The 487,587-nt window shown below is 45.4% G+C and overlaps 16 protein-coding genes, 2 long non-coding RNA genes, 2 other non-coding genes and 1 pseudogene across 72 annotated transcripts; 11 read left to right on the top strand and 10 right to left on the bottom strand.

Moving 5' to 3' along the window:
* The first annotated feature begins 9,589 nt into the window (after positions 1 to 9,589).
* On the top strand, positions 9,590 to 37,979 carry MSI1 (musashi RNA binding protein 1). Of its 2 annotated transcripts, none has more exons than XM_085238261.1 (15): positions 9,590 to 9,892; positions 10,143 to 10,183; positions 10,304 to 10,385; positions 10,500 to 10,584; positions 14,959 to 15,000; positions 16,640 to 16,732; positions 25,848 to 25,896; positions 27,967 to 28,049; positions 28,576 to 28,693; positions 29,744 to 29,824; positions 31,122 to 31,178; positions 33,947 to 34,015; positions 34,123 to 34,295; positions 34,725 to 34,790; positions 35,700 to 37,979. In XM_085238261.1, the coding sequence occupies exons 1-14, from the start codon at positions 9,834 to 9,836 to the stop codon at positions 34,764 to 34,766; spliced, it is 1,074 nt and encodes a 357-aa protein (XP_085094387.1). In that variant the 5' UTR covers positions 9,590 to 9,833; the 3' UTR covers positions 34,767 to 34,790; positions 35,700 to 37,979. The 2 variants fall into 2 exon arrangements, with proteins under 2 accessions (XP_085094387.1, XP_085094388.1); XM_085238262.1 differs by having other exon boundaries at positions 9,599 to 9,892; positions 34,141 to 34,295.
* A 2,933-nt stretch (positions 37,980 to 40,912) lies between these two features.
* LOC100543487 (phospholipase A2, minor isoenzyme) lies at positions 40,913 to 42,224 on the top strand. Its single transcript, XM_085238513.1, has 4 exons — positions 40,913 to 40,986; positions 41,069 to 41,228; positions 41,569 to 41,696; positions 42,061 to 42,224. The coding sequence occupies exons 1-4, from the start codon at positions 40,953 to 40,955 to the stop codon at positions 42,183 to 42,185; spliced, it is 447 nt and encodes a 148-aa protein (XP_085094639.1). The 5' UTR covers positions 40,913 to 40,952; the 3' UTR covers positions 42,186 to 42,224.
* Positions 42,225 to 45,786: 3,562 nt separating this feature from the next.
* On the bottom strand, positions 45,787 to 53,421 carry LOC146543196 (uncharacterized). The gene is made up of 3 exons (XR_014887025.1): positions 53,295 to 53,421; positions 47,841 to 51,079; positions 45,787 to 46,493 (listed from the first exon to the last, which is right to left on the bottom strand). It is a non-coding gene; the product is annotated as an uncharacterized LOC146543196 (long non-coding RNA).
* On the top strand, positions 52,242 to 53,364 carry LOC100543329 (phospholipase A2-like). The gene is made up of 3 exons (XM_031556030.2): positions 52,242 to 52,390; positions 52,829 to 52,950; positions 53,206 to 53,364. The coding sequence occupies exons 1-3, from the start codon at positions 52,284 to 52,286 to the stop codon at positions 53,328 to 53,330; spliced, it is 354 nt and encodes a 117-aa protein (XP_031411890.2). The 5' UTR covers positions 52,242 to 52,283; the 3' UTR covers positions 53,331 to 53,364.
* A 194-nt stretch (positions 53,422 to 53,615) lies between the features above and the next one.
* On the top strand, positions 53,616 to 56,034 carry LOC104913586 (uncharacterized; annotated as a pseudogene).
* SIRT4 (sirtuin 4) lies at positions 55,423 to 63,518 on the bottom strand. 10 transcript variants are annotated; one of them, XR_014887002.1, is made up of 6 exons: positions 63,365 to 63,514; positions 63,194 to 63,279; positions 62,083 to 62,582; positions 60,788 to 61,082; positions 58,961 to 59,767; positions 55,423 to 56,236 (listed from the first exon to the last, which is right to left on the bottom strand). XR_014887002.1 is itself a non-coding variant. In XM_085238477.1 (5 exons), exons 3-5 carry the CDS (start codon positions 62,574 to 62,576, stop codon positions 59,615 to 59,617), a joined length of 942 nt encoding a protein of 313 aa, XP_085094603.1. In that variant the 5' UTR covers positions 62,577 to 62,582; positions 63,089 to 63,279; positions 63,365 to 63,515; the 3' UTR covers positions 58,308 to 59,614. The 10 variants fall into 10 exon arrangements, 5 of the variants coding, with proteins under 5 accessions (XP_085094603.1, XP_010718780.1, XP_019476716.1 ...); XR_014887004.1 differs by lacking the exon at positions 55,423 to 56,236 and having other exon boundaries at positions 58,308 to 59,098; positions 59,532 to 59,767; positions 63,365 to 63,515; XR_014887003.1 differs by lacking the exon at positions 55,423 to 56,236 and having other exon boundaries at positions 58,308 to 59,116; positions 59,532 to 59,767; positions 63,365 to 63,515.
* A 1,392-nt stretch (positions 63,519 to 64,910) lies between these two features.
* Positions 64,911 to 65,051, top strand: LOC116217279 (U4 spliceosomal RNA). Its single transcript, XR_004161628.1, has one exon. It is a non-coding gene; the product is annotated as a U4 spliceosomal RNA (small nuclear RNA).
* A 461-nt stretch (positions 65,052 to 65,512) lies between these two features.
* On the top strand, positions 65,513 to 65,653 carry LOC116217278 (U4 spliceosomal RNA). The gene has a single exon (XR_004161627.1). It is a non-coding gene; the product is annotated as a U4 spliceosomal RNA (small nuclear RNA).
* Positions 65,654 to 66,374: 721 nt separating this feature from the next.
* Positions 66,375 to 107,425, top strand: PXN (paxillin). Of its 10 annotated transcripts, none has more exons than XM_085238679.1 (15): positions 66,375 to 66,613; positions 88,294 to 88,520; positions 88,961 to 89,076; positions 91,016 to 91,155; positions 91,535 to 91,736; positions 92,227 to 92,362; positions 96,438 to 97,472; positions 98,250 to 98,516; positions 99,217 to 99,594; positions 100,184 to 100,264; positions 102,258 to 102,431; positions 102,776 to 102,949; positions 103,493 to 103,574; positions 103,938 to 104,086; positions 105,737 to 107,425. In XM_085238679.1, exons 1-15 carry the CDS (start codon positions 66,601 to 66,603, stop codon positions 106,001 to 106,003), a joined length of 3,441 nt encoding a protein of 1,146 aa, XP_085094805.1. In that variant the 5' UTR covers positions 66,375 to 66,600; the 3' UTR covers positions 106,004 to 107,425. The 10 variants fall into 10 exon arrangements, with proteins under 10 accessions (XP_085094805.1, XP_010718776.2, XP_010718773.2 ...); XM_010720474.4 differs by lacking the exon at positions 66,375 to 66,613 and adding an exon at positions 71,111 to 71,263; XM_010720471.2 differs by lacking the exon at positions 66,375 to 66,613 and adding an exon at positions 73,731 to 73,782.
* A 125-nt stretch (positions 107,426 to 107,550) lies between these two features.
* On the top strand, positions 107,551 to 110,345 carry RPLP0 (ribosomal protein lateral stalk subunit P0). Its single transcript, XM_085238682.1, has 8 exons — positions 107,551 to 107,695; positions 107,844 to 107,947; positions 108,111 to 108,286; positions 108,356 to 108,443; positions 108,705 to 108,851; positions 109,246 to 109,431; positions 109,872 to 110,012; positions 110,141 to 110,345. The coding sequence occupies exons 1-8, from the start codon at positions 107,587 to 107,589 to the stop codon at positions 110,300 to 110,302; spliced, it is 1,113 nt and encodes a 370-aa protein (XP_085094808.1). The 5' UTR covers positions 107,551 to 107,586; the 3' UTR covers positions 110,303 to 110,345.
* A 156-nt stretch (positions 110,346 to 110,501) lies between these two features.
* GCN1 (GCN1 activator of EIF2AK4) lies at positions 110,502 to 151,314 on the top strand. 2 transcript variants are annotated; one of them, XM_010720467.4, is made up of 58 exons: positions 110,502 to 110,602; positions 112,374 to 112,476; positions 113,094 to 113,157; positions 113,716 to 113,847; positions 114,800 to 114,908; positions 115,607 to 115,705; positions 115,797 to 115,931; positions 116,396 to 116,464; positions 116,541 to 116,649; positions 117,047 to 117,121; positions 117,361 to 117,489; positions 117,708 to 117,758; positions 118,132 to 118,230; positions 118,510 to 118,683; positions 119,333 to 119,485; positions 120,241 to 120,333; positions 121,149 to 121,224; positions 121,379 to 121,538; positions 122,386 to 122,575; positions 122,704 to 122,828; positions 123,184 to 123,362; positions 123,547 to 123,640; positions 124,321 to 124,434; positions 124,518 to 124,716; positions 125,504 to 125,659; positions 128,412 to 128,593; positions 128,759 to 128,839; positions 129,352 to 129,495; positions 130,198 to 130,325; positions 130,492 to 130,681; positions 131,077 to 131,147; positions 131,949 to 132,114; positions 133,131 to 133,325; positions 133,486 to 133,732; positions 134,382 to 134,503; positions 135,147 to 135,261; positions 135,790 to 135,969; positions 136,307 to 136,527; positions 137,206 to 137,274; positions 137,422 to 137,560; positions 137,661 to 137,857; positions 138,216 to 138,358; positions 139,111 to 139,228; positions 139,371 to 139,586; positions 139,910 to 140,074; positions 140,473 to 140,634; positions 141,074 to 141,166; positions 141,391 to 141,534; positions 142,573 to 142,842; positions 143,130 to 143,243; positions 143,766 to 143,996; positions 144,573 to 144,766; positions 145,398 to 145,512; positions 146,616 to 146,712; positions 147,523 to 147,671; positions 148,303 to 148,407; positions 149,837 to 150,055; positions 150,627 to 151,314. In XM_010720467.4, the coding sequence occupies exons 1-58, from the start codon at positions 110,585 to 110,587 to the stop codon at positions 150,750 to 150,752; spliced, it is 8,013 nt and encodes a 2,670-aa protein (XP_010718769.2). In that variant the 5' UTR covers positions 110,502 to 110,584; the 3' UTR covers positions 150,753 to 151,314. The 2 variants fall into 2 exon arrangements, with proteins under 2 accessions (XP_010718769.2, XP_085094803.1); XM_085238677.1 differs by having other exon boundaries at positions 147,526 to 147,671.
* On the bottom strand, positions 136,607 to 155,722 carry LOC109370370 (uncharacterized). 3 transcript variants are annotated; one of them, XR_014887059.1, is made up of 5 exons: positions 149,790 to 149,936; positions 148,857 to 148,921; positions 144,284 to 144,369; positions 141,593 to 141,742; positions 136,607 to 139,627 (listed from the first exon to the last, which is right to left on the bottom strand). It is a non-coding gene; the product is annotated as an uncharacterized LOC109370370 (long non-coding RNA). The 3 variants fall into 3 exon arrangements; XR_014887060.1 differs by lacking the exons at positions 144,284 to 144,369; positions 149,790 to 149,936 and adding an exon at positions 155,649 to 155,722; XR_014887058.1 differs by lacking the exon at positions 144,284 to 144,369.
* A 91-nt stretch (positions 155,723 to 155,813) lies between these two features.
* Positions 155,814 to 171,304, top strand: RAB35 (RAB35, member RAS oncogene family). The gene is made up of 6 exons (XM_085238683.1): positions 155,814 to 155,989; positions 159,992 to 160,042; positions 160,755 to 160,878; positions 167,816 to 167,940; positions 168,029 to 168,153; positions 168,695 to 171,304. The coding sequence occupies exons 1-6, from the start codon at positions 155,827 to 155,829 to the stop codon at positions 168,821 to 168,823; spliced, it is 717 nt and encodes a 238-aa protein (XP_085094809.1). The 5' UTR covers positions 155,814 to 155,826; the 3' UTR covers positions 168,824 to 171,304.
* Positions 171,305 to 171,964: 660 nt separating this feature from the next.
* On the bottom strand, positions 171,965 to 217,315 carry BICDL1 (BICD family like cargo adaptor 1). The gene is made up of 10 exons (XM_085238684.1): positions 216,459 to 217,315; positions 211,897 to 212,112; positions 190,079 to 190,195; positions 188,060 to 188,206; positions 186,457 to 186,636; positions 185,788 to 186,006; positions 184,429 to 184,572; positions 182,789 to 182,919; positions 179,474 to 179,594; positions 171,965 to 176,096 (listed from the first exon to the last, which is right to left on the bottom strand). Exons 1-10 carry the CDS (start codon positions 217,140 to 217,142, stop codon positions 175,896 to 175,898), a joined length of 2,160 nt encoding a protein of 719 aa, XP_085094810.1. The 5' UTR covers positions 217,143 to 217,315; the 3' UTR covers positions 171,965 to 175,895.
* Positions 217,316 to 237,125: 19,810 nt separating this feature from the next.
* CIT (citron rho-interacting serine/threonine kinase) lies at positions 237,126 to 308,629 on the top strand. 10 transcript variants are annotated; one of them, XM_085238284.1, is made up of 48 exons: positions 237,126 to 237,190; positions 237,470 to 237,594; positions 238,340 to 238,481; positions 239,952 to 240,127; positions 241,795 to 241,896; positions 242,103 to 242,245; positions 243,304 to 243,397; positions 244,708 to 244,911; positions 246,337 to 246,490; positions 253,542 to 253,722; positions 260,712 to 260,817; positions 261,696 to 261,839; positions 263,164 to 263,283; positions 266,836 to 267,006; positions 267,280 to 267,339; positions 267,930 to 267,983; positions 269,145 to 269,285; positions 269,676 to 269,801; positions 272,674 to 272,769; positions 274,507 to 274,623; positions 275,030 to 275,139; positions 277,958 to 278,132; positions 279,448 to 279,645; positions 281,813 to 281,866; positions 289,639 to 289,836; positions 290,292 to 290,485; positions 290,991 to 291,126; positions 292,237 to 292,341; positions 293,039 to 293,179; positions 293,373 to 293,480; positions 294,154 to 294,316; positions 294,562 to 294,726; positions 295,793 to 295,930; positions 296,199 to 296,379; positions 296,584 to 296,675; positions 296,925 to 297,029; positions 297,882 to 298,051; positions 299,029 to 299,121; positions 299,329 to 299,464; positions 300,129 to 300,268; positions 301,107 to 301,199; positions 303,016 to 303,124; positions 303,244 to 303,372; positions 304,159 to 304,239; positions 304,872 to 304,950; positions 305,045 to 305,224; positions 305,852 to 306,185; positions 306,658 to 308,629. In XM_085238284.1, the coding sequence occupies exons 2-48, from the start codon at positions 237,499 to 237,501 to the stop codon at positions 306,679 to 306,681; spliced, it is 6,258 nt and encodes a 2,085-aa protein (XP_085094410.1). In that variant the 5' UTR covers positions 237,126 to 237,190; positions 237,470 to 237,498; the 3' UTR covers positions 306,682 to 308,629. The 10 variants fall into 10 exon arrangements, with proteins under 10 accessions (XP_085094410.1, XP_085094409.1, XP_085094413.1 ...); XM_085238283.1 differs by lacking the exon at positions 237,126 to 237,190 and adding an exon at positions 237,205 to 237,361; XM_085238287.1 differs by lacking the exon at positions 237,126 to 237,190 and adding an exon at positions 237,205 to 237,361 and having other exon boundaries at positions 305,882 to 306,185.
* A 2,847-nt stretch (positions 308,630 to 311,476) lies between these two features.
* Positions 311,477 to 317,362, bottom strand: PRKAB1 (protein kinase AMP-activated non-catalytic subunit beta 1). 2 transcript variants are annotated; one of them, XM_085238293.1, is made up of 8 exons: positions 317,094 to 317,362; positions 316,641 to 316,815; positions 315,863 to 316,029; positions 315,101 to 315,194; positions 314,438 to 314,552; positions 313,774 to 313,907; positions 313,177 to 313,245; positions 311,477 to 313,094 (listed from the first exon to the last, which is right to left on the bottom strand). In XM_085238293.1, exons 2-8 carry the CDS (start codon positions 316,803 to 316,805, stop codon positions 313,017 to 313,019), a joined length of 822 nt encoding a protein of 273 aa, XP_085094419.1. In that variant the 5' UTR covers positions 316,806 to 316,815; positions 317,094 to 317,362; the 3' UTR covers positions 311,477 to 313,016. The 2 variants fall into 2 exon arrangements, with proteins under 2 accessions (XP_085094419.1, XP_010718766.2); XM_010720464.4 differs by lacking the exon at positions 317,094 to 317,362 and adding an exon at positions 316,939 to 317,087.
* Positions 317,363 to 322,398: 5,036 nt separating this feature from the next.
* TMEM233 (transmembrane protein 233) lies at positions 322,399 to 342,205 on the bottom strand. Of its 4 annotated transcripts, XR_014886927.1 has the most exons (6): positions 338,175 to 342,205; positions 335,747 to 337,594; positions 329,810 to 329,944; positions 328,433 to 328,555; positions 324,213 to 324,277; positions 322,399 to 322,709 (listed from the first exon to the last, which is right to left on the bottom strand). XR_014886927.1 is itself a non-coding variant. In XM_085238274.1 (4 exons), exons 2-4 carry the CDS (start codon positions 335,933 to 335,935, stop codon positions 324,266 to 324,268), a joined length of 336 nt encoding a protein of 111 aa, XP_085094400.1. In that variant the 5' UTR covers positions 335,936 to 337,594; positions 338,175 to 342,191; the 3' UTR covers positions 322,399 to 324,265. The 4 variants fall into 4 exon arrangements, 1 of the variants encoding a protein (XP_085094400.1); XR_014886926.1 differs by having other exon boundaries at positions 322,399 to 324,277; XR_014886925.1 differs by lacking the exon at positions 328,433 to 328,555 and having other exon boundaries at positions 338,175 to 342,197.
* Positions 342,206 to 345,467: 3,262 nt separating this feature from the next.
* Positions 345,468 to 387,567, bottom strand: CCDC60 (coiled-coil domain containing 60). Of its 3 annotated transcripts, none has more exons than XM_085238272.1 (13): positions 386,978 to 387,566; positions 369,730 to 369,813; positions 368,073 to 368,164; positions 357,074 to 357,250; positions 356,469 to 356,591; positions 355,381 to 355,485; positions 353,946 to 354,036; positions 352,529 to 352,751; positions 351,682 to 351,769; positions 350,496 to 350,618; positions 349,522 to 349,653; positions 347,140 to 347,329; positions 345,468 to 345,770 (listed from the first exon to the last, which is right to left on the bottom strand). In XM_085238272.1, the coding sequence occupies exons 1-13, from the start codon at positions 387,371 to 387,373 to the stop codon at positions 345,672 to 345,674; spliced, it is 1,923 nt and encodes a 640-aa protein (XP_085094398.1). In that variant the 5' UTR covers positions 387,374 to 387,566; the 3' UTR covers positions 345,468 to 345,671. The 3 variants fall into 3 exon arrangements, with proteins under 3 accessions (XP_085094398.1, XP_085094397.1, XP_085094399.1); XM_085238271.1 differs by having other exon boundaries at positions 351,682 to 351,784; XM_085238273.1 differs by lacking the exons at positions 345,468 to 345,770; positions 347,140 to 347,329 and adding an exon at positions 348,845 to 349,235 and having other exon boundaries at positions 351,682 to 351,784; positions 386,978 to 387,567.
* Positions 387,568 to 390,521: 2,954 nt separating this feature from the next.
* Positions 390,522 to 393,103, bottom strand: HSPB8 (heat shock protein family B (small) member 8). Its single transcript, XM_085238849.1, has 3 exons — positions 392,341 to 393,103; positions 391,521 to 391,584; positions 390,522 to 390,822 (listed from the first exon to the last, which is right to left on the bottom strand). Exons 1-3 carry the CDS (start codon positions 392,708 to 392,710, stop codon positions 390,663 to 390,665), a joined length of 594 nt encoding a protein of 197 aa, XP_085094975.1. The 5' UTR covers positions 392,711 to 393,103; the 3' UTR covers positions 390,522 to 390,662.
* Positions 393,104 to 394,831: 1,728 nt separating this feature from the next.
* Positions 394,832 to 464,396, bottom strand: SRRM4 (serine/arginine repetitive matrix 4). 16 transcript variants are annotated; one of them, XM_085238861.1, is made up of 22 exons: positions 456,940 to 461,125; positions 452,704 to 452,872; positions 447,584 to 447,922; positions 445,656 to 445,777; positions 440,214 to 445,357; positions 435,315 to 435,417; positions 434,025 to 434,173; positions 431,066 to 431,234; positions 425,594 to 425,698; positions 423,815 to 424,390; positions 415,424 to 415,567; positions 413,923 to 414,006; positions 413,641 to 413,712; positions 412,461 to 412,487; positions 411,862 to 411,912; positions 409,271 to 409,363; positions 408,188 to 408,338; positions 401,821 to 402,158; positions 400,884 to 401,090; positions 400,548 to 400,664; positions 399,264 to 399,401; positions 394,832 to 398,736 (listed from the first exon to the last, which is right to left on the bottom strand). In XM_085238861.1, the coding sequence occupies exons 10-22, from the start codon at positions 423,943 to 423,945 to the stop codon at positions 398,472 to 398,474; spliced, it is 1,818 nt and encodes a 605-aa protein (XP_085094987.1). In that variant the 5' UTR covers positions 423,946 to 424,390; positions 425,594 to 425,698; positions 431,066 to 431,234; positions 434,025 to 434,173; positions 435,315 to 435,417; positions 440,214 to 445,357; positions 445,656 to 445,777; positions 447,584 to 447,922; positions 452,704 to 452,872; positions 456,940 to 461,125; the 3' UTR covers positions 394,832 to 398,471. The 16 variants fall into 16 exon arrangements, with proteins under 16 accessions (XP_085094987.1, XP_085094985.1, XP_085094983.1 ...); XM_085238859.1 differs by having other exon boundaries at positions 445,475 to 445,777; XM_085238857.1 differs by adding an exon at positions 448,630 to 448,782 and having other exon boundaries at positions 440,214 to 445,777.
* Positions 464,397 to 464,950: 554 nt separating this feature from the next.
* Positions 464,951 to 486,757, bottom strand: SUDS3 (SIN3A corepressor complex component SDS3). Its single transcript, XM_085238866.1, has 12 exons — positions 486,488 to 486,757; positions 484,818 to 484,887; positions 483,517 to 483,572; positions 483,344 to 483,415; positions 481,150 to 481,169; positions 480,451 to 480,607; positions 476,524 to 476,619; positions 474,938 to 474,999; positions 474,051 to 474,072; positions 473,211 to 473,316; positions 469,573 to 469,657; positions 464,951 to 466,354 (listed from the first exon to the last, which is right to left on the bottom strand). The coding sequence occupies exons 1-12, from the start codon at positions 486,651 to 486,653 to the stop codon at positions 466,256 to 466,258; spliced, it is 1,011 nt and encodes a 336-aa protein (XP_085094992.1). The 5' UTR covers positions 486,654 to 486,757; the 3' UTR covers positions 464,951 to 466,255.
* Between the last annotated feature and the right edge of the window lie 830 nt (positions 486,758 to 487,587).

The raw sequence follows: 487,587 nt of genomic DNA on the forward strand, positions 1-487,587 counted from the left end.
ACCTTGCAGAGCCTTGCCTCGGTGGCAGAGGACAGGAGGTGGCCGCTCTGTTGTTAACCAAGCATCCCGCGGTGCTCGTGCTCCCATCCCTGGGAGCCTGCTGGGCTGCAGGGTGGGTTGGCGTTGTGTGCTGCTGCACAGCAGCTCCTGCACTGGGAGCTGATTCTGCAGGAGACTCTTCTCTGCCCTTGGGAAGGAGCTCATTTGTGCATCCTCTGTGTGCGGACAGAAAACTTCCTCGTCTATAGACGGAGTTCAGCGTTCCTTGACACCAGTGAAAGCTCTCTCCTTTCTTCTTTGCTACAGGGGTTATGTGGATATGGTGACACCTGAAGTGAAAGAGGAGTCTGAAAGCACGTGCAGTCTAAGAGAGTCTGAGTAGTTTCTACTTGCACTTTCAGCAGCCTCAGTCTATAAATTGCACTACCTGGGAACCTGAAGATAATTTCCATCCTCTAGCATGCCTTGAAAATAAAAAGGGGGCTTGAACAAGGTTGCCTGGGAGATAACATACATTTCATGCTATTCAACAATTTTAAAACCTCACTTGAAAACTTTGCGATTGCAGACCTGTTTTTTGGGTGATTTTATGTAGGGAGGCAATTACCTGTCCAGATGTTAGTAAGGTGATCTTCACAGTGTAAAACGTTCAGAGCTTCTGACTGTCCTTACTGATCGCAGTGTTAGCTGAGCTGTTCACAAAGTGGTACAAATGGCATTAACTGGGCTATCTATTCTCTGTTCCTGCAGCCTTCTATTTGTAGAGACGTTTGGATTTTTTTTTCCTCTTGTGAGAAATCTCTGGTAGAAGCAGGTTGAGTGCTTTGCTCTAAAGGCAATGAGGTTTTTACTCCCTCTAATCTCTCCTGGGAGTGAGCTCCAGCACTGAGGGCCAGCTGCCAAGAAAGCTATCTGCTCTGCTCCAGAGCCTTGTGCTGGTACGCAGCAGTTGCATTGCTCCTGAAAATCGTGTCTTTGTTGGGGAGTCATGAAGAAGAGGTCTCTAGGGTCACTGGGACCTGTCCCACAAAAAGTTCTGGCAATTCAGATGGGCTCTTGGAAGCTGTGTTGGTATTTACAGAGGAATCAATAGTGAAAGCAGAGATTGGGTTTATGTGTAGCTGGGGAGCTGTGGTGTTTGGCAACTGGGATATTGCATTTTGAACTCATCTGAAAGTCTATAGGGCTGGTAATTCTTTCAATGTTTTGCAGCTGTCGAGCATGGCAGTGAGCAAGCATTAACACATATCAGGGTGTGCTGCTGTCTTGTAGTCAACTTTTATCAAAGAGAGACTTGAGCGTCACTGTTTGAACATCCCCTAGCAGTCCCACTTCTCTCCATAGCTGTGGTCTCTCGCATTTGATCTCCAACCCCAGTGGTGGCCAGCATCTGGAACTGAAGATATCTCAGTGTTCCCAAAGAGCGTATTTTGTTCTACTCTTCTCTCCATGTTTTCATGATTTGGAATATTGTAACCCACTGTCAAAACACCTTACTTCTTACTAAATTGATTTTTTTTCTTTATAATCTAGCTTTTTTTTTTTTCTTGTAAGTGCAAGCTGACCTCTTGTCAGAATGATGTGCAAAGTTTGTGCTCAGAGTGGGTTTTCTTTGGCAAACACAGCTCTGTGTCCACGTAAATGCAGAAATGGGGACTCTGAAAGCACATGAAATGTATTCGTCTTTCAGTTTAACCCACAAATGGTAAAGAACAGTTCTTTACGTGGCAAGCTAATTTCAGGCAGTGTTTTCTGGTATCATGGCAGTATAATCTCTGTCCGTGAATGTGGTGAGGGGGAAGAAGATCAGATCCAAATCTGTTGATTTGAAAAAAAAAAAATACTTCATTCCCTCTCTGAGTTCGAGTGCTTAAAATTAAAAAGCATTTTCCTTTACAGCTTGTAGGTTATTTTCTGCAGCATGTTCTCTCTGAAGTGCTCAAAGCAGTTCTTGAGGTAGGGAAGAAAAATCCCAGATTTCAAGTAAAGAAACAGAATTTCTTGCCCCCAAATCACTTAGCTAACCTGTGAGAAGAGGTAGGAGCAGCATGAGCACTTCATGAGCTGTACTGAGATCAGTTCTCTTTCTCAAGCCTCTTATTATGTGCTATAAACTCTCTAAGGTGAGAGGCTGACAATGCCATTGTGCCAGACTGGGGACTGGCACAGCCTCGTTGGTCCCTGGATGCTTTTGTAATAAACATGCTTAATTGAAGGGAACAGGAGATGTGAGCTCGTGTGGCTGATGGGCAGAACAGCCCCTTCCTTAGCGATGCAGTTCAGCAAGCCCTCCTTGTGTTCTACACTGACCTTCGTCTCTGGGGCTCTGCACTTCGTTCCTGTTTCTTGTTAATGAAGAGAGTTTGATGGTCTCAGACCCTTCCTTGCTAGTAAATGGTTTCTACTTCAAAACAAAGTGTGGTTAGTTGGGCAGGAGAGTCCCTGGTCTGACCTAAAACTAAATTACAGCTGACCCTGAGACAGTGAGGCCCCTCCAGGTCAGGGACAAGGGCATTGTCAGGACACTAAGAGCTTGCACTGTAATTAGCAGCAAAGGTATCAAATACCTCTGTTTCCAGCATTCCTGCCCTTAAAGCAACACAAGCATAAAATACCAAAATTTCTCCTATTGCAGCCTCACTGGAAAAAAAAAAAAAAAAAAAAAAAAGGGAAGTAAGGCTGAACAAACTTCCATTGATTGGCTTTTTCTCTGTTCTGCAGTAAATCTCCCCATCTTGAACTGAATCCCACAACCCCTTGTTCCCCCAGCATCTGGGAATGAATTTACCAGACCTTGCATTTCTTGCAAGGCTCCAGAATGACCAACAAACTTGAGCACGTTTTGTCTGCCTAGCAGGAGTGTGTAAGAGGAGCTTTCCCACTTGAAAAATTTGCTTGGCTCTAGAGCTGCTTTCCCAGCAAATGTCTCTTCTGTTCCCAGCTTTCTCCAAACACCAGCAAGGGGTTTTTTAGGTTCAAATCTCTAAAATGTGTCTTGGTTTAAATACACTTTATAAAATATACGATAGGAATACAATAATTTCTGAGGTAGGAAAATATTTGTGCTAGCTTTCCTGGTGTCCAACAGTGTGCTGCTGAGCAGAGAGCAGGGTGCTGTTCAGCTAAAAACACAAGGTATGGATTATCTGAGTGTCATCTTTCTACCTTGACAAGTTTGCCACTATGCATAAGGACATACAGACTGTGGGCATGCACCTTGGGATACTGCAGAAATGTGAGCCCATAGCTCCCACAGGCCTTGTCCAGAAGTAAAGGTGTTTCCTGCACCAGCTTTTTGACTAAAATGTTCAGAAACAATGGGGAATTTTGAAAAAAAACATTTACTGCCTCACTGTTTCCATCCTTCCCCAGTAGGCAGCTTCCAAACCCCATGGGTGTCTGAAGCAGCAAACTTGGTGATCTCCAGAGGGGTAATGCTGGAGCAGGGCAGGACGCACTAAACAGGGCTTCCAAAAACACCCATGTAATCAGAGTACAAGTCCAATGAGTCAAGATTTCACAAGCCCTGAGTATGATCTCGCTTTTTCCAGTGTAACTCATGAGATTCCTCTTCTGAAGCCTCTAGAGCTGCCCTGGTCATTCCCACAAACAGGAGCGTGAGGATCTGTTCTCTGATCAGTCTGGAATGCCACAGGTAGATCATAGAACGGTGTGAGTTGGGAGGGAGCTTTGAAGGCCTCCTGGTCCAACTCCCCTGCAGTGCACAGGGGTGCCTACAGCTTATCAGGTGCTCAGAGCCCCATCCAACTGACCTTGAATGCCTCCAAGGAGGGGACATGGAGTTAAAAAAAATAATAATAATAATAATTACAAACATTCAATTACTTTTTTTTCTAAGACCCTTAAGATTTGATACTAGAGTGCTGCATTTTGATACGTGTATCTGACAAACTCTGAATTGTAGAGGTTACAGTTTCATTCCTACTTCTAATAAAGGGGTGGCACCAATATATATTGCCTACCTCCATTGTGAGAGAGCTTTCCTGCTGCTCCTCTGCATCCCTCCATTTTTGGCAGTGTCTCCACGTTGCTCATGTCCCAGCTCTGTGCTGAGCAATGTCCCGGCTGGCTGTTTGGGTCCCTTGAGGTTGTGGTGGCTTGGCCACCTAAGAGCTGGGTGCTGTGAGTTGGGTGAATTGCTGCTTGTTCTGGAGGGGAGAAGGCTCGATGCCTCAGTTTCCTTCAGCTCATGGATTGCCTGGGAGTGAGGTGGGTGCTGGAGGTCTGTGTGCAGCAAAAAAAAAAAAAAAAAAAAAAAGAGAAAGAAAATGGCATAAGGACCTGAATGTAGCAAACTCAGCCTTGAGGGAAATCCGGAGCAGGCAAAGGCGTGAAAAGATAAATGCTTAAAGGCTGTGAAAACTGAGCAGAAGATACAAGGGCAAGAACAGACAAGTAGCAGCAGGAGCGAAGTATTTCCCACTAGGTTATGAGTGATGCAGAATCAGAGCTTGTCTTCAGTTAGAGGTCAGCTCACTGGTCTGTGAGCAGGGAGGAATCGCTGTGTATTCAGACCAAGGAACAGATTTTGAGCTGCTTTCAGTTCTAAACATAATTGAAACCTGGTCGAGGTTTCTGTGACTGGAGTCTCAAGCAACAGTCCCCTTGTTTCACATTCCCTAGCCTGAGCAGCTCAGCAGCCTCTAAGCCTGAGAGAAGATGGTGTGCCCCGGGAAACAAGTCAAACCCTCCTTCTCTGGAAGATACCACTCCTGGCCCCAGAGCGACTGTGCTGAGTGCACTACTTTGGAACGCCAGGAGTTCTTCTGTGTACTGCACCCACTGGGTGAGTTGGAGCCTTGCTTGGTGAGGTGATGCTTGAATATTCTTCAACAGCAAACAGGAGAATGACCGTGGAGGTCTCCAGGTGTACCTGGACTTCGTAGTCTGGCTCAGCAGAGGCAGCTCAGGCAGGAGTGACATGCACCAAGCAGATAAGCTGCTTCTGCAGGCTGAAGATGGAGCTTTGCCTGGGAAGACGCTGTTGTCTGTCTTGATTAGGACATGATGCCTGATGTAAGTCATGTGACGAGCACAAACAAAATACCTTGACAAAACCTTGAGGAACCAGGACAGGCTGAGCTGCTTAAGGAGATTTGCAGAGTGTATTTCTGTCCTGTGCACTCGCCTTGGCCTGAACCTTTCCTGCCTCAGGAGTTCCAGCATATACCTTGAATTTTGAAGAAGCTTTTTCCTGTTCATTCCCCAAGTGATCTGTAAACATTGTCAATTTTGTGCTCTTAAGTTTAACAGTGTAGTCCCGGTTGCTTTACACCACCAAGGTACCAGAATGCTATAAAGATGTCTTATGGGAAGTGCTGTTGGGATTTGTGGAGCAAAGGTCCCATCAAATTAGATTAGAAAATAAGTCCTGAAGAAATGGGAGAGTTAAGAGCTGATGTGAGTGTTACAGCGGAAGTGGGAAACTGATTGTGTCTGGAAAGAGAGGAGAAGGAGAAACAGCTTCTGCTTGCTTGGCTCCTGTTTGTGTTTTGGGCCAAAAGTTCTCTGCCTGCTCCTGTCAATGCCTATTCCTTCTGGTGCTGCTCTGGGGCAGTGCCAGGACCCAGATTTCTGCCTCCTGCAAGCCTCTCAGCTGGGGACCCAGCTGTCTTTCCTGCAGCCTTGTTCTCCCCTTGCACCTCTTTTCCCTCACTTTAAGGTGGATTTTAGAGGTTCTTGACCTAACAAGGTGAAGAAATAATAGAAACTGAGTATTAAAAACACTGCTGAGAAGTTGCCTCTTAGCCACAGGCAAGGGCAAAGTATAACCTGATCAGCAAACCAATGCTTGCTTAATTTGTTCTTAAAAATCTTCATGGATGTGGATTTCTCAGCCCTCCCAGCTGGCCTCTTCCATCTTCAGCCATCATCACAATTGCTGAGTTTCCTGGAACATTTAACCTTGGTGTCTCTATCAGCTGAGCTGATTGTCCTATCCTGGGTGAGCACAAGGACCAGTTCAATCAGTGTCCTTTGCAGAACAGTCTGACAGATCTGGTGGATTTCTGTTGCACGTGTCCTCATCTCTTTTCTCTGACAGTGGGGAAATGGATTCTTCTGTGTCACCACCCCACCGTGAGCTTCCTAGTGAAGAAGGGAAGAGCAGGAGGCAATGCAATGCCCTGCTTCTGGGGTGGGTCAGCAGCGGGCTGACGATCCAGGAAGGCCACCTCTGTGTAGGGTGCTGGGCGTAGGTTAAGCAGGAGCCAGGATGGAGAAGAAAGCAGTGGCTGATGAAAGTCTGTGACAAATGGTAATGAAGCGATGAAGGGGGAAGTGGATAGGAGAGAGAGGTCCCATTTTCCAAATCTGCTGTTTGTTTTGAGACGAGGTTAATGGGGAGTGGAGACGTTGCCAGCCCACCTTTGGAGAGGGGAACCCCTTCAGAGGAGAGCTGGTGCCTGCACAGGGGCAGGCTGTGCAGAGCTGGGCACCCGCAGTGCTCCTGGCTGAGCAGGCAGTGCTTCCTCCCTCTTTGCTGTATCACTGTAGGTAGAAGCTGCTGGAGCTTGTGGAGGGGGAGAGCAGCAGGAAGGACTGATTTTTATTTTTATTTTTATTTTTATTTTTATTTTTATTTTTATTTTTATTTTTATTTTTATTTTTTTTCCCCTGTCCATCAGCAATTGGAAGCCTGCTGTCCTTCACAGACCTCTTCTCTTCTGCTGTTTTATGCTGAATCCCTATTCACCAAGCTGAAAGTTACTTTTTCTTCTTCTCTCTGAGAAAGCAAAATGATATTTTACTTCTGCTTTTCTTTCCATGCAGGGTTTTTTCAATTCTTGTTTCTGAGGTTCTAATCTCTCCTGCTGCCCTGTGGTAATTTGAATGATCTCCTCTCTTCTACCTCAGTCCTTTCTTCGTTATCCTTCTTGTCTCTATTTACTCCTTATTCACCTACACATATGCATCTATGTATTCGTATCTTAATATCTTCCAGATTTGCTTGTTCAGCATCGGAACATGAATTCGACAGGAGAAATTCAGATTCCACCTCAAGTTTGTTTATTAACTGTCCAAGCTGAATGAAAAACAAAACTTCTCTGAGTACCCGTGGCCAGAACCTCCCGGCTCCGGGACACAGCCGAGCCTCCAGGACTTGGTCTCTCTGTCACTCTTCTGTGATGCAGGAGCAAAGGAGGCCCTGCTGCCCTGCCCCTCTCCTAACCTCCACTTCTGGGAACCTCCCTCTCCCCATGAATAACTCCAGTGTCTGCCACTGGTGCTGGGCAGCACTTTGCCAATCATCGTCCCCAGCAGGAAGTGGACATGATTTTGATAGTGTCACTCTACCACACACGAGACGCTGAATAGCAGCAAGAAAACTGAGCAGTTTTGTTAATCTCGCTGGTGTTTGGCAACCTCTCAGCAGCAGCCACAGAGGCACTACAGCTGTCTGTCTGCAGCCCCAGGAACACAATGCTGCATTATTTTATATTTGGAGATCATTTTTCCAATCATAAGGTCTGGAATGTTTTATATATTTACTTCTCTGTGAGGAGAGCTTCCTACTGTCACTAATCAACAGATTTTTCAGGCTTGTGTGTTATAGAGATAAATGCATCGATACTTCCAAAGGGCTTTGGGGTCCTGAGGTGGAAACGCAAAATATGACTTGTGTTTTGGAAAGGGCCTTGGAATAAGTTACGTGGTACAGCATGCCGTCACTCCCAGGGATGCAGCTCCAACCACATCCTCCATCCAGCCCCTCCTGAAGATTGCTTTTTCCTCGTACGTTCACAGATGGTAGCTCGCTTTGATCCTCTCTTCTCCAATATTGGTGGAAAAGAAGAGAATAAAATAATAAGCATAATGCAGAAGATATATATATTTATAGTGAAGTGTTTTAATGCTGCCTCTGAGTGCTCTGCATTATCTGTTGTGTATAATGCACTTAAAATTATAACGGTCTGCTGGGAGTAAACCGAAGGATGTTGTCCTTTTGTATGCCCAGCAATGATCTCTTGTTTCTTTTCTCCTTTCTGGAGTTTAATTAGCACTGCTACTCTGCCTAAGTTGGGCAGTCAATGGAGCATGAAAGCCTGTGCCAGGTGACTTGCAAAACACTGGTTTCCCACTTGAAGTATTTGCCATCCAACTCGGAGCAGGTGCCAGGAGGCAGCGCAGCAGCAGTGAGTTTGGGCAGCGTGGCAGGAGCAGCAGTGGCTTTCTGATGGCCCTCACAGGGTGTGCAAGGGGAGGTGACTGCCGTGTGCTGCTGTGCTGCAACCGTGGCTGAGGTACACAGCTCAGTCCCTGGGGTGGTCACTGAGCGTCTGGTTGTGAGCTCACTGAGTACCAGGTGTGGGGCCAGAAGATGAGATAGTGCCACTGACTTCAGCTCAGGAAATGGAGTGGGTGAATGGCGGTTTGGCAGAGCTAGTGGGTGGATGAATTCAGCTCTCAGTTGCAGCCACAACCTTTGGGATGAGCCTAGGTAATGAAAAATACTATTATGGGGTGCTATTAAAACAAAGATGTCCCAGTTCACCCCCAGGAGGGAGGTGAGGTGTATTGGCACAGGGAAAAGCAGTCATTAAAGAAGGGGAAGAATGGTCAGGTGAGGCTGGTGCTGACCTACAGCCGTTTGGCTGAGGAAGGCTCGTGCTGAGGTGTGGAATGGGCAGGGGAATGTTTGGCAGCACCGTGGCACGGAGCAGGAACAGCCCATCAGCCTGTGCCACCCCTGACCTGAGACAGGCTTTGTGTGCTGCTGTGTTCTGATGTGTCACCACTGCTAACAAGCGCCCTTTCTCGGGGCGATGCACCGTGCAGGCAGGGCAGAGAGGCTCCGGTTCTCCTCTGACACCAGCATTTCAGTTGTTCCTCACTGGGCTCCTCCACGCCAGCTTGCCCGAGCGCCGAGCGGAGCGCAGGGCCCGCAGTACACGGGTGAACTTGCGAGAGGGCAGCGAGACGCCGGAGCCTGGCACGGCTCTGTTGATTTATACGAGCGAGGAACTGCTGAGCACCGGGGGCCGCTCCGCTCCATCCGCGGGGAAGGGCTCGGGCCGCGCCGAACCGCCGCTCCGGTGCTGCGAGCGGGGCCGTCCGGCCGCGGTGCGGGGTTCCGCCGGAGGAGCCGCCCGGGCGGGCAGCGCCGAGCTCCGGGTAGGAGCCCCGGCTGCGAGCCGTCCCCTCCCGCGTCCGCGGCCCCGCCGGGATCCCGAGCCCGCGGGCAGGCTCCGCTCGGCGGGGACCGCGGCCTCGGGAGCGCTCCGGGCGGGCAGGGCGGCCCCGGGGGCCGGGCCGGGCCCTCCGCCCGCCGGCTTTAACCCGCCCGCTGCCGGCGTCTCCTTCGTCGCCGGGAGCTCCGGAGCCGCCGCGGCGAACTCGAGCGGCCCGAGCCGGGCCTCGCCCCGCCGCACCCGGAGGACCCGGCCCCGGCCGAGGCCGCAGCGGCGGGGCAGAGCCCGCGGCCTTTTGTCCGCCAGCGCAGGTGCGGAGCGGCGCGGCCGAGGACAAAAGCGCCCGCGGGGCCCCGGGCCGCCGCCGCTCCGCTCTGTTCCGCTCCGTTCCAGCCGCCACCTCCGTTCTCCTCCGGGGCGGTCCGGGCGCGGCTCCCAGCGTTCGGTCCCGACGCGGCCCGGCGCCGCCGGCGGGTTTTATGCGCACGGCGGCCGGCGGGCCGGCGGGGGTGGGAGGAGCCGGGCAGGTTGTGCCCGCCGGGCCCTCCTCCCTCGCTCCCTCCCCGCCCGGCGGAGAGGGGTCGGGGGAGGGGGCAGCATGGCCTGTCCGTCCGGCCCCTTTTCCAGCGCTCATCTGCCCCGGGAGTGCGGCGCCGCTCCTCGCAGGGAGAAGAGGTCCGAATGGAGACAGACGGCAGCCAGCCCGGCCTCGCCTCCCCGGACTCCCCGCACGACCCCTGGTACCGGCGCGGCGGGCGCCGCCGGCCGCCTCCTCCGCCGCCCCCCTGGCCCCGCTCGCGGCCGCGGCCGCCCCCTCCCCCCGGCCCCGGCCGCCCGGCCCGGGCAGGCGCGGCGGCGGCGGTGCCGCTGCCAACATGGCCGATCCGCGCCCTCCCCTCTCCGCCCGGCCCCGCCGCCGCCGCCAACCCCGCGGGGCGCCGCGGCCCCCCGGCGCGGCCCCGCTCACGGCTCTCTCTCTTCCTCCCGCAGCAAAATGTTCATCGGGGGACTGAGCTGGCAGACCACGCAAGGTGAGCGCCGCGGCCGCCCCGCACCTGCCGCCGGGGCCGGGGGGCGGCGGGGGGCCGGGGCCGGGGGGCGGCGGGGGGCCGGGCGGTCCGGGACACCCACGGCGGGCGCTGTGTTTGCAGAGGGCCTGCGGGAGTACTTCAGCCAGTTCGGCGAGGTGAAAGAGTGCCTGGTGATGCGGGACCCGCTGACAAAGAGATCCAGGTGAGGAGGCCGGGCCCGCTCCTCCCTTCGCCCCCGCCGCGGCCCGGCCGCCACTTTAACCAACTTTCTCTCTTCTCTCCGCATCCCCTCTCCTGCCCGGGCTGTGGGGCTCAGGGGCTTCGGGTTCGTCACGTTCATGGACCAGGCTGGCGTCGACAAGGTTCTGGCCCAATCCAGACATGAACTGGACTCCAAGACGGTGAGATGACTTCTCTCATCTCAGGGGTGCGTTGGCCGGCGGAGCGGCTGCTCTCGGAGCAGCCATCGATTGCGGTGTTTGATTTCCAGTTAGAGGTTGTAAACTATCGATTACCGATAGAGATTGATTGGGCCCTTCTCCACCCCACTTATCAGCTGGTAACGGAGCTGCTGCCCGCGCTCCATGCTCGCTTATTGACCGCTGACCCAACGTCCGGGCATCGATCCGCGGATCCCGGCGGCGGCCGTCCTCTTCCCATTGATCAGAGGCCCCTCCGTGAGCCGGGCCCCGCTGTGCTGAGAGTGTTTGGGCCGAGGGTTGCTCCTCCTGGCAGCCCCATTCCCCACGGCCCATGCTTTCCCCTCGGCACAGAGCATTCATTCCTCGCGCCCTGGTGCTTTCCCCAGGCGAAGTTTTTGTAACGGTTGCGGAGGTTCAAGACTTTATTGTCTCTGAGCGTGGCCAGCGCCCGCCCATGTGGGCCACCAGCGCTCTCTCCTGCTCTCCCTCTGCAGCCCCAGGGCCCCCGGCTGAGCTCCGCGGGAGATTTCAGTGGCGTATGGCACAGGAGCTGAGCTGCAGCGCTCAGAGATGTGTGGGCTCAATTTTGGGGGGGTGGGGGTGAGGTGTCTGAGTGGGAGGTCCCTGCTCCATGGTTTTAGTGACTTCCCTTTCCCTGGGTTCCTTTTCCGTGTTGCTGCCCCGCGGTGAAGGTGAGGGTAGGGATGGGAAGCGGTGGGGGCTGCGTGGGGGTGCCGAGGTGCAGGGAGGTGTTTCCGTGCCAGGCACGGGCCGTACAGGAGTCCAAATGCTCAACTTTACTTGCAGCGTGGCTCGGGCATCCGTGCCTTTATTGTGGAAGAGCAGGACCCCCTTTCTGAGGGTTTACGGCGTGGGTTGCAGTGAGATTTATGTCTGTTCCTGTTAAACTGCCTGGCTCGCTCCCTTTGATGTGCACAGGTCCTTCCTCCCCCTGGCAGCTCCGGGTTAAGCCTGTCCCAGCCCTCCTGGCCAAGCCTGGGTCCCCAGGACTCCCAAACCTCCTTCCAGCAGTGGTGTAAAGGGAGCTATGCTCTTGGGGAGGTTTGTGGTGAAGTATTTTGAGGAGGACCCAGGGGTCTTCTTCTGTTTTTTTTTGTTTTTTTTTTTTTCTTTTTTTCTTCCTTCTTTCTCTCTCACTAGCTCATGTAAGCGCAATATCAGATCATCTAGTCCCGGTCAGTGTAGACCCTCTTGGAAAGGCGAGGGATGGAGGTCTGCAGCAGCAGTTCTGCCGACTGGGAGCACAGTGCCATCCCGAGGCTCCATTCTTCTCGCTGCCTCCTGCGCCATGCAGCTCCGCTGTGCGACGTGGGGCTGGGGAGGGACGGCAAGGGGATGGGCGCTGTGGGGAGCAGACGGCCCCGTGGCAGAGGGCACATGGGGACCGGCCATTGAAATTCCTGGCTGCATCTGCTCCACTCGCCTTCCTGGCGTGGCAGAGAGAATGAGGCTGTTCCAAAGGGTCCTTCCTTTGTTAGGAACTTTGATCCTCCTCCCCATCCATTCTGTTTTTCACTTGGGTTGGCTTTCAGCTGTCGGATGTTTTGGGGTGTTCTGCCCAGCGATTGCCGGGTGAGCGGTTGGTGCTGTGGTGCTGCGTGGAGCCTCCGTCCTTCTTTTGCCTGCTGAAAGGCTCTGCTGTGAGTCACGGTTTAAATGACACAAACTCATCTGAATCCTAATTTAGGATTTTATGAAACTATGCAGGAAAAGGCCCGGTGGCCCGAGAGGGCAGCCTTCTCTCCAGGCTTGGTGTCTCCTGGTAAACAGCGTTTGATAGACAGTGGCTGCCCAACTTGTTGCTTCATTGTTTTCCAATTCTCCCTATCCTAACGAGCGCTGTTGGCCCGCATCTCCGGGGAAACCTTGTGCTTTTCAGACTTCTCTTTGTTTGTAAGCTAGATTGCAGCAGCCCGTGGGGTTATTTATGGAAATGCTTGATATGAGAATTGGCTTTGCAGTCTCAAGGTAAAAGATTTGCGTGACTTTGTAAAGCTGCAGCTGGCCGCTGCCTTGAGCTTCTTCTTTATGTGCTCTGGGAAGAGCAGGCTCCATGGTGCTGCTTCGCTGACTCGTTTCTTTGTTGCCGTTCCTGAGTTTTTTTTTTTTTTCTGGGTTTGTTCTTTTGTGGAGGAGAGATGTAGTGCTGGCAGATGGAAGCAGGGCGGCCGCAGGTGTGCGGTGACCGAGCAGACCCAGCGGTGAGGTCTGGGGTTCCCTATCCTACCCTGCTGCAGGGTGCCCATACCGCTGGCTCCGTGCAGGATCTGCTCCTTGTGCCATGCATCAGAAGCCTGCTGCGCAAGCACCTGCGGCGTCAGGTACCCACAGCATCAGTGGGATTCCTGTCCTCAGTGCCTCGTGGGGTGAAGCGAATGCGGTTTGTGCTCAGGTGACTCGTGCTAGCCACAGCCTGACATGGGGTTTTGTTTTTTTGAATGCAATCTGAGCAGTTCTGAATGCTTTTGCTCTTAGCAGATTTCTATCTGGGTTTGTGAAAAGGATCTGTTACGTCAGTGGGTGACACTGAAACACAACTCCTCCGGGGCTGTTTGTTTGAACACCAGAAATTAGGGAAAAAGGTACCAGTGCTTTTGCTTTCATTAGACTCCAGCCGCTGAGGAGCGGCCCGGTTTTAGTAACTTGAGTCCGGCGCTGAGCTCGCTCCCTCTGCGTGTTCCCAGGGCTGCCCCTCTGCCGGGCGCCCGGCCTCCCCTACCTGCACAATGGCTGCTTGTGCAGAAGAATTCGTGCAATGACTGCCTGCTCCCTCCAGCCAGGAGGACGCGTTATCTCTGCCCAGTTGATCACACTCAGGGTAATGAGAAAATGAGGCCGAGCTTAGCATTGCTGAGTATGAAAGCATCTTCTTGGCAGGAGCTGAATGACACTGGCTGAGAAGTAAAAGACAGTAGATTATTGTTTTTGCTTATTATCTGCCATCAGCCTCCTGGTCTCCTGCCGTCCCCTGTCCTCAGAATTCGCCGTGGGTTTCTGTGCTGGCCAGGGAGCGGCAGGGCGTGCGTGTGTGCAGGAGGGGAGGGACAGCTCGGATGCCCCATGGAGGCACCCAGAGGGTACAGTAATCTGCTTGCGCTTGCAGCCTGGGGAGAGAAGTTTATTTTTGAGTTTATTTGTGCTCTTCACTTTTGCCTCTGTTTACTTACGTGCTGAGTTTATTTATGTTGTAGGCTGTGAGTCAGGATGGAGGTGGGGAAGGCTGGTGGAAGGGCCTGGGGAGGCCGAGCTGCAGGGCGGTGTGGATGAGCAGGAGGGCTGCAAAGCTGAACAAAGCAGTGAGAGGGGCTGAAGTAACACGGCTTCCTTTGGGCTGTTTGAACTGCTGGCGGGTGGGATGGTGCTCTGGGCTGCCCTCTCAGCTGCAGCCCATCCAAGCACGGGGATGAGCCAGACCTGCCTTTACCACAGGTCTTAAGCTGATTTGTAGGTCTGGATCATCCCTGATGTGATGTAACTTTACAGGAGTTGCTGTAAAAATAGACTATAAAGAAGGAGGAGCACGGGCTTCATGGATGTTTAGTGTGCAGCTGCATGCCCAGCTTTGTGGTGCTGTGAGGCCGACGCAGGCACATGCTGCATGCAGCTCATCCATGCTGATTCCAGCACAACAAGCAGCACCTGGATGGGGTGCAGAGCCCGGCGGCTTGGCCAGCAGCAGGTCTGTGCAGCAGCCGAGCAAGCACAATGGAGGGCTCGGCCCACAGAGGGGAGGCATTGCTTCATTGTGTGCAGTGTGGCCCACAGGAGAGGGGCAGCACGCTGCCCTGCAGCCACAGCCCCTGCTTGTCTGCAGCTCTGGATCCCTGTGTTTAACTGGTAGCAGCCTGCCTGCTCTTTTATTTTGTCGTCCTCTGGTTTTGGGGTGAAACGTTGGGCTTTTTGCCTCTTTTCTACCCTGTTGTTAATCAGGTGAGCCCTGTGCTTGTAGATAGAGCGAAGGGGGAGGGAGAGCAAAAAGGCAAAAGAAAGCACTTTTAATATGACCCTGATGATGGAGGGCACCCGGGGGCAGGCTGAGCAGGAGGGTGCAGCCGAGCCTGTTAATCCCAGCACGTGATGGGCTCTCGGGTGCCGTCTGGCCAGCGCTCAGCTGGAGACAGACTGCTGCATGCTGGGACTTGTAGTCTCCATGGATTACACCTTACCGAGCAGGGAAGATGTCTGCAGCCTGCTCCTATGCACTTCAGGTAGATTCTTCGGGTGTTTAGCAAGGTGCCACGTGGGTGGAGACAGCTGTGCACATGGAGGAAATGCCGTGTTTGTAAATAGGCAACAAAAGTGTGTTCACCTCTTCTTTGTCTTCTCTTTCAGATTGACCCGAAGGTAGCGTTCCCCCGCCGAGCACAGCCCAAGGTGGGTTCTGTGGGCAGACATTGCCCCTCCAGGGCTGGTGGTGGTGAATTTTGTCCTCTGCGTGGGGTTCCAGTGCATGCAACAGAGTCATTCTCTTGGTTTGCTTGGAGCTGCTCCTTTCAGGTGTGCAGTGCAGTGCTGGGGTTGTATGTTGCTGGAAGAACCAGCATCCTCCCTCGGTTATACTGTGGGATGCAATAGTTAAAAGTGGTAAAATAAACTCTGCCCAGCGTGAACCTGGTCCTTTGGAAGTTGCAGTCAGTGTCTGGAAGTTGCAGGCCTAAGGAGACACAGGACAGTGCTGTGCTGTGCTGTGATACAGGTGGAAAAGGGGGTTGTGTGTACAGATGTGTGAATGAATGTGTGTATGGCAGGGAAGGGGTGAAGGATTTCGTTTTGTGAAGTGGCCTTGTGCATTCAGTACTGGAAAAGGCAGAAGGAATTTGGTATTGGGCCTTGGCTGCAAGACTGGCATTGAAATGAACAGTTGCAGGAACTCTTTCCAGGTGTGCAGCTAGAGACTTCTAACAGCATCCAATAGCAGGCTGGATACTGCTATTAGGCTTTGGATCTCCTTTTAGGTTTGCTCTTAGATGGGAGTTTTAAAGTTCAGGATCTCAATTCTGTGTGCTGTCACAGGAGGAGGAGCTGGGCAGAGAAGCAGTGTGGAGAAGCACAGAGGGAGGAGAAGGCTGGTGCTGGAGGGAAGTAGTGGGGATCAGGCACGGAGAACAATTGGTGAGCAGGTATCCCAAGTAACTGAAGCCAGGAAGCACATGGTAGGAATTGGGTTAATTCCATTAAGCAGTTTGGTGACAGAAGGTGCTTTAGTGTTAGAACGGGCTGCTCTCCAAGCCAGGGAATTGCTGTGGATTAGCCCTATGCTCCTTGGGGTAATTAGGACCATGTGTTCCTCTGAGAGCAGGGGTGTAGCCAAGCAGCTAAGGGGAGGATGCAGCTGGAGAGCCAGTTGAAAGGATGTCAGTGTGTCTCAGCCTGGCAGCAGTGGCCCCTCTCAAGGTAGTTAGTTTGTTGCCTTGTCCCAGCAGTATGAGCGAGAAGTGGCAGAGAGGTCGTCTTTTTGCTTTCTTGCAAAGCCAAACAAGATTCAACCAGGAGGTGACTGGGCAGTGGTATGTGATGAGTCTTATCCCATTCGAGGCTGGGTGCTGTGCAGTTAGGTAGCTAGGATGGTGAAGCCTGGAGAGCCTACCTCTGGAGGCTCAGGCTGAGCTGGAGGGCCTCCAGCCTGTCTTCCTGCTTGGGGAATCAGAGCATATTTCCCCAGGGGAGCCTGGAAGAGGCTGGGTGTGTGAAGCAGTAGGGCTGTGGGAGGAGCTGGATGACCGGGGAAGTCGAGGTTGCTTCTTTGGGATGCAGAGGTGCCAAGGCAGCAGCTTGGTGAGAGGAGAGGCTGTAGTGTGCTGTGCAAGAAGGAGATGGAGTTACTGAGCTGCTGTGGGGAGAGCACATGTGGGGCCCGGTGTGGGCATTTGGGGCGCTTTGAGTGGGTGGGAGATCGACTGCAGCAGAGAGGCAGCCGCCTCCTGGCAGCAGAGGGTGAGTTAGTGGCCTTTTGAGTCTCATTCTCCACTTGCTCTCAGTTTATTTGGTGAATTCCTGTCCTTCCCTTTTCCAGATGGTGACCCGAACGAAGAAGATATTTGTGGGTGGTCTGTCAGTGAACACTACTGTGGAGGATGTGAAACAGTATTTTGAGCAGTTTGGGAAGGTAAGTCTCTCGAGTGGTGTTGGATCAAAGCTGTTGCTTCTGGGGCAAGCAGGAGTTTTATGAACTTTTGGAGGCGGGATTAGGAGCCTGCAAGTCTTTTGCATGGGGTTAAGTAAATTGAAGGTCAGTTACAGAGGTTAGGTAGCTGTAATGTGTTTGTAGGGGCCGTGGCCCTGTGCAGATTTGAAACAAAGGGCTTGTGCTTGTTCCTGCAGTCACTAAGACCTAGGTTAAGGGAAATGGTTTTCCATTTTTTTTCTCCTATTCAGAAGTTGGTTATGAGATTTTGGTCCTGTATATTCGTCGTTTGTTCAAACGCTGAAGGATGATTTGCAGACTCTCTTACCAGGGCTGCTGCAGCATCAAACATGTGATTTTTGGTCTCTTTTTAAGATTGGTATTTCTGTAATCTTTTATTAAAATAAGCCTTTTTGTCCTGAAACTTTTCCCTGCTGAGTCTTGGGCAAGTGCTGATGTTGTTTTTGGATGTTTGAAGAAAAACTGGCACAATTGCTTTGCCTTGTGTTGGCCTGGGACTTCTGTGCCAGCTGGTGGCTCAGGGGAGAGCGGGCTTCTGTGGATTGAAGTTGTTTGTGCCTTTGCTCTGTGGCAGCCAGGTGTGCAAATCATGAGTAAAAACAGAGTTGGCTCAGTGCGAGGCTCAGTCTGTGAGTGTCCTCAGGAACAACTCAGTAATACTAGACTGAAGGGTCCCAAGATTTGTAAGGGCTTTAGGAACTGATGGGATTACTGTAGCCAGAAGCTGTGTGTGGTCACTTCTGGGACAGGGCAGTGTAACTGTTTCACTGTTGCTCAGTAGCATTGTGCACTTACTGTTGCTCTGGAGGAGAAACGTTGGATTCTGTAGCTGTTGGGAACTTCCTGCCTGGCCATGGAGACAGAATGTGGTTTGCTGGGTGGCGGTCTGGCCAGGACGTTGGCGATTACACCCTGGATGTGGAGCTGTGAAGAGCGTGAGGGATGAAGGCTTTGTTACTCATTTTCTTCTGAAAGATTATGCAAAAAGGTGATGCTGTTTTAAGGTACATTAGTTGGTGAACAGGAAGGGAGATTTTAAATCAGTTTTGTTGCATAATTGGAACTTTTGGGATGAAAATTTGGAGTGTTAGTTCAGTTAGTTCACCTTTACTCAGCTTTGAAAGCCAAATCTGTGCGTGTTCTGGGATGTTGTCATGGCTGCAAAGTGGAACTTCTTAGTGTTTCTGTTCAGCCCTAAGGGAGTGGTAATGGCAAAAGTCATCAGAAGTCCTCACATTTGCTGTTCGTAAGTGCTATATGGTTTTTATTTTCTGTTAGAAATAAGCAAGCTCCGTTGTGTCCCTGGGAACTTTCACATGGTGTCACTGAAGGGCTCCACTAAAGGTGGTGTTGTCCATTTATCTGTCATCTGAAGTCTGTTAGCTCCATGTGTTTCTGTGCTGCTGCTGCTGGATGTGTTCGATAGAAACCAAAATTTCTTGGCCATAATCCCCTTTTAACCTTAACTGTACCTCTGTTAATTTGAAGCAGAAGGTGTATCACCTAGCACTCAATTTACAAGCAGTTACATTCTGTTGTTCTAGTTTCAGAAGAACTTTCCAGTTCTTTTGGAGTGTTATCCTCCTGTGTTCCTCTTGTTCAACGGTCGTGTGTTGAAAGGTGTCCTGACACCAGGAGACTGGCAAGAACTGGTTGTGTCAGATTGTTTTCCTGGGTCTGGGCAGGGGAGAGTTCTGCATAGTTCAGTGTGATTCATTGCTGAAGAACCAGCATCCTGGATGACATCCGGTGCTCAAAGTCTGCATGAGGCCAATGCAGCTGGCCTCTTCTCTTGGGAGTTTCTGTGGGGAGAGGTCAGGGCTGGTCACATTAACTGTCTGTTTTTGGGGCAGTTTTCTGACTCATCTGGCTGTATGAGCTGAGGAGGTTCATCAGAGCTCTGGTGTAAAGTGTGCTTCCTGGCCTTTAACTATCTTCTAGGCCATGCCTCAAATAATTCATCAAAGGCCAGGAAAACTGTTTCTCGAGAAATTCTCTGCAGTTGGTAGTTCTGTAGAGCTGTTTTGTGGGATCAGTGGAAACACATTTCAGAGGAAAGCCTCTGTGGCCATCAGAGCTGGGGTTCCGGGCTCAGAATGTGCCTTTCTGGTTTCTAGGGCAAAGAAAAGCCTGTTGCTGCAATTTCAGATGTGAGTCATTATTATGAAGAACATGATTTTGGTGCAAAGGCTCTTCTGGTGTTTGTTAGGATACTCTGAGGCCTCATAGCTTTCAGAGGTTCCTTAAGATCCCTTCTTTAAAGGTATACACCGCACCTGCCCTTGTGGTCGTTCATCTCCTTAATTTAAGACACCTCCAAGTGAGAGGTGAAGCTTCAGTCATGTCATCTTATAAAGCCTCTCTGGAAAAAAAAAAAAAAGCTGTTCAAGTCATTTGGGATTGGACTGTGACTGTCTGAACAGGAGCTGTTAAGGATGCCCTTCTTGGAGGACTGGCTTTGTGTTCCCTCATCTTCTGAGTGACCTCCTGTTTTTCCGGGATCAGACAGGGAGAAAAATCTCTCTTCTTTCCTCCTGTTGGAGAGCGGTTAGATTCTGGAAGGGGTAGAAATGGGAGACGTGCTGTCTTGATTCTGCAAAACCAAGCTACCAGGCTCCTGGGGGTGAGCTGTAGTCAGTCTTCAATGGCTGGTTCGGTGTGGATTTGGCTTCAGAGAGAGGTCATCCTCTGTTCAGGCTGCTGGAGGTTGTCTTCCCAGTAATCCTGAGACTGCAGGCCTAAGACTTGCCACCTTGAAACCTTTGCATCAGGACAGGTGCTTTTTGAAAAATACATTCTAGTCTAGCCAGAAAGCATGCTTTATGAGAGGAAGTTCTACGGCCTGCAATACAGACAAGGTCAAATGAGATTATGATCATGTTCTGTTGTCCAAATGCGTGAATTGCATCTTGTCAGTCCACCAAGCTAGTTTAGTTGGTATTGGTGTATTTTGGATAAGAAGCAGCACTTGGAGTCTCTAGTGTTCACTAGCAGGAAAAATAATGGAAGTTTGATTGGTTTCAAAATGAAATGCTTTTCCATTAAAAAAAAAAAATCCCACAAAATTCCCAGGACTGCCATCTCTGTTTTGGCATTTCTCCCAACTGTCCTATTTTTGTTTTGGTTTCTTTCCTTGCCAAGTCCAAAATCTTCTCCGAGCTTTGTAAAATAAAAGTGACAAAGGAAAAATGAAGAAGTGTGAGAAGGAAATCCCTGAGCAATACTGATAAAGGGAGAGATGGATAGGGTAGCACCCCAACTCTTTGTATCAGAGTACTTGGTTTTGACAGGAAAAAAAAAAAGGTGATTCCAAATACAATATGAGAGTTTCTCTGCTTAGAAAAAATACTTTCTTTTTCCCTCAAAACCATGAATGAAAAATATGGGTTGAATGTTTTCATGAGGGGAAAAAAAAAAATGAAGTGGCTTTCTTGTCTTTTTTTTTTTCTTTTTTTCCGGTTTGTTTTGTTTTAGTGCAGGGAGAGAGACTGAGAAGTGCCTCTCAAGATGGCTTTTGTTTGCCAGGTGCAGCTGCTTGGGCTTTAAACATAGTGGGATCTCTAGGAAACACTTCTGGCTCCAAAACCTGCATCTCTGAGGTGTGAGCTGAGTCCATGGACATACTTTCTAAAGGACAAGATTTTTTCAACTGTAGAAGTCCGGAGAATTACATTCACAGTATGGGTAGCCAAATGTCTTGGCTCAAGTTGGAGAGCGTTGGAGATCTTGAGACTTCACAAGGAAGTATTTCAACAGCCTCTTTAGATTCAGGGTACCACCCTCTCTGAAACCTGAAACAGAAAGAAAGGAGGAAGATATCTTGTAAGTAGCACCTCAGGCATAGCTAATAGCTGGTTCTCTGTCTTGCTCAGCGTGTATGAGGATGCTTCTGGAGCTCAAGTCCCAGCTTCCTCCTTTTCTACTTCAACCTGTGGGAATCTGTTGTTCTGATTCTTTTTTTTCAGGGGGAAAGGAGATTGCCCATCAGAGTAACTTCTTTGGACTGTTTGGTCTCAGAGCTTGTAGGCAAGGTTACTTTATTTCAAATAATAACTGGGAAAAAAACAAAACAACCTCATACCATCTTTCTTTGTCAAAGGTTGATTTGATGAGCTTTTGGGGTAGAGAGGGTTGAATAAATGTCAAGGTAAGAGGCTCAAAACAAATAAGGTCTATTTTTTTGTCACAGCCAACTGAACTGTGAAACCTTTGCCCCAGAATATTGTTGATAAAATTTATGTAGATTCCCAAATGATTGGACAAGTTTGTGGAAGCCTTTTCAATACACAGACATCCTTTCAAGTTTGGGAAATCCCTGAATCACAAATGACTGGAAGCTGAGGGAAAATTCTGGGGTCTATCATGTCTTTCCTTTGGCTGTATGTTCTTCTCAGAGTGGTTGCTATTGATGCCTTGGGTGTGTTGGGCAATGTGGACCTCCCCTCTTACTTGGTGCAAGCTGGCTTTTATTTGTCATTGGTAGAGACGTTGTTCCTTTCAGAAACTAGAAATGTAGAGGTACTGGGAGGAATGGGAGCCTGGGCCACAGTCTTGTGCTTGGTGGCTTTCTTGTGGTTTTGCATTGAGTGAGGAAGAAGTGCAAAAAATTTATTCACAAAGAGGGTTCTGCATGACTCACTAATCAGTTGTGGCTCCAAGAGTGCTTGAAAAGTACTTGAAGACAGTCTGCATCCCTCCCTAGGCTTGCAGGTGATCTGCACATTTGGATGAGCTGCTCGTGAAACCTCAGCTTGTCAGTAAGGCAGATCGTGCCCAGAGAGAGACCTGCTGTCTCTCTAAAAATATCCTGGAAGCAAGCAAGAAAAAAAAATCTGCTGAGGTCAGAGTATGATTCTGACCTTTAGGTTGCCATCTAATACTCGGTCTAAATTCTGGACCGTTTGCTTAAGACAGATTCTGAGATGTCACTCAGGCGAAAGCTCTACTACTGTCCTGACCAAGAGAAAAACCACTGTGAACTGGTTTTAATGACAGTTTGTGTGTCTATCGTAAATACATATTCATGTACACCTGCCAGAAAAATGGTGTGCTTGGCTTGGATATGTTAAATGAGTTTTCCTGCTGACTAACTGGAGAACCTTTAGGTACTGATAGAGAGTTTCTTTAAAGGAAAGAAAGTTTCCTGCACATGTGGTAGACGTGATTTCCCTCACTTTGGATTGGGAGGCGGTTTAATTAATTAATCTTTAATCTGCCATTCTCTGGAAATTTCGGGGATCAAAGCTACTTGTCAACCTGCTATGGATTTCCAAACTGGATTTTGGATTTTCTTCCACAGATCAGAGGGCAACTTATGCAAATTCTCACACGTAACAGGGTTGCAATGAACAGATGGGGAGGGGAGAAGGGGAATCTGATCACCTCTCTTGTGGCAGTAGGCAGTTTGGCTGGTGGTAACAAAGCCTCTGGAACAAAGGGTACTCTGTGCACCGCATCTGGTAGGCAGATAGCCAAAAATGCTGGAGCACTAATGGTCATTCAGGTCTTCAGTGGTTCATTTGATATTTGCCAGGTGCCTGCAGTACGGTGTGAGAGCAGGAAAGAACACCTGGATAGGCTGCCTGCTCACCTGTGGCACGGAGCGGGCTCAATTGGCTCAGTCTCATTCCCAGAGTTTGGAGAACTGTTCTGCAGAAAAGAGTAAGAAAAGAGGAGAGCCTGGTGCCATGTGGGTGCAGCATGCTGCTCCATGGAGTTAGGCTCTGGGTTGGTGCTGTCTCCTCCTTAGAATCAGCAGAATCAAACTGCCCTGCTGAGCAGCCAGGAGAACCTCTCTGGTTGCTAATGCCCTCCCTTGGCTGAGTGGTTTCTAGATCATTTGGTTTATGTTTTCCATGTTGAAACTGCCTCACCAGCTATTACTCTTTTACCTTTTTGCCAGTATGTTGCCATGGTTTCTTCTAGGACCGGTCAGCAGTTCAGGTAGAAGGCACCTGTCTCTGCAAAACATTTGCTTGAATATTTACAACTTTCTTCAAGACTTGCCTGTATGGAAATGCACCCAACATTTGTCATCAAATCTGTGCAGGAAATTCTTTTTTTTTTTTTTTTTTAAACCTGAGACTGTCATCAACTTCCTCTTTTGCAGAGACCTATGACTGTCTCAGAAGACTGAGAGATAGTAGAATGGGACTGGCCTTTTGGCCAAGAGGGATTGTACACCGTTCTGTTTTGGTACGTCTCCTGTCTGGGTACCTGGATGTTTTGGCTGCTTTGGCGGAGGTTCTCTTTGTGAAACCTGTCTTTGTGCTGGTGTAAGAAGGGCCTCTCCATCTCTTGCTGCCCACCTGCAGCGATGCCAAATCCCTGCAGGATGAGGAGAGACTCCTCTCTAGGGGCAATATACATGTACGTGTTTCAATTTGCTGTATGTTACCCCTCACTGAGCCGAAGCCTTTCTTCTGCTTCCATTTGGTTTCCAAAGCTGAAGAGAGTGGTGATGTTACCTTTGGGGTAAGGTTCAGGGATGTGGTACCTACACTCCTACTGCCGCGTGCCTCTCACAGCCTGATCTCCTGCGGTGCAGTTCCTCAGGAGGTACCCAGAGAGCTGTGCCCTTCTTTCTTCTCCCTGCCTGACCCTTGTGGTGGCACCCACCCAGGACGCACCATCCCATCCGTGGCCCGCAGTTAGCAGACCTTCAACTTGTGCCCTCAGCTGCTGGGCAGCTGCAGCCGGACCAACAAGCCGAAGAGTTCCTTGGGAGAGCCTTGGTCCCGGAGCTCAGCAGCTTTCTAGTAAAGAGATCTGCTGCTTTGGCTGTGTTTAAAGAGTTGAAACAAATATTTATTTAAGGGCGGGAGGGAGGAGGAGAAGGACGATTCACCCAGCGAGAAAGCCTTTGTCCAAGTACAGCTCGGTCACACACTGATTCCGCACCTTACAGCAACGAACGCGGGCCGTCTGTGAACCGCGCGCTTCTCGCCCCGCAGTCCCTGCCGGGCTGAGCCGACATGGCGGCTCCTTCCCGCCGCCTTCCACTTTCCCCTCTGGGCGCCGCCGGCCGCTCCTCGCTCCCTCTCTCCCCACGCGGACGAGAGCGGGCGCCGCGGGGCGGCTTTGTGCGGGCCCGGCCGCTCGCTCTAATCCGGGAGGCAGCTGCGATTGGCGGCCGCGTTGCCGCGGAGACGGCCCCGCCGGCGGCCGCCTTTGTTGGGGCCCGGCGCGGCCCCCGGCGGGCGGCCATTGTGGCGGCGGGGCAACGGGAGACCCCCGCGGCGCCCGGCACGGCACGGCACCGCCGCCACGATGGCCGCCCGGCCGGAGCTCCTCCGCGGGGCCCGGCTTCACCTCTGCGAAGGGCGCCGGGAGCCTGGCGTGTGTGCGAGGCTGAGGAGGGGTGCCGGTGTCCTATAATCTCAGTTGTACCTCGTAACGGGAGGCACGGCCACAGCAGCCTGATTTCAGAGCTCCAACTTGAAAAGACTCCACCGAGGCAGGCTCGGCTCTCAGCCCGCAGGCGCTATGGGATGGAGCTGCTGCCCTTTTCTCGTCTCCGAGCGCTGTTGCCATGAGCTGATGATGTGTGTTTGGATGTGCTGGGCTCTGTGAAGGAGAGCGGCCGGTGCTGATCAGCCTTTCCCTGAGCTGCACGGGGGGTGGATCTGGCCTAAACCAATAAAAATACTCGGTAAAACCTCGAAATATGTTAAGCCACATCTACTCTCCCCTGGCGCAGCTGCAAAGGGAGATGGGGCACAGCGTGCTGCACTGCTGCTGGCCCCCAGCTCCCAGGGAATCGCCCCAGCTGGGTATGGGGCCACGTGCCCTGTGCCTGCCTGGCCTTTTGAGGGTGCTGTGTTGGCAGAGGGACACCAGGGCAGGAGGAGCGGGAGCCAGGTTGTCTGTTGTCACCTCGCTCGTGTAGAGCGGATGTGTCGGACAAGCCCAAGGGCATCGGTGCTGACGTCTGTGTGCTCGTGATGGTGCTGCTGGAAACGTGAGGAATGGCTCCTGCCATCATCGGGGCTCCGAGCCGAGCCGGGTGCCCTATTTGTTGGTATGGGGCTAAAGGGAAGAGCTCAGTCTGTGCCTGTGCTGCGAAGTGGCGGTGCAGATGTGGGCTGTCCCGCTGCAGAGCCAGCGAGCGGCTGCATTGCACATGGGAGCTGCTGGACGCAGAGTGCCGTCACCTCCCCCGAGCACTTGCACGTCCAGTTTCATAATCGGATTAAGGCAGTGGTATTAGAGAGGAGGGATGGGTCAGTGGGACAGGTTTACACTGGGGCTTACACAGAGGGGATTGAAGTATATTTTTTAACCCTGCTCGGCCTGACCTGCGGCGCGGTGCAGATGTGTCTGTGCAAGGAAACGCCCAGCGGGAAGATGGGGGGGGAAGTGGCACCAGGCGGTCATGCGATGCGCTGGGAGGGGGCTCGGCTCGCCTTGCTGGGGGGAGAACAGCCCCTGGTCCTGGGGGATGGGAGCCGTCCGCCCCTCCCCCTGGGAGGCAGCCCTCGCTCAGGCCTTGCAGTAAATTTGCTCTAATTACAGCCTCCAGCAGTGGGAAACCTCACTTAGAGGAAAGGCTCCTCAGGGTGGGGGCGGGGGCCGCTTCCCAGCTTTCCCAGGCAGGCTCTGTTGTCTGAGGCCTCCGCTTCCCCTGTCGCTGGGAGGCCCCTTATTCCTCTCCCCTCTCCAGCTTTGCTTCTCTCCCCCCCTTTAATTCTCCTCTCCTTTGAGGCTGGGATTTGGGAACAATGCCTTCCCTGCTCTTTGCCCCCCGGCTGGAGCTGCAGGCAAACAATTGGGGTCGCTGGCTGTGGCGTGGGGAGGGGGGGTTTGGTGGGGCCTGGGGCCGGGCCGAGGGGCTCAGCCCAGCAGCACCTGCCCTGAGCTGGGGGAGCTTCAGTTGTGGAGACAGGAACGTCGGCCTGTACTGGGGGATGAGCCTGGTGCAGTACTAGAAGCATAGTTTGCACACACCCTGTTTCCTTCGTGCGGGTGGGAAGTCTTGTCCTTATTCCCTCTGGTTTTGGGAAGCCAGGTCTTTGTAAATATGTCAGTGATATTTGTGACAAGAGCAATAATCTGATCGGAGCCCTTCTCTCTGCAGGTGGATGATGCGATGCTGATGTTTGACAAGACAACCAACCGACACCGAGGTGAGAGCGATCTTCTGGCTGTGGGAGTGGGAAGTAGGGAGGGTTTTCCTCCTGCCTTAGTAGGGAGGGGTTGGTATCCCAGCAGCAGGGCACACGGGTCGCAGCTGCTCTTTATCTTGCCTCCAATTGCCCCATCCCTTTGCATCTGCATCCTTTACCAGCATCCCTTGCAGCACAGAGAGCTTTTGTCCAGTGCATTTCCTGTGCTGTAAACTCGATGAGTTGCAGATATGTGAGAGGAGGCAGCCCCCTCCCCTTCCCACTTACCTCTATGGCTCCAGCCTGCAGTGTGTCTTACCTTGTCCTGCGTAATCCGAGCTCCAGGAACGCTGACATGAGAGCCTTGAAGACTGCCTGCCTCTCACCCCTTCCTCGGCATGGAGCCCGCTTGTACTCCCAGGTCACCTTTTCTTACCCAAGTCCTGATGGAGTCTGGTTACAGGATGGGAACAAGGCTGCAATATTTGCTGTGTCTGGACCCAACCCACCCATGGGTATCCTTGTCTCCTATCCTCCAAGTGTGTCTTCAGACTGCCTCAGTGCATGGCAAGGATTGACACCCATATTGCATTAGTTCAGAGATTTATTGACAACTTAATCTACAGACCTGGTCTTGGCATCTTCCAAATCGGGGCCGGTAGCAGCCCTGTGCTAGAGCATTGTCTGGGTTGTTTGAAACACTTCCAAGTACCTCTGCCCCCAGATCAGCAAAGGGACGCTTCATTCTGCTTTTGCTACACTTTGTGCAGAAACAGTGGTTTTTTTTTGGTGTGGGGGTTTGTTGTTTTTTTTTTGCTTTTTTTTTTTTTTTTTTTTTTTTTTTTTTTTTGTCTTTTTCCAAAAGCCTTTAGGTCTGTTCTGGTTGCCTACCTTAAGGTGTTGTTCCAGCTTCATCCTAAAAGGGAATAAATGGTGTAACCCCTGTTACTCCATGGGTACCTTCCAGTCAGTAGTTAACAAAAGAATTGTTGGGTATTTCAGAAAGAACAGGGAGAGCTGCATGCTGCCACGTCAGCAGTGTGAGGTGCAGCAGGCCTGGCAGAGATCTGGCTGGTCTCAGGGCTCATTTTGGCATCAGGATTTCACTCTTGAATTCCTGAGGTATCCCACTCATAGATATTGAGATGAATGGTCCATAACTACCTGGACACAGAACAGGAAGAGTTTGTGGAGAGTGATTTCACATGTAACATGGAAAAAAAAGTGGGGTTCAGAGTAGTGGATCCCCATCTGTTCTTAAAAGTTATTTTAAAGCACCATGAAACAGGCCAGTTCTGGAAAGTGGGAAGCGGAAAGCTCTGCTTAGTGCTGATCTCGTTATATAGGAAATTTAGAGATCCTCCACCTTCAGATTTCAGAGAGAGCTGCAGTCAGCTAAACTTAGTCTGCCCACCCTAGCTGGTGTTTGCCAAAAATGTCAGCAGAGGATTTGGTGAGAGAAAGGAGGTGCAGGCATGGACTGGGGATATGCTGTCCTATCTTGTGACAGAGTCTAAACTTACTTTGATGAAACTTTGCAAATCCGTTTGCTTGTGGGTTATCTGTGCAGCTCTGTCTTGCTCTGTACAGCTGCACTGCTGATGCTTGCTTGCTTGTACCAGTGGTATACTAGTGGCTGAAGAGGAAACGTGCAGGTTGTTACTGCTGGCCTGGTGCATTTAGCATGGATGGGGATGTCCTGGCGAGCAGCTGTTCGTTTCTTCAGCTCTCTTTGTGTGAGCGTCTGCTGGGATCCTCCCCAGCATTATCAGCCATGTGGTTTGTCTTGCAAATAGTTAAGTTAAAGAGCAAAACAAAACAAAACTTGGTTTTGAAAGCAGTTGGGTTCAGAGAGGGTGGGAGGTACAAAAAGAGAAGGAAAGGGGAATCCATATGGGATGGCCATGTTTTCTTCCACACAAAGGCAGGATTTGCTGGAGAAGGAAGACGAGGGGCAGCCGTTTCCAAGGGCTGGATTGTACTGTCCATGAAGCCTGCGGCTCCTTTTCTTCTACCAATAAGAGACTGTAGGTAATGGGATCCAACTTTGTAGAGCTCTGGCCTGACCGAGAAGTTTTGCCTTTTCTTCAGGGTTTGGATTTGTCACATTTGAAAGTGAAGACATTGTGGAAAAAGTATGTGAAATCCACTTCCATGAGATTAACAACAAAATGGTGAGTGCCTGGGACAGGTGCTGATGCAGAGCAGTGGCACAGGGGCAATGTGTGAGGCATTTTCTCTGCTGCAGGGAATTGATTCTTCTCCCCACTGCAGCCAGTCTGGGAAGGAAACATTGTGCTGTGAACGAGCACGATGGGGAGATGACTGAACTGCTAATAGGAATCGTAGTTCTTGGGGGTTTTGAAGTTACAGTGCAACCTCTTAGTGGCCGAAGAATGTTACCTTCATTTGGAAGTGAGGAAAATGACGCTTTGAGGCCCTTGTGCAGGGCCGAGTGTGGAACAGGAGAAGAGTAGTGTCTGAGCTCTTCGTTGTCTGTTGTGTCTGCAGAGCAAAGGGGAGGCTGGCAGCATGCAGGGCACCTGGGGAAGGACACGGGGACTGGCTGGTGGCACTGGCTGGGGCTGAGAAGTGTTATCCAAGTGGCGGCCTGGCCAGCTCTCAGCCTAGGATCTGTGTGTCCAGTGGGAATGCTCTGTGCCAGTCACAGCCAGGTCTGATCTTCACTTTCTTTGGCAGGTGGAGTGCAAAAAAGCCCAGCCCAAGGAGGTGATGTCCCCAACGGGCTCAGCACGAGGGCGGTCCCGAGTCATGCCTTACGGGATGGATGCCTTCATGCTCGGGATCGGCATGCTGGGTAAGCTTCAGGACGGATCTCGTCCCCAGCTCCCTGTCGTGCCCGGCAGCAGCTTAGAGGCTTTATTCTGAGAGCACTTCCTGGCGCGCTGAGCCGAGCAGGGCGGCCAAGGGCAGCTCTCCCTGCTGCGGGGCTGGGGACGCTGGGAGCATCGGGACCGTTTGTGATCACAACTTGCCCTCTGGTGGCATCTGGAGAAACTGCAAACTTGTCCTGCAGTCCTGCGTTAGGGAGGAACTGTCCGGAGGGAGCCCTGTGCCCTCCGCAGCTCGGTTTGTATTCCTGCAGTGTGAGAATGTATCTAATGGCCAGCGTGGAATAGGACATAGGTTATTCCACATTCAGTTCAGCTGTGCCCAAATATCTTCCTCCTGCACTTCTGTAGGCTTTCTGATGAATTAGTTCAGGTAGCCACTGAACAAAACTCCTAAAAGGGCATATTTTCTCCCCACCGTTTTCACTCGACTTATGTAGGAACACAAATCTCCAGCCCATGGTTTGCATTTTCCGAGCCGTCTGAATGTTCAAGTAGCAAGACTCAAGCTGAGTCATTGCAAAATCCACGTACTTGTTTCTTGGGAGATCTCAAATCAAATATTCATCTCTGAGTCGATGTCCTGTGTTCCCATAGGCCTGTAGGGGTGGATGGCTTCCTGGGAATGGGAGGCACTGTGCCCAGCACCAGCAGGAAGTACTCTGCCTGTGTTTGCCCGGCGTCTCTAAGTGACTCAGAGCTGTTCAGCCTTTCAAATGCCGCCACCTCCCTGATCTCCTGTTCCTAAATGCATCTGATGCATCAGAAAGCCTTAGTCTGCAAGCTGTGAGCTTCTGAGAAGGAAACCTCCATGTCCTTACATGTTTGCAGTGACAAAAAAAATCCAATGGGCCTGTTAAAGCTCAGATTCACATACATCCTGTTCTCTGCCTCAGCAGTTTCTTGGGTTTTCTGATATTAGTCCTGTTTGTTCTAACACTGCCTTGTTGCTTGTGAGCAGCTAGTCACAGAGGTCACTGCGAGCTTGCAGTAACAGCACTTTTCTACTCCCCCAGGTTATCCAGGCTTCCAAGCTGCCACCTACGCGAGTCGAAGTTACACTGGCATTGCACCTGGTTACACTTACCAGTTCCCTGGTGAGTGGTGCTCCCTGCTTGGTATTTTTGTCTGCCTGCAGGTGATGGGGTTCGCTGGCATGATCCGTGACCCAGGCTGTGCCCCTTTTACCCTCCTCCCTGTTTGGTCTTTGTTTAAATTGGAGACGGATGTGGAAGGGGGAGGGGAAAAGCCCTGGAATAGGTGGGAGCAGCCTGTCCTTCATTAGGATTATCCTCACACCCCAGTGACAGGAAAAGCCCTAGGCTGCTCTGATGCCCTTCATGTTAGCCTCCTCTGTAGGGCTGCTGCTGTTACACAGGAGGGCCCCTGCAGCTCTGCCTGTCTGCTGCCTTTATGTGTGTCTGTCTCTCTTTAACAGAGTTGCCACTGCTCTGAAAATAACACAGGAGTTTGAAGTGTAGCTTTTCATGGGCTTGGGAACTGCTGGGCACCCAAAATAGAGATGTCTGCAATGTTAGTTGCTTTCTGAACAGTGCCTGGGCCACTTCTAGCCCCTGGAGAACATCTGCTGGGGCGGTGGGCTGCAGGCCCCCTGTGTACTGGGTAGTGTCATGCTCCTGGCCCCACCATGTGCTCAGAGCATAGACCCTGCAATCAATGGCTGGAACCTGCTGTGCCACAGCTGCTCCAGGCTGAATGGGGCCTCTTCTCCCTCCCCCTCCTCTGTGGTCCTGGGGATTGAGGCAGAGCACACTCAGAGAAAAGACCATCTTGCTATTTTCTAGAGAAGTGGCAACTCTGAGCATCCCTTCCTGACCTCAACTCTCAATTTAATGATTTATATATGAAGTCTTGGTGTTAGGGGCTGGGAATGGGAGGTTGTCTCTTTGCCTGTGGTGAGCCCAGGCTGTCTGTGGCTGAAAGTTGCTGTTGCCTCCTAGCTGCCTGGAAGCTCTGTGAGTCCAGTTTATGGGTCTCGGTCATTGTGGTTTGGAGTGTTTCATTATAAAAACCGTGCCCAGCTGAGTCTGGCACACACTGAGCACCTACTGCCATTGCAGCTGAGGGCTCAGATCTGATGAGTTGTGGAGCAGTGCTCCAGGGCAGGCCTGAGGCAGCTGAGCTGAGCCACAGGTAAAGCTTGCATTTGCTCTGCCTTGCCAGATTTGTTCTAAGGATAAATACATCCTTAAAGCCTCTGGGGCAGGAGTCCAGCACCTTTCAGCACCAGTTATAAATTAGTTTAGAAATGGCACTGCCTGGTTGCAGCTTGGCTGCAGGCTGCTTCTCCAGCAGCCCTGGCTGCTGTCTGTCTGCGGGGTCTCCTTCGGGGCATTTGACAAATTCCTAAGCTGTCTTGCATTTCATTTTTAGAGTTCCGTGTAGAGCGGACCCCTCTCCCGAGTGCCCCCGTCCTCCCTGAGCTCACAGGTCAGTCCCACTCATTTCCTAAACTCACAAGCTGGGAGAAGGGGGCTTTGGGCTGTTCCAGTGGTGTTGCTGCTCTGCAGCCTGGCACAGTTATACTGGAAATGTTTCTTATTTCTTCTTCCATCTGTACAAACTCTGTTGAAAACTGCGGCTGGAAAGGTGGAGAGGGAATCAGAGCCCAGGGCATTGCCTCTGGGAAGGGCAGTGCAGGTCATACCAAGTAAAGGCATGTAATTCCTATGTGGCATTTCCTGCTGCTTGCCTCATTTTAGCTCCTTGCCCTGCACTGGATGTAAACCAGAGCTGGAAAAGTCCAGAGGGCAGGGTGGCTCCTCAAAGGTCTACATATGACCTTAACCTGATCTGCTGCAAGGGCAAGTACTGCACTGCTGGGAGGGAGGGGAAGGTGTGGGGCACTCCTTGTCACTCCACATATCCTGCACAAGGAAATGGGTGAAGTCCCACAGTGCCCATAGGGTACTGTGGATAGAAATGGAAACAGAGGGCTATTCTCCAGGAACTAGTCCTGACTCAGTGTCCTGACAGTGTAAATTCCCTCTGGATCCTCAGCCCCGGACCACGTACGGTATTTTCTCTCTGGGTGATGCTCCTTCTGTTGACTCTCCCTCCCATGGCCATGTTTTCCCCAGCCTTGTTGTGTCCATGGTATTTGTTGTAGAAGACCAGCTTTGTGTAGCACCCTGCTCCCCTTGTGCCATCTCATTTCCATAGTGTTCCTGCTCTCCAGCTTCCTTGCCCCCACCTGTTTCAGGGTGTGAATCTCTCTGCAATGGGGATGTGGAAAAGCTTCTTGAGAAGCTCTCCTGGATTTACCAGTACAAACAAGATTGAAATCACTTTCTGTGGCACAAAACCATGTCAGTCCTCAGGGAGTCTGCTGAGGTTGGCAGCCACCAAGGCACAAATTGTCCTAAGGGAAGTAGGAAGAGGTTAAATCCTAACTTTCCCAATAAAACACTTCCCTGATAACATGTATGCAACTGCACGTGCACTTGACCCCTAACTCTAAGCCTTTTGGTTGCCACACGAAGGAGATTTAGGTCCAGTGTGTATGTACATGTGTGATTTTTCCAGCAAACCCCGTAACATTTGCAGGGGAGCGCTGATGACTTGGCAAAAGTTCTTTTCCCTCCAGGCAGGACTGTGCCTCTCCTTGTGGAGGTGATTGCCTGGGGGCTGCTGTCACTGGCAGCCAGGGCGTACCAGGGCTCTGTAAAACAAGAAGTTATTAATGCTGCTCTCCTGGCTGAGTGCCATGGCAGCTTACAGTTCTGAGTGCCTTACTGAAGTACCAGCTGGGGATTGTGGCATTCTTCCCTTGCCATTACGCTTACCTACTGCTAAGCAGCCACTGTGCAGCCTTTTGGCTGGGTCGAGAGCTGCAGTTCCCATGTATAGGCTGGAGCTGGTCCCACAAAGTGCAGGGCCCCTCCATTCCTACAAAGGCCCTGCTAGCTTGAGGGCCCTTGTGCCTTGGAGCGAGTGCTTGTGCTTGATGTCTATGGGCTTGGCAAGTGGGACTGAGCTGAGGGGATGGCACAAACAGGGATGATTGCTCCAGTGTGCAGGGTGACAGTGTGCAGGTGCTTTGTCATCACGACACAAACCTGTTTTTCTTTAGGCAGACTACAAAAGCAAGAAAGGGTTTTTCTGGAAAAAGAATCAGAGTCTGTGAGGAGGCCTGGCCTCCGTTCTCATTAAAACCATATTAATTCAGTCGTGTTTTAGGACCTTGAAGCAGTGGTGGGGCAGAAGGGTGGCTGCCAGCAGCCTTTCCTCCCCAGAACAGCATCTCTGGGGGTGCTGCAGAGTTGCAACACACTCATGTTGGCCCAGGGTCTGGGATGAGCAGAAAACCCAGACAGAAGCCCCATATGACGTTTGTTTGAAACAGACTGGTGGTGCCTGCTACTAAATATTCCCTTATAAGCTAGTCTGGATTTCAGCCTTAACAAGATCGATTTGTTCTGACCTCTTTTTATGGTGCTCTAAACAGAATCACAGTGAATTTCACATTCGAGCATGAAATGCTGACCCAGTCATTTTAAGGGCAAAGAGAAACACACTGGCTAGATGCCTCCTGCCCTGAGGGTTGGTTGCCTCTGGCACTAGAATTGAGAATTAGAACTGCTATGTATAAATTAAGACTTACTGTTTTAATTAAGCCATTTCTAGATCCTGCTCCCTAGGTATATGCTTCTTTTGTTCTACGGTGAGGAGCAAGGGGTTGAGCAGTTCAGGAGGAAAGCTGGGTGGAGAGGATGGTGAGTCTTGACCGGAAAAGTAGGTAGAAAGAGGCTATTCAAATATTAGTATCAAAGGAAAGAGAGGAGGGGATTGTGCCTCTGGACACTGAGCTGCTAGCTACTGTCCCTGTGCTACTGGATTTCTCCACATTTATAGCCTAAATCTGGATCTATAGCTTCAGATGTAACTGCACCTTGCAAGATAAGGAGCAATGGATACATCTGAAACTGCTCTCTGGTTCAGCTCTTCACATCACGCCCTCGGCTGCTCCGGCGGTGGGGTTAGCAGAGCATGGAGTGTCCCCCTGCAGCACATTCACTGTGCAACCAACAACACAAGGCTGCCTGCTCCCCTGTTCTCGTCCACGGATGTGCTGTGTGATGCACTAGGCTGATGCATCTTTGCAGCCTTGGTATTTTGCAGCAGGAAACAAAGGCTCCTGTAGAGGAATTCACCATGTAACCTCAGTGCCCCTGAGATGCCTGTTCCTTCCTTTGCAGCAATCCCCCTCACTGCGTATGGACCAATGGCAGCAGCAGCGGCTGCGGCAGCTGTGGTGCGAGGGACAGGTAACTGCCACTTCCCTCCCTGGCACGCTGTCCTGCCACGGAGGTTTGCTGTGGGCTGTGGGAGGGGGGTGGGACGGGGTTGCACTTTTGGGATTTTCACTCTGTAGTTTTGCTGCCTCCTGTAGGTTCCACCCCCAGTCGCACCGGTGGATTTCTGGGCACCACCAGCCCTGGGCCGATGGCAGAGCTTTATGGAGCCGCCAACCAGGACTCAGGGGTCAGCAGTTACATCAGCGCTGCCAGTCCAGCCCCGAGCACTGGCTTTGGCCACAGCCTAGGGGTGAGTGTTCCTCACTGGGCTCTTCACAGGGGGAAGGACTGCATCTCCGTGTGGTGATGGAGGCGAGCAGTGTGTTGGGCAGCCTGCTTTCTTCTTAAGAGCTGCCACCTGCTGAGCCCCAGGCTGCACGCTGCTGGTGCAGGATGCAGTAGTTCACCTGGAGCCTGCATCCCCGGTCTCCAATGGCTCTACTCAGCCTGGTCAAGGTCCTGATCTCCAGACCTTTCCCTGGTCTGACCTGAGAGCTCATCTTGGCCCTGTCATAGTTTCCTTCAGGTTGCTGGGGCTCTCTGTACCTACCACCTCCAACTGGAGCCAGCTTTCCTAGCATCTGGGCCATGACTGAATTTGTGTCGGTAGTAATTTTCCTGGCTTTTTTTTTTTGTTTGTTTGTTTGATTAACAGTGAGTTTTATCTCCTTCCGTGCAGGGTCCCTTGATTGCAACAGCTTTTACCAATGGGTATCACTGAAGCTGGGGACCAAGGAGGCAGGAGGTAAGACAGGAGCGGGTAGTGGGAGAAGTGACATTCTGAGCTGGTCCCTGTGTTTGGGCTCCCAGCAAGAAATGTGGAAGCTGCTGGGAGGCTTGCTGCTTCAATCCAGCCTGTGCAAAACATCTTCTGGCCAGCTGAGGGCTCTGTTCCACACCAGAGGCGAGGCAGGTTGCTTCCTGCCTTGTGCTCTGCAGGCGCAGAGTGTTGTCAAGAGATCACTTAGCATCTGGATGCAAATGGAAAGGAAATGAGAGCACTGACAGAAAGAGGGAAAGGTCTTCAGGGATGGCCAGAATCATGGCCCAGAGGTGATCCCATGGCAAGCCTGACTCAACTGTGTGGCTGGGGGAGCCTCCTCTGCATGGCTGCTTGTTCTCATGGCTGCCTCATCATGGTCTGCTGCGCAGGATTTTTCCTCTCCTGTCTAGGAGAAGAAGGGCAGGGAGGATCTGAGTCTTATCAGTTTGTTTCTGGTGCTTAGCTGGGCTTGAGAGAGATGATTTCTGCTTTGCAAACATGGCTGAATTTTGTTGGCTTAAAAAGAAAGAAAGAAAAAAAAAAGCTTCAAAAAAGAGAGCAAAAACTTGAAGGGAAGGGCCCACAGCAGCCTGAGCTGAGCTGAGTGCTGGAGAAATGGCAGGACCCTGCTTTGCAGCCAAGAGTGGAACCAAGAGTGCTGCAGGTTGGGGCAGGCCAGCTGCAGAGCGCATAGAACCTTGTTTCCTGGGTCTGAACTTTGCCATTACGCATGGAAGCATCTCTGCTGTGCCCTGTGCCATGCCAGCAGGGTACAGAGCAAGTCAGTGCTGGGTCACGTCCGGATATTGAGCCACACTGGACGAGAGCCCCAAAGGAAAAGCTGTTGGGTGTTCTAGATCCTGCCCCTTCTTCCCCTGCTGTGTCTCACAGATTCCCCAGTGACCCAACCGAGGACAGCGGCTGGAGGGTCTGGTGAGCCTCGGGGGATGAGCCACGGTTCCCTTCTTCTTGAATCAAACTGCACACCTGCCGGCTGGCTGCCAGGCTCCTGCCGCCCTGCCCTGATCTCTCCCTTTGACCAGACCACACTGGACTGAACCCGAGGAGATCATCTCGCTTTCTTACTAACCGCCGACGGTTTACGCTTCCCCCTTCCCTGCCCCCAGCCCACCGGTTCTTCTTTTATTTATTTTACTAGCTGTTAGTTTTATTTTTTTATTTTATTTTTTTATCTTTTTTTGGGGGCTCCCCCTTCTTTTTGTTGTTTGCTCTTTCCCGAGCTAGTAGACATATTTTATGAATTGGCTTTGTGATTGTGTTAGGTAGTTTTTATCGAGGAGTATTTTTATTTGGCTTTGAAACTGTTTTGAATATTTTCAACTCTGTTGTTGTTGTCGTCAGTGTTTTTAAAGCACGGTATGTAATGAGAATGCAGTTCTGAAGGAAAGAAAGAGACGCAGAGAGAGCAAAAGCTGAGAGGAACTGATGTATTTCTATTTTTTTTAAAGAAACTGTTTTTAATTGTTTCTGTTTTGTAAATGTGAGGCTTTGAAAAGTGTGAAACTCCAAGGATCCGAAAACGTTGGACATCGCTATGGAACAAAACAAATGTATATTTTGCTAAGTGAAAAACACTATCTTACAGCTGAAAGAATTTTGTTTTCCTAGGTTTAGTTTTACGTGGGATTTTCTTTTTCCTCCTGTATAATATGTAAATATCGCGAGCTGAACCTGGCTGCCACGCGCAGCCTGGCTCCGAGGAGCAGCTCCAGGTCCTGGACTTGGTGCCGCAGTGTGAGCAATACTCTCCAGCAGAATCCTGACAGGACTCCGTTCTTTTTTTGTACACCTTTTACTGTAAGATTTTAAGACCTCTGATGAGATGAGAGGGGGGGTGGGGGTGGGGTGAGACGTACCGGCCATCGGCTGTGTTGCTGAGCGGGTTAAAGCTGCTTCCAATCGCTCGATGTACAGACTCCGTCACTGGGCTCCGTAGTGCCAGTGTCTGGTTTGGCTTTAGGTAAAGGGCTTCACCGCCACCGTTTGTCTTGGTTACTTTGAAAGGAATCCACTCTCCAAACGCTATCGCTTGCGTCAAGATTGCCTGGGAAAGGGGATCCTCCTCCGGAGGCGAGGGTATTGGAAGGGGAGTCAGCCAGGGCCGGGGGGAGGTGGGGATGGTTGTTCTGTAAGGGCAGGGTGCTGGGTTGGGGAGTTGTTAATGGGGAGAAAAGCATTAGGGTGGTGATTTGGGGGCGGGTTAAGGGCTTCTCAGGGATTATATGAAATATAGAATCGCAGCTTCCCATTTGCTTTACTCTGTGTTCTGAAGACTGTGGGAATTTGTCCGTTGTGCTGTGCGGAGGTGATCTGGTCCCTTCTCCAGAACCTGCAGGGACTTCCCCTGGCACGATCCAGGCCCCAGCCGGGGAACGCTGTGCCAGGGGAAGCCTCCAGCAGGAGCACACGGGGCAGGTTTGGGTCTGGATTTCAGTGAACCAAAGACCTTGTTAAGGGGGGTGATTGAGCCTTTCATTAAGATGCAGCCAAACTCTTTTCCCAGGGAAATAACAGCTTCATCTTAAGTTTTAAAAATCATTCCCTCTCTTCCCCCAAACTGATCCCTTGTAAGGGAGAGGGGTATTTGAAAAAGGACTGAGAGGGCCATCGTGCCCACAGGGCTCTTCTCTTCCATCCCTCCCCCTGTGTGCCGGAGCTTTTCCTGACCTGGGTGATACGTTTGGAGAGTTCTGTTTAGGTAAGAGGGTACTTAACAGATTAGTACTGAAAACACAAAGCAATAATTTTTGTTACTGAGACAAGAGTCTGTATGTCTGTTTTTTTAAATATTTCCTAATGAAAGAAGAGCTGCATTTTATTGGGTTTATTTTTATTCTATATACTTCAAATTTGGGTCTGCGGACAGCGCTTTCCTCCCTCTTGGTACATGCGCTGAACTGCTTCTGTGCCCCCTCCAGACATCCCAGGCCAGCTGTGCTGCCGCTGGGCTGTGAGTCACTCGCTGGCCAGTGCCGCCACTGCCTGGAGGCTGGGGCTCCGCTTTCAGGGTGGGCATTTTTTTAAAAAGAAATAAAGCTGTGTTTTTAAGCCAGTAAGTTATTACACTCCAATGTTTGTTCTCTCCACACCTGTAACCCTTTTTTTCCAGATTTCAGTTTTAAATTCCTAATAAATTATTTGAAAACTGTCCTCTGTCGTTATTCGGGTGGCGGGGATTTTCATGCGGAGGGAACTGCGGGTGAGTTTGGGCCTGGCAGGAGTGGTGTGGTGTGCTGCTGTCAGGATGAAAGCCCCAGAGCTCTGACTGTGTTTCTGCTCCCTGACTTTGGCACGGTCCACTTTATAATGTGAGACAGATCGGCATTTAATAGAGACTGTGCCTCTCCTTTGCATTACAGAGGTTTGTAGCTTCGAGGAAGGGTCGTGTGGTACTAAGAAGGTTGGCTCTTCAGATTCATGGACTGTGGTGAACCAAGGAGGTTAGATTTAGGAAGGAAAAATGGAGAGATAGGAAGAAGATTCCTTAAAAGATAACACTGCAAGAGAAAGGTAATTTCCAACAGTGTAAATAAAACAAGGTGGAGAATCCTGTGCAGCAGGTCGTCATCACACAGAATTCTTAAAAATAATTTAAGGCTCAAGCCAGTGACTTTGGGAACCAGTTGTACACTGGGATGGCCACAAAAGTGTGGGTTGAGAACTGGCTGACTGGCAGAGCGCAGAGGGTCATCAGCGGTGCAGAGTCTGGCTGGAGACCTGTAACCAGCGGTGTCCACCAGGGGTCTGTGCTGGGTCCAGTCGTGTTCAACATCTTCATCAATGACCTTGATGAGAGGATAGTGGCCACCCTCAGCAAGTTTGCTGATGATACGAAGTTGGGAGGATTGGCTGACACGCCTGAAGGCTGCGCTGCCATTCAGTGAGACTTGGACAGGCTGGAGAGCTGGGCAGTAAGAAACCGGATGAGGTTCAACAAAAGCAAGTGTAGGGTCTTACACCTAGGGAGGAATAATTGCATGCACCAATACAGGCTGGGGGATGAGCTGCTGGAGAGGAGCTCTGCAGAGAGGGACCTGGGCGTCCTGGTGGACGACAGGTTGGCCATGAGCCAGCAGTGTGCCCTCGTGGCCAGAAAGGCCAATGGCATTCTGGGGTGCATTAAGAAGAGCGTGTCCAGCAGGTCGATGGAGGTGATCCTCCCCCTCTACTCTGCCCTGGTGAGGCCTCACCTGGAGTACTGTGTCCAGTTCTGGGCTCCCCAGTTCAAAAAAGACAGGGATCTCTTGGAAAGAGTCCAGCGGAGGGCCACAAAGATGGTGAAGAGCCTGGAGCATCTCCCCTATGAAGAAAGGCTGAGTGAACTGGGTCTGTTTAGCCTTGAGAAAAGAAGACTGAAAGAGGACCTGATCCAGGTTTATAAATATCTGAGGAGTGGCGGCCATAGTGGTGAGGCCAGTCTCTTTTCAGTGGTATGTGGAGACAGGACGAGGGGAAACGGACATCAGCTGCAGCACAGGAAGTTTCGCACGAATGTGCGTAAGAACTTCTTCACGGTGAGGTGACGGAGCACTGGAACAGGCTGCCCAGGGAGGTTGTGGAGTCTCCTTCTCTGGAGATATTCAAGACCCGCCTGGATGCCTACCTGTGCGACCTGGTGTAGGGAACCTGCTTTGGCAGGGGGTTGGAGTTGATGATCTCTGGAGGTCCCTTCCAACCCCTACAATTCTGTGATTCTGTGTACTGAGCACCAGCAGCTTTGTGCACCGTACTGGTGAGGAAAGCCAGAAAGAGTTCGGTGGAGAGATCCTTACCCTTCTGGGAGTTTTCTCATACAGCACTGGTGTTTATCACATGCTGGCTTTCTCACAGAGTGGTCTCCTTGTTTAAATCCCAGATATGATAGTATTTTTGATTTGTGACTTAGCAAGGCCAATTTATTCGAAGTTCTCTTGTCAACATCCATAAAAAAAATCACACTGAGAAATGGGGAAGAAGGAACCACACAGTCCTGAGGATCATCAATAAATAAGCAGAGAAATAAAATATTTAAAAAGAGTAAAAGTGGCCAAAGTAGCAAAGGAGAACACTTAGATATTGAAGGGAAAGTCAGCAGCTTGATCCGTGTCAAAAGATCAAGATGTTTTTTTCCCAAGTAAGCTGAAGCACTGGCTCCTTTACGTCAGCCTGTAATGTTTGCTCAGTGTGCTCACTGTGAGGACATAGGAATCTTGAGCCTGTAACTCAGCACCTGTTGACTTAGTTAATCCGTGAGTAGGGAATCCCAGAGACTTAGAGAACTTGTGAGAGATGCCTAACTGGGTGCTGCTTTGGTGATGGAGAAACTGCTGTCTGAGCTACTGAAGTGTGCTGCGTGCATGGAAACTCCTTCTAAGGACAGTTCATTTCCAGCATATCTCCTGAGGTCAGGTACAAACAGTCACCAGTTCTTGTTTAAGCCAAGCCATGTGGCCTTGCCAGGAGGATGGGTACCGTGCCACCTGCTTGTACCTGAAATTAAATTATCTTTAGTTATTTTTATTCGCGATGTTATCATTCACCTGGAATGGGTGTGAGATGGTTTCAGCAGTTACTGGAGGAAGTTGGCCAAATCTGCACAGCCAAGATGGAAAACAGGGAAATGACTGCATCCCATATACTCAGTTAAAATCTCTGGTTTCAAACTCCCATGGCTTTGTTGCATTCACACCTTCTTTTGTTGCTGTGGTTGTTTGTTATGAAAATATTCCCCCAAAATTTCAGAGGCTTTCCAGGTTTGCTCCTGGTTCTTGCCTAGGAGAACCTCTGAGAATCTTCAGATTTGGAAGAGACCTTTAAAGGCTGTCTGGTCCCACTTCTGTACAACGAATGGAGACACCCACAGCTCCGTCAGTGCGCAGAGCCCCGTTCCCTGACCTTGGAAGTTAAAAGAATTTAGCAGTAAAACCTAGAATGCAAGTATCTGCCCTGCTGGCTTCCAGAGTTTGAACTCCACTGGCCTTCAGAAATTAATGCCAAAATCTGCTGCCTGCAGCTTCTGATAGGAGAAATCTGTTAGATAATATAAACACTGGTGTGTGCACCTCACTTCCATTTCAAGGTGAGCTCGCAGTATAAAGAGCTGCGTTTCCTCCAACAGCAATCTCATCGTCAGATCCCACAAGAATGAAGACTCTTGGTGTGCTGTTCTTGCTGTCGGGTGCGTAGGCAGCGCGTGCCCCTCTCAGCACCCCCGGCCTGCTGCCTGCACACCTAACGCTAACCTCTGTGCTTCTCCTCAGTGGTGGCTGCCATCGCTGCCATCTCACCTCGTGCGTTATGGGAGTTCCGCAGCATGATCAAATGCACCATCCCAGACAGCCACCCTTTCCTTAGATTTGATGACTACGGCTGCTACTGCGGCTTGGGAGGCAGTGGGACACCTGTGGATGAACTGGACAGGTTTGTATGACTCTGCTGTTATAAATCTCTTTCTGCACTTCTGTTTTTGTGGTTCTGCATGTCTGCTTCTCCTCAGCCCTGTCTGCAGACAGCTGTTCCTCTGGCACCAGGCATTGATGGGGACACGGTAAATGCTGCCTTTTGCTGTCCTGAGAGCTTCTGCAGTAAGCACACACGTAGCAGGCACCTCAGGGAGCTATCACTGAATATTTGGAGGGTTTGGTGGTTTTTGTGTTCAGTGCCTTGTCAAAGTCTATTGACAAATAGGCACACACACAGCCTACAAGTCAGCTGAGTTTGCGTTTCAACACCTTCTGATCTTTTCCTCCGTGTTTCCCAGGTGCTGTCAAGCACACGACGAATGTTACTCTGAGGCAGAGAACAAGACGGTGTGTTCCTCCATCCTGGACACCCCCTACACAGAGATCTACAAGTACTCCTGCAAGAACGAGGAGATCACGTGTAGCAGTACGTCCTGCCCCGAGTCCCTGCCGTGCTCCGTGTCACTGTGCCTTCCCTGTCTGGAAGACGCGGGGCTGCGTGGCCTTGGGTGCGGGAGGGATGTGCAGCGGGAGGCCCTGCCAGGGTTACACTGCCTGCACGGTGTGCAGAACAGCGGGACCCCCATCCTCCTCTCGGGGTGACACAGAAACTGCGGTGCCTCGGACAGCCGAGGGCTGTGGGCTCAGTGGGGAGCACGGCTCAGCTGTGCCACACGGTTACAGAGTGATGGCAGAAAGCTCGGGAAGGGAGGAGGGGCAGGGAGTGCCGAGATGGGGCAACGCGCGGCAGGGCTCCGCGCAGAGCTCTGACCGCCCACCCTCCCCTCCAGGCTCCAACAACGAGTGCGAGATGTTCGTCTGTAACTGCGACCGCACAGCCGCCATGTGCTTCGCCAAGGCACCCTACGACCCCGCTCACCACTACCTGGACAAGAAGAAATACTGCAGCAGTTAAATGCGGCGCGGCTGCCGCCAATAAAACCCTCGCACCACGCGCCTCCACCCGTCCGTGCTGCGCCGCGGCCTCGAGACAGGGAGGGAGGGAAGGAGACAGGGGGCGGGTTGAGGCGAAGCCCCGCCCCATTCCGCCACCCGCGTCCCTTGATTGGCCCCGGGCGGGGGCGGGGTCAGGAGGAGGCGCGGGCGGCGAGCGCGTGGCGTCGTGTCCCGGTCGGCCGTTATCCCGCGGCTCTCGGGCGGCGGTCGGGCCGTTCTTCGCGAGGCCGGCGTCGTTCCCGGCCCTCGGCAGGGCGCGGAAGGCGGGCGGCGGCGCTGCGCCGGTCGGCCTCGCCGCTCCTCGTGGCGGTGCGCATCCCTCGGGGCGCCGCCGTGTGCGGGGCTGAGGCGGCCTTCTGAGGGCCGTCTGACCGCGTCCCGCCCTGCTGGGCGCGCCCTGCACTGCCGCTCCGTGCGGAGGGCCGCTCCGTGCGTCCCTGAGGCTCTGAGGGTGTTAGAATGGTCACGGGGTAGCATGGCGAATCACGTTCTTCTTAAAAAACAAAACAAAAACTTGAGTGCGTGCGTCTCGCATGCAGCTGCTCCGTGTCAGGGCAGGCAGTCCTCGTTCTGTGGCAGTGTTCGTTTCCTATTTCCCTCAGCTGTGCACATCTGTGAGTCTTCTGGAAGCGCTGAGCTCTGGGTTTTCATCAGAAATGTGGAGGATCCCGGGTGCGATTCCGTCACACAACTAGGGTGGATAACTTGTTGGGGTGGGAGTGCAATAAGAGCCCCCCTGACCTGACAGACAGATTTTGATTCTGTGGTCATTGTGGAGAGTGAAGGTCCTAAGTGGGAGTTACTGCAATCCCTTTGTGGTGATTAATGACAAATCCATTGTGGAAACAACAAACCTTTGCTGTCTGGAAGAAACGCCGGGCTGTAAGTAGAAAGAGAGCTGAGATGCAGCTGGCAGCATTTCAAAAATGCATCCTTGCCTGTAGTGGGAACAAGACTGGAGGTGGAAGTGCATCTGCTCCCGCAGAGCAGTACTTGGGCTGCTCTAACATAAATTCAGTGCATTGGTGAAAGCACCAACTCATCCTATCTCTTGCTCCATACGTGTTTCTGTAAGCCTACATATATCTTTCAGTCCTTGATCACGCTTCTTATACTCATTTGTTGGTGCAGATGACTGAACAGTAGATTTAGAAAGCCTCCCCTCCTAGCAAGACCTTATGTAGGGGATCTTCTCACACAGCCTCAAGTGCCAAGTCCCAGGCAATGGCAGGTGTAGGGCTGGGGGGGAACTGAGGGAGTGTTGAAGGTTTCTGTTCAGAGCTTTGAGGCACATTGTGGAAAGTAGAGTTTAACAGTAATCTGGTGAATGCTCAGGCTGACTGCCTGGTGGGAAGAACACAGACTGAGTGAAGATCTTTTGCCACGCCAGTCTGTGTTTCTGTTCCAAGAACAGAAGCAGTAACTGAAAAGACAGACATCCCTGTGCCTGTTGAGTATGGGAGCTCTGGAACGACGTGCAGCACCACAGCCACTACAGCTGGCATGCGGCATGCTGGAGGGACTGCTTGGGTTTGTGTTGCTGAAGTGAACTCAGCCTCTTATCTTCCTTTTTATTGTTTTCTAAGCCAAGATTTGTTGGACCCTGCAGGAAGAGTTGAATTACTCCAACCATGTGGACATTGCAGCCTTAAAGGTGAAGATATGCCAGCTGAGACAACGCATACAGAAAGTAAACAACTATGCTCAGGGTAATGACTGTTTCACTTTCTGTCTGCAGACCTATACTATACATTTCCACTTTTATTCTTCCACTCAGGCTCAACTTTTCCTCTTACAGTGCTTAGTAGTGAAGGAGGGGAAAAAAAATACAGACCGAGGCACTTTTTGTTAGTTAGGGAAGGGAGAGGACTGGGGTCTGCACACTAACCTGCAGGAAACATCTGTATTTGGAACAGTGGTTTTAAAGCCCAGCTGGCTGAGCTCTACCTTCCACCTTCCTGAAGCAAATTTGTTCCTGAAAAAAAAAGAAAAAAGGAAAGATCTGTAAGAGTATAGCAATGCTATTTACCTGCTGTCTCATTCATGCTTTTTCTCAGAATGCCTTGCAAAAAAGTATGGGTCATGGTATTGCACCTATTACATTATGGAAAGCATATGCTGAGTGACTTTCTGAATGTCACAGTGTGACATCTAGACTGTCAAAGGGCTGAGAATCCATGCTGGTCTCATCCTTCCAAACCCAGTGCCCTTCTTTGTGTTGGATGCCCTGTGTGCCTGTTGGCCATCGTGTTCCCTCCTGCTGGCTGCCCCAGAAAATAAAAGATGTAAAAAGCATGCTTCTGTTGAGTGGGGATGTCCCTTAGAATGACAAGAGTGGTGCTTATGAGGAACCCAACATTCCTGGAGCATCTTTTGCTGCCACAGCGTTCCATATATGGAAAACATGTCCAGTAAAGGTTATGGCAAACCTTTCCTACTTCATCCAAAATATTTCTTTGACTCTTTGTCAGATCTGAAACTTATGGTTGTTGAAGTCAGTGTCAGAACTGCCACTGTGCAACCCTGGTCCTGTGGACGCATCACTTAGCGCAGCTCCTCATGCTCCACCTGCAACCCCCAGCATGGGGATGGTTTTGTTGGTTAAGCAAAACCCTTCTGTGAGCATTTTTTCCTCCCCCACCCTCTAATGATCTTTTGATAAGGGAATAGCAGAATGTCCCAGAAGTGCTCATATGTTAGGTGGATCGTTATCATGCAGCTCACTTGACTCTTGTTTTTGTCTCCTGGAGGAGTCCTGTGTTCTCAGCATTCTTTTCTTCCTCTGTTATCTTATTCCACATCTTCTGTTCTGATTATTCTGTCTTGAATTTTCACATTTCCCCCTTTTTTTGTTTATTAGCAAACTATTAACATGCTACATAATAATGGCACTAATCATATTAATAATATAATCGTGCTTATACATGGCATCCTGATTGCCTGACTTGGAGCTTTTTCCTTCATTTTGTAACAGCATTGTTGTATGCATTTAGGTTATCATAACTCGATCAAGGCTTCAATTGACAACATGCTGAATGCAAGAAAAGAGACGAGGCAAGCACAGCATAATGGCAAGAAATGCTGTTAGAAATGCTTAAGAAAGAATGAACACGTTTGCCCATTGCCCAAATTCCTACAACCTGGAAAACAGAGGGTTCCACTCTGTGCATACCTGTAACTGATTACAGAAGATCTTCAACTTTTGTATACTTTGATGTATTTTTGAATGATCACTAAGATTCATACAACACATGCTTTTAAAATCCTCACAACCATGCCCTTGGGTTAATAATAGAAAATCAATGGCCACGCAATTTCGTTAAGTTGCATGTCGGACAGAATTAACATCAGTGGGCAAGCCATCCAGAGCATCACTTCTTTCTGGCACTGCTTTCCTTAGCCAGCTAACATCCTAACTTGGTGAGTGTGTCTAAAGCCTTAGCAGTGTTGTTCCAGGGTACGTTTAGATCTGAGAGACAGGATGTCTCAGGAGCAAAGGCAAGCAAACTGCACTCAGGGCAGCACAGAGGATTATGAGTTTTATTCAACACACAGACACACACACGCAATCCCCATAAGTTACATAATCCCCATAAGTGGGAAGCAGAAACTCCCTAAGCTAGTGCTTTATTACTTACCAACCCTTGAGAGATGGTGAACCACTGGAAAGAAGAGAGAAGGAATATTCCAGTGGTGGATGCAACAGGCAGTGCCAGCAGGGCGTCCCCTGCTTCAAAGTGCACTTTTCCTCTCTCACCCACCACAGCGTCTCTCCTGCTTTTATTTTCCCCAGCATCTGCAGGTTTTTTTCCATTTGCACACCATATCTGCCTGGCCAGTGCATGATACAGAGCCCAAGTGGAACACCTGCTTGCAAAACAAGTCTTTGCAAAAAATAAGATAAACTACGAAGGCCAGCTCTCTCTACAAAACAAAACATTTGCTGCTACAGCCACAAATATCAGTTCCTTTAAAACTATTAGAATATTTTGTTCCATCTGGAATCATTCTTCAGTCAGGAGCCTTTAGGTCCCTGACATAGGTGCCAATTGAAGGGACCAGTGAAACAAAAAATTTGTTGGGTGGTATTCCAGAATTCTATTTTAGAATCACATGTTGAGTCAGAGTAAGATAGCATGCCCCTTCTTTTCGAGTGATGCACGGTCACATTTTTAAAATCCTGATTAGTGGGATGAAAGAGAGTTGATTGTTCTACAGTACAAGGTCCTCTGTTAGCTTTGCTGGGATTCCTTTCCAGGTTCTGTCTCTGCAAATTAAGAAAAGGTTAGCTGGTAGGCTAATAGCATCGTGACCGGGCGTTACTGATAACAGGGTGGTGAAATTACACCAAAAAGAGCTATTCCCACAGATTCCAGCACTGATAGCATTGAATCCTGTTCAATTCACATTTGATCCACTACTAAAATTGAGGAAGAAGCACACAGCAGCCTAGATAGTGCCTAATAATTCTAATTCTTGAGGCTGAATTGGTAACACAGAAAAATCACCCACTTTTGTCATTCCATTACCAGTGTTGTTGGTAATCCAGCCATTCTGTACCACTCATTATGGCACCTATGAGTTATCTACAATACAACAAATTGCAAAACAATAACAATAGGTAAGAAACACACAATCCCAGTCATTTTGAGAGCTAGATGCTATTTTCTGTATTGAGATGAAGCCAAATATATTGCTCTGGAACCCACCTAGGGCCAGTCTCTGTGGAAACACAAGCATGTCCATGACCTCAAGTTATTAATGGTAAAGGATATTCTCAATGCCCTGTGGCCATATTCTGAACATTAGCCATCAGTCGCTCCTTGAGCACTGGGGAGGCCCCAAAATGGTGGTCTACTCGAGTTGTATGATTGTGATTCAAAAAATTCAGCACAAAGCAAAAATACAACCTCTTGCGGTGCGTCTCCCATATTCCCCCTTTTATCTTTATTAAGAGTACATTTCAATGTTTGATGAGCACATTCAATGATAGCTTGTCCAGTGGGAGGATGAAGAATGCCTTTAACATGTCTAACCCCCAATTCTTGAAGGAAAATTTGAGTGGCCCTGGAACTACGTGCAAGGCCATCATCCATTTCTACTGTATGTGGGATCCTCATAGCAGCATAAGCAGATAACCAGTATTTATGGGCACTGTGATGGCATTTGCCTGTATGCACTATGGCAAGCATGTAAAAAGAATAAGTGTCTATTGTTAAATGCACATATTTTAGACGGCCAAATTCTTCAACGTGAGTGACATCCAATTGCCAGATTTGAAGAGGTGCTGTGCCATGGGGATTTGTTCCTATCTGAGGCAAAGGGGCAATTGCCTGGCAGGCAGGGCATGTTACAATAATGCCTGATCCAATGTCAGTTGGAATTGTTTTTGTAAGGCTCTCTTATTCTGATGGAAAAATGGATGGGAGAGTCACTCTTGTTGAAATAATTGAGGGGGTAGCAAAGAGGACTGTGGCTTGATCAGCTTTATGGTTGCCCTCAGTTGACAGACTACGTGTGTGATCAAAAATACAATAAATAATAAAATAAGGTAAATAAAATAAGAATACTAAAATAAGGAAGAGTACAGTGAGAGATATAACACAAAACTCACTTGAGCCATGCCCACAAGGCAGGGTTGTTAACTTAAGGAAAGATCTTTCAATCCACAGAAGGGTCCCTGTAACATACAAAGAGTCAGTTGTTATATTAAGCTTTTGTTCTGCAGAAATTTGAAAAGCTTGAGCCACTGCAGAAAGTTCTACAATTTGAGGTGATCCATCGACAATATGCACATCACGTAGCAGTCATATTCCAGAGAACCACTGCTCTATGTGTCTTGCCAGAACCATCTCGTTACAGTAACAACATCAGGTAGTGGAACACGCGAAATCAAACTTTTGTACTAAGGGACCGATCACTCAAAGTATGCAGTAACTGAACTTTTGGAGATTTGTCCAATATAATCTGCCATAGCAGCTTGTAAAGTGAGCAAATGCACAAGCATCCAATCGGAATATTTTAGCAGTGTGGATATAGATGCAATCAGGGTCAGAAACTCGCAAAGTTTGTAGACTATGTTGACTGTATTTGCATTGCAAACAACTCCACTCGTGATGGTTTTTGAAAATGTATGTGGTAAGAATATCCATTTGAGGATGATGAGAGGATCTTTCCCTGAGGTATCCCACCGACATAACAAGCTGAATGGTTGCTAAGAGTTTGATATTATTATAAAAGATACCAGGAGTGATAAACAAACACAACGACTGTATAGATGTTGCAATGATGTTACGGAGTCTAAGCATTGGAGTACTTCCAGTGTTAAGTGCTGTTTAGAGGTTAGATCTGGGTCTCTTTTGAGCAGTTGGAATAGAGGGTGTAGCTCTTGAGTAGTAATTCCCAAAAGTGATGGTTTCTAATAATTTCTGTAGATCATTTAATATCTGCACATGGGGTACTATTTTGAGGGCTTGTGGCTGAATGGTATGAGAGGTAATTTGAGTAACCCTTGCAGTCCTTGAGGCCCAGGAGCAGCACCTCCTCCATGAGGGTAGGCCATGGAGGCAACTTTGGGTCCAGTATGGCAGTGCAGGCTGATTTGCATAATACATCACAGGAAAGGCTTGCAACGTATCAGTATCACCCTGTGATAACATCTCTTTTGCATTGCTCTAAAGCACCGTAGTAAGCTATACAAGTGACAAAATTTTTCCTTCCCATCCCCTCCAAACTATCATCAGGAGGGAAAAGCTCTGGTTTGTCCTCCAGATCTACTGGACCAGGATCAAAAGGATCTTCTGGTTCTGGTCCATCCTTGTCTTTAACCAAGTGACAAAGTGGAGGCAGAGGCAGTGCGGAGGGCAATGGGGAATGGTTGGGAGAGTTTGTCTTTTCTTTTTGGATTTGTTTGAGCGTTTCTGATGTTTAATGCCAAACAGGGAATGCTTAGCAGCAGTCTTGTCTGCAGTAGTGGTAATGTCCCAGAGTTTTGTGTCCATTTTGTCCCAAACCATCCTGTCAAAGGAACAGTGTTTGGAAAGTGCGGCATTTCTTCTTACCCAATCAAGAAAAATAACTGAAGCTGAGGTAGATACAGGTAGATTCTGAGACTTTAAAATTCTCTGTAATACTTCATGGTTTACTTGTTGCTCCTTCACGTTAGTCATTTCTCCATGGTTCTGACTGCTCAACTTTTGTCCTGCAGATCCTACAGATGACTGGTGCACAAAATAATCCTCCAGTGGTTCAGTCAGGCAATGCTGCTGGATGGGACTCGATCAGCCTTGGCTTGATTTTTGCCCCACGGGGGCACCATTGGCAGTGTCTGAAGGCATGGATCTGAGATGTGAACAATCCAAATAATATACTGCAGGTTCTAACATCCCTGTTATAGATTTCCAAGATTCTTCTTGTAACTTTCCCACCCCCACTTACATGTCAGCAAAACATTCCACACTGGCTCCCTTGCTCTATCCTTACCTGTGCATGCAGGTGCTTATCCAACCAGAGCCATGAGTTGCTCCTAGCCATGTGCTTTGCCTCCAGTCACGGCAGTTATTAAGCAGCAATCACACATCTCACTCGACTCTAGTTTTTGTCTCCTGGAAGTGTCCTTTGTAGTCAGCATTCTTTTTTTCATCTGTTATCTTATTCTACAGTTTCTGCTCTGAATATTCTATCTTGAATTCCCACATTCTCATGCTGAGTGATCCCCCTGTTTAAATCCCAGATATGATAGTATTTTTGGTTTGTGACTTAGCAAGGCCAATTTATTTGAGGTTCTCTTGGCAACATCCATAAAAAATCACACTGAGAAATAGGGAAGAAGGAACCACACAGTCCTGAGGATCATCAATAAATGAACAGAGAAATAAAATATTTAAAAAGAGTAAAGGTGGCCAAAGTAGCAAAGGAGAAAGAGAACACTTAGATATTGAAGGGAAAGTCAGCAGCTTGATCTGTGTCAAAAGATCAAGATGTTTTTTTCCCAAGTAAGCTGAAGCACTGGCTCCTTTACATCAGCCTGTAATGTTTGCTCAGTGTGCTCACTGTGAGGACATAGGAATCTTGAGCCTGTAACTCAGCACCTGTTTGACTTAGTTAATCTGTGAGTGGGGAATCCTAGAGACTCAGAGAGCTTGTGAGAGATGGTGCTGGTTCCGACTGTTCAGTAGCATGTCCAGCTTACGGAGGCATCTTATGGGCCTGTCAACACTGGATCCTGTGTGCACCGTGACACTTTCAGCCACTCCAAAGAGGAAGATGTTGTCACCATCACATACAAAAAGATGCAATTGAACTTGCTGAAGGGTGCTAACTCTAAGTTTCCTGAATAAGTGCTCTTGTATTTCAGATTGCTGTGGAAAGATGAGCTTTGCCTCTTCCCTTGCTGTTAAAACAGAAGGCTTGCTGCATACTGTAGAAATAAATACAGGCTTTTACTCTAAGGGGAACATCTCAAGTATGTAACAATTCAAAACCCATAGTCTTGACCGTGTTAGGGCCTCTGAGGTCTGATAACAAGCAAAGTATTTTGGACTCGCTCCTGGCTGACTCCAGAGGCTTTTACTTACCTTTTTTTTTTTCTTATTTTTAAATCTAAAGTCAAGGTTCCCAACTCACCTCATGCTTTCGGATAGAGAACCACAGTGCCTACTGGGTGCAACTTTGGTGATGGAGAAACTGCTGTCTGAGCTACTGAAGTGTGCTGCGTGCATGGAAACTCCTTCTAAGGACAGTTCATTTCCAGCATATCTCCCCTGAGGTCAGGTACAAACAGTCACCAGTTCTTGTTTAAGCCAAGCCATGTGGCCTTGCCAGGAGGATGGGTACCGTGCCACCTGCTTGTACCTGAAATTAAATTATCTTTAGTTATTTTTATTCGCGATGTTATCATTCACCTGGAATGGGTGTGAGATGGTTTCAGCAGTTACTGGAGGAAGTTGGCCAAATCTGCACAGCCAAGATGGAAAACAGGGAAATGACTGCATCTCATATACTCAGTTAAAATCTCTGGTTTCAAACTCCCATGGCTTTGTTGCATTCACACCTGCTTTTGTTGCTGTGGTTGTTTGTTATGAAAATATTCCCCAAAAATTTCAGAGGCTTTCCAGGTTTGCTCCTGGTTCTTGCCTAGGAGAACCTCTGAGAATCTTCAGATTTGGAAGAGACCTTTAAAGGCTGTCTGGTCCCACTTCTGTACAACGAATGGAGACACCCACAGCTCCGTCAGTGCGCAGAGCCCCGTTCCCTGACCTTGGGTGTCCGCAGGTACAGGGGGACCACCACCTCTCTGGGCAACCTGTGGCTGTGCCTTACCACCCTCACGGTAAACAACAACTTCCTTCTATCCAGTCATATCTCCTCTCCTTTCTCCTATATAGTTTCCAAGTAAAGAACAGATTCGGTTTTTTCAGTTCAACTCATGCCAGATGATGATTTAGGATGAATTAACAACTTCTTCCTAAATCAGGCCAGGTGAATCTGTGGAGAGGTATGGGATTAGTGTAAGAGGGATACTACATGAAGAGCATGTCACCACTAGAAGGGTGGATATTAGTGTGCCAGCAATTTCCAAAGTAAATACCACACCTCTGTATATTTCAGCAGAGAATCCTTCAAAATATGCTTACCTTTCAGACTGGCTCTTAATACTAGCATTAAAAAAAATTAGTAGGAAAACCTAGAATGCAACTATTTGCCCTGCTGGCTTCCACTGGCCTTCAGCACCTTGAGCCACAACCTCTTGCCTGAAGCTCTGATAGGAGAAATCTGTTAGATAATATAAACACTGGTGTGTGCACCTCACTTCCATTTCAAGGTGAGCTCGCAGTATAAAGAGCTGCGTTTCCTCCAACAGCAATCTCATCGTCAGATCCCACAAGAATGAAGACTCTTGGTGTGCTGTTCTTGCTGTCGGGTGCGTAGGCAGCGCGTGCCCCGCTCAGCACCCCCGGCCTGCTGCCTGCACACCTAACGCTAACCTCTGTGCTTCTCCTCAGTGGTGGCTGCCATCGCTGCCATCTCACCTCGTGCGTTATGGGAGTTCCGCAGCATGATCAAATGCACCATCCCAGACAGCCACCCTCTCCTTGAGTTTAATGACTACGGCTGCTTCTGCGGCTACGGAGGCAGTGGGACACCTGTGGATGAACTGGACAGGTTTGTACGACTCTGCTGTTATAAATCACTTTCTGCACTTCTGTTTTTGTGGATCTGCATGTCTGCTTCTCCTCAGCCCTGTCTGCAGACAGGTGCTCCGTGGGCATCAGACTTTGATGGGGGACACAGGGTAAATGCTGCCTTTTGCTGTCCTGAGAGCTGCTGCAGTAAGCACACACATAGCAGGCACCTCAGGGAGCGTGGGCTGGCAGGGAGGAGTTGGACTTGATGGTCCTTGTGGTCAGGATACTCTATGGAGTGAGGCCCTTCAAGGTCCTTTGAGCTCTCAGCTATCGCTGAATATTTGGAGGGTTTGTTGGTTTTTGTGTTCAGTGCCTTGTCAAAGTCTATTGACAAATAGGCACACACTTACACAGCCTACAAGTCAGCTGAGTTTGCTTTTCAATACCTTCTGACCTTTTCCTCCGTGTTTCCCAGGTGCTGTCAAACACACGATCAATGCTACACCAAGGCAAAGTCGGTGTGTGCTGCTTCCAACGATACCCCCTACACGAAGACATACAAGTACACCTGCGAGAACAAGGCGATCACGTGTAGCAGTACGTCCTGCCCCGAGTCCCTGCCCTGCTCCGTGTCACTGTGCCTTCCCTGTCTGGAAAGCGTGGGGCTGCGTGGCCTTGGGTGCGGGAGGGATGTGCAGTGGGAGGCCCTGCCAGGAGTAGTGCCACAGTGATGCTGCCTGCACGGTGTGCAGAACAGCGGGAACACTGTCCTGGGGAGCACTGCAGCTCTCGAGTCGGGCAACGCGCGGCAGGGCTCCGCGCAGAGCTCTGACCGCCCACCCTCCCCTCCAGGCTCCAACAACGAGTGCGAGATGCTCGTCTGTAACTGCGACCGCACAGCCGCCATGTGCTTCGCCAAGGCACCGTATAACAGCGCTCACCTCCACCTGGACAAGAAGAAATACTGCAGCAGTTAAATGCGGCGCGGCTGCCGCCAATAAAACCCTCGCACCACGCGCCTCCACCCGTCCGTGCTGCGCCGCGGCCCCGAGACAGGGAGGGAGGGAAGGAGACAGGGGGCGGGTTGAGGCGAAGCCCCGCCCCTTCCACCACCCGCGTCCTTTGATTGGCCCCGAGCGGCGGCGGGGGCGGGGTCAGGAGGAGGCGCGGGCGGCGAGCGCGTGGCGTTGTATCCCGGCCCTCGGCAGGGTGCGGAAGGCGGGCGGCGGCGCTGCGCCAGTCGGCCTCGCCGCTCCTCGTGACGCTGCGCATCCCTCGGGGCGCCGCCGTGTGCGGGGCTGAGGCGTCCGTTGGCCGCCGTCCGCTCCGGGCGGCCCGTGTCCGGGCCGGGTTGCGGGGCTGAGGCGGTGTTAGCGGGGCCGGGTGGGGCTGTGAAGCCTTCTGAGGGTCGTCTCACCTACAGCAGTCTGTGCCTGCTAGAGCTGCTCTCAAAGATGGGACGGAACCCGAGGATCTGTGAGGGCTCTGCGAAAGCAGGAGCAGAAGGAGAAGGAAGGCGCGGGCATGGTGCTGTGCGGGGGGCTGGGGCTCTGAGGGGGTTGGAATGGTCGCGAGGTGGGTTAGTGGATCACGTTCTTCTTAAAGAAAATAAAACGAAACTTGAGTGCGTGCGTCTCGCATGCAGCTGCTCCGTGTCAGGGCAGGCAGTCCTCGTTCTGTGGCAGTGTTCGTTTCCTATTTCCCTCAGCTGTGCACATCTGTGAGTCTTCTGGAAGCGCTGAGCTCTGGGTCTTCCTCAGAAATGTGGAGGATCCCGGATGTATTTCTTTACACTCATTTGGTGGTGCAGAAGACATTAGATTTGAATGGTTCCCTCCACCTTCCCCCACCCCAACAAGCCCTCGGGTAGGTAATCTTGTCACATAGTGTCTACTGCCAAACCCCAGGCAATGGCAGGGATGGGGAAGTGCTGGAGGGACGGTGGATTTGTGTTACTGAAGTAAAATCTCAGCGTCCTCCTCTTCTTTATTGTTTTCTAAGCCAAGATTTGTTGGACCCTGCAGGAAGAGTTGAATTACTCCAACCATGTGGACATTGCAGCCTTAAAGGTGAAGATATGCCAGCTGAGACAACGCATACAGAAAGTAAACAACTATGCTCAGGGTAATGACTGTTTCACTTTCTGTCTGCAGACCTATACTACACATTTCCACTTTTATTCTTCCACTCAGGCTCAACTTTTCCTCTTACAGTGCTTAGTAGTGAAGGAGGGGAAAAAAAAATACAGACCGTGGTAACGAGGCACTTTTTGTTAGTTAGGGAAGGGAGAGGACTGGGGTCTGCACACTAACCTGCAGGAAACATCTGTATTTGGAACAGTGGTTTTAAAGCCCAGCTGGCTGAGCTCTACCTTCCACCTTCCTGAAGCAAGTTTGTTCCTGATCTTTCAGGAAAGATCTGTAAGAGTATAGCAATACTATTTACCTGCTGTCTCATTCACGCTTTTTCTCAGTAGTTCTCAGAATGCCTTGCAAAAAAGTACAGGTCACGGTATTGCACCTATTACATCGCTCGGGTCCAGCACTCCAGCCTGCTTGTCTGGAGTGTGCAAGCATCACTGTCTATGCTGTGATGTCCTCTGATTCAAACTGCTTTTTTCTTCTTTCCCTCCTCTTCTATTTTTAACCTTTATAATTGTTTCCTGCTTGGCCAGTTGTCAGTGTGAGTATGAATTCCTCATTGTCCATCTGTGTCCTCTGCATGGTTTCCTGTATCTGTCGGGACTTGGGTGCACAGGTGACAGACCATTCAGCTGTGCTGCCCCCAATGGGGAATCCTCCACTTAAAAAATCTTGCAGAAACAATACGATCAGAGGAGAAGGATTAATGGTCTGCTTTCTGTTGTTATTCAAAAAATATCTGCCTCTTTTCTCTCTCTCTTTTTTTCTTTTTTTTTTAAGATCCACCTGAATAAATCAAAGCTATCCTGCAGCCCATGTTCCAGAATTTCTGCCCTTTAAAAAGAAAGCTTCAGCCAGAAGAAATCTGGCATCTGAAAGGTATTTTCACAGTGTATGTTGGTGATGAAAATGACCACACCAGTCAGACTGAAGAGGTAAAGTCCTCTATTGTACATTTATTGTTTCACCTGTATAATTTTTTCTGTAATCTAAAGACACAGCTGTTCAGGTGAAGTTAATTTAGATCTTGAAACCTCTGCACTGAGACACTGTAAGGGATTCTGGGTGATATGATAAGAAATGCTGATTTCAGGCACTTGGCTGAGACCCTCTTCATTCCTTTCTTACTAATACCAATTGTCCTCTCAGGGTTGCTGCTGTTTATCTGGTACCCCAGGACAGGATATGTGAGAAGGCTCCATCTGTCCCTTCCAAGCCATATAAGTTTTGAGTGAATAGACCAAAAAAAGCAGTCAGTTGGCTCTGCTTTGAAATGTCTGTTTTTTCTCTGTACAGGTATGAAGAATAGGAAGGGACAACATCCAAGACTGTTGTGTGGGAAGAGGTTCACTCTAGAAGGTGGATTTTGCCCCTTTTGCTCCAAGGCTCCAGAACCTCCCAAGTTCACAAGGCCAGAATCTTTGGTCGTTTCCAAGAAATCACAAATAAGCAGTTTGTTGGTAGGAGCAGTCTGATTGTAAGGCAGGATCCTTCGGGCCATCTGCAGTCTGTGCTGCCTTCACTGGAGCACTGTTTGTGAAATGCCTCAGGCTGCAGGACTCTGTTACCGAGTTTGCTCTGAGGGTTTGCACAGAACTGAAGACAAGGATTGCTAAATAGGAAGCAGCTTTTATTTGCTTTGGGTAACTCTACCCCCTTTCAGAGGAGGGACAGAAGGATCTGTTCTAAGCTACTCACAGCTCCTTTAGCCAAACCTCAGGAACTTGTCCTAGTAGGAAAAGCTGTAAGAAAAAGGGGAAGAGTACATTGTTTTCAGGCTATTGATTTCAGGCTAATTTTATTGGGGGGAAAAAAAGTATATATCGTTGTCAAATGTGTGCTTTTGCTAACCACAGATGAACAGAGCTGCCACTTCAAGTCCAGATAAGAAATGTTTGTGTAGCGGCCTAACAGCGATGACCCAGAAAAGGTAGGAGAAGGTTCAGTTGTGGTGGATGGTCAAGGCTGGTTTTGAGCAGACAAGGCATTATTTCCTCCCTGGTAAAGGGGGAAGAAATCACTGCCAAGGCTCTGTAACATGCCTTTCCCGTTAGTTTCAGCCAGTGGATGATTTGTGTTCTTTGTACTGAGCCCTGGAGGTTTCTGTAACTCCCTTCAGAATGGTAACTACATCAGTAAGCTGTGAAGCAGGCTTCTCGAGATTGGTCTTTGCTAGCTACCTGCAGTGACAGCTTTTGGTAGCTGTTATCTCTCTGCATCGCATCTTCCCTCACAAAAACAGTCCCAAAGAAGTGACAGGGGAAGGTGTTGGTCGATGTTAAAGCAGGTATGGCTTTTGGTTTAGAACTTCAGGCTTTCTGTGGCGTTTCTCAGATGGGCAAACCCGATGGTGTGTAGGTCAGTTTTAATAGTGCTGGATCAGCTTGGCACCAAAAACAGGACAATTTTGTCTCAGCCTCATATACTTGTTTTAAATGTATGCTCATTAACATATGATAATAAACCATGCACAGGAAATTTACTGTAAATGCTCATTATCTACTTTAAGTCTCTGTCCTTAGTGACTTAAAAGTATGTAGTGTAAGCAGTGGAGGGTCAGGGTAACACAACCCACTTATCAGTGATGCTGAAGAGACACCCTGCTGCTCTTCTCCCAGATATCAACTGCTGAACTGGAAAAGAGGCACAGATAGAAGGCTGAGTTACCTGTCACATTTCGTAATGCTAAATTCTCACTAGAAACGAGGACTTTTGTTTTGGACTCCCTGGCAATGCTGCCATGCCTTCTCAGGATATTGGCATTAATGGCATTTAACCTGCAGTCTCTGTTTTTAACACACCTGTGCTGTGCAAGCTTCCAGATGATACAGAAGATGATGTGGAGAGTGAAAACCCTGCCTCCAGTTCCTCTGCCAAGGAGACTTAAATTTCTTCTTACATGGAAAACCTATGTGAATAAACATGGTGCAAGTGCCCAGAATGTTTGTAGAAACTGTGATGCCTTAGCAATGATTTCTGCAAAAGCTTTGGTTAGAAGGACAGCTGTACTGCACAAAAGGTAGATTGACATCTCTGAGCTTTTTTCACTACCAAACAGTAGATTTCTTCACGCACTGGAAATTGGGGTCTCCCTTGAATGGGAGCAGAAGTGAGTGCATCTCATGTGGCTTTTCAGTGAAATATTGTCCTCTTTGGCCCTTAGAACTGAGCCTCGAAACACGAATATCTAATTCCCCTTACTTTCTTACTTTCTGCAGGATTGATCCCCTGTATCCACTGGATTCTGTACTTGGGATGGGTTTGAAGTGACAACAAAAAAGAAACAGCTTAGATTTTGTGCTCAGATTTCCTTGCTTTGTTATTGCCCTCTTAGCAAATGACTCTGGCATCCTTGCTTCCAACAGCTTGCTAACAGTTCTCGTCAGAATATTAATATGGGGCATGTTAGGTGAAGGGTAGGACTGGGGCTTTTGAAAGACCCCCAACGTAGCCAGGAGGGGAGTGGTAGAATGATATGGGAGGTTGGATCCAAAATGTAATGTTTCAGGCTGGGCAAGATTCTATCTTTTACTCCACGTATAGTATAATTTGTCTTAAGATACCACCCTACGGATCAACAAAATGTGGCTGCCCAGCAGGGATGGATCTCCTGTTAGGAGTGTATCAAATCACGTCTATAAAAGCTTGAGATCATCCCCAGGGAAACCTACTGTACAGATTTAATTGTATCTCTTAATTCATCAGCTGTTAGTAATTACATCCTGCATTTTTGCAATGGAAAAAATGAATCTAAGCTGGCTACTGAGACTGACAATAAATCACAGGAGGGAGAGGAAATTACAATGCAAATAGTAAGAGTCATGTAAACAATTTTAATTTGCTACTTAGCTATTCATTCATTAAATAACACCTTTTAGAAATGCATTTTTGAAAAGGCAGCAGTGACACTGAAAGTAGCTCTGGTCAGATTAGCTGAAACTAAATCCTCTGGCATCTCAACAATATGCCATTTTTAAAAGGTTCACATAGTAAGCAGTTCAGCTGATCAGCTGGCAGTTAGAGCAGTGCTGACTTCCCCTCCTTGCTGATGTCAGCTCTGTAGCCTGTGCTTTCAAATAATTTATTACAAGAGCAGTATTCTTGTTCAGTTCCCTTTTGATCTATTTCTTTGGGGGGGAAATGACAACTGCAGTTCTTTTTGCCTCCTTTACCCTCTCTTCAGGCTCCATGTTTGCCCACAAATGACATGGGATCCTCCAGCTGGTACTGTGTTCCATGTCACTCTCCTGTGCTATTCTGCCTGGAGTCGGTCAAACTCCCTGTCCCCCATTCTTGACAACTATTAAAAAAAAAAGTAAAAAAAAAAAAAAAAAAAAAAAAAAAAAAAAAAGTATTTTGTTCTCAGACGTCTGAATGTCCTGTCCCAGTCTGGTCCTTTGCCAGTGAATGCAAAGAAAAGGAAATGTTTACACAGTAAGGGAAGACAAAAAAGAACTCCTTTTCACCATTCTTCTCCTTGTTAAGTGAAGATGGTTTCAGTGCAGAAAACTGTCAGGCTGACATATGTGAGACTTGCTGCCCTCTCCTGGCATCACTGGATGTGCAGGGATCTGATGGCTGCCCTTCAGACCGAAGTAATTCCCCTGTGGAGAGATTAAGTCCTGCAGGAATGGAGGGAAGCAGCTGCTTTATAGATGAAATTGAACATTTACGTTATTCACATTTCACAACAGCAGCGTTTTGATGAACCAGGTCAGTTCAACCAGGCACAGCTTTCAAATCAGCAGTGACTTGAGAAACCCTCAGGAACCCGCTCTGCTACCAAGAAAGATTGCAGCGTGCAAAGGCACCAGCAGTGATCGTGTTCTCTGAATCTGCAGATGATCCCCTGTAGCTCTGTCACTGTGACAAGTGGATTGCCCTCGTGTTTGTTCACGACTGCAGGAGGCAGTGCCACGGCCCACCTGAGCACCCCAGGAACAGGTGGGAAGATGCAGCCAGGCTTTGATGCACGTCGTCTGAATGGATTTCAGTTCAGCCCCAGCTTCTGCTGGCTATTTAAACCCACATTCTTACCTTTTAAGGTGACTGTCCCAGGAGGTACTCGCCTTGTAGAGATAATTTTAGCCCTGATAGCCACTGATGCTCAGCTCGTTGGCTCAGTGTGCAACTATCAAAGGCAGCAGCTCTCCACAGCGGGAATTCAGCTTGAGGGATGCAAAGTGATCTAACCTCGTGGGCCCAATGTTGAGGACTGCTATTGGCAGCTGCTTCTCCTTGGCTGCCAGCGCAAACCTGTAACCAGAGTACACCTGCAGGAACACCAGAAGACAGAGTTATTGGCAGCACAGCAAAGAACAGCGACAGAAAGAACTGTAGAAAGCGAAATAGATGCTGGTTGGCAGTGGGAAATGGGGCTGTATATCTATGCTGTGTTATGCAGCTGCACTTAATTCAGGTAGGGGGGTTTCTCCATTCAGAAAAGGACAACAATTTTTAACCTCTCAGCAGTGAAGGCTTTCAATTTTGGAGAAAATACATCAAAGGGAAAGTTCTTGTCTTTCATTAATTCTCTGCAGCAGTTTTTGCTACTTATCATAGGTCCTTAAACGATTCTGCTTTGGTGGTTCTCACATGGCCCAGCTTAGGTGCTACAAGAATGAACCAAAGGCATTTCAATCATTCCTGTATGAAGGATTATGAGCTTAAGAAGGGCGAGCTCAAGGAATTTATCTCCAGTATCCTGAAGCAAAGGGAAGTGCAATCAGGCCTTTGGTTTATGCCTTTCTGGAAGGCGTTAAAGTCGTTTTTCTTAATGTAATAGAACTCGTTCCTAGAAAATTGCTTATTAATTCTCCAAAAGCTTCCGCAGGTTCAACAGCAGGGTTTTCTAGACCACCTTACCTCGACTTGTAAGATAGTGGCTAATAGAGAATACACACTGTGATACAAAGTGCAGCAAGCGGAGGCTTTTCTGCTCTCTTCTTCAGAAGTTTAACTAGGAATTAGAGGTCCTAAAATCTGGTATTTCACACAGCTTCCTGTGGGGCTTAGAAAGGTTTACATGTTCAAGAAACAGTATGTGGAGTGGTGATGTTTGTAGAACTGAGGTATTTACAGCAGCATGACAGACACTGGTTGCTAGTGGAGTTGCAGGAAAGCCCAAACAGGACGACTGTGGATCCAAATCCCAACAAATAGTAATAATTACTGAGAAGCTGAAGTGGCTGTGGTGATCTGCCAGCAAGCAGCCGTCCTCAGCTATGGGACCAAGGGCTGCTGCAGATAGCAGTACAGAAAGAGGAACCTGCGTGGGAGGAAGACCTCGCTACCTGCATAGAGGATCCTGCCACCAGCATGGAGTCTGACTCTGCCAGGCGTTGGTGCACAAAATCCACCTTTTCCCGGCTCACTGTGTCTCCAAAGAACGTCACGTCAGGCTTCAGGATTCCACCACACTTCCTGCAAGCTGGGACTTGGAAATGGCGCACCTGCTCGTCTGTTAGGAAGACATCCCCATCTGGAGCCACACCAAGGGCTTCAGCTTTCCAGCTAGGGTTCAGAGCTTCAAAGTGCTCCTGAAGCGCAGAGCGTGAGGTTTGATCACCACAGGTCAGGCAGAAAACCCTGAAATGCAGAGCAAAGCCTTAAGAGAGACCTTTACATCAGCTGAAGCCCTGGAGCAGTAACTTGTTCTTTACAAGGCTGGGAAGTCTGTTTCCATTATATTTATTTACTGCGTAGTGCAGGTGAGAGCTAGATTATGTTTTTGCAGTGAAAATTTCCAGTATTTCTGTATGTAGCACAGGATAAGTTGCCTTTCACAAAGAAAGTTGCTGAACAAAGTTGAGATCGGGGCATTCCAACCTAGGTAAAATTGGCACAGGCACTAGGTAAGGTAATTATATAGGGGAGAGGAGAGTCTGGTACAGGACAGAACAAGTGTGCAGATAGTTGAAAATACTGTCCTCCTATCACCATAAAAGGTACAGAACATATCCAAAGACAATGGGTAACAGACATTGTATGGAAGCGTAACATAGCAACAGCGTTGGAAGATTGTGAGCCTGAGATGCTCAACCAATGAGTGCCAGGAGAGGCTTTACCTGCGTTGGAGCCAGGGTATAGAACAGAGTGGATTTCACTGACTAGTTGCACAATTTCTCCCTTGTCAGTAGGGGATGTGTGCCCATTACTGCAATAATGAATAAACTGCTCTTCACAGAGATCTTTGCCTGATTAGAAATTTTTGATCTTGAGCGTGTTTCTCACACAGGCCAGTGAGTTGTCTGCCTGCCTCCAGCTGTTGCTTTGCAGGGATGCTCTACACTGTGCACTCTGATCCCTACCTTGAATTCCTTCTCACAGTTAAGGCTGTGCTTTTTCATCTGGAAGTTTTGGGTGATCACAGGCAGCTTGCAGTGCTCTGCTCTGGTGTGCTGTCTGCTCTGATGTGCCTGGCCTGAGCGTTCCTGGCACTGCCTTCTCACCTTTGAACACGCCGTCTCCACTAGCACAGTGCGTTTATGTGTTGTCTCCCTTCTCAGCAGCTAACACTGCACCTACACACTGGTGACCCAGAGCAGAACAGCGATGGTCAGCCATCTTCCCTCTACCCAGAGAGTACCTGTGCGTGCAGCCGTGCAGTTCTGTCATGCGCTGGCTCCCAGCTTTGGTGTGAAGCGCATCCACGTTCTGGGTCACCAACCAGTGCAGCTTCCCCAGCTTTTCCCACTGCCTCAGCACCAGGTGGGCCGTGTTTGGCTGATGGGAGGAGAACTGTGGCCAGCCCACAAAGTTCCTCGCCCAGTAGCGCTGCCGGGCGCTGGCACTGCGGACGAACTCAGTGTGCTGGATGGGCCGCCGGTCCGACCTGGCGTAGAGCCCCACACCTTCTGAGCGGTAATCAGGGATCCCCGACTCAGTGGAGATTCCAGCTCCGGTCATTACAAACAGCTTCTTGGAGCTGGAAATAAAACGCTGCATCTCTTCTACTTCTGCGGGATGCGGGGGGAGGCAGGCCGGTACAAAAGCCAGGTTTGGGGACACGCTGGGGACAGAGCAGAGATGGTGCGGTCTGATGGCTCTGCAGCCTCCTGGGAGCTTCCTGGCAGGGAACATGTTGAGCTAAAAGCCAAGAACAGGACACGAGGCAGGTAAATGAGAGCAAAGAGCCCATTGTCTTGGAATTCTCCAGAAAATGATGCTGATGGTTCTTTGCACTTTCTTTTTTTTTTTTTATAAGAAACCCAAATTACTTTGGAAATAAGACAGCATTCCTACATTTCCACGTCCTGTTCACAGAGTAACACTGAGGAAAGCTCAGAAGGTACAGAGTTTCCTGTGAAATGGGAATTGGCTCTGAAAAGAACGCTCATCCCAATGCTCCCAGCAGCAGCTCAGCAGTGCTTAAACAGCTTCCAGTGCCCCATTCCTGTCCCTCACCATCAAAAGAGCTCTCAGAAGGAAATGTTTTGACAGGGAATGAAATGAAGCTGTGACAGCCTGACCCACAAATGGAGACAGCGAGTAGGCTGGCCCACAAAAGAGGGAAGCAGGGAAGGCTTAGAAGCAAAAATAATACGTCTGAGAGACGCTGTGGAGCACCAGAACAGCATCAGGGAAAAACTTACAGAAGAATTCTTGGGAAACGCAAGGCTGCTTTGAAAACCCGAGTGCTCAGACGTCAGCAGCACAAACCAGAAAGGCCCACGGATAGCGCTGGCGTTAGCACACACCTGAAATGCTGTGCAGGCAGAGGACAGGCAGCGTAAGGCAGCAGACAGGCCGGGAATTCAGAGCTGCGCCACCCGAGTCCTTTCTGCTGTAAGAGCGACATGGCGGGGTCACAAAGCGACATGGCTTTGACGAGAGAGCAATGGTACAGCAAATAGAGCCCAACCGCGTACCTTTCATAGCGCTGCCAGCTCCGAGAAGGGCTTCCTGCCAGCAGGGCTTTGTGGGAAACGCAGTCTGCACACAGCTCAGCCCTCAGCGCGGCGACTACAGTTCCCGTGGTTCAAAGAACAGAAGCCCAGCTTCCTGCGGGGTTACAGCCCTCGTACAGCACCGACTGCCTCGCAGCTGCCCTCTAGGAACCGTCCGGGAATAAAATAAGCTCTGATTTATGTTCAGATGGTGATAGGAGCTTTGATAAAGTGCATATAGGTGCTTGTATTAAAAAAAGCAATTTCCGCTCCCTGCTAGTGTCAGGTCCTGGCCTCAAAATGATGCACAATGGAAGACCTGAAGGCTCTCAGGGTGCACCCGCTGGCAGAGCTGCTGCTCAGCCTTGTGTATGTGTGGCACAACTGGAAAATATGGGCACACGTCAGCAAGGACGGACAAGTTGTGGAAACCTGGTCCGCTGCATTGCAGTTAACATGGCCAAGCTGGTCTGTGTGCAGCTTTCTAGGGAGGCATGGAGGATAGATACGAAGCTGCTGCAGGAGGTGGCCCAGCGAGCCACTGTGACGATGTATGAGGTTGGATATCAGGAAACACTTCTTTACAGAAAGGGCTGTTAAGCACTGCAATAGGCTCTCCAGGCAGGTGGTTGAGTCACCAGCCCTGATGTGTTTAAAAACCGTTTGGACGTGGTGCTCAGGGATGTGATTTAGCAGAGGGTTGTTAGGGTAGTTGTGGTTGGACTCGATGACCTTTATGGTCTTTTCCAAACTGAGTGATTCTACTATTCTGCGAGGCAGCAGAAAGTCAACAGAGCAGCAGTGGTGCGTGGTGAATGATACTGAAGCTTAATTGCTATTATCTTTGACGATTTTCAAATAGTGCCTGAAAAATCTTGTATGTCTTACAGTCTGCAAAGGCTGTTCTCTCCTTGTCTTGCAAGGAAGCTACTTGGTTTTCGGTGCTGGCTTTCTCCGGGCAGTGATGCTCTCTGCCCATTTGGTTATTCAGAGTTATTTGGTTATTCAGAGTTTCTGGAAAACTGGAACCCTGCTGGAACAACCCCTGTGCTGGGCTGCCTGCCTGCTGCCCCTGCCAGCACCTGGTTGTGCCTCTCTGCTCGGTGCAGGTTTCAGTCTCCACATTCAATCCATATTCACGATAAACCATAGGATTTGAGGGTTTGTTTTATTAGAGAGGAGCCTTTTAAAAATAATTATTACTTTAGAAAAAGGAGAAGAGCAAAAAGGAGAAGGAGGACCGCGACCCCCCCGCTCGCAGGCGCTGCCCGCCCAGAGTCGTGACGCGGCGCCCTTCCCTCCCCGCGCTCATTAGCATAGCGGGCTCCCGGCACACCCCGCGCGCCAACTCCGCCGCCGCTCCGCGCCACCGCGCTCATCCCGCACACAGCGGCGCTCCGGGCGCGGCGCGGCAGCGGCGGGGAGCGCGCGGGGCCGGAGGCGAGGGGCGCGCGGGGGCGCGGCGGCGCGCTCTGATGTAGGCGGCGGTGCGGCTGCGGCGGGCGTCGGCGGCGCGGAAGGGAGGGTCAGCTTTGCGCAGTGGCAGTATCGTAGCCAATGAGGTTTATCCGAGGCGCGATTATTGCTAGTTGAAAACTTTTCCCAATACCCCGCCATGACGACTTGAAATATAGTCGGCATTGGCAATTTTTGAGAGCCTCCCCGGAGGCTGATTTCTCGTGGTTAACGACAGAACGATAAGTGCTCGGGGACTTTGTCACCTCGGTTCTTTTTTCATGCTCTCATTCCTTAACGTGGAGCGTTCCCTCCCCCAGGGAGCTCCCAGCGGCCCGGCGGAGCTGGACGTCCCCGGAGCAGCGGAGGGGATGCCGCACCCCGAGGGCGGGGTTGGGCTCTGAGGAGCGCCTCTCCGGCGGGGAGAGCCGGGGTTTCCCGCGTGACGTCACGCCTATTTTGCATAGCACTTCCCATCAAGCCTCGCGGCCGCTCGCCGCTCAACACGGGGGTGGGCACAACCGGGGTCTGCGCTCCTCACGGTAACCCAGGGACCGCGGCACCGGGCGGGGGAGGCAGCAGTAAGGGCAGGGGGCCGGCGGCGGTGCGGGGCCGCTCGCCGTGACAGGGTCGGCTGCCCCGGTGCCTGGGCTGGCGGCGGAGAAGGGAGTAGTCAGCTTTGCGCAGTGGCAGTATCGTAGCCAATGAGGTTAATCCGAGGCGCGATTATTGCTAATTGAAAACTTTTCCCAATACCCCGCCATGACGACTTGAAATATAGTCGGCATTGGCAATTTTTGACAGTCTCTACGGAGACTGAATTATGGTGGTCAAAGGTAGAAAAACGTAGTCCTTCTTTATTTGTACTTGTAGCAGCAGCGCGGGTTGCCTTTGCACCGCGGGTAGAGAGGGCGGCCGAGCAATGAATGGGAGCCGGGCTGCTGCTGTGCTGTCTTCCCTTCCTTGCTAGCAGCATTCACGTGGAAGCACGCCCTGAAGCGCAGGGCTCCTTTGCACCCCTTCCAGTCGCTCACTGGGGCTTCGTACGTGTTCTTCTCTGCCAAACATTCAGTCTGATGCAAATAAGGGCGCTGCTCATAACACCGCCGGGGAAGTGAGCTCTGATTTCTCCCGGCTGCAACCCGAGTGCTATGCGGGGTCACGGGGCTGGCCCGGCAGCGCCGGCTTCGAGAGGGATGGATGGAGGGCTGGCAGCAGCAGGTGCTCTGCACGGGGTCGGTGCTTAGCTTGACTCATTGACACCATTTCCAGCTCTCTGACCAGCTTCCCATCCGTCCAGCGGGGCGATAACTCCTTACCACAACTTCTGTAGAAGATAAGGAAGGAGCCGGGTCACAGCGCGCTGCCTGGGCAGAGTGCAGGAGGGGGGATGGCGACACGGGCTGAACTCGGTTCCAGCAGCCGGGTAGCCCCGCAGCAGGCATAGGGCGAGCTTTGGGGGTGGAGCAGCTTTATTTTTTGTGGGGGGCGGCGGCTGAGGGGACGGGGCGGGTTCAGCCCGGAGCACTGCGGGCTCAGGGAACGCCTCGTCGCCCTCTGCAGCTCCCAACACAAGATCGGAGCGCGGGGACCCCGAGCCGCCCGCCGTGCCGTGCCGGGGCGTTCCCCTCGCTCCCGCCGGCAGGGGGCAGCCGCGGGCACGCCCGACACCGCCGGGAGCGCGCGGGCGGCGGGCACGCGCGGGGGCGGGGCGGGAAAGTTGCGAGGAGCTGAGGAGAGCGGGCGGCGGCAGCACCGGCACCATGGACGACCTCGGTGAGTTCTCGGCGCTCCTCAGCGGGCTGCGGGCCGCCTCTCTGACCGCGGGATTCGGCCGGGATCCGTGCGGCGGCCGGGGTTCCCCGCGGAGCCGCATCCCTCCCGCTGGCCGCTCGGGCCCGCAGCCCCGGGGCACGGCTCGGCTCGGCTCGGCTCGGCTCGGCCCGGCCCGTGCGCGGGGTGCGGCCCGCGGAGCTCGGCGGCGCGGAGTCCCGCGCGTGGAAGCGATGGGAGCGGGCTGGGAGGGGCCGCAGCGCTGCTGCCATCCGCCTCCAGCAGCGAGCGGCGGGCTGCTTCTGAACGAGGAATGGAGGGCTGAAGAAGGTCCGAGCTTGGACCTCTTCTGCTCTGCTGAGGCGTTGCTTGTTAGCGCGGTCGAAGTGGAGGTTCTGAGATATGGTACAACTCCGTCCCAACAGCTTGGTTTCTTCGGGTCACGCTTACACCGGGTCCTCCAGTTTTTGTGCAGTCTTTCATGTTGGACGGCATCTGAGGATCCTACAGTAACCATCCAAACAAGAAAAGCTCTCTTTCTCTCATCTAAATCTACAGAATTTATCTTAAAAGAGCACACTAGCTGCTTTCCCTCTGCAAATCACTGCTACTCCCTTGCTTTTCTAAAGGCTCCCAGCTTTTGGGTATCAGGGAAGCTCTTCACAGAGAGTGGTGAGCTGCTGGGACAGGCTGCCCAGAGAGCCTGTGGATGCCCCAATGCTGGAGATGTTCAAGGCCAGGTTGGATGGGGCCCTGGGCAGCCTGGTCTGGTATTAAATGTGGAGGTTGGCTGCCCTGCCTGTGGTGGGGAGTTGGAGCTTGGTGATCCTTGGGGTCCCTTCCAACCCAAGCCATTCAGTGATTGGGATACATAAGTCAGGTGAAGCGCTGTGCAGTGCTCATACACTGTGTAGATTTGGAGTCGACACTGCATAAAATCAGCTGAGATATCCCTGTGCGGTGCAGAAACTGCTGTTGTGCCTGGCTGGGTGTGAGGGAGCACCGCACAGCGCTAGTGATGTCTCTGCTCCTAACTCCCCCAACTTATCATAAATCTTTGGGCCATCCCTCTCCCTTCCAGAGTAGCTGATGGAATGTTGGTCAGTGCGTAATCCTGCACTGTAAAACTCAGACCCAGAGTTACCTTGCTTGGTCTGGGTTATGAAACACCAGCGGGTGTGGGTTTGAGTTGCACTGGGGATTTGGGGATTTGATTGGAGCCGAAAAGACTTTGCTCATTTTTTTTCCCCACCCGCAGTGCTGGAGGAATGGCGTCGCAGTGCACGGCTCCTGCAGGAAGCTGCGTCCCAGCAGCACAGGGAGCTCAATGCTGGGCCTGACAAAACTACAGCAGCACATGGTGGGGACGGGGGGAGGGTGGGGAGCCTGGGCAGCTGGCCAGGCTTGCGTTGCCTGCCCTGAGCCTAAGAGGAAACGCTTTGCGGACGTGCTTGGAGTTGGGCAGGAAGCTCGCTGTTCTGCGGCGCTGTGGATGGGTGTGGAGAATAAAACCTGGTCCTGAGCAGTGCAGGTCCTAACTTGGGAGTATCACCCAGAGCTTCCCAGAGTGCAGTGTTGTTATGTGCTGTGCCCCCAGCAACAGGTGATCTGTCACATGCATTTGCTTCAGGCAGATTGAGCTGCTGAATTATTCCTGGTTCTGTGGCACTACCTTGTCTAAGTCATGTGGAGCGTTATTTATTTACTGAGAGCTTTGGCAACTCCAAACAGAGTGGTGTATCTTTTAAAAGCTTTCTTTTGGAGGCTTTAAAATTCCCGTTTCTCTACTGCTTGGTTATTTTTTCAGACACTTTTTTTTTTTTACTGGGTTTTGCAATCAGAAACAAAACAGCATTCACTGGAGCTTGTGAGAGATCTTTTGCAAAGTTGTTTCTGCTGTTTATTAAGAATGTGTTTACGGCGGTGCTTTGGCTGTGCTGTAGGGAGCTTACTGGAGGTGTGCTTGCTCACTGCTAAGAGGCTGTTTCATTTTGGAGAATGTCTGTTTAGTGACGTGGCTTTGAAACTTCTGGGCACGGAGATTCAGAGTACAAGAGATTGTACTTCAAAAGCTGTCTCTCTCTGAGCAGCTTCCACCCACCCCATCTTTATGACTTAACCCTCTCAGGGTTGCTTGTGCACAGGTATGGGGATGGGGCTCAGCATGGCCTGCCTGCCACCATCAGGTCTGTGCTGTTGGCCTCGTGGATTCCTGCTGCCTCTGCCTGTTCCTTCCGTCTGCAATCATACGTAGTGGCTTTTGGTTTTTATTTGACTGAAATTGCTTTGAAATTGCTGACAGTCAGCTGTGCCCAGGGAGCGGTACTGGGGGGAAGGGCTGCTCAGGTAGTTTGGTGCTTTCTGCTGGCTCAGGTTTCTGAGTAGTTCCTGGTGCTGGGCAAGAAGACTGCAAACAGAGCTACTGCTTTGCACAATGGGGTTCTGACTTGTTTCAGCTTCTTAGCTGTTCTGAGCCCTTGTAAAACAGGGGCTTCATTGTCCTGAGCAGCTCAGACAGGGAGTCCTCTGCCTCAAGCAGTGTGCGATGCAGAGAGGCTTCTTTTCTTGCTGCTCTATTTCCATGGAAAGTCGGGACTCTGTGCTGTCTTTAGCTGCTTTGTCTCTGTCTGGGAGAGGTCAGCTTACCCCGAGTGTTCAGCCGCCCTCCTGATTAAAACTGATCCTCTGACACCATCTGAACCATTAGAGGAAGAAGCGGGTAGTTCCATCTCTGCCTGCTCTCTCATGCCAGGGGAATCACAGCGCTTCGATTTCTCTTCATCCTTTTTTCCTCATCCACTTTCCCCTTAATCTGTATTGTATGAAACATGAAGCTCCAGAAAGGTCAGAATTCGGAAGTCTGGCAGCGGAACAAGTGGTAACTGCACTTCTGGTGACATCGGGGTGGTTTTTCTGACCTACTGCTATGACAGAGATGTTTAAATTCCTCAAGCTGAATCTGTGTGACAGCAGTGCAGCTGTGGGGGAGCAGGAAACAGCCTGCGGCCACCAAACAGATCTGTCAGGATCAGAGTGCTGTGTTAGCTGTGATAGCCCGGAGCTCCTGCAGCTCTGGAGAAAGCAGGAACACGTTCTGAATTCAGCCATGTTACCCTGGTGGAAAAGCAGTGTGTGTGAGCGGGATCTCAGCTCGCAGCTCAGGCTGTGCTCCCATCTGCGTGCTGCTCTGTGCCCCGTTCTGTCTGACGAGGAAGCTGTTAATGAACATGCTCTTCTGCTTCAGCTGCATGAAAGTGAGGCATTGTCTGGGGAGCTGCCCTGAGTACGACAGGAGGATGGGACTCAAGGAGTGAGCTGCTTGCTCAGTCTGGCCCGTCCGCACTGAGTGAGGTCCGATGGCACTCCCTGCAAGTCCGGGATGCCACGGCTATTAGGCAATTAAATTTAAAATGCTGAGTAGGGAACTGCAGAGACATTTGGGTCCTGTTCTTGTTTTTCAGTGTGTGTAACATCTCACTGTATGTCTCATCCAGTTTGGTTTCAGATTGCAGCCAAAAATGGTGATTCCCGCTTCCCCAGCCCTCGTGAGCTTCTGCTTACGTAGTGAGTGGGAATGGGGCTGCAGGGCGGATCGGTGCGCACTGCTGACCTGCTGGAAGCCAGCCCTGTCACCCAACCTGGACAGATGTGTGCTGCTGGGTTGGGAAGCAGGGCTCCCTTGCCCTGTGGCGGGGCAGCTGGATTCAGTGCAGTGCAGGAGCTGGGCTGCAGCTGCATTTTTTCCCATCTCCCTTCAGCGTAGTTACTAACCACAGCACAGTTAGCTGGATCAGCAAGCTGATTTCTTTGGAACTTGTTTGAATTGGTTGGTTTTTAGCCAAATCAGTTCCTTGCTCTTTATGACCGTGTGTTCATACAAAGCCACCTCACCACCAGAGTGTAAATGAGGCCGTGGGTGAGGTGCCTCTTTCAGCTGGAGTTGATGTTTGATTCAGTATAAAGTAACCATTTATCCACAGATCTGCCTTTGGGCGAATTGTTTTTCCATCTGTGCAACAGGAGTGACAACTCCTTACCTGCAGAGTGTGGTTAATGTTTATTACCTTCTTTGTGTTTCCAGAACAGCTTCCTGCAGGATCTCAGAACAGTCACTCTTTCACGCTTCCCATCACTCTTGCTGGAAAAACACACAGTGGCAAGTTTGAATTAGATTTATACGTGTCTGTTCTCAGCTCTGTTTATGTTCCCGTGCTGCCATTCTGATTGCTCATCCGTTCTGCATCCCCTGTTAGGACAGTCTGTGAGCGGGGAGAGATTTCCTTTCCCTTCCACGTTCCCCACAGCAGTTCTACTCAAAGTCGTTACCACAAAATGTCGTGAAGTCATTCAAAGAATGTCGTGTTCTAAAGATACACCATAAAAAAATAACATATGACTGTGTCATATCACTTGTAATTTTTTTTTTCCCCCCTGTTTGTGCTTGTTCTCATGGCAAATGGCACCAGGGCGGCACAGGCCAGCTGGCTGGGCTTTCTGGGCAGAGGTTCCAGAGCATTTGGACACTTTGAAGTTATGTTTATAAATCCTCATAAAGCAAACAAAGCAGAGTGGGAACAACTTTGGTGTTCTTGGTGTTCCAGCCATAGGAGCTCGTGTCCCCGAGGTTACATGCTTGTGCTGTTTAGGAATCTGGTAAGCATTTTTTTTTCTGCTCATATAAATGCAACAGACAGCAATTATTCTGAACTTACATGGGAAACTTATCTGAAGCTGTTGGAGAAATCTCTGTGCTGTGGATCTGAGAGTGCATAGGACAGGCCCCGGGGGGAGGCAGCCAGTGCTGTTAGTGCCCCGCTCCTTTCTCCTGCAGCACTCTGGGGCTGCCTTCTGCACTGTGAACAAGTTTAGTAGAAGTTATTTACATGAGGTTGGAGTAGTTGGAAGACTTGAAATGCTGTTTGACACACAGCTGGTCGCAGCACTCCTGTGCTTGGTGTGTGTGGCTCTGCAGGGTGGGCTGCTGAGCGTGGCTGGCTGGCAGCGTGCTGTGGCTGTAGCCTCATTGCTTGGCTTTACTTTCCATTCCACTTGCTTAAACCTCTAACTTTTTGGAAATGTTTAAAGAACATTTAAAAGAAAAGAAAATAAAAGCGTTGCTTGGGGGAATGAGCTTTCTGAATGATGCTTTGCGTGGGGAATTGTGCTTTAAATGGCTTAGCTGTGAAGCAGACTGCATGGGGTCTCCAGGAATAAACCAGTCCCGTGTTTTTGTCACAAAGTTGAGCTGGTGGATGGAATTAATCCATGTCTGTCTATATCTCTGTAGGATCTTTATTTCCCTCCGTGCAGAGCAAGGTGAGCAGAGGCCTTCTCTCCCTGCTGTAGGAAGCTTGTGGTGGCTCATAGACCGTGACTGGGTCAGATTTTCCTGAGGGTGGAAGAGGGCAAAGAAAACTGCAAGTGAGAAGGGTCACGGGAGGGAGGGCTGTAAATGATTTGCTGAAGTTTAGAAGTTTAATACTGTCTTGCTGTAACCTCTTTGGGTCTGAACAGGTTCAGGCTCTCTCTGAAAGGAGTTCTGTTCGATTGGAGCCACTTCATGGAACTGGGTCCTCAGACAGAGGAGCCTGAGGCTGTTGGCGCATCAGCTGAGTTCTCTGATGCCCTGGGGGCTGCAATAAGACAGCAGCCTGCTGGTGGCCCTCACTGCCTGTCCTTTGGCCGCTAGCCGTGTCTTTGTTCCCCATTTCTCAGCACCAGCAGTTGCCTCACGAGCAGGGTCAGAGGGTGCTGCTAGCAATTACCCTCTGGGGCAGGGGTGACCCTCAGAATGAGATGCTGAGGAGAAGCACTGTCAGACTTTGCAGCTCTCCCTCTTATTGGTTTGAGGGAGGCTCTTCTCGGGCCATGTTGGCCCAGTTAGGCAGTGTGAGGCACAGCTGGAGCTGCTCTGTGTGCTCTGAGCAGCTCCAGCAGTTGGACTCCATCCCCACGGAGCGCTGGGGGAGGGAGTGAGATGCCATTTCAGCCACGTCATGAAACCTCTTATCAGTGGCCAGCTCTGGTGTGGGTGGGTGAGCGGTGTGTGCCAGAAGAAGCTGCCTTTTGTTTCTGCTGTGAAATGTGGGGAGCTCAAAGTGTCAGTCAGGCCGAGCGCTTGGAGGTTGGGATGTGTTTGTCAGGCAGGTTCCTCTAACATGGAGCTTGTAGCTGTCAGCCTGGTGCTCTGGCAGGTTGGAGCTCTGCTGTCTCCAGCAGTTCCATTGGCAGCACCTGGCCAGCACAGCTGCTGTGGCACACTGCTCATCTGCTTCAGTGCTTAAATCTGGTGCTGCCAGCACCATCTGTCTCAGGACCATACAGGGAAGCTTCGGCCATGTGAGTCTCAGACCAAATCTGCCGGATTCGCATTTGTCTTGCTGTAAGAGTTGGGTGCAGGAACAACATGACAGATGCTAATTTGCCACCAAACAACACAAACAGATCACCGTGCTCCCACATACATGGGACCCCCCTTTGGGCCTGTTGAGGCCCACTGGGGTCCTCTGATCCTGCTGCCAACGTGTGAAAGATGCAATCTGTGGCCAGCCCAGCCAGCACTGCACTCTGCGGCTCGGTGCAGTCCTGCCCTGGGAAGCTGGGGGCCGGGGGGTGCAGAGGAAGCTTTATGTCATTCTTGGCCGCATTCTGAGTAATTGTTTTAATGAAATGGAATGCAATGCGTTCAGTGCTTGCTTGGCAGAAATAGCCTTTTTAAAAAAATGTTAAATTTTCTGGGGAAGGGGTTGAGGTTAGTCTGTTTCCCAGCTGCTTTAAACAGTTAAAAATGGGTTTGCAGCAGAGATAGGAATGGGATGTTGTCCTTGGAGAGGGGATGGTTGCACTGCTGTGTGTGTGTGTGTGGGGAGGATGTCCTTGTGCACGTAACGTGTAAGCAGTTGGGTCTGGTCCCTCTGGTTCCCTGTGTGATGTGCGTGCCAACGTGACTCTGAAGTGGATCAAATTAATTTCAAACTGGTGTGAGTAGGTACATGTGTGCGTAAAACAAGTATGCATTGAGGAACTTGGTAGGAAAATGTATGGAATTTCTGTTATCCCTGCTGTACCCTGAGCAAGAGTAAGATTATGATGGGTTGAGACAAGCAAAGTCAACTCAATTTTCAGCAAAGCAGAAATGGAGGAACCAGGAATCTCGACTTCTGCAAATGACTGTAAGATATTTCCCCACTTCTCTCAGCTGCTTGGTGATTTGTATCTTAGGAATGGGTGGAGGGACAACCAGAGATCATGCTGAAAACCCTTTTTTAGAAAGTGAATTGCAGAAGGATTTATTTCGTGTACCTACGGAGGGAAGTTATTCTTATGCTGCTTCTATTTCAGCATTGCTGGCATTTCCATTTTTGGTCAGCTCTGGAGATTGGTCTCTTTTACTCATCTTCTACCTCTTTCTACTCTGTTTCCATCATTTTTAAATTGTGGTCTCATGTGGTCATGAGTTCTCTTGGGAGCAAAGGAGCCTTCGGTTGTCAGAGTAAAGTGCTCCTGTGCAGAGCACTGAGATGGAGATGCTGACATGCATTTGTTCACTTTATCAATGCTGCTTTTGGAGAAAAATGCCTGTTATTTCTCTGGCAGGTGACTAAACAAGCAGGGGCTGGCAGCTGCTCTGCTGTGGTGCTAGGAGATAGGTGGAACCATAGCTCATCTGCATTGTGCATCAGGAGGAGATGAGAGAACCTCCGATTCCCTAAATCCACTCCATTCTCTGTTTAATGTGAGTTTTCTGTCTGCTTTAACAATTTCCTTTCATTCTGTGGGTGTTTGTGAAACTCTTGAGCCACGATCTTCTGCTGATGCTGGGAGAAGCACTGAGTCCCGGAGCTGCCGTGCTGTCAGCGTGCTGCTCGGGCTGCCACCCACATCTCCCACAGCACGCAGGGGGAAGCAGTTCCCACACTCACTTCTGGAACGTTCTCCTGCCATTCCCATTGGCTGCTGTTGAAGTTAAAAAGGGAAAAAAAAAAAAATCCAAAAAGAGGGAAAAAAAGATTCTCTACCATGGGTCCTCTGCCTCTGTGGGCTTTTCTGGGAGGTGGACTTCCAAAGGTGCCACTTAGCTGCTCTGCATTTGGCTCATCTTTAGGTTTCAGTAGAATGCTCATTGAAAACCTCCTTCTAAAAGTTTCTGCCTATTATAGTTATAAGCAGTATTAAGATCTACGTGACTGAAAAATGCTACATGTTGTGTTGTCGTTTCCCCCTGCCCTGTTTGGAGAGTTTGCATCGTGCTGCTGGCAGTGCTTTGTGTGAGTCTGTTCCCGGTGATGACTTAACGCTTCTTGGCTCGGACAGAACTCACCACTGCTTCCAAGTGCGCTCCCACTCTGTTGCAGAGAACCCTTACAGAAACCACAGCTTCCTAACAAGATGGGGCCACCATTTTGAGCTGTTTTCTTATTAGCCAAGTTTTTAAAATGCCAGTTAAACCATATGGCAAGTTGGGCAAACATTGGGTTTTTTGACAAGGGAGGGCGGCTCCCCTCAGAGCAGCTGGCAGGTCAGGCAGCAAGTCTGTAACTCGTCTTAACTGAGAAGTCCTTTACGTTGGAAAAGACCTTTGAGATCTCATTTGGCGTCCACAGTGTCTGAGTGAGATGTGCTGGGACTTCCTTTCTCCTTGCAGGCATTAGTTTTCCAGTGTGATACACCTTGCTTTTTAAGGGCAGGTTTGCATCTGTTGCACTTTGCTTGCATTTACACTCTTCAAAGCTATACTTGTTAACTACTAGCAAGTTGCTACAGTGGAATAATCTCTGGTAAACTACTGTCTTCCAAGTTTATGGTATCCCTCAGGTTGGGATTGTCTCAATGAGGCTGTACTAAATGTGGATGTGATGGCAGTGCCTCTTTAGCATGCTGCCCTGCGCTGCTGGACTGCTGTTTGGTAGCCAGAGGGTTCTGTATCTCATGGGCAGGTTTTGTGCTTCTAATGCTTGTAATGAATTCAGAATTCATACTAACATTTCTGTCCTTCATTTCATCATCTTTTATGGGTGTCTCAAATTTTGTCATTGGCGTTTTGCCTGGAAGGGTCTATACTCAGATCGTTTATGCTGTTTGGATAGGATTTCCACTGTTTAAAAGATGCAGGTTTTTTTTTCCTCTTTTAAGTTTCGTGTCTATTCAGGCTGTCCAGAGAGGCTGTGGATGCTCCATCCCTGGAGGTGTTCAAGGCCAGGTTGGATGGGGCCCTGGGCAGCCTGGTCTGCTTAAATGGGGAGGTTGATGGCCCTGGCTGTGGCAGCAGGGCTGGAGATTCATCATCCTTGAGATCCCTTCCAACCTGGGCCATTCTGTAATTCTGTGACACCTGCTGGACTTCTGTCTCCTGTACCTTGTGCTGCCTCCTATGTCTCTGGCCATACCTCATCCTTTTTGCTGGTTGCTCTGCTCACCTCACTTTTCTAACTCTGAAGAAACAGTATTTTTTGGGGGGGGGAATCTGTATTCTGTTAAACTGGTTGGTGAAGGGGTCTCGTAAGAGCTGGAGCCAAGAGAAGTAAGTGGCAGCAGCACATGTCTGGAAGAGAGAGTAAAACCTCTCCATTTTTGGCAGTGGTGAGCTGTTAATTTGTCTTTCTGCATCTTGTGAAACTGTATCCTGAGATCTGTGGTGCTCGCTGTTCCCTGGAACTCTCGTGCTCTGCTCTTCTGTAAACCCTGATGTGACGTTTTCCTTCCCCAGATAAGTAGAATCAGCAGTTCCAAATAGTGATCTGCAAGTGGTAAGTGCTGTGCAGCTGTATGAGGTGCTCTGTTAAATCCTCACATTCACCAACGTCTCATTTCCACCTGGGTGCCCTGAAATTCCAAGTGAAGGAGGGCTGGTGTGGCCCAAAGGTTTGGAAGCCACTGCTGTTTTGGCACACCTCATGGCACTAGGCTCCTGCTTAGAAACCCCCCAGAAGAGTTATCTGCTACTCCTTAGTGCATACTGCTGCTTCAGTGTTGCCTACAGTAATGCAAATGCAGTCCACCCAGGGCTTAAAAAATGCCATTAAAATGCCTGTCCTCCTTTCAGTGGGCACGTGGAGGGTTGCTTGGAACTAGCTGGGTGTGCTCTGGCCATTTTTTCCAACATATCTGGTGTCTGACACACAAGTGATGGGGGTTCACTCCTACCTACAGTGCTTGCAGTCAGTACTGTTCTCTGTGTTCTCTGGGAAGACCTGGAAACAGTTTGCCTGCTTTGGGTTGCTGGAGAGTGCTGGAAGAAGAAAGCTGCTGGTCTGCTGCAGGAGGTGTGTGGCATTCGCTCCCTGCATCAGCACGTGGGAAGGAGAGTAAGAGGTAGAGGGAATCCTTCCTTTCACTGCAGATAGACTTTCAGCAATATATTAATTACCTGGCATCAATGTGGTGTATCTAGCTTGAAGAGAGCAGAATGAGGTGAGGTGTGGCAGCCTGTGGAGCAGCACTGTCTGACCTAATGGCTGTGGATCTGTGTGCTGCTCCAGCAGGAAGGGTCTGGTTCCTCAGATAGCTGCCTGGGCTGAGCCCCTCTTCCTGCAGGAGTACAAGGGAGCTGGTATTTGGATCAGCCTTGGCCCTGGGAAGTTGTCCCTGTGGGGTCAGCTCAGTGCTGCTTGTTTGGTTTTCGTGAATATTTTTTGTTGTTTTGGCAAAGGAGAAGCAGATCTTGTTGGATTCTTTTTTTGAATGTTGATTCCTGTTTCTAGAAACATTCTGAAGGAAACCAGCAGCAAGAAAGAATTCCTGTGGCATGCATGGGGAAGATTTAATCGCCCTTTTGCATGAGAGGGGTGGAAAGAGTACTAAAATATTGATGTGCTTTGATTAATTTTTCTTCAACTTTTTTCCTCCCAGGATGCTGGCAGCGATCCAGCCCAGGTCAGCACTGAGCTGGCAGCAGCTGCTCCATCACGTGTGTAAAACAGAGACACACGTCCCGACCTGTCCCACTGAAGTCAGCTGGGAGCCCTTCGGTGCTGTGCGGTGTGGGGGTGGCCGTGTTTGGCAGAGCCCATGTCCTTTAGCTTTGTGTGAGCCAACTCACCTCCCTCCTGGAGGCAGTGAGGTCAGTGCTGGCCATTTGCTGGTGCCTTTGTACGGGACTTCCTGGAAGTGCCCGAGGAGCCGTGTGCTCTCAGGCTGAGATCAGAAATAGATCTTGCACAAGAAGAGCTGCGCTGGGAGAGCACTGTCAGAGGCTGTGCTCACACTCCTTGGAGACCAAAGCTGTTTCCAATTTGGTGGTTGAGAGACTGAGACAATCTAATTTGTGCAGATTGTTGCTTCTCTTATTCAGGGGGCCCAGCTGTAACGTCCTGTATGAACATCAGTTTATTTGCTCTCTGGAGGAGAGGCTTCTGACGAAGATGTGGTGGCAGGTGGGGTTCATAGCAGGCAACAGAATGAGGCTGAGAAATTCCAACTTAAGTATTTTTAGGACAGGCCTGAGAGGCAGACTTGCTTTCTATTCTGATATAACATGGACTTGCCATATTAAATTGGGCTGCATGTTGCTGCGGGTCAGCTCCACTCCGGCATGGTAGATGATTTTTCTTGCAGTTGGGACTTGTGAGTGTTCTGATTTGTGGTCCCCACCGCAACTTGGGTGCTGTGGCTGCAGGCTTTGCTGCGAGTTGCAGCCTGTTGTATCAATGCTACATGGAATTCTTGGAGGTTTGGGTTTAAGGTGTGGAGTTGTCAGCTGCTCTAACAGAAAAATGTGGCTGAAAACGACTCTCAATTCTGCTGTGAGTGCTGTAACATGTGGGCAGATGGTCATCTGGGGGCTGTGGTACCTCCTCGGTCCCATCCGAATCACTGACAGCCATGAGCTGAAGGACTGAATGAAATCTGGTGGTCTCTCTGCAATACCATTTCCCAACTTCTCTTTTGCAATCTTCAGCTTCCCAGTTCAGAAAGCCAGAGCACTGCTTTGTGCTCCTCACCAGCGTGCGAGCCGTGGGGTGTGAGCTCTGCTGCTGTGTCACGGGATGTGCTGGGGCTGTGACTCGCCAACTCTTGCCATACTTTTCCTGATTCTTCAGAAGACTGTTTGTAGAACAGCAAAAGAAGTTTTTGACTTAAGCTTGTCCATTTTTGGTAATTGTTTCCTGTTGTTTAAGATTCAGCTTGAGAGCGCAGTGAATCAAGATGGGAAGGAACCACGCAAGTGGTTATGTTCTCTGGTAGCTTCCTCCAGCTGTGCCACTGAGGAGTCGAGGTTTGAGCTGCTGGGCTCTGGAACTGCTGCCAGCACTCGGTGGCTCTGACACCAGAACCACTCATCTGCCCAGTGAGATGGAGTGTGAGTTCAGCTTAAGGCAACTTAAGCCTTAACTTAGGTTGTTTTTTCCTGGGATGAGCTGAGGTTGCTGCTCAGGACTGTAAATTTAAACATGGAGTATAAGAGGTCTCTTTTCACTTCTAGTGCGGGGGAAGCCATGCTATTTAAAAGTGGATGTGGTATGCGACAGGAAGTGACTCCTCCCTCCCACCCTCCCCAGGACTTTCTGGAAATGAGAAATAAGTAGGAGGTCACCTTTGGGTGAGAAATTAGAGCTGTGGAGGTACTGCTGGTGAGCTCAGGTGCTGCTTTCTGGATGTACAACACCAGACCTGAGCAACCAAGTTAGCTTGTGTCTACACAGCCTCGCTTTGCTCTAGCTGTCTTTGAATCTACACAACCACTGAGAGATTGTTGCTTCTGGTCTTTCTGTTGACAGTTTCCAAGAGTGATAGCTACAGTCACTGAGTGGGCTGAGGATAACTGGGAGAGCTGGAAAAGGCCATCCTGTTTGGCTGCAGTGGGTTCCATTCCAGTTACACACAGGAAACAAAACCATGTTTCCTCCTGGATGTGTGTCTTCCTGCTCTTTATTTTCAGGTGCACCAACTGCTTCCCTTCTGAAACTTAAATCACAGATCAGTTCCAGTGTGAGAATGCTCAACAAACGTATGTGGAGGAGTATGCATCTCTGTGACAGTGTGACTGTTAGACACACTGGGACCTGGCTGCTGTTAACACAGCTTGGCTGATTCTGTTTAATTTAAGATTTTTCAAGAGTTTAAGGACTCTCACGGGTGTGTCTCATTTATACCAGTCTGTGTGGGGGTAGCGATGTCTTCAAAGCATTGAAGATGATGTGAAACACCTCAGGAGCGTTCTGAGATAGCAAAAGGGATGTGCAGGTTTTTCTATAGAGGTCAAAGGAAGGCAGAATGACTGTGAGTTCCTCTTGTGGGTGCTGTTTCACTTCTCTCCCCTGAGCTGGGGTCTCATTTACTGTTCAAGAACTAAATGGAAAAATTCTGTTTCTACAGGAAAATCTGTTGTGGTTCCTTCACACAAGACTGTAGGCCAGGGAACAGTGTGGATTTGTGTTGAAACTGTGCTGACACAGATCTTCAAGGCGGTTGCTGTGTCTGTCAGCCTGCCCGCTGCAATGATGATCCCATGCCCTTTGGTCTGGGTGAGGTGAGGTTACCTTCCTGCCAACCCGTTGGTTGGAAGAGTTTCCCAGCCTGTGGCATCGGGGCTGCTCCCTCCAGGTGTGGAACCCTGAATCCCTGGGGCTTCTGGTGCCTCCTGCAGGCTGCTGGCTGCCCTCAGCAGTGCCTGTGCCCTTGGAAGCCTCGTGGCTGGCTGCACAGAAGCAGGCTGTCCTCGTGATGCTGGCTGGCTCCATCAGCATGCTGGCACTGCCCCATTGCAGAGGTTACTGAGCAGTTGCACGGCACGGTGAAATGCTTCTGTTAATTTGGAAGGAAGTACTGTGGTGGGTTACAGGAAGGATCTTGTGCTGACCTCTGTGTTTTCTCAGGACAAGCACGAGTTGCTCTCTCACCTCCGCCCCTCAGAAGGATCCTGTAGCAGGTGCAAGCTCACTTAATGCCTTCTCTTGTAGCATGCTGAGTTGACTTTCCTTCACAGTTTTATGAGAGGGGGTTGTCTGTGTCAGAAGCTACTGCTTAAGCACTGTGGTACACACTTGGTGTGAGCAGAGCAGCACCAGTCAGGCTGTACATACTGTAGCCATGCTGGAGTCCTGTGGGGCTGCAAAGCCCGTGTCAGTGGTAGTGGTTGGTAGTGGTGAGGGACATCTCCTGAATTTGGGAGCATTGCAGTTTGTCTGATCATTGTTCTCTTTTCAGGCTGCAGTTTTTGTGGTCTGAGTTGGAGGCACAGGATAATTACGGGAATGGGACAGGAGGATGGGGGATTTCTTTCAGCTGGATGGAACTGGATTTCAATTTGTGCTCTGGCCAGAGTTTGGTAGATGGAGGTACTATATTTCCTGCCTCAACCAGACTGTTTATTCTGTCAGTTTAGAGAAGGGCTGAATTTTGGCGTCACTCTCTTTAAAATGTTTTCTAAGAGCTGCTTTAGTCGCAGAGTGGCTGGGGATGGGCTTCCAAGAATGGAGTGAGTTTATCTAAAAGGAATAACTTCTGCAGGCTGGGAGGCTGGGTTGATGGGGAAGTGTCTGACTGTGACTGAGGGACAGTGTGAGGCTGCACGCCCTGCCGTAAGCTACAGCTACGGCCTGCGGGGCTTGAACTCATCCTCAAACCCCAAATGTGCAGAGAGCCAACAGACAGCTACCAAAATAGTGTTGGACGGGCTGTATTTGCACACCCCTGCAGCCCTGTGCTTGGGGTGGTGGCAGTGCACGTTAGCTGGCCACAAGCCCTGGGTCAGACTCTCCACCGTGGGGCTCAGCGTTTGGGACAGGAAGCTACAGCCACTGCTGCAGCTGGTTGTACTGACCACATGCAGCACGGAGTCTTTGACCACTACCAGCAAATGTTGAAATAGAGCTGCATGTGTGGGCTGCTGTTCTGGGGAAGGCTGGTGGGTTTGGCTGTGTTCTGGTCGGAGCATGGGTGGGATTTGTGGTGGCCACCACCAGGTGATGCTGGAAGCAGCTCTGTCTGTCACAGTATGAGCTCTTGTGGAGCCTTGGGTGCCTTTGCCATCCACCCTTACTTCTAAGGGGAAACGTTAGCTTCAGGGAATAGTGAAGCTTCAGGGATTTTCACCTGTTGCTTTCTGTTGGAGCTGCCCATGCCATGTATTGATACCAGTCCAGACGTTCCTCTTATTCAGCTCTGTGTCCCAGGCACAGCTTGCTCTGATAGCTTGATGAGGAGCAGTAAGCGCCAGCCACTGGCATACATGACAAATAGTGGAGTGGTTTTTCAGCCATGTCATCTGAATTTCCTCTGGGTGGGTCCCAGCAGTGGGAATTATAAATACTGGTGGCTGCTTGGTGCAGGCAGTCCTGCAGTTGTTAGGGCTGGCGAATGACTTACCTCCCATGCATTGGATTTTTCTGTCTTAATAACAATCTGACCCCGCTTGACAGGAGAGCTGAGGGTTGCTGTGTATCCTGGATGTTAACCATCCTCTGTGTTAGGATTATAGTTGGGAAAACTTTAAAATGTCTCCTTCCAAAAATGATTTAGAGAGTAAACTGGCCTGTTTTCCATGCTTCCTATTGATGTGAGTTAGTGAATGCCAGGATTTGAAGAGCATCTCTCTGCACATCCAGTTTTTCAGGTCTCATTCTGAATGTAGCCTTGGATTTTATTGCTCTTTTAGCTTCTGATCCTTTTTTCATTTAAAAACATTGGTTTAGGATATAACGCCGTAAGAACCTACCACTACATTTTTTACCTGGAAGTTAATGCCCATATTCACCTGTTCATGTTTGTCCAATTTCTTACAGTTCTCCTCTGTTTCACTAAGTCAAATTTACCACTGAAAAGGAGATTGCCGACAACAGCGTTGCAGTTCTGGGGCTCCCACTGACGCCTGAAGGCAGCGAGAAGTTGTGCAGCAAGGCTCCAGCAAGTCCTTGGGATGCAGCTTTGAGCATTGCACATGTTTCTTCTGAAAGGCCATTTAGCAGGATAAATATACCCAAGCTCCCCATTCCTTTGCAGTTACTCACAATGTAAATCTGTCTTGCCAGGGGTTGGGTTACCGCCCTGAGCTGTCTCCCTGTATGTGAGCTGGCTTTGCTGGAGCTGAGCAAGGGAAGACTTGTTTGAACCTAAGGAGATTTTTCATGTTTGGATTCCAGGATTTTGCAAAGAGGCTGCTCGGATGAATGTGGGAGCTCAGGGTTTGGTTCTGAAGGTGCAGTTCCCTTCATTCTCTTTAAGGCAACAGCAGAAATCTAGGACCTGAATTCAGCATCTTAAGCTATTAAGAAAAACTGGCTGGAGAATGGTTTGTTATTCTGCATATGGGGATCTGCAGTTGGTCTTACGCTGAGGGATGCAACTATGACACGTAGTCCATGTCCTCATTTACACCAGTAATTGCAGCTATTTTGCTTTCTATTTCCATTTGCCAAGTCAGTGGCAAATCTGCTGCCTAACCTAGGGGAACGTGGCGTGACTCTGGTTGTATGGGGGAGGAATGGCAGAGCTGCAGCCACCTGCACTGCACTGTGCTGGGTGAAGTGTTGCAGCACGTGCTCACACATCTCACCCTGATATCCTGGTGTGCCGTGCCTGGGCTGTCAGGGACACGTGGCAGGGTGATGCTGGGAGGTGGGACTATGTCTGAACGCTGCAGCACGGGCTCCATGTGGTGGCCGGGTGAAGAATCCCATCTCTAGCATTGCTTGCTTTCCAGATGTCTCTTGTTTGAAGCAGAGCAGTGTGTGGTTTGATGGGTGTGCATAAGAGGCTTTCAGCTGCTGAACGTGGAAGGCTGATATGTGGAGCACTGGAAGCATCTTGCCTCAGCTGCGTGTCTGTTTCCTTCCCAGCAGATAGGAAGAGGAAGAAAGTGTGACCACCATCCTTTTGATCTGCTTGCTGCACTGGTGATGCTCCAGTGTGCAGTGCCAGCATGGCTTAATGGCTCATCTTCAGCCATGAACTCCATGTGGAAAGCCCAGGTGGTTTTCTCTCTTGTGGCACTAATGCTGGTATCTTCGTGCTGAGGTTCGTGTGTTTCCAGCCCTCTGAGCCTGGAGTCATGCTGGACACTCAGTATGGAAGGCTTCTCTTTAATAAGGAGAAGCAAATTTACCTGTTGCTGATGGGCAGATGGGAATGTGTCAGTGCCTTGTTATGCAGTGGTTTGTGATGTGTTCTGCACTGCTGTGCCACCTCAGTCTGGGAGCATTTCTGATGTGCATGGAAGGCACGGGGGGGAGTGCCCCAACAACATGCTTTGCACACAGGAAGATGTGTGTCAATATCTTTTCTAACCACCTTACCATCTATTAAGCAGGGCTGAGTGCAGCTCAGATTTATAGAGAAGGGAGTTGCTGTGTTCATCAGTACAAAGGGTCCCCTGTTAGCTGTCAGTTCTCTGCCTCAAGGCTGTGCTGTGACCCCAGGTGGGCATTACTGCTCTTTATCAGATGAAACCGAGGAATGTACCCTGGGGCTGCACATGGTTCAGAGCATTCAGAGGACAGCAAGTGCTGGCATGCAGGGATGGTTCAGGATCCTGTGCTGAGAATGCATGAGGTGTGCACAGGGACATGCAGGGTGCCTCTAGAGATAAGTGCTCTTCTCAGTGCGACTTGAACTGGTGGGTGGGACTTCCCCTAAGGTACTGCCGTGCTCTTTCATCTTGCTGGTCGTCTTGATGTGAGGGTTTTTCTGTGGAGAGTTCAATGCACTGGACATCAGCTAAGTTTTCCTCCATCCTCTAACATTGCAGAGCGTGTCGTGCTGCAGTTTCAGTCCCAGGCTGAAGGATGGGCAGGGCTTTGATAAGACTGGCAGCAGTGCAGTCGGTTTTAGGAGCCACTCATCCGTACCTAATGCATCTGCAGTGTGGGATTGGAAGGCCAGGATCCCAAGAACCCTGTAGATAATAATGACTTTTCTTGCACAAGGGAGAGTCAAACGTACCCAGACTTCTAGATGTCTCAGAGTGCTGTTTAGTAGTAAATTATCAATCATGATATCACTCTTTAACTGTCCCGCCTCCCCATGAAACACAGCATCGAAATGTTACTTGAAGGTGAATGCAGCTCCCACAGCAGGCAGGATGTGGGCTGGGCAACCCTCTGGTGGAGTGTGATTTCCCTTCTGTGTGCAAGCTTTGGGGCTTGTGGTGGAGGTAAGAAAACTCTTCTTCTGTGCCTCTCCCACATCTGCAGGGTGCCGTGCTGAGCAGTGCCAAGACGTGGTGTGCCCTGAGGTGCTCTGTGTGCACAGAATCACAGAATGGCCAGGGTTGGAAGGGACCTCAAGGATCATGAAGCTCCAACCCCCTGCCACAGCCAGGGCCACCAACCTCCCCATTTAATGCCAGACCAGGCTGCCCAGGGCCCCATCCAATCTGGCCGTGAACACCTCCAGGGATGCAGCACATGGTGAGCTGAGGCTTTGTGACTGCAGTGATGCAGCAGTAGCTCTGTTGATATCGAGTGTCCCTTGTTCTTCCACACCCCCCCTCCTTAGTGCAGAAGTGCTGACACAAGGCTTCAGTGGGCCGAAAGCAGGGGCAGGCTGTAGGTGACCAGGTGAGGTGCATCAGTGCCAAGCCAGCAGCTGCCACGCGGGGGTTCCAGCTCCATCCTTACAGGCTGTGGTGGTGCCTTCTGACAGCTGCACTGCTCCATTCTGCTCTGCCCTATGGGCTGTCTAGCACCAAGCAGCTGATGGACGCCTCCTGCAGCCCTGTGCCACGGAGTCGCCTTGGGAAGGAGCACTTCATTAGCTGAGAAATCAATAGAGCCTTTAATATTTCTGTTTAAGAATTGAATATTTCTATTTGTGGAGCAGTCTCTGCAGTGACAGCGCTGCACAAGGCACAGCACCTTTGTTACAGTCATCCAAGTTAGGGCTGCCTGGTCCCTGAGGTCCCTTTTGTGAAAGAAAGATAGGGAGCAATGGCTCTTTTTTTTTTCCATCAGTAGAACTCCCTTCTTAGCTCCTTCCCTTGCCTCATGTTATGTTCTGATAATTGGAACTGATCCAGGAAAGGACACGTGTGGCTAGAAACAGAAATGGGGATGGGTGTGGGTGGGGAAGAGCTTCCCTCCATCCTGCCAGCGAGCTCAGGGAGGAACAACCGGGCTCTGGGCACATCAGGCAGGTGAGCACAGGGAGAGGGGCTTTGCAGAACACGGGGTGAGCAAAGAGAGTGGGGGATCCTGTGCCAAAGGGAAAGCGAGGTGTGCATGCATTCCTGGAGCTGCCGTGGCATCAGTTGGGAAGTTGAGTGCAGTTGCAGTAACCCTCCAACTACGTGATTCCTCTCCAGCCTTTTCTCCTCCCTCTGCTTCCTGTTCCTCAGTTCTGCCTTGTTTGCTCAAGTCGGGAAGGGGGAGGGAATGGGGGAAGTTAATCATTAAACTGCAGTGTCTCCTTAACTCCTTCGCTGTCTGAGAGCTGAGTGCTCCTGGCATTGCCAGACCCCTCGTCTGCAGACTTGCTGGAATAAACCACTCCATTTAGCTGAGCTCCCTTCTGTGCCATTAGTTAAAAAAAAAAAAAAAAAGGCTACATTTCTGCCCAAGGAACCATTCAGCAGAGGGTGCTGAGCTGAGGAGGCGAACTGTGTGGAGAGATGGTTACATCTGTCTGTCCTGCAGGGAGGGCTGGGGGTGGAGGGTGGAAAAATGACTTGGGTCCCCGCACGGGGCTGGATGAGCCATACAACCTCATGAGATTTTTACTTCCTGGTACGGTTTGATTTGCTTTTGTCATTGGTGGGGAGAAGCAAAAGCCACACCTTCTTGGGTAGCACTTGGGTTGGAGGTTGTGTGCACAAAACCTCCAGCCACAGGACCAGGCTGAAAAACCTGCAGCTCTTCAGCGTTCTCCTGAGGTATGTCTGTGCCTTTCACTTGGAATCCACCAGCTGTTCTTTTGCTTAAAAGAAGATCAAACTCATTCTTCCCCAGCTGCAGCAAGCTGTATCCCTTAGGAGAATCTGCTCCTGGGCTATTTTGGTCCCTCTGGGAAGATGCCTTTGGTTTAAATGATTTTGGAGCATCTTTCTGGCTAAATGAAAGGTGTGTGGAGTTAATTTAACTCAGTATTTAATTTGCTAATAGCGAATTTGTTATCTGCAGGCAGAAATGCTCTTTTTATTTTTTATTTTTTTGGTCTTTTCTCTTATGATGCTTTGCTTTGTGGAAGAGTTGAATATAAAAGCAGTACCTTCCTGTGTTGTAATGTGATGATGCTGTCCTCCATTTGACCCTTTAATATATTTTTTTGGAGGCTTGCTAAGTGCCTTGGCTGCACTGAGGAAGTGGTTTTGGGCTGGCGGGTGCCAGCCCCTGGGAGCTGGTAGGCAGCCATTAGGATGAGCTGGTTCAGCTCCTGTTCTGCTGCCTCCTGGTCACTTCAGCTCCCTGCCACCCTGCCTGCAGGAAGCTGCTGGGTCCCTCCGCCTGGATTCAGCCCTCAGCCCCACAATCTGGGAGTTGAGTTCCATGTTGTGCATGGGGGAAGGGCAGCTCCTGCACTCCGACACTGCTGTGACAGCTGGGTCTGTGCACAAGGCAGGGGCATTCCCACAGCCTCTCCTCCAGCTTTGCCCAAGTCGTGTCGCTGGTGTCTGGCTGAACTGCATGTCGCCACAGGGTCCTGCCAGGTATGTGATGATGCTCTTGTCATGGAGAGCGCTGCTGTCCCCAGCAGCTCGGCTCCTCTCTAATGGCCTTAAAGAGTGTGTGCTTGAGCTCGCTGGAGAGCTGGGCAGGCGGCCAGCGAGGCTTTCTGTTGGAGTGTGTGCAGTGCAGACCTGCAGTTGTTCGCAGGAGTTTCCCCCACCCTGGTCTGCAGTCGGCTCAGCGGGGTGGGATCGCAGGACAGAAAACCCAGCAAGCTGGGATTTGCCTGTGAGTCACAGCAGATCAGTACAGGGCTTGGAATGGGTGGAGAGTAGTTTGCAGGAGGAAATCCAGGAAGGCGAAAGGTGGGTTTTCTCCTCCTGCTATTGAGGGAGTGTATTTTTTCCTGCTTTAAGATTTGAGAGGTGCTAACCTTATGTCATGGGTTCCTCTGCCTGGCACGAGCGCTGGTGCTTCTAGCGAGTGGAAGTTTTTTCTTCTCTTCAGGAATCTGTGAGCAGGCTCCACCCAGCAAGCTAATTGTTTCCAGGAGAAGAAATTGCATTTACCTGGCAGGCTCTGGAAGCTCATTAACTGTGTGATATGTGCAGAGTATTCTTCTTAAGAAAGCTGAAGCACGTCTTCCTTCTGCCGTGGTGATACACTCATTTGAAAGCTGCATGCTTCTTGCAGTGCCTTCAGCTCTGGAGAAAACCCCTCCCGAGATCTTGTTTCCTGCAAAAAGCAGCGCCTGCAGCCACGTTAAATGACTCCATGATGATGTGGGGCCTGTAATTAGCCTGTGTCAATATCCTGTTGCAAGTCTATCTCTAGGCAGGTTTCTCCTAGGCTGCTTTTCTGCAAAGCGCACGCTGTGTGACTGCAGGTCGCAGTTATTGCATGGTTTTCCATTTAAGACAAAGATCTGAGGCTGACACAGTTTTTCTGACTGCTCTGATACCTCCGAGCCTTTTCTTTGTACTGGAAGTCCGAGGTGCAGCAGCAACTCGCAGCACATTTGGTACATCACCTTAGATGAAAACTTCCTCAAGACTTTCTGATGTGGATATTGTGAACAAGGCAAAAGAAGCTGTTGTCTGGGATTTCACAATACTGTGTGTTTTAATTTTCTTTTCATTCCTGCAGACGCCTTACTGGCAGACCTGGAATCCACCACCTCGCATATCTCTAAGCGACCAGTGTTTCTAACAGAGGAAACGCCTTACTCCTACCCAACTGGAAACCACACGTACCAGGAGATTGCTGTGCCACCACCGGTGCCTCCACCACCTTCCAGTGAGGCCCTAAATGGCACTGTGATTGACCCCTTGGACCAGTGGCAACCCAGCGTATCCAGATACGCCCACCAGCAAGTAAGCATGTGCTGATGGAGGTGGGGAGAGTGTGTGCGTGGTTTGTTGGGACTAGATGAGGGGAGGAAACAGCAAGAAGGGAGGATGACTTTTGGCTTTGGATGACTGGGAAAATGAGGGGAGGAAAGTAGCAGAAAAGACCTCAAAACCCATAGTTGTTGCTCCAGCAAAGTGGTAGTGTGATGGGATTAGGGTTAGTCGTCTGTCCTGTAGCCTGTAGGAAGCAGGCTGGGACTTTCCAGCTCAGGTCTGCGACTCATAGGCAAATCTGAGGCAAGTGGAAAACAGTTGTTCCTGGTGTAGGGGGATCTGATGGGGGCTGGGTGGGCTATGTAACAGGTTTTTGCTGCTGTACTTGCTCCTGCAGTATGTGGGGTTGCAATACAGTGCGTATATTCTTGTTGCGTTCCCTGTTTCCAATGCAAATTTTATTTCCACAGCCTCAGTCCCAGTCTCCGATATACAGCTCCAGTGCCAAAAGCTCCAGTGCCTCTGTTCCTAGAGACGGGCTCAGCTCCCCTTCTCCCCGTGCCAGTGAGGAGGAACACGTCTACAGGTACCTTGTCCCTGCTAAGAGAGAAGCCTGACTCGCAGGTAGGGCCTGCTGTGGCTCAGGCTGCCTTCTGAAACTGGAAACACATGCTGCACTTCCTGTATATTTTCTGTTCCCTGTGTTGGTTTATATTACCTCATTTGTAAGAGGCTTTTATATTCACTTAAAGTGTTGACCTGGGCCTTCAGTTTGCTCAGCTGTGGAAGAAGTTTGAGGATCCATCAGGATCTGGGTTGTGTTGAGGGATACAATTCAGAGACCAGTGACAAATCTGTCTCCCTGTTAAGCAGCTCCACAGTTCTTTAGGAAGTGGATGGCCTTTAAGTCAGTTGTCTCAAGGAATGCAGTAACCATCACCTAGCAGGATGTGCAATTATTTGGATTTTCAAGTACATTTAAATTTCTTCATGAAAGCTTTAAAACTTCTGTCAGTACTTCTGACATTACCAGTTACTAATTATATTACACTAATGGACAGCTGTTATTGCACTGAGAGGTTGCATGGATGGCCTATGTGGTGAGACAGACCTTCCTGCTAACAAGGGGGTGAGAGAGGAAGAAGCTGCCATAGCTCCATCTCTGATGGTCCCCTGTGATGAACTCTGTCCCGGGTACCTTTCTATAGGTGTGGGGATGAGTGTTGCTCTCCTGTCATGTTCTAACTATGCTTAGATCTTCATACTGAGCTGAAAGCTGCTTGCAACCAGAACTACTACAGGGTAGAACCAGACGTATCCAGAGATGGCTCAATGGAGGCAGTAATTGCGATTTTTCAGAGGGCTGCATGCAATTAGTACAAAATCAAGATAATTAGGGACCTGAATCCTCCTGTAAAAGGCTCTGGCATGGTCTGGTTCTTGTGTGAATTGGAGCTTGTGTGTTCAAGCCAAGATGAAGTATGTCCTTCTCAGATTGCATTTGTGGACTTTGTTTTCAATCTGAAGAGAAGGATAATAACTGCCTTTATGAAGTTCCATAATTGTCACTAGTGCTATAGGTATGACAGTGCTCAACCTGTTATGAATTAACTTTCTGAGCAGAAGGCTGGATGTGTGCACAAGACAAATTCCCATTTTGGATTTGGGAAGTATCTTTGATCGAATAAGAATTTCTAAAGCATTGAAAGTTATTTGTCTGTTAATAAAACTAGGAGAAAATTATTTCCCTGCTATTGACAGTGGGTCGATTGTTATTAGTGTAGTTGCTGTACAGATCATTGCACTGGTACTGTTTTGCTTTGAAACACTTTGCAGTTGAGCATGGCTAAGTGGGATCTCCCTTATAGCATAAGCTGTAACTACAGGCAGTGCTTTATATATACTCGTGTGTAGGTAAGCCTCTCTAAAGGCTTGTGTGTTGAACACCGTGGAAAATGCTTTCAGATTACTTATAAATTGGTTAGAATTCATCAAAGTAAAGGTTTGAGGACTTGAAAAGAGACCTCATGGCAGCCTTTTGCGGGACACTAAATTTGCTGCTTTTGGTAGCTTTGGTAGCTTGAGTTTTGTACTTCACCTCTTCTCCATTCTGCGCTGGCCCTGCATTCCTTGCTTCAGAGGAGAGGTTTTTGCTGCTCGGTGTGCTGTCAGCAGAAACAGGCCCTTTTCCTGTGTGCCAGCTAATGGTTCTGCTGCTGTTCTGTGCAGCTTGGATCTGTAGACAGTTAACTCTTTGCTGTAGGACAGTGCAACACAGAGTCCTGAGATCTGAGCCCCTGTCTATCAGTGCTATTTCTTTGCAATTGGCAAATGAAGATGTGGCTAAACAGCAGGTGTGGTGATAGTCATTTCACAAAGCACACAGCTTTCTCCAGAGAGCTAAAAGCCCCAGCCTGAAAAGAACACAGGACCTGTGTAAACTCTGTGAACTTAATATCGAAGTTTCCCTCCATCGTTCTGCTGTGTCTTAAAGCAGAAGTTTTACAATTCTCTTTTATCTCTAGCTTCCCAAACAAGCAGAAGTCTGCAGAACCATCTCCCACAATGACCAGCACCTCTCTGGGCAGCAACCTCTCGGAACTGGACAGGCTTCTCCTGGAACTGAATGCTGTTCAACATAATCCCCCCAGTGGCTTCCCAGCAGGTAAGGAGTAGCAAGACATTTGGTGTTAGTGAATAGCAAGATATTTGGTGTTAGTAAATAGCTTACTTCCCAAAGTAGCAGCCTGCTTCTTCCTTCCAGCATCCTTGCTGAGGAAGATGACTCCAGCCCTTAACAAAGATTCCTTTAATATGCATAGGATCTACTGAGGTTCAGCTATGCTGAGCCAACTTTAGAAATGACTCTAACTTCACAATTTCAAAATTAGATTATGTTGCGTAGGTCCTTGTGCACTTAAGTTCTAAATATTCTCAAAGATGGAGATTTCACAGGGTTTCTGGGCTGCATGTTGCTCTTTTCTCTCGTTTACGTGTATACATGGGCCTATGTGTCTGAACAACTCTGCTCCTCTGTTCTAAAGATGAAGTCAGCAGAAGCCCATCACTGCCCAATGTGACTGGACCTCACTATGTCGTCCCAGAGAGCAGCAGCTCTGCAGGGGGAAAGGCTGCACCCCCTACAAAAGAAAAACCAAAGCGAAATGGTGGGCGTGGGATCGAAGATGTGCGTCCCAGTGTGGAGAGCCTGCTGGATGAGTTGGAGAGCTCTGTGCCAAGCCCGGTGTAAGTAGTGTTTTGGTGGATGCAGTGGGGTTGGGCAGGCTGTTATGGGAATAGGGAGTGTTGTGGGACAGTGACAGGTAGATGTGCCTTGGCTGTAGAGTGGGAAGTCAAGCAGGCACTTGAAGATGCTCATGCTCTTCTATCTGCTGCAGCTCTTCCTGGATGAAAGAATACTTGAGTTGTGTTACTAGTGGCACATTTTTTTTTAAACTCAGGTTTATAGCTGTCTGGCCAAATGAGTGTTTGGTCATGATCTGTTCGTTAATGGATGGATGTATGAGCATGTGCACTCATGTTAGACTTGGCAGAGAGACAGGACCTGTGTGTGTTGCAGAAGCTGGATCTGTGGGAGGGCTGGCTAGGGCGAGCAGTGCTGATGACACTTGCCACGCTGTGCTTGTTTAGAGGGGCCGGTGAAGCTTTCAGTCTAGGAGCTCTCCCCCAGGCCTAGATGCACTCTTTAAAAATAAATATATTTTATTTTCATCAGCCCTGCAATCACTGTGAGCCAAGGGGAGGTGAGCAGCCCCCAGCGTGTCACCGCCAGTCAGCAGCAGACCCGTATCTCTGCTTCTTCAGCCACACGAGAACTGGATGAGCTGATGGCGTCCCTCTCTGACTTTAAGGTGCTTTATCTTGACAGCTCGCACCTCATTTTGTCCCTTCCCACACTCAGGCTCTTGCATGTTGGCCACATCTGCTGACCTTAACTGATTTCCTGAATGCCTGCTTTACCTCTCGCCTTGTGGAACTTCCTTTGGTGGTATTTGTGCTGCTATAGGTTCTTGACTGCGATAGTTTCCTGTCGCTGGTGTGGGTAAGGGAATTCTAGATCTGTTTTTCCATCCATTCTGCACTTTGTCTGCATTTGGCAAAGATAATGAGCTTAGTTACTGCTCGCTGCAGGGTGAATTATTTTGCTGTGCTGCAACTGAACGAGAAGTAGGGGAGCATAAGACAGCACCACTCTGCTCCATGACGGGGGCCAGGCTCTTCTGTTCCATGGGCTGACCCTCTGCTGCAGAGTGCTTATACTTTGTGCTTTCCTGAGGAGGGTATTTGGGGCCTAAAGGCATGTGGTATGAGCATTGAAACCTTTGCATCAAGCAGCTGAAAACTTCAAGGGTTTCAATTTTAAAACAATATCAATTATTCAGCTCCAAATAGGATTAAAGACTGAGCTCGTGTGGGTGAAGGATGGCAAACACTATTCAGGATCTTGTTTGCAAATCAGTGTATTGTGTTGGAAAAGAACTGCTACTTCAGTCACAAGTGACACACAAAAAAATTCCCATAATAGAAGAAGTGGAGGAATAACTTGCCAGTGGAGCATCAAGCACTTCTCTGTGTATGTAGATATTTTACAAATGCACACGTTTCTATTCAATTAGGTATACTATCCTTTTTACACTAGGTGGTTAACTGTGGAGTTTATTTTCATGGTTCATCTACCCACAGTCATAGCAAAATAATTTTCCTCTCTCTACTTTCAGCTTGTTTGCTTACAGCATTGCTGAATTATTCCCTTGAATTTGTTCTGAGAGAGGTGGAGAAGCAAATACCTAATATGTTGTCATTGTTGGGTGTGCCTTTCTTACATACACGTGCAAGTCTGCTTTGTAATCCTACAAAGGTTCCAAACTCTCTTACATTTTCCTCATATGGAAGAATCTGCAAGTGCTTGGTGGTGTTTCTTGCTTGTGATAACCTCCATCTCCTACCATGAATTTGGTCCCGAGGCAGTCAGAGCTGAGCAATGTTTTCTGAGAAGATGTAGATAGCTGAGAAGGCTGCATGCTCCTCGGGACTTTGCTTGCCCTGTACTTATTGGCTTTAATTCAAGTCTGCAGTCTGTGACTCACATACTTGACTTTGTGAGACTCAAGGAGCAACTCGCTGTTTTCTCTGGACTTAATTTAGTACGTATTTAGTCACTGAAAATAGTGATGCCTTACTGGCGCTTTTCTTTTTCCATATTAGGTCCTAGGGCAGAGAGCAGGCTATCAGCAAGTATCTGTTCCATGCAGTTGAAAAATTGTGCTGTTGTGAAGCTGGAGAGAGTTCCCACCTGTGCTGCTGGCAGCGTACCCTGCCTCGCTGCTTCTGCGTGCTGTCAGTGCCAGGGCCTCCTGCTGCTTTATCAGGGCTCAGAAAACAAGCTCAAGGTGTGGTTGCTGCCACCAGCCTTTGCACCTTGGTGAGCTTTGGCAGCAGGGGACGTCCTTGCCCAAAGCAGGCCTTTTTGTTTTGTGCAACTCCAATAAAAACTGCATGAACGAGGCTAGATGCTTTCTGTAACACTGCCCTCCTTCCTGGCTTCTTTTCTGCTTGAACTCTAAAAGCAACCTGAAATGCAACAGGATCTCAAGATTTATAAATGCAGTGTTAGGGTTTTTGAAAGGCATTGAGCTCGTCTGTCTAAATGTTTTTCCCTACAGAACCAGCAACACGATTTCTGTAATAGTTTCTCTTCTATTATTATTGTCACTGGCTGCTTTTGAACAGCTACTTTACTTTTTCCTGTTTTTCATTTTCCTTCCAGTCCTTTTTCTTTGTTTTTACCTCCCCTATTTGTGCCAATGGGTGGTGCTGACTTCTCTGTAAAAATGATCTAAGCTGTACCATTGACAGGGTGTAAGGGGGAGAAGTGGGGTCTTTCCCAAGGGTGAAAAAGAAAAAGCTGTCATTCACGTGCCAGACTTGTGTGTGGTTGCAAGAAAAAGGACAGAGGAACGAAGTGCAGTATGTAATTAGCTGGAGTTGGTGGCTGGTACAACTACAGGCCCCAGTGGATGGCAGTGGGAGAGGTGGCAGCACCAGTGTTTAACTTCTGTCATAGCCAAGTGTAACAGATGCTATTACAGACTGATACATTACCCTTTTATCATCTCTTGCTCACTTTAATGAGTTGCTTGTTCTCTTTGCTTACAGAATCCATTTGATTTTGGTTATCTAGCTCATCAGCACTGAGATTACTTAATGCACTTGGTTCTTTTGCCTCTGACATTTCTGTGTAATGTGACGCCAGCTGACTGCACATTGTGCTGCTCGTGGTTAACTGTTATGTCACTTGTGTATTTAGCCCTTGCTCTTAATTTGGAGTTAGTATGTTTTTAGTATGCTGGAAATATTTGCTTCTGAGCAAAATGACAGGCTTGCCTTGCAAACAGCTGACTGTTTTAGAAAGTCTGGAAACTGAGTAAGTGAGCTATAGTATTACACCCATTTACTTGTACAGGTATGTCCACGTTAGGCAAAATACAGGGAGGAGGGCAATATGAGGAAATTCCCTTTTTATTTTAACTAATTAATGTACTTGCTGGTTCTTTTCATCTTGATTTGCTCCTGGAAATGAGGAGCAACATTAATTGCAGTCCGCTATTGCTTTCTAAGATGCCTCTCCATGGCACTACTTGGGGACTTCACCAGTGTGTGTGCTTGCTGGCTCCTGACCCCTTGGCCTGGGAGCTGCTTAGGTCACCTGCAGATATCTGTCTCTTCCTACTATTGGCAGATGATGTTTGTGTTCTGGTTAATTTTTTCCTTTTATTCATGACAAGTCCCCATACAGGTAAGTGAAGACTGAGCTGTTGCTACATTAGGATGTGAGCGTCTAACTTCTTAAAGCTTTTTCAAAAAACACAGTGAAGAATCAGAGCATATCTTGATATCTGTTGGATTTGGAGATCTTTGGATAGGTTTTTAAAAATGACAAGGGTTCTGCGTTGGCCTTAGTTTGACCTACTGTGTGAACTTGGCTAAGGCAATGTTCTGATTTTTCTCTCTTTGGAAAAAAAAGGTATAATGCCAGATTGTCTCCTAAGGCTCAGCCAGGAACCACTGAAAACAGGAAAAGGAGGATCCGTGATTCTTATTTTCTTTTAAACACCCTCTGAGCCAAGGAGAACCAAAAACTTGGTATCAGTCACTCTTATTAGGGTATATTTTGGATTAAAATGAATACTGATCTTGTTACCATTGAAATGTGGAGATTGTGACCTAAGTAGAAGAGGTTGATCTGGCAATCTAAGCAAAGCTTAAAAGGGCATGGAATGACTGGCAAATCTGTTGTGATTCACTGTATATCATGTCCAAGGTGAGATTGATTTTGTGAGTAGAACAAAGCCCACGTCATCTGCTTTTGTTGTGCATGCCCTGGGGCTTTGTTTTCATTGCTGTGAACTCAGGCAACTGGAGCGCGTTGTTAGTGCATCGAGAAGAAAATGTCATGGTTTGTTCTATTCATCGATTGTCTTTTATTTTTTTTCAGCTTTGAAATATAGAATGTACATAGCTGAGTATGAGTAAGTTGCTAATGTGACCTTCACTCACAGTGCAGACATTCCTGGGCTTGTAGCTGGCTTCCTGGCAGCTGCTGCGTGCCCCCATCACACTGCAGGTGAACACATGAGGTGTTACGTAAGAGGGTGGCAGAGAAAAACGATCTCGATGGCTGTTCAGCTTCGTATCCTGTGATCTCATGCAAAGATCAGCACAATGTCACATTGATTCTCCTCTTTGCTACCCTGTTCTCATTCCTGTTTCTCTGATGTAAGGCTCGGGGTCAACACGGCTCCTGATTTGGAGATCACAATTGTTATAACACTTTATACCACGCTTCCTTTTTTTCTGCCCTCTGTTTCTTATTTCTTATCTATCTTTTTTTTTTTTCTCCTTCTTTCTTCTCTCTCCTTTTTACAGACTATGTCTCTGATTCCTGAACCCTCCCTAGAACCGGTTCCCGATTCAGCAGATGCAGACTCCAGCAGCATTCCTCCCAGTTTAACAGTGCTATCCCCTTCCAAATGCCCTTCTGTCAGGCACAGCGGGGATGTGGCAGTGCCAGCAGCTTCCCCCTCAGCAGTTCTCTGTGCTGAGGAAGGCAGTAGCACTGTAGTGTGGCCTGCTTCAGGGCAGTGTGCCACTCTGCCACGTGTACCCTCTTTGCCACAAATGGTCCCTGTGCCCCCTCCACGTGTCTCTTCTGTTTCTGCTACTCGTGGGGAGCAGATGGCTTCTGCAAGTTCAGTGAGGCTGACTGGAAAGCCTGACTCTTCCAGGAGGACTTCCCAGGCTGTGCCCAGGGCTGAGCTTCTGTGTAGATCTGTTAAGGTGGAGGCACGGGGCCTGGAGCTGGCAAAAGAGCGTGAGAAAAAGGAGCAGGGAAGTGACCCCAAACTCTCAAGTGTCTCAATTTCAAACACTGGCATAGGTGGTCAAGGGAAAGAGCAGGCAGCTAAAGAATTGGATCAGCAGGGAGTGTTCAGGGATAATTCAGCTCTTCCTTCTCAGGGCAGAAGTGTGAAAGCAGCTTTAGATGAGCTGTGGGCCCTGGAGCTATCTGAGCATGTACCAGAAGTACACAGAAAGGGTGACAGCGTTTTGAGTCCTGTGTGTGACCCTTCTGTTGTGGCCCCGGATCAGTGGGGTGACTTCCCAGACACTGAAAAACAGTTGGGCGTCGCTGTGGAGCGAGGAGAGGAGCAAAAGGCTGAAGTATCACCTGAAATCCAAGTAGGTGGCTGTCCTGAGCTGGTCAAGAAGAGGCAGGGCAGAGAGAAAACCCCCAGAAAGGCAGGTACTGCTAACATGAACAAAGCTGGAAAAGATGGAGAAAATGAGCAGATCAGAAGCTCTGCAGTTGCTCCAGAATCTCCTGAAAAAACTCGGAAAGCTGAATGGGATTTGCCGTGCCTCTCCAAACCACCCATTGAAAGGATTTCTGCATCAGGCCAGGCAGGCGCTGAACGAATGTGGGAGGAGGATGAGCCCTAGCTAGGGCTGTCCTAACTGCACTAACGTTTTGTGTGTGGTGTGAGTGTGCCTGGGCCCACCCACACTAACAGCATGTGGTGCTGAGCAGCGTTACTGACAGCTGCATGTCATGGAGGCTTTAAGTCCTCTGCTTTGTCCTGTGGTCTGTTCTGCAGGTCGGTCAGCAGCACAGAACATGGCAGAGTGTAGGGACTGCCCAGTGAAATGGGTTTTTATTCCTTAAATGGAATAAGACAGATGCTTAGTCCATAAAGGCCTCTGAAAAGTTAAAGGGCTGATTCACTCCTCTGGAGGATGTCCCTCTGCCTTTTTAGGTCTTGTTGTTGGACCTGTTAGTGTTCCTTCCAGCTCTGGATGTACGCTTTGTGCACCAGACCAAGAGTCTTGTGCTTGTAAAGGGCAAACACTGAAAGTCTGCCGTGTTTCTTTGTGATGCTGAAGTTTCTTTAATGCTCAGTGGAATGGTTGTGCTGCACCTCGTATCTTGGCTTTCTGCTGGGTAATCTTTCCCTTCCTTTTCTAGATAGTTATTTTTGGCTACAGTGGTTATCCTTACAGAGTTTTTCCTTGCACTGAGTCACTGTTCTGGAGTGTGCCAAGAAGGATTTTGGCATTGTGGAATTAATGTAATCACTCTTCCTGCATACATTTGTCACTAATGGCTTGAGTTTGTGCTGTTGTATCTTGAGGCTTGCTCTTACTCTTTTCTGTGCTGACACTATTGCCTTTTTCATCTAGATTAAGTCTTTAATCAAGAGGACAAAAGAAACCTCCAATGTGCATCCAATGAGTCGTGACCTCTCTCCAAGGCGTAAACTAGGTCCTGCAATATTTCACAAGACTGAGTCCCAAGATCGCTTGATTGAAGAGCTGCAGGACAGACTGGGAGTTGCTAAACAGGAACAGGAGGAGCGAAAAAGCCAGGATGGCTGGCTGACAGAGGGGGTCATTATCACTGCCCGACCCCAGGGGGAAGAGCAAAATGGTGGACAGCAAATAGAGAAGGTAGAAAGTGAGGGGAACTTCCTTCTGGGAACTTCTGGGAAATTCAAGCATGTTCCTCTGTCTAGACAGCATTTTGTGGAGGTGTATGTTAGGTTACACCTTAAACAACATGGAATGAAGAACTAACTCCCCCTTCTCAGCTTCTTCTGACCTAAAAACTAAACTGGCTCTCAGTTCCTAGTTCATGTTTAAGAATTGGAGTGATATCTAAGGGTGCTGGTAATGGTATCTTTTTGGGCAATCTGCTGCTATTGCATATCAAATACCCGTGTGGGTATTGTTTGAAAACCCTTCTGGGAGGCTTGTCAGAGAGGATGCCTTGTCTTTCCCAGTACGTGCCTGTGCAGGAAGTTCTGGGTGTAAGATGGTGCTCTTCCTTAGAGCTACACAGAGAAGCAAACTTTCTGGTTCCCTTCTCTTTTTTCCCTGTCCCTTGGTTCTTTGCTGCTTTTTTCCCCTTGGATAAAGATGGTAACCACCAGAGGCCTCTGTCCTTACTTGCTTTGCTTCACTGTGTGGCAGTGAGGTTGATGTCCCAGTTGTGCTCTGATGTAAACCAGGGAGGTTCAGAAGAGCAGGAGGGAGAGCACGAGGCAGCAAAGATCATTACTCACTGGTCTGTGCTTCCAGCCTTCCTGTTGCAGGAGGTGCTTGTTGCTTCCTCTTTGGATTTACTCACTTTTCTTCCCTGTCTTTCTAGGTAGTATTCCCTCCAGAATCCCCACACCCTCGAAGGAGGACAGTCTCTGTTTCAGCCTCTCCTCCGCTCCAACCTTCCAATGAAGCTGTGAAGACAGTCCCTGCTAATGCTTCTCCCTCTCATGTACCAGCTCAGCCCTCCCATGCACTAGCTACCTCAGCTCCGTGTCCAGTCTCCTCCTATTCCTTCCGCTTGGCTCCCCAGCCACTTTTCCAGTGGGAAGCTTCTGATGCTGATTATCATGAGCTCTCTGTTGTGGGCACCCCTCCTTCTGAAGATCCTAGGCACTCTTCTCCCCAGACCTGGACCCCTAGCACCAAGACAGTCGTTTCTGTTGGCTGTCAAACGGAAGATGAGGCTTTCTTCCCACGGATGCAGGCAGGATTCTCTTTTCTGCTTTCTTTTTTATTTAATTTTAAGCAGAGTGTTGTCCAGCCTTTCCACTGCTGTCAGCTTGGTAGCTCAGTAGATATAATGTTCAGGTGAAAGCTGGCTCTGAACCACTTAATGAAACAGCAGAGTCATTAGTGGTATCAAATCAATGCCAGCTGTGCCCGCCTAGCACTGCAAACTACCTGGTTGTGCACTGATCTGCTGAGCTGTGGGTGCTTTCTGTCTGCCTTTTGTGCAGCAGGGATTGTGATTTGTTTCCCTCTGAGATGAAGAAGGTAGCTCTGAAACTCAGGTCTCAGCCCTCCCTGCCACAATCTCTCATGAGATGGAAAGAGGAATGGAAAACTGACAGCGAAATCTCAATTCTTCCTGTGCTTACCCATGTGATGAGGTTTCCCTGTTGCATTTGGAGGAGGAGCCGATGCTCTGTGCCTCCTGTCAGGGAGGGGATGCAGCCCTGGGATGCTAGGAAGTTGTAATACACGTGAGCAGCGCAGCGTTATGCCATGCTATTTGTACAAGCAGGTCTCAGCAGCTAGCCAGCCTCTGCATCCTGAACTGTTGTACTTTTCAGGTGACCTCTGCTCCTCCCCTCATCCGCAGTGCCAACCTGCTGGCTGCCTGTGCGCCCCTGGGCCCTCCCAGCCCTGAGAAGGCAGGAACTCCTTTGTTTCCTCTCAGCATGGTGTGCTCTTCGGGTGGATGTGTGTGCTGGGAGCTGCTCCTGGAGCTTGCAGCATAGTGATCATAGCTGCTGTCTGGTAGCACACGGTTTGGTGCTCATACAGCACCCAGCTGAATCGGAGTGCTGGTAGGTCTTGTGGTGAAGGGGCAGCTTGAAGGGCCTTTGCATGACGGATTTTGTGGATGCTGTGCTGTGTCTTCTTCAAATAGCAGGCATTGTGTGCAGGAGGTTGGAAACAAACTTGTGAACTGGCAGGAAGGCTGAACCAAATAGTGATGGTGGTATCCTCAGGTCATTGGGTCTGCACTGAGGTCATCTGCATGGGCCACACCAGCAAGGCACAGCAAGTACTGTGTTTCTATGTGTTGAATTCTTCCCCTCTCCTTTCTTTCCAGATGGTATTTATGATTTGTCTCTGTGTAATCTGTGCCTTGTGGCCACAAGCCCCTGCTTAGTGAGAGGATACGATTCTTTTAGCTCTGCCCAATCCTTTTCCTTGTGCTGTGCCATGCAGAAAGCCCTGACCTTGTCCTGGGACTCTGCCCTGGCTCTGTGTATATGGGGCCCTGCTGTCCCTCTCCTGTGAGTCTCCTTGTTGTGGAGTGTTTTGGAGATGTTCACTGTAACCATTTGGTAGCAGGTAACAGCTGTATGGCAGAGGGTTTATTCCAGGCTCCAGACACTGGGGCTTTTCTGTGCTGCTGAGCTGGGAAATTATTTGTCATGAGAATTTTTCTACAAACAAGTGGAAACCAAGGTTTGTCACTGAGTCAGCTGGTTGGCTACAAGCACGACTGGCTGCAGGACAGGGAGTAGAGCTCCTCCAGTGGCTGGAAGGGCAAATTCTACCAGGGCTCTGGAACACTTCAGGAAGTCCCGCTCCCCTGCCCATATGGCACCTAGTGGGTCGTTCACAAGTGTGGATTTCACATCTGTTTTTAATCTGACCCCCTAGCAGGAGAAAACATGCTTCACAGCAGCATCTCGGGCGGGGACTTCTGTGGGTCTTTCTAGGCCTGAGAGTAGCTATTGCAGTGCAGTCAGCTAAAATAATCTATATCTCATTACTGCAGTTCTCCTGTAAAAGCAGCTTTGGTGTCCAAGGAGAGCACATACTTTGTTCCTAAGTTGTGAACCTAAGTAAAACTTCTCTCCCTGTTCTCCTCTGGGAAGCCCTTCCAAGCTGTGTGTACTGTGGCAGTGTGGAGTTCCAGAAACTGCCTCTGGGATGAAGATTGTATGGAAATGCTTCCCTGTGCATTTCCAGAGGTCCAACAACAGACGTGGCAGTTTTTCCATTGCAGCCCTGTCTGCTCAGGCTCTGCTGTGGATGCACTGCCCTCTGTGTGGGTAAACAACAGGCAGCTTGAAGGGAATTTCCTTCCTGCTTCCACTTGCTTAGCTTTGGCGTGGGATGGGGGCCACCTGATGGGGCAAAGGAGATTTGGCAAAAAAGGAAATGTACATAAAGAGTGCAGATGGAGGAAAGGGAGATCTAGATGAAAGGGAGATGGAGAGTGGAAGAGAAATCCCTTTAAGAAGGATAGAGAGTGGCAGTAGGGATAGAAAGAGGTCAAAGGGAAGGGGCCCTCTGGATGGTGTCTGTGCTTTGACAGCTGGCCAGGAACTGATGAGGTAAAGGGAGATTTTTGGCAGAGGCTTACAGAGCACTGTACTGAGTGTTTGGGAACAGCTAGTAACTTCTGCTGCGTGTACAGCAAAAGAAAGTCAAATCCTTAGTTGCCAGCTCTGCTGTTTTACATCCCAGGGTCTCTGCATGTCTCTGCATGGGCAGAATGCGTGTACTTGATCCTGGCTCTCCCAGGCTTCTGCAGAGAGCGTAGCTGTCTCCTAGCAGTCTCTGGTTTGTCTCTACAGAAGTGCCACTGGCAGCAAGAGCAGAGATATTTCTGGGAAGTGCAGCAACGTTTGCTATATGATCTTTGTTTCCTCTTCCCTACAGTTCATGGCACAGGGGAAAGCCGGTGGCAGCAGCTCCCCACCATCCACCACCCCCAAGCCTGGCAGTCAGCTGGACACCATGCTGGGAAGCCTGCAGTCTGACCTGAACAAACTGGGGGTAGCAACAGTCGCCAAGGGTGTGTGCGGAGCCTGCAAGAAGCCGATTGCTGGGCAGGTGGGTTGAAGGTGCTGTCTTATTGCTGAGCCTTGGCCTGCAGCTGGGAGCAGTGGGGAGGGTTTCTTTCGTGAGGCTGAAGAGACTGGAGATGCTGGAGAAACTGAAGTACTCTATTTATCCACTGGCTAGGTACGCTGTAAGCTCCTCCAGTGACCTCTACTCTGCCCTTGAGGGACTGCCCTCTCCTGAGATGATAGGTAATTCAGTTTTCATGCTACCCCAGTCCAGGGCTCACTTGAGTAGTAGAACTTGCCATTCTTGCTGACCTCCAGCTGGTATCTTGTCATGTGGTCTGGGGAGAGCGAGATGGAGTTGTCCTTCATAATCTGTCTTCCCAACAGGTAGTTACAGCCATGGGGAAAACCTGGCACCCTGAGCACTTTGTCTGCACCCACTGCCAGGAGGAGATTGGGTCACGGAACTTCTTTGAGCGGGATGGGCAGCCCTACTGCGAGAAGGACTACCACAACCTCTTCTCTCCTCGCTGCTACTACTGCAACGGGCCAATCCTTGATGTGAGTTCCTGGCGAGGTGCTGCAGGCCTTGCTGTTAAAAGCTCTATCTGTGTGTCCTGTGTGAAAGATGTTTATAGGGGCTTCTGTTTTGCCTTTGCCCTGGCTCTGAAAGGCAAACGACTCGATCTGGTACAATTTTTACATTAATGAGGTGGTTCAGTCCCCCTCACCTTCCCTGAAGCTGTAATCCTTTGAAACTCCACGTGGTTTCATCGTTCTGATGATGACTCCCCAGCTCTTTTCTGCTGGTAGCCTGTAGTAACAGCACCAGTGCTAGTCCTGAGAGTTGGAGGGACTCTGTGTAAGGGAGGAAGCAGTGTGTAAGGTCTTTTTAGGGTTTAAAAAAAAAAAAAAGTATCCCATAGGGAAGGTCTAAATGAGCTAGAAACAGGGAAGAATTGACTCGGCTCTATAAAGAACAATCTATTTTGATGCATGCAGTTGTTAGCGTCGACTTAAATGTGTTCTTCCCTCCCCTCTTGCTCACCTCCAAGCTGAAGCCATGATTTAATGTGACTTTTCTTTGTGTCTTCTTCTGAACAGAAAGTGGTGACGGCTTTGGACAGGACGTGGCACCCTGAACACTTTTTCTGTGCCCAGTGTGGAGTTTTCTTTGGACCTGAAGGTATTACTGATTAATGTGAGGGGAAAACATTCTCCTTCCTGAACTGCAGACAAGTGTGTAAGGCAGAGCTGCTATTAGGGGCTGGCTTGAGTTGACAGGAAATACTGGAGATGGAAGTTCCAAGGGAAGTAGCTGTTCATGGGGGAAGGATCTTACCAGAAATCTTTTCACTCTCTTCCTCTCTATAGAGGATGAGCATGTGTGTGCATGGGACAGGAAGGGCAGCAGAGCAAGAAACAGCTGCCTGCTGTGTGTTAGGGGAGAGGAAGGGTGATCCTACCCCCGCTGCTTACCCCACAGAGCTTGGCTGCCGTAGATGAGGGTCTGGAGCTGATGATCTTTGCCTTTGTTCTTCTTTGGTAGGATTTCATGAGAAGGATGGCAAAGCCTATTGCCGCAAGGATTACTTCGACATGTTTGCTCCCAAGTGCGGAGGCTGTGCCCGGGCTATCCTGGAAAATTACATTTCTGCCTTAAACACCCTGTGGCATCCTGAGTGCTTTGTCTGTCGGGTAAGAAAACCAAGGTCCTTTGTTGCTGCTGGACCCCTGTCCTTCACATCCTGCAGGCATCTGGTCCCTTATCGGGAAGGAGGAATCTGTGGGGTCATGGGAGACCACCAGCACCACGAGATAAAAACGTCAGCAACCAAACACCTTCTTGCTCCTCTGCCTGTTTACATGAAACCTTCTTGCTGCATTGCTCTTTCTGTTCCCAGCTGCGATTAAAGGGCTTCTGCAGCAGTGCACAGATAAACAGAGACATGTTTTGTGACCTTTAAACAATTATAAGCTAAGCTTCTCTCTAAGCACTTGCCTCAGCGATCAGATTTTGAGGATCTTCCTCTCATGCTCCATCTGACAACGTAAACTAATGAAACTGACCTTGTTCAGACAAGCATGCATGTCAGTGGAATAGTGGCAGGCTCCATACAACAGGCATAATAAACAGGAATACTGCAGATTAAATGCTTGGCACTCTTTCAGAGAGCCTTGCAAATATTATCTCTTACAGGCCCCAAGAGAAGAGCAAATACAAGCCAGTGTTTCCTAGAGTGAAACAAAAAGGCAGAGGCCAGATTAAGCAGCAGAATCACGAGCTGCTGGTTCCTGCTGTTCAGGGCACTGCACTGCCTGTCCATTGCTGTCTGGCTCCTGCAGTGGTGTGTGGGGAATGGAGCCAGAAAATGGCAGTGCTTGCTGCGTGGGGCCAGGCAGGGCCAGGCTTTTTGTGCCAGCATTGAGATTTTTTTCATGCAGTTCTGCTTTCCTCTCTGCTGTCACACTGCTCGTTTTAGTGGGGCTGGCTCTGATGTCTTCCAAGACACAAGGCAGGATCTTCTCCATTTTGCCAAAGCAGAGAAGACTTTTCAACTGTCCTGCTGAGAGAGGAGGCTGTTTATTGGACTAATTGTCTGCATTAGATAAGTTTGGACTTGCTGTAGGCAAATGGTGTTTGACCATGGTGTTGTGAGTGTTTAGCTACTGGTGGCTCTGCATGTTGTTTGCTGGGCTCTTGTTTGTACTGGGGTCCAGCTGAGCTTTCTCTGTGGGGAAAGAGGTTGGTGTCTGGGCTGGCAACAGCAGGATTCTGGAGATCTGGCTTCTCCTCTGGGCCCTTCTGCTGCTGTGTTCAGTGAATGGAATCCGGATCCTGTGCAAAGCATATCTCTAATGCCAGCTGTGCTGGAGAGACTGCTTTTGAAAACGTTCTTTTTTGTCATTTGGAACCAGCCCCACATTCATTGCATTTTGCTATAAGAAAACTTTGTTGATCCCCGTCCTCTGCTTCCCGCTGTGGGGAAGCTGGGCTGAGATTAGGAGTTAAAAGGAGAGGAAGGTGCTGCAGTGTTTCCTGTCCCAAGGGAAGGAGTGTTCCTCCTCCTGCCTGGTAGCTGGTTTTATTTCCTTTGTGCGAGGGAAGCCAGCTGAAGCCATGGCTGTTTCCCTTCCTTGTGGCTGTACCTGTCCATCTCTCAGCCTTTCCTTGGAAGCTCTTCTCAACAGACAGGAGTTTGGTTCGGTGCACGGCAGGATGATGAAAGGCAGCAACTCACACTGCCTGCGGCGCGGCCGGTTTGTGCCACAGAGCTGAGGTTTGTGAGCTGCCCACGTCCCCAGCTCATTGCTGAATCTGTCTCCTTCTGCTTTCTCCTCTTGCAGGAATGTTTCACACCATTCATCAACGGCAGCTTCTTTGAGCACGACGGGCAGCCCTACTGTGAGGTGCATTACCACGAGCGCCGCGGCTCGCTGTGCTCTGGCTGCCAGAAGCCCATCACAGGACGCTGCATCACTGCCATGGGCAAGAAATTTCACCCCGAACACTTTGTCTGTGCCTTCTGCCTCAAGCAGCTCAACAAAGGAACCTTCAAAGAACAGAACGACAAGCCCTACTGTCAGAACTGCTTTCTCAAACTCTTCTGTTAAAGGCATCATAGATGGGAGCTAAGCATCTTTCTGCTGCCCCTTGTGGCAGTTCTGTCTCTTTGAACATTACTGTGATTTAGAAACCTTACCAGGCAGGGGAGGGGGCGGGTGGCAGTGCTCAGTGCTGCTGCAGAGAGGCAGTAGATCCAGAGACGAGACGGACCATTAGACTGGAAATGCCCTTGCTGTGTCTCAGTAGAGAGAGGCTCGGTCCCCTCATTACGGTGTGTCTGTGTATGACTGACAGCTGAGCTTAGCCCCAGAGCTCCACCAGGGGGGCTGTCCTCAGCCCCTCCTGCCAGGAGCGGCTTTGTGTGTAGGATTCTGCCTTTGTCAGCTCTGGGCAAACCCTGACACTTGCAGACAGCAGTTTTGACACCTGGCACAGCGAGGGCACCCCAGGATCTCGGCAGCACCCTGCCTCTGCTCCTAGAGCCACGTGGCATGTGTGACTTACAGATCAGAGCCTCAGCACAGGCTGCCACGGCCCTGCAAGGGTCTCTCCAGTTCCATTACACTGTAAGGAGTTGATACCACTTTTTTTTGTTGTTGTTGTTTTAAGAGGAATGAAGGTGTTACTCTGTGGGTTCTTCCTGGTTTGTTACTCCATGCCTCTTCTCAGCATGTGGGAAGCAGTGGGTGCTGTCCCCCTTCACAAGTGTGGGTGCAGGGAGTCAGAGCACAGCATTACCGCCCATCCCAGCAGGAGTGCACGTTTGTGTCAGGGCCTGAGCTCTTCCCAGGGAGGGGGGGAAGAAGCGGAGGGGTTTAAGAAGCCAGGAACCAAACCAAGTCCTAACTTTCTCTTTCTTCTTCCTCTCTTTGCTAACGAGAGCTGCCAGCCTTCGGCCCTTCCCCTCTCTGTGCTCCCGTCCCACGTGTGCTCCTAAGAGATGCTACAGCAATAACTTTTATACTGACTGTTATGCCAAACCCCGGGCGGGCTGTGCGACGCGCCCGGTTTTACTACGGGAATGAATACTGTATCCTGTCTTTGATAAGATTTCTACACTGATTTTCGAATTCGTATCTAATTTGCTTTTAATCCTCTTATACAGAAATTGGTTTTGAAGTGATTTGAAAGAGAGCGACTTTTCTATCAGCGCTGCGGTGGCGGTGCCGTTCAACCCAACGGGCGCGGGGCGCCGCTTAGTGCGGCGCGGGGCCGGGGGGCGCAGCTCGGGCTGCGGGGCGGGGCGGGCCGGGCCGAACAGCCGCGGGGGGCGGGGCGCCGTGCCGGGCTGTGCCGGTGCCGCCTCCGCACAACGTGAGCTACGGGCGGGCCGAGCCCTGCAGCCCTCGGAAGGCAATAACCGGCTCTGTTAGGGCCTCGCCGCGTCGCCTTCCCGCCATGTAACGCTCTCGCTGTGCTTTGCTTCCATTTACGTTCTTGCAGTTACGCCAATAAAGTTTGTACCGTTATTCCGTGCCGGTGCAGCTCTGTCCGTCAGCGCCGCGCGATCCTCCGACCGCTAGGGGGCGCGCCGCGCCTTCCGCCGTAGTGCGGCGCCGCTCCTGTGAATGACGAGCGCGTCGCCCAACCGGAGCCGCCGTCCGCTCCGATTGGCGGTTGCGGGCAGCCAATGGGTTGCGCGAGAGCCCTCCCGTGGCTCGCTGCGATTGGGCGAGAGCCGCCGTATGAAAGGCGGTGGCCCCGCCCTCCGGCCCTTCTTTCCCGGAGCCCTCGTGGAGGTGGGTGCGTCGCGCGGCGCCTCCCGCGCGGCTGCAGGCCCCGAGCGCCCCGGGGGTGTCGGGGTCACTGGGGGAGCGCGGAGTCCGGGCCCGGGAGGGCGGGGAAGCGGGCAGGGCGCGGGGCCGGCTGACCGCGCCTCTCTCGCAGCTCACAGCTCGTCTTTAAACCCGCCGGGCGATCCTTGGAGCACCGCCGCGATGCCCAGGGAAGACAGGGCGACGTGGAAGTCCAACTACTTCATGAAAATCATCGTGAGTGCCGCTGGGGCGCCGGGGGGAGCGGGGCCGGGCCGCGCCCTGCGGCTGCTGCGCGATGCGGGCCGGGGCCGAGCGCCGCCCGACCGTGATAAACGCGTTGGGAAGCGCACGGAGCGGCCGGAGCTCGGGGGTGCTGACGGTGCTCCGTGCGCCGCAGCAACTGCTGGATGACTACCCGAAATGCTTCGTGGTGGGAGCGGACAACGTGGGCTCCAAGCAGATGCAGCAGATCCGCATGTCGCTGCGCGGGAAGGCCGTGGTGCTGATGGGGAAGAACACGATGATGCGCAAAGCCATCCGCGGGCACCTGGAGAACAACCCCGCCTTGGAGAAGTGCGTACCGCCCCGAGCCTCCCGGGGGTGTGTGTGAGGAGTGGGGCTGAACGCTTTGCTTTCCTTCAGGCTGCTGCCTCACATCCGTGGGAACGTGGGCTTTGTCTTCACCAAGGAGGATCTGACTGAGATCCGGGACATGCTGCTGGCCAACAAGGTACGGGGTGGGACCTCGCAGTGCCGGGGCTGGCGGTTGCTGAGTTAAAGATAATACAGAGCTGTCGGGATTACCTGGTGGCTGGGAGCCCCTCCAGCTGTGGGTGACTCACCCGTGTTTAATTCCACCTCACTTTTCAGTTCCATCTCACTTGTGCGTGCTCAGCTGATGTCCATCCTGCTGGAGCACATTGGGATGGGGCTGATGCCCCTGAGAGGTCAGCACTCCTCCAGCAGATCTCCTTGTTTCTTCTTCCTGCAGGTGCCAGCAGCTGCCCGTGCTGGTGCGATTGCTCCCTGTGATGTGACTGTGCCAGCCCAGAACACTGGTCTCGGACCTGAGAAGACCTCATTTTTCCAGGCCTTGGGCATCACCACAAAGATTTCCAGAGGGACCATTGAAATTCTGGTCAGGAGCAAGGATTGATGATTCCATTTGTAATGAAATACCGTCTTAGCAGTCTGACTGCTTCATTTTGGGCTAGGTTCTTGTTCTAGGTTCTTCTAGTTTTATGGTGGAGTGGGAGATGGGTTTAAGTTCCTCCATCAATTCCCAGCTGTGTGGTTAAGCTCTTGTGGAGGAGTTAATGAGCTGCAGGGAGCTGAGTTAAGGCAATGCTTTCCTCCTGGTGAGCAGCACTTGCTCGTGAGGCCTTAGCTTGTGTTTGAGTGTCTTTTCCTTGTGCTCCTTCATTACTTGAGTGCCATTTCTTGTCATGAGGAATATACCTTTGTGTGCTGCTGTGTTGGTTTACCTGAATATCTTGGTGTGTATTCACTCATTTTTCCTCTTCTTTTTTCAGAGTGATGTGCAGCTCATTAAGACCGGAGACAAAGTGGGTGCCAGCGAAGCCACCCTGCTGAACATGCTGAACATCTCTCCCTTCTCCTTTGGACTGGTGATCCAGCAGGTCTTTGACAATGGCAGCATTTACAACCCTGAAGTGCTGGACATCACTGAGGAGACCCTGCACAAGCGTTTCCTGGAGGTCAGTGCCACAGCCCTTGTTTATTATTACGTTCAGTTCTTCCACTGCAGGGAGAAAAGGGACAGGAGACCCTGTCCCAGGGCGGAGTGTCACCTTTGGTGTTTTCTGCAGTGCTGCAGAGCCAGGAGCTCTGCCAGGTGTCCTGGAGAAACAGTTGGCGGAGGAGTGCCTTCTGTAGGCTTTTTTGGTCGAAGGAAGGGAAAATATACCATGTATTTCATTAACTGAGGTGTGTGTGGGATTGGTGAACATGTTAAGACAGTGAAGCACGTATGGAATCTGGAAGCTGCTTCAGAAAAACCTGGAGATGGTTCAGATACCGATGTCTTGTGTAGTTCACCGGAGCTGTGTTATGTGGGTGCATTCTGTGCGATGTGCCACTGCCTGTTGGTTGGAGCCTGGGTGCTGGCCCTGCACAAACACAAACCTCTCCCTCGCAGGGTGTTCGTAACGTTGCCAGCGTCTGCCTGCAGATCGGGTACCCGACCATCGCTTCTGTGCCCCACTCCATTGTCAATGGGTACAAGCGGGTGCTGGCGGTGGCGGTGGAGACTGACTACACCTTCCCACTGGCTGAAAAGGTAACGGCCACACCTGACCGGAGGCTCAGGGGCTGTCGGGTGCTCGCAGCGAGTGTTGCCTCTTTGGTTGCAAAGGCCCCATCGCGGTGCACACACGGTTTGCCCGAGCTCTGCGTTTCCCTCTGCAGGTGAAGGCGTTCCTGGCCGACCCCTCCGCCTTCGTGGCGGCTGCTCCGGTGGTCACTGAAACAGCTGCACCCGCTGCTGCCGCCGCCGCCCCAGCCAAGGAGGCGCCGAAGGAGGAGTCTGAGGAGTCCGATGAGGACATGGGCTTCGGCCTCTTCGACTAGCGGGCTGCCGGCCCTGCGGCCGCAAATAAAGCTCTGTACCGAACGCTGTCCCGTGTCCCGGCGATGTGCTCGGTGCTCTGGCGGGCGGGGCGGGGCGGGCAGTGGTGCGGCGCCCTCTGCAGGCGGGGAGGACGGGGCGGAGCGGAGCGGGCTGGGCTGTCGCGGGGCGCCCCCTACAGGCGGGGCGGAGTCGCCCGGCGCGGTGTTGTATCTGTCCCGTCATACCTTGCGGCGCTCGCCGCCCCGGAAGTAGGGAGCGCTTCCGAGGGCGCAGGCGGCGCCATGGCGGCCGACACGCAGGTGGGTGCGGGACGGGCCCGCGGCGGCGGCGGTCCGGTGGTGGAGGCGCTGATCCGCGCGGCACGGCCTCACCGTGCCTCTTCCCGCCGCCCTCTTTCGGCCCTTCCGTGCGGCCTGGCTCGGTGCCGCGGGGACGTGGCGGTCAGCTGGGGGTGGGGGGGCCGCGCCGGAGCCGCCGGGAGTTGGGGAGGGGGGCAGCGCTGGAGCCGCGTCCCGCCCGGCCGGTCTCTGTGACTCTGCGGGGCGCACCGCGCCGCTCGGCTCCCAGCGGAGAGCCCGAGGGCCCCGCGTCCCGCTGCTGCTCCCTGGGCGCTTCCCGGCGCTCCGACACGTACTCGGCGTGCCACGAAGAGCCCGGCGCCGCAGCCGGTAGCGCTCCCGCCCGTCCACGCTGCCGGCGGAGTCCGTCGGTGGTGCCACACGTCCGGGCCGCCGGCCTGCCGGCACAATTAACTGGTTTATCACGTCTGCGTGTCTCCGCACTGCTGATTCAGCAGCACGAGGAAACGCGGCTCGGTTGGTTTGCAGAGGACGAGGGCTGAAGGCTTCTGAAGGAGATCCTTTACGGCTGCGGTACCGTCCCGGTGGGCCGGGGATGCCCTCCAGGCGCCGAGCGGCGTCCCCTCCTCCGGGACGGACCGCCCCCCGTGCCCGGTCCCCGTTCCCCGCCGAGAGGGCTGTGCTGGCAGCAGCTCCTGGGCAGAGCGGAGTCGATCCCCGTTCCTCTGGTCGCTGTTTCCTGTGCTTCTGAAACGCCCTTTGTGGCAAAGCCGGTAACGCTTTGCCTGGAGAGTCGTTCAGTTTGAGAGGGGAATTTTACAAGCCCTCCCTGGAGCCCCATTGTTTTACCTGAAGTGAATGCAGGGCATAGCAGGCTGTGATCCTGAGCGCTGGTCGGGCTGCCCAAAGCCTTTTCTCACGCTTAATTTTAAAACTTGGACGTTCATTGGAGCAGTTTGAGCAGCTGAAGGAACGCATTTCTGAGAATATAAACTGCCTCCCAGTTTTTTCTCACCATCCACTCTGCATGAAGGCTGCCTCAGGCTTGTGTCTCACTTGGCCAGCTGTCTCAGGCCCCGGCAGCCTGCATGTACAGGAACACAGCGGTAGCACGGGCATGCAAAGGCATTCCGTTCTGTTTATTCTGTTTTCCTTGAGTGCTATTGATGACATAAGGGAGGAGTTTTATAGCAAGGCATAAATTCTTCTAATCTGACGAGTCCAATGTATGAAGCTCCTGGGTCGTGTATGCTGATCCTGGATGAGAATAAAGGCAAGTTGTGCATTCTTGTCTTGATTTCCTGCAAGCAGTTTCACAGTCAGTGACAAAAACCACAGGTCAGTGTTCTAGGAAGTGTGGTTAACTATGTGGTGGGCCCCCAGTAGTTAGAAGTGCATTTAAGGGGTTCTTTAGGAGATTGCACACCCTTAAAAAGTACCTTTGCATTGTTGAAGTGCGTGGGGTTTTGGCTTTTCAAGTCCTTGTGCTCTCAGGCATTGATTTGTCACTCTGTGCTTTTAGAAGGGTGGATGAACCTTTAGGGATGCCATTATAGATTAGCAAGCAGAAAGCCATGATCCTACAGTTTAACAGGGAGGCTTTGGAGCTGCAACTTGCATGAGCCTTTCCCTGCTAGGTGAGGCCACGGCTGATTGCATTTGGTCAATAAGAGCTTGTGCAGCTGCTGGTTGTGCTTGCCCTGCTTCTGTGTTCTGTATGTGGACACCAGAGGCGCTCTGATGTCTTTTCCCCATCCGTGTGTGCTTTTAGATTTCTGACACACTGAAGAGGTTTGCAGTGAAAGTAACTACAGCCAGCGTGAAGGAGAGGAGAGAGATCCTCAGTGAGCTGGGAAAATGCATTTCTGGGAAAGGTAAAAGCATTGGGGTGCCGATTTGATCCCCGGGGTGGAGGAGAAAATTGGAGTCCATTGTTTGAATTGTGTGTGAAGGTTGTGGGATGGTCCTTAGAGCGTGGGGTGGCAGCACCTGGAATGTCTGCTTTCTTCCCAGTTAACTCCAGGTGTGGGTTTTGTGTGTAACACAGAACTCTGTTACTCACATGGACTTTCTCCATTGAGGAGCATCACGTGTGTAAGTTTTTCATGGGAGCATGGACTGCTTGTTTCTCTCTGAGTCTTTGCTTGGTTTTGTAATGATTCGTGGAGTATTGATATAAACCCATGTAAATATTTCCATGTATAGAGGGTGCACGTGCAGAGATTTTAGATGGTCATAATAAAAGCAACATTCTTAACAGTCCTTTTGATTTCTCCCATATTCTGAAGGCGACTGTGGAATAGTGTGTTCTAATGTTGTCCTTATTTAAAAAATACACATAAAACATGTATAAAAGAGAGAAACCTAAATATGATCCTTGCAAACACCTTCATATGTGGTGAAATCACTTCCCGATTTGCAGCTGCAAAGTGTATTAAATATTTTGTGTGGTGATCCATAAAGAAACATTCTGAAATCCAATCTGTTACAGATCTTCCCGAGGGTGCAGTGAAAGGCCTTTGCAAACTCTTCTGCCTTACTCTGCACCGATACCGGTGAGTAACTTGATGCAGAAAGCTGTGTTATTCAGTCTGTTAGTGTCAAGGCACTGACCAGTTAAGTAGGCATGGAGCATCTGGAAATGTTAGCATGCAGTGCCACGTAAATGCCAGGAAGCTGATGTCTACTGATGATCCTCTCAAGTTAGGTTTGACATTAAAAAGTTTTACGACACTTTGTGCTTTTGATTTTGAGATCCTAACTTGCATCCTGTGGCTCAGTTTGCAAGAATGCCCATCTCCATGTCGTTGTCCTTTAGAAGTGAGATGGAGATGTCCTTTAGAGACACTTAGGCAGGGTTACAGAAGAGAAGCTGCCCAGAGCCTGTGCGTTCCTTTGGAGCCTGCCGGGGTGCCTCCACATGGCTTCTGTCAGCTGGAGAAGGAAACGGAGCTTTCTGCCAGAACCTTCTCTGCTTTTTGGAACAGCAAGGATAAAACAACTGTTGGCTGCAATGAGAGAGCAGAGCCCTTTGTGTGCTGTGAGGGTTGTAATGCGTGTCGTGTTGGCAGGGTTCATCCTTCTACAGAGCTGTGTTTTTTCCTTCCCACTAGGGATGCGGCGTCGCGCAGAGCCCTGCAGCTGGCACTTCAGCAGCTCGCAGAGTCCCAGCCAGATGCAACAGCAAAAAACCTTCTGCAGTCACTTCAGTCTTCAGGGATCAGTGGCAAGGCTGGAGCTCCCAGGTGCGCGGCGCTTTGTGTGGAAGCACTTCTGAATTGCTGGTGCTTTCGGAACGGCTGTTAAAAAGCAATTTAAAGACTAAGTTAGTAGCGACTAACTCAGTGTAAATGTTGTTATTTTACCTCTTTCACATCTTCTGTGGAAGCAGAAGGATTTTCTTGGTGTTACTGCTGGGGGATTTGGTCCAAGTTACAGTTTTACTTCTGTTAAAGACGGAAGCGCTGAGGATAAACTCGTGAATGCTCTTTCTCCATCCACCTCTGGCCTTCTGGCTGAGCAGAGGTGTAGCTTTTACAAAAATACCTGATCTGGGTTTAAAGGTCTGCAGGGTTACAGCATTTACCCTTCAGGTGTCTGTGTCAGGGTGGTTGGCATTGTGCATGAGAATATTTGCTACCTTATCTCACTTAAAGAGAGATCAGAATCGGGGGGGGATCCTCAGGGAGCTGAGAATTGGCTTCTGCCACCTGAAGTGGAGGAAGGAGAGGAGAATTGGCATGGATCAGAGCTGAGCAGTGTGCTGGGAAGGAATGCAAGCTGAGAAAAGATTTGGCATCTATGACTGAAGTGAAGATGAGCAGCAGATGAGAAATCTTGAGTTACTTTTTGGGCAGTCTCAGTTGGCAAAGCATTTATCTCATTTCTGTAACGCTTTTGGAAAGATCAGAAAAAGATCTTTTCATTCTCAGCAGGTGAGATTTGGCCTCTTGTGCTGATCAGAAGTTGTGAGTGTTAAACATGCAAGCAAAGAAGCAAGCAAACCCCATCAGAGCTTATGAGCACCAGTTATTTCTTCTAGAAACTAAGAATTTAGCTGTACTTTTTTCTGCTATAAAATGTTTTGCTGATGAGCTGACGTTTTGTCTTGGTGTACATGCACTGGTTCTAGATTAGTAGGTGTAATGGATGTACCAGGAGCTGTAGATTTACCACTGTCTTCTGTTTCCACAACAGTAAGAGCAGTGGATCTGCAGCCCTGCTGGCACTCTCCTGGACATGCCTGCTGGTACGCACAGTCTTTCCAACACCTGACAAGAGACAGGGAGAAACCTGGAAAAAGCTGGTAGGTTCTGTTTGGTTTGTGGAAATACCCTTTGGAGATGAGGACTTAAATATTTCTTGTGTCTTCAGTTTGATGAAACGCTGCAAATAATTCTGAATATGACTAACAACGTCACATTAAAACCCGGGTTTATAGAATGATTTTCTTTGCTTTCTGGTGGGTTTTGATCTCTCCTGTTCTTCTGGAGAAGGCAAGAGATGGGGCAGTCTTGCACGTGCTCTGCACACAGTGGTGTGTACCTGTGTTTCTAGACTATGCTGTGCTAGTGGTGCATCCAAGGTGCTGTCTGAAACACGCTGTCAGCTCCTTGTGCCTCCCTGCCTTGCCTGTGATACTCAATCATGTGGTATTAAGTCATCTTTTGCTTTCTTTCTGCCTTCTTTGGTAATCTATTGCTGGGACCACACTCACAGCATCTTGGAATGTAGTTGGCATACATTTTAAGATGATGAAACTTCATATAACTGTTGGTTTCAAAGTCAGGTTTTCTAGAACTGTTACCCACAATTCTGCAAAGTGGTTCATGTAGGTTGGAAACAGTGGCAGCTTCTAATTTTTCCTGTTTGAAGAACTGAAACAGCCTAAGGACTTCTTTGTAAGCAGATGCAGTTGATCACTGGCATCTGATGCTTCTGGTTTGACACGAGCTCTCTGAGAAGCAGGCCCATGAGGGTGTTCTCTGCTGTTTCCTTTGGCAGGTGGAGGTTCAGTGTTTACTTCTTCTGGAAGTCTTGGGAGGCTCTCATAAGCAGGCAGTGGTTGGAGCAGTGAAAAAACTGAACAGACTTTGGAAAGAGGTGATGTATCCTTCATCTAACTTTATTCAGTACCAATTTTAGTTTCTGTTGCATTAACGTGCTTTTTGTTGTTCTCGTTGTTCCTCATCAGAACCAAGATCTGGTGGATCAGTACCTATCTGTCATTCTTGGTCTTGAGCCAAACCAGAGCTATGCTGCAATGCTGGGCCTTGTGGTACAGTTCTGCACAGCTCAGAAAGAGACTGAAATTATTAAACGCCACAAGGTAAATTTGCCATATTCCTGTTGGTTTGGGTTTTTTTCTACCTTTTTACTGGGGGTTGGGTAACAAGTAGCATTGCTTTTTGTCGTGGAGAAGCAGAGATTCATTATCTGTCAATTCAGTAGGAATGCACTGGTTAAAACAGTGGAATGAATTTATAAAGGAGGTAGCAGATATGTGAGTCTGTGCTTTTACACAGGTTGCCAACACTGCAGCCTTCTCCCTGGTTGTAGGAATTAAAGGCTGCAGCTGGCTCTCAGTGGGTTTTGAATGTTGGGCTGGTGGGTGTAGCAGAGAACACTGATCTCTGCTCAACTATCTTACGTGAGGGTGAGAACAAAGCTTCTGCTTAGTGGATGGGGCTGTCTTCCAGAGCAAAATGGAGTGAAGTGTTGAGCCTGGCCAGAGGTGTGCAGAGGGCTGTGTAGGTTGTCTTGTGGCTGTCATTGCTATTTTTGCTTGTTCAGAGTGCTCTTCTGGATTTCTACGTGAAGACCATCCTCATGAGCAAGACAAAGCCTCAGAAGCATGTGCTGGTGAGACATACTCTTACAGGACTGTTTATACTTCTGTCCAAGTGCTGCTGTGCTCAGCACTTTGTTCCCTTTGCAGGACAGCTGCTCTCCACTTCTTCGCTACATCTCTCACGCTGAATTCAAAGAGTTACTTTTGCCAACTCTGCAGAAATCCTTGCTACGGAGCCCTGAGAATGTAATTGAAAGTGAGTGTCATCACTGTACGTTGCTCTCCAGAGTGCACAGTTGTTCCTCAGAGCTCCGGAGCTGTGAGGGTGTGCATCCCTCTGGACTATGCTTGTGGGTCTGTGAGCACAGACAGGAGGATTGTCTGGCGTCCAAGGGCTGGATGTGGAGAAGTGACATTTGTGGTGTTATTCCAAGAGTCTGGGTATGTGATAGCTACTGTTTGTGCTGAGGATAGAATTTCACAGCTGAGTGCTAAGAATAATCCTGAATGAATCTGTTGATCGGGCTTCAGTTTTGGTGTTTTTCATCCCTACTGGCCCTGTCTGCTCTTGATATGTACTGTGTGGAAAGATGTATTAAAAAGAGAAAGTCACTTAACAAAATATAATGTGACATTATTTCTTCTATCTTCAGCAATCTCTTGTTTGCTCTTGTCTGTTAACCTGGATCTTAGCCAGTATGCTCTGGACATTGTGAAAGGACTGGCTGGTAAGTGCTTAATTCTGGAGGGAGTGACGAATTCAAAATATGGCTTTCTTCATCTTTTTGTCTGTACCTATAACAACTGCATTACTGCTAACAAGATTGATTTGTTTGAGTGGGAGGACAATACTACAACTTGGTAATATAACTTAATATATAAGGCCACACTTAAAGATTGTGGCCTTGTCTCATTGATTTTATGCAGTTTGTAATAAGGGTCTCTTAGTTTGTGCATCATGTTTTAGGTCATCTGAAATCCAACAGCGTGCAGCTCATGGATGAAGCAGTTGTTGCGTTAAAGAATTTGGCTCGACAGTGCAGTGATCCTTCAGCTGTGGAATCGCTGGGCAGGCACCTTTTTGCCATCTTAGGGGGTGAGTAAATTCTAGATCAAGCAATGGAGGTGAACAAAGATTTGTTGCCTTTAGGGAGTTTTGTGTTTTATTTTCTGTTGGTTTTGGTTGTCTGTGTGATAAGGGTTGCTTAGCCAGGATCAGGGGTAACAAAGCTAGCATTTTTCAGAGAAGATACTTGATGTAGCATGTGGCCACTGTCTGTAAGTCAGCTGTCACCTATTTGTTTCTTTTGACAGGCTCAGAGGGGAAGCTGACAGTTGTTGCACAGAAGATGAGCGTCCTTTCAGGTGAGGATCCTAAAAGAAAGCTGCTTCTCGAGTGGAGCACATCCACCAGGTGGCTGAATGAGGGAGTTCTGAGCCTTGCATGGTTATTCTGAATTAGCTGTAGTTAATGCTGTAGAGAATTCTGGATACTGCAGGCAAATTCTTGACTGTCTCTCATAAGCTCATAAGTTAAAATGTTTTCTGCAAGGAAGGTGATGTATGCTGTGTAAAAAGGAAGACAGGGTTGGAGACAAGTGTTGGTTGGTGGTGCATTTGGCATGCAGATGTAGCAGTGAGAGAGAGGTGTTTGTGCAAAGACTGAAATGTGATTGTTTTGAGATTTTGTGGTGACTGCTTGAAGTTTGGGCATTAATGAAACAAGTCTTTCCTTCAGGGATTGGCAGCCTTAGTCACCATGTGGTTTCTGGATCATCTAGCCAAGCTCTGGCTGGAACTGTGGCTGAGCTTTTCATCCCCTTCCTGCAACAAGAAGGTGAAATCTTTTGCCTTTTTTGGGTGGTTTGCTAAGCTGCTTTTATCTCAGGCACACTTTCTATGTGGCCTGTTATTCAAGACAAATCCTGATTCTTGCCTGTTGTCAAATCCATAGCATTGTTTTATTGAGTAGCCCTGTGGACACAACGCTGTGTCTGCTAGAAGCATGTGCATTAATTTCCTTCCTCACCCCAGCGTTGTTACCTGCTTTCTGTTTCCTGTGTTCCTGTGTTCTATGCATTTACTGTACTGATGTGGGTGCTGTGTTACTTCCTAGTCCATGAAGGCACGTTGGTTCATGCAGTCTCTGTCCTGGCTCTGTGGTGTGTTCGCTTCACCACTGAAGTCCCTAAGAAGATGGTGGAATGGCTAAAGAAAGCATTTGGCCTTAAAACCTCTACTTCAGCTGTGAGGCACGCCTACCTGCAGTGCATGCTAGCCTCCTTCAAAGGTAAGGCTGTAGCTGTCAATAATTCTCTTGACTGTGTGGCTTAAGAGAAAAGCAGTCAACTTTTGTACTTCTTAAGTAGATGACTTTGTAAACTCTTACAAGCTTTTGGCTAAAATGTCACCTGCAAATACTCCAGTGTACAAAATTGCAGCATCCTTTTTTCTTTCTTTAAGTATCATGTGAAGAGTTGCTCCTGGAAATATCAGGAACGACTTGATCAGTTCCCTGGGAAGTGAGGGTCGCAGATCAGTGAGATTCCTTGGCTTGTGACCATTTCAGATGGAACAGATGGTTGTAGCTTGCCAGGAATTTACTTTTGTTCTCCTAGAGAAATGTAGTCTTCAAAGTCAAAACTTCCTATAATATGAACTACTTCCTTTTATGTCACTGAATTGCCATTTTCATCCTGTGAATAGAAATTGTGTTGGGATGAGACCATTTTATCTGTGACAAAAGGACTAAAATTGTTCTCACTTTCACGATTGAAGTCTAATTATAGTAGAGATGGGCAGATACTCTGGGAGATTCAGGGTCTTCTCTGTGTGTGTGTGGTTTGCTTCTTGCATCTTGCAACAGAAGAACCATTAGTATCTTTGGTGTAGCATGTGAAGGACCGTGTTTTGCAGCTTGTCTTGTTCTGTCTCCTCAGGTGACACGTTATTACAGGCGATGGACTTGCTACCCATGCTGATCCAGACAGTAGAAAAAGCAGCATCTCAAAGTACTCAGATTCCCATGGTAACGGAAGGGGTTGCTGCAGCTTTGTTGATCTGCAGGATGTCTGTAATTGAGGGACAGACTGGTAAGATGACAAAACATCTAGCAGAACCCAATATGAACAGCTCCTGAGGAATAACTTTTTTTTTTTTTTGACTGTGTGCATGAGGTGCCATCCCTTAATTGGTGTATTGCTTCTGTATAGAGAATCAGTGCCCTTTGCTAAACCAGGGAAGGGTGTATTCTGATCTCTCCTGGTGATGTCAGTGATGAATGTCTGCAGCCTTGCAAACTGCAGCATCCATTCACTTGGGGCAGCATTTCTCTTTCTGACAGAAAATTCACCCAGACCTTACATGCTGGGACACGAATGAAGCATTGGAAGTGTTACTGGCTTGTCGTTTTTTACAAAGTATCTTTGGAAAACAGCAGGACCGGATCTGAGCATATTAGAAGAACTGAGCATATTACAAGAACTGTCTGAGTTCATACATCTGCCAGGATATAAAATCCAGATGTGTTCTGTGTATCAAACCACAGACATCAACTTCCTCCTTTTCTTCTTTTTTAGAAAGGCTTATCCTATGAAAGGTTAAGGTGCAGCAGATTTTATATTTCACAAGCATGCTGTAGAGAAATATCTATTTTTTTCAGCAGATGTTTTTTAGACTGTTTATAGTTCCGAATGAGAAATGAGAAGCTTTAAAACTGAAGGCAAGTGAAGCTAGAAATAGCTTCAGTAATGTCAGGAGAAAAAAAAAACAACTGTATTTTATGTACCCTGGTAAGCTCTTACTTGTTTGGTAAAGCCCTTAATAGACATCTGCTCTTTCCTACCAGAGTCTAAGCTGAGTGGCTTCTGGCAGCTGATCCTGGATGAGAAAAAACAAATTTTTACCTCTGAGAAGTTCCTGCAGTCTGCTTCAGAGGAAGGTAAATGTCAGTTATTATGTATCCAGCTACAGTTTAATTCTATGAGCTGGTACTTAGGAGAGCTACTGTTGTAGTTAGCTCTTTTCTCTAAGCCTTGGAAACTTTTGTGTTGCTCCTTTACCATGTTAGCTCCAAAAATTAAAGCTGGTATTCTGAGAGTAAGCATTGTCATGATTTGTTATTGGTTAATAGTGAGCAAAAATATCCAGCTAATGTGCTGAACATCCCTGAGCTATTTGATGCCTTGAATGTAGAAAGTCACCTCTACCTTACTTAGTATGGATTATAACCTATATTTCAGGGCTTTCTCTTCCTTCTCTTATGATATGATTGAATATTGATATACAAACCGAAGGGCTAATGATAGTAGAAGCTCAATTGATGGTATGAGGTAAAATACCAAGGCTACAATTACATAGCATTATGCACTTTTATATGAATTCATTACACGTTTTATTGTCACTGAAGGTGTTTCAGTAGTGCTTAGGAATTAACAGTACTGATGCAGTGAACAGGGTGATTATTATTTGGTTTGCTCTGTTTATTTACACAAAAGTAGACATCTCACTGGTCAGTGAAATTCTGCTGGAATGAAGCTAACTGCATTTCTGTTAGCTCACAGTTCTGTTTCTGGTCTCGTCAGATCTGAGCTGGACTCATCTCTAGCTTCGCCAAGAAAGGCTTATGTAGAGGCTCATTTTGGACAGTTACTTGAATGTGTCCTGCTTGCTGCGTGTTCATTCTCAGGCTAAAAAAAAAATGTCTGCTTCCTTATGAAATGACATGCTGCTTGAAATGTTTGTCTGTTCCCCCAGCAATGTGCACTGTGCTGCAGCTGACGGAGCGCCTCCTCCTGGACCACGCACAGCGGCTCCCCGAGAGTAAAATCCAGTATGTAGGGTGCACTTGCTGCCACTCATCTGAGTCTGATTCCTGAAAGTTGATGCAGGTGGTGGAGAGGGTGGGCCTGGGACTTTGTACGGAGTGCTGAATGCTTTGTGCTTTTGTGTCCTGTTGCTAAACCTGTTTGTTGCTCTGTTTTCAGGCAGTATCACCGTGCCCTTGTTGCTGTACTGCTGAGTCGGACCTGGCATGTTCGCAGACAGGCCCATCAGACAGTTAGGAAGCTTTTGTCCTCTCTGGGAGGGTACAAACTGGCCTATGGGCTCTTAGAGGAGCTAAAAGTGGTTCTCAGCTCTCATAAGGTGAGTAGTCAAGAAGCCTGCTCCCTTTTTAGCTGTTTGTATGCTGCTGCTGGTCAGCTCCCTACCCTAGGTTTGCATTAAAGTACAGCGTGCTAGGAAAATGGTTCAGTTCCAGCTTTGTTTAAAAAAAAAAAAAAAAAAAAAAAAAAGAAAAACATTGTGTGATATCACTGAACAAGCTAGCACACATTGCTAAATAAATTAAGTTGCATTAATTAGGTACTAAAAATTTAAGTGAGGGAGGAAAGATTTAGGTTGGATGTCAGGGGGAAGTTCTTTATTGTGAGAGTGGTGAGGTGCTGGAACAGCTGCCCAGAGAGGCTGTGGATGCCCCATCCCTGGAGGTGTTCAAGGCCAGATTGGATGGGGCCCTGAGCAGCCTGGGCTGGTATGAAATGGGGAGGTTGGTGGCCCTGCATGTGGCAGGGGATTGGAGCTTCATGATCCTTGAGGTCCCTTCCAACCCTGGCCGTTCTGTGATTAGACTTAATAAAGTCTTGTTTTACAGGAACTACCTGAATAAAGTGTTTTTGAAGGAGTACAAGTAGACAGCAGAATTTGAACATATTCTAGCCAACTGTTAAACCTTTTCCAAAGCCCTGTTTGCTAAAAGTAATAGTTTTAGTTCTATTTTACTCCAATATGCCAAATCTAGGATAGTCTCCATTCTTATTCTTTCCATACTGTCAGCACTCTGCTTTGGTTCCACTGTTATCCTTTCTTTTCTTTGAAAACTTCAGGATTGCATTTTCAGAATGAGCTAAATTTTGATGTTACGTACGGTTTCACTCTAGGGAAGTTTGCTCAGGAAGGCTTGCTGTGATGTTAATGATAAATTATCTGCTAGGTTATGCCTCAGGAAGTCCTGGTGATGGAGTCAGGCGAGCTATCAGAGCAAGGAAAGACTTATATTCCTCCCCGTGTCCTTCATGAGGCACTGTGTGTCATCTCAAGTGTAGCTGGGCTGGATGTGGATTCCTTTGAGACAGAAAAGCTGGCTCTGGAGATGCTGCTGGTGAGCCATCATCCATCTCTGGGTAAGTGAAGGGATAAGATCACGGTCATGGATGATATACCTTGTTTTGTTTCCTTTTTAATCCTACCTTTTTGTTCAATTGTATTCACAATCTGCTTTGTATTTATTATATTTGCTTATTCTTCATAGTGGCAGTACAGCCAGGTCTTTGGCCAGCCCTCCTTGTCAAGATGAAGATAGATCCCAAAGACTTTATTACCAAACACCTGAATGACATATTACCCAGACTCACTGCCTACGCTCCAGACAACCAGGTGATAAACTTCTGCTTTTCCACTGTTAGCATGAGGATGTGTTTTTGAACAAAGTGATTTTTTAGTGGAGTTAAGTACCAACTGGCCTGTAAGGAAGGAGGTCTGCCTAGGAGCTAGGGAAAAGGCAGTTCCAAAGAGAACGTCTCCAGTGTAAAAACAACTGGGATTTAAGGGGGAAGAATGTGGACCAGTAGCTAAGCAGAATTCTAAATAAATCTCTGGTACCTACTGAATGAGGTATTAAAACTTGAAGGATGTTGCTCTCAAGGAATATAACATTGCCTGCTTCAACTGAGCAGACTCTTAAAACAATATCAAAGAATATTTATTACATATCTCTTTGTTTTCTTGGTAGTCATCTATGAATGCAGTGGGATCTCTCTCTCTGCTCTCACCTGGTAGAGTGCTCCCACAGCTCATCAGCACCATTTCAGCATCAATGCAGAATCCAGCTCTGTGTCAGGTTACTCGAGAGGAATTTGCCATCATGAAGACACCAGAGGGAGAACTGTATGATAAGTCTATAATACAGAGGTAAGACTTTTATAATTTCTCTTCTCTGTGAACTTGGAGATTGATTCCTTCTGGCACCAAGCTGGTGGGCGAATGGATTTGTCAGATGCTCTTTTTCTGGACAGGAGTTCCTATATTTCTGTGCCTGAATCTTAATACAGAATAACAGAACAGTACTGATTCATCTCTGATCTTCCTTTCTCAGTGCTCAACAGGATAGTATGAAAAAGGCTAACATGAAGAGAGAGAATAAAGCTTACTCCTTCAAGGAACAGATCATTGAGCTGGAGCTGAAGGAGGTGAGTTGGTGGAAAGCCATTAGTGATGACTGTGACACCAGGTATCTCATCTGTTTTGTTGTATGGCTTGTGGCATGTGTTTACACTGTTGGGAAAGATTACTTGAATTTCTCTTCTTTTCTAACTTATTTATATCATTTTCTGCTGTATTCTGGTGATTTATGAGTGTGCTTACTTGTTGGAAATACCTGTTTTTATCTCTTCTTCAATGCATTTTGTGTGCCTGTCTCAGTAAGAGTTTTGGTCTTGTTGACAGCCAGCAGTTGTGTTCAGTCTGGCAAGAGCAGTGTGTTTGCTGGGGGAAGGATTTGATGAAAAGAAGGGAACATACCAGGTTGATTGGAGTATTCCTTTTTCAAAGATTGACGTCTTTGTCCTGGGGAGAATGATGTGTCCATCCACTGTAGGAAGAAGTAGACAACTCTCTGATGATAGAAAATAACTTTTGATCAATTGAAAGCTGGGAAAAACTGATGTTATGCTGCTAGTAGAACACTAAAGTATCGCTAACCTCCTGATTTCCATTTTGTGTCTTCAGAGTGATATGCTTAGAAAAATATTTTCACAACGTTTTAAAAGTAAATTGTGAAAAATGATGTATCCAACTTGTTCTTCTTCCTAAGTGAGAGTATAGTGTTAAGAGTTCCCAGTTAGTGATGTCCATGATGCACTCTTTGCAGGAGATAAAGAAGAAGAAGGGGATAAAAGATGAGGTGCAACTGACTAGCAAGCAGAAAGAGCTGATGCAGGCACAGCTGGAAAAGGAATCTCAGATAAGAAAACGACTCAAGGAGGTAAGTGTTGATGATAATTTTTTTGCCAGCTCTGCAGCTACCAGAGTAATTTATGGTAGTCATCCACACTGTTTTTCTTACAGCTTGATAATGAACTGGAAACAGCCTTGGGACTGCTGGACACTGTTATCAAGAGAAAACCTCCTGGTCTAACTCAGTACATCCCCAGTCTCGTTGGTTCCTTTTTGCCACTTTTCAGATCGCCTTTGGCTGCTCCAAGAATTAAGGATCCTTTTCTTTCCTTAGCTTCCTGTGTCATGCCTGATCGACTTAAAACCTTTGGTTAGTATTTGCAGTTGCTGTTTAAGGGTGGGGTACCATATTTTCGTAGCAGGGTACTCAAAATCCCTACTCTTACATGATGTAGATCATTACCAAATACCCAGGGGAAAAGAAAACAGGGAGGTGACTGTAACATCCCAGTGGTCCTACTGCTATATAGGTTCTGGGTGAAAGACAAGGAGTTGTCCACTCAGGCTGCAGCTGATCACACTGGGATCGTGTCTCTTCTGGAGAGCTTGGAGGTTGTGAGTGAAGCTGTGATAGCCCTGAGGACAGCCAGGTGATGCTGACTTGGAATCAACAGCTGTGGGTGATGATAATGGTGCTGGCAAAGTGGCAAAGGCTGAAAATTTCAGTGGGATATAAGCTGCTCAGTTACTTACGGCATCTTCTGAACCCAGTGCTCTGATGTCTGTTACAGTTGCTGCCTTCTGTGCAAGATTTAAGTCAGTGCATGCAGGGCTACTTTCACACCTTTGGGCTGACGTCCTTGGAGAAGTTTGGAAGCGCTGAAATTTCTTGACTGCTGTTGCAAAGCTGAAAGGATTTGCTTCTGGTTAGAGGGAACACACAGTAGCATTCATCTAGCAGTAACTGTAACTGCTGTGAAAGAAGATGTCCCCTATTATCCTCAGGGCTGTGCTTCCTTCTCAGCACCTCTTCTGCAGCCTGGGCTGTTTCCCAGAGCTTTGTTAGAGTTCTTCAGTCTGTGGTCCTCAGGACTTTTTTTCTCAAGAGATGTTTGCTTTTAGTCCTCTCATGGATTTTTTTTATTCTTTCATACCAGGTACTTTAGTGAGCCATGTGACCCTGCGCCTGATGAAACCAGAATGTGACTTAGATGAATCGTGGTGTCAAGAAGAGCTTCCTACTGCTCTCAACAGAGTAGTTAGCTTGCTGCATGCCCACACCATTCCTAGTCGAACTGGCAAAGGAGAGTCAGGTAAGAAGTACTGTAGATCTTACCTCTCCACGATATCTTTGTGAGCTGTTTAAGTTTTGGTGGTTATATATTTAATAGGTGAGAGTGCCAATTTTTTTGTCATTTTGAATTGGATTAAGTCTATTTGTAGACATGAGAAACTGTGCCTTCCTCTTTTTGTGGTGTCAGGAGTAGAAATGATGTTATAAGAACATCGAGTGTAGAAGTGGAATAACTTTAAATGATTCAGACAGAAATAATAGCAGTGAAATTAAAACTCATCTTTGCTGAAGAGTTCTTGCATTTCAACACCACTTGGTGTAAGTGATTTAGTGAGACTAAGTGGAAAGATGAAGATAATTGCTTGTTATCTGTGATCTAGCAGTGAAGTGCCTGTGGCCTCTGCTTCTTTGCTATGTGCTACTGCAGCTCATGAATATTTTATTCTGGCATGATCGCAGAAGAGCAGTTCCTTCCTCTCTTGTAACATGAAGGCAAGCACCAATGTTTTTGCAGTGCAAGTGATGTGAGTTAAAAAGAAGCTGTTTGTTTGCTTGTTTTTGATCACATGGTTAATTTAAATCCAGACCCATTCCAGAATTTGCTTCATGATGAGATGTGTAAATGCTTGTATCACTACACAGTAGTAGGCAATAGTGCAGAACAGGTGGGTAAGTCTTCTTTTGGAGGAAGGGATGGCTTAGCCTGTCTTTATAAATATGGTGTATTGTAATGATAGAGGTGATAAATCCATGCTTTGGAGCTGATGGCTTTCAAGCTTAGTCAGAAACTGCTCTGGTAGACAATTTATAACCCTTTAAGGAGATTTAGGATTCCGTTTGCTTCCTTACCCCAGGAGTTCAGTCATCCCCTTACAGTTCTGTTGTCAGTCAGCTCTGCAGCTGTGTGACTGTGGCACAGATAATCCTCACTGCTGAGTAGTAGCAGTTGCCCAAGCTGAGCACCACGTCAGTGCTAAGCATTTTGCTGATAATTCAGTGTCTCTGCTGTGATGTTTATTTCCATAGTAAGTGCACATTCATTAACATCTGAATCTGTTTGCTTGCTTATTTCCAGAAAGTAGCACAAGTATTTTCAATGTTCCTCCTTCTGTATTTCCTAGTGTTTACTGTCTGATTTTCTTATTTCTATTCATTTTACTTCCTCTGGAGGAGAAAGCAAGTAGGTTTGCTAATACTTTGTTGGACAACTCAAATTCTATTTGCAAATAATTTTCTTGAAAGTTCTTAAAACACTTCTGAGTGCAGTCTTACGACACTGTTCAGTAGGGGTTAGTTTCTTTGGTTACCAAGAGACCTCAGAGAAACCAACTGTCTTTGTAATGTTGATGGAAAGAAACATCATTCATTGCTGACATGACAAGACACAAATCAAAGTCATTTCATATTGGTCAGAAACAGCTACTGTCTGTTAAAAGAGCATTTATCTTCTCAGATAAGGCCTTCTCCTGCCTGCTGCATATAGTGGGACTATTGCTTAAGCCAAAAAATCTGGCCAATAATTGGAGGAAAAAAAAAAAGCAAATAGCAAGTAAAAATCCCTCATCTGAGGGTTTTTTTTTTAAATCTAAAATAATCATGTTAAATAGTTGAAAGCTCACAGTGTGTTTGGTATTTAAAATTTCTCCCTTGAACTACTTTTGCAGTATCCATGCCCTACATAAGCTGACTAATACTGCAGTATTGTATCTGCAGTGCTCTTCATCTGCATCTTAGAAATTTATAATGTGACATTCTCTGACAGCAGAGATAGGATGTTGAAAAAAATCCTTTTCTCTAGATATCCACTACTTTAGTTTTAACAAAATATATATATGAAAATAATTTCTCCAGCAGTCACAGAGGTATATGTTCAAGAATATATTTGATAATTAACCATACGTGTCTCCAGATGGTGAGTGAGTGAGTGATGTTGGGAGCTTATCTGAAACCAGGAAGAATCATTTGTTCTTCTTTAATGTGGTATTCAGATTTTCCGTAGACTTTTTGCTTTGAACTAAGTGGATTATTGGGATTAGCATTCGTTACGCCCAGTAGCCAACTCCCTGTGAGAAGGAAGGATCAAAGTCTTTAACAACAGGAATCCAAACGTTTTAATTTTTTCCAAGGAGAAGAGGTTTGAGCCTTGTACCAGCATTAGAGAAATCTCATTCTCAGGAATCCAAATGAAGGCTGGAGGAACAGGTTAGCTAGGTTTGTAGGGAATACAGCTGGCAAATGAGCTCTTATTTTGTGACAAAGTGACTTTAACACTGAGTTAGTTAAACTGTATCAGATCCCTGTGTGAATTCGCTTGCTCAGAATAAAATTGACTATTTTATTTTTAGTTTAATTCATCTGAATTCTCAGAGAGTGCACATTCAAACAGTGTAATTTAAATACTAGATTTTCAGTTTCAACCTTGGTGGATTTAATTTTGTTGCCTCCTCCTCCAAGTATGGCTAAGATAGACAAAACCAAGTTTTGCATGTCTGTCTACTTAGTACAGAAGGTTGAAGATGGCCATATATGTTTGAATCTACTGAAGTGCACATTTTCATAGAATCTTAGAATGGTTTAGGTTAGAAGGAGCCTTAAAGATCATCTAGCTCCAACCCCAGTGCCATGGACAGGGTTGCCAACCACTACATCGGGCTGCCCAGAACGCTGTCCAGTCTGGCCTTGAAATCTCCAGGGATGGAGATTGATATCAGTCAGTATTTTGAAATAACGCTGAACAGCTCTGCTTACAGGATTGTTTCTCCTTTTTGCAGGTGCTGCTCCATTATCAGCTCCAGCATTTTCTTTAGTCTTTCCTCTTCTAAAGACTGTTATGACTGAGACGTCCCATGACAGTGAAGATAAGGAGGAATTCCTGGTCAAGATTCTGCAGATCCTTACAGTTCATGCTCAGCTGAGATCATCAACAAACGGCCAGGCTTTGCTGGTGGATGAGGTAAGTGAGAGCTGTCAGTTAACAAAGTCAGATTGTTTGATTTCTGGCTGTGTGTGTCAACCTAGGTTTTTTTTATGATGGTTCTTAAATCAGGAGCTCCATACGTGGGTGAAGTGCTCTGGAGTCACAAGATAAAAGGCTTTTTCTTCCCACCTCCTCTTTCAGAATGGCCCAGAGTTGTTGCCCCGGAGGGAAATGCTGCTTCTGCTGACCCGAGTGATAGCAACAGGCTCTCCACGGTTACAGGTGAGTCCTCACCTTTACAGCCACAGTCAGGATTCTGCCTCAGCTGCATAAGCCTCTAACCGAGGGAAATATATCCACCTGATTGAAAAGTCTGAGGATGGTGGTTGATGCATATATTCCACATCTCCTGTGTTTACAGTATTTTTCTCGGAATAAAATATTTGTAATTTTTTTTTTTTACTGTAAGTTTTATGCATCAAACACATTCTTCAGTTTTCCATAGGTGTTATTTTATTTCTCCTCTAAGGCTTTGCTCAGTCAAAGAAAATCAGTAGTTACACCCCCAGGTGGCCAGCAGTAAAGTTTATTCTAGGGATGGGAAGACAAGTAGTGACAAAAAGGCCAAGGATTGGATTGAACTCTTCAGTTCTTGTTGTCAACCTGAAGCCTTGTCACTGTTCTTTCAGGATTTCTTCTCTTGTGAGAACACTCACATCCCACCTTGTGCTTGCTTTGATGAATTGAAAAGAGGGTAGTGGTGGAATCTCTAATACCTACTCATGGCATTTCAGGTCTTGGCTTCCAATGCACTGACCTCCGTGTGCATGAGTAGCAGTGGAGAGGATGGCTGTGCCTATGCAGAACAAGAGGAGATTGATGTGTTACTTCAGGCCCTGCAGTCTCCATGCATGAATGTTCGAGATGCAGCTCTCAGGGTAGGTGGAAAGCATTTGTAGTCACACTGAGTTCTTAACTTTTGGGAAGTGAGTCTTCTCCAGCTCGGTTGGAGAGGTTTCAGCTGAGATGGTAGTCAGTGGGCAGTGTGTCTGCAGGAGGAGGCAGTAGCTATGGAACAGTAATTGTCTAAGTAGTGCTCCTTGAGCGAGATTTACTCTGGGTCTGTTCACACCTTTATTTTGTTAATAGCATTGTTACAACAGTGTAACGTTTTCTATTTGGAACTGCATAGAGCTTAGTCTTAGAAGGAGGAAGCTGTCAAAAAATTGCTTTTTCTGTATTGGGCCTGGTGATTTTGGAAAGCCTCGGGCTTATCACTTCAAAGAAGATAAAAATATAAAACCAAGTGTACTCCTTTTTTTGCTTTGCCGTGAAACAAAGTTCTGCTCAGCTCTCCTGAAGTAGCTTCTCTGTACTTAGAAGCAGAAAAGACTGTAGTCACCAGAGCACAACCTAGTGCCTACTTGTGCCTTGAAAATGGAGCACTGTTCCTAAGTTGTATAATCTCAGCTATTCGCAATGGAATGTCTTTGATCAGCACTGGCAGTGTGCTGCACATGTGGACATGAATTCTGACACTTCAAAGTAGAAAGAGCTTGACTTGGCAAAAGTTTTAAGTGCTTTAAAGCATCTGTTTCTAAAATCAGATAGTTGCACTGATTCTCCTGTAAATAATTCAGGGACTGATGGAGCTACAGATGGTTCTTCCAACCCCAGACAGTGATGAAAAGAATGGATTAAATCTGTTGCGTCGCCTTTGGGTAGTCAAGTTTGATGTGGAAGATGAGATTCAGAAACTGGCAGAGAGGTGAGAGTTTTTTGTGGCTGGTTAGATCTCTCTCCTGCTCTCCTTGTGAAGTTTCACAGGCAAGGAGTTTGTCTCCCAAAGGTGGAGGGCAGCTCTGGGTCAGCCTTATACTGCATGTAGCAGTGGCTTCACTAGCTGAAAGGTGATTCACCACCTCTTTGTGCAGATTGTGGGAGTCCATGGGTCTGGAAGTGCAGCCTGACCTCTGTTCTCTGCTGATCAAGGATGTCATCTACCACGAAGAGGCAGTGCGACAAGCAGGTGCTGAAGCTCTTTCCAAAGCTGTAGCTCAGTATCAAAACCAAACAGCAGAGGTTATGAATAAACTTACAGAAATTTACCAGGAGAAGCTCTATGTAAGTATGCTTGTCCCAAAGGGTTGACAGGCCCAAGCTTGTGCTCTATTTTTTATCTTTTAGTAATCATTTTTCCCTTGGTCTGCCCAGAGAAGCGGGCAGCTTTCTGTTGCTGTGTTTGAGTTTGTGATAAACTTTAATGTATCTATCCTCGAATTACCAGCAAGCAGTGGCAACACTGCACAGTTGGATGATATGCTTTAGGTGATAGAAGATGACCGTGGCATAGAGCCACGAGGGCTCTTCTTGATGCAGAGCTAGCTCTCTGCTTTTCTTTTCTCATGGTATCATATCTCTGCAGTTATTTTTAAAATGGCATAGCAAGTGTGCTTTGCAGCATCCTCTGTGTATGTATCCTTCAGAAAGGCATTCTGATGAAATTTTCCTCCTTGCAGAGGCCACCTCCAGTTTTGGATGCCTTGGGACGAGTGATATCTGAATCACCACCTGACCAGTGGGAAGCAAGGTACAGTTATCTTCAGATTTCTCTCATCACTTCCTGTCCATTCAGATGCAATGTTCCAGATTTGTATTTATACAGTCAGGCGGTGTATAAATACAGGAAAGTTCAAGGAGCAAAATGCAGGTTTATTAACTTGCTGTTTTCATAGTTCCTTCTGGTAAAGAATATTTGTGCCTGTCAAGCAGGCTGCACACACCAAATTGAGGTGCTCCAAGTTCCATCAAAATGCTAGCTTCTTTGCCCTTTTGGTAAGAGCAGACTTGCCCTATCAGTCTCTCTGAATCTGACTTACCCTACTGGATTCTCACCTCTGTATGGGCAATTGATTGTTTCAAGCAGCAGTGATAGCCTTAATGAACTGAACAAATATCCAGTTTGCATAATTACTTTTTGTCTACTTCTGTGCCCTATACAGATGTAATTGCAGCACATCTTGTTTGCTCTCTTAAATTAATCTCTTCTTTACTGCTGATGTATGCTGCTGTATACATCAACAGTATTTCTGTTGTAGATGTATTTCAGCAGTAGATGAAGTGATCCTAACATTTGTCTACGCGTTGGCCCAAGTATTTGTAATGCTTAATCAGCATAACAGCCATGATGTGGCTGAAGGATTGTTGTCCTTTCGGGAACCTGCAGCATGGAGTGATGAAACAAAATGCTTGTTGCTTGGACACTGAAACCTTTTGATTTCAAACTCTCTCTCTCAATTTCTGTAATGAATTGCTGATAGCAAGAGTGATTATGACCTCAAGCAAAGGTTTTGAAAGGTCAGTAAGCTCACACAACTCAACATCTTTACAGGTGTGGCATTGCTTTGGCCCTTAACAAGCTCTCAGAGCATCTGGACAGTTCTCAGGTGAAGCCCCTCTTCCAGTTTTTTGTGCCAGATGCTCTGAATGATCGCAATCCTGAAGTCAGGAAGTGCATGTTAGATGCAGCTCTTTCGACACTCAACACTCATGGCAAAGTAAGTTTGAACACTTCTTTCTCTGTCAGTGGGAACAGGTGGAATGAAAATGTAAATACTGTACTGAAACCTAGAGATAACTTTTTTTTTTCTGGGAGTGCGTTGTTGCTTGTAACATCTGAACCTTTCATGTAGCATGGACTTCTTTTTTTCAACGATGTTCTGGTAGTGACTAGTGTTGCCTAAGACTGTGATTCTTGGTCATTACTATAAAAATAAATAGGCTTGAATTAACAGGAGTTAATATGGCATATAACTAGAGTAATAGAAGTGATCATAGATCGTATCACAGATCTTTTAATTCTGGGAAGGTGAGATTTCCCTTTCAGGCCTCCTGGGAAGCAAAACTTGAAAGCTTGCTGATGGTTGGCTTAATTAAACTGCAAAACAACTGAAGTCTCTCAGAGAACTGAAAATGATCTCCATCCTGACTGTCAGCTCTTCTCCAGCAATGTGTTAAATGAGGGAGGCTTAGGGAATGTAAATTGTTTGGCATGTGGTTTCCTTGTATGTGCCAGTCACCTCTTTTGGACAGTGCTCTACATTCCTGTAGCTCAGTGTTTGCCCTTTTTTCACTCATGTCTTACAGCTGCCTTTAAGACTTCTCCCTCCAGGTGAAGACCAGTGGGATGCTTTCATAATATTTGGTCTTCCCCTCTGTAGTGAGAGGTTTGCATTACCTTCCTGATCTTTCTTTGGAAGTAGAGCAAACAAAAGAGCAAGCTCTGATGTTTAGGCTAGCAGCTTGCCTGGAAACTTGCATTACTTCTGGCAGAACATTGTGCTGATGGGTTTGGGGATCTAATTTTTTAAGAGCTAACTTGTCTCTAGCAGGAAATATTTGTTGTCTGTCAGAATGGCTCAAGATTTTATGTGATGTGACATATTAAATGAACTGTAAATACTGTCTGATTGTTTGATTTGTTGGCTCAGAGAAGAACAAACAAGTCCACTGAGCATAGCAAATCTCATTCTGAGTGGACTCTAGTGGCAAGTTCTGTGGTTTTGTTTTTCAGGACAATGTTAACTCTCTCTTGCCAGTGTTTGAAGAATTCCTGAAAAATGCTCCTAATGATGCCAGTTATGACGCTGTCAGGCAGAGTGTGGTCATTCTGATGGGCTCACTGGCAAAACATCTGGACAAAAGTGACCCTAAAGTGAAACCAATTGTTGGCAAACTGATTGCAGCTTTGTCCACACCATCTCAGCAGGTGGGTGCTTTCTTGGAGGAGTTCCCACATTGCATGTAGAGGCAGGTTAACACTGTGATGTCAGAGAGATGAAAAATGACTCCAGTGACAGGAGCAGTCCAAGAGGAAGTTATGTTAGTTACGAACATTTTCTGATCTGATATTTTGAATTGTTTTACAGGTTCAAGAGTCGGTGGCAAGCTGTCTTCCACCACTGGTGCCTGCGATTAAGGAGGACGCAGGAGGAATGATACAGAAGCTAATGCAGCTGCTTTTAGAATCTGATAAATATGCCGAGCGCAAAGGTGCAGCTTATGGACTGGCAGGCCTGGTGAAAGGCCTTGGCATCCTTTCTCTCAAGCAGCAGGAGATGATGACCACACTGACTGATGCTATCCAAGACAAGAAGAACTTTCGGCGGCGGGAGGGTAAAGAACAAGAGCTTTTTATTCTGAATACTTCACGTTTCTCTTATTTCTTCTACCTCTGTGACTGTATTGACCTGAACCCTTGTATTTGTTTTTTCTGTATTTAGTTTACAAAAGTGTGCAGAATAGGAAATGGGGACTGTCTGTCATGATGCCATTGGTTGTGTATGGCATCCTAAAATTGGTCTATTTACATTATGGTGGGAGGTTAACTGGTCCTAGACAATATGCTTGCACCCATCCCTCCTGTTTTCAAAGACAGGTGTTGCAAGGTGGGCTTCTGCCTCTTGAAAGACATACGTATAATGTAAATGTGTAAGTATTCTTCCATAGCTGGTCCAAAGTGGGGTTTCAGAGTCTAGTTTTAGGTTTTGCTGCTTTCCTGTCCTTATTTCTTGCTTACATAAACTAGGACTCGGAGGACTGTTGTATGTTTTCAGTGCTACTAGACTTCTTGCTGTCCTTTCTGAGCTCACAAATCTCCAATACAGCGTTAGCCAGAAGCACAAGAGAGCACGAGTTTTACAGTTTGTGGGATCTGAGAGCTTTTGGAGAAATTCTACAGATATCTGGCAAATTGTATTTTCTCTTCCCTCCCATCCCCTTTAAATCAAGTGTTCTCTTCTGACTATCCTTTTTCTTTATTTAGGGGCTCTGTTTGCCTTTGAGATGCTCTGCAGCATGCTTGGAAAGCTCTTTGAGCCCTACGTGGTTCATGTGCTACCTCACTTGCTGCTTTGTTTTGGAGATGGGAACCAGTATGTGCGAGAGGTAAGAGACTTCAAATTTTGAGAATATGCAGTGTTAGGAGAAAGCAGAAATTGAGGATACAAGTGCTGCTTATCATGGACTAATTGAGAAAGTGACATTTGCCTTGAAACACCACTAATATAACTTGATCTTAAAAATGGAAAACATCTTATTTCAGTGGCCATTAGAATCATAGAATGGCTCAGGTTGGAAGAGACCTCAAAAATCATCACCCTGTGCCACGGGCAGGGTTGCTAACCTCTAGATCAGATACTAGAGCAGATTGCCCAGGGCCCATCCAGCCTGGCCTTTAATGCCTTCAGAGGCATCCACAGCCCATCTGGGCAGCCTGTTCCAGTTCCTCAGTGAAAAATTTCCCCCTGGCATCTAATCTGAATCTTTCCTCCTTTATTTTAAAACCATTCCCTTTTTGTCCTCTCACTATCTACCTTTGTAAAAAGTTGATTTCCCTCCTGTTTATAATCTCCCTGTAACCATTGGAAGGTCTTAATGAGGTCTCCCTACAGCCTTCTCTTCTCCAGACTGAACAAGGCCAGCTTCCTTAGACACTATTTACATGAAGGCTTTGTTCCCATTGTTCTTTGAGGGAGAAAGGACAACATGTGATGTGACAAACCTTATCAATGTTCTCTTCTCCTTGAAGGCTGCAGATGACTGTGCCAAAGCAGTGATGAGCAACTTGAGTACTCATGGAGTGAAGCTGGTTTTGCCATCACTTCTTGCTGCACTAGAAGAGGAATCTTGGAGAACCAAAGCTGGTATGGATCAATATCTGACAGATCTGACTGAGAGTAGCTTACAGTTCCTTTTGCTGTCATTCTCCTTGCTTGTTCTTTCATTCTTAATGGTGAAATTTGATATTTTTGTCTCAATTTGATATATTATAAATTTGATAATTTACTGTCTCATAAGGGGACTGGAAACTTATAGCTTTAGAAAGAAAAAAGAGTTTCCTGACACATCTGAGCAAATTCTTCTTCTCCTAAGAGACACAAGAAGCACTTTTTATCCCTCATCTCTCCAGAAGTGTTTGCAAAAGTGGATGCTTCTGTCCTATCCACAATTAGCTTAGTACAAAAGCAGATAATATTTTTTTATTTCCAGGTGGCACAGAGTGACTCAGTGCATTTCAGCCATTGTGTGTGCTTTCTGACTGGTCAGACCACTTGTATATTTAAATTTGACATGAATGTAATCATCTGTTTGCATCTCTTCTTAATGCTGTGTATTACTTTGTGATTTTTTTTTTTTTTTCCCCACTTTCTTTTTGCATATTTCATGCACAGGGTCAGTGGAACTGCTGGGAGCTATGGCATACTGTGCTCCCAAACAGCTCTCCTCCTGCTTACCCAATATTGTGCCAAAACTTACTGAAGTGCTCACAGATTCTCATGTGAAGGTGCAGAACGCAGGTCAGCAAGCTCTCAGGCAGATTGGGTCTGTCATCAGGAATCCAGAGATCCTTGGTAAGAACTCTTATGGCAAACAACAGTCCTGACATGACCATAGTTTATAATAGCAAGTTTTTGTTACGTTTGGGATTAAATCTGAACCTCTACAGAAATGAAACTATTCCTAGAACAGTATAGCATGAAAACTTCACAACAGCTGTCGGCTTTAAAGCTTTTCAAATACTCCCTTCTGCTTTGTCATTTAACATTGGTAGGGTTTTCTCTGTTCCTGTGCTTCTAAGTGATTTTAAAGGATGTAAGACAATCTGTGAGAGAGCACCATCTCACTCTGATGTGCATTTTTGGTTTATGTACAACTAAATTATTTTTTCTCCCTTTGAAAAACACTCAGCAATTGCTCCAGTTTTGTTGGATGCTCTCACTGACCCCTCCAGGAAGACCCAAAAATGTCTGCAGACTCTACTGGATACCAAATTTGTCCATTTCATTGACGCTCCATCCTTAGCACTTATTATGCCAATTGTTCAGAGAGCTTTTCAAGATCGTTCCACAGACACCAGGAAAATGGCTGCCCAGATTATTGGGAACATGTACTCCTTGACTGATCAGAAGGTACAGTACCAAAAAAACTCTCTGTATGCTGTGTTTACCATGTAGAAGATAACAGGAAAGCATTTAAGGCAGACAGTACTAGAATCCAAGCAGCTTCTTTAATTAAATAAATGTAAATGAATGGAAAGTGGCTATAAGTACAGTGAAAATTCTGAGGTGCTTGACACTGTTAGCTTTGTACTCTGCTCATGTAAGTATTACCAGATTTATCCCTGCAAAAAAGTCTTTTGATTTTTACTGTAAACAAAATAACAAATAAACAAGCAAAACCACTACGGGTGAAACAAAGATCAGTTGCTTACAAGTGGATCCTGAGTTTGTTTAAATAGAACTTCACTGTAGGCTGAAGAACAGTGTTTAATTTTTGTGCTGATAATCTCTGTATCTAAACCCTGTGTAAATGTCAAGAGTGTTGGATTTTCCTTAGGTGCAAAGTGCTGGGTTGTGAGCAAGCATCAAAAAGGTTTGGAATGGTTTGGACTTCGTGTTGTTTCTTGTACTTAAAGAACAATTAAATGTGCAATCATTTGCAGGATTTTAAAAGGAACTGATTAAAACTCCAAGAATGTTAAGAATGATCCCTAATAATAAGGGGCTGAAATGCCCTTTACATAAAGATGATTTAGGTTTCTTTCTCGTTTTGAATCTAGTTTGTATTCTTTGGGCTGTTTGTTTCAGGATCTGGCTCCTTACCTACCCAGTGTGACTCCTGGACTGAAGGCATCCCTGCTGGATCCTGTGCCTGAAGTAAGTCTTTTCATACAAATACAGTTAGTCTTTCAGTCCATAATGTTGGGCTTTGTCCTCATCTTCGGTAGAAATGTAATCAGGCTGACATATCTCAGTAACTTTGATAGGGTATTTGGCCAATCTCTTGTTTCTCTTGTCTCTTAGGTGCGTACAGTATCTGCCAAGGCACTGGGAGCCATGGTGAAGGGCATGGGAGAATCATGCTTTGAGGATTTGTTGCCATGGCTGATGGAGACACTGACATATGAGCAAAGTTCAGTGGACCGATCTGGTGCAGCTCAAGGTGAGGATGACTGTGTCTGAATACTGAGTTCAGACTTTCCCCTGTTAAATCAGCTTGATGTTTCTTGAGTTTATCAGCTCTGTTACTTCTTTTTCTCCAGGTCTGGCTGAAGTTATGGCTGGTCTAGGGGTGGAGAAGCTGGAGAAACTTATGCCAGAGATTGTAGCTACTGCCAGTAAGGTGGACATTGCTCCACATGTACGAGATGGTTATATTATGATGTTCAACTACCTGCCAATTACTTTTGGAGACAAGTTCATTCCATATGTTGGTCCCATCATCCCTTGTATCCTTAAGGTATGTAGCAGAAACCTGAAGGGTTCTATTTATTAGAGGATAAAAAAAAGACTCCAGAGTATTTTAAGCAACATTTCCATTAATTCTATGACATGCAAATACTTTTCCAGCATTGCTGGACTAAAAATAGCCACAAACATGTATTAATTGAAATTATGAATGAGTCGCTTTTGCAGATTATTTGCTTGCTGTCTTTTGTTTGTGGTTAGGTGTAATTTCTTGAAATCACCTTTGTCCATCTGCAGCTCAACAGTTCATCTACTTTTTGTTGCTCAGAAAAAGCATTTTATTTTCCTTGTCAGTATATTGTGCTGAAAAAAAGGAAACAGTTTTCACAGACACTTCTCTCTCTGGTCAGGCACTGGCAGATGAGAATGAGTTTGTGCGGGACACTGCCCTGCGTGCTGGCCAGAGGATCATCAGTATGTATGCAGAGACAGCCATTGCACTGCTTCTGCCACAGCTTGAGGATGGCCTGTTTGATGACTTGTGGAGGATAAGGTAGGGGATAACCATCTTATCCACAGACATTCCCACGGTTAGAGAAAAGGTGTGATTCAGACTTGCTGGTCTCAAAAAAATGGAGATATCATTGAAACAAAAGCAAATGTCTCTTTCTGCTTGTGGATTGAATGTGATGCCTTTATAGCACTGAGAAGCCCTGCTAGCTGTGAATCACGTTTCTTGATATCTGCAGTGCATTCTTACTAGGTTCTTAATTCTTATAGTGGCTCTGAAAAGCACTTCCGAGGCAGTTGACGTGGCAATGTTTAGTCCTAACCTATTGTGTCTCATTTTTCAAAATGCTGAGTAAGTAATTGTTCTCCTGTGTATGGAGATGTGTGGTGGAGCACTCACAGCTAACAGCAGTTGCTCAGAAATTAGCTGCACTAAAGGCATGTGTCAGCTGAGTGCTGATGGGTGACCTTACCCCAGGTGAATGTCTTTTAGGTTGAGAGAGATACTGTGAGTATCTTGTTCTTTTTTAGAGTCCACACTCTTCCTCCATACATTACTGTGATACTCTCTCATGCCCTTTTGGTTTGGAATTAATTCCTCCCCCTTCTCTTTAGCATGCTTCTTCACTGTCATGTAGGCAGAATGATCTGACCTATCAGCCCACGCAGCATTTCAGTGCTGACATAGCTCTTTCCCTTGTATTTTGCCCATATCTGTATTTGACGTGTTGCTGTATTTGGACACATACTGTCTGATTACCCTGTTGTAACACTTGACATGCTTCTCGTTGTCAGGTTTAGCTCAGTTCAGCTCCTTGGAGATCTTTTATTCCATATCTCAGGAGTCACTGGAAAAATGACGACAGAAACTGCCTCAGAGGATGACAACTTCGGAACAGCCCAGTCAAACAAGGTAAAGCTGCTCTTCTCTGTTGTGTCTGGTTTTTTAATCAGCTTGAAAAGCTTGCTGGAAAGATTTAATGAATAAACATGCATTTTGTTGCTTTTTATAAATGTCAGGAGTGGTTAGTACAATTTTGTATGTTTCTTTTCAGGCTATTATTAATGCTCTTGGTGTGGAGAGGAGGAACAGGGTGCTGGCAGGGCTGTACATGGGTCGCTCTGACACCCAGCTGGTAGTGCGTCAAGCTTCTTTACACGTTTGGAAGATTGTAGTTTCAAACACTCCTCGCACGCTGCGTGAAATTTTGCCAACACTCTTTGGGCTTCTGCTGAAATTCTTGGCCAGCACTTGTGCAGATAAGCGAACGGTGAGAAATCGAGTAATGCTTTCCTGTTTCTGCAGGCAACCCTGTAAAGTGATTAACACAGGATAATTCTTTTCTTTGAATTGTTCTGAAGCTGTAATGAATTTAACTGGTCAGAGCATGTCTGAATTCTTTGCTGAAAGGCAATGGTGGTGGAAGTAAAACAATTTTTCCATGGTTACTTATTTTAATAGTGTTTCCATTGCTACATTTTTGTCTGTACTTGGAAAAGTAGTTTACAGTCAAAAAATAGCATTTGCTCAAAATTCAACATCTTAACTATTCAACTCGTTTAGAAAACGTAATTAAATGAGTTTAATTAACAGGTTGCAGCACGGACATTAGGAGACCTTGTCCGAAAGTTAGGAGAGAAGATCCTTCCTGAAATCATTCCCATTCTGGAGGATGGACTAAGGTCAGACAAGAATGATGAAAGGCAAGGAGTCTGCATTGGGCTGAGTGAGATAATGAAATCTACCAGCAGGGATGCGGTGAGTTAAATAAGGAAGGTGAAATCTGCCATTTCCTAGATATTTATGTTACAGTCTTGCAGCTGGGATGCAAAAATACAGTAACAGTGTTGGAATTATTCTATGGACCAAATTAAAGGCTCATATCTAATGTGAGCTGCTGCTGAGGCAAATGTGTGTATTTGCATCTACTGGTACATTTAAAACATTGCACAGTTCTGACATTTATGAGCTATAGGAGGCATCTACAAAGTAGTCTTAGAACAGTGCAAGTCTTTAGTCCTTCTTTTCTTCCAATGTATTACAAACAAATAGCAGTTTAGTTTCTGTTGTCCAAATTCAGTTTTTTAGCTATTTTACTGAGATGCATCTGTCCACTGTGCTTTACATAACCTATAATTTTATCTCTACTTCTTTAGGTACTGGTTTTCTCTGAGTCCCTGGTGCCTACAGTGAGAAAAGCACTATGTGACCCTCTGGAAGAAGTGAGAGAGGCTGCAGCTAAAACATTTGAACAGTTGCACTCAACAATTGGGCATCAGGCTCTTGAAGATATCCTTCCATTTTTGTTGAAGCAGCTGGTAAGCATTGCTCAACACGAACCAACAACTTAATTACTAATGTTATGGACAGGCTTTGAATAACTAGCTTAAAAGAGAAGGAAACTTGCAGTGGCAGACCTTCTAGAGAATGCCCATCTCTATTTTGTCTCCTCTGTGGAGTCATGCTAGTCATCAGTAGGGAAAGTTTTGTGATTAAAGCATAGGTTTAAGAATTGCTACATCTAGCTCTGCTAGGGAATTGCAAATGTCACCTCCATACATTGGCCACCATGCCTGATATGTCACATCTTTTTCTTGGCTTAGGTTCAGCTATGTAGTGTGAGAGTGATTTTTTTTGTACAAGTACCTGTGTGAGCATTAGTTGCGTGATCATGTGGTGAATTGTCACCTGAAAGAGGGAATTAGCTGAATGTGTCACAAATCATGTCCTATATTTTCATTTTCTCTCTCTCTGTAGGATAATGAGGAGACATCTGACTTTGCTGTGGATGGCCTTAAGCAAGTTATGGCTGTCAAGAGCCGTGTGGTACTGCCTTATTTGGTGCCAAAGGTACAACTGGAAACAAATTTTAAACTTATTTTTAAAAGCTGTGCTTTTTCCTGTGTTTGCTGCCAGTTTTCTTTGGAACAGTCTGCCAAAATTTCTGTGCTCAAAACTGTGTCACTTTGGTGCACTCATACTTAAAAATTTTCATGTTATAAATGACCTGAGATTCCTCTTGAAGAAATTTTCTGCTTGTCTCATTTTTATTTTTGTTTGGTTTTGCTTTTTAGCTGACTACTCCCCCTGTGAACACCCGTGTGCTGGCTTTCCTCTCATCAGTAGCAGGGGACGCTCTGACAAGGCACTTGAGTGTCATCCTGCCTGCTATGATGTCTGCACTGAAGGAGAAGCTGGGGACTAGTGAAGAGCAACTGGCAAGTAGCATGGCTCAGCTCTCTGCTGACAGGCTGCCTGAAGATAGTTTGGGTTTACCTCTCAGCACTGAGTCTGTATTCCCGAGATATCCAGGCTGCGTGTTGTCCACTAACTTCTTCAGGCAGAGTCTCCTTGCCTGGTGGCATGTTGAGAGTTGAAAAACATGCTTTCCAAATCCATTTGAATCCTTAAAGAAGTCTCTTTGGCCTAAACAAGATAACAATTCTCAGTTTACTTATTCTTTGGAAACTGTCAGTTAACTGTCTGGTTAAGTTTGTATGCATTAGTGGGAAATAAGACTGAGAGATTAAAGGGCTGAAAGGAGAAAATCTCCTATTTTGCATGCAGTGCTCCTTCTGAAATACTTTCAGAAACATCTGTTGTTTGGACTCCAGAGAACATCCTGGAGCTGTGATTGCATATAGATGTACACAGGCTGCTGAATTGAGAGTGCTGTGGATAGAGTCCTGTCTGCTGAGATGCCCATCTGCTCAGCTTCTAGCCATGAGTTTGCTTCTAATATACCTACAGCTGTACTTGCAATTAGTATTATGACACAAAGACTTGAACTACCTAAATTAAAAAAAAACCTTACCTGGTAAGACCTGTGGTCTCTGAGGGTGAGTAAGACTGGGCAGACTGAGCTACTCTCATTTTTGGAATTCAGCCCTTCTGTAGCTGTAAAGCTACCTGTGCAACTGTTCAGGTCATCTGTTGAATGTTGAGAGTTGATTATGTACTTATCTCTCCTCCTGGACTGGTGACCCATTCATAACACTTGGGGGCTTTTTTTCCCCTGACATTTGTTACTAAGTAAGCATAAGGGTGGAGGCAGCAGTAGGAAATTGGTTCTGAATTAAGCCTTTGATGGCAATACAACCAGCTATTCCAAAAGAAAAGATGAACAAGTGGTGTATGTTGTGTATGTTGTATCTTTTCTCTTAGAGATGATGTTCTAGATGACATGGGGAAACCTAGGGCTAACTCTGATTTTATTCTGTTTGAGAATTAATATAAAATTAATTTGGACTCTTTAGGAAATGGCAAATTGCCAGTCTGTAATCCTTTCTGTGGAAGATGATGTTGGACAAAGAATTATAACTGAAGATTTACTAGAAGCTACCCGCAGCCCTGACCTGGGAATGAGACAAGCAGCAGCTATCATTCTGAATATCTACTGCTCCAAGACAAAAGCAGACTATACTGGTCATCTCAAGAACTTGGTTTCAGGCTTGATACGTTTATTTAATGATACCAATCCTGTAGTTTTGAATGAAAGTTGGGATGCACTTAATTCCATCACCAAGGTAAGAGGCAGCTTCAAAAGTTTATAGTGGTAATGGTTGGCAAGGAGAAAGTGGAGATAACTGGTAAAATACTGTCTAAATTGAATCTCCTGTTTAAACTACATTTATATTGGCAAATGCTGCAAGGATTTGAGATGTAAGGTGAGCTTGGCATCAGCGTTGTCAGTGAACAGTTAAGTCTTTGGAAGGGGTGGGAAACAAGTGTCTTTCATGGTGCACCTGAGAATTCAGAAGGAACTGTCAGTTGTGATATTACTTCATCTTTGTCTTGCCTCCCTCTCTTACAGAAATTAGATGCTGGGAACCAGCTTGCTCTCATTGAGGACCTACACAAGGACATCCGGGTTGTTGGGAACGAGGCCAAAGGCGAGCATGTGCCAGGGTTTTGTATTCCTAAGAAGGTAAAGGATCAAAATGAGCATCTGATGCAAAAGTGGACTCGATCACAACCATCCTATCTCATTTGTGGGGGAAGCTGATTGATACTATAATGCTACTATATTGTAGCATTTTAAGCCCCTATGTTAAAGAGACCTTTTGTAGGTTTTACTGGTGCTTTTGAATTACCCTGCAGACAACTCCTTTTGTGACAAGATCTTTGACAATTCTATTATGCCTGGAAGTCCTACTTGCTGCTTTTGTGGAGGAGTAATGCTGGACTTCTGTGCCAAATTTCTATGGTTTAAAAATTCCTTCATCCACCAGCACTTTCCTCGTAGCAACTGGCTTTCTAAGGCATAGATGCATTAAATCAAATTGAATAAAAGAAGTTTTGTAAATGTGGAAGCAAGCAGCTGAAGGTCAACAGGAAATTGAGAGAAACTGTTTAAGTCTGTTCAGCTGGTATATAACAGGAGCAAAAATAAGATATATATTTTTTTGCATTTTAGCTTCTAAGCTTTCTTATCTAATTGTTATGACAGGGAGTGACTTCTATACTTCTGGTGCTGCGTGAAGGTGTTCTAACTGGTAATCCAGAGCAAAAGGAGGAAGCAGCAAAGGCCCTGGGGCTGGTTATTAAGCTGACTTCTGCAGAAGCTCTTAAGCCATCTGTAGTGAGCATTACTGGACCACTTATTCGTATCTTGGGAGATCGGTTCAGCTGGAATGTCAAAGTGGCTCTGCTTGAAACATTAAGCCTTCTTTTAGCCAAGGTAAGATTCAAAGTAATTGATGGTAGTTTGTGAGCATTTTCTACAGTAGCCTTCAGAAAATCTGTTGTTCATTTTAATATAGCTAGGATATCAGCTAGTGTAGATTTAATATCTAGAATGGCAATGAAATTGGATTGTATTCTCCCAACAACTGAGTCACTGGACCTCTTAGAAATACTGCTAAATGCTCATCTCACTTTCACATGATTAACAACTACCAGGTAGTTAATTTCTTTTCTGTATCCATGCTTATTGTGAAATGTTAAGTACAAAGATGATCATCTTACACATTTGAACTGAGCTGGGCTTTTATTTATAGATTTGTATAGAAAGGAACATCCATGATGATGTAGAATCTTTCTTGTGTTTCCATCTGCAGAAAACAGAATTAGATTGGAAAAAGATAAATGTTTTGTTGTAAAAATACAAACATTTTGTGTTTTTCCTGTTTTAGTAGTGTTAGATCTGAGTAAAGGCTATTTTACTGTTACTGTTGTAGAAGTCAGGCTGTTTACAGGCTTTGATTTCTAGCCATTCTCAACTCCATCACTTTTCCTTCTTTTATCTTTGTTAAAGGTTGAGATTGCCCTGAAACCATTTTTGCCTCAACTGCAAACAACCTTCACCAAAGCTCTGCAAGATTCAAACCGTGCTGTTCGCCTTAAAGCTGCTGATGCTCTTGGTAAACTTATTGTTATCCATGTGAAAGTGGATCCTCTTTTTACTGAGCTACTGAATGGAATTCGTTCCAGTGATGACTCTGCCATCAGGTAAGCAGTAGGTGGAATCTCAGGCCTTGCTGCTTATTAAGAATAAGAGGCTAGGATTCATATGCTATACAGCAATTTGGGATAATTTTCTTTCCTCCCCCTTGATTTGAACAGTAAGATTTATTTACTGTTAATGAAGGGTTGTAAAACGAATAATGTGGATGATAGGGACATAGTGGGTTAAAAGCTGCGCTCTGATACATCTTATCAGGAGAGCTGTTGCTTGGCATATGCCCAATTCTTCTTTCTTCTTCAGTCACTAAACCCACTGCAACCCACTTTCAGGTACAAGACTGTATCAATTTTCACTTCAACCTGAAGTAATGCAGCTGTTTTGTACCCTATACATACAGATTCCTGAGAAATTAATTTATTGGGGGTTTTTTTGTTTTATTTTAATCTTTGAATAGTCAGAAGATACTTACTTTGTAAGAGAGAGACACAAGTATGCAAACGTGGAATGAACTCTAACATGGAGTTTCATCAGTGGAGAGAGTATGGATTTCCTAAATTGTAAGGCATATCAATCTAATAGCTGTGTAAGAAATTCTTGCAGGTGTCCAGACCTCATTTTCTTCTTTGGGGGTGATGCAAGAGGCAATCTCTGACTGTATGTTGTGATCACTTCTAGGGACACGATGCTGCAAGCACTGCGGTTTGTAACACGAGGAGCTGGTGCAAAAGTAGATGCCACAATTAGGAAGAACATCAGCACGGTGCTTCTTGGGATGCTGGGACATGATGAGGTATTGCTTCAGACAGCTGTAAAGGATCCCTGCTGTAGATAGTCTGATTTCTAAATTTAAAATCAGAACTAAGAAAATTATTTTCTAGCATAATCTTCCAGGGCAAATTATTACTGTTGGAGTGGAAAGAAACTGTTATAAAGAAACGCTGCAGTTGGACATCACTCAGTAAACTGAATGTGGTCTGCTAAACTGATTTCACTGGAGCCCTGTGGTGTTAACTGAACTAGAGATCCCCAGCCAATTACTTCTAACTCTGAAAGCCTGTGAGTTTAACGTTTCCTTAGCAACCACACAGGTGGATTTGCAGTTCCTCTCCAACATGCGTGAGACAGCTCTGAAGTCAGGATATGCTTTTTTATCTCAGAGAGAACCCACAGTACCTGCTCTATAAGCACATCCGTGTGTTTGCAGGCTCTCAGGTAGGGTTTATCATTAGGTGTGAGGAAATTTTTTTTTGTATCAGTGAACTCGAAACTCTCCTAAGTTGAATGTGTGATCTTCTGTATGTGGCAGCAACAGTCTCATCTGTGAGATTAAATAATCAGGTGATGTCTTTGTTTCAGGATGTGCAACACAGACATACAACTGTTGGCACGACAGAAATAAAGCAATTGAAAAATTCCTATTGGATTTTAAGTTTTAGGATAGAGAAGTGCAGATATTTCTAGTTGCAGAACCACACCAAACAAACAGGAGTATGGAAGTTTAAAATTAAAATCTTATCACAGCAATAAGCTTAATGCAGAGATGGCTAGAAGTAATATTTGTTTTCTAGACTGTGAGTGAAAATGTAACATATCTTTTAAAATACTCACTTTGGTCTTTATAACTTTTCTATTTAACAAGTCACAGTTTATATGAGACCTGTAATTTTACAATCTCTGCTGGCTTTTTTTGACTGGATGTGAGACTTCAGTCACGTACAACAACCCTTACAAAATGACAGAAATCTACAGTTAGCAGAAACTCTTTGCCTCCTGCTAATACTTTTTTTTCCCTCTGCTCTTTTTATTTCATAGTTTTGTCCCTTGCTTCTCTTACTGCTTGTCTCTGATGTGGATTGAGTTCACTCAGTGTTGCTCTTTCCTTCCTTTCCTCAGGATGCCACCCGCATGGCTTCAGCTGGCTGCTTAGCAGAACTGTGTGCATTTCTGTCAGAAGAAGAGCTCAATACTGTTCTCCACCAGCACTTACTGGGTAGGTGAAGCTACTGTGACTAGAACTAAGTCTGAAAAGCAGGGGAAGATACGTTCTTAGCCAGTGGTTTGTGAAAACTATGACTATTCAGGTTCCCTCTCTTTATTTTAAACAAATCTCTAGATTTCCTTGTACTTCTCTTTGCTCATCCCTGCTGTTACACTCTGGTACATCATCGAGCACAAGGTGACAATTAAAACTTGGGTTTCCCATATTTTTTGTGGATTTGTGTTCGTGTGAGTTGATGCAAGTACCAGCATGGCTGAACAGTTCCTTAGTGGTGTTGCACAGTGAATGGGAGGTGACAGTGTATTCAGGCAGCATGGGGGAAGGCTGTTCCACTTTATTTGATGACACTGTGATCGCAGATTGGCTTATGACTATTGCAGACCACATCCAATGGCTTCAAATGCTTTTGGAGAATTAACTGATTTGCCTGTTAGTCAGTAACATGAATTAGTCAGAAGCATGAATTTTGTAGGAACTTGTAGTGGTTGGGGTGTTATGGATGGCATGGAATTAAAAAGGGAATCTGCTAGCTGGTTTCAAATTACAGGTTACTTTTACAATTTAATTGGTGTCAAAGCTTATGTGATTGTAATAGCAAGTTTCTTCATCACTAAGTGATGCGGGTGTGATTAATGTATCATCAGAAAAACCCACTTCAGTGGTATAAAGTCATTGTGTTGGGTTTCAATATCTGCCCAGAGAGAATTCCTGCTTTTGTAAAAGCAAGTTGACAAACTGACAAATGCTTTCTCAGCTGGATACAGCAGCCTTTCTTAGAGGTAGTTCTTTTTGCCATTTTAGCAGACATCTCTGGAATTGACTGGATGGTGAGACATGGACGAAGCCTGGCCCTCTCAGTGGCTGTAAATGTTGCTCCTTATAGGCTGTGTTCCCCTAAGTACTATAACAGTGTTCTGGAGATGATCCTCAGCAATGCCACTGCTGACAGGGTAAGTGCTGCCTGAGAAAGGGCAAGTTCTATTCAAGTGCTTGTGGGAGTAGTTATAAAAGGCTCACAGGTTCTCACAATGTTACAAAGATTTTAAATAAAAAATAAAATAAAATCAGAATAAAAATGTATTCGGAGTGTTCTTCCTTGACTAGGTGCAGTTTTATAGTGAAACTGCGTGATTGTGATTCTGATTTTTTACTGCTGATCTCTGTCAAGATGAAGATTATTTAATCCTTAATGGTAGAGTAACTTTCACTGGGAATAAATTCCACTTCTGTTGCCCTATTAAAGTTCTCATTCACAGACCAGGTTTACAAGATGAACAAATACTTCAATTTAGAAGGAAGACTTTAAAAACAGAGTAGAATGAATAACACAGCGTAGGGAACTTGTGGGCTATGTGGGGCCTGTCATGTCATTCCGTGTGGCTCACAGTCATGATTTTTCATCCTCTTTGTCCAGTAACATTACATTGTTTTCATGCATTGCATGCTGCAGTTCTTTGACAGATATGTTCAGCCTTTTGCAAAAGCTCACCAGTCCATGTGACTGTGGGGCTAGCTATAAAGACTGTTGAACTCTAATTGTAATAACATCAATCATATCAAATTTTTGTTTTTACATTGAAGATACCCATTGCAGTTAGTGGCATCAGAGGGATGGGCTTTCTTATGAAATACCACATGGAAGAAGGAGGGAGCCTGCCTCCAAAACTTTCCAGCCTCTTTATTAAGGTAAGAATTTTTGTTACCTCCCTCTGTTCTTAACCAGTGTAATACAGTCTTTCTTTCAGCTAATTTATGGTGGTTTTCTTTGTAAAATTAATATATTGTAACCCAGCACAAAGGCTGAAACCTCAGTTGCCTTATTTTTAGGAAGCTGTAAATCCTTTGATAGTTGGAAATCTATACAAGTCTTTTTTGTTCTAAAGCAGACAGAATAATTTTACAAGCCTGCTTTGCAGCTGTGAACACAATACCTCCATCTCTGTGGTAATGTGGAAATTTGACTGGCTCTGTGGTAAACTTTGATTCAGTGTGAATAATTGTTTTCCTTTGCAGTAACAAGCAGCTGACAGAGATGGGAAGAAAAGCTTGGAGGGGGGCAGATATCAGTTTGTTTTTAAAATCGGATAAAGATCAAAGGGGCTTTGTTAGAAAGCTGTTGAATACCAACTCCTTACCTTCTCTGGTTTTGCATCAGTGCTTTCTGACTTCTATTTTTTTGGATGGGAGTAGCTCCTGGAGCCTGAATGCAAAGAATATTGATGTTAGTGCTCTTCCTTTTCAAACGATGTTTATTTGAAAATCTACCTAAAAATTCCTTTCTTTCTCTATTGTTCTGTGTTTTTTTCCCCATGAAAGTATCCCCCAGGGCAGGAAGAATCTGAATTTTGAACGTGAGTGTTTTCAATGTCTTAGAAAAGATAAGGGAAGAGAGTTGAGGGGTAATGGTGGAGCGAGTGAGCTGCTGTCTTTTAATTTATCTGTCATTGTTATTGCAAATATAAACGTATTACATTTCACATTTTAAATTTCTTCTAAATTTACTTGAAAATCTATCATAAATGCAAGTCAACATGGAGTCTGTTGTTTTTCAAAGCAGACTCTTTGCTGAAATGCATTTATTTGTATCATAGCATTCTGTTTAAGTATAAAATGAGTATCACAACTGTCACAATACCTTTATCACAATATTAATAATGCAGTTGACATTTGGGTATTGGTTTTCATGTTCTGCTGCCTTGAGATTAAATCAAAAGTAAGCATCCCTAATTTTTTTTATATTAAAATGAAATACACTGTTGAAATGTAGCTTACAGTCTAACCAGTGACTTGGCTGTTGCTGCTGACTGGGTGTATTTTACCAGAGGTACTGTCAGCTTTTGCTGCAGTTAGATGTCCTTGTCATTTCCTGGTAGTCTGTACCTCTGTCACCAACTATTTTTGTTTTCTTTGGAAAAAGTGTCTTGTTTTCAAGGTTTCATCCACTCTTACTGTTATACATAAGTTTAATCAATCTTGTTGATGATGTTTCGCTCTGTGAATTGAAGGCTACCTGTTGTAGTTAAAGATACTTAAGTTAGGAAAAAAAGGTAAACTTGTGCTTTCAATACCTTGTCCTTGGTATATCTTAACTTTAAACCATCTTTGTCTTCTTCAGTGTCTCCAGAACTCATCCAGTGACATAAAGTTAGTTGCAGAAAAAATGATCTGGTGGGCAAATAAAAACCATCTTCCTGCACTGGATCCTCAGGCAATTAAGCCCATTCTCAAAGCACTTCTGGACAACACAAAAGACAAGAACACCAGTGTCAGAGCTTACAGCGACCAAGCCATTGTTAATCTGCTGAAGATGAGAGCGGGTGAACAAGTGCTTGAGGTATGAGACAGAAGAAAACATTGAAGATCACATGGCTCCGCTTAGGTTTAAGTGTTTGCCTGGAGTCTCAGAACGTGCTGACAATCTCTTATGAAATAGGTGGAGTGGGATATTCCTATTTGCATTTAAGCCTTCATTCGTATTCTTATGCTAAGCTCTGAAGAAGTATGCAAGTTGTGTGATACTGCACAACCATGCAGTGTGGTGATATTGAAGTCAAGGTATTTAACGCGTTCTCTGTGTGTTTAATGCCTGAAGCCATATTGTGCTGCAGTTGCCTTAGCTAGAACTGGTAGTTTATTTGTCGCTTTTATAATCCTATTGCAGCATTATCAGTACTGGAGAGTATATTTAGGATGGATGGAATGCTCCTTTGTACATCCACATCCAGACCTCTCTTCTAAGCCCCTAGCTGGTTTGGTTCTCATGTCTGAAATCCTAAAACCAGATGAAAGCTTTGAGTATATTTGAAGATGCAGATAAATACACCTCGTAAGGCACTTAAAACTGTTCTTATTTTGAACGGCGTATCGTGAGGAATCGATAATTTGGTGTTTTCTTCCTTCCACAGTCTGTTTCCAAGATTTTAGATGCTGCCAGCTTGGAGCTTCTCAACGAAAGCTGCAGGAGATCTCTTAAGAAGCTGGCTGGCCAGGCTGACTCTGATGAACAGATAGATGACACTATACTGACGTGATGATCGAGCTCCCGAAGACAAAACAACACTGACCCAACCGCTGCATCAGCATTTCAACTCAAAACACCTACTTTAAATGTTTTCATTTTTGAAAATGTTAATTCTGATGGGATTTCATGAAAAGGACTCCCAGAGAGTATTTTAGTATCAAATATACCAGAATAGCCTTAATTAGACCCACTTTAGCTGAAATTTGAAAATTTGGTCCCCTTTTTGAAATAGTTAATGCACAAGAAACAGATATACTAATCTATACTGATAAATTGTGGCCAATTGTGAGATGTGGCTAGAGCACATCAGGCTTAAACTCTGGTGAAATCTACTTGTTTTCCAGGGTCTGTGCCAAAACTCCAGTATTGGAAGTACTGTTGTTTTTTCCAGAGACCCTGTGAAGCCAGAATTGTTTTTGTGTACTGCTAACTTGCTGCTTGTGACGGTTCTGAAGACTGAAAATCCCTGTAAAACACAGTATTTAAAACAGCCTTAGAAATCACAAATACAAGGGGGGAATTAAATGCAGTCTGTTTAAAGAAGGAACATTTAATAAAGGCTTTGACTTTGATCCTTCTGGTGTAAACTGTTCTCTTTATGCATTCATTTGCCAACAAACGAATGCTGTGATTTACTTTCTGGACATGCATTTATTTTTTTTAGGGCATACAGCCTATAGAGTGGGTAGTGCAGTAATCTATATAAAATCCTTTTGCAAAACTGAGGTAAGCTAGGGTCTAAAACCAACCTAGAACTGACATTTAATGAAATTTGTAATTACTCCTGTTCATTTCTGGAGCATTTTGGACTATAGACAGCTTTTTATTCAACTTGCGAAAACTCCTCTATTTTTGTCTTCAAAGGCTTCAAAAGATATTTGGCATTTCCAACATGCAGAGGTCTTTTTGTCAATGAATTGTACTGCTCCAAGAAAGCAGGATTTTATTTCACCTGGCCAAATGGTCACTTTTTTTTTAATTGACTGATGCCTTTTGTGCTATTTGATGGAAATAGTGGAAAAAATTGCATTGCAGAATAAAAACCTTTAAGAGAAAATTAGTTTTGCATTCTACATATAAAAGGGAGCTCTATCTACTTGATGAAACTACACAGAAGAAGGTTGCTCTTCAGAAACCAAAGCATTACAGTTTACAGTTTCAAAGGGGGGCGATGATCTTCCTTTGATATAACTCTGGATGGCTCAGCCATAATGATGAGATGGGAAAAAATGCCACTACTCACAACATTTGAGAGCATAAAATGCAACCACATGGGAACGCTCTGCTAGAACCAATTGCTGTGATTCCATAACCCTTTAATGCCATCCATTTAATTATATACACCTTTCAGAGCGTTACAGTTCACTTCAGTGGCTATCCAAACCTTCCTTGCTGCTATTTGAGTCCATTACTGTTTGTCCTGTTCCCACAGGCATTGAGAACAGTTTGTTTGCAGCAGCCACGTTATCCCTGCAATGTTCTCATCCTTGAAGATGAGATCCATCCTTGGATTTTCCAGGTCTTTTCTTGTGGATGAGTTTTTCTAAATCCATATTATTGCTCTTCATCTTTGTTCCGTTCAGATTCACTGTTGCCTTGTAGTGCCCACTGCTGGATCAAATCATCTGCTGGAGAATATCATCTTGCAGGTTCTACACAACACGTTGGTGTCTATCCCCACATGAGACTTGGCTGCAGTAGCAGACCTTTTGCAGTCAGTTATGAATCCAGGCTACAAATCTGCTCTTTTGCTATTTACGTCCAATCTTGTATTTATGCAGTTCATTATTTCTATAAAACTCCACCACTTTCAGTTGGTCTTACTGAACCTGTAGCCCACTTATTTAATAACGTTTACCTGCATTTTGAAGGTGGTTTTAAATTCTGAGTTTTGCCTTCCAGAATACTTGCAGATCTGTTCTGTTTTCTGTTATCTACTGATTAAAAATGTATTCTCTATCCCTTCGTCCAGATAATTAATTAAAGTAATAAGCTGTACCAGTCGTAATTCACTGTGGAAAGGAAAGCTACTTGCCTGTATTGACAGTGAGCTGTGAGTAACTACAATGAGAAGAAAACTTGCAAGTATTGGTGGTGGATATCCCTCACAGCAGTGAATTCAGTCTGTGTGTCATTGCCTATGAGACTAACGTCTGATCTAAAGGCTGCTCCACTAAAGCAGTCTTGGGCAGCAAAAGTTTATCTGCTGTATTCTTCTGTGGTCCTAAGTCTCAATTCTTGTCTACAAGAACTCAAGGATGAGTGGTAATCAACCAATTCATCTTTGTATTTTTTATTCGGTATCTTTTAAAGTTTAAACTCTGTTTTTTGCATTGCACTGGTAATAATCAGAGTGAAAACTAAAAATGCCCTTAAGGATTTGACGTCTTAGAACACTGTGATTAATTTCACCTGTAATGAATGAACTGTGTTTGGAGAATAACAGAGGAACAGCAGTTAAACCACCAAATGCAAAAGCACTGTGCGCTATAGCAGAAGTAAACAAAATTTTAAGCCATTTTATAACTGCAAAAAATAGGTGGGAAAAGCTCAGTAGTTGTACTTAATATCTTTGATCAGTACGGACAGAAGGAGGAAAAATGTGCAAGTTTTTCTAAGGAATGGCAGGTTGAGCACAGTCAGAGATAGCTATTTTTCTCCAGGAGACTGATACTTCTTAAACACGTGGAAGAAAATAATAAGTTGATTTTTTAATTAGCTTATTAATTTTAGCCAATTACTACCTTTTGTAATTAAATTAAGGGTATTCTGAAGATTTGTATTTTAACTTTGTCTAATATGAAGTGGAAAAACTCATTCATCTTTCCAAATAGCAGCTGAGTTTCTGTGCTCAGTTTAGTTGTTCCTGACAGGGAGGAGTAAAAGGTAGGAAACTCACTTGCACTTATTGAGAATGTGCTGATCATTCAATTACAGCACAATGCAGAATCTGGATTTTGATAGCTACTTTTCACTAAATTATTTATATACTGCAATACAATAAATCAGAGCTAAAATACCCATAATTTTTGCCACAATGTGAAAGATGATAAATTGATTTTGCCAACTTAGAGACTAAGGAATTAATTTTTCTCTCATTTCAAACATCTTGAAAATACTAGTTGTCAGTCTAAGACCATTTTTTTCCCCACAACTGACTGTAATAACATCTTTGAACTGTCAAGAAGCTGTCTCTGAGTGACAGCTGAACTGTGTGTATTTCAAGAAGATCACAAAATAAAGCGTGATGTTTTATCTTACACGGTGTTTAAAAAATTCAGTGGAAAAGAGACAAGTGTGAAAACACAAAATATTCAAATATTTTGATATTTTTTAAAGGCAAGTCACCCAGTTACATACGGTCTGTTTTATTTGGCAAAATGACCCTACCTTACGCATTCTACATGGGGTTTCATAAGCTTAAAAACAAGGGTAATAGGAGATGCTGGCTTGAGGTTTGAGTTGGTGGTTTGTATGATAGATTCAAGGGGCTCCCCTTGGTTATCCTCACATGGGGGGGATGCGTTGGGTTATTTGATGGGCTGCCAAAATGCTTTATTGTGATGTAAGATAGACAGGAGATGTTGCCTTTGACCTGGATTGGGCTTGGGCTTGCTGCAAACCCTTCTCCATCAGTGTTTCTGAGTATCGATCTGCAGAACTGCACGTGCTTATGTCTGGTAACACTCCAGCCTGGGTGTGGTGTTTTACACGTATGAACTGCAAAGTCCAAAGTCCATGGAGAGATGGAGGACATCCAAATGGATTTCAGGATGAGGAGGATGTGACAGGGCTGAGCTCTGAAGGCCAGAAGACTTTTTTAAAGGTTAAGATCAAGGAATGTTTATAACTAAAAGCATAGTTGCATTTTCAATCAGAAGTATTCTGTTAGACGATGCTAACATTACCTTCACCCTAGAGATGCTATTTTAGCCATACTGGGTTGGCTTGTTTTCAGATGAGTTGCACAGAAATAGCAAAAAATGTAACAGCACAACCATACCAGAGTATCCTATGCAGAAGAAATAAGTAATTCTAGAATTGATTAGAGACAATTACCTTAAAAATATTCTTATTTCTCCTAATCAAACCCTACTGCATAAACCCAGAGGAAAGAATCTGCAGCTTTTTAGTCAGTATTAAGGAGAATGCAGCATCATCAGCAAACATCTGTCATTCTGTAAGGACCACTCACAGCTCAGCACACAGCCACCTCAGAGGTCAACAAGCCCAATGCCCTGCTCAAAGCAGCTGACTGGAGCAGGTTGGGACTCCTTGAACACCCTCACAATCTTCACGGGTGTGATCTGAAGCAGTGCTTTGGTTCCACCAAAAGATTCTTACAGCAGGTGCATCCCAAGTGTCTTCGTAGCTCAGCTGATGGAAAGTTTGTGTTCTTCAGAGCTGGTAAAGCTCTCACTTGAAGGACCAGTGCATGTTAATGAGATACTTCCCTCAGTGAACTGTAAAGCTGATGTTTCTAATGTTACCCATATTGTAATTAAACAAAGTTATTATTGTGGTTTGGACTTCTGCTAAACAAAATTTGGTGAAGTAATTATTCTGGAGGACATGTATCGTCTTTTGTCACTTATTTTTGAGATGCTGAGGCTGAAAAACAACGAAGTCCTGAATAACTGAGGTATTCTAAACCAAAACACAGCACTGTTACGAAGTCCAGACAACAACACAAATAAATGTTCTTGTAGCAAAGAAACCACAGAAAAACCAGCACACCTCTTGTGCTCTCAACGACAGCCAGGTCAGCACCAACATAAGTGACAGAGCAAAGACAACACCCCAAACATAAGCAGAACTCTGGATTAAACCCCCGGGAATCGAATTCTAGGTTCAAGATGCCAATAAGCCTGGCCTTTTCTTATCACTTCTCTGCAGACACCCCCACCTGCAGAGCTGGGCGCGCACTCCCCATCATGGCGGCCTCAGGCGAACCAGCAGCCCAGCCCCGCCCCACCCAGCTCAGGGAAAGCGCGCATGCGCTGCGCAGCGCCCGCAGGGAGGGGCGTTGCGCGTGCGCGGCGGCGTGCCGGCGCAGCTGGAGGCCTACGGCGGCGCGCAGACGCATGCGCGGTGGCGCCGCTGTCAGTTCCGGCTGTTTGTTCGGGAAGTGGATCCGGGCCCGCCGCCGTCCCCTCCCCCTTCTCCCTCCCGCCGCTCTCCCGCCGCTCCCGGCCATGGCCCGGGACTACGATCACCTCTTCAAGCTGCTTATCATCGGCGATAGCGGTGAGGGCTCGCGGCTCGTCCTTCCCCGGCCCTTAGGCAGCGAGGGGCGGGGGCTGCGCGGGCGCGGCGGGGCCTGAGGGGGGCGGCGGGGCGTTGGGGGGCGTTGGGGCCGTGCCGGCCGTGTGGGGACCGCGGGGCTCCGCAGCGCCGTGCGGTGAGGATGCGGGATGTGGCGGGAAGCGGGCCGGGCACGGCCGAGAGTGGGTTAACATCGGCCGTGTCAGCGTCGGTGTGTGGGGCGCGGGGTGGGCTGTGTCTGCCGGGTCTGTGTCGGGTTCCCTCCTAAGCTAAAGGCCCGGCCCCGGCAGTGCTGCTTCCATTGCAGCGATCGCTGCTTTCTCTTCATTATTGACTCTTGGTTATTAACCAAACCGTCCCATGGGACTGCCTGGAATCTCGGTTCTGGAGTTCTATACTTCTTTAAATCCTCGATGAGCAGGAAGCCCTGGTACGTGCACAGATAGCTGGGAGAGCTGCAGAGAAGGAGACGTTGCACGTTTTGGAAATAAACCATTGAATGCTTCTACTGCACTTTCAGAAACTTCTGGAGGGCTTGTGGTGAGCTCAGGTTGTGCCCAGTGCTTTGTGCTGGGGACATGGGGCTGGGAGATCCCATCCTCGGTCCCATTCAGTGCTGGTAACTCTCAAGCAGCTCACAGTTACATTTCCATAAACTGAAGGAGATGGCATCCACCCTCTTCTTTTAATAGAGGTGTGGTCCATAAGGCAGCAGGTCCCAGCATGCAGCGTTGCTCGCTCTTGGCAGCTGTCACCTCCAGAAGCTTTTGCTGTATTTAAAAATATTTATTTTATGCTAAACTGTGTCTCCAAGGAAAAGGCTGTTTTTAAGACAGGAATAGGAAGAAAGGCCTAGGACAAAGGAAATGGTTTTAAGTTGAGGGAGGGAAGATTTAAGTTGGATGTCAGGGGGAAATTCTTTACTATGAGAATGGTGAGGTGCTGGAACAGCTGCCCAGAGAGCTTGTGGATGCCCCATCCCTGGATGTGTTCAAGGCCAGATTGGATGGGGCTCTGGGCAGCCTGGTCTGGTATGAAATGGGGAGGTTGGTGGCCCTGCTTGTGGCAGGGAGTTGGAGCTTCATGATCCTTGAGGTCCCTTCCAACCCTGGCCATTCTGTGATTCTGTGAAAGGCTGAGAGCTTCAGAACAGCTTAAAGCCCTAGGCACTTCTGGAAGATTGTGGATTATTAAAACCAAATGCAGCATTCTGAGTAAAGCAGTAATGCTGCTGCTTGCTGATGAGTTCCAAACTGTTCAGGCAAGATAAACAGGATGGTGAAAACTCTGAGGAAGGCTTCTCCTTGTCTTGAACAATTAAATGCAATGTCTTAGCTGAGCTGTACTGAGCAAAGTCCCTGCACTGCATCCAGAGAGGAAAAAAGTGTGAGAATTGTCTGGCTGCGTGAGGTTCTCTGTTGCTGTAATTAAATCTCACTGTGTAGTTTAGATATTGATTTTCCTTTTTTCTTTTTTCCTTTTTTTTTTTTTTTTTTTGCTTACCACAACAGTAAGGCTTTGTCCCTACTTCCACATGTTAGTCTGTTTGTCTTGTTTGTTGGTGTTCAGAAAGGCCTTGCAATAGGAAGTGGACTGATACTGGATGAATGATAATGTTTCATCCACTTTCCTCTGTAAGCAAATTTGTCAAGGGTAGTAGGTTTGTGTGTTTTTAGAACAGGTCATCTGGAGAAGCTGCTGTTAATCTCAGTTGTTCCAAATGTTTAAAAATAACACAGATGATCTGTGCTTTGCATGTGTTACTTCATAACTGCTTAGTAAGACAAGGGTTTTAGAAACCGATAGGGCACAGGAATTTGCTTTTAATTTTGATTTTGCCACGTCAGTAGGCCGTTCTTGTTTTGTTTCATTTTACTGTCTCCAGCAAGCCAGGAGCCCTGTTATCCTTCTCTGTTCAAATCTTCAAATAACTCTGTGTAGGAAGCAGAGTATGAAGAAGAGTGTGGTTTCTCAGCACTTGCAGCGTGCGGGTCAGAGGCAGTGTGTGTTCAGTGAGATCGTTGTCATCTGGAGCATAAGGAACTCGCTGAGCTCAGGAGGTTCTCTTCTCTGGCAGCCAGCTGAGAGCTGTGGATGAGGCTGTCTACGCTGCAGTGCATGGGCTGATGGAGCCGTGGTCATGTGCAGCGCATGCAGCTCTGCAGCATAGCTTGGGGCTGGCCGGCCTCTTAACAAAGTGGTTTGGTCTGACACATCTGTGGGTTCCAGCATCTCTTTTCTTTTTATTAAGCTGGAGGCGAAGGCGGTTTGATCAGAAAGCAGGGTGCTTGCTGAAGACTTTTATTTTCTTCTTTCTTTTTTTTAAGCTGACTGGCACTTTGCATGGGCTTAGCTCTTCCTAAATAACCAGCGCATTGTTAAAGTTTGGGAGCTGCTCTGCTGCCTTTTTTTGAGCTCTGAGATGTATCTTCAATATATACGCACTATGATTCCATGATTTTGTGGGTTTTTTAATTGCTTTTTTTTTTTTCCCTTAACAGTAAATTGTAACTTCTCTGAATTTATGATGACTTAAACTTTTTGCAGATGAGATCTGGTTTACTGATATAATGCTGATTCTATTTTTCATGGATTTTTTTTTTTTTGCTGATAGCTTTCTTCAAATGTGAGCAGAGAAGAAATATTCATAGAAGCATAGAATGGTTTGGGTTGGAAGGGACCTTTAAGATCATCCAGTTCCAACCCCTGCTGTAGGCAGGGACACCTCCCACTGACCAGGTTGCTCACAGCCCCATCCAGCCTGGCCTTGAATGCTTCCAGGGCCACAGCTTCTCTGAGCAACCTGTTCCAGTGTCTCACCACCCTCAACTTCTATATGTGTGTATATATTTATATATATATGTAGGAGTTCTATATAGCCTTTACATCTACCTTTAGAACATTAATGTTAGGAAGAACTTTAAAGTTATTGATCATGAAAATAATTAACTTAAATAACTTCTACCTGAAAAGATTCGATAGATAATCACCCTGGTGAGCTTGAATTTCCTCCTCATGCTGTAGCAGGTTTTTTCTGGGGGGGAAAGAGGAGGAGGGAGGCGGAAGGGACAGCAACAGAAGAGTTGTTATGCAGAGTTAATAACTTTTGAGGCATTCTGATCCCCAGATTCCCTTGGCTGGATGTGCAGGAACGAATTTCTTGTGATTCTTGTTTCTAGAACAGTGAGAAATGTTTCCATGCAGCAGGGTGTAATCAGGGTGCAAACAGTTGTTTAAGGGAAGCACGGATGATGCTCAAAGCACGTTGGAAAATGTTTCGTGGAGCATTTTGGCTAAAGGTACAACTTCAGAAAGGTGTGAGTCCTTCCTGGGAAATGTAGAACAAGCCTTTTTTGGATGCTCCAAAGCAAACAGCTCCTCTGTTTGGCTCAGGGTTCAGTTAAACTGTGGCCATGATAACATAAGCTTTATAGTACCAAACCCTGGTCTGATTATCTAAGTAGTCCAAATTCCACTGCTGTTCAGCACAGCACAGATGAATGGGAGGTAGGGAGCGATATAAGCCTGATGTCCAATGGAATTCAACAGAGGAGTTTAGAGTAGTGTTCTGGCTCTTGTTAATTAGCAGGATGTCCTCATTTTTGGACCTTTCCTGAGCAAATGTAAACCAATGGATCATAAAATTGCTTTTGGTCTCTTGAGACCTCTTCGAACTGTGGTCTGCAACTCATTCTAAAAATACTGTTTTGAGCTTGCTGAGGTCTGGAGAAATGAGGGGACACAAAACCCATAGCAACCCTGTGCTGCCACGCATCTTGGAGTAACTGCAGTGTGCTACTGGACAGCTGATCAAATCCTCAAGAGCAGTTCTGAGGTGACTGCTCAAGGGGGATGATGCTAACGTATCTGCTAGAAAAGATTCGACTTAAAAAAGGAAATGTAGAGAGTGGTTAAAATACTGATATGTTACCTAACATCCAAGATGACTGCACTGAAGGTTCTTGTTGTCTTTATTTCTCATAGGTGTGGGCAAGAGCAGCTTGCTGTTGCGTTTTGCAGATAACACGTTCTCAGGTGAGTATTGTGTTGGCTTGGGTAAGTGAAATGGTCCAGGTTTGCTCCGGTCCTCCTGGCTGGCAAGGAGCTGTTGTGCTGCCTTTGCATGCTTGTACTGGGGATGCATTGTTTCTAGCTCTGCTTCTTTTGCTACAGGCCTATTTCCTGTTTGATCTTCTCTTATCACTGAAAGTACCACAGTATTTAAATACTGCTATGGTTCCAGAAATAGCTTGGGTGTTTTAGCTTAATCAGTGCTCTGTGCAGACTTCCCATTGGCCCTTTGGGATTTAGGCTGATTGACTATTGTAGCTCAGTCACTCGCATTTGTGACATAACTAATTTATTGGGAGGAAACTCTTAGAACAGACTGTATTAAAATAAGCAATTAGCATTTGAGGAAAAGCTTTGTCTCAGAATTTTTACACAAAGAATACCTGCATGGTTACTTAAGATATTTGGGTGCATACTCTTGACCGCCAATAGAAGAATAATTGTTCAACACTTAAAATTTTTTAGGATGGCATGGAAGATGTGGTTTTATGGCTAGAAAAAGAATCTATGGATAAAAATACACAAATCAGCAGAACCTGAGAGGGCATTTTAAACGATGAGCAGATGGGGAAAGAGTTGTCCTCCTGCCCAGTCTGAGAGCTGCTGCCAAATAGGAGTCAGAAGCATGTTTTGAGATATACAAAATAAACGAGACTTACGTTCTCACTTCTTTCAGGCAGCTACATTACCACAATTGGAGTGGATTTTAAAATCCGGACAGTTGAGATCAATGGAGAGAAAGTGAAGCTACAGATCTGGGACACAGCTGGACAGGAGCGCTTCCGAACTATCACATCAACGTGAGTGGAATTGTGACTTGCAGCTTGGTGTGCAGAGCTTGTAGTTGGGATGTTTTAATGTTGCAGTCGATCAGCTAATGATGGCTTTGCTGCCTGTGTAGTGGGACTTCTCTCAGCTGGTTTAGGGCAGATGGGGTGGTGTCACTCTGGGTAATGAAACTGAGATTTCAGATTTCTTCAACATTCTTGGTATTTCCATGATGGCTTTGTCTTACTCCTCTGCTTCTAGTTCTCAAAGCAGAATTATTTCACTGCTTTGCATATGCTAGAAAATTTATCTTGAAAGCCTGCCCAGGAAGATCATCCCCTGGTTGAACGTGCTACAGAGTGTGGGTACAAATTCTCTGTGTTGTATAACTGAGTAGCTTTGAGGACTAAGAATGGGGTCTCTCTCTGTTAGAACAAATGCATTTTAGAGGCTATCTTTATGTAGAGTTCTGTGGAAGCAGACACCCACACGAAGTTAACCTTTTCCTTGATTTGGGTTCAGTTTCATACTCATTGTCCTTTCGAACAGCATGTGCACAGCTTTTCCTGTTCCTGGACAAACCACACCCAGAGCTGCAGCGGTGGGAACTAAGAATAAAATGCATTTGTGAATGGATTGCAGTAAACGTTTGGATTTGTAGTGCCTGGCTGAGGGGAGTAGGAAGAAATGTACTTGAAAGTGGAACTTTTGTTTCCTTTGAGTATTAAATATATATATATATATATATATTCTTGAAAGACTCAGGTATTTCACTTCGTCTTTCATGTCTGACTTCTTATTTTTGGCTGCATTTCGAGAGGAGGATCATTTTCAGTTGGTGTTTGATTAAATTATTCAGGCATAAAAACAGTGGGATTGCTTGCATCTGATGCCTGAACAGCTAGAAATGGCAAAATTGGGCATGTGTGCCCTCCCCCCCCCCTTTCCTCTGCACTTCTGTACAGATACTACTGGATTACTTCCATTGTTTCCTAAACGTTTAGCTAGAAAAAACTCTGTTACCTTTTGTAGGGTTCCTGTGTGTGACATCACTTCTCGTTTCAGTGCTGCAGCAGCTTGGGGCAGGAAGCAGTGAGGGGAGGGCAGCAAAGCACTGCTGCAGCTCCTATCAGCTGTGCACGCAGGGCAGGCCGTGCCCCAATTAGTGCTGAGTCAGCAGAGGGCCTTCCTGTTTTCAGATTCCCTGACACAATTCAGAGCTGTGTTAATGAGTGTTGGTTCATGGGGCTGAGGGGCTGATGCCAGCTAGTTTAAAAAGCCGTGGTATCCGGCACTGAATGGGGAATACCAGGAAAAGAGGCTTCCTTTTGTGAACAGGAATAGTTGCAGGTCAGTCTTTGCAGACTATTTTATGGATTTTTTATTTTTTTTTTTTCAATTGCAGTAGAAAATGCACAAGCTGAAGGGATTGGAGGCAGTTGTGCCATGACCTGTTTGAACTCAGTTCTTCCTTTATTTTGCGTTGCTTTTTACCAGAACAAGCACAAGTCGTGCTCTCGGGGAAGTGAAGGCTGCAGCCTTCTGCCCTACTGCTGGTAAAGCAGCTACAGAATCTTGTGTGGCGGGGAAGGAAGATTTGAACTTTGTGCAGCTGTAAGCAGAGAAGTTCTTCTGTCCAAGTGCGTTTGTGCTCTTGAGGAAAACACTGACGATGCTGATTACATTGTCGTGAGGGCTTCTCTTGCAGCTGGGTGGGCTGCTGTGACTGTAGCATTTCCAGAGGCACTCTTGACCTAAATGTATCACCTGTGAAAACAATATGTCACAAGATTCTGATTTTGGAAAGGGTTTTTTCTCTCTCTGTTTATTGGCAAAGTAATGCAGTAACTGATTTGCCGAGGCCAAACTGAGCCCCAAGCAAATAGAGTTATGGGGTTAGTATTTATGAAAGGGCTTGGCTGACCGCATCATGGGTGGAGTGCAGGCCTGCTGTCAACAGAGTGATGTAAAGTCTTTGTTACAACGACTATTCAGATTGAGGTTAAGGATATAAAATGTGTTCCTTCAGTGTTACTGTACCCTGGAAGTGCCTTTGCTGTTAGAAATTGGTGTTGAGCCAGGAGGCAAGCAAGACAGAATCCACTTGGACACTTAGAGTCCACTTGGTAATAATAGTGATAAGTTGGAAGTGCTGCAGTTTAGATCTAGGATTGCAAAGTCACTGAGACAGTAGGAAATTAATAGTAAAAAATTGGGAAACATTCTTACATTTGTTTCAGTTGTACTTGACTACAGATACAGAAACAGAAGAACAAAGTAAAAATGCTAAGGGATAGAAATAATACAGAAATAGATTGAGAGCATCTGCAGAAACGGAGGAAAGTCAAACTTAAATCAGAATTTCAGACTCAAAATTACAAAAGACAGCCAATGTTTTTTACTGCTTATTAAATGTGAAAGAACTGGAATAGCTGCTACATGGTGGGGGGGAGGACAAGTTGTATGGATTTGGTTGGTGTGGAACTTCATCCAAACTGTAAATTTGATTTAAATTCACCAGAGATGTGCATGCCACGACTGTGTTGTATTAGCAGAAGTACTTAAGATGTATGAACAGCTGGTTTCTGTACTTTATTTGCAGTTGGACTGCTCTTATTCTGATTCAGGACTCTGGTTTTAGGATTTAAGTTTTGTGTGATAGTTATTAGATGTTAGCAGATGAACTTTCTTCCATGCATTTATAAGGCATGTTCATGATAGTGATAAGCTTTCTGAGATGATAGAACTGATCTGTAAAGCAGATATGGTGACCAAAAGACAGTCAAACAGGCCTCTGATAATAGATGTGCTTCCAGGACACTCCCCCAAAAGAAGGTGAACATGAAAATAGATAATTAGAACTCTCTGGAATCAGTTAGAGTACTGGAGGAATGAAAAACAAGGAAATGTCCACAATAAACAAGTGGAATAACAAACAAAAATGCTTGATTTAAACCAGCGACTTCTCTTTCAAGTTGGTCAGCTGTAGTTTTTTACTGATTGATTTCCCTTCACAAAACTAGTTACCAGATCTCCAGATGTTAATCTTTGGAAGTGTTTACTGGAGGAAATTTAAGAGGTATCTTGAGATAGAGAATGCTCCCTTTATTTAGAAAGGTGGTCTTTGAGGACATGAGAGGGGAGTGCAGGTGCTGAAGGATGTTACCAGTTTGATTAACCAGTTCTAAAAGTGTTCTGATTTAAGGCAGCTGTATTAGTAGGTATTGTTTTCAAGGCAGTTTTTTATCATCCTGTAGGTAAAGCAAGCTGCTTGGGTACTTTGGTGCTTATTTCAACTTCAGTGCTATCATCCTTAATCATTTCCCACACCAAAGCTATAGTTAAAGCCTCTCTATCTAGGTAGGTTTTCCAGTTGCATGGAAGATAGCTGCGTACTACCAAGCATCCAACTGCATAGACATGTGGAAATAGCTTAGGTCTTTCAACAAAATGGAATAATTTCTTGGGCACTCTAAAAACAAAGAACTCTTCTATAACTTTTCATTTGCTGTATTTTGTTAACATGTTTGTCACTGAGACCAGCAGATACTGACTCTTACAAGGTCTGTGGAAGCTACCATCACTTCTTTAGTCCTTCAGCTGAACACTGAAATTGAGAACTTCATTTCTCTTCTGCTCTCCTTCTTACAGTATCTGTCTGCCATGAGATGTGGATGGGAAGATGGGAAGATGCTAAGGCATTCTTTCTCTAGTGCCATAGCCTAAACTGCCTCTTGGTTGCCAAAAACACAAAACCTACACGTACTTATCCTTGAATGCTGGAAGCCCCATCTGTTCTCTACTCACCAAAGCCTACAACTTCTTATAAAAGCAATTCTGCACTGCACCATACTGAAATTTGAAGTATGGAATAGGATAAACCAGATCTTGTCTTTTTTAGTGCTGTCCTGCTCTTGAGTTTGGAGCATCTTTGCTGTACTCGTTAAGCTTAAAATGTTATCTGGGACACAAGGATGTATCTAACAAATGAGAGAAAATAGCATGGCTAGCTTTTCTTTAAAAAAAACACCAACCTGTGTATTTTTAAGGCTTAGGAGTTAGAGAATAAAAGGTAGTCATAGTCTTATCTCTTGAGCTGCTAAAAGGTAATGTCAGCCAATGGAGAAAATGACATTTTAGTGTAAATGAGGGGTTGGCAACCTTTCTAGAAGGATGTGCCAGGCAAATCTCTCTTCCAAAAATAGAAGCAATGTATGCTGATAGGAACTCAGCAGGAGTCAGGGGGTGCTGTCTTGCACAAAGGAAGACATTTCTGATGAGGTGGCTGGCAATATTAGAGCTTTGTAGCAGGAGATCCCAGCTCCTGCAGAGCTTTGAATGTCACTGTGGTCTGTGCTTCGTGGCCCTGCCCACAGCTCTCATCTCTAGAAGCAAATGACTGTGTGCTGACAGCGTATCAGGAGGGGAACCTATATGTGCAAGGTGCATGTTATCCTACTCCCCAGCACCATATGCTTTTGCTTAGAAGAAAACTTGGGTGCGTAGGCAAGGTAGGAGCTGCTGGATGCTGCCTCCATTGAGTCTCTGGTCTGGGTGACGGGGATACAAGGCATGGTTTTGTGGTGTGCCCCACAGAATGAAGCAGCTCTGCGTAGATGTAACTGAACCATTGCTTTTCTGTAAAGGCTGAGTGTTGTCTTTGTGAACATGATGCTCAGTGTTAGAGAGGAAGTGGTAGGCTGGCCTCAGAGGTGCTGAATTAAAAGTCTGTGAAGGGATAAGGGCGAATTTGAAGTTTATACATATTGAAATCTAGAGTTTTGATAGGATCAAGTCTTTCCCTTTCTGATACTGTCACATACAACAGTACTGTCAGGAGGTTTTCCATGTGTGGACTCAAGCTGTAGAATGCTTTTTTCTCTAAGGGGTATAAGTTTGTAACTAAGTAAAGCACAAGTGCAGTGCTGTAACGAGTTCTCAGGCATTAAAGGAACTGATTGAGAATGGATTAGAATATGAGATAGTGCAGGGCCTCTTTCTTACTGGCTGTAAATAATTCTCACCTGAGTTCTTGCCAAGGAACGTGGATGTGCACTCATAGATGCCTGGTAAAGCACAGCATGGGAGGAGTGCCTTCTGAAAGCAGCCAGGTGAGCAAGAGGAATGGGTTCTACTCCTGTAGAGTATGCATCTCATCACAGAGAGGTGTTGATGTGCCATGACTATCACTGCAGAGACATTAGGAGATGAAAAGAACTGGAGTTAGGGGGTGAGATGCACTCTGTATGTGATGTGTGCCTATCTTTGGCATGTCTTTGTTGATGTTTCACAAAGGTGGATGGAGTGGCCTCACCATCCATTCTTAACAGAAAGCAAAGGTGAGGAAGAGGCAATGGCTTATTCAAATGTATCAGCAGCAGAAGTGAGACAACACTGAGTTCTTCTAAAAGTTAGCACATTTGGATTAGATTATACAGTTTTGAATTTCAAAAAGGAGTTGTAAGAAATTATCAGAGCCAGGGCGATCACATCTAAAATGCAGCAGAAAGGAGGCTGCTGCAGTAAGTGTTTGTGGTGTAGCTCTAGAAACACTCTCACAATTTAAAGGAAATTCCTCAGGCTTGGTACGCGTTTGTTTAATTAAAGATCTTAATATTGATCATAAAAAAGAGGGTGAATGAGGAAGAAATAAAGCTACTTGAAATATGAAAACTGGATAGTGGTGAAGGCCTTGCTGTCAGCTGTTTTAATTACTTTTTTTTTGATCAGAGCTGCCAAACTTGCAGTAAAGAAAATACCTGGTAGTCCTGGGAATGTGGCTGGAAACGGAGGAGGTTCAACTTGCTTTCATAGCTTGTTGTGTGCATACTGCCTGCCTTCAGCAGCTTCCTGAAGGTGATAACACTGGAACTTGAATTATTATTGAACTTTTTTAAAATTTTTGTCTCATTACTTATTTCTTAAAGGTGCTGATTGCCCAGGACTAATAGGAATAAACCAAAGCAAAGCTTATTTTTAATGGCTGGAGGTAGCAGAACGCGCTGAATGTGCATATGGAGTAGATCTGTTGAGTAGGAAGGTGCGATTGGAGCACAGTTGTTCAACAGGACAGAAATTTTTGTGAGCTCAAAAGAACTGTGACTGGGGGTTGAGTATATTTGGAGATTTTAATCTGGAGGTAATCTTTCATCAATAACAAAATTACTGCAGGGAGTTGATGTGACCGATGGAGCGCTAAGGTTCACCACACAGCCGGTACTGAGGTCGTGCTGGGAGCACTGCTGCCTTTTGCTCACGTTGCCAGAAGACACTGTCATCTTTGAGGGTTTTGGCAGCATGAACAAGGGAGTCAGCAACAGACCTCGGGCTTTGAAATCTGTTAGCATGGACTAAATGAGCAGAGAATTCTAGATCTAGAGGAATAGCCTGTGGCAAAGCTGTTACAGAAGGATTAAATGACTCCCATTAGTAAGGAAATTGCTTGCCAGTGTGACTCCCATCTACAGGAAGGGTCGTAAGGAGGATCTGGGGAACTACAAGCATGTCAGCCTGACCTCGGTGCCAGGAAAAGTTATGGAGCAGATCATCTTGAAGGAGATCACACACATGGCGTATGCTGGACGACCCGGGGGTCAGGCCTAGCCAGCACTGGTTTGTGAAAGGCAGGTCCAACCTGATGTCCTTCTGTGATCAAGTGACCCGCCTGGTGGATGAGGGGAAGGCTGATGTAGTCTACCTAGACCTCAGCAACGCCTTCGACACTGCCTCCCACAGTATTCTTCTGGAGTCTGTGGCTTGGACAGGTGCACTCTTTGCTGGCTAAATGTTGGTGATAGGTGGATGGTGGGACTGGATGATCTTAGAAGTCTTTTCCATGATCATATGAAATGGGGTCATTTGATTGCCTTGATTGGGGATTTGTTATGAATCTTGTCACAGCTAAGTGCAAGAGCTGAGAAGGTGATACCTAACTTGAATTGACATTTGTTGTCTTTTTCTGCTCTTTAGGTATTACAGAGGAACACATGGAGTCATTGTTGTCTATGATGTAACCAGTGCAGAATCTTTTGTGAATGTAAAACGGTGGTTGCATGAAATTAATCAAAATTGTGATGATGTCTGCCGGATACTAGGTAAGTGATTCATCACAGATTTAAAGCATCTTAGTTAGTGGGCTGACCTGCCAAAGTACTATGCTGACTTTTTCCTTTCTTTTTTTAGTGGGGAATAAGAATGATGACCCAGAGAGAAAAGTAGTAGAAACAGAAGATGCCTATAAATTTGCTGGGCAGATGGAGATCCAATTGTTTGAGACCAGCGCCAAAGAAAATATTAATGTGGAAGAGGTAATATAATATGCAGAGCAGAGTATGGAAAATAACTACTTGGAGATGCTGGCTTGGGAAAAAGAAAGAATTACATTATTTCTGTTGAGGAAGAAAGATAAAATGCTTCACCCAAATTGCCTGTGAGTAGATAGTATGACAAGAGACATCTGACTGCATTTGGAAGAGGTTGAGGAAATGAAGACCTCCCTGTGTTTTTACTAGCTTTACAGCACTAGCATACTAGGCTTGTTCTCAAGAAAGATGTCTCACTGGGGAGGATACTTACAGAAGGTAGAACTGCTCAGTCTTTACTCTAGGCTTCAGTTGACAAACTCACCTGTTTTTATTTATTGGTTTGGGAAAGAGGATAGAAGCATTACTGATGTAGCTTGGAAGCACCTCTGGAGGATACCCGATGTGAGCTTGGCGTGTTCTGGTAGGCTGGGGAAGATCTCTGCACTGAAAAATTTAAGAGTAGACACTTTTTTTTTTTTAAAGCAACTCCCTAATGACTAGCCTTAGTTGCTAGGTGGTCTGATCTTGCTTGTTTCTCTTGCAGATGTTTAATTGCATTACAGAGCTAGTTCTGCGAGCAAAGAAAGAAAACTTAGCAAAGCAGCAACAGCAGCAACAGAATGATGTGGTGAAGCTAACGAAGAACAGTAAAAGGAAGAAGCGGTGCTGCTAATGCCCTTCCCCTGCTGCAGAGACTCTGCTCTGACAGATCAGCCCTTCCAGCTAGACTCGGGCAATTCCACTGGGACAGGCTTTGGGAGGACTTTCTCAGTTTTGTGCCGTTATTTAAAGATTATTTTTTTTCTCCATGTTTTCTATCAAGAGGCGCTGGCACCTTACCACTTCAGTGCCAAGAAAGTATCGGATGGAATCTTGCCCCTCTCTCCTCCCCTGCTCGTTCCAGTGCGCCTTGTAGACAAGAAAGGACGTTGCCTACCAAGTGGACTAATTAACCCAAGAGTTTGTATATAATGTATATTGCGTTAACCAGCCTCGCCTCCCTGTTGTTGCTTTGGCTTATGCCTTCTTAATGTCAACCAATCATGGACTGCAGAGTTCACCTTTTTAATGAAATAGTACCAAGTTCTTAATTCAAGTTGGCCTCAGGCTGGCAGCAACTGCTTCCTGGGGCCTCCGGCTTCACTTCTGTTGGGCTCCAGGCTGGCAACTGGTGCCCCTGGGGCCTATGGCTTCACTTAGAGTTCCAGGCTTTTACTTGGGGCTCTGGCTTTCTTTTTCTAGGTACCGGGATTGCAGGTGTTGTTGCTGAAGCCTAGGGTTTCACTTCTCAAGCCCCTGGGCTGGCAGCTGGTGCTGCTGCTGGGGCCTTGAATTTCAGTTTGCCATGATCCGGGTTTTTGGCTGGGTCCTTGGGTTTCATCTTCATGTGCTGCAGCCCAGCTGTACCCATGCTCTCCTTCCATTTGTATCAAAAAAACAAAACAAAAAAACCAGCCTGCAGAAGTGGGATTTATTTGGATAATTTTTTTTTTTTTAAGGGTGAAATTAAACTCCTTTGACTTCTGGTTCTGCCATGGTCCTAAATGAGGGTCCATTTCTTTTGAGAACAAAAATCATGTCGTTCTGCCAAAAAAAAACCAATCAACAATACCCCTTTCTCCTCATTGTCCCATCAACAAATGGGAGATCTGAACGTGAATGTGAATTTTGGTGGCAGAGCTGTGTTTTTCAGTGAGAAAAGGCATGGAAAGAAATCTAGCCATTCTGGATTGATGTCTGAAAATGAAAGCTGCTGCAGGATCATTCCCAGGACTCTTCTATTAGAAAGGAGGACTGCTCTTTAATGTAAGAAAATGGAAAACTTGCTTGGAGGATCACCTTTGAAAACAAACCGGTCTTGCTGTGCCCAGCGATGTTTTCCTTGCCCATGTTGGCTTTTCTGGGAAAACAGAGGCTCAGTCTGTTGCCCTGGATAGATATAGTTAAAGGGGGAGAGATGGTGTAACTGAAGTATTAGATTTCTGGGCTGAATGTACGTGCTCAGCACCTGAATAATTGTCTAAATAATAATTAAGGATTTTCTTTAAGATGACGAAAAGGCATGGAAGACACGACTTCCTTTAAGACCTTGAAGGCAGACTTACTCCATTTGTCAGTGAGCCCAATGGAATTGCTGGCCTTGGTTTGGTAGGATGTGGTTCACCGATGTCCATGAGCTCTGGATCAGCCCTCCTCTCTCCCTTCCTCCCCCTTCCCCCAGGAGAGGCTAAAATTTAATCACTTATTTTGCCTGTATTTTTTTTTTTTAAGATTTTTACGGGTTGTGGTAGGAGCCCCATCAAACAATCACATCACAATCAATCACTTTGGAGACTTTTTTTTTTTTTAAATGCAAACAATGAATGTGTAAACACATTTTTAATCAGTTCAGGTGCTGGGAGTACATTTCCAGCTGCCTTCACCCATCTATTTTCTTCACATATCTTGTATTGGTAACCCAAGAAAGAGTTGGGATGACGTTGCTAGCGTGAGCTCTGATGATGGTTAGATTCAAACAGCTGTGGAAAGGGGCAGCTTAAGTTGCACCAGGTGTCATTCTGTATGCTTTCTCATGTTGAATGTGGTGTATGCACAAGGAAGGAGCTCTGTCAGTCCTCAAAGCCTTCCTGTTGAAATGAAGCTGTCCCGTGACGGTTACCACTTTCTAATTAAAGGGTCCAACTGTGTTTCTTTTGGGCTCTTGTGGTAGCAAGTGTGCAGATCCAGGAAGGAGCAACTTCTTACAGGCTGAAGTAAAGAAATGTCTGAAATGACTGGAACTGATGCAATAAAATGAGGAAATGGTGCACCCGAACCTGGAGTGTTCTCTTATGTGGAAAGATTGGTTCTCTTTGAGCCAGGTCTTTGTGGCCACAGTTTGAACTCTGCCAATCCAGGTGTCCAACTTCCTGAAGTGGGATTTTTTTTCCTAATACTGGCTGTAGAGGAGTGGTTATATCTGCTCTTGCCACTGACTGTTCAATTGGAAGGGGTGGGGACTGCATCTCTAGTGGTGTGCTGATGTGAAGTTTCCTAAATGTTGAGCAATGGAATGTCTAACTGGATTGCTAGGATTATTTCTGTAATGAAAGTTTCTAATTATGCTTTTTAAATAATTTTAAAAAACTAAAAATAAAGGTTACAAGCTGCCAAATCTTTTTTGAGGCTTTGTTTCCTCTGCTGTCCATCATCTGGAGGTGGAGGGTGGCAAGCCAGGGCTGAGCCCTTCTGCTGGATGTGGAGGGGATTTCTTTCTGGGGAAGGAGGTACTGATGAAATAACAATTAACGTGTATCTGTCTAGGAGCTATACTGCTGACTTTGTGCTGGTTGCCAGTTTACACAAGCAGGCTATTGAAGGCAGGTCCTCGTTCCTGGAGAAGTGTTATGGAAACACTCCCAAGTGTTATGGAAAGGTGCCTTTTCTCCTGCCTGCCTTGTTCAGGTATGACTTGGTGGGAGAATCTTCACGACATGCAGATGGCCTGAGCTGCAGGTGGGGCACGTTGGACGTGTCTCATTGTTCATTTGAGATTTATCTAAACTTGTTAAAGTTTGAATGCTCCTCCATGTAAAGGTCCCTAAAGGATACAGATGGCTGGAAGGTGGAAGAGACTTGAATTTGCCTGTTTTCCTGTGCAGCGGGAGGTGTAAATGCCTCAAATATTCTTTCTCCAGCCTTGTTCTCTGCAGAACACATGCTAGTGCTGTCTGGGTGAATTTCTTGGGATGATGAGGTGCTAAAGATGCTGCTAGGTGCTAAGATGCTTCTGCAGGTGGGCAGGATAAGCAGTGACTTGAGAGCTGAGACAGTATATAAATGGTCTGTTTTATTCTGAAGAGAACTATTTACAAAAGAAGAGCATTTTTTTTTTTTTACTAAAAATATGCCTTTATAGATTTTCATAATATGTATCTTATAAAAACCATACATTTATTTACATTACTGCTACATACAAAAATTACAGCACTGTGGTTTATGTACATATCTATAGATACATTCTTTCCGCTTGTCCCTGCTGTGTGCTTTTCCCTTTCAATCTAAGGGAATGGTTACTGCAGCACCCAGACGCTTCCTTTCTTGGCTTTTGGTTACAACAATCTTGCTTTTTATAGCCGAGTGGGGAGTGGAGAGTTTGCCTGCTGCAGAGGCATATCTGGAATTTACCACTCTAAGTAGGACAAGTGCATACAGCTATAAAGTCCTTGTGCATGCAGCACTGCCTCTAACCTCACTTCTTGCTGCTCTGTGCAAAATTATTCTGTTGTCGTTAATTGATTTAGCATTCATCTTGATGGCAAGTTGCTGATCTAAGTTTGAATTAACATAAAGTGCAAGTGACTTGCCTTTCATTTACATATTCCTTGTTTACTGTTGCTTCCCTTGCAGAGTTTGCTAAAGGGGGAATCATCCCTTTTCCTTATGCTAACACAGAAAATATTTGCCCAGTCACCTGTTGCTCAACTGTGGGAAAGTTCTTTGTAACCTTAATCTCAGCAGGTGTCTTCTCCATGTGCAAAACTTGAACGGTGACCGTGCAGCACTACTGGATTATTTACCGTCATCTCAGAAGGGTGAGTGTTGTATTTAGAGCTGCTGATCCCACTTGTTAAATCTACTTTGGGATCCTGAGTGCCTGCTGGATTAATGCACTTCCTCCATTCAATTCACTTGGAGCTGATGTTTTCTTTATGCCATGTGTATCCTAAAATATAGACTATCACAAGTGGAGCATCTTCTAACTCAGCCCTGCAAGGACAGTTCCAGGTTCCTGGCCTCTACAGAAGGGGATGAGTGCTTCAATGACAGTTCAAGGTGAAATAGTTGGGACCTTAAAACACAATGTGACATACAAGAATGTGAAGGACTGAGTAAGTTTTCAAAAAAACAAAACAAAGCTTAGCTGCTATGTTAAGGCAGTTTCTGTTCCTATTGAGTAGCAGCTCAGCACAAGGAGGTCTCCTTTGGTCTGTTGTCCAGTTCGTTAAACACAATTCTCTGGTATTTCTGGGTTTAGTAGTGCAACTAAGTCTTTAGGATTAAGGGGTTAGTTTGAAGAAACCGTGCCCAACTGGCACCTTGGAACGCGCCGACTTTCCTTTTGCATTCTCTTCCATCACTGCTATTAAATAAATAAAATTGCAATGGGATTAGGGTAGGTTTCTCCTTAAATGCAGAGATGTGCTGTGCATTTCAATTGCCTACCCCTGCAACCAAATGAGTCACTTTCATCTCAGCAAATGTGTAGCAGAAGGCACCTTTCTTCGTCTCATTACTGCATCTTCATTGGGTAACTGAAGGTCCTTTACTTAGGATTGCATACAGACAGACAGACATCTTCAAGGGGGGAAGGTCCCACTCAGCTGCTCAGCACGTGGTCTGCAGAGAGCTGCTGGGACCCGGGAGGTGATTGCTGGCAGCAGAATAAGGAGCTGTGAGGACTGAGATGTTCACATGACTCCCAAAAATATGCAGTGTCATTTCCAAAGAATTGCTGTGTAAGACAACTGCTCACAGGTATCGCTGGCGTCCATCTATCCAGCCTAATTCTGCAGGTATCAGAGTTTCTTAATGCATATGGGCATGGGTGAGTCCTGATAGCAGGAGATGCTGAGCACGTGCCTCGTGTCTCTGTCCTATGAGGAGTCATAATGTAGGTATGATGGGAGGATGAGGGTTTTCTGTCCTGAGAGCACACTTGGCACTGCACGGAGTCCCTTCCCTTAACTTGCATTAGTGGATACAAGCAGACGCTCAGCAGGAGGAGAGATTTAGCTCCCTTTCCTGCCGATGAGGCCTCAGGCTCCCTTCCCTGTTAGCATCAAACAATGTTGATGGTGCTTTAATTATTTCTTGGGTAGGACCTGGAATCCAGGTTTCATTGCTTTCAGGTAAATGAGTTTTACCACTCGTCCTTCTCTATCCCCAAGAGCGCTTTGCTCTTTGCAGAGCTGACCTGATGTTTACTTTGTACCAGTGTGGCAGCTCCGTGCTAATAAGGAAACGTGGGGATGCTCAGATCTTTGTAGGCAGAAAGGATATTTCTACTGAGGTATTATATATGCTCGATGCAATAAATAAATACATTAAACAACAACCCACCAACCTCTTACCTGCTTCTAAGGAGGAGGTGTTGGATAGCTAATTCTAGCAGCATGCCTGTGACTGTAAATATGGAGCAGGGATTGGCAGCTCCCCCTAAGAAGGTGTTTTAGCACCTGTGCTGAGCTGGGAAGAGCTGTATGTGTTCCATCTCCTGTGGGATAGTGTAGGCAGGAGCCTCCTCGAAGCAGCAGGGAAACAAGTTGGGGTCTGTGGGCATCGGGAGCTGGGAGTACATGTGAAAATCGCGTGATGGAGGCAGGACGGCTCTGAGCTTGGCCTGGCTGCCTTGGTGTCTCATGAAGGCAGACTCTTAAAAGGAAGAGCTCTAAGGTGCCCATCCGATGCATAGGGAAATGTATTGCAGGGTTTCCAGCACCACTGTGTGCATACACTAAAAATGCTAATTTTCCTTCTTGTCGGTCAAGTCTTGGCTGCAGCAAAGCGGGCTTTGATCACCTTTGGTTAAGAGGAGATCTGACTGCCTGCTTGCTGAGGGGCTGAGTGGGAAATGATCCGTGGGCAGAACAAATACACATCATTCCCATCAGGCTACAGCTAATGGTACTGCGGGGCACAAAGGGCAAGCTGCAGGATCCCCAGAGATCTGCAGATGCCCTAATTGCCTGGGGCTTTAGCAAAGGTAGGTGCCTGTGTGTTTTCTAAGGATCACATCTGCCAGCCTAGCATTGGTAAGTCTTTGATTTCATGGACAGGATCTCAATGAGTTGTGGGGTTTTTTGGGTGGGAGGCTATCCTGTTACAATAGCAGGTTTCTTACTTGGTTTGGGAGGAATACATGGCTTTGGGGGAAAAGTGTGTGACCTGCTGAAGTTCCACATCTACCTTTGACTTTTGGAGGCCCCAGGACTGAACATCCACAACGTTAATCAGTTTGTTGCAGATGGCCAGTAGGGATGGGGAGAAGTCCTTAACGTTTTTGCACACCTACAGACTGCGACTCTTCTAACAGGCTGAAGAAGACGCAAACTTACAACTGCCCTGACCTGCAAGGAGCCTGGGTTCCCAGCGAGGGTGAGCAGCTCCACAGAGCCACGGGCATGGACAGTGCCCAGAGAGGATGTGCAGTGAGGGTTCATCTTCTCAAAACATGGCAATGCTGCAGCCAGAGCAGCTCTGCTCCCGGAGGGATGGATGAAGGACATCAGTTGCCAGGCCTGGAGGGCTGTATGAGGGACTCCTCTCTTCTCTTGCATTGGGCTCTCTTCTTCCCCCTGCACTCGCTGTGATGGCAGTTCCCAATCCCCTGTGCTGCTTTGTCCTGGGGCTGCTTATTTCCTTCTCCAGCATCAGAATGCTTTTAAGACAATCGATCAGATTATTCTTCACAGCAGAAACTAAACTGTGTCAAAGCGCCTAAAATATACCCTGAAGTTCATCGCTTCACTTGAAGAATAAGAAAAGTTGCTTTCCATCGGTAGCACAATGTCAATTTGCAAATTTCCAATTTATGTAAACATTTGGTTCAGACCAGGTGCGGCGTTAATAGTGCAGAGTCTCAAGGTTAACTCCTTTGCCCCTTCTTATTCCTGTGGATCAGCGTTGGGTCCATCAGCAAGCTGGGCAGTTGCCCCCTCCCCATCTCGAAGCAAGAATGGTTGGAGAGGTTTCTCTTTTTCAAGTTAATTTTTCTTGAAAAAGGAAAAGAGACGGTGCCCTTCTGCCCCACTGGGCTCATCCCCCTGCTGCTCTGGCCGGAGCACAGGGGAGGGTCTGGCACTCTGCTTTGCGACGTAGCCACTGGAGAAGGAATAAGCAAGCTGGCTCCATTCCTTCGGGTGTTTGTCCATCAGCTGCTGGTCAATGACCCTGTGCATGTCATCCTGCAGCAGAGGGAGAGGAGATGGGCGTTAGAGGCAGCTGATGCTCGAGGGGAGCTTGCGTGGGGATGTGGGTGTGAAACGTGCTGCAATGAGATGGAGAAGGGATGATGACAAGCATGGGGACAGCCCCAGCTCCCTGCCCAGCAGCAGGCTCAGCCCCAGTTTCAGCTGTGAGGTTTTCTAGTGAGTGAGAAGGTAACTCGCATTGCTTGGGGCTTGAATTGCTTGAGCAGACTTACAAACCAGGGAATGGCAGAGCTGTCCGTGCAGCCCCACTGAAGGGCCTTCCTGGGGGAAGGTGCTCCCAAGAGCAGAGGGACTGGGGTCAGGCATAGGGCCACAAAAACCCCATGTGGGTCTTGTCACTTTGGTGCTCATCCCTTAGCCCCAGCTCCTTCCCAGTGGTGCTGGCAGAGTGATGGAGCTCTCTGACTGACAGCTTGGCACCAACAACTGCACTCCAGTTTTTTGTTTGTTTTTTGAAGCACCAGAGATGCTGTGGTTTAATCCATGTGAAGTTGCTCCACACAAAACAATTAGTCAGCTATGCTGCTGCTAATGACATGTACTGATGTGTTCCTTGAAAACCTGGCTGCCCATCTGACAAAATCTTAAACTTTCAGATACATTATTTCTGCTATAATTGTGTATTTAAGCTGAAGATTAGTGAAAATCTATGTATGCAGATTAGCCCCACGGGAGATGTCACTTATTCTCCAGTGTTTTGGTCCCTGATTAGGACTGAGGGTGCTGGCTGGTGAGAACAAAGTTATCTGGGCAGACTGCAGGATGAGAAGAGCCATTTTTGGGGCTCTGCACACAGGGCAGGGCTCAATTGTGTTTTTTGGGGTACCCATGGGCCCCACCACGTTGGAGGGTTGGAAGAGTCTCAGCAGTTGCTGATGTTATGGACCTAGCAGAGATGGCACACAGCCTCTGCTGGGAGAAACCCTCAGGTGGAGTCTGGGTGACCTGGATGGCCACCACAGGCCATTGCCTGTGGCCATAGTGGGCTCAGGTGACCTCCCAGCCCTGCGTCCCCGTGGAACAGCATGGAAGATGGGGCTGCTCAGGGCGTTGTGTGCTAGCATCCATAGCCAAGGGCTACTTGGGATCCTTGTTTTAGGGACACCAAGGAGCTGAAATCACTGTGACACAAAGAAACTTGTTTTTTGTTGTCTGTTTTTTGGGTTTTTTTTTTTTTGAGCAGATAAATGCTTCTCCATCTGGGAAGCTGTGACATGACTGATGTTGAACTGGTATACGCCTCTCTTTACCACTTTCCTCCCTTCCTTTACTGTTCCAATCTCAGTTTCCCACCTGCATTTAGACATCAGGCTTGGTGCTGCTCGCAGCTGGGCTACTTGGCAGCCTGTGGAAAGCAGTGTCCTCTCTGCCAGCCCTGGGACCCACAAGTGGGGCTCAGAGGGAAGAAGACGACATGGGAAAATGCCACTTTCAGGGGGGAAAAGGATTGATGACCACGGCCAGGACCTGACGTTAGTATTTGGGGTGTCTCTAGAAAGCACAAGGGTGCAGAGCTAAGTAGACAGGGGAAGCTTTGGACTGGAAAGGGAAGAGGCAGAGGGAGAGTTGAAGAGGTTAAGGTAAACATCAACGTTAATGGTTTCCAGAGGTGAAGCTGCCATGTAGAAATTTATAGCAGTCGGATTTGGAAAGCAACTCTACTATCATATGAGATGGACATCCAACATGGCAGATCCACCTTTGGTTAATTACATAATGAGAGATGGGTATGATTTTATATAGAATCATCATAGAATCGTTTGAGGTGGAAGGGACCTTTAAAGGCCATTTAGTCCAACCCCCTGCAGTGCCCAGGGACACCCACAGCTCCATGAGGGCTCACAGCCCCATCCCCTGACTGTGGGTGTCTGCAGGGATGGGGCACCACCACCTCTCTGGGCGCCCTGAGCAGTGCCTCACCACCCCATTGTAAACAACTTCTTCCTTATATCCAATCTAAATCTCCCCTCTTTTAGTTTGAAACCGTTTCCTCTTGTCCCATCACAACAAACCTTGCTAAAGAGTCTGTCCCCTTCTTTCTTAATGACCCCCTTTAGATACTGAAGGCTGCTCTCAGCTCACCCTGGAGCCTTCTCCTCTCCAGGCTGCACAGCCCCAGCTCTCAGCCTGTCCTAACAGGAGATGTTCCATCCCTTGGATTACTTTTGTGACCTACAACAGGTCCATATCTTTCCACATCTGAATGCAGTACTCCAGGAAAGCTGGAGTGTGTGTATATGATATACATACACATGTATAGATTAGGTGGTACTAGTAAGCAGCTGAATTTACACCACTCATTCAAACTTGCAGAGTGCTGCATATCATTTACTAGATAATGAGGCTGAGAAGTAAAATCCCAGCCTGCTCCTCAGGAATTTTCCTGATGCTAGACAAGCTGAGCACACAGCATTAATGACACGTGGACCTCAGCTTGGCTTTCCCCATGATGACCTGGGGCAAAGCCTCACTGCAGGGTTCTGCCCCTGGTGCTGGGGGATGCGGGGCCCTGAGGAGTGATGAGGAACCCCTGCTGGTTTCTTGCCAGATGGTGATGAGGACAGAGGCGGATGCAGGTGGAGACAGCAGTGAATGGAGGTGATGGTGGGTGTTCGGTGGGTGCAGGGATCTCACCTCAAAGGCAGGAGGGGTGTACGACTAAAGCTGTTGGTACAGGAACTGAGAAAGGCCACTAGATCAGAAACCAAAGGAGCCAGATAGTAAAAAGCCCTGAGGAAGCAAACTGTAAGCAGGAGAAAGAGAAGAAGAAAAAAGAAACGAAAACACGGTGGAGTTGAAACAGGAGTGAGGTTGTATGGGAGAGGTTTCTACCGGTCAGGTTGGGTGGTAGTAGAGTTGGGGTCTTGCAGGGTCTGCACCAATTTCCTGTAACTGACCCGGACCTTTTCTCTTGTATCTGCTCATTTTCTATTAGTCATGCTCCCTCAGTGCCAGTTTCTCAGAGGACTCAGCTTTGTCTGCCAGCAAGGCTCCCTGCTTGGCACGGGTCTGTCCCACTGACCCTACGAAAAACATCTCTGGGGCATTTGCCCCCACCTGCTGTGGGTTTGGGATCCGATTATTCATTTATTTGTTTCTTTTACCTTGGTTGAGAGCTCTCATTTTAGCTTTTCCATCGTGCCGCATCTTCTGTGTTGACAACAGTGCTACGCAGTGGACCAATGAGCACATCCCCACCTCCCACCTCCTGCTTGGCTGTAGGAACGGATGTGCTGCATCTGCATATCTCGATGCTGAGGGCATCCCCCACACGGACACCCAGGTGGGTTCCTCTGCTGTGTACTCTGTACGCCCTCAGACCCTGCCCTGTGGCAGCGGGGACTGCTCACCTGCCAGGCCTCCAGCTGCTGCGAGAGGTTCACCTTCTGCTGGATGGCATCCAGCAACTGGCTGTTGAGGGACATCATGTCGATCTTGCACTTGGCCAGCTCCACCTCCACAGCGTTCTTCCTGGGGGGAGAGCAAGAAATGGGACTTTTCACTTCGTTATTATTATTATTATTATTTTAAGGAAATGTTCAACAAACCCCCCAGAAGTCAACAGTTTATTTGTTTTAATCAAAAAGGGGTGCCGAATGAAAGAAGGAGACGGAATCTTTAGCAGGGTCTGTGTGATAGGACAAGGGGAAATGGTTTCAAACGGAAAGGAGAGATTTAGATTGGATATAGGGAAGAAGTTTCTTACACTGAGGGCAGTGAGGCTCTGCACAGAGTGCCCAGAGAGGTGATGGTGCCCCATTCCTGCAGACATCCATGGTCAGGGAATGGGGCTGTGAGCACTGACGGAGCTGTGGGTGTCCCTGTGCACTGCAGGGGAGTAGGACCAGTTGCCCTTTAAAGGTCCTTTCCAACTCAAACCATTCTATGATTGTATTTAATTGGCAAGTCCCTAAATCCTAAGCAGTTCTCCATTGTATTCTGGTCTATTTATCTGGCACAGAAGAGTGGGCCAGAACTGCAGACATCCTTACCATAAAACAAGCAGATTTAGGTAACAACACCATGATAAATAGGAGAAAATATTCAGATGTGCTGCTCTACAATATAATATTATACAACTGAATAACGTGCAGGATCTGCTATTAAAAATGGAGGACTAAAATGAGTTAGAATCTACATATAAATTATTTTTGCATTTCTTCTGTTTACTAATGTATGGGAAATGAAACAGAATGCTCTAAAAAACAAAGACCCTTTTTCTGCCCAGCTGATCAGTAGGTTGCAATATGAAAAAATAACCCTGCAAAAAGTACAACTCTGCTTTCAGTTTCTAGAGATGGGGGCTTGGGCTGAACAAAGAACTGAAGGAAGGAATTTATCATAGCAAATACTTTATGTCATTCTTTAAAAGATCAAATTAATTATTTGAATTAAATAATAAGCTTTAAAGAAAGCTCTCAGTTTCCATGGAGCTGTGCCACTCAGGAATGCCACTCTGATGTCATCCCAGGCATTCTGAGGGCAGGTGAGCCCATGGCTAAACCCTGGTGGTGGGATGCTCCAGCTGCTACAGGGAAGCAGAAAGGAGTTATCTCCTGGGAAGGAGCAATTCCCTAAGCTGTCTGAGCTGGGAAATGCTTGCTGTGCTGGGAAGCACGCAGGTAGGTGCAGGCTGCCTGGCCACAAACCTGAAGTTATCAATTAATTGCTGTGTGATGGCGAAACTGTAATGTGACTTGCTGGGAACCATTTTTCTTTGAAAATATTTCGGGGAGGAATAATTGCATCTTATTAACTATCTCTCATTCATCACTTCCTAACAGCTCCCTCACGCTCCCCTGCAGAAGAGCAATTTGGGAATCTGTGTTTGTATTCCAGGTAGCCATCGCTGAATGCTTCCTATTCTAGAATCCTCTTTTCCTATTGCTTCCCATGTTTGCCAAACTTCAGCTTCAAGCTAAAAATGTTCCATGCCAGATGTCTGCTTCAGGCGGAGGTTTTATTTTTGTGCAGCGTTGGGTTGGTTTTTTTTTTGGGGGGGGGGAGATAAGGGAGAGGGGGACACTTCAACAGCCGTGACTTTAACCCTTGAGGTGCAGGTGGGCAGAGCACTGCATGCCTGGTGGGCAGCTTGATGCTACGCAGCATCTCTTCTGTCTGCAAGATGACACTTTCATTTCTAGCATCTCTATGCTGTCTCCTTTCACTTGCAGCTACTGCTCGTTAATCACCCACCCTCATCCATGCACGCTTGTCACGTCCCCTTCCTCTGGGCTTTATAGGGTCGTTAACCGCTGTGGAGAAGCTGTACCCTTCTGCTCCTGGCTGTGGGTCTGAGAACCTGAAATAGCCTTTTCCTCTGAAGCTCCCCGCTGCTGCTTGGATATTACAGTGGGATTTATTGCACGTTGCCATAGCCACAGCAAGGACCAGCAGCCCACATGCACAGGAAATGTCAGAACAACGTCTCTGCGCCCGGCTGTGCAGCTGGGACACTCCTGCTTTATGCCAACAGATGGAGGTGTAACAGAGGACAGCAATGGGAATTTGGAAGCTGGATACTTGGGCAAGAGCAGCATGGGTGAGCAGTTCACTTAAAAAAAACAAAAACAAAAAAAACATATGTTCTATGCATGGAGATTTAGCTTCCTGCATCCTCAGAGCTGCAATGCTCTCACTTCCTATTCTCACAAGCACTTGAGTATTAGATGTGTCTGTAAGGAGATATACTGGTGGTGTTCTGGCCATCTCATTCTGGAGATTATCAGGCCTATCCTTTCTACCTAGAGGACGGGGGGTGAATTGTTCTGCCCATTTTTCTTGGGGAAAAGAACTCAGGGCAGCACTGTTCTGCAGTGTTGCAGGGTGCAGAGCCAAAGGAGGAGGTATGGGGTACAGGGCAGTAAAATGGCAGAGGGCTGGGAGGAGGAAGATGGGGAAAAATAAAGATTCAAAACAGTGTGAGAATCCCAACCAGAGAAAAAGAAAATTACAGGAGTGGAGATGCAAAAGAGACCCTGGAACATCTGGAAAGGATAGAGAGTGAGCAGAGGAGTGCTTTAGGGATGAGATCCAGGCAAGGCTGTAGTAGAGATGGGCAGGGACCAAGTCTTGTGTATTAAGGGAGCCTATAAACAGGAGGGGAGTCAACTCTTTGAAAGGGTAGATAACAGCAGGACAAGGGGAAATGGTTTTAAGTTGAGGGAGGGAAGATTTAGGTTGGATGTCAGGGGGAAGTTCTTTACAATGAGAGTGGTGAGGTGCTGGAACAGCTGCCCAGAGAGGTTGTGGATGCCCCATCGCTGGAGGTGTTCAAGGCCAGATTGGATGGGGCCCTGGGCAGCCTGGTCTGGTATGAAATGGGGAGGTTGGTGGCCCTGCAGGTGGCAGGGAGTTGGAGCTTCATGATCCTTGAGGTCCCTTCCAACCTGGGTCATTCTGTGTACTTGGAAGAGCAAAAGAAGGAAAAGGAATAGGACAGAGCTAGGGATTCCATTTGCTTTCCTAAGATCGTCTCGTGCCACACACCAGCACCATGAATGGCAAAATCAGGGCTCACAGCATCCCCTGAAAGTCCTGCCATAGGGTAGCTCCTAGGGACTCCTGAGCGTTTCCCATCACCAGCAGAGCTGAAGCCGGCCACCCTGGAGGCAGGTGCTCCTGTACCCCTAACCCAGCCTGGCTCAGGCTGTGTCCCCACTCACTTGGCGATGGCCTCGTCCCGATCCCGGATGGCCTGCAGGAGCCGTTCGCTCGTCTCCTTGTCTTCTGCAGCTCCCCTCAGCCGGTCCCGCTCCTCCTTCAGCGTCGTCATCTCCACACTCAGCAGTGTGACCTGAGCTCACAGGGGAGAGTGGAACACCCAGGATGAGCACAGTGCAAGGGAGGGTGGAAAACAAGCCAGGGGGCAACTTGGAGTCTGAGGTGCCTCGTCTGTAGAAGCTGCAAATCTAGCAGCAAGAGAGATTGTTTTTCCTGTTATTTATTTTTCTTTAGGAGAGGGAACAGTTACATCATTGTGTCTTCTCAAGCGGTGCGAAACTGAAGACAAAGGATGTGAAAGTTCCCCTTCGCACCACGGAAGGTGTTACTGGCACGTCTTACAATTTTAATTAGACTTCAAAATGCGTGCAGAGTCTTAAATAGTCTGAGAAATGATCTATTGGTTTGGTCCTGTGTGGGGAGAGTTAATAGGGTGTGAAATCATGCACGGATTCACAGTATTTCATACACATTTAATTTCTTTGTCTGTGGCACACGCTCGCTCTGTTACGCTCCTCTACCACCTAAAAACTCTTCCAGCACCTGACCCACCTCCCTTGAATCCTCAAAGGAATCTTCATATGGAGGGCAGCCAGCTCCCACAGCCCCGTGTGAATCAGTTGTGCTGACTTTTTGGACAGGGTTGTATTTTCTTTTCCTTTTTCCAAAAGGATACGGTGAAAGAGCAAAAGCAGCCAAGGGTGGTAACCCCATTCCCTGCTCCAGTGCAATCGGTATTGCACCAGCAGCTGTGCCAAAGGCTGCTTCTGCCACAGCCTCCACATCTCCTGCGGCACGTGGAGGCTTGTCCCATAGAAGACAGGCTTTGCCAAGTGTGTTTTTGGGTGTCTCCGCTTGCTGCTTTTGGAATATGACCTCAGATGATGCTTCTGCTGGCTTCAGTGTGGATAGATGCGGTCTGATTCACCACTCTGGGTGTGGAGTTTAGATTTGGGGTTGGATCATCTGCTGCTGTTGTGTTTGATTTAGCATTAGCCCTGTTGGTTCAGGGGTGTGGCATGGTGCCAGTTGGCCACGATTAGGGTTCCCTGGGTGTGCAATTAGCACGTGTCATGATGCTGCAGTGGGATGTGCTGGAAGGGTGTGAGCCTTGTGCCACGTGCAACACAACAGTGCTGTTTGTCTGTTCAGCAGATGTATCTATACTCAGGTAAAAGCAAATTATAAAATAGAAAAACATTAAGAGGACTTAGTGCAAGGTGGATCAGAATGGATGCCTATGGGTTCCAGCACCCCAAATCAAGCAGCCCTATATTCTGGGATCTTCTGCTGAGAAAAGTTTAAGTGAGACAGGCTGGCTGCTAAAGCAGATTGGGTAAAAGGTTCAAAGGATATTTGGTTACTTGGGATGATGTCTGGGATGGGCACACGGACACCTGCAAAATGCAGAAGCTCTGATCCCACTGCACTGAGTTTAACATAGATTTCCTCATCCAGCCATAGCTGGTGTTCACCCAGATCCTTTTGGGCTATTCATCATGGTGATCTCTTCTACAGAATGTATGTCTTGGGGATGAACGCTGTGTTAAAAGGCCATCTGCAAAGTGTGGGAATTACTAACCTGGCTGTGCAGCCTCTGCAGCTCCTCCAGACTTTGCCTCAGTTTCCCCCGTTCTCCCTCCATTAACTCCCTCAGGGCTCTCGAGTCCTCACTTGTTCTCCTGATCTGTTCTTCTAAAGAGTCATCGTCGCTCCGCCGGGAGCTCTGGCAGCAGGAGAGAAATCTCTTGATCAGGTTTTTATTGTTTGCTTTTTCTTTTTTAAAGGGCAGTTGCATGAATTTGAAGGGCAGTGCTCTTAGCTCAGCATAAGCCAAATTCACTGAGACTAATGATCCCACGTGGGACTACATTCTGCGTTTGCAGACCTGTTCCAGGACTCTGTTTTTTCTTTACCAAACACCACTTCACCTCCATGCTCAGCTCCCTGCCAGCTGCTACAGGTACTGAAATGAAGAGGGTGACAGCTTGCACGTGGCTCTGCATTTGCAAGGTCTGCAATGCCTGCATCAGCACGGCCTCTCAACTAAGTCATGCTAGCAATGCTTGCAGGTGATGAAAATAGGCCTCATTTTTGATACTTTGCAAAAATCCAAGTGTTTTCTTGTAATTCTACGCTCCTGTGGATGCCATCTCCTCACAGTGCCAAAGGTGTACCCCTTAACATCACTGCATACCAGCAAAAGCCTCACATGGTGATGGATTCATGTCTGGTCTCACCAAAACATCTGTATGTAGCCCCAGTTGTAGAGCCAAAACCTACCCGTATAGGGGTTACAAGGTTTCACTACACAATTGCTACAAAGACAAATCATAACAGAAATAACTGAACTGGGATGCACGCAACCATCTGCAGTATTTCCATGTTGAAACTCAAACTTGCTGCAAACCTTAAATCTCCTTTCATTCATTTCCCAGAACGACTCCCAGATTGACGAGGGTTGCTCAAGCATGTAACCTTGAAATCCATGGGGCTGAAATCCCATGTGCTGGTCTGGCTCTTGGCTGATGTGAGGGTGGATAGTGATAGGACAAGGGGGAATGGTCTTAAACTGAGACAGGGGAGGTTTAGGTTGGATATTAGGAGGAAGTTTTTCACTCAGAGGGTGGTGAGGCACTGGAACAGGTTGCCCAAGGAGGTTGTGGATGCCCCATCCCTGAAGGCATTCAAGGCCAGGCTGGATGTGGCTCTGGGCAGCCTGGGCTGCTGGTTGGTGACCCTGCACACAGCAGGGGGTTGGAACTGGATGATCATTGTGGTCCTTTCCAACCCAGGCCATTCTATGATGTTTTGACAGAGCAGCGCACCAAGACAGCTCTTCCCCACGGGCTTTCTCAGAGACAAGGGACTTCAGGGTCAAGTGAGAGCCTGTGACATCTTGGGCAAGGGGACATGAGCAATAACAGTGCTGCCAACTCACCGTGGAGTCTGCCCCATCCAGCACGTTTTGTATCAGTCTTTTCAGCTCGCTGAGAGCTGCCCGCAGGCTGCCGGCCGGGACGTCTTTGGCTGATGAGGTTTCTGAAGACTCATCCATGGAGGAGTCCGTGGAGACGGCGGAGTCTGCGCTGTCATTTCCTCTGAGATGGGAGCAGAGATACCGCACTTGGCAATATGCCTCCCAGAGCTGCAGCCTCAGCTGGAACGAGAGAGCCCCAGGTAAGCTTTGGGTGTCAAGACTGCAGAGATCCTCCATCTCCGCTGCGACAAGGCGTGTGATTGCTAAAGCTCACAAATATTCACCTGGTTTGCTATATTGGTTTTGAAATTTACTCCTAAAGCTGGGACCACAACCCAAACACAGGGGGTGATACACTGGAATACATTTCAGTTCTTTGTTTTTCATACAGAGGGTGGTGAGGCACTGGAACAGGTTGCCCAAGGAGGTTGTGGATGCTGGTCTGCTGGTTGGTGACCATGCATGTAGCAGGGGGTTGAAACTAGATGATCATTGTGGTCCTTTTCAACCCAGGCCATTCTATGATTCTATGAATTTCTGGCTATGGGCTCAGCTTCAAGCCCAGATCCGACACATTACATCTCTTCCTGGGGCTGGTGAGGTCCTTGTCAAGGGCAAGAGGGTAAATACCTGTTCTCGTTCTTGTTCCAGCTCCTCTGCCTCCATGCTCTGCTCTATCTCAGACAGCAGGGATGTGCTGGTTGTGTTGAAATTTTGGAGACTTCTCTCCTCGCTGAGCTCTTCTACCTTCCCCTGCAGCTGCCGGCAGGACAGCCTCACCTCCTGGAGCTCCATCTGGCTTTGGTGCAGCTTCCAAAGAAAATTAAGCAAGCAGAGGAAACAGTGTTAGTGGAGGTGATATGGACTGGATGAATCTCTTGATTCATGAAGGACCTGAAAGGGAGGAAGAGCTGGCATGAAAGAGGGTTTCCAACCAGAAGGAAAACACTCTTGGCTGATGTTACTGTTTACTGGAGCTAAATAATCTCCAAATGTTATTAGACTCTGGAAGATGAAATCAGGTTAACCAGTGCTAAAATGAGGAACACTGTGAAGAAGCTGAGACTCGAGTGAAAAAAGCTTACTAAAACTAACACAACAGAAACTGAATCAAAAAAAAAGAAAAACAATACAAATACGCCTTGAAAGAAGTCTCCTTATAACTATAAACATTCTGCCACAAAACTCTGATGTCAAACTCCCTAATTCACTGCTTTGCAATCTGAGTTAATGAAGTGTTTGAAACACACAAGACGCAGCACTGGCACTGATTTGTTTTGGGGTTTATCCGTGGTCACCCAACTGTGGGATTTTGTAGGCAGTGAGCTGCAGTCTGCCTGGGCACGGGGCTGGGGCACAGCCAGGTGTTGTGAGAGCAGCAGAGCTGAACGTGCTGGGGAGGATGCTGCTGTCTGACACATTGGCAGCTTTCTTGTTCCTCTAAAGAGGGGAAAAAAAAAGATTCTGACTGTTCTGAAGAGCTGGGGGTGCGAGAGGTTGTCAGATGTGAAGTAAAAGTAAAGTGAGGTATGATTGTGCTCTCCATGAAGATGCCCAAAGCTACAGCCATGCCAGCTTTTCTCCAGGGAGTGATGTTTGGTGAGATGGAGCTTGCTGGGAAACCACCCGAGCTATGAGAGCTTCACTGTCCTTCAGGCTAGAGTAAATGACCCCCTTCTGGAGCCAATGCTGCTATTAAAACATTAATATGATATGATATGGAAACACAACCAGTGTTTTCTGCTTCCTTTTACATTTCCCTTCTTCTCCCAGCCTCCTCTCCTGCTCCTTTGTTCAGCTCTCCCCCCAAATTGCTCTTTGTATCAAGATGCTCCATCTTTTTTTCCATCTCTAAGGAGAACAAATCCTTGCATTTTATTCTCTCATAGAATCATGGAATTGTTACAGTTGGAAAAGATCTCTAAGATCTCCAAGTCCAACCCCAGCCCACCCCACTATGCCCAATAATCACATCCCTGAGTGCCACATCTCCACAGTTCTGGAACACCTCCGGGAATGGTGACCCCATCACTCCCTCAGCAGCCTGTGCCACTGCATCACCACTCTTTTTTTCCTAATATTTAACCTGAACCTCCCTGGTGCAACTTAAGGCTGTTCAGTTCTTCCATCTCCCAGTTCCTTGTTATTTTTCTGGTTGATGTTACCCCAAACCACATCCTTGGCCCATTTCCCACCTCCTGTCCTTTTCCCTCTCCCACTGCTGCCTTCTCACCTGCAGGTCCTTGTCATGGCTTTGTCTCTCCAAGATGAGGACTCGGTCCTGCAGCTCCTCCACCGTTCCCTGAAGCAGGTCGTTCTCCTCCATCATGGCACTAAGGCGATGCTCCAGCTCTCTCTTTCTGTCCGTCAGCATTTTGATCTGCAGAGGGAAGAGAACTGGCTTGAACCCATACCTTCCAGGAAGTGCAGATGGGGGAAGCCACATCCCCATGAGAGAAATGAAGCAGAAAAAAAAACCCCAAAATATACGTGCATGTATTCAGCACCTGTGTGCAAGAGAAAAACTTCTACCCCTTCTACCCTAAAACTTGCAAGAATGAAACTAGCTACTTCTCCAGGTCCATCCCTGCCTGAGCAGATGGTGGGGTTTTCTGCTGCATGGATGCCAGAGAGCACAGGGAGAGGCCCTGAGCTCCTGCTCCCTACAGGGCTGTGTAATGCACTGCCTGTATGCTTTTCTTAATTGTTGTACATTCACCAGGTTCTCATTGGGGATTTTTCTTTCTTTTTATTCACGAAGGCTCCTTTCTGTGCCACACTTATTTTTAATTTCCTAGAGATGGGATGCCTTTAAAATTGGTTCATTTCTTTTAATTGTCAAGGGCAGTGATTTTAGGTGAGGAGGGACAACGTGCCAAGCAAAACCTCTGTGATTCACTTAGCTGGGAACGGTGCACAGGATGAATCAGCACCAGCCAAGGTCACTTTTTGTTTAACCAAGAAAAAGGAACCTTTTTTCCTGATCTGTGCACACGGGACCTTTGAGGACTGTGTATGCTGTTCTCCACTCCAGTACAACCCTAAATATGCCCTATGGTCTCTTTTCATCTCCTTTCAACATGGATGACAGACAAATTCGGCATATCCTACTGTTCTCTTGGCCTCTGTGGGCTCCTGTCTTTTGTTGTTTTCTATGTTGCTGGAAATGTTTGGCTGCACGAAGGAATTTTAGCAAAGCACATCTTGCTGTTTCTGCAGGGTAAAGACTGCTGTAGGTATTAGAAAGCTGCTTGTAGGTGAGTAATTGTTTCTGAGCTGTCTCTTCCCACTACTGTCATGATTTGTGTGGGTTGGAGAAAAGAGGTACAAGGAAAATAAGAGGTATAACACAGAGATTGTACTGAGAGTATTTGATATCCACACCAGTGAGGAACACACTGTGAATGACCATGTAAGAGAAAGCCAACGCTCTGCACTAAATAATCCCCAAGGGGCCCTTCCAACCCTGTGATTCTGACTCCAACGTGGGCCCTGGGCCATGCAAGTAGGGAAGACGGATTTGGAAAGCAGAAGATGGGAAGAAGTCGAGGTGAGGCATACATAACGACATGCATGCATGGTGATTGGGTGCACGTGTAGGCAAGCCCCCTCAGAGCCTCCATACTTACTTCAAGGACCTGCTGCTCCACACCGAGGGGAGGGGAAGAGAAGGCGAGGGACCAGCAGGGAGCAGGTGGGAGCAGGAGAGAAGAAATTGAGAGATTTTAGGAAAAGCTCTTCCAGATAGCTTAAATATAAGCAAAGTGGCAGTGTGGTAGGGTTGGACATCTTTTACCCCATTAGTTCCAGTGATTCCCATCAGGGAAGGGAAGTAAAAAATGCTATCAATCCTGCTAATGTATCGTTCTACTTCCATGCATGACTGGCTCAGAGGTAGGGGAGGATCGTTGCTTTCTTTGCAAGCACGAGAAACAGCAAAAAGGACCCAAACCTTACAGATCTTCCCACCATGGCCATAGAGGTTAAGCTGTACAGACAGAAGCCTGATGTGATTCAGCTCCATGGTGAAGGTCCTGGAAGATCCTTCCAACCATTCATTTTGCAGATGTGCTTGTGCCTGAGGCAGTGGTTGACTTTGTCCTTTGCCAACCTGGCCAGCACAGCTACCAACCTTCTCCTCGCTCACCCCAAGCAGCTGGTTTTGTTCACCCAGCACAGAGGGGTTCGCCCTATGGATTACAGCAGCCCTGAATGCCGTCTGAAGGAGCAGGGCCGAGCACTGGTGACTCACCTCAGCCTGGAGGCTCTCGAGCCGCACGATGTGTTGACTGCTGGAGGAGTTCTTCTCCCGAAAGTCCTCCCGGAGCGTGTGGACCTGCAGGGAGAGCTGCCGCTCCACCTCGGATGCCTGCAGGGAGACACCAGCTGGAATTACCATGGGGGGCTGTCCCACGGCTGGAAAGCACTGATCTCCTCCAGCACAGCGGAAGGTCTGCAGACCTGCCCTCGTATGACTTCTGCACAAGCCCTGGTTTTGGTAGAAACTCTGAAGTTAGTCGAGTTTGGACCAGGGAAAATCTCTTTCTGGACAGGAGTGAAGAAGAGCAGCCATTTAGATAGACCACGCTAATTTTCCCTTGGGGAAACTTTCCCTTGGAGGACACAGCTCGTAAGTTTCTCTTGCTGCAAAACAGCATGATGTCTCCCATCACCCACAGGGAATTTAGTTTTCCTGAACACACTCAGTTGGGGCTAAGGAAGAGACCAGGCACTGGGGGACCCAATGTCCATATCTCCTGGGATACACCATTATATTTATGCTTTGTAAACCACCAAACATCTTCAGGGCAGATTTGAAACAGCAAGTGTCCTCTGCTTCTGATCCCTGGTTCCCAGACAGAGAAGCATCCGCTCCAAATGACTGTCAGCTCTGGGCTTGGCCCTCTTTCCCATTTCGAAGGAGGGATGCCCCCACTATGCAGGGTGCTTTGAGGACAGCAGAAGGGCCATTCCTTACCTACAGGATGCAGACAGGCCGTACAAACGACGGCTTAGAACTTTACAACCCTCTGGACAGTTTTATTGCTGTTTTTCACATGGTGAACACACTTGTTTAGGTTTGTAAGAGAACATAAGGTTTTTACGACAAATCCCTAATGAGATAGCACAAATGGATGGTTTTCTGTTTAATTAGCCTCCATTACGCTTAGGCACAGACTTCTCCCCTGGCAGATTAACTGGAAGTGAATTAATCCCCTTCAAGACCCAGCATGCTCAATGGGAAATGCCATCAGCAGCCCCTGTGCCTCAGCCAGGGAAGCAAAATGGGTGGGAGGGATGGGGGCAAGAAGAGAAAACCCCTATCAGTGTCAGCAGCTGTTTGGGAGTGCATTCTTGTGTCTGTCAGGATTTGACCAGGGGTGCTTGGCTGCTAGGAGCTCAAGGCAGCAGCTCCACCAAAGGGTGCAATGGTTTGGCTTCAAGAGCTCCCAACCCGAGGAAGGAACACACAGATCCAGCCTGAGATGTTCATCAAAGCATCACTGCCCCTTCTAAGGATGGTCCCTGAATTTCTGCAGCATGGAGTCACATAATCCAAATCAGAAGCAAGAGACATTGGCTTCCAGAATGACAAATGATTTCCAATAGTAAGAAATCATTTGTCTACCAATTGGTTGTTAGTTTTTAGTTCCCTTCCTATCCTGGGTAAACATTAGCAGTCTTTTTGCCCTCTTTAAAGTCTCACACCAAAGGCCATTGCACACTCCCCCCCTATTTGTTTATTTAATAAAGTTCCCTTGCACAGGCAGAGCACACAAAACACGATGTCAGCGCAGCACTATAGGAAGGGGTTGGCTGTTTTTCTTCCTTTAAGCAGCTATAGATCTCAAGGCATCCTGAGCCGCTATTAATTGGTGACACTAAAGGAGATGGATGAACTGTGCTTTCTGTGAATGATTCACTTTGCATTTGTAGAGGCTGCTGGAACATCTTTGTGCTGAAATACTCCGCGGGAGCTATCAAGGATGAGAAAGCACCAGATGAGAAGCACCGAAGGATTTTGCCTGCGAGATGCTGACCACACTCCCAACGAGCACAAGTGGTACGAGATGAGATGGCATGCCAGCATCCAATGGTTAATGGCATAACGCCATCTATGTGCTTGAACAATTCGAGGTGCAGACAGTACAAGCACACAGCATAGCAGTGAGAAAGAAGGGAATGTTAATGGCATTGTAAAATCTCTGGTAAGACAGTCTATAGCTGCTGTTTCTGGTTCTGGTCCCTGTGCTCAGACTGGAGAAGGTGAAGGAAAGGGCTGCAAGGATGATCCAGAACATGGCAAATCTGTAATATGGAAGGAGACTTAAAGAGGATGGCTTGTTTCATCTCATGCCATGAGAGAGGGCTCCCTATAAATACATCATGGATAAGCACCCAGAAGGAAGTGCTATTTAAGCAGAAGCACAATTTTGGCAGAAGAACTGATGTGAATAAACTGGGTAAGAGTATACTGAGGCTGGGAATTGGAAGATTTCTAAGTTTCCGAGGAGCTGCAGTAAGATTCCTCTTCTTGCACAATTACAGTAGGAGGAATGGTAGCAAAAATGAATTTTGCAGTGGAGCTGGATCACTTCATCACCCAGCATCTTTCAGAGGACTGCCTATGACAGAAGGGAAATGAATTGACCTCAAAGGTCTTTTCCAGTTCTACAATGCTTGCAGGACTGTAAGGTTTGTATTAACCACCTCTACATCATCATCTGCAATTTATCTACTTGCTGCTTAGCTTACACACTCACACATCTTATTCCTGCAGCTGCAGCCCCCTGAAGGAAGAAAGGACTCCCTTACTGCTAGTTAATGCAGACACCATTGTTGCCGCAGCCTACACCATTTGCACCCTATCTGGCACAGTAGAGAAAAGTAAAAATAATTCTTTAGCCTCATACAGTGCAGAATACTATCCTTGAGTAACAGTTTAACAGAAATAAACAGGAATGACCCCATCGTGTCTTTCCTTACACAGGAGAACGAGGAAAAATCCTCACCTGCTTCTTCTTCTAGACAGGGAAATGCCTGATGCATGTGTATCACTTTTTGCAAAGATTTGAGTTTTCATAGGCAAGGCAAAGTCTGCTGAGCTGAGCTGAGGTCACACAACCCTCCCTATAGTGCTGTAGATTTTCATGCTACATTTGTTTCTGAGGTTATTAATACTGCTGCCAAAGTATCCCTTCTAATTGATTAGAAAGTCGAGATGTTCATGTTAATTTGCATAGCACATAGGAAGCCACCTTGACAGCATCCAGTATTCTGCAGGCTTTACGATGTATTTTCATATGGCTTCTGCTTGGGTTATCACACTGCTGTCAGCATTTGCATGTTGTGCATGTTTGTTTTAAACCACGAGCTCACTATTGATTATTTCAGACATCAGTGTCAGCAGAGGATGTAACCTTCTATCTACATTTTCCATTCACTGCTCAAATAAGCCATGGCTCTCATGTCTGTTGAACTGAAATGATCTTCCTCTGTCTCAGCCAGGCTGGCTCTACTCTTACTATACAAGCTGTAGTGCTTTCTCTTCCCCATCAGTGTTTTCCTATACAATAAAGGCTACACCAGATGCCCAAGGGGTGGTGGGTCACCATCCCTGGAGCCGTTCCAGAGCCATGGAGATGTGGCACTGAGGGATGTGGGCAGTGGGCATGGTGGGGCGGGCTGGGCTTGGGCTAGGAGATCTGAGAGGTCTCAGACCTGTCAACCTCAACGATTCTATGAAAATAAATGTAAATACAGTGGGTCACTCCTGTCAGAGGGACTCTCTGTAACATTTGGGACTGACTGTGAGAAATGAATGCCTTGCTGGTCAGTTTCGTTCAAAGAAAACCCTCTCTGGGGAGAATATTCGCTCCATAAATCTAACTTTATACAGAATATCTGGTTATAAGTCATGACAGAAAGGAAAAGAGAATGCAAAAACAGAACAGACTGTAACTGGGTAAAGAAATCAATGCTGCCATATGATTTGCTTCTACAAACAAGATGATTCCAATTTAACAAGGGATATTGAAGATTTACTTGCCTAAAATAGATAAGAGAAGCACTAATTAGTGCTAAATTCATAAACTCCAGAGAGCATTACACCTTGCATTAATTTGCTTGTCACTGAATTCAAGGGACTCCCTGTTCCCACTGTGGTACCGTTAACACCCCATATAGCACAGGGCACATCCCCGTAGTGAGAGCACACCTGCTGAGCTACTGCAGGTAAGATTTACTTCCTAGCACAGAATTCTTTTTGCTCAGGACCCATCTCAGCCCTCAGCTCACTCCCCAGTGACCTTGCTTCCTACCTGCAGCTCTTCCATTAAGACCATTTAGATGCTGTAGTAGAGACACACAGTCCTCACTGGCTCCTGACATGAAATCATACATTTATGTGAAACTCTCAGCAGAATACAGAGCAGTTTCTCACTAATACCTTTTTTTTTCAGTGCAACTCAGGCAAACTACTCTGTATCTGGCATTTGGTACCTTTGCATCATGTACTTTCACACCCAGCTATCTGCAACACTCCTTACACCCCCAAGGGCTCCTCTTGTTATTTGTTCCTATTCTGAAGAGCCAATAAATCCATACCTACTCAGACAGAAGGGTTTGATGCAGCATGCTGCCTGACCTCCACTGGTGGCTCATCAACCATACAGACTGATGTTGTAGGATGCAGGCCTGCTAGAGTGATCATGGCATCCTATGCTAACAGCAGATGCACAAAAGAGGAAACAAATAAGCATCTTTTAAGCACAAAATTCATCTGTCAAAAAAAAAAAAAAAAAAAAGAAATGAAAGATCTAAAGGATGAGGATTCTTAATTGCCAAAGTCAGGAGCCTGGTAAGCAAGAAGACCTGGAATTGCTCTTTTCTAAGCAACAAGCTCAGGACAGGTTACTGATGGGAAATGTCTCTTAGCCATAGTATTAAACCTACTTTACGAAACAGAGGAGGCAGCGGCATCTCATGTTAAAATCTGCGTTTCTCACACAGTCATGGTATTTTGAAAATGAGATACTTTATAGCTTGCATGAAAGTGAAAACTCTTTGCTGCAAATCTGTCACTTACTCTTCAATTTTTCCCTTCTGTAGGACGAATAGGAAATGCTTGGCTTTGAAAACCTGAGTTTTAAAATTAAAACTGACAAGATTGTGAGTGGTTACCACTTAGCACACAGCAGTGACACAAGGGGTTCTGGTGGGTAGCAAAGGGTTAATGCAGCATCAGCCCAGATATCTCACAGCTGAGCCACAAGGGCCAATGGGGGAGTTGCCCTATAAGACACCAAGGGCAGCTGGCCTGTTTTTGTGTGTGTGGGGGTAGGGTTTGTGTCTCCCCTGGGAAAGGAGGAGTTGTTGATAGAGTGTTAGATGCTCAGTTCTCAACCTGAAGCCCCTTTTGAAGGGGAAAGCTGCCTGCATTGGCTGGTTTTGGTTGCTTCCCGTGTTTCACGTAGCTGGAGAGTTGGAAATGTTGCTGGAAATAGCTGCTGTTAACGTGCAGGTAATGCAATAATGTGCTGCTTTTTTTTTCCTCTCCAAGAGTCCTTGAAAAATCCTTCTAATAGGGGAGTAAGCTCTTGCTACATCACCAAGCAAAGCATGGAAGAGTGGATAATTGAAGGTTTCCTGGCAATGTAGTTCTCTTTTCCTTCCCTAAAAAGCTGGTTGATTTAGAGAACTAGTTTGCAAGGTAAACATCTGAATGTTTTGGCAAAGAGCTTGGTGGAGTGAGTGTCAAATGGTGGTATTCATCTTGTTTGCCTGTGAGAACACAGACAACTGGCTGGCTGAAGCCAACAGGCATCATCTTAGGCTAAATCATCTTACAGGATTAGGAGCTGCTGCTCACAGCAAAAGCAAAGAGGGCTGTGTGCCATATGGGAGCATCTCAGGCTGGGTGTAATAACTCTAGATTCATCGTTTGGGGAAATAGCTTCACAAGTGGATGCCCGTTGTATGCATGTTTTAGAAGGTGCTTAACCACAAGCCTCCCTTTTTTTTTTTGTGGTTTATTCTTGACCTGAGCACTTGGCTCTTATGGGGAGAAAAATAGAGTGTGTGGAAAAATGAGTCAGCCAGCTTCCTGTGGGAGGGACTGCTGGAGCCCGCTGCTTTGAACACTGCAATAAATTAGTGCTGGAGATAACTCAGAGGACAAAGTGTGCCTGGAGGACACGCGATGCTAAGTAGTGCAAGAAGTGCCTCCTGTTCTCTGTATGCAAATTCTGTGGGAGATGAAATGGCCCTGCACAGGGACTTCCAGGGCTGATGTCTGTCATTGGGCTCAGGATGGAAAGCTGGTTCCAGGGCTTGTTAGTGGCAGCTCAGCTCCTGGGTGTTGAGAAGGAATACCAGCAGCTCTTCCAGCTCTGTGCAGATGATGCACGTGGCACTGAATGAAACATCTGTTGCTCTGCAGTTTAGTTATGCGCTTGTAACTGGAGGCAGGGAGGCCTATAGCTTCCATCAAGTCAATGACTACAGTAGAACTGAGAGGAACCATCAGGCCAGTTTCAGTGGAGCGTGGCTCAGGTTCACCACTACAGCAGTGTTTGGGATCTTCAGGTTAGCAGAAGCACCCCCACTCCCCCAGGTCTGGTTCCAAAGTCTCCTCTTGATCTAACAGAGAGAACTGGTAATGTTTGAAAGCAGGATGGTCTGTGTTTTGCTTCAATAAATCCAGTTGTCTGCTCTACTTGGTAGTTCCTAATGCTTTCTTTCCCTTATTATTTTTATTTTTCCCTTGCAAAAGCCATATTTTTTCATGATAGTGCATTTTGGCCATGCTATTTCTAACGTGGGGGCTTTAATCCACAGTTCTTGAGCTCAATTTGACTCCTCAACTCAAAGGATGGAACATATTTCTTCCAGTAAACTTCTTGTGAGCAGTAAGCATGGATCAGGTGGTAGCCTAATGAAATATGGCATGCCTGATTAGTTGATAAGCTGGAAAAAATGAATATATAACACAGTCATTAAAACCATCTGGAAAGAAAAAGCAGATGCTTATGATGGTGGAGGCAAAGATTGGTGTGTCATACACTGCTGCTCTTGAGAGGCTTTGTTGTCCTTCCTGGCACCCTGCATGTAGTGGGGGGGGTTGAAGCTAGGTGATTGTTGTGGTCCTTTTCAACTCAGGCCATTCTATGATTCTATAACAGTAAATCTCCATTCTTGAATTCAATTTATTTTAATGAAATTGTTTTAGTCTAAGGCTTCAGACTTGAGATGTTCAAAATCAAGTGTGTGCCTAGGAGCAAGGCACCATAACTGAGCTCCTTGCATCTCTTACAACGGCGTTAAGCACTCTTCCTTTATTTCGAAGAAAATGAACTGTGTTCTGCTGAGGATATTTCATATGTGATGGCAAGCTAGCAGCAGGCATCAGGGAAGGAATGCTCACATGCTTTTAAAATCTTCACCTATACACTCTCTTCAGCTTAGGATACACTCTTCTGGGACTTAGTGGTAACATACAAACTAAAAGCCTTCCAATGTATTTAGACCCAATGCTCAGACCTGTGCTTGCAAACATGATTGCATGGAAATAGTAAAGTCTGTTCCTGCACTTGTGAAATCAGTGGGTGCCAAAACAAATATTGGAGCTAAATGCTAGGAGTTGGCTTAAAACCTTTTCATTTCTATGAGGAAGCTTTGAGACAAGGGAGAAAACTTTCTAAAACAGATGTGTATTTAAACTTGGATATGTTGACCTGGGAGTCAGACGTGGCAGCTAATGAAACATCTCCCAGTAACTTGTATTAACCTATTTCTCAAGAATAGCACCAAATGTGACAGCCTGAGCAGTTTATCTCAAAACGCAGAGGAAGGAGAGTTAAAGAAATCTTTTTTCTTGTTTGGCTTGACTAAGGCGAGATAGAAGATGCTCTCTGCAGAATGCTTATTGTAATTGATACAGTAGAACTTGTAGTTACTTTCTGTAGAAAAATAAGGAGAGCTGAAAAACAGTAGTTAATATTAGCTAGCATGGAAGCCTCAGCTTCAGGCTTTTACTCCCATAAAATTATTAGTTCATTAAAGCCTTCCCTTCACAAGGGGATGTTAGATGGGGCCCTGAGCAGCCTGGTCTAGTATTAGATACGGAGGTTCTAATGGCAGGGGGGTTGGAGCTTGGTGATCTTTGAGGTCACTTCCAACCCAAGCCATTCTATGAGTCTGTTTTAATCACTGATAGCACCTATCAGTCAGTCACAAATGAAAGGTGAGGGCCATAAAAAGGGACAGGCTTGTCATAAAGCCTCCAAAAAGCAAAACAACCCCATGTGGCAGCACATCACAACTATGGTGCTTAAGTAAAACCATCCTAATCTGTTTTGTTGAAGATAGTTCTGGAGCTGACAGGTAGCATTTCACTTCAAAAAAAAAAAAAAAAAAAAAGATAATCTATTTCAACTAGTATTTGATTTGTCACTCTAAACATGACAAAATCATGATGGATTTGTGCAGGCAAAAAGCGTTGGGAGACATCGTGTAACTCAGCAATACTTCTTGCTGCCTTCAGCTATTCCTGAATTGCTGTCCTTTGCTGGCTCTTTAGAACATGGGGTCTTTGGAGCAGACTTCTAACACGAGGCAGACCTTGCTCTTGGTGATCACTGACAAAAGATAATTACAGTGTGTTAGTAATAGCATCTGAGCAGCCTGATCTGCTTAAGTAGAATACAGTCATGCACAAAGTGTAGGTCTGTGTGTAGTAAGTACATGCACGCTTCTCTGCTCCACTTTGCTCTGTCTCCAGTAATGTGGCTCAGCTTATGACTCAGTGCAGCAGATGCTCCAGCTCTGAAGTGCTTGTTTACCTTTTTGTGCAGTGCCACAGATGTAAGCACTGTAGGGATTGGGTCTTTGTTGGGTAAGGCCTTCACCTTCAGAGCGCCTTGATAGCAATATGTATAGTGATTTATAGCACGAGCAGAGCTGCTAAATTAAAAGCACAGCAGGTGTAGTCCAAGTCCAGGATAGAGTTTCTGAATAGCACCTGTAACTCAGCTCAAAAGCTGAGTGCATTTCTGAAAATGGGCAGATCCTGTGCATGTGTCAGCAAGGTCTCCTCTGAAGACCTTGCATGAGTATTGCTATTGCCAGAGACACTGGGCAATGTGAGAGTCCAGAAACAGGAGTATGGATCTCTCCTTGGAGCCTTGTCCTCCCACAAGGAGTCTTGTCTTTACGAAGTTTTTGCATGAATTTCTTAAAATAACAGGTTTTGGCAAGCACACAGGCGTTCTGGTACTTTAAGTCTTACAAGGAGCTAGGCTTGGTGGAAAAATATATGGAGAAAACGCAGGCAGCAAACTTAGCTGAAAAAAAAACCAGAGTGAATGCAGCACATACTGTGGGATGGTGTATAAAGTATACGTGCCAAATCATAGGCATGCAAGAGAATGTATTATCAGTTTCAGTGACTGGAAAGAGCCTCTTTCTGTAACTTCATGTGAATGGGAGCCTGCTGAAAAGGATAAAGGCTCTGTACTTGGCTGTGGGCCCCAAATTTGGCACGCACATACTCCTAGATTTGTGCCCATAGCCAAAGTTTTTTCAAATGTAGGTCATGCTTCATTGAATCAAAAGCCCTTTTTTCCCTTGCAGTCCGAGCTGTTGCTTAGAGGTGTCATTCCCAGTGTGGCTGTTGGACTGAGGTTGCTGCTTTCTGACAACTGCCCTGATGCAGAAAAAGCTGTCAGTGATCCTGGACTCAGGTGCTTGGTGGGGAGCAGGTGTCAGGGGGACGTGGGGCCAGGGGAGGCCCACAGCCTGGGTTTCCATGCAGCTGAGCTGTAAGCTGCTCAGGTGTGTGGTTCTGTAGGCGTGGCACAAGGGCTTAGATTGGGAATGCTGCGATGATGGGGGCTGTGAGAATTACAGCCTGTCCTCTGGCTGGTATTGAGAAAAGATGTTTTCTCCTGGTGGCTAAAGGCATCCTTGGCAATGGATGAGCAAGGACAGCGCTCCCCTCCTTCACCAATATCTTCCTTTGAACCTCATGATGTGGTTCAGAGGATGGAGTGGGAAAAAGTCCATGGGCCCCATTTGGGTTATTAGAAGTGGGGTGGGAAATGCTGTTGGTTTTGGTGTTTTTCAAGCATCAGGACAGATGAGAGCATTTTGTACCACGTTTAGGGCCACAGAGTGCATACACAGGTAGCAGGAGGCCAGTTAAATTACCCCAAATAAAGCAGAACCGAACTGGTGTGTCAGTGGTTGCTCTTTACCTTCCAAATCTCCCTGATAAGTTACTGAGTTGCTGGGAGTGGCTTCCTTCTGCAATCCTGACTGTGCTTAGATTTTAACTGCGGCTGCTTTGATTTTCAGTTGCATTCTTTAATTGCTTTGCCTTCAAAGGAGGGTGAGGGCTGCTTTGCAGAGACACGTGGATTATCCTGCACTAGAGTGCAGGCAGATCTGCTGCCCAGTTTTTACGCTACTACAGCAGGATTCTAAACTGGGACCTATCCTAGCATCACTGCCTCTAAATGATTTCATTTCCCTTCCTCTTGCTGCCAGAAAGCAAGAATAATGTGATCAGTGACAGGAGATCATGGTATTTGGCTCCCAGCAAATACTTCACTCCTGCTGCTGCAGCTGGATTTCTTTGTGCACAAGCCTGTGGTAGCAATATTACATCTACTGGCTTCTTGCTGTGCTGAGAAGTGTCTAAAATGGTGCTGCTTACAATTTCTGCCAGAGCACAGGCATGCGGTTCGGTCAGAAACATTTAATCCTCCCTGTGTTAAACCACCTGCTTTAGGCTGCTGACCCCTCTCCCTGTCCTGCGTGTGACAAGGTGTGTGCTGGAGAGAGCAGATGGCCGGGGAGCAAACAGATCCACGGAAGCATGTAAGAAAATCATGTTGCATCATTGCTAAGGAGCTTGTGCCAAGACTTGGATTTTCTTATTCTGCCTACAGCAGCTTTCCCATCGCCCCTTTCCTTGGCTGGTTTGTGACCTAACTCCTGGAACAGTCTTGGAGACCTTCCTCAGCTCTCCAGCTGATATCTCTGATGGATATCAGCCATGATGCATCACATCAATGCAGAACTGTGCCAGAGATCTGTATGTTTAATTACAGCAATACACTGCAGCAGAAATGAAGAAATCACCCAGATACTCTTATTTTTTTTTTTTGTCCTGTTGAATCAGAGCAGATGCTCCCAAGTCGAGGGATTATAAAAACTGAAAGGGACCGAAGGGGAAGAAAATAAGTAGTTTAAACATGTCACTTGTGCACCACAGCCCCTAATACCACCTATCTTGTGGTGCTGCTCTGCTTCCTCAGCTAGGACTGCTGTGGGATGGGTCTCATCTGTGTGTCACTAGCTCTGGCAGTCCAGGCAGGCTACCTGGAAACAACTTCTTCCTCACTAAGCCCAAATGTGTTTTGTTACCCAGAGAAATGCTCTGCATGCAGAAAACCGGTGGTTTTGGGGTTGTACCTCACTGATGTGTTGCTTTGGTTGTGTCTGCTTGAGCAGCTGGGTGAGGGTGCAGGCCTTAGCTGCATGCTGGGGCAGAAAGCTTTGATGCAGCTGATGTCAGAGGATGCACCTGGATTTCAAACACTGACCTGAATTCAGGTTATTTTTCAGAAAATCCGGGTTAGTTTTCAGAAATTAATTGCTTTAAAAGCACTGCATAAGTTTAAGCTCTGTGGGGATTTGGAATTTCCCAGCATGATCCTCACTGGCATCCAGGAACAAAGGAGATAAAGATATTAGAGACCAAGTTTTCAGCACAAGCCTTCTCTTAAGCGCTGGTTCAAAACACAGCTTTACTTGTCAGGCTGAGAGACACCACGTTTATCCACGTGTCTCAAACTGCTTTTCTGGAGGACAGAAGACATACTACCATTTAAAAAGCACCATATTAATTTTCATCCTTACTCAGGTTTACTGAAATGTTCTTGGATTTAACGTTATTTATGGCAACACTTGAACGTTACCAGGAAAGAAGAGAGTCCTGCCAGGTCTCCTCACAGAGCAGGCATTTACACAGGGGTTATCAGGCTCACTGAGGCTAATCCCTGCTGGCATTATACATCATCTGACAGTTGCCAAGGAGACGAGAATAATCTCAGTGAGACAAGATATGCAAGAAGGGTATTTATGGCCATTTGCCTAACGATGCTGGTGGAATGCACCAAAAAAGATTATTTGAATGCCTCTGAAGTATCACCTTCTCTGTGCTAAATATGGGAGTCGTGCTGCTGCGAAAGCACAGAATTTCCCTATGATATTAAAGCAGCAGCTTGGCCTTCAGGTTTCCAACTCATCCTGCAAAGGCCTCGTCTGCTGTCACGTGAAGGGGCGGATGGGAGCTGCTGAGATGGCTGCCCATCTGTCTGCGCTCTGCAGGCTGCCTGTACAAGCAAGTCATTATGGGCTGTGGTGCTGACGCAGGCTTCGTGAAAACCATCCACTTCACGTGTTTGAAATACTAGCAGGTGCCTCCTGCAAATGTCTCGTATGGCAGACAGCGTGAGGGGAAGGGAGAGTGGAAAGCAGTGCATGTATATACACAGGCAAAGATGTGTGTGTACTCTGGCAGTGGCTCCCCAGTGCAGCCAGCTCTTTCCACATCCTTAGGGTGAACCCAGTGAGGCCAGCTGGCAGAGGATGGGGATGCTAACTAACATCGTGTGCTGCTTGATACGTGGATCTGAATGGGCATTTTTCTCATGCTGGGCCATTTGCCCTGACCTGGAGTTGGCTTATAGCTCTGCTTAGGGAGACTAAGAGAAACAGGAAAACTTTGTGTCTTCATTCAAACAAGCTCATGCTGTTAGGAAAGGCTTCTGCACTGCATGTTTCATGTAGAAAGACGTTTTCTCAGTTGTGTGCTCTCTGGCAGTGAGAAGGGGCTGATGGAGGACCCGAAGCATTAAAACTGGCACTATCCCACACAGGGCAAATCTTCCCTCCCCTGTACTGAGGCAAGGCAGTGACCTGTAGCAAAGGAGTAAGGGCTGCCTGACTCCTTCCTTCTTTCACAAGTTGAGCTTTTTGGCCTGATACTGTCTTTTAATGGAGAATTATGGAGGATAGGGAGGAGGGGAGAAAAAATGAAGCTTCCCAGGTTTTCAATGCCTTGATGCAAATGGTTTCCTTAGAAGGAAGGAACCACTCAGAGGCAGCCCTCAGCTGATGGACTGTGTCTCATGGTGCCAGAGTTAATCTCGGTAAGTAGCTCTGAGCTGCCGGGTTGGATAATGCCTGGAATGGAGGAGACCTCTCTATGTGAAGTAAATCAATCCGCTAATCCTCTGCAGGTGGGTTTTGAGTTGTTTTAGGTCATGCAAATCAGTGGTGGCCATCCCAGATGTTTCTGCAGAGGCACCAGTTCAGAGTAGGGTGCTGGCCGAGAGGTCTCAAGGTGTCTATGTTTACTTTATAAGCATCAGGGATATGCAATTGCCTCTGATGGGGAAAAATGATATTCCTGAGTGTGTATCATTGTCCTCCATCACTCTGTGGAGTGAGCTCATTCCTCCATACTACAAAAGGAAGCCAGGTGAGCCTGAGCAGGTCAAATAGTGGCTTTCTGGGCTGCCTTGCTTTGAGGTGAAAGGAGCACCCTGCTTGCCTGCAGTTCTGCAGGATAAGGATGTGCACGCACAGCCCCAGTGCTCCAGGGACAGAAAGGCCCCAGGAAGAGGAGATATTACCAACATCATCAATTTCATGTGCGTTTGCCTTGAGCTTTTAAAGCTTTGAATATTTACCAGTTGTTGGAGAAGCATGCTCTCTAGTGCGAAGGTGGAGAGGGAAAAGTCAGCACCACGCTTAAGAAGAATTTGTACTCAAAGTGAAATACAACATTCAGTAAAGCCTAGGGAAATAAATCTCTCTGGATCAGAGGCAAAAACTACAGCAATCATTTGAGTTAGCAAATCCCCATGCAGCTTTGCAGCCGATCAATGGACGCTATTTGAAAAACGATCACATAATTCAGAAGAGATGGTAGATTTTGGCAAAACACCATCATATGAGACTTTCTCATTTGGCATCATCTGTGCATAATTCTGCTGGAAAGCACAGCTCCCCCACCAGCTGAATCTGCTCAAGATTTCATGTTCAAGCAAAGGTTGGACCCTCTGTGAATCCTTCCCTGTTTGCATTTGTTTTGACACCCCCCAAGTTGCTTCGTGCCCACATAGAATAAAACCACACGTGTGTTCCAAAGCTTTAGAGATGGTGTGTTGTTTGTGAGTTTTCCTTGGGGCCTCTCTGCCTTTTTCCTTCAATATTCACTTACAGCAGGATGATCTGACCTCATGTTACTGAGAGGCTTCTCTGTATGGAAGATCAGTTGCCGCCAGTTGTACTCTCACCTCTGGGAAGCTTCTTGCTCCCATCTGTTCTGGAATTGCCTGGCTGCATGGCATGTCTCCATTGTGTTGTGGCATCTATTAGAAGCTAGCAAGAATCTCACTGATCCTCTGTATGTGCTCAAAATAAGCAGGATTTTGCTAAATGCAATTCTGAACAAAACACTTGATGAAGCTCTAGGCTGTTTTGCGAGGGGCCTCTATGATTTCATGGCTAATCAGAGCACCTAACACAGCTTGCAGACCTCCCTTCTGAGCTGTCTACCAGATTACATTTAGAAAAAGCAATCCTACTTAAAAGGAAAAAGGAATGTAAAGACTTTTGTTATAATGCGTGCAAAGTTTATAACCTGGAATGGCTCTTGAAAGACCAAATGTTTAATTGCTTTTTCTTGGGTAGAGATGTGCTAAGCCTTCAATTATGTTTAGCTCTGGTTCTAGCTAGTAATGCAGTGGCTGGATGCAAACACCTTCTGTGTCCTACTTTCTAGAATATCCTGGAGGAAGTGTTTACAGCAAGTGTGAATAAGCAGAAATATTCCTACAAAATCTTTTCTTCCCACTTCTCTCTACGTCTGAGCTACTGCATAATGAAGCAGCTCCTGTAAACATCAAGACCTGGACCCAAACGGAATAGCCACTTGAAATTTTTAGTATGGTGCAACAGGAGAACGAAGGGTTCATTCAGATTTTTATTTCCTTGTCATATTATGAGGGTGGATAGTGATAGGGCAAGGGGGAATGGTCTTAAACTGAGACAGGAGGTTTAGGTTGGATATTAGGAGGAAGTTTTTCACTCAGAGGGTGGTGAGGCACTGGAACAGGTTGCCCAAGGAGGCTGTGGATGCCCCATCCCTGCAGGCATTCAAGGCCAGGCTGGATGTGGCTCTGGGCAGCCTGGTCTGCTGGTTGGTGACCCTGCACATAGCAGGGGGTTCAAACTGGATGATCATTGTGGTCCTTTCCAATGCAGGCCCATTCTATGGTTCTATGATCATTTATCAAGTTAAATTTCAGTTCCACGTTGGATTCCTGCTTTCAGGTACTCACAGCCCAGTGATGCTGCTCATCTGTCAAGCAGCAAGCCTTACAGAAAGCCTGGAGGTATGCTCCAGAATTACTGGCTAGAGGTGAAGGCAGAATGTGAGTTAGGCTTGGCTGGACTACAAGGAAGAACAGCGTACAGCTGATTACCAGGTGATAAGCAGTTGTACATAGGTGTTACCTAGATGGTGCTCCGGACACCCATTGCAGCTGGTGAACTGCCCATGGTGTGAGGATGGGATGCCTGAGCTCTGGAACTGCTTCACAAAGCCAGTGTTTGTGGCTCTACCTGGGCACCACCAGCCTCCAAGGATGGGAGATGGGCTGTGACAAACAGCCAGTCCTGTTGCACCATGCCTCCCAGAGCAGGGCTCACTAAAGGATGGATGCACACAGTGCCCAGCCCTGGCAGAGTCACTCTGAGTAGAGTAGCAGCTAGAAAATCTCCCTGTGGGTGGCATGAACAACAGGCTGCCTTGGGCCAGGAGATCTCCAGAGTGATTTTTATTTTTTTTTTTATAAAGTGCAGTGAGCAGGAGAGGAAATAAGGGGATGAAATGGTGATGCCAGGGACACGTCCTGGCAGCGAGCCGAGCCCGCAGCCCCCACCACTCACTGCCTTGGACGTCACCAGTGCGTTTCCCTGCGTGTCCTCTGACTGTCACAGCATCACAAGCAGCAGAATCACACCCAGTCGCCGTGGCAACATCACCCGCTGTGATGTGGTGTGCTGTTGCCTAGCAACAAGCAAAGGGTCCCTGCAGATGGTGGGGTGCAGGTCCCCTGTCCTGGGGCTCCATCCAGCCCATGGGTGGATGAATGCTCTCCCTTTTCCCCATAAACTGGGATTTGCAGTTTTGCCTTCGCCATAATGTGTTTTTAACCTCAGTAATTTTTAACCCTTTCCCTCCAGAGGGCTTTGTGCTGTGGTTTGCTAGCAGTGCGTGCCCTGTTTTATTCTGTGTACATCCAGAAGAACGGATAGAAGTCCATTCTGCCACTGCTTGCTAGTAACCAAAGGACACGGGGAAAAAAACTGCTTGAAATGGGTAGGTGCAAAACCTCTGAGCAACCTCTGGGAGTGCCTGTTCCTCTGCCTGCTCCTCCTCCCTTGGTGCTTGTTACAGTCATGCCCTGCTGGTTCCTAAAGCTCTGGATACCCTGAAATGAGGCTAATGGGTGCTGTAGGGTTGGCAAGGCATTCACTGGGGGGTTGAGCCTTTCCTTCTGCCTGGCTCCCTTCATCCAGATAGATGGAACCCCACCGAGTGACCTCGAGATCTCTTGGTTGCCTTCTAGGGCACTGATTCATTTCATTGTAGGACTTTGCAGGAGAGAACAGGCAGCTGCAGTCACGTCCTATATTTACAGCTTGAGCAAAGAACGCCTCACTGCTCCAGTCCTGATGTGGCACGAAGCTGAATTATTAACAAGTGCTTTCTGCTAGGGGGAGAAGTAGCTGGTAAGAAGAAGCCATTCCTGCCTGTGCAGTAATCAGTATTCAGCAGGTGATGGGGGATCTGGTTACGTGCTGCTGGGGTCTGCTGATGCTTCAGAGGGGGCAGGCAGGTGCAGGTGCCAGATGTGGTGAGTGGGAGGATTGCTGCTTTCAGTGTCTGGCCCTGGTTTGTGCAGTCTCTCCATTCTGTTGAATTTACACTGTCCAGAGGTGAAGCAGACCAAGGTTTGCTATGCAGGGCTCTTCACACCGTCCCCATTTCTAAAGTTTCTTTAGTGAATGCTTAATTTTACATTTTGCCATGACAGTCTTACAAAGAATTCAGTGTAGTGACTGATTCACACCTTGAAATGTCACAGTAACTCTTCTTCAGCTTTGCACCACTTGGGGCTCTCCTCTATCTAAAAAATAAAGCCCCCAAAGCAGCGCTTGGCTTGAGCCTGACTTGCTTCCATGCTAAGCATGGAGGTTCTTAATATGCCCTGCTGTGCTATCACAGACAACTCAATAAATGTAAGACAGCTTGCATTAAGCATCCGTACATTAGAAATGAGGAATTAAAGACAAGCTAGATCACAGTGTAATGGCTGCACATCTCTGGCATGGAAAAAGCACCAAATCTTGCCCAACACACTTGTTCAGTCACTGACAACAGGGTCATTGTTTTTTCTAAGTGTTGTTGACCACTGGAGGAGATACTTAAAGCACAAGTGATTTGCAAAGGATGGTACTGTATATTCAATTCATTCTTGAATCATAGGAAGGCCTGGGTTGCAAAGGACCACAACGATCATCCAGTTCCAACCCCCTGCTATGTGCAGGGTCGCCAACCAGCAGACCAGGCTGCCCAGAGCCACATCCAGCCTGGCCTTGAATGCCTTCAGGGATGGGGCATCCACAGCCTCCTTGGGCAACCTGTTCCAGTATGCCACCATGTTTCATTCAGATCTAAGTCAGGAAGAGCCTGCTGGTCCTCCAGGCCTATGCTGCAGCACAAAGCAGGAAATGGAACTCCTTCCCTTGAAATATCACCCAAAGAAAGGTTTTGTGGCCAGCAAATGCAAAGTCCTTTGTAGACTTTGAGGGCTGGTTGGTCGCTGCCTTGCTTTACCAAATGAAACACTTCATTCTTTGTAGCAACGTGTTGGCACTAGATGCTGAGGGAATATAAGAAGTTGGTGATTGAGGGTCCCTCTGAGGGATGCTGCAGTGCTCCTCTCTGAACAAAGAGCTATTTCAGCAGTGCAAGATGACACTGCTTCCTGCTGCTGAAAAGGGACTTTCATTGCAAAAACTACCTGAGCTCAATATCGTGAGATTACTGCTTTGTACTCGGTGTACCAGAAAAGAAACCCAACAGAACTAGGAAGGATGCATCCTTGCCCAAGTTGCATGCAGCAAACAGCTCCAGGAGCCCAGGGCTGGTAGCAGGAAATGTGTGGGAATGCCATCTGGTGAAACTCCTTAGAAACAGTGTGAAAGTCTTTTTTTTTTCATTCACTTCCTGACAAAGTAGTAATATGCTGCCTCAATATAGGCAAAGGTTGCTGTTGCTATTTATATTAGTAGCTCCTGGAAGCCCTGAGGTGGGAACAACACTCTTGCTGTGGTTGCTGCTGTGGGTGCACGTAAGAGGAAACCTTTCACTACGTGGCTTCCCATCTCCCTTCTCCCCCTTTACTTTATGACTTAAAAGGATAAGGATTTTATTTATTTCTTCCAAATGGGGAACTGAAACAGATGGGAGAGGCTGGAGAAGTTGGATACAAAACAATTTCCAAGCCATGGCTTTCTTGGTGGAGCTGTGCTTTGCCTCCTGTGCTCTGAGTGTCTATGGTGAGCAGTCTGTACCTTGGTGTGCGTGCTCTGCAGCTCTCCCAGGTGAAAATCAGCATCTTGTTTGGCATGGGCACTGCTGAGAAGTACTACCTGCTCTGCTATGCTGAAGCAGGGGGAGGGAAATCCAATCATGCAGAAGGGATTGCAGTCATCACTTAGAAAATTAAAAATAAGGTTACTGTGAAGATCTCAGACTTGATCTTCGGCATCTGAGTCGTGTCTTTCACTACGAGCTCCCAGCCTTACCTCATTTCCATATTGTTCAGTGCTGATAGAACTCTGGCTGGTATCTCTGTTCAGTGTGGTTCTTTGCTTCTAATGGAAGGCTGTATTGCAAGAAGAGGCAAAGTTCCTTATAGCCTACATACTATCATTAGATATCTAAAGTTTTCCTGTATCATCATCTCATCTGAAGACCTCAAGTCATTTTACAGACCTCTTTTGTAGCCTCTAAGGCAAGAGAGTTATCCCTAGTTCTAGAGACTGCAACAATCTCTAAATCCCCAACACTGAGTTTTCCTTACCAGTCTGCACCAGCATCAAGGATGGATTTTTCAGTTCCATGCTTTAATTGCAAGACAGAGCTTTCTAGGTCCCTTTGTGCTATCTGTGTGTGGGAGCGTGTGCTCAATTGGTCAGCATTTTGCCAGGTTCTTACTGGAAAAAAGCATGTGGTTGAGTTGGATCTTCACCTCTGGGAAAGGTAGCATGAATAAAAAGACCTAAGGCTTAATTAGTAAAAGAGTATGACAGCAGGAAGGACGAGGGCTAGGAGATAGTGGATGCTGCCTGGCTCTAAGGTAGGTGTAGAAGCTTGGAACCCCCCAAAGAAGTAAGCAGGACGATGTGGGCTGGTAGGTTGTGAGGCTGAGACCATCACTTGATGTACAGAGTCTGGTGCCAAGGGAATGCCATTCCCAGAATGATGCTCAAGTATTGTGAAACTGGGCCATGAGGTGTTAATTGCTTATCTGTAGAAATTAAATTTTAAAGAGCCAGTGTCTATTTAGCATAGAAGGACTCATATCAGAGAGCAACATTTCTTTGTCCTCCTGTGAGTGAAACCTCTCGTAGTGCACTCAGTGACAGATGGGAGTAGAGCTGAGGCTCTGAATGAAGCTTTAATTGCCTTATCACTGATTTTTCTCAGTGCACTCCTCCCAGACAGAGCATTGTGACAAAAAATGCAGACCTGGGGACACAGAGGCTATCAGCAGCACGTCTAAGTTCACAGAAGCTGTAACAGCACACCTCTGCAGGATTTTTCCTCTGCTGGTGATCAATTTGTGATCCCTAGAGAGACCCCAGCCTAGGGCAATACAACTGTAGGCAAGTGTGTCTGTGTAGCTGCATCTGTTTATTGCATAACAGGGGCCAGAATTATGTGGGTGACCAGGGCTTACGCACTACTGCTGCCTCAAACACTGCATACACAACCACTTCAGAGCAAGAGAACTGGAAAGACTGAACTGCAAACATGGCGTAACAAGTATGCAGTAATCAAGGGCTGAGCTATTTAAAAGCCTCAACCAAAGCCTTGGCTGAGCAACAAACCACTCCTGACCTGGCTTTGGTTTGCTTACATTCTCATGACTCTAGGAAAGCTGTTTGCACACCTACCATGTCCTCGGCTATATCTGAGTTACTGGCAAGTCTTAACCAGGTGACAAAGCCACCGAGCAGTGAATCTTGGCCAGGAAGCCTCAGCAAGAGCAAGCTGCTTCCTCTGCTCGTCTGAGCATTGCAGAACATCTGGTCCCCTACACAAAGCTGGGGGCAGGGTGGTGCTGGAGCAGCGAAGTTAGTGCCAAGGAATGATTTTTTTTCCTGAGATGGGATAATTCTGAAGTGGGAGGATTATTTCTGGCAGTAATAGGGAGCTGAGGGAACAAAACCCATGTATTGATACTGCTGGTAGACCTAACTTGCTGGGTTCTTTGCACGAGGCTTTACTGAGCAGCTGGGCTATGAGAGGCTCCTGCAGCACAAGTGTTAACTGAGGATAATCCCATCCAGTTTAAAGCCCAAAGCAAGCCGTTTGGTTTTCCTTTCCTACCTTCTAGACTGTCTTTACTGCCTACTTACACTGGGACCACGACAGGTCTGGTATCTCCTAGCCAGCAAAGGAAATCATGCATTCACAGAAAATCCCTGAGGGCCACCAAATCTAATGACAGCCAGGTCTTTGGCCTTAGGTGATAAATCTGACATAACACAGGAAATCTGTGAGGGCTTGGATAGAACTCTTATCTACATTGTATGTGAGATGCTCTGCCCAGAGAAGAGGTAGGAGATCCTCTCTAGCTCATCTGTTACACCTGGGAGATACTGCTTTAGAAACAGTGGTAAATTTAGCAGCTCTCCTAAGCTAAGGAAAGGTGTTTTATTCCTTTATTATTATTATTATTATTTTAAACACCAATTAATCTACAGACTAAGTGACTTCCTTAGCACTTGACAGGAAAACCTGCAGCAGAATGAGGAATGATTGTTTTTTTCAACATCCAGTATAAAATATTTTACTGAAGACCTCTTCCAGAGGCACAGGAAAACAGCATACCCAGACTGAGCAGGGACAAGTGAAAAGGCCTTTATTCTTGGCCCATTTCAGTCTTCTGTCCTAGTGTTGCAACTGAACTACTGACCCGACCCCTTAAACCATATCTTTGCCAGCCCCAAAGACCTACCTCTGACTGAACTTGGTCTGAAATATACTCTTACCCTTAGGTGGACATCTTCAGCATGAGTTTTTGTTCTATTCTATTTTGGGGATGTGCAACTGGTGAGAAAATGCTTTCCTCTGCTGGAGTAACAATGTTCCCAAGCAGTTAAGATTATGATTTGTACTGTCCAGTGGGAAGAAGAAGACAAGATTCTTAATTCTAGAAGACAGGTCAGCATCTAGGGGAGGAGGCAGCCACTCTTAAGTCTTTTGCTGTCAGGATGAAACCTCTGCTGGAAAGATTCAGTCAATTAGGCTGATTTGTAGCAGCCTTACTCCAAATCCTCTTTCATCAGAGGCTGAGCTCTTTGCTGAAACATGCCATTCCAAGGAATTTCAGTAGGTTCTGAGACATTTACACATCACAAAATTATTTGCAGGGACAAACCATTGTGGAACAGCATGGTGCATTCGGTTTAATAGCTTTATAGTCAATGGACATTGACTATAAATGGGGGTCAGCTCTCTGGCCCTGCCCCAGATGTGCTTTTTTCTTGCATTTCATGTTTGCTCAGCCTATTCATAAACGAAGACCGGATTTGCCAAATCAGCTTGAGATACAAAGAGCTGAGAAAGGTACCCATGCGTTAAATGAGCACAACCCACACAGCACAAGGTTTCTGCCAATGCTCACTCACCCTGCTGAGCTGGTCCAGGAGTCTTTGGTTCTGTTCGGAGAGTTCCTGGACAGCCCGTGTCTTCTCACGGTCGGCTTCCCGCAGGTGAACCTGCTGCCTCTCCAGCTCATCCTGCAGCTGCTTCACGTCGCTTTCCAGTTCAGACACCCTTCCTTCCCATTCTCCTTCCTTGTTCTCAAACCGCCTCCGCAGTTCATGCTTCTCTTGTTCCAGGTGCTATAGGTAACAGGGAGGGGGAGAAGAGGTTAGGGAGGGAGGAAAAAAGTGAGAGCTGCCTCCTCCCGCTCCTTCGTGCTCAGCACTGAGTGCTTTGGTGCAGGAAGGAGAATGGTAGTAGAGCACGGCGGTGCATGGAGGTGGCAGTCCCACCCATGTCAGGGCAGGTCACAGCACTAAGCTTGCTTCTTGTTTCCAGCAGTTGGCCTGTCCTTGGCCTCTCTAGATCAGCACATTGAATTTGTACTGAAAGAACTGCCAAATGAGTAATGCGGGCTGCATGGCAATAGGTGGAAAATATAGGTCAGGCAGGCCAATCGATTAGCAGAGCCCAGCTAATTCCAAAGCAGGAATTATTATTAATTTCAGTGGGCAGTGGCAGAATTCTGTTAAAAATTGCCTTTATAGTAAAAGTTACACAAATTGTACTTTTGGTGCTGATGAGGAAGCTAGATGAGGCATCGTTCCTGTCTTATGGGTCTTATGAACAACAGTTGAATCATCTATCCATTTGCTCTTTCTATTCCTGACCTAATTAGTTGCCTGGTGATTTGATAGTCCACAGTAACTCCATTGTTTGATGCAGTCCCCACTGGGGTGGCAGTGGATGCACTGAAGTAGTTTCTCTAGATGTGACATGTGCACAATCCGGGCTGCAAATCTTTCAGAAACAACTCTCAGTTCTGGAAAGTGCTCTGCTTTAGGACTGGTTGCAAAACAAGGGACAGCGTGAACCTGGTGGAACTTTCAGATGTCTTACAGGCTCAGTTAAATGAGGGCTTGACTGATACAGAGCTGCAAATTAGGTCAAAATAGATTTGTTGTGCCCGTTTGAAAGAATCTCTGCTCTGAAAATCTGAGCTCGGATTTCCCCTGGTGCCTGAAACCACGTGCATGCTTGTAGAGCAGTCGCAGACTGGGACGTGGCCACGTCCTGAGATTAGCAGGGAAACCTGAAGAGCAGGAGCCCTCTCTTGCTGTTTGTTTTCTGTCCCCTGTAATAACCTGCTGCTGCTCTCCTACCAGATTCACAGCCTTTTAGGAACATGTCTCAGCAAAGAACAGAAAGCCACTGGGCCCAGCGCTGGCAGCATTTTTCCCAGGTTATCATCCCCCAGTGAGCAATCCCCTATGATGCTTATGTTAGGAAGGGAAAATAAACCTGCTAGGAGGGAAAGAAAATTGCACTGCATTTGTGTGAAGTGGCTTTTTATTGCTTGTTAGGAACACAGGCTGTGAGGTGGCTGTTTCCCCTGGGTGCCTACTACTGATGACACACAGCTTGCCTTGCAGGGTCTTTGTCACCTTCCTGGGCAGGAGTGAATGTCAGAGCTCTGCACTTCCCCAGCAGCCCTCTGGCCTGTGTTATCACTAACATTTTACCCCTCTTGCTCTGCAGAAGGTGCTGTATTGTCTCCTTGATCTTATCCCTAAATCTTCTATGCACTCTTCATCACAATGTAGCAATGCCCTGCTTGTAACCCTCCCAAATCCTTCTGCAAATCCAGGACTTTCTGGAAAACCCTCAGATGCAAGGGGTAAGAACAAAGCCAAGTGTTTTCCTGCGTTGCCAGATGCTGAAGGAATGAGTACCCTTGCAAATACTCAGCATTACAATCATCGTTTTTAATGCACTAAGTAGGAGATCCTAATGCAAGGCCCAGCTAAGGGTGGCTGGAGCAGCCACAATTCTGCTTTCAGCAGCGCACTAAAAATGCTGTATTTCACAGCTCTGTCTCTCTCACTGCTAGGCAACGTTGAGAAAGATCCAGGGCCTTCTCTAAATGGAAGGTGAAACTTCAGCCTGCCGAGGAGCAGCAGTGCGGCTGAAATTCCTTAGCGCACACAGACATACCCACGTGTGATTTAGAAGCCATCGATGAGCCTTGCTGGTCATTTACAAACCACTTCAGTGCCTTGGTGCAAAGGAAAACCCATCCCACTCACAGTGTCCAGCTCCTGCACTCATAGAACCATAGATCCACCAAAGTTGGAGAAGACCTCCGACATCATCCAATCCGACCGTCCACCTACCACCAATATAAACCCATTAAACCATGTCCTTTAGCACAACATCTAAACATTTCTTCAACACCTCCAGGGGCAGTGACCCCTGGGCAGCCCATTCCAGTGGCTGACTACTCTTTTGGAGTAGATATTTTTTTCCTAACGTTCAGCCTCAAAAAGCTGAGATGAGACAAGCATCTCTGTACCAACAGAACAAGATATGAAATGTCTCAACCTCTTGAGGAGATAAAACTGGGATCAAAGATCACAGTTTATTACAGTTGTATGTTTAGAAATGAACTCAAATTCAGAGTTTTAATTGAAATCAGGTTAGGGGCATGAGGTAGGAATGCTGAGCTTCAGTGCCACACCTGCAAAACCAGAATGTATTTGGCCAGCAGCAACTGTCTCTGCCCTATGTGTGCACTGCCCCAGGTAACAAAGCTGACGTAGGACAAAGAGATGTTTCTCACCAGTGTGGTGACAACACTGCAAAAGCAGAGTCTTGAGGCAAAGCATCAGAAGAGCAGCACGTTGGCTGCTGGGAAATGGAGAGGTTCCACTGGGTTCCCATAACCAACTTGGGGCTGCTATCCGGGGGAAATCTCTCTGCTGCTCATACATCACTACAGCAGTGCAGCTGTCACCAAGGATTTCATTTGAGACTTTGCTTCTGGTCATCAGAGTGCTCAGTGTAGGGTAGGAGGTTAAGAGATGTGAGTCTGTGAGTCCTTCCTCCCCATTCCTCCAAGAGGGAAAAGCTTACTGTGAAATTCACTTCAGTGGCAACAGGAAGAAGCCAGCTTTTAATCTGCAGGAACAAGGATTGCAAGGCTTGTGTTGTAGAATATTACTGTTCAGGTTTGTGTGGGTCAAGGATCACAGACTCAGATCTGATAAACCCAGCAGAAAAAAAATCCGGCCCTTAAGCAGGGAACTCCTATCAGATGCATCACCTGAAAAACCAGAACCTGTCATTCAACTGGAAAGTTGGAGCAATAGCAATGGGATGAAAAATGCAAACAATTGGCAGAATTTTTCATCCTTTCCTTCACCTCCTAAATGGATCCATAAAAGTGGAAGTAAACATTTGGGGAATGTTACTTAAGCACTGCAAAGGCTGAGTTTTTTCTCCTCTCCTTTTCATGTTTACGTTCTTCAGACAGTGGTGTTTGAGACCCCTAAACTCACAAAGGGGCAGCCCAGGAAGTGCCTCACGTTGTGCATTTCTCTTGGATGACAGGAAAGGTTTTACTCCAACTCAAGGGGAATCCACGTCAGCACAATGCCACAGACGTCTGTTCTTGCTTACAGACCAACCCGAAAACATTCACTCCAGCAAATCGTCACACTCCAAGAAATTCTGATCTGACAAACAGTGCTGCTAAGTCACAATTTGGGCAAATGTCACCTTCACTATTGCTTCTAACCAAACAGCAAATGCAGAGAGAGCTCTCTGTAAAGAGGAAGAGAGCAGATACGGTGAAGTGCTGAGTTTAACAACAGGGAGGAATTTCTTCCTTTTGGGAAGAAAAAGGTCTGAGAACAAAGGCTGTGCAGTAATTTCATGAATCTGACGGTACTCGAGGGGTGTAAATCCAAGAGGAATGAACACAGGAATATGTAGGAATGCACAAAGAATTGGCCTAGGGCCGTTACTTGAAATTTGGGTGTTAACCGAGCATTGTTCAGACTCTCTCCAGGAAGGTGAGAAGCTGTGCTGCAACTAGGAGCTCTGCTGCTCGCTCAGAGAAGGAACATTGCAAGAATATCTCTAAAAAGAAGATAGTTGTACACTGCTGTGCGGGAGAGTTGTTCTGAAGGAAGCTGCTTACACGACTCTTATTCTTTGTAATAACTCCATCTCAACCTTAAAAACCAACACACAGCTCAACCCACCGGGCTCCCGGCAAACGGCTCTGAGATACCTGTAGGTATTTTTCAGAGCGACCAGCAAGCAGAAACGTATCAGCGGGGCTTATCTCTTGCCACGCTAATGCCTCAGCTTCAACAGCTTAAGCAGAAAGGTTCCAAACGCTCCGTTCGGTATCGATGTAACTTACGAGGCATTTCTGCACGGTGCGTCCCCCCGCCCGGCTGGGACGTGGGGCAGAGCAGCACCCCGAGGCCTCCCGAACGAGGCTCGCAGCCCCTCCTCGGGCCCGCACGGCAGCCGGGGAGCGGGGACGGCAGCACCCCAGGCCTAGAAGGGGAGTTTCGACCCTTTCTTCTCTATCGCGGCCGCGCCCGGGTTCGTCGGGAAAGGGGAGCGAACCCGGGGCTCCCGGGAAACGCGGCCCCGTGCGGGGGCCCTGCGGAGCGCTGCGGGCCGGCCTCACCTCCAGCTTGTCGGTGAGCTCCTTGTGCATCCTCTCGTACTGGCGGCTCATGTCCTGGTTGCGCTCAAGCAGCGCCTTGCCCAGCCGCGCCGCCAGCACCAGGTCCTTCTCCTTCTGCCGGATCAGCGACAGCAGCTCGGGGTCGCGGGCGGCGGCGGCGGGCGGCGGTTCCGGCGGTTCCCCGGCGGCGGCCAGCAGCGCCAGCTCCTCCTCCAGGGCCAGCTCCAGGGCGGCGGCCCCGGCGGCGGCGGCGGCGGCGGCGGGCGGCTCCATGCCGCCGGCGCTGTCCGCCTCCGCCGGTGCTGACCCGGCGGCGGGCAGGCGCGGGCACGGCGCCGACATGGCCCTGCGCGCCGCCGCCGCCGCTCCGCTGCGCCCCCCGCGCCCGGCCCGCGGCTGCGGCTGCTGGGCGGGGAGCGCCGCCGCCCCCGGCCCCCGCCCCCCGGCGCCGCGCCCCGCGTTCGGCAACCCGGCCCGGCCCCGCGGACGCGGCGTGGCAGTGGCTGCCGACGGTCGGAGCGCTGCGCGCGTCTGAGCCGGGCGCGCGTCTCCCCGACCCCGCTGCGCCCGCCCGCCGCGATCGGCTCCCGCTGGTTGCGCCGCGGGCCCGGGACAAAAATCCCCCCGAAACGCTGGGCTGGCGTGAAAGGCCCAAGGAGGGAGCTGGCCGCTCTGATGGGGCATCGCGCTTCCTTCTTGCTGGCCGCCCTCTCTTTCAGAGCCCGGCTGGGCTCTGCTGTGGAGGAGGGCGGCTCTCAATACCTTTTTACTCGGTAGTTCGCACCTGGAGAGCTGACTACAGCTTCCAGCAGCCACTGGGTCTTGCTTTCGTTTTCTGATTGTTTTGGATGTTCCCGGATAACATTTGTCTTAACAGCGGCTTCAGTGAATGTTGGGAGTTGTAGTCAATTTCCTCATAGCACTTCTGTGTCTGGGAAAAGCCTTTACCAGGGGCAGGATTTTTCAGGTAATCAGAGTCCGTGGAATTGGTTCTTTCTTTACTATTATTATTTTATTATTATTATTATTATTATTTATTTATTTGGTTTTATGCCCCTTTAGATCAGGACACAGTGCAGCAGGGTGTGCCATCACATCACCTCAGATGGCGCTTCCTCACTTTCTCGTGGTGCTTTAATTTCAAAGCAAGTGACTGATACAAAAGCATTTTAAACAAAACTTGTGCTTTTGACTTCCGGAAGCCTGCAGAAATAAACGTCGGATTTATAGCTTTTATCTCTAGACTCTGTTTCCACGGGGTTTGTTCTCCTATAGACAGCTCACTTAGGCTGTGTTCATCCCTGTGCAGCTTTAAGCTGGGACAGCTGATGGCTGATGCAGCTTTCTGGCACGGCTGGCTGCTGCCTCGTGACAGAGCCGGGGCACCAAAGAGCTGCTGATTATTCACAACGGTCAGAACATGAATTGTGGCAATGCACATTTCCCTCCGGCCATCTGCCACCGGGATGTGGTTTTTGTTGGGGATGTGCCTCAGGAACCCAGCTAGGAGGACTTGTTGATAGGTGGCCCTTGTCCTGGCAGTGGTGTTTTTGTGATGCAAACACCTGCTCTACTGAAACCCATTGGCGATGCAGTGCCTCGTGCCATGCTCCTGCCAGCACCGGTCCTGCAATGGTAACTGTTGGCCATTAGGACCCTGATTTCTTTTGCACTGGTGACCCAGAAGTGATTCCTCCTTTATCTCCTACCAATTCCCCAGGCACCAATTTTTCCAGGCCTTTTGTCCTTGCAATCAGCTGGGGTCTATGCTGCCAAAAAAGTGGGATTTGCCATAAGGGGAGATGGCTCCAACAGCACTGCTGCTTTTACAAGAAGCCCCTGCCCTGATGCAGGAACCAGGCTGTCACAGATTTGTTCATCACTGTTTAAACAGAGGAGGGAGATTAATGATTAAACTGATTGTGAGCACCTTCTGCTGGAAGTGCCTACTACAGCAAACCAAGCCTGGTGTGATTAATGAAATCCATTGTGGCCATAGTGTTCATCTCTAATACTTCTTTCGGTGTATAAAACAAAAAGAGATTAGATTGAGATGGTTTTAATCCCTCAAACAAAGCCTGAAACAAACCCCAGAGCTGCATCTGTTTGGATGGGGAGGGAAAAACGCTATTGCTTGATGGAGGAGATGTAAATCAGAGCTATGTATTGCACATATGGCACTGTGTCTCTGTCCATAGGCACCTGACTGCTGTTGCTGCTTCTCTTCCCCTAGATGGGCTCAGATATGTCCTTGGAGAACTACAGCCAACAACAAAACAAAGGGCTGATGATAGCACAGACCCTTTGAGAGAACTCATAAGGATGGACTGATTCAAGCACGCAGAGAATCGAGATCAAGTGGTGTGATCACATCACAAGTATGCATGGCATCTCGTCCAGGATGTATGCTTTCATGGTGGCATTGGGAAATGATGGTGAAAATAAAATATTCATATAAGAGAGTGGTGTAAGATTGTTTATAAGAGAAGCGATCATTGCTTTCCTGCTCAGGTGAGAAACTGTAGAAGAGGAGCAAGTAGCAAAAGTTAGTCTGACTAGGACAAGGATAAGGGACGTGTATGGGAACTGTTGGTTCCTGGCCTGAAGCACTGATGGCACACCTGGGGAAAGGACCTGGTCAGCTCTGGGAGCACAGGTGAAGGCAATTCAGCTGTGTGATAGGAAGGGATGGAGCCTGGCTGCACCTCTCTTAGACCTCATTTAAGGGCTGACTGCTACTGGGGAAGGATCTCTGGTTGGAGATGTCTTCCTTGTGGTGTTTTCCCTGTGAACCTGGATCTTCAGAGATGGGTGAGCACCTTTCCATTCACACTAGTCCTTTTGTTATTACACCTCCTGTGTTGCCCTTCTGCTGTGTTGATCTTTCTGATTGTTACAGGACAGCACTTTACTCTTCAGTAATTTCCCCTTCCTGTTTTTCCCCATCTTGTGATAACTCAGCTCAGAAAATAAGCCATGGAAAGGGCTGGAGAACTCTCCTAACAGAGCCATTCAGGGCAATTTGCTCTGCTGGATGGGTTCTGAAAGGATTGAGATACTGAAACAGGCAATCCAATTTAAGCAGCCGATAGAGCTGTGTGTGTTGTCCTCCCCAGAGGGTCAAGGAGAGGTGAGCTTAAAGCTGTGCAGGCTCTTCAAGCCCAGTGTCAAGTGCACTGTTAGAAGTGGTGCTTTGAAATGAACGCTCTGTCTTCCAGGGAGGATTCCCCTGTTGGGCCTCTTCATGAAGGAGGTGTAACAGAGGGTCTGGATCTCTCATGGTTACACCAGTTAATGCTGGCATGCGCTGAGCTGTGTGAGTGAAGCAGGACAGATCATTTCTGAGCATATCTGAAAGGCTACAAATCCAACAAAGACCTGAGTAGTGCTTCCACTTGGGCTGTGAGGGCAGCAGGCAGAAATGGAGCGCTGCAGGGAATCACCCTTTCTTATTTAGAGGAAGGAGACTGAAAGGCATGTTACAGGAAAGCAGACTGCTGTCTTATGCTTTTACAGCTAACTGTGATGGGAGAGGAATTTTCATCAGCATCCTTAATCTTCCTGCTGGGGGCTGACAGTCTTCCAGGGAGGACAGCACACATTCTAATGTTTACTTTGCCATTCTCTCTCATATCTGTTTGAGTGATTAATTGCTTGATTTTTTTTTTTTCTCTTTGCTTTGCCACACTTTCTTTCTGACAAAGGTTTGAAGTTATTTTGGTGTTCTACATCCATGCATGCTGAGGTGTCTTCCATGTTGCTCAACCTCCTGCTGCTGTAAGATGGGCAGCAAGAGGTGCAGGCAGGCGGGGAGAGTTTGCTCAGAGGTTGCAGTTGCCCAGATGAATAATTAAAAGCAATACGTGTCTTGCTTTCAAAGCAGTCCAGAGCTGCAAAGCCAGAGATAAGACTCCTGTGCGACCTTCCTTCCTCTTTGCTTCTCTAATATCCAAAGCTGTGTGGTCTGTACGTGCCCAGGTTCTCCCCAGTGCCAGGGATGGGAAATACAAGATGGGAAAGTGATTGGTAGGGATTGGCAAGGGGGAAGAGGATGGAAACTTCTGGTTTAACAGAAGGGAGGAGAAAGCTGTTATGGGTGTTAGCCAAGCAACATGCAGCAAAACAGAAGACCATCCTGATTCTTCCCAAGATGCCAGGTCCCCAAAGTGTTCCCAAGCTTGTTTCCCATGGTTATCAACATTATGTTGTTAAGAGCAGGAAGAGCACTGACACCAAGGTGACTCATAACACTGAAGTTGGGAGAAAAAAAACTCTTGATTGCTTAAGGGTACATAAACATGGCCTGAGTGACTCAGTACTGCCTAAGGACAGAGCTGACACTTGGCTGTGTTCACTCCACCCTTGCCAAGCTGTGAGGAACGAGGGATGCAAAGGGAAAAGAATAGGATAATGGATTGAGTTTGTTATGTGGCACATATGAGCATCGTGCCAAGGCATCTATGAGTTAGGGATATAAATACATTGTGCTGTAGCTTTTAGTCACTGTTTCAGGTGTGCAGTTTGGAAGAATGCCATAGCTATCCCTCCAGACCAAAGCGTATGCGTAGAACTATTCTGAAATTCGTGGAGTCATGCAGCCAATATTGCAGGCCAAGTTGAATTGCTAGGGGTAACAGTCTGGCAGTTTGACTTGGTTTTGCTCCTGGTCCCGATGGGTCATGTGATGTATGTGCCACTCTGCACCTAGGCTCCTTCTTGACTTAACTACATCTCACTGAGGAGGAAAAAACTATTGTGGCAGATGGGGAAAGTTTGCTCCAGGTAGACTCTGGACATAGAGAGAGTCCAAGCTGAGCACCCAAGTCAGATGTTCTTGTTTGCATTTCTTCATAGGCATCCATAGGTCCTAACGTTGCCTTCAGTGGTGTTGGCCACCATACAGTTTTGCAACCATTAAATGATTAGATGTGACTTCATGCTTTGTGGGGGGAAAAAATATCTCTTTAGGACTATCTTGTTCTACTTATGTATATGCTATGATTTGCAGTGATTCATGAAAGAATGATGATCATTAGACTGTAATTGAGCGTGTTGACATGGAGCGATCTTGGCTATAACACACCCTGCTCACTCACTGTTGTGGTCACTCATTTCATGACAACAGCAGCTCTACCAGGTATTTGTGTTTCATTGAACAACATGTTGTTATGGAAACTGGTGTTCTATAAATTATCTGAAGAGAGGCCTGATTCATTTCTTGGGAACAAGAGGTTTGTAAGAAAATACAATGACATACACTATGGGTCATCAGCTATTTGGTGTCAATGGCAATGCCATAGCGTCTTGTGCAAGATCCGACCAGTTGTCCTTCATAGCAAATGTGTGCCAGTGGATGTGCCCAGCAGGAGCTGAGCTGGTTCCCATGCACATTCATGTGGCCCTTGCCAGGTGTGGAGAACACTAAGTGCCATCCACATGGCTCATGAGCTCTTAACACTTAGCCCTGGCAGGAAGGATGTGTCCTTTGGGCTTTGATGTTGACTTGTGGGGCAGTGGAGACTGAGAGACGTTGATAATGTGATCTGAGAACCTTTTGCTCCTGTTCAAGCACTTACACTTTTCAGACAGATTGCATATGGGGGTTGGTCTCTATGATCTCTAGAGGTCCCTTCCAACCCCTACAATTCTGTGATTCTGTGATATGCTGGTTTCTTACCTTAAAGTAAAGGAAGGAGAAGCCTTGAGGGATTTTTGTTTGGGGTATTTTGTTCAAAGAAAACTACCCTTCTGTCTGGATCCTCTTATTCACTAAATCCAAGAACTTCTCAAGACCTGAGCTGTCACCTCATTAGGAGCCAGGCAGTGCTGCCTGGGTGGAGGCATCCTGGATATGTGCAGTGCAAAGCTTTCAGAGAGAGCTTTTGCAGCCCTCATTACCTATGAGAGGAGAAGCTTTTCATTTCCAGAGCTGTTTCTTCAGCTCTTTTCAGCAGCATGAACTATGATAAACATGTGGGTGGAAAACCACTGAGCAGAAGTAATTGAGTGGCTCCTGGTTAGCTGGAGCTCACTCTACATGGTTGAGAGGCCCTGCATTAGTGTGAGTCAGGGAGTGCTATTCCCCAGCATCCTTCTCCATTTTAATGCTTTCAAACTGTTTAGTTCTTTAAAATTGATAATTGAAAAGGCTGTTGTTACCTTGTATGTGTCATCTTGAGGCCATAGTTAAATGCCTGCCCTTCTTGGCATCAGGACACAGAGGATGGGCAGGGGTTAGGTAGGGTGAGATTTCTATGTGTGTGTGTTCTGTTAATGGGATCATACGTGGAAGTACTCCTTCTTTTCATCTTGCCTGTATCAATTCAAGCTGGGAAAGCTACATATTGCTTCTTAATGTTGTATAAATACTAGATTGCATTGCAGCAATTACTAGGTGCTACCTCACAAGAAGTGGAGTGCTCTGTATTGAAATGAGTGTTCAGAAAGAAACCATTGAAGAAAAAGAAGGATAAAAATAAAGTAATAAAACTTCTCATTATGTGACTTTGAGAGGTTTGAACAGAACTCAAACTGCTCTTTTCTCCTGAAACAGCTTTCAGCAAGTGGAGTTGGGATGGGAGATGCAGAGATATCTGTATCCCCAGGAGCAGTGGCTTTGTGGGGTGGTCTGAAGCAGAGACCTCTCCTCCTCTTGGCTCTGGAGGGCACCTGGAAATGTCCATCTTTCCTCTGCCAGTCTGGGCACGGAGAACACTGCAAGTGCTAGTAAAAGAACTTCCAGCCAATCATTTGCTTCCCAATCTGATTAGTGGGGGGTTAATTTGGGTGTTGTCATCCATCTTGCTACAAAAATACCCCATTCATAATCTCTCCAGAAAAACACAAATCTGGTGTTTTCACGTTCCAGTTACTGATTTCTAAATCCCCTTTGCTTTTGCCACCTTTCTGCCTCACTGAATGGAGGGTTGCCAGACTGGCGTGTATCCCTCTGGGGCCTGCTGCCCACACAGCAGGTAGCACATTCCAACTCGGAATAGCAGAGTAAGAGTTTGTAAGAGTGCAGGTCAGCTTGGGCTGGCAGGAAAAGGGGTTTGTTTTCTTTGCATGTTGCTGTCTGAGAACATTTTACAATGAAATAAAGCTCAGTATGAGTAATTCCCATTTTAAGCTCATAGTTATGTATAAGACTGCAAGAGGGGAAAAAATTGCCAAATAATAGCTGAGACATATCACTGAATTATGGATATTGGCTTCTGTTTAATTACTTGCAGACTGCACCATCCTTCTGGAAAGGCAACTGCAGGACTTTCAGTAGCATTGTTCAGCTCGCCTGCATCTGGCAAACGTCATTCTTTGGGATTAAAAAGTAAATTATTTTCCATCATTTCCACTGCTCAGAAGAAAAGAGGGGGAAAAAAAGCGTATTTTCTCCCTATCTGGTGCTTTGCATCACTAAGAGGAGCATAACTTTGGAAGCTCTCTCATTTTTCTGCTATGCTGTTAGTGTAGGAACTTGGTACAGCACTGTGCAAAGCCAGAGGTCACTGCTTTATAGTGACATTAAAAATGAATTAATAGGGATGCTCTGGGTGCTTTAGCATCTGTTCCTCTCACCTTCCTTGCACTGCAGCATTAGGGGAGCACACCTCAGCATGTGGGGCCAGCAGGACTGAAGTCCCCTTGGCCTGTATATTCTGGGAAGTCACAACACCATGCATGCGTGGCTGTCAAAGCTCCATCCAAATGTCCCTGTATGAGACACACATACAAGCACACTGCCATCAGGCTTTCCTGAAAACTATATTTCTTTATTTTTTGAGGTGGACTCCTGAGGATGAAGGAAGGAAAAGCTGTAACCACTGCTGAAGTCACAGGTGTGTGATGCTGATGGTATTAAAAGAGCTGAATGGAACATGAGCTTGAGAGGAGGCTGCAGGTTGGAAGAGCTTGAGATCAAAACATAAGAGGCATGGAAAACATGGAAGAGATTAGCCTCACATGCAAAAAAGGAGAGGGGAAGGAAAGAAACCATATTACAATAGCTTTATTGGTCATTTATTAAACAGTGAGATAAATCACGCTTGTAATTTAAAAGAAGTATTTCTGTATTCTTGCTGGGAGGATCTAGTTCACACTAGCTGTAAACGTGTTAGGACAGAAAAATCAAAGTGCTCAAATGCTGTGAGGCACTCCCATTGGATCGTAATGCCTTTTTGAAGCAGTAATTCAATGATTGATCAGAGGAGATCTAATTAGCTAACCACATTAAGTGAAAAAAGCAGCACCACGAAGAAAGCTGTGATGCTGTGGCTGATGGATCTTTGCTCTGCTGCGTGGTGGGGGCGTCTGATGGAAAAGACAAAGCTTCATTCAATAGATGACCTAAAAATAAACCCAAAGATTAAAAGTTTCCTTTGTCTTTCTGCCCTGCCTTTCCCATATTATTGCTCTGCATACTCCGGGATGTTTTAGGGAGTGCATAGACCCTATTTGTCACTGACATATTCAGCATTCAATTAACTGCTTAAATCTAATATTCACCCACACACGAGCTATGTGGGGGTGAAATTTAGGTAGGAATGCTACCTTAATAGAGTACCTTCTATTCTTGTTTCCTATTTTAAATATTTTCCTGTCTGCAAAGGCTGGGTGAGCTCAGTCACATTGGAAATGATATTCATGGACATGTAGTGCAGCTCTGGTCTGAGCTCACAGCCCACTTCTCCCATGGGTGTGTGACAGCAGTGTGACCTGCAACGTGGCAAATGGGAGATGTGACAAACATGAGGCCAAATATTGTTCAGTGGGATTGATGAGCACTTTGGCTTGCAAAAGGATATAGAGATCAGGCACACGTTTTGCTCGCTTGACAGCCTTTGGCCTTAGATGTAGAGAGACTGATGTATGTCTACAGCAACTCAGGTTCTCCATCAGAGCATGGTTAGGCTGACTGCTCTTTTGTACGTCTGTGCTTTGGAGTGTGGTTCTCCAAGTCCTGGAGATCAGGTTGATTTCTAAAGCTTCCAGTATGTTACATAGATGTTTAGAACCAGGTGAAGTCAGTCTTGTTGGACGGGAAGGAGAAGAAGCTTCAGAAGTCTTCTGAAGTGTCAGATATAGCCCTTCATGAAGAACTTCATTAATTTTTATATTGCCCCTCATTGCTTTGATTCAAGGATATTTCAGAGAGAAATACATGCTATCTCCCAGATCTTACACTTAAGTGAAAAACTTCAGCTGAAAAAGGCCAAAAGAGATGGAGGCAACTACTTCCTAAAGTGCTGCTTGAACACCCCTACCAAATGAGCCTGTGTGACTCACCTACACCACAGAGTCTGGCCCAGAGCTACCAATCCTTGCTATTTCTTGGGTCAGCTTTGTGCTGCTTGTTGTCGGTGATAGGTAAGATACATGCTGTATCAGTGTTACCCCAATTTTATTCCAAAAGGGCAACCTATATACCAATAACAGACGTATTTATGGCTTTGTCCTTGATGTTCTTGTTTGTTCAGTGCTTTAGAAGTTTCTTTGTGGGGAAAAAGATGCTTCCATATAAAATGATATGTCTGCAGAGCTTGTGAAATACTGTGCTTCTCTTTGGAGCATACCAACATCCTTCTGAGCAGAAACCTCCCCAGCACCTTGCTGTGGGTATGGTAAAAGCAAGCTACTGTGACTTTTTATTGCCTCTGCATGCAGGTCACCCTTGGTTGCTTCCCTATTTCTCCTGATGAGTTACTAGCTCAGTGAGGTGAAATGCTATAGCCATCAGAAATTAGACATTAGTCATTCAGCTGCATGGTCGGTAAGTTACCCCAGCAGATTACCTCCAGCTAATGGGGGAAAAACTTGAGGTTGAAAGAGGTTGTTTACAGGAGTTGTTTGCTCAGGTGCTATAGCACTGGTCTTTAAAGTTGACAAGAGAATCTGTAATAATGGAACCTTCGTGTGTCTGTCTCTGAGCTTCAATTAATGCTTTGTTTAAAAAGCTGAAGTTTTATTTGTTTTTGCAGAAAATTAAACCGAAGGTGTCTGATATATTGGTATAGAGTCACCAAGGTAGGAAAAGACCTCTGAGATCACCCAGTCCAACCATTCACCTACCACCAATATTTCCCTATAAGCCACATCCCTCAGTACAACAGCTCAATGTTTTTTGAACACCTCCAGAGCCAGTGACTGCACCACCTCCCTGGGCAGCCTGACCCAGCACCTGACCACTCTTTCAAAGAAGAAATTTCTCCTACTATGTGTATTATATACATCCCTAATATGCTGCTGTTCGACTTTGCCTGGTTTCTGCTACCGTTAGTTTTCTGTATCAGCTGGTACTCCATTAAACTCCTCCCATATCTCAGTTTTCTTTGGATCGTAAGAGTCTTTTGGAAGGGTAGGAGAATGCTGGCAAAGTAATTGTGTTTATAAAACAGAAACATTGTGTTCCTCTTTATTTACAATTATTGTACGTGGAAATGGATCTATTACTTGTTTCCTGAAATTAGATATCCCTCATTCAGACACCTGAAGACCCATTATCAATGCCATAATTTCTGTTTTGCTTTGTCTGTGGGAGAGTAAATGTCCTTTATTGGCCTATCTCAGAAATAGCATCTCATTAGTTGGGAACTGATTTAGAATTCTTTTAATTCCACATATCACTAAGGCATATATGGGACTTCCAGGGAAAATCAAACCACGTGGAAGCAATAAAGACTGGCAGTTACGTCTGATCAACAATAATAATCTGGTGTCCAGGGAAAAAATAATGACGTATTTTTCTTTTGCAACCCCTCAACAGGTAGCAAAATGGCAGTTTTGCATTTTTGACCCGCTAGAAAATTACCAACAGGCTTTTTGTTTGGAGGGGGTTTGGATGAGGGGGAGGTGAAAAGGCAGACAGCGGTAAGGACTTGCAGCAGATTCTGATTCTTTATTTTGTTTGACCCGATTTAACAAGCTTCCTCTGTTGAAATATCACAGTCTATGTTGGGAATTATGTCAGGAAGCACAATATGTGCAGTGTGGGTGAGTGAGCTTGCATAAACTGTCAATGAAGATCAATTATAGGAATTATTGAATTACACATTAGATAAGTAGCAGATGACTTTTTGCATGCAAGCACGGTGTTGGCTATTTTTGTCTAAATTAAAATACAGCCATACAGGCAGTGAGAACTTGTCACTAAGCATCACAAGCTGCCTGGGTTTATTGATTGTTTTTTTTACAACTGAAGTCCTGCAGTCCCGTGGTTCTGGCACGAAGCGCTGAGCAAACGATGCGAGAGAGCATCGATCTACCAACAGCCCACAATTTATGGGCAGCTTGGGCAGAAGTGGCTCCTGACAAGAGAGTTGACAGGGAAGAAAAATGTTATTTAGCAGCTGCCATTTTCTGATCTGCTGGAACTCCTGATTGATGCAGTGCTTTCCTGTTCATACCACGGCTGGGTGTTGGACAAGAGGGTGCACGATGCAGGCTTTTTATGCCTCTCACGATTTATAAATATCCTGTTTATTGAAAGTTTTTGAAAGTCTGGATGGTGTTTTTGCCCAGGAGGTGGGAAGACGGGCTGAGGAACAGCCATCCTTTAGCATTCTCATGGTGGCATGTTGGCATTGCTGTGGCTGTGCCTCCTCCTTGAGGAACCCAGCTTGGGAAAACTGAGGAGCAGTTGGATTTAAGAGCTCTTTTCAGTGGAGGAATAGTGGAGGAGATGGATCATCTTTTGTTGTTGGCATACTAAGAGGCATCCCAAAGAAACCCAGAATACGGAGAGGATGGAGGACAAAAAGACTATATAGCCAGCATGAAAACACTCTTCTATTCCAGCATCTCCCATTCTAAAAGCTTCATCTCCAAATACCTTTGCTATTTTCATGGTGGATTGAGTTGATGCAGAACTCAGCCTTCCCCACTGCTTTCCCTGCCGTCTTATGGAAGATCTTAAGTAGCAGCCGGTGGTCAGCATTAGAAGTGCTGTTAGCAAAATTCCTTAGTCTAGAACTTTTTGTCATTTTTATTTGTCGTTTTAAGGTTGGCTGTTGGGCTTTTTTTCCTACTAATTGTTGGATATGAAATGCTGACTGATTCCTGTTTCATGATTATAAGGTTTAGTGAGTGTATTATTTAAGATGGCCCAACAGATCTGCACCTCTTTTTGTTCCCAAGAAAGTAATTGCTATGAGCTGTTTTCACCCTCTGGGACAATTCATAAATGCAGCTTCCGATCCATTTCAGAGTATCAATGCCCAGGACTTCTAATTGCTCTGAGGAAAACTGGATGGCTGAGTGATGGGATGAGCAGAAGGTGGAACATATTCTATTTGTACTTACATGATTCTCTCAATTACAGAGGAATTTGAAACACAAGCATAGAAACGCCTTTAATTAAACACTAATTTTTAAGCTAAGGAAGGAAGTTCTTCTGTAGTGTTTTAAGAAAAGTAGTCCTGATTCTTTTCTATTGCAAGAACCATTTGTTCTACAGAAACTCTTCTTTTATCTGGAGTTTCCATTCTTCTTTCAAAGCCAGTATTTTAATATTCACCCATCTGTTAAAAATGGCCAAATGCAACTTCTTGGAAGACTGTGAACACTGCATCACTGCAACCATCTCCCACCATTTATTTATTTATTTTCCTCTCCATTTGGTCTTGTAGCCAAACAGCAAAGGAAATGTAGAAGTGTAAGAAAGCAACGTGAGCCAGGCCAACAGCAACTTGACCTGCAGCACAGCCTGCAATTGTCATTCAATCACTATTTGAACATTAAGTTGTCTCACCCTTTGCCACTGATTTCTCTTAATCCTTTGTCATCACAATTCTTATAATGGAAAACTGCTTAAATATCAGAATTCTACAATAGTTACTGTAAAATATTTCTTGGCCTTCAAGCAAACAGTATAGAACTAATTCTAGGAGGATTAAATAAAGTAACATGTAGGCTGCCATGGCTGATTTCTTCAAGACAGGAATGAACACACCCACTCAGAGCAAGAACATCTGAAATCTGTAAAGTACCAAAATCGTGATTCCAAATTAAAAACTAGACAGGCAATCAGAACTGAATTCCTTTTAGTCTTACCTGGAAGAGTCCTTCTGCATTAAAGCTGTCATTGACACATCTGATGCTTTTATTTTTACTCTGAACTACTGCTACTGTTGCTCTTTTATACTCTGTTCAGGCCTGCCACCATCCTGCACAGCTGCTGTGCACAGGTTGTTGTTTACTGCAATAGTTGGAATAAATCTTGGAAAGCTAAAAATTAGAACTGCTTTTAAGCTCATATGTGAGTAAGTCAAGTCTACCATTATATCTTAGATTAATTCACCACAATTAGTAACGAGGCACTTCAAAGGAGTTTGCATAACTTTAGCAGGTTTACTTAAAAAAAATATATCTTTAGATTAATAGAATTTGTTATTCTATAGGTAAGTATAAGTGAGTAGTTTTGCTTTTACGTAACAGGCCTTGGAACTCCTCATGCATCAATCTAACCCAGTGTTTTCCATGGGACTCCAGATCCATCCTCTCCAAGCTCACAGTGGGACAGCAATACATGACTTACTTTCAACGCCATCTCCCTCACTCCTAAATTAATTCTCATTCTTCCACCTTTCTGGAAGTCAGCCACAAAGATTTATGGGGATGCTACTCATCAGGATTGGATGTGGAGATGTCTGTCTGGCACACCTCTGTTTCTGCCTGATCTCAAGGATAGAGATCAACGAGGGAGAGCCTGCTAATGATATTAAGGCAGAATTAATCTTTTGGGGGTGCTTTCCCTTGATGGTGGTCAGAATTCCAGTCTGAATAAAGCACGTGGACTGGATTGAGTCAGAACTTCTTTCAACACAAATCAGGACCACAGGAAGGTGAGGAACACCAGGTTTCTGAATGGAAGCACAGCACGAGGCACTGAAGCACTTATCACATCCCACAGTAAGTTATTGTTGTGGTGTCTTTGATGTGGATTTATTGATCTTAGGGCAAGGAAAAGTCCTCCTTTGAACCACCAGAATTCGTTTGTCTTAGGACCAATTTAAGGTTAAACTGCTAATCAGTTTTAACTGTGCTCTCAACTGAATTTCATGCCTTCATGATAAAGATAATTCATATTTTCCTTTGGAATCTGGGTAAAACATAAATTGGTGTGACCATTGTGTACACAATTACTGTATTTAAATTCTAGGATAATTATTTTGTTGCAACCTGCAATTTCTAGATAATAAACTGTACTGTTTGAAGATTTATCTTCTAAAAGAGTTCAATATTATCTTATTTTCCATGTCACAAAGTATGCAAGTGGTTCTTTATATCCATTTAAAACAAAACAGCATGTTTATTGTCATTGCTTGGATGCTTTGTCAATTTTGCTTTAATTAAGACCCCATCACTTGTTGCTCTGCAACACACAATTCCCATTATGTCACGACAAATTCAGTTTCCAGCTACTGCAGGGGGTGCTAATGTGAGCACATCAATATTCATGTGTCTTGACAGATCGTGAGCTTTAATAAATTGCTTTCCATGGAATAATTTTTTTTTTTAAATCAGGGGTGTTCCCATAATAGCACAAAGGAAGCCTGAGGCTGAGGGATGACAAGAATCATTTACTTTTCTTTACCAATTTACTTTTTACCATATCTAAAAATTAATAAATTATTTATCCACTAAGTAATGATATACTTGTTTTATGATAAATATATGAAAGAACGTGGAGGACAAATTACGAGAAAGAAAAGGCTTAATTTCATGTGACTAAAGGTGCTTTCACTTCTGATGTTCCCAGGTGCACACCTTTCCTGCAGTCTCTCATTCCTGCCTGCCCTAAGGAGAATCCTCTGTCATCTTCTGCCTCCACCGCTGGGTCCCCACTGTGCCACCTGTACAGTGCAGGCGTAAGCTATGAGGGCTGCTCTGAAAGTAACGCCTCTTACTTTATGCTGTTGGCCCACAACATCAGAAGCAGATGTTGGTGCTCCAGCAGTTGATGCTGAACCTTCCCACTAATATCCCATTACATTCTGCTGCTGTGTGGCAGGTGGGAGCAGAGGAGCAGCCTGACAAAATGGTGTCTGACGTGGAGGTGCGTATGAAGACAAAGCACGGAATTAAGTTTCTCCAAAGGCACCCACTGACATTCATTGATGCCTGTTGAACGTTTATGGAGATCTACCAGTGGGTGTGAGCACAGTGAGGTGGTGGGTGGTGCATTTCAGCAGTGGTGACGGTGGGTCGTGGCCATTGGTGCAGATTTTTGAGTGTGACTTGTAGACTTTTTGTCATCACTGGTGAAAATACACAGATACTGGTGGTGACTACTGAAAAACAGTGTTTTGTAGCTGAGAATTTGCTTTATGAAGTAGTGCTATTGTGCTCTTTTTCGTAGTTCCTATGGAAATAAACAGGAGGCATTAATTTCTGAGCAACCTATGTATAAGATGTTCTTTTCTCTATGAATGTGAGACTTCTTTTACAGTTTTAAGGCAGCAGTTGTGCAAAATACCTCTATGAAGCCTTACTGGAGTAATAGTTTCATTATTAAGGGGAAAAAAAAAGAATCTGACACCATCAGATTTGGCATAAGAGCTCTCTTTTCTCATTTAATTTCATGCAGTGCTAAAATAAAGTACATTTTAGGGCTGAACAACACTCAGTTGAGTGCAGTTTGGGGAGATTCCCACTGGACTACTTACAGTAATACTGCAAATCATTCAGTGGGCAGGAAGGAGAGGTACAGGTGCCACCCTGGCTTCAAGATGAGAATCCCCAGAGTCTAACAATAGATTTGAATATAAGTTGTGGTCACACAACTGAATGGGAAAATGCTGATCAGTGTAATTGCAAAGTTACAAAAGATGATGTTTTATTTAACCATAAAAAAGAGGTGTGTTTAACCACAAGAGAGATGTGAAACTTGTAACCAAGAGTGAGGCTCAGGAATAAGTGGACAAAAGTGTTTAAACATCTTTCTAGTATAAATTGCTCCTGAGTGGTTGAGGTGGCAAACAGTGAGAACAGTATTCAGAAGTGAATATAATCTCATTTTCTCAACCCAGCTTCTCTCAACTGCCTTAACACAAACTTTATTAAAGAAGAAAAAAAATAACAAATTCTTTCCTATATGTGATTGACATCAGAAATTTACAACCAGCTCTTCACCTCTAAGCATGTAATAAGGCTCCCTAGTGTTATGCTGATATCCGTAGGAGACAGATACACACTTTGTGGGTATTAGCAGTAAAAGATGCTTTTCTGAGCACTGTACAAACTTTACTCTATAAGTGCCTCACAAATTTTGGCTGCTTTCCTTAGAAAGTCCCCTTTTCTCTATTAATCAGCTTGCTCACAGCCCGATTACTTGAGAGTAGGGACCACGCTCTTCAGAGTAGGCCAGCACTGCTTGGAATACTGGCTACAGGTCTAAGATGCAGGTACTCCTTATTGTTCTGAGATCCCCATGTAGCTGCCTCTACAAATGCTGAGGTTGCCTATAAAAAGGATTGATGGTGACTCAGTCACCATTTCATTTTGGGCACACCAGAACAGCACGGCTCTGTTTTGGCTTTAAAGAGAGATTCAACATAGGGCTGTAATGTTAGAAGAGCTTGGTGGCGTGGACTGAATGCTGTTTGGAGGATTAGGTGTGAAGAGCATCACGGGTATCTGTTTGCCTTTTATTAAATAATTAAGAATATAGAGGATGGCTATGTAACCAATAGGAAGGCTGCTGTGTTCATTTAAAACATTATTTTAATGGGTTCTACTTGTGTAAATATAAAGAAAACTGAAACATTGTATTAAAAAAGTAATGAAGATAAACTTAGATAATACGTGAGCACATTGCTAATACAAACAAAAAAGGCCTTCAGTATTTCAGTCAGAATAACCTTGAAGAATATTATCAGATGTACCTCAGTATCCAATTTCTAGTGGAAGTGTAGGGAAGAAACACCAAGAAAACCATATAGGTGTCCTAAAGTTTCATTTCCTTTCTGCTTGTCCTAGGAGAAAAATTGCAGAGTGGTCTTTTTCCAAAAATTACAAAGAGGAAATTAAAAGTACTGCAGAGGAAAGACAATGTAATTGTTTTCCTAGTGATTATTTCTCTCTGCCTTCCTAGGCTTCTCTGGAGAGGAAGTTACTTGCCTCTTCCATAGCTGTTATTCTTCAATATGTACTGTGCAAATATGTATTTTTCCTATAGGTGTGCATGACTGTTGCAGCTGAGTTGGATATTTTGTAAAAGTCTGGGAAAACAAAGTGGGGAAAAAATGTGCTAAGGAGCTAAGCATTATTTAGGTCCCAATAATCAAAGGTGAGAGCTACTCATTATTGAGGGTTGAAGACAGACATGGAGAAGACAGATCAGCTAAGTTCAAAGCTTTATTTTGATGCAGAAAGTGGTTACCAAGCTGTGCTCGGGTTAAGACTAGGGAAAAAAAATAGATCTTGGTTTATTAAAATACCTTTTAAATACTGTTGGGTTACGGAAAGGCCTAGAGCTAAGATGGAATAATATATATTAAAATATTTTTATATAGATCAGCTAGGTTTAAGGCCAGCCACAACATTTAACGATAACAAAGTGACTGAAAAACTTGATTTATTTATTTGATCCACATGCTCTGGAAGCTTAGATTACAAATTGACACCAGCCAAAATAGATGGAGTAGCACTAAGATTTGGAAGCAGCAGATTTCTGAGGCAGGACAAGAGAGAGGAGTTTTTTTCATCACACTCAGCTCTAGAATTGTGATGCACGAGCGTTCTTATTACCTTCTAGCCATTGGTAAGTCTTAGGAAGTTAGCTTTGTCACGAGTGTCTTGCTGCTCTATAGATGAAGGCACTTAAGAATGATACTGCTGTACATACAGAAGTTTACAGCCAGATGGTGTCAGGGATTTGGCATCTCTCTGTCCACTAAAATGTGGCTATGCTAGTTGGGATGAGAATGAGCATCAGGTTCTTGGTGAAAAGTTAGTATACTTGCTTGTCTGATCTTCTGCTTTTATATATATGCAACATGGTCACCTTGACACACCATACAACAGCATGAGGGAGGAAATTTTGGCCGAGGAATTAAAGGGAAATCCCTACTTTTATTAAAAAAGAAAAAACCAAACAGATGGTACCCAGTTCAATGCATGGTGAGATGTCGAAACACATTGAGCACCATACTGGGACCTGATTAGTGAAAATCATAGAGCTATTCACTGTTTGTTTTTGAATGACCTATTCATTTAATTGCAGGGAATAACCCCTTGTTTTGTACAATTGCAGGCTTCTTCATGATCCTTCAAATTAAGTGAGGTTACTCACTGCAGTAGTTGATGAGATGAAGAAGTGATGTGTAACTTTGCTGTTAGGCACAGTATACTGATTGCCCGTGCTCAAAAATCAGAAGTATGAAAGAAATCACTTTTATTCAGAAACTTCAGGTCTCCAACTTAAAGGAAAAGGAAATACATATTGGTATGAAAGGATATATATTTTTCACCTGAGATACCAGAAATGGGTTTAATTACTGAAATTGCACTGCTTTTCTCTGTCTCCTCAATGCCCTCCATCACTTCATCTTTTTTTTTTTCCCCCTAACATTTTGATAACATTTGGACACAACTGTATTTTTTTCCTATGTTTTATTTCATAAGTATACATTCTTGTTTATGTGAGTATCTTACACAGCAACATGGAAGTCAATCTGTAATCTGTATTGCTGATGTGATCTCAGCTGCTTCTAGCAAAAGTATGTATTGAAGGATGTTACTGAAGGGAGCTCATCTAACTTGAGCCCTCACCTGCATTATTAAGAAAAATGAATCTGTCCCAATGAATGCCAGCTTCCTTTCTTGTAGGCACTCAACAGTACAAAAACAAGGACAAGTTATTACGGAAAATTAAGTTATAAACATGAAACATAGTTTAGTAGAACCTCCTGCGCAGTGAACAGTGATCCAACAGGCAGACTTAGCCAAGCAGGGCTGTGCAACTTATTTGTCTGGTCTAACAAATCCAGGCTTTTGAGTGGGGCACCCAGAGGCAGTGTTCTCATTGCAGAAGGAGAAGGGCAGCCTAACGAGGATGAGGTAAAAGATTTAATGACCCGTCTCCTCAGCCAGGTTGTGGATTGGTGTTCTATGCCAGCCCAAAGGGATGAAAAGAGAATCAGCCACACCTTGTAAGCTGAACACAATATAGAAATATCTGTCAGAAAAAGACTTCAGCTTTGTTGATTCCCCCATTTGCTAAATCTAAACTGATGAACAGATATGGTAATTTCCCAAGTGGCGTTAGAAATAGTGTAGCTATTTATCAGTGATTTTTGGCATTTACAAGAGATGGCATTTGTGTACAAGGTAGGCTGGAGAAAGGGAAAGTCAAAGAAGTGCTAAGTTCTCCTGTGTGGTTCGATGTCAGATAACTGAGACTTGCCCAAAATCTTTAGACAAGATGGAGTTCTAAACACCAGTGTGGTATTTTACTAAAATGCACTAGTATGAAGACTGAACAATTTATGAAAAGGAAGCTCTTTGGTTTGGTGCACTTCTTTTTCAGAACTGATCACTCTTAGCTTTGCAGTTGTGGATGGGATATGGGCAATGACAGTGTCCTGAGCAGAATCCAAAAAGCAAATTGGCAGTGTATGTGGTAGACAGTAAATTAGGTTTTAAAAGCTCTTTCAGGCTTAGTAACTTGAAATGGGCCTTAATATGTAACTTTGAGGTGAGAAATACGCTAAAAATGTCATTGTTCCAGAGGTAGAGTGGAAGAGGTAGCATGAAGCATAGATTTGTAAAAAATGACTTGTATGAAGTCATAATGTAATCAAGACACCAGTCTATGGCTAAATGTCAAACCAGTATAACTAAGATGATTGCTGGATAGCAAGACATGTTAAGTCACTATATGACAATTTGTTTATTTGAAAAGAACACTATCATTTAGATTCCTATTACCAGCTCAAATCCTGCCGAGACACAAGGTTCACTTTGCAATAGCGCCCTGCATAACGTATATGCCATATTCGTGTGCATACAGGACCAACGTTTCACACTGCTGCTCTCCACTGACATCACAGCTCCTGCTCTGCTGCTAAACAAGGTCATGCTGCATTCCAACTCAGCATTCTGATGGATGGCACGTCGCTGCTTTGAAGATGAGGCCGAGCTGGCAGCGCTCCATTTGAAAGCTCATTATCCTATACATGAATAAAATGGCCACTCGTCACAAAAAGGACAGAAAGGTCAAACGAGCATTTTTTAAACCTGAAAATTTAAAGCTGCTGAAAACGTTTTTATTTCCCCTCTGGCAGTCCTAGCAGGCACTCTGCAGCTGCCAGCTATGACGTCCAGCCTACAGCTGAACCGGCTGCAACCCCAGCTATTACAGAATGAGTCATTTCTGCAACGGGCTGGGAAAAGAAAATAAATAAATAAGCTACAGGACAGGCAGCACACGCTAGGTGTGGAGGGCGCTGCCCGAGTGCTGAGGGCCCTCCTTTTCCTCGCTCCGCCGGGCTCTGAGGAGCCCCGCGACCCTGCCCAGCATCGCGCTTTGGCGGGCAGGGCAGACCGCCGCTGACAGCCGTTACCCGCTCTGCTCGCGGGTGACGCGCGGCTGCGCCCCTGCGGAGACCGCGTCCCCTTAGCACCGCACTTCCTCCAAGCCGCGCCTCCCGATTGGTTGAGGAGAGGGAGCGGGGCGCGCGCCGCCGGAAGTGATGGTCACGAGGACACGCCCCGGCCGCGTTCAAACCTGGGTGGCGGTAAAGTTGGGGCTCGCGCTGCCGGCGCTGAGGGGACGCGAGGCGGGAGCGGGGGCGGCGGTTCGCGCGAACAGTGGTGCTCGGGCTCTGCCGGGAGAGTTCTGTTCTCCTACCGCCGTTCTCAGGAAACACGACTGTTTCGATGTTCTGAACGCTCTCGGCTGTCCAGTTGTAATAACCTTTGTTTCTGTGGAAATATACCTGCAGCTTAGATTCTCCTCCCACCTTTTTTATTCTTTTATTCGACGTCCCTCGCTCAAACGCCTCTCCTTTTTTCAGGTGCCCTTTTATACAGATAGGCTGCCGGGATGCTGAAGTTCAAGCACAGTGCACGCACCACGGCTGATACGGGTCCTATGGAGCCCATTGCCAGCCGTGCCTCTCGCCTCAATCTGCTCTTTCAGGTAAAAAAATAACCACAAACATCTGTCTGCAGTTGTCTCTGCTCACCTCAGGTTTGTCCATGTCCATCTTGCGTGTACCACAGCCCAGCTCTCATTTGTGTGGATCTCAAAGCTCACCTGTGGGGCTTTTTTTTTAGAGGAAGGGGTAAAGGAAGGAGATTAGGTGTTAAAGTTCAGAGTGCATGTGTCATTTGCACGAAGTTGAGTTGTGCATCTGGTGATGTTTTAACATGAGTAGATTTTCCCACATAAAGATGGAATATTGCATTCTGTGTCTTCTGATCCACATCCTTTTCACGGGAGGTACAACTGAGAGTTTGTCACGAGATGAATTTCTGCAGCCAGCTGCTGTTTGATCCTCTGAGGTGCAACAGCTTCTCCTTCTGGAGCTAATATTGATACTGATTGCTTTTGTACCATGAATAAAACATATGGTGCGATGTCAAGGACAAGCAGTCGGATCAGAGCCATCAGTGGTTGTAGATAGATCCAAGAAAGCTGTGATCTGAGCTTTAACAACCTTTAGAAGATTGCTTTGTCTAAAGGTAAAGTACCTGTAACAGTCATTACGTTTAGAAGTTCTGACTTGATATGTTTACCTCATGCTTTTGCATTATTTGTCTCATCTCTAAAATAGTGATTTTTAAATGAATAATATATAATCTGTTCTATACATATGTTATTGATTTGGGGCTTTTCATTGTTGTCTGAGACTCCATCTGCTGTTGCTTCTTTTTTATTCCAGGGGAAGCCACTCTTTGTGACTCAACAGCAGATGTCTCCTCTCTCCCGGGAAGGCATCCTCGACTCTTTATTCGCTCTTTTTGAAGAATGTAGAAACCCTGCTTTAATGAAAATCAAACACGTTGGCAACTTTGTCAAGAAGTGTAAGTGCTTCTTGGAGTAGTTGTTAGGTGTTGTTTTAAAAGATAGTTGTTAAGAACTTGAATATTTAAATTATGTTATAGTTATGTTATAGCTTAAATTTGTTGATGATTGTAACGTAGCATTTGCATCTTGCTTTTTGTGGGCTGACTCAATATTGCAAAGGGCACCTTGGCATCTTACTAAACTTTATTTAGGTCCAGAAAGGCGGACTGCAAGTGGCTTTTGAAGTGCTGCGACTCAAGTTGGATATTAGGAAAAATTTCTTCTGAGAAAGAGTGGTGCTGCACTGGCACAGGCTGCCTAGGGAGTGGTGGAGTCACCATCCCTGGAGGTGTTCAAGAACTGTGGAAGTTTAGCATTGAGAGATGTGGTTATTGGATGTGGTGGGGATGACATTGACAGTTGGTTTAGATGATCTTAGTGGTCTTTTCCAACTGTAATGATTCTATGATTTTGTGACTCTAATGTTCACCTTTCCTAGGCTGTATTATGTTTCTAGTTGAAGAAGCATTTTTTGTTAACGCTGCGTAATGTTCCAAGTACATCCAATAGAATGACGTTGAAAGCAGGACAAATGAGGAAAAAAATACATAGGAATAATTTTGCTAAATACTTGGTTCTTTCAGTGTGAAGTAGTAGTTTCAATTCCATGTTTTATCCATATTTTGCACTGTGTAACTTTTTAAAGTAGCAATCCTGTATTTCAGAAATAATTCCAAATGGATTAATCAGGTAGGACTAAATATTGAAGAAGTGCTCAAATACTTAAACAAACCAAAAAAAACTTCATCAACCTTAAGAAACACAAAAAACTGGGTAAACAGTAATTTATCATGCTCTTTGTAAAGTTCCAACCAGCAGTTTTTAGTTGAGAATAGTTGTCTGATAGAGCATGAAGAATTTTTAGAACGCTCTGCAGAGAGCAATTATTTGTCACGGTACATAGTGGTTGAGATTCCTCAATGGGAAACCTAAAGTAACCTCTGAAAGAAATGCCTATGGTTGTTTGTTAGACAATGGACTAGTGCCTCCCACAGGCAGAGGACTGAACCCTGCCTCTGGACTTGCAGAACTTGACTGCCTAAAGCCCTGATATTTAGTGAATGTGCTTTGTATTGGCAAGGGATAGCTGGAAAGAAATTAGAAACAAAAGAGGCTATCAGCCTATGGTGTGATGAATGGGACAGAATTATGGTTGCTATGGGAACTGTCTTAGCATTTCCTGATTCTTTTGTATGTACCATATTTCACTTTTAACTATGTATTAATACTGTCTTTTTTTAGTATTATATATACTGTTTTTTAAGAAGCATATTCTGGAATGATTTAACAATTCTTTACAGCCTGGAATGAAAATATTCTGTTTTTTTTTTAATTGTTGTTGTTTTGTTTTATTCCCCATAGCGGATGTTGTGTTCATTATGAAGTGCCAGTTAGCTAACCTAAAAATAAATGTCTTATTTTTATAGATGCAGAGACTATAGCTGAATTAAGGGAACTCCAACCCAGCGTGAAGGATTTTGACGTAAAGAGCGTGGTTGGCTGTGGTCACTTTGCAGATGTAAAAGTAGTAAGGGAGAAAATTACTGGTGATGTGTATGCTATGAAGGTGATGAGCAAGGAGTCTTTGTTGGCACAGGAGCACGTATGTATATTTTTCTGTGATGGCAGAGGAACCATAAACTACAATTTGATGGGCATTTTCTTTTTCTCACTGCTACTATACTTAAAAATAAATCTTTTATAAATTTTCAAGTTTCATTTAATGTAAGTATGGGATAGGAAGAATAATCTTGTATTTCAATGAAATAGAGTAACTGTGTGTAGTTTTGCTATGTCTAAAAGCCATTGCCTCAGACCATGAATCTACTGGGAGAGGTGCCATGCAAAACAGAAAAGCAGTCCTTGTCTCAAAGAGCTTATCATCTAAATTGTAAGGCTAGAAACAATACATGAAAAAATATTGAGTCTCAGCTTGATGAACAACTCCATATGGCTTAAATTTTCAGGTAATCTGTTCATTAAGTTCTTATTTTATTTTAAAGACCAACATAGAATGTCAAGAGTGGATGTAATGGCAAACTGTGGTGGCTGATATTCTACAGAGGGCCTCTCACTATCTTGAGAGACATGTAACTTGAAAACTTAAAAATAAACGAAAAACCCCAAACAAACAACAAAAAAAAAACAAGGTAATGATAATAAAGGTTGTTACCACAATTTGTTGAGAAATGGAAGTTAATCTTCCACTGATAAGAGATGACATGTAGGACAGAGTCTGTGAAAGGCCTCGTGGCTTTGTACAGCAATATCTAAATTAGCTGTTCCCAATATATGGCTGCAGTGAAGTTGCTCCTGAGATTCTCTAGCTTCCAGCATTCTTTGTGGCTGTTAGAAATGGAAATAAACTATAACTACTCTTGCTATGGCACAGGTTGGCAAGAAGAGCAAACTGTGTTGTTACCCACAATATGACACTTAGTAAAAGTAGGGAACAACAATCTAAATGAACTATTGGTATTTCTGTAATTTCTTGTTGTCCAGTCCTATGTCTGAATAAAGGAATAGTTGTGAAAACAGGATTTCAAGAAAAACTTTTATTTTAATATCTACCATGAATTTATTACGAAATTCAACTGTTTACAAGGGTAGATAATGGCAAGTCAAGGGGAAATGGTTTTAAGTTGATTGAAGGAAGATTTAGGTTGGATATCAGGAAGAAGTTCTTTACCAAGAGAGCAGTGAGGTGCTGGAACAGCTGCCCAGAGAGGTTTTGGATGGTGCATCAAGGTGTTCAAGGCCAGTTGGATGGGCAGCCTGGTCTAGTATTAGGTATGGAGGTTGGCTGCCCTGCCTGTAGCAGGGGGTTGGAGCTTGGTGATCCTTGGGGTCCCTTCCAACCCAAACCATTCAATGATTAGCTGTGAGGTGCTACCCTATAATTGTCCTAGCAACTTTTCTGCTTGTCTGAGATTAGTTTTATTTTATTAGGGCCAATCCAGATGAGGTCATGATTGCACTCCAGTCTGGTAGATACTTCACCAATTTGAAAGGAGAGCTGACCTTTTCTTCAGAGACTATTCAGTTACCAACAGACTGGACAACAGAAGGGGGAGGGAACTGAAAGCACAAAGGAGTAATATTACTTTTTTAAAAGCACACGTTACAAGGAAATGGTATTTAATGGTTTCTAAGCAATTTTTTTTATATAATGTCTTTGGCACAGGCTTGCATCTTTCTAAAACCAGAGAATTCTAATGTATTCTAGCCCATTCTCACCAGCATATAACTGAACATTTCCTTTTTTTGTAGGTGTCATTTTTTGAGGAAGAACGCAGTATATTATCTCAGAGTACCAGTCCATGGATTCCACAGTTACAATATGCATTTCAAGACAAGAAATATCTTTACTTGGTAATGCTAGTTTTTTTCTTCTCTATTCAACACTGTTAACGTTGTTATACTTAAGAACAGTGTGATGTCTGAACTGTGCCTATGTTCTGCAAATTTTCCTCTGTTCCATGCTACTCTTTGATGTGTATCCAGTGTGATATGGGGGAGTTGAATGGAATACCTTTGGTATATATAAACTATATCTCTTCTTCTAAAATTCTATGAAGGTTATGGAGTACCAGCCTGGAGGGGACTTGCTGTCACTCTTAAACCGGTATGAGGACCAATTAGATGAGAGCATGGTGCAGTTTTATCTTGCAGAGCTGGTTCTAGCCATTCACAGTGTCCATCAGATGGGTTATGTACACCGGTAGGTAATAACTGCTTTGCATTACACATAGTATTTAATCAGTATCATTCCAGATCAAGTGTTCTGGAATGATGCATTCATGTTTTTTGTATTCCAGCCTCTTCAAGGACAGTATTTCACAAGCTGTATCAGAAGAGGAGATTAGAAAATTAATCATACATAAATTGTAATTGCAGCTAAAGGCATTAACTTTGATGTACATTTCAAACTAATATTAAGAAAATATTGTTACCTATTTTTTCTTTAGGCTTAGTTTAAAAAAAAAAAGGCCAAAAAATCTTTAATAGAAAAATATTTTCCAGAGCAAAGGCTTATTTTTTTTTAGTACCAAGCAGTACAAGAAAGTAATGTAATTGTTAAAGTTGCTGTACCTGCTTGTTGAAGAGGGTGGTATAGAATTTTGGAATAGTTAAATACCGCACAATTTTCTGAAAATTATATCAAAGCATAAAGGCTACAACTAATTCATATTGTTGATTTATCCCATTTATTGATGGGTAGAATTGTGCACTTCCTTTTTTGTAGATGTCCTTTTTTTAAAGGAAGATTTATTCCATTGCTTCTGAGACTTCGGATGTGTCATGCAGTATTTCATGTTCCAGGCAGCTGTAATGGTTGCATTTAGATCATATAGATTGTGGCTTTCTAATGTAAGGTGGCTGCCTGGATTTAAAAGGTGCACAGAGTAAGCTGACTCACTCTGACTTCCTTATGTTACTGTGAAACTTCCTGTGTTCCAGTTTCTGCCCATTGCTCCTTCTATTGTTGCTTGCCAACTTAAAGAGTCCACCTCCATGAACTTGGCTGCCGCAGTTTAGATATTTATAAACAGTTATGTGATGAAGGGATCTTGTGATGATGCAGGGAATTTGACCAATTTTGTATTTAATTGGAAGCAGAACAGCAGTGGGAAATCAGACTCAAATAGTAACGCACTGTTAAGGTTTTATGCAGCTGAGTATATGCTCAAGTGTAGCTGAAAATGGAGTTGCTATTGTCCAGATGTGACACTGGGGAAAGACACAAAAAGGCACTGATTGCTTTCTTCTTGCTTCCAGAGATATCAAACCAGAGAACGTTCTTATTGACCGGACAGGACACATTAAACTGGTAGACTTTGGGTCAGCTGCCAAAATGACAGTAAACAAAATGGTAATAATTTAAATTTTGTCTATGACTTGTATAGATATTACAGTCAAAAAGAGAAAACTAACTTTATATGTGTTGCTTGATTATACATTCTTCTTTCCTGTCCAATATGGAATCTAGCTGTGATGACATTTTTCCAGTTATGACTGGCTTTTCAAACATAAGCTTGAGTATCTTTTGCAGCTCTCAATAGACGAATATTTGCTTATTTGAGTTTTAATATATAAGAAGGGTACAAGCAAGTCTGCTTTCCAATGGTGCTGCACTGCAAATACCAAATCATCCTTCTAGAGATTCTCACAAGTATTGAATATTATGTTTAAAGAAGGATGTGAACTTATAATTGTTTGTAATTGGACTGAAAATTATGTTTGCTGTAACTAAGGTGGCATAGTTTTGAAGACAGAGGAGCTCTTGATTAAAATGAGTCACATTCCAGCATTCTGAAATCCAGCTTTGCTCACAAAAAAGCACTGTATTCATAGCTGTGAAGAAGTTGAGCTTGTAGTTATAAGATGATTTTAAATTTAGGAAACTGCATACAATTTCAAGTGATAATTTCAATTAAAATAGATCTAAGTGAGAATATGAAGTTATGTATCAGATCCCTCAGTTGTTTTATGATTTTTCATGTCTCATAACATTTTGTCAGTATTGTGACTCTTTATACTTTATTTTCCTCATTCTTTGTTTGTCAGTTTCCTCTGCATTGCACTTTCTTGTATGGTTTTTTCCTTCATGTTACTTATCTTTTCAGTCTTCTTCAGGTTTCTGTTAGTATCCCTGCTGTTTTCTTATACTCTTTTCTGCCACTCGGTGAAAAAAAATTATTGCAGTTCTCATTTCTGAATTACCTTTTCCAAACATTTATGAAATTTGAACATTAGCTGATCCTGAATACAAGGCAAAAAGGTAGGGATGACACAGAATGGAACAAGGCCAGGGAACATTGATGTTTAAATGTGACAGGTTCTTTTTTTTTGAACCTTGAGCTATGATGTTCCCATTAATAACAGAGTGCTCAGGTATGCATACTGCTCAAAACATCACTTTTCTGTAACACTGTTCTTTTTACAGTGCTGCTCTTTTAACATCAGCTGTACGTAGCTTTCAGTGACAGCTCTAATATTTGTACTCCTTTTTTATATCTAATCATTCTTTGTTACTCTAACTTCAGTGTTTTGTTTATCAGTCTTGGTTAAAATTACTTAAACTTTACTTGGAGAGCTGAAAATGTCTCTCTTGTTTTATTACCATGATCAATGAACAGAAGTGCTGTAAATTCACTTGGAGTGTATTTGCTTCTATTCCAGGTAAATGCCAAGCTGCCTGTTGGCACACCTGACTACATGGCACCAGAAATGTTAACAGGATTGAATGGGGATGGCAAAGCTTCTTATGGTCCAGAGTGTGACTGGTGGTCCTTAGGAGTCATTGCGTATGAAATGATTTATGGAAGATCTCCATTCACTGAAGGAACTTCAGCAAAAACTTTTAATAACATCATGAATTTCCAGGTAGAGATCATTGCTTTTATGTTGCTGGGTAAAAAGGCTGTAACTAAAAACGAAATGTTTTTACAATTGAAAAAAGAAGGTAATGTCTCTTACTTTGTTATGTTCATATAAAGTAAGTATACTTAAAATAAAATGCTAAAAATCTTATATATACATCCTCATATTGTAAATACGAAGTGATTTTTTTTAAAATAGCTGTCAAAAAACTAAGCTTCTGCAATACATGAATTTAAAAATATTTATTTGTCCATTTTTGGCAATTGTAACAGTAGCATCTCCAAAATAATCTAGAAGAAGGATTGAAAAGATGATTTGATAAAGTTTCCTGATGATACTAAATGCTTCTGGTTGGTAAAGTAAGGGCCAGCTATGAGGAACTGAGGACTTGAGGATATAGAGTGTATGCATAATTAATATGTCAGGTGAAAGTTAAATACATTTAAACCCCATGCATGTGAAAGGATAGGTATCCCAACTTTAAATAGTGGTGGGTTTAAGTATTTTGATGTTATCATCTATAGAAACATTAGTTTAATTCTTAGTAACAGAAAAAAAAATATAAAATGGTAGAAGCTTGTAGGAAAGAAAAAACAATCATATTTTTCATGTTTTTTAGCTGGGAGAAAGCAAAAAGAAATAGATATATCTTCTGGTATGAAAGTTAAGGGTGTTAGATGAAAGTAATCAGCTGCAACTACAGAGCAAACCAAAAAGGACACTTCATGTGGGACATGGCAAAGTTCTCCCCAGCGTGATTGTTGGCAGCTCTTAAACACTTATGTGGCTGCAAGGAGTGATTGAACAAATTCATAGAAGAAGAACGCATTGGGATCTGGCAAATACCAAGACATCATCTGTGGTTCAGAAAACCTAAGCCATAAATTCCTGGGAGTTTGAGAGGATTTTCTATGGATCTGTCTTGCTTTACTCTTCTCTATCATAGAATCATAGCATGGCCTGGGTTGAAAAGGACCACAGTGCTCATCCATTTCCAACCCCCTGCTGTGTGCAGGTCTCCAACCAGCAGCCCAGGCTGCCCAGAGCCACATCCAGCCTGGCCTTGAATGCCTGCAGGGATGGGGCATCCACAGCCTCCTTGGGCAACCTGTTCCAGTGCCTCACCACCCTCTGAGTGAAAAACTTCCTCCTAATATCCAACCTAAACCTCCCTCGTCTCAGTTTAAGACCGTTCTCCTTTGTTCAGCATGGTGAACCGGGTCTGCTTTTTGTCTGGTCTGATATGGTCATTCCTGTATTTTTCCTGTAGCATAGTAAATTTATATCAAAATCTATTTGGAAAATATCCACAATGTTTTGTTTTCTCCCCCTCTTTGTGTGCTTATTGCCTGATGCATCTCAGTATATTGAAACTTAAGAATCTTACTGTTTTCCTCCTAAGCAGAAATTCTTTTCTTTCTAATCCAGAGATACCTGAAGTTCCCAGAGGATGTGAAAGTTAGCAGTGAATTTCTTGATCTGATCCAGAGCTTGCTTTGTGGGCAAAAGGAAAGGCTGGGTTACGAGGGACTTTGCTGCCATCCGTTCTTTTCTAAAATTGACTGGAATAATATCCGTAACTGTAAGTAAAGTAACACTGCATTCATAAACAATTCCTGATTTCTGGGTAATGTGAAAATCTGTGCAGTGTCAGTATTTACGTGTGTTTGATCTGAGTCATTGTTAGTAATGAAACAGGACTGTGTTCAGGAGCAGGTGTTTTTAACAAAACAATTTGTTCTGGTTTTTAGATAGGATATGTAACATCTCTTAGGTGAAAACTGTATGGCGAGGTGAGGCTTAATATGTTTCTGTATGAATTTCTGATGCAATTGCTGTATTACTGCGAGCACTAGACTGGAAAATCACAATGGCCTTTACATGTCTTTCCTCAGATTAAAATGCATGTGTGTTCTTCAGGCCTTTTCCACCTCAGTTTGCTCCATTTTTGCATTCTGGTATATTTTTATTGTACCTTTATCTTTCTTTCTTTCATTACTTGCTATCCAACTTTTAGATTTTTTTTTTAACCTTCTGTAAGTGATAAAATGTCAGAGATCATAGGCAACATTGGTGGTTTTTTCCTCTAAGTTAATGTGACTAATAAATGGCTGTATATTTTGTCACAAATCTACTCCTTCCAGTAGGAATGGATTAAAATCACTGAAGCAGATAATTTTCTAAGCAGAAAATTGTTTATAACATTGGGGGAATAATGGAATTTAGTATTTGGAAGTACTGAGGCACCAGCACCATTGTGAAAGCAAGCATTTTGCTTACTGTCAATGATCTATGAGTGCCCAACTTGTGTTGGGTGCTACTTTAAGTTACCTGGATTGTAAGGTTGTCTGTGCAAAGAACTTGTCTGCTTTGTATTCTTTATCAAACATGCTCCCCTGTATTAAGAGCAATGATTGTGCTCTCATTTTCATGAATTGCTAAGCCAATGCTTCTGCTTTTTGATGATTATCTCAGCACTTCAGCTGTCAGCTCCACAGTATGTTTACCTGCTTTTCTGTTGATTCACTCATTTTGAACTTGTGAAACTGCTGTTCTGTTAAATGCCACTGTTTCTGCCCTTTGAGAGCCACTGAACCTCAAATGACACATCTTTCTTAGAATTTCAGCATGTATTTCCTAGGCTTCAGCTCGCTCTGCACTCTTTACCCAGAATCCAGTCTAAGCTACCAGTACCCATTTCTGAAATTTTTGTATTGTATTTTTATTGTATCTTATATCTGGAAAAAAACACAATTTAGGAAAAGTTCTGTTGTTTCCTTGGCAATTGCCTGTCCAGCGTTGACACAACTGCACAAGCTAATTTGAGAGTGTTTTGCCATTTCATGTGATAACAGTGATTCTGATGGAACAATTCTGCCGTCATTATAAAGTTTGAAGTAGTCATTTGGGATTTAAAAAAATCCTTTTTTTGGTCTGCAGCTGACCTGTGGATTGCATCATTCCCTGTAATATCCAGACCTACCTACAGTGAAAATTCATGCAGTTTTGACCCCTGACTTGGCTGTTATGCCTTGTACATCATAAAACCTCTCTGTAACTAGCACAAAACACAGCAGTCTTTTTGCTTTTAGTAGCAGATCCAATGTATTGCCTATTGCTTTGCTCTCTGCATGGTTCTCTATCTGCTGGTCTATTCAGGATAGTGTCACTATCATTCTATTCAAAGCCTTGATAGGCTCTTCCTGGGCTGTCTAAGAGCTGAAGGTTTCTTATCTTCAGCCCCCTCTGATAGTGGTGTTTAACTGGAGCAGTGGCAACCTGAGGAAGCTAGGAAGCAAGTGTTGGAAGAGGCCACAGGGTTTTGATTCAGACCAAGGAATCTCATTTCCTTAGGTTAATAGTGTGAGATTTTGGGGCCGTGGTATATGAATTTATCTCTATCAAGTCATTATTAAATAAATTCTGTGTCGGCAAACTGATTTCTTGCTAGTCTATAAAAGCAATGATGTTATTTATATTTTGGACTGGAAAAAGTAGGGAAAAATTGGTATCCATGCCTTGCAAGTGTCTAAATTATCACTGGACGCTCCAGAATGACCATTTTTAATGCATCACTTCAGGTTATGAAAGTGTCATTAAGTAGTTTTTCAGTGTTACATTTTGTTGATAGGGTAACCTCTGAAAGGTTTGACTTCTCAGTAAACTCCTTCCCCCCAAAAAACAGTTGCCTTTTAGAAAAGCTCCAATCTTCCTTGGAATCAAGCAGCACAGGCCTGTAGAAGCAGCTCTTAAGGTACAGAAACAGAATAATCCAGCCATTAACCAAAGGTGAACTTCCAATCTGTCTCAGCAGGAAATTCCTCTCTTCCTTAGAGTGTTTTACTGAAATATGTCCATGGATGTTGCTTTCTGTATTTGCTGATTTCCCTATTTAACAACTTCTAAAACTTATTTTAAGAAATCTTTGAATAGCTTGTTTTGATTTATTTGATCGAGTTTTCAGAAAATATTTTGGATTTTTATTTGCCTAGAGTGAACATGTTTCCAGCCGTGTTTCAGCTAACAGATCAGGATTTTCACTGGAATGTTGCTGACTGGACTGTCTGAGTAGTTGATAAGTATCTAGAATCAGGTATAGCTTAGGGAGCGATATGTCTGGCTTATTGGCAACAAGGCTGCAGATCTGAAAATTTTGTTAATCACATTTCTTGTCTGAAATCCTGAAATAGCATCAACTGTTTGACTGGAAACAAAAAATCTGTCATATAAAGGTTAACTGATAGGTGGTCAGAAAGTTCTATCATAATCTACGTGATGTATATATGTATAGCATAAAGACTCTTGGACTGCAGTCGAAGAGATCTTGAAATAGGAAAAGCATGTTTAATCTTCCATGGGGAAACTAAAGAAACGAGAGGAAAAGAACAAAAATCTTGAGCAAACTGGAAAACCTCAGGAAGTGTTGAAGGGTGATTCTAGGCTGTTATAAAAAAGGCAGGAACTCAAATCTCTTTGCTCATAATTCTGAGGCTCATCCTTATAAGCTCCAAATTGTCATTCAGTATGTTAACAGTTAAATGTTTTGATGTCTCACTTAGATGTTTGCTGTCAGAAAAATGTGTTGACTCGTCTCTCTAAATGGAGATCACTTTCATGTCAGCTTGAAGATGACTTTTATTAGCAGAAACATATGTGTTGGATCATTGCCTCGAGAGAACAGAAAAGATGCTAAGACACTAATATATAGATGGGTTAGAACTAATACAATTCCATTGTTCAGATGGTCTTAGACATAATATCCTTAAATTATATCAGTCAGACCTGTTATTTTCTATTTTTATTCAATCACACTCTACTGAAATATGCCTCTTAAAACGTGAGAGAGTAACACCTAACTTACTTGAAAAGGCTCTGCAGATGCTTCTCCCCAGCAAGTATATATAGATCACCTTGTATGTCAAGAAAAGACACATTTTTATTCTTCAGAAGTGTTCTTATTTCCTATAAATTTCCTTTTTCATCTTTCACTGTCCCCTGGGAACTGCACTATCTCTTTTCTGAATTTGCATGAAAATATTTTGAAAGGAAGGAGAGACGCGGTTGAGGCAGTGTTCCTTGAACTAGTCCTAAATGCACACATTAGAAGGGAAAAACACACACATCCACCCCCCAAATAAAACAAATAATGAAAAAAATCTTTGTTTTCATAAGGGACATTTTATCTCATCTTAATGATAAGCTGGTTAAAGTACTGCATCATGTGTGGGGTTTAACTTAGCAACCCACAACACCCTCTTTTCCTCGAAAAGTCATTCTTTGGAACAGATGGAAGAGGGTTACATCCTTCCACAAGTGGGGAGGTATCTAGGCAAGCAATTGGCTTTTTTTAAAACATGCAGTTCCTTGCAAGATACTTTAAATGGTAAACAGAAGATATATATTCATTTGTAATATATCAGAAGCAGGAAGAGGTCTTTATACAGTTTGTAAGACTAGAAGCATCAGTTCTACTGCCTTTTTGACTAATAGTTTTGCCTTCCTTTTGAGTGAGCCTGAAAGAAGTGCAAATCTTTCACCTTGTCAGCAGTGATGACATGATTTCTGCAGTTAGCTCTTGGAGGCTTATCTTGACCTCCTCTGAAAGATTCTTTTAAAGAAGGAACTGATAAGCACATCTATGCATTTGCATTCACTAATCTTCATCTTGTTCCAAAAATATGATAATTAGGAGTCCTTTGATTTTAAGTAAGAAATAATAATTGTTATTATTATTAGAGATTGACTAGAGATTATGTCACCATGTGATCCTCATTTGAGAACCAAATTGCTCATCTATATTAGCTTGTTTTTACAGGTTGAAGTAAATGATTCTGTAGGGATTTTGGACATTATGCAAAGGACCCTTTCAATCTTAGGAATAGTGGCCCATGAAGAAGCTACCAAATAAACAGAATGGATCTAGCTGTTCTTCTTTCCCTCAAGATATTCCTTCTTACTCCTATGTGTGTATGTGGTTTTTTTGTTGTTATTTTTTTTTCCCTTCAGTGTACTGAAAGAGTTCTGATTCTCATGTTCAGTCACTGGTGATGGTTCAGGATGACTTAATGTACTTTTTATACTTCATTTTGTTTAGTAAAGTTTGAAGAAACCATACTGTAAAACACCTTGCTCTTCAAACTCATTTCCTGCCAGCCCCAAAGATTTGCTATGTCTTGCATTCAGTTTTTCATTTTAGCATCCTTTATTCTCCACTTAGCCTGTTCTACCATTTTATGTGCATGCTGATCATATGCATTTTTAAAGTGTATTTTCCTCTATGCAAGTAGTTTGGCTAGAAACTCTTGTTAGGAGGAAAGATTTTCTCTTTAATGGTTAGGTCTAAAGATGACTCTTTAGAGCTCCTTATCTTACTTCCAGTGAGAAGTAGGACACCAGATCTCTCTTTATAAGCTGAACTTAACTGTCAGATTCTGAGGAACAAATAACAGGGGTGATATAACGTTACACAAAGGTGGCTATGTTGGTTTTTGTTACCTCTTTAAGAAAGATTCTAGACTTCCCCAAGCCAAGTGAATAGTTTGCTGTTTGCTCTGCTACTTTGCCTCATCAACTTTATCTGTCTCCAAAGACAACATAAAAAACTCACAGCAGCCCCTTCCTTTAAGAGGATGCACAAAGTTCTTTAAGCAGAGCTGCTAAACTAAAATACATATTTTCTGTAATTATCTTCCTCTGCTATGAGTTAACAGTAATTTTGGGGTTATCTTTGCATTAAAGATGATATAATTATGAAGAGCATTCTGTTGCTTACATGTTTTTAATCTTTTAAGAACATATAAAGAATAGGTTGGTACTATCTTGACAGTAAGGGATTTTTTTTAAGTGCAGATCCTAATAAACAATATGTATTCCAAAAATATGTTTACAATGTATAGATGTCAGTATTATATTGGATCTAAACATGCATTATAACCAGTGAAACAGCAGAACTTAATAAATGCATAATATTGACAGAAAACTTTTAACGTATGAAACAAGTAAAATTGCTTATTAGTGACCCATTTTAATTTGTGTATTTTCCCATTTGTCTCATTCTAATGTACTTGGAACTACTGTACGTGAGCAGCATTCAGTCTGCTCCATGGAATTTCTTTCCTCGTCCCTGCTTGGCAGCAGTGTCAGAATGGCTCCTCGGAGAGCTGCTAACAAAGCATGCGTGTGCAGCTGTGATTTGATGCTTTACAGGGACATTTTTTGGCTATCGATACTGTTCTGGTGGGTAGTTTAAGCATGGGTTTGTCTAGAGAATTAAGAGTTAAAAAGCAGGCTGTGAAAGGCTTGGCAACCTAGAGGGAGCTAGCAAGCTCCAGCCGTGACTCATTCTGCCTGTGTCAGTCAGATAAGCATCAGCATCTGTCACGAATGCAGGCAGGTAGGGTTAAACTCGAGCATGCAGAGAGTGAGGAGCAGGGAGCCTGCACTGCAGGGGTTGTAATGTTTGTTCCTGGTTCTTCAATTCTCATCAGCCCCTCAGCTACAGGAGATCTATACTGGCTCCATGGTAACGGTTTTAGCACACTACACTTCCATCAGCTTGTGACAATGGGCTGCGTTTTAGTTACGGACCGAAGAGCTGTCTCCTTCATAGAGCAAAAAAGAGATTAGTAAATTTGCTGTGAGTGAGGATCCGAGTGATGAAGGGGAGGGGGGAAAAAAAAAGGTAGAAAATGTGCTTTAGTGAGGTAGGAATTGCACAGCAGGATTTTGCATTCATTCCCTTCACACACATAGCCATGCCAGCAGGTAGCTGGGGTGCTGCACATCATTGAGAATAACTCGTGTTTTTATTCTGTTGGTTAATTAAACTGAAGTAAACATCAGAAAAATCAGCTGAAATTAAACAACTGCTTAGCAACTAAAGTGGTACCAATTTAGAAATTACAGTAAAAAATAGACTGTAATGCCTTCTATATATACCTCTCTTCAGAGCTGATTGTATCAGAGCCAGACTGCAGTGGTGTCCCAACAAGAGTTCCAGATCTTAAGCCAGCTCTTCTGGATAAATAAAATCTTGCTGGTATTTCTTCTCGTCCTGAAGACCCGTTAGCTTTCAGTAGCTGTAATTTATTAAAACCTTCCAGGAGAAAGACCAGTTATCTATTGATTAGAAGCCCGTGCTGGGCAGATTTTTGGTAATATTAAAGGATAAATATATTATCCCTTAGCTAGCTAACAAAGAATCAGGCTGCATTCTCACGTAGTGGCTTCACTAACTGGATAGGTCGGAGACATTTTCTAGATGAATCGGAATTGAATTACCTTTAGCTGTATTATGGTAATGATTTTATTAGCCTCGTGCTTTGATTTGATTCATTGTGTGTCTGGAGAGAAAAAAAAAAAAATAATCCACACACGAAAAAGGAAATTCTCCAGCCTATAACTCCTTTTAATCAGTGTGGGAGATACTCTGCCTGCAGAGTGGTAGCCATGTTGGTAGCTGAAGGGTTAATCTCTTGTTGCTGTAATACGATTTGAGAGCAGCAGCTCAGTCTGCTTGTGTTAGCAAGATTAAAAGCAGGAGCTGCAGTGCCATTGCAAGCACTGAATGAGTGGGACTGTTGCAGAGTGAACTGTAGCTGAATTTTGTCTTTTATCCCTTCTTTTTTCACCAGCTCCTCCCCCCTTCGTTCCTACTCTCAAGTCTGATGATGACACCTCAAATTTTGATGAACCAGAGAAGAATTCGGGGGTTTTATCCTCTACACGGCAGTTGAACCCGGCAGGTTTCTCGGGTGAAGATTTGCCTTTTGTAGGGTTTTCATTCATCAAGGCATTGGGGACCCTCAGATCAGAGTAAGTACAAATTATTGCTTAGGTGGATCTGACCACTGAAAAAAACATGAAGGTTTGTTACGGTGAAGAATGATGTACGTGTGGGGAAAAAAGCTGTTTTAACTGGCCTGCACTGTGTGTTGGGGAAGCTGCCAGATTCTGGCTTTATCTGTTGCTGCTGAGGCTGGTGCATGTCCTAATGTTCTGTGATTTTGGGGTGAGAGAGAAGGGGATCAGAGGATTGATTCTAAACCAGTTGTTGTTAAAATTGTTGCTCAGATACTTTGAATTAGTTACTGCTGTTAACCAGGGAGCTGTAGGTGATTGCATTTTTGGTACTGCAGACCACAGAAAGAAGGAAAATTCGAAGGAGTTCAGAGATGGAAAAGCGGGGAGGGCATTTTAATGGGCTGGAGAGTGAACACCACAGTGGTGGGGATGTGTTAGGCTGAATCGGTGATCCACAGAAATGGAGCTGCACTGATCTGGGAATATGCAGTGCTAGGTTGGGAATGAGGGAAGGAGCTTGACGGCAGCTGACTGTGCTGCTGGGTTGAGTTAAATGTGAAGGCTGGACATTGCTGTGCTGTGTGCTAGGAGACTGGAGGTTCAGGTGAAGTATGCACGGTATGTCGTTGTGGAGAAAGGTGAAAATCTAGAAAAAAGGTTTTTCAGTTGAAAGGAAACGTGATTTCAGAGAGAATGGAGTCAGGAAAACGAAGAATGTAAATAGTATGATATTAACCATTTGGTGTCTTAGGTGGTTAATTCCTGATGATAGAGCTATTGGAAAAAGTACTGGTGCAGAATGTTAAGTTGAGAAGTCCTTATCTCAGTAGCAGGAGGCCTCTCAGGAATGCAATGGCTTTAGCTGGGATACTGACTCAATGCACTGAAGCACTGTGCTGTGTTTTCATGTCAACCACCGTTTGTTGCTGCTAGTTAGTTCCTAGAAGGGGCTTAATTGTCAATCTGTCTTAATCAAGTTTTCATTTTTCTGTCCTACTGATTATGAAAGTTCCTCTGCGGGAAGTGTGCAACCAGGTCTGGTGACACTGTTGACATCTTTGATCTTGCCCACACCGTGAATCAAGGTTATATGATGGTTATGGCAGTAATAAAAAGGAAGGCTTTGACTGTCTTCCTCAGTGCACTTGCTTTTATGACAACAGAGGAAGGAAAGGAGAGCACACAACAACCAGGAAACTACAGTTTTGTTGAAATGATCTAATATTGCCAGCAGAATCAGAATAATGGAAAGTTGTATCTGTAGAAACCTGGGGTTAAAACCTATCTTGATTTATAAGTGAAATAACTTTCACTGTCATCTTTTCTGCCTGAATGGCTCTGTAATCTATCCGTCAAAGCTGGATGGCCATTCATGTAACAGTTAGAAGAGGCTCAACAGTGGACACACATGGTAAAAACGTATATGTGACAGAGGGTGCAGGACTAAATGGGCAGCAGCTTGAGGTAAAGTCTAATGAACAGTGATACAACTGTGCTGGTGGTTGGAGGCTTAATAGTAATGCAGATGTAGCATTGATATACTTTCTTAGGAGACCTCGTACCGAAGGTGGATATTGAAGCAGTGTTTGGATTTTGGCAATAGATGAGAAGGGCTACAGCAGAAGAATATAGATGTTAACGCATTCTGGAGAAATTATAACTGAAGTAGAATTTTTTCCTGAGGCCTGGACTTCCCTCAGCTGGAGTAGAAAGCCATCACGTACCTAATTTTCACCAAAATGACTTTTATGTAAGCAGATCCCAATGGTTTCTTTTCTTTTTGTTGCTTTTTAAACAGTCTTGTTAAATGCACTCTGATATTTTTAAGAGTAAATAAATACTTGCCTTTTGTTCTATGAAGGCAATTTAAATACAGCCAAGAGAATGGAGGCTTAATAATGTCTGCATTTAAATAATGCAGTGGTTATTCTCAATATCACTGCAACATTGGGATGTAAACTTCTTTCTTATTAAATATTGCACAGAATGTGCTTTAGTGAGGAAATAAAGTACTGTTTCTGTCCATTGTACTACGAATATCAATATCTTGTTGGGGAACAGAGCAGTAAATGAAGTGCAGGCTTATCTGTTGTGAATCTTGGGTTGCTTTCTCTTGAAAGTCCAAAGTCATCAAGTTTATCAGCGCGGAGTTTTTCTTCTTAAAACCTTTCTTTGGGAAGTCCATCCCTTATGGTTGCTAAGCGATGTAGATCTGTTTTCCTGTGTCTGCAGCATGATAGCCAGTGCCTCTAGTGCTGCTCACAGTCAGGCCAGGCAACTGCAGAGTGTCATTAAAAAGGACCTTGAAACTTTCCTTGCTTATAATTTGAGGTCTGTCAAGCCATAAAGTTTAGGGTTAAAGTCTGGACTCAGTTCGTTGGATGGTGAGAAGCCATCCAACATGAGTTGGGAATTTCAGTTACTTTAAAGGAAAGAATAGTTCAAAAAATTGGACAGAAGAAGGATAAAAAGTCTCTTTTCCCATTCTCTTCTTTCTCCTAACCACTTAGGGTCTGAAGGGTTCACCTACATCACTTAGACCTGTTGCCAGAAATTACCTAGTCAGTGTGTAGTTTAGAGTGGTTTGCTGAATTAAAATATTGTTTACATTGTCCCATACCATGAATTTTGAGAAGAATGTGAGATCAAACAGAAGAGCAAAAGGCATGGCAGGTAATGTGTTGTAAGAAGCAGTCAGGAGAAATCAAGGGCATTGCTTATGTCATAAGTTCCTGTACTAGCAGAGTGTTTATTAAGTAAGTCTCCTGTATGATCCTAGGAAGGGGGAGCAGGCTGCAGAGAAGGACCAACTAACTACTCCCATCATGGCCTCTGCATTCTTGACCTGGAGGAAAAATGCTCATTTGACTGCAAGTCTGGCTGCTGGTTTTGCCACAAGCACGTGGCTGTGACAAGACAAGAGGCAACTGAGAGTTCAATTCCATTAAAAGCCAGTCCCACCTTACTTCCTGTCCCTGAGCATGGCTCATCTTCAGTGCTCAGAACAAGTGAGAAAAACCCTTAGATGCTAGAATAACTCATCAAGCAGTAAAAAAAATTACTCTTGTCCCCTGCAGGTGACTAGCAGAAGCCCTAAGGCGTAAGATAAAACATATTATAGATTCAGGGCTAACCAAATATGCAGTGAAAAACCCCAGTAAAGCAAATAGTTTATGATGAAAATTTTTGCTTGATTCTGTTCTCTCTTGATTTGGAGTAAAGAGCTGAAGGGGCTCGATTCTTTATGATACAAAAATTAGGTTAATACAGAATAATTGCTAAATCAGATCCCAGAGGTGTTCACATGCAAGGCTGACAATGGGGCTAACCCAATCTCAGTGGCTGATTAGGGCTTTTATTCTTTAAATCATCCTTCAGAATAGAATAAGTGTAATCCTAGTAATTCTTGTAAGGGGTCTGTAAGGCTGTTCTAGATGATCTACAGTTCCTTTCTGTAGAAAAGTGATTTAAAAAAAAAAATTATTTAAAATGTGATGTTGATTGGTGATTGTCATTACAAATACTGAGAGTTAAAATGGAGCCCTTCCTCCAAGAGAAGGGAACACTGGTTTTGCCCAACAGTTTCTAGGGTTCTGGTGAGCTCTTTCACCAAAGATAAAGAGGAAACAGAGGATGAACATACCAAAAATATGCCTTGCTTCAGCTAGCTCTATTCACAGATTGATGGTATCACTGTTTGTTTTTGGTTGTTTTTTTTTAGGCCTGAGCAAGCATTACGAGGGGGCGGAAGGTACAGATGAGTATAATGCTAAAAAGAATAGAGCATGAGGGACGGGGGATGAGTTGCAGGCATGCTGTGTTGGGGGCAGGATTAGGACAGATGGTGTCAGTTGTTACGAGAAGGAAGAAGCACAGGTGAGCTGGACAAAGGAAGGTAAGAATTACGGCGTACAAGAGAGGTTGAAATATGAGTTCCATGCTGCAGAATGATCCTCTAGTTTCTCCCATGCTGATTCTTTTTTCTTCTCAGCCATGTTAAGAGTGAAGGAGCTTTTATACAACTAGCACCATTTCTGATGGTTCTGCTGGTTGAGGCTGTTGCTGATCTAGCTGTGAAATCACTAGATAATCTGCTGTAAGTTAACTTGTTTTTTGTTTTTTTTTTTAGACGTGTGGGTAGTGCTTCCTTTGAAAGTAAGTTGGCACAGCTAGTGCTATCAGCACTTAGTACTATAGAGTTTGAGGGTTTTTTTGTGTTTTTTTCCCCATTTTCAGTTGCAGTTTTCTTGTTGATGTATGCTGCTTACCTTTTGTCAATCTCTTTTTCACACTTCAGAGGAAGCAGCAGAATCTGCTCTGTTGTACTAAAAGGAGAGCTCCAGATGTAGCAATTAATTAAATGAAATACTCTGAGATGGCACCTAGATGATAGCTTTGCAACCTGTTTTTTTGATGTTGAACTTCGTGTTTCGTTCCTGAGTTGATGCTGAGTGAGCAAGAACATAAATGCACCAGCAAGGTGGGCAATTTCCACCTTGTCATGCTGTGTTGAGAGCTTATATCACCATGACAAGGCTTATTAGATTAGTCACTGTTCCATTTCTCTTGATTTCCTCTCTCTGCTCCCTTTCTGATACTTTTAAGGTTGTATGGATGTTCATGAAGTTGTTCCAAATAGATTATACAAAGGAAAGCATTCCTGGGAGAGGATACCTCTTAAAAGCCATGCAGCAGTGCTGGCTGAAACCAGCTTTGTTTGGGGATAAGATGCACTTGTTTCCATGGCAGGAAAATCATCATGTCACGAGGACAGGTATTTTTAAGGGATTTTCTTACTCTGGACAGGGATGGGAAAGAGAAATTGTAGTTTTAGTCTGTATGCATCTCTTTCCTTACTAAACTGACACCAGCCCTGAGGAGCAGCTCCCCCTAGAGTTATCGAGTGAAATTCAAACTTTCGTCAGTGTGAGTCTCCCTTCTTCTGTCTCACTCCATCACTCCTGACTGAAAAACGTGTCCTTGCTGAGCTCTGGATCTTGCCTGAATCTGCCCTGTTGCTTCCTGGGCTGCAGTGCACAAAGAAGCTGTAAGGTGACTTGCTAGGAGTGAGTTCTGAAATGCAAAATGGTGTCTAGTATCACACTCTCATTCTTTTACTAACAAATAAACAAGCAAAAATAACAAATGAAATGGTCCCCTTTCAGGAGGTGAAATGGAAGCAGCATGTAAAATCAGTTCCTTGAGAACTTAGTAGAGATTTGTTAGGTAATATCTCAAGATTGAAAAGAATAAAAATCCAAAGGTGGTGGCTGGTGGCAAAACACAATTTGCTTTAGCCAGTTCAGCTCTGGCCTATAAACTAACTTCTAATTATCCAAAGATTTCCAGACTTAGTACAGATTTGCAGCTATTTACATAGATTTTATTTACATTTTCAAGCACATTCCTTAGTGTCTTTTTTAGATAATACGAGTTTTAATTTGTATTTTTAGACAGCTTTTCTCAACTACTCATTTTTAGCCTTGTTTGTACACCCAGCTGTTAAGGGATTTCATATGCATCTTTCTCAGATGGTTGCTTTTTCTCTGTAGGAGTAAAGACATGCTTTATAAATTGATTTTTTTTAAATACAATAATCTGATGGATCAGTTGACTGCACCAGGACTAAAGCATTCACTTTACATTTGCTTTTCATTAAGTCTGACTGTATCTGTATTGTTGACATGCAGAATTTGTCTTCTGAGTTTTCCACACTACGTTTCTGGAAAGAAAAAAAAAAAGAGTAATATTAGCAAGATAGAATTGGTGCATTTTGCTGTACTTACTTGCTAATATTCAAACTGTATTTCCTAATGAGTGTTAAGGGGGTGGTTTTGAAGACCTATTTTGACACATACGTTTTGCTGCACCATTTTCATAAAGATCTGTGGGTTTTTTTTTTTGTGACTATCCTGCATACATGTTTGGATTTAGGAGTAGCTTTTTCTCAGAAAATGGTGGTGATGGAATCAAACTTTCCTTGGCGTTAAGAAGAGACTGCTGCTGTGTGTGGGTGTATGGCTATATGCAGAGAGCTGCTCAAAGCGTATTCTTCTCCATAGGGATAACTGGCTGCATACCAAGCTGTGGCCAGGAGAAGCAGAAAGCAATGCAGGCAGACTGTGTGATCTTTTATCAGCACCTTCATTGTATTTCTGTGTTTTCATCTATCAGTTAACACAGATTACACTGTTAACTGCTTAAATATCGAGTTTGAATCATTTTATGCAAGGGAGTATAACATTTTTTTTAATTATGTTTTGATGCATGCACTTAATTTTTGCATTGAAAATTACATACAGACTGCAAAGCATAGAAAATATGTTCCCAGACACTGACTGGCTTCCTTTTCTCTTCTAGAAGGGTTTTAGACTAACAAGTATTTTTTTTTCCCAGTTTTCTGATGTCAGATTGTTTGGAATAGTACAGTTAAATTGTGTCTCATGGGGGTGAGGGAAGTGCTTAAAAGTGGAACTCTGGGGATAATATGGATTATGTTGAGAAAGTTTTAGTTCAATTTTGTTTCATAGAAGTTAATTAAGGGAAGAAATTCTCATGGTGCAGGTTATGACATATTGATATTTTTAGGGCTCTTGTACTTTGATTATAGTTTTAAATTGTGTTTAACAACAATGTACAAAAGAAGAGCAGTAGTTTGTGTGTTATTCTTTCCAAGTGGTTAAACTGACTTTATGTTTTGTTTTGGTTGCACCTACAAATCTGTACAAGAGTTACGCAAAAGCATTGCTCAGGTTTATTGTTTAGCACTGATGGAAAATACGAGCCAGAAGTACATGGATGATTTAGCTGGGATATAGTGTCATCAAGTTTAATGGTATGTTTGAATTAAAATGACAGCTGTAAGCCTGTCTTTCCTTCTTCTGTGTTTTCTTTTCTTGTAAGCGTGGTGTAAGTGCCCAGTGACTTCACCAAGGTTGTGTAAGCACAGGTTTCTATACTTGTTGTCTATATTCATGTGCTCTTTGGCTTTGCTCTTTTAGATCCGTGCTTTCAAGTGTGGATTCTCCAGCAAAGGTCAGCTCCATGGAAAAGAAACTTCTTCTCAAGAGCAAAGAACTCCAAGACGCCCAGGACAAGTGTCACAAGGTATTTATTTATGCAGTTGGCCGTCTCCATTGCTCAAGGAATCTGCAACCACTGTGTGTCCAGGGATCTGTCAGATGCTGCTGATCATCCAGATTCGTGGTGGGCAAAGTGCTTTTCCTTCAGTGAGGTGGCTTCCTGTCCAATACAAAGGGAGATGAATTTAGGCCATGCTGTTGCTGTAGATACTTTTATCATAACAAGAAGCGGCTCTGGATTTTAAACAGTCCTTTTCTCAGCGTGACATAGACGACTGCTTCTTCCTGCAGGCCTTGCCTTGTCTTCGTCATATGCACAATTACAGCAGCACTGTTCTGAGGTTCTCTGTTCCTAGCTCATCAGCTTCTGCTTACATAACTACTGTCGTGTCACTGGTTATGGTGAACATCTTGTAACAGTTGCTGTGCTCCAATAAAGGGAACCTGGTGGAGTCTTTTAAAGCTCACTGCTTGATTGAGACTTTTATGAGAATTCAATTACTTTTCTCCTTGCTCTGTTCTGGATTTGACCATTTGTTCCTGACAAGGAGATGGGGGGAAACCATCTCCTGATCCAGCATGGATTTGGGATAAGGTTAAAGTGAACCATCTCTGCAAGTCAGGTGAAAAATGATTGTGGCTTCTTTGCTAACTGGTGTTCGAAGAATGACTGAATATGAACAATCAGCTTGAATGAATGGGGTGACTTAGACTTACTACTTGTCCTTAAGAAGAACTGTGCATTCCTGGAGCAGAGACAATGGTATCGGAATTTAAACACCTTTTGGAGCAATATAGCATAGAAGTCTCTTGGAGGCAAATTCTTCTCAAACAGAGCTCTGAAAGTAGCAGTTAACAAAGCTTTTGAAGCCCCCCTTTATAACCTCTTGATATTTATTGCAGATGGAGCAGGAAATGACGCGGTTGCACCGGAGAGTGTCAGAGGTGGAGGCTGTACTTAGCCAAAAGGAGGTGGAACTGAAAGCCTCTGAGACCCAGCGATCCCTCCTGGAGCAGGACCTGGCCACCTATATCACAGAATGCAGTGTGAGCCCTTATCCCAGTCCTTTCCCCTCTGAAGGCCTGAAATCTGGTGGTCTTCTCTTCCATCGTGGTTTCAGTAGTGCACTTGATGGAGAGAATATAATATGTGAGAGGCTCTCTGTTGTAAATGGAGCACTGAATTGTTTGCAGAGGCTTGTTTGAGAATTCTGTTCAAACTTTGTTTTGTGTTCATGTACTTAAAACATATGGAAATAACTCCTCTTCTGGTCTTTCTGATATATATATATATACACATGTGCATATATATATATATTTTTGTATTACTAGCTCTGCTGGAATGACCTTGAGTTTGGTTTCTCATCCAGAAGAGGATGAGGGCCTAATCAGAGGTCTTCAAGGACAAATAAGATGATTAGGAAACAATGATGTTGTGGCCTGAATCTGTGGTACTCGGAGTTCAGACAGATCAAGTTCCCCAGCAAAATGTCAGGGATGATGCAGGGAGAGCTGCTACGTTTCAGGTAGAATATAAAAATGAGGTCTTAAAACCACGTCTTCAAAGATCATTTGGCGCTTTTCATGAGAGTAGGAATGTCTGCCCAGTTGTCCTGGCAAGATTCCAGCGAAGGTACCTTCATTCTGGTTGATATTCTTTGTGTTAAGTTGAAGTTATTAGTCTGTTTCTTCTCTCCTGACAAGGAAAACAACCCAGATAATGAACTGTTTTAGGGAACTGAAGAGCATTTCTGATAGGTTTGTTTGTTGGAAAACCTGTCTTAGAACAGAGTGATTTTTTCCTATACTAGTTTCTAGCAGGTAGATAAATAGTGTTTGCCTCTTTCTGGTGAAGATTCCTACAGCTGGTAGGAGGACTACTGGTCTGTTGAAATTTGCAGGTAAAATATGTGTTGAGAACCTGGAGCAGTTCTGTCCTTTGGAGAAGTTTAACGATGATTAAAGGATTTAACTCACTTAAGAGCAACAGGAAAAAATGAATGAGATTGTTAGTAATGTGAAGATGAAGGATTGTATCTAGGTTGTGAATTAATAGTACTAGATAAAAAATGGATAAATGCTGTCAATAATAGATGCCTTTTGTGATCTCTGTTTTTTGTCTCCAAGGCTGATGTGAGGAAGTGAAGGTTTGAACTATGATTTTAGTGTAGTAAATGTTTGTAAAATGGGCTGATTCTATACAGATAAAAGACCTTAGTCATGATTTTTTTTTAGTAGTTCCTTCATTGGTGCCTTGGTTTTCTTCTGATGCTTCGCTACAGTCAAGGAAGAATTTGCATAGTTAAAGATCTTTATTATACAACCATCTGAAAAAACAAAGACTGTATTTTGAACGTTTCACTTTCTGCAGAGCTTAAAGCGAAGCCTGGAGCAGGCACGGATGGAGGTGTCTCAGGAAGATGATAAGGCACTACAGCTACTTCATGATATCAGAGAGCAGAGCCGAAAACTGCAAGAGATCAAAGAACAGGTATATCTGCTTCTGTGGGTAGTAGAGTGGCTACCTACAAACATGCATTCTTTGGCATGTTCTAGCTCTGTTGCCAGGTTTCCTTTTGTGTTTGTTCACTGTGATAACTTCCAGTCTGTGTGTTTCCACGTGGCTTTTTAAACAAAATGAGAAGTGATGTAACTAAGCACGAACTCCAAACTTCCAGGTTTCATTTTCCTGATCATGAAGTTACTTTGTAAAGCCAGCTTAGCAGGAAGTTGGAATGCGTTAGTAATGTGCTGCATTAGAAATGAACTGTCCATTTTAAATGTTCAAGCTATAAGGATTTCTAAACATCTTTGTGAATCTTGACTTTTCAACTTTTTTTTGTTTGTTTGTTTGGCCATTTTTAAAATGTGCTCATCTGTTTTTCAAAATAGAACCTATAGTCCCTAACTGGGCTTTTCCTACTTCATCCATTTGCCAGTGTTCATAATTTTTCTCATCAGGAAAATGTTGAAAATTCATTAATCCATAATGTTGTTCATAAGGAAAATTTCTAAATTAAAAAAAATATATGGTAAAAAATGTGAACTCCTAGCTTCTAGGATTAAAAATATTCCACAAGAAAGAGTCCCATTCAGTTTTGTGAATCAATAGCTACACTTTATATTAAAGAAATTGAAATTTGTTATGGAGTTCAAACAATTCTTTCAATTATCTGATGATTTTCATCTTCAAAGCACATTAGCAGACTAATTTTACAGTGTTTGAGGCAAGGAAGCCCAGAAACCTTGGTAATAATTCTCCAGATATAAGCAACACTTACGTAAAAAGTTATGAAATGCAAAACCAACCCTCTAGATGTAGCAGGCCTCCAAAGACTTTTACAGCACTTTTCTGGATGGTTCTTTTATGTAATACAAGGGATCTAAAGCTCATTACTCTATGTTCTGATGCTTCATTAGCAAGCTTGCTTTAAATATTGAAATGTGGAACATTTTTTGTAAAGAGAAATATCAATAGATTCTTGAGCATACAGACTCATTTAACAGAGGAAAAATAATGCAAGTTTTTTTTTCAATCACACGTTTCATCTCAGAATCTTTTAACTTGTCTTGTGAAGATTCACAGTGACCTAAAAAAGGCTGTTGTAGCCTTCCGTATCTGTGGGGGTCTTGGGGAGCAGTGTGGAAGAAAGCTGCAACAAAATACACAGAGATGTTTTTGCTTACTCATACCAGCAGGTGGAACTTAGCCAGTAAAGGCATGGATCATGATTTCTAAGTCAGTGGGAATTGGGAGGTGAAATGGGAGAGTCCTTTTAGAGCTTTGCTGTTGGAAACCCCAAGCCTGAGAGTCAGTAAAATTAACATCTTTAATACCAGTAATTAAGCATTTGGTGTTTTCAGGACAAGACAGTAAGTTCAGCTTTCCTATGGTGCTTGAATAGTGTTGAAGGTTTTTTTTTTGTTGGGTTTTTTTTTTGGTGCGTGTTATTTTTTAATGTATTTGTTTGAACTCAATGTTAATTGAGTCCAGACATCCAATATAATTTGAATCGAATGTAATTTGAATAAGCAGCTTTTCCACGAGCACTTTGGAGTTTGAAAGGATGGTTTAGAGCCTCACTGCACCTTTCTTCTCCACTAGAGACTCATTACTTGGTCATTACCTGGTGAAGGCCTAAATGGATGAATCAATTTGTAGCACATCAGATCCTTCATATGTTTAGAAAGGTGTACTCATTTGTATGTAACTGCTGTGACCTAGTTTGCTTCAGGTATATGCTCCAAGCTTTGCCTGTCCATTAAAATGTGCTTAAATACATCTTGATAATTTTTAAACTGTGACCAATGTATATTCAAGACTGGTTGCTCGGTGTCTTCATGAGTGATGTAGTCTGTTGTTTTTTGTTTTTTTTTTTTACTTGACCATGAAAACAAATGAAGTATTACTAATTATCTCCTCTTTCTTCTCTTTTCCCTCCCCATTTTCCTCCCTTCCCAAACACTAATTTTCACACTGACAATTGTAGTCATACCTTTAATTCTCTGATGAAGTTAACTCTTCTAGGAAGATTCTTCATGAATTATGATTTCTGAACAAACCAGTAGTTTCTTCAAACTACTCTCCCTTTTTCATTCATCAGCGTATTTGTGAAACAAATACTTGAGCTAATGTATTTTTGTTCACATATTATCAAAAGGCTCTGCTTCCTTCCAGCAAGAAAACAGAATCATCAATAGAGAGGGAGTGACTGGATGGAGTGAGAATCTGTCTGCCTTGTGAACTGGAGAGTCACTTTGGGGATTGCAACCCAAAGAGCCATTCTACCATACTCCCTGTATGTAATGGATAGCAAAGCTGTCTGTTAGTCTCAGCTTCTTTAAACAGCAGCATAAGGTCTCAGTGTTGCAGCGAATTACAGGCTGACATTAGGGTTGTGTTCAGTCACTTGTCTGACTGAGGACAGCTGGCTGTCTGGAAGGAGTGGTGACAAACCTGAGTTTGTCATGAGATGGTTAGTCTTTTGAATATGGGGGTAGTCAGGAGTTTTCTAAGATACTAGAATGCAAATTAAAATAGACTCCCCCACTGTCAGTCCTTCAGAACCTTCTGTAGCACAGCTCTTGATGTGCATTTTTTTGTACTTGTTCTTAGCTTCATAATAAATACTTTTTTTGTTTACTTTTATAAATATGTATGCTTACAGGACTAATAATGCTAAATAAACATAATTCATGTTTTCCCAGTCAAGAAATCTGAAGCAATCTCATGAGCTAGTGTCAGTATGAGTACCCAGTCTCAGCTGAGATAGTCAATTCAAATGTTCCCACACGCCTTCTTACCCTAATGTTCTTTATTTATTGCAGTATTCTGCATGGGGAATCACTAGTTTTATCTATATAGACAAATATCTTTTATGGGAAATGTATGTGAGTTGGTTTTGTGGGGGGGAGGGTTGAAAGTTTTTCTAAATCAATATTTGATTTAGGTTGTATCCTGTACAGAGCAGTACATTCCTCTTTGACTTTGTTGAGAGAAAATAAGGGATGGCCAGGAGCCACAGTACTACACTATGTCCCTCTGCTTCTCCTTTCTTTTATCCAAACTGTGCAGATCTGTGGTAATTATCATGTTATCAGCCTGAGAAAATATATCTTGAAGGAGTATCTGTGCATTTAGTAGAGACATCATCTCAAAGGCACATTTTTGTTTCAGAGATCAGAAATGTAAGTAATTTGAATCGTTTGTACGTAGATATATCTATCTGTAGATATTTTTATCTATTGATAGATAGATATGTGTGTGTGTGTGTGTTTCTCCAATAAAGCCACTCTCAAAATACAGTGATTTAACTTTTCTGAGGTTCTGGCTTGAAAATAGAAAGATTCAAACAAGAAGGAGCACCGTGGACATTTTATTTTATCTAGCTGTCCTGTTTTATTTAATATTTCACTTTTGTTCTACATGTTTTTAAATGCACCTCCTGCCTGCAGTTGGTGTTCTGGGGTCTGCTGCTCCATGTATTTCCTCTCTTGCCTACAAAATGTAATGCCTTTTCCTCCCCTTTCACCACAACTGCAGGAATATCAAGCTCAAGTAGAAGAAATGAGGTTGATGATGAATCAGTTGGAAGAGGATCTTATTTCAGCTCGCAGGCGTAGTGATCTTTACGAATCGGAGTTGAGAGAGTCCCGAATGGCTGCCGAAGAATTTAAACGTAAAGCTACTGAATGTCACAACAAATTGCAAAAGGTAGTTTAAGGCTTCTTGAGAGAGGGGAGTTGATGACTGCTTATGTTTCTAGTGCTGCTTTAGAGAAACAAAAGTTGTATGCAAGTTCGCTAAAGATTAGCATAGCATTGTACAATTAATACAAAAGATCTTTCTGTTATGTATGTTTTGTGTAACTGCTTGTGTTTAAATTACACCAAGTGGACAGATTACACTTTGTTTAAATGACACAAAGAGGTAGAAAAACAGTGTGCTGAAACTCTTCCTGAGAATTTTATATATTTTGTATTTAAGTTACAGGTTAAAGATCAAGGAAAAAGCGAAGCAGGAGAATTGTATTGCAAATTAGAGAAGGTACGTTACTTTAATGTAGTAGGGTTTGCTTCCTGGGTCTTTCATATTATGCACAAAAACTAAGACTGTCTTTGGTTACTCAATGGCATGCAGAGATTCACATCCTCCCCCTCTTCTTACCACCCTCTCCCACCTCTCCACCCCTTCCCCCCCTTTTGTTTTCATGGTGTGAATCACTTTTTCATTTGATACAAAGCTGTACTCTGGCATCTTGTTCTTAATTGTTTGTGCTCTGATGCTAGGTGAAGACAGCCATTTATGTTTTATCTGAATTGGGAATTAAGTTATTGATACATGAAGGTTTTGTTCATGAGTAAAGAACAGCATATGAAAAATAAAAATAATTCTCAGTATTGCTTTGTCATACTGATCGATCTACTTGGTGACCAAATATGAAATAAACCAGAAGTGAGTAAAATGGGAGTGGATTTGCCCTGGGGCATTTTGTGGCAGTGAGATTTACAGGGAGAAACAAAGATTTTTAGGAAGTGAATTAAAATAAACATGGCATCATAAGTAGAGAGCCTTCTCTTGATTTCAGTTTTACCACTCTTTTTTTCATCCCTCCCCATCTTTCTATTTAACTGTAGATCAATACAGAGCAGCAAGCCAAAATCCAGGAGCTGCAGGAAAAGCTGACAAAGGTAATGTCTGGGTGGTGAAAGCGAATTTTCCACGAGACTTTCCAACGAAAACTTAATGCAGAGGAGGGATGCACTTTGTTTTATCCTCAGAAATAGAGTTAGTCATAGCATGGGGGATGATAAGGAAAAGGGGGTGGAAGCTGATATCTGAAATCTTTGTTGTTTTCACTATGCTTTGGGCTCTTGAGACATGTCAACAGTGTTTATTTTTACAAATAGAGCTGAGTCAGAACTGGAGTAGTGTAGAGAAACTCTGATTTGAAAGGCCAGTTTGGGTATGCTGTATGCAGTGCACTGATCTCTTATTTCTGAAGCCAAGGGTTTCAGATCCTTTTAACTCACTATAAAAGATATGTTCAATTTGGCTCAGTCTCCCATATACTCTGTCTTAATTATAAAATTACTTTCCGATTCAGTTATTCACAGTAAAAAATTTGAATGCTAAGAGTTCACAAAAGAAATAAAATACCTTAGCAATGTAAGCATCTAATGATTGTGGTGTGGTCAATCAGGCACTCTAAGAACAGCATGAGAACTTTTATTCTAGATGATACACTTTTGAGGGGTGTCTTAGCAGAGAAGAAAGGATCATTGTGGTAATCAACTGAGAGAGCTTTTCAAACTTGACACTTGCTCAGAAAGGGCTTTTTTTGAGAGTTAGTGGTCTGGAATATGGATAGAAAACCAAAACTGTTTAGAAATGTAACATACAAAATTTCAAAAAAGTCACACTTTACCCTGCTTTTGTCTTTTCAATAATTCTAAGGAATTATCCATAGGCCAACAGGTCATTCTCCTAGTGTTTTAGCAAGAGTATTCTGTCAGCCCTTTCCAAAAACTTGAACTGAACTTCAGGATGGACTACCAAGTATGCAGAGACAACTAGAAACTTGCAGTACAGCAAGACAAACGTGTAGAGCTCCTGAATTTTCAGGGGGTGTGTGTGTGTGTGTGTGTGTGTGTGTGTGTGTGTGTGTGTGAAAAAGAAAAGAATTAGGTAACAAAAGTTGGGGTCCTGAGCATGTTTGTACACTATCTTACTTTTAGACTGCTAAGTGAAAGTTCTGAGTGTTGACCATTGTGGCATTAGGAGCTTTGAGAGAGCAAGAGTTCTTATATGTATGTTTTTGTTACAATGCTGTTCTTTTCCTTTGGACTTAGGCTGTGAAGGCTAGCTCAGAGGCAACTGAACTGCTTCAGAATATCCGTCAAGCTAAGGAGAGAGCTGAGAAGGAGTTAGAGAAACTTCAAAATCGGGAAGATTCTAATGAAAGCATGAAGAAGAAATTGCTTGAAGCAGAGGTGAGTGAAGAAGGTCTGCCTAGTGTAAGTTAGTTACTGGGATGCGTCTCAGTTCAGGAACCCTCACCTGGGTGACTGAACAGCTTGTATTTCTATAGTACGTCTTCATAGGAAAGTAATGTTAGACGTCAATCTATTTTATTCTATTATATATATTAATTAAAAATACAATTTATTTATTAGAAGAAAGCTTACAGGTAATCTGATGTTATTTTCAGTGAGGAGCAGTAAAGACTTGTAATTAGGATAAGGGATTTGAGATGTGATGAGGATTTCAAATATAAAAGACAACCATACAGTCAGCTTCAGCTCTTCTTCCAAAAAGTACTCACTGCTTTGTGGTAATGCAGTGTTGGTTAGCCTAAGAAGCATTTACTAATTGTTCTGCAGGAACGGCGCCATTCTCTGGAGAATCAAGTGAAGAGATTAGAGACTGTGGAACGAAGAGAAAACCGTCTAAAGGAAGATATTCAGACTAAATCTCAGCAGATTCAACAGATGGCAGAAAAAATTCTGGTGAGCAGAGGTGAAAATGAAAGATAAAGGGTAAGAGTTTGTGAGAAAGGAGTAGGAAAGGAACAGAAGACATAGAATTGCATTGAATAAGGTGGAAACTGTTGAACAAAGGGATTCATTTTGTGTACCATTCATACTGGAAAAGCTTGAATTCTCAAATTCTGTTACGAACAATACCCTAACCCTAATGACTGTACCTGTAATCTTAAGACTACTTTGAAATTCTGGTTGTCTCAGTGGGAACACATTGAACTCAGTACAGGATATACTGCAATAATAAAAGCATTGATATCTAGATTTTAAACTAAATTGCAAAGGAATTTAGAAGCCAGGTCTACTTGAAATGCTTACTCCTTGTAGCAGCGAGAAGTTAGTCATCTAAACTGATCTTCTCCAAAGATAATATTTGTTGGGAATCCATTTGCACCCACATATCTCTGTTGGCATTTTCTTGTTTCTCTCTTTGTTAAACATATTAAGACTTCATATTGAGTTGGTACTTCAGTCTACAGGGAACCAAACAGAAGATATTTCAAATACTTCCCTGGGACAAGAAGCTTAATCTTGGAGTAATTAAAATAATTTGCATTTCTAATGAGTTCTTTCTCTGTTGCCAACATGATAAGAACAAAAAGGTATTATTTTTATTAGTAGACATACTTGAAGAAGGCCAAATGGAAATACATTACCTTATTTGGACAAGTATGACCCATATTTGTTCTGGATGGTAGCTGCATAGATAGACTTCAGCATCAGGATGTCTGAGAGCTCTCATGAAAAGGTAGAACCAGATCTTTGGTAGTGTTCTTTCTTTCAAATTATTTTGATAACATGAATGCATGGTAAGTGGGAGACTATGGCTTTGCTGGGCACAGAGCCAACTTTATATTTAGAAATGGTGTAAAACTTTGAATTGTTGCATAAGCCTCTTGTGTATATTTGGGGATTGTTCACTGGTTTTGATTATGTTCTCTGTGGAGGAAAATCTGGAAGGGAATGCAGAAATATCTGCTAATTGTTTTACTCCATGGGATATGTTTAGCATTTCTCATAGATAGTTTCCATGGAGTTCTGACAGAATATTGGAGAGATGCAAAGTTATTTTATAAAACGAAAAACAACCATGTCAAGCAGGCATTAAGGAAATAATCCTATAGTGTCTTCCCTAGTCCCTTGCAGCTGGTGGTCCCAGCTGATCCGGGAGCTACAGGGTATGAGTGCTGGCTTTCTTTTTCCTCCCCTTTTTGCCCTCTTTCTTCCCTCAAGTCGATCTCTTCAAAGACTTTTGACTTTTCCTGGTATAGAAAGAACAGAAGGATAGCAGAGGAGCTGATGATACAGAATTGCATAGAATAAGGTAGACTTATTGAATAAATCGGATTGGATTTGTGTAGTAGTCATCTAGTACCTAAGAAGTCCTGCTAGATCTGTCTGCATAGAATTAAATAAGTAAGAAACAAGCTAGAGAAGATACTTATTAATTCTTGAAAGTGTAGATTGTTGCTATGATGCTAATAACAATTGAAAGTTAGAGCTACATAGAGAATAGTGGTAAGAACTGGAATGGTAAAATATTACCTTTTAAGTGCAAACAGGCTATTAAGTGCCTGCTATAAGTTGGTGAAGCTCCTACGCAGATGTAAGCAGTCTAATACTGGTAGCTTTGAAACTGTTGCTGATCTGGTGGTCTGATTCTCTGCCAGGACCAGAAACGTGTGGGTTTCTGGGAGAGGTGAATTGTCCCTCTTGTTGCTGGGAGATGCATTTCAATTGCAAAAAAGCAGCAATCTCCATTTCTTGCAGAAGTTTCGGGTACTTGGCACTGTAGATGACCTACTTTTGGTGAACCTCCTTTTTGATTTCCTCTTCTGGAAAAAGAGGTTTACTGCAATTACTGGAGCAAAGAAATCTTTGTAGATTTCAAAATGAAGGGAAAAAAAGAATATGAAATGGAAATTTTCCTAGGCTGTGTAGTAGTGAAGGCAGGCAGGAGACCTGCATGCATCCCAAAACCTGAACTTGTCTGTGCAGCAGCCAACACAGCAGCAGTGAATGACAGACCTGGATCTGTCTGCTGCACTAAAGAAATTGTTAGGATGGCAAATACGACAGTGAAGGAACATAAAGTTCTAAGCTCAGCTCTTGAGAGTTGTCCTATTGAAAGGTGTTTATAGATATATCCCCAATAATAGATTCACACAGCAGACTGTTCCTCTTACTAAAATAACTAACCTCTGAGATGCAGAATTATCTCAGTCCTTGTGTGCGTAGCTGCAACTATCGGCTGTGAGGCAGAGAGGTTAAAAATACTCTGGCACCATCTACCATATATATTGCATCCTGTACTTCTCATTTTCAAAACAATTTATAAACAGTCATGCTGACAACATTTGCTTGACGAACGTGGCGAAGTAAATACTATTCCTGCTCTGTGAATACAGAATAAAAAGCATAACAGCAGTGCCCCATTATTGAGGCCTTCTGCGAGAAAGCAAAGTGAGAGACCTTGTTAAAAATAAATGGTACTTCCTGTGATGCCATGCCACTGCAGCTATAAGTGTTTTTAACTACTTGTTTTCACAAAATATGCTTGGTCTGTCTGAGAATATGTTACTGAGAATCAGATTCTTATTGTGGAAGTAGAAATCTTTGTCTTCAGCAGTATGTTGCCTCTATAGTGGATAGGTCAGCAGCAATATAGAAAGCTTAAAACTGATCACATGCAGCTCTGGTAATATTTTTTTCCCCTCTCTTTCCCTCTCTATGACATAATCATACAGTATAGAGCTTTAAAAAATGACAGTGAATGTTCAGTGTCTGTGTAACACACATGCACAACCTGTGTCTGAATATGAATCTCTGCTGCTTTTAGGAGCTGGAAGAAAAGCATCGAGAGGCTCAGATCTCAGCACAACATCTGGAGTTGCAGCTGAAACAGAAGGAACAATTCTATGAGGAGAAACTCAAAGTAAAAAAAATCTTCTTATCTTCCACAAGTTTTTGTGGGTTTCAGGGAAAAACTCTTTCCTTTGGGCTTTGATTGCTTTGTCTTATGAGTTGCTGTCTCGATTACAACTTCTGAAGTGTTCAGAGAGATTAGTGAAATATGAGTGAGTTTTTCTTCTAGTCCATGTTCTTGTACCTTATCTGTTTTTAATGCTGTGTTAAAATAGGTGACATTTGAAATTAGAACTATAGGAATTACATAATTGTTGACTGTAATTTGTTCATTGCTGACAAAATAATTCTTACTAAATGGTTTTGGATCTCTCATCCTGAAAAAACGTTTGGTTCCTACTGAAGATTTTCTGATTTAAGAGTATTCACACAGCCTACCTGCAAGTTTTACATTCTGTAAATACTAGAATGTTTCTAAACTTCCATCTTCTTGGAGCTGTAACATCTGCCAAGAAGCCACAGAAACCACCCACTTTGTTTTTGTCTTTTCCAGGGTAGCATAAGACTTTAACATACAGTTAGAAATAGAATTGTAGACACCATCTAAAACTAGGAAAAACAAATTGGGAAATGGGAGTATGTGCTGTGGTTAAGGATTTTTCTAAAGAGCCTGCAATACATCAGCCAGTAAGTGCATTTTGTAAGGATCTTTGTTTGTACATAACCTGTTTTCAGCAGTTTTTATCTATTACATATACCTAGGACTTTACATTTTAGCTTAATTGTTTGAGGATGTCATCCTTAGGAAGGAAAAAGGTATTTCTGTGGGAGAAACGAGAAGGGAAAAGGTGAAAAGATTTTCTGGTAGAGCTTTTGATATTCAGTAATGAGAGTGACAGAAAGCAGAAAGGCAAGAAGTAAATCTTGGGAGAAGTGCTAAGATGGAAACTGGAAAAGACGACAGGGCTTGGAATAGGGTTAAAAGGAAAAGACAGACAGTGAATTATGGGGACATATGACATAGGGTTTAGTAGAAGAGATCTGGAAGCCAGATGAAAGAGATTCAAGGCATGAGGTATTTATAACTGGAATGGTAAAAGATATCCTGTGGTGTCCAGACTTGTTAAGTTCTAATAAGTGTCATGTCTGTAGCAGTTCTTTGTGCCTTTAAAAACCTGTCCTTGAAGAAAATGAAGTTCAGTTTAACAACTGATTTAAAACTCTGGCCTTGCCAACAAAACACACGTATTTAATATGAGAATAAAAAAGAAAAAAAACCAACACCAAATAGTTGCTTTAGTCCTGTACCTAGTATTTATGTTACAAAAAAGAAGTCTTAGCTCACTCATTTGGTGCCTCTGACCTAAAGAATTAATGGGGTCTCAATTGCCTTCTCGTGCATAATTGCAGAACTTAAAAATGACTTCTGAGCCATATTGTTAGGGTGAGTACAGAATGCATACTTCCTTACCACCTCTGCTATGCACACACACTGGGGATAGAGTTTTTTTTTGTTGTTTTCTGTTGCACTAGTCTAGAATGTTTCTTGAGCACAGCGTAAATATCTTTAAAAAATAAAATAAAATAGTCTTATGTCTTCATAAAACTTCATCATAAAATTCAGTCTTCAGAGGTAGCTGAGGAAGTTTGCTGTTTCAGGGTTTTTGTGCCATTGCATCCTGGGTCTAATGTTGCTTGTGATGTGATAAATTACTTAAAAATAATCTGTCTTGATTTTTTTTTTTTCTGCTCGTCCTTTGCCCTTTGAAATGGATATAATCTAGACAAAAGTAATGTCTTCATTTAGGTTTTGGAAAACCAGATGAAGAAAGATCTTGCTGATAAGGAAGCACTTGAGAATATGCTCAGAAGACATGAAGAAGAAGCGCGTGAGAAATGTAAAGTCCTGGCTGAGCAGAAAGCGGTATGTGGTGTGGAACTGGAAATCAGAATGTTCTAAGAGATTTTTTGAGACAATGGTTTTTAGCAAGATAGCATTGTTTGAGGTTTTGCATTGTTGCTGAACTGTCTTGAAGGATATCTTTTAAAAGATGAATTTTTTTTAGTTATTACAAGGGATCTTCAAGAATATTTTCTTGAAAATAAAATGTAAGTTGCTAATGTAATGGTTGCTTTCCTCTAGTTATTAAAGCAGCAGAAAGTACTTGCAAACAGCTTCAGCAGTTGCACCCATAATGCTCTTTTTCTCAGCCATTTGATCAATATATTTTTTAGTGTTGTTCCTGGAAAAAGTTCCAAAACTTTTTTTAAATGTTGCTCTTAAAATCACTTTTATTGTGTAATCTCAAAGGCACATTGCTCTTTTTCAGATGATCAATGCAATGGATTCGAAGATTAGGTCACTGGAGCAGAGAATAGTGGAATTATCTGAGGCCAATAAACTGGCTGCAAATAGCAGCCTTTTTACCCAGAGGAACATGTAAGTATAGCAACTGCTATCATACTGGTCACCACTGAACAGTTCTCAGTAGGATCTTTTCTCTAAATGTTAAGGAAATTCTTTGTTACAAGTGTGCTGTGCTCTCTGCTTGTTTTCTGTAAAATGTGCATGTTCTTCAAATAGTTGTGGTTCACTGCTGCTTCTGTGTTTTCCCAAACATGACAAGCAAAATTGTTTGGGGCCTTTCTTGAGGCTGCTGTCTCATGTAGGTTTACCAATTATGTTAAATGAATGCTAGCAATTTAAATGTTTGAAATACCTATGGAGAAGCATATATACCTTTTTTAACATACATAAATTGTTCGTATATTAATATTTTCTTTGGCTCCTCTGGCAGTTACTTAATGTTCAAATGGAAAACATTACATATATTTCTTTCATAAACATTCTGTCCTGCCTCATGGCTAAGAAGACAAGTAAAAAGATCTAGAACTATTAAGCCAGAAGCATTTGCAATGATGAGATTTACTATTTTACTGCAGTGGGCAGAAGTAATATGGAGTATAAGACATCCCAACTTCAGAATGCTGTTTCAGTTCATTTTTTCTTTATAATACATCTCTGTGGGATACTACTGGACAACATCTAATGCCATCTTGAATCGCAGTGTCAACAGCAGTTGCTCTTGTGGTGAATTCTTATTTGTTAAACATGGAGGAAATCCTGGACCTCTTCTTTTCCCTATCAAATCTTTCTGCCTACTTGAATTTTATTTTGCTTTTCAGTTCAGATTCCTTATTCTCTTAAAAATGTTTTTGCTTCTTTAATAACATAAAAGCATTCTACTTCAATAGAAGGGGCACAGATTGTTTGATATGCCTTGCAGGATAGGGCTAAAATAGCATTTGCTTTTACTGAGTTTGGAGAGTCATTGAGTTTGGCTGTCTGCATTAATGTTTTCAATGTCCATCAGCTGCTGGATGCAATATTGGGCAGCACTCTGCCCACTCTGTGGGCAGCACTTGGACGGATTCACCTATAATATTGAATAGAATCAACCAAGATTGAATTTTGGCAAAGCGTTGCTTTGTTTTGTTTTTTTTTTTTATTATTTTTTCACTGCTGATTATGCCTCCAGATATATAATGGTTCCAATTTTTACTGTATTTCAAATATCTGGCAAGTTATTTGAGCTTGAACAGCCAGAAATATTCACAGAAATAAGTGGAAATTTGAATTGAGTTGCTTTATGCTCCAGATGACTTCTGGTTAATAACACGTGAAGTCTGTTGAGATGGGAAAAGCTATCACTTATCTTCAGTCTGAAATAAAGCACAAGTAGTGTCTCAGAACATACCTGGGAAACATATGCAAGGTCTAGTGCTGCAGTCATTGTGCTGAACTGAATATAAGATCTCCCGTGAGCCAGATGAGCTAGATGATCCTCTGATAGCAGGACGCTTCACTAGAGTTCAACAGAAAACAAGAAAAATAAAATAATGCTTGAAAATATTACTTGGGATAGTTTAAGAAATATTGTCAATTAACCTAATGTTGCTGAATTGCTAGAAGATATTACAGAATCAACAGCATTTTGAGAGGAAATTTGCTTTCTTATGCCCGTGTTTATAAAAGCAGATAGCTAATGAGTTTGTACTTATTTTGTGAATTGTGGTGGTGAATATGTATGAATCTGTTGTTGGACTGCATTTTGAATCCACAAGAGCTACAATCAATCTGAGCATGTTTGAAGTTATTAGAATTTAAGTGATTTGAGCCCTTCAGAGGAGCGTGGGACTTGGCTAGCTTTTGTTCCACCAGTATCTGAGGAAGCTAATGATGATCAGCTTCCTGAGCAGGTAGCTCATTTGACAGTTCTGTCTGCCAATAATCTGTAGAGATAAACTAAAAAAAAAAAGCAACAACAACACGAAACACAGGGGAGGGTTCTGTGTGCAATGCACAGAAGTGTGAGTGTGAGTCAGAAGACTTGGGTTCTATTTTTAGCTTTTTTAAGTCTTCCCATTTGATCTTGGGCAAGCCACATAATTTCTCCGAGACAGGATTAGTAACAGCTTATCTCACAGTGAAGTTGTTAAAATATTAATTCATTAATATATGTAGAGCTTTGTTGGACTTTAAGTGGAAAGAAATTTCCCATACATGATAAAATAATTCCTGGAGTTGTAAATAATGTAGAAAGAATGATGTTTGCGTGTTTTGCATGAGAAAATCCGTTTCAAAAGCTAATTGTTGCTTTTAGCAGAGGTTGCAGGCTCAGAATTCTTATGCACACAGGTAATTATTTTCATTCACATTATAGATGAAGTCTTTGTTTAGAGACAACAAATCACTGCTTCCATGTAGGTCAAGTTAAAAACTTATTCTAGGTCCATTTCATCTTCTAGAAGCAAACAAACAAAAATCCCGCCAGAAACCCTTCAATCTCTCTCATCTCATGAAATTATTTAGTGCGAAAGCAACTATTCTTACCGTTCATTTTTTCCTATGAAGAAAGTATGTAACAAGGAATTGGTGAAATGATAAGAATGAAGTATATCTTAAATATTGTGGTAGATAATCATGTATAGAATTATTATTATTTTTTTTTTTTCAACATGCAAACATGAAATTTTAATGGGTATATATGGATGAATCTGTTAGTACGTGGATCTTTTTCTGAGAGGAATAGAGAGCTGGATTCTTTTTTGGATTTTTTTAAAATAAAAGCATAGAAGTTAAGCTACGAGCTTCATGTTTAGTGTAGTAGGGAGCTTGTGCTATGTTCTTCCCTGCTTCACTACACTGAAAGGCCTTATATAAGGATGCTTTGGGTTTCTATTCTTTCTCCTATCAGGAAAGCCCAAGAGGAGATGATTTCAGAGCTCAGACAACAGAAGTTCTACTTGGAAACCCAAGCTGGAAAGTTAGAGGCCCAGAATCGAAAATTAGAGGAACAATTGGAAAAGATGAGTCACCAAGATCACACTGACAAGAACCGCCTGCTGGAGTTGGAGACTAGGCTGCGAGAGGTGAAAATGAGTTTAATCCTTCCAAACTTATTTGAATGCATCTCATTTTAAGTATTACAGTGATGATTAGAATTAAGTTGTCTTAGTTCTGTGTGTCTTAAAAGTGGTATTTTAACATGTAATAATTTATTTTGGTCTAGCAGTATTTTCCCCCCCAGGAATTCTTCTCCTGGAGGGAGAGAAAATACGAGAGATTGTTCATTGGAGTAAGTGTAGAGCTTTTAGATCTTCTTCTTGCTTTCTCAGAATCACATTTGTATTTTTTTCTACAATATCATATTTTTCAGCTGGAGTGATTATGGAGTAAAGAATTAAAGCTTAGCTATGTGCAATGATCGGCTTAACCGTAGGCCTAGAGTCTACAGAGTAGAAAGCAAACGACACAACAGGAGTGCTGTAAGAAAACGGGAGACCTGTTCCCTCATGCACATTTTTCTAAGGTTTTCAAAAAAATTAACAATAATATGAAAACCTGCATTTTTTTGTGACCTGTGCCACATTTTTAGTTCTTTAGTTTTATATCAGCTTTGAATTCACTTTTAGATCTTTTACCTTCTCCAGTCTTGCTCTAATAATTTTCATTTCAGTCTGAAATTTTGCCTTTAGCTAAGAGGGTTGGATGACTTGCACTTGTCCTTGTTTGACTGGCAGTTGGCTGGGACCAGTGTAAGATTTCTGGCAGGCTTCTCTCACATCTGCAACACAACAGAGTCACGTGGGATGCAAACATCCTGAAGAAGGTGCTAAAATTTGGAATTGATTTGAGCACCAAGGTCTGCTTTGCTTGGTTGTTCATTTTTTATCCATTCCAGGAAACAACACATTTATCCTTGACTATGCCTCAAGAAAACCTTGAACAAAAGCTACTCAAGTAAACCCAGAGCAAGGTTATTTGCTTGATTTCTTCAAAAATAACCTAAATAGATAGATATACAGGTAAAGATTCGTATAGTCTTTATGTCTAAAGATTCTTGAATGCAATAATTTCTGTGAAGAAATGTCAGCACAAACTACTTCAACTGTAATGCTTTCTGTATCAGCGTGTTAGATGTGATATTTGAGTCACAGCTGGAACTATTCTTGTTTTCTTTTTTCATTTCAAAATGCTTTTGATCTTTTTCAAAGCAAATGAGTAGCTTTTAAGCAGACAAAGCAGCATCCTTGACTTCTCAGCCACTTAAGCAATCTGTGAAGATGTGATTTTGGAATAGAAATGGCAATGTCATCCTAAAGTGAGGTTTGAAATTAGATTATATTGCCTGTGTTTTTCTTTGTAAGTAATTTGTGTTTGGATGCTACTTTTTTCATTCTTCAGGTTGGTCTAGAGCACGAAGAACAGAAGCTGGAACTCAAAAGGCAGTTGACAGAATTGCAGCTGACTCTCCAGGAGCGGGAATCTCAAATTACTGGGCTGCAGGCTGCACGGACAGCCCTGGAGAATCAGCTCCGTGAGGCCAAAACTGAACTAGAGGAGACCACAGCTGAGGCAGAGGAAGAGATTCAAGCTCTCACGGTGAGCCCTAAAATTGGTTCTAGATTAGAACTAAGAAGGTCCATGTTTTATGATGAGGTTAAATATGTATTTTTACTCTTTATTTCTTTTATTTTTCAGAAAAAGGCATTAATTGTGTGTTGAGTTGGTAGAGGCAGCTATGTCTAAGATGTCCAATTTTGTCTATTAAATTAACCTTACGTGTGCTCCTGGTAGTTCTATCATTGGTGCCCAAAGAACACTATTACTTCTGTGATGAGGTGAAACTACATGTGAAATTGTTATTGCTAGGAGCTTTGTTCTCTGATTTACTTATTTAAATAATTTATCACAAGTTTGAAGGTACTTGATCAGAAATGTTTTGATGATTTCTTTCTATAAGCTTGCCTGCTTTATACTTGTTTTGAAAAACAGCAATAATGAAAACTAGGAAAATAGTGTTGCTAAGCACCCTAATTTTATTCCAGTGTTTAAAAATCGTTATTTGCATCTTGCAGTCTCTGATGACATGTGTGAATGACATAAAGGAAAAAAAGAAAATTTAAATTGCCCCCTTCCCCCTTTTTTCCCCCTCTTTGGAAAGATAATTGTAAATTATATGCTGCAGGTTGCTGTCTCTTGAGTACAAAAAGCTGCTTTCACACTGCTTGATTCTAAGAAATACTTCCTTCAGAAAGGATTCTGAGGGCAGTAGGGGGGAGGGAGAATATACTGACCTGCTACTTGGCCAGCTAAACCACACTGAGGGAGCAGTCTTCAATGACCTTCAAATCCAGTTATTTTGAAGTGTTGAAAATGTTCATTCTCTTTGTCCAGTAACATTTGATAAAATAATTGTTATTCAGAATATTTCTGCCATTGCTATGTTTTAGAATGGGAAAGTGGGGATTTGCTGAGCCAGGTGCTTGTATGAGCTTGGTGCTTTGGGTGGGAGAATGGGAGAACTATGCACTCCGAATTGCTCTTAAGCAGGTGCACGCTGGCAAAGTCCTGCAGCAACACCAAGGCTTAAGAATAACTCACTGGAACATGGCATTAGTTTCTTTTTGCTCAAAATCGTTATGGTCCTCTGCCAGCTGAAAACTTAGCATAACTGCTAATATCACTGCTAACAGGGTGATGATTATGTGCTTGATATCTTTCCCCTCCATCATCAGCAAAACAGATGAATGTACATGACCTGTGTTCACTCAGTTACTGCTTCAGTTCATTTGGCAAAATGGTAGTGCTCTTGAACCAGCTGTTGTAAGATAGGGCAGTTCAGTGTGCTTGGAGTATTTATGATGTGGCATTTTTTTATATACTTTATTTTTCACATTGCCTGTTGTGGTAAGATAATGTATTAGCTCTCATATTTGACTTGTGCTAAAGAGTTTTTCCTGTTTAGCCTCTTAGCTATAACAAAAATGCTCCGAATGAAGAATAGCTGGATGTGCTAGCACACTAACCTTTCGTTCGTTAAGGTTTCAGATAGCATATGACATTTTACACTTCTTAAATCAGTTTGATGGTCTGAATGAATTTTGAGAAAGGCATGAGGCTGAAACAAGAACTTTTGCTTTGTCATGCTTTGCTTGTAAATTAGGAGGTAAAATGGTGCATGCAATTCTGCTTTCTTTAAAATAATGCATGTACTTTTCAATACTTTGGATGCTGTCTTCCAAAGAATTGATTATTGTGTTTCATCACTGCTTTTTAGAGAGGCTTAGGATCAAATGGTGCTTGATGGTAGGACTCAGGTAGATTGGCAGTGCTGTTTGGGATAGCTTGCATAATGCTTCATTGTAGTTTTTATTTGCAAGCATTAAACTGTATGTGGTATTTATTTTGTATGAAATACTAATCTGAGTATGAAAGTAAAACTAACTCAAATTTATGTCATGAATGTACAAACTTAACATGGAATCAGTAAGTGATCTAGTGACTGTTTAAGATGGAACTTTTTATTTAATTCAGTACTTGAGTTTGTACATTTTTCTAAGTAGCTCAGAATTGGGAACATTTGATTAAGTAGGATGTGACTCTTGCTAATCAGTTCTTTGTCACTACGGAGTACTTTCATAGCGTGCAGCATCTGCCTTCCAAACTTTGCTTGCTGGTAGATTGTTCTGCAGTTTGTTTAGCAACAGCTGTTGGATTCTAATTCTCATGTATGAAAAATTGATGATTAACTTCTTACCTCCTTTAGGCACATAGAGATGAAATCCAGCGTAAATTTGAAGCCCTTCGTAATAGCTGCACAGTGAGTATTAAATACAGATCATTGAATTATTTTGAAATTAAGGATAAGGAAGCAAACGATTTACTGACTTAATCCTTGATGACACTAGTTCCCAGTGTGGACTTCTGTCTTAAAGGTGTTAGGAGCTAGACTGATTGGATTTGATTGTTTTTTAGGCTTTGGGTAAACCTCAGTTGTGAGGTTTTATTCCATTTGTGAAATTGACACTATTCTTCTTTTTGGAGAAGAAAGTAAATTAAAATATCTCATTGCAGTGCAGCTAATAAGAATGGTGTAGCAGCTGCAAAAATGTTTGTAGGTAAAGATGTTTTCTACTCACAAGGAGAAGAAAAGATCTGCCTGTCCAAATCCCGAGCTGCATTGTAGATCTAGGCCAGAGCTGATGGAAAATCATTCTTGCTACTTTGGGTTTTAAGGGGAATTTAAAGACTGAAGAGACAAAGTGTGCAGTTCAAAATGATACAGCGACGTGTGGACATCTGTTCAAAGAGCAGAAAGAACTTGAGGATCTTAATTTCTACCTTAAATTACTTGAGGTCTTTTGAGATGTTTTTCTACACATTTCATCAATCCAGGACAAATCTCAGGGTCTTTGACTATTGATAGGAATTCTTGCAAATTACCACTGTCTTCAAACTTGATGGAGAGTCTGTCTTCCAGTGACGTGAACTACAGAAATGTTGATTCATCTGGATCAACGCTGGCTGCTGATATTTCTAGGCTTTTTTTCCTTATATCGCTCTAAACAGAGCATAACTGCTGTTTTTTTTTTTTTTAAATCTTGATTGTTTTCCCACTTCTGATTTCCTCAAGTTTAATTATTTTGTGCTGGATGACTAAGTATTTAACATACAGTTTTCATCTTTCAAAAATACCATTTAAGAGTTACTGTTTTCCACAGTTCCTTTTCAGCAAGGGGATTCTTGTGTTCTGTTCATAGAATGTACTGATATGAAGCAATGAGAAAGTAGGGCTTAGCAAAGTGTATTAATCTCCATCCAAAGTAAATTCTGCAAAGGGAACTTTGCTTTTTGTCATCTACTTTGCTTATGCTGAGTGATCTTTTGGCCCCGTGTGTTGTCACACATACTACACCCATAGCTATCTTTTCTGTTGTTTGTTCTGTCTTGGCCTTTTTACAGAATGGTGGCTTTCTGTGAAAATACTTGTCATCTCCATGCAGGCAAAAACCAATTGTGTTCTGCTGTAGGCTGCCTTCCAAAGGTTGTAACCTGTTATCTCACTGTAGTAGAATTTTGGCTTTGTAAGTGTAGCAGGCAATCTCCAGAAGTGAAGACTGACCCATGATCCATGCTCTTGGCAGAACACGAGACAGCTGTGTGCTCAGGTAGCTAAAAGGCCAATGGTTTCCTGGCTTACATAAGAAATGGTGTAGTCAGTGGGACCAGGAGGTGCTCATCCCCCTGTACTCAGCTCTGGTGAGGCTGCATGTCAAGTACTGTGTTCAGTTTTGGGCCCCTCACTACAAGAAAGACATGGATGCCGTGGGGAGTCCAAAGAAGGGCAACGAAACTGTGAGGAATCTGCAGCACAAGTCTTATGGAGAGCAGCTGGGGGAACTGGGATTGTTCAGTCTGGAGAAGAGGAGGCTCAGGGGAGACCTCATTGCTCCCTACAGCTCCCTGAAAGGAGGCTGTGGCAAGGCTGGGAGTTGGCCTCTTCTCCTGCATAACTTGTGATAGGACTAGGGCAAATGGCCTCAAGTTGCTCCGTAGAGGTTCAGGTTGAATATTAGGAACAATTTCTTTTCAGAAAGAACATTCAGGCACTGGAACGGGCTGTCAGAGAGGTGGTGGAGTCACTGACCCCGGAGGTGTTGAAGAAATGCTTAGATATGGTGCTAAAGGACATGGTTTAGTGAGGAAATATTGGTGGTAGATGGACGGTTGGAATGCATGATCTTGGAGGTCTTTTCCAACCTTGGTGATTCTATGGTTCTAAAAGATTTCAATAATGTTGAGAGGTTTGAATGTTCTGCATAAAAGGATTTTTTAAGTGTTGTGCATTGTAGGTCTTTTAGTGGTATAAGTGAGATCATGCATCAGACATCCTCATCAGTAACAAATTAGTGAAATGGTTCCTATGTGAATAATACATGCTCATCATTCATTCTCTTTCTAGCCCAGGAAAATCTGTGTATAATTTAATTGACCATGGGTAGAAACTTTCTTTTACTGAGTTGTAAGTAGTTTTAGCTGTCTATCCTTTTTACTGAGAAGTACTGAGAGAAATGATAGGACAGTCTTATCTTGACAGTGAGGAATCAAGGAATGTTTGTTATGGTGCCTTCACCAGATGCTTCAACCTCATTTGTATTGAACACTGACACTCAAAATGCATCTGCTTTCCTTGTACCATGGCTGCACTCTTATTATCCTTTCTTTTGCTAAGGTCTCTGACCCAAGTCAATACTTTAGGTTCTCCTATTTGTCAGTTTTATATCTGATCATTGTTGTATTGTTGGTCTTAATTTCTTTTGTCTTTGTGATTTTTGTATTCGGTTGCTTTGATAGCTCTGCATTGATTCATCTTGCAACGTGTCTTTTTTACTGTTGGAGCCAAAAAAAAAAACAACTGGCTTTTGCTTTTTTCCACAAAGACCTCAGTTGTGCAATAAGTGATAGGATACATAATTATAGTAAAAATTGCAAATTGTTGAACCTGCTTTACACACACACACGCACACACACACACACACACACAGATGAACATGGCCATGCACACAGAATGATACTGCATTGTAATCTTGTCACAATGCTAGCTCCTGCTACAAATCCACTGAGGGGGATAGGACTAGTTCTCTTCCTTTAAAGAATTATTCCGTGAAAAATATTGCCATCCATTCTGAGTCTTAAAAGTTATTTTCTTGGCAATAAACAAGCACTCTAGAAATAAAATGCATTTTCTTAAATAGGAAGATTTAGGTTTTTGTCAGTTATTTCCATCTGGCGTTTAATTATTGCTTCTTCACATTTGGAGTCAAGAATGATACTAAGTTATCTTACTAATGATTGGATTCTTTCATGAAGAAAACATTCAGTAATTTCATTCAGAAATAATTCAGGAAGGAGGCGGTAATTTCTATAAAAATTTAGGAGAAAATGTATCCCATAAAGTATATTTACAGTCAGCTTAGTAAAATATTAATATTATTCTGTGGAACCACCACCTGTATTTTCCATTTTTATGGGGGAGGAGAGGGGATAACAGGCCATTGCTTTTACTCTAGAAAAGAGAGTGGCTTTAAAAAATGCTAATTAGATACTGCATCTTCCTTTATTCAAGATTTCATCATTAAAAACAAGGGTTACCTCCACTCATTGAGGTTTTTTTGTCATCATTGTGTGTTGCTATCTTAAGCATTTACAAGCTTGATTCTGTACCTCTAGGAGATGGGATAGCAAGGCATGAAAAAAATTCCCTTCTGACTTCAGTCTAAAATCCTGATTCCATGTTGACTCAATTAGCTGACATACAAGAGTAAATCTTACGTGTTCAAAATTGTGTTCAGATATGTCATATACTAAATTCTCTCTTCTCTCCCAAAGATCTTTCCCACTAGGCTAATACCCAGGCAAAAACTTCTTTATGGCTTAGTTAAATTGATAAAACAAGCAAAAAAAAAATATACGTGCATGCCTGTGAGTATACGTATTTGCAGTTGTCTGTTGGGAGGAGCCACTTCATTTAATGAAAAATGTTATGGCAAAAATGGAGTTTTTGTGGTTTGGCAAAGCATCGTAGATTTTTAGGGTGTTGCAGTGATATTGCTGCGAAAGAGGCCAACAGGACCTTCTCTGTGAATGACTGCCATGATTTGAGAGTGAGGCTCGTGTTTGGAGTGGCAGCTCATCTTCTGAGGACAAGGATGGAGGACTGCAGGACGCTGTGTGTTTTAAGGATGGGTTGGTGTGGGAAGGAAGGGAACACAGATGGTGAAATATTCCACTGTTCTGCAGCTGCTAGCAGGAGCAATGTCCTTCAAGCTATGCCATGATGAATTTTTAGAGACTGAAATTTCAGTGTAAGGTATTTTTCAAGTCGCAGATGTTGTCTGATTATGGAGAGAGGAGGAAAGTGAGGAATTAGTTGTTACATATTCATCATATAGGTAGATGTACAAGAGCAGTATCTATCTGCAGCTGTTGTCAGTAAGAGGCCTGATATTCTGCTCCATTAAGATGCTTGGTATTTCTCTAGTAGAAAAGCTTCATCTCTCAGATCCACCTGTAATAAGTTAACCTGAAGTGAGGGCGGTCCTTTCTCATGTGCTCCTTATGATAACTTGGGGATGTGAGATAGCTTTTGTTTTTTTCCTATTAACTTCTGACAGCTAACTTTCTAGTGAAGATCGGGGTGGGGACTGGAAATGAAGGAGTAAAATTCTGCATTAGTTTGTAAGTTCTGAATGAAGATTGTGCTAAAAATTGAATTAACACCAAGTAACTTGCTGCTGATGGCATTCTGAAGCAGTTAACCTTGTACTATCCTAACATTTCCCTGTGCATTTATTGGTGGCACCTGAGAACAGACATCTTCCTGAAAGATCTGAGCATAGCTTTGGAGAAGCTTGCAAACTGCAGTTAAGAATATTCTAAAACTGCTTCTTTTTTTTCCCTTTCCCATGTTATTTTGACTGTAGTTTTGATGCATGGATTAAATTTTGTACATTGTGTGATATACAATATAGAAACACCTTACCCCTCTGATACAGCAACGGGGAGGGAACTGTGCTGAGTGTGATCACTTCTGCTGAAGTTTGTTATGCTTGGGTTACTCTGTGATGTTTGAAACGAGATACCCATCTTCTGTGTTCTACGTAGTGAACAGTCTGTCAAGTTTGGTGTGGTCACATTAGATTTTATCTCAATTTTCTGGATTTGTTGGGGTGAAGATGAACATAGATGTACACGAAGATGTACGTAGACTGAGGAGGACATTTTGTTAGCTTTGTGAGTGATGGTGCATGGTGCAGATAGTGCTGCCTAGATTGCCTGGAAGTATTCCCCTAAGCTTTCAAGTGTTTGGTTCTTTTCTGAAGACTTTTGTGATGATGTTTTGGATTTTAAAAAGCTATAATAGTGTTTCATTGTAGGCTTTCCTTAAATATAGATTTACAAATTTAACTTCGTAGCTATAGCTCAGTTTTTTTGTTTGTTTGTTTTGCCTGGGGAGTTCCTTAACTGAAAAGAAAAATGCCTAGAACTATTACTTCTTTTCAGGTATGGGATTCTGGCATAGGTTGTTTGTATGTATGTATGTATGTATGTATGCCCAAGGTCACATCCCCTATCATGTGCTGTTTGGTTTTGGTTCCTAGGACAGGCATTTACATCACGCATTGTCTCATTTTCCTGTGACACTGTTATCTATCACCACTTAAGCTTTATAAACTCTGTAACCCTATTGGATTATATATACCTGCAGCTAGATTGAAAACAAAAAAATTTGTCAAGATATTTTCCTTTTCCCTGTGAAAAAGAAAAAAAAACAACAGAAGATTATGAGAAGAACAACTCTCTCTCTTTAAAATAAATAAATAAACTCTAACTACATGATGTTATGTAGGTTGTATATTATGTTCAAAATTTAAGCCAAGTCACTTTGGAGGTTTGGTTTAATTTTGGTTATATCCAAAGAAAGAAGTCAGAATCTCAGAACATAGAATAAGGGTGAATAAAGTTTAACTTCCAGCCATTAAAGTATACAGCTGTCTTGAAATCACAATCATAGAATGGCCTGGGTTGAAAAGGACCACAGTGCTCATCCAGTTCCAACCCCATGCTGTGTGCAGGGTCACCAACCAGCAGCCCAGGCTGCCCAGAGCCACATCCAGCCTGGCTTTGATGCCTCCAGGGATGGGGCATCCACAGCCTCCTTGTAGTTTAAAGTACTACCTTTATGTCACCATATCAATTTTGGATTTACCCCTCAGGTCTCTCTTATATTTCAAATATAGTATAATACACTTTATAGAAAGTACTTTGAATTAATATATCAAATGAAAGTGGAAGAAACCAAAGGTCTGTAACAGATTGCTTAAAACTCACTAGTGTGGTTAAATAAGCAGAAAATAAAATAAAGGTAGAAGAAAAGGAAGGGTATTATCTGATCTGGCAGCTAGTAGAAATCACCAGTGTTGTTTGTATGACTAGTGGGTAAAACACTGTAAAAGCAAGTGTTCTTCTGTTCCTTTTTGGTTTCGTAAATACATTTACAAGTATCCCTATAACAATTTGGCACTAAGATATCCTTACGATACAGTCTGAGTTCTTTGGGAATTTGACTCAAAATGCATATTTTGAACAGGGCAGTAAGAGTGCTCAGGAAACATCCACGTGATCAGATTTTTATCAGCAGCATTGTGTTTTAGAGGATGAATCACTTTGATTTGACCCAGAACGTATGGATAGCAGGAATCTCCCCTTCACCCAGCAGGGAATAATGGCAGTTGGGCTTTTTCTGCCAACAATCAAATACTGCTAATCAAGATCTAGGAGAGCCATAGTAAGGAGCAGCCAATACCTGCTTTTCAGATTCTTCAAAAAGAAGTAGTTGTCATCTTTTCAGATAGCTGAGAAGAGACGTGCAACACTTTACTGCTTTATTTATTTAAGTGCTTGTATATGTTCCAATTTCCTACACATTTGAATGTGGCCAACTATGTTCTGAGGTATTATATTTTTTCCCATTTATTGAAGTGTTTTATTCACCTTTCTTTGACGCCTAGGCAACAATGCCTCTTGAATGTATTTCTAATAGTTGAATGTTAATTGTATAGAACTTTTCTAGTTTCTGAAATTCTTTTTGTTAACATTATTCCGAGGATCCTTCCTCTTCTGTTGGATGACATTTTTTTAGCTAGGAGGTACAAATACTCACCCACCCAGTGCTGATGGCCTTTCACTCATGACAAATTAAAAAGAACTGTGAGAAGAGCCCACTGTTCTTCCTGTTGTTCTTTAAATTGAAGCAGAATGTGGTTTAAAGCATTGTAGTACAATGCTATTCTGATTTAAGAAATAAATGCATCCACTTTATTAAAGGCAAGGCTATTGTACTCGTTGAATTTCTGCTTTTCACTGATTTTTCTATTAGTCTGTTGTGCTGCCACATTTTTTTTCTTCATGTATCCTATGCTGATATTACTTCGATGAAGTACATTTCTCAATTTTTTCTGCTTTTTCTGGCTGCATTCAATGCTGTTTATAGTAATCTCCGCAATTGCTAGAAGGATTCATCAGATTATACTGCCTTCTTTCTACCTCTTGTTCAATTTTCTTAAGTATCACACTTCAGAGGTCTCTGTAAGAAGTGTTAGCCTCATTTTACTTGAGGAGAAATTAAGGAAAAAAAAAAAAAAAAGAGAGAAAAGTGGTCTGGCAAAAGCACACTGAGTCAGCAGCAGATTTGAGAATACAACCAGAACTCCTGACTCCTAGCACAGTGCCTTAAATAAGGCAGTTCTCTCACAAAGAAGTTGTTATGGCCTATTTATACTCTAAACAAAACTTAAAGAAAATTTCAAGGCGTTTTCTGCAAGAATCAAAACTCTGTTTGTAATCAAAGTACTCCCATTGCGTGAAATCTGTCATTATTATGTTTCATGTGTGTAAATTTGAAAAGGAGGGGAAAAAAAAAAGGAAGCCAAGTGGTCTTCTTGCTTGGCAATAATTGTTTCTGTGAGAGGAGAACACTTTCAAAACAACCTGTACTCACTGACGTGTAATCTAATTTATCTTTCTTTCTAGGTGATTACAGATTTGGAAGAACAGCTGAACCAGCTCAGTGAAGACAACGCAGAACTGAACAATCAGAATTTCTTCCTGTCCAAACAACTTGATGAGGCCTCAGGGGCCAGTGATGAGGTTGTCCAGTTGCGAAGTGAAGTTGATCATCTCCGTCGTGAGATCACTGAGAGAGAGATGCAGCTTACCAGTCAGAAACAAGTAAGGCTTTACATAAATCTGGATTACAGTCTTTCCATGATAGCTAGGTGGTTATCTGAAAGGCTAAAAATTATGTTAAATCTGAAAGCCTGTAGGGAATGTATATGCTTCTAGGGGCAATTCAACCAATTATTGCTCGAGACTTCCTTCCCTAAGTACTTGAATGAATTGAAAATTTTTGTTACTTCTCTTTATATTATTCTGCGAAGAAATTTAGCATTCTGAAGGTATCATAACGTAGAATTATTTAATTTTGTGACCTTGGCAATTTCAAATCTTCATAATGAGATAGAGCTGACATTAAAGGCAATCACAAGTTGGAAATAAATGGGTTGTGATTTACCAGCTTATGTTTGCTGCCAATTTGCATGTACTGTAAGTTAAATGGTAAGGCTGAAGCTTAAAGTGCATGCTTGATGTAGGATGTGAGAATTGATAGGAGGATTTATTTTTAGACTATGGAGGCCTTGAAGACAACATGTACAATGCTGGAAGAGCAAGTAATGGACTTGGAGGCCCTGAACGATGAACTCTTGGAGAAAGAGCGTCAGTGGGAAGCATGGAGAAATGTTCTAGGGGATGAGAAGTCTCAGTTTGAATGTCGTGTCAGAGAGTTGCAGAGGATGCTGGATACTGAGAAACAGAGCAGGTCTTTTGTCCCCTCCTCCCCTTTTATATTAACTTGTATGCATATGCTCTATAGAAGCTAGTACAAAAATATATTTGGAATAGGATATGGGAGTGGGAACTAAATATAAATTCTTGTGAAGTAGTTCTAAAAATGGTGTATTAGTTAATAGTCATTCACCAGTAATATTGTTCCTTTTGTTTTTTTGCAAGTAAGTGATTCAAGAGGGTGTGTTATTTATCACTGGAATTTATAGAAGTCTTGATCTTTTTTTTCCCTTTTACTTCATTTTATGAAAAGTTAGTCCTTGCTCCAAAGTTTAACTGTAGAGTCTTGAAATTTTCAAGCAGCTTTTCTAGATTGGGGCAAGGTTATATAATACAAGTGTTGCAACAAACAGTCAGGCTTTATAAAGTAACATCTTGAATTTGAGGCAAACCTCTGAAAGTTATTGATGCCACTGCATGCTAGGAAGAAGTCAAACCCAGAAAGGTGTTAGGTAACATTGTCTTCCATTTTAATTCAGAGTGAGAGCAGATCAGCGTATTACTGAATCTCGCCAGGTGGTAGAACTAGCTGTCAAAGAACACAAGGCAGAGATTCTAGCCCTCCAGCAAGCACTAAAAGAACAAAAACTCAAAGCTGAGAGCCTTTCTGATAAGGTAAGCAACTTTCAATCCTACACTTCCATTACAAGCTGAGATACCTTTCTTTTGTAGAGATATAATTTCTAGAATTGTGGTCCTGAGCAGCTTTTTCAGGATGTGAGAGCAAGTTAAATACTGGAGATCAACAGGATAGAATTCTAGCTTCAAGCCAAAGACCTAGAATTTAATTTTAGAACAATAGAATAGTTCAGTTGGAAGGGATCTACAAAGAACATCTAGTCCAACTGTCTGATTACTTCAGGGTTATCTGCAAGTTAAAGCACGTTATTAAGGGCTTTAGCAAATGCCTTTTGAACACTGACAGACACTGGGCCTAGGAGGCCTGTCTGGTATTTGACCAGCCACATGGTGAAGAAATTTTTCCTAATGTACAGTCTGAACCTCCCTTGAAGCAGCTTTGGGCCATTCACTTGCATTCTGTCATCAGGTAGTAGGGAGAAAGAGGCACCTCCTTCTCCATTCCACAGAGCAATGAAGTCACCTTTTGGCCTCCTTTTCTTCACATTGGACAACACACTTGTCCTCAGCCTATCCTCATAGGACATGCTTTCTAGCCCTTGAAAGCCCAGCTTTGTTGTTCTCCTCTGGATACATTCAAGTATCTTAATATCCTTTTAATGCTGTGCTGAGCCCAGAACTGCTGAAGATCAGGCTGCACCAATGCTAAATGTAGTGGGATAATCCTCCTGTTTAACCAACTGGCTGTGTTGTGTTTAATGGACCCCAAAATGCCATTTGCCCTCTTGGCTGCCAGGACATGCTGCTGGCTCATGCTGAACCTATGGTCCAGCACTCCCAGATCCCTTTCTGTGGGGCTGCTCTATGGAGTTTGTCTCACAGTCAGTACTTGTGTCTGTTTTGAGAATGGCTGATGGAAAAGAGTCTATGATACCAGGGATGTGCAATGAGTTCTGTCAATAACTCGATGTCATCATTTGAGCAGTGGCACACCAATTTTTTTCCCCCTCAACCCTTTATAGTAAGTAAAGGATAATTGTATCATTTTTCTTCTGTGTGTGCTTGGTGAAGTTGAATTTTAAGATTGTGAAACACTATATTTATCACTCTTTTATGTTGTCCTGATCATCTGTCCCACCTGCTTAGCTCAATGACCTGGAGAAGAAGCATGCTATGTTGGAGATGAATGCACGCAGTTTACAACAGAAGCTTGAGACAGAAAGGGAGCTCAAGCAGAGGCTTCTGGAGGAGGTAACCTTGTAAATTCAAGTTGTAACTTCAGAAGAAAGTTCCACACTGTGGGAAGGACTGGATAAAGCTGTGTCAATAGCAGTATTGCACATCCATCCTTCTCATATGTAACTAGAGAATTAATGAAGGTGGAAGTTTTGTTTTTCCTTAAAATTTTGCAAAATGTGTGGCCACATCAGGGAGTTATGAAAGTGAACTGCTGTGCAGGGAAAGGTGGGCTGGGAGCCAAGAGTTGACAATAAGGACTCTTTAGCCAGTGGACACAGTCCCATAGTACTTAAACAAGAAGATCAAAACAGGTCTGGTGATAGTAATGATAATTGGGTTCAGCCAGCGTCCCAGTGATTATTAGAGAAGCTTATAATGACAAGGCATGTCCTAGGTCACATCTGCAAGGCAGTGTCTGTGCCCAGACACAGCGTTCCTACATCAGGCAAAGTGTAGGAAACACTTATAAACAGGTCTGGAGCCAATGTGCTGTGGGTGCATAGCTGGAGACCACAGATGAAGCTTCTCAAAGCTCTCCATAATTTAGCTTTTAAAGAAGGTCTAAGCTGTGTGATCATCGTTTTTTATTTTTTTCTTTTTGCAAAAAAAAAGAATAACATGTAATAACGCTTTGTAAAAAAAAAAAAAAAAAAAGACAACAAACAGCAACAACAAACAAAAAAGTACACCACTTTTTTGCTATTAACAGCAGGCAAAGCTGCAGCAACAAATGGATCTGCAGAAGAACCACATCTTCCGCTTAACTCAAGGTCTGCAGGAGGCTCTAGATCGAGCAGATCTTCTGAAGACTGAAAGAAGTGATCTGGAATATCAGCTGGAAAACATTCAGGTGAGGGTGAGGAAACAGAGGGCAGGACTCTGTGCTCCCCATTTAAGGTGGAATTTTGGGATATGACCTTTTCCTAATCTAGTACTTTTCAGAGTCATGAGATACGGTACAGTATTTTTAGCTCTGTTCTGCTATTGAGTTGTTTGTTTCTGCTATTCAGATGAAATTTCTTACATCTTTGTGTGGTTCAAAGGTTCTCTATTCCCATGAAAAAGTGAAAATGGAGGGCACTATTTCTCAGCAAACCAAACTCATTGATTTCCTGCAAGCAAAGATGGACCAACCAGCAAAAAAGAAAAAGGTGGGTGAAGGAGGTTTGAGAGTCATAGAACTAAATGGTGGCTTTCTATATAGCTATGTGCTGTGTTTTCAAAATTTTCTGTTTTATCTTTTTTTATGTGTAGCATTTGAGCATTCCAAGTTAATAAGGATAAGCTTTGCTAGGCAGAAAGTTTTTCATGTGGCCTATCCATTACCTTATTATTCCCAACCCAGTAGCTACAAGTCAATTAGGTTGTTGTAGGAATACAGAGCTTTAACCATGCTTTTTTTTCCTTTTAACAGTAAGTATGTTTGTGTGTATGAACATATGGTGTATCTAGAGTGGCTGTCTTTTAGCATAGGATTGATTAGTCAGGTGATGTGACTTGTGTCACATCTTTGTCATAAACAGTTCTGTCATATTGAATTAAGTAATTTAAATTAATTTTAACCACATATTTTGAGATCCTCTGTTTAGATGCTTTCGGAAACTCAGCATGTGAGTACTAGCAGGTAACGTATGCCCCCCTTTAAATTAATCCATATCTCAACATTTTCTCTCCAGTGCCAATATGAACTAAAAATCCATCCTTACTTATATCAGAATTACCATTAGGCCCTCTGGCCGGACTGCCACTAGCTAGTTTCACTTTGCCTAGTTTAAGCCATCTCTTACTAGGAGTTAGGAGTTGTCTGTGTGTTTCTGTTGCTAGGGCCTGTTTAGTCGGCGGAAAGAGGACCCTTCTTTACCCACACAGGTTCCCCTGCAATACAATGAGCTGAAAGTGGCACTGGAGAAGGAGAAAGCTCGTTCTGCTGAGCTGGAGGAGGCTCTACAGAAAACACGCATTGAGCTCAGATCTGCTCGTGAGGAAGGTAGGAGTTAACAGAAAAGGTGAATCTGGAGGCGGCGCACATTTTTTGGTCTGAATACATGCCTTTAATTGTGTGTCACTGTAGCAGTAATGTGTTGTTTAAATTCTAACCTACTGCAGAGAAGATGCAGGAAGGCTACACGTTTTTCTGCTGGTTGTAACCATTGAATGGTCACATAGAACCACTGCTATGAGCTAGTGCTTCATGTTGGTTATGTTAATGAGTGGTATTTATCTCATCTGTAGCTGCTCATCGGAAAATATCAGACCACCCTCATCCATCCACTCCAGCCACAGCCAGGCAGCAGATCATCATGTCTGCCATAGTCCGCTCACCAGAGCATCAGCCTACCCCAATCAGTCTGCTAGCTCCACCCTCCAGTCGCAGGAAGGAATCCTCCACACCAGAGGGTAGGTTCTTGATGAACCTCTCTGTTGTATGTTTTCATCTATTTAGGTGTGATCTCTCTCTCTCTCTCTTCCTCTCTCCCCCTCCTCCCTCCCCCCCCAAGTATTTTTGGTAATAGGAGATGATTTGGTTAGGCATAAAAGGAAGATACCAGTTCAAAGATATAGATAACCACTTATCTAGAAAAGGGGATATTGTTTCTCAGCCTTCTGGCTAAGATCAACTGTAATACCTGTAATGCCCTTCCATAGCTTTGAGAATGGAAGTGACGGGGTCATCAGAAAAAGTGAACAGGTTAAGGGTTCTGCTCTTTTATATTTATCTAACTAGTGTTCAAGAATGAATGTCAAACAGGGAGACCTCAAACTAAAACCTCCCAGTCTTCAGTTGAAGGTGGGAAAAGATGGGACAAGCCAAAATCACATACTGGTCTTGCCATCACAGGTAGGTGGGGAAGGACAGGGTGCTATAAGGATGAGTAGCATGAGCATAGAAAGGTATCCTCAGTAGCAGATAATGTTTGGGGAAAAGAATGATGATTATCAGTGAAAGAATATGCTTTGAAGGATTGACTTTGTTCATTAACGACCAAAAATACAGAATAGAACCACTAACAGGTTCTGTTTTAGGTATGCTTTGAGATATACTGCCACTGGTGGTTAGTACGAAGGCATAAAAAGGGAAAAGATCTGTGATGTATTGATTACAACAGTATAGGTGCTGGAGAGTTTGTTACCTATAAGCAAAATTGTGATTAGTCCAGCACATCTTTAGGAATTGGAGGTAAGTCCAGACTTGAAATTTGGTTGGATTGTTCAGCATAATCTTGCTACACCACAATAGCAATGTCAGCTCTACAGTCTGTTTTCAAGTGGCATCTTCTGTGCAACTGTAGAAGGTAATTACTGAGGTAGCTTAAGATTGCAGGCTGCAAAGGAAAATAGGCAGTGTCCTTGTCCATCAGGGATAGAAATATGCAGTCACCTTGGCTTTAAAATATCAAAACCTACTGTCATTGTCATCCCTGTCACAATATGCATTCTAAGAATAGATTTTTGTCCCTTCCAGAGTACAGTCGGCGCCTGAAAGAGCGAATGCATCATAATATCCCACATCGTTTTAATGTGGGGCTAAATATGAGAGCAACAAAATGTGCAGTGTGTCTGGATACTGTGCACTTTGGACGGCAGGCATCTAAATGTCTTGGTAAGAGCAGAGTGTGTGCCTGTGCTGTAACGTGACGAGAATGAAGAAGCATCAGCTGCCTAGAATTGCTTTTCAGTGAAGGTTGAATGAATGACCAAGCGTGAAGACTGAAATTTCTTGGGCGAACATTCTACTTTAGAAAACATCTGATGCAGAATAGAAGGAGATTCTTATAAAAGCTGCATTAGGGATTTGTGCATTAGGAGTTGAGGCAACTGTAATGCTTTTTTCATCATTTTACAGAAGTTTTTCTCTGTCTTTTTGTCAGAATGCCAAGTGATGTGTCACCCAAAATGCTCAACTTGCTTGCCAGCTACTTGTGGACTGCCAGCAGAATATGCCACGCATTTCTCTGAAGCGTTCTGCCGGGATAAAATGAATTCTCCTGGTCTGCAGCTGAAAGAGCCAAGCAGCAGTCTACGTCTTGAAGGGTGGATGAAAGTGCCAAGGTATAAACATGGTGCTTGGTGCCGTATCAGGTGCTGAAACATTTGGGACAGTTCTGTGTATTATCCTGGCTCTTATGATGTGATTAATTGGATATGTTCATTACAACTTCTTGTACCAATTAAATCTCTTTTAAAATTTGCATGTTTATTTTGTTCATAATCCAAGTAGGAAATCCAACGTGGATTTGTGCTTATTTTCTTCAGGAATAATAAACGTGGGCAACAGGGCTGGGACAGGAAGTATATTGTCCTGGAAGGAACAAAAGTGCTCATTTATGATGCAGAAGCAAGAGAAGGTAACTTAGCATTTCTAGGAAGAACAAGGCCTAAAGATTGCTTGCTGTAGCCATACCTAATTTAGCTAAATCTTCTCTAATAAGGCAATGTAGTTGTGTTTTTTTTAGTCTTTAATGGTTTTATTTGCTGTTGTGTTATCACAATCCAGCTGTGAAATATCCAGTTTGTATCCACTTCATTTTGCTATCAGTTACTTTCTTCTCTGTTTCTTTGTCCTTTCTTAATCCATCTCCCCATTCTCTCTGCAGCCGGACAGAGGCCTCTGGAGGAATTTGAGCTCTGCCTTCCTGATGGGGATGTAACTGTTCATGGAGCTGTAGGAGCTACTGAACTTTCCAATACAGCAAAGACAGGTGAGAATCAATGAGGTCAAATGGATTTCATCTGATTTGCCATCAGTTGTATTCTGTTTGGCTAAACAGATTTTTTTCCCTTGAACTTTCATTCTGTAACTGTTCAATTCCGAGGTTACCTCTCTGAATTAAGTGAATAGGTTTGGTTAGATTTGGTTACACACAGGGAGTTACTTCTGTCATGGTAGTTGAACTGTGAATAAGATAATCATCAAGCCAAATGGAAGTAAATATTAGCATTTTGTAGCATACTTAAAAGCAAACCTACTTTACATTTCTTTGATCAATACTCATTATGAAGTGTGAAGTTCTGTAATATGTGTCACTATTGTGCTCTAACCAGAAAGTCGTTAACTTAGAAATACTGTGGGTGTATACAGTCTCTTATTATTAAAAAATGTTAATGTTTTAATTTGTATGTATTGAATAGAACTGATGAAAAGATTATGTATGTCTTGATTTAAACATTAAAGGCTTCAGATTGTTAAAAACAAAGGTTTCCACAACCAATTTTTACAGATACTTCTTGAACAGTACAGGAAAAAACTAGCTGAATGGCTGTTCTTTTTTCCCCATAATGTTATTTCTTTTGAATAAAAGACAAGAAATGATTCTTACTTATTATAGAGACAGCACTGTATGTATGGATTGTATACATCTAGCCAATATTTAGCTTTAGGAGACTAGCCTGTGCAGGACCTGTAAAAGGAGAAACCTCTGTATAAATTGCTGTGGTAATACATCATGCTAAATACAACTTCTCTCCAATAACACTGAAAGGTGTTGATTTAAGTCCATTGACAATATGCCAAAATCTAATCTAAGTCTTATTCTATCTATACAACATCTCAGATGTGCCATATATCCTAAAATTGGAGTCTCATCCACACACCACTTGCTGGCCTGGTAGAACACTCTACCTGTTAGCACCCAGCTTCCCTGACAAACAGCGCTGGGTCACAGCACTGGAATCAATAGTGGCAGGTGGGAGAGTTTCCAGAGAAAAAGCTGAGGCTGATGCTGTGAGTATAAAAGTTTCATTTAATAATAACTATTCTGGGAGGGAGCAGAGTTTTGAAAAATTATTTTTTGGTATTTGACATACTGAGGTTTAACTGAAGGTAAGTTCTTATTTCTGCCTTAAGACATGCAATATGAGTACCAGGAACTAATTCATTGTGAGACTGGTCCTTTATATTATAACACCCTTCTTTAGGCTTGGGAGTGCAGTAAGAGGACTCAAAAATTGTATCTCTGCAATTCCAGCATACAGCAAAGGAAGAAAGAGCAGTCTAAATCATGATTTAAATCTTATCTTATAGCGTGCCATATGGAATGAGCAAGTCTTGAAAGAAAGAAAGAAAAAAACCAAAGAGCTCTTTCCTAAAGAACTGGGGTTTCTTTTTGTTTTGTAGCAGAAAGGAGTGTGTTTGTGTTTTACTTTTAGCTTTATTCCTGATAAGGATAAAAGGTTGAATTGAGTTTTTATGACTTTGGATAGCCTTTTGTCATTGCTGTGCTGATAAATCTATTTTCTGATGAAGGGAGACATGATTCTATGGCATTTCATATTAAAACGTTGGCTCTGGAAGTAATGAATATCGGATTAGGAGGAAGTCATCTCTCGTGCTAACATTTCTTTCGTCTCTGAGAAAATAGATGCTCTCACTGACATTTGGACGTCTTTATCCTTCTGGAAAAAAAAAAATCCTGCTTCACTGCAAGAGATGGAGGGAATTGGGAATTATAGGGATAACAATAAATTGTACACAAGTTTAGGTTAATTGTGATCAATTTCTGACTGCATTTCAGGCAGCTGAAAGTTTACTAATTCTTTTGTAGGAGAGATCCCTGCAACATTTAGCTTTATCAGAAAAGAAAATCTATACTAAACTTTTATCCCATCTGAAACCATGATTTTGCATTGTTTAAAATACATTGGAGAAGCAGAGGAAGATTAACTTAGCAATAACAAAAAAGTTCTTTCTGTTATTTACAGAAGTTGCTTGGGAACTCCCTGCTGAAGCTAGAGGGTGAGGACCGTTTGGATATAAATTGCACAATGCCCTTCAGTGACCAGGTAATGACAATGGTCAGTTGAACCTTACTGAATACTGGATAGTTCACTCATGAAAACTGTGCCTTCACAGCAATGTGTGTAATTGTGTACTTGGTTATTGGTTTGCTTTTTTTGTCCTTTTCATTACATCTTCTGGTAAACACTCATCCAAACTTGCTCTTGGGGCATTCCATGTTCTCCTCATACAGTGCAGTTTTTTTTTTTCTGCTGTCTCTGTAGGTTGTACTGGTGGGTGCAGAGGAAGGTCTCTATGCCCTGAATGTATTAAAGAATTCCTTAACGCACATCCCAGGAGTGGGTGCTGTGTTCCAAATTCACCTCATCAAGGATCTGGAGAAGCTACTCATGATAGCAGGTAGGGGTCTGTATGTTATCATGTGTGCTGCAGTAACCTCCTGCTGATTGCTTTGGAAACTTGCCGTGCAGGTACCAAGGGCCCAGGCTTTCCTTTAGATTAATTACAGAATTGTGTTTATTTGTTTAAAACTGGTGTGTCATCAGGAACAGTGGCTAACACCATGCTGTCTGGTGTTTTCCCATAAATGAGTATGTTATTGAAGGCTTAGTTAAACTTTCATGTGAGAGGAATCGGGCATGGTCTGTAATACTGTTTATTGCAGCACTTGGAAACTCATTGCCAGTTATGTTGGCACAGAAGAGTTCTTCTTAAGGACGTTCTTAAGGGTAAAAGAAAACTTTCTGGTTAATTTTGGATAGTGCACTAAGGAGGCTGCTTTTAGTGATGACCTACTTGACGTTAGCAACACTATTAATCCACAGAGAGAATTGTTTTCCCACTGGATTTACTACCTGTTTTGTGGTGGTTGTTTTTTTTTTTTTTTAGATAAGTTTTCTATTTTACTTTTAATAGGAATAATATGAAATGAATTCTACATGGTACATTGTGACTGTTTCCACAGTAACAGCCTGTAATGATAAGCTGCTGCTTAGGTAACAAAAAAGACTTGCAGGGAACAAGGAGTTTTCCCTTGACAAAATGTAACCATTTTTGTCTGCAGGAGAAGAAAGGGCTTTGTGTCTTGTTGATGTAAAAAAGGTGAAGCAATCTCTAGCCCAGTCTCACCTTCCAGCCCAGCCTGATATCTCACCAAACGTTTTTGAGGCTGTCAAAGGATGTCATCTTTTTGCTGCTGGCAAGGTAGGACACAGCTCCCTCCTGCTCCCAGAGCACCCTTTAGGCTCTACCGAGTTTGATATTAATCAAATCAGCATCTTTATTTCACTGGCAACAAATCCAAGGTCTGCATTCTTGTTTAAAATCTTTTTTCTTCAAATAAAAGCAGTATAGGTGGAAAAGAGAGACTGAGCTGGAGATGGGATGGAGAATCTACTACAGATATGAATTAATTCAGTCAGGGTGACATGATGGTATAACCTAAACTGCTGTATAATAAGAAATACATCAAAGCACAGCGTAGCTGTCTCCTCAGAGTTTGCTTCAGCTTTAAGATTTATAGTTGGTGAATTCCATCCACTGTTTGTTCTCAAATGTCATGTAATGGTTTCCAAGCTAGCACATTTACTTCTTTGATAACACTTGATATTTATGCTAATTCCTAGGGTCAATTTGGAACATTTAACCACAACAAAAGTTCTCATTAACAATTAATTCTGCGCAGCACTCTGATAACAAGCTGAACATCATTCAGTTCAAAGTGATTTTTAAGGTAGCAGTTTGAGGGGTTAAAATTAAACTTAACTCATGTCAGTTTCTTACTGATTTTAATAAAAAGCTTCTGATGTGTTCTAAGTATGAAGGGCATCATAGAAACAGTTCAAATTTATATTCCTTTGAGAATCTGAAGAGGCTTGTTATCCTTTCACTACTTTGCTCTATAACTACCCTACTAAAAATGGACTTGCTTATCTCTGCAAATTTCCTTTTGTGTTGAAAGGTCTTTGGATCTGTTCCACACATTCAACATTAGAATTTACTTTATTATCACCCTAACCTATGGCTGTAATCCTCCTTACAGGTTGAGAATGGTCTTTGCATCTGTGCAGCCATGCCCAATAAAGTGGTTGTTCTGCGATACAATGAGAGCTTGAGCAAGTTCTGTATCAGAAAGGTAAGCTTAGAAATTCCTTTCAGTAGCTGAGGTAATTCCTACACTGCACTAAGGCTTTGCGTTGTTCTGGAGCAAACATCTTAAACTTTTTTTTGCATGCATAAGAACGTTTGTTTGCCAACAGAAGTGATAGAAAATCGCTATGTGCGCAGAGTAAAGTGAGAGCACAGAGCAATTTCCTGTGATGAGGTTTGGCATATGTTGACAGACAGAGAACAGAATTGAGGTTTTTGAGATACTGGACCCAGCTGTACCCATACCTGTGTTTATTTACCTAAGGAAGGCTTTTTTCTTACATACCCATCAGTGTTCCCTCCCTTTGGTTGTCTTTGGAGAAATCCTCAGCAAATGAATTCTCTCTTTGCAATTAAATAACTTGTTTACTGTTCCAATGCAGGTCAAAGTTTATTTGGTATTATCCCATCACAGGATAAGCAGCTGATAAATACAGCCAACAAGGCAGTAAGATACAAATCTCACATGGCTGTGCATATACTTCCAGTGTATGTAGCCATCTCCACCTGCACCATTAATACTGCATGGTTCTGGAGCATGCAATGCTTTCCTCTGTCGTGTGCATATGTGAAAAGCAGAATCTCTGCAACTCTTCTTCAGCCAGCCACTTCCAGGCAGACATGCAGTAATTCAGATGCTGGCCTCCTGGGGAGTTGAGATGCATGTGTTGGACAAATCTTGGCACACACAGTATGGATGCCAGCAAACCTGGAATGTGTACAAGCATTGTAGCTGATACCAACTCCTGCTCATGACAGAGTGCCACTTGACAGAAAACTCTGAAGAAGTACAGCTGCTGGTCTCTGCAAATGCTGCCATTCAACTTCAACATCTTTGCTGATCCAGACAACTCAATTTAGATCTTAACAAGATGGCAGCAAGCCCAGAATATGCTCTTCTGTTCTGTCAACTAAATTTCCAGATAAACTAGGATAAACAATAGACAATAGAGATTACAGAAATCTACATCAAATCTATGACTGGAGACAAACATGTGACATGGTTGCTACAATTTAGGATATAGAGAAACCAAACGGGTTGTTGTTATCATCTCCAGGCAGCTTTTCAGACATGCAGTCATTGGTGTGGCTGCGAGCTATTACAAATAAGCAGAGAACCACTCCCTGCTATTCCAGTAAACTGACCTACAGAGCAGAATATCTTTCAGAATAACATATCCTTCTAAAAGGAAGAGGTTCTCAATGAGGTTAGCAACTGGAGATGAGTTGACTTGCAAGTCTCAATTCAAGCATCACTTCCAACCAATAAAACTTTCCCTTCAAACAGGAGTGTTTTTCCATGATGCTGAGAGGTTACTGTCTCTCTCCATTATAAATGTGGCTATACTCATAGGTTGCTCAAAAAGTAATGCCTTGTATTTATTTACAAATTATTTTTATGTGTTTATAAACTGCTGAAACACACCACCTATCACCTCACTGTGCTCACATCCACTGTTTGATCTCCACAAGCATTCAGCAAGCATCGATGAATGTCAGTAGGAGCCATTTTGTTCACATGGAGGAATTCAGTCCTATACCTTTGCTTCAGATGCTGTTTTGTCAGACTGCCCCTCTGCTGCCATCTATCAAACGGCAGCAAAATATAACAGAATATTGGTGAGAAGATTCAACCTCTACTGCTATGCCACCAATATCCACCTCTGATATTGTGGGAGTTAATTAATAAAATAGGAGGCACTACTTTCAGAGCAGCCCTTGTGTAACCTTCCATAATAAGCAACATCTGTTTAGAATTACAGGGAACTAATACTGGTCTATGCATTCCTTCTCTTTTCCAGGAGATTGAAACCTCAGAGCCTTGCAGCTGTATCCATTTGACCACTTACAGCATCATTATTGGAACCAACAAGTTCTATGAAATTGAGATGAAGCAGTACACACTGGAGGGTAGGAGGCATTTTCTGAGGAATGCACCAAATGGTTCCACAGATTCTGTGGAGTACTGCTTTAGGGGAAAAAAAGTTGGTGTGCTGATCAAGCTGTTTTTCTCCATTCTCTTTGCGCAGAGTTCCTGGATAAAAATGACCACACTTTGGCCTCTGCTGTGTTTGCTGCATCCACTAACAGTTTCCCAGTCAGCATCATCCAAGTGAACCCAACAGGGCAGAGGGAGGAGTATCTGCTGTGTTTTCATGGTAAGTGTATTGTGTGGTTGTACAGGTGTTGCACTGCATCTGTTCTTGGTATGGGAACTAACCAAAGGTGCTGCTGAGAGAGAAAGATGGACAGAGTTGACTCCCTAGGGCCTGGTAACAAAAGACTTCTTAGAAGTAGTGAATCTGAAAGCCCTGAAAGACTTGCAGCTGGTGATTTAAGCAGTGAAGATACGCAGAAAATTGGTGCTAAAATATCTATTCCTGATCCAGTTTTCTGCAGAGCTTCTGATCAGCTTGCTTCTGGCTTAAAAGTTCTCTGTACCTGTGGCTCAGTACCACAGGTAGTTTTCTTTGCCCAGACAGGAGGGATTGTAGTTAATGTTCAGTAAAACAGGCGTTTGATTATCCTGATAAAACATTAAAGGGTTTTCAAACTTTGGAATTCTTGATAGAAGAGACTTTTTAAATGTCTTGTGTGTTACTTTTTTTTATAGCTGCTTTTATTGGCCCCTTAGGATAGTGTCATGGAAATGCACAGGAAGTCTTCAAAAACCGACTAGCAGTAGTTCTGAGTGTCTTACAGTAGGAGTAGCATAGTGTTCCCAACTGCAGAAACAGATGGAATAATAACCTTACCTTAATTGGTACAAAGAGACCTAGAATTCAAATACCTTTTGGTATCCAAGTACTCTGTAAGTCTAGACAATGTCAAGGCAACCTGTGGGACTTGCAAGATGGTGTACATTTTCTCACTGGGAAAAATCCCTGTCAGAATCCTTTGTGTCTTCAAAACTGCTCATGACTTGACATTACTTTCCTTGGCAGAGTTTGGTGTCTTTGTGGATTCCTATGGAAGACGCAGTAGGACTGATGACCTGAAATGGAATCGCTTACCCTTAGCTTTTGGTAGGTGCAGGGGGACGTTCACTGGGGTTATGGACGTTACTGAAATGAGGAAACATACTTGTGGGAAAGGTATTCTTTGCTCTCAGCAGTTCCATTTCCTCTTCCCTCTCCCAGCTCTCCCAGAAACTATGGCAATTTTCACATGATGAATATCATTATAAATCCAAATGCCAGACCTTCTGAGGTGTTAACAGTTGAGACAGACTAAACTAAAGTGATGTATTCCCTTAATGTTCTTAGTTTGACAGTGACTAAACTGGCTAGTGGAGTTTTTGATGATGCTTGGAAATACCTGAAATAGTCAAGAATATATCATTTCAGTGTGGCTCCTTCAGGCCTTTTGCATTACCCGCTGGATTTTGTTCAGTTAATAGCCCATTTTTATGCCTTATTCATATTACTTCAGTTAGTAAAATTTCTTTGGATACAGGTGGTTTTATAGCAGCAATTCTCAAAGCTCTTGTCTCTCTACTTAGTAATTTTGTTTGTAATAAGACATCACAGAAAATGTACTCTTCCTAGCTTTTCCCAGTGGGCTTCCCAGTATTCTGTTGCGTTCACAGAACACTTTAATAAGTTTCTAACAGATAACTTTATATTGTATTTCTCCTGCCTCTGTGATGTTCCTTCAGCCTATAGGGAGCCTTATCTGTTTGTGACCCACTTCAATTCCCTTGAAGTGATAGAGATTCAGGCACGGGCTTCTCTAGGGTAAGTTGTTCTCTTTTCATTCTTTTGAACAGCACGTGCCAGGAAATGGTGCAGTGTTGTCATTGTAAATACTTTTTCCTGCAATTTTACCCAGAACTCCTGCACGAGCCCACTTGGAGATCCCAAATCCACGGTATCTGGGGCCTGCAATTTCATCTGGAGCTATCTACTTGGCCTCCTCCTACCAAGATAAATTAAGGGTGATTTGCTGTAAGGGCAATCTGGTGAAGGAGACCAACAATGAGCACCACAGAGGATCTTCTGCTACACGCAGGTATGGCTAAGCCGGTGTGTTATGGGCCTTGTGTAAGCAAACTCACTCCAGATATCCTTTCCCCCTTAAATGTTTGTTGCCCTCACTCCATTCTTGGAGACAGAGGCTAGTGTTAGTTATTGTAGTGCTGGAGTGAAACAAGAAATGTTCCTCATGTTTTGAAATCCAGAGCACTGGGAAACATTAGCTCTGTTGGAATCTGTGGCGAATCTCTTCCACGCACACAAGTAAAGGATGTTTTGAGCTCTTCAGCTGTTTTATGTTGACTGTGACTTCAAAACAGGGCAAGTTTAGGCTGCAATGGTGTGATACTAAATATCAACTGTCAGATTTTCTAAATCAAGAGTAACTTTCTGTTAAAGGAGAGCGTGCAGGGAGGCAGGGTGCAGTAGGGCAGCGGTACTTTTTTCAGACAGGTGCATAAATACCACAGTTGACAGTGCTGCTGAAAACTGAAAAACTGGGATGCGTAGCTTATCTTAGCCCGGCCTAGGCCTCATGGATCCATCTTTGCACTTTTTAGCACGGCTTAGGGAGGTCTGATTTTTCAAGTGAGCACTACTAGAGATTTCAGGAAAGTTACATTTTTGCTAAAAGGAAATGTAACCTGAGGTTTTTGTCGCTCAGCTGTTCGCGTCCATTATTTTTGAATGACAGCAGCCCTAACAAGAGAGGTCCGCCCACATACAACGAGCACATAACCAAGCGGGTAGCGTCGAGCCCAGGACCACCTGAAGGTCCCAGCCACCCTCGAGAACCAAGCACACCCCATCGGTACCGTGAGGGCAGGACAGAGCTGCGGAGGGACAAGTCACCTGGGCGACCACTGGAGAGGGAGAAATCTCCAGGCCGGCTTTTGAGCACCCGCAGAGAAAGGTCCCCTGGAAGACTGTTTGATGAAAGCAGCCGAGGACGAATGCCTGTGAGTGGTGCCAGAACTCCTCTTGCTCAAGTCAACAAGGTAAGTGGGGAGCTTGGAGATCTTCTCTAATCTCATGAAAAGATGTGGACTTGGGAAGGGCTGGTGGTGCTGTTAAGCGTAAGAGCGAATCTGATCTCACCCTGCTCCTATTGCAGCACAGAGCACTTGAAGTTGTGTAACTTCCTGACCATTCCCTTGCATTAATTCTGTAACTGCAAAAGCAACTTGACTTGAGAACAGGCTGAAGTTCTTGAGACATGAAAGTGAAGGTTTTACTAATAGAAATCAAGTCACTGAGGGCTTGAGAGGGAGATAGTGGGAGCCTGCCATGATCAGTGTGATGCTGATGCTTACCTTTGCCAGTGGTTTAAGCAGTATGCCACCAGGAAGCAAGCAGACATGCAGCACTCAGTTGTAGCAGCAGTGGTTAGGTGACGTACTGCTTTTGGCACCTGTGCTTCTGTAGAAACAATACATGCATTGTGTAACTGTCATTTTATTTCCCTGCCAGGTCTGGGACCAGTCTTCAGTGTAAGTCTCAGCTAGACAAAGTTACTCACCTTGACCTGCAGGAAAAAAAAAAAAAAGGAAATATACTGAGTTATATGCACTCCATACGTCTGCTGCCCAGTTACCAAAACAGCATTTCTGGGCCAAAGCTAGCTTCATATCAGGAGATGTGATGCTTTTGAAGATTGTTCGCATCTCAGTTAATTTCTCTGCACTTTCCTGCACTCCTGTTTTTGCACTTTGTACTACTGTTACTCTTTCAAGCAGTTCATGAACTTTTTGTATTCACTATAGTCCCTAGTACTTCATCAAGGAAATTAAATGGGACTGGAGTCCCACCCCAGGTCTTCAATGTGGTTAGCACCCCTTACCAGATAATTGATCATAGTTCTGAGATGTGCTGGGAATTCCTGATGGCCTGGAACCAGAAAGGCCAAGGTGACCGAGTCTTTCAAAAGAAAGTGTGATTGGATATTCTCTACAGAACACGCACACACAAATTACTTTTGATAAATCTATTCACCTGCCACTTTTGAGAGTTATTTTGTTCTCACTAAAATTGCTCTAGAGCAGCTCTGTTGGGGAGGGAAGAACCCTGCTTTAAATGAGCCCGTGTGCCCTACTCCAAGACAAAGTGCATTATCTATAAGCTACTGGGGTGTTAAGACTTTATCCAGGTCTTCTGCATGACAGTTCACTGCATGCTGCTGCACCATCACTGGCTGCTCTCTCCTTTTAGGTTGCTTTGCTGAGTAGTGTATTGTACCTCACTTGTAAATTAACTGAAACCTCTAGATTACGCTGCAAAATAACTGTTAATTACTCTGGCAATTTGGCGAAGAAGAGTTAACGAGCCTTATTCTATGACAAGAATTACAGTCACACGTGTTCTCTCTGCATCTCAGCTCAGATCCCAAGAGGACCTTCCCCAGAGAGAAAAGCAGCACAGAGCTGGGCCCTCCCTGTGACCTGTAGCTTGTCATACAATAAGAGCCAACTGTCACTGCACAAGAGGATACTCACAATGAACAGCTTTAGCGGTTACTGACCACCTTGGCCTTTGCTTCTGCATATCTAACCTTGAGCCATTTATTGCTTTCTATTCTCTTTTGCCGTGACCATGAAGCAGAGAGCAAATGATTTTCAAAGCAGGTTTTGACCATTCAGTCTGCGATAGCGACATCCTAAGTGAACAACCACGTTCTTTACAACTGGAAAGAGCAAAACTGCGTCCAATCTTCCCTTGGCCATCCTCTTAAACTTCTGCTAGTCCCTTGCAAGCCCGTGCTAACCTGTTCTAAAGATCCGTAAGAAGTCAAATGTCCTTTGTCAGTGTCCTTTGGCAAGTTTCATGAATATTGTATTCTGTTCTCTTGTCTGTTGGGTTATTTTAGATCAGATTATATGGCAGGAAACTTGCTGAAAGTTTTGTCTCCTGGTCTGAATACTTTGAAAGGTCGCTGAGATCAGTCTTTAAATCTTTGCATCTCATGGAAGATCTTCAAGACCTCAGAAATGGGCCTGTTGAGTCCTGAAAGCGTATCTCTTGTGTCCTGTTTGTGAAATGCTTCCTGCTATAGAAATAGCTCAAAGGACTGTACATATTTACAAGAAAATTTATATTCGTAACAAAAAGGGAATTGAATTGGTTTCTACTTTTTTATTGTAAACTGTGTGTTTTTCAACACTGGCTTTTTTGTTTTAATGGTGGTTGTGGACAGCCATCTTCAGACACCGGAGGGGCCTCAGCTTAATCCTCCTAGCTCCCATGAAGAAATAATTGTAACGTTAAATTGCAACTGAAGCTTGTTAGCATAAATGAGATTTTAGGTATCTAAAAGTACAGGAATTTTCTTCATTACCTTTTTATTATTGATAAGGGAGGGAATTAGAGGGACAGTTCAAAGCTCCACCTGGAAAGTATTGAACTTTGTTGTTGAACAATAACCAAATAAAACAAATAACTATCTTGACTGGCATGGTGAAATGAACGCTTCCTTCTACACAGAGCATCCCGAAGCCATCCCAATATTGCACCCAGCATTAGAAGCTGTGTAATCTATAGGCATCGATGCTTACCAAAGAGCTGACCTTGACTATTTAGCATTTGAATAGTTGTTATCCCTGAACAAGTAGCGTAAGTGGCTTCACAAAAGCAAAGCATGTTCATATGAACGACAACAGATGGATTTGTCCAACCATTTTACTATAGCAGCAGTGAGCTGCGAACACCTACAGCTAAATTCTGCCCTCACAAACTTAACCAGTGATGTGAGTAGAGCTAAGACACGTGTGAGTATAAGGGAGAAGAACGTGGCCCTGCTAAACGACCCATACATTTTGAGCTGGAATGAAAAAACGTCATCTGATTAGCAGTAGTGTGATCTAACGACAGGTTTGGGATTTATCCCAGCAGCGCACTGGTAGCAAAGGGGACAGATAGCTACTCATCCCACCGCTGCAATATGCTGGTGCTTTAAGGCCTAATAGCTGCAACTTTTTAAGAAAAGAAACATTCACAAATCTAATTCAGATTGAGTACAACCTGCAGAGTTGCTGTACATCTTAACTTACACCTGCTGGGAAAACTTGCTAGATCAGACTTAAATGTAAATACATCTATTTTTAACTGAACCAGTTTTTACAGGGTCTGAAGTATTCTTTCACAGGAAGAGGTTTTTAATATTCACACTGCTGCCTACGGTAACTTAATTTGTCCTCCTACTGTTCAGTGTTTTTGGTTTTGTGCACATAGCCGCCCCCTTACCCCCAATAAAGGGCTTGTTGGAGGGTGTGTGGGAGGGTTACTAATAGCTCCGATTACATTTTGGTCTACATGGCATTCTTCATGAAAATGCTCTACATAAGAAAAAAAACCAAGCTGCTTGATTTATCTATTGTGCCTACTATCTGATGTATATGATGAAATGCTAACTTGTTCAATGTTCATTTCTATTTTACTGTGCACAAAGAATACTTATTTAAAGCTCATTGTTGCAGTCCTATGATGCATGATCAGAATTGTAACAAAACTAAAATAATCCAGAAACTGGTGGAGTAAAAGAAATTACTTATCAAGCCTTTTGATTATCCAGAACCCTGCACAAAACACTTCAGCTTGACCACCACGTGAGTGCTGAGATTTAGGGGTGGGGGGGTGGGGGACAGGAGCTCTCCTTATTTACAGAATACGAGGCTTACTCCAGAGAGAGTGTAACAAAAGGCACTGAAAAATAAAGCAACAGCTCTCTTAGCAACAGCCAAGAATAAACATAACAGCACAGACTGTGAGATGTGGGTGGGGGATTTAAGTGAGCTAATAAATCCAGCTCCTGCTCAAGCTTTTGCTTTTGGAGGGATTTGATTCATCCCATTACAAGAAGGGACTGCAGTGCAATTAATCTCATTCATTCACCTGCCAAGCAGAAGACAACTTAGCAAAAATAATAAAAGCAACAACTTCTCCTTTCTAAGGAGAAAGCAAACCAAACCCACTTACCTCTTCTGTCAGCATTCTGGCCAGCCAGGGCCTGAGCCCACAGTTGCTGCTGCTGACCAGAAAGCGATGTGGGTGCTGAGGGGTACCTGGCTCACCTGGAGGAAGGCTGTGGCTGCCATAGAAGCCAGAGATTGCCACACCTTCAGCACATCCCCCCTGGTTTGGGAGAGGCCCCTGGGCCTTTGGGCAGCTGCGCTCACTCACCCAGAACAGAAAGGTGGAGGTGATCACAGAACTAAGGCAGCAGAGCCCTTGGTGTGCTGGGCTTCTCATCCAACCCCTCCCCCTGGTTTCCAAAGGGCACAAGCAGAGCATTCTGTGGGCAACTGCAGGGTTAATGGGGCACTGCCAGCTGCACGCCACCTAACAAATGCTCCTTACCTTCTGAGAGATGGCTACAGTCTGCAAATCTAAACAACAAAACTAGCTTCCTGTAAAGTGTTTGGCTCTAGCCTGTGGCTCCATCATCTCATTGCTGATGAAAAGCCTGCAGTGAGTCATGCCTGTATTAACTGGGGGGGAAAAAAAATCCACAAGGCCACATCCATAAATGCTTTAAAGTCTTGTGTACTTCCACCTTTCTTTTCTATTCTCCACGTCTCAGAGTTGCTGCTTCTTCAGTCTTTGCCACGCACAAAACTTTGCTTTGCAAGAAAATAAGTTACCTCTAAGCTGCTCCTTTTTTCAGTAGGATAAACATTTCTGATAAAACACCACGTCCACATTTAGTATGCTGACAGCAAAGCATGAGAACCCCGATCACATTGCTGCAGCATGACAGCTCTGCACTGCAGCTGCACCCTTGTGGAAGCTGCTATGGAAAAAGTCATTGCTTACTCAATGAAAGCATGAGTTCTCTATGGCAGAAAAAACAAAGAATGGCTGTGGTCGCAGTAACCTACCAATGCATGCTTCTACATGGAAATTTGACAACATCTCACCAAAAAACAAATAAAAACAGACCCTCACAGGTGGTCATGGAGAAACAAAACAACCCCACACCCATAAAGCCATGTGCACAAGGAGTGGTTGTAACAAAAACATCCAGGGGAGGCTGAAGGCCAATATAAAGTTTTTCTGACCTGATCACTGGAGCTTGTGATAAATAATTGGACTCTTCTTCCTGTAAAACGTTGCATTACAAATACATGCTAGCAGACCCTTCAACTTAGTGACTGAGCTGCAACTATGGGTGAAAAGCTTACCCAGTCCACCAAGCCCTAAAAACCACAATCATCTGCCACTTACGGCTCAAAACAAAGGACAAGGAAGTGTAGGCCACCCAGAAACTGGGAAAGATAGCAACAAAGCAAGTCAACCATTTCCTTGAAAATGTTTTATTTATTTGTTTCTAACAAGGCTGAAAACAAAAGCAATTCCATATTTCAGAATACCAAATAATTTCCATAGCACAGAATGAAGAGAGTTTTCAAAGAAAACCATTGCACTGTACCCAGATCTACTGAGCTACTGGGAATATTGCAACGAGGCAAGTGAACAGAGTGGAGGATGGCAAGTCCCCCTCTGCTGTGGCTGGTTCCACTGAGTGCTGGCTGCTTTTGTCCCCACTGATTTGTTCAATGTGCTCTTCCCCACTGTAGGAGAGGGGCTGGTTATCATTGGCACAGGCACTGATGCACCAACAGGAACAGACCCAGCTGGTCACCTCCCAAGCTGCCTCCCCCAGGACAGACCTGAGGCACGCTGGCAGGCAGTTTTACATTAACATTGCATTTATTTTGGGATAAAATAGGCTGCAAGTACCTGTAAGTACATACAGGCAACCTGGTATTACTATGTTCACTTACTTAGAAAATATGAATAGACTAAAATGTGCAGAGATGGCCACAGGCCTGGCTTTGGAAGCACCAGGGATTTTCTACCTGCAGTCAATGCTGCAGCCTGGCGCAGGAGCCCAGCTCTAGATGGACTTGACCAGCAGTCAAGTCTGGCCATTGGGATACAGCTAACTTACAGTCACCTTTGAAATGGCTGACAGAGGCTGTTACTGAAGAACAAGACCCTACACTGAACCTACTGCTGTCCTTCCAGCTACCTCACCCAGCATCACGAAGCCATCGGTGACAGCAAGGGAATTTGGTTGCAAAAAAGCAGATTACTGCAAGACACATCTAGGATTGACAGAAAAACCCAGCCATTAAAAACAACTGTCTTTACCAGAAGTTCCACAGGGGAAAAAGTTGTAATTCAGTTCTCATGAAGAGAAAAAACTACAGAGCTATTCACAGTAGAAACAGAGCACCCCAATCTACTGTAAAATAAAAACGAGCCCGTAGGTGATTGTGTTGATGGTTTAGCCTAGAAAGGCTGCTACAAAATAATCATCACTATTCACACTTATTTCAGCCATGCAAGTTTGGAACTTTCTACTGAAATAACTGTGGCTTTGATGCATTCTAAGTGATGAAGCAGTTATAATAGGCTTGCTTTTGCTGAATGCTGAGCTTAGATAAGATTCCACAAGAATCCTGGACTTTCTAGACTTTGAGCTGGCTTGTTTCCTATCATTTGTCTCACTGAAAGTCCTTAATCTGTTTTACTACTCTCACATTTTTCAGCCTTATTGTATTGGTGCTTGCTTTTCTTTTTTTGAAGTGAGCTGACCACGGGCACTGACACACCTGCCATAGGTCTAGCTGACACAAAGCTGCCATTTCCAAGAATTTCCACTGTGGGATCAGGAAAATAAGGCAAATATAGGAGAACCTGAAGTCTCAGAAACAACATGAAGTCAGAGTTCATTTGCTACAGCACAGAGGAGGAATACATTTGGTTAAGAGAAGCATTTTCTTCTGAGACTGCACTGGCCCAGAACACTCGGTGACAAACTACTATGATGTTCATATTGGCTTGTACAGCAAGGTAGTCACGTATTTCTTCTTGTAACGATGCGTAGCACTGAGCACCATCACTCCATCCTACAGGAGATGGAAAACAAGTGAGCATATGACACGGTTATCTGAAAGTTGCAAGCGTGAAGCATGCGTCCTGGCCTCTCACCTTGATAGAAAGGGCATAGAGGTGGTTCAGCATGACATGGTTGGGTTCAGGAAGCAAAGCAGGATCACACTGGGAAAAAAAAAAAAAAAAAAAAAGAATGAGAGACAGCGTGAAAACAACAGAACTCACAGTTTACTTCTCATAGCTCATGGGTGATAAACACCATCTGCAACAAGCTGCATGCTCACATACATCATGCTGCTTCGTACACACGACCCGCCAGCAAACACAGAGTTTCAAAACAAATCAAGATCCCCCCAGCGTGAAACTCTGTATCCTCACTGCCACCATGGAACAGATCTCAGTTGCTTCTTTATGTGCTTCTGACCTTTTAAATGTTGTAGTTCAAAGATTGGGATTTCTGGCTGTAAAACAGCAATCCAGTTCTCTTTTCAAATTTTGAATAAGAGTCAAGTTAGCAAAATTGCTTCAGATAGATCCATCTGGATCCATAGAACTGTGTTAAATAGGCAATTTTCCAGTGTAGCATCTATTCTAAGGCTCTTCCTTGAGAGCTCTGTCTGCACCCCAGTTTTTCCCCATCCATTCACACTCTTACTTACGGCCCTTACTCAGCAGACAGACTGAGGTACTCACAGAAATGCCCGTGTCCTTGTTCAGGATGACCTGCAGCAGGTGTGGGGGAAGAATGGGTGGAGATTTAAAGCGCTCCTCTGCCTTACAGACATAGGGCTCCTGGTGGTATGGTCCTGGAGGAGAACTTGACAACTCTGTCAGAGAGATGTGAAATATTTAAGAGTAAATATCTGCTCTTTATACCTATGTCTTCCAGTGCTCCAGGTCGATTCTCATATCCAGGAACACGAGGCCAAAAGAAATGCATGGCTACTAAAAGCACGAGCTGCAGCAGCAGATGCAAAACCACAGGATCAGTCACTGCCCAATAAGTGATTTAAGATACCCAAAGTCTGCCTGCCTTCACACGAGCTGTGCAGGTTTGGGAGGCTGAGTGCCTACTGCACTCCAGACCTTCCCTGACCTTCCCTGCCAGGCACTTCTGCAGCAAACAATATCAAACACTGTGTCAGAGTGTTACCTCCGAAAGAAGGACCAAAATCACATACACACATGGAAAAGGTGTAAAGAGACACTTCCACTTTCTTCCTCTTTGCATTTGTGATGCCTGAGAGCCTGACACAAAGGGAGATCAATTTATACAGGCTCTAACTCCAGGCATAAAGGAAGGTGAAAGTTTTAACAGCTTTAAAAAACGTGATACAAACTACTAACAAGCTCATACCAGACATGTCTGAACACTTCTGGGAGTCCACCATCAAAGCATCAAACACTTCAAAGTCAGTTTTCTTCACCTGGATGATGTTGTTGACAGTACCCAGCTGGCTGGTTACAACAGGCTGGGAAGAGAAAAGATACAGAAGCCAAAATAAAAACTTGCAGACTATTAGGATTCTCAAAACTATGCAGTTAGCACAAATGAGATACTTTGCTTTTAAAACAGGCTGGTTACCAGATAGGGAACAAAGTGACCACTGCAGTTACTGTTCAGTTAAGGGACTGGTGCAGTATTTAGGAGGGTCTGGTGTCAATTGAGCACACTAAGTCCACGTGACTTGGGCACAGACAGCATGCACAGCACAGGGAGATTTGGGCTGCCAGCAATGCTGTAATGCTTTACAAGACAGTTTGACACCAAGCAAGAAAATTTCACGATCTCTTTAAAATGAAGACCCAACAGATCTCAACACCCATTTGTTACACAGCCTCCTGTCCTTGGGGACTACCAGCCTGATGGCATCACCTGCAGGGATCACTATGTCTCTCACCAGCTTCATCTGTTTCTATCGTTAATAAACAAAAAACCATCTACTGGTACAGAAATCAACCAGTTTCTTCTCTTCACATACCTCAGGGAAGAAATACAGTGCACTGAAGAAAATACTACCTCTGAAGGATCATGTGTCCACTGCCCATCCACAAAGAACTTGTACTGGTGCTCTCCTTCTGGCAGGTCCAGGATTGCCACAAAGTTGTTGTGACTGGAATTGAAGACAAACAGTCATCCCTGAAATACCCTGAGAAGTGAACCAGCCTATACACTGTGACAAATGTTGAAGCACAGACACAACCCCCTTAGCATGCAAAAACTTTAAAATGCAACCGGAGATCCTTCCCCAGTGGCAGTCAGCCCTTAAATGAGGTCTAAGAGAGGCACAGCCAGGCTCCACCTCTTCCCATCACACAGGTAATTGCCTTCACCTGTGCTCCCAGGCCTGACTGGGTCTTTTCCCCAGGTGCTCAGTTCGGGCTGGGACTCAACAGTTCCCATACAAACTCAAACAGGCCATCGATGCCACTGCATCTCTTCACTTCTTCTGAAGCAAGGAGCACAATGAACTCTGATGCTTCAGCAGATGCCATTCCCAAACAGCCTCTAAACAGCTCAGATATCTCCTCCCCTACAGCACCAAACCTGGTTGCAGATGAACCTGCTTTTTTTCAGGGCACTGCCACACAACCCAACTTTCATTCCCAACCATCCAAAAGTCAAAAAAGAAAAACCAAAAGAAACTCAGTCTTGGGGAGCTGAAGGAGAGCAGCTGCCAAGCAGTGCCTTAAGGCACAATCTGATACAGGTATCAGCTAAGCACTTTTCCCATTGCTCTAAGCATTCCTAGACATCACTGACACTGCAGAAGTGTGTTACCTCCTCGTCAAAGGAATTTTACTCCAGTTGTTGAAGGACCCAGATAAATACACTTCTTTGCCTCCTCCGGTCCAGCGAAAGACTGTTGGTCGAGCTTGAGTGGGGGTTTTATCACTCACTTCCAGATCCTGTTGCCAAGCCAGAAACTCTTCTTTATCCAACGGCGCCTACGAGCACAACATCCTGATCAATACAAGTTCCCTCTTTGCAACCTTAGACAGCTTGCATTTCACTCCATTTAAGTCTGTCTGCTCAGGTGCAATTTCATAAGGCCCAGTAAAATTAGACTTTCTAGATGCCATTCATTAGCAAGCATTCTGCAAAGATGCTAAAGCCTTCCAAATTTATAGAAAGAATGGATGGTAACATACAAAAGAAATGACTCGAGCACATGAAAGCTTTCAAAATACACGGTGAGGAAAAGAATAATTAAGAGGAAATACACTTAAGAAGCAGTGAGACTGGGATAGGCACAAAACTTGTGGTTAGATCCAGAAAGGTTACAGCAAAGTTACAGGACACAGCTCTGCAATGCACTGTTAGGTATCCTCACGAAACACAAAACATAGCAAGAAGTTTCCAGTGATCCCCCTCACAATGAGCAAAAAAAGCATCTAAGGGATCTTCTAACATGAAAAATAACAGACAGATGAAACAACACGGGTGACTGCAAGAGCATTAAGGATGGGAAGGAAGACGGGGCACTGCGGTTAAACGGGTAAAGCCGTGAGGCTGTCCCAGCGTTCCCAAGGCATCCGAAGGCAAGCGGCAGCCCTACCTTCATCTCCTCCGAATGGAACAAGTCCGCATCTTCGGGACTGTCCATTAAGATCTTCGGTCTGTCCCCATCCTTGGTGCCGCCGGCTCCTCCCGCACCATCAGCCCGGGATGCTTTGTGCCCGTGCCGTTCCAGCCCGGCTCGCTCGCTGCTCGTGTTCCCCATTTTTAAAGCCCTAAAAGAGCAGCAGCCAGGTTAACACGTGCGTTTTAGAAGCCGGGTAACCACGAGGCAAAGAAAACAGCATCATCCCGGGCTCGGTGCCGAACAGCAAGAAGCACCACTCATCCGAACGTACCTGAGAATCGCATCACACTCAGCGCAGACGACAAATGACAGCTCTCAGCTCGGTAACGAGCGGCAAACGCAAAACGCCAGCGGCCACGCGTATCCCCCCGCGTTACGGAGCCCTCCGGGGCCGCCCGCCCGCCGCGCCCGCAGCCCCGCCCGCACCGCTTCCGCTTCCGCGTGCTCCGCCATTCGCCCGGACGGCAGCCGGCCCCGCGGCGCTGGTTCCCGCCCGATGGCCGCGCGGTGCTCGGCGCCACCCCGCTGCGGGCCTTTACCGCCGCCCTGCGTCTGTTTTATCGATGCTGAACCGCTGCGAAGGGCAGCGGGCAGCGGGCAGCCGGCAGCCGCTCTCAGGCAGCTCTCTGGCTCCGGATTGACTCGGGGATGAGAAACGAGCGGGCACCGCGCCGGGCAGGAAATGCGTTGCGGTTGCGCGGTGGTGGCTGCAGCGCTGCTCTGAGGTGGAAATTGGAAAGCTTTTCACCGATCCCACACGGAGTGCCACGCCGTGTTTCTGGAAGTGTCACGCGGGCTCTAAGTCTGCTGCTTTCTCTGATGCAGGCTGCGCTTGGGCCGTGCTTCCTTTTGCAAGAGAACTGCTTTTTATTCTCGGACCAAACGGTTTTTTTTTCTCTATCAGATCAAAGCGTATCCTTGTGGCACGTTGTGACGTGGAGGAAGAATTCTGCTGGGATCGACAGATTCCCCGTGCCCAGCCCTGGGAGCGTGGCTGGCTCCTGCTGCCTGCAGGAACAGCTGCTGCTAATTTGTCTTCCGTGGGCAGATTGCCCTGGGCATGAGAGCAGCACCACAGGGCTTGTGAGCCCATCCCCAGCTCCCGCAGAGCTCTTACACTGCTCTAAAATGCAGCTGTTGTTGTTTTGATACTTAACACAGGTTAGCACTCTCACATTCTTTGCCTGCAGACCCGGTAGTTTGGTTTCCCCTGGCACCAATGCACACACGCAGGGTAGGTTGGAGGTTCACAGCGCTGCATTTTGCCCATCGGGGAGCCACCGTGACTGCCTGCAGGGCCAGATGCACCGCAAGCAGCAGCATCTCCAGTTTAGGGCTCATCTCTGCTTTACAGTGGTTTTGTTATATACAAAAAAACACAGACTGGTAACACACTCCAGAATAAGGCCTGCTGATAGCCCACAAGGCTGTTGTGTAAGGAAAGTCCAAGCTTCTCTCGATTTAAAGCTTTGGTATTAAGATAGAGTGGTTGCTCCCCACACAGTGTCACTCCAAAGCCTTTGGGAGCTCCTTGCCTTGACAGGACGGAAGCAGTGGGCGCACGCGTGGTCATCACATGCACTGCAGTATCATTTTCTCCTATCAGCCTGAAGGAGAGTCCAGCTCGCTCACAGCTGTTCCTAAAGGAGATGTGGGAAGCGAGAGCTCAGCTGCAGACATGCCACGATGGCCTGGCAGAGCTCATCCGCCTGCTGAATCTCCGAAGCACTGCAGTTTTGCTCCTCGCTTTCATAGGAGGCAAATCTGTGATGTTTTTTTTTTTGCCTCCTTCCATGCTCTGCAATCTGAAGGGCATACAAAACTCCCCCTGCCTCACCCAGGGCCTGTCTCCACATTCTAAAGGAGGACTACAAACTCCCTTTCCCTCACACACCTTTCTTAACCTTCCTGCTCTTATTGCCAGATGAGGACATAACAGCATTCTTCCATCCAGTCTTCCGTATTTCTTTACCACAAATGAGGTTCCTGGTTAGTGAGAATACCAGAGGAGTCACTTGCCGTTGGAACCATCTGTTGTTGACAGCTGACAAACTTCAGCTTTGCCATCTTTATGAGACAAGGGACACAGCAACAGGCCAGTTAGCCTTTAGTAAGCACTCCTTGCATGGGTAATACACTAACCTTCTCATTAGGTGTTCAGCTGTGTACTCTGCCCTACAACTCTGGGGGATGCCCAGGAATAGTGACTTTAAGTGTTTTCACCAAGAAGAATTAGACAAAATGATGAGCCAGAAATCCCCATTTTGCCTCTAAAAGCATGACTTTCCCAATCATCAGCCAAAGGGAAACGATGCTGTGTTGTGTGACTATTGCAAAACCTTTTAGTTAAATACAAAGGCAGCACTCAACACTATCTTGTTCCGTATGTTCAGTACCCAGCTAGGGTTAACTACCCACATTTCCATGGAAAGTATCATGAAAACTGAATGATAAATCACAACCACAGTTTAAATAGAGTCAAGTGAATGCTGAGGAGTTAAGTGACATCTTTACCAATGAGTCGGTCTATCCTGTAGAGCTACCACTTCCCATCCTCCTTCATCAGCTAACACAAGGAAGGGATGCTACCAGTGCTGTAGGTCAAAATCCCACTTGATCTGTTTGGATGATCTCGTGGAGTTGGTTAAAACCCAAAGTGGCTGAGCTCTGGTTGGGATGCACGTAGATGCGGCTGCCGTGTTTCATCACCTGCTCTGGTGTGCATCCCTTCATTTCACTGGAGCTTCTCCTTCTCTTGCCTGAAATGTGTTGAAAAATTAAGTGTAGTGGCCAATATCTTGGACTGTGTGTTTTAAAATCCCGATGTGTCCGTTGGTATCTGACATGACAGAAGCTTATTTAGCCAAAGAGAAGTAGCTGCAAGCTAAGTGGAAGCTGACTCAGCCCTGCAGATAGATATGATAGAGGAGCCATCCTCAGTCATGAGCTAGCAGATCAAATTCAGACATGACACAGATCACATTATAAAGGATATATGAGCAAGTGCTCCTTGTGGCTTCTGTGCCACAAAGAACAAGTGAGTCAGCTGGTAGCAGCAGCAGAATTTATCCTAGAGCCCAAGACATGAAAAAATAAACTGCAGAAACCTCCCCAGTAAATTTCTATAACCTTCTGTTCTACCTTGGCCTTCTGTGTTTGTTCCTTCAGCTTTCTATTGCTTGAGCGATCCCTCTCATACCACCTTTCTCCATTTAGGTCACTTCTGAATATAGCCCATTTGGCCGGGCTCCAGAGGAAGTCAAGTTGGGCCGCCTCCTTAAAGGCTCGCTCACATTTCAAGGCAGGCGTGCCGTTGCGGTGCATGCAGAACATGCCGTTGTGTTTGGGAGGTGGAAAAGGGTGAGTGAGCATAAAAATCACTTGTAGGCAGAGCACTGCATCCCCGCTCAGCATCTCTCCTCCAACACAGCACTGCACACCTTCAGTGACCTGCCTGTGTACTGCCTATGATTCTTGGAAGAGCTGCAGACACGCAGACTGTCCTGCACACAGCAGGATGTGGCTTACCGACTTAGTCCCATGTCAATGAGTGACTTCCTTTCATTTAAATCTCACTTGTTTTGGGGAATCTGGTATTTCAAATGCATCCTCTTGTGCATATATGCACACACAGCGCGTACAAAATAAAGGCTAACTCGGAAGGTGGCACAGTCTCTTCCCTACTGATGCAAATTAGGAACAAAATCCATCTTAAATACTGGCAAAGCCAGTGTCCAGGTAAGGAAACAAGCCTAGAGGGAGATGTGTGCCCACTGGCCCAGCAGATGTGTCCAGGCTCATTTTGAGATGATAGGGTTGAGAGGCAAAGCACAGCTCACACTGTGTGCACGTATCCATAGGTACAGACACAAAAGCAACAGATTCTGGACCCAAGAGCCACAATGCTCACAGACTGTGGTTGCAGCCACACAAACTGAGGAACCAGCGCTGATGTTCAAGATGTGCTTGCAGGGAGGCACCCGAAGAATTCCACAATGTCCTCTTGATGTTTTCTTTGCTGCGCTGTGCTGTGTGTGATGAAATGCACACCCCATGCTGTCTGAATGTCTGGCTGACCCCCTTCAGACAGCAGCAAAGAAATTCCTCGTATATTTAGAAGCCATGCTCTAAGGTTACGTATCAAGATACAGGCACGCTGCTGTTTTGCAGAATGCAGCTGCCCTGGAAGAAGCAAAAGATGCTAATCTGATCCAGGAGCTGAGGCCAGCAATTTCAAGTTTCCATCTGTCTCTGCCTGTAATACATGCAGGAAGGAAAAGAGAGTTGGACTCTGGGCAATAAGCGGTGCCTTCAGCATGCAGGAAGACTGCAGAAAAAACTGGAAGCCTGGAGCAGCCATGGGAAAGGAAGACTGTTCTCCTGACCAGGACACAGATGTTGAGTTGAAATACATCTTACTGCTTTTTTTCCCCCCTCTCTATTTCACAAAATAACAAAAATCACAACATGCTCAAGACAGCTCTTTTTTTTTCCATCTGCCTTGGCAGGTGCAATGCATAGTAATAATAACATGTAATCTCTGTGCCTGTCGTAGGTACTGAAATTTGTTTGCGTGGCTCTCAAAAGAAAGAGAAGACATTAATTTCTCAGTCAGACAACAGCATCTTGCCTTGCACAGCTACTGCTGGCACCCAAGGTCTTGATGGCTCATGTAGTGAGATGTTATTTCCTCGTCTTCAAACTGGATTAAGATGCTGATTACCTCACTTTGTCTGGCTTCATCAAACCTACAACAACATGATTTGGTTGGACAAGGAGTGCATTCATTTCCAGCACAAGAGGGGAGGAGAAGGATTTGTGTTCAACTGCATTTCTCAAGCATGGTTGGAAGCATATGCAAGCATAAATAAATGAAGAGAAATGATATCAATATATCAGTAAAGCAAAAATAAGATTACCTATGACACAGAAGCACTAAAGGACATTAGAGGAATTGCTGCATTTTCCCACATCTGTCACATCAAGTGGTTTAATATAAAGCTTTTATTTTTATACCAATCAATAGCACTGCGAGGTAGCAGCATTTATCTTCAGAAGCACCGAAGTTACAACGGCTCAATTCCCATCTATCCTATGAGTGAGATTTCAGAGATATTTATGAGCCTCAAGATGCAAGTTAGATTTCCACTCTGGTTTTCAAAAGCATCCGAACAAATCAGGCGACTTGCTCCTATTGATCTACACTCTGCTTAGGCACTCTGAGAAACTACTTCAAGTTGTGTGTCCTCTAATGCTCGGAGAACTTTGAAACACTTTCTCTCCTCCCATTCCACGTGCTTTGGTTTCAATGGCAGTGCTGGGATGGAATATTTTGTGTACAAAGTGTTACTGCAGTGATGCAGTGGTGTTCACTTTGATGAGTGCAGTGCAAAGCTGTTGTAGTGAGCTCACCTGGCTGCCTTTCCCAGCCGTGGTAGGAAAGCCTCATTGAGAACACTGATGGACCATTCTGAATATGCCCCACCACTCTCTGGATGCTGCCTTGAAAACAAAGTCAAGAGCCCAACCTGCTGAGATTTTGAGTGGCAGCTCGTCTCAAACAACTTCTGCACGTTTTAGCTACAGTACAGATCGATTGAACAGCACAACGTAGGGCAGAAGTCCCACGTTTGCTTCCATTGACTTAACTCTGAAATCGCCTGCTAAGTTTGAGGAAGGGAAATTACTGTTTGAAACAAAAAACAGGAAAGAAACTTCCCACATACCAGAATGGAGATGAAGTAAAAGTAATTTTATTCCACTTCTCAATGACAGTTGTATCATATCTGATAATAGGCAAGCTACTCAAAGTCCCACAAGACATTATCAGACCACTGAAATAGTATTCAAAAAAACAAAGAGAAGTTCACAGAACAGCCACTGCTTGGGCTCATCAAAACCAGTGGCCACATTCCGCCACGTACAAGTTATATCAGTGTAAGTGCTGAAGAAATCAACTCATTCCACTGATTAAGAATGAAGTTTTGTATTGGAGTAATTAAGGACAGGCTGTGCATCACTGACTTCAATGAAAAACAGAAGCTGGCAGAAAGAAAAGTGAAAAAAGCACGTTAAAAACACAATACCAAGGCACAGAAAATACATGCTACTTCCAGGCATACGCTTTAACAAGTACAGATTTCTGGGAGATTTTTTTTTTCTTTTTTTCTTTTTTTTCTTTTTTTTTTTCTTTTTTTTTGAATAATAGGCATTCTCCTGCCAGGCATGATTCATGGCTCACGTGCACCTGTAAAACTCCCATGCATTTCTGGGTATTCAGTCCAGATTTATGTTACTGCAAGGAGAGTAAGTGTAAGTTGGCATAGCTTGCTTGAAGGCGTAGTAACGACCAAAACAAATGGAGCAACAGTCACCAAAGATGCCGTCATCTGTGTCAATGCTCGCAGCTCGCTCCTCTGAACACATAATATTTGGGTGATAAAAAGGAATACATTCTTTCAAACAGTTTTCAGCTAATTAAAACTAGTTGTCCCACTCTACGTTTTCATAAGGTATTGAGAAACTGCAGTAATTAAGAGGGCATCCGTTGTGCAGCCTAAGGCTGTTCACTGAGGGGTAACTGAGGATCAGCAAGTCTACGTAAATCAGTGAGTGTAGAAAAGTCTGTCCATCTCCGTGCTGATAGATGGACTATTCATAGCAAGACGAGAGGGTGAATTAAAAATAAGACACGAACAAAGCAGAACACAATGGAACGATGCGACTTGCTATAGGAACAGTAACAGAGGGATGAGAAAGAACATCTATTTAAAAAGAGCTTTTGTGAGATTAAAAAAAGAAAAACTTCTTATATACATGGAGTTTAAAGAGGAAAATATGATCAGTGCAACTTTAGTGCAGGACTAGAGCTGAGTTAAGGGAGTTCAGCAAGGAAGGACAACAAAACAAGAGGAAATCATTAAAAATATGGATGTATGGAACGAAAGTATTTTCTAACAGTTAAGGGATTGAAATCGGTCCCAGGTGGTGAAAAACCCAATGCAATGACCTAAAGGCTGGGGGTGACAGGAGAAAGCAGCCACCGAGTCAGAGTACACCCACAGCATTACAAAACACACTGTGGGATAAACCACAAACCCGTTGTTCTGATTCTCTTATGTTGAAACTATCGTACAGGAATACAAAAACCCTTCATGGCCTGATCCAAAACCCACTGAAGGTGACAGGAGTTCCACTAGCTCCAGCAGGCTGTGCATCAGAGCTTACACTGTGCACTAGAAACAGTCAAGACAGGTTGGCTTTGGCTTGGCTCAGCCAGGGAACGTCATGGACCCAGCATACATTTCATGTAAGTGAGAAAGAAAAGGGAGTTGTTAGGGCGAGGTTATCACATTAGGGTAAAATAAAATAAAAAAAAACACTTCTTTATACTGAGGTTCTGTATAAATAAATAATTTGGAAAACCTGGTCACGCCATGCTGATTTACTAACTGGGCTATCATTGCATCCATCAGCAACATGCCTCTGCAGACTTGTAGGGTCAAATCTAACAGTCTGGAAAGATGGGTTTCCTTTTCTTCTTACTTTTCCTCTCCTGAGATTTACATGGTGATGTATTCCAAGTGCAGTCCTGGTCTTCAGATAGCATGCTGCAAGGACACAAAAATATGTTTTTAAAGGGGGAAAAGACAGAGAGTTTGCCTTTTGAGCTTAAATTATTAATTCTACAGATCTAAGGATACATTATTTAGTATCACTTGTTCTCTTAAAAAAACATCCCTCCAGATTAGTGGTTCAATACTGCTTTGAATCAAAGCAGTGTTTTTAATGGCACCAGGTATCTGTCAGTCTGAACAGAATTTTTAAAGTGGGTCGCTTGAATCAATGCATGTTGGGATCTTCCAGTGGCAGGAAACGGGCTCTCACTTTGCTCAAGTTTGTGCCCTGTGCTTTGCTATCAGCAAATCAGTCCCTGCAGTCAGACAAGTAGGCTTCATTGAACCCTGCTTTGCTGTGGAAAGGCCACTAACAGGCTTCATGAAAGAATGGGGTGGGAGTACTGGGTGAGAGCAAACAGCCTGACCCACAGCATCCTGCCCCTGACAGTGACATGCTGCAGATGCCTAGAAGTGTGTAAGAAAAGCCCAAATCCTGGAGGATATTTCTCTCCTTATTGCCTTCCAGCTCTGGCAATCTGTAGCTTAGAAATTCTCTGATGCTGAGATTGTATCTGCATCTTTGCATCTAAGCTTTCTTTCTTACCTTCTCTCGTTGCTGTTTCAAATAATTTGCATTTTTGGTGTCTGTTGCAAACAGCAGGAATCAGTTCCACAGCAGCATTGTATGTCACATGAAAAGTATCTTCTATCTTAAAGCTGCTTTCCTCTGATATCTCTCAATCTCATTCATAAGAGACATAAAATAACCCCTCTCTACCTTCTTTCGCTGCCTCCAACTGCTTGCCTTTGACTCCCACATTTTTCAAGCCAAAGAGACCATGTTCATTTTGTCTTCCCACACGCAGAGATTTTTTTCATACCTTTCAGATCTTCTCTATTATTATTACTATTTTTTTTTTGTCTCCTACATCTTTTTTGAGAAAAGGGCCTCAGAAGCACAGGGAGAATTCGGGATGTGGTTCAGAGCTGAGTGTCACCCATCAGTAAGTATTTAATCTCTCAATTCAGTTTACTCTCTAAGCAGGCATACTGCAGCAGACTAACATCACACACAGGCTGTGGCACACAGCACTGCCCAATTTCAGTTTGCTGTTATGTCTCCTCACAGCAGACAAATACAGCCCTTCTCTCACTGCAGTTCTTGATGGACAACATGCCTGTGAGCACATATGCACAGTTATACTCAGTGGTGACATAAATACCGGTTTAAGTTACATCTGAGCAAGCAGTGGAAATGTAATTCAGTGCAATGGACTGGCAGGACATGAGTGCAGGGGAAGCTGACAAGATAGGTTAAAAGTTAGAGAATGGAGTAGTAGAAATTGGGCCTGGAGAGGAATGGGTGCACAATGCAGCTTAGAACTTGGTGTCTGCACTCCATAACAAGGAACACACCGGTTTATGTTGATCAAAACAGACAAGTCAGTTCCAGCAATGAAAGTGATGATTTCCCCTTGTCTGCATTCAGGGTTATGACTGCAGAAAGTAGATGATTCCTAAGTGTTGGGGTGGGCCCTGTTCCAGGCTCTCTGTTTGTATGTATTTGTTAAAGATAACGTGTCAATATTGAGGACAAATGAGGCTCTCCAAGGCAGCAGCACAAGCTCAGAGTTGGCTTTGCACTGAGTAAATCTGCAAAATGGAAAGGAAAGTCAGTGCTGTTTATTCCATGCAGGTGCAGGTGTCTCCTGCTGTTATTCCTGTGCTACCTTGCTTGGCAAATGAGTAAACCAAGGAAAGCAAGTGAGGAAGCTTGAGGCTCCAAGGTAGGAACCTGCTGAAAAGTGAAAGGACATTCCTCTTCCTGAGCCTATCAGTCCCTGCTGATCTTTTTTCAGAAAGATGTAACAGCCCTTTGAGTGTTCCTGTGGTCTGTGACTTGCTACCAGATGCAGGTCCATGATCTCATCCACCTGTTCCTGGGCAAAAAGAACTCTGTGGGCAGCTTACTCCAGGGCACTCCCCTTAGCAGGCTATCCAAGTGTCACTGGCAATCACAAGCCACTGCAGTGATGAATTATGAGCATCAAAACTTCATCTGTCATGCTCCTTCCTATTCATTTCATAATTCATAAGCAACAGATTTGGCTAGAACAGACCAAATGAACTGCAGGATCACGTATGTCTGACCTTGCTGTCCTACAAGGAAGTATAATCATTAATGGTAGTATAGTTACTGCTAGACTTGTTCAAACTGGGAATTTCTTACACTGTTTCTCCACAGCTTCTACCATTTCTACCCACTGAGTGGGTTTTCTCCTAGCTGGGCTGGTGGGGCTCCAGGGGAACCTTTCTCAGCTCTGCTTAAAGCACAGGACTAAAGTCCCTTTCCAAAGCAGGATGGAATACACAGCAGGCTGGGTACCAAAAAGCAAGAAGAGATGTCAGAAAAAAAAGGGTGATTTTGACTAGATTATTTAATAGGGCACAAGTTTTGTTATTCAGAGGACACCGAGTTTCATCACATTAGACAATGACCTCATCAAACTAGTCTTCTAGAAATACCATTCACAGCGAACAAATTACTTTCCAGTGAATGCCGAAGGAACTATGTCCAGATCTGGAGAGATATCTGAACACTCATTTCCCAAGCAGTTTCAATGAGAGATGCTCAAGAGTGGCAAAAAAGTTCTTTGGTGGTCAAGGTAAGAGTTTGTACAGATGATGGCATGAGTCTGCAATTGCAGTGGTGGTGAGCTGCAGGGCACTGCCTCCAAAACTGCCTGACATGTCAGATGCATTGACCCAGGTGAGGCTTCAGAAGATGTGGCTGTCAAGGTCACAGCTGCGAGGAATCCTTGGTGCTTCTCTTCAGAACTGGGGCCGCTCTTGTAGGAGCTGCACTCTGACTGAGGAGCTGAATGCCCATGGGAAAGGACTGCAGAGCACTGGGGTGTACTAACCAACAGCACTGCTTTCTTCTGTGAAGACCAACAGGGGCTTCACGGAGACTTTGTAGAGGGGAGAGCCTGAGCTCCACCATGGAAAGGATGGAAAGGATGGACAACTAAACGTTGCACTTGAAAAAGAGCTGAACAGAGAGATTCCCATGATGGGGAAGACCTGAAGTCTGTGACTTCTGGCAGGAGAAGGAAAATCCTTTCCAGGAAGAGCAGCCAGCCCCTCAAAGAAGGTGAAGAATTCTACTGAAGGAGACAAGTGAGAATAGATGAAGTACCAACATAACTTGGAAATGAGATGGCACACAGCAAGCATAGGGTTGTGGAAGGAGAATAAAAGGGAGGTATCTTAATGACAATTTTCAGTGGGACTCGTATCTGTTAGGACAAAGAAAAGCCAAAATGAGTATCAGCAGGAGGAAATGGATAATATGGTGGTTGGTAAATACATGAGAATGAATCCTGGGAGGGTCGAGTTTGTCATACATACTGGTGAAGTCTAAATTAACTTTCATGAAAAATACGTATGTGTATCATAGAAACATCAAACTGTGCCTCGTGGTAATCAAATAAATCAGTGGCAGGGCTGACTCATTCCATTAAGGCCTTTCTGTACCAGTTTGCCAATATCAAAGCATGTTTATTAAATCAAGTAGGTTTACTTCGTGTGAGCAGAGATTGCAAAGTGGCTGCATGTCATGATGACAAAAGTACACACGGATGTGAGACCACTGCATGGAGCACGCGATGCCATCCATGCCAGGCATATGGCAAACTCAAAACCAATTTAGGATAAAATATAAATGGCCAAGAGAAAGGAGACTCGGATAAGCACTGAGGGTGGAAAGGGCAGCTGAGTGCCCCTATTCACTCATTTTCACGTTAGAAAAATAAAGAGGATTGTCACCCCTATCAAATACTTTCTTAGAAGCAAGGGATCTCCAAGGGGCTAAAGGGAGAAGGGAGGTAGGAAAGGGACAGGAAGACCAGGGAGCAAGATGAATCCACTTCAGCCCTCACAAACTGGAAGTACCACTTGGCCAAGACACCTCTATGGAAACTACTCACTGAATACAAGAAATTACTATCCCAGCACTACGCTGAAGATTCCCAGGCTCCTAAAAATGCTTCTACCTAATGCAGCCATTCTTAAAAATAAAATAAACAATCCTAAAAAGACAAAACTTAAGAAGATAAGTAATAAAGTCATATTATACTGATTTACCGCTGCATACTTCCTTGAGGGTAGGATGTAGATGCTTACAAATACTGGTTAGATGTCAAGTGCTACTTCTAACTTCTGTCAGTGGGCACAAAGAATCATTCACGTTCAGCAAACAGGATCTCACTGTTGGGGAAGTGAAATATTAAATGCAGTTGAATGTAGACATTTGTGCCCTAGTTAATGAGAATGCTTCAATTCAGTGTTTTTTGCCACTCCTCACGCTGCCCTTCTCTCCCTCTACTTGAAAAAAAGCCTGAGCTGCTCCCCTTGTGCTCTCCGTGTTTGGGAAATGTTAAGGTGGCAGAAGGGAACCGAGGAATTTACTGCTGCTGTCAATTACAGAACTTGGCACTCCCAGCCTGAACTGACTTGGTTTTAAATCTGTGAGGGCTCAACAAACCCAACGCAGGCTGTACCGAAAAGAGTTTGCAAAATGCAAGAGATAATAATGAATGAAAGTCACTTCTGATTTGGTGGCACCAGGCACCAATATCCTACAGCAACGGCCCCCAGTTCCATTAACTACTGAGTTCCACAGGGCACACTGAAGTGCTGCACACGTTTGACCAGCTGCTCCATTCCACCCCTCAGAGATGTCCGTGTGTCAGTTGAGGTGATCTCTATTTTAAGCTTACACAGAAGTTTGCACAGTGAGTTGGAAAGCCCAGGGAAAAAAGGTTCTCCAACCAAAAGAGCCAATAATAAATTGATTTAAATTGGTTGTTTTGTTGGAGGGGGCACATTATTGGGAGGAGGAAAGAACGCACTGCTGCACGACGTCAAGAAAGGATATCAAAGCTCTAATTACTTTTGTTCTTTTTTTGCTAATAAGCTTACAGTCTGCATAGCCACTGGGACTCAACTTCTTCACTACCATTCCAGCCGTGTGAAGGCAGATCAGCTGCAATGAGCAAACAACCTGCACCTGCAGCAAGTCGAGGCAGCATTACATTGGCAGTAGCTTTACATATAGTTACAACCACCTTAACATCAAATGGTAAAATGATAATTGATTCTTTTCTCCTCCTTATAGTTAAAAAAAAAGTAATGTTGGACAGACTGTGAGACTGAAAATTAACACCTTTAGATGTCATTACCTGAGCTTAGGGATCTCTGTGCACTAGGTCTTGCAGAGGAGGAAACAGAGGGGTGGGAAAGAAAGAAAGCAACTGCCCCATAATTAAAAAGCCTATGGGAAATGCAAGAGTTTCCAGAATATTCACTGCTGCTAACACAGTCGTTTGCACTTAATGACAGAAAACAGCATTTTTTAAATTTCAAAATAAAGTAAAAATCGCTCTTTTGGAAAATGTGTAACAGAGATGAAGCCCTTGCATAGACAAGTGCTTGCCTTGGAACTGACAGTATTTTGCTTACCGTTGTGAAATGAACTACGCAGTAGATTCCAATGATGACAAGGCCAATGATAATTGATGCAACTGCAACCCACAGTGCATTGCGACCCAGTCTTCTTGATCCTTCTATGTCTCCTTGATTATAACTGTTTAAAGCCTGTTAAAAAAAAAAAAAAAAAAAAAAGGAAACAAAATTGGTGACTTCTTTTAAAAAGAGCCAACAAATCTGTACGCAAACCAATGTCACTGCAGGCAGCAGCAGAAAAGGTGAAACAAGGACATCGAGGTAATCTGAAGAACACATCTGAGTGCCATCTTCACATGCTAGAAATTCTGTTCCTTTGTATTGTTAGAATACTCTGATAATTACTATCACATACATTCAGAGGTGTGCATCAGACATACGGATATTATCTCAACAGCCTAAGTTCATCTAGGCAGATGTTTGCCACTCATCACATGGAAAGAGGTGTGATAGGATCACTCTGATCATCCAGTCTTCTGTGAGATCAGACTTGGTGTCCTTTGGTTACGAGTAATTTTTTTGGTAGCAAAGATAGAAGAGTGGAGATCTGAGACTGGAAAGCAGGAAATGAACAAACGCTTCTGATAAGTGAAAGCAGCAAGCACTATATGGATCAATGTTCCCCCATTTAAAGCCAAACTCTGCCTCTTCTGTAGTGGTAGAAGTGCCTTCGTTATCACAGACTTCTTAGCTAGAGAGGTTTTAAACTTAATCCGAGATTATTCAAATGGTTTTAAAGCAATGGAACTAATCCAAAGGAAAGAAGAGCTGTTCTGTAGAGAGCAAATAACTTCTAATTCTTCGCCATTGTGTACTTCCATAAAAGCTTGGCTGAGATCCTTCAGGGTAAAAATCACCTGAAAGATCTTGATGAGAACAAGGGCGAAAGACCAAAGGTGATTTAATTAAAGTGATTTAATTCTCCTGAAAATGAGCCCCTCCGAAGCACAAGGGATCTTAAAGGTGATGCTGCCAATGAATTCACTGTAGGAGCTGAACCACGTTGGAAGGCTTCATGCACCTTTCTCTCAACAAAGCAAGGCGAGTCACAACACCAGTGACTTCTGCCACATGAGATGTCATCATCTTCAGCTTGGGAAGCACAGATGTTGTGACTGTGAGACTTGCCTTACTGCTGTGCAATCCTGCAGTCCGACCCAGAGCTGAATGGAAGATTTGACAGCTTGATTCATTAGCTTCCACGTGCTTTCACTCAGATCATAAACACCACCCAGTACAGCACTGAGATTTGCCTCAAAATGGCACTAAGAATGCCATTCAGTTACATGACCACCATGCCATGTACCTTCAAAAACTTATTTAGCCTTAATGCTAATTATGAATTCTATTGAATTTCATATTATTTTAATGCTACATAACTTCCATCAGCACATTATCCCAGATCCAGCAGTTGCATTCTTTGTTCAGATAGTCACTGCTGAAAAAATGGAAACAACTCACTAATTATCTTTACTCTTTTTCAGAGAAAAGCACTGTGGCTACTAAAGTTTATTTTAGACTTCATGGGACACCAAGCACTGTTTGTAGAGCATTTTTTGCCAAGCGGAAGAATAATGACAGACATTATCTCTGTGTGGTCTGTCAATTAGTGAACACAGAAGTTAATGGACTAGATACATCCTCGCTGTTAGCACTGCAGCAGGATCGCTCTTGCCAAGGCAGTCCCAGAGCAATGAAGCCCATATTCCTAGAATTGCATCTCAAGGATAAGTACAGGTATTTACTCTCTTGTGTCTGAGAAAGAGTGAGCTGCTGATTGCCCTTCAGGAGAGCACTGATAGATTTCTGCTCTTCCTGGCAGCCTACATGCCTAAACATTTCTCTGTTACAGTTCCCTAAAGAATACCTCTAATTCCTCTCTTGGCTGCCAAATTTTGATGGGATTGGCTAATGGAATTCATGGGGAAAGTGGGAAGAGATGGAAATGGGCACAAACACACAGGATGACTGCCCAGGGCTTGTTTCCATACAGTACTGGGCTGGCCACACGTAATTGTTCAGGCAGAACAGTGGCACAGTCATCCTTGGTTCTCCATCAACACAACCTCTTGCTGAGAGGATGGCTGGCATAGATCCTCTCGCACAAGTAACTCCACTGTTCTCTGCAGTCTTGTCTACAGAAGAAGAGCTTTCTTAGGTTTTCTCAAAAAAAGCCTTTCAGGAGGGTCAATAAATGGAAAACGGTCTACATTGATCATGAGCAGGCTGACTTATTCTCCTGCATCTGGCAACAGAACATGGCTGTGGCTACAGGGAGAAACACTGGAAAAGCATCACTGACACCCCAGCCATGACTTTGCTTCCCAGCCCACCAAAGGAAAAGCTTCCCATGACATCTGAGTGGTCATGGTTTCCATGACCATCAGTGGTCCTGCAAACATGCTAAGCTCAGGTCCCCACGCACGTGGTCTCAAGGTAAGGCCACAGTTGTAAGGAAGACATGGCAGCATAAGCTTGCAGTTCTGTGTTATTTTGCTAATGTATTTGGGAAGCCTGGAGAACACCCGCGTGATTCCTGCAGGTGCTTCATAAATAATTCACCCTCTGCAGTTTAATAAGTAATGTCATTTTAATAGAAACCCGCGACAAAGAGCAGGAAAATAGCATTAATGACAAAGAAGAGGATTTGGGAGAGACAGGAAGGAGACGAAAGCTTCTTTATTAAGAGGCTTAAATGAAATGGTGTAATTTAGACAGCTTCCAAGAAAAAAAAGAAAAAAAAATAGAGGTTTTGGGGTAGAGCTCTTTGAAATTAACTTCCATCTACTTCAAAGAGCCCTCGGATTGAGCCTTCAGTTTTCAACATGATAGGCAACATTAACTGTGAAAGCTGTCAACGTTCCATCTGTGATTATTTCCAGTGACTGCAGTGTGTACAGAACACAGCATCTGTGTGTGATGTTTGGTCTGTCCAACTTCTCCCATGAATTTCAGCCATTGTCAGCCTGATACCAGACAGTTTCTCAAGATTCTGCTACCCCACTCTGTGTAGCCATAGACTAAACTAAAGCCACAGCTCTGCAGCTGCTTATTGAGCAATCTCAGTGACTGACACCAGTTTCATGTGTGCTGATCAAAAATGAAGCAAACTCTCACATGAACAGAAAAGTGCTGAATTAGCTATGAACCATGAATCCCTTTCAAGGTGCATTTTCTTTTCCGCGCTGCCACAAGACTGCTTATGGTAGAAGCAGAAGTGGTACAGAAATCCTCCTCCCCATCTCTTAAAACTCTGGGCAGACCAGACGGAGGTGCCCTGATCAATATTTTCTGTGCTTTTGCAAAAGCCAGACTGTCACAAATCTTATTTGACTGTGCCTGGAAACGAGATACTCTCCCTAACTCAGACCAAAGGAGGAACTGGATGTGCTGGCTCAGTGTGACTCCTCACTGCAAACAACAAACAGAAGGAGAAAGAAGAGGGACCTGAGAGACAACTCAGAGACAGCATAGTTTGTTCTGCAGGTTGTACAGTTCTGTGCAAACGCTGTACTTCTGTCACTCTGCGGACAAGTTGAAAGTGTTATGGGAGAGGAAAGCTGTACCATTTTGCAGAGATGAGAACAATGTGAATGTGCTTAAGAACAGCTGATGGGCCTTGTTTAATCCCATCCAGGTAGGTAGCAATGTTCTGTAAGGTATTAGGTGTCCACGTACCTGAAAGGCACATACAAAAGCCACCTGGAATTGGATGACGAGTCTGCCACGCAAATCTTTGAAACAAAGACAACTGGAGGTGCTGTACTGAGTCAGGCCAACAGGGTTCATGGAACTGCCAGGCCACAATGAAGGCACAGAGCAAGAAAAGTTTATCATCACAACAGGGAGGACCTGGGAAAGGTCCAAAAATCAAGTCAGCTGAGACCTGGAATGGGAAGATTTGTACCCCTAAAGGTGAGAAAAGAGTGAGAAAAGCAGTGCTGTAAGTGGGGCAACAGAAGAGACGAATCTGTCATTTAATTCGGGGGTGTTGGAGCCCAGACTCTACTTTTAGCACGAATGCTATTTTCATTGTCTGAATTGAGAACGCTTAAGGAGGACAGACACATACAAACAGGGTGCTGAAAGGGGCATGGCCCTCTGCATGCCAAGGGGACTTTTCCATCCCTTGGGTTCATCTTAGGCAGTGGAAATTAGCACGGAGAATTCTGCTTTTGTGGGTCCAGACCTATTCTGACACAAGATCTCAGGCAACTTATACAAATTATAGTAAGAAAAGAAGAAACCTGCTCTTGTATCTCAGCATCAACACTTAGCAACTCGAGGAAATGTGCTCAGAGAGAGGGGATGCAGGTCCCAGCAGAGCACTGATTAAAAGCAGAACCTGGAGCAGAGGTGAATGGAGCAGATACAGGTTGCAGCTCCAAAAGGAAGGGGATAGGGCTGAGGGAAACAAGCCAGACGTGTTATTTTCATGGAGAAGATGGAAAAGAATAATGTTGAAACAGAAGGCATCCGCACACAGTGGGATTTATCAGTCGAGTTTTAGGTTCCCCTCCTTTAAAGGAATTGCACAGCTGTGACCTGCACGGATTGTTTCACATTCAGGAAGTGCTCTTCCCACCTCGGTTTCTATACATCCCACAGAGACAGTCACTTCAGCCTGACTCCCAAAGCCTGCGTGAACTTCAGCTGGGGCGTGGGCAGACGTTCCTCCATATGGGGTGCAAAAGTCTTTAGAGGCCAAACTCTGCCCTCAGCATTTAACTTCTGCACAGCCCCAAAGTGAAAGCGCTGGCACGGTGAACAGATGCCCACGGCCCCAGATCATCACCTCTCACTCCTTTATACAGCGCCCGCAGTGCCCACTAACTGAAGAGGTGCTGGGTACCAAACCTGGCAGATTTCACCTTCTCAAATCAAAGAAAAGAGCGTGGTGTGTAATTAATAATAGAGAAAAAAATTAAAAAGACAGCTAATACTTTTCTTTTCTGAACACAAATGGTCATGAAGATGGCTTGGAATGGCTCCTTTAAGTTACTTCAGGGTATATTCCAACATCAGGGTATGATTTGTGATCAATCTTAGTAGTGTTAGCAGAGTTTGTTTTAGTATACTTGGAGATGGGCAAGTATTCTAACAGCTAGTTGCAAAAAGATACAGCTATATTTTTGCTTACCTTTTCCACCTGGCTGTCAGAGAAAAGGAGGAAAATACACAACATGTTTTAAAACCCTTAATACATTGCAGCATTACTGTTCATACGTCCTGTCAGAAAACTCTGGACCTGACTGTGCAACTTTCAGCCTGGAGAAGAGGATTCTATCAGTCCTTCCTGTTTTAACGGGATCGCTGCATTATTAAAGGCTATGCAAATGGTTACGGCACGGAGGAGTAAGCCCGTTCTCTGAGCGTTCTGAAACAACATAAAGCTTTCTTGCCAACAATCTAAAATCACGGCTGTTTCGTCTGCTTTTCTTGCGGACAAATTCAGCATCAAGCAGAAGAGGCTGTTCACTGCCAAAAAAGTGACACTATCAGAGTCGATCAGCTGAAGCAAACAGCTCCTAACTGATGTGCAGACCTGATTTCTGCTCCCCGGCTGCCGCTTTCCCAGTCTGTAAGTCCAATTCAGCATGCAAGTCAGTCGATGCAACAGATCTCATTAACCGGGATAAACTTCCCTCCTTCACACAGCCTGAGACTGAAAACTCGCCTCGAATTGCCTTTCCCTCCGCCTTTGTCATCTGATAAACCTTTCTGAGCCGGTTACCTGCTAGGACAGCGCTACGGACCCCCTGGCTGATGCTCTCTGCCCCAGTAACTCCGATGCCGGCTCCTCCGCTCCCGCTTTGCCCCTTTCCAGCGGATGGGAACGGCTCCAACAGCCGCGGATCGCCCTACTCGCACCCGCAGCCCCAAGCCGGGGGTCGGGCGCTCAGAGCCGCCCTCGCCCTCCGCGGTGCGACTCACCATGACGGCGAAGACGAAGGCTACGATGTTGATGGGATACGCGGGGCAGAAACAAGCGAGGATGCTGAGGAGCAGGTAGTTCTTCGGCCGCGGTTGCGGCGGACCGTCGGGGAGTTCATCTTCGATGTTTGTCTCGGGGCTGTTGTCCAAAGCCCTCTTGATGTCGGTGCCGGCGGGGAGCGAGGACATGAGGCTGCGGCACGGCGGGCGGGCGGCTCGGAAAGCCCAGCGCCGCGTTCCGGGCAGGCGTGACCCCACGGCGGCACCCAGCCAAGGGAGCCGCCCGGAGGGCGCTGCGCGGCGCTTCCCGGATCGGCCACCAGGGGGCGCTACCCGCGGGCGGCTCCTCTACTGCGAAGCGATGCAATGCATCCAAGGAATCACAGAATCACAGGGTTGGAAGGGACCTCAAGGATCATGAATCTCCAACCCTCCTGCCACATGCAGGGCCACCAACCTCCACATTTAAGACCAGTTTGCCCAGGGCCCCATCCAACCTGGCCTTGAACACCTCCAGGGATGGACGGGTCATCCACAGCCTCTCTGGGCAGCTGTTCCAGCACCTCACCACTCTCATAGTAAAGAATTTCCCCCTGACATCCAACCTCAATCTTCCCTCCCTCAACTTAAAACCATTTCCCCTTGTCCTGCTGTTATCAACCCTTTCAAAGCGTTGATTCCCCTCCTCTTTGTAGGCTCCCATTAGGTACTGAAAGGCTGCAATGAGGTCACCCTGCAGCCTTCTTTTCTCCTGGCTGAACAAGCCCAGCTCCCTCAGCTTGTCTTCATAGGGGAGGTGCTCCAGTCCCCCGATCATCTTGGTGGCCTCCTCTGGACCCTCTCCAACAGCTCCCTGTCTTTTTTGTACTGGGGGCTCCACGCTTGGACGCAATATTCCAGATGGGGCCTCACAAGAGCAGAGTAGAAGGGGACAATCACCTCCCTGTCCCTGCTGGCCACCCCTCTTTTGATGGAGCCCAAATGGGGAAGGGGAGGTTGGGGGGAAGAAGATGAAACTAAAAGACACACAGTGCAACCCGGACTTTTCCTGGCCTTTGGTTAAGTGTCTTTTAACTGCGCTCGCATCATCCCCCTGGAGGATTTCCTTGTATTCAGTGAGCCCCAGCAGCGAATGGCATCAAGGCTGCTTTCCTTTGGTCTGGGCTGAGGTTGCCAACTGACCCCAAGTGACATGCTAAACTTAGTGAAAATATTAAAGAATTGGTGGCTCAGGCCCAGAGTGTTTTGGGCAATTTTTAGCAAGTGATGCAGTCCTTACTGAGCATTACATCTGCATGATGAAATTCTCTTTGGGGGAAGCATGAGGGAGAGCAGGGAAATCAATGTGTTTAGTTCCAAAGGCCACGATATGGGAGGAAAAAAAAACTATAATAACCAATAAAAACATACAAACAACAAAACCAAAGACAAATTAAGCAAATAAAGCTCTTCTTCCGTCACGGTTTTGAAGTTAGTGAGGAGAAGCATGACAGCCTGTGTTCAGAAAGGAACTGTGCCATATACCATAAGAAAACAATCTTTATAATACCCACTTTATAGTAATAATGGAGCAAAATGGAGGGACCTTTGAGGCTGAACTGTGTCCGTGTCTGGCTTTTCCTGAGAGCACTTCATTCACAGAAGATACAGCAAACAGGAGGTGTGCACAGAGCTTTATGAAAGAGCCACCTTTAGCACTGGGAGTTCTGCAGTTGTCTCAAATGGAGCCATTGCTTCCTGCTTGCAGATGTCTTCCAACAAGACATAATGCTGTCAGCACAACAAAGACCTGTATAAGTGCAATGTGTTTTCTTCCATAGGCAACTGATCATCTCTCAGGCTGCATTCCTGGAATATAACACAGAATGAGAACCTACTGATCTATAAACATGATGAAAGAAAGGATTTTATGTCTTTAGGAAGCAGTAAGAAATGCCAAGGTTACATCTGCTTGCCAATTCACCCATTAGTGCTCGGGCATGGGCTTTTTGGAGCTGTAAAACCTCTGACATGTTCTCAGGGGACTTTAAACACAAACCAGGCAAGCACAGAAGATGCAGTTTGTATCACACTGCACGGTTACTTTTAGAATTGATTTCAGTAGTGATGGAGAACATGGACTCACCTTCTGCAAGACACATGGAGCTATGGGAGATGTCAGACATTCAGGGCAATTTGTGATAATGGCAGCTCAGTAAGAGGTTTGTGAGACAGAGGCTCTGCCATAAGGCAGTTATTGCAGCTGAATTTAGTGGTTTGAGAAGATGGGTTGAAATGCAAGAAATATATCATGTTGGGATGATGCTGCTTACATTTTAAATGGCACTGACTTGTAGGTAAAGGAAAAAAAAGGGGATATTCAAACAATGGCTTAATGTACTGCAGTGAGATGGTGGTAAATCTCCAAGGACCCGGGGAAGATTCTTACTTCAAAGCGAAGATGAGCACAGTCAATCTGTATGGCAGCAGAGCTGGTGAGGTCCAACAGCCTCACTTCAGGTCATGCCTGCTGCTCACTGCAGCGAAGTTGAGTACATTGCTCTTTTCTGACTGCTCTGAACAAAAAGAGACTGAAAGTTTTTAAGGACAGCAGAGAAATAGTAACCCAACAGTACTGCAAGTAGTGTCCTCTTAAGCAAACACAGAATCATAGAATGGCTTGGAAGGGACCCCAAGGATCATGAAGCTCCAACCCCCTGCCACAGGCCGGGCCACTAACCTCCAGATCTGGTACTGGACCAGTTTGCCCAGGGCCCCATCCAACCTTGCCATCAACAACTTGGTGTTTCTCAATACGATCACATGGCTGCCCATCATCGCCTCTCCTTCCAACTCTTCTGGACAAACATGCAGAAAGAAAGACTGTAATAATAAACAAAGGAGTGCTGTGAACAACACTTCCTATTTTTTCCCCCAGTAAAGTATTCTCTGGCTAGACTGTGGGCTCAAGCCATTCTGAAAACAGCAGTCAAGATGTTCCCAGAAGCCTTTCTTCACTCTTCTCCACTCAAAAGATGGTTTGGGGATAGGAGGTCACAGTAACAGTCAGTGGCCACGCAGGGCTCCATGCTGAGTTCTACTTATCTGAAGAAACAATTCTAAGCATCTTCCAACGTTTAGCCATGTCATTCTTCCCAAGGGGACTGTAAATATACCTACCTTGTAACCCCAAGGGAAGATAAAACTATAAACCCAGGAGACTGGAAATTATGTAGTTCATTTTCAACGTCTAAAATTCTCATGCTGTATCCACTACTCAGCAGATTAAAATTCTTCATATGATTTCATGATAATGAAAAACATCCTTGCTTTACAAGAGGAACAAGCAAACCTGCAGGGATTGAAGCTGTTCATACACAGCAGGGTTGGTACTTTTGTCATGTGGACGAATGCTTCCCCTTCTCTCAACAGCAGGGATGGGGCACATGGAAGTGGACTGAAGCTTTTTTTTTTTCTTTTATCTTTTTGAGAAATAAGAGTTTTGTATCTGATCATTCTAGCTTTTGTTTGTAAAACGCTATGCATAATGACTGTGCCTCTGACAAGTAGGTGGGAACATCCCTTCTCACTTGCTGTTCATTCTCATGACTGTTGAGCCACGTAGCAAGACTTCACAAACTCACAGACCAAGCAGTACTAAGGAGTACAGGATGATTACGGTCTCAAAAAAGTGCAAAAAAAAATCAAGTTTTGTAATGCACTGCGTTGACCCCAGTGCAGCTATGCCATGAAGGTTAGTAGCAGGCCTTGGAGGTGGCCATTAAGCTTTTGGTTTTAGGTATTTTGGTATCACCTGGGTGCTTCTCCAGTGGTAATTATAGGATCATAGACTCATAGAGGTTGGGAAAGACCACTAAGATCATCCAGCCCAACCATCAGCCCATCACCACCATGCCACTAAACCACGTCACTCACGTCCCAAGGGTGAGCACAGTCTGGGAGATGGGAAAGAAAAGCAACAGGATTTGGGAAACTGGGAGAGATGGGAGGGGAGGAAGGGAGTGGGAGGAAGGATGAGTCAAGGAGCTCAGTGGGGAGCGGGTCTGGGGCAGCTGGCTGGCTGTGTTTTGGCTACTGGCCTTGGGACTCAATGGCCAAGCACCCCAATATCCCCATGGGAACAGCTCAGGTAGTGTTTGTATAGCAGAGCTTGCAGACAGAATGGTTTGCACAGACACACTGAACGCACAAAACATGAATAGAAACAAGGGAGAGATTTGGGAGGCTGCTTCATGCCCTTTCCTGGTACCTGTGGTTCCATTCAAAATAAATATTGGGATCAAACTCTCTGCTGACCTTACGCAACGGAAATTGTTGCAATAAGCCACAAAGACATTCCTGGCTCTGAAGTAAGTTTCTCTATGGACAAATCACAGAATGCTCAAACCATTCAGGCAGGCAGAGTGAGTTAATGACAAACTAATAATCCTTTATCTGAAACTAACCTTTAAAGGGCCCTTGAATTCCAATTGATTTGCTGGGAGTCTAGCAGGGGTGTTATTAATTTATGAGGTTGAATCAGATAGGCACAGTTAATTGGTTTTCATACATATTAAATATTCACACAGTTATACTTTTCCTCAGACAGGGAGCTGCTATGTTATTTAACTGAATCCTGTAGCTAAACGTTACAAGAATAATTTTTGTGGTGAATTCTCATCTTACAAAGAAGCTCATTTGAAAATTACTTCTTTTCCAGGAGAGTGTGTCAATATCTGTACATGGCACAAGGTGTTGAATCTAGTCTTTGCCATAAGTAAATGAGAACATTCAGGAATCAAAGACCAGAATCCCATTGGCCCATTGGCTTTTTTTTTTGCCAGCTTGCCATACATGTACATACATCACTCTGCACTTCAAGAGTTAATTTAGACCTGTCCCTGAGACTGTTCACATCTCTGTCATTACAGTGATGAGAATTCCTTTTGCTGTTGTATTATTGTGGGTATAACTGAGTCAGCAGTGCCTGTGGGGCTGATGCATTACTCTACCACTGGGACTGGTTTGTGCCCATACTTTAAGAGGTACCAGGAGAGAAATGCTTTTCTTACACATAATTCTCCTATTTCATCCTTGCAGTCATATGCTCTTATTTTTCATTCTGGACTGTGGCTTTGCAAACATCAAAAGTCCCTGATGAGCTGTTGCTTTGGTAAATTATTAACAGTAAATTAATGTGTGATCAGGGAAACGTCCAGATTAAGAAATCAGAGACTTTTTCCATTCACTGTTACATTCCTGAAGTACTCTCATCATTTGAAGCCAACAAATAAGTTGAGTGATCAAACCTGCTAGTGCTTAAACACACGTGAAGACATCTCTATATATCTGACACAACCTATTTCCTTCCATCCCTCCTGGCTTCTGACCTGCCTCATTTAGTCACACATCAGCATCAAAGGATCTGTTCCCACAGCTCAGACAGCGATGGGCATCTGCTCAGTGCTGGGGGTGACCTGTTTTGTGCTGTGAGGAGCCCTTATTTTGTCTCATTGTCCCATTTTCCTAGAAACAGTTCATTTCTTGGAAGTTTTCCTCCTTGTGATTGGCAAGGCAATCTGTTGGAGCAGCGCCCTCGAGGCACTGAATTAACAGGATCTCTCTTACATCACCTTCAGCATCCTGAAGCAGAGCATCAAAGCTCACCTACGTTTGACTTCTTTTGGAACCCACCAGATAGAATCTAACAGCCCAACAAAGAGCTTGCATGTCTTAGGATTAAATACAGGGGAGATGAACCACAGACAGGGATTTTATAGGTCACCTGTAAAGCACGTTTTGAATCCATCACTAAACTCATAAGTGTTCTTAGCAGAACTCGAGCAAAGCTCCAACTCTGGTATTTGCATTACCAAAGAAATTGCAGGGGTGATTTGCTGTCTAATTCTTACTAGCAAGTAAGAGGAAAATGATGTTTTGAATCATTTTCATACGTTCCAATGTTTATGAAAACGTTGTAGCATTATTTAATACTGCTTCATCTCAAATAAGGCATTTTGCAATGAATTTAATTAGTTCTCATTCACCACAGAGTGAATCTGGAACTGCTTCACAGATTTCTGTGAATCAGCTCTGGCTTCACACAGGAACAAACTAGAGCAAGACTTGGCTGGAAGAGTTGTTCTGAGGCCAGTAGCATCATTGACAAATAGAGCAGGGTTTGAACAAAAAGGCTAAATTATGTCCATTAGGGACAGTTTGGATCTGGATTCAGATATGAATTTGTGGGATAAGCTGAATACTAATTGTTTTATAAATTATTAATATGCTTAGCACTTTTCCATTGTGTAGCATCCCCATAGGACCATCTCTCCACACACACATACACACATTCTCTTCTTTCATTAAAGATTCCCAAATACAGTAATTAATTCCTTTCCTTCCCCTTTCCCCTCCTCTCCTTTCCCCTCCTCTCCCCTCCTCTCCTCTCCTCTCCTCTCCTCTCCTCTCCTCTCCTCTCCTCTCCTCTCCTCTCCTCTCCTCTCCTCTCCTCTCCTCTCCTCTCCTCTCCTCTCCTCTCCTCTCCTCCCTTCCTTCCCTTCCCTTCCCTTCCCTTCCCTTCCCTTCCCTTCCCTTCCCTTCCCTTCCCTTCCCTTCCCTTCCCTTCCCTTCCCTTCCCTTCCCTTCCCTTCCCTTCCCTTCCCTTCCCTTCCCTTCCCTTCCCTTCCCTTCCCTTCCCTTCCCTTCCTTTCCTTCCTTCCCTTCCCTTCCCTTTTTTCCATTCCCTTCTCCTCTTTCCCTTCCCCTCCCCTCCTCTCCCCTCCCCCCCACACCCTCCCTTCCCCTTCCCCAAAAGCAAAACGTTGGTTTTCCTCATATCTATCTCACCCACTTGGATTATATGGGTCACCGTTGTTCCTCTTTTCCTACAACAAATGGGAACGGTTGGGTGTTGCCATCTTCCCTCCACACTTCTTGTGTGCAGTTTTCATATAGACCACACATCATTTGCTGCAACCTGCCCTACTTTTTAAATACAGTTTGGAGAGCCATAGGTAGGAAACAGCTTCTTAAAGGCAAGTCTTTGTTAGGATACCCTGCAAAACGTTCAAATAAATTATCTATGCAAAAGAATATTTTGATGACTGTTACAGTAATCTAGGACTGGAAATGAACTGAATGTTGCATTTGTCAGCTGTGATGGGTTCTTTTAAAAATCCACTACAATTTATATTACAATGCCTATGTCCATCATACATAGTTGGGTGTAATTTACAGTAACATGTACTAAAGCATAGCCAACTTAATAAAAAGTGATATAAAGCATATAGAGAACAAACAACCCTTTGCCAGGAAAAATAAAAAAAAGGAAAGAAATGCCAACAAAGAAGAAAGGCTTTCTTTCTCATCCTTTCCCTGCTTCAAACTTTAATTCTGTCTCTGCAAAGTGCATCTCTGGTGCATGAAGTGACCAACCTGAGCTTGGATGTTCATTTGGGCTAATGGAGTTTGTGAATGACTGGCCTGTTAGCTGAAACTGTAAAGGACCAGAGCAGAATGGGAGTAAGGGTGAGCAGACAGAACCGATCCAGCAGCTCTACCACACACTCTTGGACCTTTGTCAGATTGCTTGGATTCCTGGTGTGCCCACCTCCAGTGTGTTAAATGGGTCACTTCGAGCCTACCTGGAAAAGCTGTGCTGAAAGATTAAGCTGAAGATTGTGAGACATTCACAAAAGTATTTGGGGGGAATCCAAGATAACTGTGGGGAAAAAAAACATCAAAAAGTTAAAAAAGCCCAAATCTTCTTTCCTGCAGATCTCAGAATTGTTTAAGTTGGAAGGGGACCCTTCAAGGCTATCTAGTCCTTCCCTGCAATGAATGGGGAAAGCAAGCAGATGGCATCCAAGAAAGGACATGCCATAAGTCCAAATCATCCCTTGGGGTGAGCTACAGCAAGGCTACAGCTTGTGTAGGGTTTTATAGAATCATTAAAGTTGGAAAAAACCTCTAAGATCTGCAAGCCCAACACCACCCAAGCTCATAGCAGAGAAGAAGAACAGATGATCTAATTTCTTTCTAAAAGAGCAGTCCCCATCATTACCTGTTTCCAGCAGCCTTACTGATGTACTCCAGCTGAAGCATTACCATTTCTTATATGTGAAGAAAATTCAAAACTTTCTTGTCTGCATCTTCCCTTTGGTGAGGAAAGGCCAAGGTGAAGGTTTCACTTTGTGCAACCGCAGCTCAACCAGGAGAACCCAAGTGTTAAATGAAGGTTTCTTTCTGTTTGCTTGTAGTATCAGCTGCCACCACAGGGTGACACGGCAGTACAGACAATGAAACTTGGCTCAGGTATGATGAAAAAGTCCAAAACAGACAGTGGAGGTAGGAGAACAGAGATTCTTGAAGCTCAAGGAGGGGTGCAATGAAGCTTCTTAGAGCAAGCATTTGGAATTGAAGTCTGATCGTTGTTATCATCTGATAGAAGCATGGCCATCCATTTCACTGGGCACTGGATCAGCTCTGACAGAGTTTGGAGACAGGTTTGCCATTGGATTTTTAAATGGAGGGAAAGAAAAACACGGACGTGGAAGAACATGGCTTCATTAAATGTAAAAATCCTATGTTACCATCACTGCTTACAGAATGAGAATAGTGGGAGCACAAAAAACATAATTTAGGTCTCTTTTTTTTTTTTTTTTTTCTTCCTAGTAGCTGTAAGACCAAGCAATTTGTGGATTTCACTCTTGAAAAAAGAAAAAACAAAAAAAACAACATTTATCTTCTGTTAGGAGAATGAGGGAGGGAGCAAAAGAAGGTCATCAATCAATAAGATATCACACATCAGTGGTCACACTACTTACCTGCATCCTGAACTGGTGTTGTTTTCTCTTATTATGGCAGAAGGAACTGCCTTTCAGCCCAATGGGTTCTCTGGAAGCTCTGACAGGAAGATAAGCAGCTTATTAAGATCATCAGCTTAGAAGGCCATTGGATCACTGATCCCATCATCTAGTAATTGTGACCCACCATCAAAGAGATCATCCAACAGATTCACAAAGCTCTTGGAATATGACCATCTCTGAGTTCAGGGGTGTCATTCTAATGTCTCATACAGGAGAGTAATGGAGAATATATGCAAAAGTAATTAGTGGAAAGTTAATTAGTGAATTAGTGAAGTGAAAATCTCAGAAATGCGTCTAAGGATTCTTGGCTTTTCAATATTGATATTAATAAGGCAAGAAGTTAAGCCATAATCACAGAATAACTACAAAGTTAACTCAACCGAAAACAAAACATCCAAAGTACTGAAAAGAATTAGAGCAAAAAAAGAACTGTATTAAAACTTAAAACCAACCAACTTATTTATTTTATTTTGTAAATGGGAGGTAAAGTGAAGAGCAGTCAGAGTCAGTGCTACTTAGATATGGCAATACGTGTAACTGCAATGAGAAGATGCTTGCTGTAACGTAGGCTCTGCTGGAGAAATGTGTGAAGAAGTCACCTGCCCTGTGACTAGGAACCAAGCCTTCATCCTAAATGTAAATCCCATATAACTAGAGACAGGACTAAAGGGAATGGCCTTAAGTTGCATCAAGGGGCATTTAGGTTGGACATTAGGAAATACTTCTCCAGGTGCTGGAATGGGCTGCCCAGGGAGGTGGTGGGTGGTTGGACCGATGATCCTGGAGATCTTTTCCAACCTTGGTGATTATATGATTCTAATTGGTTAGGAGAGATTGAAGTTTGATGGTGAGTCCAAGACATCACACAGGAAGAAGTCATGTAGCTTTTATTCTCTGTGGCTGACCACAGCCAAATTGTGCAGGGGCAAATTTCAGACGTGCAAGGGTGGTCAGTAGGATTTCCCAAAGTTTATTCTCCTTCCCCAGTCTTCCATGATGCAAATCTCAATAGCAGGGAGTTTTCTGCTTGAAGCATGACAATTGTAACTGGAAAACCATCTCAGCTGTCCATCTGATTAAAAGGTAGAGGATTGTTCATGGAGAGGGTCTACTCTTGCCTGGAACCACTCACTGAAATCCTCTTCTGGCATCTGTACAATACTTTCACGTACAAACTGAAACAGAAAAAGGTTATTTCCTGAGCATTTAATTCTATGTGTAAGAGAGAGACATAATATGTTTCTCAATTTGATCAACTTGAACAAACATATTGACTTCTGCATAAAATCAATACAGGGCTTCATATCACCAAAACATTTTAATGCAATTTTCAGAACTGCTGGATTTGCTTTAAAATGAATTAAAAGCAAAACTCCATGATCTTCCTTGCAATTTATATCCTCAGTCCTTCAAAATCAGGTCTTTGAGTTTTCAGACATACAGCTGTCTTCTACCTACGACTGCACCACATACATTAAAACAACCTGAAGTTCAATAACTTCATCTTGAATCTGTGTGGGTATCCACCAGTTTATGCATTTCCATTCAGTGATACTCTCCTTGCCCATAAGACACTATAGTTCTGTTCATCTGTTCCAGCCCAAGGATTACCAAAGTCTTCTTTCCTCTCTGGGTATTTTTAAAAGATGTGTAAATAGGAGATTCTGCAATGCTCACATCTTTTTTTTCTGTATTACTACCACACCAACAAGCAACAGAAACAAATATTGAGCATCAAGGTAAGGCTGCCTCTCTGGTTAGTGACTACGTAAATTAGAGCACAAGACAAAATGGCTGTTTTTAAAAGACATCAAGAAAATGCAAGTGGTCTGGTTTGGGCACACTGGGTGCCCTGCCCTCGTAATGTGTCATAAACTCAACATATGAAAGATGCACAGACACTGTAACGTGCTGCCTCGATGGGATTGCTGCTGTCTTGCAAATTAGGAGGAAGAATGGTGATGAGAACAAAGAACAGAAGGTGGCATCATTGCCTTTTTTATCTTGGTTAAACTACACAGCAGCATACATTATAAAGTATTCAGGTTTCTTTCTTCTATCTTTACTCTTCTGTAAATTGTTTCTAGAACAACATGAATGGGGCATAGCTCTCAGTCTTGAGAAGCATATTATTTTTTGTGTGTTGCTGAAGCAAAACAAAGGCATCTGGAGAATTCCTGGATTGGTGGCACAATCACTAACATGAATAGCTCCTAGCTGTAAGGCCTGGGAATGACAGGCACAGAAAGGGGATGTTTCTCCTCAAGAATCCTAACAATTTATGGCAGACATCGCTTTGACTGTGGCAGTAAATAAATCAACAATGACATAATAATCAAATGATACTGATTAATAATCCAGCACTTGTCATAACAGCTTTCTTCTGAAGGGTTCAGTGTGCCTTGTAAAAGGTGAACAGTATCTTCACTTAATGAGATCCTAAATGATTTCATCTGGTACCTTTCCACCGTGTGAACTTCACCTATGGGTGTCCACTTTTCCCACCCTTATCACACAGAGAATCCACAGCTGGACCCATCTCACCTCCACAGCAGCAGCGACATCAGGAGAGCACAGCTCCCACAGCTGGAGATCAGTCACAGCCTTAAGGAAGGTGTCCTGATCAATGTGCAGATCAGGAGCCATGCCGAATTTCTCCAGTTTCTTTAAGATTTTCTTGACATAATGGTCATTTTTCACAGGCTCTGGCAGCCTGGCCAGCAATGCAGGAAACCTTTAGCAGAAAGAGGAACAGCAATGAAAGGGAATCTCTAGGAACTAATGGAAAATTCTGATGGGCAACTCTAGGTCTGGGTGGCATTTCTGCCACTTGACAACTTCCGTAGCTTCTACAGGGGGAAAAAAAAAAAGAAATGTTCTTTGGAGAATGTAATGTTCAGTGTAATACCCAGTGAATAATGCAAAGGAGCTTTATTTTATAGGAGCTGTGCATCGACTGCCTTTACAGAGACTAAAAAAGATGCTTTGCTGTTCGTTTAAATTCTGAATGACAAACGCGGTTATGAAAGCAAATTACAAAAAGCTAACAAAGTTTTCATTTTACAAGAAATGTCCTCTTAATTTTTAGCCTCTATAGATTTTCCAATGCAATCAAGCGTCTGATTTGACACACTTTCTGATGCTCCTTCCTATCCCTTTTCCCTCTGTTAACACCATTCTCCTCTGTGCGCTGGCATAAATCTCAGCAACGTGACAGTGCTGTAACACACAGCCTTTATCATTTAATTCTGAATATAGAGACTCAGAAGGAGAATTACACATTACAATAAAAAGAAAACCCTTGTGAAAAGACTGACGTTTTCCCCCTAATGTTCTGTATCAATTCTACAGTGCTGCTTTGACAGTGCTAGAGATTGATGCTCCAAGCCTATCAAGAACATGCATGGCTGAGCCATATCAGCTGAAGATTTGGCAGCAGGGAGTTCTGCCTTCCCACAGTTTAGGATACATTTTACTGGAAAAGCAGAAGATGGGTATGGAATTTATTCCTTAAACCAGTGAAAAGGGAAGCATACAGGTTCTCATCTTCAGTAGAGACACTTCTGTGCTCGGTTGCTTACCACTGGTATGGCTGTTGAAGCAACTTCTTACTCTCCCTGGTTAGGTTAGCCCCGTTCCCATCACTGTCTCACAAACAGGTTTTGCATAACCCATCCATGCATTAAGATCTTCTTTGAGAAAGGTCAGCACATTCACATCCCACTGTTCATATTTTATATTATCTCCGTTTTTGGTTGTTTTTTATTTCCACTTTTGAGAGAGAAAAAAGCAACTAGACTGACAGCATATACCATTAAAGTGTTCCCACTGCAATTCAGCTTTCCTGGCAAGGCAGTGCTTGCAAGAGTGTGGAAACAAAACAGCCCAGTTGTAAATGGAGCAAGTGTCACAGCGAAGGCAATTGCTCTGTCATGACTTAGTACCCCCTGGGGCTGGAGCAAAAGTCTCACAGATTTCCTTCTTTGTGTCCCTATGGAGAGTATGAGTGTGAATGTATAACAGAAAAAACTCATCCACTTCAGCTCTGGGGCTTATTTACATGGCAGAACTTCAATGTGCGCAACAGCTGGAGCATGCACTAGGCAACTAAAATTAGTTTGGCTATATAGGCCAAGGCTAAGTTTACTAATTAACTCATGACTGATGGGTTCCTGAGCCACCTGCAAGTTGGACCTAAGATAAGAAACTGACTTCAGTGTATGAGGGACAGAAGGCTAACTAGCAAGGAGACCAAAGTGGGCAGGCTGAAATAAATGTTTCGCACAGCTTTTTTTTCCCTGTAGTTCCATGGCTGAGGGGTTCTCATGGCAGGGAACATGCTGAGCGTTTGCTGAGGTATTCCTGTAGGCTATTTATAGGGTGGATCTGGAAGCTGATCACCGGACACAGTCAATATCCACACTGGCAGGGAAATATTTTCTTTTTTTACACGGATGGACAGCTAGAATCAGAGCTCCTTCACCATCAGTTTTAGCACTGTGAATTCCCAGTCCATCAAGAGGTTGCTGTGACTTTAACCCATGTACATTTATAAAGCATCTCTCCTCTTCAGGGTACGGTGTATTTTTCATACTTCCTGATGGATGAAGTTTCTTAGAGAGCTCCATGCTGCAAAGCATCTGTGAATGCACAGACAGAGCACTTTTTGTCCCCAGTATGGCCAGAAGGAAATCTTCCCATCCCTTTTCTTACCATACCCAATTAACTTGTCTCCTGAACAGGCTACTCCTAGGAATATCTGAAGTTTTTTTGCCACCAGTTTGTGAAGGCTGCATTTTCAGCAACCAATTTCAATGCTTTCTAGTGATACTTTGAGTAGAAAAGGTCCTTTCAGCTTTTTGTACAAAAGACAACTCTAAGACCACGACAACCTCATCTGAAATGAGGATCTCAATGGCTCCTTACCATTTAGGCCCATTTTCATCATGTTCTCTTTCAACTCTCACGTCCAGCTGTCTTATTCTTTCCATGTCCTTTTTAAAGTACTTCAGTTGTTTCAAAGCCAGGTATTTTTTACAGCATCGCTCTTCCTGGCTCCTAACAACAACAAAAAAGCCCTTAAAAATGAATCTGTACTTTAAACATTACGACTATTCTTCCCTCTTAAGTGGGAAGATACCAAGGAAGGCAGAAAACAACACATCTGAAGAACACAATGCACGTTCAGTCTGTGGATGCTCATAACAGTGTTTGCTTGTGCAGCATTCTGAATGTACCCGCATTTCTTCTAAAAATAAGGAAACCTCTGCAGCAAAAAAGAGATAAAAATCTAACTGCAAAATGGAATGAAAGAATGGAAATAAGGAGGAGAGAAAGGAAGAAAGAAAACAGCTGTGTAGGGAAGGATTTCAGGTGTGATGTTTACTCAGAAAAAAAGAATTTGCATGAATATTACCCAGAAACAATCATCTGTGAAAGGAAAGGGTGACAGATTTTGGCTGGTTAACAAAGTAGGAACGCTGCTGATCAGGGAAAGGGCCTTGAGAGAGGACACTGCAAGTGTTACTGTAAAAACAGTCGTGTAATGTTGAAGAACAACACAGTCATCTCTGACATGAAATGAGAAGACAGCCATGCAGACTGCATGTGAACTGAATTTATTACTCTCTCTTTGAGTGAAAAGGACTATGATGTTCAAAGCAAATACATCCCATATATGTATCACAGCTGTGTTCCATAAAAGTCACTCAGAACCATCCCCAAACACTGGAGCATATTTTCGTAGGTGAACAGTCAAAGTTTTCCAGACCATTCCCTACCCCTTATTTTATTGTTGCCCCATATAAATCAGAAGATGCATCTTTAAAACATCTGAAGATAAAAGGTCAGGAGCAAGGAGTGTGTATTTTAGAAGTATACAGCAAACAGTCTCTTCTTACCTCTCAAGGCTCTCCAGAGCATCATGCAAACAACAAGCTGCTTCTTCACGTATTGCCATGAACTGGTGCCTTGTCTCAGCACACAGATTAGATTTGCTTTTAATGAAATGGCTGATATGGCAGCTGGAAATAAAACAAGAAAAGTGGAATCAGCATCTTGTGGTAACCACCTCACAGCAGCATGAATGCATCTGAAGTTGGAGATCTTTTATTCACATTAAAATCCAATCCAGGGTTGTTCAGCCTGGAGAAGAGAAGGCTGTGGGGTGACCTCTAGTGCAGCCTTCCTGTACCTAAAGGGAGCCTACAAACAGGAGGGGAGCCAACTCTTTACAAGGGTAGATAACGGCAGGACAAGGGGAAATGGTTTTAAGTTGAAGGAGAGAAGATTTAGGTTGGGTATCAGGGGGAAGTTCTTTACCAAGAGAGTGGTGAGGTGCTGGCACAGCTGCCTGGAGAGGCTGTGGATGCCCCATCCCTGGAGGTGCTCAAGGTTGGATGGGGCCTTGGGCAAACTGATGCAGTATCAGATCTGGAGGTTGGTGGCCCTGCCTGCAGCAGGGGGTTGGAGCTTGGCATTCCTTGAGGTCCCTTCCAACCCAAGCCATTCTATGATTCTATGAATGTTATTTTTTTTTTTTTTTTTGGTCCTTAATGAATATCACACTTACTCTGTAGTCCTTCTGAGCCACTGACATTAAATTGTAAGACAAGACGAGGTTTAAAATTGAGTACAGTGTGCATTTTCCAGTCTGTGAGATACCCTATGGAAACTGCAAAAACACTCTTAGTGTGGCAGTCTTGCTGGAGTTATCCAGGAACAAAGTTTATCATTTTTTTCATATTATTCATATTTTTATATTCATATTTTCATCATATTTCTCTTGACCTCAACTCCAAGGAAAAAAAAAATGCTTCAGCAAAGCCCAATTATACGAATGATCAGTTGTGTCAGTCTTACAGCTGCAGAAAGCATCACAAAGCTGAATAATGAGGGAGCACACCTAATGGAAGTCTACTCTGCCACCTGGGCTGAGAGATATCACTATCATTTGAATTAATTGAACACCAAATTCAGCTGCTCTGAAACAACACCAGCAACACAACAACAAAATCCCAACAACCCTCAGCTCTGTCCTGGTGAGCTCCTTCTCCTGGGCTTTCAGAAAGCCATTGGATTACTCACCTCTGAAGTCCAGTCGTAAGCATGTCTGCTTGTTCGTGGACATCTTTTGATGCCTTCACGTGTGTTCTCTGCATCTGCTTCTGTGGGGCTGATGAAAAACAATCTGTAAAAACATGTTAACTCTGGCCAATGGTCTCCCAGTTTCTGCTTGCCTGTCTCCATGGGATGTTTCTTCATCTCATGGCCAAATGAAACTCTCAGGTGTTACAGCTCTCAGGATTATTTTCCAATCTGATCCCTAGAGGGATGTGGCTCTGGGCAGCCTGGTCTGGTGCTTGGCAATCCTGCATATAGCAGGGGGTTGAAACCAGATGATCATTGTGGTCCTTTTCAACCCAGGCCATTCTGTGATTCTATGATAAATACTAATGCTTTTCTGGCCTTGAAGTAGAAGAAGGGAAAGGATAAAGATTGCCTTGCTATATACTGAAATGCATTGCAAACTATTCTGTCACGTCCATCAAGTGCAGGCAGTCACTAATGGATGAGTAGGAGGAGCACAGAATAACAAAGCCCTCCATTAAATAGGTATATGTTCAGTGCATCAGTTGATTATGCCAGAGAACAGTTTCAATGCTTCTACCTCCTATTGGACATTATAGATGTGAACAACAGTCTGATTATACAGCTGATATAACTAAAAACTCTTACTTAATTTTCACATGGGATTATGCCATCTTTAAACCAATTTGTGACTGTTAAGGGCAGAGAGACATGTATGAAGTTTCCTATACCTGAAGAGGATGCACACTTTTACACTGGCACATCTAGCAGTGTCTTTGAAGAACTCCTTAGTGATGCTGAAAGTAGGCCTACTTGATATTGGCAGCCAAGAAAAGTAACTTACAGGGGAAAAATTGTTGTTCTTTAGTTTGCATTGACACGCTCGTAACACTGGCCAAAGCTCCGCTCAGGTTGACGTTGTCTTCAGAGCAAAGCACAAGAGAATTTACACTGCTGAGAGGGGTCTGACCGTGAGATGACTGACTGCTGAGCTGAGAGCTGGCTGGAGCAGCTGCCTTGTTTGTCTGCCTCCTAAAAGGGATGCGCCGTGCTTTCCGCATGTATTTCTGTACATATAAGAAAGAGAGAACAAAAAGGGATTTTCTGCAGCAAATTTCAGCAGATTTGGTTTCAAATTTCTGTAGCATCTTTGACAATGAAGAATCATTTTTTTTCTGTACTAATTCCAGCAGTAAGTTTAACTGGTCTCTCTGTAACCTCACCCACTTTTCTTCACTGACTTCACCAAGGCAGCAATTACATGGGAAGGGCCTGATTTTTGGGGCATCTTTCTTCCATGTTCCTCTGCTGTAGCATTAATAACAACAGGTTAAGCTGATTTGTAAGCAAGTAACACCGCAGCTATGCAGAGAGTGGGGAATAAAGCAACTTTTTCATGTTTATGGATGAGTAAGTTAAAATGGTTTGATAAATGTTCAGGTCTCCTCCTCACATATAACAACTTACAAGTAAGTTTCCTGTGTTCAACGCATAGAACCGAATGCAAACTGAATTCTTCAGGCTAGATAATGAGAACAGTAAGTATTATAAACCAAGTACCCCTGGAAAAACCCAGTATATCCACCAGAAGTTTCATATCAAAAGTGTTCAAGGAATAATTAGCATAAATGATAGAGAGGAAATTAATTCAGGGAGGAGGAAAAATAAAAATGTGAATGCTTTATGACACATCAAGGCTGAGATGCACTTTGTGTTCCTCTGCTCATGCTCTTTGGGACCTGACTTTAGAGAAGTGGGAGGACTATATAGAAAAATCAGAAAGGCACCTACTGAGAAACAGCTCTTAGTTCTGTGACCTTCTGGCTTGCCCTCATTGTTTGCTTACAGCAAAAGGAAGAGCTGCATAAAGACACAATCTTTATCTTAGGGAAGTTTCACAGCTTGCTGCTTATTCCCCACCAGCCCTCCAGGATGCCAATCTGAAATCCCTAGGGTCTTCAGCTCTTAAGAAAAAGGGGAACAAACGCAAACCAGAGTCTAATATAACTTTTAGCAGAACGTTTAATCCTTCCTACATCAGTATTATCATTAAGGCCAAGGCACAGCTTCAATTTTCTGAGCAGCTACCTATTGCTTTTCCTATTACTGAGAATCAAACTGTTATTCTACAGAAACACAGAAGAATAATCTGCAACTCACAACACCCAGAATACAAAATGAGGTATCAAAGAGTTCAATTAGGCAACAAAAAGAATAAATGCTTGAAAAATTGGATTCGTTCCCAAAGAACAAATTAATACCTTTGTGTTCATAACAAAGAGTTCCCACATATATGTTGCAAACTTTTCCTCTTCGATTTCCTTCACTGATTTTTTAAAGCCACCAGGGTCCCTAAGTAAAAACAACGTAATTAGTTTCCTATTTCAAGAGTTCTTCTTATTAAGCTCTTTTAAGATCATAATAAACAGAGGGCAAATGGTGACTGATTATGACATGTTTGCTTATAAGACAGACAACACAAGCAGTATGGGCCATGAGTGAGCCATAGTCACAAGACAGCACGATAATTCTGGCAAACTACCAGACATGTACTGAGCCAGATTATCCTCTCCACTTTCTCTGTGCAAGACTTCATGGATCAGAATAGTTCATGCAAGAGTTTGGTTTTTCCTATCCTGTTGGCTGAGTGAGGACCTCTATTAGGTCCACTAATAGATTAATTAATTAATTAGGTCCACCACTGCTGAGGTTGTCTCATCATTCAATCCCCATCTAATCAGCCATAAGTTTTACAAAGCAGGTTAATGTTCTAAGCTTGCTCCCTTCACTACATTTAAAAATCTTTTTGTATACGTAGATGCTATATGATCTGAATGAAAGCATAATTTTTCATGGTTACTGCAAAATGAAGTGTATTTTGGCTTTTCAGTTTAGATGACGTTGAGGAAGAGGAGTGGTGTGGAGAGACTGTAATAGAAAGTAGAAGGAAGAGGAAAGTAGTCTAGCACTACTTTTGTATCTGGAAATGACTCCAGAGTCTTATATATTAACACCCTGCTGTCAGCATCTGTCTATTGGTCAGTCCTCATATGTAAAGGGGTGAAAAATTCATCCATGACACACAATGGACTGATTTTCTTCCAGGCTAATTCTACATAATGCTACTATGCCACTCTTGCCCTGTATAGGCACGGTTTGTCTTCATTGAGAATACATAGAGAAAACAGAACAGCTCTGAAGAGCTTTGCCCTGCAAATCAGAGCATAAACTGTACAAAGTTTGTGAATAATTCAAATAAACGTTAAGTCAACATTGTTGTATTTATAGATAAAAATGTTGAGAACTTAAATATTTACTTCCAACAGCATAAAAGCTCAGAAGCAATGCACCTTCTGTAAGTACTTACCACTGTCATGCATCACTGATAGAACGAAAACAACAGCTAAATATCACTTAATAGCTGGCTTTGTTCTGTAATTAAAACGTGTCTGGAATTCTTGTTTATTTAGGGGATATCCCTCCAAGGAACGCTTTAGGAACAGGCATACACACATTACTACAAGTTTCTAGTTTACATAATTATTAGCAAAAGGATAAAGGAAAGAAAACAATTTCACTATGTTAGCTCAGTATTTTCTGCTAAGACTTCGCTTAGTGAAATAAGAGAAAAAAACAACTAATGACATAAGATTTCCACACTCTCATTCCAAAGACTGTTGTGAATTGCACACATACGTTAGATTCCAGCAGGATAGTATAGAATGCATTGAACTGCTGGATTCAAGAGTCAGAGCTTCCAGAAGCCAATGTATGGCACACAGCTGGCGGAAAAGACATTCACTGCAAAAAGAAGAGAGAAATGTGTTATGCTACAGATAGGAAAACATAGTCAAGCTGCCACTGTGTTGACTGAAATAGATATATCTAACAGTAAAAGAAAGTTTTGTCAATAAAAAGCAATTCTGCACCAGAATACTTCCATTGACCCAGTGAATTCTACGCATCCTTCGAGGTTTTTTTCATGTTGAAGCATATTTTCGAACACGAAGCTTCTCAGAGGACTTGACTTTGTGATATGCTCAGCACTTTCACACCTACGAGGATTCCAGCATTTATGAACTCGTGATTTGGGTTCTTAACATGTTTTGGATTCTATGGTAGCTTCTGCAACTTTGCAACTGAGAAGAGGCAGTGTATGAATTCAAAATGCCAAGCCAAGATTTTTACGAACTAAGACTATCTTCAGGGGAATAAACTTTTTACTTGGGAAGATGGTGATAGGACAAGGGGGGATGGCTTTAATTTCAAGGAGGGGAAGTTTGGATTGGATGTCAAGGGGAAGCTCTTCACAGATAGAGTGGTGAGGTGCTGGAACAGCTGCCCAGAGAAGCTGTGGGCATCCATCCATGGAGGTGTTCAAGACCCTCAAGATGGGATGGAGCCCTGGGCAGCCTGGTCTAATGCCAGATCTGGAGGTTGGTGGTCCTGCTTACGGCAGTGGGGTTGGAAATTGATGATCTTTGGGGTCCCTTCCAACCCAAGCCATTCTAAGATTAACACTGTACCTTAATCCACATGCAAGTATAGATATAAAGACACTTTTGGTGAGCAAGAGGTTAATGAACTTAGAACAAAATAGTGTGCATTGTATATGCACTGTGTTCTCCCTCTTTCTTAGGCCTAATTTTTTTGTTTTCTAAGCTAGGAAAAACAAAATTTAACTTTACAGCCTTTCCTCAAAACACCATGTACGCAGATTTGATGCAAATAAGTCAGAATACACTAAATCAAGACCTGGAAGCAAACGATGCCTTCAAATATACCTTTGTGCTTCAGAAGGTCTTGGAATCAGGACACTGGTATAAACGGGAGCATAAGACCGTAAGGTGATCTTTTTTTTCTTCTTCCCTGATTTTTTTGGGTGGCTGCCTTCTATTGGAGAGGAACTGTCAGAAAGAATGAAGATGGAAGTTAAAAAAAGGGAGTATATAAAAGGAAGACTATTTAATGATTAAATAGAGAGAAAATCAGAAGAAGGTGGTAATAGGGCTGAACTAGCCAATAAATCCACACCACAAATTCTGCATGCAGTTCTTATTATTCTCAGTGCTGTGGTTACAATGGACAAAAACAAGGCAAACTCTCACCATATCTCCCCTTCAGATAATCATTTCTAAGTACCTACAAAACCTCTCTCAGTTCACCCTAACCTTCCATCTTCCAAGCTTCCTCCTTTTTTTAACAGTGCAACAAGCACTTTTTGGTCCATAATTGTTAAGTTCACGTGTGCTCACTGAGATTTTTAAGCATTTTCTCTTCAAGTTCATAGTAACAAGCAGTAATATTCCAGCTCAGTGACAGAAATGGAGATTGTCTCATTTTAAAACCACTGACTCTGGACTACAAGAAACCCTCTGAATCAACTTACATGTTCATTTCTTCATCTGACACCTCTACCTCAGAAGAGTATGTGCATGGCTGGAAGTCAGTTCTCCATCTCGCCACCTGAGACTTTTGTGCTTTCAATGCTTTCCTCTGCTCCAGTGATTCTTGGTGAAGGATATGAAAATATTCTCCACCCTGCTTCACAATACTTATATGATGCCTGCAAAGAAATCTCGTTTTATAATGTGTACTGAAGACACCAACTTAAATTTTAAGAAATTTTGCATTCTTTGCATTTACATTCTTCTGTAACCAAGAGTTCAACTCCAGTATTTCCTTTTGCAATATGATAACAAACGATAATTCCCCAATATGAACTGGGAGATCTTTCCATCACCTCTTCCAGCACTGTTGGATGTTGGAGTTTAATAACTGAACTCAACGCCGTGGTGTTCACTACTTGATTTAAAAACTCCCTACCTAATTCTGACTTATAGCAGCCAATTGACCACTGGGCCCCTATCCATCACATGCTGTAACAGGCCGTGTCCTGAAGCTACCAGGGAAGGTAACAGGTAGGGAATTACTTGAAAAGCAGGAAACAAGGAGGAAACCAAAATGCACACCTGTTAAATGACAGCAGAAGTAAAAATAAAAAAAGAAAAATAAAAAAAGAAAAGGGGAGCGAGGGAAGGGAAAGGCTTAAAGCATTAACTAATTATTAAAACATTACCTCTAACGTAGCAGATAATCCAACCCAGACAAGAGCGTGCTGTTCAGGCATAGGATCAGCTCTTTAAATTAGCATGGTGCTTACTTTCAAATTAGGTGTCATCAGGCTGCATTGATTCTTTCTCTATCTAGTCTTGTAAGATTGGCCTTGTTTCTTTTACTGAAATTAACAGCCCCCCTTTAACAACCAGAAATACGTTAAAGAACCTAGAGATCACAGAGAGTACAAATTTCAGCCACTGAGCTCAGAAGTTCTCAATTGGAATTGTTTGCTCCTCCTTGCTTTCTTTGATGAAAAACTATTGGCAGAGCTTAATGGTTAGAAGACTTGGTTTTGTCAGCCTTATTTTTAAGTCCAGCAACAATAAACAAAGTCCGAACAGCTTTCATGTTCAGGTAGATGATAACCCATCCGCTAGCTATTTCTATGCTAACCTTGGAAAAAAATGAAGTGAGAAAATAAGATGTCTCCGATAAGAAATACTGTGTGCTTTAAAAACATGAGGATTTCAGAGCTGTGTGTGACACGATTTTTTTCTTCCATAAAACCCTAGTATTTTGAGTAAAAGACATTTATTGGAATGGTAGAAAATAAAGCCACATTCCTGCTTTATGCACTTCTCCTGGAGTTCTCACTTACTCTCATTTCTCCCAACCATGAAGATACTGGTATGAAAAAGGTTTAGATAAGTATTCCCTCTTAAAGATCAAAACCATTGCTGTAGCTGCACACTATGACCATACAAATAGTGAACAATGAGGTTATCACATGAAATAGGACAACTGATAGAAACAGGTGGTTATAAACGAGAAAGATGTTTTTGTTTGCTTGTGGTGCAGTTGCTTCTTCTAATATTAATGGCCACAACCAGTCATATGAGAGAAAGATGTGTAAATGGCAATTGGTACAATAAAGTACAATTTTAAAAATATTATGGAGTATAATTAATATTGAGGGATTTAATATGTGTATGCAAAAAACAATGATCCTTCTCATATACCAATAGGAAAAGAAACATCCTGAGTCTGACTTCCCTGAAGTCTCAGGTATTACAACAGATAACTCTGCAATCTGCAAGACAAGAAATGAAATAAACAGAAGCATGGCATACAGAAGAGCTTTAACAAGAGGCAAACAGACAAAAATCCCTCATAATTCCATTGAATTATTTCAGGAATATTTATGAATTACCCCAAACATTCACTGACTCCATTCAGAGAAACTGTAAAATAAATCCAAGCTTAGAATATAGGAGACCAATATAGAACGAGGTGACCAATGTACTTTTCTGCACTATTGATTTATAGTACATTGCTAGAACAGGACATTAAATATTTCTACATTTGAATTCTGGTATCAGGATACCCTGTTCATACCATAATGTAATAAATCCAGCTGGGTTGCCTATTTGACAAGTAGGTGAGAATCATTCATTAAAATGCAAATGCAATCAGTGATGAACTTTTCAGTGTGTTTATTAAAATAAAGGAGCTTCAGTCAATTTTAGTCACAACACAGATTTTCAACTGTGTTTCAGACAAAAGAACTTTCTTTTCAAGTTAAGAACTTCGTTAGCAAAGTAGTTGCAGTCTACTCATTCTAGCTTAATTCTTCCTCTCTCTAACACCTAACGTTATGGTCACAGTGAACAAAAGCTGAGTTGTGAGCTTTAAGAACAATAACTATCCATCAAATAATTTAACTATACACAGATAATTCCTCTGATCATGGAAATTGCTAGTCATTGTTTCATAGCATTTACTTATCTTAATGGAAAAAGGCTTTCTAGCAATAAAGCTAATGAAAGAACATCATCTGCTCCAGACAACGTACAGCAGAAATTCAACCTTTTTCCACAGGCATAGAGCCAAATGTAAATTGAGATAAAAGAAAATACATTTGCACACAGAGTTGTTTTTACTTACAAAGGACAAAAAGAACAGCAGGAGACCAAACTCTGCGTTTGCTGCAGACTGTCAATGGTAATATCCATTTATACCAATGCAGAATCTGCTCCTTTCTCTTATCAGTGAATACTGGAGCTGTTGACCATTGCACTCAGTTCTTTAATGCCCTTACATTCAGTGTGATAACATACATACATACATATATATATATGTGCCCGTATGTCCATAAGTTAGTTACATTAAGATCGCTTCACACCTTTGGGATCCTGAGTGAGGTAGAAAGTCTCGCTGTAAATGAGAATTAGAGAGTTGTTCACTTAAAATATAATCAGTAAGTTATTAAAGAGTGCTTACATGACCCTCCTTAAATTACCAGCAGCCATGAGAGGTGAGCCTGAGAGAGCAAGTCCTGCTCTTGTGCTTCACATGACATTTGGGTTGTGTTCTGAAAGTTTAGCACATGGGAAAAAGAGCTTACAGGTACTCACAATTAATATGTAGATACTAATGTAAATGAATTAAGAATTTGGGTCAGGTAGTGTTTATAACCAAGCTAAAGAGATACAAATGTACGCATAAGGCAATGGAAAATCAGGAACAAAACAGTTACTACTCCTATTTAATGGCTGAGTAATCACACAAGAAGAGTCTAATAGGTAAATATTCACACTTCTGTTTTCCCTAAGTTCAGTTAATACCGGATTATAATGACATTAAGATCTTTAAATGCAGTTACCAACCCATAGAACCTCAGACATATGTTATCATTTACCATATTGAACCACTGAACGTTCTGGCAAGGAACTGAAGTGGCACCAGATCAACATCTGCCTTCAGCTGTTGAAGTCACACACACAATCTGGAATACCCACATTATTTTGGATGTAGATTCCCATTTTGTTCTCCTGAAGACGAGTACAATAGTCTGTGCTCAAATGGGTTCGTTTATAAACAAAACAAGCAAACATAAAAATCCTCCCAAAAAACCACGCACCAAAAAATAACAAAACCAAAGCAAGCCCTGTATGAAGGCAGCTCCCTCAGCCCGTCTTCGTAAGAAGACAGCAGATCTCCAGTAGCTCCATGTCTTTTTTGTGTTAGAGGCACCAGACCTGGATGCGATACTCTAGATGAGGCATCACAAGGGCAGAGTAGGGAGAAGATCAATCTTCTTGCCTTAGCACGCAAAGGTATTTACAGAACAATGACATTTTAATACTAAATAATGGAAAACTCATTTTAACTGTTAGCTTTGTTCAACCATTCAGTGACAACATGTCATTTTGTTCCACGATACATGGAATTAGGCTGTCATGTTTAGATAGTAAAATCTAATAAGCAACGAACTACTTGCACTTACAAAAATTCAAATACAAATATATTTTTGCACGAGAAGAAAGGAGATGGAGACTCAAATGAACAGTCTGGAAGGGCAGAATTGTTGATGGGAATAGCAGTCTTTCCAGTGATTGATGATAGGGATAATGATTCATACATCCGTACACATAAGTGGATGTCTTTGGCCATGACTGCTGTCTAATTAATGTGAGCCATCACTCACGTAAAAGAAAATTTTTGCTTCTGGAAATAAAATGCTACAAAGTGCCAGCAGTGACACTGCTAGAAACATGACAATTAGAGTGATTTTTGCCAACCAGGAAAAGGGCACAGAACACTGGTTTCCAAGCAACTGACATTATGAAGTATTAAGTACATTGGAAACTAATATTGGCAGATAAACATTTCACCTTCTCTGTTTCTGCCACCTGACTCTCTTTTTTGCTTTTTAACTCAGTGTTACCTCTCCTTCCCACTCTCACACACTCAGCTGGCTCACCTAGTAAACCATTTGCATTAAGGAATGCCAACTTAGCAGAATCTCCAAACGAAATCTTTTTCATCTCTCTGTACACATATATAGGATTGGTATAGATTCACAGGCAAGGATAGCAAAGGTCATAACCCACACTCCAAAATCAGCATTTGCCTTCCAAAATCTTCCCATAATAGCTACCACATCAATCAGAAAAGATGAGTGGCTTTATAATAAAAAATATCCAAAGACAGCTAGTTACAAAGATGCTCACAGGAAGACAAGTAACAGGAACAGCTCTCAGGATACGTCAGTCTAACTGTTGTTGCAGGCATAAAGAATGCATTAACAGAGCCTGGGCTTTCTATATAGAGACTGACTTTTAGAGATCTGCCTTCAGGAAACTTGAAGCACTGAAAAGAAACATCTAGTTTCTAATTTAAAGCCAGCCAATGGAATACTACTAAACTGCCAGCAGTCTGACATACAGTTTTATTCAACTAGCTCTACTAAAACAGAAGCAAGGGAACTAATTTTCTTCAAACCACCAAAAATGCACTGCATTACAAGGGCTTAACACAGCCCTTTTGGAAACAAAGGCTTGAGTGGCTCACGAAATGGCACGGACTCCTTCCCTTTGAGCGTGTAGCTCCAAGCTGTCAATTCCTAGGCATCACTGATGGAGGATGATCACAACTTGTCTCTGTCACATGGGAACCTGTGCTTAGATGACCATCACTGCACACATAGTTCTCATTTTTTATGTTGGCACAGATAGGGTCAATTTTCTTTTCTTTTCTTTTTTTTTTTTTTATAACCTTTGATGCTTCAGTTTTCCTTGCCAAAAGAGGATCAGTGTGTTCTGGCAAGGCAGTCACATCACTGCCATATACTTTGGTCAGCCTTGTTTGACTAAATCTAGAAAACATCTCAGCTTTTCAAAAAGTAGCTCTGTTTCTTGAGGAGTATTTATTTAACTTCATTAACTTCCTCTAAAACATAGCATGCATCTGCCTCCCAAACTGAAAGAGGACTTCAAGCTCACATAGGATCAGAAAAATCCCCCAAAGCATCTGTTTCTATCTTTCTATCCAATGACAAAAGTAGCCTTGAGGGAGCAGGCTTCTAACTCAGGAGCTCAGGTAATTGTCTCATGCTATGTGTAACAAATCCAAGCCCATGCACACAATCAAGCACTTAAGGTCTGTGCAAACCAAGCAGAACAATGACCTTCTAACAGGCTTTTCCATCACTGTGCACCTCAGTGCATATCCTCAGCCTTGCCAAAGAAAAGACCAAAGGTGTATTAATCAGCTCATGCAGTGGAGAGGAACGCAGGGACAGCAGTCTGGCAGCTCGCCCTGTTTGTAGAGCTTAGGCAAGGACAGACTTTCAAATCATCACCCCTCTTCTCATTTCTCTCTGTATCAATAACATTTGTATGTCTACCTCCATCTCTTCTGAGTGCCAATGAATACAAGTAGTGATGGCTAGGCACACCATGAATCAGAACTTAGCTGTGATAGAAACAAAAAAAAGCCACATTTGGCTCCTCAACGAAGACTGAGATGTTTTCCACATCGCTTTCATAATACATTCTGCTAGGTTCTGTTTCCAGTTTCTATCATCTTTCATACCTCTTTTTTACACACAGATAATGTTTTCAGCCAGCCTCATTTTAAAAAGCAGGCTTCTTTTTAAGCTCTGTTGTGCTGTTTTGGGTGTTGTTGTTTGTTGTTTGCTTTTTTGTGGTGTTTAATAACATGAGTATTTCCATGGTCTTGCTGGCCGAGCTAGCCCATAGAATTGATTTATGGCAACCTGCTTTTATAACATTAACTACAAACCTCCTGTGCTTTGGCAATCTTTGCTGTGTAAGCGTTCCTACATCTTGCTATGATTTATGGATGGTTATAAAGACTTCTGCTTTCTTGGTTTTCATGCAACGCATCCTCATGCAACTGTGTATTACATTATTTCTGGATCACACAGCTGTCGTTGCAACAAAGCAATAAAAAAAGGTATTTCCCTCAGAGCTGAATGTCATATCAAAGTTGCTGTGCTTCTCACTAAGACTAAGCAAACTCAAGAAGCAGCAGTGGGAGATTTCCTTCTGCAGAAATGAAACAACAATTCTTAGCACAAAGCTAAAGATATTTGATTGCCTAAGGAGAAATATGTTGCCTTTGCTGCCATGCTGTATTCCACCCACTGAATTCAACACTGGGAAACACTTAGTCAAGTCAGTCAGGGCTATTTTCAGCCTACATGTGAAACCTCCACTGGAAGAAAGATGCACTGACTCTCAGAAATTGGAGTTACAATTGTCTACAGATTCTCCAATTTTTATTATTATTATTTTTAATGCTACACAAACATAAGCAAATTCCTTCCCATAATTTAACATAAAACTCTACCTGAGAGTTGGCAGGTGCCTCCTCACAGTGATTTGGTGTTATCCAACAGCAGGAAAGCCCTGACAAAGCTTCCTGCTCAGGGCTAACGACTGATAGCAGTGAAAGATGACAAGTTTGAACAACCTCTGCATTCAGTAATCACCCTCTCATGTACTTACAGTGTATTACTGAGAGGAAGCACGACTTTGTAGTTATAAGTTTTATCTTCTCTTTAATTATATTTTTTAGCATATAAGGTAGCATATGAAAGCTTTAGGAATGCATTCAAGTCTCTTCCAGTAATGACTCTTGAAATATTTTTGAGATAATCTTAACATTTTTACTATCATGTCACATCACTGTGATCATTATTGCTAAAAACTCCCTCACAGTTTGCTCCATTATACTCTCTAATACAAACAAGCTGCAAGATCACAGGCACTACTTGCCATGAATACATATCAATTAACATCCAATTAAGACAACCGCTGGCTGTTCCTTTTCAATCATGAGGATAGGCAGCAAAACCCAAATCCACAAAGGTCATTTGCATCCCCTGACTCTCTGTAGTACATATTAGCATGCTGCTCTGCTAGCCCGACTGCTTTCACTGAAATGAAAAGTTGCTGTCCTAATGATTTACAACTCCAGTTTTCTTCTTTTGTGCATTTCCCACTCTGCTCCATCCCTTCAAAAGCTCCTTTTCTACATCCTGAATTTGTTACTGAGAAGCATTGCCATCACGCCCTTCGGTCCAAACATCAGTGCAGTAATTCTCACTTGAAATTATCTTTTCCTGCAATTTCCTATTACAGCATGTGGTTAAAAAGTCTGCTGATGTCAGTTCTTACTGTTCTGCAAATGTAGTCAAAGTAACACTGTATGAACGCTCAAGATGAATGTTTAGCACGTTTTAATTGCTAAAAGTCAAGGAGTTTCCAGTTTTAGACAACAGAATAATTAGAAAGAACAATAGTTAATGTAGACTTTTGATTTCCAGATACTAAGTCTGTTGGATATTATACTGCACACTGGGTCATTTGGCTACTGCATGCTTTAGGAAGCATCAGAGAATAAGAGTCAGTTTCCTTGACTTTTCTCAAGCAAATTTCTCCACAGCCATTATAGTTCATATAATATTTCACTTAAATCATATAAGTAGGAAATATGACTTAAATGCCAGTACATAATTATGTTAGATATGCTGCAGGATCACCACTGGGATGACAGTGTAATACCACATGCTCCTTATAGGAGGTGACAGGCAAACAGCATTGAAGCACACATTGAGACAACAGTGCTCTCTCTTTGCTTTTAGTTTTTCACTGCTCTACTCTGCTAGTAATAAACAGGCAATAAATTATATTAATCTCCCCATGCTGAATCTCTTCTCCTCATGATGGTAATCATGGATGACCTTCCAGTCCTCATCTCAACCCTTGAGCCTTTTTTTGTTATTTTCTGCCCCTGATCTTTCGAGAATCAGGAGTGTGAGAGCAGTGTGGTGGAGTTTAGTTAGCCATCAATGTGAAACCACCACGCCATGCAGTCAGTGTAAAAAGGAAATATAAATGGACTTGAACAGCAACACAAGACTAGGCCTTCTCTCTGTGTTCCACATATGTTTCAATGGTCATGGAAAACCAGAGAACAAGAATATTTCCACTCAAGCATTTTAAATTAAATGAAGCCAGTTTTGAATGCAACCATAATTAAGTTTATGGGACTAGAAGAATGTGAAAGAGTTGGAGATGCTTCAACAGGTACATATTTCTTATTTGTCAGCACAACAAATTCTGCTTGGGATACTAAAATGGAGTTGGGTTCTTCCCACCTTCAGCATCAGCAGTAAAAAGCCAAACTAGATGCTAAAGATCAATTGCCCAACATGCCTATCATCTGTGAGTGTGGTACTGATACAACTGATCAAGACATAAAAGGCAATTCTGAAGACAGTGTGCATAAAGGAATATAATTTTGCTCGTCCTTTTGGCTGTATTGGCTTATGGAGGTGAGAAGGGATAGAAGACCAAAAGTTGGGGATTTAATCTCTCATTAAAAGATAACATTAGAATCAAATTTACATTAAGATCAGATCTATTCACATCATTAAAAGTCTGCATTAGCATCATTTTGCAGATTACATTACCATTAAACATCCAGCAGAAGGTTAATCTGCATTTATGATTATGTCTTCAGTTAGAAGCAGGTTACACAAAACACTTCATATGTTGTAAGAAACAACTGCACTCACTCAAAGTGATGAGCTGGATCTCTTAACAAGATCTTTCCTTGGAGCTTCTGATTAATCAGGGCAGTTTGGGAAAAAAAAAAATAAATCAGAGAAGCAGAGACATCACTGAAGTCTGGAAGAACAACTCAAGCATTTTACTTACCTGAGACACCTGAGTTCCATTTATAATTGGAAAAAAAGTCATACTTCACTAAAATGGCTTATTCAACCTTCAAAATACGCACTGTTTATTATTTTGTTTATGGCTTATTACCTTTTGGCACATTGATCAAGTGGATTAACAGCATAAGTGTAAAACAAAATAACCAGAGTTACGTAAGGATGGAAGGGAAGAATCATAGAATTGCTTAGGTTGGAAAAGACCTTAAAGATCAAGTCCAATTGCAACTGAACCATACTACCCTACCACTAACAACCCTCTGCTGAATGTGGAATTTAACGTTATCACGAGTAACTAGTGCAGAATTTAGAAATTGCTCTGATATAAAAATTGGAGATATTTAACAACACTACATTGTGACAACTAATAATGTAGTACATCATTACAGTAGTTCATGCAAAGAAGCTTTTTTGACATAGCTTCCTCAACTTTTCTAAATCTGCACTCTCAGTCAAACAGTGCAAGAACCTAATTCATCATCAATATAACATGCTGATTCAACACCACACATTCTCAATTGGAAAACATGCTTACATTTAACCTATGAAATTACTAAGTTTTTATGTACATGTTTATCTTCTTGCTGCTTGCTTTAATTCAACTATTTTTATCTAGTGAGTGTTCTTCAAAGGCTTCAAGTCTACAGAGCTTGTAAACTCTCATGTAATCTGTACCCTGTTGGGGCTGGCAGCAGTAAGTCATCAATTTTATTTGCAGGAGGCTGTAACTAAACCTTGCCAGATGTAAATCTTTTTGTATTCCTGCTTGCTGTTTCAGCTGCAAGCGATTCTTGTTTCTCAACGCTCGCATCATGGAAGCTAGATAGTTCCAAGAAAATTTAGTAAGCCTAGAGTCCCCTACTGCAAGGCCTATTATACAGCTCTGCGATTATTCAAGCTAATACTGAGCAAATACAATGAACAGAATGTGTGATTGAAACAGAACAGCACGTAGAAGTTGCAGCCTCATCAATACAAGTAGTGACTGCAGTAACAAAGCTGAAATATGGGCATCAATAAGAGCTGAGCACGTGTAAAAGAACGAGATGGTAGAATGGTAAAGCCTATGACCAACAGACCTCGTTTTGTTATTTTTTTTCCCCCTTTCTTTCTTTTTAAATGAGTCTGCAAGAAATGCTCTGTTGTGGCAGTGGAAGATACCATTCTCTGTAGTGGCAATGGAAGATACCTTCTAGGAAAAGCAAGCACATCCAGCCACCTTCTGTGATCAACCCCCTAAAATTAATGATGGTTGCAGTCCACCCTCAGCTGGCTGCATGGCATACAGAAACCCAGATCTGTGTCTGATTAAAACCTTCCCATTAGGTAAGGAACTCAAACATGGATTCCCTCTAAGTCGTGATTTTCCTCCATCTCAAGTTGGAATACTCCATACAAATCTGTGCACAAATTCTGTTACAGTGGTAGATACTCTCACTATAGTTTTCCATCCTATAGTGGACATTATACATCCCAACCTTTCCTGTGGATTACCAGATCTTAGCACAGTGCCATTTCACACAGAGGACTGCAAATAGGTAACGAGCACCTTAATAACACCAAAACAGTGCAGTACTGATGGAGCTAGCAGCCGTTCTTCATGCAGCACTCAGAACGTCTTGAGCGTACATAAAGACTATAAAGGAGAAATTACAAGCCATCTTTTCTAAGCAATTAATACAGCTGATGATTTTGCTGATCAGTCAGCTGCTGCCACCACAGAACCAACAACTTCTTTGGCTTGAACTGACCCATTTCTGCGTGCTCAGGATTTCCTTACCTCAAGCGAGCTAGAGTTTTACTAAGAGTCTTCAGCTCCTTCCCTGTTTCACTAGAGGAGGTGAGCCTTTTCACTGATTCCAGCGGATCAGACTGAAAGTGATCAAGTTGAGAATTAACATTAAGATATTAAAAAGAGCTTAGCACAGAGAAGGTACAGACTCACAGTTCAGCTTTAATCACGGTTTTCTGAGATAACCATCACCGGGGAGAGTATTATGAGATTTCATGAGTATGTAAACAAACCTTACATGATATGGCTCTACAAGCCCAGATGTATCATAGAATGGTCTGGTTTGGAAGGGACCTCAAGGATCACCAACCTCCAACCCCCCTGCCACACGCAGGGCCACCAACCTCCACATTTAATACCAGCCCAGGCTGCCCAGGTCTCCATCCAACCTGGCCTTGAACACCTCCAGGAACGGGGCACTCACAGCCTCTCTGGGCAGCTGTTCCAGCACCTCACCACACTCTTGGGCATAAAAGTGCTTCAACAGCTTTTGGTCACTGGATGACTTCGGGTTTGACAGAAGTCTTATGAGCAGCTAAAAGCCTGAGAGGTTTATGAAACCAAAACTGGAAGAAGAGACTCTTCAAATACCTAGGCTAAGGGAACGACTGCTGTGATTCTTATGCATCAAACTACAAAAAGCACACACAAGAGAGAAATCTTCTACAAGTTCTAGTCCAGAAAAATGTTCAGACACAAAACAAGTTATTGACAAAAAAAAAAGGCAAGGAAAAAAAAGCAAAAAAGCAATAGAAAGAGCTTCACAGATATAGCTCTCTTTTTGGAGCACAGAGTGTAATGTATCCATTCTTTTCATTCTAACATTTTTATTTAATTTTTTAGGAGTGTACAAACCAGGTTCGTGATTTTACACAGGGGTATTGAAATCATCTCTTTAGGGCACTGTTCAAAATGCCTGCAACATTTCTTCCTCTGAACAACTATGCATCCAAATTTATGGGAGATGAAAGCTTGCATTTGCTGTGGAACTGCCTCTGCCTTAGAAGTACCCTTGGGACTTCCAGAGAACAGCTGCATCAGTTTCATAGAATTATGATCACATGCTGTGCACATACAGTGTTTTTGCATGTGTTAATGAAGCTAATAAAACTTGCAGCTGAGGCAGAGTTCAGTGTGCAAAAAGTGCATGGCTGAACTGCCATTCATTGAGAAGAGTAACAGCAGTGGGCACAGACTGAAGTGCCCATTCATTTCCAGTAAAGGAAAGTCCTACAGCCTCAGGCTTTTGAGATATAAGTATATGCAATATTGGCCAATGTACAACAAAAATTACAATGTTCTGTTTAAAAAATCATTTTGAATGCATTAGTCATTCTGTGCTAAGCTGTTACATTGTTTAAGGTTGGTCTTCTATGATGAATGGAGTGACACTGCTAAACTGAATTTTCTGAGCATTCTTTTTTACCAAATTAAAATATAAACTTGTCTCACTCATCAGCAATAGTTTCATGAAATAAAACCTATGATACGTCAGCAGAAAGGCTGGTTCTTATGTATAGCAGAGCTTATAAACAGCAACCACAGCAACCACATGTATATACTCAAAGCATGATGCTTGTATGTTGGCTTCTTTAATTCCATGCTGAATCAAAGCTTCATCAGAAATGAAACTGCATACTCTAACCTTTGGATTGACAGAGCTCTCATTAGCAGTAACCTCAGCCACTTCTCTCTGCAGTCTTTCCTGCACGTCTTTCTTCACAGGTTCCTAAAAATGAACAAAAACGTGTAGTCTTATGTATAACTGCAAGTTAGACATAGAGAAGCAGATCACCATTTTAAAAAACAAGTGGTGTAAGCAACTTTTCCTACAGAGATGCAAACTAAATAAAAAATTAAGGCAAGTCTGATGCAGAAACACTTAAAACATCACTAACTCTGGCACTCAAACAGATTCTCATGTGAAGCACCTGCAGAAAAAATTACCGTGCAAAATGAATCCATGCTTTCTAAATTACTTCACTTGAATGTTGTTTTTTTTAAAAAAAAAAAAAACCCTCTTCTCATGGAAGGCTATTATCTACCATGTCTAACATAAAAAGAAAATCCAATTTCCAAAACAGGAATAAGAAATTACTTACCTGTAATTGCTCTTCCCTGAAGATACACGCTGTGATGGATCGGTATTCGTGGGTCTGTGCTTTCACTCACCATGAAGGCACAGACTCATGAAAAGCCCTGAAGTCAAACAATCTCATTCTCAGTTCTCCTTCAACCAGCACTTTATTCAAGTGGAAGGAAGATATATTTCCTCCTATTGAAATCATACGTATATATACACACACACACACACACACACACATTTATATGTAGATTAATAAAAAACTTCAGATCATTCAGCAGTCTATGGTACTTGGGCTAAGAGAGTATGAAAATAGTAATTCCTTCCTGCAGTAATTTCAGATCAAAGAGCTCATTTATTGATCCCAAGCAAAGCAGAAGGCCCTGGGAAGCTGCATCCATATAGCTAGGGCAGAGCCGATGTGGAACAAAGACTGAAAGACACAGTGCAGCAAATGTGGAGCTGCAAAGCCTTGAAATATCTGGATGTTTTAAAAATTCTTAAAAGCAAATCATTTTGCTTGTTAGAATCTTGATTCTAGAAGGCACAAAATGTTTTCCAAATCTATGTTCCAATGTAACGTGTCAACAGAATGAAAGCAGAAAGGAGCAGAGTTCTTCACTCACTAGAAAGCTGTGCACACCAGAGTTCCAATGTAATGGCTGAGGGCAGACAGCGAGCAAATAGCAGAATAAAACATAAGCAGAAATGATGCTAAGAGCAAAGCAGCTGGAACGGAAAAAAAGATTTTCTGCAGTGTGTACAGATGAACTAATGAAGTGTCAAAGATGAGTGTGTGAAGGCTCTGCTCTTTCACGTGGCAGGGGAGCAATGGAACAAGGTGGGTCAGCAGCAGGGACAGATGGCAAGCCAACAATGCTTGGGAGTACATGTCTCACTTGTAGAGGAATAGCAATGTACTTGAGCTGCTTCGGTGTCTGAAGAAAACTCATTCACACAGTGTGTGAGAACAGAATCATTTTAACTTCTGAGCAGGCTCCTGCATCTCACCCATAGGAAATGCAGAACTTCCAGCCTGCTTTGCTCCTGACTCTTTTCCCCAGCAGAAACAGCAATATGTTGACCATGGCCAGCTGGTGATCCCTTGACTGATGTGATTCAATCAACTAAGACATCTCAGAATAACTTACTACTTGAGGAGAGAAAGAGCGTTGGAATGCAGCCCTACAGTTTCAATTGCTTGTAAGTACCAGTATGCTGAGGAGCACGAGGAGAAAAAATTTCCCAATATGACTCTCCCAGAGGTTTCTGGGCGTGCTGAAAGAATAAATTTGTGACCAAAACTCTACAAGGTGCAACATCACCCTGCATCATACCTCTGGTCAGCCACCCCAGCCAGTTCAAGAGGAAAGGCAAAGAAAAGAGCTGCGAATCCACCTCTCCTTGGCATAGTTCTCAGGGAAGAAGGGAAGGGAGGTAGCACATATGTCACCCCATCCTCTCAGGTAGTGGTAATGAGATTCAATCAGCCTTATCACAGAAAACAGAAGGGAATTGCTTCTTTTTCTACAACATTATCTTTCATTACAACGCCGTGTATTGAAAAGGTGCAATCTGAGCTTAACACAGTAACAGTCCATAATGATGGAATGGTGTAATTCCTTCTTTTTAATTTGCAGTGCAGATATAAAAAAAACAAACTGAGGAAAAAAACATGTTGGTAAGTCTAATTTGTTAAACTCAACAATATATTATAATGACAATCTGAAGAATCTTTGTGCAGAAGCAATAAATGGGCTGGGGTGGTTTTTTTTTAATTATTTTTTTTTTCTCATAGTGTTTCCAAATTTAGGTGAACTATGAGAAGTCTCCTTACTTGCTTTTAAGCCACCAAAATGCCTGTTTCACTCATCATTTCCTGCTTTCATTATAGCGAAGTAACAAAATGATGTACAACTCCATATGCAAGAAAACAACCATTTAAATAATAATAATAAAAAAATCACTGCAAGATAATATATGAAAAACGGTCCAAAGAAAGACTGAGGAAATTAATCCAAAAGGTTTTTTTGCTAAAATGATGGAGGTGGTTTTTCTTGAGCTCACACCCAGCAGCCCTAGGTAAAAGTCAGCTGCAGGAGTAGCGCAGTAGGTGGAGCTCGATGCCGCCTGGTTGGAGGCAAGTCCTCCCATTGCTATCACGGTTGGCTGGAGGCACACCAAAAGCTCTGCTGTTCTTGCATACCAGCTTATGCAGTGCTTTGCATGTCGTCTCCATCTTTAGAAAGAAAACTGAAGGCTCAGAGTATTTTTGGAGGAACAAATCCTTTTGAATAGCTCGTTTCAATCACAAACGACCGCCTCCAGACATGCTAGATTTTATCCTAGCAGTTCCCAGGTACATCTACTTTCTCTTCTAAGTAATTATGAAGAGCAAAAATCGTTCAGCTCTGACACATCACATTCTTTTATTAAGCACATCTTGCATTTCACACACTTTATCTTTGCAAATGTCATTCCAAGTTTCCAGTTTTTTTCTTCAAAACCTACTGTGGAAATAGCGGAGAATCACAGAATAGCTTGAGTTGGAAGGGACCTCAAGGATCACTGAGCTCCAAGCCTCCTGCCACATGCAGGGCCACCAACCTCCAGATCTGGCATTAGACCAGGCTGCCAGGGCTCCATCCAACCTGGCCTTGAACACCTCCAGAAATGAGGCATCCACAGCCTCTCCAGGCAGCTGTTCCAGCACCTCACCACTCTTTTGGTAAAGAGCTTCCCCCTGATACCCAACCTAAATCTTCCCTCTTTCAACTTAAAACCATTTCCCCTCGTCCTGCCGTTATCTACCCTTGTAAAGAGTTGGCTCCCCTCCTGTTTGTAGGCTCCCTTTAGGTACAGGAAGGCTGCAGTGAGCATGCTGCATGCGTCATCTAAAGGAGGGGAGCTGCGGTATGCTAAGCTTGACTTTATGTTGTACATTTTCAACTTAGAACCTGTTATATTGGCAATTCCTGAAGCCTTTTTCATTTTGGTCAACTTGTTTGGTTTCTATGTTACTGGTACAAACCAGTAACCCCTGTTTCACTCTTCTTCCTAATATCATTTAACATTGTTTCTAATATCACTATAGCATTATGATTACATCTGCAAGATGTGAATGTGTTTCGATGAAGGTAAATCAGCACAGCCCTCCCACAAGCTACCTGTTTGGTCATCCAGATACAAGACCAACCTGATGAAATATATTTGTCATTTTACAACAGCATTTAGAAGGCTCTTGTTAAGCAATACACAGAGAGAGGACTATTGCTCTTCTGCAGGTAGCATTCTAAATGCTGATTTTTGTAGGCAGTATTCTAGCCAAGTACTCAAGGTATTTTAAATTTTTTCCCTATTTCTTCTTACACTGCTGCTGCTGAACACTGACCCTTCTTGCTCTTTCACTGGAATGAGGGAACAGATACCGGGTCCAAAAGAGAATTTTAAATTAAACACAAGGGACTCGTAGGCAAAGGACTTCACTAACAACATCCTGCAGAAAACTAAGATTGCTTTAAAGAGGAATGTCATTTTAGTGCTTCGACTTAAACTATACCACTGCAAGATGCAAATATGCATCAGCCTCAAAGACGAGACACCTGATTCGTTAAGGTTCTGCTTTACCACATCAATAATGCAAGGCACTCCGTAGATGAGAATCTCTGCAGCCAATGGGAACGTCTGCTAAGAGCTACTGCAGCAGCTTGCTTTCCTTGGTCTCTGGTCAGAAACGGGCCTGATATCAACAGGGAGTGATACTCATTCCACTGTTCTACCATCGGTGGTTTTAATGAGGGATGGAACTCCAGTCCTGTCAGCTCCCATTCTGCGCTCTAGCGAACGCATTACTGTCAATAAAGACACATCAGAAAAATGGAAGGAGGCAGCTGAGAAGCGAGAGAGAGGTTATCTACTAGTAAAGGCATAAGAACGAAATTTAGAATAAGCAGGCTCAATTTCACATCTGTCAGAAAATTCTTCTGACATCCTAAATAAAACATGTACCACCTTATCCCAGCTGGCAGGCCTTAACCCATCCCCACTTCTTTCCGACTACAATAGATTTTGGTACAAGAATCTCAGCTCACGATGCCTCTATTCCTTATATCTGAAATGCCACAAATAACACAACTCACTTCTTAACTTTTTTAAGTATTCAGAAAGAATACATAATGACAGACTGCTGTTTACCTAGCAAAACCAGCTCACATAGCTGGATATTTATCCCAATTTGGCTCAGCTTGTCACATTCTCCAGGCAAATCCTCTTTTTATTTTCTTTTCTCCAAAGAATGTTCGTAGAATGGCTATGGAAGGGACCGCAAAGGATCATCATATTTACTGAATTCTGATAAGTGTGATAAATGTTGTAAAATAATTGGATCTAATTAGTCTCAACTGTAACTCTATTTGCTCTACAGTTACTTTGAATATTATATGACCTACCATCTTTTTTTTTTTTTTTTTTTCCCCCCTCCATAAAATCTTTTCATTGCAAGACGATCTGAAAAATGCATGGCCTAAATATTCTGCATTGCATTCTTACAAGTCAGGGCAAGCAAACATGCAAAAAAAAAAAAAAAACACAAAATAGATTGCTTCTACGACATCTCTCCTTATTCCTCACATTTCTATCAGTCACTTGGTCTCTGGGCAATGCACCAGCACATTCAGTTGATGCAGCTCTCCCACAGCCTTCCACTCACTGATGATGGAAATTATCCTTGGCCTTGCTAATGCTTTCTAGATGTCTCCCTTTACTGATCTCCTATTAGTCTAACACAGGGTTTCTTATTGGAATGCTATGCTAAAAAAGCATGAAAGTTCATGAACCAAGGCAGGAGCGTGTAACACAATTAACAGATCGATATCTTCCACAGCACAGAGTCACTATTCAATCAAAAAGCAGCAAACAAACAAACAAAAAAGAACACACTATTCTGCTTTATTTCATAACGAGAACAAAGTCAATTTGAGGAGGAGTTGAGGAAAGACGCAGCTGGAGAGCAGAGTTACCAGCCTCAGGAAATTCGGGGAAATGTAATTGAGAACAAATTATCTCTTTAATTACTTTTGACCAAATCAATACAAGCCACGGAATAAAAGGCATGATGACTGCCACCTGGTAGAGGACAAAGAACACAAGAAATTGGAAATAACCACAAAATTGAAATACAGACATGTTAGTAAAACAATCGGAGCACTTCCCTCTTACAAGGGAAAAAGAGAAGGTTAGGGATATTAGTTCAATAAATAAGAAGTGCATGCAAGAATTAAAGATTGTTTCTGGCCAATGCTTTCTGTTCTCAGCTGTGAGGACTGCTAACACTTCACTGTGTCACTTGAATTTCAAATTGTCCAGCTACCACTCCAGGATTAGAAAAAGCACAACCACTCTGTTTCCTTCTGAACTTCCATGTTTGTCCCCATGCTTGCTTTCATTTACCAAACATCAACGAAGGAATTAGATGCTATTTAATTTTGTTTAGGCACAGCACTTATTCCCGTAAGTATATTAATAAAACAGAGCCATATCTACCTCTCCTTTGGCTTCAGTCCCACAGATCAGCAGCTATAATCACACCCAGAGGTCACAAATGTGTAGCTAAGCATGACTGGCTCTGCACATGATGGATGGGCCATTCTTCTGGGTAGGCAGAGATGGAGGGGCTACAGGGGCTACACTGGCATCCAATAGCTGTGAAGACTCCAAAACATATTTGTAATACTCGCATGGTCTCCATTACTACATCAGCTCAGCAGTTTTCCACCTGTAAGATATTAATCCTCACAACGTTCTTGTCAGCATGTGGAATTAAACGCTGCATGTATGAAGGGTGAAGATACAGCAAGACAAGTGACTTGTGCCTTCAATTCCCTGTGCTTTCTGCGCATCTCATAGAATCATAGAATGGCTTGGGTTAGAAGGGACCTCAAGGATCATCAAGCTCCAAATCCCCTGCCACAGGCAGGATCACCAACCTCTGTATATTCTAAAGACATTTGTGACCAGGGGCATCTCTGAAGCCAACAGCTCACACTTTAACTTGATGTGGAAGTCACAGTCCTGCAGGCTGACTGAATCTTCCACCATTTATCTCTGTCTGGATATCCCCCATTCTCCTCAACCAGCTATTAAATTAATATCCCACTGTTCATCCCGTGGATGCTGAACACCGAAGTTAAGTGCAATTCTTGTACACTGTTGGCACCTTGCCCTCTTCCCATTTCTCTGTGCTGTCTGCAACTCCTCAGGCACTGTAAAACCTTCAGTTCCAAACAGTTCCTTCAGGCTCCATAACGGAGCCACTTGAACTCAGCACGAGATGAAATTCTGTCATTTAATAGCACCTAAATTTAATAGCACCAAGGAAGTAGGATCATGGCAGTCTCTAGAGATAAGCACTAGTTTTTCTAGGTCACTTATCTACTCCTTTCTCATAGATCTTCATAGTCAGGGGTTGCTCCAGCCAGCAATAGCAATGGACTGCAAAACACTAAACCAGACGTGCAACCAGAACGAGCACAAACAGAGGCCTTACAAACAAACAAGAAGGTAAAGGCAGCTTAGGAAGATGGAGATGGTTCAATAGTTTTTAAATTGGAAAATGTCCTTCTGAGACACACCATTTCTTCTTCCTCTCCTGCCCAAATTACACCATCAAATCACGTGCAGACAAAGTCCTTCACACAAGGGATAAAACACCATTCCACTTTGCCAACGTAGACCACATGGAATTATGTACACATTGGACAGAAGAGGCAGGATAGTGCTGAAACATATGAAGATTTGGGCCTTTTTCTTTTCAAAAGCCACTTGATAACATTTTTTAAAAAAGATGCAGATGCTTAGCCTCATCAAGAAAGAGAATATTCTAATGCACAAATTACTGCAGGAGATTCTCTCCTCTCAGACACAGACAGGTTAATCAGAATCTCTAAGCAGACCAACAAATACAAATTTGGTCTGATGTTGCTCTGCATGCAGAGATATACAATCTCAGAATATAACCTTCCATATGGAGCAGCCAGACAATGAGAATGATATAGTACAAATGTTATGGAGGTTATCGATCACTTTAATTTTGAAAGACAAACCATAATTTGAAAAGAAAAAAAAAAACTTCTCTATTTATTTTGCACACTGTCTAATCTTTTGGATATTCCAAATCATATTTTGAAAAACTCAGATGATTGAGTTTGTGTAATGAGAAATTTAATGACCTGTAAAATGAACAGAGTGCATCTGCCAGCCCTAAAAGAGTCGTCATCTCACCACATGCACAACGTGATATGGGACTGACAGTTCCAGTCTATTTTCACCAAACACCCACTCCTGTTACTTCCCTAAAACAAATAAGCATTTTTAGATGCAAACTGGAGACTATGATTATTAAAACGCTTCATGTAAATCAAGAAACATGCAATGGTTGCTATATACATGGATGTTCTACCTAGATACATTGAAATGTACAAGCAAAAAGATAAATTCTGAACTACTGTATAACTTTCCCAAAGCATATTTTTGTCAAAGGGTCCAGATCCTTGTTGGAATAAAGAACCTGACTGAATTACTGTTTTACAGTGATAAATACAGTCCATATTGCAACGGAATGAGCTTGTTGGCTGGCACCAAATTCATGCATGACAAATGTGAGACAGATGTCAAGAAGAGAATCTTCTTGGCTAGGCTTTATGCAAGATTAGACAGAGGACTCGTTAGTTCCAACACAAAGCCCAAAATATCATTGATAACCTATGGTAAGGTCCCAGTGAACAGCTCTGCGTGGATTTTAGGTGAGGGTGGTGAGACATTGCGACAGGTTGCACAGTGAGGTTGTGGATGCCACCTCCCTGGAAGCACTCAAGGCTGGATGAGGCTGTGAACAACCTGGTCAGTGGGAGGTGTCCCAGCCTATAGCAGGGGGTGGAACTGGATGATCTTAAAGGTCCCTTCCAACCCAAACCATTCTGTGATTCTATGATAACATACTCAACAAAGATCCCCTCTTTTAATTACTTGTGTGATTTATACTGAAACACAAGCACGCATACACACCTCATCAGATAGAGTTAACTAGCATTCTTTCATTCAATTGACCAGGTTATCTGCAAATAAAGCTCTACACTATCATACCTGTGACTTAAAAAAAAAAGAAGGAAAGACCACAATTTAGGAACTACTCTACAGTTGTGGTAAAATAAATGCATCCCAAATTGCTCATATTTGATACAAATAAGGGAATAAGCCACAGCTAACCCACCCAAACTTGACTTTCCAGAGGGCAGCTATTTTCAGAGGCATTTTGCAGTAGCCATGCCAGCTGCACACACAGACTGCTTTACATCTGTGGCCCATTCTCCTCAAGCATTGTCTTTGTTTGGATTTCCTGTTTTGTATTCCATTAGTTTTAAGGCTGTATGTCATGCTGCCATTAAATCACTGTTTTCAGGCCACAGTGTCTTCTAGCTGACCTCAGAGCAAAGCAGTGCAAAGACTTCAATTTATACAATTTGCCAGCACAACCAAAAGGTGCTGGAAGATCTTGCTCTACAGCCTGTATGTACGTAGCTAACTCCTCCTGACTTACCAATTACTGCCACGCACACATTCAGACCTCAAACATCTCATGGAGGTAACATGAGTTAACACTTTTCATGGGAACAGTTGAAAATGAAACACCTGAAGGGGAAAAGAAAAAATCACACAGTATTTTTCTTTGTTTAAAAAAGAAGGATTGGAATACTTCTGATGAGCTAAATGGAACAGCAAGGTGGCTATTTAGAAAAGGATATTTTTCCTCCCAATCTGTTCTTTACTCCATATTCACTAAAAGCTGAAGTAAGATCACTGACAGCAAGAGGGATTTCTGAATGCCACACTGCAAAGCTGAATGAATTTAGTACTTCCAAGCTCTTATAAAAACAAACAGAAAATCTCAGAAAAATAAAAATCAAGCTGTGATTTGATGGATCTGGATAAGGATCATTAAGATCCAGCCAGGGGTTTAATTTCTCATTTTTCATGGATTAACAGCATCGTCCGTAGCTCAGGCTGCTGCACAAGCTCTCAATACGGCGACAAGAAACACACCTAAACAGTCCCCAAAAACACAACAGTGCCTCTGATGGGAGCTTAAAGCGCATTTATGTGATGGCAATCCACCTATCAGCTTCGCCAGCAAACAAGGACAGCATTTGTCAAGGCAGAGCTGGCGGTGATGTGCCTGAGAACCCCCAGCCATGGTACAGCTGTCTGCATGGAGGGCTCAGCTCCCTGAACTGTAACGAGCAATTTGTCTCACAGCTTTGATTCACTGTCAGTTTCTCTGACAGCGACTCCAGGAATTAATTCCTAACGTTTCAAGGTAACCTAGCGGGTGAAAAACTGAAGCAGGACGTGGTGGATACCTGTAGGTAACCCATCACCTGTTGGTGGTGTTAGCAGAACGAAAACAGAGGTGTTTCTGTTATGTGGCATTTCTAGACTGTTTAACTACATAACCCTAAGACATCATATACCAACAAGGAAAGGCAGCATAAAGGACAGGGTGCTTTAACCGTCCTCTTTCAGCTAATATTTCCTTAATGGGAAAGGCTTTCACTATGCAGCCGAGCAGATCCTTTATTGGAACAACTTGCCAGTCTGGCTGAGAAGTTCAGAACTACAAGGAGAACAGCTTCAAGTGTTTAAGCCACTGCAAAGCATTGAACTAGAATACATTTATTTATTTTTTATTTCAAAACAGCTGTTAAAAGATGTTTGATTACTCTGACAACTTAATAAATGCGTTACATTAAATCTTAAGCATTTCTAGCTCTGGCATCATCGATCAACACTAAACAGAGCAGAACTACCAACTTCAAAAGAAAAAGCATTGAGAAAGGGAATGTACTCTCCTTAAATTCAGGCATACTGTTATGCTGCAGATGGGTCACAGTTCTCCTATTTCTGTCCATTCTAGGCAAAAAACTTTGTCATCCAATTGCCACTTTGTTGTGGCTTAATGCTGTCTTACCTGACCACTGCATCTGATGGCAGCTACACACTTGTCTGTCAGCACGTCCAGGAACCTGCCAGCATCATTACACCTCCCAAGGAGCACCACCAAGAGCTGCCAATGAGACTTCCAGACCTCTGCTCTGCCCTGCTCCCCTCTATTCAGGCATCTGCCTGGCAGCTGGTTATAAGACAGATGAGGAGCATCATTGCTGGGCTCTCCCGTATGATTTTTATTGAGGAATGCCTTATACGCAGGCCCCATAAGATGATATCCACTACTTGCAGCCTTGTCAGCCTCTCTGATGCACACAGTGCAGCCAGCTGGCAGACATCAGATCGAGGTGACCGGCGGTACCTGGCAGCTGGGATCAGACAACACTAAAATCAGCTTAGCTGGGGGGATTCAAGGTACGAACCATGCATGAGTTACTCTAAAGCTGTGGAGCATGACAACTTTATCTTCCTGTCATCAGCTCTCCAGCAAAAGTGATCATGTTTGCATCCTTTATTTTTGGCCATACTTATTTAATGAATAAATGGAGTTATCTCACAAATAATTCCCCAAACAACAGGGCAAACAATTAGCCACGAGGATCATTTATTATCTAATTAAGCTGTAAGTATTCTTCTAGCTGAACAGAGAGCTGATAGATTCAAGGGATACAACTAATTAAAACATGGCTTTCTGTGGGGTGTGTGCATACGTGCACACGTGGAGGGTGGGAGAAGTACATGTAAAGGGGAAAAATCAACCATGACAGAGCAGAGTTCATAGACAAGGGTTCATGAAGCACTGAGAGAGAAATGCTGACACATCACTGGACCAAGTGATGCCAGAGCAGGATCTTCAGTGTAGGAGACGAATAATGCAAGATCACTGGGAACTATTGGTTTTACCTAAAGAGGAGAAATGAAGAACAGGGATCAAAACTATCAAAGTAAATACTTTCAGGATGAAGCACTGCAATCCAAGGACTGCTGTCGTGCACAAGGAACTGTGTGACTTTATCCTCTCAGAAGCTGCACTGCCATGAGTTCAAGGCCAAAGACACAACAGGGTGCACTCACAGTGCTAAGGAGGAGCCAAGGGCTTCTTTGGGCTCCAATTTACTACAACCTCACTTTCACTGTGGGATAGAAAACATTACCAAAACCATCCAAAGAAGAAAACCACCAATTAGTACAATCTCTTCGTTTCAAACATATGAATTGTTATTTGAAGCCTGATGTAACGCAGCTAGAGTGTGTTAAAAGTTCTTAAAAGGGTAAGCTTTGTAATGGATGCATTGCACAAATTAAAAACTAAATACATCACAACCATTTCACGAAGCACCTTTTGGCTCTTAAATCAAACTGCAATCTAGCAGTGTTTTACTTGAGGATTGTGAAATCTGTTTTTCCCATCTAGACTAGGAGAGAGGACAGGCAAAGCTTTCAGCAGAAAGTCACTGATTAATTAGCCAAAATCTCCATCTTAATACACTGGGGAAAAGAACAGCCCCAGGCTATAGTGTCCCCCAGACAATGCCACAGTCAAGCTTTCAACCAAGATGCAAAGCAACTCCATTTTCCACTGAAGAGAATCCAGAGTAACATTATAGCTGCTACCTCCATTCCCTGCACACTGCTTTTGAGCTCTTAATGTAAAGTGTGACAGTTATATAGCTACCCAATTAACTTGACTATTGTCCCCTAAAAATACTCTCTAGCTTAGCTCTCTTTTTGTGCAAATAGCATAATGTTAATTTAATGGAAAGGTCACATTATACTACAAAGAACGTAGAGACATTCCATTATGTCTTTCCCCCATTGCTGCTGAGCATTCAACACTTCTTCCATAGACATTTCATGAATAATGAGCAGCATCTCCAGCCATAGAAAGCACTGCCTTTCATTCCTCGCAATTTAAGATACATCATTCTACAGTCTCAAGGAAAGTGAAATATTACTGATCTGATTTTATACAAAAGGTTTTCAAGCTTTAAATGCTACGCTTTCCCCCTCACAACTGAGCGCCTGTATTCACTTCGCCTGCACGTGGAAATACTCCAATTTAACAACAGGCTTCAATATTTCTGAGCTGAAATAAATAAATTTACCCCAGATCGTTACTGTCTGTATGAGAAGGATAATCCCTCTTCAGCTCTTCCTCTTCCATGCAGTGTGTGGTGGGAGTTAGCAGGCTGTCCTGGCTAACCTGCAACTTGCTTCCACTGTTGTTTGCTCGTGCAAGTTCATCTTCCCTTCTTCTTCTACTAGTCACGTTATTCTTCACCACTTTCTATACCAAATTTTCAGGTAGTACTGCTCTGTTGACCAAAGTTAACATTCCTTTGTGCTATTAGAGAGATACAGAGGATCAGAAAAAGCCATGAATTAGTGCTCCAGCATCCACTGCAAGCTCTAAACAGAACCAATTATACATTTAAACAGAGACAGCAATTTTACCATTTTACAAAACACTTCCAGCAAGCAAAAGGCACTCAACTAGCCCCTCTGCTGGGGAGCAACCCATCCTTCAAACACAATGACTATTCTACTCCTTCCACTGCACACCTTACAGAATATTTGTGTTCACCTCATAGAAGTAGACTCTAAGCCTTCCAGAAATCAAATGCTTTGAATATTCACTGGCAAGTGTCACCTTTTTAACACACTTCTCCCCTGCCCCAGGCACGCTGTTGCAGATCAATTCCCAAACCTAGGTGAGCAATGCAATTTGCTATAATGACAATTCAACTGTAATCACAGCAGCGTAATGCACCGTGACTGTACTAGCAGCCCGACATTTGGCAAGTTTACTAAAACCTTAATAACAATGCATTATTACATTTGATATGCTTCCCTTAATTCATTAGCGAAGCAGGCTTCAGGAATAGAAATTGAACTTTTGAAACTGATTAGACTGTTTTGAATTGAGCAGCACGGAGATTGTGTGGTTAGCTGCTATTTAGCAATCATAACACTCTCATTTTTTATAGGACACAACATTCTCATGTAGTTAGGCTTAGGTTAGGAGAATCAACTCATATGTCAGGAAGTAAAGCTATTGCTCTTAACCAAACAAGAAGGAAAACCCAATATTAAAAACAAGCAAACAACAAGCAACCTGGTAATTCTGTAAGCATATGTCCTAATCTCTGGACTCATCTGCATCACCATTTTGGTGCTAAAAGATAAAGAAAGAGTTCAGGATCAGAAATTCTTCACGTTTACTGTGCAGGGTGGCCAACCAGCAGCCCAGGCTGCCCAGAGCCACATCCAGCCTGGCCTTGAATGCCTGCAGGGCTGGGGCATCCACAACCTCTTTGGGCAACCTGTTCCCGTGTGTCAATAATTATTATTACCTGTAATAAGGCTGACTACTTCAGCCTTTAGATATTTGGGTCTAACTTTGCATTTTTCATCTTTGCTCTTATTGTATTCATCTGGAACGTTTAAGGACAAAAAAAAAAAAAAAAAAAAAAAAAAAATTTGGATCACCAAGGATGCTTAAAATGTGAATCTCTTTGCTACAGCCTCTTCTGTACCCTCCCTGTTTCTTGCTCATTCCCTTCATCCCACCGAAAACACCAGCCCTTACACAAACACTGTAATCCAGAGCTGACAGGCTATCATGACACGTTAAGCCTGGTAAAGTACTACAAGCAGAAGGATTAAGCAGTAAAAACTTAAATCAAATATGAATTAATCTTTGCAAACAAAATGCACCTCCAAATTTTCAGTGCAGAGCTGCAGATGTGAAGTTTTTAATTGTTAGAGATACTCAAGCATTGACTAACACAGACTTTAAGAGCACCTCCAGCAAGACATAGGAAAGGGTCACATTCCACCAACCAGTGACCAACCCCACTACAGCAAGAGATATTTAAATGTGAACATCTCATGCAATGCTTTGGCACTGCTGGAAGAACAGGCTGGGCAGCATCCATCCTTGTGAGTTACCTACCTCACATAGCAGGAGAAATTATTGGCGTTTGGTGGCTTAATAACTGGTAGAAATATTACACTTGTTATTTCATTGAAATTTCACCTTGTCTTGAGTAGGTGGTTTCAAGATATTCCTGGAATTTTTTCTAATGTAAATCTATCATAAGAAAGCTTTTTTTGTTGTTTGTTCTTTAACAAAAAAGATTGGGACCTACCATTTCATAGAGGTAGACCTGAGACTTGGGTCAACCAAACAACCCTATATGGGTTATGGAATTTGGAAGTCATTAGGAACGCCACCACATACACACAGTTTGGTCTGACCAGTTTCCCCATTCCAGGGATATCAGTAAGCCACCATAACAATGTTTTCCTGCTCTTCCCAGAGCGATAAGGAGTTACAACTAGCCTTGACATCAGAGAGAGAAAAGGCTCTTTGCATTCTAAGTTCTGCCTTGCAATCCATCTTTTCAGTCTTCTGGGAAGCAAGGTATTAGATTGGATACCCTGACAGATCTTTAACTGCAGCAATAACAAATAACATCAGTGTAATTTATCTTGAAAGAAATTGCTCCATTTTCTTCTCTAGTTTCCAGCTTAAAACCTTCCTTTGCTGATGTTGCTGTCAATCTTATCTAGTGATCTATTTACCTAAAGCACAGAATTACAGTATAGGTTTTTATGACAAGCACAGAGCAGGCTTTGGCAATAATAATTTTGTGAGCCTGGATTGTTTTTAGGGCTCCGTCAGAAAGGCCACCTCTCTTCCATGTGAAAAGTCAACAAGCCACTTCAAAAGCTTAACAAATGAATTTGTCATAGCAATTAAGGCAAAAAAGCTATATAAACATTGATAAAAGGCGACCAATCACCGTGCACTGTCACATGAGGGAATAAGAAAAAGACCTTTAACACATTGCTCTGAATGCTTAGAAAGATCAAAAATAGTGTCTGGAAAGTGACGTTCTTTGACTTGCCATGAATCAGTGCCGTCTGCAATGCATGCCTGACCTTTGAGAAAGAGAGAAAAAAAAAATCTCAGACTGAATGAAGTAACTTCCAATTATTTGTACTGGTTCATAGAATGGCTTGTGTTGGGAGGGACCTCAAGAATCATCAATTTTCAACCCCCTGCCACAGGCAGGGCCACCAACCTCCATCTAATACTCTCCAATGCTCTTACTAGTATGGAAATGGACTCATCTCATCCCAGAGGGTTGCAGTGGAAGGGAATTCTGTCACTGCACAGAGCCAGCTTTTATTGCAAGACAGATGCCACTTCCACTGTGTGATCACAGGACAGCAGCTTCCAATGCAACAGTCAGAACACTGAAATATCTGTTCTAAGGCTTCAGCCACCAAATTTACTTAATAAAGACACAAAAAGCATCAATGGACATATACAGCTTCTCTAAACACATTTGTTGGCATCGAGTAGCTATAAAAAGGATCCTAAACATGCAATTACCACATATAATATCCTCTGCCCATATCATTTTGTGTAACCATCCCAGCACACTCATTACAAAAATGTTTTTAGCTGTTAAGGACTTTTTTTTTTTTTAAATCATATCAGTTTACAAACTGACATTTGCCAGCAGATATTAGCATACTCAAGTCCCCTGAATTCCCAGGGCCTTTATTATCTCCTTGCTGTTTACAAATTTTACTGTCATCCACCACTGCAAATTATCAGCTCTGCCTCTTGCTGAAGAAAATGCAAACTCAGAAGGCAGAGATGAGTACAAAAGCATTAATCAAATACAACATATTTCTTAGCACTCTCAGACACCTGGAATTAGATGCATCTGGTATCTACAATCTTCTCAAGGTATTCAGGATACTGAGGAGACTGCTAGGGGAGGGAAGGATTGGGGGTAAATAACTCATACAAAACAAAAATGCAGGTCATAAAGTACTTTTAAATCGGGCTGTAGGAACACAGTTTTGGTCTTGTACATTTGAGAAAAGAAAATAAAAGCTTAAATTAGTTTCTGCAGAGCACAGTGGTAATTTAAATAACGAGACTCGGAGGGAGAACAGCCTGAAATTCTGGGCCTTCCCTGACTTTTGGACATGGAGCAAAGCAGAGGACTGGTCAGATTCAGTGCCAGGCAAGCGCTTTGTTTTCCAAATGCAGTAACCATTGCTTCTTAGGAGGGGAAAAGATAAAGCAGAAACAGTTACCTGAGATTTTCAAACCTTCTGGTGCTTTCAGCATGCCTTTAACATGCTAATGTGGTCAAAACACGAAGTAGCAGAGTTCAGAATTGGCTACAGAGAACCCCAGGATGATCATAAAATGGCTTGGGTTGGAAGGGACCTCAAGGATCACCAAGCTCCAACCCCCTGCTGCAGCCAGGGCTGCCAACCTCCGTATCTAATACCAGACCAGGCTGCCCAGGGCCCCATCCAACCTGGCCTTGAACACCTCCAGGGACAGGCATCCACAACTTCAAGCCTTTTGCCCACCCTTTAAATACCAAACTGTCCACTCCTGTTTTTTAACCCTTCATCCTCACACCCTCAGAACGGTTCCCCTCCTCCCACTGTCCACAGCACACCTTGTACCTTTCCCCAAGCATTCTCCTTTAATTAATTACATTTATCATTCCACGGTTTCTTTTTCATCCACTAACTTTCCATTGCCTCAGCTCCATTCTAACTGCTGCCAGTTACAAAAGCCAGCTCCCAAACCACATCACGGGTCGTTGCCCCAAACGCTTTGTACCAGCGACAGGGCAGACTGCAGCTCTCCACAGCCAGGCAGGGAACGCTGAGTGAAACAGAAACAACCATTCTCCTCCCTGCGAGCGGGGACTTCAAAGAGAAGCCTTTGTTTCCTGTGCAAAGACAAGCAGAAAGCCGGCTCTACCTGTGCGAGCTGTCCCAAGGAGCGCAGGGTGAGCTGCTTTGGGTCGATGCACAGCAGCTCGCCCAGCTCCTGGTAGGGCTTCCCTCGGGGGGTGAAGAGCCCCTGTGTGCGCTGCCGTTCCCGCCTGTGCCACTTCTCCCAGCACACTTCCTCTGACGGCGGCCCGCTGCTCCTGTACAGCGCCCAGCTCCTGGCCTGCACCTTCCCTTCTCTCTCAGCCAAAGCAGGCAGAGGCTGAATGCGCACGAAGTCTCTGGGGTTCAGCGCTTTGCAGGCTGTTGGTACCTTGATTCCTCCGTCCTTGGGCGGCTCTGGCAGCGCAGCAGCCCTGAGCTGACTGGTAGCTGCCACAGGTGCTTGAGATCTGCTGCTTTTGGGCACACCTGGTGCCGGCATTGCTCCGGCACAGGAGCAGTTTGTGCTCCTTATACTATTACAAACTTTACTTTCCCAGCCATGACAACAAACCTCTGCTGCAACCTCGAAGCAAACCTCCTTTACAACTTCCAACACCCAGCCGCTGACGAACCCCAGCCCTCCTTCCACAACAACAAACCCTTCCCGGGAACCCAACACCCACCCCGTCTCCCAGGGAACGGCAGTACACAGAGCAGAGCACCTCCCTCCGCAGAGCACAAACCCCTTCAGCCCCATGGCTGCAGCATCACGGCCCGCCCTGCCCCCCCCCCGACCCCTCCTCAGGGCCGCCCCCTCCCCTCACTGGCAGAGCTGCCCATGGCGGGGTGGGTTTTCCATCCTTTTGGAGCCGTGGGGATGTGGCACTGAGGGATGTGGGTATATGGGGTGGGCTGGGGTTGGGCTTGGAACCCAAGCATCGCAACCCCCCTGACCCCACATGAACTCATTTTAGTCTCAAAAGCACTGAGCAGCAGTGGGAGTGGGTGGTCTCCAGGGGCGTGTTGGTGATGCACAACCATGAGAAGTGCATTAGATCCATTAAGCACCATTACCAGTGTCTGGAGCTAATCACTGCAACTTAATGAAGCTCATTCGTTCCTTCTGTACTGGAGCAGCATCCCTTCCAGGTGGCTACCAGCAGTACCCTGGCTGTGCCCTGTGTGCCCTTTGCTCCTGGGGCCTTTGGCATTAAGCCCAGTGAGAAGCATGGGGAGATCCTCCCAAAATTGCCTTTGCAGAGCAGGAGCCCCAGTGTGCCCCCTTTGGATTGGGGTGTTTGAGGTAGGAAGAGAAACACCTCTGAGCCAACACAGTGGTTGATCCCATTGCTAATGAGGCACAGGAGTCATTTAGCTGTGGCTGCAGGTGTTGAAGTGATGGGATGGGAAGTAATAAGATCCTGGAGCCACAGTGCATGGTGCAAATGGAACAGAAAGAAACAAAGTGGGTGACATCCAGCTTCTTGCCTACTGCCCCAGTACAAGCACTGCACTGACCCCACACTGAATGGGAATGACCCAAAGCCCAGCATGGGGCGTTGCATGTCCTTTTGCTCACTGCCTCAATTTACCTTCACCACAGAGATGCTTTAGCTTGATTCATTCCACTGTTTTAGTTGTAATTTATTGTCTTCAAGAGCTCTTCTGCAGGCTGAGATTTGCTCTGCAGGGATGCAGCAGAGAGAAATCTCCAAAACAAGGAAATAGAAACGGAGGTTGGAGGGGGGGTGTCATAGGGCAACCATAGAAGGGCTACAGGGGGTCATAGGGGCAGAGCTGCCTGATGCCAGCCTGGAAATGGGGCAGGGGGGAGCTGAGCAATTGGGGGGCACAGACACCCTTGGCTATGGGAAGAAGAAGGGCCTCTGAGGGTGCCTGATGCGTTCGGACCACCCTGTAGCTGATTCTGTGTTGTTTACCCTGCCCCGCACGCTGCCAGCAAAATGAATCCATTCAGCTCCTCACTTCCATTTTTGGAATATAAACCCTCAGGGACACGCTGAGAAATCTTCCTCCAAGTGGGGCCACATCCCTGGGACTCAAGAGGCTTCTGGTGCTCCCTGCTCCCCATGCAGAGTCTCTGTGCTGCAGCGGGTATGAAGCCATAAAGCCTAATACGTTACGGCACCATAAAACGCAGGGTAATTGCTGTGAGACCATAAAAATGGAATGTAATTGGCGGAGCGGCCATTGCAGTGTTACACAGCTCTGACGGTTTGGCAGTGTTATCTCACCCAGGGCTGCGGCAGACAAACAGCCCTGAGCATCAGCCTCAATGCTGAAATGGCACCGTGTTTCGAAAGCTGCTGTATCACCCGCTGAACCACACGTAGCAGTATTTATTGCTAAAACGTCCCTCTCTTCAGCACTCAGGTAGTGCTTAAAAAAGCACTGAGCTTCGCTTCTTTCATTGCTTGGCAAAGGGGCTCGACGCACTGCCTGCATACCAGGTCTTCATTGCTGATTGCTGATGGCATTAGGAAGTGATTGCAGGCATACTTCTCAATATTCTTTGTAAGATATTATTAAGGAATTCATCAGGAAGCAGAACCAAACAAAGCAGAGGGAATAAAGAAATAAAACCTCTTTCCCCCAGCTACAGATGAGCAGGAGAGAAAGCTGAGGACACAGCCCACATAGGCAGTTACAAGCCACCAACGTTTGGGGGATATTTGTTGAGTTTTTTATCTGTGTCCTCTCTTTCAGCTATGCAGAAAACCCACCCAGCAGCTCCAAAGAGCAGAACCAGGGTCCACTGTGCCCCCAGGGCTGAAGCCCCACCCAGGTACCGGGGTGCAGCATTCCCCCCCTGCAGTGTGAGCAAGGCTGCTGTGCTGGGGGGAATGCAACACTGGGGCCAGGATTTATAGCACATGCTGTGGCTGTTGTTGGTAACTGAGCCCTGAGCAAGCCCAAGCGCAACATGTGAGCTGTATTTTTAACTCCAAGGTCCCACTGACATGGAAAACTGGGTGTCTGCTCCCTTTGGCATCACCACTTTGCTGTGCCTGGGCATTGGATTGCAGGATTGGGCTGCAGCCAGGAGCTGGTGGGGGGAGATGTGAGTGGGGATAGTGTGAGGACAAACACGGCTTCCCTGGCTCAGAGGGCTGCTTTGTGTCCCCAGCCAGGAAAAGGGCACAGAGCCCATCTCGAGGGCAAAGAGTGCCCAGAGCATCCGCAGCCCCCCTACCCTCACCTCCCAGCCAAGACCAGCAGAGGCTAAGAACATCAACTCATCTTTATTCCTCAAGTCTGATAAGTAAAATCACAAGTTCTTTTTGGAAAAAAAGAAAAAACAAAAACAAAAACAAAACATGCAGACAGTTTACATTTCTCAGCAGGTCTGGTGGGGGTTTGTCTGTCTGGGACAGGGCTGTGCCATTGGCCCCACTGCCGGCTGTGTGTCTGCGGGCTGCCAAGGGGCCGGCGTGGAGATGGAGTTCAAAAACAAAACCAAAAACAGAGAAGAAGAAGACACAGGACCACGGGATTCCACTTCAACTTAAGAAGAGAAAAGGGCACTTTTTCACTATTGTTACAAACATCCCATCTGCTCACCTTACAGCATAAAAAGAACCGTAACAAAGACACCCGTTCTGCTGGGTCTGATGGATGCAAAGCCTCTACCAGAGTGTCAGATCACTGTGGGGCAGCTGCTCCCAGGGGGCGGGAGAGGCCGTGCCCCGGGGCCACCCCGCTGGGGCCCGGGGAGCGGGGCTGGGGGGGATTAGGGTTGGGGGGAGCGGAGAAGGGGCACAGGGCCCTCAGGCACAGGTGGCCTCTGGGTTCTCCAGTGGGATGTCGCTGCTGCAGCTGCCCTCGCCGTACTGCTGGTAGGGGGGGATCTGGGGAGCCTCGATGATCAGCAGCCCCTCCGGTGACAAGGAGGCGAAGACAGTGATGGGGTCCACCTCATAGGGCAGCCTGGAGGGGAGACAGAGAGATGTGTGGGGTTAGGAGATGGTACAGCCGTGCGGCTCGCAGCCTTCCCGCTGAGATTGCCTGCAAGACCCCCGGCCGGGCTCACCGCCCCCACTTGTGTTACTACTGCAGCCCCTGGGAATGCATAGGGATATTAAAGAGGCCTCTGGGCTGCCTGGCGCTCTGTTTAATCTTCGTGGCAGATGTGTTTGATGGGACGTCACTGCCGCCCGCTCTCGCCTGGCTGCTGCGTCGCACCCGTGCCTTGCCCATAAAAGGAGCCCGGCTGCTGGCTCCCACCCGCTGCGCACGTGGCTTTGCTGGGAGGTTTTGGTAAAGCGAAGCTGCAGAGCCGCTGCTGCACCGCTGTGTTTTGCCCTCGGTGTTGGGCTCGCCTTCCCTCCCTGCTGTTGTTGTTGCTGGGGTGAGTCAGCGCGATAGCGATCAGACTGACATCACTCGGATGTGGATGTGGGTGCACGTGTAGCCGCACACCGGGGACGGGCGTATTTTGGGGCTGGTGATGGGATCAGCCCCAAAATAGGAACACGGTGCTTTGCACCCCTTTCTACTTTCATATCTGGGCCGGAGGAGCTCACAGGGCTGGTTTTGGGATGGGAACAGCAGGGCTGCAGCCATCACATGTCATGGGGATGGGGCTGTGCACATGGGAGGACGCCCCGGGGCCGGGTGATACCTACTGGATTTTCTTGGTGAAGTTCTTGGAGACGATGCCTCCTTCCACCTGCTGCTCCTCGTGTTTGCCTGGGGGGGAGGACAAAGGGGTGTCACCACTGCATTGGGCTCAGGGCTTAACCCAACAAGCAAAACAAACAAACCCCAGGAACACTTCCAAACGAGATGTTTTCCCTTCCCTCTGTGGGTGTCTCCCACGTGAGGAGGAATACACCACATCCAACAAGGAACAACACTAAGTGCCTGGCCTGTGAGGCTGCGCTGGTTGGAGGAGGAGGAGAAGGAAGAGCTGCTTTCCCCACCAGACACCTTCACTTCCCATGGAGCCTGAGCCCTGCTTGCTGCCAGGAGCCAGGGCTTAAGAAGGAGCCATCAGACATGACCAAATCTTTGGATCCTGTCCCCATCCTCTGCTGTGCTGTCGGGCTGTGTGTAAGCCTCACCAAGATGGGGTTTAAGCTCTGAGGCCTCCCGGATCCCTCCAACCCACAGTGTCCCCCCCAAATCAGCCCCTGGAAGAAGTTCTGTGGCCTGGCACGGTGCTGGCAGCCCCAGGAGGTGCTCTGGCCAGGGTGCAGCTCTGGAGCTCTGGGAGGTGCTTTGGGCTGCCTCGCTCTCGGCCCCTTTAAAGGGAATCTCCCTCAGCTCCGTCCTCGCCGGCTATAATTAACCCAGCCAGGCTGGGGCCCCTCTCGGCAGCTCACAGCTGAGTGCCAGCTGGAACACAAATCCCAGAGATTCACCCCAAAGGAGGCTCGGCCTTCCCAAGTCAGCACCGAGCATGCCACCCGAGCCCCATCCCACTCCCCGTGCCCCAGCCCTCACCTGACACCTCGACGTATCCATCCTTGGTTTTGACCGTCAGCTCCTCAGGCTTGAAGCTGTGCACGTTGACGCACACCTTCCAGGGCTCACGGGAGGTGGGCGCGGGGCAGCGGCTCTCCGGGTACCCCCCAAAGCGGGTGCTGTAGCCGGGGGCCATGGCACCAGCGCGGGCACGCAGAGGGCCCGGCCAGGTGGGGGTGAGCCGGGGCCGAGCCCAGTCGGGCCAGTCTGCCGTCAGGTCCCCAGGGAAGGGCGAGAGGCCGAAATCATCGTCCAGGAGGCGCGAGGTCAAACTGGGCTCTCGGAATGGGTCGCGGAGGCTCCGCCGGCCAGGGTAATGGCAGGAGAAGGGCAGCTGGCTGTCGGCCATGGCTCTGTGCTACTCGTGGAACCTCAAATGCTGCGGAATACCCCGGGGAGCCTGGCCCAGGGCAGGCGCATCCACGCACGGGGTTTGGGTGGGGCCCGGCACCGGGCAGAGCGCGATGGGTGGAAGAGGTTCAGCAGGGCTGAGGCATCCGGAGCTTGGAAAGCAAGTGTGGGGAGGACGGTGTGGGCTGCAAGAAAACGCTTCCTGGTTGGCTTCGGTCCCAGGGATCGGGCGGAGGAAAATAAAACTTCTTGTCCAGAGAGGGAGGGAAAAAAAAAAAAAATCAAACCGAATATCCCGAGATTAAAAGCTTATCTCTCCCCTCTCGCTCCCACAATCACTGTGCCGTGTCCCCACCGCTCCCGGGTGAGAGCCGCAATAAATGCCTGAGCTCGGAGCCGAGAAACTTCTGCAACCTTCCACCGCCGGGCGAGCGCTATTTATACGCTGCGGGGGGGGAGGCTGTGTTTTGCAATTCCTGCCCTGTCAGCCGAGTATTTTGGAGAGGATGAAACAGCCGTGGAGAATCTGGGCTGTGCAGCTGACCTCTCGCGCTGGCCTGAGGATCCCGGCTGGCGCAGGGTTTTCGGCACCTGCCTAAAAATAACCGGGGAGCTCAGGGTGGGCTGCCTGCACCCCTGTGTCACCCATCAAAAATACCCCCAGGTGGGGCTGGGCCCCGCACTGTACACCCGCTGCACCCGGAGATGTGTCACCAGCAAAAAGTGGCTGGGATTGCGGGCTGATGCCTGGGGCTGGGCCCGGAGCAATGTTCCATAATCATTGGGGTGGGAGTGGGACCCTACGTGGCCCCATCCTCGCCCTCCTCCTCCTCCTCATCGCGTGCCTGGCTGCGCCGCAGCAGGGCGAGGCGTAATCACAGCCGCGCGGGGCTAATTACAGGGCTGCAGGGGATGGGGTGCGGCGGGGTACCTGGCGCTGGTGGCACTGGGGTGCCTGGTGGCAGCAGGGTTCCTGCAGAGGGGTCCCGGCACGCCGATGAGTGTCAGCAATGATGCGCCGGATGCTGCACTGCTTCCTCGCTCCCTCCCATCTCTACCGTGCTTTCTTCAGCATCTACAATCTCTCTAATGGACTTGCTGGAACAAATTGCAGCAGGAAGGCCGTAATGCGCTGTGGGCCACGTTGCGATGCGGCTGCTGGTCGCTCAGAGGGTATTAATCATGGAGCAGTGACATGGCACTGTTGGACAGGGAGCTGCCTTTGCCTGCATGGGGAGGAGCTGCTTCCTGTGCTCATCCCTCATCTCCCTCACGTGTGTGTGGGGAGACACAGCCAGGCATCGCGGGGTCTCCCCAGGGACTGGGGTATGACTGGAGATGCTGGGAGGAGCTGAGAAGCAGCAGACAGCAGAGGCTGAAGTGTCCTTCTCTATCTCCTGCCCTGCCTGGCTGAGCACTCCCATCACCTGGAGTGACATCACCTATTCCAGGGGTGACACCAGCACACGCTTTGGGACAGCCCCATGGCCGCTTCCATCCCTGCCACATTTCACCCTGAGATCTCCAGTCCCATGTTTCCCTAGTAGCTCCAGGCCACCCTCCCTCCCAGGCCAGGAATCTGTCTTGTCGCCTTGCTTATCCCCATTAGTCACATGTCCCTCTCCAGGGATCCCAATTTAGCTCCTGTTGTCACTCCAAATCTCCCAGTCACCTCCCACAGCTGCCAGCACCGCCACGTCAGCTCTGGGGAGCGCAGAGCCCTCCTATCTGCCAAGCAACCTGGGGACACTGCCCCATGTCTGTGCCGTGCTCAGAACCTTCCCAGATGCACATCTCAGCTGCCAGCAGGACTTGGTGGCTGGCATTATCAGGGGACACAGAGCATCCCCATTGCCCCCAAATTGGTGTGAGATCTACACTACTGGCTTGGGCTGTCTGTGAGCTGAGGATGACCCAAATCGCACAGCAAAGGACAGCAAAAGCCTGACCCAGCTGGCAGGAATCTGAGCTCAACAGTTCAGCTTCAGCCTGTGCCCCAAGGACCTCATCCCCGGCAGCTGAGATCGCAAGCACATGCCCTGCTGCACCTAGCAGCTGAAACAACCCAAAATATCCCACTGCACCAAGCCCCATCCAAAAGGAACACGAGAAACCAGGCTGCGATGTGAACCAGATATCATCTGAACTTTTATTGGAACCCTTTTCTAAACAGGCTAACGACTCAAATACCCCAGGAAGACTAAAGAATACAGTATGCATTTCCATGGAGAGCAAAGGTAGTTTTACAGTGAAGTCGAATGAACAGATGTGCCGGTATGATTTGGTAAGGAATTGACCAGCAGAGAAAACAGGGACACAGTTTCCCTGGCAGCTTTTCTCCTGTCTGGGCTTTTGTTCTAAATCTCTCCATTTCCTGGATAGGGCTCAAGGTGCTGTTCTCTACAACAGTCCAAAATTTAGGCTGCTTTACCGAGGAGCTGTTGCTACAGCAGTGGATGTTGCAGTGCTTCAGAGACCCTCCTGGTCACACACAGACTTCCAGGCAGCTGCAAAAGTCACGGGATTTGCTCATCCTCTATCACACAGATAACACAACCCTGCTGGACATTAAAGACTTCAGTCTGGCACCTAAAATTGCCCCTTTCTCAAATATCCCATGGACTCAATGGTGAGACTCAAACAGTTTTCCTAAGTAATGCTCAATAAATAGGAGAAATAAATATTAAATAAGAGGCCAAGTCCTCTCAGCCTTTTCGATCTATGTACAATGCATAGCAAAATAACATCGATTGGCCATTGCAGGTAGGTTTGGTACAATTTCAGTCGCCCAAAACAACAGAAACATTGAGAAAAGTTACGGTCAACATAAAGCAGAGCACAGCTGAGCGCCGCAACCCGCGACAAAATGGAATGACACAACAGTGCATTGAAATATCCTTTCTTTGCACTTTGCAGCAAAATTTCAGGGGCTGGGCTGGGTTTGCTTGAGACCTGGTGTGTGGGGTGGGAAAGGAGGGAGCCTGGGGGTTGAGTGAGCAGGGAGCATCCCAGAGGGACCCTGCGTCATGTGCTCTGCTGTGGAAAGGCAACCAGGGCACTTAGGATGGAAACAACACAACGGGCAGGAAGGATGAGGAAAGAAAACCCTCTGAGATGGCACTTCTGAGAGGCGGCCAACACATTGCCCCAGAGCTCTTGGTGAGGACCTGGACAGCCCCAGCGCCAATGAGCAGCGATCTGTGTTCACCCAAAGGGCCAAGCTGCCCCAGGGCAGAAGCTGCTCCATGCAAACAACAGCAACCTGAGACTCTGGTCGTGGAGTAAAACTCCCATAAAAGCAACAAGTGAGTGAACACGCAACAAAAGAAGCACTGGCAAAAGGCACAGAGACAGAAAAGCTCACAGGCTTCTTGCAAAGTGACAGAAAAACCCACTGACGGGACGGGCGATGATCAGCATTGTACCAAAAACCTTAAATAAGTTAAAAAATAAAGAGAGAAATACCACTGAGGAAACATATGCACATACACACACACACACAGAGCAGTTAGTGCTGTCACTGGGCTGGATTTGCAGGCACCTCCCGTGCTCTCACGGCCCAACCTCAGATTTTCCATGGGTGGATCACAATGCAAAACAACGTGGGGAAGTCCTTCCTCCTGCCAGTGCGGGGCCAGCACTGGGAACCTCCATGCAACCCAAATAAGCACACAGAGCCCCAATAACTCCTTGCTCCTTCCTTTGCCCTCCAGAATAAATAAATAAATACTGCCGACGGCGACCGCTCGCGTCCGTCCCGACCGTAGCAATTAGAAACAGAACGCGTCTGATAATAAATAAGTGCGTCAATAAATAATTAATAAATAAATAAAGAGGTTTTGCTCCGATGCTGGAGAGCCTTCAGCTGCCACCGGCCGTGCAGGTGGATGGGTACCAGAGCCACGTGGCACCTCTTGTCCCATAGCCAGCGTGTGCTGCTGCCTCCAGCACTGTGTTTGTTCTCCATCCCACGAGGAACTCGGCTCAATGTAGTTGGGCTGTTTACACTGCTTGCACAAAGCTCTTTGCTTTCCCAGCCGTTGCCCATCTGGCTCGCTGCTGCAGGTGCATGCTGGCATTTGGGGGCACGGAAGGGCATGAAGAGACAGACAGATTTGGGATTTGGCCTCTGGTCGCTGAGATCAGACCTTTCATGGAGCGCTACAGGGTGACAATGCCAAACTGGGAGGGACTCCCTAAGGAAGAAGCATGGGATTCTCAGCCCTTTACAAGAAGGGTGCTCCCCACCAGAGGAGCCGGGGGCTGCTGTGGGGCTGGGGTGGGGGGAAGGCAGCAGCACCCGCTGCAAGAACACCTCGTCTGTAATTCTCAACCACAGCCTGAGGGGTTTGCAGTGAGAAGGAGACGGGGAAAAGGGCCCCTGTTATCAAATTTCCCCTCGCATCAGCTACGTAGAAGTATAAACCTTCCTGCCGTGTTTTCCAACTGATAACATGTTTATATGCTTGCTAAGGCAACCATCCAGGTTGTGTTTGACCTTACCCTGCTCACAGCTTTAGGTGCTGCCACTGGGAGCCGTGGGTAACTCTCTGGCTGTGGGTTTGCCTTTCCTTCCACCCCTCTCCCCCTCCGGCAGATGCTGGCTGCCCTTAGCCCTTTCCTGTGACACTTCAATGACACACCTCCTTGACTCATTAAGCCCAAACTCGTTAATGATCACGCAGGATGGAAGGGGAGGGGATGGAAAAAGGGAGGGAGGGAAGTCTTAGACCTAAATTAGCGTCTCTAAGCACCCAGGTGTTGTAAGAGAAAGAAAATCCTCAGCACCGGCTCAGCCCGTGCTAGGAGAAGCCTTTGTTGCTCTGCAAAACACAGTAATTGCGCAGGCAGCTGGGCTGGCAAGCCTGGCAGGGAGACAAAACCGCAGGGCCGCCCAGGCAGGCAGGGCCCTCCCAGATCCTGGGAAAAAAAAAACAGGCAATTTTGGGAGAGGGTGGGGGGTCTCTGAGATGCGAGCCGTGCAGCCCCAGCTCACACTACAGCACTGACTCCCCTCTGCTGCGTCTCCTCTCAGCGGTCACACTGATGGAGGGGAATAAAACAGCCCTGTGAAAGGTGGATGTGTAACACCTTGTTAGGAAAGGGCAGGAGAAAGAGAGGGAATAGCTTTTTTCCCCCCCAGAAATTAATGTCAGGAGGGATTTCTGGCCTTCTATTTATAGCAGTGTTGGGCGTATGGCAATAAATAAATATGCTCATGGCAGAGACCTGCTGCAGAGTGGGCAGAATCTCGGGAGGAGAGATCCAATATCAGGGACCTGATATTTGCCTTGAGGTGGACAGGTCACGTCCACTCATCACCAAAGCTTCCCAGCAAATTCCTCCCTAAATGTGTCTCTTCCTCCGGAGGGAATTAATTCGCTGGCTCCCGCTTTGGCAAGAGAAGAGCAAAGAGACAATCTTCTTCCTTTGGAGCAGCTGGCAGCTGTCGCAGAGTGGCAGCGATGGGGAGATGGGGATGTCAGGAGGATGGGCCCTGTAGGGTCTGCAGAGCCTTTGTGGGGCATTGGCCCCTCTTCCAGCCCCAGCTCTGACTGGGGGAGCTGCATGGATCCACCCTCCCTGCAAGGCAGCAGGGGGGCTGTTCCAGGAGCACGAGGGCTCTTACTCCATCCGTAATGAGAAAAGGGGACCCGGTGCTGCTGTCGCATCAGTATTGGGGATGATTGCGATCAATGGCCAAGTAGGTGGGAAGGATGTGGAGAACGCAAGGAATTCAGTGATGCCGGCGGCACTCCTTAGCGACGCAGGCTGTCGGAGCTGCCTCCTGAGTCACAGCTCCTGCTCCGGCTGCGGCTGCTCCTGGGGCCTGAGCTCCTGCTGCGGCTCCTGCTCTCTGCACTGCTGCTGCTCCAGCTGCGGCTGCGGCTCGTCCGGTGACTGGAGTAGCTCCTGCTCCGGCTAGGGGAGCGGCTGAGACTGCTGTACCAGGAGGAATAGCTGCTGGCACTGCTGGAGGAGGATGGGCTGGGCCGGTAGTAGGGGATGGGGCGTTTGCGGGCGCTGTGGGGACAGAGAGATGCAGGATTACCAGGAACGCAAGGACAGATTTATTGCCAAGATCTTCAAAATATGTTGTTTACTCTGCACGACACCTCTCAGATTTGTCTGGTTTTATTTGCAGGTAGCTGGTAGGCGTTGGGATTCCAGCCAACCACCCCCACGGCTACCATCCATCAAGTCTGAGGCTCTGCCTGATGTTTTCCCAAAAAGCCCTCAGCTTGAGAATTAGAGTCAAATTTGACTGTCTATAGCATGGGACATCTGCCATGGGAAAGGGTGAAGCAAAAGCCTTCTGCACCTTGTACTTGATGGGTGGGTGAATCCCTGCTCTGATTTATCTGCCCTTTTTCTTCTGTGGTTGTAAATGAAACCCCTGCATCCTCCTTCTGCTTCCAGCTGCAGATCCCCCAGCTGGAGGGGAGGCAGAGTTAGGGTTAGGGAAACCATTGTGCTCCTGGAGCAACCTGCACCAGAGATGGCTGGGGACAGAAAGCAGCCCATGTGCCCCAGGTGTGATGTCTCCATACCTGGTGATGCGCCGGGCCTCCAGGTGGCTGGGGGAGTCCCTCCTGCGCTTCCTCAGGGGGGAATAGGAGCGCCGGCGCTGCCGGTCCCGCTGCCGGTGTGACTCCTTCTCACTGGAGCTGTGCTTGTGCTCACGGTCCCTAAGGGAAGGGCCAGATTGAAAATCATCACTGCTGGGCTTTTGCAGGTGCAAAAATCAGCTGGATGGGGTTCGAACACGAAGGCAATGACCCAGTTGAGTGGAAAGCGCTCTGCTCGGTGTTTGGGTGGCATCAGCCTTGCGCTTTGCTGGACAGTGGGACACTCAGTAGCCTGACAGACGGACACCCAGCAATTGCAGGCTGCAGGGAGGTTTCAGCAGCGTCTCCCAGCAGCCCCGCGTTGCTCAGCTAAATGGCTTCCCCGTCCCTTTGTGGATGCACTTGGTATTTCCACAGCGCTGCTAAAGCTGCTGTTGCTGGCTGTGCTGCAGGAGTGCGAGCACAGCCCTGCCAGCAGGCCCCACGTGTGCAGAGGGCCCCAGGTAGCTCTGCAGGGCTGTGCACCGCTCACCAGAAGGAGTGCTGGGGTTGCTATGGTTTTCTCTTTTGTTAAATCCCTGTGCACGTCAGCACAGGCCCTGCTGTGGAGGGTAGATGACTTCATACGCCCCGTTCCCTTCTCATCTGCAAAGCAATACGTTACAGGTCAAGGACCTGATCCTTGCGTGCAGGAAATGTTCTCCTGCACCAGAACAGGGGCTGTCACAGCTTGCAGAATCAGGTCCTGCGAATGTAACATTTTAAGGGTGCCAAATGCTCACAGCATGCTCAAAAGCAGAGATGTTACCAGAAAATACTGCCCAAAGGCATCTCTAGGGCTGAGCTGTGAGATGTATGTTTTCTACAGGGTGTGGAGCAGAGTCACCTGGGCTGTGTTTCCCCATGCGTGGCTCTGTGAGTGCCAGCATGAGGGTACCTGGCACCTGCCCATGCAGCAGGGACACTTCTCAGGGCCTGAAACCTCTTTGGCAGAGCTGCAGCTTGGAAGAGTAGAGCATCTTTCCCTGCTGCACTGATTGCCCTGAGGCAATAAATTGGAAGATATTTCCACTGGATTGCAGATCAGCATAATCCTCGGACATGTGCCAGGATCCATGTCTCCCTGCTCCCTCCAACCCTGGAAGCTGAGAAGGCAGTTTGGAGCTGGCAGAAGGAACCAGAAAGTAGGCTGGAGTACAAGCTAGTGATGGAGGCAATGGAAAAGCATGAGGCAGCAGAGGAGCAGCAATGTAGGGACAGTCATACCTCGTAGGGCTGTAGTGGGAGTAACTGGGGCTTCGGCGAGTCTTTGAGCTCCTGCTGCCAGGGCTTTTTTTGCAGGATTTGGAGGAATAGCTGGGGGACCGTGAAGAAGACCTGGGGCTAGGGAAGAAACATAAGAGCTAAAGATGCTGGAGGGTGAAGTTGTACCAGACTTCTCCTCATCTAGGCTCATGGTGGGGAGAGATGCCCCGTATCTCAGGGCCACGTGGTTCCCTGGCACCCACACAAACTCTCACTCCCATCCCCAAGGAGTCCGCCAGCCTGCAAGAGCCAGAGATTGCCCAGAGCGATCGAGAGAGCCATTTGTGCTGGCCTTACCTCTTCCCTGAAGAGCAGGACCTGCTGCGGGAGTACCTGGGGGAGGCCCTGCGGGGTGAGGAGCAGCTGGAGCCAGGGGAGGAGCGTCCCGTGCTGCTGCACGACTCGCTGCGGGGGCACGGCCTGAGCGGTGAGCTGCGGGCTGGCGACGGGGGGACGCTGCGCTTCTTCTCCTCTGAACAGCTGAGACACGAGGACAGGCATCCTCTGCAAACATATATTTGGGCTGTCAGCTCCTCTGCCCCATGCTCTGCAGGCTCTGGGGTTGGGGGTGAGGAGCAAGGAAAGCGTGGCAGGGCTGTATTCCAGGAGCAGAGCGAGCAGGCATGTCCTATTGTCTTTGGACTGGGCTGTGGGAATCCCTGTACTTCCAGAAGAGCCATGGATGTGAATTGGGGTCAGCTTCCCAACAGTAAGGACCAGCTGCAATCCCAGCTCCACCCATGTGAAGGCAGAGTTATCCCACTGGAGTCACAGCGTGAGAAGTACGGACAGCCTCAACACGTTACCCTCCAAATGAAAATTCAGGACTTGTTCTTCCTAATTCCAACTCCCCTGGCTCTAACATTTGGCATTTAAGACCTGAGGAGGAATAGCTCCCAAACATCACTGCCCCAGCACAGCTTTGGGTACCAGCTGCTATGCTTCTGCTCCTTCATCCCCACCACCACGTGGCACATCCCGGGAAAGGGAGGCAGAGATGGAGTAGGCACCTTCTCCTTTCTCCTGATGATGACCTGTGGCTGCGTTTTCATCTTCCTCCTCAGGCTCCAGCATTGCTCACTGTGGGCTCTGAACTCCAGACTGGCAAGGTCTGATTGAGATCTAACCACCTCCAGACCACAAAAACCTCCCTGCCAGCTCACCAGTGCATCGGGAACGCGAGCGGGAGATACAGAGCAACAAATACCAGCATCAGCTGCTGATAATCACTGACCTTTGGTCTTGTCCCTGGGGATCTGGAGACAGATTTTCCGAAGCTGTTCCCTTGGTCTGGGAAAAGCAACTGCTGAAGGAATTTCCTGAATCAGAGCTGTTATCACCGTTGGCCACTTTGGGCTTCCCGGATGAGAAGGCATGGCCAAAGCCATCGTGGGCTACGCTTCGTTTCTCCTGGCTGTCCTTTGACCTGGATGAGCTCGTTTGAGTGGAGGGAGGGGAAGAAGTATCGTTTCCTGAGTCATATTCATGACACTCTCCGTTCTGGCTGGTTAGGTGGCCAGGCGGGCTGTCTGTTTTGGTAAAGAGGTCAGCAGAAGACCCTGACTGAGAGATCTGAAAGCAAAAAAGCCATTTGGCATTGTTTGAACGTTTTATTGAGGAGGGTTGCTCTTGGTTTTACTTTGCTTTTATTTTATGTTTTAAATAAACCCAGAAATTTTACCATCATGATGCACTGAAACAAAAGGAAAGAAACAAAGTAAGAAAGAAAGAAAGAAAAAGAAGAAAGAGAAGAAAACAAAAGCACATATCCCTGAAAGAAATCCACAGTAAGAAGAAACTCCTTTTCCCCCTGCTATGATAACGGGAAGATCTAGAGATCATGCAAAGAGTATCAGCATGCGATCCATGTTAAACGAAAGAGTTCAACAAAGTAAACGGGCAACCAAGGAATCAAAATAACAGCTAACTAAATAAAAAAAGGTGTAACAGAGGAAAAAGCCCTTATTTAACCTAAGAGGGGGAGGGCAAAAAAAGAAACAAAAGAGGGGATGGGAATATATATATATATATAAAAACCAAAACTTTATAATCCTTGGAAAGAAAACAAAAATGAAACAAATGCTTAAATAAGTGAATTTCTGAATGAATGTTACAAAAATAAGTGAAGAAAAAACAAAGCAAATCAAAGGAAGGGCTTCTGTACAAACTGGCAAATAAACAAGCTTAGCACTTTGAAAATAAAAACTAAGAAAGGGGGAAAAAAAAGAAAAGAAAAAAAAAAGGAGAAGGGGAAAAAAAGAAAAATCCCTCTGGAAATAAAAGGTATACAGACACTTCTTTGTGTGCTTTTTTCCCCCTGAAGAAGATATAGCTAATGCGCTCAAGTGACCTCTAATAAATTCCCTGGTGTCTTGCGGATAGCATCCACTTACCCATCAAGAACTCCTCCTTTAGTAGGTAAGGTGTAAGAAAAAAGGAAGAGCGGGCAACATAAGTCCATCATTAGAGTCTCAAATTACATAAAAAAAACATAAACCCTCTCTTCAATCCACACTGCCAACTGTTCACTTGACTCTGCTATGTAAATGTCACAACTGCTTTTTGTCTGCTCGCTTCTCTCACTTATTATTCCTTATTTTTGTTTCCTTCTGCTTTACATTAGGCTGCCCAGACAGCTCCTGGGGGCTGATGGCTTGTGCTGGAAAATCGTGGCTTGCATTCAATCCCCTTGGGTTTCATGGTGGCCCACGGGTACGTGGAAGTGGCAAAAGGAACTCGAGTGAAGAAGTCAAAAATAAAGTCGAGGGGGAAACAACATTTCCCCACTTTGGCTGTGCTGGAGACCTGCAGGAAGGGGATGATGGTTTTGGTGGGCTACTGAAGCTGATGGGTCAGCGAGGACCCTACAGCCGTGCTGGCTGCCTTGGCTGGGGCTGTCAGCTGGCACCACCAGGGGACTTACATCATCTAAACGTCTTATCTCTTCAGTTTTATCTCTATTGGCATCTACCAGAGCCAGTCCAGCACCGGTCAGCGAGGCTACACGAGTGCTAGTGCCTGCCCTTGTGATGGGGAGCATTAAGGACAAACACAGACCTGTCTGCAGCCTGTGTAGCCTCCTCCAGGCCTCAGGGTTTGCAACACAGGTGCTGCTCTTTGCCATTTCTCTGCCAGCTCATTTATTCCAGAATAAGCTTACTCCAGAGATGTCAAAGGAGTGTAACAGAGCCGGGGGTCCGGCCTTGCTCTGGTTTGCACCCAAAGACACGAGGGATGTGGCCTCCGCGATCAGAACCATGCTCTCTCCCCAAACACATCCCATAAAATACAAGACTGTGTTTCAAATATGGCACCAGATTTTTTCTAAGGATTCTGGCTTATGTTATACCTGAACCCTGACCGAAAGGCAGCCACCTTTTGGCTACATTTCATTTACAGGCATAAAAACACCACGTGAAGCACTCCCTGACTCCAGAGGTGGGAGTCTGGGGGTGGGCAGGCGCATCTCCCTCACCTCTGTTCCCAGTCCAAACCAAACAGCCTTTAGCTCTTCCCAGCCAAGAAATCCACCCATTTCTTGGCATTTCTACCCCTGGAACCTAGGATTGCTAGGAACTCTTGTTTTGCTTGCATTCAAGTAACAGCTGCTGTCAGCGTATCCAAAATCTACCCAATGATCCCCCAGTGCCTCTCTGGAGGTCCACCACTGCTATAACAGCACTCTGGGAAGAGGTAACACAGATAGAAGTGGAATATGTCCTTGTGAGGGCTGGAAGGCCTGGCCTGTGGTTTCTGTCCTGTGGTGGGAGGCAGGACAAGCATTGAGGTGCTGGAGAGAGGCAAATTCCCCCATCTGGTGACCTTGGCTTTACCTCTGGTTCCATTTTCCTGCCACACAAAATGGGAACCACGAGCTGCATCTGAAGGCGCTGTAGAGTTCAATTGAATTCTAATGGCTTTTTATTTTTCTAGGGTGTCTTAAGAGAGTCTGGTCTTCTGTGAATCTAATTTTCTCCGTGTGAACATTTGGCATTTCCCCCTCCCCCCTCTAATAAGTAATTAAATAATCTCAACGACTTTGGTGTGAGACACACTGCTGCCCTCAAGAGAACCCAAGATATGTATTTACTGTTTGGGTTTGTTATTTTTTGTGTTTCAAATCATTATTTAAGCAAGATGAAGGGACGAGTAGAAACGAGGCCCTGATGCTTCAGAACGTAACGCTGAGTGCACTCCTAGATCAAGAGGCGGTACAGCCTAATGGCTTACAACAATACAATCACTGCTCGTCTCCCAATTAAACTGAACGAGTCCATTTACTGTGCTTCAAACAGCCTCGAGGAGAGACAGGACTATAAATTTTCTCAGCCATAAGGGGACCAAGGCCCATCAGTGAGCAGCGCGGCGTAGCCTCACTCATCGCCAGAGGGCTTTTCTGGGGTCTTTTTCTCTGCTTTGAAACGAGTCGCAAAACAAGAGTTAATTTCTTTTTCAGAAGTGCATAATGTCTCCCTCCCTCTGTCTGTCCATGCATTGTACCGATGAAAGGCACACAAAGCTTGCGGCAGTGACCCCTGCTCCTTGCTGACAGCTGCCACTGCAGCACCTGCTGCCTTCGGGGAGTGGGGCCCAGAGGGCTGCCCTTCAATGGGGAGATGGGCTGGGCTCTGCTAACCCTCTGCCTGAGCTGACATCAGTGCAAAACTCCTCTCTGCCCGCTGCAGTGAGCACATCCACCTTGGTTTGGGCTGGTCTGGCATAGCTTTGGGGTGAGGGCTTGCATCATGTTACCTCCTTTGGGTACTTGGGGCACTGCTTGGTCCCCTCTCATGGCTGCACACTCTCTTGCCTCTGCTTGAGCACTGAGCTGCAAATTTATTGGGTGATAACCAGAGGTACATTCAGTCCTCTGGCTGAGAGGATCAGCAAAAGAGTGAGGCTGTTTAGGGAAGGCTTTGCCTTCCAGCTCCTGAAGAGCCCTGTTTGTCATCAGAAACATGGCATGCAGCAGTTAAAAGAGCAGCTTTTCCTATAGAAACCACAATCCAGGCTGGAAAACAGAGAGCAAGAGCAATGCAATCTGCAGGCGTGCTACCAGCCCCCTCCTATCCCCCATACACACTGTCACCATCCCTGCACTGTGCTGTCCCACCTGTACCTCCCTGCAGGCACACCAGCACAAGCAGTGCTGCTTGGAACAACCAGACCCCACTGAGCCTCCTTGAAAATTTGGGTCAAGCCTGTGTTAATTAGTGACATTGCAAACGAGCTTCAGTGAAAGCAAAGGAGCTGGCAGGGAAGGTAGATGCGGTGTGCAGTTATCTTCATCAGGTACAACAAAAGGCAATTAAGCTCACACCCTGCAGGTATTTATATTGCTCTGCTCAACCAGAAGCACAAGGGCATGGAATACATCTGTACCAATGCGGAATGGTGTCTGCAGCAGGACGGGGGGTTGCGGTTAATGTTCAGATATAGCAGCAGCCTATTACCAGTTTCTCTGCATGCTGAGGCACAGCCTCACAATCCTCTTTCTCAACAGGTGCCTATTGTGGCTGCGTGTGATTAAAGGAAAAAACGAGTGTGCGAAGCTTGGAGATTCATTGCTCAAAAGAAGCAGGGAGCTCTGGGGGTGTTTTTGCATGTGTGCATGCACCAACTTGCACATGAAAGCAAGAAGGGAAGAAGCAGTGAGGTAGATGTGTGGTCAGGGCGCTCTTCTGTGTGCTTCATCCCTCAGATTGCAGGTAAACTGAGCTGGATGTGGCCATTCCAGTAGAAAAGAAGGGACAAAACGCGTGGAGACAAAGTTTACTGCAGACAGCTTCCGTTTTTCAGAAGAAAATAGAATACAATCTGGCTTAAAATTAAGTAATTTTTAAAAATAGATTTGGAAATGCTGTAGCATTACCTCGAGGAAGTCTGTGTATTGCCTGTCTGGGTCTCCTCTGTGTGTCAGAGCCCTCTCTGGACCATCGCTTTCATTGTGATATCTCCAAAGGAATCTCCCCACATCAGGAGGGTTTTTGTGGAAGCCCAGGCCAAGGGGTGTGACAGAGATTGTACAGCATTAGCAGACAAGACTGAAAGCTCCCATTCCATTTTTCCCTGCCGGTTCTGAGTATGTGATATTTAAAGACCTTATTCAGCACTTCGCCAGGGGCTTCAATTTAAACAAGTGCATAAATGTGTTCTTGAACGATGTCCCAAGAGAGCGTACTTCTGTCTGGGAAGAGAGAGGACACCAATGGACTGCAGAGTAAAGGACTCTTTGCCACTGGTTTCCCTGCGTTATTAACTCACCCTGACCTTGCTGAGTTGACACAGGGTACCACCCCAGGCCGGTGGCAATGAAAGCTCTGCAGCTTGTCCTTCTTTCTTTGCATTTGCTGCTGTAGGGACGCACACGTAAGCACAGCATGCAGGTTCTGCTACCTGTGCTCTGCCTTATATGGCTTTATAAGCAATGACTCAGTTGTGCACTACACACTCAGTAGGTGTATATGACAGGAGTAAGTATTGATCTGTGACTCTGGGAGACAGCTTGTGCCTGTCTGTATCCGTATATGATCTCTGTGTATTGTGATTGAAATGCCAGCTGTGCAGGTGAGCAGAGAAAGAGCCTCCTCTTGCTGGGACCATCTCCTCTATTTGAGGTATGGCTGAGCTATTTCCAGTTCAGGACAAGGCTTAAGAGGAGAAAGTCAGTCCTCCACTATATACCACTCCAGGGCTCAGAGGACTCCACTCAAGCCACTGGTAGCATTCCATAACCACACACAAGCACCAGGTTCTGTGCTACCTCAAGTCTTATGTAGCAGTGCCCCTCTCCAGAATACCCATCAGATACTAACACTGATCAAAGAGCATCACACCTTTGCTTGGCAGCTACTGGGAACAAGGGGGAAATGTGCCATGGGAGAAAAGATTTCATACCAATCGCTATCTAAGATTTCTCTCCATTTTTGCTCCCTCTGTTCTAAGGCATGTATTATATCATCTCTTTCCATGTATATGGAAAAACATCCCAAGGCACTGAGACTGACTTTACCCTCGGCTGCACATGCAGTTCCCATTAGCATCAATGAGAGCTGCACACAAGCTCTCAAGTTGGCCCCTGGGCTTGTCAGTCCAGAGCTACAGCGATCTCAGAAGGATCCCAATAGAAAACATCCCCTGCCAATAATCACCAACTCGTTAAATGTAAATATTTCCTTTGTATACATCTGATTCCCTTTTTTTCCCCCTAAAGGACTAAACTTTCGGACATGAAGACCAATGAATTAAGTTCAAATTCAGCTGAGCAAAGACTGCATAACAAACACATCCCTGTGAAATATCATTGCTGAAGGCCACATTTTTTTTCTTTTTTTCTTAATATTAAGTGTCCTCAATTCAATATTCAGTGGCTAGAGACTCGGCAAATCTTTCCCCTCTCCAACCCCACTCTTGAAGAGGAAGTGCTGAAGGAAGGAATGACTTTAAATACACTTGGAGAACAGCACCATTAATAAGTAATGCTGTTTTAACCAAATTTTGTCTAACATCATTATAATCGAGTTATAAAAATTTCATGTCAGACTTCTCACCCGTATTCCCGTGGCTACTGAAAGCAAAGAAGCACAGTGCGTAATACTTACGACTTCCTTAGGAGACAGGAAGCTGTGCAGTGGGAGGGTTTGGCTGGCCTGAACCTCTGCAGACGAGCTTCTCTTTGCTGGGACTTTTGCATGGTGCTGGGAGCGTCTCCGCCGTGCTTTACGCCCTTCCTCCCGAGACCTGGCTCTGTGCCTCCAGAAAACATGGAGAAGCAAAGCGTTATCCTCAGCATTGCAGCAGTGCCCACCGGCAGCCGCATGCAAACCTTTGTCTCTCCTCTGTGGAGTCAGGATGGAGTGAAAAGGAATATTTTGCTTCCTTGCTTTAAAAACATTTTGGTTTGCAGCCAGGAGATGTGTGGTGGGATTTGGGTTTTAAACCTCAAGTTCCAGCTCCAATATTCCTAATTTTATGGTGGCTCACAGCTTCCACACAGCCTTGAATATCCCTATGGCAATACACTTCCAAGAGAAGACACTCTGCACTTGCATGAACTTCCCACCTATTACTGGTTGTGTTCCTCCCTGCACTGATCACCAGGGGTCCATGAGAAAATTTTCATTAGTTAGGAGGAGCGGAGTGGGACAGAAGGAGAGGTTTGTTCATAAAACTCTTTCAAACAACACGTAAACAAGCTCATGATGTGCATAGCTATGCAATTTGCTATTGCAGTGATGCGGGTCTAGCACCAGCATCTACTCAGCTGGCCTCAGGATGCATGTGTCATGTACAGGAAAGAGATTTTAATCAGGTCAAAGATAGTGGCCACAGGATGCCACTGGCAAATACATTTCCATTGCTAAGAACAAGCTTGAAGCTTTCCTGGGACATTGGCAGTACAGAGCCCTGGGGTGGGGAAGGCAGACTGGGCTGAAATCAGCTGTCACTGGCTGATCTTCAGCCATGGAGATTAGAAGTGACTGCTGGGCTGAGAAGATGCAGCCACCGCTTCTTGAGCCCAAACCCTCTGCTTTATGGCCGTGACCACAAGGAGCTCAACACCCAACTACCAGAGTGGGACGTGGCTCTGCACAGGGGGTCAGTGGGGCACACGAGCCATTGCAATCACACTCCTGACTCCCTGCAGTGCTGCAGGGCAGCAGCCCAGTGAGCGGTGACATTACCTGCTCCGGCAGCTCGGGGAATAGGAGTCAGAGCTCTCTGAGCGAGAGTGGCAGCGGCGGTGGCGGTGAGCTTTCCGAGTGCGCCCACGAGAGCTTTGGGAAGCAGAGAAAAAACCATGGTTAGATAGCAGACCTAGGCTGTAGGACCCAGCAGTTGGAGGCCAAAATCAACGGCACTTAGATCAGAAACAAGATCTGCATTTTAAAGCAAAGGGATTGGTGCGTGAAACATTGCAAAGGACACAAAGGCATGAAAAATTCTCCATCCCTTCACAGCTGCCCTGGCATCAAGGCATGTCATCTTACTGAGATCTATGCTAGCATTTAGCTACAAGCTGTTAGGTTGCCCCTGCGCCATGCTGGAAGAAGATCTATGGACAAGTGCACAGGAGCACAGCAGGCAGCACCAATCCTTTCTGCTTTCAAGACCCTAAAGAGCTGTGTCACCCATTCCCCCTTCATCCTGCAGCCCATCCTGACAGCCCATTGCTAAGCCCTGTTTGGGAAGAACCCTTTGTCTGAGCAGCACAATGCCAAGCTCAAACCCTCCCAGACTCCCCGTAATACAGGACACTGGGTACAAGCTTTCCCCACCTTCTCAAGATGAGAGAGTCCAGCCAGTCCTATAATCTGCTCTTGTTGTTGTTATAAACATGAAACACAGCCTCCATAACTGCAGCCTACGCTATGCACGGTTTCTGCTTGAGGGGACAGGACCATTTATTTGACTTCTCATAGATGCCCAGTTGCTGCTGCTCCATTCTCTTACATGGCCACAGGACAGGGACCAGCAAACTGCACACAGACACAGGTTCACCGTCCTGCTGCTCTTCCCCTTGCTCCATTTGGGCTGTTACAGATGGACCTGGCCCCATTACTGAAGGGCTGGTGTTGTCCTTGCCAAAAGCCCCAGTCCTGCACTCAGGGAGCAGGGTTATGCGAATGGCAGGCTCTGAAACCTTCTGTGCTTGTTCCTTCTTGTCATGCCCAGTGCCCACCACAGCAGCTATTTTGGGACTGGTGTGTAACCATCTGCTCAGCCTGGCACTGCTGTGCCAGCACACAAAGCTGATGATGGGTTAGCTGACAGGAACAATCTGGTTTCATGGCCACGCTGTACCAGCAACTGACACTGCTAACATACCTGCCTGGACAGCATTTAACAATTTGGCACCATAAGAAATCAGTGAACCAATTGCCTGAGCACAGCATCTCCTCTAAAACAAAAAGGCAACAATGAAGGCAATTGCTTGAACTCTGCTTGGCTGTTTTCTCAGATGCTTTTATATACTATGATTGTATTTCCAGCATTTTACATTTGGGGAGCTTTCTTCCTTCTGTACAGCTGAAGTCAGCAGCACTGACTGCCTCTCCCTCCCTCCATGCTTTCTCTTCACCTTCTGCATCAGTCCCTTCAGTTTAAGAGTTTTTCCCTGTGTTCAGGATGGACAAACTGCTCCCATATGGTTTAGATAACAAGGATAAGCCAAATCCTGATTCAAGATGGCTTATGGGATCTCTCTGATCGACACCTGGGAGCAATGGGGAGGCATGAAGAAACCACGAGTGACTCAGTTCTGATTTCCAAGTTGAAAGATGAAGACTAAAGAGCTCTGGGTGGTTTATCCCCAAAGAGCAATCCCAGAAGCTCTCATTCCCCTCAGTCAGTGCACTACTGCATCCAATCTTTGTTCTAACCACACTGCTAGGCTAACGCAGGTTGGCCAACACTGTTGTGTGTGGAAGATGCCCTCTTATACAGATAATCAAGAAAGCTTCAGCTTTATCAATGATCTATAAGATCTCTGAGCACACAGCAGCTCAGTTTGCGGGAAGAAAACAGCGAGTGCATTGCTGCACATGCAGAAATGCGGAGAAAAGGAGATGGGGTTTCTGCATGCAATAGAGGTGAAGGCAGCACCTTGTGGATTCTAGTCTCTTAACTCCCAGTGGGCAGCAAGGTGACATTAGCAGTGCTAGGGGCTCTTGTCCTTCTGTTCCCTTCCTAAGAGTAAAGGCTGTGTTGGGAAGAATTACAGGGCAGGCCCTGCTAATACCAATCAGACAGCAGATCCCTGTCTGCCAGCTCTTCTTTCCCTAGCAGGGTATGCTAAGTCCCAGCAGAGCCAGCCAGGGGTTTGATGCCCAGACTTCAGCCCCAGAGCTGTTCCTGTGCTCTGAAAGCAGGTGAGAAGCCACAAGTTGCAAAATGGAAGTCTTACAGACCCTCCTCCTGGCCCCAAAGAACCGTGTTTCACGCCATACTCCTGCCTGCCCCTTAAGACAAATATTGTGCTTGTCTTCTGCACACACCAGAGCAGATGGGAACCTCAACTCCATATTTCAACAGTCTCCCTCATCTCTAAACAACCTCTTCTTTTCCCCAACCCCCATTGCTTTCTGCTCCCATTTGGATATTTGGTTATATCATGAGCAGCCCCTGTGTAACCTCTGAAAGCAGCAAACAAGGAAGAGCTAACGCCCCTCTCAGTGAGGGCATGCAGAGCTGGGTCTCATACTGCTTTCATCAGAAGAGCTGGACCTTCTGCTCACAACTGGCAGGGCAGAGAATATTGTGAATCACTACTTACTGTTTTTTGTGTTTTCTTTCTTCCTTTCTCTTACTTTTGGGGCTTGAGGAACTAAATAAGAAATGGCTAATTAATTTGGAGGTTTCTGTTCTGATTTATATATATATATATTGCACAGTCACACATCAACATTACAGCTAATTTGCCCAAAAACATGCAATTAAAAAATTGAAGGGATGTATGTTTCTGCCTCGACACAGGGGGTCTCAGTTCCTGATGAGAAACCTGGGCTTGGACACAGTCCCCATGGCATCAGCCAACCTTCTGGCTTTACAGTTTTCCATAGAGAAGATGGATGCATGCATTGGAATCAGGAGAGTTCTTCCAGTATGCACCTGGAAAGGCACTGAGCTGGAATGTTTCCTCACTGCTGGGGAATCCATGCTGTTTGTAGGTGAAACCATAAGAGGAATGAAGGCTCAAGATGCAGAAAGTATCCAACACGGACGAGGTTGCGAGACCCGAAGGGGATGGGGGAACCAAGGGGATTCCACAAAGAGGCACAGAAGTGATTTCTGCCTCCACACGGTAAACATCAACCTTGGGAGATCCTGAGGAGACCATTTCTAGGGGATCACCCACACGTGCTCAACTCTTACCTGTGTCTTCTCTTCTTTGAGGATAACCTGCAAGACACAAAGGTGCACACTGAGTACAGCGTCTTACAAAACTGGAAGCTTGAATCAGAGACAATCTGGTAAGGCCCATCTTGAGGCTAAACACTAAGGAAGCAATGCACCAGCTAGACAGCCCTGGCTCCCTTTTAGCCAGCTGGGCTAACGAGGCAACTAATGGGGCAGCTGGTGCTGGTGGAAGTCACTGGCACACTGCAAATAATTGAGCATATAATTTTCTGTAGAATCAAACACCTCCTCTGTCCCTGGTGGATCTCTTTTCTCTACTACTGACTCCGCACTGCACTGAGTTTGAAGTTGTCGAGGAGAGTCTAGACCCCTATTTTCTGTACAAAGGATTGAGCAGCAGTCAAAGGAGGAATCCTTTCTGCAAAATTCCAGAGCAGGCTCACAGCCAAACCAGCTTCATGTCTTCTCTCCTGGAGCATGCCTGTAGGAACCACCATGCTAGTGGCCCTTGGAAAAACCTGGGAGCATGGAGGGGGATACTTCCTTCCAGTGAGGCCTGGCCCCTGCACGCTGCCTCGTATCCCATCTGAGCTCCTAGCACAACATCCCGCAGAAGACATGGCCTGAAGTCCTGTCTAGAAGGGCCATGAGATGGCCCAAGACAAGGCCAGTTGGGATGTGTAGCTGAGTGGTATCTGGAAATGACCTCCATTGGTCACTGACGCTCAATGGTTGATCACGATGCCTTTTGGGATGAACTATAAGCTATAGTTCAGCTTGCAGGGGCACAAATGGGTACTACAGGTGTAAAAATGACAAGCATCTGACACGCGATGGATATCAGGAGATGCCATCCATAAAATAGCATAAGAATCCGTTCTTGGAAAGGATATATTTTAGAGGCATTTCTATCTCTTTCTATTCTCCCTTCTTTCCACATTTTTTCCATAACAAAAAAGGGGCTGCTTTTCACTCTGTTCACCACTTTCAGTGGCTTCTTGCTCTCATTCAATAAATTATAAATACATGAACTTTCCAAGGGAGATGGCATCCACTGTTCTCTGCAAATATTGGTTTAACAGCTGGGAGAAGACAGTGAAATATTTGCAATTCCAAAATTTCATCACTCTCTTTAAATTAAAAACCGGCTTTCAGTACCCAACGCATCACCACAACACTTCCAAAGGAGAAATACCTGTTTCTTTTTCGCTTCTTGGAGCTCTTCTTTTTCTTCTTCTTCACAGGAGAGGGGCTGTAGGAAGGAGACCTGGGGGAGCAGAGAGGCATCAGGGCCAGCACAGCCCCTCACCCCCAGGGCTGCCCACCTTGCACCCCACCACCAGGCTTTGGGGCTTGGGCAGAGCTGGGGCTAAGCCCTGTTTAGGTGTAAGGCGAGGGCAGGAGGATGGCCAACAGAGCCCCAACCCCTCACACCTTCCCCATAAGGCAAGGCCTAGGCCAACATGGCCGCCCTCACCTCCGTCGCTTCTTGCGGCTGGATTTCTTCTTCTTCTTCTTCCCCCGGGCTGGCAGCGGTGCACGTTCCCCGTCACACGAGGGGCTGAGGAAGGGGGATAAAGCCAAACAAGATTTTAAAATGAATTCATAAAAGCACCATCAGAATGACCTCACTTGGGGTTGCTCACCTCCGCATGCCACCATCCCTACCTGAGGGCTGACCGGGACAGATCAGGGCACCTAATTACCCTCTAATTACCCTCACTTGAAATTGAGTGCCTCCTCCATGGGTTTAATGGAGATATAATGAGACAGACACTGTACGTGGCTGCGATGCCAGCTGGTTATTTGAAATGAGCTTGCTGAGGTTAACAACTCCATGACAGATTTATGGGTTTTGCTGCTTTGTAAATATGTTTTAAATAATTAATTGGCGTTCGATTTGCATACAATAATTATTGAGACCGGATGAATTTAACAGTAATGTAAGACATGGCAAATGCTAAATAGCGATTGATTAGAAAAATATATACTTATTGATGTGCTATGGTGATTTAGTGAGATAAGCATCTCTTACACGGTGGTTAAACTTTGGGGGGAAAAAAGCTGTAAATTAATTTCTTTTTAAATTGTGTTACATTTCAGCAAAAAGCAAACGCTGCACTTAATTAATTTGGAGCACTGGGCTGAAAATATGAAATGCATGGAGGCTGGTGACCCTAAAGAAAGACAGTGAATGATGGAAACTAGAGCACAGGGTCTGTGCCTCAGCATCCCCACTGCTCATCCCACTGGCTGGAGGTGCCACCATTGGGACCTCGTGGTTGGAAAGCCATCCTCATAGGGATGTGGGATGTAGGCTCCAGCACAGCTCAGTCCCCTCCTCATCTCAGGCCATCGTCAGCTCCTGCCATGTCTGTGCCAGGGCATGGAGAACCTCCAGGCTGTGTGCTCAGCCATAGGCAGCCTGCCTGGAGCCCTCCCCCTGCTCCCAAGATGAAGCCTTTTGTCTTTGAAGTGGAAGCCTCCTCCCTGAGCTGATCTAACTTTAATTGTTCCTCTGTGATTGTAATCAGAGTCTAATTAAAAATACACTTTAGATTATTGTTCCAGTTAGCCTGACATCTGAAGATAGTAAATGCACTTTCTGTCTCTTTCTTTCCAGCATCTTTAACCAAACAGAAAGGCCTTAATCCCAGCTCAGCAACAAAGGCTGAGACCCCAGCTGCCTTGCTTAGCAAGCTTCATTTGTTTTTACCCTTGCAAGTTGTCAGGGGCTAACAATGTACTGATAACAAAGCGATATCCTAGCTAAGGCAATGCTGTGCTCTGATCTAGGCTTGGGAGATGAAAACTGCTGAGGGTGATCCACAGCCGGGAGGAACCCTATGTGCCCCATAGCACATGGGATGCCAACCCCATGGTTCACATGGTTGTCCAACCCCTGCCCAGATCTCACAGACTCAGCAGGGATGACGTTTCTTCCACTGAACCTCACGGTGGGGTGGCCCTGTCCCTACCTGCGTGACCTGTGGTGAGCATGGCCGCGTCTCTCCTTCCCTCTTGCCCAGCCGTTAGTGGTGGAGGTCTCCTTGGACACACAGCTGCTCAGCTTCTCAGGACGTCGATCCTCGGTAGAGTACGGCAGGCAGCTGAGCGTCCCACTGCGTGGCAAGAGGCCAGAAAGAGCAATAAGAGAGCTAGAAAACAAAGGGAACCACCTGAGCCATGCAGGTGGCTGCACAAGCCCCAGGAGCCCGTGTGAGTAGAGCCCTGCAGATGTTTGTATCAAAGAATGGAAGCACTAACGGAAAGTTGTAAGCCTTACCCAGTGGGGCACTGAGAATACCACATTTTTGGTGTCGTGCAGAGTATTATACAAATAAATAAAGGAAGCATCAGCAAGGCTGAGCCCAGCCAGGCATTTGGGCTTTAGAAACTATCACAGCCACACATATGTGCTGAAGGGCCAGGACCAAGAGTGGTGCACATCTTGGGGGTTCAGTGGTGCCAGGAAGGAAGCTAAAGTGCAATTCCATGGGGAAGCAGCACATCAGCCCCAGCTAGCCATGGCCAGAGGCTTGCCCCTGGGAACATCTTTCTGCCTGCCCCTGTCATGAGAATCACTATTCTGGGGGCTGGAGCTGGTCCAGGAGCATCTGTCGAAGAGACTTCATTCCTATTTCAACCCGTGTTCTCAGGAAAACACCACCTTTTCTAACAGCCCTTTCTTTCTTGGAGCACAGTTTGCAATGCCTGAAGGTTTAGGGATGAACGTTAGGCAAACACGTATGCTGGGGGTCAATGGGATGAAGCTGGAGAAAATATTTCCCACCCATCACATGCAAGAGGTGATGCTGGCAGATCCAATGGTCCCTCCAGCTTTAAAATCTATTATTCTGCTTGTAAAAAATCTCCCAGTCTTTTCCCATTATCTGTGTTATTTTTAACCATCCAGGAAGCTACATGGTTAATTGCTTTCTTTGTGTGAGCTAATTAGCTTGTGGCATTTCCCAACCCCCTTTTAAGAACAGTCTTCTGAGGCTCAGTCATTAGGATCCATTAAAAATGTCCCCAAATTAATGACCTGTGCAAAGCTGGAGCAGCTCCAATGGTGCGGATGGGGGCTCTCCCTGGGCACAGTGGGTGATGTCCCCACTAATGGCATTTCAGGTCTCGGCGTTGAAACACATTAGCCTGAAGGCAACCAAGGGCTGCTGTCCTGCTACACACTGGGGACCATTTCTTCTGGGCTTGGAAGTAATTATTGATGGAAATAATTATTCTCCAATCCCATCAAAGGCTGGCTTCAATTCAACCCAATACTCTCCTCCGGTGAAAGCTGAGAGTCACTAACGCTCTAAACGGGCTGGTAATCCCTTTGCGTTAAGCTCCATAGACATTGATTGAATAGATAGATATAAACATGTATTTTTTTTGTCGTCTTTCATGGGCTGGGCCATGACAGCTGGGAGAGACACGGAGGACAGGGCAAAGGCACAGGGTATTTGCTGCCTCGGGAGCAAACCGTGGTCGCGTCCCCATCGCAGCGCTCAGCACCCTGGGCACATGCCATGCCATCAGACCATGAGATGAGCTGGGTGACATAGCCCCCTCCCCTGTCCTCAGGCTCCTGAGTCCCCGAGCCATCTCCTGCCACAAAGCTCTCATCAAGCAGCCTTTCTCCTGCAGCTCCTCATCGCTGGAGGAGCGAGAAGCTGAAAAACTGCCTTCCTGGTGAGCTTTGTTTGAAGGGCGCAGCGGGGCTGGGTGATGGATGAAGCCCAACCCACCCCACCGTGCCCATAAGCACATCCCTCAGTGCCACATCTCCATGTTCCTTGAACAACCCCAGGGTTGGTGAACCCACCATTCCGTGGACAGCTGTGCCAATGCACCACCTGCAAAAAGACACCTGCACCCACAGCCCTGGGACCCTGCTGACCCACATCCACTGTGCTGTGCCACAATCCTCTCAAAACGCATCACTGTGCAGAGGAGGCTTTTTGCATTGGTGAAATCATCCTTTTCTTTCTCTCTTGCTTTCTGCCTCTTCTCAGTTGATTGAAAAAGAAAATGGTTGAACCGCTCCTTTGACCCGGCAGAAGGAGGGAGGGAAAGGAGAAGGTTGTAAAGAGCTTTCCACGCCAAAACTCATGCAGATGTGTTTACGTAAATCCCTTTGAAACAGGCACTAAAAATACTTCTTTAAAATTAGGAGGTGGGGGAGGTTGTAAGTGCTTTCCACAAACACAGACACAAAACCACCCCACGGCAGGTTCCTTCCCCACCTCATTCAGACCGCTGTTATTAGTGCAGCAGGAGCCCTGCCGTTTGTTATTGGAAATTATAATAGCAAATCACTGCGATATTTTCCCTGATTGCACGGATCCTGAGCCAGTTCAATTTTAATCTTCTCTCCACTATTTCCTCGTGCATCAGCAGAGGCACCAGCTGCAGAAAAGCGCGTGGCTTTCTTGAAGCAGCTTAAGCACAGAAAAGAAACACAATTCCATAATAGGTGTTTTTCATCCAATTTTGGCTCACCCCCCTCCCACACCTCTGCATCCTGCTGCAAGACCAAACCCAGCAGCAGCTCCTTTTTGCTTCTTGGCCTCCAGAAATGTTTCACAACCTCTCTTATCACACCCTGGGCCAAAAAAGCAGCTCGGCTCTTCGTTTTTCCAGCAGCTGATTTGCTATGCATGGCTGTGTAAGAACAGAGGCGTCCCTGCTGGTGGCAGGGTTGGTGCCAGGTGCTCCGGGGACACTACATGGCCACAGCCCGGGGATGGGGATGGGGTTAGGGATGGGATGGGGACAGGGATGAGAATCAGATGAGGACAAGGATGGGATGGGGATGGGGATAATGAAGCAATGAGGATGGGGGCAGGGTTCAGGATGGGGAGGGGATTGAGGATAGGATGAGGGTGAAGATAGGGTTCGGAATGGGGATGATAATGGGCACAGTGATAGGAATTGCTCCATTTCCATCGCAAACTCCTGCTGCAGGCAGCTGCTGGCAGCACTGGGGCAGGTGTTTCCACCATAGCTTAGAGCTACAATCCTAATTAGGTCCCTGCCTTCATGTGTCCTCTTCCCCAAGATGCTGCTCTCAGGGAACTGCCCTGTGCCTCTCCTTTTCTCAAATCTCCCTCCCTGGCAAACACCCTGCAAGTTTCCATGCCTAGAAAGTTGACAGTGATGTCAACCAGGTCCCATCCCCGCGCCAGACAGAGCCATGGGTCCTTGCTGCAGTTCCTTTGCCCGAAGTCCCGCTCTGTTGAGCAGGGCAAATGGCAGCAAGATAAATAGTTTATTTGCCAATAACATAGCTCGTTAACTTTTAATCGAATAGCGGGTTGTGAGCACACAGTTGTCGGGAGCAATGGGAGATGGTTTTGAGCATGGATCTTAGCAGGGCTCATCGGGCAGGAGGGGAGCACAGGGAGGTCTGGCAGATGCTCCACATGGAGCAGGAGTGTTCCCTCTGGTGCTCAGACAAAGCTTATTCCCCCTCTGTTTGCAATAAGGAACTCAGCAACAAATTCCTCTCACCAGAGAGACTCCCAGCCCAGGCAGGGAGGTGGCAAGAAGCTCCCGAGGAGAAGGTCTGGCCCCGGGCTCCCGGCCCTGAGGCTGCAGACAGTCATTCCCCTGCTCAGCACATCCATCTTTAATTGGGTGTAATAATAATTTTATTGCTTGCTGGGATTTGTGAGGCTGAACTAATATTTGCAAAACGCTTTGCTATCCTCTGCTGAAAGGCAACCCAGAGCGGCAAAGCCCCTGTGCCATTCACGTCGGGATAATCCAGAATTATTCATAAACAAAATCAAGATTATGCAAATATATTCATTAGTTCTCAGCATACCTCCAGGAAAATAGAGGAATTAGTCTTGTTAACAATTGTATATTATGTAAGCGTGCGGCTAAGCACACAGACACGCTCCCCATCCACCTGGGGCTCATCCCAGGCTCTTGGAGCACTGCAGGAAGAGGTGAATTTGGACTCAGGGTGGTCCCAATGTGCCACTGCCCCCTCGCTGTCCCTTGGCACCGTGTGACCAGTGCCCACCCTTGTGCCCAGGACACGACGGGATCAGCAGATAAAGGTGCGCTGAAAGCACCGCGCAGTTTAATTAATGCCACATGCCTTTCACTCCATAGGTTGTGTGGGTTGTTAATTATTTTTATAAAGAAAATAATTAGTCCCAATCAAGGCAGAAGCTCTCCAGAATTACAGCTCATTAACTGCTCTCACATTTTTTCTGTTCTATAAAAAGTCGTGTGGTGCTGATGAAAATTATAGACCCTTGGAATCAGCATTAAATACAAATTCAGACAGTGTTACCATCCCATTACCATCAACTGCATCGACTTGGCTTTGGTAATTGCAGCTGGAGATGAAGTGCAGGGATTTCTGCTCTGTGCAATCTCTGCAAACAAGCGCTGTGCCCATCAGCCTGCCGGAACCAACGTGACACCGAGCAAACGCAGCCCTGAGGAGGGGACGGCCACCAAGGAGACTGGGAAGGCTTTTGCTGGGTGCATGATTGGATGCTCGGGTTTGGGGCAAAGGGGACAGGCAGCAGCCTGGAAGCGGTGGGTTTATGCTGTGGGACATGGGACACACGGGATCACAGAATCATTAAGGTTCGAAAGACCACCGGGGTCATCTGGTCCAACCCTGATCCGTGCCGTGTTCGCTCCAGAGCACATCACTCAGTGCAACATCTGCACTTGAACACCTCCAGGGTTGGAGACCTGACCACTCCCTGGGCAGCCTATGCCACTGCATCACCAGCAGATGATCCAGGGGGGATGCAGGAGCGGTCTGAGCACCTCCAGCTGGGTCATCCCAGGGCTGGTTCTATTGAACGGTGCAGAGGCTTCATTCAAAGCCTGATTGAAAGAAATCAGAGCATGGTAAAGCGAGGTCAGGGCAAATCAATAGCAGAGCGGTGGGGAGGGTGAGCGGGGTGCTGGCTTGGCTGCTTCTGCACCATGAACAACAAGGTGAGCCCCATCCTTTGCTCCATGAGGAACATAGCTGAGAGCCAAAATGGGGAACTGGAGAAGGAATGGGAAGTGGGAATGGGGGCAGTGAGCAGAGTGACCCCGGAGGAGCGGCACTGAGCCCCGTGGCCTTGGTCCTGCTGACCAGCCTGGAGCCAGGCCAGCTGCAGCCAGCTGCTCATTTCATTAATGGAGAGACATCAATTAAACATGGACTGTTGAACGGGGTTGTCAGCAGATCAATTAGCCCCAACCTCAGCATGGGGACTCAGGGACTGTTTCAGCCCCAAGATGCCCTGCGCAAGCACTCCTGCCCCAAAAGGGGCCATTTTCAGCCAAACCCTGCCCGAAAATAGGCCAATTTCAGCCAAACCCTGCCCCAAAAGAGGTCATTTTCAACCCAAATCTGCCCCAAAAGAGACCAATTTCAGACCAGTCTCACTGTCCCTAGAAAAGGACAAGAACAGTGCAGGGACTGCAGTGCATTCCCCAGCACCTCTCTCTCTTTTAATAGAGTTTGTTCCCACTTCCAGTTCTTTAAGCTCTCCTCGCAGTCCCTGCTGCACTAGCAGGGAAGGCACTTGTGAAAAAAAAAAGAAAAAAAAATTGCTATTTTTACACTCCCAGTGTTTGTCAGCACTTTCAGCTTACCCGTGGAGGGGAGGTGGTGGCACCAGGACTGCGTCGCACCAGGGCACCATCACTGCTCCTGTGCCATCGGGCCCCATTCCTCTACCTGCTGAGCACCAATGGGTTCCAAATTGAGGTGTCCCTTCCGGGCACCCAACTGTCCCTCAGTTGCTGTATGGTCACACAAAGTGCCCAGCCTCAGTGCCAACCCCAAGCACAGGTGGGATTTAATGCCCCGCTTCGGGCTTTGCAATGACAGAGAGGTTTCAGTGGCCACGGGAAGAAAAGGTAAGGAAAAAATAAAAAGAGAACGAAGAATTGCAGTCATGCATGAAATGATTTCATTTCACTGAGGAAGGGATTGCCTTTGGAAAGTTCATATTATGGAAAAACGCTCATGAAGGTCCAGCTGCAGGGAGAGGGGCAGGGAGGGGGAGAAGAGAACCCCAGCCCTACGGATGGATAAATCCTCCCAGGACTGACCTGCCGATGTCTCACAGCCCCAAATATTTGTTAGTTAAACCTTGAAGGGGTGGTGCAAGGTTATGAGCCCTCTCCAGACGGTCCTATCATGCCAAGATGGGCTAAGTCACTTTTTTGGACACATCTCCCATTCATGAGTTGGAGTCAGGAATGGGGTGGGGGGAGGATTAGCCTCACATGGTTTTCTGCAGCCCCTCACCCTCATGGGGACCCAAAGCCCTGCAGCCCCTCACTTTATCCCAGGTTCATCGTCCAGAGCTCCACAAGACCCCGTGCTGCCACACCGTGCCCTGGGATGCAGACGGTGCCTTTGGAGACCAATGAGAATCGCCCCAGTACCAAGCCAGGAATGGGGCTGAGAGAAGAGGACCACGAGGAGGAGGAAAGCTCTATGGGTCCTGTGGGCATCCCCGGTTCTGCCCTCACCCCCAGCAGCCCTCGAGCTGCCTAATGAGCGCAGCCGCCGTGCAGCTGGAGCCGGCGGGCAGGGGCTGACAAAGCCGCCCTATTGACGGCGCCCCGAGCACGGGGGCTTTGCTTCTCCCCCCTCTGCTTTCCTCCTCCAGGCCCGCTCCCCCCGCTGGGCTGCAGCCATGGGCTCATTAGCGCTGCGGCTCGTTGGGCGCGGGAAGGAGCAGATGGCAGCCAGGCCCCGCTGAGCAGATGCCCGGTGGACAAGGGGGGGATTAGCGGTGCCGGGGGCCCTACGGCAGCACAGCCCGGTGCTGACACGTGGGGACCGAGTGGGATGGTGGGGATGAAGGAAACAGTGATGTGCCCGACGAGCTGCAGGTTGGGGTGGCAGAGAACCGGACCCCATCCCAACCCCGAAATCACTGCCGATTGCAAATGGAGCAGTGAAAGCACGTGTAGCACAACACATCCTGGGGGATTAGGGGTTAAAATAAATCCCTGCGCTGGCCCGGGCTGACCCACTTCAGCCATCTGGCAGCAGGGATACGGTTGGTACTTGGGGTGCCAGTGGGTGCCAGTGGGCAGTGGCAGCCCCGTGCCCCTTGGAGCTCCCCATGGAAGGAAAAGCAGCATCCCACAGCTGCTCCGTGGGGCTGTGCGCAGGTAATGACGATAATGAACAACCACCCACTGCCTTAAAATAAAAGACTCAGCAAGAAGAAAGTGGAGACGGAAAAGGAGGCACTTCAGCTCTTCCCTCTGTGCCACAGTGTTCAGTATCCCCTTTGCTCTATGGAGTCAAGGGCAGACCCCTGAGCGCAGCCCCTGGCTGGGCATGGGTGGGATTAATGTATTCTTTTGTTTCGGATGAAATGTGGTTTTAGCAGAGCTTTAACCCTGCAAACCTCCCAGCGAGTCTGTTGGGAATTAGGATGGAAGAGGCAATATCTGCAGAGCCGGGGCACCCTGGGGAAGCACTCTGATCTGGGGCTGCGCATGGACCCAAAAGGCGAGAAGCCCACAGACCCCTCCAGGAGGAGGAAAATCCCCTTCTGCAATGGGAACCCCACGCTGCCTGCATCTGCCAAGGTGGGAGGAAACACGGACACAGATGGTCACCGTAGTGTTGTGCTGGGCTCCCTGCTCCCTTCATCCCTCTGCCTGCTGGCACAGAGGGCTTTGCTCTTAGATCAGTTCTGCAGTGAAGCCTTTGGGATTGCAGCCCAGTTGTGGAAATGCTGTAAGAGCAACTGCTGCCCACGGTGCCCCAAACTGAGCTTCCCTGATTTCCAAACTTGGTTGATCACTAACAGAGAAGTGGAAGCATTCAGTGACCTCAGGATGTTTGGTGCAGGCTGCACCTCTCCTGCACCGATCCAGCACCTTCGCCAAACTCTGGTGACACTGAGCAATGGAAAGAAGCTTCACTCCCTTTGAAAAACAGTGCAAAGATGCTCTTAACCAATGTTGTGACAGCCAACAGAATAAAAATGCTCTAAATTTGAGGATGTGTTGTTGTGAGGAAGTCACACAAATCCCTGCGCATCCCAGCAGAGCTCAGTGGGTACCAGCAGCCCCTCGGTCCCATTTTGTGTGATCTGACTCTGCTGCCCTGGGCTTTGGCTCTAAGGGAAAGAGGGGGACAGACAACCAGAGGAACATGTGCTGGGGGCTGCATGGCTGAGCCCCCACCCCAAAACTATAATCCAGCCCCTAACACCGCTGCAGGCTCCAAAGAGCCAAAGCTTCCCACTTGGGGAGGGGGAAACAGAAAGCTCAGATCCCCCAGCCTGTGACCCCAGCCCTTAAGTAAGACAACTGCAGAAGGGAGCAGCCGCCAAGCCGAGGATTCCCCACGCCCTTACCTGGGCAGCGGTTTGCGGGCGGTGATGCTGGCCACGATGATGCTCTCCGGTCGCGGTGTGGCCACGGCTTTGAAGGTCCCTCGCCAGAACTTCTCGAAGAGCTGCTTCTCGCCCTGCTGCACGCTGGCCATGGCCCCGGCACGGCTCGGCACGGCCGCTCTCCGCGGTGCTGATCTCTACATCCCTCCTGACCGCGCACGGCTCGGTTCGGTGCCGGCTTGGGTTCAGTCCAAGGTTTAATGGGGGATATCCCGGTTCGGTAGGGTTGGAGGGGAGAGTGTGAAGCCGAGCCGGCTCCCGGCTCCCGTTTTGTGGCAGCGAGGCGGGGAATGGGGCCGGGCCCGCTCTTGTCCCCTCCCCGGTGCCGCCTCCCACAGCTGCTCTGCCGGGAGCATCCCTGGACCAAGAGCATCCTTGGCTCGGAGCACCAGGATGGTCCTCGTGGGGCCCATTTCGGCCGCGCAGGAAGCATCCCGGAGCTCTCGGCCCTTGGAGGGGATTTGTCTCTTGCAGCATCAAGGGACAGTGACCTTGGATGGATGCGCTGCTCCCTGTTGTGTCTCGGAGAGCCACGTGCTGATTTATGTAAGCAACCGGGGGATAATGGAGCCAGGAACAATAGCCAGGAACAATAGAGAAAGAAAAATCACAGAGGACTAGAGCACTTTTTTTTGTGATAAATACACGAGCAGCAGGGCCAGCTCCATCCCATCGCTGCAGCTTGGTGCCCAAATGCCCAATTGGGCACCAGTGCCTGCCCTGAAGTTTGCAGGATGCAGCTACAGCTGAGGTCCCCATGTGCAATGCAACATTTTCACCATTCCCCTCTTTAACCCCCCAGCCCACAGCCATCCCCATCAGTCCAGCCCTGCCCCTGGGGCTAGAGACTGGAGTTGCTCGAAACGCCCCCAGATTCGCTGCCAAACACTGGGGATAATAAATATTTGCACTATTAAATTAGCAGCACGGGTGGTGTGTGTGCAGGGGGAAGGCAGTGATTGTTACAAGCAGAAACCTCTCCTGGCATACCTCATGGAGACATCAGCGAGCTAATTAAGCAATTGGCTCCGTTAACGGAGGCTCCCAGGAATACACTTCCCCACTATAGAATAACTGCGCTGTAATAAATTGCCTCATAAATAAACAGCCCAAAAAAGCAACATAAGATGCCCAGAAAAAGCTCTGTGCGATAAGCAGAGGCGATGCTGGGTGCTACTGGCACTACCAGCACAATCTCAGCACCACACCCTGCAGGGAGCAGCCCTGTGGGGATACACCATCCCCTTTTTATCCCTCCACCCTAAGGGCCCAGCCCCCCTTACCCACCCCAGTCCCAGATTTTGATTTGGGAGATGACAGCCAAAAGCTGCCCGGGGCATTCGGCTGCTGCCATGGATGAGCACAGGGAGCTCAGCAGGATGGATCTGCGCCTGCTGAGAGGTACCCAAGGGGAAGAAAGCAGAAAATGTGTTTACCCAGGATTACATTTTAATCTCTTCTCCCTTCCAGAGTGAATAAAGCTGGGTTTGTCCTGGAGCTGGACAAATATTTTTCTATAGATGTCGTATTTTTCCTTGGTTTTGGATTGCTTGCTTTGTGCTTTACACATTGCAGAACCCGGTGGATACTGATTGCCCACTGCAGCTGCTGTTCTGTGCCCGTTGGTTCTTGTAGTCCCCAAATACTCAACAAAGCAGAACTGAGTCTGTCCCTGTGGCCCCATGGCCAGGACAGTGGCATTGTACCATTCTGTGACTTTGGGTGCATCTCCATCCATACCTCTCTTCCCATTTTTCTCCCCATGGGTGAAGGCTCTTCAGCAGCCCGGTTTGGCACAAAACCTCCCTGTATCCACCTCTACCCATCTCCCAGCCAGCAGGTTTCCTGCAAATGCAGAAAATCAATAATTACCTCTGAAAGTATTCATTAGAACTCAAGAGTCAATAAACAAAGGCTGTGAGTACCCTCCATTCATTACATTCAGCAGCACCTACCAATTATTCCCTCTGCTAAGCCAGTCCCAGCCAGCGGTGGGGGGATTCTGGTTGTACACTGAGGATGCAGCATGTCTTGGGTCCATCCCTCCCATGCCAGCATTCATCTCTCCCTTTAGAAACATCCATTTCATGGAAAGTTTTCCCCATTGAGAAGCTCCCAAGGACAGCCCCCCACCGTTGGGTCCGTTCACTGTCCCCACAGCTGGGAACATCCAAAGATGAGGCTTTGGAGGTGACTTTGGAAGGGAGAGAGAAAAGAGTAAGGAGAAAAAAGCCCTTTTTTTCCTTGAAATAGAAGTAGGGAAATGCACTGCCGTACAGATGTGGGAAGGTGGACATTTTGGAAGCTGGTGGCATCACCATTGCCACCAAATTGGCACCACCTGCATGGTGATAGGACATTCCCATCCCATCCCAACCCATCCTACGCCACCCTGTCCATCCCTTCCATGGGGCTGCCCCATCCCAACTCAACCCATTCCTCCCTTCCATGGGGACATCAGCTGGAGCAGGCTTTTTCCAAGTGTCCATTCCGTACAGTTTCATGGCCTTGTGCGCCATGCAGGGGGACAGGCCCCCCTCTCACTAATGCAACAATTAGACATGTTCACATTAACCAGATAATTAAGCAGAAAGGCACTAATTGAATAAACAGGAGAACTGAATGCCAATGACATGGGGAGAAAGGAGGCTGGGGATGGGTGGCTGAGGGACAGCCACTGCCACGCAAGCTTTCAGAGCTGTGGAGAACAAGCAGAGGATTTGGGGAGCAGACACTTCCTGCTGAGAGGCATTAATGGAATGCGGAAATGTTTTACTGCGCTGTGATTTTAGGTATTTTTGAATGCAGCTGCAGCTCCGTTCCATTCCGGGCTAATTTAAGCTCCAGTTAAACCAGACTAAATTACAGCCCTGGGAACCGATGTGACAGGGAATGCAACCAGGAGCCCCAAATCCTGCTGACCTTGCTGTCTCCTTCCAACTGGACTGGACTGGGCTAAGAGCCCCTGGCAAAACATCACTGCATGTCACCAAGGGACTGCAAGCAACCCTCGGTGCCCTCTGGTTCCCAGCTGAGCAGGGCAGGACCCCATTGTGCTGGGACCAGCAGGATTAGTCCTGGGGACAGGGGACAAGCGAGCTCCAAGGGGAGGGATGTGCTGCTCCAGCTCCAGCTGTGGAACCCACAGCCCCTTCGTTTGCTCCAGAAGAGCAAGTGGCTGTCTGAGACCAAACCAGCAAAGGGTCAGGGGAGCAGAGGCTGTTTGCCCTCAGATTATTTTTTTTTTTTAATAGAATAAGGAGGAGATTATTAGATACAATTAATTGTTCACACTGCACAGGAGATGAAAGTGTGGGGAGTAAGCAGATGCCGGTCACGATTCGGCGCTCATTAAGGCAAGAGCAAGATTCATCTCGTACACATGATTAACTCCTGGCCGCTGATAATTTACATGGCAGATGATCAAAAGAGAATTAATTACCCCCACAAACGGGGCTGCCTCCAGTCTGGCCCCAGCAGTGCTGCCAACAGTAGAGCCCTCAGTCCCCAAAACCAAGTCCACAGCCATCACATTGTTCAGACAACCACAGCCATTCCCTGCGAGCGGCTGCAGAGCAGGAGATCCAGGCACGTCCCTCCACCACCAGGGATGCTCTACCCCACTGGGTTCCTCCATCCAAGAGAGAAGTGCATGCCCAAAGCCCACAGAGCCCAACCCAAGCCAGGGCATCTGCTGGCCCCCCGACTTAGCATCCGCTGCTCAGATAACGAACCTGTGCTGTCACCTTTATTTTGAAGAAATGAACTCTTGCAGGAGTCACCTTCAGCACTCGGCCCTTCTGAGGTGGTGGGGGATGAGCTGATTGCATGCAACTGATTAGCAATTAGCCTGGCATGCTCCAGCTGTAAATACAGACACCAGGGCTGAGGAGGAGGAACCTGGGGGGGTCCTGTGTGCTGATATTGATAAGGAGAGGGGCACACAGGCCCCTGCACAGAGGAGCAGACTCCAAAATAACATTTCTCAAGGATTTTGGCAGCCTGCAGCACTCAAGTCCCAGAGAGCACTGAATCCTGCTGTCTGCCCAACTGCATAAGAATTGTGTCTTTAATATGGGGCTGGGATATGGGCCTGTAAATAACATCATTTACAGATTGGTATAGGCTGTTAATGGCTGGGGGATAGCTTCTCTTCCAACTCCAAGGGGTTCAGAGTCTCTAGGGGGCACAGGGCTGGGATGGTGACAGGGTTCCAGCCCCAAGGGACTGAACTGAGCCCAGCTCACCCAGTGCCACTGCACCCAGGACCATGAGGTTGGCACGCGCCTGTTGCAAGTTTCCATCTCTCTGCCCACGGCTTTTAGAGGCACTCAGCTGCAGATTGTCTCTGTGACCCAAGTCCCCATTCCCATGGGCTTTAAAAGCCTCGGAGTAAAAGAAATTAATAACAAAGTGAATTGTACTTGAAGGCAGCCACTGGAGTGAGGAAGGCAATGCCTGGAGCTCAGGGTCTGTGGCAGTGCAGGCGAGCGAGACGTGCTCCATGGTCCTGCTGTGCTGGCAGTGATGGATGAGTCCACTTCCAGAGCAGACTGAACCAGGGTGGCTTAAAATCAAAGTGTGCCGAGGGCCAGCGTGCTGCCTGCCCAAAACACTGCATGCAGAAGTCTGATTGCACCATGGCAGAGGCCGGTGGGAGTCTGGGTTCTGCCAGCCCTGCCTCAGTGAGCTGGGTGGGATGGGTTTGCACCTTGCTTTGAATGGATGTTCAGCCCTCATGCTGCTCCTGGTCCATGGTGTTTGATTCAAGATGACCAGAACTTGGAGAACCTCAAGCCAAAATCTCTACAACTTCATCTAAAGGATACAAGGGGTTCATCCTCAGCCTTTCTCCTGCCAGCAATGCAGAGATCCCAGCTCTCTGCAGAGCGGATGTCTCAGCTGCCCAGGGAGGGCAACTCAGTGCACAACTGGGATCCCACCCCCACATCCTTCCCTTGTCTGACAAGGCCAGAAATCACCCACTCAGTCTTCAAGCAGTGGTTCAAAGCTTTTACAACACTCTCAAGATTAATTAGCAGCTGAAAAATAATCCAGGATAAGTCTTATCAAGGCATAAGAAGCATGACATGGCCAAGGAGCCAACACAACAAATGGGTCCATGTTCCTGGTCAAATCCAACCCCTCCTGGGAAAACGCAGCCTCCTCCCCTACCAAACAGGAGTTAATTCCAACCAGAGAGACACGGCAAGCAACCCAACCTCAGGCTGAGCAGAGCTCCGGAGCCTCCCTGCTCATGTTGGTCCCAGACCCCCGCCCCTCACAGATGCACACAGGGCCTAGAAGACCTCCAATATGCCCCAAAACATTGGGTTCACACTCTGGACTCTCCTCGTGGCAGTGACATCTCTGCTCCAATGGCTGTGGCTGTCCCCCTGCCATTGCTGCAGGACACACAGAGCTCCCCATGCCCCACAGCTCCCTCCGCATGAAGGCATCACCACTTTATCTCCAAAACCCCTCTCCCCAGACACCTCCTCAAAGTGTTTGCAAGTAACAAATAAATAATCAGCGACAGCAAGCTGGCTGCACCAGAACATTTATATCATATAATGCACCATTTATTTTCAATTATCATGGTGCTTTCCCCTCTCCCTCCCCGTGCACTTGGCAGGTCGCTGGTGGAAAGTTTGCAGAGTTGCAGAACGTCCTCATATGAGATGCACCAGGGAACGGGGAGGGATGGCAGCAGGGTGGGAAGGACAGACAGACACCTTGGGGCCATGGGAGTTTTCGGGTTGGGTTGTGGTTTCCAAGCTGGTGACAAAACCACCAATCCCACCCCACAGCCCCCATGGCCAAGGGACCTCCACACTTCCCATGCCCTTGGGTGGGATGGGCTGCCTTACACCTGCACTCCCACCAGCTCTGTTATTCCCACCTCTGTCTCAGTCAAAGCCATTTAAAGCTCTCTGACATATCATGAAGAATTTTCCAGTGCGGTTCAGGGACTAAGATTTGTATTGAGAAACCCAAATTTATTGGATTAATGCTGTGGACCAAAACCACAGCCGCTTAACAATTGGAGGATCTGTATTTTACAGCAACGTAACTAATAAGGCCATTAATACAAACTGGGCTCACTCCTGACATTTATATAGCCGTAAATCTCTCTCAGCACTGGAATTATTTATGCCATCCCAGGCACTCGAGCAGTGCTGTCGTCCTTTATCAGGCTGAAAGATTTAAGCCAAGAGACAATGATGCTAACTGTAATGAAAGGGAGCACGAGCAAAGCGAGGACGGCGCTGGCACAGCAGGAGCAAGGCCATGACCTGACCAGAGCATGCCAGGAGCAAATGCAATCCCTGCTCTTGGGCTTTGGGGGCAGCTCCCCATTTCCAGCAGCAATAAGGTCAGGGCACCTGCAGCCCAGGTCAAGGTCAAGCCCTTTAGGATGCATCTGTGCCTCAGGTCTGTCTCGAGCAAAGAAAACTTGGAGAGAGAAGCAAATAAATCTGTATAGAGCAAGGAGGTCCAAAAAGCAGCCCCAAGCAGCACAGGAAACTGTAAACAGGGAGAGGAGAGGGTGTGGGTGGTGGGAGCAGAGAGCAGCCTGCCAGCCCTCTGTGTGCACTAATTATTTCTGGCATTATCTGCACCGACAGATAAGGTTTTCATTAATAAACTCGAAGAGGAGCAGGGGGTGTGGGGGGAAGGGAGAAGCAGCAGCAGCTGAGAGCTGCAAATTGGCCACAACCAGCAGCAAAATGCAATCAGGTGCAGGGAGCAATGGGGGGCCCAGCAGCAGTGGTGACAGCAGAGGGGACACGGGGGACAGTAATTAGCAGCAGTCCTTTCCCTGCTCACCGCTGCTTTGCAGGCTGCCTCCTAATTCACTGCACGTTGGAAAAGAAATAGTCAGTAATCTTTCATAGCAGGGCCTTATTAAGCCCACTATCTGCAGTTATTTAATTGGATGAGATTAAGCCAGGGTAGCCTGGGATGCAGGGAGGGTGCATCACTGCACTGCCACTGTGCTCCTGCAACAAGCATGCAGGCAGATGTGCATGCACACGGTGATGGGCTGCAGGGATGCTCAAGCCATGGATTTTAACTTATCTCGTGCAGGTTGTGATAACACAAAAGGGAGAAAGGGAAACTCTAGATCCTGCTCATGACACTGGGGCTGGGAGTCAAGGGGCAGGATGATGCGGGATGGGGCAGTGTTGTGCCTTTGGACAGACTTACAGGAGGCAGGAGGATGGACGGATGGGGTCACAAAGCCACAGCAATTAGCAGGAGCAGGCTGGTCCCCTCCCAGCCTGGTTTCCATGGCAACAGGGCGGTTCAGCACATTTCTCCATGCACAACCTCACCGCAAAGGTCATGGCAGCATGGCAGAGGAAGACACCTGGCCCTGCTGAAACAAATCATTAAAACATGGACAAAAGAATGCAACCTTCCCAAAAAGCTCAATTCTGAAGATGCCTCCATCACCTCAGGGTGCACACACCAGGGGCAGCAGCAGCCCCTTGCTCTATTTCCGTTGCTCACAGCCAGCATGAGTGGCATTTCCACCAGGCTCACCACTCCCCTGGTCCCGGGTTGCTGCTCTCTGATTGCTGCTAAGAGGACACAGCATCCCAAACACAAAGATGTGCAGCTCTCCTGCAAGCTCTTTGCCCTCCAAGGTGCAGAGCCACAGGGTCTCTGGCAAACTGCATCTGCAGAGGGAACGGGGAGAGACTGGGAAGGTGGGGAGAGGATTGCTGGCTGCTTTGATGCTCTCCTTAAGCCATGGGCTTTGCAAAAGAAAGGAGAGCTGCACACAGGTGAAAGGACAGTATTTCCCGAGGCAGAGTGAGTTGCCATCCTGGTAAATACTTCATTGGGGTCAAACTGCTAGCACAGGGAGTTCTACCTGCAGAGATTTATCATTGGTTTGAAACAGCAGCAGCTTATCAGAAAGGATTTCCTTCTGCCTGAAACCAGGAGCGAGTCTGCATCCATGCTCAGCTGTTTCAAACCAGCACAACCTGATGGATGCCCTCGTGCTGCCCCAAGCAGAGCCAGCTCAGGAACCGGGGCAGCTTGGGCCCCTCGCTCTGCTTTTGCTCAGTGGGCAGAAGGTGCAGGGACCACAGGTGTTCTCCCAGCCTTGCTTCCAGGGCGTCTTTCAGGCACCCATCAGCATGGAGAGAGGGGATGCCAGCCAGAGACCTGCATCTCGTAGGGAAAAAGGCTGAGACCGAGCTTCACCTCTTTGAAAGGTAAGATGAAAACTCCTCGTGTAGCTAAAGCTTTCCTGAGCAAAGTTAGAAAAGACAAATCTGTTCACAGGCAGAAACCTCCTAAGAGGAGTTCAGAGCAGCGGCAGAAGAGAAGCTTTGGGCAATTTCAAGAGACATTCTCCTGGGATGGAAGCTCAGGATGGAGAGGTATCAACAACCTCACAGAAGCACCTCCCTTCTCACACCTCATGTCACTTACTGAGGAGCTGAGCAATAAGAACTCCCTTTTCCAGATGCTGGTAATGGCAGTGACCTATCCTGCTTGGTTGTAATTAGCTCCAAAATCACTACAAGCCTGCGCAGCTGAAGAACACTTCAGTCCTGCAAAATGAAGCTGAGCTGCAAGAAAGCAAATAGAATCCATCCTGGCTAATTATTTGTTATTAATTGTCCAAAAAAAAAAAAAAAAATGGATTGATGAAAGGACTTGGTAAGCAGAACAACAGCGTGAGTGTACTTGAAGGCAAGTGCTGTAACAGGATCCGAGAGCAAGGCTTGTCATAATCCACGGGCTGTTAATTATCTAAACACTGGTCCCTCGGAGCTGCATGAGTGAGGATTAATTAGTTTTTGAAATAATAGCTAAATTGATACTGGGAAGGAGTTTGGGTTCCAAAATAATGGCTGAAAATTAGCCAGCTTGTTTCTGCGCTTCTTTCTGCCGTGCTCAGAAGGACATTTGTCTCTGTTGTTTTGCCAGAAAAGGGCCATTAATCACAGCGGCAGATGGCCCTTCCCAGACCTGTCGTGCTGCAGAGAGACAAAAGGAAGGCGGAGGAGAAGGAGGAAGCAATCACCTACAAGTGTTGGGAGAAAGAAATCCTCAGAACCAGCGAAGAGCAACTACTGAGAGCATCCTGCAGGAGAGCTGGATCTGCCCAGAGTAACTCGTGGAGATGGAGGACGTCTCCTGCAACAGGCAGGTGCCTACAGGAAAGGGTCTGACCGTCTCCAAAACGAATTTCCAGCTCACCCCACCATGCCCACATCCCTCAGTGCCAAATGCCCACGGCTCTGGAGCTCCTGCAGGGACAACGAGCTCAGCACTCCCTGGGCAGCTGTGCCACTGCATCGCCGCTTTTTTGGAGAAGAAACTTCTCCTTGTGTGCTCTGCCCATCCTCCTGCCAACAGGAGGCACAGAGCTTTCCCCTCACCTCTGTCCCACGCTGCTTCATGCACATTTTTGGGGCACTCTGGGAAATCAGCTCAGTGTGGCAGCAGGGAGGAAGCAGCCAGCCGAACGCTGCAGCATTAATCACAGCATCCTCCCCACACGGAGCCCGTTGTCTTGAAAGAGTGTCTGCTCCATAAAGTACGCACAGCTGACACGTGTGAAACCCTTCACAGCGTTTACTGATGTACATTACCTTGGCTTTTACAGCATAATAAATAACGGGGGAGAGACAGACACCCATCCCCTAATCAGCAACGGCAGCAAGGAGGGGATAAATGTTTGGCTGGGGGGAAAACCTCCCTTCTCGGACACCTTCCAGAGCCACAAGGAACCCACAGACCCCCCATGAGCGTGTGTCCTGTCCCATAGTGACCCAAAGGAGGGCAGCTGACACTCAGGTCTGCTTTCACTCTGCTTCTCTGCAGGATCAAACCTCAGTGGTTTGGTATGCTACACAGGAGGTTTAAGCAGAGCTCAGAGGAAAGATCCTATTAGATAAGAGTGAACACAGCAGGCCTGTAGCTGAGGGAAGCCGCTCCATCTCCGGGAGGCTCGGTTTATCAGCACAGGGCTCAGGCACACTGAGAACCCACCGCAGTGTCAGGCAGCGAGCAGCAAACATCTCATTAGTTACAGCAGGGCTCCCGCTGCTCTGCCAGCCAGCACCGGGCCTGCATGGAATGGGGAGCAGAGTTCCCTCCTGGAAGCAAATCAAAGGCAGCACAGAGGGGGGTAGCACACCTTGATGCTGCCGCCGCAGCGCCGTCCTCCTGCTCCTGGCCTCACTCCAATGCAATGCCTTAGCTAGATAAATCGCTCACACCACGGGCAAGAGAAGCCAATGGATGTCGTCTCCTTGGCCATTACTCTGATTTTTCATCCTTCGCTTGCTGTGAATAAAGAAATGAGAGTGAGAGCGGCAGCCCCCAGCCCAGGCTGCAGTGCACAGTCAGCTGCACAGCATCCATCCTCAGCAGCCACAGCAGGGCCAGAAGCACCGCTTTGCCCTTCATCGTCCAGCAAGCACTGATTTATCTCCAGGTGCTGAGAAGCAGTGTGGCTTGCGAGCATCCCTTCAGCAAACCAGAGCCCGGTGGTGGTGCTCCCTTCTCCTGCAGAGGGACCCGAAGCAATTCCTGCTTTTGGGTGTCCCCACCAGAAACAGAAGTGAGGGCAGCAGCAATGTTCTCAGCATGGGCTCTTCTCTTTGAGCCCTCAGATTTTTTCCAGTCCAACCCCAGGTTTTCTGGGCTTCCCAGCACAGCGAGTGCTGTAGGGAGAGCACTTTCCTGATTCCTTTTAAGCTTTCTTCCTAGCTTCAGGGAGGAAGGCGATTTTTCATTCCTTTTTAAAAGGTGATTAAATGCTGTGTTTGTAAAAACACTTCATTCTGGGAAACAAATTATGTAAAATACACTCAGTGGGATCTAATACAAACTGATACCATCAGCTAGCAACAGGGGCTCTGCTGCCAGGATTTGCTTTCCAGGGGCAATGCTGAGCTGCCTGGACAACCTGCTGATCTGCTCCAGCCCAGGGTCTCGCAGTCTCCTGGTGACCCTGAAGCATGTATGGAAGGAGCCAGCTGCCTGCAGGCATCTATCTGCCAGGCCACGTCCCTGCTGGGTGCCCCTTGGCCAGCAGGGCAATGAGGGATAGACCAGTCTGAACTAAGCTGGGCTGCTGCACAGGTCTGTCAGTGCAGCATGTCTGGATCTCTTGATGCTGCTTACTTTTACCATTCATGCTTGTGTCTTCTGAGCTCTTTCGTTGCTATTCACCATGCTGAGGCACTCCCAGGCACACAGAAGAGCAGCTGGATGGGGTTTCTTTACCCATCAGTGGGTTTCAAGGCAGCTCCAGGGGATTCATGAGCTGCCACAGGCCAGCGTGCACCCAGCAGGAGACAAAGCTGACTGGACACAGCTTCCCATGCCCCGCATCACTAATGATAGGAAACGATGCTGCTTCCCCGAGGACAGGCCACTTGTCAGGGCAGGTGGCTGCAGCAGAGAGGAACTGAGCTCTTACTTTTTCTAGACAGGCTCAAGGATGCTCCAGGGGAAAGCACTGCAGGCAGGCAGCATGCTGGATTGAGAGGGAAACCAGTCTGGAGCCCGTCTTGGGTACATCACTGATGAAAAAGGAAGAAAAGAGAAATCAAGATTTCCTGCCCCCAATTTGCTGACTCAGTAATGACTCAAGGGACTAAATTTAGCTACTGAAGTGCTCAGCAGCAGGGCGAGCGGCTGTTGGCCTCTCCTTAACCTTATTACAAGACCTTTCAAGCAAATCTTTCCCCAGCTCAGAAGGGATTCTGCTCACGCTCCAAGGGGACTGCATGCCACCTTTGCAAGCTGGAAGAAAGCAGATCTACGTACATAGGTGCACACAAGGCTTCCCAGTGCCAACGCAAGACCTGGGAGCGGAGAGAAGAACTTGTGAGCATCACGCTTGTTGAGTCACCATAGCAACAAGGGGGTTTTAAAAGCAATTAGGTGTGGGTTCATCTGTGCTGCTCAGAAGGATCGCAGAGCGCTGCCTCTCCTCCCTGCAGCTCCTGCACACGGGGCTCCTATGGCAGAGACAGGCATGATGGCTCCGGCTGCATGGCCATGGGCAGACCTGGAACAGCTCTGTGAGTCAATAAGGTGCTGGAACACAGCTCAGCCGGGTCTAAGGAAAGCTGTGACCCGGGCCTATTTCTGTAGCCAGGACACAACGAGGTGGAGTCAAATGCTTCCCAACCGTACAAAAGTATAAATTCCTAACAGCAGTGATAGCATCTCCTGCATCGCAGCTTGAGCCGTCCGCAAGCTAAGCCGATTCTATGCTTTCATAAGACCCGTTTCCACGAGGTCAATCATTACATAACCCCACAACAAACCTCCATCGACCATCTTCCAGGAGCACGGAGCTGGTGGGCAGCTGAGCTGTGCTGCCCAGAGCTCAGGACCTGAGCACAGGCAATGGGGTGACCCAGAGCTCCTGCACTGCCCACCCTGCGCCGCCCAGCACTGCAGGAATAGAAACAGATCCGTGCACATCACATGGGAATGGCATCAGCCCCATCCAGACTACAAAAACATGCACTCTGCTCTCCCAATTCCTATAGCTAAGAGCTTTTTACCTCTTTTTTTTTTTTTCACCCCCCTCAATATGCTAAAATTCAGTTCCTCCTCCTCACTGCTAGAAATTCCCATGTAGTTTCTCATCACATCTTTTTACCTCCCTTCAAAATTCCTGTATTTTCAAGGATCTGTATTGGATGAAGTGCTGTTGAGCTGTTGATTTCCAGCTCCCCACACCCCCTTCCATTTTCCTCTTATTTTTCTGCATTGCCTGCTCACAGAGGCCGTTCTGGCACCAACAGCTTTTTGGCCATTCAACAGAACAATTCTCACCTTTATATCTGAGTGCTTGCTCAGGGCTGACCCAGCCATCTAATGCCCTATGACTCACCCTGGCTGGGAACGTTTCTCTTTGCATCAAGGAACTTTCAAGAGACCTGAGAGCTGCAGAGGCATGAGGTGTTTGGTGCCCATGCCTTGCTTCAGCATCAGCCTCCCCTCTTTATGAACCAGAGATAGAATTTAGCATTTACCCAAAGTGCACAGATTGGGGTTGCATGCGTTTGAAGCTGGAGCAGATTTCACTTTGCTCTGGCAACCAGGCACTTTCCACACTCATTCTCTACGGGAGAGATGGTGTAATGCTCATGTGACAGAGGGAGAGCAGCAAGATGCAGCTGGGAAGGCTGGGACGAGGCACAGCCTCACTGCCCCTGCATGCAGCAATCTCAGGTTCACCTCAGGGACTGCTGAACTGCAAAGCCAGAGAGCAAACAGGTGCCCCTGGGGAGCTGGGTGGGAACCAACGCCTGAGGCTCCCACCTTACCAGCAGTGTGAGTCAGCTGTGACGCAGCCTTCCCAGCCACCCCACTGCAGCACAGCGCTGCAAGCAGAAAGAAGGGAACCTTGTGCAGAAAAAGCACACAGGCAGCCGGGTGGGAGCCTCACTCACTGCTTTCTGCCTGACAGTTTACCTGCAGGGCTGCAGAGGCTGAGTTTCTGCAGTTCCCTTCCAGGCTGGCTCGCTTTTAGGGTGAGAGGTGAGTAACATATATCTGCAGAAGGGAGATAAGGTAATGGGGCACCTCAAATGCCTGGGATCGCATTAAAGCAAGGCTGGCTGGTGAGATCCTATCGCTGCACAGAAATATCTGCAACTTTATCCTCGGCTGGAACATGAACCAAAACAAATCAGACGACCAGCACAGTGGGTTTGGGCTCGTTGGCACAGCACGGTGGGCAGGGAGGAGGAGGGGCACATCCTTGGCAGAGCCAGCACAGCTGAGACAGCAACATGGGAGGATGCTGCTGCTGCAACAGAAAGCAAGGGTGTCAATGTAGGAAGGAGAGACACCTTGTGAAGGGCAGGAGAAGGGCCTGCATCCAGGCTCACGTACCCAAGGACACTGGGAAGGGTGCACAGCAAAGAGAGCACCTGATAAATCAGCTAGCTTTCACCTGGCTCATGGGAGTGCCTCCAGGAGGGACTCCTGTGTGACACTGTGACCCCAGGGCAGTGCTGACAGATAACCCTGCAGCAGCAACCTGATTGCTAACACAGGAGCAGAGTCCATTCCTAACATTTCTCACTCTGGGCTGATCCCTGAGGAGGGGCACAGCTGCTCAGCTCCCACCTCCCTGCTCCGGCTGTGGCAGAGGGAACCAAACAGCAGGCATGAGCTGGCTGCCAGCCTGCTCTCTGGGAGCAGATGAAAGGCTTCTTTTCTCTTCCACCTGCAGCACACAGCCAGCCTGGTTCACGTGCATCTGCAGGAGCCAAGGATGCTGGGAGCAGGCTCACTCAGTACAGCTGGGCCACGGCTGATAGTGGGACCTCTGACCACTCTCCAGTGTTCGCAGGTAATTGCGTGCAGCTCCCCTCCTTGCCCTCCTGCAGAACTATTCACCCAAGCTGGGAGGCAAACACAAAAAGCTTGCTGCTCTCAGGAAGCGTGAATCTTACCTCTGCTGGCTTCAAAAAACAGTGAATGTCCTTCAAGGAGGAGGGAACTCATGCTGTGCCCAGTAAACCAGTCACAGCAGCTGCATGGAGCCAGGGCTCATCCCTGCCAACACCAGGAACAACGTGCATGCAAACAAAGCTCAGGTTTCCAGTTCCTTTTGTGCTGCCCAAGACACATGCCCTGACTTATTTCCAAAGCCATCATGTGAAGCTTGTTCCTCTTGGGAGAGCACGAGGTAAGCAGGAGCACTGGGAGCAAAGCCTGCCAACAAACACCATCCAGGGCAGCAGTGGCTGAGGGGAGAGGATCCAGGCAAGCTTCTTTCTGCAAGAGCAGAGATTGTTTTGGCTCCTGCAGCTCTGCTCCAAAAGGAAGCTCTTAGGAGCATTTGGGAAGGAGGCTAAAAAAGCACAACAGGCCAAGTACAGGAGCAGGGAGCACTCAGCAGTGTCAGCACAAGGACCATCCCAACCACAGCAAGGAGCTCAGAATTGCACATCACTTCAGGAATGGGGACTGACAGCTGCTAAGAGTTCATTGAGAGCAGCAATATTTGAAGAAATGAGCAAGTGTGGGGAGGCAAGGCATCAGCATAGCAAAGTAACGGCTGCAAGAAAGCTTGCCATCTCCTCTCCACCCTCTAAACACCACACTTGGCTGCTCACAGTGCTGGAGGGATCGCAGCCCAGCCCTAGCAGGGCAAGCAAGCCTCCAACACAGTGCAAATACAGATGGTGGAAAACATAATGCATCAAAGCAGCCAGCAAAACATGCTATCATCTAACACTTAGCAGTGATTGCTGTCTCTGGTTTCCCGCTGAAGATGATGGCCCACACACTGCCAGGGCAGCTCCTAGACAGCAAACGCACGTTGGTCAACACACCTTGGGGAGAAGTCTAAGATAGTATGTTGTGCTTCTCAAGATGGGATGATTACCCAGGGCAAGAGCCTCACTTAAAGCAGATCTGCTGTTTCTGGACTCCACAGTTCCTTGCTCAGAGTTAGTTCAGGCTCTGCATCTTGCTGCAGTGGAGACAAGGAAGCCCCTTCGGGTGAAGGAGAGATCAGGAAACCTTCAGATAACACACAGAGAGGATGTTACTGCCTATTACCTGCAGCTGAAGATATTCTACCTGACTTATCCAGGGCAAATAAGGCTTGTCAAGAGCAACACACTCATTGAACTGCTGTATTGGTCAGTCTGCATTGACAGTGTTGTGTTATGAGAGGTAATCAAAGTGCTGTTGGAGGACTAACGTGTAACAGCTCCACTCGAGCTGATGGGAAAAGGAGGCCAAGCACTGACAAGCCAGCCTCATCTACAGCAAGCAAGAACAGGGACTGACATACAGCTTAAAGAACGTATTAATTAACACAGTGAAGGAATGCAAAAAAGTTCGAGGGGTGAAGGAAGAAAACTGTTTCCCTTATGAACATTCAGAACGTGATGCTCTTGCCCTTGATATCACCAGATAGATGGCACGGCAAAGGGGGGTGCACCCTTTGCATCAGGACATTAGCTGGCCTACGCTGGTTTTGACAAAGGAGAGACAGCAGAAATTAAATAAAATCATGGGAGGGAGCACACCTAAGTTGCCAGGGCTACCCTACCATGGGCCGGGTCAGGCTCTCAGCACAGAGCTGAGGTACCACTCAGCCCCAGGCAGCTCTGGGATTCCCTGGGCAGATCCCAGGACAAGCTCCAGCGACCCACCTAACGACTTGTACGGGATTACTCCGCAAATGCTGGCTCACGATAAATGACTGTGCTTTGTGGAAACCTTTCTGAACCAGCTGCAGATGTCCTCAGGAGCAAAAGTGCTTAGCAAGATCAGCACGAACCTGGCACTAGAGGCTGCCTGTGAAAACAAGGCCCTAGCTGGTAGCACTAACCTTGAGGAAGAGCACGCTCCAGGAAGGAACGTGGGGCCATCACCACATTTTGAGTCTCTTCAGCATCACTAAGAAGGGCGTACAGATGAACCACAGGTCTGATTTCCCTCTGGTCAATGGGAAAGCAACCTGCAGGAAATTCCCATTTCAGTGAACTCTGAGAAAGAGGATCTCTCATCCTTCATGCCTGACTGCCTTCCTGTAGCAGTGTTTTCCTGGGTTAGCAAATATCACAAACCCCAACCTCTGCAGGCAGATGGCTTTTTGCCTTATAGCAGCCTGCTAATAGGAAAGCAGTGGGGGACAGATGCTCCTGCCTTCCCACGTTAAGCCAGGGCAGCAGCTCCGAGCTGGCAGCAGCACTTGCTCACGTCGGTGCCCGAAAGCCACGGGAGGCAGCAGGAGTTGTGGGGTAACCGAGCTCAGAGCCAGCTGGAGCCTGCTCAGAGGCGATGCTCCCAGGACCCTCCGTGCCCCTCCAGCAACCCAGGGCCTTCCAAGCACCAGCTGTACCTCGCACCCACGCGTGCTTCTATGCTTTGACTAGCAGAATAAATACAAACCAGCAAGCAGCAGCAAACTGCTTCCTCTCGATAGCTGCCGAGGGAAAACACTCTTCATTTCAGCCCCTCTGCTGTTAATGTGAGGGCTAAGAGTTAAACTGGCAGCTGTCCTTGCTGGGCGGAAAGGAGCAGCAAGCAATCCTAACAGAGCTCCTTGCTGGTGGAGGAAGTGCAGATCTATTTAAAGGAGTCAGAGCCCTTTTCATCTGCCTTCTTCGAAAGGCAAAAAGCCCACATGAATATACCTAACCAGAGCTAGAGCTTTTAACCCCTAAGGAAAGCCCTACTCACCTCTTTCAGCCAATTGCCCAGCATGGCAAGAGCTGTTCCTCTGGAAACAGCAACGTTGGCTCGTTGCTGTTTGAAGTCTTTCCTTCCACATACAGCAAAACCTCTCTGTTCCCATATATCCCCAAAGGGCAAGCATGCAGTATGAACGCAACTCACAGCCTCCAGCAGTGCCTGTGGGACCCCTCCTCCTCCCTATAGAGAAAGGGGCTCAGTCCCCACTTCTGACAGCAGCATGCCAACGTGTAAATAGCTGCTCAGCCCTAACTTTGTCCCAGAGTGAGCCAAATTTCCAACAGCAGCATTTCCCTGCAGAAACAGTCCTGGGGTGGGGTGATGGGAAAGCTGCTAGAGACAGAAATGGGGACCAACAGCTCCAGGGGAGCTAAGGGGGGATGTCCTCCAGCAGAGAGGAGAGCTCACAGCTGTCCTTGCAGTGAGTCAGGGCAGGAATACAGATAGGAGAAGTGCTTTAAAGTTGGGCAGCACTACGGCTCTGTACTTTTGCCTAAGTTGGTGAGAAAAACGGAAGACAGAACAGGCATTTGTGTGACAGTTACTTGCAAGGTTTTCTGCTGTTGTTGTTTCTGCTTTGGTTTTGTTTTGTTTCGAGGTAATTGCTACACCTCTGGAAAACAACTGCCTCATCATGAGCCACGGTGATTTTCCCCCTCAAGAAATCCTTGATGCTCACTGTTCTCGCCTTACAAACTGGGGAGGAACGTGGCACGGCACTGCCCTCTTTGGGTAAAACCACCCACTGATTTCAGCCACTTACAGTACAGGCGTTATGCACAGCTTGTCCTTGTGTTCTGCTGGACACGAGCAGCTCTGCACCCCCTTTGCAGCAAGGGGGGCCAGGAGATGCTCTCCTCTTCCAATCCCAACCCCAAACCCGCTGCCATCCAAAGCCACTGCCATGCTGCTGCCACAAGGCTCTGCTCCCCAGCGGGTTGCTTGGTAAATTGCAGAGCTGCCTCCATTTTCCTCCTCTGTATGAAAAAGCCTTAGTAAAATGACTGCAAAAATATAGTGTAGGAAAAACATCCTGGAGCAGCGTGGAAAAGAATAACAGCAGGTGATGTGGTCACTGCAGATCTTACCTTCACATGATCACACAGACAAGGATGCATTAACAGTGGTAGGCAACTGTAAATCCAGCACATCCTTACCTGGAAACACAAGATTTCTCTAGATACCTGTGAAAGAGAAGAAAAAAAGAAAAAAAAAAAAACCACCAGAAGAGATCACTGAAAGAATTCTCTCAGAACCTGATAAAAACACCCAGGGAAGAAGAAATCCATGCACATCCCACACACAAGCATGCAGCACATGGAGGAGGTGGCACTGCTGCCGCTGGTGCCTGGCTCTGCTGCACCATTCCCAAACCACCCAGCAGGAACAAGTGGGTTGGTAAAAGCAGCCATTTGGCAGCATCTCCTCTGGGTGAAAGGAAGAGGCAGGCATTCTCTCCAAACTGGGAGCCCATGGGTGTAACACAGGATCTCTTTTCCAGCGCTGTGTGTGCACGGTATGAGCATGTGCATCCACATAGGATGCAGAACAATGCCCCTGCAATTTCAGTCCAACTTCCAGGCAGATAATAATAGTCCAGCCATGCTCAGCTCTAGCCCCACTCCACAGCAGGTCTCGCCAAGCTTTACAAAAGGAGAGCCACGTGCCTTTGAGCTGTGCTTGGATAGAGCCTATTTTTGGGCTCTTTGCTGGCACACCACTCTGCTGTAAGTGATCACCTCTGAGGTTAATTAGACAAAATGCTCCAGCGAGGTCTCAGGAGGAGCAAGATTTCCTTTTCTCCACGTTAAGCCCTTTTACCAACACTTCAATAGATGTTGACATTGCTCTGCCCCTGCCACGCTACCTATTGCACTGCTGATGATAACAGCAGCTCCATTGCTGGGGATTAGGGGCAAGCAAACAACAGAGAAAGCAATAAGAGCAGAACAAGTTTAGAAAGCAGAACAAGAAACAGCAGCAGCCCCGGAAGACACAAGTGTGCTTGTCCCTGCTGCAATCAACCCAGCACAGCATCAGAGCCAGCTCAGTACTCACAGCCCTGTGAGTTCCACAAGGGCTGGGGATGGCTGGGAGCTCCAGGAGCGCGGCGAGGAAAGGACAGCACTCTCACTTTAACGCAACACGACCAGCCGCTCGCAAAAACAGCTTGGCTTCCCCATCCCTGAACCTTGCAGGTGTTTGTTTAACAGTCTGCATAAATTGAGGCTAATCGCAGCTCCGCCAGCTGCCGAGGAGCCCAGCAGCCTGGAGGACGCGGCCCCGTTATCTCAGTGCAAGCTGAGCGAGCTGCTCCCGAGGGGACAGCTAATCTGCTCGGCCCTAACGAAGCAGCCGGCCTCTCACGCCCGCAGCCTCAGCGGGGGGAAGCGGAGGATGGAGGCTGAGTGGGATTAGTGCCGAGATGGAGGGGTGAGGAGCTGCTCGCTGCTGCTGCCAGGGACGCATCTCCGCCGTCCCCTTTGCGCTAAGGGCTGGGCTGGAGGCCACAGCCGGTCTCCCTAGGTCTGCTGTGTACATAAAGGCATGAATAATAGATCTAACAAGCCAACAAAAGCACTTTATCTAAAGCATGCTTCTGTCAGAAAGCCAGGCTTCTCCAGCACGTGGGATGGTTTCCAGACAGTGCCTTTTCCTTACAGCATGGGGGTTTTCCTGGCTTTGCTGCACCCTCCCTGACTTCACTCACAGGGAGCAAGCACAGGGCAGGGCTTGGCCACAGCAGACCCCCTGAACACCTTCAGCTCACCTCAGAGACCCGGCAGGATGGGGCAGCATCCCCTGAGCCAGCTCCACGTGCCACCTGCAGCCCCAACAGAACCCACACACGGAGGGCACAGCCACCTGCATGCCGTGGGGAAGAGATGGTTGGCTTCCCTTCCTGCTAAACAAGGAGCACGGGCACTTCCTTACATCCTGAAGCAGGGATCATCTGTATCGGTGAAATCTGCTTTCCCATATGTCCAGCAGCAGAAAGGCTGGAGTAAGGGACCTGTGCTCTCGTGCAGCTCCCCAGCAGTTGGGCAGTGTTCCTGCTGCCAGTCAGCCTGCGTTCCCTGAGGGCTGCCAGGGTTAGAGTGCTGTGCAGTGACTGCAGTGACTCTCTAAGGCTTGGGCTGTCCCCTCCCTATTTGCTTTATGGAAATGCTTAATAAGATCTTGACACGAGCAAAGGAAATTGCATTCCTTTATCTTGGCAGTGCATGGCCCAGGCTAAGGCAGGAAGAAGAACACAAGCAACACCCAGAATACAATTCTCCTCTCGACAGTGGAGGTCAGCATTGAAAAACCCAGCAGCTCCTTTGCCCCTCAGCTCTCTGTTTCATTTGCATTTCAATTTCTGGAGCTGCCAAGCTCAACTGCTGAACATCAGCCCCGCAAAGGCCAGGCTATGCTCCGGGCCAGATTCTTGCTCCACAGAGCAGCCACAGAGAGAAGTCATTCCTCACAACTCATGGTCCCCATATCACGAGGCACCACCAGATGCACCAGGAGGAGTTCCAGCTCAGGGAGGGAAGGCAGGAGCCCTCGGGGAGCAATCTGGCACACCCAGCCTGGGCACAAGCAGGTTCTCTGCCGATACCTGGACCAGAGCAATGCCTCCTCTCACCCATTCAAGAGGAAGCAATAGGCAGGCAGCAATCCAAATTCAGTTTTTAGGTATTTGGAAAGCCAGGGCTCCCACCCACACTGCTCCCTCCTCAGCTGCCAGCAGGCTCCCAGAAATTAGGCTGAATCTTCCCTGCAGAGAGTTCTCTGCAGCATCAGATCAAGGCCCCTGCAAGGGCCTGGGTAACAAACGGCCCAGCAGCACACCAGATGGCCAAGAAATCCAGCCTGAACACCCACCCATCCCTGGGAGCGCTGAATGCTGCCTGTGCCTACAGACAGGCATGATAGATCAAACCCAACTGGAGGTGATGGTGAAAATTATTTAGAACAAGTGCTTTATTAGCAGACTGGGCTGGGTATGAGAGACCATAGAAGGGCCAACGCCGCGTGAAAGGTTGCAGCAGCTCTTCCAGCCTGACCAAGGCAAGGACCTCATCACAGATCCTGTGCAGACTCACTCACCCTGAGCCCTGTGCAAGAGGAACAGGAGCAGCTCCACTGTGCCCTTTCCAAGCTGTCCTTGGGAAGCATAAGGTGCAGCTAAAGCTTTGATACTGGATGAGAGACTTTTTTTGGCCACCGATCAGTCTCTGATTTCTTTCCCTAAAGAGCCATCTGGGACATTCTCCTGAAGATGCAGCTAATCTAAAAGGCAAGAGACAGTCCGTCAGTAGTGCAGGAAACAGGCAGAAGCAAGCAGGTTGTCAGAGCAAGGAGTGCTTCTCCATCCACAAATGCAGGAAGCTGCTCTCCTCTTCTCACCACCTTCCCAGCCTCAGCAGACTTGGGCTGTCAGAAATGAGATAAAATAGGACAGGGGATCGCAGCAGTTGAAATCTCTCCTGTGTTTGTCTGGATACCCTCCAAGAACTCATCCAAGACGCTGACAGCTGAGGGCTGAGGATTACAGTGTGAGCAGGGACAGCTCTGCTGCACAGCCCACCTCACCCTGGAAGAGCTGGCATCTCAAAGGTAGATGGAACAGTGTGCTTCGGAGGAATTGGACACAGAGCTCTGCACGTCAAAGCTTCAGTACAGCATCACTGCAGCTCAGAGCAACAGCTCCTGCCAGAGGAAAAAAAATAGCCATGAGCCATCATGCTGCAAAGATGCCATCCCCTCTGCTGGCAGCTTGAAGGACAAGCACGTACTGCACTGTTCTTCTGGCCCCATTGATTTTCTGCAGTTCTGTCTCCAGGAGCACACACACTGCAGTTTGTTTGGCCTTGCAGGAATGCTGGGGCAGGATGATCATGCTGGGGGCAGAGACAGCAAAAGGTATCACAGGACAGCTGAGTTAAGACAAAAGAGGGAAGAGGCACAGCCAGGCTCATTTCCACATCCCAGGACAAGGAGTGCTTTGGGCAAAAGCAGAGGTGCCCAGGTCAGAGTCAGCTCCTAGGTAAGCTCCTCATGTTCCCACCCAGGAGCCAGCACTGCCCACCTGGGAGCCACCTTCATGTGCTCTCAGCTGTATCAAATCCAAGGCTGGAAAGCAAACCGTGGCAATTATCAGCGCTTGCTGCTGTGAATGGGAATGTTCTGTAAACAAATTACATCTTGGAAATTAATACACGTAGCCTTAATTGAGGTTTAGCATCTTAAATTTGACTAAAAAATAAAAATCCTTACAAGTTAACAAAAAGAAAAGGGAGGAAAGGCAATGAGCTGGCTGCAGAGCCCTGGTGCAGAGCTAGCAGTAGGCACAGCACCTGAGCAGACTCAGCCTTGCCTGTCTCAGGTTGCTCTACTCCAAAATGAGGATTTGTACATCCCAGGGTCAGACTAATTTCTCCTGCCAGCACAGCAGCAATATTGTAAATGACTTTTAAATATCAAACTCACACTTGAGTGCATCTAAGTCAAAGCACAACACGCATCAGGGATGATAAAAAAAATATCAGATAGCGTTAGCAGAGCCTGGGCCTCAGCACATCAGCCCAAGATGGTTTTGGCATTCAGCACTTGCAGTGGATGAAGATCAGCATTCCTCACCTTCAGACAGCTGCCAGCTCTCCAGAGTGCCTCACTGAGGCACTCTGAGAAGCAGCTACAAGCTGAACCCCTGGGATTTTGCAGAGCCTGTGCTGTGCCACTCTGGGAGCTCATCCTGCAGCTGAAGTCCCATGGCATGCTGCAGATCACACATTCCCAGCAGACTCTTCTGCCACTGCACTGGCAGCTCATCCCAGCTCTAGGCTCTCTCCTGCCAAGCCTGTGCTCCATCCAGCCCCCATACAATCTGTCCCCATGGAGGGAGCAATGTGTTGTCCAGAGCTTTTCCTTGCCTGGAACAAGCATGGACTCATGCCCAACGAGAAGCAAGTCTGGCTGCACGATGGTGGTATTTCTATCTCCTCCAGGTCACTCTCAGACATGCTGGATACCCAAGGGACTCCACCTCCCAGTCTGTTAGCAGGAGACTGGGAACAAGAGCACCTTCTACACCTCCAGCCTGCTGCAGCTTTAGTCCCTGGCTCTCACCCTCCACCATGCAGCACAGACACACGGACAGACACTGACAGCAGCACACAAACAGCACTGCTGTGGAGCCCCAGCTCCACACACCTGTATCTTGAGGGTTAAATCGATATCCTCCCTTCCTCTACCCACATCATTAACACATCCAGGTAAGCAGGAAAGCACAGCCCCCTGACACAAAGCGTTGTTTTTTCTCTTTGCTAACTCCTGGGGGGACTGGTGTGTAGAAACCTTTAATGAATTTGACATAACTCCTAGCACAGAACAGCTCTACTATTTGATACAAAGTTTAATTTGATTTCTCACTTGAATAGCTGAGACATTCTTGATATGCTTCCTTCTGCCTCCCCCCAGACAGCTCTGCTGCATACAATTAGTGCTAAGAGTCACCTGCATTTCAGCATCCCTCCTCCTCTGCTCCACTCTGCTCCTGCTGCTAACATCCCTCCCCGTCCAGGTGAGCATCTCCATTTCTGGTCTTTGGAAAGGGTTTTCCACGTCGCTCCTTTAAGCAGTGGGAAAACTGAGGTCGATCAGTGGCAGCACTTGGAGCCCAGGCGATGTGACACTCCAGCTTAGGTTACACCAGTCATCCCTGCAGGACAGCAGCCCTGGAAGGTAGGAATCCTTTCTACTTTCAGCTCTTGTATTCCTCCACAGAAGCAGCTCCATTTCTGCAAGGCTTGCATCATCTGCACCGCACTTCAAGAACAGCAAAGCTACAGCGCTCTGGAAACAAGGAACACACAACTCCTATGAAAATGAGAAGTGCAGATGGAATTTTGATGGAGTTTTGTTCATTTTAACGTCTTCAGGTTTTTCTGGTGTCTGTTCATAGCTTAGGCTGCAACTTCAGCCTTCAGATCACACACCCACTGACCCAGGTTCACCATCAGGACAAGAGGACCCACAACTTTCCAGGAGCCAGCAGAGCAACGGAGCCCCACACCATGGCCAGACGCAGGTAAAGGTCTCCCCTGAGACATGACAGACACTGTGACCCAGGCTTCTGCCCGACTCAACCCCCTCTGTGAGCCAGCACAAATAATATTGGCTTGATTGAACCCATTCACTTCCCCAGTCTCTGAAGCACAACAGTCAATTTCAAAATCTTAAAGCAAACCGTTAGGGAGCAAAAGATGTATTTGCAGGCATTAAAGCCACAGACTGAGGAGCAAACAGACACCTTTGATTGAGAAATCAATGCCTGGGTTTTACAACATTTCACACTAAGCAGCAGCAGAGGAGAGTCCTGCAGACGTCTCATCCCTTCAGGGCAAGGCAGGAGAAACTAGCAGAAGGAGAAGTGAGAATGTGATGCTTCTAGAAGTCTTAGCAAAGCTAGACCACCCTTGTGGACCCTGAGGCCATGGGGTAAGGCACGTTTTCAATAGATTCCTCAGATCAAACTGATGAGAAAAGCGTCCATTTCATACCTCTTACAGAAAGGTGCTTCACCCAAGTGTTCCCCTGCACCTGGCCTGCCCGGGGTACAGCTCCAACACAGCAGGCTGAGGTCATCAGGGGCAATCCCACCCACCACAGCACAGCACCCGTCTGCCAAGCAGCCCTGGATGCAAGAGGTTGGCCTGGAATGGAAAAAAAGAAACCCAGACTCCATTGATCAAGATGCCAGAGGGAAGGAGCAAGTCGTGAAGGAAGGAGGAGGAACAGTCCCCGCACCCAACAGTGGCGTTATGAGCAAGAGAGACACGCTGACAAATTGAAACAGACCACTGGCACCCCTGGTATTTTTAAAAGCTTTCTTCCTCTCAGCTTTCTTCTCCTTTGTACGCTGAAAACCCATCTTCAAAAGCAATCACAATGCCTCCAGAGAGAAAAATACCCCAGCACAAGGCAGACTTCCCTTTAGGCAATGTGAATCTGCGTTACCTGAGTAAAAAGGCTTTTATCTCAAAACCATTCATTTCCAGAGCTCTTGACCCAAAAGGAAGTCTCCTTTATTTCTATAAAAGTCACTTTCTCCCCCAAAGTCTTGTGGTCTCAAAACGGAGCTGTTACGCAGCTTTCTGCTCCCACCACTGCCTGCAGAAGGCAGAGAGCTGCCCCTGCTCCAGGAGCTGCATGGCCCCTGCCAGCCCCCTTCTGCCTGCAGATAGTGGCAGAGGTGAGGGCTTTTTGCCAACCAGGAGCAGCCACATTACACTGCTTCTGTCCTTTAGCTAGAGCTAACGCAGCAGTTGCAGTTGTTAGCAATCAACCAGCTCCCCTCCGTAAGCTTTAAGTAAAAAGCAAGCTCTTTCCCAGAAGGAAGCTACAGGCAAGGCTGTAGCTACGGCAGCTGGGTGATTTTGAACAGCTCAGCATCACCACCAGATAGAAATTAGCTTGTGCAGGCAATAGAGGCAGAGCTCGAGGAGATGGGTTCAGCTCGGAGAGCCGGGGCAGCCTGTCACAGCTCTGCAAGCCTCCTGCTGTGATCTGCACCTCCAGGAGTGTATGGTGGCTGCAGAGATGTCTCCTTGCAGCATTCGTGCTTGAAATGGAGGGGAAAAATTGGTACTAGGAATTTGGCAGGAGGAAGGAGAAACGCTGCTTGTCAGAGGCAGCACACAGCCAGCTGGCCTGGTGAGATGAGCTCTCAGCTCCCGCAGCAGCCAGCTCTGTGCTGCTCCTGATGAGGATTTGAAGCACAGCACCCATGTGCCAAGCACAGCACCATGGCCACAGGCTGCTGCCCAGCATTTACTGGGGGAGGGAGGCAGCACCCATCTCTCACGAAGGGCACCAGATCCCAGATCTCGCCTACAGGGATGCAGATCAGAAATGCAATCTTGCACTCAGTCACATCCTAACCTGTCAAGTCAAGCCTGTTTCAGTGCTGATGTTTGCATTGCTTGGTGTCCAGCCTCAGGACAGGGAATGAACAAAATTAAAAGCACAAAATTAAAATTTCTACTCCTCCAAAATGGGGGCAACTTGAACCCCATACCCCCAAAGCACTGAAAACAACATGTACCCCAATACTGCTTGCATGGCATCTCTTAATTCCGTGGTTTTTAAGCAGCCATGGGTGTTCTGAATGCCTGTCATTGAGAACCTGGCACGTGGCTACTGAGTGCAAGCTCTGCACAGGTGCTGAGGGATGTGGCTTGCACCCTGGGCTCGGCCATCCTGGAGGGAACAGGTTTACCAGGCAGGACTGGCAGCAGAGATAATGGCATCAGTGATGTTTCCCTAGGCTGAACTGCTCACCATGCACTGAAAGGTGACACTCAGCATAAGCTACCTACAAAATTGTATTGAACAAATGCAGCATGCTTCAGTTTATATAAACTGTCTCTGCAGAAATATTAAAACCTAACAGCAGGGCAGTAACGGAGCAAACAGGAGTCAGGATACCTGAACTGCCTTCCCAGACAGGATGCAGTCTGCTGGAGGCACTGCATGTAGGGCATGAGAGGGAGCACCAGATACCCTAGCACATCTCTCAATAGATGAGCAGCTTTAGCAACACCAGGTGATACTGCTGGCTGTGAAGGCTCAGCATCCCACTGACAGCCCACCAGCATCCCACTGACAGCCCACCAGCATCCCACTGACAGCCCACCAGCATCCCACTGACAGCCCACCAGCATCCCAGGGCAGGCTTAGAGCAAGCCACTGACTGCAGTGCTATGGTGCAGAGGTGGGCAGTAAACAGCCCCAGGACCACAGCGTTGTGTGAAGCAAACCAGGTTTATCCCTTCCTGCTGGCACAGCCATGCAGAAACACAGCTCACACTCCCCTTCCCTCATGCCACTTTCCACTAGCAGGTAACTTTCCATCAGGTCATCAGAAACTCAGTCCCACTGCATATGAACCAGCAGGACATAGAAAGAGCAGAGTCACTTCTAGACAGAAGCCCATCCAGGACTGCAGGGTTTGCACCTGCCTCTGCCATTGCCCTGCCTTAGTTTCCCCTCTGAAAAGCAAGTACAAGCATTTTGTCTGCTCAAGGCATGCCACCTTCAATTCTTTGACAGCAGCATTGAGAATCAAAACACTCAAAGGCGGAGGTGATTGGGTAATCTGATTGGGTGGCTGCTAGCTATTTCAAGTTGGGCTGATTTCCGCTCGACTTTAGCAGCATTTTCAGGGGCTTTTTTGTTGTTCCAAGCTCTCTATTTCCCCCAGATGACCATCTCGCCAGCCTCTCTTCTTTGTACAACCCAAGGAGAAGGTGATAAAAATCTCTAAAAAAAGATTTCCAAAGCTCTCAGAGATTAAAAGGTCCTATTAGACCACTTTATAGGATAGCAGTGGAGGCAGGGAGAGGAAAGTTTTAGACAGACAAGCTATGGTGAAAAATTGATCTATTAAAGCAGTGGATGCTATCAGGAAAGTGACCGATTTCCTACAAACCAGTATAGCCAGACACATTTCTTCTAAACCAGATCTGTCCTGGCTTCTCCTCAGCACGGCAGCTCTCCCCTCTACCTGCCTGCATCACAGCAGCCCAGCTCAACAGCTCTAATGGGGCGATTCAGTTTATTGACCTATTAGCTGCCACCTGCTTGGGACACAGCCATGGCAGATTTGCCATTGTGTAAGCAGCAGCCAGCATAAAACCCTAAATAAATTTTCGGAGGCCGTGAGCAGTGTAATTAATCATGCTGTCTATCAAAAGGCAACAGCAGCAGGGCGGCAGGCAGAGGAACACAGAAGACAAGGCTGCACAAGGAGGGGGGGGAATCAGGGCCCCCTCCTGCTGTCTGCCCTTACCCTGTGCTGCCAGATGAGGCACAAACGGAGAATTAAGGCCACACTGAAGCTAGCGTCTAGATCAAACCCCATTTCACTGCTCACTCACTACTTGAACCTGAGCAAGTAGCTATCTGCCACGACGTGCTTCATTTCTACACTCACTTAATGAGGAAATAAGCAGCATTCACAGACAGCACTTGCAAAGTTTTTAAGTTTCAGCGCTTCAGTCTGTTTCCAACCATGCTGAACTTGTGTCTTCTCTTCTCCTCAGGACCTCTGAATCTGGCACAGACCAGCTAGCAGAGCGAGAGCAGAACAGAGATGTCAAAGAAACAGAAGGAAGAGATTTAAACACCCCAAACTCAGTTCCTTCCAGCTCACTTGGCAAATGTACTGAGCCTGAATCCTCCTCACTGCGATCTCTCCTCTCTGCTTCCCTGCCAATGCACCCATTTGGGATGCTGGGCTGCCGCCTACCCAGTGACCAAATTGCTCCACTAAGGCACAGAAAGAAGTCAGGTGATTGCTTAGGAGAAATATATATATATATATATACACACACACAGCACACATAAAAATTTATGTATACGCAAGAGGCCTCAAATTTTAAGGAGTTTAGGACACAGCACACCTCTGCTTCAAGACCAAGTGCCACATTGCCTGGCAGCAAGGCCCTCTCTAGGTAACCATCCCCCATGTTCACCAGCAGAAGCAAACAGAAGAGCTTGCCCCTGAGAGAAAACCTTCACATGATCTCCACCTTAAAGAGCCATCAGGGACTCCTGGAGATGCTTCGACTCACCGCGATCTGAGAAGAGGCAAGTCAGGAGCCAGCAGGACCTTTCTGAAGGGAGCTGGCAGACAGACAGACATCGTGGCTGAACCCTCTGCTTCTCCCACTTTCCATCTCCTTCAGCCAAGCAGGGTGGTCAACAGGAAGGCATCGTGCAGGCAGAGGGGCACAGCCTGACCTGAAAAGACAGAGACAAGAAAACCGTTTCTTTTCCTGCCGCTGAACCAGAGCCAAACAAGGCTACAACACACATCTCAGGGCTGTGGTGCATCCAAAGAGCTCAGCCAAGCCCTGAGCTCAGAGCACAGCCCATCTCAGGGCCGTGCCTCCCCTTCCAGCCTGCTGCTGGGCTCCCTCCAGGTTGCTGGCATCCCTCCTGCTCCAAGCGGATGCCGCTTCTCTAAGCAACATCGATGCCTCTAAAGGAGGAGAAAAAAAAACAACTATTCCAGCCTTTGAGCCATGCTATTAATATTTCATCTTTCTTTTTCTGCCAGAAGAAAGTAAGTTCCTCCTGCCAGCTGGGCTGCCATCTCACCACCATGTATCTGTGGCTCAGCCCTGGCTGCCAGCCCCTCCGCACAGATGGCAAATGCAAGGCTCATATCCCCTCCACACAACCCCTTCTGCGTCCCTCAGCGGCAGCACCAGAGCCAGCAGCACGCTGTGGCGAGGCATCGAGAGGCAGACAGGGCTGGGCTAAGCACCCTGCAAACCAAAACTCAAGGCTGATTCAAGGATTGCCCACAAGACCTGCATTGGGTCCACCCAGATGGACCACAGGCTCACACCGCCCATCCTTGGCTGCTGCAGCTGGAAGACATCTGTCAGTTACTACCATCACAAAGCCAGCTGCCATCCCACCCCCACGCAAGCTATCCATCAGGCATCATCTGTGTCAAGCTAGTTGTTTTTTTAGTTTAAACTTAATGTCTATAAAGTATTTTGCCTTTAAATTATTCTGCAGACTCAGTCAGTTAAACAGTGCTTCCCAGTCTAGACAGAACAATCTTGTTGTCAGTGAAACAGATTCACCCTGACATCCCCGTGGTGCGTGGTGATGTGGTTGCTATTTTGGAAAAAAGAAGACAGCTAAAAGCTCTTTCTCTTATGGCTCTGAAACGTGATTCCTGTCCACTCAGCTTCAAACAAACACCTCCATAAATGATCCCGTGCGTTTGGTTTGATGGCTCTCTGTCAGGTTCCTGCACGGGTGGAGAAAAGGGGAATGGCTCTGCCTGCTCCCAAACACAGACCTGTCTGATTTCCCCTGGCCATGGGGCGAGCTTTGGGTGATTGGCATGGAAGTACAGCTTGAGAGAGACGTTAAACCACGCCACAATTCATTCTGCAGGTCAGCTTTGCCCCCGTGTCTCCATCAGTGCATGGGGGGACTGCAAAAACTTTGGCTCCTTCATAATTAAAAGCCTCTCCTCCCCCTCGTGAAAAGTCTGCACAGAGGAAAAGGTGAAGCAGACAAAGCATCTGACAGCACTTCATGTCTAGTCAGGCTGGAGCCTACAGAGCTGTAAGAGTGAAACAGCCTGATCAAACCAGAAATCATATTTTCCCCTTTTGCACCGTCAGTGACAGATCCTTGATGTCTGCAGTCAGAAGCAACAAATACCATTTGGGGATCTTTTCATCTCCTTTTGCAGTAACACAGCAACCTGCCCACCCTGGCATAGGGCTGGGCATTTTCCTGCCCAGCCTCTAAGCCTGCAAATGCTCTCCTCTGGGTGGGAGCACAGCCCCTTTGCTAAAGGGGATGCAGGAAGGTGTTGCAAGGGGAAAAGAATCTGAGTGCACCAATGGGCCCCTCTACAGGGTAGCAAAGGGACCTTTCAACTGCTTTCATTCCTCAAAAAACTACAAGCCTCCAGAAGCTGCCCCATTCTAAATGTATCACACACCTGCCTTTAATCTTGCAATAAATCTCCTGCAGATGTTCTGCTCTGTGGAAGGCACACTCACCTCCAAACACCCAAGAATGCCTCTGTGTATTCCAATAGGAAAAACGAAATTCGGAAAGCAAGGACTTGCTTTTTCTTCTTGCACAGCACTGTCAGACAGCAGCAGAATGGTAAGTGCTGCACAAGAGAGCTGCCCTAGGACTGCCTGACCGTGTCCCCAGAGCCACCAGCACACACACCAGCAGTCAGAGCCCCTCCAGCCGGAGCACATGGTGCCACAGATGGCCCAGGGAGATGAAGCAAAGCAGAGAAAGACGCACGATTCCAAGAGATCAGCTGTGTGAATCACAGCGAGGCACTGGCTGCCCTGCTGGTACCAACAGAACAGCACGAGGCAAGCAGAAGGAGCAGCATGGAGGTATCACCTCATACCGTACCAATTCTCAGAGAGCACAGAACCCAATGCCTTCCGCTGGCTTGAGAGCATCAACAGCAAAGTCCACCTCTGAACCTGATGCTGCTCTGCACATTTCAAGGAACCCAGATGGAAGCTCTCTGCTGGCTCCTTGTCCCACTTTTAATGACCCTTCTATTAGAGAAATGAGAGCCCCAGCAGCCTGACTTAGCTGTGCAATCCCAAGTTCAGCCATCTATCAGCTTCCCTGGGAGTCACCACAGCTCCACGCTCCCTCCATCTGTGCCTGTAACAGCCCAGCCCCACACCCAGATGCGTAATAAATGCACAGACAGGGGCAGCACAATCCTCCAGAGATGGAGAGCATTAATGCACGGGCAGAACTGGAGCTGAGGGAGGTAAATGCTGAAAAATGGATGCACACAGCACCTCATTATCACATTCATAAAAGCCCAGAAACGGCTAAGAGAGCCTCCATCATTTCTCTTTGCTCTGGGTAGTAACAGACCAGCTGATCAACCAGGATTTGGGCTACGCAGACAGCACTGCTCAGGTGCACTGCCAAGAACAGGTTAACGCATCGTCCTGGATTTCCCCATGCTGCAGTGATCAGCTCAGGTCTCCTTCAAGCACACACCTCTGCTCAGCCCTGCAGTGGATCAGGATTCAGGGTGGACTGAAGGAGCAATTGCTATCCCCCAGCTCTGGGCCAAAAGCTCCCCATGGAACCAATGGGCTGGGAAAGTGGCTTGAGAGCAGGGCAGCGGGCACTGAGCACCCTGCATCAGCACCAAAGGCACTGAACATTTCAGCACTGCATCTCTATTTCATGTCTCATGACTCTTGTGTTGAAAGAGTTTGATGACTTCCAAGAAATACCGAGCTGAGAAGCTTCTGTAACTACTGAGCTGCCTTTTTAAGATGCATGTAGCTAATCCAGTCTTAAAACTAATGATTTAATTTACCTTAGGAGAAGCATGCCAGCATAAATGAGCATCTCCCAGTAGTATAGCAGAAGCATGTTTTATCTGAAGATTATGTTGATTAAATCATCAAGTGCCATAATCTTCTCTCTTCCTATTTCAAATAAGGGGGGGAGTGGGGGAAAGCCCTAAAAATATAGATATATCCTTCTGAGGCACAGCAGGGAGCTGTACAACCATCTCCAAGCACTCTCCTTGCTCAGCAGAGCATGCAGGCAGGGCTCCCCATGCTGGAAGGAGCTGCTCTAGCTGCTATCAAGTGGGAAATGAATTCACTTGTTTGGGACTGGAGAGATGCCAGGAGATGCAGGCTGGAGGAGCTTAGAGGTAGTACAGTTATATGAGACGCACAGAGCTGCTGTTTGAAGCCACCTTGACACCAGCTGACAGGAGGAGAGGATGGGTTTTCAGGCCACAGATACACCATGTTTGGATGCACAAGGTATTTAAGCCTCCAGAGCTGCTTCAGGGCAGCTCATCAGCTCTGCATCCCTCCTGCCCTGCTCCTTGAGCAGTCACACTCCTTCACCCCTCCCTCCTTGGGACGGGCTCCACAGGACATAGGTCGTCCTTCTACACAGGGCTGCATGGCTTGGTGGGAGAGGCTGATGTCCTCAGCCCAGCTGTACAGCTCCCTTCACCTGCCCTACAAATCTGCTTTCCTGACCCAGCTTTCACTCTGCAAACATAACCGAGAAGTCAGACTGAGTTCTCGAGGCTATAAGTCTGCTCACAGGATATAAGTCACGCAAGCTGCAAATTCAAGTGGCTCAGATACAGGGAGACAATGCCTTAGCAGAGGGAAAAAAGCCAGAAGCCTGCTTTAAACTCCTTCCTCCCAGCTCTCATCTCCTCATTACTGCTTGTTCCTCCTCCTTGCTCAGCACTGAAGTAGGGACCAAACCACCCACCCTGACGAATCAACAAGACCCACCTTGACACTCAGCCATCACCTGCAGATGGTGGGTTTTCAAGACAAAGCCTTCTTTCTTTGGAACTCGATTGCAAACACTTCCCTGCAGCTCTCTGCCACGTCACCACACTTGGGCACTTCACCTGGAACGGCTTTGTCTGCTGGCTGTTTGTATTGCACACGGAGTGCTCTGGAGCCCTTGGGCACTTCAGAAACAGAACACCTTTTATTTAAAGCCAATTCAAACCCGCAGCGTTGAGTTTGAAAGCTTCCCTGGAGAATGACAGAGGATCTTGTTAAGCTCGCGGCAGCAGAGAAGGGGTCCAAGGCCAAAACAAATTGCTAGGACAGAAAGCTACCTCTGAAAAAAGCAAACTCCAAGCATTGCTTATGCTGACCCCTGGCACAAACAACAGGTCTGCAGCAGGCTGTATTTAACAAGGCCAAACCTCAACGTGAGCAATATTGACTTGCTTTTCCAGCCAGTCGTTACACAAGGCAGAGGCAAAGCTTATGAAATCAGTGGATTTTAGTGAAGGAAGGGTGCTTAACAGATGTAGATGGGTTTGCTCCCTTGAAAGCTGAGGCAAACAGCAAGCTTCTGCCAGCAGTTCTGGGTGTGGGCTGCAGCAGCCACGGTCACCCTGCTTTCGTTTCCCCACACACAGAATAATTATTTCACTGTTGTAAAAGCCTTGAGCCTTCAGAAAAGAGACTTATCTGGCACATGGCCCTCCACAGCTGCTCTATGGCACTGCTGCTAGGAGAATGTTGCCCACACAGTCCAACTTTCACTGTGCTAACATCCACTATTTGGTCCCTACTGATACCCAGCAAATATCTATGAATATCAATGGCTGCCTTTTTTTTTTTTTTTTGCATGCTTTTGCTTCATCCACACTTTCATGTTAAACACCATTCTGTCAGTGCCCCTCTGCTGCCATCTGTCACACAGCAACAAAACATAATGGGATATTGGTGGGAAGGTTCAGCCTCTGCTACCGTACCACCAACATCTGCTTCTGATGAGATGGGCTGACATCATAAAAAAGGAGGCATTACTTTCAGAGCAGCCCTCAGATAACTGGAGCTCCATAAAACGATTCAAGTGGAAAACTCTAATTTCAGAACAATTACTCACATCCTTCTGATGTCATTTTAAAGCAGGAATCACCTATTTTGACTCTCTCACTTGCAAGCATTTCTGCCTTTGCAGATGTGAACAGCATCTCCCTTCTGGGCTTTGCATCTCTTTTAGTTCAATTAACATGGCTCCCCAAAGGCTGAGCACTTGGGTATTTTAAATGCAACATCTCTGAACACAATAATGCCACTCATCTCCTGCAGGACCCTTGTTCCAGACAGACCTGACACTTTGACAGCATCTTCACATTCATTTTCCCCGAGCAAACGCACCGTTTCACCAAGTTTAATTTGTAGAATGGGCAGGAAATCTCTTCCTCTGAGTAAACATCAGATAAACATCTATACACTGCATGGAATTATATGTCAAGCCACTCGATAAAACCATCTTATCTGCCAGGAACAAGTTTGACAAATCTTCAGTACAGACGCCTCCTCCCCTCCTTTAAATTGTATCTAGAGTCCTCAAAATCCAGAGGAAAGGAGGGGTTTCCAACTCATTGGTCATCCTCCTTATCCTGCCAGCACCACATGCACTTGTGCTCAACCCCCATTGCTGAGACAGCTGTCTTTAGAAACCAGGATTTGGGGAATATATGGAGAGAGAAGCAGCACAAGACGACACAGAGGTTGCTTTCCCTCCACTCTCCCGGAGCTTGTTGCAGCAGGAAGAACAAGAGCTGCCTGCAAACAACATCATTTCCATGTCTTCTACTCTTAAAATAGCAGACAGCCCTGCAGGCAGGACAGACCCAGGGAGCACACTTGCTGCCTTGGTGACACAGGCCACCAAAGTCATGTCACTCTGCTGCTGCTCACTCACTGCGGCTCATTCTCTCCTAAGGAGAAAAGTTGGTCAGAGGACAAGCTCCTTACTTCAATGCTCTCGACAGACCAGACTTACAAGTCCCATAATTTTTTTCTAATATATTCCCCTTCTCCTCAGGCTGGAGGCAGAAAACCTTCCCAGCACCCAGAGCCTCCAGACATCAGGCAGCTTTCCATTCCTTTAGCTCCATGCTGCCACAGGCAGGAGGCAGAAAGCTGCTGACCCTCAGCAAGTTGGATTTAATTGTCTCTACCTCGTTAGTTCCAAACTGGAGGGAGAGATCCTCCTTTTAGCATCACCTTGCAGTCAGCTCGTGCTCTGGTCCTCTCTGAGCCGTATCACACACCCAGTCCTCTTCTTGTGTTGACGTCTTTACTGACAGCGTTGTTACATACTCGACATCCTGTACTAGCAAACACTTAATTATCCCCTGTGAGTTACCATCTGTCAGCTGATCACATTAACAGACCATTCTCATTTCCCCCACCCACTGCAAAGAAATAATGCTCCTTTCTTGTGGCTCATGCCATTTTACTAAGGACAGACAACAAGCTTCTTATAACCAACTACTAGAGGCCAGCTGATGAGTGGTGACTAATTACACAGAAACCATCACTCGTTCCAGGCTGAGCCTCATCCTGCCCAGCTGGACAGAGAAGAGGGTAAGCCTAGAGATGATATGCTGAGAGGTGTGAAGTTCTGATGTAGCTGCCCCTAACACCCTGAGGAAAGCTCAGCTAAGAGAGCTGGAAGGAACTGTTTTCATCCTCAGCTCATCACTGCACTCCTGTGCCTCAGCTTCCCCAGCTGAGTGAGCACATGTGTGTTCTCATTTACTTCTCTCTGTAGAAGCCTTTGAGATTCACGGTATGGATAAAATCGCTGCCAAGACAGACAGCAGCAGGCTCTGGATGCTCTTCACAGCACTGACCATGCAGAAAGCAGGATGTTCTGGTGCTGACACGAGCTTCTGCCACCCTTTTTGCTCGGTAGCAATCAAGACTGTCACAGCAACAGGAGACAGAGTAGAGAAATATTTCACTGGAACGTATTTGGTTGTTTTTTTAGTGGATTGACATAAGAATTCGTTTATAAATACGTCAAGAGCATATTGGTGTGAAATTGGAAATGAGAGTGGATAACAGAACGATGAGCAAAGTACGTGGGGTGAGGAGATGAAACACACAGGTTAACCTGAACGAGTTGCAGACTGAGACCTGTGGGAAAACACAGAATCTCAGCTCTAATCAACTCAATTGATTAAGCAATGGAAACCTTTGTCACTAATGTAAACAGCATCCTGACTGCGTGCCTTCACGCTGTCACAGCCCCACTGAGCCTCGGCCTCTGCCTCCCCCTGGCAGTGTGTGGTGCACAGTGAGGCTGCAGCTGTCTGCTTTCCCCTTGGGAATGGAGAGCACACCGTGCTGTGCCTGCAGCAGGCTTCCAGCATCACTGCCATCAGCCAAGCCACCGAGCAATGGCAAGCAAAGAGGGGTGGCAAGGCTGTGCTGGGGAGTGAGGTCTTCCCCAAAATCATTTAAGAGGTTCGTTGAGCCAATCAACAGCACAAGAGCAGATCTGACACCAACAAGCCACAGCATTTCCAGTGCTCTTTGCAACAGCCACCCCAAAGGCCGCAGCATTTATGGAATCATAGAATCACTGAGGTTGGAAACGACCTCTACAATCACCAAGTCCCCCCCACCATGCTCACTGATGGTGTCCCTCAGTGCCACATCCCCACAGTTCTGGAACACCTGCAGGAATGGTGACTCCATCTCTCTCTGGGCAGCCTGTGCACTGCATCACCACTCTGAGTAGAAATGTTTCTTAATATCCAACCTGAACCACCCCAGCACTGCTTGAGGCCATTACCTCTCATCCTAGCTGCCCCTTGTTGGCTCAATGGGAGAGTGGTGCCTCCAGGGGCCAATCAAGTGAGATAGGGCAGCACAAAAACCAGCCCCATGAGAAGGGGGAGGCTTTCTGCAGGCTCTGGTGATGCTGGTTGGGTTGGGTTGAGCAGCAAGCAGGCAAAGCTCACCCTCACCACCCTTTACAGCACGTTGCCCTATTATCACAACTCCTGAGAGAAAACTGCTCTCTGGAGACCCCAAGGGAATAGGTGACAGCTAATCAAGCACTACCAAATAAACAGCTGCACGTTTGTGATCATCTTCACAGCCTCCTGGAAGCACACTCAGCTCACTGGAGCAACTAGTACAGCAAGACAAGCAACAAACACAGTCACAGGAGCAGACCACATCCTTGGTCATCGTGCACTTACCAAAGGCATCACATGCTGCAGTTACACTGAACCTGCTGGGCAACACACCACACTCCTCCAGCATCAGTCTTCATTTGAGGCACCACGTTGATTCAGCAAGGTGTTTGGCAACAAAAGGATACAAGAGCTGTAAAAATGCTCACAAATTAATTAAAGAAAAGTAGCAACACTTTGCAGTTGAAGTAAATACGCAACAGTGTTGTAACAGATTGTTATAACAAGGCACAGTACAGGAACATGATCCGAAGGTCTTCAGCATGCAGGTAGCAGAGGGAAGCCACACGCAGAAGATGCTGTAACACTCTAGTCCAGAACACATGCTGCTCCCTATGGACCTCAGAATATCAGTATTAAAAGAACAACAACAGTTTTGAATTGTTTAAGGAAGAGCAAGACTAATGACTGAGGGAGGGCTGGGACCTCTGGAAAGTTTTGCCAAGCTGTTTTGCTACAAAATGAGACCGAACCAATCCTGCAGGAGTCACGTATCAGCACTACCACAGTGCTCACAACCCGGGCCCAAAAATCCAAGCAAAACCTTCTGCCACATCTCATGCTTTTCAGGACGCTCCTAAACCAAGGGCTTTAATAATTCCCAGTTCTAATGGGTGAAACCTCTACTATGACAGCAATCCCTTCTAACAGAACATTTGCCTCCTGTGTTCATACCAGTTCATACAACCATATTAACTGATTTACTGCTGTTAGCATTCAGTCTTCTACACTACCCAGTGCCTCCTGATATATGGGGTTTGGAACACCGGTTCCCAAAAATGTCAAAATAAGCGAGCAAAAACCTTAAGATGCAATTTTTAACACTGATTTACATTTGCAGTCATTTTAATTAAAGATCATTAGCTTTCATTACCTGAGACAGACATGAAATAAACAGGAGAGATTTGAAGGCAGTCACTGTCAGAAGAATTCTAACTCAATAAGAGTAAGGAACATTAATAAAGTGAAATGAAAAACACATGCCTCATCACTTTCTGTTCTGGTATGTTTTCCTCTCGGGATTTAGGATAGAGCATGTGGATGAAGAACAGAATTAATTGAAAAATCACAAAGCAACCTCAGGCATAGTGGGCAACGGATGGTTTGCATGAGAGGCAAATCCAAGATTGATTAAATAACTCAAAGCAGTTTCTAGAGTGTTAAATCTATGGGTTCTGATGGCCTAAAAATGGCCAGCTCTGCTCAAAGCATGGACGTTTCAGATCCCAAGACTTAAGTAATTCTTCCCATACTTCTGCTCAGAGCCTTGTTCACACCTTGAGAGCTTAGATGCCTCCCCTGCTTCAAAATACACTGTTAAAAGTATATTGCATTTATCACAGCATGGCCTGTGTTGGAAGGGACCTCAAGGATCATCAAGCTCCAACCCCCATTTATACACTTCAACACTTAAACGTTATCAAAACAGTGGAATTCTTCAAGTGCACAAAACGTGGATTGAGGCTTCCATTCATCCAGGACATCTGCTTTTGTCTCCTGAATACTTTAAAAAGCATATTACAATTTGACTCTTCAAACTGGACAAAGTGAAAGTAGGAACAGCACACCGTAAACATCCAGATCTTCTCAATCACTGTGTTGGCTCCGTTTGCTTCTGCAGAATAAGAATCCCAAAGTGTCTCAAACCACCTTTTTTTCAAAGGGGAAGAATCACAGTTATTCACAAAGGTCACAACAATTTCTGGCTCTTTTAGATTTTGTTTTTGTAAGTGTTCCAGTAACATGAAGAATTGCAAACACTCAGGGCTTTCATTGCTACATCACTCTGTCTCCTTACAGGCAAAGTGCACGAGCTGAATCAGACAATTTCTTGGATCAGCATTCATCCTTGTAAAACCATTTCTGAAACTTTTCAGTGAGCACGATGTCAAAAAGTCAATGGAAGTTGGTTGGCTGATCTGTCTTCCTTTATATTTCAGTATCTAATGGCTGATCAAGTACTAAATAATGTGTTGGTTTTTTCCCCAGCAGACACACAGTCTGTTTCTCAGTGTGATGACAATAGTGCCAAACAGGAGCTACCAGCCAGCTGCAGTTTAACCCTCAGAAAAAAATCTGTTATTGGCAGAAAGTTCACCCTTTTTTAAAAATCTCTATAGCCAGTAGTTAAAACCATCTCTCAAATTTACTTTAAACACCGTTAATAACAAGGATGAAATATTTTCATACCCACAAAGCCATTTCTGTTCACTGAGGATTTGAGTTTTTTAAAAGACTGATGTTAGACAAATAGCAGACAAAAAAAACCAATTTTCTCTTAGAAGTTAGGAAAGACTGTGTCCATCTCCTGGGGTAACTGGGCTTTTTCCAACCAGCAGGACATTCTCATTTCTGCCACTGACATCCACGCATTTGATCACAGCAAGGCTCACCCTGACCTGCATTTGGAGCATCCCTGGAGGATTAAAGAAACGTGCTGCTCTCCTGAGTGCACAGCGAGGCACTGCATTTTTAGCCTTTCCAGCCTGTAATGGCACAGGTCATTACATAGCAGCCTGCTTGGAAAAACAGGATGCAATATTTGTTTACTTTGCCAGACGAGACGGACTGATTTTTCACAGCGATCAGCAACGGTGAGACAGACATCCATTTCATGAAAACCTGAGGTTATGAAGCAACCTTAAAATGAAATACTTTCCATGCAGTAGTTTAATATGAGCAAAAAGAGGGCTACAGGCCCACGCTCAAAAGCAGAAATTAAATTTCAAAAGGTAATTCGGGGGCAGTGGGGAAATAGGCAATGGGCAAAGAACAGACAGGAGTTATTACAACCTTCAAACAATCTTTTCTGATTCAAAATCAGTGTGAAAACAGCATGAGTTTGATGTCAAAGTGTTTGCAAACCAGATCCGCGCTGCTCTGAATCAATGCCAGGTTAGAGAAGGAAGCAGTGCAACAGTCCCACAGGGGTTTGCTGCCAGGAGACCAGTCAGATACTGATTTGGGAGTGAACTGAAGATGTCACCCCTCCCGCTGCAAACCTTGCAACATCAGACCACAGCAATGGAAAGGCAGTTTGGGATTGTGAGTGCAGCTGTTGTTTCCTCCTTCTTCTGCCTAAGGATAGGGAAGGTGAGCTGATGTTGATTCAGACTGAGCAGCAGTGATGAAGCTATAGAATTAAGCTTCTATGATGAGCACTGATCACCACACTTACTCTAAGAGAACTGCTGCATTTCCAGCTTTCCACCAATACCTTTAAAGCCAACATTACAGCAAAAGAGAGATCATCTGCTGTTAGCAGGTTGGCGAGGTATCTTCCCAAAACTCCACCACATTTTCAACTACTTCCCCCAGTGTGTGTGCTCATAACATGATGAAGGTAGGAAAAAAACCCTGCTATTTACTTAATGCTTTTTTATTATAAGAACTATGATGATCACTTTAAGGCTTAGTGACAAATCCTGTTCAGTACATGATCACCTTATATAAAACCCTGTCACACACACAGAGAATGTTAAGTTATATTAAGTATGCTGTTAACTTGACAAAATACAGCCTGCTGCGTTCCACCTAACTCTGCAGCAAAGATGGCACATTTCTAAGGGTGGGAAACAGCAACGTCCTCTTTTCCCCACCAGAAGTCCAGATGTAGCTGAATTTTTAAGCACAGCAAATCTATGTGAGGTCCTTCAGCCAAAAATTCAACGCATCAGCTCGGCCATAACACTCCACTCCAGATCCACGTACATACAGCAGTTACTGGGATGTGAGTGCCACCCAACTGCAGCAAGTAAAAGAAATTGAAACAGTCATTTAAAATACTCTATTTATCCAGATACGAAAAAGGCTAGACCGATGCTGAACAAGAAGGCAGCTGAAAAGCAAAAACAAGAGATAACTCACAAAGAAACAGAGAGGGAAAGGCAGAAATTACAACTTTTTGACCAGTAATCAAAGGGAGCACAGACTTGATTTGCACAGAAGCTGAAGATCAGACAGTGATGTCAATGGGCTGTGTAGTTCCTGCCAATGAAGTCTCACACACTAGTGGTGGTTTCAGCCATCAGGAACACTGAGAAGAAGGAATGCCAGTCAGATCCTTAAACACCTCAGAAGGGTGTTAGTACAGCTAATATCATCTCTTGAACATTTTACCTCTCGTGGTTTTGGAGGATAAATGTAGAAATACAGCATTACATCCAGTAATTAGAAGACCCTTGAAAGACAAACGTACGTATGGTGCTTTGGGGAAAGATGTTTTAGGTGTATGCTAACAGCACGTTAAGGCAGCTTTCCACTCTGTACCACACTTGCAGTCTTTGTATGTGCAAAGTCCAGTTAACCAAGCCTTTGGTTTATCCTCATCTGCCTATTCCAGGGAATCTAGGTGTAAGACATACTCTTTACTTGTTCACTGAAAGGTTTTTTAATGGGAAGAGAAATGGATGCTTTGGATTAGCCATGTGTGACTGCTTAGCTATATTAAAATCAACCTGATTTTCAGCACTTGCTAAACTAATCAGACTTTCCCCAAAAAGCCTCAGCACTCAAGTCCTTAAGCAGTTCATCCAGTAAGCTGATGCTGTACACCAGGTATTCCAGATGCACTCCTCAGCTGCAGCTGAAAGTTGGCAGGATTCCTCTCCTTTTGCCCGACATCCTGAGCCTTGCAAGATATCAAAGCCAAAAAGAACAACCAACCTCAGGTCTTGACAAATAAAGTTTCTTCCATTGGTCTGATTCAAAACACAAACGTTAGGCTGTTTTCAACATACAAGTCCAATCTGTGCACCATGAAACAACGATGAAAAAAAGTATGATGCAAATCTTCTTAAATAGTCATCCAAAATAGATATTAAAAAAAAAAAAAGCATACAGCAGCCTGATGCAAAGTCCAGAAATAGTCCAGGGCAGTGTTTGTGTATCACCAAGATTTCAGGACTACAGGGAATAATGTGGCCAGCCACAAACTGTCTCATAAGAGGTTATGACAGCGTTTTCTGCTTCTAAGATGAGAGTGAACAGACTGCCATACCCCATTAGAGGTTTCTCTATTGGTTTTAATTAAAAAAAAAAAAAAACAAGGAAAAAAAAAAGGACCAAGGAAGAGCATACAGTCATGCAGCTGATCGCCGACGAATCACAAAAACACCTCGCTGCAGCTGTCCCAGATAGATCCTCATCTTTGTGCTGTCACTGGTTTTCCTCACCCAGATCTGCAGGAGAGAGAGTTAGGCAGGGGGAATAGATTAGGGAAAAAAAAGGGAAAAACCCCATTGCAAGTAATACGCAGCCAAATATTTCAGATATTCTTACTGAGAGATCTGAACGTCTCTGTTACTCAGGGTGCATGATGTTTTGGTTAATTCCTTTTTCCTTCCCACATTAGTTTTCTGCTAACACTTCTGACTTCACCACTTCAACTCTCTGCTCAAAACAGTCATCAAGAATAATTACTCTTTGCAAGCTTCATCAAGAAAGCAAAGTTTCCTTCTGCTACAGCTCTCACCAGAACCCTGGCATTAAGCCTTACCTAATCAAAAATAAGGCCCTCTAGATCCACAGATCATAAAAATCATCTATCCTGGGATTTGCTCAGACAAGTGACTATTAGTCAAGTGAAAAGCTTACTCAGACTGTGTTCAGTGAAGCATTTCTCACAATTTATTAAACAACTGTACCTGAAGATAAAAGGGCCTCTTAAAAATACCTGCATGGAAGGATTCGTATGGCTTGCAGACATACAGAACATTTCAAAGGACAAATTACTTTCCATGGAAGCAACCTTTCAGTGAATTTTTATAAATGAAAATCATTTCTAAGACCCAAACAACAGAAGTTTGGACCCAAACAATGGCGTTTTAAAAATCAAATCTGAACAAAATTCCTCTTCCTTTTATTATTGCATTTAAAATGATTAAATATATACATGGAAAATACAAGTTTTCCAGCTCCGAGTTATGGAGTACTTTAGAACAGAAGCCCAGTATTTCCTATTGCAAGGGGCTGTAAAGTCAGAAAGTAATTTATCTCAAACTGTTTTTCTAGATATCATTAGCTACAGGCCTAACGTGGTATATTGATTTGACTATTATTTTAATTATAATCTGACCTCGCTAGAAAAGTCCTCAGTATAAAATAAATTGAATATTTGCCTGTATTTGCACTTCAGTTATTTCCCTGGAGAAATTAAAATCTACCTTCTCTGACAGTCATCCCTGTTGTGACATCCCCAGTGTTTGCTGGGCTTTTCTAACCAAAATAATTCATCCCACTGCATACTGAGTGCCAATACACAACAGTAAATAGGTGCAGAGTTTCACATTCCATCAGCATATGATGGAACGGTACACTGCCTTATCAAAGCTAACTGCTTCTTTAAGCTTCATTTGGTAGGAAAAAGCAAAATCCATTTTCAGTGACCACAACAGTAAAATTAGCCCTAAAACGTGCCACGCGATTAAGGAGAATAAAAGAATTGAGACATTCTGAACTTAAAACTGATGTTTTAGACACAAAATGTATTCAGGAATCAGAAGAACACATCTATTAATTCTAAAGAACTGAAGGACAAGGTGAATAGAAAGAAACCGTGCTCTTCCCTTCTCTGATTCCTATATTGTAAGGGAAAACAAGTTTGCAAGTTTACATTACAACCTGCAATAAACTGAACTTGTTGAATAAATGCCAGGAATAAAACCCCTTCCTGCACCTACTGAAGAGATTCTTGCTGTCAAAATGCAGAAGGTGAACTTTTCCATGAGTCTGGCCAACGACATCCACCAAAGCAGAAATTTGGCTCAGTTTCCAAGGAAACCACGTGGAATTCTTATTTATTTTAGATAGGATCATCATAGCTGTGAGTGTCGGAGAGGCCTATGGTCAATTCTAAAATTCATGCCCAGTTTCAGAAAACTCATTTTGATTTTCATGTGAAGGAGGAGACTTCTGATACACACTGTTAACTAATTCCTTCCTTCTCCAGCCCCATGGAAGCTATTTTATGCCATAATATTACGTTTCTTAGTTAAGGCTTCTTACTTTGAAGTTTACAGACATGTTGGTGGGGAGACAATCTGCAGAAGTTCCTTTAGTACAGCTCCTTTGAACTGAGCTGACTTCCATTAGAAATGCTATCAAATTATGAACTGACTTGACTTCCAAGTGCTGTCAAATTACGACTGTAGTCTCAAGTTGAGGTTTGCCTTCTTGCCTCTAGCTCAGTGCAGGACGCTGTGAGACCATAGTCTGGCAGCTCCAGTTGAATGAGCAACGAAAGCTGAGGTGCACAGAGCCCTTCCTAAGGACACATTCTTATTTCAGTATTCTGTTTCCATCTCTCTTGCTTTTGTACTGTTGCGATGGCCCACTGCAAGAAAACCAACTGCCATGCCTTCTCCCAGAAAAAAACAAAACCTACCGTGTCACTTTAAAGTGAAATACATGCCATAAGAAACATTGCATTTTCCTCAGGTTTCAGGTAAGCTGCTCCCAAAACATTAAGAGTTTTATTGTTCTAAGTCAATAGTAATAACTTTAATCAAATTAGCAGTACTATGTTTGCTAACATGCTACTACCTCATCTCAGTAAACAGCCATTGAGCATAACTGCTATAGCAAGGAGAACAGTTGTGATACAAAGCATACCCCATATGCAACTCATTTTGTTGAAATGAAGTAGTTTCCCTTAACTGCCAAAACAAATTAAAGCTACTTTATTGCCTGATTGAAGAGAATTGCATTTGAGTCTATTGTTTCTTTCCTCAAAGTGCTAGGAATCTGAGCTCAAGAAATAAACTGCTCTCTTTGCCCAACTAACGGGCTGCTCAAACAGTCAGCTTACTTTGCAACGAGATTCACATCAATCTTCAGCACACATCTCTCTCCGCCTGCTTCTCTAAGTCTTTATCACTAGCCAACAGGAAATTGCCTCTGACAAATGACTCACCCCCTCTATCTCCATGTAGGTGATGAATGATGCCAGCACACTTTGCAATATACATACTCAGGTTAGCAGAAAGAATTTTCTCCCCTCGGAGGAACTAAATTTGGTGACAACGTTTGTCTTTATTTTCTCCTGGCAACCCAATGGGATTTACTTTTACTTTGCATTAATAGGAGCTGCGTGTTCTTTCAGTAATGCAAATGGAACTTACCCATGCAGCACCAAGGAGATGCAACATGACAGCTCTTCTCACTCCTCCTGCTTGCCAAACTACTACTTGCAAAATGTAGTATCATTCTTTAGAGACACAGGAAGCCTCAAGAAGAGATGTCAATTCAGTGTCATCCCATATTCAACTTCTTTATACACCAAACAATTACATCTTTTCTGAAAGTGGTATATTCTCTTAGTCCCTAGCAAACAGCTGTCTACCTGCCTAAAGCAACCCACAGTTTTCCCCACTCCTGTGAGCAAGGAGAAGCCCACTACCTCATTGGCGCCCACAGAACTGATGACACAGCTGATCTTAGTGTTCTCTTTAGACTCCAGGTAAATGGCCTGGCTCTTGTGGTACCTGCAAAAATTAAAGACAGACAGTACATGAAACCCTTAGCCGTCCAGAGACTGCAGAAGTAAAAGATAGCAAGATTGATAAAGCCAGGATTCTACAAGTATTTGGATAGAATAAACATGAAGTCATTTTTTTCTTTCCACACCACTTTTCCCATCTTTGCAACACAGCTGTGATCTGATCCTTCACACACACTTGGCATTTAAATGCAGCTTCAGAATGCATGAAGCTCACTCACTTTGAATTCAATTCCCAAAGCAGATTACTTAAAACAGATTTCATATCTGAAAGAGGCAGGGGCAGAGCACCAAGGCACAAGATAAGACACACATTCACAATAAGCCCATGCTTCAATAGCTAGCCAAACTAGCCTTCCACACTTCAGACATGGGATGGATTTAGACACCAACTCCCTATTACACCTGATAAAATCTTACAGAGCAAATTAGATATTCAAGGATTATTCACATTTCCCTCCCCACCCTCCCCCCCCCCAAAAAAAAAGAGTAGGACATTGGCACAACAACAGATCTGAAGTGTACTCAATCCAGCTGCATAGTCTACTGTTTTAACAGACCTTAAATTCCTAACATCATCTTATTTTGTGAAAATATCACAAATCACATCAAAGTGATAGCTACCTGACTCTAAGAAGCGATACAGATCCGCAGTAAGAAGAAGTGTCTGAGCATATTTTTCACTTTTAGATCATATTTTAGTCATGCTGTATATTTTTCTCAGGGCCTTTGTATGAAAGGAAGTAAAAAGCCTACAAAATTCCAAACCAAATTGCTTAGTTTCATGGAGTTGCCTTCTTCACCCTCACCAGTTTCTGCTAAGTGCTGCAAGGTGTGCCAGACAGAACTCCCAGCTTCTGCTCGTGTTGCTTAGGAGAGTTCTGTAGGCAGCACCAGTTACAGTGAAACCAACTGGCAAGTAAATTATCTTAATAAGCACCAAAACGTTCCATAGAAATAAAAGCATAATTGTATTTCCATCTTCACCCTAATCAAGATGTGCTTCATAATTGACATGGAAATCCAAGTTGCAGAATCAGCACAGATTCTTTCAGTAACTACTCAGTATGCAAATCCCCACAGTCTGATTGGCTGCCAAAACACATGCATTTGCATAAGCTTTACAGTTATTTCTACAACAACCATACTGTAAATATGGAAGTCGTCCAATAGCTTATTGCACAGCCTCTCCCTCCTGGCTCACGTACTCTGACTTTCCTCATTTCTTGCCAGTAGCAGAAATGATGGCGTTGGCTTTCAGTGCTCCAGAAGTACTAATTACCAAAGGCCTGGGCAAGGTAATCACCAATCCAAATCCTGCAACCTTTCCACACTTGTGCCCAGCCATTATTCTCTCATTTTAACAGAAAGGATACCAGCAGTTCCAGGGCAATGCAAGAGCAGCAGTGCCACGAGCCAAGAATGGCACTTGACTGAGCCCAGATGACCATTAATTGATGTAAGGGAAACTGTATAAGCTATTCCAAACTAGACCTCACTGTGATAAGATAGGAATACCAGTCCAGCAGCGTCCTAGCATGACGTGCTGTGAGTGCTTAAGCAATGAGAATTGATCATCTAGGGACAATCAGAGTGCAGAAGACACAGTGCAAATGAATACTCTGAGTGCCATCGGTGCAGGCACAGACACTGAAATGATTTTTCACTCCAAGCTTTCAATTATCGGTGAGCTTCCAAGTCTGACACACATGAAGCTGCTGCCCATCAATAGATTTATGTTAACTAAGTACAGATAATAAGTTAGTTTGAGAAGTCAATGAAACAGAGCTGAGCTGTCACATGCTCCGTGCATGCAGGGATACATGTCAACAGAGGCAATCTGGTGAACCTCAGTGACCTCAGCCTTTTGCTGAGTTTATGTAGCTGCAGGGGAACAAAAGGGATAGAATTCAACAGGAAAAGAGCTGAGAAAAAAAAAACTGCAACGGAATGTAAGTTGGCTTTCAAGAGAAAAAGCGCCAGACATCTCTTGCTTTTGCAATACGTAAAACGTCCCACTGTGACAAGTGAGACAAGCAGAAATAATTTCCCTTACTGCTACAAAATGCTTTGCTAAAAGGCTGAGATTTTTAACTCCAACAGAAGATTGAAAGAAATCACTGCACTGTCGTGCGCAGGCAAAGCTAAAAGCAAAATGGTAAGATGGTTGTTTTATTGTGAATCATAGTTTAGGATCTGGTGGAGAGTATGGAATAAGCACGAGGACAAAAAACCTGGAAGTCTAATCCTGAAATTCCCTGCACAAAGTCTGTGCTTTGGAGATAGGTTTTTATAAATGCCTCTGCACGACCCTGGGGGCCATTACTTGCCTTAACCATTGGCTACTTTGAGGTAATGGTCCTCTCATGGTTGCTTCAGGAAAGAGAAAAAGTAGCCTCCTGAGCTCTCACATTTACTTCTGGAGCACTTACACAAATTCCTGTTCTTGTTATGCAACACTACAGCAATCTGCATGGTTAAAGGTTCTAAGGAACTCTTTATTCATCTAAATATACGCTACAGGATAGGAGCTCTACACAAAAATTAGATTCTGAGAGCATCTGGGAAGTGACAAGTAGCCCGTTCATGTCTGGTTTATGCTTCAAGGAAGTTTAAGCTCCAGGCACAGCTTTCATCAGAGCTGCATACATTGAATCCTCAATGAAACTTCACTACCAGAAGACAAGCAAATGGCCAATGCACAAGACAGTTGCTGCTTAGACAACAAATTCAAAACTTATTTTTAGTATGAAAATTACAACCTCATCTCATTATTTTGAGCCAGCAGAGTAGGTTACAAATAAGCACGCTACTTGGAAATTGCTTTCTGCTTAGAAGTACTAGATTGCCTCTTTGATTATCTCGTTTTGCTTGTCTCTGATTAAGGCCTACTAATAAATTTTGCTCAGAAATCTTATTTTCTTTCAATTTCATGAGGCTTCCACAACTAAACACCCATAAAACTTAAAGAGCTATATCCAATCAGCAATTCTGAAGCTGTCTCTCCTGCGTTGGATCTGATCTTTTAAGGCTATTAGGATTTGTTATTAGAAACATTTTTCATCGTGCTTATCTGGTGCACAACATTCCTTGTGCCACCTCGTGGAATGAAGAGCTGGTGTACTACAAAGCAGAACACGTGAATGTGGCAACAGCTGTACCTGCAATCACTGAACTCCTGTACCTTAGCTGAGCAGCTTCAGTGCTCCACCAAACTGCAACCAAAAGTGGCTCTCTTACACGAGATTAGATTTGACAAAACTATTTCCCAAGTGTCACAGTGCACAATCTCTTTTTTCCATGGAGTTGTTTTTAAGTCTCCAAGCTAGTAGATACTCCAGAAAGTCTATGAGGTCTGAACACTCCATTATCGCTTATTTATGAGAGCCATAATGATTAATTCTTGGAGGACGGAGCTAATGACTGCTCAGAAACGTTTCACCCCTGGATTCCTTAATAAAGCAATTCCTCTCCGCAGTCATTATCTCTTCACAAAACAAGGCTCAGAATGATTAAAACAGAAATTCACCAGGACTTACCATCTTTTATCATAGTAGAGTTTTCCATCTTCTATCCGGGCCTCAAACCGCTGCGCTGGAGACTCTGCTGGTGTAGCTGGGAGGTGCTCAGGGGAGGAAGGAGAGGCTGAGGAGAGAGAAGAGACCATTTAAAGACTAGCATACGTCCACCATGCAGCAGCACACCTGACTGCAGAATCATTTAACACAGCCACATTAAGCAGAAACAAGCACAGAAAGCTACAAACTCAAATTTCCTTTAGAAAGATACTTTCTTTCAGGATGACTAATTCAACCTTGGCCTCGCTTACATAAATTGTAACATTTACTGAAATAGATCAAGCAACTGCAGTGTGTATAGGTAGGTGATAAACACCACGTCCTTGGTTTTGTTTTACTTCTAATTCATAATGTACTAATAAAATAGGGTCAGGATTACTTCAGCATGTTAGTACCACTATCTTGAAGTGTACAGATACACCTGGAGAGCTAAGCCCATAAAACTGGAAATTCTCAGTCTTCTACTTACTTTACAAAGACATAAGCTGTCCAGACACATACGAATAGAGAGGAAAAAAATCTTGCTACACAGCTAGATTGCCTCATGTTTTAAATTGTCCCACATTGCCCAAATGTTTCAGACACCTAAAGATACACATTGTTCCCTTCCCAACCCCAAACTTCATAAGAGATTATGAGACTCCACAGGGCACCCATTAGCCACAGTAACTACACAAAGAACAGCAATTACACAGCCAAAACAATTACACAGCCAAACTACACAGTCAAGAAGTCTACAGTATAACTCTCTGTTCAAAACAGCATGGTTGTGAACAAGTTCCAGTGCCACCGTTAACTCACCTGGTCTCTTGGGTGATTTAAGCTGCATGGAAAGAGAACAGAGAAAGTGTCAGTGATCTGACAGTGGCCAAGGATGTTATAACTTCAGATGTGGTCTTTCTTCCCATACTCTAAATGGTTGCTGTTTCTTTTTTTTTTTTTTCTTTAAATGTACAGTTAAGAGGCATAACAAACCCAGAACACTGTGCCATAAACAGCTAGAGGTGCAGGTAGTCTCATAATACTAAAGGTCCAGAAACTGAACTTTTTCAGAGCACTCTGACTGTCCACCAAACCAAATCCATCTGACACGTTCCATCCTCTGAGTATGATCCAGCTGCTCTCAGGTTATGCCAAACACAGGATGTAGATCATTAGCAAGACTTCTACAGCTGCCACAAAAGGCACGCCCCATTAACATCATCAAAAGCCTTAATGAGCAGCCTCTAATATAAGAAATCACATAAGCCTTAAAGCAGTTAGCAAGAAAGCAGTAGGATAATCACACCTAGAAGAAATTGAACAATAAATATCCACGTTGCCCCCTACCCCATTCACTGAAGTACTGCGAGATTGGGGAGAAAAAAGAAAAGCCCCCAAAGGCTTGGAACAGAGGCTGGGATCTCAAAGAAAACAGTGCTAACATCTGTTCAGCCATGCAGAGGAAGACAAAAACACAGTAAGATAGCTTGTCACTTGGTTCTGACAAAAGGTAACGTCGTTAGACAGCAGTCATTTTAATTAGGTTAATTAAACCTACCAAAATAGAAGGGAGGAGATACCCTCTTGCTAAATCTTATCTTGTGTCACTTCAGAAAGCCTACTGGGATGAAACAGTCCCACATCTCAGAAAGGAACACAGGACAACAGCTCTGTTCTTTTCAGGGGAAAGAAATAACACTCCCTACCTTGTTTAGGGTTCTCAGGTCCTCCATTATTTGCTCATCCGTCAACAAGTAATTTAGCTGAGGTATCCAGAATTAAGGTTCTCTAAAGCTCTTGACAAGGCTAAAAGTTAAAGCTCAGTGATATTTCACTTCACTGAACATAAGCCACAAGGTTCCTGTAAAGTTGCATCCGATTTTAATAAGGGCATTATACTTATTTATCATACAAATTAATGCAAATCAACCCCCATAAAGCCTCGTATTTAGCAGCATACACTACAACATCTCTTGAACTTATTCACTCAAAACCATCCATGAACAACCTTTAGCACATTGACATTTACTTGATGGAGGCATCAAACAAGGGAGCATTTTCAGAGTTCTTCAGCTTGCATTGCTGCAGAGAACAATCTGCAAGCTGAAACACAACAGACTTCCTTGAAATGTTGGAAAATTAAGCTGAACGACACCAAAAAAAAAAAAAAGTCAGCACTTCACAACTCAATAGGCAGGAATAAAGACAGGAACAAGAACAAAAATCCACAAAACCTTGAGAAAACCAACCTGAAAAAGCAGGAGGCATAGAAAACACCCTCATGTGGATGAGGATGAAACAAGATCACACAGCTCAACTGAAAACAATCTCTGAAACCAAAATAAAAAATATATATATACACATATATATATATTTTTTAGGAACAGTGAACAATCTCCAAGTAAAAAGAGGTCAATTAAAACTGGAGATGCTCGTGACCATCCTGCATGAAGCCCTGAAGTTCAGGGTTTGACACTGCCTTCAGAAAATGTGAGTCACTCAGGAGCTGCAAGATAAGTTTGTTAATCTGATCCAAGCAAAACAAGTTGGGAATCTAATAATAAACTTCTGCAGAGTGAATATCATTGCTTTCCTCTCCAGGTGAATTTAATTTACACAGAAAAATGACCCATCATCACATATTTCCAGAAGCCAGGGAACATTTTAATTACAAAAAACAATAAGGTAGGAGGGAAGGATTACCTATGTGTGGTTTTCTGTTTTTGGGTGTTACATAAAAACAAGATTTAAAAAATATATATATAATTCAGAGCACAAATCTAGTTCCTTGCTTTTGCTATGCATCTTTCCACATTAGGTATCTGAAGCCTTTATCAGAAATGGAAAACATGATCTAATGTGACAAATATGATCTTTCTGGCAAATGTTTTGTCACATCTTGAAATGAGAAAAGCTGTGGTTCATGGAAAAAGTCATTTTCTATCTACGGAATCAATCGCCTCAACATTTATGTATAATGTCCTTTTAAAACTTCCCTTTGTGAAAAAAGTACCAGAGGAACTCAATCTAGTCTCCATCACAAAAAAAAACCCACCTACATTATCACATGACACTGTGGAGTTTAAGTTCTTATCTCCATAGATCAGCTGTACACTATTAGTTAATCACACAACATACATAACAAATTCTGCTTGGGCATTTTCTACACTAAATCCTGATTCTAACACCTCATATCTTTTTCTTCCAGTGTGCAACAACAGTGATGCGCTCTGCCTTGCAGGCAGCGTGCTGACTTCAAATACAAAAGCCCTCCAGTGATTCTGTAGGATATCAGGGGCAGGTTTCCTCCTCTTGTCTGGGATGGGAACTGGATCATTTGGTCGTCGCCTCAGTTTCCTCGTCATGATAGGCTTCACTTCCATAGAATCTGTAGAGAAATGAAGCTGGAGAGTTGATGGGGACACTGGGAGAAGAGTAAGAACCAGTAACTTTCTACAGAGGGCACAAGGAAAATGATGTTTTCTCTTTCACTCAGAAAATAGGTTTTTCTCACGACAGATTCCAGCATTCAAGCTGGAACTGCTGATGGTGAATACGAGCTCTCTTTTATAACAGGTCACTGCTGAACAACAGTGTTGTGATGCCATGGTTACAGCTCTCATTGTCTCCATGTGGCACAGCTGTTTGGGGTACTCAACAGCTCCCTTAGGTACAGGTAACTGAAGCAACTGAAGCACAGCAATGCTATGATGGCTCAAGAAAAATTTCTCTCATGCCAACACCACGTATCTGCTTCCAAACAGATCACTTAAAAGGAGTTATCTGCTAATAAAACTTGAACGGGTAGCAGCACATAACACATCAGCTCCAAATCAACCATTCTTTCTCACATCTTCAGGTTGGAACACTAAGCAATACAGTTACTGCATTCAAGATGGAGACTGACACATGGAGCTTCAAACACAAACAGGATTTAAACCCAGATGATCTGAAAAAAGTTTCAAATGACGATTTAAAAAGTGAGCTTAATTATAAAATTCACTACAACTGTTGTTAGGAAGTAAGTTGTAGCTTTAAGCACTGGGGAAAATAGTCTAAAATTGAAACATCTGAGCAAGTCGCCATCCCTGGAGGTGCTAAAGAAACATTTAGATGTTGTACTGAGGGACGTGGTCTAGTGGGAAATATTGGTGGCAGGTGGATGCTTGGACTGGCTGATCTTAGAGGTCTTTTCCAACCTTGGTGATTCTATGATTCATTCTCCACGTTAGTTTGTCTGAATGACTACAGGTGGTCTGAACTGCTCAACTCAACTCTCAAACTCTCACAGATAATTCCTTAGTTTATGAAGATAGCTTGAATTGGCAAGCAAGAGACCACATCTAAAATGCTAAACCCAACACATCACTGTTCCTCCTATGTGCTGAAAGCTATTTATTTGTCTTTGAGTACATATAAATCACAACCTAGAAAGCACTGAAGCTTCATGAAGCTTCCATGCTTCCCTTTAGACACCACATGCTTGAGTAGCTCAGCACATTGAAAACACAAAATTACTTTCCTCCCTACAAAAGGTGCAGTAGGAAGAACATTCTGCATATTAAAGGGAAGAAACATTATGAGAAAACATTTTAAAAAATAAAAGTAAAAAATGAAGCTGAGTGCTTTGAATTACACTGCACATTAATAGCTTTGTGGACACTAAAATCATAAGCTACTGTGTTAATGGAAGCCCCTTCCTGCCATTTGTGAAGACTGATTTACAAGAGCCTCAAAAAGAGGGGCATGAAGCACTTCCTCAGGGTGCAGTGCAGCCATGCTGAGGCTTTTCCACCTTTTTAAAAAAGTTCTTTGAAATGAGCTGTCACAAAGCTGTTACCTGTACTCCTTAAAATTTGAACAAGGATATCAATTTATCTCAGCAACTTGTATGTAAAATTGCAACAAGTCAGCTGAAAGCTAACACCACATCAGCCTCCAGAGAAAAACACTTTGAAAGTCTTCCATTTGCAACAAAACACGTGAAGAGCTGTGAGATCTTTGAGATTTGTGATTACTTGAAGCCATTTTCAAAGAGCTGCTAAAGTACCCAGAGATTTCACCTGAAACACAAGCTTACACGAGCCTTAACAGGTGAGAACCACACAAGGCAGTGCTCCAGGAGGCAGCAGCTACAATCTACAGAAACTGCAAGCAAGTCCTGGTGCTCACAAACCAGCCTGCTACTCATCAGGTTGCCAACCTGCATTCTTGCACACAGTGAGCTTCTCTCTAGGTTTTAGAAATCACTGAGTGCACACAGGTTCCATTGTGCTTCTTTCTCAGCCTGCAGTATGCATTCAGGATGAATTCTAAAGGAATCAAATTGCATTTCTGCTGGGCTGGAAGGAGGGAGATAAGAGGCCTAGCACACACACACACAATGAATTGCTTCTCCACAGTTATTTACATGCCTTTTACCAGAGCTGTGTCTGATGAAATAACTCGTCTCTTCAGGACACACAACACAGGGGGGAGATATTTCCCAGAGGAGAATTAATCTGGTCCCCAAATCAGACACATTACCCCTGAATACCTGTTTTTTTTACACCTCCTCAGTCTCCCTTCCACTCTGCAAATCCCAACCCTGACATTAACAGCTGTCCTGCCTGCTGATGGAGACACTGGATTCCTTCAGATCCTTAGAACAGTGGTGTGCAGATTTATAAAGGCAAGATCTACTCAGACCCTGATCCCCTAATGAAGATCTACTTGCAAGATTAACACTACGCCAGCTTAGCAGTGAGGAAGCACAGCCCAGAGTAACAATAACAAAGTTAAGGCAAAGACACAGAGAGTTTGTAAGATCAGTCAAACCCATACAAACCAACCTAAAAACAAATAAACAACCAGCACAAGGTGTTTCCCAGACCAGATCAGCCCTAAGGGTTTGTACAATTCCACCAAACAGGTTTTATTTCTTGTTTCTGAGCACCAATTAAGCTATTAGCTTACGTAACACTTGTAGATGCTAAAAGAGATACAAAAGGTCTAATTCATGGACAGACCTCAGCAACACAGCCAACATCATCCATCCATAACACGTGGGAGTTGCTTCTTGTAAGGAAATCAGATCGGACCTTTGGTTCAGTACCAGAGAAGCACAACCTGTGAAGGAGGCCAATCAACCCTCTCACTCCACTGAGTCCATTATTAATAAGAGCACTAACAAGGCACCAAGGGTAACAAGTGGTTTCACACAAGAAATTTGTCCATTTAATGCTCATTTTCCAGAGTCTGGACACCAATGCAGCTAACTGAAATCAATCTCTGTTACCAGGTTTAAGTAGCACATTTTAACCTTCGTTGTTTGCCTTCCCTTAGCTTCTTAACCATCTGCACTATTTAAAACCTGGTACCACTGGTCAGGTCAATATTGTGGCACTTCTCAATAGTTTTAATCCCACACTGCAGGAACTTAAAGAAGCCCTTTTTGTCTGCATACAGAGTAGGACATAATGAGAATACGTTTCATATCAGCCTAACGAAAAAGCACAAACATATGGTAGGCATCCTCTAGAACTCAGTAACAAAAATGATTAAGATGCATTAGTTCCAACTGCCATCCCAATTGAAGGAAATTATCATAGAATGGTAGAATCTTTTCAGTTGGAAGGGACCTGTAAAGGTCATCCAGTCCAACTCCCCTGCAATGAATAGGGACATCTACAGCTCAATCTGATGCTCAGAGCCCAGTCCAGCCTGACTTTGAATGTCTCCAAGGAAGGGGCTTCAGATCACGAGGAAAGCCATGACATATACAATGAGCCAACTAATTAACTTTGTACAACCTCACGTAAGAGATATTGTTCTACAACACTATCTCAAAAGTCTGTCTTAAAAAGAAGCTATGAATCTAAACACGAGTTTAACTCTCAGGACTGAGTCCAACCCAGCACCCAGCACAATTTTATCAAGTCTAGAAATCAGAAGAACTCAGAATCTGTTCTTTAAGAAGAAGAAAAAGTGAATAAGAAAGCTTCTGCACTCTGTTCCTTCAGTGACACTACTTTGATTTACATGTTAATAATGCAGGTCACTGAATTTTATTATGAACTACATTCTCCACTTAAAGACCACCAATTTGTGTTCCACACCAGCTGACATTTGGGAAGTTTTAAAGTCAAGCTGTCGGTACAAACCAGCAGGGTTTTTTTTAAACTCTTTTTTTCTAAGCAGTAGCAAAGTGGGGAAGAAAAATGACAGATCTTGTTTTTACCTCCTGTTAATTCCATGGTTAACTTTTCATTCTCAATCATCTTCTTCTTCTCTTCCAACTCCGCAATCAAATTCTCCTTAAGCTCGATTTTCTTATCTTCAAACTCCTTTGCTGCTGCCTTCTTTTCCTTGACATAATTTTTTTCCACCTGATCTGTCTAATGCATATCAAAAGATAAAAGAGTTAGCTAAAGAACCAATATCTCAAGTCAATGATTTGGCAACACCTTCTTTCAACTGCTGTGCTTTCATTAGCTCTTCTGTTGAAAACTATAGCCACTTCTGCAGATTATCAACATTTAAATAATACAACAGAAAACCACCTGAAATGACTAAGGAAGCAGAACTGTTATCAGCAAAAGAATTAATTCTTTTTAAACACACTTTAATGGTGCCTACCCTATCAAGCCTCTAACAGAGAGCTCTTCAGATTTATCGTGTATCACCCCAAGCTTAAACAAGCTTTTTAAACAACCAAATGCACAAGTAGCATGCAGCAATTCGAGAAAATGTGTATTTTTAATTTTCTTTTTAATGACAGCCTGGAAGTTACTGCAGGCAACAGAACTGTATTCTGTATTTAACTGTAATAACACCAAACAGGGAAACAAAAACTGAGAAAAAGTGCTGGTTGATGAAGCTGCAGGTTTAACCCCTTCCACCTACTTAACATGTATTCTGATAAATAAGGAGTACTCACTTCCAGCTGGAGGAATAGTTCTGTAAGAAAAGAAAGACTCGACTTAATAACTTAATTCAAGTTTTCTATAGCTATTCAATCACACTTGCAAACCTTACACAGCAGCAAACCATGCTTTTCAGCTCAGCTACTACTTCCATCACTATCAAGTATATAGTCCATCCTTCTTCCAACCATAAAAGTAAATCAATTCTGGATACAAATTTTCCAGATAGAAGCTTGAAACACAAAGCTGGATGTGTGTATGGTAGGCAAAAATTGACAGTTTAGAGCAGTACTATGAATTGCAGCAATGATTCATTCAGAAATAATATTGTAGCAGTTAGATTCATCTATTTAACACAAGTACCTGATTTCAGGCTGCTTACACCTGAGAAAACAGGCAAGAAAGCTGTTGTATGTCACTGAAGGTTAAGTTCTAACATACAGCACTACCTTAGTTCAAGTCAGACAGGATGAGGCCAATGGATTCCTGGGTGTGAAACAGCCCTACTGATGTCTGTGCAATTCCTAATGATTTGAAATTAAGCAAATCTGCATGCTTTTTGTGTTTCCTGGAGGACACAGTGCACAAGAAATCTTTACTCAAGACAGTGTCAAAGAAAGCAAACTAATGCACCTGGTCAGTCCTCAAACCACCACATTTCACCAGTGTTTTAACCTATGGAAATATCTGAAATAGTGAAACCTGCTCTGAAACATACTGAAGCCTGTTATCACAGAATGGCCAGGGTTGGAAGGGACATCAAGGATCGTGAATCTCCAGCCCCTCTGCCACATGCAGAGCCACCAACCTCCCCATTTAATACCAGACCAGGCTGTAGAAGCAGCCGTGTCACTTTTGAAAGTGCTATAAAAGACAAGAGAGATGCCCAAAATAAAAATTAAACCTTTTGTTTGCAACCTCTTCCCTAACTTCTCAGGGAGGAAGGCAGCCTGGTTTAGTATTAAGAGCGGAGGTTGGTGGCCCTGCCTGTGGCAGGAGGGTTGGAGATTCATGATCCTTGAGATCCCTTTCAACCCAAGCCATTCTCTGATTCTATGAATATTTCCATTATGGAGCTGGTCATACACAGACAAGTCTAAACTGCTGCATTAATATCTGAATTCTAAAAAAACAAACAAAAAAATCCCATGAAAGCAGAATGAAAAACCTCACTCAACGTGGGCTGAATCAACACAAAAGCCCATTACTTTAACAGTAGGCAGTCAGGGTTTCATCCTAATTCAAAACTAAGCACAATCTGCCCTCCTCTGGAAGAAAGGTGCTGATGCAACACCACTCCTTGCCAGCCAGGGATACAAGTTAGCAGTTAGTTTCAATTTTAAGCAACATCCCATTATCACTGGAATGTCACTCTAACATAAAATAATTGCATCTCAGAAGACAGGCTTCTGCTTGCAAGAAGCAGCTCAATTTACTAAAATTCCTCAAGCAAATCCTTTACTGTCCTTTCAGCTAGCACTACTGAAAGGCTGCTGTATATCTGACATCATGCAACTGCTCTTACTTCACAGTATAATGGGATGTATCTGACCTTTCTGTAAAAGGTCCTTGCTTCAGTGTCTAAGAGAAGAAACTACTGGAAAGAGGACAGGAAGGAAAACAAGCAAACAGATCTGATTTCCAAGCTGTCCCTCTGTGGTAACACACTAAAGGCTCTCAGAAGGGCAGAGCTAGGCACTTTTAAATGAACTTGGGCCCTTGCTTCTGAGATAGAGCCAGAAGATGTAGGCAACCCATTCGGTGTCACGGCTGCATACAGTCACATCTGCAGCAGCAAATCCTCTGTATTTGTTGTTCTCAAACACAAAAAAAGATTTCTGAGGAAGCATGCAGTCCTAAGGTGTTGGACAAGCTGCACAACAGAACAAGGCAATGTGGAAGACTGTAGGCATAACGGCAGATACAAACATTTCCATTTGTGCTATTTCACACAAATAAAGACTAAATATTTTATTGGTGTTTAGTAAACACTCTGCAAACAGCGCTGATGGAAGGCTGGGTGTTTTCAAGAAAGATTCCATCATGTTTCATAAACTCAGTAACAACCACACCCCACCCTCAGAGCATGGAACCCTTTTCTCCAGCAAGTTCCTATCTTCAGTGGAGAGTAACCTTCACGTTTCTTCTGGTGTTACAAAAATTGTAATGCAAAGGCATACGCAGCATCTTGAAAGAAATGCAGCTTACCAGCATTTCGTATCCTTTCTTTGTACTGCTGGTCCAACTTTTTCATTCTTTTCTGATATTCCTGAAGAGTACCTACAAACAAATTGTTGATTTCAATGGCAATTTAAACTTTTCTTTCTATTCAGTTTTCTTCCTGAAACACAAACACAAAACCACCCCCCTTCAAAACTTACCTTCCTGCAGCTGCTGCAATTGCCTCTTAAGAGATGCCAGTTTGTCCTGATACATCCTGCAAAGACAGAGACCTTTACATGGAATCATAGAATGGCCTGGGTTGCAAAGGACCACAATGATCATGTAGTTTCAAACCCCCCTGCTATGTGTGCAGGTCACCAACCAGCAGCCCAGGCTGCCCAGAGCCACATCCAGCCTGGCCCTGAATGCCTGCAGGGATGGGGCATCCACAGCCTCCTTGGGCAGCAACTGAAAAACAAGCCAACACAACTTGTTTCACCATCTGCTTCAGTTACAGTGTGTTGACACTGAATTAAAAACTTTTTAGAAGAACTTCAGGAGGCAAACAAACAAAAGAGTTTTTATCCTACAAATGAGACATTATCACTGTCTAAAAAATCTGCCAACTTATCAGTTTTACGATGCATTCAAGTCAATCATTTCCCTAAGAGATCAGCAAACACAAGACTTAATTCATTTATTTAAATGCGGAAACCTATGATGACATCTAGATCTACAGACACCAGAAACTTTGCAATAATTCTGCCACTTTATCAAGTCTCAATATTTGTGTATTACTTTCCTATTGATAAAACAGAAGGCATTTCCTCACACAGACCTTAACACTCTGCATATATGTATATTTTACATATATATATATATATGTACATATTTTACATACACATGTAAAACTTTCCCCAGCACACACACCAAAAGAAAAAAAGCAAACCCAAAACTAAAACCAGAGTCTATTCCCAGTGCCGTTTTAGACTTGCATTTCCTTTCTCACGTATCTGTGGTTTAACATAGGCCAACTCTTCCTGACCTGTGTGAAAAACCACACTGTTGCCAGTAAAAGAACATAAAATGCTGCAAATACATCTTAGGTTGAAAATAAACTACCTCAAGTCTCCAAAAAGTTAATTCTCTCTGGACAAGACTGGCATTCAGTTGCTTAAGTAATTTTCACAGACATCTTGCTTTTTGCTTGGCTTGTATCAAGTAGATTCCTTGTTTTCTTTAAAGGATCTGCCTGCAGAGGGATTCATCTGCAGCAAAACTGAGCTGCTGTGTGTTTCGTTGTTCAAAACATTGCTTTGCTTCATGAACTGAGAAAATAACTGAGAAGAAATACAATTACGTGTGCTCATTAGCTACTACAATGAGCTACAGTTTTTTAACCCAAATCTTGGTCCAAAACACTGCAGAGCTCTATACAAAAACAAGACATCTGTCCCACAGCCTCCCAAAAAGGGCAGCAAAAACGTAACCTCACTTTTTATTAGAATGGGCTACTTACTGTTCTTTCATTTCTACAAAGTCTTCCTCCTCATGCTTTGCCAGATCAGTCTCGCTAGCATCCTCAGTATCTAAGGGAGGTAAAGAATGACTTGTTAAAACTAAGCAGGATTAAAAGAACAATAGTAAATTACACCTGGACAAATACACAATCACACTGGCAACAGGAGAAATGAATTCAGAACTGACTTGAAAGACCTCATCTCTTTCTTGACACCACAAGTCGTCCCATGTAAGCCCACCAGCAGATTTACAGCACAGCTTCCACCAAGTTTAAGCAGCGCTGACTTAAGATCCTCCACTAATTCCTTTCCATTAGTCTCACAATCCCTAAAGTGAGATGATAACACAGTTTTAGGACCCTGAGGGACATTTCCCAAGCTGCTTCTTATAGCTTCACCCAGGAAACAACAACTGAAGGAGCTCTGATTCAGAATGCCTCTGTATCTTGACCTGAAACACTGCAAACAGAGAGCGCTATCAGTAGATGCTCTCATGGTTTACCATAGAGGTTGCACCTAAGTTAACACATTTCTTGCTATAATCTGAAGTTGACTTCTCAGCTACACGCTGAAACACTCTGTCATTCTCACAAAGCACAGACAAGTGCTAATACACAGACAGACCCAATCTTACACGCAGATAATAAGAACTATAAAATAAAACAGTACAGCACTGCTAGCTTTCAGCTACTCCTTTGCAGCTCTCTTGTGTAGCCAAAGGTTTTCCCTTTCCTCTCTAAGGGGTCAGATTCTCCAGGCTGGAGTTACGATGGACAAAGTACAGCTGCACAGCCCAAACCACAGCTACATCTCCCACATATGGACAAAGGCATCAGCCTCGAAAAAAAACCTGTGAAAGGCTATGAACAAACACCTTAAACTTTATTTTTATATTAAAATAAAATCCAACACAGGGATATAACCCAAGTTTTGACTAAAAGAGAAATATTTTAGTAACCAAAAAGCCCTCCATGCCCATTTTATTTGCACACTGCCACTGGCATCATGTATGCTGTCAGCTCTTGTGGCTCCAGCTCCTTGTTCAGAAGCACACAGACACGATGTGGCAGCAGAGTGGGGCTGACTCCCATCCAGTCTGACACTGCATACTATCAGAGGGTCGTTCCTTATGTCCCCTACGTGTCATTTTATGCATCCTACATGCCAGGATACTCTGGATTTCCCTTTGGTTTCCTCTTCTCCCTTGTTTTCATGGTCCCACTATAAACCCCTCTCTCTTCCAACACCTTCATGGCCCCTAATTCTTACAGGTTCCTCCCTTTCCTCTACCTGACCTCCCGTCCTCCTCCTACCCCTTCACACCACCAAACACAAGTGAGCTCCACACACCTCTCCAGCACTTCTTATCCTACCGCCCCAATTACAACCCGGGACACCCAAAAATCCCACATCTTTTGCGCTCTCCTCTTTCTGACTCTTCCCCACTCGAGAAAACCGCTTCAATTCCAACCCTCCAAGCGCCATTTTTTTTTTTTTTTTTTTTTTTAACTCTTCCACAGGAAAACTCCAGCGATCGGACGGACGAGCTGTTATTTCCGCAGCACGTTCCCGCAGCTCACAGCCCGCCCCGCTTCTACCCACCTCCCAGGGAGCGCAGCCTTGGCCCGGCCCTCCCGGCCTCCCGCAACCCCGCTCCAGCTCTACCCACCCTCATCGGAGTCTCGGGCCCGAGCGCTCCGCTCGCCATCCTCTTCCTCGGCGCTCTCCAGCTCCTCCTCCTCGTAGTACTCGGGGCCGGGAGGCATGGCGGGAGCGGGTGCCCCGGGCGGGGCGGGAGCGGGCGGCGTAGCGGACACCAGCCCGGCCGCGCTCATCGCGGCGGGACGGGATAAGGACGGGACGCGGCTCCGCCGGGCGCTCTGGCAACAGCGCCGGGACCCGCGCGTCACTTCCGCTTCCGGTCGCCGGAGTCGCCGCCGGATGGACGCGCGGCGCTGCAGGCGAACGGGGCGGGCGACTAACGGGGGGCCTGATAGGGTGGGGGGCGCTGGGCGCGGTGGGTTGCCGAGGGGTCACGGGTTCGAGGCCCGGGCACAGCGTCACGCGTTGGGACGCGGGTTCGAGACCCGCGCACGGCAGCGCAATGCTCGCGGGGGATGGAGACGTCGGACCTCTCGAGAGGCACGCTGTCACGTTCTGCCGCCAGCTGCTATCACCGACGCTAATAAAATGCCCAGCACTTTCCCTGACCAGCGGGAGTGGGCTGGTCCAGTGCTTGCACAGCTTTCCTGCTGCTTTCCTGCGCGCAGAAAAGCCTTCCTTGTTCCTCCATCCTTTCATCAGACTACTCCCTGCCAATCAATCGCAGCTTTCCTAAGACAAGCGTCCAAACCCATTGCAAATGGTCACAGACAGGTTATTCTCCAGCAGGACGCTGCTACAATCTGAAGGACCCAGGTGTGGATCCTGCAGTGCGATTCACATGCAGGGACCACGTTGATTACGTGACCACAATGAGTGTGAAAAAGCCTGGTGCTGCTATTTCAGGCCAGGTGTTTTACTGTGCCCTTCCCACAGCTGCACAGCACCTGGGAGGCACTGACTGATCACGGCCCTGCCTTTAGCAGAGCTGTGCTGAATGCTCACCTGGACATTCCCCAAATGCACAGCTTGTTGACTCACTGAGACACTACAAACAGCTAACCAAGGAGAAGGAAATAAAACAGAATCGGTTTTATCTAAGGAAGGACTAAACTCAAGATGACTGCAGTGCTGTTTAAAACTAGTTAATCCAGGGGGCACCAGGAC

The sequence above is a fragment of the Meleagris gallopavo genome, chromosome 17 (assembly GCF_905368555.1).
Source record: "Meleagris gallopavo chromosome 17, MGAL_WU_HG_1.1, whole genome shotgun sequence".
NCBI lineage: Eukaryota > Metazoa > Chordata > Aves > Galliformes > Phasianidae > Meleagris > Meleagris gallopavo.

Bases quoted from the DNA above. Each gene is read 5' to 3' on its own strand.
- MSI1 (XM_085238261.1), top strand. From the start codon at position 9,834: ATGGAGACAGACGGCAGCCAGCCCGGCCTCGCCTCCCCGGACTCCCCG. The intron at 9,893-10,142 runs GTACCGGCGCGG...TTCCTCCCGCAG, and splicing joins GACTCCCCGCACGACCCCTG to CAAAATGTTCATCGGGGGAC. The intron at 28,694-29,743 runs GTAAGCTTCAGG...CTACTCCCCCAG, and splicing joins GCTCGGGATCGGCATGCTGG to GTTATCCAGGCTTCCAAGCT.
- LOC100543487 (XM_085238513.1), top strand. From the start codon at position 40,953: ATGAAGACTCTTGGTGTGCTGTTCTTGCTGTCGG. The intron at 41,229-41,568 runs GTTTGTATGACT...CGTGTTTCCCAG, and splicing joins CCTGTGGATGAACTGGACAG to GTGCTGTCAAGCACACGACG. The intron at 41,697-42,060 runs GTACGTCCTGCC...CCTCCCCTCCAG, and splicing joins CGAGGAGATCACGTGTAGCA to GCTCCAACAACGAGTGCGAG.
- LOC100543329 (XM_031556030.2), top strand. From the start codon at position 52,284: ATGATCAAATGCACCATCCCAGACAGCCACCCTCTCCTTGAGTTTAAT. The intron at 52,391-52,828 runs GTTTGTACGACT...CGTGTTTCCCAG, and splicing joins CCTGTGGATGAACTGGACAG to GTGCTGTCAAACACACGATC. The intron at 52,951-53,205 runs GTACGTCCTGCC...CCTCCCCTCCAG, and splicing joins CAAGGCGATCACGTGTAGCA to GCTCCAACAACGAGTGCGAG.
- SIRT4 (XM_010720480.4), bottom strand. From the start codon at position 62,576: ATGTTCCCTGCCAGGAAGCTCCCAGGAGGCTGCAGAGCCATCAGACCG. The intron at 61,083-62,082 runs GTACTCTCTGGG...TCTGCATTTCAG, and splicing joins CTGCACGGCTGCACGCACAG to GGTTTTCTGCCTGACCTGTG. The intron at 59,768-60,787 runs GTAGCGAGGTCT...GTGTTCCTGCAG, and splicing joins TGGCAGGATCCTCTATGCAG to GTGTACTCTGGTTACAGGTT.
- PXN (XM_010720469.4), top strand. From the start codon at position 88,048: ATGGTTTTCCATTTAAGACAAAGATCTGAGGCTGACACAGTTTTTCTG. The intron at 91,156-91,534 runs GTAAGGAGTAGC...TCTGTTCTAAAG, and splicing joins CCCCAGTGGCTTCCCAGCAG to ATGAAGTCAGCAGAAGCCCA. The intron at 102,950-103,492 runs GTGAGTTCCTGG...TCTTCTGAACAG, and splicing joins GCAACGGGCCAATCCTTGAT to AAAGTGGTGACGGCTTTGGA.
- RPLP0 (XM_085238682.1), top strand. From the start codon at position 107,587: ATGGGTTGCGCGAGAGCCCTCCCGTGGCTCGCTGCGATTGGGCGAGAG. The intron at 108,287-108,355 runs GTGCGTACCGCC...GCTTTCCTTCAG, and splicing joins AACAACCCCGCCTTGGAGAA to GCTGCTGCCTCACATCCGTG. The intron at 108,852-109,245 runs GTCAGGAGCAAG...TTCTTTTTTCAG, and splicing joins GAGGGACCATTGAAATTCTG to AGTGATGTGCAGCTCATTAA.
- GCN1 (XM_010720467.4), top strand. The intron at 116,650-117,046 runs GTGAGTGTCATC...TTCTATCTTCAG, and splicing joins CCCTGAGAATGTAATTGAAA to CAATCTCTTGTTTGCTCTTG. The intron at 122,576-122,703 runs GTAAGTGAAGGG...TATTCTTCATAG, and splicing joins GAGCCATCATCCATCTCTGG to TGGCAGTACAGCCAGGTCTT.
- RAB35 (XM_085238683.1), top strand. From the start codon at position 155,827: ATGCGCGGTGGCGCCGCTGTCAGTTCCGGCTGTTTGTTCGGGAAGTGG. The intron at 160,043-160,754 runs GTGAGTATTGTG...CACTTCTTTCAG, and splicing joins TGCAGATAACACGTTCTCAG to GCAGCTACATTACCACAATT. The intron at 168,154-168,694 runs GTAATATAATAT...TTTCTCTTGCAG, and splicing joins AAAATATTAATGTGGAAGAG to ATGTTTAATTGCATTACAGA.
- BICDL1 (XM_085238684.1), bottom strand. From the start codon at position 217,142: ATGCCCCATCAGAGCGGCCAGCTCCCTCCTTGGGCCTTTCACGCCAGC. The intron at 190,196-211,896 runs GTGAGTGAGCAT...GTCTCCCTGCAG, and splicing joins TCCTGGACCAGCTCAGCAGG to GCATCCGAGGTGGAGCGGCA. The intron at 186,637-188,059 runs GTGAGAAGGCAG...TTTCTTTGGAAG, and splicing joins GCCATGACAAGGACCTGCAG to CTGCACCAAAGCCAGATGGA.
- CIT (XM_085238284.1), top strand. From the start codon at position 237,499: ATGCTGAAGTTCAAGCACAGTGCACGCACCACGGCTGATACGGGTCCT. The intron at 293,481-294,153 runs GTGGGTGAAGGA...TTCTGTTGCTAG, and splicing joins AACCAGCAAAAAAGAAAAAG to GGCCTGTTTAGTCGGCGGAA. The intron at 300,269-301,106 runs GTAGGACACAGC...TCCTCCTTACAG, and splicing joins ATCTTTTTGCTGCTGGCAAG to GTTGAGAATGGTCTTTGCAT.
- PRKAB1 (XM_085238293.1), bottom strand. From the start codon at position 316,805: ATGGGGAACACGAGCAGCGAGCGAGCCGGGCTGGAACGGCACGGGCAC. The intron at 315,195-315,862 runs GTAACACACTTC...CTTCAATTCCAG, and splicing joins AAAATTCCTTTGACGAGGAG to TCACAACAACTTTGTGGCAA. The intron at 314,553-315,100 runs GTAGTATTTTCT...TTCTCTTCCCAG, and splicing joins GGACACATGATCCTTCAGAG to CCTGTTGTAACCAGCCAGCT.
- TMEM233 (XM_085238274.1), bottom strand. From the start codon at position 335,935: ATGTCCTCGCTCCCCGCCGGCACCGACATCAAGAGGGCTTTGGACAAC. The intron at 329,945-335,746 runs GTGAGTCGCACC...TTTTTTTAACAG, and splicing joins CCTTCGTCTTCGCCGTCATG to GCTTTAAACAGTTATAATCA.
- CCDC60 (XM_085238271.1), bottom strand. From the start codon at position 387,373: ATGCCGGCACCAGGTGTGCCCAAAAGCAGCAGATCTCAAGCACCTGTG. The intron at 352,752-353,945 runs GTATTAATTTGT...TTATATGTACAG, and splicing joins TCTTTGTTATGAACACAAAG to AAATACATGCGGAAAGCACG. The intron at 345,771-347,139 runs GTGAGATGGGTC...TTTCTGTTTCAG, and splicing joins ATGTCGCTGCTGCTGTGGAG to TTTGTACGTGAAAGTATTGT.
- HSPB8 (XM_085238849.1), bottom strand. From the start codon at position 392,710: ATGGCCGACAGCCAGCTGCCCTTCTCCTGCCATTACCCTGGCCGGCGG. The intron at 391,585-392,340 runs GTGAGGGCTGGG...CCTCCCCCCCAG, and splicing joins TGGATACGTCGAGGTGTCAG to GCAAACACGAGGAGCAGCAG. The intron at 390,823-391,520 runs GTAGGTATCACC...TCTCCCCTCCAG, and splicing joins AACTTCACCAAGAAAATCCA to GCTGCCCTATGAGGTGGACC.
- SRRM4 (XM_085238853.1), bottom strand. From the start codon at position 423,945: ATGGCCAGCGTGCAGCAGGGCGAGAAGCAGCTCTTCGAGAAGTTCTGG. The intron at 412,488-413,640 runs GTATTTCTCCTT...TGTGTCTTGCAG, and splicing joins AAGAAGCGAAAAAGAAACAG to GTTATCCTCAAAGAAGAGAA. The intron at 399,402-400,547 runs GTATGACTGTCC...CCCTTCCCTTAG, and splicing joins TCCCACTACAGCCCTACGAG to GGACCGTGAGCACAAGCACA.
- SUDS3 (XM_085238866.1), bottom strand. From the start codon at position 486,653: ATGAGCGCGGCCGGGCTGGTGTCCGCTACGCCGCCCGCTCCCGCCCCG. The intron at 484,888-486,487 runs GTGGGTAGAGCT...TACCTCCCTTAG, and splicing joins GGCCCGAGACTCCGATGAGG to ATACTGAGGATGCTAGCGAG. The intron at 480,608-481,149 runs GTGAGTACTCCT...GATATGCATTAG, and splicing joins AACTATTCCTCCAGCTGGAA to ACAGATCAGGTGGAAAAAAA.